The 576,716-nt window shown below is 44.9% G+C and overlaps 1 protein-coding gene across 1 annotated transcript; it reads left to right on the top strand.

Moving 5' to 3' along the window:
• The first annotated feature begins 166,186 nt into the window (after positions 1-166,186).
• Positions 166,187-465,156, top strand: LOC144782866 (HHIP-like protein 1). The gene is made up of 9 exons (XM_078662124.1): positions 166,187-166,597; positions 279,242-279,888; positions 350,155-350,298; positions 373,405-373,733; positions 375,594-375,720; positions 399,307-399,452; positions 413,348-413,429; positions 435,688-435,770; positions 462,178-465,156. The coding sequence occupies exons 1-9, from the start codon at positions 166,319-166,321 to the stop codon at positions 463,047-463,049; spliced, it is 2,709 nt and encodes a 902-aa protein (XP_078518250.1). The 5' UTR covers positions 166,187-166,318; the 3' UTR covers positions 463,050-465,156.
• Positions 465,157-576,716: the final 111,560 nt, after the last annotated feature.

Here is a 576,716-nt window from a genome sequence, read left to right as displayed (position 1 = left end):
CTCGTTGGGCTGGTGAAGCGGGTCCCGCGAAGCGGGACCGGCAAACAGTGGAACAGGTGGCAGGAAGAAATCAGGGTAGATTCTGTGATCCTCGCTCCTCTCGCTGTGTCAGGCTGTAGAAAAACAGGTCCCACCAGTAAGCAGGTAACGGCCGGTTTTTCAAGGGTCCAGCGCTGGGGGCGTGGCTTCCGGGGAGAGCTGGCCAGGTGACTGTGATTGGCCTTGCAGGGACTCCTGGGCAATGGAGTCCCTGCACTTTTGCTCGCAGCCCCGTTGAGCCTACGCAGCCCGCGCTCCCTCGTTGGCCTGGTGAAGCGGGTCCCGCGAAGCGGGACCGGCAAACAGTGGAACAGGTGGCAGGAAGAAATCAGGGTAGATTCTGTGATCCTCGCTCCTCTCGCTGAGTCAGGCTGTAGAAAAACAGTAGTAATATTAGTGAGACCCTGCTGTGGTAGCTGAGGTACAATTTGAACTCACACTTAGGTATCCCTCAATCTATACTACTATTATAAAGAGAGAGCTGAAACCTTTGAGGCGGGTAAACTCAAGAGGTACAGCACCAATCACAACACCCAATACACCATTGTAAAGGGCAGTTGCAGCAGATGGACATAGCTATTACAGCTGGCCACCATATACATTAGAAAGGTCAAAGAACCTTAGGGGTAAAGTAGTCCCTTGTGGGCGTTGGCATGGGCGTGTCAAACTCCATTTGGGCATTGGCGTGGGCGTGTTGTGGGCGTGGTCGTGGGCGTGTCAAACTACACTTCACGTTATTAATTTGTGGGCGTGCATCGTTCTCAGAGGGGCGTGGCAGAACAGCGTTGTCAGAGGGGCGTGCCAATGGCCGGGTACTTCACTAGTGCGCCTTTCAGAAGCAATGTGCAAGCCCATTCACGCTCCAACTTCAAAACAAGCTGCGCCGCATCAGGTGCCATTAATCATATATAGTGCGAACCAACCTTTGTGGGCATAAGCGTTAGCATTGTCACACGGGGAAAAACCAAAATTATAATAAAAAGGGGCACGGCTTGTGCCAGCAATGTGCGCGCACATTCACGCTTCACCTTGCCGTTCTTATGACGCGACATTACTCATATATAGTGCGCCGCTAACTTTTTAGGCGTCAGCGTTGTCATAGGGGGTTGCACTACAATTAGGTAAAAAAAATGGGCACGGCTTGCGGAAACATTCACGCTCCGCCTTGCCGTTCTGATCACTTCTCACACGTACCTCTCCAAACAACAAGCTGCGACGCATTCACGGATCATTCACATACTGCCTACAATTTACACTGACAGAATAAACCGTCACTCATTTTGTTACGTTACATTTCTCACAAGTGGCTGCAGGAAGATAAATAATAAAGACCAGCACAAGCACAACATTCACTGACCGCGACTTTCACGCTCCAACGGCTCCAGCGGACACTGAAGGCAGGCAGCGTACAATACAATTAAAGACACTTCACAATATACTTGGACTCCGGGGCTCAGACGGGGCCTCAAAACATCCCTCGCAAGCACGGGATCATGCAGGGCACTCTCAGGATACACACGTTAACATTGAAGACAACGCGCGGGGCCTCAAACCAGCCCTCGCAAGCACGGAATCACGCCGGACACAACTTAAAGCTGAGGACGCACACACAACGAAGGAGCTGCTAATACGGGCTACCTAACAAGCCACATATAAACAACGCACTTACTAACACTGCATGCAGAACCAGACAAACACCTTCCAAAAACATTACAAAGTGAAGGGGCACGGTCACATTAACATCAAACACAACGCACTTGCACACACAAAAGCTTAAAAACTTAAAGCTGAGGACGCACACAGAACTAAGGAGATGCAAATATGGGACAGCTAAGGAGGCACATATAAAAAACGCTGTGAAACATTACACACATAACATTTCATCCCCGGACAACGTCGGGACGGGCTGCTAGTATTAGATTCAAACACAGTTTAGATTTTGAGGAGGGCGCCTGTGCACTGTCAGTGACCTGGCTAAAGCAGATGAAAGAGCTGAAACTGAATCATAAATTCAAAGTTGTTCCGAACAGGGCCCCCCAAAATACATTTGGCACAAAGGGGGGCCTCAAAATTCTTAAGATGTCCCTGGTTATAATTCCTCGATTTATATTTTTAAAAACTCAGAAATGTGACATGTTTAAGTTAAAATTGGCAATGGTTACTGCGACTTCGCAGATTGATGATTTATATAAAATGAGCCACGGGCACTTTATAACAAAATGGTGGTTATGTCTGTGAGAGGAAGAAATGTAGAGATCAAGGGAATCCCTAGTTAAACAAAAAAATACGAACTTGAATATTTTAACCTAATCACGTGAGTGTCTGCATAATCTGTCTAACTAGTTGCATTTTTTTCACCCAGCTGAGTTCTCCCCGTGCATCAGCATACCAGCGCTTGTAAACCAGAAGGGCGACATTGCCTTCCTGCCCTCTCACCCACCGAGGGGGCCCATCCTTGCAGTGTGCCAGTAGCTCACCATCGAGAGCGCCAGATGAATGAGATGTGAAGGTTTGGAACCAGAGCAAGGCAAACAGCAAAGCTGGCAGGGGCACAGGGGGCGCCTCTGTCCGAGGGAGGACAGGAAACAGCTCCGCTGCACCCAGCCAAAACACAGCCCGGCCTCTGACAGAGACCCATAAATTCAAGCTTCCGGCTCTCAGGGGGACAGGTGGAAAACAGGGAGGAGCTGATGTAGAAACATTCATGAAAACATTTAAATGCCATGCTGGAGTTTCTGAATACCCACGCTGCCTGCTCTTGATTTTACCTCATGCCTCTTTCTTCCGCCTCACTGCTCTTCCTGTATCTTAATCTAACACGCGCAGGTTATTTTTCATCCCTGCATTCTCATATTGAACCAGTTTTTCTCTCTTTACATTCATCCTTCACTCTACTTTTTGTACTTTCCTCTCTCGTTTGGGGTCAAAGGGTGAAAAGGAAAAATAAGTCCTGGTCTCACGCTGTTTTCATTTTTCTCTAATCATTAGTCGATTATTAAAAATAATCATAAAAGAACAATCATCACAGAAAATACACAATAAACATCAGGTGCCATATTATAGAAGTGCCCCGGGGTTGCGGACGTTTGCGCCTGTTTTGCGCGCTCCCGGAGCGCTTTGGTATTACATAAGGGGCTGCAGACGCTTGTGCGTCCCCTTCTGTAATAGTGAACGCGCTTGTGCACATAGAGCGCCAGCGCTTTCTCAAGAAGCGGTTCCCTCATTTGCATGGGGGCATGGCTGCATGCAAATGAGGGAATCTCTTTGCCTCTACTCCCACAACGCGTTGTAGACGCAGGCACAGAGGCAAAAAAGCTGTCAAGGGGTACACTGACACTGCACCACCTAAAAAGTGGCACACTGTCAGTGTCCCCGTTAAGAGCAGACCTCTGGAAGGGGGAAAGGGGGTCCTATGGACCCCTCTGACATCCCCTTGCAGGAGGGCGCAGTCACTCACTTCACCCGCCTGCATGGGGATCTCTAATCCCCTTTAAAAGTGCAGACGGGTTGCCGCCTACACTGTGAAAACGCGGAGCAACTTCAAAGCAGTCGGTCCGTTTTTCACCTGAATTCACTGCCCTCAGGGCAGCATGAGTTCGCGGTTGCCCTTGGATTAGTGCATTCATGCTAATACGTCATATTTTCCTTGCTAGCGCTTGGTGCACCTTTTGAAAGGTGCGCCCAGCGCTAACTAGGAAGAGGCACTGCCTAGATAATATGGCCCCAGACAGGCTAATGAAAATCACACATGATAGTACTAAAATTTCACAGAATCATGCCAAAGGAATACACTTTTTTTTAAAAGTACCTGTGGTGACGGTCTAGTGGTTGCGGAGACAGGACGACCGGAACCGGAAGGGCGGCCATGTTGCTTATGGCGAGCCACTGCTCAGGGTGGTGCAGCACGTCTCCGGCGCTCCGGGAATAAATATATAACTTTCACCAACTACCAGTACTCAAGTGATCATTTCTAGCAGGAGTTGGACTGCTATAATGGCGAGGACGCGGGATGCCTGAATACCGGCGGACCCAGAAAAAAAAATAAGGAAAAAAAAAAACTCGACGAACCACACGTGCACTACGAGGAGTGCGGGGACATATCATTACCGGAGCGCGGCAGCGAGGACACGCGGACACACCACCGGTGAGCGCGCACATACCTGCAGCCTGGGGAGAGGGGCGGAGCAGACGGTGTGCGGCCGGAAGAGCTGAGTGTCGGGAAGCCAGAGAAAAAACAAAACTAAATAATAAAACAAACGGCAAGGGTTGGAAAACGAGACAACAAGGGGGCAAGAGCAAGAGTGTACCCTGCAGGTGAAAAGGGAGGCACATTGCAACGGGCAACGCCCACAGTGGCAAAGGGAAGACAGCGGGCACGAAGAGGCAGTGAACTAAGCGGCCCCAGACAGTGAGGAGACGCAAAGTCCCAGGCGCGCGCTGAGAAGGGTTTACAAGGGGACACACGCGGCCAGGGAACAGCGCTTAGCCCTGGACCACAAGCAACCTAGTGAGCCACCACAACAACCCAGTAAAGGAAGGCATAAAGAGGCAGGTCAAGGCCCCACGGAGACAGCGGACAACTCAGGGGAAGGCAGAAACAAGGACAGGGGGCAATCCTGGACTCCAGAAGGGCATCAGGCAGTGAGGGAGACAGCTCGAGTCCCAGCAGAGCCAGTGAGGAGAGACAAGCCGCAGGTAGCCCGCCAGACAACAGCGGACAGGCCCACGGGCCCCAGAGAGACAGAGGAAGAATGGCGACACCCTCCACCTCATTGAGCGAGTTGGTGCCATTCTTGCCAAAGAGAGGGGAACCCACGATGCCGTGAGAGGATTGGAAGAGGTACTTCCAAAATTATCTTTTGGCATTAGAGGAGGAAAGTGAAGCAGCATACTCCAGTGAAGGAAGGAAAAAGATTCTGCTGCATAATTTAGGGCCGGAAGGCATTAGAGTGTACGACAACCTGGTGAAGGCGACAAGACAGGCGACGGACACCGATGTCTTTCAGCACGCCATCGAGGACATAGACGCTCACTATCGGCCAGTGGTGTGTGTGGCCATAGACCGATGCAATTTCTTCGAGAGGAAGCAAGAGAGTGGCGAGACCATCGATGAATATATAGCGGCGCTCCAAAAACTAGCGTTGACTTGCAGGTTTGGAAACCTACACGACGAGTTAGTGAGGGATCAAATCATAATGCATACCTCAAATACCACGGTGCAGGAAAAGCTGTGGGTAAATGGTGACGCGCCGCTCAAGGAAGTATGGGCATTGGTGAAGAAGGCGGAATTGTCCAAGAGATGCGCTGAAGCGGCCAGAAAGGACACGAGCAGCAAACAAACAGTATGCAGAGTGATGGTGAGCAATAAAGGAGAAAAACCAAGGCAAACCGGACCGCCCAGAAGTCAGTTTACGAGGAAAAAACAGCAGAGCACGGGAGCAGCACAGAAAGCAAACTGGGAAAGCAAAACAAGCTGCTATCGGTGCGGCAGTGCCTGGCATGTAGGAAACGACAAAATATGCCCAGCGTTCAAAGCTAAATGTGCCTACTGCAGGACATTTGGTCACTACGAAAGGTAATGATTGACATAGTGGCGGACTCAGGATCGCCCATCACGAATGTACAGAGAAAAGTATGGGAAGAAGAATTCCTGGGGACAATACAGAAGGAGCTGCGGCCAGTAGACGTGAGGCCAGTCACCTACACGGGGCAAAGGATTCCGATGGTTGGATATTGTCCTTTGCTGTTCGAATTCAGAGGTCGCCGAGCAGAATGTAAGCTATATGTGTCAGAAAAAGGGCCTTCGGTGCTAGGATGGAGGGACCAAGGCGATCTAGGCATCAAACTCAATCCAGGTGGAGTATAAAAAGTTATGTCAACCGACACGAAAGAAGTCTACGAAGGAGAGGCATGGAAAAGGGAATACCCAGCAGTGTTCAGCGGTGAGATAGGACGATTGACCAAGTACACGCACATGATACACCTGAAGGAAGGAGCAATCCCGGTGAGCCACAGGGCCAGGAACATCCCGTTCAGGTGTCGCGAAGCGGTACAAGAAGAACTGGAAAGGTTGGAGAGAAATGGAATCATAAAGGCGATTGAAAGCGCAAAATGGTTATCTCCCTTGGTCGTGGTGCAAAAACCCAACGGGAAGGTGAGGATGTGTGTTGACCTTCGGGAACTCAATAAAAACATTCTCGTGGACAAGTTTCCCCTCCCACGCATCAACAAAATGCTCACGAAAACCAAAGGCATAAAGTGGTTCTCCACGGTGGACTTATCATCAGCATACCATCAGGTAGCATTGCACCCCACGTGGTGCCATCTCACGTCTTTCATTACACCATTTGGGTGTTACAAATTTGTGAGGATGCCATTCGGACTGGCATCAGCCGCAGCAGTATTTCAAAAATTGATGCACAAGATGTTCCAGAAGGTGGAAGGCGTCCAGTACTTCCAGGATGATATCCTAGTGATGGGAAAGTCAAAAATGGAGCACAACGAGAAACTGCACAAAGTCCTGGAGATACTGAAGAACAATGGACTCACGGCCAAATGGGGGAAGTGCAAATTCGGGGAGCAATCAGTGACCTACCTAGGACATGAGATTAGCGAGAAAGGGATTGAACCAAAGAGAGCCAACATGGCAGCAATAAGGGATGCGCCAGCCCCAACAAAGAAAGAAGATGTCAGGTCGTTCTTGGGGATGGCCGAATTTTATAGCAAATTCATCACCCACTTCGCCACAAAGACCCACCACATCAGACAACTCCTAAAAGAGAAAAACGGGTTCAAGTGGGACAAAGACGAACAAGAGGAATTTGAGGCGTTGAAGAAAGAAATGAGCGTGGCGATACCGCTCAAAGGCTTTGATCAAACAGCGGAGTCGATACTAACCACGGACGCCAGTGACAAGGGCCTGGGGGCAGTGCTGATGCAGAGGATGAGAACAGGAGAGATATCCACTGCCTGCTTTGCATCGAGATCCCTGGCCCCGAATGAAGAGAAATTTAGTGTGATAGAAAAAGAAATGTTGACGGTGGTATGGGCCATGCAACGTTTTAGACAATTCCTGTGGGGAGCCTAGTTCCTGGTACGCACTGACCACAAACCCTTGAATAAAGTGCTTACCTCCAACGGACACGCACACGCAACACCTAGAATAGCAAAAATGACACTAAGATTGTTGGATTATGTGTACGAGGTGGAGTACATACCTGGCCCAAAGAACAGAGTGGCAGATTTTTTAAGCAGAGCGGCAGCGAAGGAAAGAGTGGTGGAACAAGAACCCCCCGGATTGGAGGGATACATGGTGGCCACCATGGAGGACATGGAACAGAGCATCAGCGTGCAGGAGTGGACTGAGGCGTATGAACAGGATGAAACCCTGGAGGCGGTCGAAGGATATGTAGTGCATGGGTGGCCAGACAAAAGACACCTGGACAGACAGGTGAGGAAATACTGGGAGGTCAGGGAGGAACTGTCTTTGGGGGAAAATCCCATGTTCCTTTTGAGAGGAGACAAAGTAATCCCTTCCCAGGTTTATGTAGAACATTTGCTAGCAATCCTACATGAAGGCCATCAGGGGATAACAAAGACATAGGCATTGGCGAAACAAATGTACTGGTGGCCCGCGATAGATGCCCAAGTCGAGAAGCACGTAGGGAATTGCGAGTCATCCTCCCGAGCAGACAAATCACAGACCTTGATGAGACCCCATTGGGAAAATTTCCAACGCCCAGCGGTCCGTGGGAAATGGTGTCCATCGACATAATCGGGCCCATCCTCAACAGGGAAGGAGTGCAGAAGTATGCTATAGTAATGATAGACAGATATTCTAAATGGCCGGAGGTGGAAGTGAAAGAAACAGTGGACACCGAAGCAGTGCTATCCTTTCTTAACGCAATATTTGTAAAGGAAGGGATCCCCAAGGTGATAACATGCGACAATGGACCACAATTTGTGTCAGCCAAATGGGAAGCCTTTATGGCCAGGAATGGGATCGAGGTGAAACACACACCCATATACCACCCGGCTGGAAATGGACTGGCAGAACGGTTCAACAGAGTGATCATGGGGACGATCCAAGCAGCGATCAGTTCCGGACAGGACTGGGAGAAGAAGCTGCCCAAAATGCTGTGGGCGTACCGCATTACCCCGAGAAGCCCTGGGTACAGTCCGTTCAAGGTGTTGAGAGGAAGTGAACCGTTCACAAAGGACAACATAGCATGGAGGCACATGGTGGTGCAAAGTAAGTGGTCTCCGGCTGTGGTAAAAAGGAACATTGAGGAAGCACAGGCAACATATGCTGAACATTATGATAAACGGCACAGTGTGCAAGGAAGGACATTGGAAAAGGGAGAATGGGTGAGGGTGAAACTGGCGATCATGAAACGGAAGGGAGAAAGCAGGTTCACCCCCCATCTCAAAGTCATCGAGCCATACGCCCGATCAGCACTTCTCAGTGATGGCAAAGTGTGGTCGCAAGACAGGATGGCTAGATGCAATAAAATTCTTAACTGGGAAGAGACAATGGAAGATGAACCGCTTCGGGAAGGAGGTACAGAAGAACACGGAGGAGAAGACGTAGGAGAGGAAGAGGTGAAGGAGAGCCCGACATTCAATGCAGGAGATGAGAAGGACAAAGGAAAGAGAGCAGAGACTACCCGAGGAGGCGGTAGTAAAGAGGTTGACAGGAGGTGCACAGAACAAGAACGAGAATGTACCTCTGTTGTAATTCTATCTAGGACCCTAATTCGATATTCCTGATTTATGCCCTTATGTGGTTATAATAGATAATATCCTTATAAAGGCATAAGAATCATATCCATATTTAGTCATAGCCCATGCAGTCCAAATTAAGCAAGGCTACTTCCCCAGGCTCCTAGAGAGTACAACGAGTTCTCTAAACAAAATTAAACCTCCAGCAACCTGGGAATTCCCCATGGCTTTTGTTTTGATTTGTCCAAGAACTCCTGTGAGCACTGTAAGAACGGCCAATTCTTAGTGACATCTTTATTGACGTCTTATGTCCAACCTTACGTCAAACCCGGCACTCCTATGAAGAACTAGGAAGAGATAGTTTGGGTGGGAAACCAGTAAAACCCCAACTAACTGAAAATCCTGAAAAAACCTTTATTCAAAATAATCTAAACACTCTAAAAAAGAGCTGGGATGGAAATAAACAATCCACTCCCAAAGAAAAACGTTTCCAGTCCAGAGGAAGGTGTCCTCAATGGAGAGAAAGATCTCCTGACCGAGGTGACAAGTCTCCCCAGAGGGAGCCCTCTGAGAAGAGATACAACCTTAGCGATAGGGATAAATTAAGAAAACCTGATAGATATCAAGATATTGATACACGTCCCTCTCGATCTTTTAAGACTTCCTCACAGAAATCGGAAAGAAGAGGACGGTCAGAACACAAGGAAGAGCACGTCAAGTCCAAAGACAAGGAACCTGCTCATCAAAGTAAAAAGTTACAATTTCCAAGAAAGAAGGTAGCCAGTATTAAAATAATTAAATATGCCGAGGATACTGAGGACACAACTGAAAAACGGAGACTGGGCTCAGACAATGCTAGACAGAGCAGCAGAAGTGACCATAGCTAGCAAGATCCTGATGAATCTTCTGGAGACAGTTGACACGAATGAATACATTCAGGTGGAAACTGCAGACACCGGGGTCAGCAAACCTCATAAAATATACGAAATAACATTGTGTATAGAGGGAGACAAGACCAGGAAAGTAAGGGGTCTCTTTTGGGATATCCTTTCAAAGGGCTATGACATCCTTTTAGCTGAAAAAGACTGGCCACCAGAGTTTGTCAGGGAGTGCCCTCATGGCGAAGAAATGATTATGCCTGCCTTCTCAAATCATATTCCAATTCATAGAAAATATATATATATGCAAGAAAATGGGCAGTAGTCCAAGCTCCTGCATTACATAAAAATCATGTAGGATGGGATGAGGACTCTCCTCCTCACAAAATCCAGTTAAAATGTCAACCCACTGCACAAAGGCAGTACCCAATTAAACAAGAAGCTAAAAAGCAAGTCAGGGAGATCTTAGATCAACTTGAATACCAGGGGGTGATTGAAACATGCACCTCACAAATGAACAATCCTTTGTTTCCTGTCTCCAAGCCAGACGATTCATATTGTCTAGTTTTGGACTACAGACACCTTAACTCATGTTGCAAAACATTTGCAGTACAAAACTCACACAGTGCAGCACTAATGAATAACATTGTGCGCAAAAAATACAAAACGACATTAGACATCTCTAATGGATTCTTTTGTCAAAACATTGCACCTGAGAGCAGGTATTTGACCGCGTTCTCAATCATGGGGTCGCAAAAACACTTCTGTCGACTCCCACAGGGATTCAAGAATAGCCCAGGATTATTCTCAGCAAGGGTAACAGAGTTACTACAAATATTTGATGATGAAGCATTATCGTATGTCGATGACATCTATCTAACAGATGATGACCTGGATACTCACTTGAAAAGAGTGAACACCATAATACTTGGGTTCGCAGCTGAGGGTTACAAATTCAACTTTAAGAAGTCAAGAATTGCCCATCTAACTGTCCTATTTTTAGGATATGAATTATCAAGTGAAGGCAAAAGCCTAGCAGACAACTTCTTAGAGAAGTGCGCTGTACTCCAAGCTCCTAAAATGCTGAAGAACTTACAATCAATACTAGGTTTCCTGAATTTCGGAAGAACATACATTCTAAATTATGCGGAGAGGGTTAAACCTCTCTATGAATTAATAAAACCTGATTTCAAACCAATCAATTGGACTCAGAAACATACAGAAATGTTAAGATCATTGCAAACAGACATGTTAGCTAAAAAAAAATTGCAAACACGCGAGAACGTACGCAACCTTGTAATCCGAGTCATCCAAGGAAGATGCGGATTCACGTACCTAACCTCTAATGAGGGAGAAACTGTACCAATAGCTTACAAATCACACTTGTACACACAAGCTGAAATGAAATTCAGTTCTACTGAAAAATTCTAATAGCGGTTCAAACTGCTGTAGCAAAAGAAAGAGCCCAAGCCCAAGGCAGAAGAATAACTGTTTTAACAGCAGAATCAGCCCTTGAGGCATTAACAAGCCCACGCAATTTGACTACTGTGGCATTAGATCCAAAATGGATACAATGGGAAAATTCTCTTGCTGCAGAAGACGTGAAACACTATTTTGACCCGAAAAAGAAAAAATTAGAAAATCTAGAATATGAAGAAGAATATCCTCTGCCAATCGAAATTCTGCCTCTCGAACAATACACATGTGTAATCTACGTGTAATCTACATGGACAGATTTGCACAACACTACGATGTAGAAAATCCTACAACGCAGCGTGCGCGATTGTTAAAGGTCGCTGGCGCTTTGGTAAATTCAGACCGTTAATTACCAAAACTGAATCACTCAGAAACTGTTCAACTCAGCGAGCTGATATAAGATCTTTAAAGATGGCGCTTGAAAATGCCGAACGCGAATTCCCCACACTAATAGTGTGCGATTCGCATTACTGCGTCAAATCTTACAATAATGACTTGCAGAACTGGGTTCAAAACGATTACAAAGATGACACAGGTGCCACAATAAAGCATAAAAAGCTTTGGGAACAGGTAGTTCGTTTGCAGAAAGAACTACAAAAGACTCACGTGATACATACACTGAGTCATCAACGTGATGGCGTTCACGTTGCAGGGAATTCATTGGCTCACAGTGCCACAGCGGAAGCAGCTCAACCGGCTTCCGTAGCCACAAAAAAGCGTTCAGAAAAATACATAGACGGAGAAACTATGCTGGCGGTAAAAGCGTCTTTAAAAGGCGGCTATGCAGCATTACCTCTGAACTATCCACTCAATTATACATACATAATTGATGCAAACTCCATTCCTTTTGCTCGAGTCCCTGGAGTGGGCGATAGAGTAATTCCAAACATGGGATTGGGTCTAAGACACCGATAGATCAAGGAATCTTTGAAAGAATTACAATCAGAATACTGGTGGCCTGGGATGAGCCTGCAATTTCACAAATTTGCAATGGGCTGTCCAAACTGCAACAGAGATCGCAGTCGCGAACCGACCGGAGTAATGCCAGGACCCTTCTTTTAGAAAGCATAAGGCTATCTATACGCAGAAATCCAATAGGATAAATGCATCCCATTTATGTTCAAGACTATATTCACTTAAAATGTAGACACCAGCGCTCGGCTGACGCCAGAACTGTTATAAAAGATTTGCGAGTCTTTATCGGCACATACGCAATTGGCATGCTACATTCTGACCAGGGTCCTGCTTTTAGCTCTAGAGCTTATAAGGAGGCCATGAGCAGCATGGGCATTGCATTGTGGTACTCTTGTCCATTCCATCCTGAGGGAAATGCGGTAGTGGAAAGAAAAAACCGGGACATAAAGCAATCTATAACGGCGAGGGTATTAGGTTCGGGTGATGGGTGGGTCCAACATTTAACAAGTGTCCAACGTAGTCTTAATAATCTGCCAAGAAATTCTCTAAAAGATCTCAGTCCGTACGAACTATTGTTCGGTACCAGAATGCATATTCAGGACCTTGATAGTCAGACTTCAGTGGTAGAAGAAAAATGCTTTGATATCAAAGACCGTTTGGCTGTTTTACAGGACTTAAATGAAACAAGACGAAACCTGAGCAACGTAAAGTTAAAGCAACAGCCAACAGCCACTGAAGAAAAACCACCTGTCCCAGCAAGACCTGTCTGGATTCCAAAGATTGGGGATCTGGTCAGAGAGAAGATCGCGGAGAAGAAGGAATTTGGGCCTTCTTACAGAAAAGCAGTACCTGTCTTAGCTGTCAGCGGAACAAGATTTATTTATTTATTTATTTATTTTTTCCATTTGTATGGCGCGCAGCTACCCAACAAGGGTTTCCCGGCGCCGATGACAGAATTGAAGCAATTTTTTTAGGAGGATGTTAAATGACGGTGGATTATTTCTGGAAGAGCCAGGTCTTTAGCTGTTTTCTGAAGATGTTGTACCTGTCTTCTTTACGGATATGGGGGGGGAGTTTGTTCCAGAGTGTGGGCCCCATGACAGCGAAAGATCTTCCTCCCATTCTTGCAAGTCTAAACTTCGGGGTGGAAAAGTTTGCAGCATTTTGAGAACGTAGTAGATCAGTTGTACTACCGCCCCTTGCTGGTAAAAAGGAGAACCGAGTTGTATGCATCGACCTGGTAAAACCACAATCATGTGGCCAATAATAAGTAGTAGGCCCAGTGGACTCCCAAGAAATAGCAGAACACCCAAATTTGCTACAATACAAGAGGTTCAAACTGAGAGACTAATCACGTTCGATAAACCTGCAGTGAATAAAAAAGGACTATGCAACAATGCCATGGAACTTGTGCCTCTTGAAACCCAAATTGCAACAGTTCGTCAAGAAACACCAGTCTACAACGATGTAGCCTCAGACTATGCTAGTGAAACAAAGAAAAATCCAAAAGCAAATGAGAATCTGGAAGCAATTCCAACAATTGACAGAACTGCATCTGGCTACTTCATCAATTTCGATGACTTTTCTGATGATCCAAGTGAACATGAAGAAACGCCAGCAACAAAAACTTTCAAAGATAAAGTAACAGAACTCTTTCATCAACTCAAAGAAACCTATCTGATTTCTCCATGGATTGAATTTTGGATTGTGTTAGGTGTACTTTTCCTCCTGCTTTGGCTCATCATGGTTCTTTGTTTGGGAAAATTCATTGAAGGAAAATACAGTACAATGGACACAGCAAGTCAGAACATCAACTTGGTCCTAAAGCCTCACAAGTCATCTCACATCGAGAAAAGAGAACTATCATCAGTGAACGTCACAGCCAATCCAATACCCGGTGGGGTAGCATGGGACAGAACTGACTTTGACATTTTCGGCCCGATTGAGCTCTTGAAATATCCACATCAGTTCAAGGTTTCATTAAGTGACTTTGTAACACCAAGTACTTTCTCTGATGATTGGGACTTTGAAAATATAAATAATATGATGTCAGATTTAGTAATGTCAGCAAAATTTACAGAACATGATTACTTACAGGGTTCATCAAATTATGAAGAAATGTACAGTTATAATCACTTTGGCCATCACTATTTGCATAAATCGGCTCAACCTAGAAATGTTTTTAATTATAACCAATGGGAACATTGTGCAACTCCACCAAAAGGCAGCTCAAAAACGTTTTATGAGAAATTCCCATACTTCTCAGGGTTTAACACAAGTGATGCAGAAACGTTTTATTTTAAAATGTTAAATAAGACAGGAATGAAAACAATGTTGGCAAATACTAAATTGATTTATTCTGAAACATTTTATGAAAAAATGATTACATTCGGTTTTGATTTCTGGAAGAACAACATTGAAACAAAAACCATCTGGGGTACAAAAGAATGGCAGGTGCAAGGCCTAGAAGCATTATTTAGAGCCTGCATGATCCCAGAACAAATAATATTCTTGAATGACACCATTCAACAGACAACCTGTCTTGGCCTAGCCAAAATTAAAGACTTAAACAAACCGTCTATTCCAAAGCCCATACCTGATAGTAATAGCACTACTGATATGGAAATAGACGTATCCCATATTTTATACCAAAACAGAACACATCCTGATTGGAAAAAATGGTTGATCTGGCCCACAGACACAAATAACTGTCAAGATAGATTCCTGAACAAATTACAGGGGTTAAAACTGAACAGGCCAGACCCAAGATACTCCCAGAGACAACATCCAGGGATAGTTACAACATACAGTGTAGGGAAACTCTGCCTCGAATGGCTACAGAAATCCACACTGGCTGAAATTAAGCAACACTTGACTTTACTTAAAGACGGTACGGGCTTGCGTGATTTCATTCTGGGACCACGCAAACAGCATCAAAAACGTTTCATAGCGGCCGGTATATACGCTGCGTACAACGAAGCTTGGAAAGTAATGCAAATTGAAACAGCAGAAAAAATACGAGAAATTGATCGTATTGATTTGGAAAAACCACTTTCTGTTGTGGACAATGGGTTAACGACTCTGTCTTCCAGAATATATTCACTGGACAGTATTGTATCATCTGCTATTGATATAATAGAACAAGACTTACTAATGTTACAACATGGTCAGTCCCAAATACGTTCTATTGTACAGCTTGGCTGGACGTTGCAAAATCTGCATTCAGGCTACGTGCCATGGCGTTTAATCAACGTAACGTCATTATTTTCTATCTTTAACCTTACTGATAAACAAATCAGTTTGGCACAAAAAGGAGCTGACTATACGATTCTGAGCATTGAAAAACTTGAGAGATTACCATTGACAATGTCAGAAAGACCTGTCATTGAATGGATAATACACGGAATAATCACAATTCCGATAACAACTTTCCAATTTAATTATTGCCAAGAGTATATACCAGCGGGCCAGTATGAAAGGTTGGGTAAAGGGTACATCAAGTCAACATGGAAATTACCTTATACACACAAATGTTACAGTGAAAAGAAAAAGGATGTATTTCTTAGTGGTAAAAATAGTAAAAGATCACTAAGTGGTACACTCCTGTGTCAAGGTATTAACTTGCATGGAGCCTGCGAAGGGTCTTCAAATAACGTTTCATGTCACCTGCACGGCACTCCTGCAACACAGATAGAACCATTCTTTAGACAACTTTCTAACAGGAGTTATATTCTAATAAATGACCACAGCTGTTGTGGCATGGTGCCAGGGAAAGCCTATCTCGTAAGCGTGAGTTCCATGGTCACTTGCTGTATGCAAGTATTGTATCCAAACAGCAATCCAGATATGGAGGCGGCAATATGGCCTTGTTTGAATATCTCTTCTATTCGAATTGATACTTTAAGCAGAATGAAGTCTATTCTTTTACAGACAACTGTGCCTTTGACCTCGTCCAAGGAAACGTATGATCTGCAAGTCGCAAGGACAACGGCAGAGATACATACCAGATACATACCAGGAGAAGTGTGGCTCACTGGTTAGAGGAGGCAGACCTGGAAGCAGAGGTCAGCCCGGGACCAGGGTTCAATTCCCGGCTCGGCGGGGTCTTGAGTCCTAAAATGTCCATGGACTCGACAATTCTCGCTCCGGTGCCTACTCGATTCACGGGTTCACACTCTGCGACTCTGGGCAATAGCTTGCTTAATCTCCACAACGGCCCCTCGCAGCGGGATGCCTGGCTTTCACCTTGCGGATACCCTGCCGGGGTTATCTCACAGGGGAATACCAGGACGGGTTCCCTAAGCAAGCGCTTAGAAACCGCTTGGTGATTTGCGCTATATAAATTCCTGTACATTTACATTTACATTTTATCAACAAATTGCCCCGCGCATTTCGTAGAAATGCTAAGCCAAATCCTAAACATGTCAGATACCAGTGGCATCGCACATGTATTTAAGACAATTTTTTCGGGACTGTTAACACCCTTCAAAACAGTTCTGGGCATTTTTCCCAATTTTGTCCATTCTGTCTTTGGCGGCCTACCTCTACTTTTGGGACTCGTAGCAGGAATTTTATTTTTGATTCTTCTGCTCCGATATGGCAAGCCAAGTCGCAGACAAGACTCCAGCAACGATGGAAGAAACGATCCTAGCTACATGCTATCGGGACCGCATAACTAAAGTCCTCGGATTAGCCCGGCTAAGAGATCTGAATATGACCTGGTTTCTTTCATTCAGACCTATCTGGCAAAATTGCATCTTACCTGTGCTTCGATGTATGCTATGCGGAGAAGAATGCGTGTTGGACATCTGTCTTGCACTACCATCAGCAGTACCAATGGACACAGATACCTTGCTAGGTCCGCAACGACTCATGCATCGTGTTGTCCCCAGCGGCTACCTATTCTGATGACGGCATTCATTGAGACTTCATCACTACGAGTATGTGGCAGTGGAGTACAAGATGAGAGCAGCATCACCCAGGTACAACCTTCAGTGAGCATTGCTGATCCTGACATCAATGATAGCAATCATTCTCACGACTGCACTGTTGCAACATTTTCAAACTTGGTCGAACTTTCACCTGATGTCGTAGACCAATTTTTTGCGAGTCTGTCTGAAATGATGTTCTTCCCTGAACAGAAAGAATAACTTTCTAAAAACAAACAAGCACACAGCGTTCCCTGAACTCTGAATTCGGCCTTCAGCTTTGATAAACAAAAGCTACTGAAAACATTTGGAACCATTTTTTTCCCCTGAAAGCGAAATTATTTATTTTTCCACTTCCAAAATATTTACCTTTTTCAGGCACATGTACTCTGCTTAAAGTAGAACTATTCTTAGAGAACAGAGCTTCTATTTTAGGGACTCTAGAGACAATATTTTACCTCAGCCTCTAGCACATGTACAGAATTTGTATTATTATGTGATGGAATGGTCTCGACCTTCTCTTCTGTATTAAGAGCCATTTCATGTGTAAATTTTCGCAATTCATTCAGCTTATATATATATGCATTTTTTAACTGAATGATACCACTGCTTGAAAAGCGTACAGTACCAATACTCATTTTCGTGTATTTACCATATACCATTTCAAATGCGAATTATGTATTTTGGGGTGGGTTGGAAAACACATGCACCATTATATGTTTACTATTGCTTAGTTTTAAGTAATGAGGGGACATTAGATCGTGGAGTGGGTGTTGTAATTCTATCTAGGACCCTAATTCGATATTCCTGATGTATGCCCTTATGTGGTTATAATAGATAATATCCTTATAAAGGCATAAGAATCATATCCATATTTAGTCATAGCCCATGCAGTCTAAATTAAGCAAGGCTACTTCCCCAGGCTCCTAGAGAGTACAACGAGTTCTCTAAACAAACCAAACCTCCAGCAACCTGGGAATTCCCCATGGCTTTTGTTTTGATTTGTCCTAGAACTCCTGTGAGCACTGTAAGAATGGCCAGTTCTTAGTGACATCTTTATTGACGTCTTATGTCCAACCTTACGTCAAACCCGGCACCTTTCAGGTATAAATATACCAACGTTGCCTTAAGCAAACACACGGTGGTTTGGAGCAGAGCGGCTATCTACTTGCCCGAGAGCCCAGCTGATGTGGAGAGCCCACGGATGCTGCCCCTCCCTTTTGACGCACTGAGAGAGACGCTGTCTTTTCTCCTGCCGAGAAATCCAGCTCCGGTGTTCTCAGCCGCCCTTGCGGGTTGCTGGGATATCGAGTCCTGAGAAAGAGATACCAGACCTCCTGCTTTCTATTACCCAGGTATGGAGCTGACTAAACCCTTAAAGAGAATTCTTGACTCAGATTCTTGGCAAAACCAACTTAACTTAAACTGCTACTTACTTACTCCTTCCCACGTATTAGGCTTAGGTCAGGTACACCGGGGTAGGCGTATTTAGAAGCACCAGTTGAGTACGTTAGTCAATGTATATTTGTATGTATATATTTTATCTATTTTAAAGTATCATATGGCTAAGAAACCATATCAATGCTTTTACAGTATTATTTTATAATACTCCTTTTACTGTACGCACTTTACTTTATGCTAAGTATTGCAATGGTGGCAATTCATTTCTCTTGCATGAGAAATAAGACTGCTCAATAAATAACACCTTTTATTGAGGAACGCCCGTCTCTCTATTCTCTGCACTCTGGTGAAACTAAGTATGCACGATTGACTGAGTAAAATAGCTGTCTATTGTTTTCACACGACTCTAGAGATACACTCTTATTCTGAGGGAGCAAAGTTGTCATGTTTTATGGTTGTCAGAAGCTAATCCCTTCTTGTCTATCCAGGGAAGTTAAACTCTTCCTTGTTTATTCGAGAAAGTTTCTAATGACCTCTGAGCTAGCTGGCAAAACTAATTAAGTCTAATATAGTCAGTAGAGACCTAGTCGACCTCAGTCCTACGTCTACACTACTGTTTATATTATTCCAATGCGCAGAGCCTATTGGGAATATAGGAACTACACTACACCTCTGAGGGGAGTTGGCAGGAGACTTCCCACGGGATGGAGAAGGACAGTACGTGAAGGGGATGGAGAGAACGAGAGCAGGCAGAGTCGTGAGGGTCCCCAAGAAGTTTGAAGACTTTATCATGAACACCAAGTAAGACTGTTCTGTTGTTTGTTTATTGTGTTAAAGAGGGGAGATATGTGGTGACGGTCTAGTGGTTGCGGAGACAGGACGACCGGAACCGGAAGGGCGGCCATGTTGCTTATGGCGAGCCACTGCTCAGGGTGGCGCAGCACGTCTCCGGCGCTCCGGAATAAAGATATAACTTTCACCAACTACCAGTTCTCGAGTGATCATTTCTAGCAGGAGTTGGACTGCAATAGTACCCACAGAAGAACACACAATGGGATCAGCTACTATCAGGGCTTTAAGTGGGCAGGGTCTATCCGGGTCTGAGCACCAGCAGTTATTTTCAGGGAGCCTCGAAACGGGTCTCTATTGGGCTCTATTTTTGGGCCTCGCAGAGGTAGTCTGTTTTCTTTTTTTTTCTTGCACCAAACTTATTTTGATCTAGCTGTAATTGCCAGGCTAGACCCTGAGGCCGCTGACCTTTGTGCACGCTGTAGATCCTTTCATGCAGATTTTTATCATATGATGTGGGACTGTGGGGAAGTATCACAGTTTAGGACAGAAAGTCCTCTCTTTAATGAATGCACCTATCTCTGAGTCATTCTGAGTAAAGCTTTGTTTGTTTGGTAAGTTACCTAGAACTAAGGATAATAAAAAAACGTGTAATTTCCTAGATTTAGCGCCTTATTTTTGGTAAGCGTAAGATTGCGATCTTGCAACCAGCCTCCAAACACACACAGCCACACAGAGTACTTCACAGGTCTTTATAAGACCATTTGCTTGTTAACGAGGCTTTGTTGTTTTTCATCCCTTTGTAGAGCCCTTGCAGCTCCACTCTGCCTATTGCTTGAAGAATTAGCCCCCCCCCCGAAATGCTTTCTTAGCCCCCCTCGAAATTTGGCTCAACTTGCGCCTCTGGGGAGGGTGTATGGCGTTATCCATACTTATCTTTATTTGGACCACGCCCCTACTTGGATAGGCCACACCCATTTAGGAGGTTTGTCCCGCCCCTTTTAGAGCATCCCCAGTTTTTTTTCCCACTTAAAGCCCTGGCTACCATACAAAGACAATGGCCTACATGGGCTTTTAAAATAGTTAATACTAATCTGTGTCTAAAAGGGTTGAAGAACTATCAAAAAAGAGTAAATAAAGTGCATCAGTGTCTGAAGGGAGGGACCATCATAAGGGTACACAAGAATGTATATAGCGTCATTTTGTCCTAAAGTGAAAGAAAAATTGGATCTGATAGAGCCCAGCCAGAACGTGGTCAAGAGTGATCTTTCCCAAACATTGCTGTAGTGGCTCAAAAATGAGTGCTGTGCCCACCACCTGCAACCACTGGCTCAAATTAGGCACTGTATAGTGCATAGGTGAAAAATCTACAATTGAATCCTTTTATAATTTTCTATGTGTAATCATATTCACAATGATTGCAAATTGAAATAGGCTGATTATAGACGGGTAACCCTTAATAACATGATTTCTTTTCACCTTGGGGTTCTGAGTGACAGCAAATCTTGGAGTGCTTCATAGACATCTACTGGCATGCCCATGGCATCTACATTGGCTTGTATGCTCGCTCACCCTGCCTCCTGCAACTATTACAAGGCTTCTGGAAATATTTTGTCCCCAAATATTTGAGGTTTGGAGTTTGAATAGCAAATCTTCATATCTTTGAATATTTGAGGCCTTCCTATTCCTTGTCTCAGACATTCAGAACAAAAGAAATTCTACTACTTCCAGGAGGCACAGACAGATAAGGGGGATTGAACTGTTAGAACATCAGCTTTGCACAGGGCCTGCTTTTGCCTGTTACCGCAGACCTGCTGAGATCTGCAGCTGACATGGGAGATGGTGGTTGATGGTGCGGATCACCACCCACATTTCTTTACGTCTATAGAGACCCGGTGGAGGCAGCGGATTCCCATTTGAGCCTAGCGCTTAACGTCAGATCAGTGAAAAAACTAAAAACTTTTTTTTAGTGCTCTGACATCAAAGCTATGAATAATCGGGCTTCAAAAGCATGTTCTAAAGTATTGGTTATTATGGAAATCATACAAGCCTAAACAGGACATATTACCTTTTGCACCTGTGGGCCCACCCCTTAGTGATGCTGTGGGCTCATTCTAAACGTGTTACTGGTACCACTGGTACTTAAACCCACTCATGCCAGAACTGAACTTCCATTTTTAAAAAGCATGTTGCTCCATTTATATGAATCCGGTGACTTCAAACTGCGGGTGGCAACCCCCTTGGGGGCCTGTCTGCATACCCAGAAGAGCACAGATACCTCAGCAAAGAGTTGTAAGTAAAGATGGCCCTGATACACAACCTTACCAGCTGTCTCCAATACATACAGGCTTGTTTAAGGTGAGTCAACAAGAAAGTGTTAAGGAGAGAAGACCTCTTAGGGCCTCTGAATAATGGCTCAGTTAAGACTGGAAGGAGGCAATGTCTGTGGATCTATTTTTATTTCCCATAGGAGCAATGATGGCTTCAGAGAGAGCTTCCAGAGGAAAGTGTGGGCTCATTAGGTCTCGCCAAGGCAGCGCTTGCGCTATCTCTTCAAGACATGTTGTATTCAGGTATGGACTTTGTTTTCTTGTACAAATGGACAGAGACAGCTATAGGTATTGTAGAGATGGATGAGGGAATGGGGCAAGAAGTGGGGGTAGTTTCATTTTAGGTCTTGCCTGAGACTATACATGTGATGTCGCTGTTGTTGTTTCTTACAAAAGAAAACTCTAAAAAGAGGCTTAGAGCCTGCCCATTACGTACCTTTGCTTGCTTTCATTGTTACTCTTATTTTCTTGCTTCTTATTGGTGTGCGTGTGTGAGCGGGTGTCAATTTCATTTTCCTGTGCTTTCTTTGGAGCAGGGACCAGGGCTTTAAGTGAGCTGGTTCCCTCCGGATCTCAGGCCCGGTAGTGTTTTAGAATGGACATTGAAACAGGTCCCTATTGTGCCTTACATTCATGATTTCTGAACAATGAATGTAATAAATGTTAAGGTAATCAATGTCAGTGATTTAGTTCCCATTTATATTTCACATTTTTCACTGGATCATGCACTTCTTTAGAGTGCTAGCTATTCCCAGGATGTTGTGTTGTTCTCTTTTTTTCAATCAGCATATTACTCTTGTATAGGTCATGCTTTGAACTAATTCGCCGCCAGGTGTTTATATAACACCCACTATTGAGAGATCTGGAGATGAGGCTGAAGGCAGTGAAAGTTTCTCAGTGGGTCAAAAAGGTGTTTGGGAATGCATAGCAATCCAATCCTTGGCTTCTCTACAGACCGCACATAGACAACCACTGACAAAGCCAATCGTAGAGGCTGGTTTTAGGTGTATGTCAGTGGTTGAGTTATTATATCTGGATGCAATAAAAGAAAGCTCACTGAAACATAAAAATACTGGTCAGGTGGCACACTATAGGAATCACCGAAATTAAGTTTATGTGTTTAAGCCACGCCTATAACTTCACAGCCCATGCCCCTTTTAGAGCATCTTGCTTTTTTCATCCCACTTAAAGCCCTGGCATGGACTAATAACTGATTGATGTCTTTGTTAGTGTCCTTCTGTTGCTTACACTCAGATTGATGTACTAATTTTTTTTATTCCACCGTCATCGCTTCCCCATCGTCAATGCTTGTTGCCCTGTTGTCCTTGTTGCTTCGACCTCCCAGAAGCATTTTTTAAGCTAACGCATTTGGGACCAGATGCATGACAATTCTGTTTTGCGGTTCGCAAATTGCGTTTTTTTGTTTGCAACGCACACTTTGCAACTCACAAAATGGAATGTACTAATGTGTCTCAGACACATTTAGTGATTCTCAATGGGGTCGCAAATGACCTGCCTCATCATGCTTTGTCCAGCATTCCGTCCATCAATTGTTTCTTTTGCATATGTCGCCCTAAGTGGGAAGGGTATGCCCAGATGGTCCCGTGATCACTACACCACTGGATTCAAGCTAGCCTGGCTGATGAAGGGTGATGCCCTGAAACCGGTCCCAGAATGCTTGTTTCCGGTCCAGGGAGGACCTGGCTTGGCAGTTCGGGCTGGACTGTTCCAATAAGGAACATGGTCAAGACTCATTTGCATATGACTGGGTCCAAACTGGGGTGGTGTGGTGAGCAAAAGAATGATGGATTAAACCCAGATCCTTGTGACTGGGGTGAATGTTTGCATTGTCCAGCATTCCGTCCATCAATTGTTTCTTCTGCCTCATCTATATTCATGAGGCAGATTGCAATTTGTAACCCATTTGGTTTGGTCCACAAACACAGGGATGGTGGCCTGCTGAGGACAGCAGACCACCATGTCTTTGTTCGCTTTTTATAAAAAAAACTATATTTTTTTTCCAAATGAAGCCTGTTTTCCTTAAAGGCAAACAGGATGCATTTAAAAGAAAAAAAATAAACGTTTTCTTTTAAGTTTTTTAAGGGCAGGCAGTGATCTGTTGAACTAATGCCTGCTCTTGAAAATATATTTTTCCATACATTCACAAAGGTGGACCCCTTCCTGTATGCGACTGGCATACCACCTACTTTAAGTAGGTGGTAACTGCGATCGGTTTGCTACCGCATTTGCGGTCGGAAAACAATCATACATACGGGTGTGACTCGCTTTTATGAAGGGATGCGCTTGGCACGCCCCTTCCTAATAGCAACCCACAACATAGGGTTTGTTCATGCAACAACCCTTTTTAGTGGTCACAAACGGCCCGATTTTCCGCTAAAAACGGTTGTGCATCTGGTCCCCTATTTCCATGCCATGAAATAAGGTGCATGTATTCCGTTCATTGAATAATACAAAACTGTGCATCCTCTTCCATGGTTGTTCTACTGCTTGCAACTATAATAACCCAAGCAGTACATTAATGTAATTTTTCATAGTGAAAAAAAAGTCCATGAATTTAGAGGAAACGGTCAGAATCTTTATAAATAATGGTCTTTCTTGTTAATTCCAAATTTCCATTTCAGTTCAAGAACTTTCCTCCAGCCGCCTCACCCTCTTGCAGGAGGCATCAGTTCATCCATGGAACGCTGTGTGCAGTGCTTAATTTGTAAAAAAGAAAAAAAAGTGCCAGGGCTCCCATCAGGAATCCACTGCAACTTGCAAAACAGGATGTATGACGGTACAACGCGTACCGTCACAACGCAACCCTTTACCACGCATCCCTTACAACGCAAGTCGTTACCACGACTTGCGTTGGGGGGCGCGGATTTCGAATAGTATAATTTACTATTCTAACACCAGTCCCCGTGGACCCTAGGGAAGGTGTTTGGATAGTAAATTTACTATTTTTAATCCTTTAGCGCCCTCCAGCGCAAGTCGTGGTAACGACTTGCGTTGTAAGGGATGCGTGCTAAAGGTACCGCGTTGTAAAAACTTCGTGGTAAACGATGTTTACCTGCAAAACATATTGTCCCTACCAGCACTGCCAATGATAGTAACAACACAACTACTAACAATCGCACTCCTACATGTGGGACAGTTTAGACTATTCCAGGCCCCCAAGGCTGTAAGAATGGCTTGAGACCAGGTAATAGTAATTTTTTAATGTATATTGAATTAATAATTAACTGTTGTTGTGGTCATGTCTACATTAGCCAAACAGCTCCACCTTTTTGCAGACTGTCACAAGTGCAGGTCTTGGCAATTAAGTGCCGGGCCGAGCACTGGACACCACAGGCTCAAATTAAGCACTGGCTGTGTGCAAGCAGAGTGCATTGCAAGCACAATTAGCATGGCCCTTTCATGTCAGACACCCCTCAGGCGAAGACCTCTTTTTCTTTTGTAATCATTGGATTTATTTAATAAAGATAGAATAAACATTGGCTGGGTTGTAGAATTTGAAAACAGATTCTTTCTGCCCAGACAAGATAAAATGCAGTTTTCAATGAATGTGTACAGTATCACCGCCCGGCCAATCCAAAGTGTGTTTGTGCATCTTTTGCATTCAGCTATAAATGCATTTCCGCATTGTGGTGCACGATTATGGCCGCCCTATTAGCAGTATAATTTACAATGTGTTCTGTTGGGAATTGCAATTCCTTAGTGAAAATGGGAATGAATCCACAGGAAACACAGCATAATCATTTGTTTGAAACAAAAACTGATTAGCAATTATACTGACAGTCAATGTAAGTCAAAACATCACGCAAAGTTCTTGCTCCATGTATGTATATTTATGTCATTATTTATATTTTTGATCAATAATTGCTTTTGTATAGGACTGTCACATATATGAATAACAGAACAGACAGCATGAAATACGTGACTTTAATGAACAAAGTGACATAAAGTGCAACAGTGTTTTATACAGAACAGCAAAAGAGTACAGAATTCCTCAACACATAAATACTACATACATTAGCAGAGCACAATTTTCACAATCGTATGTCCAGTTGTATCTACACCACTCCCTATTGGCGCTGACAACGGAGCAGGTTTATCTTTCTTATGTTCGTTCTTTACTCTCCCCAAACCCTGTAGCTCTTCTCATTCTCATCTCTTACTTTTTCGATTTGATTTTGTCTTTATTTTTCTTCCCTCCCTTTCTTGTTTTGCAAATACACTCTTCATACATATTTCTTCTTTTTGTATCCGTTGGTAGATGTTATTCCACCTTGCTCTCTTTCCAGTGCTTAATTTGTAAAAAAAAAACATAACTGCCAGGGCTCTCATTAGGAGGTCACTGCAGCTAGCACCACATGTTTCTCTTGCCTGCTGCCAATGATATTACCAACACAACTACTAACCAGCACACTCCTACATGTGTGACAGTTCGGACTATTCCAGGCGCCAAAGATATAAGAATCGCTTGTGTGACAAGTATTTGCCATGTCTTATGTATTTTGAATTAATAATTGACTGTTGCTGTGGTAATCTCTACAGTAGTCAGACAGCGCCACCTTGTGGCAGACCCTCACAAGTGCCGATGTTGACAATTGAGTGCCGGTGCCGAGCACCGGAAACCACGGCTCAAATTAAGTACTATCTCTTTCTGTTGTGCAGCATAAAACAAATACAGTATACTGATTGATTACATGTGTCTAGCGGACTTCTACATGAACATGTCTAGGCGCTGTACCCAGTAATGCTAGGAAGAATTTATGCATGTACTAAGCTAAAAAATTATTTTAGACTAGTTATATACTTATCATGTTGGTTGCTATAAATTAATGTTTTATAGCATGTCACACTCCTCCCTTCAACAATTCTGTTCTATCCTCTGCACTTTTTAGGTTGAAGCCTACCAGATGTTTGCTAAAGGCATCTTTGGGTCATTCAGAAAGCTTTCCTGGGGATGCTTCCATCCGTTGCTTACCATTGACTTTGTGGCTTGTAACTCACATTTTCTGGCGTTCTATTTGCTGACTTTCTTTGTTTTAGGCTGTCCAGGGCGAGTTTGTTCCTACCAAGAAGTAAAGCCTTTTTACCAACTCTCCTTGTATTATTTCACGAGTGCTCCTTTCTGTAAACAGGCCTTTACATTTTGTTCTTATCTTGTCATGTTTGCTGGGCATTCAAAACCAGAGGTCAAATGCCAGGCTCTGTCTTCTGAGGGAGCTTGGTGTTGTCTCCTTTTTGCTCTGATTTCAAAGTGAGAAAATGTATGTGACAAACTTGCTGGATACTGGGGGTAAGAACGTTTTTTTTCTAGCACAGAACAACATTTACATGAACTGTGTAAGTATTTCAGAAAACATAAGAATTTGGAACACACAAATGAAGCACATGTTTGTTGGAAACAAATACTTTAATATATTCAAAACCAAACAATACACTAGGTGATGCCATTTCCACATGTTATCATTTGTGCGCTGTATTGTTTTATTAGTAAAACTGTATGTCTGGGCAAATACAATGATCATTTCAATTGAAAATGTGTTGTCTGTAATGGCAGTGTGCTACCAAACCATGCATATTCCACTCTGCACCACTTCATGCCACTGCACTCTACTTTGTGCCACTCCACTTTACATCACTTCATGCCACTGCATTCTGCACAACTGCACTCTACTCAACTGTGCACCACTCCTCTCCCTTCACTGCACTCTACGCCACTGCACTCTACGCCTCTCTACTCTGCACCACTCTACTCTTTGCCAATGCACTCTACGTCACTGTACTCTATACCACTACACTCTTCTCTACTGCACTCTACACCACTCCAGTCTAGGCCACTCCAATCTTCGCTGCACAACTCCAATTTCTGCCACTCGGCAACTCTGCACTCTACTCCACTGCACTCTATGCCAAAAGACTCTACACCAGTGCACTTACTAAGGAACATTCAACTCTACACCCCTACGCTCCTTGCCAATCAACTGTACGCCATTCTAATCTACTCTGCACCACTGCACTCTATAACACTGTACTCTACATCACTTTACTCCACTCCATTCCACTCAATGCCACTGCACTCTACCCTGCACCATTCCACTCTATGCCACTTCACTCTACTCTGAAACAATCTGCTCTATGCCACAGCACACTACACCACTGCACTCTGTGCCACTGCACTCTCCGACACTCTAATCCTCTCAGCACCACTGCACTTTATGCCACTCTACTCTAAACCACTGCACTCCAAGCCAATGCACTTTATGTAATTGCACTCTATGTCACTTCACTCTATACCATTGTACTCTACTCTGCACCACTGTCAGGGCCGGACTGGGAACCTAAACCGGCCCTGGCAAAGTGCTTGGCCGGCCCGGGGGGTGCAACCGCGCTCTTTGCCAGGGCCGGGGTTTTCGGCCGATTTTGTAACATGGCCGTTTTTGCAGCAACACTGCAAAAACGGCCCTGTAACAAAAACGGCCCCCAGGGGCTCAAAACCGGCCCCCACCCTTGCGGCGCACCGGGGGTTGCCCGGTGCCCGCAACGGCCAGTCCGGGCCTGACCACTGTACTCTATGCCACTGCTGCCTTGCCTCTCTACTATACACTATTGCACTTTATGCCACTCTACACCATTGCATTCTATGACACTCTACTCTGCAATACTGCACTCTAGACTACAGAACTCTACACCACTCTACTCTGCACTACTGCACTCTCTACCAATGCCCTCTATGTCACTGCGCTCTGCATCACTCCACTCCATGCCATTGCACTCTACACCACGGCACTCTGCACCACTCTATGCCCCTGCGCTTTCCTCTACTCTATGCCACTCTACTATATGCTACTGCACTCTGCGTCACTGCACTCTATGCCACACTACTCTGCGCCACTCCACTCTGCACCACTGTACTTTACTAGGTGCCACTCTAGTATACACAACTGCTTCTATGATGCTGCATGGTATGCCACCGAATTTTATCCCACGCACTCTGGACCACTGCACTCTACAACACAATACTCGGCAACATTGTACACTAATGCACTCTACACCAGTCCACTCTACTCTATGCTACTCAATGCCACTGCACTCTACTCTGCAGCATCCTACTCTATGCCACTGCACTCTATACCACTCTACTCAATACAACTCTACGCCACTGCATCATACGTCAATGCACTTTATGCCAATGCACCCTACACCACTGCACTCTACGGCACTCTACTCCGCAAAACTGCACTCTACATCACTGACCTCTATGCCACTCTGCTCTACACTACTGGCTTCTATGCCAATGCGCTCTGCACCACTGTACTCTATGTCACTCTTGTCTACATCACTCCACGCCACTGCATGGTGGAGTACTCCACTGTACACCTCTACACTCAGTGCCACTGCACTCCATGGCACTTTATTCTACTCTGCACCACTCTACGCCACTGCACTCTGTGCATCTCTATTCTAATCTGCACCACTACACTCACGCCACTGTACTCTATGCCACTCTACTCTACACCACTTGGCTCTACACGACTGCACTGTACGCCACTGTGCTCTACTCCACTGCACTCTACTATGCAACACTCTAATCCACATCACTGCATTCCATGAAGCTTCATTGTACACCGCTCAATTCTATGCCATTGCACCTACACTAGTCCACTCCACTGTACGCCACTTTCCAAGCAATTCCACTTTATGTCACACAATAATCGTTACTCCTTGCCACTCTACTCTACAGCACTCTACCACACTCTTCGCCATTCCACTCTACAACACTCCATGACGCCGTCCTCTACACCACAAACGTTTAGTCATGCTGAACAGCAGCCAAGCTGGTATACAACATGGCTAAAACACATTGGCAAAGACAACTGCTCTTGCATAGGTGAGGCCTATAGGCTCTGCAAATGCTTGTTCTCTCATAAGCTACTGACTTCAATCAGTGCTTTGTCTCCGTTATCCCTGTTTCCTTCCCTCCTCTCCTCCATGCCACTCCAGTATTTCATGAAATGAACATGACTATAGCCAGCACCACTCGAGTCTTGCCTTGCGCTGTACAGGCGAGCAGCTGGAAGACGTCTGCATAGCCGCCTCCTGGCCCTAAAGGGTTTTCCAGACTCTGTATATATAAACCCCTGTTTGTTATCTGCCACCTTTTCATGAGGAGTCCGCAGTGGTCTGGGGGTCGCGCCAGCGTAAACTTCCAAGGAGGCCGCAACCCAGCTCATAAAAAGTTGGGATACAAACTTGCCATGAAAACAAATGTCTCACCTTTGAATAAAAGTAACCAAAGCGGAGCTGTAACATTGTGGTCTCACAAAGCCTACTCAAGATGTACTCCAATTTAGGGTCACTTGAGGGCCTGTAAATCCCTGGCACAGTTGCTCGCTTCCTGAAGCGTCAAGCCCTCCAGTCAAGGCCCACTTTTTTCCTATCCTCACTCACCAAGCCTACTCCTGTTTACTTGCATAGGGGCATATTGGCAAGGGCTGGCGATATAATTATCGCCGTCTTAGCGTCCATTTTTGGGCAAAAAGCGGCGATAATTATATCGCAATATCATCAAGGACAAGCTAGCACGTGTTTCCTTGATGTATAGCCCGTTTTTTCACAGTTTATCCTCGCATCGCTAATGAGATGCAAAGAAGGCGTGGATGTGAAAACAACACATGTTATTATCGTGAAGGCAATTTTTTTATTAACAAGGAGGTGCAGCGATAAAAAAAAATCGCGCTACCTCAGCCTTAACTCAGGAATCAAACGTCTGTTAAATTCCTGACTAAGGCATACTTTTAATGGGAGATGGATTATGCTGATACGACCACAGGGTCGTATCAGCAATGTTATCGCTGTTTTCAATGAAACATCGCTGGTTTTCCAGCGATGTTCCATTAAAAACACCGCTATCGCTGAAATATTATCGCCATAGCACTATGCATTGTAAATATAGCGTTATCATGGCGATAATATTCAGCGATAGCCGGCGATAATATTTCTATCGCTATGTACGGCCAGCTGGCTGTTGATAATATGCCCCATAGTTACTTGAATGATAAACTAATCTGCAAATTTCTCCAATACTGATGTCATGCATAAGTGTTATTTTAGGTGTAAAGTGCCTAAATGCAGTGGTGCTGGAACAATTTTCAGAGTGGGAGTGCTGCTATCAATGTTACATCACTGAAGTTATATGGGATGTGAAAAATGATCCACACCAATTCAGCAGGCGAGTGGTAAGAGGGTGGTGTGTATCAAGTAGTGTATTTTGGTGAGCTCTGTTGAACATCGATTACTAAAGCAGTGAGTGCTAGCACTCTGTCATTTACGGACAGCACATTTTCCATTGAAATGGCCATTAAGTTTGCACACACGTGCTGTTTTACTGATTACACTTTAAAGCACCCAAACAGTAATGAGTGGAAATCGGGTTTCACAAATATTTATCATTTGCAGACCACCAATTACAATGTCTTGATTTATTTTGATCATATTAAAATGTGTGTTTTCCTCATACCTCAGAATTACAAAAATGTGAATCATTTATGCTTTCCTAACTGCTTATGGAATTTGTACCATTCTTTTAAAGGTGCGTACATTTTGGTATGTTAGAAACAATTTCACGCCCTACAGCCTTTCCTTTCACAATCCCTGTACCCCAGCAAGATTGTCACTTTGCAAAATCGTCTCACTTTGTAGTCAGTGAAAGAAAAGTAACCCCAATCTCCATGTGAACAGAATAAGCAGCAATTTGACAGAAGACATAACCTAACATGTGACCTCTATCCCTGACAGCCCAATTCATGTAAAAAAATGAAAACAAAAATTAAAGGCATCTTTATTGCTCATTCACCTTCTGAACTCCAGCTGCAGCATCCCCTCCTCCACAACCCTGCTTTACTGAAGTAAAAATAAATAAAAACTGTTTCAGTGTTCTGTGAAACACATTCTGCAAACTGAATTTCCTCTTGAATAAATGTCATCAGCATCTCAACACTACTCTATTCAACTAGCCACAAATGATGAAGGATCCACTAAACCCATTAACCAGCCAGTAACACGTGGATCTCTGATGTGGGGACAAAGCCCACTGAGGTATCTTTCTGACATGTTGGCAAACTTGAACTTAGACATTTATTCTCTTGGTAAAATCTTCTACATGGGGCCTTATTCACAAAGGTAAACTTACACTTTTGGTGTAAGATTAATATTTTTTGTTCTATTCACAAACTATGAGTGTAGTTTTACATGTAGTATCTTTACAAATGCAGAGAAGTCGTAAAGATACCGCACGTAAAACTACACTTGTAGTTTGGGGAAAGCAAACAAAATAGCAAACTTACATCAAAAGTGTAAGTTTGTCTTTGTGAATAAGGCCCTATAGGTCCTGCCTATCAAGCCCAGAGCAGAACCATATGGAGATATTGCCAAAACTAAGAAGAATAATACCTTCAGCTGATAACAGCTGAAAAGTCAACGCTATTCTCGAGAAAGAAGGACTTGCCATAGCATGTTTGCCATTTGCTTACCAGGGTTGACAAGGATGTTCTATTAGCTTGTTCTAGGCATGTTTGCTGTACTTGCTGCTCACTCGCTCTGCTTTTCATTGCTGGTCTCTTCTACAGGTGTTAATATAGCCTTACAGCCCTCATAGCAGGCTCTACCGGTCATTAAAGGCTCACTCCAGCGTTAAAGGCTTAACGAGGGAGCAGGTCTTTAATGGCCGGTAGAGTCCCCTATGAGGGCTCTAAGGTTATTAGAACATTTCGACCCTAGAGAGCAGATTGTTCTATTGTGTAAAAATAAAGGTCTCTCAGAGCCCAAGGGATTTAAATCCCCTCAGGCTCAGAGAGGCCTCTGTTCAGAGCAACAGCTGTGAAATGGAAACAACATTGGAATATTGCTCTCTGGACTTCTACCGGCCCTTAGAAGCCTGGAGCACTCTGTTGTCTACAAAGGAGCACTCAGCATTCCAATGTTCTACTATAGCCTATAGCCCGCCATAGAGGCCATTAAAAGCCCGAGCCAAAGCAAGGGCCTTTAGCAAGGGAGCGGGACTTTAATAGCCAGTATAGCCCAGCTAAGAAGGACTATAAGGCTATGAGAACATTCTGCCACTAGAGGACAGAATGTTCCAACAAATAAAACAAAGGACTCTCAGAGCCTGAGGGGGTTTAAATCCCCTCCGGCTCTGAGAGGCCTTTGTGGAAAAAAATTGGAATGTTGTTTTGCGGGCTTTTACCATCCCGTAGAAGCATGGATACAATGGAGCGCTCAACATTCCAATGTTCTAATAAGGGGTAGAAAATTGGAAGTTGGTTCATTCTTGCCATCTCCTTGCAACCCATATTCCTTGAGTGCTGTATGCAGCAGCAAGGGCAGAAAGCACACCAGCCCTTTTTACTTGTTGTCATTTGCATTCAGCACCTCAGCTGCAAATAAGAAACTTGAGAGCATATGGGGAGACAAGAGTTCAACTTTCAGGGTTAAAGGTCGGAGTTTGTTTCTACCCTTCCAGGCATTTCTATGGATCAGCATCCATGGACTGTTCTCTTTTTCTATCCTCCCTTCAGGAATTGCCTCCCTATCTCAGGGGGCAGTTCTTTTTTTGGGGCATTGGGTCATTGCCCCCTGTGGTAGCAAGCCTCAGCCAGGCCTACTAGTGCAAGGGATTCGCCCTTCTCTGCTCAGAGTCCTTAGACCAATAGTAAGAAGTTGGCACAGAAACTGGAATAGAAAAAACAGAGTTTATTAAACCTCATGGGGTGGAACTACATTCACACAACTGTGGTAAATAAATAAATAATACCCTATTTTTGACTAGACATATATCATAACAGATAGCTCAATAAATAAGAGTCAAGATTCGAGGTAGTAGGAGTTTTTGCAGGTTTAATACAGCATAAGGACAGGAACAGGACAACCTGCATAGGAATAGGATGGCAGGGCCCAGCAGCTGCTGGGGCTGGGTCTGGGATGAGCGCGCTGACTTTTAATAACAATACATGAGCATATATACATAACGCAAACACATAGCATTACATTGCAGTAGGCGTAGCAGTGGGTGGAGCAGAAGGCGTTACGCGTAGCAGTCGCGAAAGATAAGAGTAAAAAGAAGGTGTAACTCAGACATGTGATACAAACGTAACAGAATATGTCATGAATGGGCGGAAACATAGGAGGGGGCTACCTAAGGAGCCGGGGCCTCTAACCTGGTGGTGCGCGCAAACTGGCAATGACGTGTTACGAGGAGAAGCTGGGGGCTATGAACTCTGTGCTAGGAGCAGAGACTAAAGTCTGGAGGGTCGGAGCGACATGTACCTAAACCCTATCTAGTATCTGATGTTTAGGGAACATGTTGATATAAACTAGAAGTCATGAGGGGAAAAGCTAACTGACTCTAAGACTGGAGCATGCATTTATTCTACATATAGTGCGTGATGAAGAATATTAAATGACCATTAAATACAGTATTTCTCTTAACATGGAGCCGCATAGGCTAGACAATGACGGAAACTATTGATGTAGTTCAGTAGCTTAGGAATGCAGAGAAGGAGGACTAAACTGATAACTGGAATCATAACATAGTCTTGGCAGACTCAGAGGCAGAGCCAAGCTGCACCGGGCACTGCGAGGCAGGAAGTAAGTGGAAGGTCGAGGATATAGGTGGGGGCTGGATCGCTCCTCAGCAAGGGTTCAGGAGACAGGAGCTGAATCTGATGTCCGGGCCCTGTTGAGGCCTGGAAACGGGGACTTTATAATGAAATAACGTGCACACTGAGAAACGTGGCAACGTAGCTTTACATAGGCCTGATATTCGTAGTATTCACGAGGACTGGAAACTGGCATACTAGAGGAGGACACAACTGTAATTGCGTCTTGAATCGGACATGGGGAATAACATATGCATATTGGTCATGCACACATAACATATGATGGATGACACGTAGAGACACAGAACATGGCAAAATTTACTTTTCCACATTCCCTCCTTGTCACTACGTTTCCATCAGGAAACATCAATATTCATGATACCATCTATCATTTCATACAGTACCATTTGTTCATCTCGAATTGTCTTGGAACGGGATTTAGAACGGGGCTTGGGACTAGGAATACAAGAGGTAGCACACATGCCGCAAATCGCAGGGCCACATTGTATACAGAGGCAGCAGCTGAATATGATCGCTACTGCGATACCTAGAAAGGACAGGACTTTCCATCCCCAGGCGGAAATTATATTCCAGAACCAACCGGACCATGTCCAGGTGCCTGGATCCTGGTGTAACAGATGGGCAATTTTATGAAGTCTGGTTATAGCTGAATAAACAGACGGCGCGTTATTTGGAATGAAAATGCAACAACTGGATCCGATGACTCTACAGGCCCCGCCCCTATCGGCCAGTATGACGTCAAGGACGAGACGATTCTGGAGCACAACAATTCTCATAAAGGATTGCTCTTCGGTTAAGTTACCTAGAGCGGAGGTAGTCTCATCTACTACTGCTTCAAGGGTTCTTGTTAACCTACGGATTAGCTTACTATTTACAACTGTACCTAAATAAGGGAACACACCTTTATCAATATCAATGAATTGCTCTGCAGCAGTTTCAGTATAATCGACAATCGGGAGGTTTCTCTTGTGTCTAGTATGTACTAGGAAGGAATTCCTATGGTAGTCAGGTGGGGCTAGGAAAACAGGTGGCAGTAGGAAGGCAATGTAACAGGTTCCCTCCCAATCGAGGGGCAGACGAACATATGCAGTTTGACCACAAACAAAATAAGAATGACGTGAAGCTTTAAAAATAGATTTCCCACTGTCACTATACTGGATAATAGTAGTACAATCACTATGTCCTACGTGTACAGAACCATAATTACGGACACATAATTCGCCTTTGACTGGTAATACTGAAATAGCAGGTGAGTCTGGAGTAGTATCAGACTGAACATTCAGGACCATGAAATTCGAAGAATAGTTACCTAAATTATACACTTCATTTTCTAGATCTAAACCTGTTCTGTGGGGGAAACCTTGCTTGTCTGGGAAACATGTGCTGTTAAGAAAAGACATATCTGTTAAGGATGACGTTAACGTGGACCATGCTCCACACGAACCATTATGTGAAAAAGGATAAGGAAAAAGTGGCAGAACTCCCTTTGACGTCTGGAAAGGGGGGAGTCGACCACACACCCAACAATTAGTGGCATTGCTGGTTTGATGTGAATAATGCAACATGCGGATAAATGTATTGTTACGCATAGCGAGGCGGTATGAATATTCGTGAGGAGGCAGATCACTAAACGTGTGCTCTACTGTAACATTAGAAGGCTTATTTACATGAGGAACTGGAAAACACAGGAAAAATGCGTAACTAGTGCAGGAAATCAAAAGGCTGAGAAATAATATGAAACTTAGAAAAACGATACATCGGATTGAGTTTTGACTGACTCTCTCACTATGGGGGTCTATTTTATACATGTCAGAAACAGTCTAACCGTTTCACCTAGGGGAGGACTTAGACAATCAAACTGGCTGACTTATTTTACTAGACCTTAATTTCTGTTTATACTCCTGTTGCGGAGTTTTCTCTAACAGGGGAGGGGTTGTGTCAATGTCATTTGCGGGACAGTCCTTAGGAACAATGTTTTGACAAGTCTTGATATCCTGGGAAATGTTCTTGGAGACCGGTTTCAATCCGTAGAATTTCTTGACGTGCGAAAGGTGCACCCAGCCGCGGCGTCCTTCCAATTTCACAGCTGTACGGGTGGTGAGGAGGACCTGACGGGGCTCCTTCCAACGTGGCTCCAGCGGACTTGATCTGTCGAAGTTACGTACGAGCACCATCGAACCTGGAACGATTTCATGCGGTGCCACCTCGGTATTGTCTGGAAATGTGGCGGCAACCTGTGAACGACATGAGTTGAGGGCAGACATCAAGGAAGCTAGGTAATCTGTCAGCATATTACATGAAACATCAGTAATACTTCGGGGTCTAGGAGTACCCCACATGTTAGGGGGGCGGCCGAATACGACCTCATACGGGGACAGACCTGATCTGGAATGTGCGACCAGGCGCATATAAAACAAAGCGACTGGCAGAGCTACTAGCCAGTCCACACCCTTATCTTTACATATTTTGGCAATTCGAATTTTCAGAGTCTGATTATGTCTCTCGACTAGACCGGCTGCTTCAGGATGGCGTACACAATGAAACTTCCACTGGTACCCTAACAACAGGGAAACGTGCTTCATCAACTCAGATGAGAATGGCTGACCGTTATCAGAATATACGACTCTAGGGAGTCCATATCGAGGGAAAAACTCACGAACCAACTGCTTGGCAGTGGTCGCGGCTGTGTAATCTGGGACTGGATATGCTTCTGTCCATCTGGACAAAGCGCATACAACTACAAGGACATACTTGAAACCTCGACATCGCTCCATCTGAATATAATCCATCTGGAGGACCTCAAAAGGGTGGTCAGGGGGCTGGAAACCACCTTGTTCCACCGGGACACTTTTACCTGGATTAAACTGACAACATATCATACAGGTACGGACTTTCTGCTTGGCTGCAGCTTGAAATGCTTGTTGAACCAAATGTTCTGGATACTGTCTAACATAGCTTTTTCTCCTAAATGTGCTGGACTATGTGCGGTATTAATGATGACTTGAACCATAGAGTCGGGGAGAAACCATGCGGTCCTACCCTTCGTCACCCATCCTTGATCTGTCTGGACCCCTCCTTGTTCAGACCATTTCTTGATTTCATCGGGAGTAGCATGTGACTGGATATCTATGACATCTTGAGTAGGGTCCTTTACGGTCATACATGTAGTCAGATCTGGAGTGTGTGTCATGTTAACTGGACTGTCTAGAGTCTGTGCTGTAAGCTTGGCTGTGCGATCTGCTAGATCATTACCTTGGGAAATAATATCAGTGACTTTCGTATGTGCTTTGCATTTCATGATAGCGATAGATGTCGGTAAATGTATTGCATCTAACAGAGCTTGAATAAGGAGACCATGCTGAATCTTGGTTCCATGAGAAGTCATGAAACCTCTCTCCTGCCAGAGCACTCCAAAGTCGTGTACAACTCCAAATGCGTAACGTGAATCTGTGTAAACATTAACTTTCTGGTTCTTGGCGTGTATACAGGCTTGTGTCAGAGCAACTAGCTCTGCTGCTTGAGCGGACAGGGTATCAATACGGTGTGTTCAATAACTTCGGTGTCAGTAGTCACTGCATACGCGGCGACTAGTTCTCCTGTACTAGTTCTCATACATGAACCATCCACATAAAGTGTCAGGTCAGGATCTGGTAACGGAATGTCTGTCAGGTCTTGTCTTGGCTTTGTCGTAATGTTGACTACTTCCACACAGTCGTGTGCGGCAGGATTTGAACTAACTGATGGTAACAGTGTAGCAGGATTCAGGATGTTGCAGCGTCTAATATCTATGTGTGGCTGAAACAGTGTCAATTCATAACCTGTTAAACGTGCAATTGTCAAGTGCTGTGTTTGTGTTCGGTTTAAAAGAACTTCCATGGAGTGTGGGACTTGTACTGTCAAGGTATGTCCTAAGACTATGGAATCACTTTGTCTGATAGCTAGTGCTGTGGCTGCAACTGACTTGAGGCACGCAGGCAGAGCCTGGGCGACTGGATCTAGTGTGCTCGAAAAATAAGCACAGGGCTTGTATTGTCCTGCTTGATCTTGTGTAAGAACAGATAATGCTGTACCTTCACGTTCAGTAACGAAAAGTGTAAAAGGCTTACTGTAGTTCGGTGTAGCTAGAACTGGAGCTTGGCATAGGGCTTTCTTTAACTCGTTGAAACTAAGTGTATGTTCAGATGTCCAAGGGAGAACAGTCGATACGGCTGCCTCCTGTGTCGTTAACTGTATCAGTGGCTTGGCTAGAAATGCATACTGAGGAATCCATTGTCTGCAATAAGAAGTAAGGCCGATAAAGGCACGTACCTCCTTCTGGGTCTTGGGCTGAGGAAGACTCGCTATTAACTGGATACGGTCTGGTGTCAACTGCCTACCCCTCTTGGACAGTAAGTGTCCTAAGTAGACCACTTGCTGGACACAGAATTGAAGCTTCGAAGGGGACACCTTGTGCCCCATCTCGGCTAGGAAATACAGAACCGTCAGTGACGCTCGCTCGCAGTCACGTTCAGAACGGGCTGTGATCAATAGATCATCGACATACTGGAGCAGGGCAGTGTCAGTTGGCATGTGAATATTGTCTAGTTGTCTCTTAAGTGCTTGACTGTAAATACTAGGACTTTCTGTGAAACCTTGAGGAGCTCGTGTAAACATATAGCTCCTTCCATTTAAACAAAATCCGAAAAGAAACTGGCTATCTGGATGAATTGGAACACTAAAAAATGCGTTCTTGAGGTCTATGACAGTGAAGAACGTGGCTTCGGAATCAATAGCAGTTAACAGGGAAGAGATATCTGGGACAACTGGGTACTGCGGAATAATACATTTGTTAAGTTCCCGTAAATCAATCACTAATCGATATACTGGGGGTGCATTTGGATCAGTACGTTTCATGACTGGAATGATCGGAGAGTTACATACATTGGAGTCAGTTTCTACAACTACTCCTTGAGCCATGAGCTTGTCAATAATTTTGGATAAGGCTGCTACAGCCTCAGGTGGCAATCTATACTGCCTGATTCGTGGTAACACTACACCTGGTTTGAGAGTCACACGATGGGGTGTGATTTGCATGTAACCTACATCAGTTGGACCTTGCGCCCATAAATGCTGCGGAACTTTAGACAGTCTGGAATCAAAATCTCGTAATACATAGTGACCCTTAAAGTCACGTAGGAACAATCGTATTCCCTCTGGGGAACAACATATAACTGCACCTAACTCTTTCAGTGTTTTAATGCCTAATAGATTTTCTAGACATGACTTAGTAAGTAACAGATCAGTAGTGCGGGACAATGGACCTACTTCTAGAGTGACTGGCTTTGAAATCTCATTAACGATAGGCTTTCCTGAAAATCCAAGGGAAACATTTCTTGAGCCTGAGAGCAGAGCCCCTGGAACTTCGGCATGACTAATTGTGGTCCTACTTGCCCCTGTATCAATCAAAAACTTTCTGTCTTTCCCTAATACTTGACTGTGAACATAGGGACCTTCTTGATCTACAGGTATCTCGATGAGAGGCAAGCCTACCTCCCTCTCTAGGCTGTTTCATGAATATGGCTGGTACTCTGGATACTCAGACTGTGCATACTGGTACATCTGCGATGTAACATGCTGTGTTGCAGCAATAGGCTGCGGTGCTGTAACTGTCTGTGGTGCATTCTGTGGCTGAAAAGTCTGTGAAACTTGTTCCTGTCTAGGCGGACGTGGTCTTTCTTTAGTCTTACCAGTAGCTATGTTATGTTTCAGAACTGCACACTCATTTATAAAATGACCTGGCTGTTTACAATAATTGCAGTTCCCTTTAACGGGAGCTGCAGGATGACTGACTTGATTCGGACCCCTCTTCTGACTGTCTTGAGGAACAGATTGTGCAACTAGTACTTTCATTTTCGTGTCTTTCATACGTTTTCTCTCATGTTCTTGCTCTTCCCTGATTCTATTCTGGTGGTACTGGAGCATCTGGAGCATCTGGGACGGAGTATTTGCTTGCCAGGTACTTTCGACTTTCAGAACTCGGTTTTTAATTGGTGGACTTGAATTCTCGACTAATTTGGTAACGAAAAGGTGAGGGTATGACTCACTACTTGTCTTGAGACGACTGTTGATACTAAAGCACTTTTCAAACCTAGAATAAAAATCACTAATATCTTCATCTTGTTTCTGTTTACAGGCTGAGATTGCATCCCAGTCTTCTTTTCTCGTTGTTAATAATCTGGGTAAAACTTGAATTAATAATTCTGGTAATTCTTTACATTTCTCTCCAAGACCAGTACCTGGTACACGTATCTTATCTTCTGCTTCTAGGACTGCCCAATCTATCTTTTTCTCTCCCACCTCCCATTCTTTTTCTTTTAGCTTTTCATACACCCCTGCGGGCAGCAGAACCTTTAACATTTTAATGATATCTGGGTAAGTGTATTCTCCCATACGGAGCATGTCTTTTAATTCTCTATGGAACCCTGCTGGATCTTTGTCATGACAGGGAATTAATTTCTTCATTTCGAGGAGTTCCATCTTTGTGATCGGAGTGTATACAAACACTCGCTGCATTTCGCCACCCGCTCCTCTGACTGGGTGGACTTCTCGTAACGGATTCTGTCTGTCTATGTAGAATGATTTACTTTCTGGGGGTGAGACATGAACAAAATGCGGGTTTAAGAATGTTCTATATTTGCGGCGCTGTTCTAGAATGACACTAATTAAATCGGTACCTAGACCTCTCCATTTGTACTGGAGTAACTCGTTCAAGATATCATGTAACGGGCCTGGATCAGAATGTTGACCCTCATACAGAGTAATGAGGTGCTGAATCATATACATACCCACCAGTCGCTGCTCGGCTGGGGGCATTTTCAGAAACATTTGTGCCACTATTTCGTCTGGAAAAGTGGTAGAATCAGTAATCCATCTGACTGCTGATCGGACTAGTTCCTGTTCATGCATAGTACTTAACTCACTATAACCGATTCGTGATTTCAGAATGTGATCGGTAGCTTGAAATACTTGTTCTAGGGAACCTTGTTCTGGTGCTGACTGATGGAAAATTGACTTGTGTTCTAGGCGTAAATGGCGATCTGGAAATCTAGGTTTTCCTACATACGCTATTCTGGCAGTATTCTCGTCGTCTTCCTCTTCAGGATCAGAGGTACTTTCTTTCTCGCTTACTTGTGCGGCTTTACGCTGTTCGTGTATCTTTATTATCTCTCTACGGATTTTCTTGTACATACTTTCCATGGCACCAATGGTATTGTGCTTTCCTTCGGCTATATTATCACTCCACTTTGTCAGAGTTTTCATTTCTTCCGGGTCTTTAGACGGGTAATCCTGTTCTCTTATTAGACAGTTAATTAGGAACTTTAATATCATGCGCTGAATCTCGGCTTTCCTTTGAGACATGGCATCACTAATACTTTGTGGGTCATCCCCTGTACGGATGAAACGATATATCCTGTCTAGATCTTCTTTCATATTCGGCAGGGTGACTAGATACTCGGTCACTCTCCTTACGCGTACGGAATATAAAACCATATTAAACTCGCCTGGAACTGGGTCATAGACACATTCGCCAAGGGTTTGCCTGATCTCTGCAACAGACTTATTACTTTTAGGAGTACGCTGTGATGCTTGAGCATGTAATTCGAGTGCTGATAAACGCTTGTATGGCGGCGGGGTTTGAGGAAGACCTCCTCCTGCGGCCCCTAAACTAGAATCATCAACTGATGCTTTTCGTCCTGGCAGGGTCGGTAATTGTAACGTGGGCTGGACTTGTATGGCGGGCTGACCCGGGGGGGCTGTTAAGGGCACCCCGGTGTCTGGAGGAGCAGGAATTACCTGATTTACAGGGACTGGCGGAGCGCGAACAGGATTTGCATATTCGGGGACTGTGTCGTCCAGATAGGACGAAATAAAAATATCAGCTGCGGTCGGTTTGTGACGTAGCTTGGTCGGAACTAATGGTGGCGGGAAATTACTGGATGCCTCTGGGGTCGCTTTTGGCAAGCCCTCAGCAAGAAGAGGATACATACCCTTAATGAGGGCATTCCTCTGTCTGTCTGATTGCTCAGTTCTAACTCGTTCACCTATCTCGATTAATTCTCTTTCTTGGGCTCGTTCTTGGGATTCTCTACTTAGTTCTGTCCTTCTGATTTCTTTTTCGGTTCTTTTATGAGCTTCTTTGCGCCATAACTCGATGGCATCTTTCTGTGACTGTCTGGCTTTCTTTTTCCATAATGCTTCTTCTACTCGCATGATGCATTCGGCATCCCATGTACCCGATACGGGCCATCTATACTTTTCTTCTAACTGTTTGGTATACTCTACCCATAAATCTAGATACAATATGGCGCTTATGCCATGCTTCTGATACATAAAGTGACCTGGACTGTCCCTGGGCGGGACGGGAACTGCTGCTTCCAGCAGACCCTTTCTAGTTTTTAACTGACGTAACTTGGAAAATATGGGCATGACTGAACTGTAATCTAGACACAATACAATACACAATAAACACGATACTTATTTCCCATTCATACCACGACATTGGAATACATAAAAAACATTTAAAACAACAGTTCGAACAGAATACTACCTGGAAATACTGAGAACAGAACACATAAATTTTCTCGAGAACAGAAACTGACTAGAACAGAAACTAGATGCACTGCTGAAACAGTACGAAACTTACCGGTCTCTTTAAAGAGACACGTCAGGACCCGCATCCACCGAAGTGGACACTTCGTTTGTGGGACTGTGTACCACCAACCCACAGACCAGAGTCAATTAAATTGACCCTGTCTAGATACCACCCCAGTAACGGTACTCACCGGGCAGCAAGAACGGAAGGCCTCGGACTGGACTGGACTGCTACGACGACGAACTTCGGACTTCGGACTTCAGTTACGGGTGGACCTCCGGATACCTCGGACCTTGGACTCTTGGCTTGGGCTCTGGTCGGGACTCGCCGCGTTCCTCCACCGTCTCGTCTGGATGCTGGACCGCCTCCTCCGTCTCCTCCGTGGGCCTGAGGGATACTTGAGCAGAAATATCTGCCACTGCGCAGAAGAGTTCCGTCACGACTGCAGAGGGTCAGGGGGTCGGCGTGGCTTCACCGACGCGTGGGGAAAGGGCAAGTCCCTATTCGGGCGCCATTATGTGGTAAATAAATAAATAATACCCTATTTTTGACTAGACATATATCATAACAGATAGCTCAATAAATAAGAGTCAAGATTCGAGGTAGTAGGAGTTTTTGCAGGTTTAATACAGCATAAGGACAGGAACAGGACAACCTGCATAGGAATAGGATGGCAGGGCCCAGCAGCTGCTGGGGCTGGGTCTGGGATGAGCGCGCTGACTTTTAATAACAATACATGAGCATATATACATAACGCAAACACATAGCATTACATTGCAGTAGGCGTAGCAGTGGGTGGAGCAGAAGGCGTTACGCGTAGCAGTCGCGAAAGATAAGAGTAAAAAGAAGGTGTAACTCAGACATGTGATACAAACGTAACAGAATATGTCATGAATGGGCGGAAACATAGGAGGGGGCTACCTAAGGAGCCGGGGCCTCTAACCTGGTGGTGCGCGCAAACTGGCAATGACGTGTTACGAGGAGAAGCTGGGGGCTATGAACTCTGTGCTAGGAGCAGAGACTAAAGTCTGGAGGGTCGGAGCGACATGTACCTAAACCCTATCTAGTATCTGATGTTTAGGGAACATGTTGATATAAACTAGAAGTCATGAGGGGAAAAGCTAACTGACTCTAAGACTGGAGCATGCATTTATTCTACATATAGTGCGTGATGAAGAATATTAAATGACCATTAAATACAGTATTTCTCTTAACATGGAGCCGCATAGGCTAGACAATGACGGAAACTATTGATGTAGTTCAGTAGCTTAGGAATGCAGAGAAGGAGGACTAAACTGATAACTGGAATCATAACATAGTCTTGGCAGACTCAGAGGCAGAGCCAAGCTGCACCGGGCACTGCGAGGCAGGAAGTAAGTGGAAGGTCGAGGATATAGGTGGGGGCTGGATCGCTCCTCAGCAAGGGTTCAGGAGACAGGAGCTGAATCTGATGTCCGGGCCCTGTTGAGGCCTGGAAACGGGGACTTTATAATGAAATAACGTGCACACTGAGAAACGTGGCAACGTAGCTTTACATAGGCCTGATATTCGTAGTATTCACGAGGACTGGAAACTGGCATACTAGAGGAGGACACAACTGTAATTGCGTCTTGAATCGGACATGGGGAATAACATATGCATATTGGTCATGCACACATAACATATGATGGATGACACGTAGAGACACAGAACATGGCAAAATTTACTTTTCCACACAACACCCTTCGGTATAGTATGAGGTAGCACACTGACTAGAAGGAGCTTGGTCCTTTTATACCCACAAATGGGCTGAAATGAAGGCGGTACAAGGTACAGAGTACTGGTTTCAGACACATATAAGGTCATACAGAGAGTGTGATAGCAACAAGTGGGAAGGGCTGATAGTTAGCTAATTTTGGTGGTCACATCTTGACAGTTACAAGTTGGAGACAGCTGTATGCTCTTCTGAGCATGTGCAAAGTAGAGGAGACTAAACATATCTTGTCTCTAGGCAGATTTCAAGAGCAGTTGACAGAAAGGTAGGACAGAGCACATGGCATACAAAATGGCCGACAGAAATACAAAATGGATTCCGTAAAACGGGCAAGATAGTCTCGAAATACCGAATGTCTTCTGCTAATGCTTAACCTAATTATTGCTAAACTACCACAGATGACCCTTTCAGCATTTGCTGAAGACATTCATCTGTCTAGGGTAATCTGGATCTGCATCCTGTATAGTGATATTCATCATATCAGTAATTTTGCTGCTTAACATTTGGTGTTCTTTTGTAACATTTGTTTTAGCAGGTGTACAAGCAGTAATGCACATAGAGCAAATCATGGGAGCACATTTTATACAAGTACAGCATGTAAATAATATCACCAGTAGTATACATAGAAAAGTCAGTAGTTTCCAGCCCCAAGTAACAAAGAGTGTCCATATCCAGTTTAAAAATGTCCATGTACCAGTCTCTGGGTGAATGTCTGCAGCAATCTTATGCAGTTTAGAGATTGCGTCATAAACTGAAGGTGAGTGGTCAGGTATAAAGACGCAGCAACTGCTTCCGATGATGCGGCATGCACCACCACGATCAGCCAAGCTCACATCGAGCACCATCCAATTCTGGAGTGCTACGATTCTTGCAATTTGCAGTTCTTCTGTAATGTTCCCAAGTGCCATAGCTGTCTGATTAGTGACCGCTTCCACTACACAAGTCAATAGTCTGATCTTTCTGCTATTCAATGCAGCACCCACAAAGACAAACAAACCCAAATTGAAATCAACATATTGTTGCAGGGCGGTGTCTGTCTGGTCAATCTCATCAGTACTTGTTGTCCGTTTATATCTATTATTTGAAATATCATTATACAGTTTCAGGTCAAGATGATATGATGCAGGTGCTAAAAACACAGGGGGTAACAAAAATGATATGTAGCATATCCCTGACCATCCAACAGGTAATTGGTAATATCCTTTATTACCACACACAAAGTAGGTGTTATGTGACGATATAAAGCTGCTATTATTAACACCCTCAATGTTTAATACAGAGGTACATTCGCTTTGTCCTACGGGAATTCTCCCAATACTGCCAATACATAAATCTGCTTTTGCTCTTGTTACAGATAACACAAAAAGTCCATTGTTTTTAATCGCCATCACATTTGTGAAGACATATGGCGTTGAAATATTGTCCGGTTGGTATTCATTCCATTCCCATTTAGTCCCTTGAGCTTGAGGATAGCCATCTTTATCGTGGTAACATTCTTTATTCAATTGAAAAATAATTCCACCTGTTGAAGGTTTCCCATAAGCAAACAAAAGGGCATACCAAGCTCGACATGAACCATTATGAGAAAACGGTAGGGGAATAAAAGGCGTTCCTCCTTTCTCTTGGTGTGCAGGTATCATCCCACACACCCAACAATTGGTAGTATTTGTAGCATTATGGGTATGATGCAACATCTGAATGAATGTGTTATTCAGATAGGACTGTCGATGTTTCTGCTCATGTTAGGGAAGAGTGTAATAGTGATGCTCCAGTGGAGCTGGAGTAGTTGCAACAAAAAGCTGTCGAGCAGGAACTGCTTTCTCAATTAACCAGGGCAGCAACAAATCCTACAGTACAAATCATTTTCTTATTCATTTCAATTGACAACGGTGCTCGATCTTTCTAAGAACCTGTTGAAAACAATCATTGGATTTCTTCACCACGGGCCAAGACGGGTGTCACTACACTAATGCAGGGCTGATTCCCCCCCCTTGACTCATTGGCTCTCCGTTTCACAAACCCAGGGCGGTAGCTCAACCAGTCTCGTTCAAAACTGCAGATTCTTTCCTCGGTCTCAAATTATATCGTGCTGTTCCAGGAATCGTGTGGTCCCGGAAGGCTTCAGCAGACTCGTCAGATGGATAGCTTGACCCTTCTCCGTTTCCAGAATCTCTCGATGGTCGATCAGCACAGCAGGTTCCACCAAGGCGGGCGATACACGCTTGCAGTGCGTGGTATGGAGCCAGTTCTTTCTGTTCATCACTCGAACCGCTGTCCTTGTAGCCAACAGCACCTGCTCTGGACCTTGCCACCTCGGTTCCAAGCTGTTCGATCTGTCGAATGCCTTGACCATCAAATGGTCACCAGGACGGAGATCATGGGCCTCACCTGCAGATCTATCAGGTAGAGCTTCTTGAACCTGTTGATGAATAGAGGTCAAACTGTCAGTTAACTGTGCCAAATAATCATTCAACAGAACACAAAGTACATCATGTATGGGGCGTGGCTTAGGAACTCCCCAAATGTTCATCGGTCTTCCAAATACCACCTCATACGGTGTAAGACCTGATCGTGAGTGTGGTACTGATCTTATGGATAACAGTGCCAAAGGCAATGCATCTGGCTAAGGTAAGGTAGCATTATACCTTTCCACCAATCCTGCTGATTGTGGGTGGAAGACTGCATGGAATTTCTGTTTTATCCCTAATCCTTTCAGGACATAATCAAGAACTTGCCCAATAAAATGGGGTCCGTTGTTAGTCCATAAAGTTTTGCAAACACCATATCTAAGGAAAAATTCCTTCAGAAGCACCTTTGCTGTGGTAAGAGCAGTATTATCCTTTGTAGGGTACGCCTCTATCCATTTACTGAAGGCACATACCACCACTAAGACATATTTTAGATTGTTGCAGCGTTCAAGTTGGATGTAATCCATCTGCAAAACTTCAAATGGTGCGGTTGGTGTAGCAAACCGACCTGTAGGAGTTTGTGTACCTTTTTCTGGATTGTACTGCTAACAGATCAAATAGGACTGTACCATTCTTTTAGCTGTGCTGGCAATTTCAGGATGCTCCCAGACTTGTGTAAGCAATTTAGTTATTGCTAGAGCTCCAACATGTGCCAGCCCATGTGCCATTTGAACCATAGGTTGTAAATAGGCTGAAGGCAATTTCCACTTGTTCATATCTTTGTTACGCCAACAACCCTCATCGTCCAACATTCTTTCTTTGGACCACTGCTTAAGTTCTTCCACAGAGGCAGATCTCTGTATATCCAATACTTCCTCTCTAGCATCATGCCAACGCTCAGCTTGTGATTTTACTACGTACATAGGTGTAATGCTTAGCTGTATTGCTGTTTCGCGAGCTACACGATCTGCAAAGGCATTTCCTTGTGTTATTTTGTCAGTGATTTTCTTGTGTGCGCTACACTTCATAATGGCAACTTTCTTCGGATATGTAAGTGCAGTCAAAAGATTATGTACTAATTCTCCGTGCATTATCTCCATCCCCTGGGATGTAAGAAAGCCTCTTTCCTTCCAGAGTAGGCCAAAATCATGAACCACTCCAAAAGCATAGCGGCTATCCGTGTAAATGTTCACGCATAAGTCAGTACTAAGGTCAAATGCTCCTGTCAAAGCTATTAGTTCAGCTGCTTGAGCCGACTTCTGTGGTATGCGAGCTGTTTCCACTACTGTTTCAAGTGTTGTGATTGCATATGCCGCTGAGGTTGTGCCATCTGGTAACTTCAAACAAGATATTCAACCCACAAAAGGGGTGAGGGTCCTATAGGTTTAAACTCTACCACCCCTGACCCCCAGAAATCACAAATGTACACACACAAAAGGGGGTGTATAGAGTAGGCCACACAAGCAAAACACAAAAACATAAATATCCCAAGCAGGCAAAACGCTCTGTTTGAAAAAACTGCCCTCACTCACATACCGAAGTACGTGACATGTTTCATCGTTGGGCCTGCTTACAATACGCCCTGGTGTACCCACACTCAGGGCGGAGCATAAGGGAGGGGGAAAAATAATAAATTCCACTTAACAAGACGTACAACCAGAAAGATCCAACACAGGACAACACATAACATAAATTGCGGTGAAAATCGTGCAAACACCCAGTGACCAAAACTGTAAGTGCGACCAAAAAGTGCAGTTCAAGGGAAGTGCTTAAAACTGATTAGGGGTGCCAACCAAACAAGTATATTTATTACACTTTCCTTGGTACCCCTATCAGGATTAAAAAGTAAGAAAGGGATGGGAAATGCCTTAAGGAGAAAATTAGGAATCTCAAGGCTTCCCTCCTACCACTGCTAAAGTCAACATGTTTCGACCGTTAACTGTGTTCCTCTAAGGGTCACTTCGGTCTTCCTCAGGACTGTCGCATTCAGTGCCACTGTGGGTCCTCCCGTAGTTCGGACGATGGATCCCAAGGAATGGGCAGGTCCACTGGATCCGTACCCTTCCTACGTTATGTGTGGAGACTGATCCCTGTGATGCGGGAATTCATTCACTGTAGAAACACAAAGGGCAATAGTAGAAACCGTCACTTGAGCCTCTACTTACTTCCCATCCATCTACAATTGTCAAGCCTCCTCAAATTAAACCTATGTCAAACGAGTGCTGGTTAGGAAAAACACTCAAGCGTCTGCTCATAGTTAGCTGCCTATTCCTGGGACATGCCCTCTTGTTTATTTTTAGCATTCCGCACTATTCGTCCGTTGCCTCTAGGTTTATCAACCTCAATACACCGTCTGCATCCATGCATCTACAGGGCCCCCCTCTCTCTATGGTCGTGAGGGTCCCTCACACATACACACTCACCACACACACCCTAATAACTCGCAAAAGAAGGTCAAAAGCCTGGCAGAGTTCACCGACTTCTTCACTGTTAGTCCCGAACAGCTCCAGCGATTCCCCAAGCCCTAGGCTTATTTCCTTTCCCATTGGTGGTTCTTATACCACTATTTTAGTATATGGTTTAGGTGGCCCCTAGGGCTCATCCATATTGTGCAACTTTTGTATATTTAAACTGTGTTTTGTTTTAACGCATTTGCTTCTGTGTCATAAAGAGTATAGGGGATTTTGTAGTAAATAAATATATATATATTTTCAATATATATCTGTGTGGTGTCCTTTCATTTGGTATTCAAGCGGATTGTGTATGGTAAAACAGCTTGCTTCACATGCCTTTACAGAGTTTAGCCTAAGACTGCTTTGTCCACGCTACTAGGATAGCTGGTCTATAAGGTTGACTTACAACCAATCATCATAAGGGTTGCTTGGCAATGTACAAGGTGATCACGAGAACTAGTGAGCATCATATACCAGGCCAACTTCTCACATTGGTGGCAGCGGTGGGATTTGAGCTTGCTGTTGTTTTACCATTACAATCTTTGAGAGTATCATTTGAAAGATCATACAGGTACCTGTTAGGTACATATAAAACAAGACTAGTATACTTAAGTTCTACTGAACTTAGTTGTTGTAGAGGATAGGGAGTAGCACACCCTGACTACAACTACTAGATAGGTTTAGTAGGTAAACACCAGTGTAGGTAGATTGCAACATATCCATCCACACTAGAGCAATGTCTGGAGCAGAGGGGTCCACTGGACCTGTCCCTGTTGAGAGTGACCCTCCAAAGGCACCATCCAAATTTGCTATGTTGAACTTTAAAGAAATGAGGCAGCTGTGTACCTTAAGAGGTCTCAAGACGGGTCCAACCCCTACTACAGCACACCTCAGAGAGCTTTTAGACCAGTCTGAAGCTCTAAAGACCTCCAATCCTGACCCCGAAGGGTCTGGAGAAGGAGGCTCTCCTTCTGAAGATGATAACACTGATGCCCCTGTCCCTGTTGTCTAGATAGATGAGGAAAACCAGAAAACTGGAGATTCTCAGCCTGAGGATGAGGAGGAGGAAGAGGAGGAAGAAGAAAGTGATTCTGATGATGAGAGACTTAGTCAGGTGCCAGTCAGAAGACTTAGCCAGGCTAACTTAAGCCAATTTGGGACTGAGTCAGGGTCCAACCCACTCAGACCCCCAAGTGGACTTAACCAGGAGTCTAGGAGGAGAAGGAATCACTCAGGTGAATCTGACACTTCCCATGCTTCTAGAGGTTCTCATGGTCACTCCAGAAGGGGGATGACTAGCCCTCAGAGAAGGGAACATGAGGCCAACATGAGAGAGGCTGAGCTTAGGATCCAGAAGAGAGAGCTGGAAGTAGCCCTGATCCAAGAGAAGCTTGCTAAAGCAAGACAGCCTAGAGAGAGTGGATTAGGATCCACTGGTGGCAGCACTATCCCTAAGGATAAAGACAGGTCCTATGACAATAGAAACCTGAGTAAGATTGTCCCCCCTACAAAGCTGGGGATGACATCCACAAATGGATAACTGCACTTGAGAGAGCCTGCAGAGTACAGCAGATCCCTCAGGAGCAGTGGGCACCAATCTTGTGGCTCTCCTTTGAAGGTAGAGGCCGAGACAGACTCCTCACAGTTAGTGATGGGGATTCTAGAAACTACCTGGTCCTGAAGAGTACTCTGATAGATGGGTTAGGCTTAACCACTGAACAGTACAGGTTAATGTTCTGAGAAACCCAGAAGACACAGACTCAGGACTGGTCTGAATTTGTTTAATGTGCCACTAAAGCTCTGGAGGGCTGGTTGCTGGGAAGTAAGGTTACAGACTATGAAGGATTGTACAATTTACTTACGAGAGAACAAATTTTAAATAATTGTCAGAACCAGCAGTTGCATCAACATTTGGTTGACTCAGATCTGACCTCTCCCCAAGAATTGGGAAAGAGGGCAGACAAATGGGTTAGAACCAGAGTTAAGCAAAAGAACCAGAACCAGGGTGGTGACCAAAAGAAAACAGACCAGAAGGGTGGGGAGCAGAAAGCTAAAGACCAGAAGTCTTCAACAGGGCCCCAAACTAATACTGAGGGTGGGTCCCAAACTTCCAAGTAGAAGAAGAAAGAAGGTCAAAGAAAACCCTGGTGTAGTACTTGCAAAAACACCTCTCACTGGACCAGTGAGTGTAAAAAGGGTGGAGCCCCCAACACTGCAGCCCCTAAGGCACCTGCACCCAATAGTACAGTCAGCAGTGTTGGTCCACAAACTAAGGGGGTAGTAGGTATCACCTTGGGAACTGAGGGAGAGTCTGGCCTAGTCAGAACCCCTGCACAGGCTGTTCTGATTTGTGATGTGGAAATAGATTTGTCCACTACTCTCAGCCCCAGTAATCTGGGCAAGTACAGGCAGACGCCTTTGATTAATGAAAAAGTGGCTCAAGCATACAGGGACACATGTGCCAGTGTCACTATGGTGACACCTAACTTTGTGGACCCTGGACAATACATACCAGGTGATAATTACCTGGTGACCAATGCCAGCATTTTCACTACTACACATAGTGTGGCAATTGTTAATTTATCCTGGGGAGGGGTAACTGGCCTAAAAAGAGTTGTGGTTAGTGCTGATCTCCCAGTTGAATGTGTGTTGGGCAATGCCCTGGAGAGCTCTCTATGGTCAGAAATTGAGTACAGGACTCATGCAGAGATGTTAGGGATATCATCACATGTCCTTGCTGTGACCAGGTCACAGGCCAAAAAGTGCCTCTCTGAGCCTCAGGTCTTGGATCCTGGAACAATGGACCAAGCACCTTCCAAGAAGAAGAACAGGAGGGTAAAGGCAGTGCCTTCCCAACTGCCTACAAGTGAGTATCAGCCTTCACAGGAAGATGATCTGGAGACCCCTGAAGGAACTGTCCTTGAAGAACTTGAACCTGATCAGGTTGAGTTTCTGGGGACAGGGGGACCTGCTAGGGCAGACTTGGGGCAGGCTCAGTTAACCTGTCCTTCTCTTGACCCCTCAGACAGCAGGCTGCTGCTGAGGCTGCTGGGAATGCTCAAGGTACCCATAAAGTATATTGGGATGATGGGCTCCTTTATTCAGAGGGTAGAGACCCCAAGCCTGGTACAACCAGGAGGTTGGTTATACCTCTGCAATTTAGGGGCTTCCTTCTAACCTTGGCCCATGATATTCCCTTAGCAGGACACCTAGGCCAGAACAAGACTTGGGACAGGCTTGTCCCTCACTTTCACTGGCCTCACATGTCTGAAGACACGAAGGAGTTTTGTCGCTCCTGTGTAACCTGCCAAGCCAGTGGCAAAGCAGGTGGAACCACAAAGGCCCCCCTGATACCACTACCTGTGGTGGGGGTCCCCTTTGAAAGAGTGGGGATTGATATTGTAGGTCCAAGGATCCCCCTACCGCATCTGGGCACAGATTCATACTGGTGGTGGTGGACCATGCCACCAGGTACCCAGAGGCAATCCCACTTAGGATCACAACAGCTCCTGTTGTGGCCAGGGCCTTACTTGGAGTTTTCTCCAGAGTGGGGTTTCCTAAGGAGGTAGTATCTGATAGGGGTGCCAACTTCATGTCAGGATACTTAACAGCTATGTGGAAGGAAAGTGGTGGCAACTACAAGTTCACCACTCCTTATCATCCACAATGCAATGGGCTTGTTGAAAGGTTCAACAAGACCCTAAAGGGTATGATCAAAGGATTACCAGAAAAGCTCAGGGAAAGATGGGACATCCTTCTACCCTGCCTTCTGTTTGCTTACAGAGAGGTCCCACAAAAGGGGGTTGGCTTCAGCCCCTTTGAATTGTTATTTGGGCACCCTGTAAGAGGACCCCTATGTCTGGTGAAGGAAGGATGGAAGTTACCTCTCAAAAAGCCTAAACAAGACATAGTGGACTATGTACTTGGTCTCCGCTCCAGGATGGCTGAGTATATGGAGAAGGCATCCAAAAACCTTGAGGCTAGGCAAGAATTACAGAAAGCTTGGCATGACCAAAAGGCTGTCTTGACTGAGCATCAGCCTGGACAGAAAGTATGGGTGTTGGAGCCTGTGGCCGCAGCAGCACTCCAGGACAAATGGTCTGGACCCCATATTATTGTTGAAAAGAAGGGAGAGGTTACCTACTTGGTGGACCTAGGAACTCCCAGGAGCCCCCACAGGGTGCTCCATGTCAACAGACTGAAGGCATATGTTGAAAGGGCAGACATGGGCTTGCTCGTGGCTACAGATGAGGGGCCGGAGGAAGAGAGTGACCCTCTCCCAGACCTGTTAACTCAGAACCCTGAAGATGGCTCAGTTGATGGTGTAGCCTTAGATGGCAGCCTCACTGAACATCAGCAAAATGACTGTAGACAAGTTTTGCAGTCATATAGACATATGTTCTCATTGACACCCAGTCAGACTAACTGGTGTACCCACGTGGTGGACACTGGTGACAGTCTTTCTGTGAAAAACAAGATTTACAGGCAGCCTGACCATGTCAGGGACTGTATAAAGACTGAGGTGCAAAAGATGCTGGAATTAGGTGTTATTGAGCCTTCAGAGAGCCCCTGGGCTAGCCCTTTGGTTCTGGTCCCCAAACCTCACACCAAAGATGACAATAGAGAGATGAGGTTCTGTGTGGATTACAGAGGACTCAATGCTGTCACCAGGACAGATGCACATCCTATTCCAAGGGCAGATGAGCTCATTGACAAGTTGGCTTCTGCCAAATATTTGAGCACATTTGATCTGACAGCTGGCTATTGGCAAATCAGGTTATCTGAGGAATCCAAAGCCAAGACAGCATTTTCTACCCCAGGAGGTCATTACCAATTTGTGGTGATGCCCTTTGGTTTGAAAAATGCACCTGCCACCTTCCAAAGGTTGGTGAATCAAGTCCTTACTGGGTTGGATGACTTTTGTGCAGCCTATCTGGATGATATTGCTGTCTTCAGTTCCACCTGGGAGGATCACCTGGTCCACCTGAAGGAAGTGCTAGAGGCTCTGCAAAAGGCAGGCCTCACTATCAAGGCCACAAAGTGCCAGATAGGGCAGAGCAAAGTTGTATACTTGGGCCACCTTGTAGGTGGAGGCCAAGTTCAACCATTGGAGAGTAAGATCCAGACCATAAAGGACTGGTCCCCTCCAACTACCCAGACTCAGGTCAGAGCTTTCTTGGGCCTGACTGGGTACTACAGGAAGTTTGTTAAGAACTATAGGTCCATTGTGACTCCTCTTAATGATCTGACATCCAAGAAGATGCCCAAAAAGGTTCAGTGGACAGTAAACTGTCAAAAGGCATTTGATGACCTGAAGAAGGCCATGTGCTCTGCACCTATCCTGAAGAGTCCTGACTACTCAAGAGAGTTCATTGTCCAAACAGATGCTTCTGAGTTGGGAGTGGGAGCTGTGCTTTCACAACTTAATGTAGATGCTCAAGACCAGCCCATTGCTTTTATTAGCAGAAGGCTAACCCCTAGAGAGAAACATTGTTTCAGCTATTGAGAGGGAGGCCTTTGCTGTGGTGTGGGCCCTGAAGAAGTTGAGACCATACTTGTTTGGCACTCACTTCAAGATTCAGACCGACCATAAGCCCCTCTTATGGCTTAATCAGATGAAGGGTGAAAACCCCAAACTGCTCATGTGGTCCATTTCCCTACAGGGGATGGACTTTACAGTGGAGCACCGCCCAGGGACTGACCATGGTAATGCAGATGGTCTCTCCAGGTACTTCCACTTAGAACATGAAGACACAACTGGTCAAGGTTAGTCTAATGTACCTGCGTTTGGGGGGGTTGTGTAGGAGAGTAGGGTCTGATATCCTACGGTCATCCCAAATTTTTGCTTTTTGCTTCACTGGTTTATGACTTAATGTGGCTGTGGGCCTGCTAATCAGACCCACAGCCTGCTGTTCTCTCTTTAAATTAATGCCAATGCACACTAGGTGCATTACGAATTGGAACTGGTTCACCTTATTGGCCCCTGTAACAGTGTACCCCAGGTACCCAGGGCATAGGTGTTTCCAAGGCCTACCAGGGGGCTGCAGCATGTATTATTCCACCCCTGGCCTGGCCTCCAAATTTGACACAACTGGCTGATCACTCAGCTGGGGCAAGTTGGTGTAATCACCTCTTGCTTAGGTATAGTATGCCTATATCTAACTTAAAATGGGCACATATGTTCCTATCAGCCACTCCTATGGAAGGCCTCATCAATCCTTGAGGCAGAGTGCTTGGAAATATGTGAGATGGTGCTCTAGCATGAGCTGAGCCTGTCTGCAGCTTTCGGAACCACGTCCTTTAGCTGTTCCATGATACTGCCATACCATATACTCTTAAGTGCATTATGAACCTCGCGGTTAAATGCTATCTTTGGTTTGGCTTTATCAAAACATGTCGAGTAAGGTGTCATACGAATTGGGATACTACCCCCTCGCCAGTTCTGGCGACGGGGGTAGCATTCCACCCTTCTAGAGGGACACGACATGTACATAACCTGAACCCCGGTTAAAGTTAAACATGAGCCTCAGCATCACAAAATGGATGCTGCCACCACAGACACAAGTCTGACCTCCTGCTGCTGGGAGTCCTTCCAGCGAGGGAGGCTTGGACAAAGGGTTTCCTGCCTTGGGATGTGCTAGCACCACCACAGACAGGATTTTGTGTATTGGGTAGGACAGGGCTGAATAGAATGAGACATGCCTCGGGCACACAAGGTGTCCCTGTGCATAACGCGTAAAAGAGTTTGGAGGTACCCCTGCTTTTGTACAGGGTGGGGGGTTCAAACAGTAAAAAATGTCAAAACTACCCTGTCTTCAGAAAAGCCAATGGCTGGTGTGAGTACTACTGGAAGTGGTCTGGGTATGGGGGTCTTCTATACATCAATTGCCATATGTTGTGCATGTACCTACTAAGTCACACAGTTTTATACCGTTTAGATGAACTTGTCAATACACTCAAATATATCACGCAACAGAGTTGTGTCTTGTTAAAAGATTGCTCATAAATGATTTATTGACCTCCCACTGGGGTTACAATCTAACATATTATCACAAAAGTTAAAAAGAATTTTTAAAAAACTCATACATGATTATACATTTATAAAACAAGTCAAAATTTAATCAAAGAAACAGTCGACGCAGCGTTTCGGTGCTTTTTCTCTTTTACACCTTCTTCAGGACTTTACAACATTTTGACTCCATTGTTTCTAAAAATAAATAAAAATATTTAAGAATTTATCTTTTTTTGTAAGTTCATCATTTTAACCTAATCATTGTCATCTCTATTTTTATATATATGTATACCCCTAAGTGTACCCTTAGACATGCCAGACCAACTTCTTATGCGTAAACAGAGAACTTATTCTCTTTGCATCTTTGGAACTTATTACTGAGTCCAAAATATTGCATCACTGTTTTTGGCATTAGGATGCATCATCTTATTGTTATTTATTGTTGAACTATTATTCAAGATGTTCGTCATACCTGTGTTTTGTTAAAAAATTGAACATTTCGAAAGAATCCCACATGAATCTGCAGGCTGCTCAGGTTTTTTCAGTTTCCTTGAGCTAAACTGATAATACATAACAAAAAGTTCATTTTAGTAATGGATATTAAGCAATCCCAGATGATAATACGTTGCTCAGCAATTGTCAATATTACCTCTATATCTGAGTATCTTTGTGTTCTATATGCACGGAGGAGCCACCATCAATCAAAGTAAACCTTCACTGGCTTTTGTTACACCACCTAGGAATGCATCAATAACAAACGCTAGAGAGATCATTACCGCAATTAATTGATGGTTCAAAATGCTTTGTGCTCTTTAGTCACCATTGATAATAGTCATTCCGGGTAGCGTCCCCAATCTACTGACCTTATTGTATTTTTAGCCGATTTGAAATGGAGTTTTTCCGTTTGATAGATATTACGCGGTCCCACTGTGAGGATTTCTTGCGTCAAGGATCCGAATCTCTAAATATATAATTTTGGGAAAAGCATTCATTTAGTCTATATGACTTTGCTGTGAGTATTTAAAATTAACAAACGTCCCTGCCCTGTTAGATCATTCTATCAATTTTTAGGTCTTTTCCCTCAGACGTTAAATTTTGTCTATGTTAAATAATAAAGCATCGCGGCCTAATTATTCTAAAGCAAGGAAGTTGCCACCGTATTCTCATTGGCGGGCTGTCTATACCTTGAGTCAAGGCTCGTGATAAACAATGGCAATGACTAATCCTATTTGGTATCTTTTAAGCCATATTTTAGAAAAATTGTTTTACATAAACTAACCGAATCACCTATCCATAGTGCCTTAAGCTAATTTAGCCCCACTCATTTGTGGTCCGTGCCTCACCTTGTGAATCAAAAGTGGCCTCCCTGCTCCTCGTGCCGGTGTCTTCCTGGGGATTAGAAGAGTGGCGCCATTGTTTTGCGGCGTCCTTTTTATATCCGGTTTGATTAATTCAACCCGGAAGCGTTCTACTTTCTAATAAGATAGAAAACTTTTTGTCTCCAAATTCTGTAATGATCATAATGTCGCACTTCTTTGCTCTATATTTTTCATAAATGTTCAGAAAAGGACCTCGTTGTCCGTACTCCGTCCCATAATTAAAGCTATTTATTCAAAAGACGGAATTTTCTTTTTCCTTGTATCTATCATATTAGACCACTACATTTTCTCTTACAATTTTTTAATTATCGATCGAGGTTCATTTCAATGTCGATACACGATAAACCCCTTGTTTGGGTAATTTTATTAATGTCTTAGCTGTCTTTTTGACGGCCGCCATCTTGGAACGGGTAAGGAGCCCATGGCGCTAGGATTATTATCCGACTAAACGTCGATCACAATGCCAGGAACCACTCTAATACCGATTTGTTTATTATTCGGACGAGGCATATTTAAATATTGTTACATTCAAGCCCCCAACCGAACAATTTTTCATATTGTCGCCGTTTTATAGACGGCCGCCATATTTGAACGGGTAAAGAACCATGATGCTTAGATTATTAAGTATTTCGAACCTCCCACAGAGTGCATAAATCCTCTTTTTTGTATTCATGCATGCACATTTAGAACGCAATGTTGTACTACCATCAGACCTTACTACTTCTGTCCATTGTTTAGTACGCTATATATATTTTTTTATCTGAGTATTTCTGTAACATTATTTATCCCTTACGCAATTTGTTCCATTAAAGAAATTAGGGAGAACATATTTATCACATTGTCCCTGGTGTCACGTTGCATACATGCTAGTAATACATGAGGTTCCAATAGACTGTAAACATTGCTATGGGTTCACAAATTCACATAACTTTTCATTACAATATACAGCACTATCTTTCTCTATGGAGAACATATCACTGGTGAGAACATTCAACTAAACAAAAAGCTTTTTACATATTTCACTACAGCTAATATCTGGTGCAGTTTATTCAGAATTGATGACCCCACAGATACAAATATGCATATATGTTATGTTGATACTTCCCTTTGGGTTAGCTCTTATATTCTCACAGTGATTCATCTGCCTTTCATAATGTCTCACCTTTTGTATAGTAAAAGGACAATGTCCCTATGCTATAGTTTTCTGAAAATTATCCTCATAGCACCAGTCTCTCCCATTCCTCCCTGTTATTTAATCCAGTCCGGAAGGTATCAAAGAGAGACATGTAAAACTGCTCTCTCTTCTTGCGTTTGTTATCCATACTCCCTCCCCTGGTGTTATTGGAAATGGCTTCTAAAACACACCACTTAAGATCTTCTATTTTGTGGTTATGTGTGATCCAGTGCTCGACAAGTGGGGCAGATTTTTTATTGGTTCTAATGGCAGATTTATGCTCTGTTATTCTAGTTTTGATTTCTCTCGCAGTTTCACCGATATAGGCTTTATCGCAGGGGCATTTAATCATGTAAACCAAGTTTTTACTTCTACAGTTTACAAAGCTTTTTATGTTATGCTCTACCTTGTTGTGTCTTATTGATTTACCTTTCATTAGCGATGTACAGTTGGAACACATGTTGCAGGTAAAGTTACCCACTGGTAACGGTGCATTGTTAATAGTATTCAGGTTGGGTCGTGTTTTTTCTTTGAAAGTATGGACCAAACAGTTTCTAATTGTTTTGTTGCGCCGGAAACTGAACATGGGTTTTGGAATGTTTTCTCCTGATTTAGTGTTCAATAATGACCAGTTGCGATATATGATATTCTTGATTTTGTTACTTGCTGCACTATAATTCGTTACAAAGATTAATCTGTTATTTGCGTTGTCAACTTTTGTTAAATTATTCTCATTGCTCTTTTCCTCAAAAATAGATTCTCTGTTATAATACTTTGCTAGTTTATAAGCACGTCTAATTAGATTCTTTGGGTATCCTCTCTCTTTTAATTTCTCGGATAAAACATCTGCATGTTTATTAAAATCTTGTATATCGGTACAGTTCCTTCTTATGCGTAGATATTGGCCAAACGGTATATTGTTTTTCTGGCTGTTAGGGTGGTTACTCTTGTAATGCAACAGGGTATTTCGGTCCGTTGGTTTAGTGTAAAGATCCACACATAAGACCCCATTGTTTACTTTGATTCTAATATCTAGGAATTCTATTGTTTCCTTATTGATGTTAGAGGTAAACTTTAAATTACTGTCCCCCAGATTAAGCCAAAGAATAAAATCATTAAGTAATTCTAAGGGTCCGGACCAAATGAAAAAAATGTCGTCGATGTATCTCGACCAATGTGAGATGTTCTCACTGAATGGGGCTAGGTCATTAAAAATATGTGCTTCTTCAAAGGCCGCTACATATAAGCATGCTAGACTTGGGGCACAGGTGGCCCCCATGCTGGTGCCCTTGGTTTGTTTAAAAAAACTGTTGTTGAACAGAAAAATATTGTTTTTTAGGATAATTTCCGCACACTCCACAATAAAGGTTGCATGTTCAGTTAGGTCATCTGATCCCACTTTTAAGAGGCCCTCTAACATTCTGATGGTATCATCCTGTGGGATGTTAGTGTAGAGGGCCTCTATGTCTAAGGTCACCAGCCATTGTGAAGTGGTGTCAAATGGTATACCTTCTACCTTTTCAATCATACATGTGGTGTCTTTTATGTAAGCTTTCTGTTTGCATACCATCGGTTGAAGAAATTTATCAATATATTTACTTAAAGGTTCTGTGACCGAGTCTATTGACGAAACAATAGGTCTCATAGGTGGGTCAGTGATACTTTTGTGGACCTTTGGAAGTCCGTAGAGTGCAGGGATAATCGGTGCCTCATTTTTTAAAAACTTATATTCCTCTGTACAAATTACCTCATCTTCTTTGGCATGGTCTAAAAGTGTGTTGACTTTGAGGATCAGTGCATTCCACTCTGATCTGCTAGAGGAACAGTAATGTTCCTTGTTATCGAGCAGGGACATCATCCTTTTTTCATAGTCCTCGGAGTTCATTAAAACAATACTACCTCCCTTATCACCAGGTTTAATTGTTAAGAGATCATTCTTTTCCAGATTTTGTAAAGCTATTCTTTCAGTGGGGCTTAAGTTATTAATACCTCTAAGGGGGTGTGTCAGGAGTTCAGAGATATTGTTTTCCACCACTTTTTCAAAGAGATCAACTTGTTTATTTACCATCCCAATGTTGGGTGTCCACGTTGATTTAGGTTTAAGACCCGATTTGTTAGTGGTGGTTTCTCTGGGGGGTTTATCCCTAAAGAAGTCTGCCAGCCTAATCTTTCTGAAGAAACTTTGTAGGTCTCTTTCTAAGTTATATTTATTGATTTTAGAACTGATGGCGAAGCCTAAACCTTTCTCTAAAACTGTCTGTTCTGTTTCTGTTAGAATTGAACCAGATAGATTGATAATGGCCGCTTTACTATTTAGTCCCATTTTGGTTGACTTCTGGTGTAGTACCTCCTCTGCTGTTGAGGTTGAGGGAAGAACTTCCCCCTCCCATTCCCTCTCGATTGGTGGTTGTTTTGGTAGTTCCCTCTTCCTCGTTGGCCTAAAAAAGGTAGCGAATCTCTATTGGGGTGGATGTCGATTCGCCTGTTCTATTTTTATCCACTGTTTTATCTTGTTCGGAATCCGTACTGGTGTATGAGGAGTCCGAAAAAGTAACTCTTTTTTTAGGGTAGGTGCGCCGGGGTTGTTGCCAATGGTTCCTGTTCTGAAAGCTTTCTTTAGGGCGATCAAAAAAATCTTTTTGGGTATAGGGGTACACCATTTCGGTACTATAATTTGCCACGTCTTTGTTGAATTTATTAGCTTTTTTGCCAAAGAGATAGTCTCTATACCCAGAAACATCTTTTTGAATTTCGTCTAATTTTTTCTTGGCATCCTCTAATACTGAAGTGTCTAGTTTGGCTTCTAATTCTGCAATTTCTTTTCTCTCTATTATTAAAATAGAGTTTGCGGTTTCAATTATCAAGAGCATCCAGTCTCTGCTACACCTATTTGCAATGAGGGTCCAATTTTCTATGAAACCCTCATGCCGAATGAAGACCCCAGGTTCGTTTTTAACTTGGAGGCCACTGGGAATGATACCCTTTTTTAGATAGTCAACTAAGAAATCGGCATGTAATTCTGTGCGGACTAGTTTCTTCTTGTTGTTCCATAGTTCGCGCCATTTCTCCTCGTCATTATTGCTACTAGTTGTTGCGGTGTAGTTTTTAGAAGTGCCATTTACAATTTTGTTAAATTCTTCCTCGGAAAACCCTTTGGTTTTCAACGTATCCATTTTTGATAATTTTTGGATACTAAGGAATAGGACAATGCCTAGAACTGATATGTTCAAGAAAGCCTCCCAGCTAACAAGCTGTGCAGTCAATGCGTAAAAGAGTTTGGAGGTACCCCTGCTTTTGTACAGGGTGGGGGGTTCAAACAGTAAAAAATGTCAAAACTACCCTGTCTTCAGAAAAGCCAATGGCTGGTGTGAGTACTACTGGAAGTGGTCTGGGTATGGGGGTCTTCTATACATCAATTGCCATATGTTGTGCATGTACCTACTAAGTCACACAGTTTTATACCGTTTAGATGAACTTGTCAATACACTCAAATATATCACGCAACAGAGTTGTGTCTTGTTAAAAGATTGCTCATAAATGATTTATTGACCTCCCACTGGGGTTACAATCTAACATATTATCACAAAAGTTAAAAAGAATTTTTAAAAAACTCATACATGATTATACATTTATAAAACAAGTCAAAATTTAATCAAAGAAACAGTCGACGCAGCGTTTCGGTGCTTTTTCTCTTTTACACCTTCTTCAGGACTTTACAACATTTTGACTCCATTGTTTCTAAAAATAAATAAAAATATTTAAGAATTTATCTTTTTTTGTAAGTTCATCATTTTAACCTAATCATTGTCATCTCTATTTTTATATATATGTATACCCCTAAGTGTACCCTTAGACATGCCAGACCAACTTCTTATGCGTAAACAGAGAACTTATTCTCTTTGCATCTTTGGAACTTATTACTGAGTCCAAAATATTGCATCACTGTTTTTGGCATTAGGATGCATTATCTTATTGTTATTTATTGTTGAACTATTATTCAAGATGTTCGTCATACCTGTGTTTTGTTAAAAAATTGAACATTTCGAAAGAATCCCACATGAATCTGCAGGCTGCTCAGGTTTTTTCAGTTTCCTTGAGCTAAACTGATAATACATAACAAAAAGTTCATTTTAGTAATGGATATTAAGCAATCCCAGATGATAATACGTTGCTCAGCAATTGTCAATATTACCTCTATATCTGAGTATCTTTGTGTTCTATATGCACGGAGGAGCCACCATCAATCAAAGTAAACCTTCACTGGCTTTTGTTACACCACCTAGGAATGCATCAATAACAAACGCTAGAGAGATCATTACCGCAATTAATTGATGGTTCAAAATGCTTTGTGCTCTTTAGTCACCATTGATAATAGTCATTCCGGGTAGCGTCCCCAATCTACTGACCTTATTGTATTTTTAGCCGATTTGAAATGGAGTTTTTCCGTTTGATAGATATTACGCGGTCCCACTGTGAGGATTTCTTGCGTCAAGGATCCGAATCTCTAAATATATAATTTTGGGAAAAGCATTCATTTAGTCTATATGACTTTGCTGTGAGTATTTAAAATTAACAAACGTCCCTGCCCTGTTAGATCATTCTATCAATTTTTAGGTCTTTTCCCTCAGACGTTAAATTTTGTCTATGTTAAATAATAAAGCATCGCGGCCTAATTATTCTAAAGCAAGGAAGTTGCCACCGTATTCTCATTGGCGGGCTGTCTATACCTTGAGTCAAGGCTCGTGATAAACAATGGCAATGACTAATCCTATTTGGTATCTTTTAAGCCATATTTTAGAAAAATTGTTTTACATAAACTAACCGAATCACCTATCCATAGTGCCTTAAGCTAATTTAGCCCCACTCATTTGTGGTCCGTGCCTCACCTTGTGAATCAAAAGTGGCCTCCCTGCTCCTCCGTGCCGGCGTCTTCCTGGGGATTAGAAGAGTGGCGCCATTGTTTTGCGGCGTCCTTTTTATATCCGGTTTGATTAATTCAACCCGGAAGCGTTCTACTTTCTAATAAGATAGAAAACTTTTTGTCTCCAAATTCTGTAATGATCATAATGTCGCACTTCTTTGCTCTATATTTTTCATAAATGTTCAGAAAAGGACCTCGTTGTCCGTACTCCGTCCCATAATTAAAGCTATTTATTCAAAAGACGGAATTTTCTTTTTCCTTGTATCTATCATATTAGACCACTACATTTTCTCTTACAATTTTTTAATTATCGATCGAGGTTCATTTCAATGTCGATACACGATAAACCCCTTGTTTGGGTAATTTTATTAATGTCTTAGCTGTCTTTTTGACGGCCGCCATCTTGGAACGGGTAAGGAGCCCATGGCGCTAGGATTATTATCCGACTAAACGTCGATCACAATGCCAGGAACCACTCTTATACCGATTTGTTTATTATTCGGACGAGGCATATTTAAATATTGTTACATTCAAGCCCCCAACCGAACAATTTTTCATATTGTCGCCGTTTTATAGACGGCCGCCATATTTGAACGGGTAAAGAACCATGATGCTTAGATTATTAAGTATTTCGAACCTCCCACAGAGTGCATAAATCCTCTTTTTTGTATTCATGCATGCACATTTAGAACGCAATGTTGTACTACCATCAGACCTTACTACTTCTGTCCATTGTTTAGTACGGTATATATATTTTTTTATCTGAGTATTTCTGTAACATTATTTATCCCTTACGCAATTTGTTCCATTAAAGAAATTAGGGAGAACATATTTATCACATTGTCCCTGGTGTCACGTTGCATACATGCTAGTAATACATGAGGTTCCAATAGACTGTAAACATTGCTATGGGTTCACAAATTCACATAACTTTTCATTACAATATACAGCACTATCTTTCTCTATGGAGAACATATCACTGGTGAGAACATTCAACTAAACAAAAAGCTTTTTACATATTTCACTACAGCTAATATCTGGTGCAGTTTATTCAGAATTGATGACCCCACAGATACAAATATGCATATATGTTATGTTGATACTTCCCTTTGGGTTAGCTCTTATATTCTCACAGTGATTCATCTGCCTTTCATAATGTCTCACCTTTTGTATAGTAAAAGGACAATGTCCCTATGCTATAGTTTTCTGAAAATTATCCTCATAGCACCAGTCTCTCCCATTCCTCCCTGTTATTTAATCCAGTCCGGAAGGTATCAAAGAGAGACATGTAAAACTGCTCTCTCTTCTTGCGTTTGTTATCCATACTCCCTCCCCTGGTGTTATTGGAAATGGCTTCTAAAACACACCACTTAAGATCTTCTATTTTGTGGTTATGTGTGATCCAGTGCTCGACAAGTGGGGCAGATTTTTTATTGGTTCTAATGGCAGATTTATGCTCTGTTATTCTAGTTTTGATTTCTCTCGCAGTTTCACCGATATAGGCTTTATCGCAGGGGCATTTAATCATGTAAACCAAGTTTTTACTTCTACAGTTTACAAAGCTTTTTATGTTATGCTCTACCTTGTTGTGTCTTATTGATTTACCTTTCATTAGCGATGTACAGTTGGAACACATGTTGCAGGTAAAGTTACCCACTGGTAATGGTGCATTGTTAATAGTATTCAGGTTGGGTCGTGTTTTTTCTTTGAAAGTATGGACCAAACAGTTTCTAATTGTTTTGTTGCGCCGGAAACTGAACATGGGTTTTGGAATGTTTTCTCCTGATTTAGTGTTCAATAATGACCAGTTGCGATATATGATATTCTTGATTTTGTTACTTGCTGCACTATAATTCGTTACAAAGATTAATCTGTTATTTGCGTTGTCAACTTTTGTTAAATTATTCTCATTGCTCTTTTCCTCAAAAATAGATTCTCTGTTATAATACTTTGCTCGTTTATAAGCACGTCTAATTAGATTCTTTGGGTATCCTCTCTCTTTTAATTTCTCGGATAAAACATCTGCATGTTTATTAAAATCTTGTATATCGGTACAGTTCCTTCTTATGCGTAGATATTGGCCAAACGGTATATTGTTTTTCTGGCTGTTAGGGTGGTTACTCTTGTAATGCAACAGGGTATTTCGGTCCGTTGGTTTAGTGTAAAGATCCACACATAAGACCCCATTGTCTACTTTGATTCTAATATCTAGGAATTCTATTGTTTCCTTATTGATGTTAGAGGTAAACTTTAAATTACTGTCCCCCAGATTAAGCCAAAGAATAAAATCATTAAGTAATTCTAAGGGTCCGGACCAAATGAAAAAAATGTCGTCGATGTATCTCGACCAATGTGAGATGTTCTCACTGAATGGGGCTAGGTCATTAAAAATATGTGCTTCTTCAAAGGCCGCTACATATAAGCATGCTAGACTTGGGGCACAGGTGGCCCCCATGCTGGTGCCCTTGGTTTGTTTAAAAAAACTGTTGTTGAACAGAAAAATATTGTTTTTTAGGATAATTTCCGCACACTCCACAATAAAGGTTGCATGTTCAGTTAGGTCATCTGATCCCACTTTTAAGAGGCCCTCTAACATTCTGATGGTATCATCCTGTGGGATGTTAGTGTAGAGGGCCTCTATGTCTAAGGTCACCAGCCATTGTGAAGTGGTGTCAAATGGTATACCTTCTACCTTTTCAATCATACATGTGGTGTCTTTTATGTAAGCTTTCTGTTTGCATACCATCGGTTGAAGAAATTTATCAATATATTTACTTAAAGGTTCTGTGACCGAGTCTATTGACGAAACAATAGGTCTCATAGGTGGGTCAGTGATACTTTTGTGGACCTTTGGAAGTCCGTAGAGTGCAGGGATAATCGGTGCCTCATTTTTTAAAAACTTATATTCCTCTGTACAAATTACCTCATCTTCTTTGGCATGGTCTAAAAGTGTGTTGACTTTGAGGATCAGTGCATTCCACTCTGATCTGCTAGAGGAACAGTAATGTTCCTTGTTATCGAGCAGGGACATCATCCTTTTTTCATAGTCCTCGGAGTTCATTAAAACAATACTACCTCCCTTATCACCAGGTTTAATTGTTAAGAGATCATTCTTTTCCAGATTTTGTAAAGCTATTCTTTCAGTGGGGCTTAAGTTATTAATACCTCTAAGGGGGTGTGTCAGGAGTTCAGAGATATTGTTTTCCACCACTTTTTCAAAGAGATCAACTTGTTTATTTACCATCCCAATGTTGGGTGTCCACGTTGATTTAGGTTTAAGACCCGATTTGTTAGTGGTGGTTTCTCTGGGGGGTTTATCCCTAAAGAAGTCTGCCAGCCTAATCTTTCTGAAGAAACTTTGTAGGTCTCTTTCTAAGTTATATTTATTGATTTTAGAACTGATGGCGAAGCCTAAACCTTTCTCTAAAACTGTCTGTTCTGTTTCTGTTAGAATTGAACCAGATAGATTGATAATGGCCGCTTTACTATTTAGTCCCATTTTGGTTGACTTCTGGTGTAGTACCTCCTCTGCTGTTGAGGTTGAGGGAAGAACTTCCCCCTCCCATTCCCTCTCGATTGGTGGTTGTTTTGGTAGTTCCCTCTTCCTCGTTGGCCTAAAAAAGGTAGCGAATCTCTATTGGGGTGGATGTCGATTCGCCTGTTCTATTTTTATCCACTGTTTTATCTTGTTCGGAATCCGTACTGGTGTATGAGGAGTCCGAAAAAGTAACTCTTTTTTTAGGGTAGGTGCGCCGGGGTTGTTGCCAATGGTTCCTGTTCTGAAAGCTTTCTTTAGGGCGATCAAAAAAATCTTTTTGGGTATAGGGGTACACCATTTCGGTACTATAATTTGCCACGTCTTTGTTGAATTTATTAGCTTTTTTGCCAAAGAGATAGTCTCTATACCCAGAAACATCTTTTTGAATTTCGTCTAATTTTTTCTTGGCATCCTCTAATACTGAAGTGTCTAGTTTGGCTTCTAATTCTGCAATTTCTTTTCTCTCTATTATTAAAATAGAGTTTGCGGTTTCAATTATCAAGAGCATCCAGTCTCTGCTACACCTATTTGCAATGAGGGTCCAATTTTCTATGAAACCCTCATGCCGAATGAAGACCCCAGGTTCGTTTTTAACTTGGAGGCCACTGGGAATGATACCCTTTTTTAGATAGTCAACTAAGAAATCGGCATGTAATTCTGTGCGGACTAGTTTCTTCTTGTTGTTCCATAGTTCGCGCCATTTCTCCTCGTCATTATTGCTACTAGTTGTTGCGGTGTAGTTTTTAGAAGTGCCATTTACAATTTTGTTAAATTCTTCCTCGGAAAACCCTTTGGTTTTCAACGTATCCATTTTTGATAATTTTTGGATACTAAGGAATAGGACAATGCCTAGAACTGATATGTTCAAGAAAGCCTCCCAGCTAACAAGCTGTGCAGTCAATGCGTAAAAGAGTTTGGAGGTACCCCTGCTTTTGTACAGGGTGGGGGGTTCAAACAGTAAAAAATGTCAAAACTACCCTGTCTTCAGAAAAGCCAATGGCTGGTGTGAGTACTACTACTACTCCTGACACACCCCCTTAGAGGTATTAATAACTTAAGCCCCACTGAAAGAATAGCTTTACAAAATCTGGAAAAGAATGATCTCTTAACAATTAAACCTGGTGATAAGGGAGGTAGTATTGTTTTAATGAACTCTGAGGACTATGAAAAAAGGATGATGTCCCTGCTCGATAACAAGGAACATTACTGTTCCTCTAGCAGATCAGAGTGGAATGCACTGATCCTCAAAGTCAACACACTTTTAGACCATGCCAAAGAAGATGAGGTAATTTGTACAGAGGAATATAAGTTTTAAAAAAATGAGGCACCGATTATCCCTGCACTCTACGGACTTCCAAAGGTCCACAAAAGTATCACTGACCCACCTATGAGACCTATTGTTTCGTCAATAGACTCGGTCACAGAACCTTTAAGTAAATATATTGATAAATTTCTTCAACCGATGGTATGCAAACAGAAAGCTTACATAAAAGACACCACATGTATGATTGAAAAGGTAGAAGGTATACCATTTGACACCACTTCACAATGGCTGGTGACCTTAGACATAGAGGCCCTCTACACTAACATCCCACAGGATGATACCATCAGAATGTTAGAGGGCCTCTTAAAAGTGGGATCAGATGACCTAACTGAACATGCAACCTTTATTGTGGAGTGTGCGGAAATTATCCTAAAAAACAATATTTTTCTGTTCAACAACAGTTTTTTTAAACAAACCAAGGGCACCAGCATGGGGGCCACCTGTGCCCCAAGTCTAGCATGCTTATATGTAGCGGCCTTTGAAGAAGCACATATTTTTAATGACCTAGCCCCATTCAGTGAGAACATCTCACATTGGTCGAGATACATCGACGACATTTTTTTCATTTGGTCCGGACCCTTAGAATTACTTAATGATTTTATTCTTTGGCTTAATCTGGGGGACAGTAATTTAAAGTTTACCTCTAACATCAATAAGGAAACAATAGAATTCCTAGATATTAGAATCAAAGTAAACAATGGGGTCTTATGTGTGGATCTTTACACTAAACCAACGGACCGAAATACCCTGTTGCATTACAAGAGTAACCACCCTAACAGCCAGAAAAACAATATACCGTTTGGCCAATATCTACGCATAAGAAGGAACTGTACCGATATACAAGATTTTAATAAACATGCAGATGTTTTATCCGAGAAATTAAAAGAGAGAGGATACCCAAAGAATCTAATTAGACGTGCTTATAAACGAGCAAAGTATTATAACAGAGAATCTATTTTTGAGGAAAAGAGCAATGAGAATAATTTAACAAAAGTTGACAACGCAAATAACAGATTAATCTTTGTAACGAATTATAGTGCAGCAAGTAACAAAATCAAGAATATCATATATCGCAACTGGTCATTATTGAACACTAAATCAGGAGAAAACATTCCAAAACCCATGTTCAGTTTCCGGCGCAACAAAACAATTAGAAACTGTTTGGTCCATACTTTCAAAGAAAAAACACGACCCAACCTGAATACTATTAACAATGCACCGTTACCAGTGGGTAACTTTACCTGCAACATGTGTTCCAACTGTACATCGCTAATGAAAGGTAAATCAATAAGACACAACAAGGTAGAGCATAACATAAAAAGCTTTGTAAACTGTAGAAGTAAAAACTTGGTTTACATGATTAAATGCCCCTGCGATAAAGCCTATATCGGTGAAACTGCGAGAGAAATCAAAACTAGAATAACAGAGCATAAATCTGCCATTAGAACCAATAAAAAATCTGCCCCACTTGTCGAGCACTGGATCACACATAACCACAAAATAGAAGATCTTAAGTGGTGTGTTTTAGAAGCCATTTCCAATAACACCAGGGGAGGGAGTATGGATAACAAACGCAAGAAGAGAGAGCAGTTTTACATGTCTCTCTTTGATACCTTCCGGACTGGATTAAATAACAGGGAGGAATGGGAGAGACTGGTGCTATGAGGATAATTTTCAGAAAACTATAGCATAGGGACATTGTCCTTTTACTATACAAAAGGTGAGACATTATGAAAGGCAGATGAATCACTGTGAGAATATAAGAGCTAACCCAAAGGGAAGTATCAACATAACATATATGCATATTTGTATCTGTGGGGTCATCAATTCTGAATAAACTGCACCAGATATTAGCTGTAGTGAAATATGTAAAAAGCTTTTTGTTTAGTTGAATGTTCTCACCAGTGATATGTTCTCCATAGAGAAAGATAGTGCTGTATATTGTAATGAAAAGTTATGTGAATGTGTGAACCCATAGCAATGTTTACAGTCTATTGGAACCTCATGTATTACTAGCATGTATGCAACGTGACACCAGGGACAATGTGATAAATATGTTCTCCCTAATTTCTTTAATGGAACAAATTGCGTAAGGGATAAATAATGTTACAGAAATACTCAGATAAAAAAATATATATACCGTACTAAACAATGGACAGAAGTAGTAAGGTCTGATGGTAGTACAACATTGCGTTCTAAATGTGCATGCATGAATACAAAAAAGAGGATTTATGCACTCTGTGGGAGGTTCGAAATACTTAATAATCTAAGCATCATGGTTCTTTACCCGTTCAAATATGGCGGCCGTCTATAAAACGGCGACAATATGAAAAATTGTTCGGTTGGGGGCTTGAATGTAACAATATTTAAATATGCCTCGTCCGAATAATAAACAAATCGGTATTAGAGTGGTTCCTGGCATTGTGATCGACGTTTAGTCGGATAATAATCCTAGCGCCATGGGCTCCTTACCCGTTCCAAGATGGCGGCCGTCAAAAAGACAGCTAAGACATTAATAAAATTACCCAAACAAGGGGTTTATCGTGTATCGACATTGAAATGAACCTCGATCGATAATTAAAAAATTGTAAGAGAAAATGTAATGGTCTAATATGATAGATACAAGGAAAAAGAAAATTCCGTCTTTTGAATAAATAGCTTTAATTATGGGACGGAGTACGGACAACGAGGTCCTTTTCTGAACATTTATGAAAAATATAGAGCAAAGAAGTGCGACATTATGATCATTACAGAATTTGGAGACAAAAAGTTTTCTATCTTATTAGAAAGTAGAACGCTTCCGGGTTGAATTAATCAAACCGGATATAAAAAGGACGCCGCAAAACAATGGCGCCACTCTTCTAATCCCCAGGAAGACGCCGGCACGGAGGAGCAGGGAGGCCACTTTTGATTCACAAGGTGAGGCACGGACCACAAATGAGTGGGGCTAAATTAGCTTAAGGCACTATGGATAGGTGATTCGGTTAGTTTATGTAAAACAATTTTTCTAAAATATGGCTTAAAAGATACCAAATAGGATTAGTCATTGCCATTGTTTATCACGAGCCTTGACTCAAGGTATAGACAGCCCGCCAATGAGAATACGGTGGCAACTTCCTTGCTTTAGAATAATTAGGCCGCGATGCTTTATTATTTAACATAGACAAAATTTAACGTCTGAGGGAAAAGACCTAAAAATTGATAGAATGATCTAACAGGGCAGGGACGTTTGTTAATTTTAAATACTCACAGCAAAGTCATATAGACTAAATGAATGCTTTTCCCAAAATTATATATTTAGAGATTCGGATCCTTGACGCAAGAAATCCTCACAGTGGGACCGCGTAATATCTATCAAACGGAAAAACTCCATTTCAAATCGGCTAAAAATACAATAAGGTCAGTAGATTGGGGACGCTACCCGGAATGACTATTATCAATGGTGACTAAAGAGCACAAAGCATTTTGAACCATCAATTAATTGCGGTAATGATCTCTCTAGCGTTTGTTATTGATGCATTCCTAGGTGGTGTAACAAAAGCCAGTGAAGGTTTACTTTGATTGATGGTGGCTCCTCCGTGCATATAGAACACAAAGATACTCAGATATAGAGGTAATATTGACAATTGCTGAGCAACGTATTATCATCTGGGATTGCTTAATATCCATTACTAAAATGAACTTTTTGTTATGTATTATCAGTTTAGCTCAAGGAAACTGAAAAAACCTGAGCAGCCTGCAGATTCATGTGGGATTCTTTCGAAATGTTCAATTTTTTAACAAAACACAGGTATGACGAACATCTTGAATAATAGTTCAACAATAAATAACAATAAGATAATGCATCCTAATGCCAAAAACAGTGATGCAATATTTTGGACTCAGTAATAAGTTCCAAAGATGCAAAGAGAATAAGTTCTCTGTTTACGCATAAGAAGTTGGTCTGGCATGTCTAAGGGTACACTTAGGGGTATACATATATATAAAAATAGAGATGACAATGATTAGGTTAAAATGATGAACTTACAAAAAAAGATAAATTCTTAAATATTTTTATTTATTTTTAGAAACAATGGAGTCAAAATGTTGTAAAGTCCTGAAGAAGGTGTAAAAGAGAAAAAGCACCGAAACGCTGCGTCGACTGTTTCTTTGATTAAATTTTGACTTGTTTTATAAATGTATAATCATGTATGAGTTTTTTAAAAATTCTTTTTAACTTTTGTGATAATATGTTAGATTGTAACCCCAGTGGGAGGTCAATAAATCATTTATGAGCAATCTTTTAACAAGACACAACTCTGTTGCGTGATATATTTGAGTGTATTGACAAGTTCATCTAAACGGTATAAAACTGTGTGACTTAGTAGGTACATGCACAACATATGGCAATTGATGTATAGAAGACCCCCATACCCAGACCACTTCCAGTAGTACTCACACCAGCCATTGGCTTTTCTGAAGACAGGGTAGTTTTGACATTTTTTATTGTCCCTGTGCATAAGCCAGTCCAAACCGGTGCTGGGGCTTCCCAGCCCCAGTTCTGGCGCGGAGATGGACAAAGGAAAGGGGGTGTAACCACCCCCCTTCCTGGTCCCACCCAGAGGAGGGACCTAGCAGGTAATCCGGCCCCTAGATTTGGAATAAGAGTAGGAGCTGTGTCCCAAGATTTCAGATCATCCTGAACTCGACTTGAAACTAAGAAGAAAACTGGACTTCGACATTCTGCTGCACAGAATACTGAAGAGAATCTCCCTTGTGGCCAAGGAGTGACCACCCTGTGAATACAGGCACCAACCAGCAACTCAACGTCTGCTTTGCCGCCGCCTCCCGCCGGAGCCCGAGCCCAGAGCCCAACAAGACCTGGATTCCTAGACATCTCACAGCCCGATCCACAGTCCCTGAAAAGAAGAGACCCGTGGAGGCACCGAGAGACGTGGGACCGGCCATCTTGAAAGACCCCCGAGAAGCTGACTGCGCAGCACCCGAGGCACCCTCGATGCTGTGCTTTGGGGTGTGAGAAGCCCCACTACCGAGCAGCATCTGCACCAAAGATCAGCCCCCCAGCATCTCCAGGATCTGCGTGTGGCCCTTTTGCACTTCGCCACTCGATGCGTCATCCCGGTCGCTAGCCCGTTGGCTGGTGGCCATCTTGGCGACGAAATCTACAAACAACACCACTGGTCTGGTTGCTCCAGACTGGCCCTCACTCCCCTGAAAAGGAGAGCCCGCTCTGACCTTGCTGGTCCAAGTAACAAGCTTTCTTCACTTCCTGCGTGGCTTGCATTAGCCAAGGCCTGTTTGCTCCAATCAAGTTGCCGACACAGCCATCAGCTAGAGCCTTTGTGAGACAGCTCGTGACCGACTCCTGGACGTCCTCGACCTCTTCGTGTCCACGTGGCTGCAGAGACAAGCTACACCTCTTCGCCTGTTTGCACCCGACATCGCCTGGTTCGATCCTGGTTCCATGGTAGTCACTGGCTAGTGGCTTTGAACATTGTCCCCTCTGCTTTCAGGTCTTCACATCTTCAGATCCATCCTTGGATCGACCGGAACTCTCCTCGACGACCCGCCTGCAGCATCTTCATCTCCAGGCACCATCGACCTGCGTGACGAAACCCGACACATCTTCGCACCTGTGCACCCGCTTCCTGTGGGTGAGGTAACTCAGCAACGCCGGTGTTCCTACACTGGTACTCACCTCTAGTGCCTAGATCTAAAGTTTTGTCCTTCTAGGTCAGTCGGAAGGTTCCTAAAACAGTAACTTTATAACTTTTACGCACCATTGACATTGCATTGGTGCATGCGTGTGCTTTAAGCGCTGCACCCGAGTCCCGCGGGCCTTTCCCGACTTCTTCACTGTTAGTCCCGGACAGCTCCAGCGATTCCAGAGGCCCTAGGCCTATTTCCTTTCCCATTGGTGGTTCTTATACCACTATTTTAGTATATGGTTTAGGTGGCCCCTAGGGCTCATCCATATTGTGCAACTTTTGTATATTTAAACTGTGTTTTGTTTTAACGCATTTGCTTCTGTGCTCATAAAAGAGTATAGGGGATTTTGTAGTAAATAAATATATATATATTTTCAATATATATCTGTGTGGTGTCCTTTCATTTGGTATTCAAGGGGATTGTGTATGGTAAAACAGCTTGCTTCACATGCCTTTACAGAGTTTAGCCTAAGACTGCTTTGTCCACGCTACTAGGATAGCTGGTCTATAAGGTTGACTTACAACCAATCATCATAAGGGTTGCTTGGCATGGTACAAGGTGATCACGAGAACTAGTGAGCATCATATACCAGGCCAACTTCTCACATTGACAACCACTGAAAATAAATATTTTTCTGACAACTATTGAAAATCCTCATATATCATTTTTGGTTATAATCTGGAATATCGAGTGGGGAATATCATATATTCTCATTATTGTAGCCAGAATATCGAGGCCCAAGATATGGAAAGGTAAGAGGATAAAGGGAAGTTTACATTTGCTAACTGCACAACTATGTACCTTGAAGATATATATTGTCAAGGTACTTATATATGGATATAAAGTATAGGAAATTGATACATACCTGCCAATATTTTTGCCCTTAATATTATTATATTTCATATGGGTACCCTTATATAGGTCCAGGGAACATCGTACACCTTCCCTACATCATCTCCCCTTCATTTCATATGAACGAGCCTTATAAGGTCATTACTCCTAATAAGGACATACTGCCTTATAGGGACTGAACACCTTATAAGGACTGACGCCTTTTATGGACTAAACCTTTCACCTACTTCCGTGCTGAGGGAGGGTTCTTCCCAATCGATATTGCTAAGATGTCATCCTTAGAGCATATGAATAATTTATGAGAGCGAAACCCGGGGTATACTTCACCTCTCCTATCCACACACAAGGTTTAATCCCCAACGTCATCCTCATACTAAACATTAGCTAACACACCCACATGGCCTGTATAAAAACAGCACCTCTTGCTATCAGTAAGGAGGAGGGACCGATGCTTCACCCTAACACACTGACCAGAGACGCTGAGGCTCCGACATGCAATCGCTCCAGCTGACAGTGGTCTGACTATCCCTTGCGGGGTGTCCAACTCAAGTCCAGGACAAAGTCCCACACTCTCACTGTTCTAGGTAAAGGGGTTCGACTAAATCCTTGTGGAATTCTTGGCTCTTAGGCTTAGGCTCTTTCGCACTTACTCACATGCTAGGTACACTTAGGTACATTTAGACAGGCATTGTAGGAGTACGCACTATATTATAAATGCATTTTATATTCATGTATATGTTCATGACTATTGCAAAATGGTAGAACTGTACTATTCCTTTTTATTCACTGTACTGCTGCTGCATATATCTCTGCTACTGTGTAACAGTTGTAGCAGCACATATATTTTACATCTGAAGAACAACGGTACAATAAATTCTTATTGTAAACACACCCAACTGTTTCTTCTGTGTATCTCTCTGAGAGAAAACGAGCATGCATGAGTGACTGGGTAAAAAGTAGTATATTGTTTCCAGGAGTCTGAGGATCAGGGTTTGTTGTGTTCTGAAGTTGCCAAAAACGGATCTCTCTGATAAAAGGAGATGCTAGTGGCACTGTGAGCTAGCTAAATAGGCTAACATACTCGGCGGGGGTGTACAGAGTCAGTCTGCCACCATACCCACAGTATATGTTATCCAAAAACAGCGCAGGTCCAGCATGAAGGGTACTATAGGAACTACACTACAATGCACCACCAACGTTTGGTACTTAATTGACAGAAGAATCTGAGTAGCTCAGTTGTGCTTATTATCAGAGACCCCCTACTTACAAAAGCCAGAGACGCCTGGAGTTGGTGGGCACACAACTCCGCCACAGCTGAGAAGGCGAGATGTCCTATTTATTGGCTGTTGGTTAATCAAACTTGAAGGAATTTTCCCAAATTGTGCATAAAATCTTATCTTAAAATTCCTTGGACAGTTATTCTGTGTCTTAAACCAGATGTCTAACGAAGAAGGAGCCTTAAACCCAATAAACCAGTTACTTAAGCAGTCTGAAGAAGACAATGTCAATGCAATACAGATTGCACCCAATGTAAGACATACTCTGACAGTTAAACTACTCAAAAATGGGTGACCACCCAAAGGAGGTGTAATAATATTAGTGATAGAGGCACACAAAGATTTCCGAATAGAGGTATTCTACTCATGGGTTAGATTCCCAGCAGCGAATGCCATAACAGAAACTTTTCATTATTACACACAGGAAGAATTTCCAGTGGTGTACACTCTGTTTGCGGAGATTGGTATTCCGCTTGCCTACCGGGAAAAATTTTTCTGATTTAATGGCACCCTACCCCACGTTACAACAAGAGCAAGGCGTGGTCCTTTAGGAAGACCAGGAGCAACATTGCTGATATTAGCGACCTATGCACCACATCCTGACATTGACACAATGCCACGAGATGAACTGCTTGTTCAACTCAAACAGTTGATAAAACTATACAGAAACATAACACACTTCGTCATGTGGACACGAGCAGTCCAAACTACAGTAATTACACCTAATGCAGCTCCTACACAGAGCACAGGTACTAAAATTACTCCACAAACATTACACGTGATAATGGGCAAAGTGCCCACAAAACGTAAACACATTTCTTTCTGGGTAGCTCAGAAAATAACCCAGTTAGAAGCAGTATTCCCATATACAACACCATTTGAAAAACATAGAATGTTAACAAACTGCTTGCCCATGGGGATTACACCACAGTTAGAGGATTGTACCTCTTGGGTACAGTCTTTGCTGCCATATATACCAGAACTCATGGTATTCCTTCATTAGCAGTGATACCTGATGTATTAAGACTAATACAAAATGAGTACGGAGCAGAACCTGCCCTAAACTTAAGGATGAAGTTATTAAATAACTACGACCAGGTGTCAGCCATAATACTAGCTAACATTAAAGAGGAAGCAGCATCAGTATCAATCTGCCAACACCTTCGGGAGTTCTCTCCATTAGAACAGGTAAATTAACTACCCAAAATAATTGAAACTGCGTATGCAGAATTAGGCAGGGCTAGTTTGGGAGGAGGAGCTTTAAAACCTCAACCTCAGGGCAGTCCCGAAAAGGACACTTCTAAGCAGACACCTACTTCTTCTAAAAAGAAGTGGGATAATAAAAAAGAAAACTATAAAGACAAGAGATCTCAGTCCCGAGGTGGGTCTCCTCAACAGTAGCACTCTGAAAAGTGGTACAACCTTAGGAATAGGAATATTACTAGGAAACCTGACAGGTAGCAGGATACTGATACACGTTCCTCTCATTCCTTTCAGGTCTCGAAGAAAAGCTCCGAAAGAGAAGAACAGTCAGAAAATAGAGAGGAGCACACACAGTCCAGAAACAAGCAGCGCGCTCAAGAAAAAGAAGATAAGCAAAACTCAAAACCTCAATTAAAGAAAAATAAAGTTGATGGTCTGAAAATCAGACATGCCCAGAATTCTGAGGACACAACTTCTGAACGGGGAATGGGCTCTGATGATGCTAAACAGTGCGGCAGAAGTAACATCAGCTCGCCAGAACCTGAAGGAATTTCTGGTGACAGCAGACTTGAATGATTACATCACGGTGGAAACACCAGACACCAGGGTGTGCGTCCCACATAAGTTATATGAAATAACACTCCGGATGGAGGGGGACAAGCCCAGGAAAGTAAAAGGTCTTTTTTGGAAGAACTTATCATCTGGTTATGACATCCTGTTAGCAGAACAAGATTGGCCATCTGCATTCGTAATGGAGTGCCCAGGGGAGAAAGTATTATTTTTCCTGCATTTTCCAATCATGTTCCCGTTCACCTTATCATATATATGCACAGGAGTGGGCAGTAGCCAAAGCTCCAGCATTGTTCAAAAATCACGCTGGGTGGGATGAGAGCTCAACCTATCACGTGATCCCGTTAAAAGTTTCACCTACTGCTCACAGGCAATATCCCATAAAGCAAGAAGCTAAAAAACAGGTCAGGGAGATCTTAGATCAACTTGAATACCAGAGGCTCATTGAAAAATGTGCCTCTCCAATGAACAATCCTTTGTTTCCCGTCTCTAAACCAGACAATACATATCATTTAGTTTTAGATTACAGACATTTAAACTCATGCACAAAGACATTTGCTGTCCAAAATGCACATAGCGCTGTATTAATGAATGAAATTGTGCACAAAAAATACAAAACCGCACTTGATATCTTAAATGGATTTTTCTGCCAAAATATAGTGCCTGAAAGAAGGTATCCGACCGCATTCAGTGCGTTAGGGTTCAAAGGACAATTTTGTCGACTAGCCCAAGGGTATAAGAATAGCCCCGGTGTATTTTCAGCAAGAGTAACAGAGTTACTTCAAAAATTTGATGAAGAAGCATTGTCCTATGTGGATGGTATTTATCTAACGGGCGACGACTTAGAGAGGCACTTGACCAGGGTAAGCACCATTATTATAGGATTTTCCACAGAGGGCTCCAAATTAAACTTTAAAAATCAAAAATAGCCCACCTCAATGTCCTATTTTTGGGATATGAGCTGTCAAGTGAAGGCAAAGGTCTGGCAGCTAACTTTTTTAGAAAAGTGTGCACTGCTCCAGCCTCCAAAATCATAAAAAAATGTACAATCAATACTTCGATTCCTACATTTCGCAGGACATACATTTTAGATTACTCACAAAGGGTAAAACCTTTCTATGACTTAATAAAACCTGACTTTTCAGCCAGAAATTGGACACAAGAACAAACTAATACTCTTTGTTTACTCCAGGAAGACATGATTGCTTCCAAACACTTCCAAACACGCGTAAACGTATGCCACTTGGTGATCCGAATAATTGTGGGTCAATGCGGGTACACTTATTTGACCTTCAATGAAGGAGAAACTGTACCAATCACTTACAAATCACACCTGTACACAAATGCAGAAAGGTGTTTCACTTCAACAGAAAAAATGCTGACAGCCGCTCAGACTGCTGTGGCAAGAGAAAGAGCACTGGCTCTGGGGAAGCGCATTATTGTTGTAACCCCGGTAGCAGCTTTAGAAGCTGTTACAAAGGCCAGCATCCCAAATGCGAAAGCATTACATCCAAGATGGATACAATGGGCTAATTCTCTTACTGCAACAGCCGCTGGATACAGATTTGATCCAAGTTTAAAAACACAGGCATTACTGCAATATGAACAAGAATATCCTCTACCAAATGAAATCTTGCCTCTCGATCAGTATGAATATATTATTTATACGGATGGAACTGCGCAACCACCCATAGGAAGTAAGCAGCAATATTTTTCGGCATGTGCTATCGTTAAAGGTCGCATGTGTGATGGTTCCATCCTAGATGCACAAAAACACAATCTCTGGGAGACCACACAGCTCAGTTGGCAGAATTAAAAGCATTGATACTGGCACTTGTAAATACGGTGAAAAATATATAGCAGGGTTTCCTTCAGTGAAATAACTACGACGAAGAGGAAAGTATTTCACAATGAGTCATCACTTTTTCTACAAGAACGAATTACCGAATGAAAGGATTGCAAATGAACTCATGTTTTTGAAAGAAAGTATAATCAACGGAATACAAGTGGATGAAGGGAAGTGTGATTATATGGCATTCTGGGAAATATAGTGAAGATCGGGTTCGGATAAATGGTGAAACTCAGTAGACCCAGTAAGAGGACTGGTTTAGAGCTTCAGCCGTTCACATGTGTTACTAATTAAATGGGTGATTGCAGATAAAGACGGGGAGGGCTAAGAGCAAGCTTTCAGCAGTAATGTTTTACTCGCACATGAAGGAGGTTCGAGCGTCTCTGTACGCCGGGACTGAGAGGATGAATTGAACTTTGTAAAATTAAAGAGCAGGCCATGGTGAGTGAACACTAGTGAAAGTTGCACTTAATTACAGTTTTACCGTTTTCGAGCACAATAATCTGCTTCAAATAACTGGGGGAACATGTGTTGGTATACATTTGCAGGAGTTAGTTAGGAAGACATTTGGTAGTGGTTCTTGACATGGGGTAAATGAGCGTAAAAAATATGTTTTAGCAAAGAAGATCGCAGTTTAAACATGTTGAGTTTGGTTTCTGATTAATATAAATATTTATCAGACAAATGAAGCAAGTCAAATTATAAAACATGTACTTTTATTTGTAGATTCCCCTGACGAAGGGAAATATACTTCCCGAAATGCATTGGGTGACCGAATTAAATTCATGGCATGCGAAACCCAACTTACACTCCTGTGGTTTTTGTGGAATCAGATGACAAGCGCGATTTGGATAAAATGGATTGAACATAAGAGATAAAAATGGATGACAAATATGGTGAAATTAAGAAGAAAATAGTTGTGAATAAATAAATTTGATTCATTGTATTCGAATTGGCTGTGCAGCCTGACGGAACTGAAATTGGTTCCTTTCTTTGGACTTGTAAATACGGATCATGAATTCCCCTCACTAATTCTGTGTGATTCCTTTTACTGTGTACAGTCGTACAATGAGTACTTACAACATTGGTAACAAAACAGGTTTAAGGATGCGAAAGGAGGCACAATTAAGCACAAAATGCTATGGGAACAGGAAGCAGAGTTGAAAAACGAGCTACCGAGGACTCACATGATCCATACACTGAGTCATCAACGTGATGGCGTTCACGTTGCAGGGAATTCATTGGCGGATGAAGCTGCAAAGGGGGCTGTTCGCACGGCTTCCGTAGCTGCGCTGACTCGTTCAAAAACAAGAATAGACGGAGATAGTATGGTAGCTGTAATCGCTTCACGTAAAGGCAGTTCAGAAGTACCTAAAAAATTTCCACTCAAATACTCCTACAAGGTAGATACACAAAACATTCCACATGCTCAGATTCCTGGAGTGGGGGTTAGAGTAATTCCAAATATGGATCGTATGCAAGGTTTAATACTAGCTGCTCACAAGGGGTTGGGCGCTGTGCACACAGGCGTTACAGCGACTATTTCTTTTTTTTTTTTTTAGTAGTAGAAAAGCTTTATTCGATTTTAGCAAAATTTTTAAATCATAAAAGCAGCAACACAAAGAATCAATACATATTGTGCATAAAAATGCAGAACTTGTCACATATAAATCATTACGTTTAAGAATTAACTGTATATACAGTAAATTTAAGAACACATTAAACTTTTCCTTTTTCTGAATACACTCTTTAGAAAACCGACCATAGTGGCCACACATAGTTCATCATGTAACAACTGAAGATACAGTAATGCTGGGCGGCACTGATACCATGTTCCGCTATTTTTCAGAAAAGGTTTAATCCATCGGGCTCTCTCTTTACAATAAAATCCACAAAAGCAAATCACATGAAGGGTTGATTGTTCGGCCACCCCATCACATGGGCACTTACAGAGTATTTTGGTCCAATCATTAATTTTTGGAAATGAAACAAGGCGAAAAAAGATGTCGAATCTAAACCTTGTGAGTAAAAACCTATCAAAACCCTTAGTGCACCAGTTCAAATAGGGTTGCATATTACCAGATACTAGCGACATTTGGTGCCGCACGACCGAGCCCTTATTGAGCTCAACCCGAGCCGCAGGGATTCCAGATGGTACCAACAATTGTTCTTTAGGTCTTTCCTCCTGATCTTACATAGCCCCTCTGGTACAGAAAAGAACTCAGGTTTCCCCATATCTTGGCAAAACTTTTGGATATAGGTTAGCCATGCTATTTTGTTTGATTTATCCAGGGCCATAACATCACAGATAATCTCTCTGTTCAGCTCCAAGTCAGCTGCGGTCCAAACCCTGTGCCAAAGTAGCAGTGGTTGCATCGCTATCAAATCACTGATATGACGAACTCCCAGCTCAGCGTGACAATTATACACAGATAAACTAAAAGGTACAGCTAAAATAAACCTTAGAAAAGCATTTTCTACTATTTGTATTTCCCTGGTGTCTTGGATACCCCAAACACCAGCACCATATATGGCCGTGCTAACACATTTAACCATATATATTTTAAGTAAAATTTCAGGGGGTCTTTTGCCCATCTTTCGTGTGAAAGCCATAAGTGCTGCAGTCGCTTTTTTGAAGGACAAGGTCCTACTCCTAATGGCCGGACCCCAGTGCCCCCCACCCTCAAGGACTACTCCTAAATATGAAAAGGATTTAGTTGCCTGCACTTTCTCCCTACGTGCGAACAACTTACAGGTTTTAGTTTTACCCCTGGCGCACGTCATCACGAAAGTTTTTTCCACATTCAGTTTCAGACCCCTAGAGTCCATGAAATTGATATAGGCATCTAGGGCTGTCTGCAGGCCTCTCTCTGTCCTGGCCATGATGACAGCGTCATCCGCATATAATAGGGACACCACTTGTTTAAAATTAATTCTGGGTGAGTCAATGACTTTAGACACCAAAACATCCTCTAAGTCATTGGTGTATAAATTAAAAAGAAGAGGCGTGAGAACGCACCCTTGCCTCACACCACGCTTCACATGGAAGGGCTTGGTGCACTCTCCTCCGGTTCCAAATCTCACCCTGGCCCTTGCCCCAGCATAAAGTTGCCTTAGAAAAGAAATAATAGCCTTCTCTACTTTAAGTTCTTCCAACACCTTCCACAGACGGTCGTGCTTAACGCAGTCGAAAGCAGCGCTCAGGTCGACGAATGCTGCATAGAGTTTACCCGCCTTAGCCTGAACATATTTCCCTTGTAGTAGTGTAAAGTTCAGGACCTGTTCAACGGTGCCCATCCCCTCACGGAAGCCGTACTGAACCGGGGACAACACTCCTGCTTCTTCTACCCAAGATAGTAACCGGTTCAGAACAACCCTCCCTGCGATCTTCATAAAAGAATCAAGAAGAGAGATAGGGCGATAACAAGAGGGGCTCTCCCTATCTCCCTTCTTGAAGATGGGAATAATGATAGAATCAGACCAGGTCTTGGGAAACCCCCACTCACAACTTGCGTCCAGGACTCTCTTCAAAATGGGGGACCATAAGTCAACTGAGTGTTTAAAAATATCAATAGGAACCCCGTCTAAACCTGGGGCTTTACCTCCCCTACTCTGCTTAATAGCAGCGGACATTTCACCAATTGAGATACCCAAATTAACTTGGCGAAAGGTCCAGGAAGCCTCCTTGTCCATGTCCTCTATATCAGCTAACTTTAAGATCCCCTCCGGATTATAGACTTCTGAAAAAAAGTCAATCCAGGAGTTTTCGCTGATAGCAACCTCTACCCTTGCATTGTTGGCTTCATTCAAAAATGGTGCATTAACTGCACGCCAAAATAGGGCACTGTCCTTAGATTGTGCGGCATTAACCAGATTATTCCAAGCCTCGGATTTGATGTTATTCTTACAATTATTTCGTGCTAGGCGATAGACTCTCCTACAAGTAGCCACCTCTACCTGGTCCCTTACCTTGTTGTGTAACGCGGCTTTGAGGCAAGAATGCGCCTTAGAACAGGCAGCATCGAACCAAGAATTGGTAGTCGACCTAGAAGTATGACCTCTCCCCGGACGGGACAAACTATCTCAAATGGTCCGGGTAATAGCCTCAAAGGCTGACAAAGTATCCTCGTGAGAGGTCTCTACGTCAAGACACCTTTCGATTGAGACAAGGGATCCCCTGACTATCTTGGCATGCGTAACCTCCGGGTCATTCTGACTCCATTTAATAGCATAGCCGTTTTGTCTTGGCATATCACAAGTTTTTAACCAAGACAGTCTTTCAATCAATGAACTGTGCTTAGCCTGTGGTAAACTAATGGCAAAAGAGAGGGGAGGATGATCACTGAATCCTACAGAATGAATGGTATAATCCGCAAACCAGGTCGCATGACTTTCAGAAGCAACAATAAAATCAATAATGGTGCCTAGCCCTCTCCCCACAAAGGTTGCGCTAAACTCTACACTGGAGGAGCACAACCTGTTAACAAAATCTAAGTTAAAAGATGCCAGCATATCATTCAAAGATTCACCCCCGTCCAGATGGGAAAAGTGTGGGGACGTGACTTCCGCACCCGCCCCTATGATTCCACACCTCCCCCGATCATGACCGCACAGATTGTGGTTAAAATCCCCCCACAAACAATAATGCAATCCCTCCCTTTCGGGGTTGTAATCCCGTGAATTTCATTAATCAAGGAAGAGACCATATCTGCAACACAGCGTTTATGCAAATTATTGTAGATGTTAATCAAAATGATGTCAACCTTGGAGACCATTCGAATTAATAGGATCTGAAAGCAAACTCCTATCTTAACTATCTTGATATCCTCGACACCCATCAGATTCGAAATATAAATACAAAGTCCTCCCATATTCCTCCCACGTTTAGAGTGCAAAGCTGCAGCATGAAAAGTTCTGTACCCATTTATGTGAACAGGCTCAACGGACCAGGTTTCTTGGAGGCACAAAAATCCAAAGGGACTTACAAACTCCAGCCAAGAAGGATCTAAAACCCTATCCTTGATCCCTGAAATGTTCCAAAATAGAAACTCAGTCTTCCCATGGGTCCTATGTTTAACAACTGGTATATTATTACTAAATCCATCAGGAAGATCACAGATCTGCCTTGCGCTACTAGGTTCACGGACTTCAAGATGATCAGAGCCTAAACTACAGATAGTAACTGTGCCAGTGACATTGAGCGGCCTAGGATCGATGACAGGGCCACTAACATTGCATACAGTAGGAGTAAGATCTATTGAAAGAACAGGTGCAACAGATTTACAGCTCAGTCAGTCCACGCCCTCTAAATCTCTTAATCCATCATAACGATTATAAAGGGGGATTTGAAACCGATTAGATGACCAGAGGTCAGCTGGAGCACGAGGATCATTTAGATGCTGAGTCCAGGGGTCAGGATAAGCCGGATAGACAGGATGGACAAAATTTTCCAGCTGTGAAGCAAATGGAGGTCTAGAGATTCGATAATGGCCCTCAGGGTGGATGTGCTGGGTCCTCAAACAATTGACCTGCGGATGTAGCAGTGGCCTGATTGAATTTTCCAAGGCGGGTGCCCACAACCCAGAATTTGCCACTAGACTTAACATACTTCTAGGGTAAAAGTAAGGCAGTTCTCGAGGTGTAATTGAGCTACTGCTTTTAGGGGAAGACCAATTTAAGATGTGACTGACCGCCCTTTTATCTTTGAAGCTAATTATTACAATATCCCCCGAAATACTTTTTGGAGTAGGCCCCAGCCATGCTAGTCGCCGGACCATTAGTATTTCCCCATTTAAATAGAGGGGTAAAGGCCGGTTCTGTCTTAGCCAATATATAGCCTTGTTTTTAAGCTGAACTTGGTCTTCCCTCTTACCTGCCTCCAATGCTGGAACTCCGGTAAGGATTACCACAAAAGGGGCCGCTTCAGGGGGCAAATTAACCATTTGAATTTTGGGAGTAGAAGGTCTTACAATAGCATCTACAACAATAGGTTTAGGCAATGGGCAGTTAGATGTCACACACCCCGTAGCAGCCTTGTCCAACCTATTGCTGTCTTGCCTTATATCTACCGTAGCCTGTGACGTGGTACTTCTAGATTGATTTTTGGATTTATCCGGGATCCGAGGAGCACGAACCAGAGGTACGGTAGTAGATGTAGAAACTGAGGATAACCCGGTTAAGCCCTTGTGACTCACATAAGAAGCCTTAAAGGCCTTCTCTAAGTCTCCCAGCTGGGCAGTTATCTTCTTGAGTCTCTCAACCAGTGGTAAGGTGAATGATCTAATCAGTTTTTCTATATTCCCCAGTAAGTCTGGTCCCTGCTGGTCTAGAGAAAGGGAGGATTGGGAGGAGGTAGCAACCGGTGAGGTTAATCCTATGGGTAATTGGTCAATCTTCTTAATACAAGTGGAGTGAATAGCCTTATTTCTGGGTGTACCAAGCCCCTTTCTTCTCCTTTTCTTAGGGGGAGGACCTTGACATCGGTGTACCTCCACAACTACAGCCTGTGCATTGGACTTGAAAGCTGGCTCAGCCGTTACTAACAGGGTATCTGTCATTAATTCCACCTCGTCAATGATACTGCCCAGCGAGGCGGAAAGATTGATGACAGAATTAGAAGCTACCAAGCACTCTGGGGGAGTAGCTCTATCCTGAAGTAATAAAGGGATACTGGAATCAAGGGGAGGTTCTGGGTTCACTGGGCCCTCTGAACTGTCATTTAACAAAGGCATACCTGGAAGAATGGGTCCCAACGAAGACCTTTTACTCTTAATATGCTCAATAGAGCGGCGCCTTTCCGCGCGTCGCTCAGCTAGGGCTAAATCCCTATCAACCGTAGAGACCGCCCTGATTACAAAACTATCCAGAGTCCCCCGCTTAGCACCTCCCTCTGCTAAAGATTTAGGGATGGGTGAAGTCATCCTGCGGTAGGAATACATTTTGGGCAATGACGTGCTGACAGTGAGGAAAGATATAATCCCTAAAACCAACTATAAATAAATAATAACAAGATAATGGTTAGATACACAAGATGAAGAGATGGCACCAAAGTGATACATTCCTTACTGATGTCGCCTACAGGGACACAGCGCAAGTAGAAGGGCCCAGCCCCGCCTCCTCTGGCCTCGGAGGGCCTCAGAGGGCCCGCCCTTTGCCCGGGCTATGTCCCGCGCGTCCCGCTGCGCGGTAATAGAAGCAAGTTTAAATCCCTGCAGGCTGGGGGGGGGGCGGGAACGCCGAGGGAAGAGGCAGCAGCTGTGTACCAGAGATCCTGCTGGACCTCGCAGTCCCTCGGCGCCTGCAGCAGTCAAAGTTCTCTCCCCTCTCTGCAACCCGCACAAGACAACAAGCGCCAGCAAATGCGCAGAGATCCCACGACGTCCTTCACTCGCCACCACGGGAATAGGGTCAGGAACAGCAGCACACAATGAGCGGCTCCCGCGGAGCGGGGGCCGCGATAAGTTTGCAAATGTCCGGGCGGGGGGGCGGGAACGCCGAGGGAAGAGGCAGCAGCTGTGTACCAGAGAGCCTGCTGGACCTCGCAGTCCCTCGGCGTCTGCAGCAGTCAAAGTTATCTCCCCTCTCCGCAACCCGCACAAGATAACAAGTGCCAGCAAATGCACAGAGATCCCACGACGTCCTTCACTCGCCGCCACGGGAATAGGGTCAGGAACAGCAGCACACAATGAAAGACTATTTCTTTACTGAAACAGCACTATCGGTGGCCAGGGTTAACTAAGCAAACTAAAGACTATGGGGCATATTCGCAAGGAGTTATTGCCGAATTAACGGCACTTTAACGCAGCTAAAGTCGTGATAAATTTACCTCCCTATTCACAAGCTGGTGTTAACAGCCCCCAGCACCAGTTTTCCCATGATAGCAGCCACAAAAAACATGGCCCTAGAGGGACCCCGCAACTATCGCTAATGAGATGCAGAGTAACCTTGGATTGAACTCTGGGTAATTTTTGGGCTATTGTTTTTTCTTTTCTGTCTAGGCTTAGTATTGACTTTTAGTATGCTTATCAATGGACACTATCTTCAACAATGTTCCACAGCCCAAAAGGTCAACATCCGACTAAAGCCACATACATCATCACATCGTGAACAAAGAGACTTGTCATCAGTGAACATTACAGCAGTTCCTATACCGGATGGTATAATATGGGACAAGGTTGATTTTAACATTTTCGGTCCAACCAAACTTTTAAAAATTAATCACGCATTTAAAATCTCATTAAGTGATTTCATTACCTCCAGTGCATTTTCTGATGATTGGTACAATGAAACAGCAAATCACATGTTGTCTGATTTAGAGAAAACTGCTGCATTTTCTAATAATGAAATGTTAGAGGGCTTATCAGACTGACAACTTTTACTGTTACCAACATTAACAGTCATCATTTCCTGCACAAATCCATTTCAGCTAGGAATGTTTTTGAGTACCATCAGTGGGAACATTGCCCAACACCACCTAAAAGAAGTTCACAAGCGTTTGCACAGAAATTTGCATACTTTTCAGGGTTTAACACAACAAATCCAGCCTCATATTATTGTAAGGCTGCACCAACATTAGCACTGAAAATTTATCATATAGATTTCAATGCCGGAGTGGGGAACGAGAAGTGTTTCTTAGTGGTACAAACTGCAAGAATGCTTTAAGCGGTTCTCTCATGTGCCAATATATCGTTTTGCATAGAGCCTGTAATGGTTCAATTGCAAATCTGTCTTGACACATGAACAGAACTCCAGCTGCTGTGATCACGCCAGCATTTGAGTTACTTTCGAATTGGAGTTACTTGGTGCTGAACGATCAAGGTTGTTGTGGGATGCTCCTGGGTATGCATATCTGGTCACCGTGAACACCAGGGTTACTTGCTATTTGCAAGTATTGTTTCCTCCGACAAATACAGTCAGGAAGGCGCGGCTATGGCCTTCACTGAATGTTTCTTTGATACAGTTTGATGCTTTGAGCAGAATGAAAGCCATGCTTTTACAGCAGACCGTGCTGTTAACCTCCGCTCGAGATACCTGTTAACTTCAAATCGCAAGGACCTCGACAGAGATGCAGGCGCTAATATGTACTAACTTCCCCCGACATTTCGTAGAATGGTGGGTCGTATCATTAATATGTCAGATACAAGCGGCATTATACACCAATTTAAGACCATAGGGTCAGGATTGCTTAGCACCTTTCAACCAATCCTCAGAGTTATTCCTGACTTTATAGACTCTGTATTTGGAAGCATTTTCGGGGGGCTACCTCTGATCCTGCTCGCTGTAGCTGGAATCCTAATTATTGTCTACCTGCTTGCGCAATGGATGGACCATCCACCTGCGATATTGCAAAAGCTCTCCTGGAGAGATATTACCGTGAGCACATGATACAGCATCTGGGTGCACCTCGTCTATGAGAACTAAGTGCTTCTTGGTTCTTATCCTTCAGACCAGTCTTTGAGGACTGCCTTGTACCTGTCTTTCGATGCCTGTTCTGCGGAGGAGAATGCGAGTAGGACATCTGTCTGACACCTCTAATGGAGACGCCAGCGGACTTAGACTCCAGGCTGAAACCACTGCGGTCCCATGCTCGTCTCTGTCCTCAGCGTATTCCCATCTTGACAAATGCATTCCTAGTGGATCCGCAGGTGACCTTTTCAACTGATTTTAATTTCAGCTCCAGCATTGGCACCAAGGTATCGAATTCAGCACCGGCAGCCTCCACACCAGCTGTTGGCAGTTCGGAGTTTCATCTATGCACCCTTGACGTGCTATGAAAGGTACTACAGTGTTTGTCCCCTGTGGCAGCAGGCAGCGATAATGTCATGTCTCCCAGCCAGGACATTTGATCTAAATCTGGCTCACCGTGTGCTGGGAACGAATTCAGAACTTTTTCTTTCTCCTTTTTCTTCAAAATAACTTTGTTCAAATTGACACTTTCAGAAAGCATGGCCTTTTAAGTACGCTTACAGTAGTTCAACTTGTGTGATCAAACTCATTTCGTGGCTCTTAGACTTAGGCTTAGGCTCTTTCGCACCTACTCACATGCTAGGTACACTTAGGTACATCTAGACAGGCATTGTAGGAGTACGCACTATATTTTATAAATGCATTTTATATTCATGTATATGTTCATGACTAATGCAAAATGGTAGAACTGTACTATTCCTTTTTATTCACTGTACTGCTGATCTAATATTTCTGCTACTGTGTAACAGTTGTAGCAGCGCATACATTTTACATGAGAAGAACAACGGTACAACAAATGCTTATTGTAAATACGCCAGACGGTTTCTTCTGTGTATCTCTCTGATAGAAAACAAGCAAGCACTAGTGACTGGGTGAAACGTAGGATATTGTTTCCACAAGTCTAAGGAATCAGGGTTTGTTGTGTTCTGAGGTTGCCAAAAACTAATCTCTCTGATAAAAGGAGATTCTAGTGTCACTGTGAGCTAGCTAATGCAAAAATAGGCTAACATACTCGGCGGGGTGTACAGAGTCTGTCTGCCACCAGACCCACAGTATATGTTATCCAAAAACGGCGCAGGTCCTGCATGAAGGGTACTATAGGAACTACACTACAATATAGCATAGACACCCACAATATCTAGGACAGACACACGATCCCTCCCTAGCATTTTGGGGCATTTTATTGTCTTGGGGGTGACTCAGATACCTGTGGCCGATTCTAGGGCCATTCTTTCATTCTGCTCGGCCGAATTTGACGGCGGCCATCTTTGATAGGGCTACATTGACTCGGCGCTCTAGTCTCAGGTATAAAAGCCGAGGCAAAACGCTGCTCGCGAGATAACTTGACTTTTGCACTGACACCACAGCCGGTTGGCTGCTTAACTTTTAATCTGTGATTTTACCTATTTTACATTGCATTGTACTGTTGTTCCTTTGTGTCCGACCCCCCCCGTTTTTCTCACATCGGAGCCAGCATAGACACCCACAATATCTAGGACAGACACACGATCCCTCCCTAGCATTTTGGGGCATTTTATTGTCTTGGGGGTGACTCAGATACCTGTGGCCGATTCTAGGGCCATTCTTTCATTCTGCTCGGCCGAATTTGACGGCGGCCATCTTTGATAGGGCTACATTGACTCGGCGCTCTAGTCTCAGGTATAAAAACGGTTAGTCATGACTCCGCGCAGCGGACGCACACAACGGGCGCGCCTGAATCGCGCCGGAGTCACGCCAGAGTCCAGCCCGTCTGCGCCCATCCGCGCACGAACGGGTGCAGGGGCTGGGGCTCCTGTCTGCAGACGTACGTATACACGGGATGCACTATACCATCTACAGAAGGGAACCCATTCATTGGATGGAACTACGCTAGCCTTATTAGAAGAACTCTCTATTCGCGGTTCATGCAGCAATAAGTCCACCTCCCATTCTCAGACCCTGAATCTGGCTAGTTTAAACACCAGATCACTGCAGTGCCATAGTCTTGAGATTTTCACCTTACTCCAAGCTGGAGAAATCGATGTTTTAACATTGACTGAGACCTGGCTCGGGGAAAACTCTCTACCAGACATTATAGCAGCAGTTCCATCAGGTTATGACATACACTGGCATAATCGCGCAGGGAATGCCGTGGGGGAGGAGTAGCTATACTCTTTAAGAAAAATCTAGCTGCAATTAAAATCTTGACAGAAACAGTGGACCTGGCCGACATGTTGGCAGTGAAAATTATGTTTGATAATCTATGTTTAATCATCCTCACTGTCTATCGCCCGCCAAATTCCACCTCGGCCTTTAACGATCTATTTATGGCTAGCATATCGGATATATGCTCACGTTATAAGAACATAGTAGTCACCGGAGAATTTAATCTACACTGGGACAAGGAGAAAAAGGAGCCAGCAGCTAGCTCTTTGGAGACAGCAATGTGTTCGCTTGGTTTCAGGCAAGTGGTAGACTCTCCTACGCACATAAAGGGCCACATCCTTGACCTGGTCTGGGTGTTGGATCCTAAGATCACCTCAGTAAAAGTTCTCCCTTGTATCTGGTCAGACCACCACCTGATATATTGCGATGTCCCTATTGGCGCAAAACCCCCACAGCCCCCACCAAAAATTAAAAAGACTCGTCAATGGAAAAATGTTGATGCACAAACATTGACTTTGTCGCTCAGGGAATTCACTCAACCCACGGCGCCAGGCGCCGACATAGACCAAGAGTGTAAAGATCTAATGGGTGGTCTAACAAGGGCAATTGATCAGATTGCACCAGTGAAGTCCCAGAAAATGAATAGTGGTGGGAAGGGAGCCCCCTGGTTTACACCAGCTCTAAGAGAGCATAGGAAAGATTTGCGAAATGCTGAGAGAAACTGGAGGAGAAAAAAAGACCCCGAATCCCGTGAACAATATAGGCAGTTGTCTCGGGCATATAAAAAACATATACAGGAATCTAAAGCGACATTCTACGAAAATCGCATTAATAAGGCAGATAACGTTCAGAAGGAAACTTTTAAAATCCTCACGGAACTAAGTAAAAGAACTCAACCTATAGAGACCACCTTCAATTGTGACACTTTTTTGAAATATTTCCTAGAGAAGGTTGAGATTATTTTACAAGAAATAACAAGTACCAGAGTTGGCTCTACTGAACTATATCCTGCTAAAACTCCAGGTGGAATGTACTTGTCTAGTTTTCTCCCGATTGATTCATTGAGCCTAGAAACCTTAATGAGGAAAACAAAGTCAGGCTCCCCAGCCGACCCATGTCCTCCAAGTGTGTTTCGCTTAGCCCGCCTCAGCCTAGAAGAACGCATTCTGTCCATGCTAAATAGGTCATTGAACACGGGGCAGCTGCCATCTAGCTTTAAAGAGGCCCGAGTGAAGCCCCTAATCAAGAAAGCAGGGGCCGATCCCAAAGTATTAAAAAACTATCGGCCCATCTCCCAGCTTCCATTTCTATCCAAGGTGCTTGAGCAGCATGTTCTGAAGTCCCTGGCTGCGTTCCTGGAGTCTAACCATATGCTCCATGAGATGCAGGCAGGGTTCCGTGCCCACCATAGCACCGAGCTAGTCATGCTCTCGGTGCTGGACGACCTTAGAGGGTTGGCTGACCGAAAGAAACCTAGCGCCCTGATACTTTTAGACCTATCAGCGGCGTTTGATACCGTCAGCCATACCATACTCCTGGATAGGTTGGCCGGGTTTGGGTTTCGGGGCTCTGCTTACCTCTGGCTGGAATCCTTCCTGTCCGGGCGAACCCAGAGGATTCAGCTGGGAGAGGAGGTATCAGGAGCAGGAGACCTGACATGTGGGGTACCCCAAGGCTCCGCCCTGTCCCCCTTACTGTTCAACCTATACCTGCAACCACTAATAAGCACCTTGGTTGAGATGGGCTGTCGGGTGTTTAACTATGCAGACGACACCCAGTTGTTGCTGAGCATAGATGACACCGTACGGGCCCAGTTGCTGGCACAGGAGATTCTCAGGTACATAGTCAACTGGATGTCCAGGAACCTCCTGAAGATTAACCCTGAGAAAACGGAGGTGTTAATTGTGTCATCCACCTGCTCCCCCTGGTGTGACCTTTACTGGCCACAGGAATTAGGGCCCATCCAAAGCCAGCAATCGCGGTCAAAAGTCTTGGCATTAAGATAGACGGCGCCCTCTCAATGACCAATCAAATCTCTGCGGTAGTGGGTACCTGCAACGGCATCATAAGACAACTGCGCAAACTTGTTCCACTTCTTTCCCAGTCCACGCTCCGTACGATAGTTTCTGCCACCATACTGTCGAGGCTGGACTACGGAAATGCGCTCTACCTGGGCTTACCTAAAGCCTTAACAAACAGACTGCAGGTAGTCTTAAATGATGCGGCAAGACTAATCTTCAGACTTCCAAGGAGATCACATGCATCCCCGCTGTTGCTGAGTCTTCACTGGCTACCAGTGACGCAAAGGTCGGCTTTTAAAAGTCTCTGTATAGCCCACAAGGCTATCTACGGGCAAGCCCCTTCCTATATCAAGAAAAGACTAGTCATCTACAGGCCCGAAAGAAGCCTAAGGTCCTCCGAGGCTCAGTTGCTTGTATGTCCTCGGTTCAGGCTAGCCACAAAAGGAGGGAGATCCTTTTCGGTCCTACTGCCCAAAATGTGGAATGAGCTGCCTGAAGCCCTTCGCAAGGAAGGAAACCTGCTTCGCTTTAGGAAAGCCCTAAAGACAACTCTATTTAGAACAGCGTTGAGCTCAGTATAGATCCAACGCGCCTCCTGTTGCTGCCCGGGCTGTTATGTCATTGCGGTCAAAAGAGCCCTGAGACCTGTCGGTGATTTGGCGCTATATAAACCGACATTAACAATAACAATAACAATATTTTGGTTACAACATTAAGGTATAACAATATCATTCACAGATATTGGGGACCCGTACCTTAATTTTTAATAAATAAGATTCCACAAATGGCTGAAGAGCATCCAAACTGTATTGAAGGCCCAAAGGTGCCTGATCCAGGATGATCACATCATCGGCATTCAATAGGTTATTTCATCAACAATAACCTAAAATAGGGCAATACGTAGCCACGGCATCAATAGCCCATGGAAGGTGAGATATATATATTATGAAAATAATAAGTGTCACGACTGCTCCCGGAGTATTCAAGATGGCGGCTCGGCAGCACGCATGCGCGAGGAGGTCAGGCAGGCTTAAGAGCCTGGCTTCCTCTCATCACAGCGCTTTGCGTTCTAGCCTTGCTGATGCCCTTCATTTCCGTTTCGTGGTATTTCCTGTTTCCGAGTATCTACGTTCCCCGCTGCAACTTCAAAGAAGATTCCTCGTTTCCCTTGATTCTTTGTCCTGGAAATCCTTGTTTGTTTTCTGATTCCCCAGAGCTCATCCGCTACGCGGTCCCCGTAGCTCAGGCTACTTCCATCTCTGATAAACCTCCACGTGGCCAGACTCCTCCCATTGACTACCGAGGGCCAGCCGGACTGTTTCTGGTCGGGTTCCGCCTGTCGGCTGGACTTGCTGTTCCGTCGGCCGTCCGGACCTGGGCTGGGCGGTTCCGCTGGTCTTTTGAGGGTCTTCTGGTATTGGAGTTCCGCCCGTCCCTTTTCCCACTTTTATTAAGCCGGGCCGAAGACGGCTGCAATGCCAGAAACCGGTCACCGGAAGCTTGTTTCCTTTCCAGTAAAGAATTGGCTTGGTAGTTTGGTCTGCCCTGTTCCCATGATGCACTGGGCCAGGGACAGACTAATTTGCATATAGCCAGGTTCTGAACTGGGATGGTGCAGTGAGCTAAAAAACGGTGATGGATCAAGCCCTGATCTTTTGACTGGGTATGAGTGTTCTGTTTAATTCAGATGCTCTGTCCATCACCACCCCCTTTTCTGAATCGTCAAAGGGAACAGACAAATCCAAATCCACTTGTCCCTCATTACTTCCATTAAGATCAATTACTGGATTGTCATTAGCATGAGGGTTAATGAATGGCAGAGCTAGTGGATTCAAAATACAATATGGGTCATACTGATGGGAAGCAGTGGACTTAAAAGTTGATTCGTTTACTTTTTCCACACATTCTGTTCCTATTAGAACAACTTTTGCATCATTGTTATTAACTGTTGGGTCAGTGCTAACAGGAAACACACAAAATAATGCACCTATATTTACGTGAACACTCTTTTCTAATATGCCTCACTCTTTTTCACTTGCACTTTTTTCCATCATGCCTGAGTTGCTTAGTTGCATTAACCTCTTCATTAAAAATGAGGAAAAGAATGGACTTCCGACTTAGGTAATTTCCCCCCTAATCGTTATCCACTGATTCGCAGTCACATATTTTTCAGAATCAGAAATTAAATCTCATAAACAATACACTGGATTGCCCACAGTTTTCAATTTATTTCTGAGATCTTTTCTTACATTTCCCCAATTTATACATGTTACCCTTAAAGAAATCATTCACACAAGTCTTTATACATAAATATGTAGCTCACTGCAGTTGTAATGGGATAAGAGTCAGTTTGCTTAACAATCTCTTCTAGACATGTCAATGTTTGGGTAAAGATTGCCATAGATACCTTAATGTCCTTGCTAAGATGATCATCTAGGATCTTAAGGACCAACGTATAAATGGGATCAGAATTAGTCATGGATTTTTGCATCAATGAGAACATCAAAGACAGGATTCAGAGAAAACATAAACATAGCTTCTGACAGCTTGATATACTCTCCAGATAAAATGCAAGAATCAGAATATCTTGGATTATTGATTCCATCCTGTCTAACAAAGATTTATCCTTGACCTGCACAGCAGTCGGTTGGAGAAGCATGAAAAGGATTATGTTTAGTGAGATGCGAATCTACCAGCAAGGCAATGGACCTCTTTTTAAAATGAATCTCAATCACCCTTGCATAAGGAAGAGTGCAATCAGTTACTAGCACATTGGAGCTGTCATGTGTACTAATGTAATTGTCAAGTTGTAATAATTACTCACCTGTGGATTAAAAATATATTGGGAATGTATATATAAATTAAGTTTGTCTATATTGTTGAAGATTCGTATAAGGAGCACTTGTATCAGTAGACTGGAGAGAGTGAATTATGTGGCTAATACAGGGGTCTATTTGGGCAATTAATAGGATGATTTTTGGAAGGTATGATTTTGGGAGTAAATCAATTTTCAAGTTTATTGTTTTTATTTGAAAATAATTTTTAAGATCTGCCAATTCCTTTCTACCACAACTGATTTAAAATACCATTCTACATGGGAGGGTGACCTTATCTGGAAGCGCTTTTACTGTTTTAAGGCCATGCCGAGAGGTACTCAGACTATTGTTTGACTACCCAGTTTTCCAATGCTGTGACTACAGTTAGGGTCTCAATAAAGTGTGAATGGTGTTACAAAAGATACACATTTTTAAAGTTAACACACCTTAATAAAAAGGTTTTTGCAGGAATTTCTGGCCTCAGTCCACCCTCCACTAGGCCAATAAGACCTTTGGCAATGCGCTTTGCTGATGTCTTGCCATTACTCTGCATTACCAAGCTGACCGTTAAAGTCTTAACAAGAGGCACTGAGACAATCTAAGGGGTCGAGGTACAGGGACAACCTGTGGTTTAGGAATAGGTTCTCCACATCATGAAATAGACTTTGCAAGTCTTAACAGGGCAGGGGGGAGGTGAAGGCCTGATGAGGTGTAATAATACAGCAGGAGTAGGTGTGACCAATGACAAAGCCCACTCTTTCTGATTCTGCAAAGCATTCTGATGGCCCAGCATGCCTCGTAGCAGGAAACTTAGATGTGTCAAAGTGAAGGTAAACCTGATCAGTACTGAAGTAAACAGAAATGTTTTTTTGATTCAAAATAGTTGTAGGCCCATACCATAGACTATATGTAGTCATTACAACACAACACATTTGCCAATACCAGCTGTTCCTCATCTTTATAAGACTAACTCAATCACTAGCAATATTTATTATCACATTAATGAATCATTTTTCTTTTTGAAATGTTGGTATTTTTTCATGAAATTAGTAGTGTCTTGAATGGATGGCTAATGAAGTTTTGCAATGGTTTATAAGAAATTATCAATGAAAATAGCAGTTCTGATGAAGTGAAACAATACCCAATACTATTGATCTAAAAGCCAATCATCCAAATTGTTCAGGATTTTTGGCAACATGTATAAAACATGAATTTTCGGACATTTCTCTAATAACAAGTCTTTGATATTATTATGAATTCATCCATTTTCTTCAGCCACTTCTATATCATGTTTAATCTCAAAAAGTACTCTTATGTGTGACCAGCTTTATATATTGTGATTTATCAAATAAATCTTCATTCATTTTGTGTTCATAATTTTCCCTGTCTGCTAAATTAATGGAACCACCTTTATTAGATTCCATCAGAAAGATTTTTTTAATCAGATTAAAACATTTTAAGAGATTTTTGTTCTTCTATAAGAATATTCGTCTTGTGTTCCAGTTTGTTGAATCCAATATTTTTCATCTCCTTCAAACACAAACTTTAGAAAGATCCAATGATATGATTATTAACAATTGGATACACATGATGCACGATAGCCATGTTAGTGGGATGCGCTAGAGGCAGCATTTAGGTACAGTCAAGAATCGAGCGCCTGGTAAAGGGCACTACTCTCTGCCTTTCCCCTATCGATGCAAGCACACTAACCCAGCATTTAATTAAGCTTTGCAACCGTTTTTCAGACAAAGGAAGGAAAAAGCAGAACTACTTGTTTTAATCTTCTTTTAAACTCACGCTTATTTTAAAATCACTGGCTTGTTGTACTCACTGTGCCAATCAAGGGTCACACGAAGGGGCGCCTCCCTGGTCCACCACGGAAGGTTCCGTTTGAGTGGAGGGAGTGTTGCGCTACCAGAAGTGACGCGCATTCACCAGGTCAGCTGGTTGCAGCCTGGAACTACAAATTCTCATGCCCTGGCCGACTCGCAGTGGACGCGCGCAGCGGGCGCGCCGCTGGTGCGCCGAAGGCACCAAATCATTGCCAGGAGTCAGGAACCCTGCCGGTTTCACCGCAAGTCAGGTTATTCATCCCAATCTGCACACTAAATACTCTAGACAGGAGTTATTAATCATAAGGGACCACACACTCCCCCCCTTCGTATAGAGGAACTCATCCGTGCACCCGCAAATTCCCTACAATTGTTGAAGGTCCCTTAACGTGTATACACTGTGGATTTCAGAGCCTCCCCCCTCACCACCCAGTGACCCCCAAACCATATCCCACCCCGGGAAATCTGGCAAAATCAGAGCTAGCTGGGACTGCTTCCTAGCCAATGTTCGCTCACTCCCTAAACATGCTATTAATATCTGGGACCTACTCTCCTCTCTCTCCCAGATATTGGATTCCTAACTGAAACATGGATGAAACCTTCCTCTACCCCAGCCATCGCTATCACACTACCTGACGGTTACCGTATCCTGAAACTAGACAGACCCTGCAAGGTGGGCGGTGGGATAGCTATCATATACAACAACCCGATAAAATCCACAATACTTGACCAACTTAGCAGCGACAAAATTGAAATTCTAATATTTAGAATAGATCTTCACTCACAGATGAGCTGGAAAGGAGCCCTCGTGTATCGTCCTCCCGAACCTCTCTCTGATTCCATTTCACATCTCTTAAATATGATTGCTCCTCACATGATATCTTCCAATAAATTCCTTCTTCTGGGAGACTTCAATGTCTTTAGCGAGAACTCCCAGGACCCAGAGGCCGCTATCCTTTTGACCGAGCTGTCAACACTAGGACTTACTAAAACCAATAACGCACCCACGCACATCGCAGGCCACACTCTGGACCTAGTTCTCTCCAACTCACCACACACAGTATATAAATCAACTAACACTCTGACATGGTCAGACCACTTTATAATTTAATTTAGCCTAGTAGGCCCCCCTGAGCATGCAGCCAAGAAAACCCCAATAACACGAGCCTACAGACAGTGGCACAAACTAACGCCTACACTATTTCGCGATACATTTATTCCCCCTCACTAGTCTGCTTCAGACACGGTGGACAAAGGCCTGATTGTCTTTCGGGACACAGTTAAATCCACCATGGACGCCCTGCTCCCCCTGAAAAGATCATCCGCGGCTCCCAAAAGTGCCCAGAAAAAAGCCAATGTAAACAGATTGAGCGTCAATGGCGCCGAACTAAGGATCCCATTGACAAGGGAAAGTATAAAATGGCCTTAGACTCCTACCACAAAAACATAAAAATCGCCCGGAAAAACCACATAGCCAACCAACTTGAGCGAACGGATAACACCCCTAAAGTCCTCTTTCAAGTACTCAACACCCTCATCAATCCCAAAACCTGCAACCCGGAAGACGAGCCAACCCAGTCACTTTGCGATAACATAGCCGACCACTTCTACAATAAGATAACCGCCTCCAACACAAGTATATGCCAAAACTCGATTGCTGAATCCGCTCCAGTCCCATCTATCTCCCTCACCAAAAAAGAATTCCCTCTGCTCACCATCCATGACACGGAAGCCTTATTAAAATCTGCCAAATCTGGTTCCCCCAAAGACCTAATACCAGCAAAAATCTCCAGAAGCCTCGCAGCTGAACTGGCAGCTTCTCTTTGCTCCATTCTTAACAGTTCAATCAAAGAAAGTAAGCTTCCCGCAGAATGGAAAGCGCCCACATTATTCCCATTAGGAAAAACACCAAAATGCCCCCTAGACACATAAGCCACCTTAAAATGGTCCATCACCGTTACGACCCATCCACATGTGTTTGCAGTCTCCCATCATTGTACTATTTATCATGGTACATCTTTTTCTTTCTGATTGAGTATAATGCTAGTGGTACACAATGTCTGTTACTAAATGTTGTTGAGTATAAGATACATGTTCTGCTGCTTTCGGCAAGATATAGGTTACTGTACCTTTGAGTTGACATTGACTATTGATGTAAAGTACCGTATAACCATAATTATGCTACTGGATCTACTCATTGTATGTTAATGCTGAAACAACCAATAAAAAACTTATTGAACTAAAAAAATGCCCCCTAGACCGGCTGAGGGACTTTCTTAAAGGAAGAACCCAAACGGTAAACCTCGGACCCTTCAAATCCAAGACCACCTCTGTAACCAAGGGGGTACCACAGGGTTCCTGTCTCAGCCCCTCTCTATTCAATGTATACGTCGCCCCACTCGCAGCACTCCTAAGAATTATCGGGTTTACCCCATTTCCTACGCAGATGACACTCAACTCCTCCTTTCCTTTGACAAAGACACCCCCAACATCAAAAGCATTTTATCAGAAGGCATGAAAACCATAACATCATGGATGAGCAACAACTTCCTGCAGTTAAACACAGGAAAAACAGAAATAATGCTCTTCAAAGATGGAGTTACCAGCGGGTGACCTAGCTGGTGGCCAAAGGAACTGGGCTCAGTACCATCCTCAAAGTCAGTGGTTAAAAACGTGGAGGTCCTAATAGACAGCAAATTCAACCCGGACGAGCATATAGTTGCAACCAAACTAGCATGCTTCCATGCACTAGGCCTGCTCCGCAAGGTCTTTCACTTCCTTCCCCCTGCCACACGCAAAACCCTGGTACACGCTCTAGTACTCAGACAAATGGATTTCAGCAATGCCTTGCTGATCTCTGTCAAGGAATCCTCCCTGCAAGGAATCCTCCCTGAACAGTCTACAGGTGGTCCAGAACACAGCAGCCGGCCCTGGTAGCCTTTGCACCATACCGAGCTCCCTCACTTCCCCTTCTCCACAAACTACACTGGTTACCCACATGCAAAAGAATACAATTCAAAATCTGCTGTATGGTATTCAAAGGCCTAAACCAGATGGGACCAACATATCTGGCGGACAAACTGGTCAGACACAGACCATCACATACCCTCCGCTCAAAAGGGAAAAGCTTTCTCAACGTCCCACGCATTTAAACAAACCAGACTAGGAGGCAAAGCATTCTCCTACCTAGCCACTCAACTCTGGAACCAACTGCCTTTGGACATTCGCCTTTGCACTAACGATCTGATCTTTAGGAAAAAACTAAAAACTTCACTTTTCTAGCGCCTAAGTCATCACCTCTATACGTCCACAGCGCGGAGATACCCCATCCGGGGTGATTCAAGCTCTCTACAAATGACATAAATAAATATAAATAAATACAGAATTTTGGACCCTTACTGACAACGACCCGCCCCCACTCCTTAAGCCCCATACACTTCAGACTTCTTATCCCTTGGCAATGATGGAAGTGGCTGCCTCTATCCTTGCGGCACTCTCCTGCCCTTGCTACAGCTCCAATGTCAAAGTACCTGTCCACCGCTACCGCCTGTGCTATTTATCTTCACCTTGTTATCTCCCTTTCTTCTAGCTCATCACCAGGTCTACATTCTCCCCCACAAACTATATGAGGTTCTCTCTACCCCCACCCTTATTGTTCCATCTTGGCCTGATGGGACCCTTAAGCTATTCATATCTCACTGGGATATTGGTTCACGACACATGCTACCAAGATCAACTATATGTAGGTTCCGTCGAGCCCTGACTACCTCTGATGATGTATGTATGTTAAACTTGTACCCTAGTTTTTCCTCTCCTTTTGTCAGTCTCAACTTCACCAGCTTTTATGAACGATTTGCTTTGTTGACAGGCACAAGATCTGTGATTAGAAAGAGACTGCTAATGATTGTTTCCTTCTCTGTTTAGTTTGCTCACCTCTGTACTCATAAAGGATGTAAACCATAAAACCTCAATAAGAATAATTTGGAAAATTTACCATTGGATAAAACATTTAATTTCATTTAAACTTGTCACAACCCTTTGGTTGTTTACCTAGATATTATAATTTAGCTTTAGTTTTTCTAATGAATTTTAAAAAGTCACCTTTGGGATCAATCCATTACATGGAACATTTTGAAGTAAAGTTAGTTTTTTGTAGTTTTTAATGTGAATCCTATTCTTAAAAGATAAACAGTTTTTTTAAGGGCTTAGTCATCTTCATCACACCAGAGAGTCCTAGCTATTGTAAATGGGATTCTTGTGATGATAAAGATGCTTCCCCAGAGGAAGTGTCTTGTGCAAAAGTTTTTCTTGAATCTACTATTCCTGATTGAAGTCTTTAATCCTTGTATAAACTTTGCTTTTCATTAATCGAACGTATCCCATTTATATTTGCATTAGAATAAGTAGTGCTTTAAAAAAGCTTAAATAAATGAGAGACAGGCTAAGGAGAGAGGAGGGGCACTGTTGCAGGGTGGTAGTAAGGGAATCCACAGTTGGAGGGTGGTAGTAAGGGAATTAATGGAGAAAAAAGCCTGTTGGGAGGCTAGGTTGTCCCAAGGTTTCCACCAATGCTAACACTGGCCCATGTCAATGTAAAAGAAAAATGGGATGGAATTGTGGGCAATGTGTAAAGAAAAATTCAGCAAGCCTCATTTATGAGTTTTTGCCATATGGTAACGCCGCAGGCCTTCTTGCTGAGCTGCCCTACGGCAAAAGAAAAGGGAAGGAATGCGCTGTATCTATCAAATACGGCGCACTCCTGTCCTTTTCCTCTGCACTGGTGCACCCTGGGCTGCCGTGGGCCCACCCAGGCTCCTTTGCAACATGGTGTAAGGGTGCCAGCGTTGCAGTGATGATTGTTTTTGTGCAGGAAGTCTTTTTCCTCTTTCTATATGTGCTGCGGAATGCAGAACACATGGAAAAAGGAAAAAGAAGGAGAAATAAATAAAGATATTTCTTTTCGTTGTGCCTCCCTTACTTCTCCCCTGGGGAAGAGTACGTTTTTGGTGCTGCCTCAGAATTACGATTTTTCGTAAATCTGGGGCAGTGTCAAAAAGCAATGGATGTTGCTGGGAATGGCCCAAGAATATCCATTGCATGACCCTTTAATGCAGAAAATTGTGCTAAAGAGAACAATATTTACATGGCATCATTAAGCCAGAAAAAGTTGTTCAGTGCATGTCTGGTAAATATGGAGCAGGCCCCTGCACCACCTGAGTGTCACAAAAAGTTACACACTGGGGGTACAAAGGGTTTATAGATAAGCCCAAGGGTTTATCAGGCAGTGCAGCTAAAAAGGGCACTTAAGCTCTGCGGAAATCACTTTCTTTGCCTTTGTCTTCGATTCTGTGAATTTTGGATAGCTGTAAAATGTCTCACTGACAGATGTTTTGTGAAGCAGTTCTGCATTATTTTATGAAAGACCTTTCTATGACAGTAAAAAAATATGTTTTTGGCTTCAACTGGTAAACTGTGCTTAGATCTTGAGCCAACAACAAAAAAAGGTGCCCCTTAGGCAATTACATAATCACAACTCAAATGTTAATTTTAGAATTGAATATAGATGAAAGACAATATTAGGGAAACCCATGGGAGAAAGGCCAGAACAGTGTTTAATTAACCCTGTTTATTACAGAAACAGCATAGATGCATATATCGGTATTACAAAAACAGACCTTGTACTATGACAATTGTTTTGCGTGGCAATCTGTGTAACCACTTAGAGGAAATGCTGAATAGTGCAAGTCTCCTTTGAATATGCTTGTTAATAGGCTAATAGTCCTCCCCCTCTTTGTCGAACAGCTTGGTATTCCCTTATGACATAGTAAAAGTGGCTAAAAAATTCTGTCACCAGCTGATACTATGTCATAGGATTTAGAATCAACGTATTCACAGTGATTGCTCCCTATGAGAGCCACACATCAAATATAGAATTATAGAAGAGTAACAGTAAATTAACAGGATGCTTTTCACTGAGTCGTTCTGAGTAATATTGATCTAGGTTATATACAGCACCTAAAGCGCTCAGGTTTCCCAGCTGTAAGCAGGAGTCACTCATCCTGAGATTTGTAGTGTATTGATCTCATTTTAAAATCTCACAATGCAAAGAATAAACCTGGAAAGGATGAGCTAGTCCTTCAAGGACCTGGAAGGGCTCTGCTGCACCATATGTGCTTGCTTAAAATTGACTCTAAATCATAACAACCAATGATGGCTCCTTATCTAAGGTGGAGGAGGAGTGTAAAATGTAAATTGATACTTGTATAGCGCACTACTCACCCGCAAGGGTCTCAAGGCGCTTGTACGAATACCGCTGTGGAACCCATCCTGGCTTTCCCTGTGAGGTGTCCACTCCTGGGCACCCCCAAGGTGGAGGCCAGGCATCCTTAGCATTGTGGGGGCCGTTGTGGAGATTAAGCAAACTATTGCCCAGAGTTGCAGAGTGGGACTCCTTGATTGGAATAGGCACCGAGGCGAGAATTATCAGGTCCGTGGAATTTTTTGAGCCCAAGACCCGCCGAGGCGGGGAATTGAACCCTGGTCCTGGGCTAGACCTCTGCATCAGGGTCTGCCGCTCTAACCATTGAGCCACACTGCTCTCTGAGCAATTAAAAAAGGAAAAATAAAATGATAATAAAACTATTTTATCATTTTATTTTACCGTGCGGACTCAGTTCTAGGTGCGGGATGGGGCTGCGCTGTGCAGAGCAGGGGGCTGTGTTGGGCATTCCAGAACCTGGGTGGACAACATGCACAGGCTCCCAGTCCCTGTCTGAGCAACGACCCATGGCACTCAGACCAATCAGGACTCTGCTGCCATGGTGACAGCAGCATCGTGATTGGCCTAGGGGAGCCTGTGGGCTTCCTGCTTCGGACCGGGAGTCAGAAGAGAAGAGGACAAGGAGAGGCGGCGACCATAGCCAGGTAAGTGATTTATATATTTTTTCATTCCTTTCCCCAACCCACCTGCCCCGTCGCACCACCCCTGTTCGGTAGCAGCTACCACTGCTAATAACATTTACACAGACAGTAAGCTATGGAAACCTTACTAGATTCCCTGTTCTTTAAACTTGCTCCGACTCATTAAAGGTTCAGGTTTGTTTCCTAGAAGGTGTGGGCAGGGCTCATCAGCAGATGTTCTGGGTGTGCATGGGACCGCGCCTGAAAGAAACCAAGCAATGCTGACCATAAAAGCTCAACTATTGTCAGGAAACTGTGAGTCACTGGGTGAGTGACTACTTGCTCACTCCCTCCGTCCATCCATCACCTTCTAATGAGAGAGTCCTTTCTGTCTACGCACAGCTTTGAGCAAGGCGGTCGTGGTAACTTCTCATCATTACCTCATTTGTTGTAGCGTAGCCAGTATGGCATGGGCCCAAGTGCAAGGAAGTGATAGGGCCCCATGACTGCTTTTTGAATTGTAAAATGCAGCAATAATCAGGGTTCAGTGGGCCCATCAGATCTCTGTGCCCTGGTACGACTGCACCTGCTGCACCAATGGAAGACAAGCCTCTGCTTATTAGCACACACAATGCACTGAAATTCTCCTTTAATTCCAGCTGAGAAACCAAGGATGTATAAAAACAGTTTAGAAGAGAATTGTGTCCTTCTGGAATAGTTTTTCAAAAAGTATCAGAATGGTTGCTCTTTAAAAAATGCAGTGTAAAAAATGCTGCTGCAGCCAGTCCCACCCAATTTGACTTCTTCCTGGATTGGATGAGTTGTTCATGCTTCAGGAAAGGAAATTTGACAGCTCTGCAAGACTGTTTTATTAATTGACAGGTATACCTTGTCAGACAATACTTGCACCATTTGAACAGTTTCTCGCAGAAAATCATGCATCTAAGGATGTATAGCACACGCCTCCACGTTATTGTGAACTGGAAGTAATTTAAGGAAGTCCCCATACTCCAAGGGCAATATTTATGCAGAATTTTCAGTTTGCAAAGGTGCACATGTAGCTGTATGCAGTGGTGCAGGAACAATTTTCAGACTGTCATCAATGTTACATCACTTGTAATTGTGAAAAATCCAAGCTTAATGCAAAGAACAAGTGAAGCAAATGAGCCACACCCATTTAGCAGAAGAGAGATAATGTTGTTGTGCAAGTATATGTTGGTGTAATTTGGAGCACACTGTTGAAAACATATTACTAAAGCATGCTGTGGTAGCATATTGTCATTTACAGACAGCAAATTCTCAATAGAAATAACCACAACGGGTGACTGAAGCAAGATGGCATCTGGCTGACGGCACCCGAGAACATTCTCGATGCCGGTAGAGCATAATTGGTGAAATAGTGCATTAAAACTCGCATACCTTCATGGAAGCGGTCTTGGGTGATGGTGACTTCTTGTGTGCTGCAGAGAAACTTATTTTGGGGCTCCTAGCGACAGCGGCTGTGGTGCTGTCTGAACTGCGAGCACTGCGAACAGCACTGTCCTTGGGCGGAGCCAGCACGGCCGGCGGAGCCGGCGGAGTCAGCGAAATCAGCAGAGTGGCAAAAATCGGATACGGAGGTAGTCTGAGCGGTGGCACTCCGAGCGCCGAGATTAGAGCCGCGCTGCGGATCCACGCAGGAGAGAACAGCTCACCAGCCTGCAAGATGGCCCCGTAAACAGTGCGAGGAGGAAAGGGAAGGGCTCCAGATACAGAGCAGCAAGTGGTTGTGCCCTCTAAACGCCCTGCGCTCCAGAAGGATTTGGGGAAAGGCAAAGACACCGACTGTACTCCAGGTGAGAGTGGGGAAGCATGTAAAAAGAATGGTGCTGGGGCATGGATCTATACCAGGGGCAAGAAGCTGGGGGCTGTGAACATTGGGGCCACTAAGAATATCACGGGCTATTTCTCTCCAGCTAGTCAAGTTAACTCAGCTAAAAAATGATGCACTAACCCCTGACAAAATTGCGGCCACCCCCCAAGGGCAAGAAAAACACTCAGCAAGATCCACGAACGGTCCCCGCTTCTCAGACAGCTCCCCCCGAAACGCAATGGGGAGAGATTACGGATGCCAGGGAGACAAGAGAGGAACCGGCACATAGTAAGGGTCGGAGAGAGTCTGATTCACTAGTCCTATCACAAGAACAACAAGATCCACCAGATCTCCGATAGGTAATGGCGGCGGAATTGGGGGCAGCCAATCTGGCGAGTGTCACAGAGACAGAGTTGCTGTCAACGGATATTCTAGTCCAGGAGGTCACAGCAAGCAGTGGCCCTAGTGGCCCTGAGGACAACCAGGATATAGCTGATAATGTTTTCTCAGTCACAGACGGGTCTGAAGCTACCCCCTCTGACATTGAAGTGAGTGGAGGGGAGAATCCCACAGATACTAGCCTAATTCCCAGCTCAGAAGGCAATAGGAGAGCCTCTTCTAAGGAAAAGGATACAGCTATCAGGAGAAAGAGGCTGTCAAGGCGACAAAGAGACACACAATCTCAAGAAAAAGCAGCCAGCGGACAAAGGCGGGCTAGTGGAATTAACACAGAAACAGCTTTGAAGTGGGAATATTCAGCCACCCGAGGCACCTACCAGGAGCATACATCTCAAGGGGGAGCAGAAGCGGAAGCTCCTTCACTACAACTGATACTCGATTCAATAAAGCAATTACAAGACGAGACAAAGATCGAAGGTAAAAAAAAACGACTTGCAACTAAGAACTTACAAGGCGCAATCAGAAAAGTTGCAAAGATTTGCACGGATACGAATACAAAGGTGACTCATTTGGAGGATCGCACAAGCGCCCTGGAAGATCGCCAAGCCAAGGACTCGGCTAAGTTAAATGGATATGAGAAGCAATTCGTAGATGTCCAATGGAAACTGGAAGACCTAGAAAACCGACAGAGGCGAAACAATCTCAGGATCCTGGGCGTTGAAGAAGGGGTGGAAGGGGACGATGTAAGAGCCTATGTTTTAAAGCTTTTGGAAGGAGCATTCCCAGAGCTAAGCCACTGGGAGTGGGAAAAGGAAGTCCAAAGAGTACACCGATTCCCAATGACTCTGAAGAAGAATCAGCCAAGGGCTCATGGAGGAACACAGAGGCCGAGAACAATATTGATATTCTTTGGCAACTTTATGCTGAGGGAGGAAGTGTATGCTAAAGTCCGCCCTAATGCCAAACGTTCATTTGAGGGTCAGACCATCTTTACAACTCCAGATTATTGTCACACGACAGTTGAAAGGCGGTGGAGACTGAGAGAACTGCTGGATCCATGTCGTCAAATGGTCTTACAGGCATTCCTAATGAATCCAGCAAGGCTGAAGATTATACATAAAAACAGTACTAGAGTCTTCACCTCTGAAATACAAGCCAAGGCTTATATGGACACACTAAATCCAGGAGGACTGTGTAGTGCTACCCCATGATGTTCTTATTAGTATGGCTATATGGATGTATATAAATATTAGATTCTGGGTCAAGGGTCTGGGTAGGGCAGAGGGTGTAAGAGTAAACACAAGAAAAGAAGGGCAGAAGAGGAACAGGAATAACTCATGGTTCACTCAATAGGGGGAGAGCAGGGCAAAACTGGGGGTTGGCTAATTTTAACGAAGAGGGTAAATGCACTAGATAAGTAAAACACGGCAGAGGCAGGCTGACGGCCAGACTCCATCACAGAGACTTTAGGTCTGCTTGCTTCACTAGGTGGGGGGGAAGGGGAGGGTAAGGGTGGGGAGATCTTGCAGAGAGGGGGTGGGGTAGGGGGGGGCAAGGGGGGCACGTGGGTAAAAATGGGGATAAAATAATCATCAGGAAACAAAAAAGATCAGAGCGGTATACACAGGAAGAGGAAGGGCGAATGTAAAAAAATTCATACGGATAGTCACAATCAATATATGTGGGTTAAATGATGCAAAAAAACGGAGAAACTTGAAGGAATATTTAAGGACAGTGCATGCCGATATCATATGTATGCAGGAAACTCATATCCAGGCTTCTCGTACATTTTTATTAGAACAATTGGGATATCAGCTTCTAATGTGTACAACACAAGGAACCAGAACTCGAGGGGTGGCCATATCGGCACGGGGAAGGATGGTAGTAGCGAAAAAGCAGAAGGCAGATGCTTATGGTCGATGGGCTATGGTGGAATGCCAGGTGCAGGGATTTAATTTCACTCTGTGTTCTGTTTATGCTCCCACAGTGGATGACCCGGAGATTTTAAGCCAAATTAGTGTACAATTGGCTAACTGGCCCATGCCAATTATTATGTGCGGAGACCTGAAAATTAACGGTCTTAATGGCCTGTGGAAAAATGATACTGCCAGGTTCTCCGGCCGGAAGAAGAAAAGTCATAGGGCAGTGATACAACTGATGCAAGATAATGGGCTGATTGATATATGGGAGCAGCAAAATACAGGTGGAGGGGGTAGCACATACTATTCTGCTCCGCACAAAGTTCTAGCAAGGTTGGATTACTTTCTGATATCACCTTCGCTAATATCTGTCTCTAAGGTTAAAAAGCTGCCGCGGGTGATTTCAGACCACAACCCCCTGGTATTAGAAATCTCTATCCTAAACTATCAAAAAGAGACATCTAATTGGTCAATTGAGAGAGCTTTGCTACAGGATGCTAAATATATTACTTGGATGGAAGGGTTGCTAAAGGAATTCCTTGAGATAAATAAAGGGTCTGCTTCACCAGCGGTAGTTTGGGATGGCATAAGAGGGGAAACTATCAGTTTCTCTATAAACCGAAATAAGCTAGAGAAAGTGGAGATAGAGGTAAGATAAGAACAGTAACTATAATCGAAGAAGAGCTTATTAAAGAGATCAGGGCTAAACATGATGTTGCAAGAATAGCACATAATCTGGCATTAGCTAAAGCAGCTGTAGGAGAATCATTTGCATCTAAGACAGCAGGAAAATATTTGGTTTGGAAGCAAGATCAATATGAGTTCAGCAAGCAGATTGGCCGTATACTAGCTATTAGAACTCGGCCGGCCGCCACCAAGGGGGAAATATCAGAGATTAAATCAGAAGCAGGGGTCATAGCTACAACACCAAGGGAGATTTGTTCGCTATTTCAGGATTATTATCAAAAATTATACGACCCTGATAAAGGGGCAGGTAGCAGCGAAATAGAGAGCTACTTAGAGAGTGCATTAATAGAGAAGCTAACAACGGAGGATAAAAGGCTATTGGAAACTAGCTTTACTTTAGAGGAAGTACAGAGAGCAACTAAAGATCTACCCGCTGGGAAAGCAGTGGGGCCTGATCTCATTCCACTGGAATTTTATAAAAAATGTCTCCCCATTATAGAAGAGGATATTTATAAATTTATGGTCTCTACACAAAGAGGAGCGGCTACCATGGTGGTATTTCTTAAAAAGAACAAATCCCCTACTGATCTCGGGTCCTATAGACCAATAAGTTTAATGAACAGTGACACAAAGATATATTCCAAGATCCTGGCCAATCGGTTAAGCTCTGTGATTGGCAAGATCATCTCTCCCCGACAACATGGGTTTATCCCCGGGAGGGGCACCACAGACCACATAAGAAGGGTGTGCACACTATTTGATGGAACGGCAGCCTCACAAGACCCTATGGCTTTAATAATGTTAGATGCTGAGAAGGCGTTTGATAGGGTCTCGTGGGGTTTCCTTTGGGCCGCGTTGGGGGAAAGTAAATATAGGGGAAGGTTGCATAGGGGCTGTGAAAGCGTTATATAGGAATCCGAGGATAAGACTTAGAGTTATGGGAGAGCAGAGTGGGACAATAAACCAGACAAGGGTGCCCCTGCTCCCCGCTACTCTTTGCCTTTTATATAGATTCTCTTATAAGAAAAATAGAGCTAAACAGAAGCATTTTGCCAATAGTCTTGAATGGGCATGAAACCAAAATCCTAGGATATGCTGATGATCTAGCCATTACGTCGACTGACCCGGTCTCAGCATTAGTGGAAATAGAAAAGGAAGCAGCAATATATGGGGCGTTATCTGGTTACAAACTAAATCAGAGCAAAACACAAATCGTAATTAATCAAAAGATAACGATGGTGGACCAGAGAATAACAGAGGCAGCGGTCTATCTCGGGATAACTATAACATCAGATTTATCAAAGGTAGTGGAGAAGAATTTGGGCCCAGTGATCAAAAAAGCAAAAAAAGACTTAGATAGAATGAATAATCTGCACTTAACAACAATAGGCCGCTGCAACATAATAAAAATGTTATTTTTGCCAAAGGTGCTATACCTATTTCGGACTATTCCCATAAAATTTAATAATAACTGGTTTAACGAAATAGAGGGAATTACGAATCGCTTTATATGGGCAAAAGGTAAAACACGACGGGCGCTAAAATTCCTGTCATTACCGAGAGAGCGAGGGGGCCTGGTGGCACCCGATTTTAAGGCTTATTATTGGGCAGCTGTCCTGCAATATAATAGAGGGCTTTTGGGTGGGGACACAAATGATCGGTGGAGAGCCAATGAGGGTGTCCCAGACATATACGATTTATTAATTAAAAAATCCAATAAGTTGTTGCTCTCATTTAACGAAGCAAGTTACCACAAAAAAGTAAAATTTAAGACCCTGGGAGCTGCAATGTCAGTATGGTCCGTGATTCGGAGAAAAATTAAACTAGGGAGGATGAATCATTATACTCCTTTGTTTAAGAATCCTTCGCTACCAGGGGTATTCTACGATCAAGTAATGAAGCGATGGGATATGCTAGGGGTTAAAACTATCGGGGACCTTATTGATTCCACAGGTCTAATAACGTTTGATAAAGCACAACAGTTATATATAGAGCGTAGGGATTTTTTTAAATATCTGCAGATCAGGTCAGTTTTATTAAAAAAACAGGGAGGTGACATGAATTTTAAAAGAGAGGAAATTATGGAGTATCTGAGAGACGAGAAGGGCTGTTCAATATCGCAACTATATGGTGAAATGAGCCAATACAAGGAGGATGACTGTGGGAGGGTATTCGAAAAATGGAAAATCAAGCTAAGTCTACTAGGGAATGAGGCTGAAAAATCGTTTAAATTAGCAAACTCGGTGTTAAGAGTATCTAATCTCCAAGTACAGCAATATAAGACCATGTTTGAGCTCTATTATACACCACATAGAATAGCCCGATGGGGCGGGATAGGCGGGATAACCTGCCCGAGATGTCAAAGTGCACAAGCAGACACGGTCCATATGTTTGCTTCATGCCCCGTTTTAGATCCATTTAAACGATCCTTAGAGCAATTCCTTGATAAAGCACTGAGGATCTCCATCAGCCTGACAAATGAAGTTATGGTTTAAGTAGTGACTAGGGATGGGGCAGAAATACCTCATCATGAATTTATATATTTGGCAATGACTTTAAGCTGGTTGTGTATCGCAACTTTATGGAAAGACCCAAATCCACCAATGTTCCAGCAGTGGATGTCACGGCTGTTAGCTATATATACACTAGAGAAAGCATTGTATGGCAAAAAGGGATGGAAGGCAAAACAATTGGCGAAACAGATATGGGCTCCAGTAGCAGAATGGAAACAGAGGTCGGAAGAAGGCTAAAAGGGGTATATTAGAGGCGGTGCCTTCTGGTTATCACTAATAATGTACTTGTCGTATTTTATTACTTGCTTTCATTTTATGTTTTTCCTTATTTATGTATGTCCATATATTTGGTCATTTCCCCCTTTACTTTCGATTTACTGTATATATTCTGTGTAACAATGACACGATGAAGTGCAATTCTTGATGATGAATAAAAAAAAGAAAAAAAAAGAAAAAAAGAAATAACCACAACATTTGCAAAGCCAGATTGATAAAAACAATATAATACATGGGATTCTGCAATCCCTGTATAAATGTACGTCTATAATTGGTGACTAGTGATGCTCATAGTCACCGATTACAAAGAAAAGATGTCAGAGCTCGACTTTCATAAGTTATCGCAGTTGAGTTCTGACATTGCAATGCTTGTTCAAAAGGGGGTGGTGATGGACGGAGCATCAGAACCAATCAAACACTCACACCCAGTCAAAAGATCTGGGTTTGATCCATCACCGTTCTTTAGCCCACCCTGCCACTCCAGTTCAGACATGGCTATATGCAAATCAGTCTGACCCTGTGCCTCATGGGAACAGTCCAGCCCTAACTGCCAAGCCATGCCTTCCCTGGACCGGAAACAAGCTTCCGAGGACCGGTTTCTGGCATTCCAGCCGTCTTCAGCCCGGCTTGCTTGAATCCAGTGGCAAAGTGAGCAAGGGACTCACGTCTGAGCATACCCTGCCACACTTATGGCGGCCAAAGCGGTACAAAAGGTTGTGGTGATGGACGGAGCATCAGAACCAATCAAACACTCATACCCAGTCAAAAGATCTGGGTTTGATCCATCACCGTTCTTTAGCCCACTCTGCCACCCCAGTTCAGACATGGCTATATGCAAATCAGTCTGACCCTGTGCCTCATGGGAACAGTCCAGCCCGAACTGCCAAGCCATGCCTTCCCTGGACCGGAAACAAGCTTCCGAGGACCGGTTTCTGGCATTACAGCCGTCTTCAGCCCGGCTTGCTTGAATCCAGTGGCAAAGTGAGCAAGGGACTCACGTCTGAGCCTACCCTGCCACACTTATGGCGGCCAAAGTGGTACAAAAGGGGGTGGTGATGGACGGAGTATCAGAACCAATCAAACACTCACACCCAGTCAGGTCCTTCTCCTACCTGGCGGCCAAGACATGGAACTCCCTCCCCATCCACCTTCGGCTGACCCAGGACCACCTCGCCTTCAGGAGACAACTCAAGACCTGGCTGTTCGAGCAGTAGCGGACCCCTTCCCCAAGCGCCTTGAGACCCTTCCGGGTGAGTAGTGCGCTATACAAATATTATGATTGATTGATTGATTGATTGTGTATTGCTCCCAGACAGTGAAACAAAGGGGGAATAGGAGTTGGCAGGATGGGCCATCTCTGGCCTGATAGGTGGCGAAGCTGTCACATGCCACACTTGGATATCACAAAGCCTCTGACTCAGCACACTCACAAAGGGTTTAACACTACTCTGTGGCCCCAGACAAGCTGGTAGGGAGGAAATTCCAAACACTTCTGAGGGTAGAAACCTCCATAACCGTCTTCTTCTTCAAAAGATGGCACCAAGTATAAATATTGACTCACTCTTCAGTACACCTCTGGACCTGTAGATAGTATAGAACAGAGGCCTTCAATTTGTGGGGCCCGACCCCCATGGGGGCCCTGAAGTCATGGGAAGGGGGTCGCGCATTCCCGGGGCTCACTTCTGCATGGCCTCTCAAAAAAGAAAACCGTCCCTGGACAGTTCAATTTGAAATTAAAATACTTCAAGCTTCAATACCATTCAGGAAGTGTTCTCTTGTGCTGTGAAACCGGAGCTGATCAGACAGCTAAGCAAGGTTTGCCTGCTTGCCTGAAAGGACCGGCAATGTGCGCTACGGGTTAATATGAAAGTGTAAAGGGCAATTTGTAGATGTAAAGAATGCTTGGTACTGACTTTCATTGATTGAATCCCTGGAAGCTTAGTGACGAGCTGTGAAGTGCGTGCTTCTAATTGCAAATATATCTACATAGCGCTTACTATCAGGGAGGAGGTGTTGAATTCCAGTAAGTAGAAGAACAAGCATTTACAATGCAACAGGTCTCGCACTTGTAAAAATAAAAGCTACAGGTATTATAAATTATGTTTTTATTTATATTTTGGAGTAATTATGTAAGGAATAAGTGCACGCAATACTACATTATGAGCTTTTATATCTCATTCTGCTTAGCAGTTGGCATCTAACCTTACTCACATTTCTGTGTGATCCCGTCACAAGTCCTCAACTGCTCCAAATATAGTATTTCTGTGGGTGTGGAATCACTTAGCTTGTCTTTGCTCCCATAGTGCAGTTGTTTAGACATCACCAGGAATTCGGAGTTTAGAGAGGACTGACCCTAAATATGCACACTAAGCCAGTCTGGCTCAACCGCTAACAGCCCAGTACCTCCGACAGTATGAGGCTGCAATGACCTCACAGGTGTTATTATGGATGTGGCCCATGGGAGAGACTCATACTAACCAAGCTGATGTCCAATGGGGCCTCATCAGGCACTCTCTCTTCTCTATGCTTCACTAAACGTTCCTTTTGTCAGGGGCAGGAGTAGGCTAATCTCTCACAAGGTGCAGTGGCCATCTTACAAATACTGACAACAGCCACTTGAGCTACTTCGAGAGGGATGCCAACAGAGACTGCAATAAAGGCATGTGCTATTAATGGTCAGTTCTGTTGGACCTGTAATTATCTCATCGCTAGTTTTAGCTATTTATTCCACATATTCTCCTGAAAAGCCCATATCTAAAAATGTCAAAATACGATTCTGATGCAATGCAGTACGTGCGTGCAAGCATTGGGAAAATTAACTACCAGGATGCAATGCAGCTGCTATTGCCAAATCACTACAGTTAATGAGTAAAGATAACAATGCATCATATTAAAGATGCTGTTTCCGCACAGTGACTTGATGGGAACCAGCATGCACTGCTCTTTAACATGTGTTGCAGTAGAAGAGTGCTAAGTTTGCTTACTGCTTCAGTAATGAGTCCAACTCTCATTTTTGTCAACCAGTGGAACTTTACCTGCAGAAAGCTGCTTCCTGTCCGTTGTTCCTGGGGACATCCTCCAGCATCCTGAGGCAGTGTTCTCATGGCTGTACAGAGTATACAGCATGCCTGGAAATGTAAAGTGAGCAAGGGGGCGGTACCGGGCCCTGCTTACAGTGGAGGCCGCAGTGTGAGCCTCATCAATCAGCTGGTGCCTGTATTCCTTTATGGAGTACCTTTGCTCCTCTGCCTGTGCTACCCTTATGCCCTGAGCTGCACTGTTATCTCTGTTGGTGCTCTGAGGTTGCATGATTTAAATAATGATGAAAGTGGGCGCCGACTACATCATCAAGCGCGGTACACTTGCCATATTAAATTAGCCGTGCACTGTGCTACTACTACATTAAGTGCAGTGCCTGTGCAGGTTACATTTATGTGCATGGCGGCCTGTATAGCGTCCACCATAATGAAACATAGCTTAGTTGTCTATTCAGAAACACGTGTCCTTCATCCAGCCAGCGATGTTTCTCAAACATCTGTGGAAGTTGGCTCCGGTGGTGGAGTGGTCTTCTGACAGTAAGAGGATGAGTTGATTGTCTTCGGTGTAGGAGATGATGTTGAGTCCGTATGATCTGCCGGTGGTAGCCACAGGGGTCATGTAGGTTTTGAAGAGGATGTGCTTCAGGGATGATCCTTGGAGGATGCTGCAGATTATCTTCTTGGGCTCCAAGGTAAACGATGGGAGTCAGACTCTCCTGAGTTCTTACGGTGAGGTAAGGTGCAATCCATTTGAGGGCATCTCCCTGGATTCGTATGTGGTGGTGTCTGAAGATAAGGATATGATAGGAGATGGTGTCAAAGGTGGCTGAGAGGTCCACGAGGATGAGGACTTCAGTTTCATCACGGTCCAGGAGGGCTCTGATGTCATTGGTGGCTGAGGTTGACTCAAAAACAGGATCGGGAGGGGTCCAGCAGGTTGTTGTGTTCCAGGTGTTCTGTAAGTTGCTGGTTGATAGCTTTCTCCGGAACATTTGCTGGGAAGGGAAGCAGTAAAATTGGCCAGTACTCTTTTGGTACTGCTGGATCGGTGGATGTTTTTTTCAGAAGGACCACACTTCAGCATATTTCCAGTCCTCTGTGAAGAAGGCCGAAGTGATGGAGGTTTTCTGAGCTTGTCGCCAATTGTCTTGCTATAGAGGTTGAAGATGTGGTGATGGCAGGGGTGTGTGGGTGCTCCTGAGTGCATTGAGTTCATGATGGAGATTGTGGTTTGAGTAGTGAGGAAGTCCCAGTGGGTGAGCCGGTGTATGGTGTTGGAGTTCATGGGTGTCAGCAGGTTGACACTGTCAGCGGCGGGGGGGTTGGGAGTCCACCATCCCTAGCCCGGTTTATGGACAGCAGTTCACCCTGTGGAACAGGGTTAAACTTACTTCTCTGCGGCCCACAGGACATCTTCCTGGATCGATAATTTCTAGACCACAACTCCAAGTATGAATGTTCAAATGCTGGCCAGAGGGCTCTTGAATATTTCTCCAGTAGATCTGCTATGGAGGTTGTGTCCAGGAAAGCCGTAGAGGGCCTGGAGGCTGGACAACTAGTGGTTGAGCAAACTAGATCATAAAACGCACCCTGTCAAGACAATTGATTCCTACTTCACTGAGAACAGAGGTTGGTAGAGTCCCCCGGATGTTGTGGGAAGTATTGATGGCTATGATCTGAGGTGATAATATTAGCTGGCAAGTGGGGAGAAACGTACAAAATAGCTAGATATGTCTGCTCTCAAGGGGAAGATTCTTGATCTAGAAGCACAGCACTTGGCATCACCTTCTCTACTTACACTTCGTATTGTGCTAAACCACCAAGCACTACTAAAGCAAGTACTGATGGATGAGGCCCGGAGGGTGTGACTCACCTCACATAGCCTTATCTAACAATGGGAAAACAAATCTAGCAAAAACCCTCTATTGGTCATGTGACTAGTCATGATCTGATAGCCGATATAGTCAGGAAGGACAGCAGGGTGATCAGGGGTGACCGTGGTAAGGTTGAGAAGTTTGAGGAATATTATGCAACTCTTTATTCAACAGAATTGGTGTCTGATCAGACTACCTTGAGGCAGTTTGTGCATGACCTTCAGTCAGGACACTGATGGACGACGAAAGAGATCAGTTACAGGGTGATATAACTGAGGAAGAATTGACCAAGGCCTTACATCAGCTTGGTGGGGGAAGACTCTGGAGCCCATTGGGTTCCTGGTAGAATTCTTTAAACTATAATTTTCAAGCCTAACTGGTTCTTTATTAGAGATGATAGCCAAACACCCTAAATGTTGTGAGATTTCTATTGATCTGCAGATGAAAGAAATAGGTGTTTCATATGCTGGGATGACAGCCTGATCGCTGTGTATCATACCGTCCAATCTCTATATTAAGTGTAGAAATTAAAATCATTGCAAAATGTCTGGCACCTGCTTCTTGGGGGGTGGGGTTTTAACTCCCTGGTTCAAAGTGATCAATCAGGCTTCATGTCTAAGAAAGCCACTAGACACAACATTAGGAGAGTACATAACGCCATGCACCTGATGAACCATATTCAGGGTATGATAGTGCTTTTTTGTAGCAGACTTCAAGGAGGAGTTCGGCTCCGTGGGTTGGGACTGTGCCTTTCTCTCACTAAAGAGACTTAATTTTGGCCCTAAATTCCACAACTATGCAAAACTCTTGTACACTGACCTGCCGGCCAGAGAAAGGGTTAGTAGGGCTGCGTCAGAGACATTTTGGGTGCAGGAAGGGATGAGACAGGACTGTCCTCTCTCCTGCTGCTTTTCCCTATTTGATTGAGACCGTGACGGAACAGGTAAGGGTGGATGCCCAGATCGGATGCCTCACATGGTGGTCAGGGGACAGAGGATAAAGTCTGCACTCTGTGACAATGCTGTCCTTGTATTCTTGAGTGACTCAGAGTGATCGGGATGAGAATACTGCAGATTTTTTAGATATCTGTGGCCTTCATAGGGCTCCATATCAACGGAGAATTTTTTTCTCAAGGCACATGGTCTCACAGAAGAATTGTAAAAGAATACATTTCCCAAATGTATCAATCCCTGCAAAACATTGTCCCCAACTCTCTATCGCACTTATGAGAAACTTGGGGGAGGGACCTAAGGGCCCTGACCGACAGGAATGGAGAGGCCCTGACTTCACCATGAGATTTAGGTATAGTGGCCCAGTTCCGATTGATTGAACTTAAAATTCTACATCTAGCATATTTCACATGCTGTAGACTATGGAGAATGGAGCAATAGAATTGCTGCTTTGCGTCCGCTGTCTGAAAGACATGGGTAACTTGGTCCAAATGCTTTGGAGCTCTACAGAGATTTCCCCCTTTTGGCAAGGTGTGTTCTCCACATTGAGGGAAGTGCTGGTATGGCACCTTTCATGGGATTCCAGGATGGCCCTGTTATAGCTCAATGTAGATTAAGGGCCTTATTATGAGTTTGGCGGTCCATCGCAGTGGTGGTGCTGTGGTCTGACTATTACAAGTAGGACAGTTGGACCACAGTCGGACAGCTGCCACTGCCAGGGATCCACGATTCCTGGCAGTCTTGCAGTGGTCTTGAGGCCGCAATATGCTTGGCAGGGCCGCTGCGGCCCACCAAGCAAATTACAAGTTTCCTCCCTGGCTCACTTTTCACAGTGGTGAGCCTGCCGTGAAATGTTTGGTGGTGAGGAAACAAAGGGAGCCCTACAGGGCACCCTTGTGCCTCTGGGCCTGGGGATAGATGCAGGGAGGCACATGGTGTGCCCCCCCTGTGTGCATACACCCCCAGTTTCTGCAGGGGGTGGCAGGCTTGACAGTCCTTGCCCTGCAGGAACGTGCTTTGGTATTCCCATTGCGGTGCCCTTTTCATGGGCACCCCAATGAGACCACCAAAGAACAGCCTGCCAGTCATGAAAAACATCACAATAGAGTTTGGCCGTGCGGAAGCGGGGCGGTCCCGCACCACCAAACTCATAATAAGGCACTTAGTAACAGATATAAGATGGTGCTGTTGTGGCTGGGCCTCATAGTAGCTAAGAAGACATCACTCATCAATGGAAAGACTCGAGCTACCCTCCTTTAGAAGGGTGGAGAATGGGTCTGGACTACTGTATGTGCCTCTGAAGACCAATATTTCAATCTAGTGATTGTCCCCAAAAACACAAGAAGATATGGGGGACTGGGTTGCAGACAGGGGCATTCCACTAGAGCCCATAAACTGTCAGTGATGCACATTGGATGACGAAATTAGTATCTTTAAGCCAGATACTATTCAAAGGTGATGCTGCTAGGGTGGAGGTGGTAGGACGTGCAAATTGGTATTGAAAATGGAGGAGTTTGATGTAATAATAGGAATGAAGTACTCGTTGAGTTTGTCTTCCATGATATATTTTTCTGTTTTGGACTTCAAGACAACTCGACAAAACGTGTTTTAGAAAAAAAAGACAACTCGAAAAACCGTGTTTTAGAAAAAAATTTGTAAATCTCAAACATTTGTGGCTTTGCTGGGTAGCATGTGCATTTTATACAAGTATGTCCCAAATCAAAAGTTGTCCCTTAATCTCTAGCAGTGTTTCCCAAACTGTGAGTTGCAACGCACGGGTGGGTCGCAAGCTGATATTTGGTGGGTCACCAAAGTCCAGTCAATAAAGATAGATGACTTTTTAATTCTGTATTTATGTGTCACATTTGCTGAGCTTCAAAAATAGAGTTTTAATGCTAGGCTATGTCTTCTGCTGCTTATTTTTAGCATGGCAACCTGTGTTTATGAACTCCTCTCACACTGCTGTCAGAGAAAGAAAATAAATGTGATTTATGTGAAAGTCTGCTGGGGTACATGAAGTGTGAAAGATAAGCTGGAGGATGTCATTTTTTCCTACCATACAACAAAATGTAAGTACCTATAAATTAACTGTACACATTCAGCAGTTAGGAAGTGAAAATGAAACACGTTTTTAATTCTGAAGTGTGATGTTAACAAAGATTTTAGTAGGATATATCAAGACACTTTACTTACTGCCTGATTTCAATCTTGACGGGGCTCCCGTCGTCCCTCTATGGCAGCAGTTACAAGTACTCCGTCAAGCTGACGGAGTCCCACATGATGTATTTAGATGTGGGCTGGTTGAACCACTGTCAACATCAACAGACTGTTTACCATTGGGTAAGTGGCGCACACCCGTTGTCGCTGCAGACTACATTGCTGGTTAATAGTACTCCGTCGTCGGAGAGTTTGCACTGAGCCGATTTAGATTTCCCCTTGTGCTGGTGTTGTCCTAGCAGTAGATTCCTGATGGAGTGAGTCCCTGGTGGAGTCGATCCTGTTAAATACAACTTTGATAATGTGCCACTACACATATAAGTTTTGTTTGGTTTAAAAATATATGTAGGTAATCTGTCATGGCCCTTGTTGTACATATAGCATAGCACACATACAGCATACACCCACTTTTGAATGTACACCGACATGCACCACAAACAGAACACCCACCACAACAAAAATAAAAATTACCAGTTTCAATACTGGTGTGTGCTTTTTACATTGATAAGTTGTACAATGAACACTAATGCATGACACATAAGAAAAACTTTTCATGTAAGGGCAATGTAAAGAAATACGAGGCTAAAGTAAATGATTCATAGTATGACATAGGTAATAAACTTACCTATAATCCCGGTGACAACAGAGTTGATTAGCGTCGGGTCAAGTTGTAGTAGTGTTATGAGCCCTAATGTACCCCAATATAGGCCTAGGTAGCTGCACAATGTTTTACCTACATTTGCCCTTCCTTGTTCTACTTGTTCTCTATAATGGCTCTGGCGCTGACCTTTTGCCTAATTATGTGCTGAATAAGTGTTGTGTGGTTTTCTTAGAAAACTAGCGTCATTTATTATGCATGAGGATTCTAAGTGTCACAGCAGGATTACCATATTCTGTATAATAACTCTGTACAAAAGTCACCGCTATCGTCATCCTTGCAATACAGGCCCACAGTATCATCACACATCTAGGTAGAACCCCTAAGGGTACCTTTTGGGTATATAAGCACCACATCTTCGCAGGGCAAAAGCTGACACGAGACATTGAAGTCCCTGCATACAGAAACTCCAGCATGCAGTGGTGTGACATCCCTTGTGGGGTATCCAACTAGATACCAAGACGGGGTCCTTCGTTCTTTCCCATCAGTTAATGGGGTTGACTCTTTCCTAGTGGGATTCTTGTCTTCACACCTACATACATGCAAGGTACACTTAGGTACACTTAGCTAGGTTTCTCATCTTAGGCGTATGCTTGATTATTGCTATTTATCTATATGCCTGCATATATTCACTGTTTTAGCACCATGGTAGAATTCAAACTTTTATTTACTCTGTCAGTGTTTGCAATCGTATATATCTGTTTCTGTCTAATGGTTGTCGCAGCACACGTATTTTATACTAGAATGACACTGGTTCAATAAATGATTATTGAAAACATCACCTTAGTTTATTCTGTATATCTCTCTGAGAAGAAGTGAGTACGAGTGACTGAGCGAAACGTACTGCACTGTTTCCACGATCCCTAAGGGGTCAGGGTAGTCATGTTCGATAGTTGCCAGAAACTATTCGCTCCTTGGCATGGCCGGACTGGCTACCGGGCGTTTTTGTGTGCTGCCGAATTGGGTGCTGATTTCGTTGATGGGGACTTGCGTGTGCTGAAAAAAATGCACACGCAGGTCCCCATTAACAAAATCAGCCCCCACCGCAGTGAAATTAGCCCCCAGCTCGGCAGCACACCAAAACGCCCGGTAGCCAGGCCAGCCCTGCTCCTTGGTAAGGTTGTGGGGCTTATAGTGGCACTGTGAGCTAGCTGGTCTACAGACTAACATATCCTTTGGGGGTGTCTGGAATCAGTCTGGACACCTATCCCTTAGTTTATGTTGTCTAAATGCGCGGATCCTATATAGATTTGTAGAAACTACATGACAGCAGCAAAGGGCGAACCTGGACAATGGGGTTCAAGATGGAAGCAAAAGTGTGAAACAATTTTTTTTTTAAGTTATTACCTAATTTTCTTCGATTCTGCCAACTCAAGTATGGAGGTATCCTGGCCACAGTTGTCCCGACAAAGAGGCACATTGTGATTAGCCGGGTGTAATCCTGGCTGGACTCCCTCCAACAGCTGCTTTTGCTTATGATGCCGTTGACGCGGGAGGAAATCCCGGTGGCGTCGGTGGCACTCGGACGGTCTGTCTTCCATGGAGCCGCCAACATTTAAATCGAGGCAGAGGACCGCCAAGTAGGTGGGCGATGAAACCTTTGAAAAAGTGACGGCAGGACCAGATCCGTCAAGATCTAAATCAAGCCCTTATTCATGTAGAAATAATAAATATATTGACTGAAACCTGACTGCCACAAATCATCATTTGTATGCAATTAAACAAACAGTAAGTCCATGCACATGTAGTGATTATTTCAATGGAAATTGTGTTGTCTGCAAATAACAGTGTGCTACCACACAATACTTTATTACATTAAAAAATCGCCATCCTCACTTCCATTAAAGCTAGGTGGGTCAGGCACGTTTGTCATTCTAAAAAGTGGGTCATGGTTCTAAAAAGTTTGTGTACCACTGTTGTATAGAACGTTGAAGGCAAGGTCCATGTTTCCTCCTGCTGGAATCTCTTCTTTCATCTCCCCATTGCAGACGAGGGGGGTGTGCTTTCATCCCCTGGAAGGCTGAGCGATGCCTGCAAGGCAATGTTTACAGTTCTGAATTTACTTTGGGAAGATTTCTGTGTGCGCACGCCAGTGACAGAGCTGGCAGCGTCAATGATTCATGCGTACTCAGCTGAACGAATCGCATGGAAAGCTGTCACTCAGAAGTCCACTGAATAAGGGTATAGACCGGTCACTGTGTCCACATTCATCCTGCGAGAGCCTCTGAACACCTTGGTCCTTGATTAAGTGGTGCGCAAATGGAACTGTTTTTTAGGCTCAGTTGCTGTAGCATCAATCACAAATCAAAATGATTAAAACCAATTTAAACACTCCTATATAGCCTTCTTAAGACATCAGGGCACTACCATGATCAGTGCTTAATTTGTGCTGGGGAGTTATTTTTCTTCAGAGCAAGAAACAGAGAAAGGCAAAAAAGAGAGAAAGGAGGAAGAGAAAGATGAAAAACAGGGATGGTGGAGAAATCAGGGATGAAATAGTACCTTCATCAACGAGAGAAACTGAGGCAGGAAGTATAGGGTGATGCATGAAACAGGCATGAGGTGGAATTAAGACAAGGCGGCGTTGGTGTCCATCAACCCTGCCAATCAGCAGCACCTCCCAAGGACTCCTAAGAAAAACATTGGTGTACCCACTTATATTAAACACTGTGAATGGTCATCACGGCCCAAGCCATCATCAAAACAATGGGCATGTTTGTGTAAAGTTTAGAGTATTCCGAACAGACCTGAAACAGATCAAATCAAAATACCCAGATTTCTATCATCTACAGACATCCTTTAAGTCTTAGAAAGGGCACATAGGGAGGCAGACTTACCCATCGCTGCTTCCCTGCCACACCCAGTGGAAAACATCAAGAAGCAATGGACTGAGAAAATATGAGTTAATTGATTCAGTTCTCAATGATCCTAAGATGGAATAGAAATGAAGTTGTACAGGCTCTCCTTGGTGGGCGTGTCACCCAGCTGACCCCCCCCTCCCCAACACATCTCCTTAGTAGGGGTGGGCGAAAAATTCCATTCCACCAGTGGAGTAATTGAGTTTTGCTCACTCTATGCTCCGCACGGAACACGGAGTTTCACAAAACTCTGAGAAGTGACACAGAGTTTTCTCTCCTGCAGCTCACAAACTGTAAGTTGGGAACACTCCTGAGAGAAGAATTGCATGCTAGAATACCTCTTGCTGAGATTCTCAACACAGGCAGTCGCAGCAGGTCGCGACCACTGGTGTTGAGAAATCTGATGCTCGCCTTGAGGAAGTTGCCCCTCGAATAGAATGTCTACTCTAGCGGCAGAAAGCAGCAGCGCCCTCTGGCGTGATGAAGAGTGCCGTTTGTGCTGATTTTACAGCGTGGGCCAAACTCCTGGCACTTAAAATCAGTGCAAGCAGCACAACATTCCATACTCCACTGCTGGGTGAACTCCACAAAACGCTTCTGAGTTTTTCTGTCACTTTGTGGAATTCTGCGGAGTAGAACTACGTGAACTCAACCCAGGCCTACTCCCTAGGCTCATGTTCAGCTCTGTAATGTCAACATACATTCAACCATGAGTTGGACAGCTCCGCTTCCCATAATATGTACTGTTTATCTCCATGCACAACCCTCAGGTTTGCAGGAAATAAGATCCCTGCCTGGGTACAAAGAGCCAAAGATGCTTTTATTACTGGCTCTAACCCCTTCCTTCTCCTCTCCATTGCACCACTCACATTCAGCAAATTAAGAATCTGAGAACCCTTATGAAATACTTACTTTCCCAAGCCTATATTTGCTCCTTAGTCATGTTGTCTGTGAGCTTTAAAGTAATTGGGAGTGCTCCACACATGTTCCAAGTTTGAACATATTTTATTCAATACGGCAACTTTCAACTAGGACTTCATTGGGACTTTCCTGGCTTGCGCCATACTGTGCCTCCCACACAGCTTTACTACTCTATTTGATCTGTTATGATCTGGCAGTTCAGATATTTAATGTCCACCATCTCAGAGGTAAATTCCAGTGATTTAGTTTGTTGTTGTCTGACATTTCCCTCCATTTTGATGACTCTCGTCCTCAGCCTCAAAATGAACTCATTTAGAGTGTCCTGTTTGGCATTCGAACCTCCTGTAGTTTTATATTTTGTAACATCTCAAATAAGACATGTTTAAGTGATGACAATGACCTAAGCGACATGTCCATCAAAAGACCTTTCTCTGCTGTATTCTTGGTGTCAGGCAAGTTGAGATCCCTTTGCATCCAATGTGTTTCTTTGATTAAAGCTATATAAGGATAGAATACTGTAATGCAAGAACTAAGCAAACGCCAAGACACTAATCTAAAAAAAAAAAAGATACTATATTTCTCCTGCATTGCCTCAAATGGAAAAGACAACCCTAATGGTCTCTCCAGAATTTCAGAGCAAGTTTTGTCTTGCTGTATTGCTCAGATGTCACGTATCATAGTAATTCCAGCAGTATTTGTTGCATGGTGCCTGACGTTAAGATGGTGGCTGCTAATATAAAGAGCGGAAGGGAGCCACCTGATCTAAAGATGGCACCCATATTGCAGCTGGTGCTCCCAATTTTCCCCCTGTACTGAGGAAATACTCCAGCACTCCCGAAACAGAAAAGCCCAAGATTTATTCTAGAGGGAATCAACCACTAGTGCCACCATGCCACTAGTGTGGTTTGGCTCGACCAGCAGTGCTTCTGTTCTGAAGGAGCTAAGCCACTGCAAAACAGAGGGAACAGGGCAAATGTCACTTCCCTGTGAGCCCTGCAGCCTGTGCTAAGCTACTCAAGATGCCAGGAGACCAATGTAAGATCAGGTTAACTAGTGATTTGACCCACCGTTGGCTAGTGTACACCAACAAGTTAGTATGCCAAGTAAGCTAAGGAGCAATTTGTAACACCAAGAATCTCAAATTAATCAATGTTCTCTAAATATATTCATAGTTTATTGACCGATTAAATCAATTATAATAATTCCAATATCATTTTCGATAGAAGATACATTGCTATTCGTACATATAAAAAGTTTGTCGTGGTGAAACAACAATAAATGCTGGCATGCAAAGAAGAAATGGCAATTCATATACATGAAATGTTCGTGATCGTGAAATGACAAAAGAATAGGTGAAGTGTTTCTCACAGTCTTTACACTTCTTTAAGGTTCCAAAATCTGTTCACCTCAGTAGCCACATAAGGGAAAATCAAAGGACCAATTCAGTAATTTTCATTCAGCGAAACCTATACTAAGTTATAGTCACATCATCTCTATCATTGTTTTTAAATGTGAGCTTCACAGGCAGCTACATCTAATTCCGGTTGCCCTCAGGACTAATGGTGGGTAGTGTATCGGTTTTTGGTTACCTCGAATACAGTCAAGTGTTACTGTGGTGATAATTGTTTACTGTCAGATTAATTTGAGAGGGATGACACCCTACCAACTTAATAAACACAATCTAAATAGACCAAAACAGAGTTATTAGAGGAACTCCGTTCAACCTATGGTACCTATAGCACAAGCAACAGGCAATCTTCAGGTAAGTAGGCGGTAAGTTCAACTGTACCAATCATTTTAAACTCTGAAAAACACCAAAATACAACTCCCTCAATATTTCAGAGAAAATGTTTAATGAGCAGAAGGACACCACAATAAGTAAAATCAGATAAGGGGAAAGTGAAATGTGAATTTCTCAACTTTTAATGCTAAAAGCACATAGAAAAGTTAACTGCAATGGAAAATACCAGTTCAGGGCTGACTGGTACCTAGCTGCAATTTCAAGACAACTGCCATGGACCAGAGATGGGATAAATCAACAGGTTCATACCTGTCAAACTACTGTATTGCTAAATATAGAGCCATAAAACATAGTAGTATAGAAATATCCATACCACAATATCGACACCCATATCAACAACCCTATACTTATATTTAAAATGACCACAGTATCGAATTTAAATGTTTTTATATTAAAATATATAGAGTTTTAAAATATTAAAACCCAAAATATATATTACAATAATATAAACTTTTTAGAATAATATTAAAAATACCAAAAGATCAACACTCAAAATATAGACTTAAAAAATTATATAGTTTTTAAATATTTAATGCATTAAAATAAAATTAATAGAAACCTTAAATTTACAAACATATTTATAAAATATATTACCATAAAACTAAATTAAATTATTACTTTAATTGTAACATTGAAAACATATTTATGCATTAAACATGAATCTAATTAAGTTTTCAAAAATATGTTACATATACTATTTGAGAAAAAAATTTAATATATCCATATTTTTTTTTAAACAGTCACAATTATATTTAAATATTACAAAATAATGTATTTAAAATTTACAACAATTATAAAAATAATAGCAAATGTATTTTCCAACAAATTAATATTTAATGAAAAACATAATTCTCGGCAAAATAATATTTGAAATAGATACATATATCTATCTATCTAGATAGATAGAAAGACAGATAGACAGATAGATAGATAGATGGATAGATGGATAGATGGATAGAGATAGATAGATAGATAGATAGATAGATATTTCGATGAAACCCAGCTGTACTCGCCACTGGGTAGTTATAGTTGGATCAGAATTTCCATAAGAAATGCCTTTTCATTTTGCTAATAACTTTGGTGCAGTTTGACGATTCTTCAAGCAAGTGTCAAACTAGTGCTCTGTTTTGCGTAGATTGTGCATGGAAAATTTTGGGGTGATACGTCAAGCCTTTTCCGTACACTTTTCTGAACAGCACTACAGCAAGAATGGAACTACACCAAATTTGGAAAAAAGATCTTTGTCTGAAAAAAGTGCTTTTTGTGTAATTCATTCACTATTTTCTGAGAAATTAAGGCTCAAAAACATTGTGTATATCACACCACGGATGATCCAGGGAGCCGAAAGATCTCAAGATGAGATCTGATTGACTGCCACCTCACCAACAACGATGTGGTGGCAGCCATCTTAGAATTCTGGACTAGGAAAAAAGGTAAAATAAAGATATAAGGGGGCTGGGTAGGGGTACTTTGCCCCCCGGCCTGGGCCCAAAAACATTCTTTTATTTTTTTTAATTTGCCGCAAATTAGCATTGGATGCACAATCCGATGCAACACTTTTTTTGTTCTAAACATGCTCTTTAAAAAAATAAGCCTCCCCCACGGTGGGCCAGGACCTGGGGGGCGACGCTACACATTTTATAGGATGGGGATATGAAGCCTCCCTCTTGGAACCTCTTCAGTCCCTGGGGCCCTATTTTCCATGTGAATTTTATGGAAGGGGGCACGTGGTTTACCTTCCTGAGCTTTCTCAACCCCTCCCCTAGGATCCTAAACTCTCAGGGTCCCAGGGAGCTCATCCCTGGGACACTGTGGTTCCCTCCCTGGGAGAGTGTGGGCATACCTGCCTGCACTCTTCCAGCTGGGGAAAAAAAAGTTTGCATATAAAATATTACATTTCTCATGACATATTCTATGACATCATTAATCTTACTCCTAATATGCAATTCCTATTCTATGTGTGCCTACAGTACATGTAGGTGTGGAGCCAAGAATCCCCCCACAGGATATTCCAACCCAATTACCTGGTGGGAAAGAATGCAAAACCCCACCTTGGTGGCAAACTGGGCACCCCTCACAGAGATGTTAGGCAGCTGCTTAACAAAGCCTTAGCACGCAGGGACCCCTTGACATCAGCTGTAGAGACTCCTTCACTAAACCCCGGGAACGCTTCTTTATTTATAATAAAAAGCATCCTTGCAATGTATATGCTGATTAGCCATGTTATGGATATGCAGATAACCTTGTCACCCCTTGGATGAAGACAGAATGACATTTGTACATCGTGCATAAAGGCCTTGTACTCAGTGTTCCAGGCATCATGATAATGTTGCACGATGCCAGATGTATAAGCAAAGCAGTTTCAGAGAAACTAATCCAACATTGTCATGCACATGAATATGTGCAAAAGGTCACAGCAATAATGTTATTGTGGAAAAAGAGGACAATGTAAGAAAATGTGCATTGGTGCTACATGAGCCTAATTCGGGCAAATAACACCACAGATAATGTCAGATGAGCCATTTCCAAAGGAATTTCTTTCATGTCTGGTCCTAGTTTTACTGATACCTCACTCACTTCCAAGCAATCATGATCCAATTCATCACCAACTTCATCGTCCCTGTATTCACAATTCTTGTCTGAAAATGAAAGCAGTGTTGCTGGATTTGCATTACATTTTCAAAAGAAAATATTCTCTGCTGCAAGTATTGTCTGCTCATAATGAGTCACTCGTCTGCTAAGTCTTTGCCCTCTTTAAGAGGATCTCAACTCAGTGAGGGACATAACAATTAAAGTATAGCCCGTCAGACTTCCTTCACTTTGTTCAATTGCCAGGCAGCTGCAACCAATTTCAAACAACCTGGAAGGCTGACAGCTACTGGATGCAATACAGCAAAAAGATACGTCACAGGGTGCTTTAATCCGCCATGCTTCTGAGAATTGCAAGGACTACTAAGCACTTCTTGGGGAATTTCATGCGCAACCATTTTCTCAATCACTGGTTTCATTCCTTCTTCTGCCTGTTTTGTAAGTATGCACTGCCTTGTTCTAGGAACTATTGCATAATATTTGATCTTTATTTTCACTGGTTCTGCTCTTTTAATCAATCCAATCTTTTTGCCAGAGTAATCCTATACCTCTTCTTTGATCATATGTTTTAAATCCAGAGGTAGGACTTCTTTTGTGAACATAGAAAACATCTTCTGAATTGAGCTTAGAAACTGAGTCCTCATCTTGCATTTCAAATGTAAGACCATCCAGGGTACAATAATTATACCGTTCAATTTGCAGAGTAGGGGCCAGATGTACAGTGCTTTTCTGTGCTCGCAAAAGGCCCAATTTGCAGAATCGGACCATTTGTAAAAGGAAAACAAGTATTTTCCCATGTTCCAAACATTATTTTGTGGGTTTGGTAAACTATTAGCGAATCACAAAATGGGTTTGCGATTCAATATAAGGAAGAGGCATGTTTAGGGTGTCCTTTCCTAATAACGACTCGCAGTGTTAGGGGTTAATGTTTCCAGACTGAACTGTTATTGCATAACATCCGTATTTTACTGCCTACTTCAAGTAGGTGGTAACCCATTCGCAATGTGAATGTATGCAAAACAGTTTTAAGAGCAGGCCGTGGTCCCACAGACTCTTAAAAAATGAAAAGAAAACTTTTAATTTTTGTTTTGAAACGCATCCCATTTCCCTATAAGGAAAACAGGCTGCATTAAAAACATTTTTGCTTTCTTTGAAAGCAAACATAAACATGGTGGTCTGGTGGCCCCAGCAAGCTACCTTCCCTGTATTTTAGCAATTCCCAATGGGTCGCAAATAGTGACCTACCTCATGAACATTAAGGAAGTAGGTTAATTTGTGACCCACTGGGAATAGAAAAAAGTGTAAAACACACTATGTTATACATAGCTGTTTGCAATTACCTAATAGCAAATCCTAAAAATTCACAACTAGGTAATCGCAAAGCTGAATCTATGTACATCTGGCACTAAATCTCTTCAAAGTAAATTTACAGGAATCAAACCACATAATATAAACTGATGCGTATTCTTCACCTGCCCCAATTTTTCTGGAAAGTTTGCTGTGTACTTTTTAACAATCTATTTATTACTGATTCCTAAAACTAAGACTTCTCTTCCAGAGACGGGTAGGTTTGGAACTTCTAAAAACAAACTGTAGAAAGGGTAACCCCCTTATCAATCAAGAACAAAACAGGATAGTCCATGACTTCAGAGTTAATATATGGGCCATTTTTGTCTACCTTTAGGACGGCTCCAACCAAGCAATCCTTCTCTCCCCTCAGGCACCATCATTGTGAAATACTCCATGCCATTTCATCATGCAGAGTCATTTTATTTTGTTGATAACCTGTATTACATGGAATTTCATGTCTCATGGTTTGTTGCATTACTGGAGTTGTTGGCATGGGCACTCAAAATAATTGCTGACGTTGCATACTCTGCTCTGAGTTCTGCATATTCTGCATCATGCCATTTCTCTGCATCGGTGAAATTTTCTCTGAATTTACTTGAATCCTATTAGGATTCTGTCAACACTCTCTTTGCTAATATCCAATCCTCCCAAAAAAATGACAGGCTGTATTCTTTTTCAACACCTCAACATTCACATTTATCCCATCACTTTTACTACCTTGCATTACCTGGTTCATTCCATTCACTCCATTTTGCACAAAATTCATATCTGAACCTATTTGACTCTGTGCCCCTTTCTCAAACTGTTTCGCCAGAGCAATTATCATCTTCTTCTTCAGCTTCTTCTGCTTTCCCTCAAAGTAATCACTACTCTGTTTCACCAACATCAAAATCTCTTTTATGCCCTTCGTCGGCTAACACAACTCTCTCTGCTGAATATGATTACTAATATCCGGTCTATATGCTTGCATAAAAGCAGAAGCAAAACCACTCACTCCATCTTTCTCTGGACTTTCAACTCCACATTTCTTGTAAATGTGCATCAACCTTTCATAAATTGAATGCACTGACTCCTTTGATTCCTGTGTTCTCAAAATCGTATGCCAATATATATCTTTTTCCGCAACTTGCTTTTCCAAAACATCCAATTACAGCCTTATATTTGTATGCTACTTCTGTAGCTGGTGCATTTTCAGGACCAAGTCTAGATGGTTCTTGTGTCTGCCATCCAACAACCTCCAGGAACCACAATTTCAAATAGCAAATTCATATCCGCTTATAACATCAGAGAAATGTGTCTTATATATTTCCTTTTTCGTGTAACCTAGGCACATAAATCTGATGGCGACTAAAAATGAAGCATAACAGGTTCACAGAGAATCTGCTGGCTCAACAATACAGGTAGCGCAGAGTCTGTGTCCAGGATACATGGAATATTAATAGCAACATACCACATTAACACTGATCGGATTGCTACTATCCTTAGCTGCCCTGATGAAGACCTCACATAAATAAGGGGTCGAAGCTTCGACTTATTAGGATCCACCCATATTATTGAGTGTTGAATTACATAAACCCAAATATCTTTATCGTTGGGTTCGTAAAACTTGTTTTGTCCTAAGGGCAGGAACCATTTCATATTTATTGTAAATGTTGTCAATGTCATATATGTTTGGCTCACATATTTGCACTTTCACTGCACCATCACTTGGAGCACCTACAGGTTCTTGATTTTGTATGACTGTTATCAACATTGATCACTGGTATAATGGTGCTAAATATTTTTGGATAATTGAATCATGTATTAAGTCAGAGACTCAGTGATTCCTAGGGGAAATCTGTTTTTACAACCTTATTACCCTTGTTCACCAGAACACTGTGGGGCTGTTTTTGCTGGGTCATTATGACATCTAGCAGGTTTTTTTAAATCAAATTCCTCATTTCATCAGCTTTGTAAGTCAGAAATCTGTAAAAATCCACATTCCGTTGCAACATTTCCCCACATTCAATTTTAAAAATTCCAATGTTAACTTCTTTAGGTACCGACTCTACTATCACTGCTCCTACAGGAGTAACCTGTGTCTGAATTCTTGGCAACGCATTGTACCAGCATTGCTGCTGTCACTGTAACTTCTTCCGATGCACTTGGTGCCATTCCAACAGGAGATTGGACTATTGTATTATCTCCCCCAAAAACTGCCTTAACCCCTGCTTGTGTCTGGAGGAGGTTTAGAATTCAGAAGCCCACTTATAAATGTATCATCATCATCTGTCTCCTCATCCTCCTTTTTATGTTTTCAGTACACTGATCTTCTTTACCAGTTACTATAAAAGGGAATGTTTTCACACAGTCATTCATATCCCACCTCCAATGATTCTCTTATCTGTCAAGTTTGATCTCAAGCCAATGTCTAGATGAACTCTTTACCTCTTTAGAGGCTTTCTTCCTCTCCTTCTCTGTAACCATGTAGTCCCGTGTACATGTAGTCCTCTAGAATTCCTTACCTCCTGAGGCGGAAGCCGGAAGATTTGTTTGTGCTGCTAATTATTTTAAATTGTAGTGTGTTCTTGTGTTTTTAAAACCACTCACTTGCACTTTATTCCTAGCACCACCGCGCTGCAGAATCTAACGCTGCCGCGGGTTGTTTGGTCGTGTTGCCGCCACCCTCGGCACGCTGAGGCCACGCCCACCAATACTTAGGCCACGCCCCTTTTTTTACAGACGGGTATTTAGAGCACGCTGACTCACAAGCGCGACTCTAGAATTCCTTACCTCCTGAGGCGGAAGCCGGGAGATTTGTTTGTGCTGCTAATTATTTTAAATTGTAGTGTGTTCTTGTGTTTTTAAAACCACTCACTTGCACTTTATTCCTAGCACCACCGCGCTGCAGAATCTAACGCTGCCGCGGGTTGTTTGGTCGTGTTGCCGCCACCCTCGGCACGCTGAGGTCACGCCCACCAATACTTAGGCCACGCCCCCTTTTAACATCCGGGTATTTAGAGCGCGCTGACTCACAAGCGCGACTCTAGAATTCCTTACCTCCTGAGGCGGAAGCCGGGAGATTTGTTTGTGCTGCTAATTATTTTAAATTGTAGTGTGTTCTTGTGTTTTTAAAACCACTCACTTGCACTTTATTCCTAGCACCACCGCGCTGCAGAATCTAACGCTGCCGCGGGCTGTTTGGTCGTGTTGCCGCCACCCTCGGCACGCTGAGGCCACGCCCACCAATACTTAGGCCACGCCCCTTTTTTTACAGACGGGTATTTAGAGCACGCTGACTCACAAGCGCGACTCTAGAATTCCTTACCTCCTGAGGCGGAAGCCGGGAGATTTGTTTGTGCTGCTAATTATTTTAAATTGTAGTGTGTTCTTGTGTTTTTAAAACCACTCACTTGCACTTTATTCCTAGCACCACCGCGCTGCAGAATCTAACGCTGCCGCGGGTTGTTTGGTCGTGTTGCCGCCACCCTCGGCACGCTGAGGTCACGCCCACCAATACTTAGGCCACGCCCCCTTTTAACATCCGGGTATTTAGAGCGCGCTGACTCACAAGCGCGACTCTAGAATTCCTTACCTCCTGAGGCGGAAGCCGGGAGATTTGTTTGTGCTGCTAATTATTTTAAATTGTAGTGTGTTCTTGTGTTTTTAAAACCACTCACTTGCACTTTATTCCTAGCACCACCGCGCTGCAGAATCTAACGCTGCCGCGGGCTGTTTGGTCGTGTTGCCGCCACCCTCGGCACGCTGAGGCCACGCCCACCAATACTTAGGCCACGCCCCCTTTTAACATCCGGGTATTTAGAGCGCGCTGACTCACAAGCGCGACTCTAGAATTCCTTACCTCCTGAGGCGGAAGCCGGGAGATTTGTTTGTGCTGCTAATTATTTTAAATTGTAGTGTGTTCTTGTGTTTTTAAAACCACTCACTTGCACTTTATTCGTAGCACCACCGCGCTGCAGAATCTAACGCTGCCGCGGGCTGTTTGGTCGTGTTGCCGCCACCCTCGGCACGCTGAGGCCATGCCCACCAATACTTAGGCCACACACCCCTTTTTACTAATCATACCCTATTTAACATGTGCCTCCTCCGGAAGCGCAGCGGACGAGCGCAGCGGGCGCGCCGTTTGCGCGCCAAAGGCGCGCTTAAGGCAAGCTCGTCTGCGCTCGTCCGCGCCGAGGTAGCACCATGGGCCACCCACGCTGCCAGACTTGACCCCACACTTCAGGAGCGTCTCCCTCCCGGGCCACCCTTCTCTAGAGAGCAGCTCATTCAACTGGGTCAGCTATACGCAGACAAAGGAATCATCTCCTTAGCTCCTACGTCTTATCCCCGAGCTGATGTAATATGCGACGACTTTCTGAACTGCGGTCTACTAAACGTTAGGTCCCTGCCTAAACACTGCACGGAGATCCAGCTTTTAGTGGAATCTCATGAACTAGACATTCTGTTCATGACAGAAACCTGGACCCGGCCAGATTGCTTGGTCGATCCCGGCTTTGCCTGTCCTGACGGGTTCAAGTTTCTCCACTCTCCTAGGCCTACTGGCAAAGGCGGGGGTGTGGGAGTGATCTTCAGATCCTCCTGTAACATTAAGGTCCTTAGCTTAGACCCAACTCTGGGTACTGAAATGTTGGGGCTTTCTATTTTGACTCGCCCTGGGACAATTGTCACAGGCCTAGTCTGCTATCGCCCTCCAGGTTCATTCAACCTGTTACAGCAACAAGCGCTAATTACCACCCTGACCAATATCGCCGTATCCCATCAAAAGTTACTTATCATTGGGGACTTTAATCTTTGGCGTAATGGTACACTTGACTCAGCTCTTGGAAACCTTCTTCAAACCTGTATCAGCTGTGGCCTCTCCCAACTGGTTTTTACAGCCACCCACAAAGCTGGCCACCTATTGGATATGGTCTTTGCGGGACCAGATTTGGTGGTCATGGGAGACACCCTGCCAATGGACTGGACAAACCACTCCCTAGTTAAATTCTTCCTACATAAGAAACTGGATTCACATAATGTACCGGCCCCAACTAGAGAAATTAAATGTAGAGATTGGAAAGCGCTCTCACGACTACACTCTTCTGGCGAATTGTTCCATCTGGAGTCACTTTTTGATGTAAATAAGAGTGCAGAGGAAAACTATAATTCCTTTTACACCAGTATTTCATCGGTCGTTGACTCACGTGCTCCTCAAAAAAATCGCATCCTTAGAGGCAGAGACTCTGCTCCTTGGTTCAACGACGATCTTAAAACTGCAAAACTGGATTGTAAACAGGCAGAGAGGAAATGGAGACGCGACTATAATGAATCCCTTAAAGAAATATGGAAAACTAAGATTCTTGCCTATAAAAATTAAAAGATCGAAAGCGGACTACTACTCCTCTTTGATCTGTAATACCACCAATAACACCAGGAGTATCTTTAACATCTTAAACAGCGTTACTAATCCAGACGCGTGCAAGAATGTGATTGTCCCGTCCCAAGATCTTTGTGACAATCTTGCCAGCTTCTTTAAAGAAAAAATTGATCTGATTCTTAAAGATTTGGACATCCCCCTTGACAGTGACTCCACCCCGGAATCTGGTCCTGTTCCACCGGTCAACCTGGTACCCAATTCGGCTCTGGCTCTGGGAAGATCATTGCTCAGGTTCCCGCCGCTCACTTTTGAAAAATGTTCTACTATAGCGAGAGGGATTGTTTCCGGTTCTCTTTTGGACCCGCTCCCCCCTAAAATCTGGAAGGAATTTGCGGATGAATTTTTTCCCTCACTCCATCTCATCTGCAATCAATCCCTGGTGACTGGCACCGTCCCTGCTCACTGGAAACGGGCGTTAGTCTCCCCCCTGCTAAAAAAACCTTCTTTGGACCCTGAGTGTTCAAAAAACTATCGACCCATTTCGCTGCTGCCTTTCCCCGCCAAGATAGTTGAGCGGGTGGTTAGCAACACTCTTTCCACCCACTTGGAGCAATCTCTCCTACTTGACGAGGATCAATTCGGCTATCGGCCGGCCCATGGGACCGAAACAGCCCTCATCACCGCCATGGATGAACTTCAGAGGCGTGCAGACAGAAATCAGGCATCTTTTTTGATCCTGCTTGATATGTCTGCCGCCTTTGACACAGTTAACCATAATATCTTGCTGAGGTGGTTGTTTGAGGCAGGGGTGAGAGACTCGGCATTGAGGTGGTTCCATTCTTTTCTGCAGGACAGGCAGCAGGCGGTTTCAATGCCTCCTTTTCAATCACCCTTCTCCCCGGTCCTGCATGGTGTGCCTCAGGGCTCTGCCATCAGCCCTATTCTTTTTAATGTTTACCTGAGGCCACTAATCTCGCTTATTAAAGGTTTCGGCATTCGAATTGTTAACTATGCCGATGACACGCAGATGATCTTCTCCTTGGAAGGAGAGGAGTCCATCTCTGTGGAGGTTTTACATAACTGCCTAAGGAATACGGCAAGCTGGTTAAAGGCAAACTCGCTTCAGTTTAATGCCGGGAAAACTGAAGTGCTTTTCAGCGCTGGAACAAGAATCCCCGAACGTTTCCCAACAATTTCTGGCCCTCGGAATCCGGCTCCACCGAAGGGCCTGCGGACTCTGTCCGCAACCTAGGAGTCATGCTGAACCATGGCCTCAGTATGGACACCCATGTACAGAAAACATCGGCCTGCTGCTTTGCCATCCTTCGCTCTCTTAGAAAGGTTCTGCCCCTTTTACCCTCCCATGCTCGCGCCCAGGTGGTTAGATGTACCATCCTGAGCAGGTTGGATTATTGTAATGCCCTCCTGCTCGGGTCCCCTGAGTATCTACTGGACAGACTCCAAAGGGTCCAATCTGCGGCGGCTAAATTGGCGTTGGGGCTGCCTAGAAGATCTCATGGACCATCTGCCCTGGCAAAACTACATTGGCTTCCTCTTAGACAGAGGATCCAATTTAAAGCCCTCTGTATAGTGTTCAGGGCTCTTCACGGTTGCGGTCCAGCTCCTCTAAGGTCCAAGTTTGTCTGGTACACTCCTTCCAGACATCTTCGCTCATCGGATGCTAAACTGGTAGTCATTCCCAGATTTAGGAAAGTCAGAGCTGGTGGTAGATCCTTTCAGGTGACTGCCGCCAGACTCTGGAACACTCTCCCCATCGAGATTAGGGCCACTAATGAACTTCTGCAGTTTAGGAAAAAGGTAAAAACCTGGCTTTTTCCTGGCTAGCCGCTCTCCCCGGTGTACACTCGGCTGCCTCTGTTTCTATCTGGGTTTGGATTCTGTTAGCGCCAGGATGCCTGCAATGGTGACAGTTTGCGCTTTACAAGTTCTTAAATAATATAATGTAGTGTAGTTCCTATTATCCCAATAGGCTCTGCGCATTGGAATAATACCTTCAATAGTATAGACGTAGGGCTGAGGTTAACTAGGTCTTCTACTGACGATATTAGACTTAAAGTTAAGTGTTTGCCAGCTAGCTCAGAGTTCACTAGAAACTTTCTCGAATAGACAAGGAGGAATTTAACCTCCCTGGATAGACAAGAAGGGATTTCGTTTCTGACAACCATAGAACATGACAACTTTGCTCTCCCCTAATCAAGAGTATATCTCTAGAGTCGTGTGAAAACAAAAGACAACTTATTTTACTCAGTCAGTACGTGCATTCTTAGTTTCACCAGATTGTAGAGAAAAGGAAGAGACGGGCGTGTTCAATAAAAAGGTGTTATTTATTGATCAGTCTCTTTTCTCATACAAGAGAAATGAATCGCTATTATTGTAATACTTAAGGTTAAGTACAGTGCATACAGTAAAAGCAGAATTATAAAATAATACTGTAAAAGCATTGATATGGTTTCTTAGCCATATGATACTTTAAAATGGATAAAATAGATACATACATATATACATTGACTAATCGTACTCAACTGGTGCTTCTAACTACGCCTGCCCCAGTGTACCTGACCTAAGCCTAATATGTGGGAGGGAGTAGATAAGTAGCAGTTTAAGTTAAGTTTGCTTTGCCAAGGATCTGACTCAAGAATTCTCTGCAAGGGGTTATTCAGTTCTGTACCTGGGATTTAGAAGGCTGGAGGGCTGGTATCTCTATCTCAGGGCTTGATATCCCAGCTGCCTGCGAGGGCGGCTGGAAACGCCGGAGGCTGGATTTCTCGGCAGGAGAAAAGGCAGCGTCTCTCTCTCAGCGCGTCAAAAGGGAGGGGCAGCGTCTGTGGGCTTCGCTGTCAGCTGGGCTCCTCGGCAAGTCTCGCTGCGCCAATCTTGTCACCACCACCGTGTGTTTGCTTAAGGCAATGTCGGTATTATTTATACCAGAAGGGTGCCGAGATTGACGTAAGGATGGACATAAATACGTCAATAAGGATGTCATAAGAACTGGTCGTTCGCACATTCTTTACTGAAGTTCTCGGCTAAATCAAAACAATGGCTGCGGGGATTTCCCAGGTCGCTGTAGGTTTGATTTGTTTTGAGAACTCCGTATGCCTATTAGGGGGCTGGAGAAATAGTGCTTGCCTAATGAGATGGCATGCGCTATGACCTAATCAGATAACGGGCTTCTGTGCCGTTGTATGGCTAATCAGATAACGGGTTTTTGTGCCGTTGAATGGCTGCTAGTTAATTATTAACCAGACAAGGGTCAGAAATAGGGGGATCGATACAGTACCCATAGTAAATACATCACACCCACTCCACGTAATCTATGTCCATATTTACAAATCTAGGCATAGTAAACATAGTAAACAAAAGTGCATGTGTATACCGAACCACCCCAAAATACAATCATATGCATTTTGAAAAATGGAAATGCGAAATACACGAAAAGATGAGTATAGTTACTATATGCACTCAAGCAGTATAATAATGCAAAATCTAATACGCATATTTTGAAATCAGCATGAACGAAATGCGGAAATTACACATGAAATGGCTCTTAATACAGAAGAAAAAAATTCGAGACCATTTCATCCCAAAATCATAAAATATTTGTGAACATGCTAAAGGGTAGCTAATGTCTCTAGAATTGCTAAAAATAGAAATTTTGTTCTCTAAGAATAGTTTTACTTTAAGCAAAAGATAAGTGTGCCAAAAAGTGTCAATATTTTTGGGAAATGGAAAAAAAATGTCCTGCTCTCCGTAAAACTGGTGAGAAAATTCCTTATTGCTTTATTTTCAAAGTTGAAGGCCAAATTCAGAGTGTAGGGAACGCCGTGTGCTAGCTTGCTCAAAGTCATTCTTTCTGCTCTGGTGAAAACATCATATCATTGAGACTTTCGAAAAAACTGTCAACTGCTTCTTGCGAGAGTTCCACTAACTCGGAAAAGTTGTTAACATGCATTCATGAGCATGATTGCCTTCATTGATGTTTCGATCAGCATAGCTGACAGAAGGTCGTACCTGATCGATGCTGCTTTCATCTCGTACTTCACTACTCTTCAATCGTAGTGGTGAAGTCTCCACGAATGCCGTCATCAGGATTGGTAGACGCTGGGGACAGCACAATGCATGAGCCGTTACCGGACCCAACAAAGTCTCTGCGTCCTTCGGCACATCCGATTGTAGTGTCAGACAGGTGTCCAACACGCATTCTTTGCCGCATAGCAAGCACCTTAATACAGGCATAACACAACGTTGCCACATCGGTCTAAATGGAAGAAACCAAGTCATGTTCAGGTCTCTAAGCCGGGCTAGTCCAAGGACTTTAGTTATGCGGTCCCTGTAGCGTATGGCTAGGATCGTTTCTTCCATTGTCGCTGGTGTCTTGTCTGTGACATGGTTTGCCATAGCGAAGTAACAGGATAAAAAATAGGATGCCTGCCACCAGTCCCAAAAGGAGAGGAAGTCCGCCAAAGATGGAATGGACAAAATCAGGAAAAATACCCAGGATGGCTTTGAACGGGGTTAAAGCTCCCGAAAACACTGTCTTAAATACACTTGAGATACCACTTGTATCAGAAATATTTAAGATTTCGCTCAGTATTTCTGCGAAATGTATGGGGGAATTGGTCGATAACAGTGAATGAATCTCTGCAGTTGTCCTTGCAACTTGGAGATCATACGTTTCTTTTGATGACGTTAACCGGGTTGGCGTCTGTAGGAGCACAGTCTTCATTCTGCTTAAAGTATCAATTCGAATAGAAGAAATTTTCAAACTGGGCCATAACCTTGCCTCCCTGTCTGGAGCATCGTTTGGGAACAATACTCGTTCACAGCACATGACCTTCGTAGTCACGGTTATGAGATAAGGTTTTCCGGGCAGCAAACTGCAACATCTGTGATTTACAATTAGAATGTAACTCCCGTTCGAGAGTCTCCTAAAGAATGGTTCTATTTGTGTTGCAGGTGTGCCTAGCTGGTGACATGAAAGGTTATTCGAAGTCCCTTCACAGGCTCCATGCAAACTAATACCCTGACACAGAAGTGTACCGCTTAGTGACCTCGCACAATTATTGCCACTAAGAAACACACTTTGGCCTTTATTACTGATACATGCGTGTGTATAGGGCAAGTTTCATGTTGACTTAATGTATCCTTTACCCAACCTTTCATACTGGCCTGCCTGTATATATTTTTGGCAGTATTGAAACTGGAAAGTCGTTATCGGAATATTTATTATCCCATGTATTATCCATTCAATGACAGGTCGTTCTGACATTGTAAATGGTAATCTCTCAAGTTTTTCAATGCTCAGAATTGTATAGTCAGCACCCTTCTGTGCCAAACTGATTTGTTTATCAGTAAGGTTAAAGATATTAAATAATGACGTTGTGTTTATTAAACGCCAAGGCACATAGCCTGAACGCAGATTTTGTAACGTCCAGCCAAGCTGTACAATAGTACGCAATTGGGACTGACCGTGTTGTAACATCAGTAAGTCTTGCTCTATTATATCGATTGCTGAAGACACAATACTGTCCAGTGAATATATTCTGGAGGACAGAGTCATTAACCCATTGTCCACAACAGAAAGTGATTTTTCCAAATTAATACGGTCAATTTCCCGTATTTTTTCTGCTGTCTCAATTTGAGTTTCTTTCCAAGCTTCATTGTAAGCTGCATATATAGAGGCAGCTATGAAACGTTTTTGACGCTGTTTGCGTGGTCCCATAATGAAATCACGCAAGTCAGCACCTTCATTAAGTAAAGTTAGGTGTTGCTTAATTTCTGCCAGTGTGGATGTTTGGAGCCATTGAAGGCAGAGCTTGCCCACACTGTAAGTAGTTACAATCCCTGGATGTTGTCTTTGGGAGTATCTAGGGTCTGGCCTGGTCAATTTGAACCCCTGTATTTTGTTCAGGAATCTGTCTTGACAGTTATTCGTGTCTGTGGGCCAGATCAACCATTGTTTCCAATCAGGATGTGTTCTGTTTTGGTTTAAAATATGGTTTACGTCTATCTCAACACCCGTAGTGCTATTACTGTCCGTTGTTGGCTTTGGAATAGACGGTTTATTTAATTCTTTGATTTTGGCTAGGCCAAGACAGGTAGTCTGTTGAATCGTGTCATTGAAAAATATAATTTGTTCTGGGATCATGCAGGCTCTAAACAATGATTCTCTACCTTGTACTTGCCAATCTTTTGTGCCCCAGATCGTTTTCGTTTCAATGTTATTGTTCCAGAAATCAAAACCAAATGTATTCATTTTTTCAAAGAATGAGTCTGAATATATCAATTTTGTGTTTGTAAGCATGGTTTTCATACCTGTCCTATTTGACAATTTGAAATAGAATGTTTCTGCATTACTTGTGTTAAACCCTGAAAAATATGAATATTTATCATAAAATGTTTTTGAACTACCTTTTGGTGGAGTAGCACAATGTTCCCATTGGTTATAATTTAAAATATTTCTAGGTTGTGCAGATTTATGTAGATAATGGTTACCATAGTGGTTGTAGCAAAACATTTGATCATAATTAGACGAACCTTGCAAATAATCATGTTCTGTAAATTTAGCAGACATTACTAGGTCAGACATCATATCATTAATACTTTCAAAGTCCCAATCATCAGCAAATGTGCTTGGTTTTACAAAGTCACTTAACGAGATCTTAAGTTGATGTGGATACTTCAGGATTTGAACCGGGCCATAGATTTCATAATCAGTATTGTCCCATGTTACACCGCCTGGTATAGGATTGGCTGTGAAGTTCACTGAAGAAAGTTCTCTTTTCTCGACGTGTGAAGATGTGTGTGGTTTAAGGACCAAGTTGATTTTCTGGCTTGCTGTGTCAATTTTAGCATATTTTCCCTCAATGAAATGTCCCAAGCATAATACCATGATGAGCCAAAGTATGAGGACAAATGCACCTAATGCCACCCAAATTTCAATCCATGGAGAAATCAGATAGGTTTTTTTGAGTTGATGAAAAAGTTCCTTTGCTTTGTCTTTAAAAGTTTTTGTTGATGGCTGTACTTCTGGTTCACTCAGATCTTCAGAAAAATCATCGAAGTTGATGAAGTAGCCGGATGCCGTTCTGTCAATTGTTCCAATTGCTTCTGGATTACTTTTTGCTTTTGGAATTTGTTTTGTTTCATTAGAATAGTCTGTAGTTACATCATCATAGGTCGGTGTTTCTTGATGAAAAGCTTTGATTTGGGTTTTAAGAGGTTCAAGTTCTATTGCTTTGTTGCATAGTCCTTGTTGATTCACTGTAGATTTTTCAAATGTGATCAGTCTTTCAGTTTGAACCTCTGTGGATGTAGCAAACTTTGGTGTTCTGCTACTTCTTGGGAGTCCACTTGGCCTACTACTTGTTATCGGCCACATGATTGTGGTTTAACCAGGTCGATGGATACAATTCGGTTCTCCTTTTTACCAGCAAGGGGCGGTAGTACTACTGATCTTGTCCCGTTGACAGACAAGACAGGAACTGCTTTTCTGTAAGAAGGCCCAAATTCCTTCTTTACCGCGATCTTCTCTCTGACCAGATCCTCGATCTTTGGAATCCAGACAGGCCTTGCTGGGACAGGTGGTTTCTCTTCAGTGGTTGTTGGCTGTTGTTTCAATTTTATGTTGCTCAGGTCTTTTCTTTTTTCATTTAAGTCCTGTAAAATAGCCAAGCGATCTTTGATATCAAAGCATTTTTCTTTAACCACTGAAGTTTGACTATCTAAGTCCTGGATTAACATTCTAGTCCCAAACAATAGTTCGTACGGACTGAGACCTCTCAGAGAATTTCTTGGCTGATTATTAAGACTACGTTGGACACTTATTAGATGTTTGACCCACCCAGCTCCCGAACCTAATACCTTTGCTGTTATAGATTACTTTATGCCTTGGTTTTTTCTTTACACCATCCCGTTTCCCTCAGGAAGTAAGTGAGAAGAGTCCCGCAATGCAATACTCATTCTGGCCAGGCACCCCCATAAGCTCGAGAGGTAAAGGAAAGATATCGGTCAGGACGTAGCATGCTCCTAGCGTATATGCCATTATAGACTCGCAAATCTTTGTATAACAGTTCAGACGTCAGCCGAGAGCTGTGGTCTACATTATAAGTGAAAAATAGCCTTTACATGTTAATTTGACGCATTATTCATACTGGGTTTTATTTTTTATTGTTGATCCAGTCTGGAGCGAAACGCCATGGTAGTACACCGTCTCGGTCGCCACTGCGATCTCTGTTGCAGTCTGGGCAGTTTTTTACAAAGGTGTGATGATGCAGGCTCATGCCTGGACACCAGTACACTGATTGTAATTCTTCCAGAGAATCTTTAAGCTTAAGGTGTCTAAGACCCTCACCCATATGTGCGTCTGCTATTAACAAGCCTCTCCTGTTCATGTTTGGAATTACTCTATCCCCCACTCCAGGGATTCGAGCAAAAGGAACGGAGTTTGCATCGATTATGTATGTATAATTGAGTGGATAGTTGATCGGTAGTGCTGAGCAGTCGCCTTTTGATGACGTTTTTACCGCCAGCACTGTTTCACCGTCAATGTATTTTACTGAACGCTTTTTTCTAGCTACGGAAGCCGATTTAGTTGCTGCCGCTGTGGCTGTCTCAGCCAATGAATTCCCTGCAACGTGAACGCCATCACGCTGATGACTCAGTGAGTGTATCACGTGAGTTTTTGGTAGTTCTTTCTGTAATAGAACTACTTGTTCCCAAAGCGCTTTTTGCTTTATTGTTGCACCTGTGTCATCTTTGTAACCGTTTTGAATCCATTTCTGTAAATCGTTATTGTATGTTTTGACGCAGTAATACGAATCGCACACTATAAGTGTCGGGAATTCACGATCGGCATTATCTAGCGCCATTTTTAACGCTATAATTTCAGTTTGTTGTTCTGAATTATTTTCCACTGAGTGTGATTTCGTAAATAGAGGTCTCAGTTTACCTCCGCGCCACACGTCTTTTAGAATCTCGCATGTGGCGTTGTATGCTTGCTCTCCCCAAACTGAGGGTTGAGCATGTCCGTCTGTATAGATTACACAGGCGTACTGTCATAAAGGCAGAATGTCGATTGGCAGAGGGTATTCTCTCTCATATTCTAGATGTTTTAATTTTTTCATTTCTGGATCAAAATAGTATTTCACTTTGTCTGTAGCAATAGAATTTACCCATTGTATCCATTCTGGATTCAGTGACGTAGTCGGTATTTTACATGGGGTAGTTAAGGCCTCAAAAGCTGATTCCGCTGTTCTGACTGTAATACGTCTACCGTCAGCTTGGTATTTTTCTTTTGCTACAGCTGTTTGAACCGCATGAACAATGTTTTCTTTAATGCTGAACGTTTTTTCAGCTTCTGTGTACAAGTGTGATTTGTATGCAATTGGTACCTTTTCTCCCTCATTAGAGGTCAGGTATGTGAATCCGCATCTTCCTGGGATGACTAGAATCACAAGATTGCGTGTGTTGTCACATGTTTGTAGTTTTGTTTTAACTAACATGTCTGTTTGTAAAGATCTCAAAATTTCTGTGTGTTTTTGAGTCCAATTGATTCTTTTAAAATCTGGTTTTATTAGATCATAGAGAGGTTTAACTCTCTCTGCATAATTTATAATGTAAGTTCTTCCGAAATTTAGGAAACCTAGAATTGATTGTAAGTTTTTTAGTGTTCTAGGTGCTTGGATTTCAGCACATTTCTCTAGAAAATTGTCAGCCAGGCTTTTGCCTTCACTTGATAGTTCATATCCTAGAAACAGGACAGTTAGATGGGCAATTCTTGACTTTTTAAAGTTGGATTTGTAACCCTCTGCTGCGAACCCAAGTATTATGGTGTTCACTCTTTTCAAGTGAGTATCCAAGTCATCATCTGTTAGATAGATGTCATCGACATAAGATAATGCCTCATCATCATATATTTGTAGTAGCTCTGTTACTCTCGCTGAGAATAATCCTGGGCTATTCTTGAACCCCTGTGGTAAACGACAGAAATTTTTTTGCGCGCCATTTATTGAAAACGCGGTCAAATATCTGCTTTCTGGTGCTATATTTTGACAAAAGAATCCATTAGAGATGTCTAATGTTGTTTTGTATTTTTTGCGCACTATGTTATTCATTAGTGCTGCACTGTGTGAGTTTTGCACTGCAAAAGTTTTGCAACATGAGTTCAAGTGTCTGTAGTCCAAAACAAGACGATATGAATTATCTGGTTTGGAGACAGGAAACTAAGGATTGTTCATTTGTGAGGTGCAAGTTTCAATCACCCCCTGGTATTCAAGTTGATCTAGGATTTCTTTTACCTGTTTTTTGGCTTCTTGCTTAATTGGGTACTGCCTCTGTGCAGTAGGTTGTGATTTTAACTGGATTTTGTGAGGAGGAGAGTCCTCATCCCATCCCACATGGTTTTTATATAATGCAGGAGCTTGGGCTACTGCCCACTTTCTTGCAAGTGTATATTTTTTATGTATTGGAATATGATTTGAGAAGGCAGGCATAATTATTTCTTCGCCATGAGGGCACTCCCTGACAAACTCTGGTGGCTAGTCTTTTTTCAGCTAGAAGGATGTCATAGCCCTTGGAGAGATTATCCCAAAATAGACCCCTTATTTTCCTAGTCTTATCCCCCTCTACACGCAATGTTATTTCATATATTTTATGAGGTTTGCTAACTCTGGTATCTGCAGTTTCCACCTGAATGTATTCATTCGTGTCCACTGTCTCCAGATGATTCATAAGGATCTTGCGAGCTATGCTTACTTCTGCTGCGCTGTCTAGCATTGTCTGAGCCCATTCTCCGTTTTTCAGCTGTGTCCTCAGTATTCTCGGCATGTTTGATTACTTTGATACTGGCTACCTTCTTCTTTGGAAATTGTAATTTTTTATTTTGATGAGCAGGTTCCTTGTCTTTGGACTTGACGTGCTCTTCCCTGTGTTCTGATCGTCCTCTTCTTTCCGATTTCTGCGAGGAAGTCTGAAAAGATTGAGAGGGATGTGTATCAATATCTTGATATCTATCAGGTTTTTTTATATTATCCCTATTTCTAAGGTTGTATTTTTTCACAGAGGGCTCCCTCTGGGGAGACTTGCGTCCTTGGTCCGGAGATCTTTCTCTCCGCCGAGGAGACCTTCCTCTAGACTGGAATCTTTTTTCTTTAGGATTGGATTGTTTATTTCCATCCCAGCTCTTTTTTTGAGTGTTTAGATTATTTTTAATAAATAACTTTTCAGGACTTTCAATTAGTTGGGGTTTCACCGGTATTTCACCCAAGCTATCTCTTCCTAGTTCCTCATAGGATTTTTCTATGATTCTGGCAATTTCAAATGGTTGGTCTGCTATATTTGTCTCTTTCAACCTCTGGCCGATCGCCACATTTGCTGCTTCTCCCTTTATATTGGCTAATAATATTGCCGAGACCTGCTTGAAGTCTTTTAGTAATTTCATACCAAGAGTTAAAGCAGGTTCTGAACCGTATTCATCTTGAATTTGTTTTAGCACATCTGGTATTACTGACATGGATGGAACACCATGTGTTTTTGTGTAAACAGAAGCAAAGACTGTACCCCAAGTGTCACAGTACTCCACATGTGGTGCGATTCCCATTGGAAGACAGATAGTCAGAATCCTGTGTTTCTCAACAGGGGTGGTATCCGGAAATACCGCCTCTATTTGAGTGATTTTTTGTGCTAACCAGAATGGAATTTGTTCCCGTTTTGCGGGTACTTTACCTAGACAGGACTGTATGTTCTGTGGTGTAATTTTATTTGTGTTCCCCTGATGAGGGGTCAGCTGTGGAATTTTAATTGCTGGTTGGACTGTTGAAGTCCGCATTACATATTGGACTAATTGTCTATGTATTTTAATTAGTTGTTTTAGCTGTGCTAAAAGATCTGGTGCAGGCATTTCTTCAATGTCTGGATGTGGTGTGTATCCGGCTAGGACCGGCCACGTTGCTCCTGGTCTACCTAGTGGACCGAGCCTGGTGATGTGATTATTATGTTTTAGGGCGCCATTAAACAAGAGCAGGTGCTCTTGGTATTTGAGTGGTATTTCCACCTCCTCGAAAGGAGTGTACTCATTCGGAGGTTCCTCTATTTTGTAATAGTGGAAGTCCTTTGTTACAGCATTTGCTGCTGGAAAGTTTATCCATGAATAGAATACCTCTGTCTGCCGATATTCGTGTGCCTCAATTACGAATATGACTGTACCACCTCACGGTGTCAGTCCATTTTCTATAAGTTTTAACGTTATAGTTTTTCTTATGTTGACCGGGATTAGTATTGCCTCCGGGTTTTGCAGTAGGAGACTATTGTCAGCTGCTAGGAGTTCAGCTGCTACTCTAGCTGTCTCCCTTCCTTCTTCACTGTCTGACATTTTACTGAAAGGAAGGTTATTTTGTTTATTTGCAGATCAGGTTTCTATGGAAACAAAGATTAGATGCACAATATTTTGGAACAGTGTATCCTTCAACGTTGAATAAACCAAGAACCATACATAGGAGTCTCCTCCTACGAAGTTTGGCGGATATAACCTTTTACCCACTCCAGACGTCTTTGGAGTATTATGGGAAAAAGGGGTCTGTGTGAAAAAGCACGACTGAGTTACTCTAATGTCTTACGTTAGATTTATCGCCTATCCAAACCGTTAGGCGCCATGTAGTGTAGTTCCTATTATCCCAATAGGCTCTGCGCATTGGAATAATACCTTCAATAGTATAGACGTAGGGCTGAGGTTAACTAGGTCTTCTACTGACGATATTAGACTTAAAGTTATGTGTTTACCAGCTAGCTCAGAGTTCACTAAAAACTTTCTCGAATAGACAAGGAGGAATTTAACCTCCCTGGATAGACAAGAAGGGATTTAGTTTCTGACAACCATAGAACATGACAACTTTGCTCTCCCCTAATCAAGAGTATATCTCTAGAGTCGTGTGAAAACAAAAGACAACTTATTTTACTCAGTCAGTACGTGCATTCTTAGTTTCACCAGATTGTAGAGAAAAGGAAGAGACGGGCGTGTTCAATAAAAAGGTGTTATTTATTGATCAGTCTCTTTTCTCATACAAGAGAAATGAATCGCTATTATTGTAATACTTAAGGTTAAGTACAGTGCATACAGTAAAAGCAGAATTATAAAATAATACTGTAAAAGCATTGATATGGTTTCTTAGCCATATGATACTTTAAAATGGATAAAATAGATACATACATATATACATTGACTAATCTTACTCAACTGGTGCTTCTAACTACGCCTACCCCAGTGTACCTGACCTAAGCCTAATACGTGGGAGGGAGTAGATAAGTAGCAGTTTAAGTTAAGTTTGCTTTGCCAAGGATCTGACTCAAGAATTCTCTGCAAGGGGTTATTCAGTTCTGTACCTGGGATTTAGAAGGCTGGAGGGCTGGTATCTCTATCTCAGGGCTTGATATCCCAGCTGCCTGCGAGGGCGGCTGGAAACGCCGGAGGCTGGATTTCTCGGCAGGAGAAAAGGCAGCGTCTCTCTCTCAGTGCGTCAAAAGGGAGGGGCAGCGTCTGTGGGCTTCGCTGTCAGCTGGGCTCCTCGGCAAGTCTCGCTGCTCCAATCTTGTCACCACCACCGTGTGTTTGCTTAAGGCAATGTCTGTATTATTTATACCTGAAGGGTGCCGAGATTGACGTAAGGATGGACATAAATACGTCAATAAGGATGTCATAAGAACTGGCTTCTGTGCCGTTGTATGGCTAATCAGATAACGGGTTTTTGTGCCGTTGAATGGCTGCTAGTTAATTATTAACCAGACAAGGGTCAGAAATAGGGGGATCGATACAGTACCCATAGTAAATACATCACAATAATAATAATAATTAACCCCTTCCCTGTGGCGCGAATTTCGCTGCGGTGTGGGGATTTAATTAGGGGGCGTAACCCCTTGGTGCTCAGGACAGCCCCCAGCCATTGTCCATCACGCTGGGTATGTGCGCAGGATGGCCGGGGGCCGTCGGAACTACTCCCAATAATTAATTCTCCAGTGCAGGCACAGAATTTGCGCCGCGCTAGGGAATCGGCGGCGTTCAACTGCCCCGGCCGTCCTGAGCACACGCCCAGCATGAGGTAGGACGGCCGGGGGCCGTCCTGAGAACACAAGTGGTTAAAAGCCTCAAAATGCGTAGGTCGAGACATCGGTTTCATGTCATTTATGGTTTGTCACAAAAAATCAAACTTTCTGACATTAAAAGTACACTCTAATGAAAACTGTAAGTTATCATGTGCAGTACATTTATTCAATTAGGAGAACCATTACATGTATAGTACCCAACCTCCTTCATCTCCTACTTCGCCGCATGGATCACCAACTGTGCCAACGGAGTCGCCCCACTGAAATCCTCACTCACAACCTCTGGTTCTGTTGCTGCGGTGGCCACTCCTTTTCCTACATCGCTGCCAAGACCAGGAACAACCTTCCCCTCCAACTCCGTATGGCCCCCTCACTGGCAGACTTCAGAAAGGGACTCATAACCTGGCTCATCGACACAGGCACACTGCCGAGATAGCCCTAGTGGTGACAGTGTGCGCTTTACAAATGCTTGATTGATTGCTTGAATTCATTGGATGGTGTTCCATCAGCTGGCTTTTCTGACCCTCTTTAGGAATATCTGTAATTTTGCACTTTGGCACCAAATTTCCCATTGTTTATTATCAAAATAAACACACTATAAACTCAAAAACTACTGTAAAACCACAGAAAACTGTTTATCGAACAACAACCAGATGCAGCGCAGCTCTGTTAAAGAACGACCTATCAAACCAGTGGCTACAAGGTTGTAATCGAAAGAGCTTTACATCACAGTTGCTACTGTATTCTTTCTTTACAAGGCCCGTCTGGGGTTATTTTTCCCCACGCTTGTGCTTTTTGCTTGTCTCACAGTCACACATTTTTAAAACGTTAATTTGAAACTGCCCTATTTATCTAACAAGGTAGGGAACATGGGTAGTAACAATAGATGGTGCCAGATGCTGGTTCTGCTGTGTATTTTCTTCATGTTATCTTTATGTTTATGATATGTTTATTTGAAATTTGATAAACGTACTTGTCCTATGAAGTGACCATTTCAATCTGGGCCGCACAAACACTTCTGACATGCCCGTTTGTTTCCAAGTTGCTGCAAATAAGATAATTGCCTTTGGAGACCCTTGACTGTTAGGAGTCATGATTTTGCTGCACTTTACATTTTGGCTCTCCTGTAGTGAACTTGTTTGCTGTGTACTATCCTCTAGCTACAGTTTCAGCCTTCCATTTGTAGGGTATTTGTCGCTGATATCCTGGTTCCATTAAGAAAACTGAGTCCGTGACAATCTTTTGGGTACTCCAACCAACTGAGGTGAAAGAACAAAATTCTGCCTCACAATGTGGCAATCCCTGGTTACATTCTGGATTTTTAGCACATAAAGTGGAAAGAACTGTGGGGATGTGTTTTCCTTCTTGCGATTTCAGATAACTGGCAACATTCCAAGGGATCTCAGCCAAGTGACTGCTCAGTTTCAGATCCTCACTTCAACAGCAGACGTCCCAGCACACGTCTACCAGACACAACATTGAAAATGCACTTCTTTGCTTAAATCCGATAGATTTTAGAATATATTCATTACGTTTCTTTGCTGACAACACCCAGACTAACCCGAGGGTCCAGCAGGATCACCCATGAATGTGCGTACAGAATTGCTTTCCGCACCAGTGGCTCAGACATGACGATCTACTGAGTCCCAGACATTTCTTCATTTCGATGACTTCCTGTTTCACACACATTCTCTTTTTTTGGATTAACAGTTATGGGGAATCTCGTAACCTTTATTTTGTTGCAATGGATGCACAAAAATGATGCACTTTTACAATCCGTGCGCACTTCCCCCTCACATGAGCCGTGTCTGTCATCCTTTAACACAAAAACGCTAATTTTAATTCTCAAATAACACCGTAGAGGATACAGTAAACCTTTAAATTATTAAGAATTAAGTGACTGAATTTAATTTTATAGCAAACTCTGTAAAGCACCCACCCCGAATCATATATGTTGCTTAAAAAAACTCCCATCTCTCAAGCAGTTTGTGGCGTGCTCCCAGACATAAAATTGTTTCTTCTACAATTTCAAAATGAAAGCTATTAATTTTTGGCAAATACTAATGATGCTTTGTGTAATAATAATAATAACAATTATTATTAAGTCATTGTTATGTTGTCTATTATAAATAGTACATGAGGTAATGGTAATAATAATTATTATATTGATAATAGATATGTGGTGAGTTGACCACATTTATTTTTGAACATTAATCAAAACAAATTTGCCAATGAAAAGCAACTAGTTAAGATCAACCCGTTTTGTGCCATGTTTCGAAAGGTGTACTTACAAAGGCCAGGATCACAAGCGGGGTGGCTATTAATGGGGTAGTATTCGCAGTGGCATGTTACTAAAGGTGTACTTACACAGGCCCTGATCACAAGTGGGGTGGCTATTGGTAGGGTAGTATTCACAATAGCATGTTTCGAAAGGTGTAATAACAAAGGCCCTGATCACAAGTGGGGTGACTATTGGTAGGGTGGTATTCGTAATGGCATGTTTCGAAAGTGTACTTACAAAGCTCCTGATCACAAGCAGGGTGGCTATTGGTAGGGTAGTATTTGCAGTGGCATGTTTCGAAAGGTGTACTTATAAAGGCCCTGGTCACAAGGGGGGTGACTATTGGTAGGGTAGTATTCGTAATGGCATGTTTCGAAAGGTGTACTTACAAAGGCCCGGATCACAAGCAGGGTGGCTATTGGTAGGGTAGTATTTGCAGTGGCATGTTTCAAAAGGTGTACTTACAAAGGCCCTGATCACAAGTGGGGTGGCTATTGGTAGGGTAGTATTCACAATGGCATTTTTCGAAAGGTGTACTAACAAAGGCCCGGACCACAAGTGGGATAACTATTGGTAGGGTAGTATTCGCCATGGCATGTTTCTAAAGGTGTACTTACAAAGGCCCTGATCCAAAGTGGGATGACTATTGGCAGAGTAGTAGTCGCAATGGCATGTTTCGAAAGGTGTACTTACAAAGGCCAGGATCACAAGTGGGGTGGCTATTCGTAGGATAGTATTTGTAATGGCATGTTTCGAAAGGTGTACTAACAAAGGCCTTGATCACAAGTGGGGTGACTATTAGTAGGGTAGTATTTGTAATGGCATGTTTCGAAAGGTGTACTTACAAAGGCCCTGATCACAAGTGGGGTGGATATTGGTAGGGTAGTATTCGCAATAGCATGTTTCGAAAGGTATACTTACAAAGCCCCTGATCACAAGTGGGATGACTATTGGTAGAGTAGTATTCACAATGGCATGTTTCGAAAGGTGTACTTACAAAGGACAGGATCACAAGTGGGGTGGCTATTGATAGGGTAGTATTCGCAGTGGCATGTTTCAAAAGGTGTACTTACACAGGCCCTGATCACAAGTGGGGTGGCTATTGGTAGGGTAGTATTCACAATAGAATGTTTCAAAAGGTGTACTAACAAAGGCCCTGATCACAAGCGAGGTGACTATTGGTAGGGTAGTATTCGTAATGGCATGTTTCGAAAGGTTTACTTACAAAGCTCTGGATCACAAGCAGGGTGGCTATTGGTAGGGTAGTATTTGCAGTGGCATGTTTGAAAAGGTGTACTTACAAAGGCCCTGATCACAAGTGGGGTGGCTATTGGTAGGGTAGTATTCGCAATGGCATTTTTCGAAAGGTGTACTTACAAAGGCCCTGATCACAAGTGGGGTGACTATTGGTAGGGTAGTATTCGTAATGGCATGTTTCAAAAGGTGTACTAACAAAGGCCCTGATCACAAGTGGGGTTACTATTGGTAGGGTAGTATTCACAGTGGCATGTTTCAAAAGGTGTACTTACAAAGGCCCTGATCACAAGTGGGGTGGCTATTGGTAGGGTAGAATTCGCAATAGCATGTTTCGAAAGGTGTACTAACAAAGGTCCTGATCGCAAGTAGGGTGGCTATTGGTATGGTAGTATTCGCAATAGCATGTTTTGAAAGGTGCACTTACAAAGGCCCTGATCACAAGTGGGATGACTATTGGTAGAGTAGTATTCGCAATGGCATGTTTCGAAAGGTGCACTTACAAAGGCCAGGATCACAAGTGGGGTGGCTATTGGTAGGGTAGTATTCGTAATGGCATGTTTCGAAAGGTGTACTAACAAAGGCCCTGATCACAAGTGAGGTGACTATTGGTAGGGTAGTATTCGTAATGGCATGTTTCGAAAGGTGTACTAACTAAGGCCCTGATCACAAGCGGGGTGACTATTGGTAGGGTAGTATTCGTAATGGCATGTTTCGAAAGGTGTACTTAACAAAGGCCCGGATCACAAGCAGGGTGGCTATTGGTAGAGTAGTATTTGCAGTGGCATGTTTCAAAAGGTGTACTTACAAAGGCCCTGATCGCAAGTGGGGTGGCTATTGGTAGGGTAGTATTCGTAATGGCATGTTTCAAAAGGTGTACTTACAAAGGCCCTGATCACAAGTGGGGTGGCTGTTGGTAGGGTTGTATTCGCATCTGTGCAAATTTCATCAATGCGGGGTGAGGTATTTACCTGTTATAAATACCTCCTATTCTGAGTTTCTCTCTAGGAAAATAGGGCATGCCATACAGAATGTGGTGCTTAACACCCCAAAATCTGTGTGTTTTTAGAGTTACTAAGAACTTCCTCCATTTATTTGCAGAACGTCTCATATGACAACATAAACCTGGAGAAAATTGGTGGAGTGTAATTACTGCATATTTAAGAATTCTGATATCTGTGGTACCAGCAGCAGTTACTGCACGTTTTGGAATTTAAGGCCGCACACATAATTGGGCCAAGGGGAGCCAATTCATTTAGGCTTTTTTCACACCATATCTTAGTTCAAATTAGGTGCACACAAAAAATTAACTGGTTTTTTAGAAGTATATGGTGCTGCTTATCACCCGTGAGGGTATCCAGGCTGCAGTCCCTGGGCACGGGGAGATTATGGGCCAGATGTAGGAAGCCTAATTCCGGTTGGTAACTGCTGAAATTACCGAATTTCGGCCGTTACCAACCGGAATTAGGCTTTTCAGATGTAGGTGGCCAAATTGTAGGATTCGGTAATTTACAGAATCGGTAACTTAAGGAATCGGTAAATTACCAAATTCTTAACATACCGATTTGGTAAATTACCGAATTCTTAATGTAGAGAGCACTCAAGTGAGTGCATTTTACATTTAAGGATTCATTATTTACCACCAACTATTAGTTAGTGGTAAATTCCGAATGCCTTTTAAAAAGCAATTTTGGGCTTTTTATTCAGTGCCATGTGGCAGACATACATGCCCTTAGGGCCGTGGTTCCCAAACTGTGCGCCGCGGCACCCTGGTGCGCCGTTATGAGTTGCCAGGGGCGCCGCAGCACAATGTGGGCAACATGGGATGTTTGATGATGGCTGAATTCGTTATCCTGCCCTTTTCACCCTTATCTCGGCTTACAGGCGGGTGTTAAAGGTTGGGTTCTGTTGTGCCCATCACTTTTTGTAAGTGCCAAATACTCCTCCTTTTATTCGTCTGCCTGCTGAGTTCACTGTGGACTTCTCCTTGGCTCTCCCTGAAGGACACCGAGAGGCCCGACGAGCAGCGGGGTGTGGGCGAGGTTGTGGAAATAGGAAGCGTCATTAACAAAATATTAGCATTCTAACTGGAATATTGAAATTGGCACAGGCCGTCAGAATACATAGAATGTAACAATGGATCATCTAATATCATTTGCTGCATTACAAATTAATTAACCGTTTTAAGTAGCAACCTGAAGCAGACAGAGTCGGTGTCTACCTTTGGTGAAATGTAGGTAAGACATATTCATTGCTCTTATGTCCTTCCTTCCATCATTTTTGTAAAGCGCTCTGATATCCTTCGGGATCTTGTACGCGCTATATAAAGCTTCATAAATAAATAAATAAATGCAGAGTGGAGCTGCAGGGGCTCTTAGAAGGGGTGAAACAGCAGCAAGGCCTCATTAACATGCAAATGGTCTTTTAAAGACCTGTGAAGTGCTCGGTGCGGCTGTCTGTGCACCCAGGATGCTGTCTCATCCTGGGCTGCCACACACGGCGGGGGGGTCAGGGGCTGAAGCCCTTTGAGTCCAATGGGTGTTGCGCGCCTGAGTCTGAGGGCACAAAGAGAACAGGCATGAATAATGGATAGAGGGCACGAAGGGAGCAGACATGGAGGAAAGGGGCAGTCACAGGGCACGAAGGGAGCAGGCATGGAGGATAGGGGCAGTCTCATGGCACGTAGGGAGAATGGAGGAAAGGGGCAGCCTCAGGGCATGAAGGGAGAAAGCATGGAGGAAAGGGGCTGTCTCAGGGCATGAAGGAAGCAGGCATGGAGGATAGGGGCAGTCTTAGGGCATGAAGGGAGAATGGAGGAAAGGGGCAGTCTCAGGGCACGAAGGGAGCAGGCATGGAGGAAAGGGGCAGTCTCATGGCACGTAGGGAGAATGGAAGAAAGGGGCAGCCTCAGGGCACGAAGGGAGCAGGCATGGAGGAAAGGGGAAGTCTCAGGGCACGAGGGGAGAAAGCATGAAGGAAAGGGGAAGTCCCAGGGCACGAAGGGAGCAGGCATAGACGAAAGGGGCAGTCTCAGGGCACGAAAGGAGCAGGCATGGAGAAAAGGGGCAGTCTCTGGGCAAGAATGGAGAATGGAGGAAAGGGGCAGTCTCAGGGCACGAAGGGAGCAGGCATGGAGGAAAGGGGCAGTCTCAGGGCACGAAGGGAGCAGGCATAGACGAAAGGGGCAGTCTCAGGGCACGAAAGGAGCAGGCATGGAGAAAAGGGGCAGTCTCTGGGCAAGAATGGAGAATGGAGGAAAGGGGCAGTCTCAGGGCACGAAGGGAGCAGGCATGGAGGAAAGGGGCAGTCTCAGGGCACGAAGGGAGCAGGCATGGAGGAAAGGGGCAGTCTCAGAGCACGAAGGGAGCAGGCATGGAGGAAAGGGGCAGTCTCAGGGCACGAAGGGAGCAGGCATGGAGGAAAGGGGCAGTCTCTGGGCAAGAAGGGAGAATGGAGGAAAGGGGCAGTCTCAGGGCACGAAGGGAGCAGGCATGGAGGAAAGGGGCAGTCTCAGGGCACGAAGGGAGAAGGCATGGACAGACAAGGTAGTCTGGGAGCACGAAGGGGAGAGGAAAGGCATGGACAGACAAGGTAGTCTGGGAGCACAAAGGGGAGAGGAAAGGCATGGATAGACGAGGTAGTCAGAGCACGAAGGGGGCTGGGATGGACTGAAGGGGAAGTCTGAAAGCACAGTGGGAGCAGGCATTGCCAGATGGGTCAATCAGGGGGCACAAATGGAGCAGTCATGGACACAAGGAGCAGACTGAGTGCACAAAGAAAGGAGGCATGCACAGAAGGGGCAGTCTGAGGGCGCGGGGCAGGCATGGACAGATGTGGCAGTCAGAGTGCACGGGGCAGGTAAGGACAGAAGGGGTAGTCAGGGATATGGTTGGCAGGCACGGACAGAAGGGTAGTCTGAGGGCACGACGGAAGCAGGCATGGACACTAGGAGCAGACTAAGTGCGCAAAGGGAGCAGGCTTGGAGAGAAAGGTAGCCTGAGTACACAAAGGGAGCAGCATGGATAGAAGACACAGTCAGAGGACACGAGGGAGACAGATAGGGCCATCATCATTTTTCTAAACTATTCTAGACCAAACCCAGTAGAACTCTCGGATGGTCCTTGAAAGGGGAAGGCATTCAAATATTACTGAAACATCAGTATGGTCACTGGCTTCAATACAGCCTCCCACGCCTGAGTTCACGACTCATTTACATTCTTGATGAGAGAAAACGTATCAGCACATAAAGCAAAAGTTTGTTTTTCCCCTTTTACAACTGTTATCTTTTTATTTTGTTACAAATATGATTAAATGCCTTCATTGCATCCCAATTAATTTAAGGAAAACAACAGGAAGTACTCCCGAGGTCGGGCTTAAATCCCCACCCACCCGTCCACCGGTAAAATAAGCATTTGACTGCCCTACTTTTTATGGTCAAGCATTTGCGTTCCGTGCTGGATACTGGTCGAACTGCGGCACTCCTGTTATTAGATCGGAGTGCCGCGTTCGACACGGTTTCACACGGCATCCTTCTGCAGCGACTTGAGGAAGTGGGAGTTAGGGGGTCCGCGCTGTGCTGGTTTCGGTCTTTCCTTACGGATAGATCATTCCAGGTTGCTATCCCACCCGGCAAATCTAAATTGTACCCTCTGACACTAGGGGTCCCACAAGGGTCATCTTTGAGCCCCACTTTATTCAACCTATACGTTAGACCGTTGGCTGAGGTTGTCAAACGTTGGGGCCCTTAGGTTTCGCGAGGGTATATGTGCCGTGGCTAATTGGATGAATCTGAACGGTCTCCAATTGAATACTAAGAAGACAGAGGTCATGGTGGTGGGAAAGCAGGTGGGGTTGTGGAATGATAATTGGTGGCCTCAGGAACTGGGGTTGACCCCTTCCCCGGTAATGGAGATAAAAAACCTTGGGGTCTGGCTGGACCCGGCTCCCAGTTTCACCTGCCATACCAAGAGAGTGGCAGGCTCTTGCTATGGCATTATCAGAGGACTTAGGCCAATACTTAAATTTTTTGACGCCCCCACCAGACAGTTGGTGGTTCAGGCGTCGGTGCTATCCAGGTTGGATTATGCCAGTGTGCTCTTGGCCGGGATTAACCAGGCAGAACTCACTCGACTGCAGCGAGTGCAAAATACTGCAGCCAGAGTGGTGGTGGGCCTGCCTAAACGGTGCTCGGTTTTTAAAACACGGCACTTGTTACATTGGCTCCCTATGAGCCAGAGGACTACATTCAAGGTACTTTGCCTGGCTTTTAAAATCCTCAAAGGCATGGCTCCACAAATCCTGGTGAACCTCTTAAGTCATTATGTCCCTTTGCGACCCTTGAGATCCCTGGGCATGCACTTGTCGATGGTCCCTCATTTCAGACTAAGCAGAATGGGCGGCCGCTCCTTTCGAGTGGTGGCTGCAAAGTTATGGAACTCCCTCCCTGTTGAGATTCGGGCAATAGACAACTTATTGCAGTTTAGGCGGGCAATAAAAACTTTTCTGTTTGCCTAATTTTTGATTGAGCCTGCTCCATTTTCTACGTTGTGTTGTGTTTACCTTCTCAGTGCGCCAGGACGCCCCTTTGCTGGGGCAGCTGTGCGCGGTACAAAAAACAAATAACATAACATAACATTTGCAATGCAATAGGTCTCGCACTAGGAAAGTTTGAGCTATTGGTATTGTAAATGACAAATTTTGTATTAATGTGTTGGTTTTAAAAATAGCTAAATTAATAGCTTTGTCGTTTACAATGCCAATAGTTTTAACTTTCGCAAATGTGACACCTATAGCATTTGTAATGCAATGTGTGTTGTATTTACGTGACTTAGATGTATTGATGTTACAAATAACAATGGCTTTTAATTTTTTAAATAATTAATACTTAAATAAAAGGTATGGTAATGTATAATGGCAATAGCTTAAACTTTTGTAAATAACTTTTGTGAAGATTATGTTCAGTGTATTTTATTGTGACGAAAATCCAAGAACAGAAGTGAAAACATTTAACATCTTTTTATGACATTTGTAATAAAGCTTGAAACATTGACAGAACATATTTGAACCAGTTGTTGTTGAATGGTTGCACAGATTGATGCTGTGGTGGCGATGAGTGATGTTGTTTTGGCGACAAGTGATGCTGTGGCGTTCAGTGATGCTGTGTAGCGCATAGTGATGTTGTGGTGCCCCTGAGTGATGCTGTGGTGGTGCTGAGTGATGCTATGGTGATGCAATAGATAGAGTGAGTGCGATAGATAGAGGGAGGGTGGGCGATAGAGGGAGGGCGATAGAGGGAGGGAGGGCGATAGAGGGAGGGAGGGCGATAGAGGGAGGGAGGGCGAGAGAGGGAGGAAGGGCGAGAGAGGGAGGGAGGTAGAGGGAGGGAGGGCGGTAGAGGGAGGGCGGGCGGTAGAGTGATGGAGGGCAGTAGAGTGATGGAGGGCAGTAGAGTGATGGAGGGCAGTAGAGTGATGGAGGGCGGTGGAAGGCGGTAGAGTGAGGGAGGGCGGTAGAGTGAGGGAGGGCGGTAGAGTGAGGGAGGGCGGTAGAGTGAGGGAGGGCGGTAGAGTGAGGGAGGGCAGTAGAGTGAGGGCGGTTGAGTGGTAGGGTGAGGGTGGTATAGTGAGGGCGGTAGAGTGAGGGCTGTAGAGTGGTAGGGTGAGAGTGGTAGAGGGAGGGCGGTAGAGTGAGGGCGGCAAGGTGGTAGAGTGAGGGCGGTAGAGTGACGACGGTAGAGTGAAGGCGTGAGGGCGGTAGAGTGGTAGAGTGAGGGCCGTAGAGTGAGGGCGGTAGAGTGGTATAGTGAGTGCGGTAGAGTGAGGGCGTGAAGGCGGTAGAGTGGTAAAGTGAGGGCGGTAGAGTGAGAGCGGTAGAGTGAGGGCGGTAGAGTGGTAGAGTGAGAGCGGTAGAGTGGTAGAGTGAGGGTGTGAGAGCGGTAGAGTGAGGGCGGTAGAGTGAGGGCGGTAGAGTAGTAGAGTGAGGGCGGTAGAGTGAGGGCGTTAGAGTGGTAGAGTGAGGGCGGTAGAGTGGTAGAGTGAGGGCGGTAGAGTGAGGGCGGTAGAGTGGTAGAGAAAGGGCGGTAGAGTGGTAGAGTGAGGGAGGAAGAGTGAGGGTGTGAGAGCGGTAGAGTGAGGGCGGTAGAGTGAGGGCGGTAGAGTGAGGGTGGTAGAGTGAGGGTGGTAGAGTAGTAGAGTGAGGGCGTTAGAGTAGTAGAGTGAGGGCGGTAGAGTGGTAGAGTGAGGGTGGTAGAGTGAGGACGGTAGAGTGGTAGGGTGAGGGCTGTAGAGTGGTAGAGTGAGGGCGGTAGAGTGGTAGAGTGTGGCCGGTAGAGTGGTAGAGGAAGGGTGGTAGAGTGGTAGAGTGAGGGCGGTAGAGTGAGGGTGGTAGAGTGAGGACGGTAGAGTGGTAGGGTGAGGGCTGTAGAGTGGTAGAGGAAGGGTGGTAGAGTGGTAGAGTGAATGCGGTAGAGGGAGGGCGGTAGAGTCCGGCCAAGGAAAACTAACAAAGTGAATTAGTGAGACCGTGGCAGAAGTGCAGGCTACCTGACTCTGAATTATCCCCCAAAGTGGGTCATCACACTGCCCTCTCAAGTCCGGCCAAGGTAAACTACAAAGGGAGCTAAGCATGCATGCAGAGAGGCGAGTGATAGACTAGCGCTGCCTGCTCCGTAAGCATTAGAAACAAAAGTGCGTGGCAGAAGTACAGGCTACCTGACTCTTCGCACGCACCCATTCAGTTGTTGGCGTCTCAGCTGAGTATCCCAACTAGACAAAAGTGGAGGTGGGGCGGTTAACTAATGAGGAAGTAAAAAAAAAAGTGCGTTCTGAATTAGTGAGACCGTGGCAGAAGTGCAGGCTACCTGACTCTTCGCACGCACCCATTCAGTTGTTGGCCTCTCAGCTGAGTCTCCCAACTAGACAAAAGTGGAGGTGGGGCGGTTAACTAATGAGGAAGTAAAAAAAAAAGTGTGTTCTGAATTAGTGAGATCGTGGCAGAAGTGCAGGCTACCTGACTCTTCGCACGCACCCATTCAGTTGTTGGCCTCTCAGCTGAGTCTCCCAACTAGACAAAAGTGGAGGTGGGGCGGTTAACTAATGAGGAAGTAAAAAAAGTGTGTTCTGAATTAGTGAGACCGTGGCAAAAGTGCAGGCTACCTGACTCTCCGCACGCACCCATTCAGTTGTTGGCCTCTCAGCTGAGTCTGCCAAGTAGACAAACAAGCATTGCCAATGTCAGCAAATCTGGTTTTCAAGTAATAATGTATTACAGAGTCACATTTACAAAGTACATTTTATTAGAGGGCAAATGGTAAATCTGGGCAGTGTGGCTGAGGCTGAAGGGAACTGCCTGTCTGAAGTGCGGAGGGTTAGAGTGATGCAAAATGAAACCAATACAACTAGCTCGAGTATTTACAATGAAGGCAGATAAATGCTGCGTTTCTTAACAGCTTGCTATGGCTTCATTTCATTGAGCTATATCAAGAGTTGATGTCTAATTTGATGTTAGTAAATGTGTTCACACCTGTAGGATGTCCCAGCTGGCCGTGCTAGGGTTTGACATGTTTACTTATAGATTACAAATAGAAGTCTACAACAATGCTCGTTACAAAGAAACACTTGAGTTTGAGAAATTGGGAAATACTGAAAGCCAAACGTTAAACCCATTAAATCTCCTTACTAGTTTTTTTTAGACAGAATCTGTGGGAAGAGATGAACAACAAAATCTCGCAGGGGTAATCTTTTAGGGGCGGGGGAGCGGATCCCTTTGAAGCACGGCCTCGCGGCCGTGAAGAAGTGTGAACAGCAGGGATGTAATTAGGAGGGGGAGGAGAAGTGGAGAAGTGAGGCCGAGCAACAGATGTCTTTGATGTGGACGCGCTAACAACACTTAATAAAATGTGTTACCATTACCAGTAACAACACTATAAATAAAATATGTTACCATTACCAGTCTTTAAAAATAATATATGTGATATAGTTACAGGGGCTTTCATGCAGCCCTCGTTGAGAAAAGGCAGGAACATATACCTTATGTTTTGCAGATTTATTATAGGGCGAACTAGACCTGAAGGAATTAGAGTGCTTTATACACGAGCAGCAGTTACGTTTCACAAGGACACGTTCGTTTCTGGAAGGCACGGGGAGATTTAGTGGTTTGCCCACAATCACAGTCAGCTTAGCTGACGCTCGAACCTGGAACCCCAACTCTAAAGTCGGCAGCTCTAGCCGCAAGGCCACGAATAAAACACACGCAACAACAAAGAGAAGGGGAAAGTACGTTAATGTTGGTTTAAACCCGATGTTTTAGTTCGGAGGAGTGGTATGCTGGAATCGTAGGGTTTGGATTTACATGTAAAGCATATACCTGTAAGATTTAGTAAAGACACCGACATCCATCATATACAACTCAAATGAAATAATAACACATTACGCAAATTTTCCTCGAGATGACAAGCTGTCATGCACAATCTCACATTGTATATTACGGTCATCCGAAAAAAACGCCGTGAACTGAAGCATTCATCGCAGTTTGGCAGTCCTCTGGATCACATTTTCACCCTTCTGAGCTAGATATAGTTATTGCTAATCCGGGGAAGAGCCAAGGGCCACGGTAAGAGTTATTAGTGTCCCGCTACTTTAAAGGAAGCTTTCCCAGACAGAGCGCTGAAGATTAATTTATTTGCAAAAGCGCCCCGTGCATTGCTTTCATATTAATTGCGGCGTTGCCCCTTTCCTTAGTCACGGCTCGTCTGAAGAAAGGGGCATGGCCGCAATTAATGTGAATATGTGCAAGTAAACAAGGACCCCCTGATTTGGATCAATTTCCTGGGTCAGGGCAAAACAGTGTATGTGAGTAAAATACCCAGGCAAATCCTCAATCGAACACTAGGACATAAGCAATGACATTAGCTCACAAGGATTTTTGAGAAAATAATCAAAAAAACGTTTTGCACATTTAGTGTATTTTAATTTCAATTATACAACATAATTCAATGATAAAAAGAGATTTTAAATACATTTATGTCAATACATGATAAAATATTCCAGCATTATATCATATGCATCAGTTTACACATGAGTAGGTACATATATGTTACAATAAAAAGACAGGAAACCACCTTTTTATTGTAACATATATGTACCTACTCATGTGTAAACTGATGCATATGATATAATGCTGGAATATTTTATCATGTATTGACATAAATGTATTTAAAATCTCTTTTTATCATTGAATTATGTTGTATAATTGAAATTAAAATACACTAAATGTGCAAAACGTTTTTTTGATTATTTTCTCAAAAATCCTTGTGAGCTAATGTCATTGCTTATGTCCTAGTGTTCGATTGAGGATTTGCCTGGGTATTTTACTCACATACGCAATTAATGTGAAAGCATGTCATCAGTAAACAAGGCAGCGCTGGGAGGGGGGCTGGGCACGAAGGAAGGAGAAATGCGAGTCACGGCCGGAGGCCGGCTGTGAAAACAATGCAGCGCTGGGAGGGAGGCTGGGCAGAAATGCGAGTCACGGCCTGGCGGCCGTGAAGTGTGAACCAGTGGGCGGGGAGGCAGGAGCAAATGGTAAGGGGAGCCTTTGAAGAGCAAGACAGGGGGATAGAAGCGCGGTCACGAGCACGTGCACTTCTACAAATCTGCATCGTGAAGTCAGCTTTGTGGTTTGACTGCAATAGGTCTCTCTGCGAGACCTAAAAATGGGGGGGAGCCACGGCCACCTGCCAATTACATCAAGGGAGCCACAGGTCAAAAAAGTTTGGGAACCACTGCCTTAGGGCATGTATGTGTGCCACATGTGCACCCATGCACTATTCAGGGGTGCAACAGGGTGTCAATGTGACACCCTGCCACCCTTGAAAGTGTTCCCCCTATTAACGATTTGCCAATCCTTAGTTAGCATATTAACGAACACATATGAACTGCCAAAAGTTTCAATTGTTTTTATCTATACATGCACGGTATGAGACGGGAATGTGGGTGTTCCAGGGAATAAGAATTTCCCCAGGTGTAAAAAGGCATATAATCGTTGCCTGTACTCTCGTACCCAGGAAGTGCACGCAAAAATGATTCTGCAGAAGAAAGCAGCAAGCAGTATTCCAGGGTGGGGATGTGGAAGGAACTTTCCCATATTTAGGCCCTCGTGAGTAACCTCTCAATAGCTCGGCTATTGCCAGAACATAAAATTACTGTCGCCAGGAGTCCAGGTATTTCATGGCCTAGAAAATAATGAGGACTACACCTTTTTGGGGAATAACCGAGAAATGTGTTTCAGCGTGTGCCAGTTCCTGAATGTCTCCCCCCCCCCCCCCCCCACCACCCCCCTACCCCCCTAGGAGTTTCACTCTGACATGTCATCTACTTTCAGCAGCAGAAATCTCCATGTGAAAACTAAAAACTTACAATTCTGATGTACCTAATAACTCCAGTTTCTGGACCACTGGGAATTTGTATACTTAATATACCGGTCACAATGGGTGGGGAAAAATAATTTACTGGTGGGGGACAAGGGAAGTAAAGTGTGGAAATACACATTTGAAGCAAATAAAATGTACGCATGGGGAATTTTCCTTATAGTGCTTTTTCGTTAAAAAGGGAGAGTTTGAAAATGGGCTAAAAGCCAACAAATGTGCCAGCCACTTATACTTAATGGGCACACGAGGCTAAAGCAGGGCATTTAAACCCCCATGGAAAGCAGCACGCTTACACAGCACTCCTTGAGGGATGGGGCAAGAGTCAACAGCATCCTGTCATTCCATATAGTGATCAATTAGGAGCGGGGGCTCGGTTACTGTAAACGCTCGCTGCACATTCCCAGCTGTCTCACGTGAGCCACCCACCCCTTCGCTCTGATTTCTCCTTTATACATCAGCACCGGTCCAACTCTCGACCAAACTGTGGAAAAGACACGTCCCGTGACGGAAGCGGCGCAGCCTGCGGGTCTTTCTGAGTCCGGATCCCAGCCGAGGAGGAGGAGGGGGACAGGCTCCGAGCACTCCCATGACGCCCTGCAGCCTGAGCGGCGCCCTCGGTGGGCTGCTGGCCCTGCTCCTCATGGGCCCCGTGGACTATGGCAGCGGCCACCCGCAGTGCCTGGACTACAAGCCCCCTTTCCAGCCCCCCAAGCCCTTGTCGTTTTGTTCCATGTACTCCGGGTTCGGCTGTTGTGACTCGCGCCAGGATGCCGAGCTCTCGCGCAGGTTCGACTACGTCACGGACTTCCTGGACCAGCCCGGGGTGCAGCGCTGCGGCAGGTACATCCGAGACATCCTGTGTCAGGTGAGCCCTGCGCGCGCACGCTAATGATGTTTAGCGCCCCCTCCTGCCAGGGAAGAATTATGAGTGTTGTAGTAGTGCTGGCGGTCCGTTTTAAGAAGCAGAAATTCAGTGTGTGCCGTTACTCCGTGTCTCGAAACCCATATAACGATTCCCTTTTGTACTGTATGTATATGTACAAATACCATAAATAAATATAAAAAAGAAAAAAAAAGAAACTGTAACTGTAGTTACATTTATATAGCGCATACTACCCCTGACAAAGCGTCAAAGCACTTTTTTTGGCGAGTAGCACGCTACTCCGGAACCCATAAAGGCTTAATGGTGAATTAGTATAGTGAAATCTGAAAGTAATTTGAGTGGTGGATATGCTAGTCTAAAGATCGCTGAGGGTTTCCTGAGTAAATATGAGACTTTTGTTTTCCTATTTGAAGATAATACATTCTCCACATAGAACTTCTGGCTTGGGATGTCAGAGATCCCACATACTTTCCACAACCAAGAATCCGAAATTGTAGGTTTATTTTAACAGTGCAGTGTATTTTATTCATGGCACTGGAAACATTTACTCCTGCAAATTAGGGAATACAATGCTTCTTCTATTGGTTGTCCTAGAATCTTTAAACCAAAAAGTGATGACTCTCTCCCGTGCCAACCTTTATACTAAGCGACTGCATGTCTGCTGAACTGAGGTGTAATCCTAGCATAGAAACCACAGGAACTCATCGCTTTGGATACATTTTAATCCGATTTTGTTCTGCTTCAAGTTACAGTAGATGATTTCCCTTGTTTGTGTGCTCCTCTTATCATAATGGTGCCTGATTTTTGCCTCCTTCCTGCTTCTCTGCTCTCCTAGCCAGGGTCGCAATAGACCCGACCGGGGAGTGGGGAGGGCCTAACAGGCCAACCAATGGAGATAGGGCTAACATTTCAAATAATAAGTGATTTGGCAACTAAAAATCATCTTCTACAGATTACAATACAAAGTATTTTAGGACCAGTTTTTGCAAGGTTATTTAAAGACAATGACCCATTTTTTCCATTTTTTCCATTGGCATTTAGATTACCATAGAACAGTTAAATAATGCATGGACCTTGCGCCATACAGGATGCTTAACATAGTGGATTTAAAATCTGCATTTGATCTCGTCCCAAGGGAGAAACTGTGGAGGGCATTATTGAAAATGGGGATGCCTCACTGTTTGGTTGCTATTTTGGTCAAACTACATGAACATACATATGCTCAGGTTCGTTGGGGCAAACCGGGTGAAACCACAGAAAGGTTTAAGGTCAGCAAAGGGGTTTGCATGGGGTGCTTGCTGGCTCCCACCCTGTTTTCCATATTTATAAAAGGGGTGGTTCAGTACTTTGAGAATCATCCAACTGATGCCCCAATTTTAGCTGGCAAGAAAGTACCACTGCTCATGTTCGCAGACGACACCCTGCTCATATCCAAAACGAGACAGGGCCTACAGTTGGCACTGTCTCGCTTTGAGGTGTTTTGCCGTGAACATGAGCTAGTGGTCAATGTAGGGAAGACAAAGTTCATGGTGCTCCATAGGTCCAAGCCAGTTAAGGCGAGTGTTTAGATGGATGGCGCCTTACTGGAGCAAACAGATGTCTTTACCTACTTGGGTGTCACATTTAATGATAAATTAAGTTGGAAACCCCAAGTTGAAATGCTAGCGCTAAAGTACGCCCAGCTGGCCGGTGCCCTGGTTAAGGAGCATAGGCTGTCTTTAACTAAACCTATAGCCCCTATTGTGAAGATATATACAACCAAAATTAGCCCAGCTATATTGTATGGTGCAGAAATCTGGGGATTTAGTAATCTATCCCCTCTTTCATCAGCCCAAAATAAGTTCATGAGATTGTTAATAGGTTTGCTGCAATCGTCCCCCCTTTTACCACTGTTTCTTGATCTTGGCTGTCACGCACTTGTAGATGTAGCGCGCTACAGACCACTTGCTTTCTGGAAGCGCCTTTGGACCACCCCGGAACTTTCCTTGTATGCTAAGGCTTTAGTGGAAGTGAGGGGGATGAGTCGTTCACATAAGATCCCATGGTTGTCTGCAATAAGGTCTCTGCTGGTTGATATGGGGATGAAGAACCTATGGGAAAACCCAGATACTGCAGAATTTCCCTTGAAAAAGTCCTTTAGAGCAGTTTACTGGGAGCTGGTCAAAATTAAGAGATTTTCCTCCCATGTCTCCCAGTCACTGCCAAGGGATTTCCTCGAACTAAAAGATGAAACTCTCTTGGGAGGATATTGGGATCTTATTACGAAGCCTCATGATCGCAAATTGTACCACCAGTTTAGGATAGGTACCTTGCCCCTATGCTGGTTGACATCCAAATGGAATTCTGTAAGTAGCGATAAGTGCATATTTTGCCATGATCTCATTAAAAGTATTGATAATTTTTTATTTGTCTGCCCTGCCTACCACCAGCCGAGCAGCATCTGGTTGAAACTAGTCTGTGTGGCTCTGAATACAAGATCAGCAATGGTTGCTAAGAGAATACTGAAATCAGACACTACAAACCTTGTCGTAATTGGTGTATCAAAGTTCTTGAGCTGGGCGTGGGCCTTACGTAATAAAATGGGGGGGGGGCAAAGTAGTAAGGTTAATGATGAAATAGAGGACTTTTTAGCAGTGGTCAGAGTTTGATTATTCTTAAGCCTTTTTGCGGAGCTATATATTTAATCCTTTTTTAAGATATCTTTTTAATATGTATTTATTCATACATTAACTTATTAATTATTGTCATTGTAATATAGCTTAGGTTTTAGATTTAGAGTATGATGATGTATTTTAAATGATGATTTTGATTATTGTTTTATTCTGGAAACTCTTGTCTTTTATGATCAATAATCACAATAAAGACTTAATCCCTGACTGGCTTAACATAGTACAATGTAATTCATTGTATTATAAAATATAAACCTTAATATGAGGACAAGAATTACACATTACAACCCAACATAGTATATGGATCAGATGGTGTAAGAAAGGCACGGATAGCAATGCCACATAGGACTAGATAATTGGTACAGATGCCAAAGAGCATATTATTGATAGTCAATGGAGTTACCCAAGTTTATATACAATAATTATCTCTATAACAATAAGGTATAATATGTCTGTGCCTTTGATAGTTTCTTTTAATAGATCTATTTGTAGTTATATCAGGAAACAGTCTGTAGTCATTTACAGGGGTGGCACCATATAGTGAGATGCACTCAAGGTGTAGCAACCAACCGTATCAAGAAACCAGTGTATGTAGTGAGGGGGGAAGAGGGGGAGTGGGGTGTGAGGAATTTTCAGGTACACCCCATATGCATCGTAGGGGCCAATGCAAGTTTGTGACCTATATGTCTATTATTTTCCCTATAGAGCAGCAAACTTGTCTAAAGTGACCCAGATTCCAGGAGAGGTCTGAGGGAAGGTCAATTTATTTGCATTTGAATTATGTGCACTTCTTAGGAAAGAGACCAATGCCCATCATGTATGATAAGAAATGTGGTTAAACGATTTCCATTCAGATAGAATGACCATTACAGCAACCATTTGGAGTTGGTCCAGTAGGGCCATATCAGTACTGCATAGAGCAATCATAGCTTTAGATGCCCATGGGCCTAATATTACTGTTGCATAGTCTAAAGCTATCTGAGTGTGGAAAATTGCTGTCAATTAGGACTGGAAAGGGTCCCAGTAAGGTTTGAGAAGCCAGCAGTGATAGAACATATGCTGGTGGGAGCCAGTCTCATCTTTGCAATTTCAACATTTGTCGACTTCACAGAGCTTTAATTTATGTAGCCTAGATGGTGTCCAGTACAGAATGTTCATAGCAAAGTATTTTGCTTGGAACATAGAGGGATACATTTTATTCAAGGCTAGTTTATTGATGTTTCGCTAATTTTCCTCTGAAATGTGTCCAATTGTTTCTGTATCAAAATGTTTGGCCCATTTAATAGCAAGAGAAGACTGTTATAAAGGGGGGTGGTATAGATTGCCCTGTATATTTTGAAGGAAATTTGGCCAGACCTAAGCTAGCTCAATAAGCGTCCTGATAAGTAGGGATAAACAGGCCTGCGAAGTTTGGATAGTTTGACATATAACTTTAGAAAAGTATAGACGTCTGGTGTTGAAAAGTTGTAAGTTTGAGCTAAGGTAGAGAAGGGAAAGGGGGGCAGTTCTCATCATCAAATAGACTTTTAATTTGTAAGATGGCCTTGGATGCCCAAGACTCCAGAGAGAGATTAGCTATAACAATTCTAGTTTTGGAATTATATCAGAGTGCTGTTAGCATGGTGTTTTGTAATGGTGTCTGCATGAGTTTATCCAACCTTTTAAAAGCCCCTATATTGTTAGAAAACATCATCTGTGATAGAGGAGCATTACATTTTGGCATCGTAAGGATGGCAGAAAGAATAAATGGAGCGCACAAAGCAGTCTCTCTTTCCACCCATCGTGGTGGGTACTTGGAAGAAGGTGCAAACCAGAGAGCACCTTGAACAGCTAAGACTGCTGATTGATATAGACTCAAGTTGGGGAGGTTACAGCCCCCCAAAGAGATATCCTTCCTGAAGACTTTGTATGAGATACGTGCTCTCTTGTCCCTCCAGAGGAATTTAAGAAGTTAATCTATCAATGTCTTGGAAGAAAGAGGTTGACATATTGAAGGGGAGCATGGCCGAAATAAAGTTTATGATAGATGTGCTCATAATTTTGAGACTTTGGATTCTACCCCACCATGAGATAATTTTAGGAGGCCACGAAGTTAGTACGTTTCTGATTTTGGAGATGGTCTGTGTTTCATTCAGTGCAAGAGAATCGGCTAAGTCTTTACCAAATCAGATTCCCAGATATTTATGATGACTTGGCTGCCATTTAAGGCTGGAGTCGCTCAAGTGGTAGGAGAAGCAAAGAGAATTTAGTGGAAAGACGTCTGTCTTGTCCATGTTTAAAAAGTAACCAGAGGCCAAGTAAAACACCTGGATAATTCCCGAGATGCTAGGGATTGCTTTCTCAATGTCTTTGCTGAATATTAGAACGTCATCCGCGTAAGCTATGGTTTGGTACGATTTGTACCCAAATTGCAGCCCTCGAATCTCCTGGGACGAATTTAGTAAGGTGAGATGAGGGTCGATGGCGAGAAGAAATAAGAGATGGGAGAGAGGGCAACCCTGTTGCGTGCCGTGATGGAGATTGAAAAAGGAGGAGGTGTGAACATTGATTCTAATGTTAGTTTAGGGTTGGCGTAAAGGGCGATAATCATAGTGATGAATGACGTACCTAAATTATGTGAGCCCAGTACTAAATGAAGAAAAAGCCAAGATACTTTATCGAAATCCTTTTCGGTAGCCAGTGCAATGGTGACAGTTGGGGTAGTGGAGAGACAAGAGTTTTAAATTACATGACAAAAGGTTTGTATATTATCCCTACAGAGCCTTCCCTTTATAAAACACGCTTGTGAATCATGTATTCAAGACTATATAATGGGCGCCAATCTCTCGGCAAGAATTTTTGAAAAGATTTTAGCTTCCATGTTTAATAGCGATTTAGGCCAAATTTCTTTTGGATCAGAGTAATCCCAATCCTCTTTTGGGATGACCACTATTGTTGCTTTGGTTGACGTACATGAAACTTCACCGGTGAGGTAAAGTGGTCCAGTGTATTTTTCAGCCAAGCCACATGTGTGCTTTGGAAGGTCTTATAGAAATCAATGGTGAACCAACCACAACCCGGAGCTTTACCTGATCGCATTGATTTTATTGCGCTAGTAACATCATCTAATGAGATGAGTTAATCCAGGCGTTCTCTCTGTAACTCAGTGACAGGTCTCATGGGAATGGATTTAAGATAATCTAAACAGGCAATCTTATCTATGGAGTTCTGGGGCGTATATAGTTTCACGTAAAATTTCCTAAAAATATCTACTATTTCTTTGGTTTTAAATTATAGAGAACCATCTGTATCCTTCATTGATGAGATCGGATCTCTACTAGTTTTAAACTTCAGTGTGTTAGCCAGGTTTCTACCAGCTCTGTTTCTGAAAAGGAGATTTTTAGATTGTTGTGCTTGAACTTGAAGATGAGCATTTTGCTGACAATGGAGTTAAACACGTATTTAGGTTGTTTAATGTCCTGTAGTAAACATGTGTCTTTGGAATGTCTAAAATTGCTTTCCTTCTCTTTTGTTTCTGACTCCAAGGATTGTAATAGATTTTTAATGTCAATATTTTTTTTGCCATTCGCTTGGTAATTTGTCCTCTGATAACACATTTAAGCAAATCCCAGAGGATCACCAGAGAGGAGACTGGTAGCTCATTTTCTTTAAAAAAAAAAGTTCAATCTCATTATTAATATCTGAGACATCAGCCTCACTCTCCAGAATCTCTGAATTCAACCTTCATAGTCAAGATCCCGAGTTATCTGCTCCTCTTTGTAACAACAAGGAGATGACAGCATGATAGAAGATGGAATGGATCTTAGGGTCAGGAGTATCTCTGAGAAGAGATGCCTTTTGGATTATGAAGTCTCCAAGCATCATGGAGATGATTTGTTGCGCATAAGTTAGTCATTTGTTTGTGAGCTCTAGAGGGTCGGAAATTGAAGGTAGAGTGCCTATCAATAATTGGATCTAACAGAAGATTAAAATCTAGGATCAATTGAGCTTCTTTTGGAATATTATTACGTTTTTTATTGAGAGAGAGAGACAGAAATACGGGTCATCAATAGTCAATATTTGGGGCGTAAACGTTAATTATGTATAAGTCTTTTACACCATTATTTAGCCTGGATAGCAGCCAAAGGCCATTAGAATCATGTTCCAATGGAATACTAGAAAGGCCCGACTTTTTGGAAAGAAGGGTGAGGACTCATTTTTTCTTCCCTTGTGCTTCAGAGCATGTGACATCAGCTACCCAACACTTTCTCATGAGGAGAGCTGTATTGAAACCAATTTTGGTTTCCTGTAAAAGTACTATGTCCCCACTTAGACCTCTACAGTAATCTACAAATGTGGTTCTTTTCGCTGGATGATTTAGTCCGTTGGTATTAATGGAGATTATATTAAGAGAAGCCATTAGGGAGCAGTTGGAGATACCGGTGTCCCGCTCAGAAATTGGCACCAAGAGATTGTACTCCTGCTTAAGAATGAAAGTAGTCAGTTAGGTGTTGCATGGCTATTACATTTCTCACTAGTGCTGAGTAGAGGGGGAGAAGAAGACCATGGAATGGAGTATGGGAAAAACATAATACAATTTGAGACCACGTGGGCATCGGGGAAACCAGAGAATCCCTCCAGTCCTCTGCCCTCCTGGGGAAGTCTGTAAGAGACAAAAAGCATAGGTGTATCGTGTAGGAGCACAGAGGAGGCAGCCCAGGGCCCGGTGGACCCCACAGACCAGACATATAGAGGATGCCATAGCATTTGCAGCCATTAACTGCCCTGAAACAACATATCACAATGCATAATATATAAAATGTATGGAGCAGCAGCCAGTTCTCAATTGCTCCTCCCCATGAAGAAACACGTCCAGCTCAGCATTAGAGGTTACGAGGTCATCTTTAATTGTGACTGGCTATGAACAGACGTGAAGGCCCTGGGGAGAACGGGATTCAGATTCTGAAGCATTATGTGGTCGTAGTGGACTCACATCTCAAGTGAAAGGTGTGAGTGGGAGGCAGCCATTGTCCATTGATCCTACCCCGAGGACAAAGACATAAAATGGTTGTAACAAAGAGAGAGCACAAAGTTTGCACAGTGTTAGACCAACAATTCTGAGAATATTCTACATGTCTGAGAGATACTTGCTAGGGAGACAAGAAAAATGCATAACCAAGGAAGTACAATTCAAGCAATGTCAACTTAGGGATATAATAATCCACCAAATCATGGAAGAATGATGAGTATCCAAGGATTAATTGGAGCCAAAATACATCACAGACTAAAGTCATAACTGAACCGATCTTAGGGTGGGTTGAGGAGGTAACTCTCAACCGGTAACCTTTCATGAGAACAAAAAGATATATATCAGCAATGTCACAAAAAGAACATCACATCATGAGTTCAAAACCTTCAGTTTTCCGAAAGAGAACACTTAGATGTACCGTATGTGGAGAACAGAGGACACATACCCAAAGAACCTTGAGCTTAGAGTAGCTAGCATTTCAACTATATGTATAAAGGGAACGAGACACATCACATTATTGTGCACACCACTCAAGCAGTTAGCAGATGCAGTACAATGTTCGCTTAAGAAACACCTGGAAGAGAACCTGAATCTTATTTGTTATCTAAGAATGTGGTTAAATCCAAAGTCTCTGTAAAAATGTGAGGAAGACCCTTGAAGATAATTCTGAACTTGGATGGACCTGAGAATGAGAAAGGGATCTGCATCTCCATGAGCCTTTGCCAAAGAGCCAAAACTATTTTGTGACGTATCACTGTATCTCTTGTAAAGTCTTGTGAGATTGAAATTCTGTGACCCCCCCACGTAATGGATCTGATCTTCTTTATTCGTGCCAGAATTTGTTCGGTATGTTGCTGGCGTAGCGGTTTGGAAATTAGAGGTCTTATTTCTGAATGTTGGTATTCCTCTGAGCTCTCTCGATCTCAAAATCTTTAACAAATGTTATTTAGAGTACTTCTAGGATCCAGGAAATTAGGAAGTCATCAAACAAACTATTAGAGTTTTCAATCTCTTAAGGCAGTCCAAAAGTGTACAGATTTCTGCATTTGTTACGGTCCTCCTGATCAGTGAGGTCGCTTCTCAATGCTGAAAGAGAACGTTCTAAGAAATGTAGCATCTTGTCCTGAGTGTTGGTGAAGTCCTGCTAAGTGCTGATCCTCGTTTCAGCATTAGACATCCTGATGGTTAAGTCTTGTAGATCTTTACATATGCCAGCTACTTCTATTTGAAGTAGATCAGGGTTTGTTTTGGTACTTTCCACAATGTCATGTACCGAGTTTAGTTTCAGTCGAATTGCCTCTAGTGTGGATGAATCAGGGCTACCTTTCACTGGGGATTTCGGGATCGGAGGAGACTGTTTAGATTGCTTGAGGTTCGCTTTGGTATCTCTTTAGGGTTATTTTCTTCAATTTCAGCCATAATGTACCCTTGATGGCCTGTAGAGCCCAGATGGTTAGGAAAGATTTTTGAATTGAAATTTGTGCTAATATGACTTTCCAAGATAGGGTAGCCCACTTACTGAAACATAGCCTTGTTCTTCGTGGTTCCCCCCTTGCACCAGCCACAATGCTAGTCTTCAGAGCGGAGTAGCCCGTCTGAGGGGAACCAACTAGCACCTTCCTGGTAGTCTCTAAGAAGCCTGCTGAAAGTGGGACACCGGGCAACCACTGACAGCAATGGTAACTCTCAAGATAAAAAACAGTGGCCCTGAAAGAGATCCCACAACTATTACATTGAACCTAAGTGGCGTGGTTTTGATACGTAAGCTGCAAACACCCCCTCCTAACAGGCTCTTGCTAAGAATAGCACTGAGGAGTATACATCAGGCTGTCTTCAGAGTGGATATAGCAGCATGGAGCTGAAGCATTCAGGATTGGTCAGGCCTGATCAGCGCTTTCCAACCAATTGCACTCCTATTTGAGGGAGAGCCTACACAGCTCATTATAGGCATACTTCCATGTAAGTTGTACTCTCCTTGCCACACTGTGAGCTCATCGAGAGGACCCCTCAAAGTTAATAAGAACACTCCGCGGGTTCAGGTACCGTGAGGAGAGTGGAGCCTCTGAGTGAAGGAAAAACGGGCGCCGCCATTTTGACGCACCAAATTAAACTGGTGTTCTGCCAGTAAGAAAAAACTGAAAGAGCTTGTTGGGCATTTACCAATTGGTTTGCTGGCTTCAATATTTCTCTGCATACCCAGTGGATGCATGTTTAATGGCTTCAAGGATATGCTGTGTGTATATAACTCAAAACAATCCTAACAAGGGGGGGGGGGGACGGTGGCAGCTTCTTCCCGACTCCGCTTGGCGCCATACTCTGAGCATAGTTGCTCTTTCAGGGCCAGATGTAGGTAGGCATTTACCGGTCGGTAACGGCCGAATTCGGCCGTTACCGACCGGTAAATGCAATTTGAGATGTAGGGCCCTGTATTTTACAGACTCGGTAAATTTACCGATAGGTAAATTTACCGATTATGTAAAATACCGAGTCGGTATTTTTACTGAATCGGGAAAATTGATATGTAGGTGGGACTCTTCTGAGTCCCACAAGCATTAAAAAATCGGTATTTTACCATCAAATACTATTTGATGGTAAAATACCGATTCTGGTGTGCTTGCACATGTGTGCATGCACACCTATGCCATATGACAGGCAGACCTGCCCTTAGGGCAGGTATGCCTGCCACATGGCACCCGAGCCTCTTTTGGGGGTGCCAGAGGGTGTCAAAGTGACACCCCCTGCACCCTTGTGACAATCGGTATTTACCGATGCGGTAAATACCGACCGGTAAATGCCCAATCATTCCTATGGCCTTCAAAGTCCATAGGAATGAATGGGCATTTACCGGTCGGTATTTACCGCATCGGTAAATACCGAATGTTTCCGATTCGGTAAATGCACATCTGTATTTACCTACATCTCGGTACTTTTATTTTACCACTTCTTAAATACCGAGTCGGTATGATGCGGTATTTAAGAGGTGGTAAAATAAAATTTACCTACATCTGGCCCTCAGTGTTTTAATATCTAAATCGGCTCCGTGAGCTTATGGAAATTTTATGTTTAAAAGTTGCATTTATTTTTAAATTGGATTGAAACTGAACTTATTAGTGGCACGCTGTTCAAAATACCGCATACTCACACGCATTTGAGGGACCAGCTCCTACGGTAGCTCGACCTGTGCCTGCACGCCCGGTCCGACCCTCTACCCAATCACGGGTGCGGAAGGCGGGGCAGAGCCAGGCACATTCAGGGGGGCGAGCGGTTAGCGCTCTAGCTCTCCCCTACTCGAGGGATATAAAGGTAGCGAGGAGGCACCTGATTTTGCGGTAAGGGGGACGGTGGCAGCTTCTTCCCGACTCCGCTTGGCGCCATACTCTGAGCATAGTTGCTCTTTCAGTGTTTTAATATCTAAATCGGCTCCGTGAGCTTATGGAAATTTTATGTTTAAAAGTTGCATTTATTTTTAAATTGGATTGAAACTGAACTTATTAGTGGCACGCTGTTCAAAATACCGCATACTCACACGCATTTGAGGGACCAGCTCCTACGGTAGCTCGACCTGTGCCTGCACGCCCGGTCCGACCCTCTACCCAATTACGGGTGCGGAAGGCGGGGCAGAGCCAGGCACATTCATATAAAAGTAACTCGTCGGCTACAACGCGCAGTGTTGACGCGCAGTGTGGCGCCTACTCCTGCGCCTAAGACGAGCCGAAGACTAGCCCGTCTGCGCCCGTCCGCAACAGGACGAGACCAGGGGCAGGGGGCTATGGCGGACTGCATCTTTCGTCAGGAGATACCCTCCACCAGCAGGCTTACATATACCAGACAGACATTACTGGATATTGATAGGTACGCTCCTATACTATGCACCCACAGGGTGGAACCAATCTAGAGGGGCCTTTCTCTTGTTGGGGGTGTCATGAGCAATTTTCCATCTGCGCTGAAACCGGACCAAGTCAGTCACGGTTTCGGTTACCGGTCCCTAATATACACCATGCAGGGCTGAATAATACTCCTCCTAAGGGCTCAACTCTAGACTGTAAGAGCTTATTATGCAATATCCGCTCCCTAGTTAGACATGCAACCCAGGTATGGGATCTCATAACATCTGAGAGACCACATTTATGTTTCCTTACTGAGACATGGCTGAAGCCACATACTATCCCGGCCATAACACTGGGGGTACCGCTAGGGTATAAAATGGTGAGGCTGGACCGCCCAATTAAAACAGGAGGGGGAATAGCCATTGTGTTCAAACAGGAGATGGATGTTATCATTACTGAGACAGTGTGTACTCCCCAGATGGAGCTCCTGATCTTTAGAATGAATCCCAGCTCAAGGGAAACTAGGAAGGGAGCTTTAGTCTACCGCCCCCCAGGTCTGAGTGAGAATTTTTCTATTCAACTTGTTGAAGCTTTGGCACCCCATGTGCAGGAGAATTCGGATTTCCTTCTGGTAGGGGATTTTAACGTCCACAGTGAAATTGCTAACTGTGCTGAGGTTAAGACTCTATTAACCGACCTGGGCACATTGGGGCTCAAAAAGATAAATCAGGGGCCTACACACCCGGCAGGCCACACACTGGACTTAGTGTTGTCCAATTCAACTGCCATAAAATGTATGCCTCCCACCCAAGTGGAATGGACAGACCATTCCATCATTGGATTTTTTCACCCGCACCAACTATAAACTGAAGGCCACACAGAGGGTGATGGCAGACATCAGGAGACCCTGGCACAAATTAACATCAGAGGGTTTTAGGGGGAAATACATTGAACCCAGTTGTGATGGATGCGGGGGCAATGTTACCACTGCACTGTTTAAGTTTGAGGAAGCAGTGACAGTGGCTATAAAGGATGTTGTACCTTTGAGAACATTTAAACCTCGAGCTGCTCCCAAACAAGAAGTTTGGTTCACGGATGACCTGAGACAGTTAAAACTAACTACGAGAAAGTTAGAAAAACTATGGAGGGTTACACGCAAGGCTGAGGATAAGGAGAACCACAGGAGTTCTCTAAAAAGCTATCATAAAGCCATTCGGGCTGCACGAAAACATCATATAGCAGCCCAATTATCAGCGGCAGGTAAAAATGCAAAAGTTCTATATCAAGTTCTACAAACCTTTACTAAGCCTGCTGCTTGTGAGACCGTGGAGATAGCATCCCAGGAACTCTGTGACAATATCTCTCAGTTTTTCACCAGAAAGATTGAGGGTATATATGATAAAATATAAGCCTCTAAGGATAATAGTAATAACATGGCCACAGCTGACAACATGGTTCAGTTACCCACTGGAGCACAAATGAACTGCGTCAGTAAGCTCGCAGAATTTCCTCCCATATCAACGGTGGAGGTAATTGCCTTAACTTCTCAAATAAAGAGCGGATGCCCCTCAGATATCATCCCGGCACGCATCATGCCATTATTGGCTAATGACCTGGGTGCAGGAATTCGACACGTAGTTAACCTGTCCCTGAGCACAGGGGAAGTTCCCCCGGATTGGAAGCGTGCACTGGTGAGACCACTGAGGAAAAACAACACCATCCCCTGGACTGAATTGACAAACTTGAGACCAATTTCACTCCTTCCATTATTAGGGAAGCTTACTGAGAAGTTTGTTAATTGGCACTTGTCGAATTATATCGAAAGTGCTGGGGGGCTAGACCCCTCCCAGTCTGGGTTCAGGCCGAGACACAGCACCGAGACCGCCTTGCTGTCCGTCGCTGACGATCTTCATATGCTACAGGATAGAGGTTTTTCCGTTATCCTGGTGCTTTTAGATCTGTCAGCGGCGTTTGACACTGTGTCATATGACATCATGACCTCCAGATTAAGTGACATCGGGCTGGAAGGCAAGGCGCTGGCCTGGCTAAGGAGTTTTCTCACAAAGCGTACCCAAAGTGTCATCTTGGGTCCGTACCGGTCGGAGGAGGTGGAGATCTCAAAAGGGGTGCCGCAGGGCTCTTGTTTGAGCCCCACGTTATTTAACATCTACGTGGCCCCCCTGGCTAACATCATGAGATCCCACGGTTTCATCCCGGTATCGTACGCGGACGATACTCAACTCCTCTTTCCGTTTAAAACGCTGACATCTGAAGTGCGAAACTCCTTTGCCCGGGGGATGAAAGAGGTGGCCCACTGGATGGCATCAAACTTTCTGCAGTGCAACGTTTCCAAAACGGAGGTGATGCTCTTTGGAGAAGCTAAACGCCTGTGGACTCCTGACTGGTGGCCTCAAGATCTGGGCCCAGTCCCTGAGCCCAAACAGGTTGTGAAAGATCTTGGAGTAAAATTGGATCAGGAGCTCTCCTTGAAACAACATGGAAACCAAGTGGTCGGCTCCTGTTTCCATGTCATTGGGCTTCTCCGGAAAGTATTCCCCCTGCTCCCTGATACCACCAGAAGAACTTTGGTACAGGCGCTCGTGTTGAGCAGACTAGATTATTGCAATGGATTGCTGCTAGCTGCCAACGAGGGGATTATTTCAAGATTACAGGTTGTGCAAAACACTGCAGCACGCCTTGTTCTTAATGCTCCTGCTCGTACTCCATCTAAACCCCTGTTAACCAAACTTCACTGGCTTTCAGTGAAACAGAGGGTGATGTTTAAAACATGCTGTGTCATTCATAAGTGCCTCACAGGGAAAGGACCCGACTACCTGACTAAAAAGTTTAATTTATATGTCCCCTCCCGATCTCTTAGATCAGGAGATCGAGAATTGCTATGTGTCCCCAGGATTAAGAAGACAAGACAAGGGGGAAGGGCCTTGTCAGTGGCTGGCCCAAAGTTGTGGAATAATCTCCCCATAGAAATCAGACAATGCAGAGATCATCTTCCTTTCAGGAAAAAACTAAAAACTTTTCTCTTTCAGCACTAGGCCATCTATCTAGGGAGGAATGTTTTATGATTGGGTCCTCTTTGCTCACAGATGATGCCAGAGGCGCGGAAATACTCCTTCGGGAGTCGATTCCCAGCGCGGTAGAAGTTTGCAAATAAATAAATAAAATAAATAAACAAACAGACGGGAAGGGTAATTGCAAAAAGAAACCTACAGATTTATTTCGTTACAAAATTCTATTCTTTTTAATAGATTTTCATCTTAAAAACAAACATTATATACAACCCAATTACATCAAATTTACACACAAAAACAAATTATACAGAATTAATAAAATATTATCATATAATGTTAAAAAGGGCAAAAAAGTGGCAATCAATGCTTTCGACGCGCGTTTCGGCATTCTGAAAAAACGCCTTCCTCAGGAGCCACAAATATATTCTTAAAATTTCATCACAATTGCTAGAATCGACTTCTAATTCCTTAACAATTCATAGTTCGGTGTTGTAAAGGACATGACAATAAATCACTAGATATATTATAGAAGTATATGCTGCTCATGTTCAGTGCAGAGCATTTAAAGGCAGTGGACACCGGGCACCGGGCACCGGCATTTTGAAAACACTGCAGCATCAGATCAAACAGGTGATTTCTCGGTGATACAACAGTATAACTGGCTCATCGGGTGCTCATCAGGTGTTTGTCGCCTTCGTAGAAGCTGCAAATTACATGGTCCGAGTTACCTCCAGGCAGCGAGGTCACCGTCAGCCCCCACTGAGCTTAGTGAAGAGCCACCATCTTGCTCCGCCGCCAAACCACACCCCTAAAGACGATGACCCTTTTTGACAAATCTATACAGTTTCCTGTGATATGACAGTGAGCCCATGAAATATTTTGAATTCCATCTTCAGAAAAAAAGGTCATGCATGTCTGTTGATCAAAGGTACGTTTTCAGCCGGCTCGATGGGATGCTGCAACGTAAGCTTGTTTGAGGCTGCACATATGTTCAGGTCTCTGAATATTGATCCTAGTTTATTAACACACCTGAGTTTACGATCTGTAACTGGCAAGTCACAGGTTGACTCCTAATCCATCTTTAATTCCTCATGCAATTGAATAAGTGAGTGCCAATCCCTTGAAAATATTATTGCCTGTCAATTATTCTACTAGGAATCTGTGCTAGCTCAAATCAAAATAAAATAGTAGTTGTTAGCACCCCACATTGAACAGTTCCCATCTGAAATGACTGAGGAACATCCATGAAACCACCAGGTCAAGAGAACTGGAAAAAAAGTAGTTGGTTTAAAATAACTTTGCAACAACTACTGTTTTAGCATGCAAAGAATACAAGTATTCCTCCAATCTCCAGAATCCATACAATGTGTGGCTGAGGGGCAAAGTCCTACAAAGAGGTCACTACACCAGAAACAGAAATTTTGCCTCTTCATGGCATGGCATAATAATAAAAACTATGCTTTTAATTCTGTTTTGAAGCCTGCAGCATATAAAGTATCAAATATACTAAATGATCAAGGTTGTTTATAAACCCTGTGGGGGCAATGTACATTATAAATGCAACATTTGTTATGAGTTTCGCCACAATTCCTTTAAGAAGAATGACCATATTCTCCACAATGATTGTTCATAAATGACTTTACTAATTAGTGAATTTATCTTGTCCTAGGTAGAGAGACACCCTTGAATGGGACAAGGTTTACAACTTTGTCATTGTAACACAGAACACATAGTGCATAAAGTAGTGCTTTTATTGATCACTACTTTTACATTGACAATCTTTAATAGATAATGTTAGAGTTATGCTGCTTTGACAGACCCAACCTTAGTTTGACAGTATATTAAGGTTTCTCAAGCATTTTGCTACAATACTACACTAGTTTGAAGAGGCAGGACACAAAGATACAATCCCTGCACTATCCTGTAATTCTTTTTCATTAGCTGCATTCCGGAGAAAAAACACACAAGGCATATATTAAAGCAAATTTTGTATTTCTCTTACGATGAACTCTGAGAATCTAGTCATATAAGGGGTTGCTAGATGTGGAAGAGGTATGCCTCTGATTAGACATATATTTAATGTTATGGGTTCACCTAACTGATCTATCCCTCAGGTTACAATGCTTCACCTCCAAAGGATAAGAGCCTCAAACTGTTATTTCTGCGTGATTTCTTCGAAAATTGCAACTGGCCCTGTATTCAGGAGCGGCTCCTTCATAATGGCGGAGGAGCGTCGCCCTACTGAGTCATTCAGCAGAAAATAAAATGATAATATAACAATATTATCATTTTTGTTTCACTGACTAACTGAGCCAGGGAGTCTTCAGCAGGGCGGGGCTGGGCATGGCAGTGAGGAGGGGTAATGTGTTCTGTAAAGTGATCATGTCAGTTTGGCTGGCCGTCTTAGGCTGGCCAAACAGCCATGCACTTGGGTTTCTCCAAACCAGCTGTGTTGCACAGCTGGGTTGGAGAAATACCACAGGCACTAAGGCATGTCTGAGCGGCAAACTAAGCAACTCAGATCAATCCTGGCACTGCTTTCATGCTATGAGAGCAGCATCTGGTTTGGATGGGGAACCTGTGCTGGTGTCCCAGGGACTGCTGGGACACCATCAGGAGCGAAGAAGAGCACCGACGCGTCGGCGGCAGGACATGTACTTAAAAAATTATATCTCCTTTAACCCCGCCCCTTTTGCCCCCCCTGCCCCCCCCCCCTCCCATTGGAGTTTTGTGGTGGCTGCCACTGCCTGCATTTAGTGCCAGAGGGCACCCACTAAATATATTGAAAGCCTCTACATGCACAATATTATTTGAGTTGTTACTTAAAAAGTGCAGGAAGAGAACCATGGAATCTTGGAGCTGAACTAACAACATTATACAAGTAATGAAGATAATTAATAACATAGATGATTTTTCAAAGGCCTCCTGAACATAGAATGGTCCTCTATTTTGTGCTGTCCAAAAGGATTTCCAAATAGAGGAAGCAATAAAAGAGAAGGCACTTCATGACAGTTCATGCTGACATATTGTGATAGTCTTGAAGCTTGTAAATAACTGATTGTGTGAGGCCGATGTCACAAGTATTGGCATAGTTCAATTCAGAGATGATGGTAGCATTAACAATGCAAGCTATCAAGTGTCACAGAATAAAGAGTTTTTTTTCTCCAGATACTCATTTGAAAGTAACAGGGCAGCACTACTGGGGCAGCAGGGTGAGGCAGGTACAAATGCCATCTCTGTAATCTTTTCTGACATCGTTCAGTAATTAATCTCACCTGGCCAGCATCTAGTAACTAGTGCTCTTCAAGATGCTTAGAATGTCAGTGAGTCAGAACTTCTAACCAGTTTTAGCGACTTCCGACAAAAGAAAGTTGAGCCTAATGTGACACAAGAAGCGTGTAGCTGGACTTACTTCTGGTTGTAGGAGAGGCATGTGAGGATAGACACAGTTGTACAAGCCAATACCTGCCATTTATTTTATTGTTCTGTGAATATATGGTTTGAAACACATAGAATACAGAGCTAAGAAAGTGCACAGAGAGAACAGAAGCTACCTTTGGTAGATACAAACTCAGGGATTTAGGCAGTTACAAAGCCTGAAAGAGCATCCAATCAAGCCCAAAACAGCCTTCGTGGAAGGAAACCTCTATATGTGCTTCACAGTACAACAGGGCCTACAAGCCCACAATACATTTTGCTTAAGGCAACAATGACCTCAGATCTGGAAAGTAGACAGGCTTTGGAGGCCTGTGTCATTACTTACAATCATTGCTAAAACCCGATGACAGAATATATCATTTTTTCATACTGTTCTGTTTAAATAGTGCCTGGTGTTATAAATGGGATCAGAGATGTAAGAAACTCAAGCAGCAATGTTTCTGCCATATCTGTGTCTTGGGACTCTTAAGGTCTAGGACAGTGCTGTACAAATGACATTGCACTACAATGTCACTGCCTCTGTGGTTACACTGTGATGGAATTTTGCACTCTCTGGTTTTTGTTGAAGTTAATTGTGTTGTGAATGTGGCTCGCTGTAATAACTGGGTCTTTCAATTCTGTTTATCTATCTTGAGGCACCTTAAACAGCCCTCCATGGCCCTGAAGAAGCAGGGTATTGGTGTGGTGCAAACTCTGCACCAGTAATTGCCAGTAGTGTGTGGTAACTAATCACCAGTACCATGCAAATTATGAGTTAACCCCACAGAATTGGGAATTACTTTGAAGACCTGGATTTACCAGGTGGTGTTCCCCTTGACATTCCCCTTTCAATGAGGTTTAATACACACATTTACCACCTGCTCCGTGCATGTGTTAAAAGTGTGCAGGGAGCTGTGGCAAGGCGAGGTGGGGAAGGAGTGACTACTATAGACTGGCGGAGGCATGGACGTTGATTCACCAAAATCCTTTGGGTAGCGCAAATGACCACACAGCTTTTAACCTGAATGATATCAAACGAAAATACATTGTATGTCCTTTGACCCAAGATCTTTCTAGGAAGTAATGTCACTTTGCCTTAACTCAAATGGCATTACAATAGATGACATTGTTGAAGTTCCATAATAACTGTGCAATTAATATAATGCCACATCACAATCACCTATTTCAGATACTATCATGATCTTTGAAAGTCATGGGGCATAATACGATACTTACCCTAAATTTTAGCATGTGAGTCAGGCCTGTTCCAGGGGTGCTTAGTGAAATTCTCTCCCCTGCAAAAATGTTGAAATAATGGGATCAAATAGTGCATTTGAAACCACATTTTCAAATAAATTTGCTAAGTAGCCATGGTCTCTAAAAAGACACTCTTAAATATAAAAATCCTTTCTAGTTGTGCTAAGCCAATTAAACCTGAAACTGCCCCCCAGGAGTTGACCCTTTTTTTCCAGAATGAGCTATGGGTGCAGCTAGATGTCAAAAATGTCCTCTATTTTGCACAGTCATTTTGTCATGAGTCCCCATTCTAAAAATGACATACAACATACTAGCTCCAGAACTTCCCGACTAATTTCATCCATTTACCTTTAGTGATCAACATGTCAAACTTTAAATCTAGTATCGAAGACCCAGCATTTTGTCATGGTTGCCTCCCTCTTGATGCTACTATTGACCTCCAAAAATTACCTCCAAAGTGGTTGCACCAGCATTTTGCAACTGGTGCCCCGTATGCCAAGAAATTACTCAAGTATGCCACCAGCAGCATTTTTCCACAGGTGCCCCATATGATAAGAATTACCTTCAGTATGCAAACACTAGTATTTTACCATGGATGTCCATTATGCCAAAAATAACCTCCAGTATCCCAGCACCAGCATTTTTCCATGCGTACCCCCATGCCAATAATTATCTCCCGCATGCCAGTGCCAGCTTTTTGCTATGGATATCTCATGTGCCAAGTATTAACTCTAGTATGCCAGTGCCAGTGTTTTTTCACAGGTGTCTGTCATGTTACAAATTCCCTCCAGTATGGCAGCAACATTTTTTTTTACCATGGGTGCCTCTATAAAGCAAGAATTAACTACAGTATGTCAAGGCCAAAGACAGACTTGCAGGTATAGCACAACATTCACACTCGGGTTCACATACGTAGTCTTACACTCACACTCATTCACACTCACTCCCTCACTCTCAATCATTCTCACTTACCTGCAGTCCCTCATTCATTCTCGCTCACACGGACTTGTGATGGAGCGAGATAGAAAACAAAATTTTGTTTAAACTCGCAAAGTCACATTTCCATAACATGAATAAAATTATTAATGATTTGTGATATGTCGTGCTAATACAACTTAGATTAAACTTTACACGTGGGGGGACTAACATGTGTGCTCATAAACGTGCATAAATGTTGCATCTTTCTGTTTGTGCAAATTAATAAAATAATTTATTGTTTTCGTTTTTCTCATTACTAACTGCTGCAAACTTAAAAGAAGCATGTGCTTGTTTTGCTTTTCCTTGTCTGTGTGATGTCATTTCTACTATTCTAGGTGCATATGGGTCTCATAGAAAAACGGAGACTGGTAAATATAAACGCTGCTTTATTTGTTTGCATTAGCTAGGTAACATTTTGATTAATCGGGTGGGTTAATTAATTAGTAAACCATGGGGTGGATACAGAATATACTTTATTTCTTACATTAATACTTTTCTTGTGTTTGTTTTATACTAGAAAACATAAGTTGCCTGCTTTTGGGCCTAGTTATTTGAGCCGCAGAAAAAGAGCTGATCTATAATTCTGCAGAAAGTCACGAGACGCCCATTCTGAATTAAAACGATTATTGAAGCTGCATTCACAAAGCAAAAACTGATGAGCTGACATCATGCTGTCGGACATGGCCAAGGTCGAAAGTGAACTTTTTGTCAGTCCTTAACTTGGCATCCGCGGAAGTTGTACTGAAAGACTATGGAAGCTGCGAGGATGACTTAATACAAAGTTGCAATCGCAGGAAGCTTCTGGCTTCACGTGGAAGAGACAATGGTCTTTGTAAGACATGATTTTGTGGAACTTTTTAAGAATCGGGTGACATGTCACTTGTCACTCTTAGCCAATGGGACGTCGAGGATTTCTGAAAACTTTCCTTTGCTAGTTTAGTTAGCGTAGAAAGGTATAAAAAGTCATGCCCTTAGGGTTGGGCTGGCTGCTGCTTTCTGACTTTCCGATGAGGGTGATGTACTGCTGGACTTTGCGTGGAGCACGTAAGAATCCTCAAAGATCTTTACTTTAATTTCTGTCTATTTAGCTCAGTTAGGGAAATAGGTTTTAGAAATGTTAAACTTTATATAATTTCTTTAAAATTGATTCAATTGCTTAAATTGTATTTTTCTCATATTTCTTACCATCATGCTTGCTTTATTACAAATAAATTTCATTTATAAAACTTACAACATATATACCATAATTTAGAAAATAAAATCTTACTTTTGACAAACAAGCTGGTCTTGATTATTTAGAAGTATAGGTTACCATTAGCTAGATCACGTCACCTATGGTGGTCGTTTAAATGGTTGGGTTTTATTCTAATGACAATATTCTTTTTGCAAATGTATAAATATGTATATAGTGTGTAGATAATGTGTATATAGATTTATTCTGACCACCTGATTCAGTAGGCCCAAAATATATCAGGTTCATAAATGGGTCCATATTTAGTATAGAATTTTGTTTATAGGTTATGAAGTTGGGTAGCGTAGTTTATGATATATTTTCTATAGCCCGCTGGATCAATTCTCTGGTAGCAGAGGATGGTTGCTAAGAGGTAACCAAGGTAATATATTGGTTGCTAAGGGTTACGTCATGGTATGGAAATAGGATCGATGTTTTAACACTTGTTAAGTTCGTTTTTCGTGCTATCTGTAAACTATACCGGTATAGATTGTGTGGCGAGAAATTAGTCACGCAAGCCATCTGTTCAGTTTGTAGTGATATCGCCGAGTATCACAAGAGGTATCGCCGCGTACCATAGTGTTGTCGCCGAGCAACACAGTTTTAGGGCTAGGTCTGAATCTTGTATAGTGAGGATTTTCTAAGAAATCAAAGCAGCATGAGAATAGGGACAAAGCGCCTTCCATAAAACTCACTGTGATGAGAGTATTAGTTATATCCGAGCTTGAGTGAAGGGTAAAATTAACGTCGGTACATGATTATCTATAAACAGGTTAGAGTCCTGTACGGGTACATGTTTCATATCTATAAACAGGTGAGAGCCCTGTACGGATAACGTCGTTATTTTGCTAACGGTGCATGAATTCTATAAACAGGTGAGAGTCCTGTACGGATTTCATGTGTGTTTGAATTTAGGGAATTTTCCGTGTAAAAGTGCGAGTTTGAATTGTATTTTATGTTCAAGTGGAACTCTTAGAACTTTCACTTCGCGGTGGGTTCAGAGCAAAGCGAGTTCATAATTATACGTGTTAGAAGGGTGGGGTAAGGTTACTCTACTGACAATTGAATATTATCCTTAGTGTGAATAGCGCCGTCTATTCCGAAGTGTGGATACTTGAATGTATGTAAACTATCCTAAATAGTGAAACGAACAGATGTTGTCTTTATAGTCATTGTTAAGAATTAATTTACACTGAAAAGTGTCCTTAAAATGGCGCTGTGAAAAGATTTTGTGAAGGAGGGGTAAGCGCCAGGAGTGAGAAGCGAGAATCCGCAGCTGCTGTGTACGTCACAGAGCCGCGCTGGGATTGGGTGACCTACGTCACAAGCAGTATTCTGATTGGCTCCTGAGTCTCTGACAGCCTGTGAGCTGATTGGTCCTTCGGAAAATCTCCAAATTTATTGGTCGAGCTGAAAAGTGACGCAGCTCAACTGCCATTGGCCTGTTGGTGTGTTTCGCGCACGGATTGGTTGTTTTGCGGAACATCCCGGAAATATTTTACGAACGATTTTGTGAATTAAATTTAACTCTTAAAAATGAGTTATCATTTTAAACATGTTGAGAAAAAGACAACATTATTTCAGAAATTTAAGAATTTATTTTCACCTGACAAGAAAATCGAAACGCGAGGTGGTAAACTACTTCATAAGTATAAGACACCTGCAGCGTACATGGAAGGTGAATACGGATATCATACTGTCTTATGGTTCGACAGTTGGAAACGTTATACTAAAAACGACGGTGTTTTGGCTTGGCCTGATGATGGTTCATTTAATGTAAGAGTTTTAAGAAATTTACGAGAGAAAATGAATGCTCTTGTTCCAAAACCGAGACCAACTCAATTTGAAGCTTTAGTTGAGTGGGAAGACGAGATGTATCAGTTACAAAGAGAAGCTAGTGGAATTAAAAGACCTTTTAAAAATCCATCATGGAAAAGAGAAACTCATGAAGATAGATTGCGAATGTGGAGACAGGGAAACATGAGTGAAGGATTATATTTAATTCATGAAATGGTAATGGGTTCTCCTACAGGGAAATCTATGGAAAGTGAATCTGAGGATGCAGTTATGGAAGAAATATATACAACTGCTAGAAAGAAACAGCCTAATCAGCCTTTGAGACCTCCTAGATCATGGTCTACTCCGGTGGTTTCTACTGAAACTTCACCGAGTGCACCTCCAATTAGTGAAGCTCCTAAACTTTATCCAAATAATTGTGAAATCACTGAAACTCCTAGAAGATCAGAATTCGAGAATGCTCGAAATGAAGGTAGACATTTTTCAATGACTCCAAGAGCAAGGGAACCTCCAAAAGATTATGCAAGAGAGACAAGAAATGTTGAGGATGTTGATTATAATGAATATTTAAGGTCTAAAGAAGAATTAATTAAAAGAATGACAAAAGGCATGGAAGCTGTCACAGTTCCAGTAACAATAGGTCCTGTTCAGCCTGTATTTGATCAAAGAGATACAAACAAAAATGGATTAACTATTCCTTTAAATACAGAAACTCAAAAGGTTACTGAAAATTTTTATTCAGACTTAACTGAATTAAACACTTCTAGATCGAGAATGCCTGATTTAACCTTTAATGAGGATTTATCTCCAAAAACACCAATGGGTGCTATGTCAGATGTAGGAAGTCCTGAAGTTAGGGTAACCACACCAAAACTTGATGTGGCCAAATTAAAAGCTAATATTGAAGAATTAATAATTGGAACAATTGGCCCAGATAGTTTAAATTACTATCGGGATGATGAACTACTATTCATTTGCAAAAGTATTCAGTGGAAAACGAAAAATAAATATGATCAATTAGAGGATTTAGCTGCAGAACTTGAAATCGATGTAAGTAAACAAAAGAATTTTGCAAAGCATTACAGATTAGATTTTTCAGAAAGTGACATTGAGAGTTTGAACTCAATGGGAAGAATAGTTCACATTAAAGATTTGATTGTCTATATCAAAAAGCTAGGAGAACTGAACAAATGGAGAGTGAAATGGACCAAAAGGAAGGAAGATGAAAGATTGGAAAAATTGTCAAAACAATTTCCAATGAGGGAAGTTGCAGGTGGAGGATATGTTCATGTCCCATGGTCAAGACAAGACATTCTGTTATTCACAAATGACTTTCCAAAATTGAGGGAGAAACCAGTTGAGTGGTACAGGCAAGTCGATAGATTTATCAAAGTGTCAAAAGTTCTGTGGATTGATTTAGATGGATTTTTTGACATTGTAGTCCCATCTGATCTTTGGACAGAATGTAAAATATCTATTAGTTGGCCAAAAGCAGAACCTGAACGAATCAAAGAAACAGGTGCCCCAAATCCACTTGTAATGGATTTCTATGAGAAAGTAATTGTTTGGATGAAAAACAAAATTCCACCCAAAGAAGTTGATTGGGTTAAAATAGAAAGAACAGAACAGGAAACAAAAGAATCAGTTCATTCTTTTTATGAAAGACTATTGTTAATCTTTAAACAATACAGTGGTTATGAAAAATTAGATGAAAAAGACATGAGTCATTTTATCTATAGATTTGTTTATGGACTAAAACCTGAAATTGGAGAAATGATCAGAACTAGTATTGTCGGATGGCAAGCACTATCTGTAGATGATATTCTAAGAAAAGCAAAATATTGTAGCGATGAATTAGAAGTAAAACAGAAGAAGCTGAAGGAGAAAGCCATGTGGGCTCAGGTAAAGGTGGCTGAGCAACAAATTGCCAGCATGGGAAATAAGAACACTAATTTTGTTCAAACTGGAAATACAAACCAGATACAAGGAAAGTTTAAAGGTAATAATTTCCCAAAGAAATTTAGCCCAAAGATAGAAGAGCTGAAACAAAGATTACCTTGTTTTAATTGTGGCGAAATTGGACATTGGAGGGACGAGTGTCCTCATCCTCCTAGAAACTCAAAGAATCCCTTATTGAATCCACAGATGCAGAATGGTGTTAACCTGCAGCAACAGCTACAGATGCAACAGGGGTTAAATGAATTTAATATTCAGCGACAGTTACAACAACAGCAACAACAACAGGTGAATAATCGTCAAGACCAATTGCCACAACCACCTTTTCCGAATTGTGGGGGAGTTCAAAAATATAATCCAAACGTGGGATTTCAGGGATGTGAACAGGTAATAAAACCACAAAAACAGCAAAGGCAGCAAAAGGTTCAAATGCAAAATGTTTCACAACAATTTTTATTAACAGAAAGTCAAGACAGTGATTCTGATGATTATTGCTGACGGTGCCCGAGAGAGGAGGAAGAGTGTGTTGTTGGAGCCACTCTTGAGGTTGACCAGTCTGGTCCTTATGTAAACGGGAAAGTTAATGATGTAGACATCACTTTTCTAGTGGACACTGGTGCTACCCGTTCTACTGTTAGATCAGTGGAAATTGAAAACCTACCTCTCTCTGGGGATACCATCCAAGTTGTGGGAGTAAGTAATCAGCAAATTAAAACAGACTTAACTGATCCAGTACCAGTTGAAATTGGAAATTACAGAGACAAACACAGATTTGTGGTTTGTAACAGTAGTCCAGTAAATCTATTAGGCAGAGACATCCTATGTAAAATGAATTGCAGAATATATTGTTCTCCTGAAGGAGTTGAATTACAAACAATGGAGGAAGATGGTTTGTACAGAATGACAATGATGATGATGGAAGCAGAAGAAACAAAATTGTTTCCTGCATTTGAAGAAAAGGATTTACCTGAAGAGCTAAAAGAAACAGTGAAATCGGAAATATGGGATTTTACTGGGAATGAGATGGGTCTGATGAAAAATGTAGATCCTGTAAAAATAGCATTAAAACAGGGGATAGAATTTCCAAACACTCCACAGTATAAAATGAAAATAGAGACAATTGAAGGTATTACACCTATAATTGAAAAGTTAATCAAGCAAGGTGTATTAAAGGAAATGAAGAGTAGTTCTTGTAATTCACCAATTATGGGAGTTAAAAAGTCTAACGGAACATTTAGGATAGTACAAGATTTGAGAAAGATTAATCAAATTGTCATTCCATGTTGTCCTGTGGTTCCAAATCCAGCAGTAATTCTATTTCAGATTCCACATGATGCTGAATGGTACACAGTTATTGACCTTTGCAATGCATTCTTTACTGTTCCCTTACACCCAGACAGTTATGAAATTTTTGCTTTCAGATTCCAAGGTAAGACCCTTGGATGGACAAGAATCCCTCAGGGCTATACAGAAAGTCCTTCAATCTTTAATGAATTGTTAAAAAGATCACTAGAAGATTTAGACTTACCAGGTAGGTCTACGCTGGTGCAGTATATATCAAGTCGATAGATTTATCAAAGTGTCAAAAGTTCTGTGGATTGATTTAGATGGATTTTTTGACATTGTAGTCCCATCTGATCTTTGGACAGAATGTAAAATATCTATTAGTTGGCCAAAAGCAGAACCTGAACGAATCAAAGAAACAGGTGCCCCAAATCCACTTGTAATGGATTTCTATGAGAAAGTAATTGTTTGGATGAAAAACAAAATTCCACCCAAAGAAGTTGATTGGGTTAAAATAGAAAGAACAGAACAGGAAACAAAAGAATCAGTTCATTCTTTTTATGAAAGACTATTGTTAATCTTTAAACAATACAGTGGTTATGAAAAATTAGATGAAAAAGACATGAGTCATTTTATCTATAGATTTGTTTATGGACTAAAACCTGAAATTGGAGAAATGATCAGAACTAGTATTGTCGGATGGCAAGCACTATCTGTAGATGATATTCTAAGAAAAGCAAAATATTGTAGCGATGAATTAGAAGTAAAACAGAAGAAGCTGAAGGAGAAAGCCATGTGGGCTCAGGTAAAGGTGGCTGAGCAACAAATTGCCAGCATGGGAAATAAGAACACTAATTTTGTTCAAACTGGAAATACAAACCAGATACAAGGAAAGTTTAAAGGTAATAATTTCCCAAAGAAATTTAGCCCAAAGATAGAAGAGCTGAAACAAAGATTACCTTGTTTTAATTGTGGCGAAATTGGACATTGGAGGGACGAGTGTCCTCATCCTCCTAGAAACTCAAAGAATCCCTTATTGAATCCACAGATGCAGAATGGTGTTAACCTGCAGCAACAGCTACAGATGCAACAGGGGTTAAATGAATTTAATATTCAGCGACAGTTACAACAACAGCAACAACAACAGGTGAATAATCGTCAAGACCAATTGCCACAACCACCTTTTCCGAATTGTGGGGGAGTTCAAAAATATAATCCAAACGTGGGATTTCAGGGATGTGAACAGGTAATAAAACCACAAAAACAGCAAAGGCAGCAAAAGGTTCAAATGCAAAATGTTTCACAACAATTTTTATTAACAGAAAGTCAAGACAGTGATTCTGATGATTATTGCTGACGGTGCCCGAGAGAGGAGGAAGAGTGTGTTGTTGGAGCCACTCTTGAGGTTGACCAGTCTGGTCCTTATGTAAACGGGAAAGTTAATGATGTAGACATCACTTTTCTAGTGGACACTGGTGCTACCCGTTCTACTGTTAGATCAGTGGAAATTGAAAACCTACCTCTCTCTGGGGATACCATCCAAGTTGTGGGAGTAAGTAATCAGCAAATTAAAACAGACTTAACTGATCCAGTACCAGTTGAAATTGGAAATTACAGAGACAAACACAGATTTGTGGTTTGTAACAGTAGTCCAGTAAATCTATTAGGCAGAGACATCCTATGTAAAATGAATTGCAGAATATATTGTTCTCCTGAAGGAGTTGAATTACAAACAATGGAGGAAGATGGTTTGTACAGAATGACAATGATGATGATGGAAGCAGAAGAAACAAAATTGTTTCCTGCATTTGAAGAAAAGGATTTACCTGAAGAGCTAAAAGAAACAGTGAAATCGGAAATATGGGATTTTACTGGGAATGAGATGGGTCTGATGAAAAATGTAGATCCTGTAAAAATAGCATTAAAACAGGGGATAGAATTTCCAAACACTCCACAGTATAAAATGAAAATAGAGACAATTGAAGGTATTACACCTATAATTGAAAAGTTAATCAAGCAAGGTGTATTAAAGGAAATGAAGAGTAGTTCTTGTAATTCACCAATTATGGGAGTTAAAAAGTCTAACGGAACATTTAGGATAGTACAAGATTTGAGAAAGATTAATCAAATTGTCATTCCATGTTGTCCTGTGGTTCCAAATCCAGCAGTAATTCTATTTCAGATTCCACATGATGCTGAATGGTACACAGTTATTGACCTTTGCAATGCATTCTTTACGGTTCCCTTACACCCAGACAGTTATGAAATTTTTGCTTTCAGATTCCAAGGTAAGACCCTTGGATGGACAAGAATCCCTCAGGGCTATACAGAAAGTCCTTCAATCTTTAATGAATTGTTAAAAAGATCACTAGAAGATTTAGACTTACCAGGTAGGTCTACGCTGGTGCAGTATATCGATGATTTGTTAATAGCTGCAAAGACAAGAGAAAATTGTGTAACAGACACAATAATTCTGTTAAATCGCCTTGCAGAAGAAGGACATAAAGTGTCCCCAGCAAAACTACAGTTTTGCAAACAAGAAGTAAAATATCTTGGTCACAGAATTGCAAAAGGAAAAAGACAAGTAACAATAGAGAGAATAAAAATGATTCAAGCAATGTTACCGCCAAGAACACAAAGACAGGTCAGAATGTTCCTGGGAATGGTAGGTTACTGTCGACAATGGATAAGTGGATTTTCAGTAATTGCAAAACCACTACAAAGATTGACCAAATCAGATGTAAAAGATCCAATTATTCTCAATGATGCCGAGATGGAATCTTTTGAGAACCTGAAAAAGAGCTTATGCCAAGCTCCTGCTTTGGGTATGCCAAATTATGAGAAAGATTTTGAACTGTATTGCAGTGAGAGAGAAGGATGTGCATTATCTGTATTAATACAGAGACATGGAAATCTAAAGAAACCTATTGCATACTTCTCCGCAGTTCTTGATCCAATTGCAAAAGCATTACCAGGTTGTTTGAAAGCAGTTGCAGCTACAAGTATCAGCCTCGAACAAAGTGAAGGAATCATTATGGGATTTCCTGTGAAAGTTTTTGTGCCTCATTCAGTTGAAATATTACTGACAAGAGGTAAGACTCAACATTTAACAAGTAGCAGATTGACAAAGTATGAGAAAATAATACTGGGAGCAGATAATGTTTTGATTTCAAGATGTTTGAATCTGAATCCTTCTACATTACTGCCTGATTCTGAAATTGTTGATGACATTGAGACAGAACATGAATGTTTAGATGTCATGGAATTCTGCACAAAACCAAGAAAAGACATCAAAGATAGACCTTTGTCTGAATCGGATTTTGTCTACTTTGTAGATGGCTCATGCTTAAGATCCGAAGGAGGTGTCTTGAAAGCTTCATACTCAGTTTGTACAGTTGTAGATGTTGAAGAAGCATCATGTCTTGAAGGAGTTCGTTCAGCACAAGTGGCTGAATTGATTGCTTTAATTCGTGCATGTGAAATATCAAAAGATATAAGAGTTACCATCATTACTGATAGTCAGTATGGGTACGGAGTTGTGCATGATTATGGACAACTCTGGTCACAGAGAGGATACATGACATCAACAGGATCACCAATTAAAAATGCAGTTTTCATTAGAAGATTAATTGAAGCAATACAATTGCCAAAAGAAATTGCCATAGTCAAGTGTGCAGCGCACACTAGAGGAACTGATTATATTTCCAAGGGAAATGCCTTCGCAGACGAAACAGCAAAGTACTGCGCAAGGAAAAATTATTCATACAATCGGGAGAGGAGTAAAGAAACTGATTCAAATTCGTTAATGCTAACAACTGTTGTAGAAACATGGCATGAGATTAGAGATTTACAAAACGAAGCAGATGATGAAGAAAAAGACCTATGGTTAAGATCAGATTGTAGACCACGTGAAGAAGATGGAGTGTGGGTTTACAAAGATGGCAGAATAGTCTTACCAAATTGCTTGATTGCTGACATGGCCAGATTATATCATGGTCCTGCACATTTAGGAAGAGATTCTATGGTCAGACTTTTTAGAGAAACATGGTTCAATACCAAATTTAGAACCATTGCAGAATCTTTTTGTCAAAGGTGTTTATCATGCCAACAAATGAATCCAAACAGAAAATCAGTGGTGGGGACAGGAATAATTGGTCGAGAAGGTGGTCCCTTTACCAGGTTACAAATAGATTTCATTGAAATGCCCTTACACAACTGTTTGAAATATGTACTTGTAATTGTATGCTTATTCTCAAGATGGGTAGAGGCTTTCCCTACACGACATTGTGATTCAATTACAGTAGCAAAACTAATGCTCAGAGAAATCATCCCAAGGTACGGTTTTCCAGTCACTATTGAGAGTGATGGAGGAAGCCATTTTGATAACAAACTGTTGAAGTTAATTTGTGAAGCTTTGAGCATTGAGCAGAAAATACACTGTGCATACAGACCAGAGGCATCAGGTGTAGTTGAACAAATAAATGGAACTATCAAAAACAGAATTGGAAAAATGTGTCTAGAGACAGGAGTTAAGTGGACTGATGCTCTTCCACTTGTTTTGATGTCATTAAGAAGTACACCAGATAAAAAGACAGGTCTGAGTCCTCATGAAATTTTAATGGGAAGAGTTATGAGGCAAGCTTTTGTACCTGTAGGTAAACTGTTGAGCATAAATGACAGTGCAATTTTGGATTACTGTAAAAGGTTATCTGATATGGTAACTTCTGTGTCTAATCAGGTGGGAACTGAAGCTCAATCAAATGAAAAAGTTTTGACTCATGATCTGAGACCTGGCGATTGGGTCAGAACGAAAGTACATCGGAGGAGGAATTGTCTATCTCCTAGATGGCATCAACAGGATCACCAATTAAAAATGCAGTTTTCATTAGAAGATTAATTGAAGCAATACAATTGCCAAAAGAAATTGCCATAGTCAAGTGTGCAGCGCACACTAGAGGAACTGATTATATTTCCAAGGGAAATGCCTTCGCAGACGAAACAGCAAAGTACTGCGCAAGGAAAAATTATTCATACAATCGGGAGAGGAGTAAAGAAACTGATTCAAATTCGTTAATGCTAACAACTGTTGTAGAAACATGGCATGAGATTAGAGATTTACAAAACGAAGCAGATGATGAAGAAAAAGACCTATGGTTAAGATCAGATTGTAGACCACGTGAAGAAGATGGAGTGTGGGTTTACAAAGATGGCAGAATAGTCTTACCAAATTGCTTGATTGCTGACATGGCCAGATTATATCATGGTCCTGCACATTTAGGAAGAGATTCTATGGTCAGACTTTTTAGAGAAACATGGTTCAATACCAAATTTAGAACCATTGCAGAATCTTTTTGTCAAAGGTGTTTATCATGCCAACAAATGAATCCAAACAGAAAATCAGTGGTGGGGACAGGAATAATTGGTCGAGAAGGTGGTCCCTTTACCAGGTTACAAATAGATTTCATTGAAATGCCCTTACACAACTGTTTGAAATATGTACTTGTAATTGTATGCTTATTCTCAAGATGGGTAGAGGCTTTCCCTACACGACATTGTGATTCAATTACAGTAGCAAAACTAATGCTCAGAGAAATCATCCCAAGGTACGGTTTTCCAGTCACTATTGAGAGTGATGGAGGAAGCCATTTTGATAACAAACTGTTGAAGTTAATTTGTGAAGCTTTGAGCATTGAGCAGAAAATACACTGTGCATACAGACCAGAGGCATCAGGTGTAGTTGAACAAATAAATGGAACTATCAAAAACAGAATTGGAAAAATGTGTCTAGAGACAGGAGTTAAGTGGACTGATGCTCTTCCACTTGTTTTGATGTCATTAAGAAGTACACCAGATAAAAAGACAGGTCTGAGTCCTCATGAAATTTTAATGGGAAGAGTTATGAGGCAAGCTTTTGTACCTGTAGGTAAACTGTTGAGCATAAATGACAGTGCAATTTTGGATTACTGTAAAAGGTTATCTGATATGGTAACTTCTGTGTCTAATCAGGTGGGAACTGAAGCTCAATCAAATGAAAAAGTTTTGACTCATGATCTGAGACCTGGCGATTGGGTCAGAACGAAAGTACATCGGAGGAGGAATTGTCTATCTCCTAGATGGCAGAAACCTAGGCAGGTAATTTTGATCACTACTAATGCTGTAAAGTGCAGAGGATTGAAGCGCTGGATTCATCCAAGTCATACTATTCCAGTACCAACTCCTGAGAGTTCTGATGTTGAAAGTGATACCACAGATGATTCTGATTCTGAAGCAGAAGACAGAACAGAAAGTGAAGTAATTCCAGATTCTGAAGATCGACAAGAAAGTCGACATCTGGAAACGGTGCCAGTGAATGGAAATCTGACAAGAAAAGACTTAGAAATAATTGAAATAGATTCTGAAGGTGAAGAGAATCTGTTAAAAGGAAAGATAACTGAGGATTCAGTTGTCTCTATTGAAGACAAAGAAGCTGAACCAAAAGAAGTTTCAGACCAGGAGAGTACCGAAAGGCAGAGAACAAGCTCTGAAGTAAGGAACAGAAATCCGAAATCTGGGAAGCTAGAGGTAATTGAAGAAGAAGAGGAGAACGAATTACCGAGTACCAGTGATGGAAGACAAAGTGAAGTTCCTGAAGGAGTGAAATTGCCGAATAGAGAAGTTCCTGAGTCAATTGAAATTTCAGACTACGAAACTGAAGAAAGTGACGTAGAAGGTGGAAGTGAAAACGGAAAGAAAAGGACTTGGAAATCAGAATCAAATAATTCTGAACCAAAGAAGAAGTACGTGAGAAAAGCAGACTACTGGCCTGGTGGAAGATTGAGAGTCAGATTGATCAAAAAGTCAATAGAACAAGTTGAAGAAATAAGTAGTCAAAAGAGTCCAGGAAAAGAAGTTGGAGTTGGAAGAAAAATTGAAGTGATATCGAGAAAAGGGAAGAGAATAATTAGACCAAACCAGAAATACAAGTCTCCTGAGTGGACTTACTTAGTAATTCCACCTGTTATAGACATATATGATAGTAGTGAAGAAGAAAACGAAATCCAAGAAATTAGTGACAATGATTGAAGTACAAAATTATTAATTTGGCAAAAGGCTGAAGAAATCCTGTTAGTTGACACAAGGTCGAAGAAAAACTGTTTAGTACAAGAAAACTTATGTATGACATAAGGTCGAAGAAATCTTGTTTAGGGTTATAAAAGAAAAATATATTTTAAAAGGGGGGTGTATATAAATTTTAAAATTTATTTTTATTTTTATTTTTGAGGCTAAAACTAACCTAAAAATGCCTTACGTTAAGGAGAGCACTTCAAAATGTTCTGTTTTTAAAAGATGCTGTAAGATGACTCTGGTATGTCTGCTCATTTTAGTTCTGCTCTGGTTGGTACTAGCTGTGATTATACCTTTAGAAATGAATAGAGAATTACACAAAGTTAACATAACAAGCAAAGCTCTGGTTAGCCAAACTAAACATAGTGCATCTGCAAAAGTAATTGATCATCAGCCTAACATTCATCAAGATAAATCAATAGGTGATTTTTCAAGCAATACATTCACAAAGCTATTGAGTGAATATGTAAAGGTAATGGATGCAAAGGACTGTTATGTCTGTGTTAAGTTACCTGCTTCTGTTTCTGAGGGAGTAACATATAATATGCTTCCTCTCACTTATGCTGTTACATGTAGTGTATTAACTAGTTTATTTTATCAAACTGGTCGTTTAGAATATTACTATTCAAATTATGATGAGATTTTTGCTAATGTTAAGATTGATAATGCTTTAAATAAGCATAAGAAAGCTAAACAATTGAGAGAATATTTCCTTGTTACTAACGAACTCACTTATGAGTATGCTTATAAGAATAATCTAACATGTAAATTAAGTGCTGAAGGAAAGAAATTTTTGAATATGGTTGAGGAGAGAAGAGCAATTTATAAGAGAAATGAATTAGTCAAACAGACTAAGTCATCCTTCTGGCAAAAAGAGGATGAGAAATTAAATGGCAAAATGCTTGAAAATATTGCAATTCACATAGACAAACCTGTTAGTGGAAAGCTTTGCATTAGAAGAGATAATACACTTTTTGATAATTATTTTGTAGGGGCAAGCAACTGTGAAGATACTTATCAGATTATGGGAGGTTGGGGATTTAAAGGTGGAAAAGATCCTATCTTCCCTGGAATTTATTTTGTTTGTGGTGACAAAGCTTACTATAACCTTCCAGACCATTGGTATGGAACTTGTTATGTGGGAATTGTTTTTCCTAAAGTGTTTCATGTTGACAGAGATTCAGAAGGATTGTTTAAAATTCATAATTATGTAAATAGAGCTAAAAGAGAAACTTTTACTGAAGTTCTGGGAGATATTTTCCAAGCTGTAATACCTTTTGTTGGTATAACCCTAAATGCAGGGAGAATCAGAAAATTGTCCACTATAGTTGATAGATTATCAACTGACACTGCTGATGGGTTTCAATTAGTGAATGTTGAAGTTATTGCAATTAGATCCATGGTAATTCAAGATCGTCTTGCTTTAGACATACTCCTAGCAAAAGAGGGAGGAGTCTGTGGCATTTTACACGTCCAACATTGCTGTACATATATTCCTGATGAAAGTAAGAATATTGAAATGTATATTAAGAATATTACACAAATGCATTCAGAAATAATTCCTTTAGAAGAAGAAGATTTTACAGGGAAACTTTCAAAAAGGTTTCAAGCAATTAAAAACTGGTTTCATAATATCGGAAGTTCAATTCTTGGCAAGATTTTGGCACCTTTGATTATAATAGTATTCATTTTTATTTTGACTAAAGTAGGTTGTTTGTTACATAAAAGAAAGAAACAGTTGAAGGAAAAGAAGAGAATCTATAAACTCAGAAAAGAAGAGGAAAGGGAGATCGAGTTACAGGAATTACATAGAGAGCGTCATGTTAATTGCAAAGATTATGCTGAAACAGACTTTTAGGTTTACTAATACAAATGAATTTGAATCGATTTCTTAAAAATTTAATTTACCAAAATTTTGAGTGCTGGTGTGGTGATTTGTTAATCACCAGATGAGGGAGTTGATGGAGCGAGATAGAAAACAAAATTTTGTTTAAACTCGCAAAGTCACATTTCCATAACATGAATAAAATTATTAATGATTTGTGATATGTCGTGCTAATACAACTTAGATTAAACTTTACACGTGGGGGGACTAACATGTGTGCTCATAAACGTGCATAAATGTTGCATCTTTCTGTTTGTGCAAATTAATAAAATAATTTATTGTTTTCGTTTTTGTCATTACTAACTGCTGCAAACTTAAAAGAAGCATGTGCTTGTTTTGCTTTTCCTTGTCTGTGTGATGTCATTTCTACTATTCTAGGTGCATATGGGTCTCATAGAAAAACGGAGACTGGTAAATATAAACGCTGCTTTATTTGTTTGCATTAGCTAGGTAACATTTTGATTAATCGGGTGGGTTAATTAATTAGTAAACCATGGGGTGGATACAGAATATACTTTATTTCTTACATTAATACTTTTCTTGTGTTTGTTTTATACTAGAAAACATAAGTTGCCTGCTTTTGGGCCTAGTTATTTGAGCCGCAGAAAAAGAGCTGATCTATAATTCTGCAGAAAGTCACGAGACGCCCATTCTGAATTAAAACGATTATTGAAGCTGCATTCACAAAGCAAAAACTGATGAGCTGACATCATGCTGTCGGACATGGCCAAGGTCGAAAGTGAACTTTTTGTCAGTCCTTAACTTGGCATCCGCGGAAGTTGTACTGAAAGACTATGGAAGCTGCGAGGATGACTTAATACAAAGTTGCAATCGCAGGAAGCTTCTGGCTTCACGTGGAAGAGACAATGGTCTTTGTAAGACATGATTTTGTGGAACTTTTTAAGAATCGGGTGACATGTCACTTGTCACTCTTAGCCAATGGGACGTCGAGGATTTCTGAAAACTTTCCTTTGCTAGTTTAGTTAGCGTAGAAAGGTATAAAAAGTCATGCCCTTAGGGTTGGGCTGGCTGCTGCTTTCTGACTTTCCGATGAGGGTGATGTACTGCTGGACTTTGCGTGGAGCACGTAAGAATCCTCAAAGATCTTTACTTTAATTTCTGTCTATTTAGCTCAGTTAGGGAAATAGGTTTTAGAAATGTTAAACTTTATATAATTTCTTTAAAATTGATTCAATTGCTTAAATTGTATTTTTCTCATATTTCTTACCATCATGCTTGCTTTATTACAAATAAATTTCATTTATAAAACTTACAACATATATACCATAATTTAGAAAATAAAATCTTACTTTTGACAAACAAGCTGGTCTTGATTATTTAGAAGTATAGGTTACCATTAGCTAGATCACGTCACCTATGGTGGTCGTTTAAATGGTTGGGTTTTATTCTAATGACAATATTCTTTTTGCAAATGTATAAATATGTATATAGTGTGTAGATAATGTGTATATAGATTTATTCTGACCACCTGATTCAGTAGGCCCAAAATATATCAGGTTCATAAATGGGTCCATATTTAGTATAGAATTTTGTTTATAGGTTATGAAGTTGGGTAGCGTAGTTTATGATATATTTTCTATAGCCCGCTGGATCACTTGCAGTCACTCTTACTCTCACTCCCTCATTCTCCATCATTCTCAGTTATTCTCCCTCACACTCATTCCTACTCATTCATTCCCATTCACCTACTCTCACTCACTTGAAATCACACTCACTTTCACTCATTCTCAGTTTCTGACATTTAGACTCACTCATTTTCCCTCACTATCTGTCACTGACTGTAACTCACTCAATATCGCTCTCACACACATATAGATTTACAGGTTTACACACAAAGAATGCTCTCTCAAACAAACACACTCACCCGAAAACATGCCCACAACATACCTTTAAAATTATTTTATACTCAACTCTGCTGCCAGTGAAGGTCCCATTCAAGTGATCCTGGTTTTATTTATTTATTTATTTATTACACTAACAATGAATAATACATTATCCACTGGTAGTGTAATAAGAATGGGCAGAAATCATGCCCGACACCCATGAGGGTGCGCTCCCCCTGTGGTCGTGGCACTGACTTTGCCCCTTTTGAGGCAGGTGTCCCAAAAGTAGTGCCAGGGGCCACAAGTGACAAGACAGAAGTCGAAGCTGCAACCCCTGCTGACCTCTAAATGACGTCTATGTGTGGGGACATGTAATGGTCTCTCCTTGCTTTGTCTGAGGTTTGGGCAGGGATTATGGGAGTGGCTCTGGCTACAATATAGCATTTTCTGACAGTAATTTTACCTGCTCGATTTTCCATCTGGTAAAATCTGGTTTGTTGTTCCAGTACATTTTGGTGCGGGAGCAATGGACCTTTTATAGTTGTGTGGAATGGAATTCCATACTGGAATTTCACTCCACGCAGTTCCCTGTTTGGCCCATGATTATGGACACCTTGTACACCGCTGATTAGGCACAGGGATTTGGGCACCATGAGGCACGAGAAATGAAAAACAAAGAAAGGCTCCTCTGCCTGTATATGGCTTTTAGATTACCTCCACGGTTGAAGTGGGTGAGATCTATTCAGAACACCCATTTCATTTCACAACCATCTAGAACGGATAATGCTAACCTCCAGGTGCCTCTGTCTGAAAGGAATAGGAAGGGGCTTCCCAGTGGTTAAGTTCTGTAAAGAAAAAAGAAATTGTCAAGGTCCAAATTATTTCTCAGGAAGGCAGTGGGGCTCATACAATCCACTGCCTCTTCTAGGTCAGCCAGATGCAATTTCCAGCACTTAATACTAACTATACTACACTGATATACATGTAAAATATATCACTATTCCAAACCAGTTCGAGCTGTAAGACTTGACTATACACACAAGTTCATTATGTTTTTTTCCCCCCATGTATATGGAACTGTGAAACTATTTGCTGGTCTTAAAAAAAAGTCAGACAACGCAACCTGTGGTGGACTGGCATAATAAAGTTCGGTGTTTGTAAATAAGTTCTGGTGTCAAGCACCGGCAACAATTAAGCACTGGGGTCTCTTGTACTGTGAAGTCAAGGGAGAGGCAGACACTGAATAAAGAAACCAGCTTTTTCAGCTTGGTGCCTGCTACTTGGAAGAAATGTAAATGCGTACAATTAATTAATCAACAAATCGATATGGCTTTAGTTGATGGAGTCATTAGAGACGCCATGGTGATATGCATTTAATGTTTTATTTCAAGAGCATTATAAGGTGAGATCTGAAATGCGTTCTTGTCATAGAAATATAACAAAAGGTTTGCTCTAAGTACAGTCTGATAGTGAATTACTGAAAATATATGGAAGATTTGCTAACATATCGCAACAGGTTTGCATCACACAAGAGAAACAAACTGAGTGCAAAGTGTTGTGGTGTGAATTACTTACCAATGCAAATCTAGATTTGCTTTAAAAAGTTGCCTGAAATAATGCAAAGTAGTGCTTTTTCCTACTTTGCACAATGTTGCGTCAATGAGGGCTTACCATGTGTGGTACATGGGGTTTCCCTGCAATAACCCCTGGGTTTTGGCTCAAATCCCAACCTATCTACCAGGATTGGCAGACAGTTTTGTGCATCAAAAACGTATGCCTCCTCGAGGCAGGCATAACAGCTAAGCAATTTTTAAAACTCTCCACATTTTTACAAGTGTGCATGTGTGCTCTACTGTACAGCACACATACAAAGTAGGAAAAGTATTAAAGCACAGGTTTTGAGCTTGAAAGGTCCACTTCCAGTTCAAAATCTACCCTTGACACTACTCATACACCTTTGCACTATAGTATGAGTTGGCGTCTGGCAGCCTAAAGAACGCTAATATTGGCAGAGAGGAAAACAGCGCCTTATCTTTAACATATAATGGTGCTGTTCTGCCTTCTCACATTCATGCAACCAGCAGCTTTGGTTGCTGCCCTACGTAAAAACTTGGCAAATCTGCTCTGTATATTTTGAATGCACTTTTTTAATGTTAAACACAAAATCTATGTGCACATTTTTACCACAGCCTCTCTTATCATTTGTATAATATAAGTTTTAAGTAATGACTAGCATAATATTAGTGCTTTCAGTCAGAGAAATACTCCTCACTTTTCCCTACTGCACCATCCTAGAGTCAAAACTGTGACTGGTCACACAGAAAAGACATCTGCAGTGATCACATTAGGCAATGTATAATGCCTTTCCACACCAATTAAGAAAAGGTAATTCCCACATAACTTTATATTCACTGCAACCTGATCCTTTATAGGAGGCCCCTTTTCCAGTGCAGGCAGTACACCGTCCATCATCCCCTTTTGTATCGCTTTGTTCGCCCTAAGTGTGGCAGGGTATGCTCAGACGTGAGTCCCTTGCTCACTTGGCCACTGGATTCAAGATAGCCTGGCTGATGAGGATTATGAATCCGAAACCGGTTCCAGGATGCTTGTTTCTGGTCCATGGAAGACATGGATTGGCAGTTCGGGCTGGACTGTTCCCATGAGGCACAGGGTCAGACTGATTTGCATATAGCCATGTCTGAAATGGGGTGGCTGAGTGGGCTAAAGAATGGTGATGGATTAAACCCAGATCAGTTGACTGGGGGTGAGTGTTTGATTTGCTCAAACGCTCCGTCCATCATCCCCTTTTGTATCGGCCAGTACACATCAGCACATCAGATAAAGGGCTGGGGTGTCCTGGAAGCTGTAGCAGCCCAGGCTGAGACATAGGACGGGGGGTGGGCGGAGTGGTTGGTTTAAACATTTTTAGCCCAATGAGTGTTGCACGCCACTCCAAGTATGTCAATTTTATCACAATGATAAGCCCAAAGAGGTGGGAAAAAGGTGTCTGTGATTTCTTTAACCACTTAGAGCGATGTACTTTTTTTCGGGTCTCAACGCTGTGTGTAAGGCGACACAACCACAGATCACTGTTTCATTCTAACATTTCCAGGGATATTGCTTACCTCCTAACATCTACCTGGGCCATCACTTTCTGGATCCGTACATGTTGGATTTGGGGAGCCCTGGACCACACATATCTAGGGGCCCTTCTTCAGCACAGCTTTGAATATATGATCACATTTCAGCTTTCATGCCCTCTTTGGCCAGGTCACTGACAGTGCACAAGCATTTTCGTTCAATTTCTAAATGCGTTTACATCTAATATTCAAAGATAGTGACGTGTATTAACAATATTGTAACACAACAGCAACGTGCTAACATTACCCCAAATAATTTCTGTGACACCCTCTCATTTCTCATGTCAGGTCCTGGTTAGATCTAGAAGAAACTTTTTTTTATGGATGTTGCTTGAAACATTAACACAAAATGATTCTGCAAAATGTCTGTAATAGACTCTCCCACATCATCTACATTAAAAATAAATTAAAGGGAAACTTTTTAAAACAATCTGTTTTAAGAATTGTTCAAGGTCACCAGGGCAAGACTCTGCAGAACATAGCTGGCTCTATCTGGGCCCCCTGAAAGCCAGAGCCCACTTTATGCATGCCTTAAAACATTTCTAGCTGAGGGTCACTAAATTGTGTGTGTGTTTTCTAAAAGGCTTCAGTAATCTTTCATTATGTTTTGATTTTTTTCTGCTGCAGGCTGAAAGCTGGTACTAGAAATACAAATCTGCACTTATACTCTCTGGTACATTTACATGGATTTCGTAATAAGGGGCATGACATCTCTTCTTCCTTTCCTCACAATGTTTCATTCATAAAACGAAATTGATGAATATCACTGCTGGCTTCGACCCACTGTGCGAAGGTCTACAAGGAAATTGGGGTAATCATCGGCAGGCGGGTGCTACTGAAAGTCCCGCAGGGTATTATATAGGCTAATCACCCTCTAACATAAAACCATTCAGTGGTCTCAGATGTCAGCTGCACATATTGATACCTAAGCTCAGAACCAAACATGTTAACTCAATATACAGGTCTGATACATAGCCTTAAACACCCCAAAATAAATAAGCTGTGTAGCTAAAAAGCTAAAAAGGACATATATATATATATATATATATATATATATATATATATATATATATATATATATATATATATATATATATATATACCTACTGGCGGTCGCCAGTAGGTATATATAGTTAGGATTTTTTCTCTATGGGAATTTTTGAAAATTCTATGTCTAATAACTTTGGCGTTTGTGGACGGAATCGGCTGAAATTTTCAGGAAAATGGCACATTTTGTTTCTGAGCAGCCCTTGAAAATTTGGGGGGGGTTCGTCCAGTGGGGGCCGAGAAAAAAGGGGGGTCCCAAAACGTGTTTTTAACATTGAGTTTTCCATAGGGCGGTTGGCCGCACTTTTAGCCCGAACGGCTGAATGGATTTGCACGAAACTTGGCAAAATTGTAGGGACTGGTAGCCCGATGTGCCTTTTGTAGGTCTCAATATATGTGCTCCAGTGGATTTTGAGAAATTAACGTTTAAAAAAAGATATATATCTGTAACAGCGGACCGGTTAGCGCTCTGGTTCGCGGACTTTTCGCGCAACGGAGCTTTGTGAAGCGAAGCTGATTGGTTCTCCGGCGTCTGTCAACATTCCAAACAGTCCGTAGCGGCCGCCATCTTGTCTCTCGGTAGGATCGAGAGACAAGAGGAGGTCAAAACAAAGGGGGAAATAACTATAAGGGGGCATAGTAGATCCTCGCTGACCCCCTAGGTTTGATGTGGAGGTTTTAAAAGGGCCCCGCGGGGCAAAAAAAAATAATAAAAATAATAATTGAACGGCTGAATGGATTTGCACGAAACTTGGCAAAATATTAGGGACTGGTAGCCCGATGTGCCTTTGCTAGGTCTCAATATATGTGCTCCAGTGGATTTTGAGAAATTAACGTTAAAAAAAAGATATATATCTGTAACAGCGCTCCGCTTCGCGTAACGGAGGTTTGCGAAGCTGATTGGTCATTCTGTCACTGGGCTATAGTTGGGCTACATCTGGCTGATATTTGGGCTACATTTGTTTTTTTGTGTGTCTGGCGGCCATCTTTGGGCTACATTGGGCTACATTGGGCTTCATTGGGCTACATTCGGCTAATTAGCAAATAGCTCATCGCAAACTAGGAATGGTAAAGAATCGCTATTTATTCCTTAAAGTTCGCTATTTAGGAAATGCAAATAACTTTTATGATACATATGGCGGTTCATCTCTAACAAGATAAGAAGCATAGGGATAGATTTATGATGACTGGCGCATCACCAGGGATGTGTTAGTCATTCTGTGCCGCTGTTCCGTCACCTATGGTGTGCTGCATTTACAATGCGGCGCATCATGGGGCAAAAACAGCACAGATGCGTGATGTATCTGTGCCGTAAAGGTGGCGCATTGCTGGAGTTGTATCGCAAGTGTGATGAAGCTCCAGCAAGGGTCGGGGGTGCCCCTGTCGCAGGGTTTCTGTTCTCACACAGAACTGTGGACAGAGGATTGGAACCTCGGCGAATTAGGGTGTCCCAAAACTCACGTTAGTAATCAAAAACTATTTAGCAAGCTAGGTACAGTGTCACATTGGATATAACAAACTCTCAATGTTTAGACAATCCAGAATATGAACTTATAGTACCTCAGGATACGTGGAACTCATGAACAGTCGGTCGTTATATATTTCTTAGAAACCAGAACATGGAGTTAAGAAGAACACATGTGTATTTGAAATGTTTATTTACTAATGCCGTCTTCTCAGGCGTAGTACCTTAGATAATAAAAGTACACATATTATCAGTAGCAAAATTACCAGCATAGTTACTAGTACATAAAAAGTGAATGGTGATAGTATGTTAACATGCTGTAAATGAATAAGAGTTAGCAACACTTATAAGCAGCCGCGGGCCGTGGAGGGAGTTACGGTGAGGCAGGGAGGCGGGGAGGGGGAGAAGCAGGGTGGAGAATACAAGTACACATATTATCAGTAGCAAAATTACCAGCATAGTTACTAGTACATAAAAAGCGAATGGTGACAGTATGTTAACATGCTGTAAATGAATAAGAGTTAGCAACACTTATAAGCAGCCGCGGGCCGTGGAGGGAGTTACGGTGGGGCAGGGAGGCGGGGAGGGGGAGGGGCAAGGTAGAGAGGGCTCCACCCTGCTTCTCCCCCTCCCCGCCTCCCTGCCCCATCGTAACTCCCTCCACGGCCCGCGGCTGCTTATATCTCACCCTCCCTAATACACATATTATATTATTTGCTAAGAAGGTCTCTTTGTGTTGGTTTAGGGCGTGCCCATACTTTAGTGTCTTAGATTTGAAGGAATCACATCAGCATACACCAGCTCTCTCTTCATGTGAACCGCATCAACTGTTGTGTATGTGTGTTCGGCAAAGCAATATAAAACCCGCCTCATGCCCAGAATTGGCAGAAGTTGCACTTATGTTATGAGTATGAAGTCGTGGAGATCAGACCTCATAACAATTCTGTATCGTGTTGTTCTTGAAACTTTAGCACTCGCTGTACAGATATAGTTTAACAAGTAAAGCAGATAGTAGACCAATAACATATTATTCTCATGTAAACCACGATGAACTACTAGGTGGAAAGCTAAAGCAACAACTAAGTGTCGTGTGCAGAAGTTGCAAAAAAGGAAAAATGGCGTTTAAACCGGTAATGAGCCCATGCTAACTTAACACGGTGTAAAGATATCCAGGACCTAGATGACACCTCCTCATGATCCGGAAACGAACTGAATAAGATAATAGAAGTGCCATCTCATGAGAGCAGATTGCAAGTTTATATGTGGACGGTCCGCAAGGTAAAGCATTAAAAACTAGGAAAATTCAATGCTAAAGAAAAATAAAACAGCCAAGTACTTTATCGAGTCTTAAGCCAATAGGCAAGGTAAATAATAAAAACTTGACAAATAAGTCAATGAATTGTCAATGAAATGCTAGTACTCAGCATATCAAACATGAAAAAGGTCTATGACATAACTGTGTATGCAAAATAAGCTGCAACAGCCTCCAATAGGAAGTCACCGTCTTCATCCGAAAACAGTTCAGCCATCCAATTTAAAAGCGGAAAAGAACATACGTGCTCTCCCAGCACCGGATCCTCTATCACCATCAGAGGACAGCTCGGTGGGTTTTCAAGAAAGCTGTGTTCCAAGAAAGACTGTGCTGCCGCCAGTAAATTCCAGGGACCAAGTAGTCCATGCATCAATGCCACAGCCATAATCCTTTCGCCAGGACAAATCAACTCGTGAGTAATGATAGGAGTCATCAGCTGATTAAAGTCGACGTCAGGAGAAACCGGTCCGCAGAGACACAAATCAATGGCCCAATCGAAATCACAGGTCAGGCAGTGAAATACAGGCTGGACACAGGTGAAGTAGGAGAACCGAAAAGATAATCCATATGCCGTGCTTAATATCGCCAACGGCATTGTGCCATAATATTCTAGCATGCGATTGCGGAACAGTGTCAGCAGCTGCAGGGTCGGAGGTTGCATAGGAGGGACATCCATATTTAAAAATGTAAAAAAGCACAAGAGCGTCCGCTGGTAATGCAAGTAAAAATGCAATCCACGAAGCAGAGTGGAGAAAATGGAATGAAAGGGAGCAGGGATGACTCCAAAGATTTTCTCAAATGAAGTCACGAGACCACTGGTAACAACTTTAAAAAAGTGTGCCAGGGATTTTGTGGAGGATGCGTTAAAGATAGTCGGAAACATGTTGCTGAAATTGAAAGGCAAACCTGTGTACGGGTGTTCGCTATGTGAAGTACGAAAGTTTCACGGGCCGAACTCAAGGCCACCTCTCTCTGAGACAAAAGAGCTCTTATTCTTGTCATGCCGTTGAAACGTGTCCCAAGGTTGGTATTTGTGGCCAGATTGAAAACTCCCTATGTTCATGTGTGGGAGGAAATAGAACATTTCTGCAGCAAATAACCCGTTCACTTACTGTTACGATAAAAGGAATACTTTTTAATTAACTCAGAACAATCTTCATTATTGAGCATCAAATAACTACCATTTTCCAACAACTTGAACGTGGGGATGATAGCAGGAACTGGCGTGCCTTGCAACACGCAAGCCATATTTGGTCGGTGTTTGTTGCATGAATCGTGTAACTGTATGTGCCTACACATTAGTGAATGATCTGGCGTCTCAGTGCATTCCTCTCCATTCAGATAAAGTTCTTGATCATCTTTGAAACATCTGTATGTGTATGGAAGCGACCAGACCTCATGAACAAAAGCACTACCTAAAGGTTCATAAAGACCTATTGGTATATATTTCATACAATTTGAAAACTTATATAAAGCAAAAGGCAGCGTTATTAAACCGTGGATAAGGCATGTTGCCAAAAAACCCGCAATCCTCTGCTGATGATGTCACTGAGCATGTCATGAATGATGTAATATGTGACATCATCAGTAGTGGATTATGGGTAATAGTATCTCTAGTTTACTCCCCTATAGCTGTCTTTCTTTTAACATAAGTGTGTGTTTCCTTCCCTTATACTTACTGTTTTTGGTTCGCTTCCAGTTCGCGTACCAGCGAGCGAACTAGGAAGCGAACTAAGAGAAATAGAGGTTGGCACAGTTCCAAATATTGTACCAATTTTTTAATAACGGGGAGGTAGTTCTGAAAAGAACTTTTTTTTTTATTTTTCTGAACATTTTTTTACTGTTTTTGAATTTTTCGGAACAGTTTTATATTTTTTTGGGTTTTTCTTGGAGGGGGCAATGAAAACGATTCATTGTAAAGGGCTCAACAGGAGCAACAAAACAAAAAAAAGAAGTATTTATTATTTTGGGCGTTTCGGACAAACTTGCATATGATAGTCAATAGCTCTGTTGATCAGAGTGATGCTTCTTTCTCCGTAGGAAATGAATCCATCGCAAAATACGCAGGTGTGTTTTACTTCACCAAATCTCATTTGTATATTTGGCACCATCTCCCTGCCCTCTGGTCCCGTTACTTCCGGTACAACAGATCTTCTGGCCATAATAGGGAGATTATCTAGGTCGTTCCGAAACTGTGCAGCACTGTAGTTGTTAGGATGCCACCTAGTCATATGGCGATGCATTGTGTAGTTTCCGAAACTGTATTTTTTGTCGGTCCCTCTGGACAGTCTATCTTGACATATAAGGCAAGTTACGTATCTTGCATTTACTTTTTTCTGACCTTTGGGAATTTTAAAAAATTGCCAAATGAAGTTTTCTTTCCGGTGAGACGTCTTGGGCTGCTCAGGCAAAAACTGCCTCTCTTCGTGCTCGTCCTCCTGTTCCTCTTCTTCTTCTTCTTGTTGAATTACAACTTGAGCAGGTGGTCCACTCTTCCTTGGATGTGGTGGAGGTGGTGGGGAAGCACCAGCTGAAGCTACTAAAGAAGCCATTGCTCAGTGATCACAAAGGGTCTTTCTCTCACAATGATGAAAGTCAGAGTGAGGAAAGAAGGAGGGATTTTCATCATTTGGGAAAAACAAGAGTTCTCAACCAATCAAAAGTGTTCATTTTAGATTATATGACCTAGTCTTACATCATTAGGAAACCAAAAGTGAAATGAACCAATGAAAAGTGTTATTACCAAGTCACATGACTTGCTGTGTTTACGTTAAGCGCTTTGCAGGGCCTCCCGGTTTGCTTCCAGAAACCTGCGCTTTGGCACTCGCTTCGCGTACCAGTTTGCTAACGTAGCACGTCATATGACGTATCAAGCGACAACGTGGAACGTCATGCGGACGGGAGGCGTCACGATGTTGTTTTCTAACGCGGCACTTGCGGTAAAGAAACGTTTACCGGCTCGCGGTCTATTTCGCGGCATCAAGGTCAGCTAACGGGAAGCTTCCCGATTCGCGAAGCGGGAACGAAGAAAAAAAAATATTTTAAAAAAAAATTATTCATAAACATATAAAATATATTTTTGGATTTAAAGAAGAATACATTTTACAGCTACAGATATTAGCTGTTAAAAAACCAATGAAATTCACAGAAAAAACCATAGGTTATAGACCATATATAGTTAGGAATTAGCATTTACAAAACCTTGAAAATTCACTGAAAAAACCATAGGTTATAGACCATATATAGTTAGGAAATAGCATTTAGAAAACCTTATTTTACTCACACAAAACCATTGAAATTCCATATATAGTTAGTTGCACTAACTATATATCGCGCACCTGCAATCCACTGCTGATGATGTCACATATTACATCATTCATGACATGGTCAGTGACATCACTGATGACATCACTGATGACATCTCAAATGACATCACTGATGACAACATCCAGTGACTGTATGCTTCTGTAAAGTTAAAATATGTCTTACATATTGAAGAATGAGTGGATGTATAAGTGTCTGGATGAAGGATTTAGTAGGTGCATGACTGACTGTATAAGTGAGTGATTAAATGTGTCTCACTGAGTGCATGGGTTAGTGACTAAACTGTTTTAAATTGTGCATCATTGTGTCTGTTGTTTTGTAATCTGATGCATGTGTTGATCATTAGCTATATGACTAACTATATGGGTTATTGATTAGTTGCCCAAGTATTTGTATGGGAGACTGAGTGTGTGTGTGGGTGTCTGGGAGGTGTATGACTCTGTGCATAGATGTGTGAGCAGTTGATTCACTAGATGTATGGGTTCAAAAGTGCATGTGGAAACATCTGTATGGGCGGTTGACTGTGTGCATGAGTGTATTGGTGAGTGAATGGATATCTCAGTGCTACATGTCAAAGTAAGTACATATGTAAAACACAGTACATGTGATAGTTGACATATATAAATAACTGTGCATAAGAGCCAGTGAATGTGTGAGTGGCTGTATGGATTATTGTGAACTTGTATCAGGGATTGTATAACAGAGTAAATATGTGTTATTATATGTTCCAATAAGTAAGGTGTGTATAACTATATAGTTGAGGAAATCGAGGTGTGATTGATTCTTTGCAAGACTGACTAGGTGTGTGAGTAACTCCATGGATGAGTGACAGTCTGTGAGTGTCTGTTTACACTGAGTGTATCTAAGGTTATATTAGAGTCTGAAGAGGTTCATTGTATCATCACATGAATGATGTCATCAGTGATGTGATCAGTAATGTCAAATGAGATGTCATCAGTGATGTCATCAGTGATGTCATTTGAGATGTCATCAGTGATGTCATCAGTGATGTCACTGACCATGTCATGAATGATGTAATATGTGACATCATCAGCAGTGGATTGCAGGTGCGCGATATATAGTTAGTGCAACTAACTATATATGGAATTTTAATGGTTTTGTGTGAGTAAAATAAGGTTTTCTAAATGCTATTTCCTAACTATATATGGTCTATAACCTATGGTTTTTTCAGTGAATTTTCAAGGTTTTGTAAATGCTAATTCCTAACTATATATGGTCTATAACCTATGGTTTTTTCTGTGAATATATATATATATATATATATATATATATATATATATATATATATATATATATATATATATATATATATATATATATGTATATATATATATATATATATATATATATATATATATATATATATATATATTTTCTCACACAGGTTGCCCTTGTAGAAATGCCTCACATGAGGGGGTTTCAGTACAAATGCTGTAGGTAGCAGCTCAGCAGCCTGTCACATATCGATCCTAATTAACATTTTGAACAATGTAAGATTGAAGGCACCCACTGGGGGATTTTGGCACGTTTTACAAGTCGAGCAAAAACTGCATCTACCAGCATGCTCCAGCTTCACTTGGGCAGGACTTGTTAATTTAAATAAAACACGTGACAGCAGACAAGCCTCAGTCTTTCATTGCGCTGCCAGTGATCAAGGGCGAAAGGACGCCCGAAACGCGTATGGCCTGAGAGGATCGATGTGTGACAGGCTGCTGAGCTGCTACCTACAGCATTTGTGCTGAAACCCCCTCGTGTGAGGCATTTCTACAAGGGCAACCTGTGTGAGAAAATATATATATATATATATATATATATATATATATATATATATATATATATATATATATATATATATATATATATATATATATATATATATAGTTAGCAGAATCCTGAAACTTAGGAAATCTTCTCCAAGAACTCAGGTACAGACCCCAAAAATCGTGCTCCAACCATCGAGTAATTCAGTGCATAATCTTTATTTCAGTTAGCCAGCATGACGCGTTTCGGCTGCAGGGCAGCAGCCTTGATCACATAGTGCTCAACTTAAATAGAAACACTTCCTGGTCAGACTAGATTGCTTGGCATATAGACACAGAAAAAATACTATTGATAAAATACTATTGATAAATCAATTCATATCCTGGATCCAGATATACAATGCAAGGTAAATCGTAAACACTAGCAATAAAAACATAAATATGTTTTAAAACCAGATAATATGTATTACGATGTATTACGATGAAAATAATGATAGAATACAAGGAATAAATATAGATAAAACCCTATAAAAAAATCTCAGGGTCAATCAGTATTCTAATACTCCTTAATACAAATGAAGGCCTAGTGGCCAAATGAAACCCTTGGGTAATTGTAAGACCCTTATTAATAGTTTCTGTTGTTGTGTCACTATATATATATATATATATATATATACACAGAAAAAACATAGGTTTTAGGGCCGTAAAGTTAGAAATAAGCATTTAAAAGACCTTAGAAATTCACTGAAAAACCTAGGTTTCAGGGACGCTATAGTTAGTTGGACATTTCACTGGTATAAAACCAGAGAAATTTAGCTGTTATAGTTAGTAGACCTAACTATAACTTGCGCCTCCATAATGCACTGTTGAAGACGTCACATATAACATCACTCATGACATGCTCAGTGACATCCTTCCGAGGCCAATTTCGGCCCCGGGGACCCCATCCCCCTGGGGCATGGCCTCCTTTTTTAAATTTTATTTATAGAGAAGGGGGGCCGCGTGACCCCCCTTACCTGGGCCAATTTTGGCCCTGGGGACCCCATCCCCCGGTGCTGACCCTTTTTTATTGTAATTTAAAGGGAAGGGGGGCCGCATAGCCCCTCTTTCCTCGGGCCAATTTCGGCCCAGGGACCCCATCCCCCGTGGCATGGCCTCATTTTTTAAATGTATTTCTATGGGAGGGGGGCCGCGTGGTCCCTCTCCCGGGCCACTTCTGGCACCGGGGAACCCCCACCCGTATTTAAATGAAGGCCTGGGGACGTGGCAGTCCCCGGGGCTGTGGGGACCTCTGGGGGGCCCCACTATATAAATGAAATTGACCCCAGTACCTGGCCCACACGGGGGCTTTGAAAAACGAAGCGCGGGAGTCCGCGCTTCATTTTTGAAAAATTTCAGATGGATTCACGCACTAGCGCGATCCCGCCCCAAAATGAAGAAAACAAAATATGCTTTCTTTGGCCTGGGGGTCCCTGTGGGAACCCCTTAGCAAGCCTGGGTTCAGGGTGTTTTTACCCTGCCCCCTATTCTTGTTTTGAATGCATCTCTCACCCTTTTCCTTCTCCCTCCGCACCGAGTCACAAGATGGCTGCACACACTTCCTGGTTTGAAGTGTTAGCAGCCAATCAAAGGCAAGCTCGTGCTCGGGAGGGCTCAGCCAATCAGATCTCACAATTTTCAAATATCGATACCTGTAAATCTTTAAATATCTCAAAAACTACTAAATGGATTTACACCATTTAAAAACAATGTGTGCTGTCTGGACCAAGAGCTATCTCTCTGCCAAATTTGGTGTAATACCGTTCAGGCTATAGCCGTGTCTTAAGTTTCCTATGGAAATTGTGCTTCAAGGGGAATTTGGGGGCCGGCACTTACCGAAGGGAAGCCTGTGCTCGATGTTGCATCCTGCCCGCCCCTGTCCGACTCGGTAACCAGTACCGTTGAGCGGAGGGCGGGACAGGGAGAGCCAGGCACTTCCGCCCACTGGAGCGGTTAGCGCTCTAGCAGTTGGACAGGAAGGGCTACTTAGCCCTCTCGTCACCACGAGCGCGCAGCGGTCGCGCGCAGGGGAGCCCCTAAGAACGTGCCTAAGAGAAGCCAAAGAGAAGCCCGTCTGCGCCCGTCCGCGACTGGACGGGGCCAGGGGCCATGAGTCATACATCCAGAGACAGGAAGTATTGTCCATCCAGACGAGTTTGTTATACTTCTCAAGCTCTATTAGATTTACATTCTACCCCTTTGCCGGGCTGTGCGAGGGAGGTTGGTTCTCTTCTGGAAGGACCGTTTTCCTGCCGGCATTGCCAGTTTCAGGTGCCCTATGATGAATACTATCATCCAGTCACACCTTTGGTGGCGGTCTCTACTGTTCAGGCAGGGTGGAATAATCTGCTCTGTAACATCAGATCGCTGCCTAAACATCATACAGAGGTATGGGACCTCATTTCAACCTCACTCCCTGATCTATGCTTCTTGACGGAGATGTGGCTAAAGCCTCATACGGTCCCTGCCATCACCCTTGGTATTCCAGAAGGGTATAAAATAATAAGGATGGACCGACCCATATAGATGGGTGGTGGTATAGCCATAGTTCATAAATGTGGCTTTACCATCTCTATACTGGACCAATGCTGTATGACAGATATGGAATTGATGATCTTTAGGATTAGCATCTACATTTTTCATTTCCCTTGTGGAAGTACTGGCACAACATATCAATTCCAGTAGTGATTTCCTACTTCTGGGGGATTTCAATGTACACAGCGAATCTCTGGATAATGCGGAGGCTCAGTCCCTGCTAGCCAATCTCTCTGTATTAGGGCTAACGCAGTATAACACAGGCCCCACACACCGGGCTGGACATACATTGGACTTGATTTTCTCCAATTCCCCGAAGATTGTATGCCACCCCCCTAAACAGGTTAATTGGACAGACCATTCAATTATAGAATTTATGATGCCTACCTTGACCAAACCCCCCAATATGCCATTACTGCTACCTTTATGGCGGAGACAATGGCACAAAGTGTCTCAGGAGATCTTCCAAGAGACGTTTGTTGAACCTCAGGTGGCCTCTGACAAGAATATTGAGATGGCTTTATTGAAATATAACTTAGCCGTCCACTCGACAGTGGAAACCATTGCCCCGCTGAAACGATGTAAACTACGCCCTGCACAACGGCAGGAAATATGGTTCTCTGACCAACTTCGGTCGCACAAACGGGCATGCAGGAAGCTTGAAAAGGTTTGGAGATTGTCCCATCTGGAGGCTGATAAAATTTGTTATCATACGGCCTTGACCTCCTATCATAAAGACATTAGAGCTGCTCGCAAAAACCATGTTGCCTCTCTGCTTATGGAGGCAGGCAACGCCCGAAGGTCCTTTATCGGATTCTTCAAACTTTCACCAAACCTGCAGCTTGCGAAAGCTCTGATGTATCGTCGCAACAATTATGTGATGAGATTTCTCTTTACTTCACCAGCAAGATCGACAGGATTTATGACAAAATCACTGACTCAAGCCCATCTATGGGCCGACCGGTGGCATCGCCTCAGGGAATGAGGTCAGTTAATCCTGTCACGCTTACCAAGTTTCCTGCTGCCTCTTTGGCTGGGGTAGAGGACATTATTGGTCATATCAAGAGCGGATGTCCGTCAGATCTCATTCTGGCAAGAATTATGCCTGTGGTGGGCAGGGTGCTTGGTCCTGTGATCCAGTCTCCAGTCAACCTCTCGCTCTCTGAGGGCCAAGTTCCACAGGAGTGGAAGAAGGCCTTGATAAGACCCATCCGGAAGAATCCTTCCATCCCTTAGACAGATCTATCCAACCTCAGACCTATATCTCTGCTCCCGTACCTGAGCAAACTAACGGAAATACACATTAAAAAACATCTATTGAGCTTTATCGAACAAACAGGCAGCCTTGATTCTTCTCAGTCCGGCTTCAGGCCAAATCTTAGCACCGAATCGGCTCTTCTTTCAGTGACTGATGACCTCCGTATGTTCCAGGATAAGGGTCACTCGGTGGTACTGGTGCTATTAGATCTATCGGCAGCGTTCGATACAATATCCCACGACATCTTGCTCGGGCGGTTGGCAGAGATTGGGCTTGAAGGTTTGGCGTTGGCTTGGTTGAGGAGCTTTTTATCTGGCCGCACACAGTGTGTTAACATGGGCGCATTTCAATCTGCAGCGGTAGATATTACAAAGGGGGTGCAAGAGGGCTCTTGCTTGAGCCCGACACTCTTTAATATCTATGTGGCCCCCCTGGCTAGGATTATGAGAGCTTTTGGTTTTATTCCAGTGTCATACGACGATGACACTCAGCTCCTTTTTCCATTTAAGTCTCTTACCCCTGCAGTTAAACAGTCCTTTTCTGAAGGTATGAAGGCAGTCGCACAGTGGATGGCCTCGAATTTCCTACAATGCAATGTGGGAAAAACGGAGGTCATGCTTTTTGGGGAGGCCAAATTATTGTGGACCCCTGACTGGTGGCCATCCGTTTTGGGTCCTATTCCCAGCCCCAAGCAGGTGGTGAAGAACCTGGGGGTCCGATTGGATCAAGATTTATCCCTGAAGGACCACGCAAATAACATTGTAGGATCCTGTTTCCATGTTATTGGACTACTACGTAAAGTGTTCCCTTTGCTCCCAGACACCACCAGAAAAACTTTGGTTCAGGCCTTGGTGCTCAGCCGCATGGATTATTGCAACGGGCTGCTGGCATCGGCTAATGAGGGAGTACTCAGCAGGCTACAGGTGGTCCAGAACACGGCTGCAAGGCTCGTCTTAAATGCCCCTCCTAGATCGCCCTCACGCCCCTTGCTGGAGAGACTACACTGGCTGCCAATTCGTGAAAGGGTCAAATTAAAAACCTGCTGTATGGTCCATAAAGGCCTACATGGGCTGGGTCCCTCTTACTTGGCCAAAAAATTCATTCCCTACAATTCCATTCGCTCCCTTCGATCAAGCAATCAGTTGCTTCTTCAAACACCTGTGGTAAAAAAAGCAAGACAGGGTGAAAAAGCCCTGTCTTTTATTGGTCCGGCATTATGGAATAAACTTCCCATCTCACTTAGGCAGTGCACAGACCATTTAACCTTTAGAAAGATGTTGAAAACCTTTCTGTTCCGTTCTTTGCCCCTTAACTACTAGCCTCAGCTCTTTTTTCCATCTGTCCATTGGCGTGCGGCGCAGAAATATTCCTACGGGATTTGATTCTAGCGCGATGTAAACCCACAAATAAATAAATTAACATTGGGAAAACAGGTTTTGGGACTCCCTTTTTTCTCTGCCCCCCCCTGCTGAATCACCCCCAAACCTTAAAGACAGGAGCTGACCTGAGTGAACAATTAGTTTTGAAAATGTCATGAAGATTCGTCAAACGACTCCAAAGTTATTGGCAAATCAAAAAACACTTTTCCTATGGAAACTAGGTTCTAACTATAACTACAGACCGCCAGTAGGTAATATATATATATGTATTAGAATTGTAGAATTGTGTTTCCATAGGAAATGCCTTTTTTTGTGCTGCTAATAACTTTGACCGCGTTTGACAAATCTTCACAACATTTTTTTTTTAAAAGTGGTATTTTCGAATAGTTTTCACATGGAAATTTCTGGGGTGATCCATCAAGCGGGGGCCAAGAAAAAGGCGATCCCAAATTGCATTCAATTTTCCACAGGAAATTCAGACACAGCTACAACCCAAACTGGTGAACGGATTTACGCAAAATTTGGCAGAAAGTTAGATCTTGGTCCAGAAAGAGGGCTTTTTGAGTTTCGGTGTAAATCTGTTATGTAGTTTTGCAGTATTGAAGGTTAAGAAAATGGTATATATCACGTTGTGGAGGATCCGTGGAGTCAACAGATCTCCTGCTGAGACATGATTGGCTGCCACCACTTCAACGAGGAAGTGGTGGCAGCCATCTCAAGACTCAGTACTGAGTCCTAAAAAATCATAAAATTAGACATAGGGGCAGGGTACAGATACCCTGACTCTCTAGACCTGGTGGTGGGGTCCCCCGCCTGTTGCCCATAAAGTTTTTTTTAATTGCCACAAATTCACAGAGGATCCGCTGCAAAGTAAAAAATAACAAAACAAGTGCAGGCTCCTGCACTTCTTTTATTAAGCCCCGCCCCCAGGGTGCGCCAGGGCCCTGGGGTACACATTTTTTTTATGGAGGGGGCATGTGCCTCCCCCTTGAGCCTAATAAGGCTTCATGGACCACAGTCTCCTGGGTCGAGTAATTACATATAGGGAGGGGGCTCTCAGGCCCCCTCGTGGAGCCTACTTAGGCCTCAGGGAACCCATTTCCCAGAGCTGAAATGTATGAAAAAGGGGAGGGTGCCACACTGCCCACCCTCCCTGAGCCTCAAAAGGCCCTGGGGATACCTTTCCCCAGGGCCATAATTAAAAACAGAAGGGCCACTTGGCCCTCCTCCCAGAGTCTGTTGTGGCCCAAGGACCCCATCCCCCCATGCCGGCCCACTTACTGTGCCCCAGGGACACAGTAGTTTTCCTGCCTGCACCCGCAAAGGCAGGGAAACATGTGCTTGCTCTCATTTGGCTGAAGCATTTTTAAATCTCCCAGCAAACAGGAGCAAACATTTAGTCTGCTCTCATCCAGAGGGAGCTTTAAAAAGGCTGAGGCCGGCTGGGAACAGACTTGGGTTCTGTTTCCCTGTCCGTATTGATGCGGGCAGGAAAACAAAACCCATGTTGTTCCCTCTGGAGGGAGAGCATAAATGCAGGTGCTCCGCAGGATCAATACAGCTATGCGGGCTCCATCCGCAGCCCCCAGTGTTGTGCTTGGTGGGTAGCCTGAGTGTGCAACAGGGCACCCACCTTTTTCTAAAGACCGGAAGAGTGGGATGGGGTCCACAAGACCTATAAATGCTCGACAATGGGGGCCACATGCACCCCCCTTTATTAATTACTCGCCCCGAAGGATGAGGTCCTGGGTCCTAATAAGGTTCAAGGTGGGGGCCCTCTTCCTCCCTCTCCTTTTATTTACATTTTGGACCCCAGAGGATGGGTTTCCAGGGCCTACTTAGTCTGTGAGAGGGTGGTCCGCATAGCCCTTCCCATAATTATTTCCTCGGCCCTGGAGATGGGGTTCACGGGGCCTAATAACGCTCGGGGGAGCGTGGCTTCTTCCCTTTTTAGGTCTCACTGAGCCAGCGCAATGAACTGCACTGTGAGACATTTTGTAGGTGGGTTTTCAAAGTGCTACCCCACGCTTTGGCAGGACTAGTGCTTGGGTTTATGCGAGCATGCAGGCGCGCAGCCGCCATCTGTCTTTCACGGGTCATTAAGCGTGTGGACGCTGCAGCTGCTTTCACTTTTGCAGCCGCGCGCCCACTCGCTCCGCCCTGTCCGTGTCTAGACCGCCTCTCTCCTCATGCCCTCAGCGCATCACTCGCTTGCACACAGAAAGCGTGTGCTTCCTACCCTCCCACTCCTTGACGCCCTCCCCGCTCCCTCACCACACCTCCTTTTTCTGTCTCACTCGCGCTCTCATTCCCTCATTTGTTCCTTCTGCTCTGAGGCTCCGCCCCCACGAGCAGCTGTTCCCAGTGCTGCGAAAGCGTGTGCTTCCTACCCTCCCACTCCTTGACGCCCTCCCTCACCTCACCTCCTTTTCCTGTCTCCCTCGCGCTCTCATTCCCTCATTTGTTCCTTCTGCTCCGAGGCGCCTCCCCCATGAGCAGCTGTTCCCAGTGCTACCAAAGCGTGTGCTTCCTACCCTCGCACTCCTTGATGCCCTCCCTCACCTCGCCTCCTTTTTCCTGTCTCCCTCGTGCTCTCATTCCCTCGTTTACTCCTTCTGCTCCGAGGCTCCGCCCCCACAAGCAGCTGTTCCCAGTGCTACGAAAGCGTGTGCTTCCTACCCTCCCACTCCTTGATGCCCTCCCTCACCTCGCCTCCTTTTCCTGTCTCCCTCGCGCGCTCATTCCCTCGTTTGTTCCTTCTGCTCCGAGGCTACTCCCCCCAAGAGCAGCTGTTTCCAGTGCTATATAATTTATTTCATTCTAACTTAATTACACCCTTTAATTAGCAGTCAAACCTTGTCTCCGCCATCGGACGCGGCATCATCGCCTGTCCCCGTAATGACCGAAGAGTGTTCATGCACAACAGGACACGTTAAACATCAAGGCCACCGGAAGACCCCTGGTAGCCTGTAGCCGGCTGAACATGACAGGGCGGGTCATCTACAACCCGCGACGTGAGCCTGGCTGTCCCGTAACGGGAGCGGAGCCTGGAGAAGCAGCACTCTTGGAGCCCCCGCTGCCTGGCCCTGTAATGGCCGCCAACCGAGGATGCTTGTCAGGAACCAAACTGCACCAATGACCACAAGAAAACCCCCTGGTAGCCTGGAGCCTCCCAAAGCAGGTCATCTGTGCCCCAAAACGAAAACCAGGTTGCCCGGAACGGGAGCGGAGCCCGGGGATGCAGCACTTGTGAAGCCCCTGCTGCCTGGCCCCGTAATGGCAGCCAACTGAGGACGCTTGACTGGAACCAAACTCCACCAAGGCCACAAAAGAAAAAACCCCGGTAGCCTGGAGCCTCTCATAATAGGTCATCTGTGACCGACAAGGAAAACCAGGTTGCCCTGAAGCGGAATAAGAGCCCCGGGTCGCAGCACTCAAGGAGCAGGCCATGAGCCTGTACTTTGGAGAGCGGTTCCTGACTTTGATTTCTGAACTTTGTACCCCCCGGACTTTTCCTGGCACTCTAATCCATACTCACTGGGTCACCCTCATGGAATTCTTTACGTTTTTTCTTTTGTCCTGGCCACCATTTTGTTGCTGTTCACGGCCGCTTTTCTCTAGACCCTGACCCGCCATCTTGTCCATTCCCTCGTCCTTTCCCCTTTTCCCTCGTTTCCCCCTTGACGATCCTTAAATGTTTCTTACTTTTTCTGATTTGCCTTTTCTCCATACCCTTGTATCCCTCCCACCCTCCCTTGGTGTTGTGACTGCGTCCCCTCTCCGACCCCTCTTAATGGAACTCTGCTCTCCTGGTTTTTTGGGGTCTTGACCTGAGAAAATCTACTATTTGTATATCTTTGTATATAGAGATAACTCTAATTACTAGTATGTGCAGTAGACCTTTGTACTCTCTACCATTCCTATGTGACTCTTAGAGTATATCCATTCGTATCCCTTCCCTATGTATATAGAGATAACTCTAATCATTAGTATATGCAGTAGACCTTTGTACTCTCTACCATTCCTATGTGACTCTTAGAGTATATCCAGTCGTATCCCTTCCTTGAATGCTCCTCCTTGTGTGACTATAACTTGTACATTTGCAATTTTTTTCTGTTTGTATCTTTTATGCAACGCACGTAATCCTGAGTCCTTAGGTATTGCAACTGGTTCTTATGTAAAGCGCTCTGACACCTTCGGGTAATGTTCGCGCTAGATACAATCGCATTAAATAATTTTATTTTTTTTAAAACACGCAATTCCACAGCGAGCCCTCCTGAGTCACTGACCCGTTTAATTACAGATCACTGTTTATGTCTTGCTCCACCTCTTTATTGCTCTTTCCTGTATATCATACTCAAGTTATTCTCTCTTCTAGCCGGTGTTTCCTTTTGTCTTTGGCCTACCCCACTTCTATGTCACTCTTTTCAGGCTTCACTCTTTCCCTCTTTCATCTGGTCCTCTTGTACCTTTTACAAAGTTGATTGCCGCCTCTCTTTTACATATTTCTATCGCCCGTGCAGTTTTCTTGTGCTTCTTCCTCAATCTTGTACTACTGTTCCCTCCTCTATGTAGTCCACTCTATCGCTGTTTTCAGTTTTGCCCTCTTCTGTCTGATTCTCTCTTTCCACTTGTTCTGTTCTGTCTTCTCCTCTTCCAGGTCTTTCCATTTTCCTTTTTGTTGATCTTTCTCCCTTCTCTTTCTTGAGTGGCTGTAAAATATCATGTGCTCCTACAGCGGTCGGCACCATGATGGAATAAGCCGTTCCATTATTTTCAGCTCTCACAGAGCAGCCCACCGACCCCTCCCTTTCACTCACCGTCAATGGACAGTGCTATAAATACTGCGGGCTAATCACCTATTCAAAGGAAATAACATTTTTGGAAGTGCACTACCAATAACCATAGTGTTTCTATAAGTTGAGTGCTGCCAACATTTTTACTTTCTTGATCCATATTCGTACTTGAAGACATCAAAGTATACACACAGCTGTGACTGTGTTTGAGGTCCAGGCAATACTCAAATTCTATTTTAAGTAATCTTTTTAAGCTACCTAATATTTTGTCAAAAAGGGACCCATTTTTATCAAATCTAAAACATGCTTTTTGTGCCAGAAACAGTGCACACTTTTTGTTGAAGGTGAGCAGAGGAATGGAAGACATTCTGATATGTATCGATTCAAGTTTAGCTTATGGCCCCTAGCAGAACAAAAAACTTACAGAAACCTATGTGTTGTGCCAGGCTGTGCCATGCACCTATGCCATGTGAAACAAGCATTGGCATAGCCAATAGGTCCCGCCTTTGAGACCTTATAAGTGTTTAGTTGTCCAGCACAATATCCTTGGTGCAACAACAAGTGTTACATGGCTAAACACTTATAAGGTCCCAAAGGCGAGACCTATTGGCTATGCCAATGCTTTTTTATTAAATTTGGCCCAGGTTGGGGTCCCCGGGGCCCAAGAAGGCTTGTGAGGGCCACACAGCCCTGTTTAATTGGATTTTGTCTGGGGTATGGGGTCCATGGGGCCTAATAAGACTCAGGGAGGGGAGCCTTGTGCCCCCGCTCCCCTTTTAGGTCGAGCCTGAGCCAGCACGCATGCGCTGCTCTGCAAGACTTATTGTAGACGAGTAGCGAATAGAAGCCCCGCCCACTCTCCGCCCATGTTTGCCATTGGCATATGTCATTGTCTGTCCTAAATGCTGGCTTCTGATTCATCAACAGGCTTGTTAGTCCTTCCTTAGTACCGCCTCCTCTTCATTTGTCACCTCCCATAGTGACTGGCCCCTTTACTTCGAGTATTACACAGTACGTGTTATTTAGACTGTGAGCACTATTTTCTTTAATGAAGTTCTCCTACTGCCTTCTTTACTCCTCCCTCCCGTTGTCTGTGCCTTCTCCCCCTGCCCACACTCCCATTCGTGCCTTCTTGCCCCTGCCCATTGTCAGTGCCTTCTCCCCTCTCTCCCTCCCGTTGTCCATGATGACTATAATTTGCAATGCAGAAGGTCTCACGTAAATGCGAGACCTATTGCATTGCAAATGCTTGTTTAATTGGCTTTGGCCCCGGGTAAGGGGTCCCTGGGGCCTGATAAGGCTCAGGCAGTGTGGCTGCACACCCATCCCCACAGAATGTGGCCTTGAGAGATGGGGTCCCAAGGGCCTATAAAGACTCGGGGAGGAGGGCTGCGCAGCCCCCTCCCCTTTTTTGTTGAATTTGGCCCTGAGGTAGGGGATACCCAGGGCCGATTAAGACTTGGGGAGGGGCGCTGTATGCTCACTCCTCATAACATATTTGTTTTGGCCCAAGGATGGGATCCTCGGGGCCCAAAGGCCAACCCTAAACCATGTCACCAAAGGCTTTCTGCGGCATGGGAATGGTTGCCTTCTGGGGTGTTCCTGTGGCCAACACCCCACCACTCATGACTTAAGGATCATGCACAGCGTGGGGTTGGCTACCTTAGGCCAAAAGCCATGTGCAGCATGGGGTTGGCCAGGCCCTGCAGTCAACCCCCTGCAGCTAAAACCACAACCAGTTCTAGTTTTCTCAAGTAGCTATGACTCGTGCCATAAGGTAACTATAACTCGTGCCCTCGCCATTCACTACTAATTACCCCACATATTACATCACTTATGTCATCTTCTATGACATCATTGATGATATAATTGTAAATATTTTCAATGAAATTATTGATGATTCAATTGTGCATGGCTGGGGCGCGAGTTATAGTTACCTTGTGCACAGTCCTTGTTACTTGACATAACTATAACTTGTGTGAATTTCTGTGTTTTTTAGAGTTTAAAACATTACTTGGTTACTGAAGATTTCACCTATCTTCAACGTTAGTTTAACCTTTGTTTATTTTCCTTGAAATTCTAGGGTTTTTGTAAAGTAAAGTAATATTTTATTACCATACATAAATCCAACCCTATATAATACACAACATCATTTTCTTTTCCTACAAATCACATGATAAAGGAATATAGGGGGAAAAAACAAAAAGCAGTCAGCTTTAAAACATTTTGTAATCTAATACCCTAGCCCACTCGAGTGTTATGACTGAGTTTGTAGCAGTATCTCAAGGAGCCATGATGGTGAGCCTTCTTACTTATGGCCATCTCCAAGTATTTTTATTCACAAGCTACTACAATGCAAACAAGTATTTGGCAAATCCAATAGGTTTTAATTGGATGTGCTAATGTATGCAGTTTTAGCACATTATACAAAGACACATGGTGTGGAGCTGACCAAGAGGGCTATAGCTGTAATGTAGTTCATTGCAAACACTCAAGAGGAGGGGAAGGATACATCCAAACAGCCAATAGCATTAGGTGAGCTATAATGAATACCCCATTAGGCTGAGCCTAGACATGATTGAAAAAGTCTCCAAGTGCTGCCTAAAAAAGACTGGTCGAAGAAAGCCAGTGGTTGAAAGGTCACAGCCCACTGTTTGTATATTGTTAGCTATAGGTCTGTTTGACAGCTGAGCTGTCAAGCTCAGATATAAAAAAAAATGACACACCATCTTAATTAGATTTCATTTAGTGCATTGTTATTGGCTCTATGTGTGTGTGTGTCTTTAGTGTGTATGAATGTGAACATATGTTTGAACATGAAAATGCTGTGTTTTTTGTGTGCACGTGTCATTTTGAATATGTGTTAATGTCTGAGCAGCTGCTGCATACTCTAGTGTGAGTATCCACTTAAAGGTGCACACGCCCAGTCTTCCAGAAGGCTGAGAAAATATCTTTCACTGTGGCAAACAGGAGAATGTGGCAAAGTGTAGCATGTCTCACAGGTCACCAAAAGGTTCACAAGGGGAACTGAAAGAAAATGCAGCAGCACTGCCCTCTTTTGCAGTACATTGTGCAGGATGAATTCTTGCAGGCCGTAGCATGACAGTGCACAGTGGGTGCAGCACTTGCGAACCTAAGGCAAGCCTGTCTGCACCCATCTGCACCTGGACTTCACCCAGCACCACGACCCCTGGCCCTTTTGCCCCCGGAGATACACCATCATCAAGCTCAATTGACACCCTTGACTCCCGGATGCCGCAACAAACAATGCCACAGTGCCAACCTACGATCTATGGCAGGACCTTTCACCTGCACCCACTGCCACAGCACAAACACAAGCCCCACCCAGACACACCACCCGAATGAAAACACCAACTCTCATGTGCCCTTCTCAACACACAGTCACTATGCAAGCATTCCAGGGAATTATGGGACCTCATCGCCACCCTCACACCTGACATCGTCTTCCTCACTGAAACCTGGCTCAACCCCACAACTGCTCCAGACATTGCCACAGCAATCTCCGATGGATATAAAATCACATACCAGGACCACACCAACAAGCCACGAGGAGGAACAACCATTATCCACAAGGAGACCATACAGTTCAGCACCACCACTGACAACACCACCACACCAATGGGACATCTCAACAACAAGACAACCATCTGAGGCACCCTTGCATACCAATGCCCAGGCCTGTGCTCCAGCTTATGCAACACCCTCACTGAATTCATTGCGCCCGTAGCCTTAGACTCCAAGGACGACATCTTCCTTGGCAACCTACATTTCCACATCAATTACTCCAATGACAACAACACGGCACACCTCCTTGACAGCATGAGCTTGCTCTGGTTGACCCAGATTGTCCATGACCCCACACACCGCAGGAAACACGCTTAACCCCATTTTCATCTCCAGCAACTGTATCAAATACAGTCACGTCACAGAACTCATGTGGACCAATCACTCCATTGTCCACTTAAACATCTCCTGCCCCCGCACCACCACCCCCAATATGGCCAGCACCCCCACTGGAGGTAGAACAAAATATCAGAGACCAGCTGGATGGATGCCCTCAACACCTACAACCCCATTACTGCCACTAACCTCAACAGGGACTGAAGAACTTCAATGCTGGATCAACAATTGCACTGACAGCATTGTCCCCATCAAGAGCAACATCCAGAGAAAATCCTCCAAAGATGCCAGTTGGTACACCCAAGAACTCAGAACAGCAAAACGAGACAGCAAACAGCTGGAGAGGAGCTGGAGCACATGCAAGGCAGCCTTCAAGACATCGCTCAATTTCTACCACTACCTGATGAGGGCAACAAAGAGACAGCCCATGCATTGAAACCAGCCCAACAACACCAAGGAACTTTTCAACAACTTTGAGAAATTCTCCAACCCGGCTGTCAGCGAAAGCAACATCACACCCTCACAGGAGCTGTGCGACAACCTTGACGACATCTTCCACAACAAGATCACAACCATATACAGAATCTTTGAATCCCAACCCACACTTACGGACTTCCTCAATAGATATGCCACCACTGCAACCGAAGCGATCCACAGATTGACCACCTGGAACCTCCTCTCCACCCAGGACACCACCTCCACCATGAAAGTCACACACTCTGGAGCTTCCACAGATCCATGCCCTCACCAGAGCTTCAACCTTGGAAACCAAAGATTTGCCAAGGAACTTACCCCCCTGCTCAGCACTTCTATCACCAACACAACATTTCCCAATGTATGAAAACACGCCAAAGTCAGACCACTACTCAAAAAACTCTCTGCCGACCCCAGCGAACTCAAAAACTAACAGCCAGTCTCCATGCTCTCATTCCCTGCAGAGGTACTGGAGAAAATCATCAATAAGCAACTCATGACACTCCTGTAGCAGAACCAGCTACTCAACACCTCTCAATCTAGCTTCCACAGCAATCACAGCACTGAAACCACCCTGATATGCAGCCAACAGTGACATCTGAACCCTCCTTGACCGAGGAGAAATAGCAGCTTTGCTCCTTCTCAACCTCTTGGCAGCCTTCAACACTGTATCCCACCACATGCTGGTTGAAAGATTCCACCACATCAATTTCCAAGGGGACGCACTCAGATGGATCACCTCCTTCCTTACCGGAAGAACCCAGGGGATCCACCACCCACCTTTTACCTCTGAACCCAAAGAGAGCACCTGTGGTGTCCCCAGGGCTCACCCCTCAGCCCCATACTCTTCAATGCATATATAACCCCACTAGCCAACATGGTCAGATCCCACAGTCTTAATATTATCTCCTACGCAGACGACACCCAACTCGCCCTCTAACTCACCGACGACTCTAACACCACCAGAACCAACTTCCACAGATTCATGACAAGAGATGCAGACTGGATGGAGAATAGCTGCCTGAAGCTGAACACAGACAAGATGAAAGTACTGATCTTTGGCAAAAGCTTCGAAACCTGGAATGACTCCAGGTGGCCATCAGACTTAGGACTCACAGCCACTCCCTCCGACCAGGCCAGAAACCTCAAAATCATCATTAATAAGCTCACCATGAAATGGCAGATCAACGCCATCTCCTCTTCCTGTTTTCCCACTCTGTGCATGGTAGTGCCATCTTCAAGTGGCTTCCCCTACACATGAGACGCATCATGACACAGGCCCTCATCTCCAGCTGCCTGGATTATGACAAAACCCTCTACGTAGGAATCGCCACACAGCCAGACTCATCCTCAGCATTCCCCAATGAATCCACATCACACTCTGCCTCAGGCAACTTTACTGGCTCCCTGTACAGAAGAGATGACAATTCAAGCCACTGACTCGTGGACACACAGCTCTACCCAACCAAGGGCCAGCATACAATAACCACTGCCTGAACTTCCACCAACCATCAAGAAGACTACGCCCCTCCTCCCTTTCTCTTGCCCAAACTCCCTGCATCTACCAAAGCAGAAGTGGAGGACACTCCAGCTCCCACATTGAAGCAAAGACCTGAAATAGCCTCCCAACGCAACTCTGGATCATCACCTCACTTCCGGAATTCTGAATGGCCCTCAAGACCTGGCTGTTCCAATAAGCCTCCGGGGCCAGCAAGGACCGGGATACCCTGTCAGGTGTTTAGTCGCGTTTTAAAAATCGTGATTGATTGATGCAGTCTGGGTGATGGAAACTGTGTTACAATGGCCAGAAGTTTGTAGGTGAAGGTGTCTGGAAGGGGGCAGAAAAGAGGACTGAGAGGCGCTAGCAGAAAGCTGTAAGAGGGTTCTTGGCTAAAGGCAAGAGTACCCTGCAGCAGAGAGGAAGAGCTTAATCAGTAGTGAGAGAGCAGGGAAGGTACTGGGGCTGCAGTAGGTAGTAGGTGCTAGGTAGTGCTCAGTGGGCAGTGGGGCCTTTTAGGTGGAATCAGCTTTGCTTGGAAAGAAGAATGTCAGCGGAGGTATTCAGGATAGATGACAGCAAAGCATTATAATGATAATGTTGGTGGTGGTCGTGATGATGGTGACAGTGGTGGTGCTACTGGTAGTTGTTAGTGGTGGTGATGGTTGTGTCCAAGGCCACTCTGTTTCACACCGTCCCCCTTATGAAGTCACACAGGATAGTGTCCTAGTCCTTAAAGCACCCACTGTTGATCCAAATAGGCAGTTTATTATAAAAGTGTAGCAATCTGGGTAGCAATACCATTTTTATTTTTTTATTTATTTTTATTAATTCATTAACAGCGAAATCACAGCACAGTAGTATACCATTTCTCAAATGTACAGTATAGATCCCCAGTGTACAGTTGGATACAGGTGTTACAGGCACAACATCATCAAAGCGTGTTCCTTTTAAATAATCCAGTCCTTTTTTCTCTTTTTCCGGCATTATTATTTTCCACATTATTCGTCCTCTGAGACCTCCCCATCCAGATCACCCGGTGGGTCACATATATCCCCTTTGAATTTGTTCCACGCCCCCCATACTTTATACCATTTCCGGGGACACCCCCTATTGACGAACACCGTTCTTTCAACAAACATGGCCTCGTCCATGTCTTTACACCATTGGGCCAGTGTTGGTATTTCAGATGAGCCCCATTTTTATGCAATATTACGTTTGGCGAACATAATCCCCAACGTGGCCCAATCCTGCGCCCGATGAGTTAGGTCGTTTGGCTCCCAAACATTCAGCAAACGTCTAGTTTCCGGTACTAGCGAGACATTCTCTGGGAAATAGTTCTCATCACTTTTACCCAGAATTCCATAATTTTAGGGCATTGAAATATGGTGTGAAAGAAGGTACCCTCGTCCCCACAGTTGCGCAAGCAGTACGGCTGTGATGTGTTTCCTATCTTGTGTAGTATGATCGGTGTAGTATTTTTAGCTGCACCAGTCTGAGTCGTGACGATAAACCAATCAAACGTGGGGAAGTCAGTGCATCCTGCCAGTCAGTCTCATCAAAGTCGCCCACGTCTTGGGCCCATTTTTCCCTAAGGGGTCCAGTGGGGTCCGGTAGATTATTGACCAATATACGGTAAGTAAAAGATGTCACTTTCTTAAACATACTGACTGTCAACAATCTGTCCTCTAGAGGAGATGCCTCTGGGACATCTGTGCCTGGGGGTAGCGCTTTTTTCAGTGCGTGTTTTATCTGTAGATATCTAAACTTTTCGGAGGACGCCAATTTATAGGTCTGCTGCAGACCCTCAAACGTGATAACATCCCCTTTACTCCACATATCCCCTACTGTAGAGATGCCTATATCATCCCACCTAGCAAAGCCCCTGCTATTTCTGAGTTTACCCAGTCTCTTTATGTCCCACAGAGGTGTCATTTGAGTTAGAACTCCCTGCCATCCAAGTTTGGTCTGCGCTTTGTGCCAAATGGAGATTGTGTGCTTCACAGGCCCCACCAGTGCTGCGGACCTCCACCGTTCATACAGGGCAGTCAGCATACCATTCGTTCCCAGTGCTGTTCTGTCCGCCTTATACGCCGGGTCTGTCTGTGGGGCATGGATCCATTGGTTGATGACTTTCAACTGTGCCACCCAGTAGTATAACTGTATATCAGGGAGCGCAATGCCACCATCGTACCATCCCCGAATTAAATTAGATTGTGCTATGCCTGCCGGTTTATTTCCCCACGACAAGCTTGAGACCTGGGCTGCAATCGCCTTAAAATAGCTCACCGGGACTGTAAATGGTGTGTTTTCTAGCACATATAAAAATCTAGGGAGGGCCGTCATTTTGTAAAGTGCTGCCTTACCTAGTACCGTTAACGGTAGGGTTCCCCAGTGTGTTGCATCTCTTTTCAGGCGGTCCAGCGGGGGTTGGAGATTGTGTCTAAAAAACTCAGCAGGGTCGGTTGATATACATATACCCAAGTATTTAAAGAATGTGACAGAGATTTGAAGTGGGCAGTCTGAGGGGAGCTGCGGCGGAGGACCATGCAGGACATATAGGACTGACTTGGAACAATTTATGGTGTATCCTGACGCCCTCCCAAAGATTTCACAGATTTTAAGGAGAACTAGTATAGAGTGTTTAGGGGAGGTGAGATACAATAGGACATCGTCCGCATTTAGAGCAATACCATTTTTGACAATGCAATACGACCTGCAACTGAGATCGGTAGAGTTTTACAAAACTCAAGTTTACCTGTCACTGAGTGCACTACAGGACACGGAATGCCATCCATCAAATCAGCATCGGTATGGTGCACCCTCACTCCCAGGTACCTCAAAGTGTGAGACCTCTACCCTATTTTCTAATTTGTCAGGACTTCATCCTCTGCCAGTGAGCCTGGTTCCCCTGGGAAGCCGCTTGTCTTACACCAATTAGTGCGGAGGCCAAAAAGCTTTCCGAAGTCAACCAGCAAGGGCTATGTACTTCCTATATCTTCCGGCCCAAATATATAACAGGATGTCATCAGCATATAAAGAAATGAATAGGTTCCCATCCCCCCCAAAGCTATGCCGCTGTGTTTGTTAGACTTCTTAATGGTTTATGTAAAGGGCAAAAAGCAGTGATGACAAAGGACAACCCTGTCTGGTCCCACAGAATAGAAGTGGAGTCATATTCCACATTACAAAATGTCACACCCTTGATGGACAGCCCAAACAAGCAATGCCAAGCCAACTATGAAAATCAAAGTCTGGAAGGGGCTGACCTAAAATCTACTCTCTGTAATTCTTCTTAGTGTACATTTTTGAAGAATTGATTACATGAGGTCCTTCAATGTTTTAAACGTGTCTTGTTTACGAGACATCACGTAGGAACATCATGCGCTGCTTTAATAAAAAGAAAATGTGAGGCATCTATTATTATGGATGAGGGATGTGGTCAGATACGAAACAGAAGACCCGAGTCGTAATCACAACATTCCCACCTGCCCTGAATATCTGGACACATGGAAATCAATTGACCACCCTCCAAAATTAGTAAGTGCTGTTTAACTCCTTCGACGCTGATGATGGAACCACTCCGTCATCAGCCGCGGTGGCGCTGTGCTGATGACGGAGCGGTTCCGTCATGGCCCGCCCGAAGCGCCTTCTATTGAGCGGGCGGGGCCATGACGGAACCGCTCCGTCATCAGCACAGCTCACCCGAGGCTGGTGACGGAGCGGTTCCGTCACCAGCGTGTGAGCGCTGCGCGGCCCCCCTGCCCCCTTAGCGCTGCGGCGGAATAGCCGCCGCAGCTAAGGTGTTAAACTAAGGAACCACGTTGCTCAGCTTGGAGTCTGTTCCCTTTGTACCCTTGCCCACCAAGAGTCTCGTCACTGTGCAGATCGTAGTTGCATTAAAATAGTATGCACTCCATTTTGCTGTTGAGTTGGAATTCCTGCAGCACCTTTTGTGAATTCCTGTTCTGTGGTGTGTATCCAAGAGTAGCATGATTATAAAGGCAATGTGTTTGATATTCTGATTATAACACCGCTTGCAAACAAATATTGCAGTGCTGATTAACAATAAAAATAATACAACAAATATGCAATGACCACATCCCACCGAATATCAGCAAAATAATCCCAGTATACCGCTCTCTATTTCTAATTGTCCAAAGCAAAAACTGCTCACAATCCATTATGTATTGGAAAACCGCTAGTGAAGACCTAAAATGGTGGTCCTTTACATCTGTATTTCTGGTGCTGTCCTACTAATACTTCATTCTTTATCGTTTATGCACTCCCCCTGCCTTCCACGCACATCTACTTATCTAGGTCCTTATTCTATTTACTCACACTTTAACAAACAAAATGGCGAAATGTCTTTCCATAACACCTGAAAGCCCACGTCTTATCCTTGGATTACCATTTTTATTCTCCATAACATCCTCATACAAATCTTTATTCTTCTATTCATTAACCTTGTTAACTATAGCTCAGTATCCTCATCAGGGATCCCCCACCCTCGTACAGAGCCCACCACTGAACTTCCTCATCCTAGGTATGCAGCACTTGCTCTCATTTCTGTGATTCTTCGATGCTTCAGTTGCAGCTGCCTATCAACAGCCCTGCCTTACCTTGTTGTCGTTCGTATCTGGTCATACAGGATGTGTTCCTGATAAATTTGTTTACATTGTCTTGTGATTTTCAGTACCCTCAGAGCAACCATGTAGTCAAAACTTTATTGGCTCCCTTACATCTTTAATAGAACATATGCTCATCCAGAATCATTTCCCTTTAGACCAAATAGATTTTCGATTATTTCTGGCAAATGTCTACTGCCCCAAATTATGTTGGATCAAGGCTACCATTGATGGATGGATTTGAGAGCTTGAATACAAGTTTATCTTTCCATAACTTTCACTTAACATCAGTTCTCCAACATCAAAGTAACAATAATAATAATAGTTTATAAAGCGCACTGGGTACACCACACAGTGCGTCCCAGCACTAGGAAACAAACCAATTCTAAAGCTGAGGGCAATATACTAAGAAGATCATAGGCCCAGACAACAAGAACCGGCAGTCAAACGTATCCTAAGACAATTGAAACAGCCAAATTTTAAGCCTCAGCTCAGATGGTTCTATCCTCAGGTGCTTCGGTAGGGAATTCTTTGCTGCTTGGAAACCAAAAGAGCGGGCCCCTAACCAGGCTCTATTTAGACAGGGCACCATCATTTTCACACTCTATTGTTTGTATCACAGATTTTGGTGGTGTTGGATCACGGTTTTTAGCGGACACTGCCTCGTGTGTGGATGTACAGTGCGTAGCCCAATATGATACCTTATGTATCCCCACCAACCCAAAGTGCGGGGTGAGCGCAAATGTATATTTGTAACTACATCCCCATACAACAAAGAAATAACTCCACACATGCAAACCAAACATGCAAGCTGTGCAACCTCTCTAAGTATTTGACGCTACTCATTTAGAACAGGCAAACGTCTTGTGCAGTGACTGGTCCTGCTTCCTCATACTTTTTAAAGAAAGCAAACACTCTGGAAAGCTCATAGAAGTTTAACACGTTTAAGGCAAAACAATGGATAGCTGAAACAATTCTAAGCTCAATTAGCAATGTCAACGGACAAGTGTCTGACCCGCTGGAATACAAAGCTAAATTACAGGGCCGGCTTTAGGGCAGTGCGACTGGTGCGGCAGCACAGGGCGCTGAACTGTGGATGGGGGTGCTGAACTCAGGGGGGACACTGTGTTTAGCAATAACTTATGATTGGAGAGATGAGGGGCACTTTTGCCTGGTGGTAGTGGGAGAATCTGTGAGGCGATCATGGGGAGTGGGGGCGCCAAAAATGATTGCCGCACTGGGCGCCACCAGCTCTAAAACTGGCCCTGCTAAATTATATACATTATATTCTACTTTAATACATTTCCTTCAATGCAACAAGAAGAGCAAAGAACATGTAATTAAACCGAAGCTCAAGATAGTCAATGTGAGGAGTCCTCCAAAAGAAAGTACAGTAGAAAGCTGACCACTTAATCTGCTGTTCTCGCTTGGCTATGCCAACTTCAAAATGAGGCTACACTTACTGGTACAGTCAGACTAAAGTGCAGTGTACATCACTGAAATACAAACTAACTGTGCATTTAATTGGTTTATTGTGTCACCCACAGGAACCAAAGCATGCCGATGGAACACTCTGGTGACATGCATTCCAGATCTCTGTACATGGTAGATGCAGCGCTTAATTTGTGCCGGTGGTTTCCAGTGCTTAGCACCAGCACTTATTTCTCAGTGCCAGGTCTACACTCTACACGCTATATTGGTAGTTGGTTGTGCTGCGCGCTGCTCCCTGCTCCCTGCTCCCTGCGTTCAGACATGGGCCCCAGTCTCCCCAGTAAAGAGCTGACAGCGCAAGTGACTACATGAGTATAAAATATTTCAAATTAGATGCCGCGGCTTGGCCGCACACCTTATTGTTAGCCACACATTACCGGCACACCCCATTTTGCAAATATTCATTTGTGAATGATAGCAAAATATGTTACAAGCCTGGCCATGTCCCTCCTTGGCGAATCGGCAATGTGTATCCCGAGTCTGACCAATGAGCAGTGTTTACGCCCGCCCAGCATACTGCGCTGCCGCAATGGTAATCAGCAGAGGACAGAAGCAATCAGCGTGTCACGCAGCAGCCTCCCTTGCAGATTAATTAAAACTAAAAAGGCTGTCCCATTAAGTAATGAATTTTACTTTGTAACATAATGCTAGTAGTAGTGTGTATGCTACGTTGCATGTTGCATCCGCACCAGAGATCCTAGAGGTGCTTCCTAGAGGGCATGGGATCACTAGGATTGATAGGGGCTCCGGTAGAGGAGATGGGGTGGTGATTATATTTAAACACACCATCCAATGTGTCCTAGAGCCATTCATAATCGCTGATAGTGAGGCGGCTTTCTTCACAATTAAGGTAGATCCGAACTACATCATGAAGGGGCTCCTGATTTATAGACCGCCTGGACCCTCCACTCATTTTTCCTCTAGCCTGCTAGAATGTCTTGTGCAGCCAGCACTGCGCTACGAAAAACTTTTAGTGCTTGGCGAGTTTAACTCGCATTTTGATGATGGAATGAATGTAGGGGCCGGGGAGCTGTGTCCAGAAGTGGCGACCCTGCAATTGATGTTAAAATCTGATTCCTCAACACACCAACTGGGGCATCTGCTTGACCCCATTTTTGCTAATTGGGAGGACATAGTGGTGAACCCCCCTTTGCCTGTACCATGGTCAGACCATTTCCTGGTCCCGTTTGGGCTGAGGCTGCTGGGGCTAGAGGCACAGGTGATAGCCAAGGGGGAGACAGCACGCCGGAAGTGGTTTGGTTTCTCTCAGGAGAAGTTTAACAACGCTCTTGCTCAGGGTGGGCTGCCTGGGGGCATAGATGGCGAAAGTGCATGCGGAAATCTGGATAGCCGCATTACGGAGGCACTGCTCCCTGGAAGCACCAAGGACCGGGGAGAGCACACAAATCTGCTCCCTGGTATAATAACGCCTTGAGAACCGCTAAAGCGGTAGGCCAGACTGGAATGGCCTTGAAGTGGCTCGCGTCGTTTCTTCACCAACGAACCTATCAAGTTTGGGAAGGTAGTGCACAATCTGCCCCCATCCCCCTTCAATGTGGTGTGCCTCAGGGCTCCTCCCTGAGCCCCACATTGTTTAATGTCTATATGGCACCATTGGAGGATGTGGTGGCACCACTGGGTATCAAAATCATCAGCTACGCTGATGATACCCAGTTGGTGGTGGCCCTTTCCCAACTGGTGGATCATCCGGACGTGTTGCACTCCTGCTTGTAAAAGGTGCACTCATGGATGGGCAATTCAGCACTAAAACTGAACGGCTCCAAAACAGAGCTGATGCTGCTGGGACATGCGGGGCCTTCTTTGCCGATAGGCAGCTGGCCGAGTTGTCTGGGCGACCCTCCTAGCCCCAAAAAGGAGATTAAAAGCCTGGGCGTGTGGCTTGAACAAGATCTGTCTTTCAAGACCCATGCAAAAAAAACTGCCGGAGTCTGCTTCGCTCTGCTCCGATCAGCCCGGAAGATTCTACCTCTTCTCCCTCCGACTTCCAGGAAACTTCTTATCCAGGGTCTGATTGTCTCAAGGTTGGATTATGGCAATGCACTTTTTTTGGGCGCTCCGGAAGCAACGCTCAACAAACTGCAACAAGTGCAGAATGCGGCAGCAAGGCTGCTGATGAATATTCTGAGGAGACAGTCAGCAAAACCGGCACTAAGAGCATTGCATTGGCTTCCGGTACGGGAGAGGATAACATTTAAATCTCTCTGTACAGCTCATAAAATCCTGCATGGGAAGGGTCCTCCCATTTTGGGTAATATGGTGCTCCCTTACAAGGCTATCAGAGCTCTACGCTCTGACCACAAATCGTTGTTACAAGTGCCCAGAGTGAAAAGAGCCCGGACGGGCGGGAGAAGATTCTCGGTAAACGCGGCCAAGTCATGGAACGCGCTGCCTCTGAATTTACGGATAGAGTCGGGTACTATTCAGTTCCGAAAGCTACTCAAGACCCACCTATTCCCCGCTTAATGCTGTTGTTTTTTTACTGTGGCCTTTGAAGCTCCATTCCCTTGAGTCATGAACGAGCGCTGGGATGCCCAAGGGTAACCGTGCGCTATACAAGATTCCAAATAAATAAATAATAAATAAATAAAGCAGCTTGTAAATGTCTAGAAATGCAATGGAGGAAAGACTTCTCGGATCAGGTCAGGAGGGAATATAAAGTCACCCTGAAGGGTTATCATGGGCTCATTAGAAAGGCAAAGGCAGCGTATTACCAGGTAAGAATTGGGGCGGCGGAGAACTCGGCAAGGGAGTTGTTTAGTGTCTACAAAGAAATATCATCCCTAGCAACAATGGCAGTGCCAGCAACTGGTTCGGAGGAATCATGTAATCGTGTGGTGGATTTCTTTTTGGATAAGGTGGAGAAAATTTACTCCACCTTTCCAGACTCGGCATGAGGTGATCACGAGATCCCTGGGGAAGTAGGACACATTCCAGAGGGGGAATGCATTGTCAGTTTTACCGTACCACCTACAGAATTGTTAACGAAAATCTGTAGCAGTGTCAAGTCGGATTCCCCAAAAGACCCAGCCTCCTCTAAAGTACTTGGAGGGAGCATTGGAACCCTTGAGCCATGCATTAGACACCTATTGGAATTATCCTTCAGGACAGGGACCGCGCCAGCGAGATGGAAGGAAGCAGTAGTCCTTCCGCTACCCAAGAAACCTCACATCAGCCCAGATCGACTTGATAATCTTCGCCCAATCTCTTTACTCCCCTACTTCGCAAAGGTTGCGGAGAAGGTAGTAAATACACAACTTATTGGGCATATTGGGAAACACAATCAATTGCATCCCACGCAGTCTGGGTTTCGGGCACACCACTCGACGGAATCAGCCCTGTTACTCGCCACGGAAACCATCAGGAAATACGTGGACGAGGGACAGACGGCGGCCTTAATCCTGTTGGATTTAAGTTCCGCCTTCGACACTGTGGCTCACCATACCCCGCTGCAGTGTCTGAGGAAAGGAGGAGTAGCAGGGAGGGCACTGAACTGGATGAAATTCTTTCTGTCCGAGCGCAGATTTCAGGTGAGGCAGGGCTCTCACTACTCCAGGGTCATTAAGTTGAAACAGGGAGTATCGCAAGGAGAAACCCAGAGCTCGACCCTGTTTAATCTCTATGTTACACCGTTAGCGGAGATTGCAGATGGTTTTGGTATCAGGGTTGTGTCCTATGCCTATGACACGCAACTGGTGGTCTCCCTGACACAAGCACAGGAGACTGCAGCTGCCAACTTTGTGGCTTGCATGCAAGATCTTGCATCAAGGTTGGCGAATAACTGCCTGAAATCGAATGGCAGTAAGACCGAGGTGTTTGTGGTGCGAAGAGCCCCGTCGGTGTGGTCATCGGCATGGTGGCCCCAGTCTCTGGGATCCACCCGATGCCCTGCGAGTGGGCAAAGAACTTAGGGGTCTGGCTCGATACGAAACTATCTTTTGAGTATCACATCAGGCGTCTAGCAGTGGCTTGCTTTGGAGTCCTGAGGGGCCTCCGGAAAACTCTGGACATGCCGCCCACCGCAGCGAGAAAGACCGTGGTGCATGCCCTGGTGACCTCTCGCCTTGGTTACATCGACCCCTATAAAAAGTCAAGGTTCTTTTGTCACCACTATGAAACACAAGAGATGAAGAAGCAAGCACCCATCCCTATGCTTCAAGGTACAGCGTCAAGTGCCTGTCTACTCAACTTCAGCACAGCTGCTGATATGGGACTGATTTCCATGAATTACAATATGAATGCTCATCACAAAATAATATGTCAATTCCCTTCATTGTTCCATGGGTTGAGAAAGCTTAAGACAATGAAAGTGAAATTGCATATTAATGAAGATATCCCTCCTGTTGCTCAGAGACATGGACAAATTGCTTTCCAATTAAGAAGCTGTTAAAAAAGAACTTTAATCCTTACTAAAGCATGAAATTATTGAGCGTTCTACTGGACAGACACAATGGGTTCTTTCCATAGTGATAGTGCCCAAAAAGAACAGCGATGGAGCAGTAGGCATATGTATTGACCTTTGTCAGGCAAACAAGACAATTTAAAGAGAAAGACATCCAGGTCTACATATTGCTCACATGATAACACAGTTAAAAGGTGCAAAACTGTTCTCTAACCTTGATTTAAACAAAGAAGATCATCAGTGGAATTCGAAGAAGATTGGAGCTACATTACGACATTTTCTGCACATGTTGGTCTGTTTCGTTACAAGAGACTCCGTTTTGGTGTGTCATCAGCAGCAGAACTTTTCCAAAATGTAATTCGACATATCATACAACCTATACGTATACAGAATCAGGGACAGAGCTTATAAAGATTCCAGCACCAAATGTCACTACTTAGTATGCCTATTCAATAAATTTTCTAACCTCGGTGCAACCGGTTTGGGTTTTGACCCATATACATCGCATTTGGCGGAACAGGATCCACCGTTACAAGATACTAGACTGACCCTGCACTCGAGAAGTGTATATTTTGAGTATTTGACCAATGTAATACAGTTTGTATAAACCACCCAAAAACAAATATCACAAAAAAGAAAGACTTCCCAGACAAAATATTATTAAATGATCATATATCTTGATTGTAGTTGTATCAAATCCTCTATTGTTACTCAATTATCCTCCTTTTCCAATTAAAAGCACCACATGATTGCTTTGCTGCCAACGCGTTTCATCCCTCTTGGGACTTCTTCAGGGCTTGTTATGGTACTGTGTCATATGTTGGTGATAAGTATGGCTCCAAGCCAACCTTAGAAACAACGTGGATAAATAAGATATATTTATTTCTTTATGATGGTCCTAAATATATGGTGTTATCAGTCTTGTTCTCTCTCAAAGATGAAGAAGTAATGAAAACAGTTCTCGTGATTCATAAGGATTCGGTAATCTGAGTTTGTTGTCCTAATATTAAATTCATCAGCAGCAGAACTTTACCAAAATGTAATTCGACATATCATACAACCCATGTATACACTTTTGTTTGCTATGGTGCAAGTTGTGGTAATGGAGACAGTTCATTATAGTTCTCTTCAGGCATTGTTTATTGAGGCACCACGGTCGATGATTAAAGGTATCGAACATCCATTTATTTTCAATGTAATCTTTAGACAATGTTTATATGACTGGTGCTTTACAATGTCCACTTGTATGTGACAGACATTTTCTTTCATATGAGGCAACAAGCGCACATTTCTTTGAGGTAAACATTGACATGGCACAACCATCTTCACTTTCACTCAATGTCTAGGCAGATGATCAGTTTGACGAAGATTTAGATGACGATCAACTTCATATGGTGCCGATTTGTCTCAACTGATGTCACCTCTTAGCCTTGTGGGTGTGCATCGAACACTGCTTCTGGAAGGTTCTGGCAGCCATTTGCTTTTCACGCTGTGACACACTTACTTTTTCTTTTGCTCTGCACTGTCACAAAATAGTTCTCCTTCTCACAGCCTTTACAAATCTGTCCAATGGTGGGACATTTAACTTTGTTTGGAAACGAAAATCTGCATCTAAAACATAACTTATTTTTACATGTAGACATCACTTTCTGTCCTTCTGTCTTTTGCTTTGGGTTACTTTTTTTTTACTCTCATGACTGATTCACTCTAAGCTCCTCTGGCCTCCATGTCCGCAGCTTGTCTTTCAGTATGCTCTTCAACTCAGGGAGCCATCAACACACGCTCCAAATTAAGAGTTTCTTTCAGCATTCGTCATCTGAGTGAATATGACAAGCATCCATCTATAACTCTAAGATGCATAACTTTTTCATCATTGAATTAATTGAACTTACAGTGTTTGATGAGATTCTCGAGTCTCTCCGTAATGTCATCAATGTTTTCACCAACTCTATCATTTTTGACTGAAAACATATATTTTATATTCAACATTTTTTACTTGATTAGACTTGAGATTCTATGTTTCTCTAATCTGACTGTTTGTGATTGGTTCATCAGTTTGTGGCATATTATTTATAACTTCTTTCTCACCATCGCCATCAGGATCTTATAGATACGTAATTCATTGCGTAAATAAATAAATAAATACATCTGTGAGACCTTGAGACGTGCTGACCTCTAACTCAACTTTAACGATGGTGGGAAACGTGACCTTCTTCAAAGACCTGCAAAATTGTTCTGAGCCCCACTCGACACCTTTATGAACACCCACTTTGGGTATGGAGGCTCTGTAAGCACAGCCCTGTGCACTCCTCCGTTAGCCACTTCACCACTTGCTGTGGTATGATGACTCTCTTTAAAGAATTCAGTAAGTCATGTATTTCTTTTCTTCGGATTGCCAGTTTGTATTACTTCCACCTGGTTGAATCTGCCTTCAGAATTAAACCCCGTTTATTATACAATTTTATCTTGCATGGCAGCACGTTACCTTAACGTAAGGCCTTACCATCAAGTTCTCGGCGGACGATGTGTATTCTTTGCACTGTTTTTGTAATCTTCAACTGCTTCACAGCCGCTGGAGCTGCGTTTTGACTCCACATGCATGAAGCATTGATTCCGTAGTTGGACAGCCACACACATGGCATGGATGAGCAGTCTGCCCGGACCACGGCAAACTCTCTGCGAGAGCACATTTGTTCCTCAGGTTACTTATCCCCTATCTCGTCGCCGGTTGTATCGTCTACCCCAGCCTGGGTACCTGACAATGACTATACCACACACTGAGCTTAGTAATTCACGCTTTATTCTTCTTTGTGCAACTGCGAACTCAATATTCTAAACCAAGCTTTCATTGCAGTCTGTTCTAACACGTATGTCAAATCTATGCGGAGTCCAGTAGCAACCAAAAGGGTCCCGTCATAAAACTCACAAGACACTCCAGTACACTCCAAGCCCCTCAAGACATCTGACAGGAAAGCAAAGCTAGGTCATTGATCAGAGGTTAAGCCAGTCACTGATGTCAAGCAGAAGAACGTGACCTGGTTTAAAGCTGTCCAGATAAACTCTCCGGGACATAGATGCATTCCCAGCTGCGAATTTCTTTATAAACTGGCTAAATAAGATGTTTGTTTTTTGCAGACCAGTTTATAAAGAGTTGTCTTTCAAGAAATAGAAAGACCCTCACCACAATTGGGCCCCTGCTTGTTCCAAGCTGCTAGATTTTTGCCTGAAAAAAGTGCTTTGTTCCAACCTCCCTCGACAGCAGCAATAGACTGTATTACGGGAAACATCCTTTACAACGCAACTTTTACCACGCAGTGCCTTTACGACGCAACTTTCACAATGCAAACCATTACAACGCATTGCGCTGGGGGGCGCTCTAGGATAGGGGATAAGTTTAATTTACTGTCCAACACCTTCCCTAGTGTCCACGGGGACTGGAGTTGGAATAGTAAATTAAACTATTCACTATCCAGCGCCCCAAAGCACTATGCGTTGTAAAGGTATTCGTTGTAAATACCGCGTTGTAAAGGCATGCGATGTAAAAGTATGCGTTGTAACGTCATACATCCCTGCATTACACTTCCAACAGCAGCCTGGCAGGAGCCCTCCAAGGCAGCTGCGTGAACGTAAGCCCGGATCTCTAGGAAAAGCAGAGATAATTGAATGAGCCTGGAATCACATCTACCCTCTACCAATATGGCGCTCGCAGCCTACTGGTCCAAGTGTTCTGAATATGGCATCGTTCTCGAACACCCTTTTGCCATTAGCTGCAACAGCTGGTTTGGCTCAAAGTATTATTTACAAAGACAGAAGGAAAACATCTGGAAAGAGACAGCTTGTTGCGCCACGTAACCATGATAAGAGAGTGTTGTGTGGTGACGTGCGCTTACTCATGAAGGAGGAATCATTGCCGAAGTATGTGAACACAAAAACCGACCCTAGACGGCTCAAATGTGTCTGGAGCCTAAGTGGCTCTCAAAAGATACAGATGTCAGTGTGAGGATGAACGTGAAGTGGTGTCTGACGGCACATAATCTCTCTTAGTTTTTATTGGCATTTGTACAGCGCACAGTCTGCCATTATTAAGGGCCTTTAAGCACTTCTGGCTGCCTTTCCATACAAGTACAATCGCAAATGAAGCCCAACTGGACTTTTTAAGGCCAGAAAAAACAAATACATTACAACATGAGGATTCACTAGTGAAACAAATTAGTTGCAATGTGTTTAAAGCAGACCAAAACCTACGCGTCTCCTAAACTCTTCCGTGCAGTTAAAGCAGAGAGCAGCTGTTTTCTTTGCCTCAAAAACAAGCATTGGCAATGCCAATAGGTCTCACAATTGTGAGAGTTAGAGCTATTGGCATTTTAAATGGCAATGTCTTTTACCCATGTGTTATGGAGTGGAGTGGATGTATGTGGTGTGTAATTATGTGGGTGGGATTGGAATTGCTAGCTGTGGAATTGTGTGGTGTGGAGTGAATGTGTGTAGTGGAATTATGTGGCATGGTATGTAGTGGAATTATGAGGATGGTAGTTATGTGGCTTTGAGTGCACTGGGATGAAGTGGAATGGGATTGTGTGTCATGGAGTGTAATTATGTGGAATTGTATTTTGTGTTGTGTAGTGGTATGTTGTAGAGTTGTTAAATTGTGTGGTATGATGTGGTATTCTGTGGTGTGGATTAGATGTATTTGATGTGTTGTGTAAATGTGTTGTTGATTTGAATTATGTGGTGTGGAATGGTAATATGTGGAGTGGAATTCTGTTGAGTGGAACTGTGTGGCGCTGAGTGAAATGATGCTGCTTGGAATTATGTGGCATGTTGGCAAGGTTGGGAGAGCTAGTAAGCTAGTAAGGAGAAGAGTGCATAACATGGGAAAAATAAAGATGAAAGGAGAATGAATGGGAGAGAAGATAAAGGAAGCAGGATAAGTGGACAGAGAGGGAATTGTGAGAAAGGCTAGTGGATGGAAGAGCAAGAAAGAAGTGGAGGGGAGAAAAGGTAATGAAAGGAGGAAAAGGGACAGTGAGAGGAGTGTGAGAAAGGAGGGTGGAGTGAAGAGGAAGACAAGAGAACAGTAGTAAGAGTAGAGGAGGAGGGAAGCAGACAGAGAACGGGGAGAGCTGAACCGGCCGCAGTGCATGCAGCCGAAGCTGGTCAGCACATGAGCCTCACTGAACTCTGAATGTAATCCGTACATGTTCATGTTAAAATAGAGCTTTTCAACTGTGGTGTTCAGTCCGGTGCTTTTGGATTTTACTTCCACCAGTTGGAAGGAGCTATTATGGGAATGGAAGGGTGCAGCTGAGTATCACTAATGGTGGCATTTGCCTCAGTTATCTAAAGCTGTCAGGGCCGGACTGCCCATAGCGGGCACCAGGCGTTTCCCCGGTCGGCCGGAAGGGTGGGGGACGGTTTTGGACGCCTGGGAGCTGGTTTTGTTACAGGTGGCCGGTTTTGCAGCAGTGCTGCAATATCAGCTGCCTGTAATAAATGCGGCAGCAGGATTGGTGCTTCCCACTCGCACTACCCCCCTCCTGCCCCTTAAGGGCTGGTCGAGCTGATTGCCAGGGCGGGTTTCAGTTCCCAGTCGGGCCTTGAAAGCTGCACTCTCTGAAGGAGCACTCCTTTACCCTATACCAAGCTTCAAACACGAAACTTGCATTGCTGGCGCATCAGGGGGAGAGACATAGCTATTACATTAGTCTGACGTGAACAATCACCACCTTCCTCATGCTTTTTTGTTTCCACTTTAAATTATTTTTCATTATCATGGTTCTTGGGATCCAAATCCAAGGTTGATTTCTCAACAACACTATTAGGTTGAATGATGTTAGTATAGCATGGGCCAGATAGAGAAAACCATTTTGAAATTGCAAACTTTATACTTTGCTAAATCACAGGATTTGTGACCACAAAGTGGATTTTTGTTTAAATGTTAAACCCATTTTGCTAGTCAAAATAGAATTTCTGACTTGAGTTTATTGATCCACGCCAAATTGCAATTAGGAAGGAGTGTGAAAGGGGCGTTCCCTCTAAATTATTATTTGTTATGATACTCAGCAGTGGTTTACAATCACAATTACGGCTGCAAACAACCCATCAAGCAGTCACTGAGTTCTCACGGGAGATGGTAACTAAGTCACAAAAGGGGAGGTGTTCGCCTAGGAATTTAGTAATTTTTCGACATTGTGAATGATGTCAGCAGCTTGGTGGGAGTGGGAAGTTGTCCTGGTGACCACTAACTGCCCCCCCCCCCGATGTTCTCCCAAGCTGGTAACTTTTTTAAAGCACCATCAGTTGTTTTAAAACTTTTTTTTTTGTATTCCAATTTGAGAATGCAAACACACGGATGGTGGTCTGCAGTTCTTTGCAGACCACCATCCCTATGTATGTAGCCAAGCATAAGGGGTGTTCTAATAGCAACCTGACTAATTAATATTCATTAGGCAGGTCATTTTATGACCCCCGCGACTGGAGATTTTCCTTAATTTTCCTTCAATCTTTTCTCCCGTGGCAAAGAGTGAACAGGAGAGCAGGGCTAGGGATAGGGATGGGGATGGGGATGGGCAATGCAGAAGGGGCTGTGGACCAGGAGGGCACGCAAACGGGTCAGGAGTGGGGAGAACTGAGCAGATATGGGGAGAGATGCACAGTGATGAAGAATGAACAAATTACATAGGAATAGGGAGTAGAGTGATCAAGGATAGGAGGACATGACTAGGGATGGACCCTAGTGAAGAAGGATCAGGAGGGCATTGATAATGATGCAGCAGAAGGAGGAATGGGAGAAGATGGCTAAGGATAAGCAGTATGAGGAAGAAGCAGGAGCTAATGTCTGGAGACTGGGATCTTGATAAAGACGAACAGGATTATTGCTTTCAGCGGCCAGTCACGGCATGCGTGGCCAAAGAAGGTCAGTATGGAAGAAGGAGGAATGAAAGGACACGGTTATGGTAGGCAAGGGTGAACAATGTCGCGGTGGGGGAGAGAGCGACTAGGGATGGGAGGAAGAGCAGGCGAAGTAGGTAAAGGCTGATGCAGCTAGTGGCAAGATAGGCAGGGCAGGAGGGCTTTGCCACAGAGGGAAGTGGCATTGATGGAACAGGAGGTTATGTTCAAGAGTAGATCAAGTGATGAAGGAGCAGGAGGTGCTGATGTGAGACAGGTGGTGGTGAAGTGGGTTCAGCAGGGCACGGCTAGTGGTGAACAGCAGTGCAGAAGGTGAATGGAGCCAGAAGATATTGGTGAAGCTGGGTCAGCTTTGAGCCAAGAAGAACAGGACAATAAGGTTAGTGTTGATTAGTTGTAAGGAAGAAGGCGCAGGACAGCATGGGGGATGTTGTGGGTGGTTTTAAAGCAAGAGGTTCAGGATGATGCCAGTTCTGGGCAGTTTTAGGTAGTCGTTGTAGCTAGAAAAGGAAATTGGAGGAAATGACAATTGTAAACTACTAGATTATCTTATAACACTGGTGATATATCAATCAATCAATCATTTATAAAACGCAGCAAATCGCCCGCGAGGGTCTCAAGGTACTGGGGTTGCTAGCTGCTGCGAGGTGATCTGTTCATTTGAACAGCCAGGTCTTGAGTTCTTTCCTGAGTTGCTGGAGCGATGAGGCAGTCCTGAGGTGCATGGGGAGGCCGTTCCAAGTTGTGGCCACAAGATATAAGAAGGAGCGTCTTCTGCTGTTAGCTCAACGAATCCCGGGGGCATCCTCATAAAAAGCGCCCATCTGAAGTCAATCACAATGACAGGCCACGAGGGAATTTAGTTATTAATATGTTGACTAAAGCAGCAGGTCTGCCTCTAATGATATCTTAAATAATGAAACCGCAGACCAGCATTACTAAAAACATATGACATATAACTGTTACCAAGGAGAAAAGATAACTGTAAAACATAGAAACAGTACAATACCTGAGCCAATGTATTTGTATAACATTTGCATTTATAATACCCCACATCCACCCACCACTCTTTATACAGTCTCAGTAAGTTTCCCTAACTGGGGGAGGGTGGAAGAAATCGGTCTTGAGCTCAGCGTGACACATGCTCACAGCTGGACTTCACTGATTAAACCACAAAGGCAGAAACCGGTCTGGTGTTGCTAGTATGCCTGTCTAGAGGAGACATGGTCAGCAGTGTAGACTGAATCATCTTTTGTGGGGCAGGGAAAGACTACTTTGCATAGGGTTAGCATCTGTTTATATTGGCAGAAAAGAGATAAAAACTGAAGGACTAGAATACAGCCCAGAGTGTTGACCAGAAGCTAAGATTACTTTAGGCATTCCACCTATCACACTGTGTGATATTTCTTGGAGTCACAGGCTTGGGAAATTTGGGCACTGGGGGGACACAGGTCGTGAGAGGCACACTTCTGACAGAAGGTACTGGAAAGCATAGAACCTTGGAGACACAGCAATGGAAAAATGGCGATTACGACACTGAGAGATGTGGACACAAGTAGACATGTGCACTAGAGACTAAGAAGCTACGGTCACTTGCCTGCCTTTGCAATCATAGTACTCCGCACCCAGTCCAGCTAGGAGCGCATAGAGAATCACCATTTAAACTTGTAGGGACTCCCTACTTGCCTGCACTCCAAATTCTCACCACTACTTCCAGTTGATCAGCCACCCAACATGCCCAGTACACAAAGAAGTATAAAGGGGACCAGCAATTCCTGAGAACAAAAAATCAGGGAAGTGGATAATACTGTTAGTCATCCACTGATCCCAAGACCAGACCCTTTATATAGACATACTTCGAGAGAGGTCACAACCCATGGATAACAGCTAGGGTTGTGGAGAGAACTAAAATATATGAAGACAGGGACAGAGTAACACAAAGTTAACAGAAAGCCCCATAGGAGTAAGGCTAAAACCGCACAGAGATGTTTTGGTAGAAGGATGCAAGATGAAGCACCCTCAAGTGGAATGATCTATCACCATCTCTTTGGGACACCGATCAGCACCAAGAGGGTGTGGCATTAGACTGTGGTGTACCATAGCAATGGAACAGGATTTTTACTTTTTTCTAGATGTGTTTGCAGGGAGAGGGAAGATTCTTCAGCAGATATGAAGAGGAAGGACCAACTGCTTTTAGAGTAACACGTATATAATAGGGATGAGATGACGTCAGTTTAATATGGCTGCAGTCACTATAAAGCTTTGGGTTTGTCACTTGGTCAATTTGCATCTGCAAGGTGCAACCCTTGCACTTACATTGTTGAGTAATGGCATGACACACAGTAGCAGTCCACCTCCACTCGCCGCACTGCAGATACCGGCATTGCAGGGTATAATACTGGTAAGATAACTCATATGCGTAATGTAGTTGGTGGTGAAATCTGTGTGCACTCTCTGCTCATAGGATTGAATCTTTACGTAGCTCAGAGGTTTAATGTGTCTGTTGTAGAGAATTATATGCATAGTGCAGGTCACAGATTTCTGTTTTAAGTAAGATAGCTTAGATGGGTAATACTTTTGCTGCAGAAATCCTTATTTAACCCACAGTCCACAAGTTATAATCCTGTAAAATAGCTCAGTGAGTCATGCATCTACTGCAAACATTTGCCTATTATCTCTGAGGCATACGATTGAATCCTTGCAGGATTTAACTCAATCTTTTGATATTTAACATTGATAGAATAGTTTGAATGGACAATAATAAATACTTATTGTTAAGTGTGGAAAAAGTGGATTTGTATGTGTGTCTAAAAAACACAAATTCTTGCATATCTGCAGGACTTAAGACAAAGAAACCACTCATATGTCACTCTATCTCTTGGCAACTGACACCTTAGCATAGCTTTTTTTAGGTCTTGCCTAGGCAGGGCATGCGCTGCATGCACTGTCTCAAAGAGATATGTTGTATCTAAGATATGGCCTTAAAAAACACCAATCTTTTTTTATTGGATACTCTTACTATCCTTTGGAAATCCTGGCTATTGATTGGTGAATACGCTTAGTAGTCCCTCCTTTTGTTCCGTCCCGGAGACTGCCCCGCTACAAGAATCCTTTCACTATGGGCCATATGTTTTCCTTCAGTGTACTACTTTGTCTTTCGCTTCGCCTCACTGCTGCTCTAAATTCACATAATCTCCTGTGCATTTCCCACAACAACCCCTCCCTCCCCTCGCAGCTTGTTTGTATTCTGAACAGCTGCTCTGTGCTCCTTCTCATGGGCTGCAGCTGCATCCTCCTTCTTACCAGTAGCGACCACTTGTCCTACAAAGTGGTGCGGCGGGGGTGGGGGAACACAAAAATAAAAAAAAGTATAAATAAAAATAAAAATTACCTGCCATGAGAGCCTTCGCCTTGCTCCTGATTCTCGCCTTCTTGTCAGGAGCCTGCTGCACACTGTGCAGGTTCCCAGCTACTAATGTCAGTGCTGCTCACATGCTGGGATGCTATTCCCAGCATGTGAGTAGAGCTGGTATTGGTCTTAGTGCCAATATCGGCCCATACCCCGGACCATTCCTCCCCCAACTTTCCCAAATAACAGACACCACACTCTGATTTGTTGGAGAAAGTTGTTGCAGCTTTATTAGCACATACATTATGCCAACATGTTGGGTTATCTTATGGGTGATCCAAGAGCAGGCCGCCTCTCGCGACCCGCCCACCTGATGAGCCATAACCCCCTGGGGTGTTAACCCTGGGGGTGTTGTCAGTTTTGGGGGAAGGTCTATCCCCTCCCCTCGGCGGACCTCTATTCCGCCCCTTGCTCTCGCCCCTCCCCCTACGGGGGGCGGAGCGTTGTTGGCAACCCCCGGTTGCTCAGGTCTACAACCGCCCGAAGGACTAACGGGGCGCCGTCACTCCTCCAGGATCCATCCCAGCGTGGATCTCCCTGGGGATAATTTGCTCTCGCACCCTTCCGGTGCTCCTGTAGAGGGTACCCCTCTGTACCTTCCTGCATTGGATCACCCTGTAACTCCGCCTGCAACACAAAAGACCGTAATATTAGTAGCAACAAGCCCACCCCCCTTACTGCCCGAAAGCAGGGTGAGCGGAAAGGGCGGGAAAACGCGCACGGGCAGCCACGCGTCCGAAGTCCACAGGGGAGGAGGGGGCGAGGGTCAGCTCGCCACCGCGTCCAAGAACAAAGAGGGCGCCTGACCCTCGCCCCCTGGGTCATATAGCCTAACCTGCTCCTCCCCCCGGACGAGGGAGTGACATCACAGGGGGACCATCTGGTCCCCCGAACACTAGACCGCTCATGGGTCTGTGCCATCCTATGGCACTAAGGGTGGCCGCCCTCGTAGGTGGCTACCTTTGGTGTCCCGGGGCAGCCAGTCATAGTGCCAATATCGGCCCATACCCCGGACCGTTCCTCCTCCAACTTTCCCAAATAACAGACACCACACTCTGATTTGTTGGAGAAAGTTGTTGCAGCTTTATTAGCACATACATTATGCCAACATGTTGGGTTATCTTACGGGTGATCCAAGAGCAGGCCGCCTCTCGCGACCCGCCCACCTGATGAGCCATAACCCCCTGGGGTGTTAACCGCGGGGGTGTTGTCAGTTTTGGGGGAAGTTCTATCCCCTCCCCTCGGCGGACCTCTATTCCGCCCCTTGCTCTCGCCCCTCCCCCTACGGGGGGCAGAGCGTTGTTGGCAACCCCCGGTTGCTCAGGTCTACAACCGCCCGAAGGACTAACGGGGCGCCGTCACTCCTCCAGGATCCATCCCAGCGTGGATCTCCCTGGGGATAATTTGCTCTCGCACCCTTCCGGTGCTCCTGTAGAGGGTACCCCTCTGTACTTTCCTGCATTGGATCACCCTGTAACTCTGCCATGGCTCTGGGTGTGGCAGCCGCCGTCCCAGAGTCCCCCCACCTCCTAGCTACCTCCTAATTACAACCCGCTGCTCCCAGTACTTCCGCTATATCAGGCAGAAAGCTCGCCATCCCTACTTTGGATACCGCCTTCATCAAAGCACCCAGTGCATTTAGTATGTAGCAAACCATGTCTTGTGCAACCAAATCCCCTTTGCTACAAGGTACTCCAATGTATGTCGGGCAACACTATCCACCATATCCTCGTCACCCATAGACCTAGTGACCTACCGCCTGTGCATTTCCAGGCCTCCCTCGGCTCAAGCAAGGACATGTCCTCTCCCTCTGGACAGCAAGGCTATCCAGCAACCAAACTCACTATCAGTTCTGCCACCCCTCCGGGCTGAGAACTGTAACAGTAATGTCCCTGAACTTCTCAACCAACTGCAAAATGTGCTCTGGAGATGGCCTTCTTCGTGCTCCATCCCCCCCAGTCCTTTCCACTCTGGACAGCTGTGCTAATCAGCAACCAAAAGCCCCAATCTGGTCAGCCTGACCTAACTGAAGCGTCAGGTAACATTCAATCCATTTCGATCAGGGAAAAGAGTAAACCTATGAGTAAAGTCCCTGAACCTCCCAAATCTGCCTGCAAACTGCATTCTGGGGTTGTCTGAAATGGAACCCTGTCCCCTCCATTTCCTCCCTTAAAGGCAAAATCGCCCAATCCTGAAAATAACTAAGTCACATCCCTTTTCCAGGAAGGCAGATATTAGGTTTAGCCCATAACCGCCATATATTCCATAAACCAGGGTTCTGCAAAAATTTGCATGCTTGACTGCTGAGGTTGCATTGCACCTACACGGCCATGAATTTCTTCCAGTTTCCGGCCGCCAAGTTGCTGACCTTGCCCGCCCTATCCCTGGGCGAACTAAACAGAACCACACTGTTACACCTGTGCGCAGCCGCTACAGCTAATGATGGTTCCCTACTGAACCAGTGAAATAGAGGATGTACATGCCTTTACTCATGGCGCAGCACCCATTGACCCATATAGAACTTGCCAAACCCAGGAGCAAGCCTGATCTGGTTATCCCAGGTCCCTGCTGCGCCGCCTTACCCTAAAGAGCTCACTAAATCCGGATCATGACCCAACAGAAATGACCTATCCGAATATAACTTGCAGTGTGTCAGAAGAAGCTAACCCGGCCCCCATACGGCTGAAATGATGCCCTGGGCAGAAGGCCGTTGTCCACCCTCATCTAGACTTTGGGCGGGCCCTAGTCGCACTTACCCAAGGACCCGTGGCCCCCTTCCCCATATAATTACCAAACCAATCTTCTGTCCGTTTGCCCTTGAGGATCCCCATGCGCTGAGGCCAGTAGTTGTATAAGGTAATTGAGCACAACTGGGGCTGACTTGTATGGATGTCCTGGTAATTTGCTCAAACCCCTGCACTTAACACTGCTTCTATTCTCCCTTACCAGAAGTCAGGACATTGTTGTCCTTCAAGGTGGTGCCTGTGTAATTGATCCGATAGTCCTGAATTAGCAAATTGTTACACTCCAACCTGGACGTTCTGGCCCAGGCCCCCACACCCTGGCCCCAGTGTATTCTTCCCCTGCATCATCTCCAAGCCCTGGCATGCCAGCCCGCTAGGCGTGGTCTGACCATTCTAGCGTGAAACCTGTGCGCTTCTGGAAGAAAGAACAAATCCATGAAAATCCCCCAACCAGCAACGACCAGTAAGTCATTGCTCCTCGATCGCCAGGATCAGCGCCCCTTAGTTGCGTACCCGTTGCTGGACTGATGAACACAATTCCTTATTGCACTAGGGATGCATGCTCTGCCCAAATCAACCAGTTGTATAAGTGACAACACATTTCCAATTAATTATCGCTGGAACTGCTTTATTTGCCCTTGCTCTGCCACTGCATCCAGAGAGAACGCCCCAATTATTGCACCGTAAATCAACAAATTGTCCCGACTCAACAGTCAGAGAGAACCTCCCAATACTGCACAGGGCCACCTAATATGCCCCGGCTCCCAGTTAACTACCAATGTATTACTTTCATGAGTGAAACCAGCGCGATGCCCACACCGCGGATAGTAATGACAACTGGGGAGAACATGGGAATCCCCGACCCTAGCACACTGCCCCCAGTGTGCTATGATCCTTATACCTGTCGATAATTTGGTTAGCCCCCCATGTGGCCACGGCGGTTCTCCAGCACGGTTCCTGCATATGATACAGAAAACATTCATTAAAAGCTCCCCCCCATCTACCAATCTGCATTCCCTGCAATAAGACAGGGCCATCAATGCCCCACAAGCTACTCATGCCAGGCCTGGTATGAGTTACACGAAGTAATTAGCCCGCATTACCTGCATACTTCGAAAACTAATAGGGTCCTCCCTATTGTCTTGAAGGAAGACCTTTCATTAAAGAAATACTATTCGCCTTGACTCAGGCAGAGCCTTCCCCATGTGTTCTAGGATTGAAAGTCTGCCCATTATTGCAGTATGAGCCCTCTGAGTTTGGTCCTTTTTCTTGTAGCAATCACCCTTCACAAATCACTGGCAATTTGCTACCTCTTCCATTTTTTTTTTGGTTCCGGTACTTGCACGATTTGCACCAGTGCATACATAACGATTGTTCTTATGTATGACTGTCTGCCATGATTGCACTAATTTACCTCACTTGTACTATATACGCTTGAGTAACTTGCACACATGACCCATCCTCTTCCTGTAATGCCCCGATACAACCTCTTGTACTGTCTGCTCATGTTTGTCACTTAGCTTCACGTAACTTAGCGTTTGCTTTTGTAATGAGAACACCTAACGTACTATCGTGTATCAGTTCTGTCGCCCTGTGAAGCGCCCTGACACCATCGGGTAAAGTCAGTGCTATCTAAAGCCTGGAGCATAGAGCTGCAGAGACCTGCAATCAAGGTTCCTTTCATCTCTGCATATAAAACTAAAGAGTGTAATCGGCTGCGGGCCTCTAAACTTGAACGGTTAGTTCAGTCATTCATGGCTTTACTGATTGGTTTTAATCTAAGCTTGCCCCCCAAAGAGTTTCGGCCTCAAGTGGTTATGAGTCCTTGCATTAATATCCTCATGCAAAGCAAAATACATCCTAGTAGGCCCGCACTTTTCCGGTTAAACTTTTATTCATCCCTATCGTGGTTACCATACCTCAGCACTTCCTGGCAGAAAAGATGATGAAGGCCACTATTTCCGACACACTAATGATACGCTTTTAAACTGATCACCGATGATAATAACCATCAGTTATTAGCAGACGAATTCATAAGATATGCCATATACACACCACCTACACAGCATTCGTGTGGACCTTAAATGCCATGAAGAACCTTCCGCTAAATTAATTGCAATAACAAAGTCATGCACCACCATCGATTTACCACTTGGGACGCATCCCATACCACAACACGGGTCGCTTCGGTGACTTGCCATGCAGTGAGCCACGACTTCCTCACTGACCGATTGCCTGCATGGGTATAAAGAAAAACGTCAACCAAGCCCCGACCCCTCCCCTCCCCCTCAACAAACCGACCCAGGGGAGGCTGGACGGGCTCGAGAAAATTGCATAGGACAAAACCCCATGGTGTTGTTACCTTTGGTATTGTAATCGTATAATTGCCACATGCCATCTCCCCACATGCATTGATTCATAAGGCATGCCTAATGGCCATTTATTTAATATACACCAACTAGAAACAGAGTAAAAGCATGTAATGGTTTCCTGAAGGGTGCAATACTAATCACAATGAGCAACAATAACCACTGGAATAAAATTAACATTGGGTGCAGCAGCAGTGTGTTTCCCGGCACAAAGAGCTCTACTCAGTGGCAGAAGCGCTATGTAAATGTAATAACACTACAATTAGAGGCTCCTGACGTCCTACAAGTGTTGTGGAAGACGTATGTAGAAACTGAATATTTTTTTATTTTTTTTTAATTCCTTTCTCTATGTCCCCATTAAGGAATGGTTTTCAAAATTGGATATTGTCCGTCAACAAACGTGGTTTCTCTATGCATTGTGCAGCCTGATTTATATCACAGATTAAACTACAGACGGAGGAGGGTGAAGGCTGATGGAAAAACTTGCTCGATTTGGTTCAATAACTGCAACATAGTTGCATATGCTCACATTGTCAACAGCTAGATTATGAGCTCCCTGGGTATGTGTTAGCCTTGGCTACCTGACATATACAGGGAAAGACTTGTAAAAATAGCTATACATGCGTAAATATGGTAACTCTACGAACTCAAGAGGAGCATATATGTTTAAGTCAAATCAACCGTTCTGATATGCTCCCTAATTTACTCCTGCCCACTAAACGACTCCATGAACCCAATAGAGCCACGTTGCAGTACGAGGAATAAAGTAGGTTCAACTCACCCCTCAACCACCTCATCTCTGGATAGCACACCTAGGCTACCTGACCTATACCGTGGGTGAAACACCCAGTGTTCGCATTCTTCAGCAACCGCCTCTCTGAAGTCAGAAAATGTATTAGCCTCACACAGCAACGGTTTCGGTTATTCCCGGCCCGCTGACCACAGTAGGCCAACAAGTTTACCCACATTATTTCAACCATGAAGTATGTTCCTACAAACTTCTCTTGCGGTTGTCCTGCAATCATAAACGTAAAGATATCAATTCCTTATGCCCGCCATAGGGATTGTTTCAGAAGTGGGATATGAACCCACGCCTCCAATCAGAGACCAGAACATCCAGCTGGTGGGAAGAGTCAACTCTTGAGTCTGGCACCTTAGACCGCCCCGCAAGCCAGCCTTGCACAGTTCATTTAGGTTCGAGGATCTGTTCCTTAAATTAATCATGCTATGAATTGTAAACTCCCTTCCTTAATATTTTAATTAACAACGCTACATTGTAATACTTGATGCATGGCAATTCATGACCCACCTCCTGTGAGAGCCAAAACAGCGTGTGGCGACTTTCTCTAGCATCTGTCCTGCAGTAAGATAAAAACAAAACATAATAATCCCCAAGCCCGCCCCCCTCATCATCATTGCACTGGTGAATTAATAGACAACCTACGAATCACATCTAGATTTTCCTCCTAATTAGTAATTCCACACCTAACTAATGTCTGCTTTTAACTACTGTACACGTGCAATGTCCATTTCCGGTAAAACCGTTCCTGTAGTGAAGCGATCTGAGGCCTTCGTGTAAAGTCTGCACTATATGTTATGTTATGTTATGTTATGTTATTAATGGGTCTTGTATAGCGCAACGGCTACTCCAAAAGGAGTGTCCCGGCGCTTTGTGCTCCAGACCCAGAAAAGAGACTAAAAAAGAACATAACAGTAAACAGAACAACAGAAGAAAGGGGGGAACAAAACTCTACCCAGCGAATAACCAAGTCTTGAGACCCTTCCTAAAAGCTAACAGATTGGATGTGGATCGTAAGACCAATGGTAAAGAGTTCCATAACTGAGGGGCCAGAAATCTAAAAGATCGCCCACCCAGACGTGCCCTCTTTATACGAGGGACTACAGCAAGTGCTAAAGACTCCGATCGTAAGGATCGTGTCGGCTGATAAAAGTTCAACCTCTTCTGTAGGTATTTTGCACCCGTGGCATGCAGTGCTTTGTGGGCTAATGTCAAGGCCTTGAACATTATCCTTTTCCGTATAGGAAGCCAATGGAGGGATTGCAGCAGGTTAGAGGCACTGGCTCGACGGTGCAGACCGAAAATCGCTCGTGCTGCAGCATTCTGGGTCACCTGCATGCGCTGTAAAAGGTATTCTGGGAGACCCAGATACAGAATATTAGCATAATCCAATCTGGATCCAATGAGGGCCTGAACTGTTATTCTCCGATGCTCCTCAGACAGCAGAGGGAAAAACTTTCGGAGCATCCTGAGGATCCCGAAACAGGTCCCAGTCAAGGTTGCCACTTGGGATTTGAGCGTGAGCCCGTTGTCAATTTTAATTCCCAGGTTCTTGGCCCATTTAGAAGACTGGGCTGGAGGGAACTTGTCAGCAGGCCACGTAAAATAAATAAATTACTAAATAAATAAATAATGAGCTGTCCTTAAGAATTTCAAGAACATCCGAGACTCGCGCGTGGACTCAGAAGCCCCACCCGTCCGCTGAGAAATATGCTGGGAGGGGAGGGGGGCGGGTGTGCGCGAGCGCGCGAAAAACCGACCACCGGCCATTTTAAATGTCCACATGGACGTCCAGCGTGGGCCCCAAACCACGAGGACAAGAGAAACCAGCCTGGCAACATGGGCGCCGGAGAAAAGTGTGGCCAGAAGTACAACAAGCGCTCCCGCTGAGCCCGCTGATGACGCCGCCCCCCACACCCGGGGCCGAGGGAGGGAAACGGGAGTCCAGAAGCCCCGAACACCTCGGCTTCCCCTCAACACTACGGAGCCCAGGGAAGAGCCCGGCCGTCGCGACCGACAGCCAAGGATACCGGTGAGCCCCCAATGCGGGAACACAGATAACACCCCGCAAGACCACTCTCTGCCCAGCCGCCACACCCGGCCCGCAGCAAGGAACAGCAGTGCCCGGGTCCGCCGCGGGAGCAAGGAAAGAACATCCCGCCCGCTCCCACCCACATTTGCGGCCCCCAGCAACCCCTACACAAGTCACCGAGACCCGTCCCCGAAGAAAAGCACCCAGCACAGCAACCTCTGGCCGCGACCCAATAACCCTAGTCGACACGGGTCACCCCAGTAATCTGGCCCCCACCTCCCCAAGCACCCGCAACACCAGAACGTGCCACACCCTTCCTTCCCATCCCCCCCCTCCCCTTGACATGCCGGGTACCGGCCCCCGGTAGGGTAGCCAGGCCACGGGACACACACGGCGGGAAAGAGGCAGACGGGCAAGGGGACACGTAACCGGGCAAGCAGAAGAGCGGAAGGCACCGGGAAGCCGGGCGAGGAAATCCCACCCCACGAATCCCCTACGCAGAAGTGCGGCTGCAACGCTCCACAGTTCCGTCCAAAATGCATAAATAAAATTTGAACAGCGCGAAAACACAGTGGGAGCGCATCCCCCCTTCTCTCCCCCGCCAAAGGACCGACATGCACTTAATGGCAGTGCTGACGACAAGCGCTTGACAAGACACCCCCGCGCCCTAAGCAACACACCCCGCCGCACTCACCGCAAGACCCGTCACAAACCCGACGCGAGACCAGGTGAGCCCAAAACGCGCACGGGCAGCCACGCGTCCGAAGTCCACAGGGGAGGAGGGGGCGAGGGTCAGCTCGCCACCGCGTCCAAGAACAAAGAGGGCGCCTGACCCTCGCCCCCTGGGTCATATAGCCTAACCTGCTCCTCCCCCCGGACGAGGAAGTGACATCACAGGGGGACCATCTGGTCCCCCGAACACTAGACCGCTCATGGGTCTGTGCCATCCTATGGCACTAAGGGTGGCCGCCCTCGTAGGTGGCCACCTTTGGTGTCCCGGGGCAGCCAGTCAGAGCGCCTTGGTTTGGCCGTCATACATAGACTGGGAGCCTGTGTCGGTTTCTCCACCCAGCTGCACAACACAGCTAGGTGGAGAAAGGCTAAGACGGTTTGGTCGGCCATGTCGGTTTGGTCGGCCCCAGAGGGCCAGCCCAACCGTCATGAGCACTTGACAGTGGCCACCACTCTCCCCCTCCTCCCTGGTACTGCATCTGCAGCGACAGGATGGGATGCCACGCCCCTCCAACAGCTCGCAGCCTGCAGGCTAAAAATAAAATGATAATAGAAATGTTTTATTAACATTTTAGTTTTGTAATTTTCCTCTGCTGGCATTAAGGGGGGGGGGGGCGACGCTACTCCGCCATAACGGAGGAGCTGCCCCTCCCTATGTCCTCCCCCCATTAACGACGTGAGGAGGAATGCTAGAAATTTGTTTTCATCCAATACTGCCTTGTAGTAGGTGTTACAGTAGTTCACGTTTGCTGGGTGATTGTTTCTATTTTTGGTGCTTTACAAACGTCCTTGAACTTTGAGCAAGGTGAGCAATCATATTGAAACGGTAAGTGTTGCTTTTATTTGCGGTGACAAGGACTCAGTATCCAGCTTCCAACACCAACGCAAGAAGTTACTTTGCCGGTAACTTGCATCATAATCAGATGGTTTCTGTCAATTGTGCGTTCCATTGTGATGTAAGGGCTTATCTTGCCCTAGAATTGTTTCCGTTGGGATTTTCAGTGAGGCATGGAAAACTAAAGAGCGATTGTGAACATTTCGCGTTTAGTGATATGTAACTGGTATTCATGTAAAGTGCTCCAAATACAATTGGGGGCCCAAAAACACAAAAAACGCCCATTACGGTAGGGGGCATTAAACAAAAGTGGCATTGTCTAGTTTTCCTCGTCCCATCTTCCCCTTCAAAAAGAAACACGCTACACAAGCCTTTCCTTTGCTTCCCTCTAAGTGTGGTTTCGGGTGCCTATTTTGCAGAAAAATAAACTAGCTGAACACTCCAGATTTCACATCAAATACATTTTGTTACATTCTGTTTAGTTAATTTATTTCTGCTGCTTAGCACTTTTATTCTTGAAGAAGAGTTGGTTTGTGTTTGAAGCTTTTACTGACATTATACTTTTTGAAATGCTGCTTATTGCGACGACATATGTACAAAATGTTATAACCGGCTGCTTTAGTACCAATTAAAACGGGGATTTAAGGCAACAACAAAAAAAGTGGATTGTGATCTAAATATGAAACATTTAAAGCTCATCTGGACATTAATGCATCCTTAAAAAGCATTTGTTGCTCTTTTATAGCAGCTCCCCATCACTCAGTATGTAGCAGCAGGGCGCGTGAAGCCAAGCACTTCAAAGCTTTTTTTTTTCTTCTACTAAGACATTTTGCTTATCTTTGGTATGTATTTAGTTACATTGGAAAGTGACTCTGAATCTTGTTGCTTTAAGCATTCCACAAAGTGCTCATGTTTTCGTTTACATGCCCTCTGTCCTCTGTCGACTCTCTCCCCCTCCCCCGATCAACCACAGCCAGATCACCTTAAAATACAAACATGGTTTATTTAATCACTTTACAGAATGCAGAATGCATCTTTTCGCTCCCCCCACCTCAAAAACCTGCAAGCACCTCTCCTTTCCTTTCCTTTTATTTTTGCATTTTTATATAGCGCTAATAAAGGAATGAAAGCACTTTACATGACCACTATTTCCATTACAGAAATTTGCCCAGTGGGGGATAATGTGCTGCAAAACTAAACACTTATAATGTCCAAAAGGCAAGACCTATTGGCTTTGCCAATGCTTGCATTATTTTATAGCCTCTACAGCCAGGGAGGGAGCCAAAGGAGTCACATTTCAGTTACACATCACAGGTCCTTATTTGAAATGGAGACAGGGTAATGCAGTTACATTTATTTTAAGACTGCGATACTACACAGTGAACGGTGGCACTCAGAGATAGGTTCATGCACTACTCAAACCCTTGTGCTTCTAAATTCAGTCCATAGTTTTCAGCGTGAGGTGTGTTAAATCTCTCACCTTATTGTGTTAAGCATAACTTGCCCCTCACACACGTTCTTCAGGCTGTTCAATACTCTAGTTATGCAGTCACACACAAAATGTTATAGTGCTATTCACTTGCATCAAGGCACTTGCCTTTCTGTCTGTGCGATAAAAAGCCTTGCAATGTGTCCATAAATGTTTCCAGGGACAAGCATGTATTCCTGATTCAAAGTGTGTAGTAATTGTATAGCTATTCAATCCCTGGCGGCACAGCACCCAAGAAAAAATACTGCATCGCTAAACACTTATAATTAGGGCTCCCGGTCTTACGGAATTTATTATTTTGACATTTCCGTCTGTATTTATCCATATTTAGTTTTTTCTAATGTAATCTGTATCCATATTTATTTTGAGTTTTGTGGAAAATTATTCTGAGATCAGTATATTTCCACATTTATTAAACTGATAATTATGCGCTCATGCTTGAATGTCTGCCAGATTTCAATGCTGTGAATCAGTGCACTTTTATGAAAATATGCACATTTCAGTATCAACCTTGTGCATATCTAATGCTGTTCAAGGCTCTTTACTAAAATTCCTCTCTTTTTTAATCCCCTTATCTATCAATCCACACATTTATTGGCCTGTTAGTCATGGCAGACAGTATTTAGAATTACTCAAAAAAGCAACCCAATTTCCGTTTTTAACCACATTTAAAACTAAAGACAGACAGAAAATGAATGCTTTCTGTCTGTATTTATCTGTAAAAATCAGTAAAAACGGAAAAAAGGAAGCCTTACTTATGATGTCCCAAAGGCCACTGCACTCGAAACCAAAACACAAATGTAAAAGACATTCTCATTTACAACACCAATAGCTCTAACTCTCCCAAATGCGAGACCCATTGCATTGCAAATGCTTGCTATAGCTTTCTGACTGCAAAGTTCCCGCTGTCCACCGTTTGCCCACCAATTGCCCCAAGCCAGTACACAGCCTCTGACAAAAGGAATTAGTGATTGTTAGTTAGACAGTCACTGAGCTGCATATGTAAACAAGGGCCCTCTCTCCCCTGCAGGATGAGTCTCCGCACATGAAATGGATCTGAATGTGCACGAGCCCCCTTAGCGTACCCTGGTGCAGCCACAGTGAATATTCACTAGACCTAACTGCTTCTGGCTAAAGGACTTGTGCTGGAATCTGAATCCGGCTGCTTCCTGTCTTATTCCAGCACTAGTGCCAAAATGACTTCCGCCTAGCCAGAGCCGCGACAGGGTGCTGTGTTGATGTGTGCGTGCACTACAGGAGAATAATCAGAGAAGGCCCTGTAACCAGCACAAATACTTCAACATATTTTAAAAGGCCAGATTCCACCTACTACTGCTATGCTCAAGGGAAGCCACAATTTCAAGCGGGGGTTCACGCCCAATCCCCTGTCACGCTCCTGAAAGCACTCATGGGCCGAAGAGCCTCAGTGGTGCAGACACTAGCCAGACTGGCAGCCTGTACCTTCATCATGACCCTAGCCAGAGTGGCAGCCTGTACCTTTCTCATGACCCTAGCCAGACTGGCAGCCTGTACCTTTATCGTAACTCTAGCCAGAATGGTAGACTGTACCTTGATCATGACCTTATCCAGATTGGCAGCCAGTACCTTTATCATGACCCTAGGCAGACCGGCAGCCTGTACCTTTATCATGACCCTAGGCAGACTGGCAGCCTGTACCTTTATCATGACCCTAGGCAGACTGGCAGCCTGTACCTTTATCATGACCCTAGCCAGAGTGGCAGCCCATACCTTTCTCATGACCCTAGCCAGACTGGCAGCCTGTACCTTTCTCATGACCCTAGCCAGACTGGCAGCCTGTACCTTCATCATGACCCTAGCCAGAGTGGCAGCCCATACCTTTCTCATGACCCTAGCCAGACTGGCAGCCTGTACCTTTCTCATGACCCTAGCCAGACTGGCAGCCTGTACCTTTATCGTAACTCTAGCCAGAATGGGAGACTGTACCTTGATCATGACCTTATCCAGATTGGCAGCCAGTACCTTTATCATGACCCTAGGCAGACCGGCAGCCTGTACCTTTATCATGACCCTAGGCAGACTGGCATCCTGTACCTTTATCATGACCCTAGGCAGACTGGCAGCCTGTACCTTTATCATGACCCTAGGCAGACTGGCAGCCTGTACCTTTATCATGACCCTAGGCAGACTGGCAGCCTGTACCTTTATCATGGCTCTAGCCAGAGTGGCAGCCTGTACCTTTATCATGACCCTAGGCAGACTGGCATCCTGTACCTTTATCATGACCCTAGGCAGACCGGCAGCCTGTACCTTTATCATGACCCTAGGCAGACTGGCATCCTGTACCTTTATCATGACCCTAGGCAGACTGGCAGCCTGTACCTTTATCATGACCCTAGGCAGACTGGCAGCCTGTACCTTTATCATGACCCTAGGCAGACTGGCAGCCTGTACCTTTATCATGGCTCTAGCCAGAGTGGTAGACTGTACCTTGATCATGACCTTATCCAGACAGGCAGCCAGTACCTTTATCATGACCCTAGCTAGATTGGCAGCCTGTACCTTTATCATGACCTTATCCAGACTGGTACCCGGTACATTTATCATGACCCTAGCCAGACTGACAGCTTCTACCTTGATCATGACCCTAGCCAGACTGGTACCCGGTACCTTTATCATGACCAGCCTGTACCTTTATCAGGACCCTGGCCATACTGGCAGACGGTACCATTACCATGACCCTAGCTAGACTTTTAACATGTACCTTTATCATGACCCTAGCCATACTGGCAGCCTGTACATTTATCATGGCCCTGGCCATGCTGGCAGCCTATACCTTTATCATGACCCTGGCCATACTGGCAGCCTGTACCTTTATCATGACCCTAGCCAGATTGGCAGACGGTACCTTTACTATGACCCTAGCTAGACTTTTAACCTGTACCTTTATCATGACCCTAGCCAGATTGGCAGACGGTACCTTTACTATGACCCTAGCTAGACTTTTAACCTGTACCTTTATCATGGCTCTAGCCAGACTGTACTTTTATTACGATTTTTTTGCAGCCTTCCTTTTTCCCCTGTGGAGCCTCACCCTGTGTTGGCGTGTTGTGCTTGTCAGGAGTTGAGCCGCCAGGGGCATAGTTACCATCAGTGTAGTAAGGGTAGAGACGCGGGGTGCTTGAAAGTGAAGGACCCACTACACCCTAATAATTGCTGCATTTTACTACTTAACCATGGCACAGTGCAGGAAATTTTCCTCGCTTGCCTTAGCCCCATGCCATCTTAGTAAGCCACTCACTAACTTACCCATCCCAGTGAAAAAATGGCGTCTGGCAGCTGCGGCTGGATGGGTTCATTCTGTTGTGTGTGGGAGGGGGGGGGTACGCTGGAGGAGGCTGCCACTCTTCCCCAGAGTTTATGTGCAGAGACCTGGCAGAGTTCAAGATGTATGTCTCTCCCACCACAGAGCGCTGCAGACTGGCGACATGAGCTAAACCCTAACCCAGACGCCAAAGTACAGCAAAATATGTGGTCTACCACCGACATTCCAAGAATAATAAATCATATTTTTGGGGAGCTGGACTTACTCATATTAAAGCAGTAGTACTCTTCTGACTGCCAAAAGAGGAAATTGCACATTTATGTCCCTTTGTATTCCACTTTTGTGCTTACGCTTCATTTTTCACAAACCTAATCACAGTATGTATTTATGTGGAAACAAAGGTATGCTCTTTTTAATATTCATGTATACCCCACATATTTAAGACCCTAGACCATGGTATTCTGTATCAGGAGTTTGTACTGTAGTTTTACTTTAATTTTTTTACACTGGTCCATGGACTTGGAACTGCACAGCAAACATTCTACAGATTGCCGAGAACCTCCGAAATTTTGGGGGAAAGCCTGCTTAAAAATTTGATGCAGAGAATTGGATGAAGTCAGCAACATAATCTAACACTTATTTTGCACCACGTTTTAAGGCATCATTATTAAATAACATATACCATTTTAACATGCCTAGGGGTTGATACAAAAGCACCGAGAGCTTAAATTAAGACGTAGAAAGTGGTTTCCAAACCGTAAATAGCAGCATTTAAAAATTCTAAATTATTTTGCATTCGATGGTGTAAAACTGAAAAAATATATATTCCAGATTTTTGGGGGGGGGGAAGTTTGTAAACATTACAGAAACATGCTCCCTTCTCACTTGTTTTGTGTGTGAATATTGAGCAGTGGGGTAGGGAAACCCCGACTTAAGCAATTTCAGAGGAGACCACCCCGCTGGCCTGATGAACTCATCCCACTAAAGATCCATTTGTTGTTTGTGGACCTTTTCTGTCTGCAAAGTGCTCATCATAATACTGTAAACAATACCACGGCAGAGGGGTGTGGGAGGTGGGCTTTTAAGCCCAGCAAAGGAATTAGAGAATGAGACATGATGAAAAAAAAAAAAAAAGAGAGGGACTATTGGAACTGGCACCTTCTGGTTGGTTGAGGCGATGACCTACCACTCCCATCAGGGGCGGGTGATCCCACACACTGTATAACCTGCGCTCACCCTTGAGTAGCTTGGCATTGAGCAGTCAGGCTTACCAGAGACGCAATGTGTAAAGCATTGGCACAGCACTCACTCACGATAAATACCTTGATCGTCACAAAAGAGACTTCACACGTGATGTATGGAAATAATGTTTGTATTCAACACACATAATAATCAACACAACATGAACATCATGTATTTCTGGGCATAAATTCCATTTGGAAATATTATTAGCAGTACTAGGCCCAACCTTTTTCAAATGGCATCAGCAATATGCACACTTGGGAAAAATCGTAATCTTCTCCCCCGAGCAACCTTATGCAGTGCAACATGTTGTCCACCCAAGGATCTCCCAAGAAATTCGTATTTATTTACTGCCACACATTTAGAGGGTGCACCCTGGGTCACAACAATAGCATAGATATGAACAGACACAAATTTATACCATGTTTCAGCAGCATCATGGCCGGAGGCCACGCAAGGGAAAACCAATGTCAAATGTAATGCTTTTCTTGCAAGAAATCAACATATTGGGCAAACCGTCATCCAGTATCGTGAATCAAGGGTGGTTCTCCACTGTTATTCCAACACACGCACTCACTCTGCACTGCTACGCGGTGCAACGGATCTCAGACAAGCCAGTACGGAAGCACTAGCACACTTATGCACTCAGCACCCTAATGCAGTGTAACCGATACACAGCAGGTCAATTAGTTACACTCTGCAGACCGCCTTCCTCTCCTCAGACACCAGAAACCTCAGGATGCAGGTGGGGGTAGGCAGCATGGTCCATTAGGAGGCAGTCGGCAAAAGGGGTTTGGCAGTCACTCGAGAAGTTCACCCACAGGATGCAGAGCAGGACATGGGCCGAGGGCAATAGTCAGTCACACCAAAGGGTTCCCCAAGGGCTTTCTGGTATCACCAAGTTCTGAAAAGCAAGGGGAGTCACACAGTCTCCTGACCCATATCAGATAGTTCTCAGAGGCATTCTTACAATCCCGTCAGTTACTCTCACCACCCAGGCCCGTGCGGGGCAATACTACCTGGCATAATTTTGTAATCGGAGAGGGCAGTTGGTCCGCCGTGCTGAGGGTCAAGTAAGGGGACAATAGACAAATGTAGAATGAAGTGGGGTGGGAGCTCTCAGATTGAGGAGGCTCCCTATCAGGTACACGGTGATCAGAGTTGCACCCTGGCAATCTAGGCACAATGTCGGGTGCGCAATGATATGGGTCACACAAGACCATTCCGGAAACCGAAAAGGAAGAGTTGCAAAATCAATACTTCCCTGGAAATGAAGCACAAAGTCTAGTGCACATCAATATTGGTTGCACCGGACAGTTCCGGTTACACACACAGGTGCAAGTTCAGCAATGCCCTATTAGGTAGAATGAGGCACTACTACGGTTACCCCCCCCCCCACCTCCAAGGGTCCAAACCTGTGAATCAGATATCACATCCAATAAGCATGCAGTTGGCATGTCGCACAAGAGAGCTGCAGCACGATTGACGAAGGGGCGATGCTGGGTCCCGCAATCAGTGAATCCACTCGCCTCCACTAGACGTTTATGTGTGCCAAGGTCGCCAAGATGCAGAGGGGCCACACTTCATAGATACAGGTCATACTTTGTGGCTTCGCGCAAGGCAATCCAGTCTCCAGGCACAATTCTTAGTTCCATGCCCAACCCGCGCTACCTCTCATAAACATTATATATCTCAAATTATAAGCAGTCCATTGGTATAGTGCATATTTTATTTTAGCACATAGTTAAACGGATACTTAGTATAAATCAAGAAGTTCCGGAAATTGTTGAATCAAACAAATGTATGGAAAAACATCGCAATTAATTCATTGGATCGAATAAACTTATAATCAAGAGTGTGAATCAATTCATTAAAAACTCATCATATGTATAACTTGTAGTTGTCAAAAAATATAACATGTTATTTACATGATAGTATAGCAACGCGCTTTTGGTGACAAAGAAAGAGAGGTAGCTAGATGGGATAGGTGTGATGGGATAGTAGTGGGGACTGGGTAAAGGTGTTGTGACCATAAAACAATCACAGTAAAAATCAGTACAGCCTTTACAGTCTAGTTTAGATCAGTCGTTCCGTATTGCTCTTCAACATAGGATTTGTATTATTCCATTAATTTCTCCTATGTTTAGAGAAAAGGTGTGGTCAGGTCTACGTTTCGACCCCTGGTGTAAGGGTTAGTAGAAACCTCATGCTGGGGTCTTCTTCAGGACACGAAAAGGACAGGAGCGCCTACAAATTATACAATTAGAATGAATGTATCGATCCATTAACAAGGGTCTTACATACATATGGACTGGGCTAAAAATTGAGCACATACTTTACATATGGCAATCCATTGGCCATTAGAGTAGGACCATCATGGGTTCCTATGGTGAAGGTTGTCACCTGCAATTAATTAGAAGGAATATTATTACCAAGGGGAACCTAGGGCAGGGGCCCCAGTCTACATTTAGAGTGATGCAATATACAAGGGGGGGCACTTACTGGGACGAGATGGCCATCCAGTCGCGGTTTCTGGTTTTATTTGGAAGACTTGTCATATGTTTGACGATTGCCGAGGGGGTGCGCAAGAAGTCACACTGCCCCGGTGGTTCTGGAAAGAGGGGATGAATAGGTCTGTTAAGCGTCTGTTGAGAAGGGGAGCCCTATCTAGCGCCGCGTTTTGCCATCAAAGAAAGAGCATGTCGAAATCTCATTAAATGCCAGATGCACAAAACCGGCTATCCTATCTGTCGAAATTGGCAAGAGGCTCCATAAAATAGTTTAAACATATTGGAAAACCGAAGGCGCCAGGCGGGACACCTCCGGTGATAGAGACAAACTCAGGCCTATAGCGTAATGAGTAAGGGCATGGCAGGCTCAAGCCGGTGGTAAAAATGATTACACTCAATGCGGGTTCAAAGTTGGTTCAGAAATGTGCCGTATGCATTAACCTCGTGAGAACCAATCTCGCAGCCGGGAGGAATATTTAATGAGTTGGATCGCTTAGGTGCTAAATCGAACAGGGCGCTGAGTCTTACCTATTCAACACCAAGACGTTCGTACGGACATCACATAAGATCGGCTGACGAGCAGTGACTGAACCGCCTCGAGGTGCAGTCGCTCGATACTGTCAGGGGACTCGTCGGTAAACAGCCAATCAGGGGACAGTTCCTGGTGTGATCTAAGGGATTGTGGTGAAAGATACTATGTCGGTTGCCTGGGTCCCTAGGGCAGACGTATTAGGTCTGGTTTTATGTTTTATTGCTTTTTATGAAGCGCCTGTGCTAGTGATCAAGGGTCACATGTAGGGCAGGATAATATTTTCAATAGTTACAGGGATTCACCCATTCCCAGAGTGGTCAGAAAAGGGTGCAATAACTTGTATGTGTGATCATACAGGGAGGCATGTGAGGGCAACTAGTCTTATTGGGCTTATTCATTTGACAAAATTACATATGCATATAAAGGAAAACGTATGGCTCCCATGATGGCTAGTATGTATCAACATGTAGTGAAGCATGAGAGGGCAATAGATCTTATTAAGCATATCCATTTGGCATAATTACATGTACATAAAAATGAAAGCAAAGTTCCCATAATTACCATACATTGTCTCTGTAATACATGATGATCAATAAATCAACAAGGAGGCAAGAGATGCGTATCAATGTGTATACACCTATATTGTTGGAACTGTATGTTATTCGGGGTTAATCAAAGCCATCTGGGCAAAAGTGGCATCCAATTCATTCAGTCCATTCTGGACGGAGTCAAAAGACTGCATCCACTTACATTCTCTTATATTCATGATGGAGTTCAGATCTCCCCCACGTGGTCCCAGAGTAATTTTCTCAATCACTACCCACTTCAAGGATTCAGGTGTGTGAGTGTTAGCTAGGAAATGGTCAACCAAAGGTGCCCCTGCTGTTTGACATCTTATTCTGGTGCAATGTTGCAATACGCGATTCTTTATTTTTTGCTTGGTTTGCCCAATGTAGATGGATCCACATGGGCAGAAGATAGCGTAGATAACTCCACTGCTGTTGCAGTTTGTGAATGATTTCAAAGTGATAGTTAAATTGTGCGTGATTGTCTTAGTTTCTAGGCACAATGCACAAGCTTTGCACTTACTACATTTGTAGTTTCCCAACGTAACAGGTAGATTCCACATTGTTTGGATGGTGGGAACCGGTGGGCTATCCAGCATAGAACATACCACATTGTCTCTGATGCTTTTAACTTTTTTAAAAGCAAGTATGGGTGGATTTGGTAAATTAATTACATCTGACACAATATTCCAATGTTTGTTAATTATCTTCCGTATTTCATTGCTCTTACTGCAGTAGGTAGTGACACAGATCATCCTATCCTCTGGTGTCTGCCGGTTTCTGGGTGCCAGCAGCGTTTCTCTGTCACTGAACCAAGCCCTCTTCCGTGCCCTCTTCACCAACCTTTTGGGGTAGCCTCTTTGTAGCAGACGGGAGATAAGTTCATTCGATTCAGTAAAATAGTCCTCCTTCCAGGTACAGTTCCTCCGGATGCGGAGGAACTGACCGAAGGGTAAGTTGTCACGTAGGGCCCGAGTGTGATGGCTTGAATATCGTAGCAGCGTATTCCGCTCGGTCGGTTTTCTGTATAGTGTGGTGTACAGAACTCCATCCCGTTCTCTGATGCTGATGTCAAGAAAATCAATTGAGTCATTACTGCAGCTAGTAGTGAATTTAATGTCTTGTGATTGAGTATTGAGCCATTGAGTGAATGTCTCAAGTTCTTGTTGTTCTCCTGTCCAAATGATCAAAATGTCATCTATATATCGACGGTACTGTGGGGACCTCTGCCGGTTGTGGTCTTGATGCCAGGGCTCTCCGCATTGTCGTCAGTGCTGGTATTTGGGGAATGCTCGTGTACAATGAGACAATGTCCATTGTAACAAGTAATTGATTATTTTTGTCAAAAGGTCTTTGGTCCACAAGATTAATCACCTGCATAGTGAAATTTTGCAAATTTTGCGATTCCTTAGATGCAATGTAAGAAGCAACAAAAAAGTGCAATTTGGCGTTAAGGAATCGCAAATTACCACCAACTTCAAGTTGGTGGTAATTTGCGATTTCTTTGAAAAATTCACTTTTTTGCATTTTTCAAAGTGCAATGTGAAGCACATACATGCCCTCAGGGCATGTATGTGCGCCACATGTGCACCCATGCTTATTTTAGGGGTGCATCAGGGTGTCCTTTTGACACCCCTGCACCCTTGAAATTATTCTCAATTTGTGATTCTCAAATTGCGAATCGCAAATTGAGAATAACTTCCCATTCATTCCTATGGGCCTCCTGGCCCATAGAAATGAATGGGAAAGTATTCCGTAATTGCAATTCGCAATTTGCTAATCGCAATTAAGGAACATTAAGAAATCGCTAAAAATTGCGATTTTTTACATACATCCCTATTTGCAATTCTCAAATAGCGATTTCTAAAAAATCCCTATTTGAGAATCGCAAATCAGGATGTTGATACATATGGCCCCTAATTCTTTACTGATTGTTGACTTGTCACAGTGATTATGACGTCACCAAAGAACCTGCAGTGTGCCCTACGTCCGATGGCTGCATAATTAGTATAATGCACACAGCATGTGTTGCATTTACTATACACCAATTGAAAATGTTCATTTAAAGGACAGTCCACAACAGTCTTTTGCCCAGCACACACCTCAATCAAAAAAATCACTGTCTTTGCACCTCCTCAACACTGCATGTGACAGAACAGATACGACTCTTACAGCCACCATGCCACAATACATATATAACATGGTGGATAAGAAGAAGTACTGTGCTCTAAGGTCCTTATTCCACTTGCCCTAGTATTGCAGGAGCTAAGACTGGGACGAATAATACAAATTCCACGGGGTGCAGAATTTTGAAGGTGAGGTATTATTTCCTTCCCATTCTGAGTGAATGTGGAAAGAGAGAAAACACAGTAATACCTCACATTTGCTCACTATGTGTATATTGCAGTTGTTTCCTCACACACATTTTGTGGCATTATTACTTGCCAAATTCATGGGCAGAAAAAGTGTAATTTGTGAGCTCTAGCTAGAACTGCAAGTAGTTAGACACAAATCTCCATTTGCACTGGTGTTCGGATTATCTCAGCCCGTGGAATAAAGGCCATGATACAATAACAGTGCACATCGGATAAAAGGTTGGCGTACATTTTTGGGACAGGCATATTTTAGTATCACTATTTGGATCATCTGCCCCTCCCTAGAAAGACTCTTCCCAAATATTTTAGAACTATAGTCCAATTTTAAGAACGACAAACTTTCACGATCCACCTAGCTGAACTGGCCTAAAAATACCAGAGTATAAGACACTCTGGCAAGAGCCCTGATGACGACCAAGCGAGGACGAAACGCGTTGGCTTATGATTGGATATTCTTATATTTTGCTGACGATTGGATACTGTTATATTTTGGAGCTATTATTTTCCTTTGAATCAATAAATGGAAAACACATATGAAATGGGGAAAAGCTGCGCGCTCTGGGGAAAAGCTGCCACCACAGGGGAGGTCTGCAGCACAAGATCCCGGTGCCGTGAGGGGAACGGCGGAAAACTCCACTTTGCCAGCAACCCGACCGTCGTGAGGGCAAGGGACTACATCCCCCAGGTGCCCCGGCGGTCGGGTGACGTCGGCGGAGCGCCCGGAGGCGCGGGAACAAAGGCGGGAGAGCCGAGCGCTGTTGTGCGCGCTCTGGGGAAAAGCTGCCACCACAGGGGAGGTCTGCAGCACAAGATCCCGGTGCCGTGAGGGGAACGGCGGAAAACTCCACTTTGCCAGCAACCCGACCGTCGTGAGGGCAAGGGACTACATCCCCCAGGTGCCCCGGCGGTCGGGTGACGTCGGCGGAGCGCCCGGAGGCGCGGGAACAAAGGCGGGAGAGCCGAGCGCTGTTGTGCGCGCTCTGGGGAAAAGCTGCCACCACAGGGGAGGTCTGCAGCACAAGATCCCGGTGCCGTGAGGGGAACGGCGGAAAACTCCACTTTGCCAGCAACCCGACCGTCGTGAGGGCAAGGGACTACATCCCCCAGGTGCCCCGGCGGTCGGGTGACGTCGGCGGAGCGCCCGGAGGCGCGGGAACAAAGGCGGGAGAGCCGAGCGCTGTTGTGCGCGCTCTGGGGAAAAGCTGCCACCACAGGGGAGGTCTGCAGCACAAGATCCCGGTGCCGTGAGGGGAACGGCGGAAAACTCCACTTTGCCAGCAACCCGACCGTCGTGAGGGCAAGGGACTACATCCCCCAGGTGCCCCGGCGGTCGGGTGACGTCGGCGGAGCGCCCGGAGGCGCGGGAACAAAGGCGGGAGAACCTCTCGCACCGCGAGTCGCGCGCGGGAGCGCCGGGCTAAGCCCTCTGTGGCCCTCAGAGGCACGAGGAGGACGGGACGGGCCACCCCTTCTGGCTCCTGCTTTGGATAAGGTACAGTCAAGCTCCTCTACTTCCATCCCTATTGCCTTGAACTGCCGATAGCTATCATCAGGATAACTGTACACAGTCACTCAACTTCAATGTCCATCTGGGAAGAGCTGAATGCCCTCTGTGGCACACACTACATCCCGGATGCTCTATCCCCCCCCACAGTGTCTCGAGACACTGCTCAAACTACCTGCTCCCCCCAGGCTTCCCCCGTTACCACCCTCCCTCCACTTGCCAATTGCAGCCTCACAGTACCCGGACCCAGTACAGCCTCATCACCTGTGGACAAGGCTGAGTCTCGATCCCCCCTACAATCGTTTCTTCTGGCCCAAATCGAGCGACTGCTTGTTACTGCTCTCTCTCCACTGGTTGCTAAATTACATGATTTGGGAGACAGACTGTGCAGGATTGAACAAACGGTATCTCAGTCATACCCACCGACTAGAATCATTGTTACTCCCATACGCTCTCCCCCCACTAATACCCACAAAAGGCCTACAGACAATGCTCCCAGGATTTTACAAACATGTGATTCCCCTGCTACACCACCGACTCAAAGTGATCACAATATCACCCGTATTCACGAGCATGTCCCACAAAGAGCACCTGTGATCGCACTAGATAGAAGACACTGCATCGATTTACCCCCCGTAGCTGCCCCATATGTCACCATTCTCTCTGGGGTCCCTGCTCTCCGACCAGGAAAACGTGAACTGCACCGGGACCTTTTGAACAAAGCCATATATTGGCTCCAAAACAATAGACCATTACCTTCCCTGCTAGACGGTGGGATACAGAGCGTCAGAAGGGTGGGGTGGCTTGGTCATCTGCCCAAAAATGTTCCGGGGGACTTGATTCTGGTTAGGTTTAAGGACAGGAATACTGCCCCCTACTTGCGTTCTATCCAGCCAAAACTTGGTGATGGCTCCATTCGTATCTGGGACCTCCATGACTTTTATCCTGGCCCTCGAGCACCGAATCACAATAACAACGGGTGAAAAGGGGGGATTCTGTGTATTGGGGTTTTTATTTCTTTAACTGCTTACATGCCAAACTATTTTTAGTTGGGTCTTATCTAGTCCAATCCAATATCCACTGCACTTTATATTGCACTTTATACGTACTTCCAAGGCGACAAATATTACGGCCCCTTTTATTAAAGTGGGGCATAAGAAAATCGAGAGAAGCATATAATAAATTGTGAACCCTGGAAGATTACTATACAATTAATACTGTAATGCAATATTGAAATCCAGACGGGACATTACGCTAGAATAAGCAACGTTATATTGATGTTACAACGGTTCCGTTCGAGGTTATGCTCCATTTATTACTGAATTCATAATTCCCACATGTCGTTTCAATTTTAGCATATACATGGATTTTTTATACTGTTTTTGTAACAAGAATTAATTTTTCTGCTTTTCTGATTGTATGTATGCTTTTATGAATTGTTTTTAACATTTCGAATAAAGCTTTTGAACTGAACTGAGTTTGCCTATGGATTTCATTCTTGAAAAACAATAATTGATTGGTAACACAGCGGATACATTGACGCTCCTTTCCATTTGTAGAATTAATTTTTGAGGCCTGGGTCTTTGGCGTCAGGACATGGGAGAGTGTAGCGTCATTTATATATGACTTTGTTCAAATAAGACTTTGAATTGCTCACCAGTGCGCTTGGTTGTTGTGCCCCCATCGCCTACAGGAAAGAGACATTGTGTCTATAAAAGCAGTCGATGATAAACTGAGCTCTGGACTGGAGCACAAACACTTTTCAGAGTGTTGTGCTAACCTGTGATATCCATTTACTAAAATCATAAGGCTTCTAAAAAATATTGGTGTTGATGCAAATGATGATAGCAAATTGGAGAACCCCCTCCTGCCGAAGAGTATGGGGTAAGGCCTCATACCCATTTTTGTGTTATAACAATGCCCAGTGGAGCACTATCTATCTATTTATCTATCTACCTATCTATCTACCTATCTATCTATCTACCTATCTATCTACCTATCTATCTATCTACCTATCTATCTATCTATCTATCTATCTATCTATCTATCTATCTATCTATCTATCTATCTATCTATCTATCTATCTATCTATCTATCTATCTATCTATCTATCTATCTATCTATCTATCTATCTATCTATCTATCTATCTATCTATCTATCTATCTATCTACCTACCTGTCTGTCCGTCCGTCCGTCCGTCCGTCCGTCCGTCCGTCCGTCCGTCCGTCCGTCCGTCCGTCCGTCCGTCCGTCCGTCCGTCCGTCCGTCCGTCCGTCCGTCTGTCTGTCTGTCTGTCTGTCTGTCTGTCTGTCTGTCTGTCTGTCTGTCTGTCTGTCTGTCTGTCTGTCTATCCATTTATTTATCTATTGTTTGGTATAGAACAAACACAGCCCAAGGCCACTGGGGCACTTTACATGAACACCAGATTACATTACACAAGGTCAGATCCATTTTACTACAAGCAAGGTAGATTAAGTGATTTTCCTGAGATCAAACGACGTTGAGCCAATGCCAGGACTCGAACTTGGCGGCATATTTACAAGCCGATATCGCCACCACACCATCACTTTTTCTGATGTTGTGGTGGCGATAGGGGCTTTGCCTTGTTCACAAGGCAGCATTAAGCCCCTTGTGAATAAGGGAAAACCTGGTCTTAAACAGGAGCAACGAGGATGAAATGTTTTGTTTTTCCTCGTTTTTGCTGTTTTTTATTGTGTGCTGCTTTGTGCAGCACACATAGAAACAGCAAAAGGCCATTGATTGTTTATGTGTAGGATGGTGACCCTTCCTGCACATAAACAATCAATAAAAAAGTTGAGTTTTGCAATTATGTGTGCTGCATTAAGCAGCACCCGTAGAAGCTTAAAAATGCCATTTCAGATTGTTTACGTGCAGGATGGGACACCTTCCTGCACATAAAAAATCTTCGAATTTATAGGAAATCATTATGAACAACATATTGATTCTTACAAATTAGTTCAGATCAATGACAAATGTGATTATCTTGTTTGTGTATCTCTTTTTATCAATACATTCATGTTGTTTTAGACTATTTAATTTGGATGCATTTTATATATATGTATGACAATGAATTTTTTATTAATACATTTTTTTAAAGTTTGTGGATTGATGTGTTTTAGCAATCTCTAAACTCATTAGAGACGGGGAGTGTGAATGTTTTTTGATTGGGTGTTTGAATTTTAAATTATGTATCTATAGTTCCTTCCAACTGGAGTTATTTATGACTGATAAGTCTTTCTTGGAGCCTTGTCCCTTTGGATTGTGGGGCTCCTCTCATTGCATTTATTTACAGTTATACATATGCCAGGTGAATCATGCAAAGGGTTTTCAATTGTATACCCTAAATGACTGTAAACTAGTCAAGGTGTCCATGAATTACATTATTTGTTCTTGCTTTCATGATGATGTCTTCATTTTCAATAGTAGAAATGCAAATGCATTTTTTTTTTACTTCAGGAATGCTCCCCTTATGCGGCTCATCTATATGATGCTGAGGGTGCCAACACTCCGATGAGGCAGCTCCCAGGCCTTTGCGGCAACTACTGTACTGAATTCTGGCTCCAGTGTCGATCCACTCTTAGCCTTCTCATTGAAGAGACAGCGATCATGGATCTTGAGTCTGACCAGCGGAAGTTCTGTGGATTCTTGGTGCTTGATGATCCAAACTATTGCTTCCCCAATGTCTTAACCAATGCTGAATTAAACAACCGCCTCGGTGAGGTGCAGGAGGATTCTGAAGGCTGCCTCCAGCTCTGCTTGCAAGAGTTGGCCAATGGCCTGAGGAATCCAGTGGCCATGGTGCATGCCAATGATGGCACCCATCGGTTTTTCATTGCTGAGCAGCTTGGGTATGTCTGGGTCTTCTTGCCAAATGGTTCACGTCTTGACAAGCCATTTCTCAACATATCTAAAGCAGTTCTCACTTCTCCATGGGCCGGGGATGAAAGGGGTTTTCTTGGGATAGCTTTCCATCCAGCATTTAAAGCCAATGGGAAGTTCTACATCTATTACTCCATTTCAGCTAAGAAAGACGAGAAGATCAGGATATCAGAGTTTCGTTTGTCAACTCATGATATCAACATGGCTGATCACACCTCAGAACGGTAAGCATTTTGTTTATTTACCCCTCAGTTACTAACTTTTTGTTAGTTGTCCTTAAAAAAGGTGTGAAGCAAATGATTGCAAGTGTTTTAGGGACCATAACCACAAGAAAATAGATGAACAAGAAAGTCATTGATTCACAGTGAATCTCTGGCTTCCATTCTGGGAAACAGTTTTATGTTCAATTCCCATATTTATTTATTCAAAATGTGCTAAAATGATTCTGCTACTTGTATGTCACTATTACAAGATCTTCTATATCAATCTTTAAAAATATTGCATCTACTGAATTGCACACCACAATATTGTCAAGATATATATATGTTCTTCCCCAGCTATGTGAATTTGCATATTAGCTGGTGGGATGAGCAGATACCCACAAATTAGTGGGCTAATGAAGGGCTTAAAATGGGGCCTTGAAGACCTGGTATATCGATGACTTGTTTATTATTTGAAAGGGATCTGAGAGTTCCTCAAAACAGTTTATCAAGAAAATCAATGACTATAGTTTGAATTTGCAATTCGCCAATTCCATTAGCACACAAGAAAGTACATATTTTTTACTTGACTGTATATGTAAAAAATGGTAGGTTGAACACCAAAGCATTCAGAAAGCCCACCGCAGGTAACACTAAGTTGCATGCTCAAAGCTTTCACCCAAATAAGCTTAAATGTAGCATTCCCTTTACTGAAAACCTACGGATCAGACATAACTGCAGTGAAGAGGAGGAGTTGAACCATGCATAAGATGAATTGACAAACAGATTTACCTCAAGGGGCTACAGACAAGATATCATACAGGCTGCTAGTGATAGGGCCAATGAAAAAAGCATGAGAAAATCTGTTGTTTTCTAAAAATATGATTAAGAAGAGCATCAAGATCATGAAATCAGACTGATTACATGATATTGCTCAGAACATTAGGTAATTGGGAGAATAATGACTAAATATTGGTATCTGATTAAGAATGGTGCAGTTATTGGACACACCATACACAATAGGCTGCAGATTAATTTTAGAAGAGCCAAATCTATGTGGCAGGAGATGGTTAACAGTAGCCCTGAGATGAAGATTCTAAAAATTTGGTTAACAAGCAGTAAGGGATTCAGAAAATGTCAATGGTGTAAGGCCTGTCAGTATGGGGCAAATATGACTGATGTTATATCACATTTAACTAATACCCTATTTAAGATATGTGGAGCATTTTATTGCAAAAGTAAACATGTGGTATACATTTGAAATGCTCTTGTCCTAAGCTATATGTAGACACTACAATTTTTTAAGTACACAAGAGAATCTTGCAGCATGTGCAGGCATTAAGAATAAGGATCATAGCTAACCTGTTGCCAGGCACTTTGCGGAGGTGCATAATAGCATTGACAAAGAGATAAGATATTTTGTGGTGGATTTTGTACCCATGAATATGAGAGGTGGCAACAGGGAGCAGATATTACGGAGATTAGAGTCCCACTAAATATTGGATTTGAGCACCAAAATACCAGAGGGCTTAAATACAGGAGAGGAATTGTATATACATTTATATTCCCCCCCTTTATCTACAGCCACAGAGCTAATCATTACCTTTAGACTCAACAATTCGAATGTGGTTTCTTTCTGTTTTAATTTAAATTTAGTGGTTCAATTTACGTATTATTTTGCATTTTCTGGATTAGTATATTGGTGTTTGCTCACTAGGGCGTGATTCAGGACTAGTTATGCTGGTCAATTTAAGAAATGTTTCAGCATGTGTGATGTTAAGTCAACATTATGGAGCACATTATGCAACATATCATTTGTGGGAATAAATTGACACATGATATCATATTCCCACTTGGGCACAATTGTACACTTAAGGTTAAGGGTCCCGTTTTTCTGTTTTTACTGATTTTTACAGATAAATACAAACAGAAAACAATGTGTTTCCTGTCTGTATTTATTTTTAAAAGTGGAAAAATACTGAAAATGTTGCTTTTTTTTAAAGACTCTCCATGCTGTCTTTCATGAATTCCCGGCAAAAGCTGACCAGATAGGCAGCATGGGGAGTTAAAAATTAAATATGAGCAGATTTCTTCAAATACAGGCATATATTAACATATATTTGCAGTATAACGCTGTGGGTGTAGTGTTTTGTTTTGTAGTGTTATGGGGCTGCTTAATTTGCTAAGATGTGACCAGCATCCATGTATGAGTGCACGTCCAAAAGTTAAATAAATGTGGAAATAAACAATTTTACGATTCCATTTATTGTGAAAACACAAAATAAATATGGATAAATACCATTAAGATGGCCAAAAAATAAATATGGAAAAATACAGATGGAAATGTTATAAAAATAAATACCATAAAACAAGGAGCCCAACTTATGCTGCAGCTGAATTCAATTACTGTTTTTAGCGGGCATCTTGCTTATTTAATAATGTGGGGCGAAATAAGCAACATAATTATTAGAGGCTGATGGATCAATATGCCGATAAATTCACATTTCTTTTGTGCAATACAAAATGTTAATTATGTGAATGCCTTAGGGATACACTGTGAATGTATCAATCTAACAGAAACACAAAGTATTTCTTTTAAGTATTGATAATGTATCGATTCAAAGAAACACAAAGTAATTCTTATATATTGAGCAGACAATGCATGTGGTTGTATAAATAGTCGTTGTTCAAAGCGGAGCACACTTGTTTGCTAGGGGGTGGCAGGAGCACTGTTTCTGCTATCCCATAGCAAACTGCAATGTCCCAGGGGTGGGCACAGCAGGACATTGCTGGAGCCGACCCTGGGGGCCATTTATGGCCCCAGGGAGGTGATGGTCCCCGGAGCTGCGTGAGGGGCACGTGGCATGATTTTTTGGGCCCTAGGCGTCCTTGTGGGACCCCCTGAACAGGCCTAGGGGGTCAGGGTGTTTCTACTCTGCCCCCAATGCTTTTTTCCCGTTTTTGCTTGTAACTCAGTTCAACCGATTCACAAGATGACTGCCAACACTTCCTGGTTTGAAGTGTTGGCAGACAATCAGATCTCAGGCACGAGATCGGCACGGGTTGTGAATCCACCGTGGCCACAATTGTATATTTGAGAAATCTTTACACTTCTCAGGAACTACTGAACAGATTTACACAATTTAACAAAAAGAGTGCTTTCTTGACCAAGAGCTACCTTTCTGCCAAATTTGGTGTAATTCCGTTCAGCACTTCGAGATGTAGCCATGTCAAATGTTTCCTATGGAGCCACCTGAGCCCTTCCCTGGAATGTCAGGGAGGGGATCCACCTAACCTCCACACCTGCCTGAGAAAATATACAACATGATCAGAGGACCTCCCTTAAATAGTGGCTTGAGATGCTGCCATTAATCATAGCTTCCCCAGTGTGCAGCAGCCATCTGTGGGTAGAGGCAGAGTCAGTATGCCAACACCATGGGACAGAGCCCCCTTCACATCATCTTCATCCAGGGGAAGTGATGGGAGCAACAGTCACCTAGGGCTAGCCAAGACAGAGAGAGGAAGGCACTACAGAACTACATTACCCGTGGGCCCTCTCCTTTCTACAACAATAGTAGAGAGCCTGGAGCCGGGAACATGCCACTGCATTGCAGGGTAGGTATCTGCTAGTTAGCCACACACTCAGGGGAGGGGGCAATGTGCATACTGGCCCCAATGCCAGCGGTACAGGCACACTTGGGTTAATACACATGCCCCTCACTGCACGTATGAGCTGGACTATTGTTTGCCAATGCCCAAGTTTTAGCAAGAGGAGCATGCAGGGCCAGACCAATGCATTTGGAAAGTGCAAGTGAGGGTTTTAAGAGCTGGTTTTATGGGGCTGTGCTGGCTCTGTGGTTCTGGGACAATTTTTGTTTTCATTGTCTTGGCAAGGAAGCCTAGGTGGATATATAACAAATGACCAGCAGGGAGTTGAACCCTGTTAGGATTAATCTAATTTGGATTACAAGTTAAAGGAGAACATTTGATGAATCATTTTTAGATCATGACAAACAATCTTTTTTTGTTTAAATCTCTTTATGAGAGGTTTACAAAATTGAAGTACAATGAAGCAATATAATCGGGCTGACACCCACAAAGTATCCATGTCTCTGGAGTCCCTCCCAGTGGGGCATTACCTGGTGCCAGGCAGGCAGTGAACAACAAAACAAACACAAGGAGATGATGGACAGAGCGCTGAAACTTTATAGAAGTTCACCCTCAGTCACAGATCTGAGTTGAATCCATCATCGTTCTTTAGCTCACTTTGCCACCCCAGTTCAGACCCAGCCATATTCAAATCAGTCTTGACACTGTGCCTCGTGGGAACAGTCCAGCCCGAACTGCCAAGCCAGGTCTTCCCTGAACCGTGAACAAGCATCCTGGGACCGGTTTCGGGGTAACACCCCTCATCAGCCAGGCTAGCTTGAATCCAGTGGCTGGGTCTGAACTGGGATGGCAAAGTGAGCTAAAGAACGATTATGGATTCAACCCAGATCTGTGACCGGGGGGTGGGTTAGCGCTACGTCCATTATCTCCTTGTGTTTGCTTTAGACACTGAACAACCAACAAGTCATAGAAACAAACAATGGAGTACATTTACATAGGGGTCAATCAGGAGCACATTCCATGGGCTCTCAGGGCAGCCTCTCATCGTTCTTTGCCTCTACCTTTACCACATATGTGTCCCACATAGCACAGTTGGGTCCCCTGCTATCCTGAAGATGAAGTCGGACATGGACATCCACCTCTGCTGAAGCCAACGCCCTACTACCGGGGCTTAGCTGGTCTCCATGACAGCACTATCTGTCTCCGAAAGGGCACCAAGGCCGTGCAATAAACCTGTGTGTGTGTGCTTATCACCCTTAGTTCTGGGGTGTATACCTAAGAAACAATATTCGGGGGTGAGGTGTATCACCTTCTCCACCACTCCAGATAACATGTTCATCACCTCAGCCCAGTCCCCTAATGGCCAGGGCAGTCCAATACCATGTGGTAGAAATCAGCAATTTGTTGGTGACATCGCGGACAATCCGAAAGAACCCCCAGGAATATCCAGTGAATGCGTTTTGGTGTCCGGTATGTCTGATGTAAGTATTTGAAACACATGTAACAGGATTGAGGATTCCCAGAGACGTCCTTCCCATGCACCTTAGCAATATATATATATATATATATATATATATATATATATATATATATATATATATATATATATATATATATATATATATATATATATATATATATATATATATAATTAAGATTGTAAAGCGCCTGGTTACACTGACTAGTGTGTCCCCGCGCTGTATAAAGCCATAATCAACTTGCCCATTGCTTGTTTGCCAGGGCGGTACCCCATGCAGCCTCACACCATCCCATAGTGTTGGGTATTTAGGGTGCTACAAATTACAGTGACAGCCTTCCTGGCATCCCTGTGTGTTAGTAACACTTGCAGTGGGATTGATGTCTACGGTTCCATAGCCAGTGCCCCAAAAGAGTGGCAAACACATGATGAATAACGTTACACTGCAGAAAGCGACCCACGGGTATCCCATGGCCATCCCCCAGAGCCTGAAACATCTTGAGCACCTTCTCCTGATATAGGTCCTCAGTTAGATGTACCTCTGCCTACTTCCGAGTACGCATAGCACTCCGGTCAGAAAGGTCACCTATCATTAGCAGCTGCCAAATTGATAACTGGGGTGCATAGCAGAGATGCCTCCCCCTGCCACAGACATACTTGTGCCAACACTTGAGTACCACCAACATTAGTCTGTTTTCTTTGGTAGCCTTCAGGGCATTGTGTCACAGAGATGTTAGGATGGGAGTGCCCTGCAGGCCTCGTTTTACCTCCCCCCCCCTCAGTACTCCGAACCGACCCCTGCCAGCGCATCAGCCATACGAGACATTCTTGATATCATTGTTATCTTGTGGGACCAACGCAAAGTGGAATCAAAAATAACTGTTTTTGAGCAAGCCAGTTTGAGTAGTAACAGTCACACACTGAGCCGCCACAAACTATACAACTTGAGGCTCTTTAAACATCATAAGTTCTCTTTTGTTTTTAAAGTGACAGAAGAAGAAGAAGCAATTGCAATTCTGTGCTCATCACATACGAAATTCCACCATGTATGCACAGACAATTTAGTGTTATCCTTCCAGCAAGACAAAATTACTTTGAAAGCAGTTGCAATGAAAAGATCAAATAATTTAGCATCATACGAATGTAAGTCCAAAACATCAGATAGGGAACCTAAAAAAATGTGTAACAATGAGACTGGTTCAGAAAAATGAAAAATACGCATGCAATATTCCCAAACTGAGTTCCAAAAAGTAAGGACAGAGGGGCAATCAAACAAGAGGTGTTTGAGTGTACCAGGGTGGGTGGAACTTGAGGCTCTTTAAACATCATAAGTTCTCTTTTGTCCAGGATTGAATCCGGAAGAGACCTTGGCCATCTAATGAAGGCTCCTAGAACAATCCCCAGCTACAATGGATCTGATTGCCCATGGCATGCACGTTAGCTAATACATTGCCATCCAACAAGGCTAGTCATATGCCTGGAAATGTCTGCATTGATAAAACCCGGCACTGAGAAGCCTTCTTGGCTCTGGCCCATGTCGGTAAGCTGACTTGCCACTACAACCTAAAGTGCCACTTGTGATCCTCAGAGGATAGTCACATCGCATAGGTCATTTTAACAAACAAGCATGGACAGAGTCAATAGATTAGGTAAATTAATTGTTTTTGATGTTGCGCTTATGATTTTCTCTTGGGCTCACAGACATTTTATAGCCAATGCCTGGGTGTTTGGAAACATAAGCTCTCAACTTGTCAAAGTTGCGAGAGTCCCTAAAAAATAAATTGCTTGATCAACTCAATCTGCCTATTTAAATGCAGTGGCCTGGCATTCTGGATATTGAATCAGCATGTGATTATTTTATCAGCAAAAATGTGGTCATAATGAGGATATACCATATGTGCAGTGGCTGGTATCTCAATAGAGGTTGGTGGGTGGAGTTCCTCGATCTTCCAAGTGCCACTGAAGACAGGCATTAGCTGGGCTAGTGGCCTGAAGAGAAAGTATCAGTTTAGGTAATTTTTCCCTCACACATTGATACTGCGTATTAACAGAAGATAGCTGATCAAAAATATACACATGTAAGTGTACTCTTACACTTTGAGTAATTTTACCACTTTTGACTTAGTTTTCACCATTTAGGGGTGTAAAGTTACTCAAAAGTGTAAACTTAAACGTCTATGCCCCCTGAAACAGAAATGGAGCCACATTTTTGCATGTAAGTTGCTACAGCCAAAAACAAGCAGAAGTAAGTCTTGCACCACACATGGCAAACCACTGATACTGCCACACCCTTCCATAGAAAAATAATGGAGGCAGGGACTTAAGAAAATAAAGGTAAAATAAAAGAATTTATTTTGACTGTTGAAAAATGTATGCACATTTAATTACATTTTTTTAATCTAAAAATCAAACTAACTTTTATTTAGTTTGAAAATATTTGAATAAACTTTTTTAATTTAAAAATGAATGGACACGTTTTTATTAAAATATAATATAACTATTTTTATTTATTACTATAAATCACTTTTAATTATTAAGGCATGATATCAACTACATTTTTTACTTTAGGATGGATTTTTTTTAAATGTAAACTTCAGCACAATAATGTTAATTACATTTTATATATTTAAATTAGGATTTAATTCAAAATGAATAGTGCTGTAACATTTTTATTTTGTTCTACATTTAAGAAAAACATATGCAATTAATCTACATTAATATTTCACCTAAAAATATTTTTACTTTAAAAAAAAAAATTAATAAACATTTTAAGATTCATGCAAGTATTCCACCCATAGCTTTTTCATTCCCCTCGTTGACAATGCCATGTAATGCCAAGTGTCAAATATTGAGAAGCTTAAAGGAGAAAAAGTGGAAGATGGGGCAGGTGGCGCATGCAATGGCTGCCCCTGCTGCCATTAGCGTTCTCCAGCCGGCTGCAGCCACTAATGGGACTTTGAGGCACCGTGCGGGCAGGTCTCAGAAAGTGATAATTGGTGCAGTGTCTTCTGCCACCTGTGCGATTGGTGATCCATCGATTGCTGAAAATAAGGAAGCTGAAGCCAACCATCTTTCAATCTAGAGGAAATGCCAAGCTGGTGAGCACTGCTAGATTAAAGTTCTTGTGGTTTGGACGCAGCCTGTCAAAGAGGCAACTAGTATTACTTCCTCCAGCCCGAGGAAGACAACTGGAAATGTGAACAGCAACGAAACACTTGTTGGCTAGTGTTTTGAAGAACTTGTGTAACAAGGATATGACCTTTGAACTCATGTGAATCATCTTATAGGAGACTTTTTTCAAACCTTGAACTTCTTTCTGCAGAGCGCTCAGGGATTAATAGATATTTACTCATACAATTTAAGAAGCCAGCTAGCCCTCTTCATCCATTGGTGTGTTGTTGTGTCATTCACACTTTTCTTCCATCCCGTGCAGCATATAGCATGGTGCAAATGGTTATCCCAATTCAGCCATTGGCTAACTCCACCATGAGTGATGGCTTTCAGCTCTTTCACAAGGTCGACATATGTGCACAAAAGGGTTCCCCCTCAGTGCCAGGGACTACTGTTGCAATGCGTGCTTTAGTAGACCATACAATTGGTTGCCTTTAGCCATTTTGTTTATATTGCCAAGGACCCAACAGGTCCTCAAACAGTGCAAGCATACAAAACATGCTTTGGGAGATCCAAAAAGCTCACAGTCAGCGCCAGCATTATGGACTTTGCCATTGCTTCTTGTCCTTATGGTGTTTATGTTATAGTACTACTATATGCTACTTATGACCTTTATTGTCAATAAGGTGTTCTTTAAAAGTCATATGTTGGCCTGTGCAAAATGATTCCCCAATCATTTTCTAGGCATCAGTCATAATTACACATTGGGAAAACCTGAAACACTGCATGCAGTACTAAGGAGGGATTCACAAAGCCAGTTTTTCATTTGAGGATATCATTTATGCATGCACAAATTCCATCACGCATTTTCCACAATCATAAATGGTATCTAGATCTGTAGTTACTGACATTGCTAGTGGAATGTTACAGGAGGGTTTAAGGCAAATTCAATTCAAATTAAATGAACACTCATAATGTTTCAACTTTCTGGATTTCATAAACATATACAATATCTTTCCAACACTTTCTGCACTTCTGAACTTACATATGGGTGTATGTGGTGCATTTTATGTGTACATATACACCAGTGTTTCCTAACTTCGCTCCGTTCAAACGTGCTTGGTCATGCTTCTGCCCGCCCTTGTGGACATGCGTGCTCCGCTCTTCTGCTTACCCGCTGAAATGCTACAGGACCACGGAACCAGGTCCCAGGAAAGCAGGGCATGGGAGCATTGAGTAACCAAGCCCTGCGTAAACAAAGGGTCGGACACCCTGAATCCAGCTATCAGCAGCTTGGGGGCAGGGGGACCTTTGGTTTCTGACAAATTCAAGCAAACTCGAGCTTGGGCTACGCCTGCAGCATATTAGAGCATCAGAGTAGCATAGACTTGCTCCATAGGATGGTCATGACTGAGTAAAACACTCTATTAGAAGGGATACTTACCACTTATATCCACACCTAGCTCCTGGGGACCACAACCTGCAAGAGGGTGCCCATGGTGCGTTGGACTCAACGCAACAGTGCTCGGCCCTCCTAGGGAGCCAGGGCGGACAGAACATTGAGACCGGGCGAGAAAAGCCATGGCCTAAGTCTGTCCTCACTTTGGGTCCCTGGTCCTGTAGCATCGGACTCCACTGACTAAGCAGCAAACTAGCAAAACCTTAAAACTACCGCCTTCAAGGGGATCTCTCTCCCTTCTTGGAAGTGCAGGCAGATTGTCGCTCGCACTGTAAAACATGGAGCAGCTTTTAAATGGCTGCTCCGTTCTTCACTTGAATTCCTTGCCCGCAGGGCAGCGCATGTTCACGGCTGCCCTGAGAGCACCGAATTCACCATAATAGGGCACACTTTCCATGTTCAAGCCCTGTGCACCTTTTGAAAGGTGCACTGTGGTGCTAATAGGGAATGTGTGCCCTATGCATAATACGGCCCCTAAAGGTTTAAGACATTAAAAGATGATAGTGTACAAACTAAAGAAAAGAAAAAAAGAGGGAAGAAGAGGATAAAATATTAGCAGTGAGAAAACGGAAAAAGGGAAAAGAGATTCACCACATGGACAGCGAGTACAGTGTCGGAGTAAATCTTGTGTACGTTACTTGTGGAATTACGAATAAGAACTTCTGCGGGGCTGGTAAATCATGGCAGTTTATTATTATTATTATTACAATTATTATTTTGTACTTGTATAGCGCACTTATCACCCCTACAGGGATTCTCAAGGCGCTGTACGAATACCGCTGTGGAACCCTTCCTGGCTTTCCCTGTGAAGTGCCCATTCCTGGGCACTCCCAAGGTGAAGCCAGGCATCCTAGCGTTGTTGGGGCTGTTGTGGAGATTAAGCAAGCTATTGCCCAGAGTCGCAGAGTGGGAACCCATGATTAGAGTAGGCACCGAGGCGAGAATTATTGAGTCCGTGGACATTTGAGCCCAAGACCCTGCTGCGTTGGGAATTGAACCCTGGTCCCCGGCCTGACCTCTGCCTCAGGGTCTGCCGCTCTAACCATTGAGCCACACTTCTCCAGTTTACTTTGTTGGCAATGGAGGTCATTTTTGTCCAATAGTTTTGAACCTTGATGTTTATGAAAAGGAATACATTTAGGATGTGGCCTTCACATCTGTTCGGGAAGTGTCCCCATGATCACCAAGAAAGGCGTGACAACACATCAGCCTTGTTCCAGATACACAGGTTTGTTTCTGAGGCGAGTGCAATGAGTAAGTCAAGTGGCTGCAGTTTGTTCAAAGGGGCATAGCTTCAAGGGGGGTAAATGTATAATTTAATAAATAGTTGAGTACAGGATATTTCAGTCGGATATGGTAAGGTGTCTGCGAGGCCGAACTGGCCGTAGCAGGCACCGGGCATTTCCCCGGCGGGCCGCCAGAGTGGGGGCCGGTTTTGGACCCCTGGGAGCCGTTTTTGTTACCGGGCTGGTTTTGCAGCATAGCTGCAATATCGGCACCCTGTAACAAAAGCAGAATTTTTAAATACTCACTAAAACACACCCACTCACACACACACACACTCACTCTCTCGTCCCTGTAACGAAGTTCTTAAAAAAGTTAATTTTACAAAATACTGTGCTTTAACTACCCCTTCAAAATCGACACTCCTTACCCTTTTCACTGGCACTTGAGCCTTTGTCTTACGCTGCTTTACATTTATTGTTTCACAGGATATGCCAGCGTGATTGTCGGAAAACCTGTAGCTCACACCCCCCCATAGCCTTTCTGGTCAAGCTATGCCCCTGTTTGTGCATTTCGTTTCCCAGGCGGTTGGATGGCATACCTAGACAAAACCAAGATAGCTGAATTACAAAAGTGTATGAACATATATTTTTTATTTCCTCTTCGATCTCCCGCCAAAATATCTTTACATTGGATGCTATGGAAAATCGTACCAGACACTACTTTTGGCGGAGTAACATTGTCAATAGGTTTTAAGCATTTATAAAACAAACACTGGTTGATAACAAGCAGGAACAATCTCCCGGCTACTATACCTGCCAACAGTAATAGCATGCTTAATTTTAAATTGAAAATTAAGGTAAAATTTCCAACTCAATATATGCGCGATGGTTTGGTCGAACTCTGAGTCCACTGGACTCCTGGTGGCATTGACTGCGAGGTCTCTTTTGGCTTGGCATGGTTCTATTTCCCAGCTGAGCCGAGATCGGAGTTATTCTTTAAGTAGAAGCAGAGCAGGAAAACTATAAAATATCACTGTATGTAAACAACGAAGAGGATCATGGGAGACGAAGCAGACTAGGACCATCAATTCACGTGGAGACAGTTGGAGGCTTTCTCGTCTAGACTGGGGTTCAAAAACTGTTTCGGACAATAGTGGTCAAAGAGAACTACACTTAAGAAATGTGTTTTTATTGGCCAGTGTGACATGGATTGATGAGTTCAGTTCAGTGCTGAGGTGACAGCTAATCCTGCAATCCCACAACCCCCTCATAATTCACAGCCCGCTCTCGGTGACCAGGGCTGAACTAAATAGCTATGGAAATTGTTTTAGAACCAGCACCCTATTTGGTAAAGCCCCTCCGCCCCATCCCAGTATTCTTGCTTTATATAGGGCCAAATTGTACACTTCATAGCCCAATGTTGTGTGGCAACAAATTGGCTAAAAGGGGGAAAGATTCCTTTACTTTGGGAATGCCATATAATATTTCTATAGCAGCCAATCCTCTCTGTGACCATAAAAACAATGTATGCCCTAGAATGCAGGGGATGTAAAGCAGACAAATGTTTGTGACTAAAAAAGCTGTGCATCTCTGGTATATGTGCTGTGCGCCACTGGGAACACTGACATACTGCAAACCCTGTATCAGGAAAAATGGCAGGTGCTGTAAATACTACTGTAAAAGAAATGTAATATCCTACGCTGTTTGTGTGCCAGTTCACAGTCCATCAGAAATCCTGTATCAGAAAGAACAAGATCATCAGACCTGATGCTGTTCAGTGGTAGATCACCGTTACCATCTACCCAGGAACGTCCAATATTTTAATTAATTGTTCCGCAATTATTCCAAGGTGCTTCCAATCAGAGGGCTGCTAATGACATGATGCCCAATGTGTCAGCAGACACAAGTACTGCAAAAATGTGCCTGTGCTCTGCTCCATATGGCCGCCTATTAAGCGGGGAGATCACTAATGCTCACATGGGCCTGAGCTGCTCAATGTTCTAATTCTGATGCTGAATAGAATAATCCCAGTCCTACTAGGATGCAATGGGCCGTTCCCTGTGCCAAGCGGCAACTAACCATGCTATAGGACCACTTAAGGTACCTTAAACTGCTGCCCAAAGTTACATGGCCAGTACAATCTGTAGATATGACATTACCATGACAGTTACCACATTAATCCTGCAGGAAAACTCACGTTGCTATGCGAGTACCAGTATTGCTCCATAATGTAAAACAAATATTACCGTACTAAGGGGCCGATTAGGATGGCGGTGAATCCGCATCCTCCGGGCCGGCGGAAGCCACCGCCGGCCTGGAGGATGCGGATTCACCGCCGCGGTCACAGAAAACACCCACCGCCAGATTAGAATGGCGGTGGGACCAGTGGCGGACGGCAGGTCCGTCCGCCGCTGATCCGTGGGGTGTGGAGGGCTATTTGGTGGCGGTGTCTGCAAGACACCGTCAGCCAAATTACGATGTGCATTGAAACATGCTTTTCCACGGCGGCTTTTCCGCCGTGGAAAAGCATGTGGTCTTTGGTGTTTGGGGGCCTGTTGCGGGCCCCCAGGGTGTCGGGGGTGCACATGGGCAGCAGCGGCAGGCACCGCGCGGTGCCTGCCGCTTTGTGCATGTAAATGTAAAACATGCATTTTTAACCTTGCGGCGGGTGCTGCTTCAAGCAGCACCCGCCGCAAGGTTTAAGATACGGGATGTGACTGCCAGGGTGGTGGTCACATCCTAATTGCACCGGAGGGACCGCCGCTGCCCCTGCGGACGGTCCCTCCACCTCGGGGGTGGCGGACGGACGCCATCCTAATAGGCCCCCAGGTTCGGGCATTGCCCAGGAAGGTAAAACATGTGCGGTTATACCGATTTCCACATTACCACAGTATCCAGTGCACACATTTCATTGCCAGTTTCCACCTTGACTCAGTGGCCAAACATTCAGTGCCTCCTCAGTTCCCACTTTATCCCAGTATATAATGCACAGTCTGAATGCCTTTTCCATATTATGTAAAGTAGATAATTCCATACACATTTGTATATTACCTCAGACTGTAAAGCACACATTGCCGTGCCAGTTTCTACATTAATCCTACAGGCAGAGCAAACACTGGCTTGCCATTGTTTACATTGCCCCAGTATGAGAGTGCACAATGCAAGGCCCGTTTTCATAGGATTGATGTCATTACAACGCATGCTTTTACATCGCATGCTTTTACAACGCGAGTTTTACAACGCATACCATTACAACTCATAGTGCTTTGGGGCGCTGGATAGTGAATTATTTAATTTACTATTCCAACTCCAGTCCCCGTGGATAGTAGGGAAGGTGTTGGATAGTAAATTACATATATATTCCCTATCCTAGAGCGCCCCCCAGCGCAATGCGTTGTAATGGTTTGCGTTGTAAAAGCTGCAATGTAAAAGCACTGCGTGGTAAAAGTTGCGTTGTAAGTGATGTTCCCCGTTTTCATGCTGCTCCAATAAAGTACTCTTTGAGACCATCAGAGGCATATACACTCCGGTACAATGAACATTGAATCACACACACGCACGCACACACACGCACACATACATACACCCACATACACCCAAACACATGGACATCCATACACAGCAACACAGGCAAACATCCACAAATGCAGAGATACACATAGACAGAGCCTAAACACAACCCACATAGATGCTTTTTTAGCCCTTCTCTTGTATCTACCCCTCACTCACCCGAATGCTGTACAACTCTGGCTCTTTCCTGCCATAGGCTGTGCGCCCTCTGCTATGGGTCATTTTCTGGGCCACAGCGGTCAAGGTCTTCAGTCTCTGAGGGAGGTCATGCTCCTCCCACTTGTAGTGGCCATATTTCTAAGGTTGTCTGGCTACTACAACGTGATTAATGACTCAGTAAGTTTAGACAGTGCTTACTTGATGCTCCTGCAGTGTTGGTGCCATGTAGTCAGTGCATGGCAGTGACAGGCTGACTCTCACCACAGACCCAGCCAATCATATTTTATCCTACTGGCAGGCAGCCACATTTTGATTGACTTTTTCTGGCACAGACCAGGCGTTGTGTTTGGTTTGGATGGTTTTTCCACTGCTTTTCAACATTTAATTCAACTAATGCAGATGATTTATCACATGCGGTCTATCAATCACTTCTCACCTGTACCCTGCCAGTAACACAGGCTGACTGAGCCGTACGGTGGTCTATGAAGGCCCATTTAAATGGGGTATTGCCAGAATGCCAATGCCTGACTCCTTGAATTCTGTCATTCTGCATTTAGTTTCTCTTCTTTGAATATACAGTTTCATTCCTCTACTTCGCTTGGTAATCAAGATACATGATGTTGTCAGAGCATAGCTGCATAATGAATGAGCTCTGAACGCATAGAAGATTACAATTGCATCGTAACTATCACCACTTCCAAACCAGGTGTAATGTATGCTTCCATAGGCAGAAGTATGTATTTAATGTACAGGAATGTGACATCCATCACGGAAAAGATGAGAGGGGAATTAGAATTCTGAAGGAACCCACCACCAGAGGACACCCCTTACTATTTTCCCATCTCCTAGGGTGGGGAGTCTGCAGATAGAGTCTCTAGCAGCTGAGGAGTTACCAAAGGTAAGTAACCTGTTCATCAAATCAATTTCACTCAACCGTGAACGAGCCTTGCAAAGTCAACAAATTGGACACTTTATAAAAGTTTTCAAGGAAAACTTCAGTAAGTGTCAATGTTGTCAGTTAGAAGTACATGGGGCACACAACCCTGGTAAAGAGCTAGTCAGGGGGACCAGCAAGGTTCTCAAGAACAGTTACCTTCACAGAAGAAGCGATCCTCCAGCAGTTCTAGGCACTTTTGCTGCATTGCAATGAATTCCTATGGAGTGGTCCTTTTGCAAGGGATGAAGGATACTGAAGATGCTCTAAGGATGCTGTGGATGTGATGTGGGTGATTAGGGATTTCCTGCAGAGATTCCTCAGTCCACAAATATGGTCCTGGATGCAATATTGAAGTCCCACAATGTACTCTCCTCTCCGGCCGAAGTCCAGTCACCACTGGACTACCAATCGCCCAGTGTCACAGTCAAAGACCAAACCTTCATGGGTTGATAACTTACCTTCTGAGGGTCCCAGCAACTCTTCAGCAGCACGCTCGGGCTCAGCAAACTTGGGTGCAACTCTGTACGCTGGGTCTTGATCATCGGTGTTGCATAGCAGTGTTGGTAGTGGCATGAAGACTTGGGGCTACTAACCTGCCCCGCAGGCTTCTTTAGCTGTTGTGTTCCTGTGCTGTTAACAGGAGGCCAGTCAGCTGGCCCTTGGAGTTCTGTTGATGGACTGGGCTCTGGAGACAGCTTTCTGAGCAGGACACAGCACACACAGCCCCTTTGTTCGCTCGCTCCTTGGTGCAGCAGATGCAATCTTCTTCAGTGTAGACTCTCTTTGCTGGCCCCTCGATACAGCAGGGTCGTCTCTATTTGGTCTTGCTTCCAAGTCGGCAAGATCTGAGGTCTGGGTGCAAGGAGTGCCCCCTTTAAGCTTGGAAAGTGCTCTCTGGCCAGGATGTAGTTGATAGCCAATGGGCTGCCAGGTTCCCTCCCACCTAGTGAGCACTTCATCTGGAGTGTGGCATCTGGCAATCCCAGGATGCACCTTTCTGACCATCCCCAAGATGGTGAGATCCCACTCTCATTGTCCAGTCCTCACTAGCCCACCCCAGGGGTGTGCCTACCTCAGAACTACACGCCCCTGTGGAAACTGGTTTGGTTACTGTTTTCCCTTCTCTACTCCCCATGTCAGCCTGTCTGCCTAAACAATAGGGCAGCCCTCCCCTAGTGGAATACATCTGCCTATCAAAGGCGGCTTCCTCTTTGAAGCCTGACTTTTGTGGGTAATACCTAACTGGCTTACTGCAGGAGGGAGATGACACCTACCTGGCCTGTAATCCCTCACTGTTGTCCTTCCTGAGAGTCGTTGGCCCGTCTCTCCAGGAGGGCAGAAACCTGTCTTTTGGAACAGAATCTGTGTGTGCCCAGGAAGACACAAGAGTATTAGTGGTCACAATGTGGCAGCTTTTCGAAAGCTGCATACTAAAAGTTACTATAATTTTGACTTGAGAAAGAAGATGGGCATAATGTAATGAGTTGTTTGATACTTTGGAGTGTCCACTTTGGTCGCACTGTTGAGGGGATCAGCGGTTAACTCTGTACTTGCCAATTGGGTGACCAAGTCTTTCCACAGTAAAAACTGTAGTTTTGCGTGTTTACTGTCAGGACATTAAAGTACCTCTCTCAATATACCCTCTTTCTCCACTCACTGATTCATCCCAAGTCTCATTCTACAACTGTGATCTCCCTACGATCCTCTCTTGACTCTTCCCTCCTCTATGCCTCCTTGTCTCACCCCAAACCTTATTTTACTACTATGATCTCCAAAATAACACTTCCTAGACTCTTCCCTCCTGTATCCCTCCTTCGACTCATCCCAAGCCTCATTTTGCTGCTATGATCTCCCTAATAACCCTTTCTAGATTCCTCCCTCCTCCATCCCTCCTTTGACTCATCCCAAACTCCGTCAAACTAATATGAACTCCCAAATAACCCTATCTAGACATTTCCCTCCTCTTTCTCTCCTTAATCCTTTTCAATCAAACTAACAGACTCCTGTCCAATGCTAAAATTAACAATGTATATTTCCCTATAGTAATCCACCACTAATCCCTTGGGTTCTGGAATAGCATGCTACTTCCTGAAAAGTGCTTTGTCAGAGGTAGTAAGCACTATATAAATACAATTACATTACATCTCCAATGACGTGAGTCATCACGTCACATGTTCCCAGACTGTTTACTAGATAAAGTATGGTATATAAGTTCAGTGTATTTATTCACAACTCCGGCACTATAAGAATTCTTTAGGGTCGTACAGGGCAGATTTGTATGAGGTGTTGGCTATTGGTTACCTAGCATGCAAGGCGAGTGCTAGCCATTCTTAATAATTCAGAAAAGGGGGTGGTGATGAACAGAGTGCCTGAATTAAGCAGACCACTCTTACCCAGTCCAAAGATCAGGGCTTGATCCATCACCGTTTTTTAGCTCACTGCACCATCCCAGCTCAGAACTTGGCTATATGCAAATTAGTCTGTTCCTGTCCCAGTGCATGATGGGAACAGGGCAAATCAAACTACCAAGCCAATTCTTATACTGGGAAGGAAACAAGCTTCCGGGGACCGGTTTCTGCCATTTCAGGCGTCGTCGGCCCGGCTTGCTTGAATCCTGATGGTGCAATGAGCAAGGGACTCACATCTGAGTATACCCTTCCACGCATATGGTGGACAAAATGATTCAGAAAAGGGGGTGGTGATGAACAGAGTGCCTGAATTAAGCAGACCACTCTTACCCAGTCCAAAGATCAGGGCTTGATCCATCACCGTTTTTTAGCTCACTGCACCATCCCAGCTCAGAACTTGGCTATATGCAAATTAGTCTGTTCCGGTCCCAGTGCATGATGGGAACAGGGCAAACCAAACTACCAAGCCAATTCTTATACTGGGAAGGAAACAAGCTTCCGGGGACTGGTTTCTGCCATTTAAGGCGTCGTCGGCCCGGCTTGCTTGAATCCTGATGGTGCAATGAGCAAGGGACTCACATCTGAGTATACCCTTCCACGCATATGGTGGACAAAATGATTCAGCCTGAAATGGCAGAAACCGGTCCCCGGAAGCTTGTCTCCTTTCTGGTGAAGAATTGGCTTGGTAGTTTGGTCTGCCCTGTTCCCATGATGCACTGGGCCAGGGACAGACTAATTTGCATATAGCCAGGTTCTGAGCTGGGATGGGGCACTGAGCTAAATAACGGTGATGGATCAAGCCCTGATCTTTGGACTGGGTAAGAGTGGTCTGCTTAATTCAGACACTCTGTTCATCACCACCCCCTTTTCTGAGCCATTCTTAATAGACTGATCTTTAGAATAATTGAGCGTTTTCCATATCTTAACACAAGGTAAATTACGTTTCCACCCTGGTATCTTTTCATCTATATAATTAAGCGTGTCCTTATGTTTGTAACTGTGTATAGTGCATACTGTTTTAAGCTCTTCTCTTCTTTTCTGCGATCACATTTTAACCATTGTGGATTCAAAATTGATGTTCAAGCCAAAATGACATTTTCAATCTTAGAAGCAGACTACTGCGATAATCTTTTGCTGTCCCTGGACGCTTAATCTCTATCACAATTCAGAGCACAAATCCTTAAGCAGAGCTTCCCAGCGTAAATCTGAAGTGGCCTAGTGAACATGGCACCAACCACAGCCTTGTGCAAAGGGTAGGGATCCCAAGGGTTTGCTGTCTATTGGGTGACCTCTGAGGTTAAGATCACTTGTGGAAATCCTGGCCCCCCTTCAGCATGGCCAACTCCAGGCCATTTGTATAAAGTGTAAACAGAAAGGGGACCAGGACACAGCCTTGCCGAACTCCCCGCTCTACTCTGAACGACGCAGACAACTCACCTTTCACCCCAAACCGCACCCTCGCTGAGGCATTGGAATATAGTTCTCTTAGGAAATCCACCAGTGGTGAATCGACCCCCATTGTTAGTAAAACGGACCAAAGTTTTGCATGGGAGACGCAGTCGAAAGCTGCGGACAGATCGACATACACCATGTATAATCTGCCCGGCCTTGCGTAAACGTATTTTCCCAGTAACGTAGATAGATTCAGGGCTTGTTCAGTTGTTCCGAAGACCTCCCGGAACCCGAATTGGAGATCCGAGAGGACCCTGCCATCGTCGGCCCACTGCTGGAGACGCTCAAGGACAACTCTACCTACCACTTTGCCCAGCGAGTCCAGCAGTGAGATAGGGCGATAGCAGGATACCTCCTGGCGGTCTCCTTTTTAAAAAATAGGGACCATGATGGACTTCGTCCAGGAGTCCAACAGACCCACCTCCATCACAGTGTTAAACAACCTTGTCAGCATTAGGGCCCACAAATCCACATTATATTTAAATAGATCTATGGGAGCCCTGTCTGGGCCCGGGGCCTTGCCATTTTTACTTGCTATTAGAGCGTGGAGTACCTCATTGATGGTAAATTCCAATGCGATAGGATAAGACACCACGGGGAGGCTACCAGTAAAGACTGAATCAGCACCCGTTGGCACTGAGCCTTTCTGAAAAATCTTTGTGAAATGGGCCACCCAAACTGATTCCTCAATGGCTACATCTAGGGTCGGGAGATTTTTAAGGTCAGACAAGAAGGGAGATTTTATCACTGTCCAAAACGCTGTACTGTTTTTGTCCATGCAGCTTTTATGTAGCTGAGCCCATAAATCCCGTTTTAGTTCTGCCTTCCTCTCCTTTAGTGCAGTGTTGTAGTCCTTTCTTAGATTTGCTATTTCCTGCGGGACTCTGTTGGTTTTTTGTAATGCTAGTTTTAATTTAGTGTGCGCTGCCGTACATCTGTGATTAAACCACCCTACCTTCCTTGGTTGATTATTTTTTTTTTTTTAACCGTAAATGATTCGTTGATAGTTTTTAGAATTATCCCGAAATTGCTTAGAACTTCCACATTTGATGTTGACTGATCTAAACATTTAGCAATTGAGGGATAGGCTGCTTTTATAACTTTTTCAGTTATCTCAAAAGGATCTACCTTCTCCCACTTTATAGAATATCCGTTGATCTTGTCCAAATGCAGTGCGTTCTGACTTAACGCACTGGCTATACTTTGTGTGGTATAATAATGGATTAAACCGAATCCTAGGCTAAGGGCACAGTGGTCACTTAAAGTATTAATTAATGGGGCAAAACTCTTTACACGATTAACCAAACCATTTGATATTGAAATGTAATCTATCGTGGTCTCGCACCCCCTCCCCAAAAATGTAGGATCCAGCTGCTGGGATCTATCATCCATGTTATTGACAATTACAAGATCCAAATCGGAGAGAGTTTCCTTAAGGTATTTTCCTATATTAGAATGGTTAAAGTGAACTATAGGATCCTCATTTTCATCCACTAACCTGCAGAGGTTAGTATTACTAGATCGACATGGATGTTGGTTGAAATCACCCCCCCATATAATAGTTACCCCTGCTTTGCCTCCAGTGCCCCGCGTCAAAGAGGATAGCTTATCTCGTAGACTATGCAAAACCTTCAGCACCTCTCCTTCTGATAAATTGTTATAAAAATTAAGCAGAAGGACGGTGTACTTGCTGTTGAAGCACAGGCAAAGTAGCTGATAGTTTACGTCCAAATCTACTACTGTTGTTTTTAACCACCCTATAGATTTGCATGAGGTGTTGGCTATTGGTTACCTAGCAAGCAAGGCGAGTGCTAGCCATTCTTACTAGGCTGATCTTTAGAATAATTGAGCGTTTTCCATATCTTAACACAAGGTAAATTACGTTTCCACACTGGTATCTTTTCATCTATATAATTAAGCACGTCCTTATGTTTGTAACTGTGTATAGTGCATACTGTTTTAAGCTCTTCTCTTCTTTTCTGCGATCAAATATTAACCATTGTGGGTTCAAAATTGATGTTCAAGCCAAAATGACATTTTCAATCTTAGAAGCAGACTACTGCGATAATCTTTTGCTGTCCCTGGACGCTTAATCTCAATCACAATTCAGAGCACAAATCCTTAAGCAGAGCTTCCCAGCGTAAATCTGAAGTGGCCTAGTGAACATGGCACCAACCATAGCCTTGTGCAAAGGGTAGGGATCCAAGGGTTTTCTGTCTATTGGGTCACCTCTGAGGTGAAGATTAGGTTTGCTCTGAAGAAGTACCCGCTGGTCTAATATTCAGAGATGATCTACCATCTTTGATACAGAGCCCCTTCATGGCTACCATTTATGGGCGATTTGCCTTCTATCGTTTCAATCTTTAGTGATTTTGCAGTGAGAAGTAAACTATCTCCATCCCTTAAAACAAAAGCTTCCACTGGCTAATACTTGACTTAATCAATGCATGGACAAATGGGTGTAGTCCAAAGTACTGCACAGTGGCATATTTCATTATAAAGGCTAGTGTAATTACATGGTAAACTTCCCTATAAAAATAAAATACAAATTTACAGCATTATACTCTGGCCCACATGCATCAAAGTGGGAGATAGCGATTTCTTATTTGCATTTTGTAAGGAATTGCAAATAAGAAATCGCAAAATGGTATGCATCAATTTTTTCGCGATTTTTTTGCGTTTCGCAAAATGTCGCAATTTAATGCGATTCGCGCTTTTTTCCGCATTTTGCGAAATCGCATAACGCGAAATCGCATTTTGCGATTTCGCAAAATGCGAAAACAGCACAGTTGATGAATTGATGCAGTCTGATTACCTGAGAGCCACAGAAGGCAATCAGGGACACCTGATGTTCCCTTTGAATGTAGCTCTGGCAGTTGATCTCAGAGCTTGGTGAGGAAGGTTGGTTATTGCTGCAGTGTGTGTTTTGGAGAAGGAAGGACATGGAAAATCAAGAGGCAGAGGGGCCCTCCAGGAAGAGAAAAGTCAAATTTTCTGACAAAGAGCTAGAAATTCTGATTGAGGAGGTGACAGACAGGCATGAACAGTTGTTTGGGAAACTGTCTCACAAAGTGCCTGATGCTGTAAAAAGGAATATGTGGCTCAACATTCAGTCAAAGGTGAATGCAGTTGGAGTGGCTCACAGGGAAATCTGCAATTTACAAAAGCGCTGGTATGACTTGCGCAGTCGCGCTAAGGAGAAGATAGCTGAAAGAATAAAATCAGCAAACAGAACTGGAGGGGGCCCCCCTAAAGACACACCAACAACCCCTTTGGATGACCTTGTGGAAGGGACACTTCTGACTGAGGCAGTTGTTGGAGTCATAAACATAGACACTTCAGACCTCATCACTCCCTCTGAAGGTAAGTTAACATGTGTGTGATAATGTAAGTGTGTGAATGATATAGTTATTAAGTTCCATAGTGAAGCCTTTAAAAGCAAGACTGTTCCAACATTTACATGCTTGGTTCATTACATTTAGAAGCCAACTTGCCTTTCTGACAGGGAATTTAGATTGGTCATAGTAATGCATCATGGTTAATGTAGTTTCTGAGAAACACTGCTTGACATGCAAAAGTTTTACATCTCATAAAAAAATACATAACAACAGATATGTTATTAAATATCCAAAATTTATTTACACAACATCCAAGAGCTACAATTAATACTTTTATTAATCACAGCAAAGCACTTTCAAATCAAAATATCTGTTTTTATTTCACAGAATTACTACAAGAATTGATAGAGCGAGATCTAAGAGATTTCACTAACTTAGACATTCAAATAAATGAGGATGCCAACATGCCAAGTACCTCAACAGCACAGGAGACATTAACTGAAAGGCAAAGAGTACGCCAATTATTGCAAACTGAATCAGAGGATGAAAGTACTCAAAGAAATGCAGTCTCAACACCAGAGCCCACACCAACAGCTAACAATGTCAGGCCTAGTAGGCGAAGGAGACAAAGCCAATTTTTCAGAAGGCGTCCAAGGACATCCACAGTGTCTATGTTTGAGGAGGGTTCCACAACTGGAAGTCATGTTGAGGATAAAATATTAAAAATACAGCGTCTGCAAGGAAAAGACATTAGAATTATAAAAGGAAACATGAAGTTTATGTGCAAAAACATAGCAGGCATGCACAGCACTATGAAGAAGATGGCTGATGATTTCAAATGCACCCAAGAGGCTACTGTTAAAAAAATGGACAGTATAGCAAAATCATTGGAATCTATTTGCACAGTAATGACATTGCAACATAAGGAAAGTGTTCATAGGCACCTTAGGCAACAGACAACCTTAAATGGCCAGAACAGACTGTTATCAAGAATTTCCAATTCATTGTTCAAATTTTGCAAACAAAATGCAGAAATTCATGATAAAATTAATGCTTCATTTGTGGCAATAAGAAGGGGAATGGAGAGAGAGGTTTCCTTAGAGCATGCTTGTAACAGTGATAATATACCTGTTATAACTCAACCAAAGGATGATATTGCTATGGGTGGGACAAAAGTTAATCCACCAGAAGGTGTCTTTGGTGGGTCTAGAAGAAGTGTGAGATTTGCTAAGGAAGCATGCAACACGGTGATGGATGAAGGAAATAAAAATGCAAAGGCTTTGGGTGTGCGTGGGCGTAAAAAGTAGTGCACACGTGCACAAGCAACATCTTTGTTAAAGGCCTTTTTCATGATTATTTTTTATTCACATTTACTCATTGACTGAAATGAAGGTCCTCAAAAATAGACAGAGGCCTGGTGTTTTTTTCCTGACAGAAAACAAAAATTTAGTTTGTATATTCTGTACATGTCTTTGGTTCCATAGTACATATTTCCTTGCTTTGAAAACAAATTAAAATAAAGCATGGTACCTTTTCAGAAATAATTCTGTGTAATTTCTGCTCTCCTCATCCGTCCTTCTGCAGCTTCTGGTCCATGTTGTCTTGCTGGGGGTTGCTGGGGATCATTGTCATTTGGTGGTAACATGTCTTCTTCTTCCAAAGGTATGCCTCTCTCAGTTGCCAAGTTGTGCAGCATGGCGCAGACTGCAACAATTTTACAGCATGTTTTTGGATTATACTGCAAACTACCACCAGTCTTATGCAGTATGCGAAATCTTGATTTAAGCACACCAAATGTCCTCTCAATTACATTACGCGTTGACTTATGTGACTGGTTGTAATGTTGTTCCTTTCTACTTGCTGGGTTCAGGTATGGAGTCAATATGTATGACCTAACTCCATAGGCACTATCACCTACAACCAAAATAAAGCAACAATTACTTTAGATATGTAATACTTGGTAAGTGTGACAGAAGGACAAGATATAAATTTGAAAAGGAGTAAACAATTTACCTAGCAAATAACCATCTCCAAACTGTCCTGCTAAAAGTCTGGCATGTATTGCACTATGTTTGAAAATGTATGAATCATGGGCACTCCCTGGGTAACTAGCTACTATGTCAGTTATGATGGTCTTGGAGTTACATATCACTTGAATATTCAGAGAATGAAAATTTTTCCTATTACGGTATATGTACTCATTTTCTGATGGAGGACAAATAGGTACATGAGTCCCATCAACACATCTAATCACATGAGGAAATTGTGCCATACCATAAAAATCCACTTTAGTTCTCTGTAAATCTTGTTGAGAAGAAGGAAACTTTATGTAATGACCAATTCTACTTAACATTGCATCCAAAAAAGAGTTGAAAAATCTGGACAAGGAGCTCTGGGATACACCACCAGCAATAGCTACCACCCCCTGAAAAGACCCAGACGCTAACAGGTGTAGACAACACAGGACTTGAACATGAGTAGGGATAGCCTTTGTCCTGCGAGTCTCCCTTTGCAACAAGGGATCCAAATCATTAATTAAATCAATTATTAAGTCACCAGTAAGCCGGTACCTATCAGTAGTGCAGGCAGATATGGGAGTCCTAAATCATTGTACAACGTTATGTGGAAAAAAAACAGCTTTGCAAATGACAACAACACACATATATAAATAAAATAGTTTCTATGACATCCACAACATTCATAAACTGATTTTCACCAGCTTGCACCTGCATACATTTCAATATTCACGTATATTTGTGAAACAGATGATTTCTTAGAGGAACACAACATTTGTGCCATCATTTGCACAAAAGGTCAGAGGTCGCAATAAATCAGCCCTTTCCATGACCTGTGACAACATTTACTCGACTGAGAAAAGCAATCTGTCACTTTCTAATTAATTTACAACTTCCCAAACACACACGGCAAAAGATTGCCTATGGCAGCGAAAAAATAACACCATGTCTGAGTACTTCTTAGTTTTAGAAATGCAATCACCGATTCCTTCACCATTCGCATCTTCCAGGCTTTGATGCATAGGGACTTTTCCAAAAGAAAAACGATTCGCATCCATTGCGCTTCGTTTTAGAAATCGCACTTCACTTTAGTAATTCCTAATTACCGAAAAAACAAGAAAAGAATGATGCATCTCACTCTATTAGATTGCATTCGCAAACGGATGTTTTCTAAGAAAAACACCGATTGCGAATGCAATCTACTATGATGCATGTGGGCCAGAGCCACTTGAATTCTGCAGCAGGGGAGCACAGAATTATGCGGCAGAGTTGACTACATTACGATGCAAGTGAAGACAAATTATGCAGTGTAATGGAGCACATATTTTGATAGTATTATTTCGGGATTTTTACACATGCTAAAATTGTTTGGGCAAAGATTCCACCTCACTAGTATCATTTTAACAATCACATACAGAAATAGACAAGTGAAAGTTGCCCCGTTAACCTTTGCAAAGAGCCTTCCAATGCATGCGAACATGTTGCAGCTTTTTTAGTGTCTTTTGTTCCATTTGTGCTAGAAACAATTTTTCTTGTAACAAATGATGGATTATTTGGCATATGCGGCAAAACCATAATTGTGCAAAAAAATAAAGCTGCATCGCATAATTCCAGTGGCCCCGATTTTAATAAAGGAGGACAATAAACAGGACCTACTCTTGCCAGGTCATAGAAAGTGTAGGACCGAATCTAGTCTCATTCATTCCTTTTGAGCAAATTTCAGAATATGGACAAAAGAATTCCAGATGGAAGAGTATTTCAAACTTTGCCAGCCATGAATAAAAGAATGTAGCCAGAGTACATAAGTGGCGTAGAGAAACAGAGACCAAAAGAGGCTGAGCTAAATGTGCAAGTGGGTTAAACTCAAGGGAGACCAGAGGGGTGGCAAAATGTAGTGTAGATGACTGAACAAAATGGGCCGAATTCAATTCACAAAACGTAATTTGTGCATTAATAAAACGTATATATTAAAAAAGATTTAAAGAAAATATGCATTGGAAATGTAACAGTTATTCATAGAGTCAGTTTCCAATGTGTGGTGTCACGCAGGCATATATTCCATATTCACAAAAAATAATCTGCAAAGGATCTCTGGGTGCTTCTAAGGGGTGGTCACGAAAATGCAATTCAAATAAGATGAACACCCACATAGTTGTACAATTGTGTATAAAGTATTCATAGGTATATATAGCGACAACAGGAAGGTTGCAATTTTGCAACCACTGTTTTCTGCCTAATTATGTACTTCATGCATAATCCACCATCTGCTGCATAATTTCCAGCTTTCAATAAACTCAAACCGGTCAAAAGTTACTAAACGGAAACGCCATACCTGGTTGTTCGCAGTGGTAGACCCTTTGCAAGGGTTAACTGGCCTCCTTTCAGTTGTTAAACTGATATTAAACAGATATTAAAGAGGTGCCCAATAGTGTTAATGGTTGGTAAAATTACAAAATCATTTGCCTACAGATTGTGCACCATTATGCCACATCATTTCTCTTGTCTTATCGTGTAACATTTTAACCCTGCCACCCAATTTGGTCCTTCATTGGTGCATAATTCCAGTGGTCCTGATATAAACCTACACATGCCGTTACATCCCATATGTTGTTTATTCTTATGTTTATTCATGTCATCTCCTCTCCATCATTTACTGTGTAAAGATTTCAAGTTCTTATGTAATTTGCATCCATATAAACACCACTACAACATTATGCGATGGATGCGAAGACACGTTTCATGCTTAAAAACAATTACCCTAAAATGCCAGGCTGGTATTTCGTGTGATTTTGCATGATTTTGTGAAATATCAGCAAAAATAATTGAACAAATATTGCACAAATCTAGGCAAGATTCTCAATGACATATAAAACTATAGCAAGACCTGTTTCGTGGAATGAATACACGAAAATTGTATGTACAAAACCCCAAGGCAATTATACATTAATTCAAAGTTCATTATATATAAGGGCCAATCAGACTAAATATTACAAATAAACATTCCTTATTGTTATATTAACATGACTCTAAAGCCAGTGATCTACACAATTTAGTAGTGTTGTCATAACACATTGCAGATTAAAAACATAGTGCAACACGACATTTACACCTTCACTCAAGCAATCACACAACAGAAAACCATCAGTGTTCAATAATATCAAAATTTGATGTATCTTATTTTTCTCAATCTAGTTTTAACTAAGTCATGATTGGTCAAGTAAAATTTATAAACAGGCATCTCATAAAGTTACATATAATGTTACATAGGAGTAATCACTTTGAGACAAATGTAGTAGCTTAAATTGTTGGTGAATCTTCATGAAACCAAACCTCAAAACTAAAGAAATTACTACAATAAAAGCCAGACTGAGCTTCAAACGCAACAAGCATTTAATCCAAACGAGAAAGGCAAAAGTGAGGTATGACAAATGGGTCACAATAGGCTGGTTATCCGACTCTTGCACGATCAGGACAGCAATCTCCAAAGTGGTTCTTCTCTGAGCCGTGCATATGCAGGGTGCAAGTCTGGCTGATTATGATTGATGACCCAACTAGGGCTTACCCAACTGGTGCTCATCAGTTTTTTTAGCACATGTGAGAGCCTGAGACGGGATTGGGGTAGGAACCCCCGCTCAACATCTTGGCTTCCTTCAGTTTAGCAGTAGGTTGAATTTAGGGCCTTGAAAGTTTGTGTCGTTTTGGTTCAGGTTAGCCGCCGTCTTCCTTCCTCGTGCATGGGGTACATGTATTCAGCAGCATGCAGGATCCCTGACTTTAAAAAATAATTCAACTTAGTGAAATCAGGATGGGTGGGATGTGGTCATATTCTCTTGAGTCTGATACAAGTCTAGCTGCAGAGTGTTGGGCTGCTTTTAGAGGTGCAGGATGGAGTTTCAGTATCCCAGTTAGAAGGGCATTTCTGTGGTCTAGTCTTTATAGGCGGTGAGATTGAACTAACTTTTTGAGGGTTTCTGGAGGAAGGAGGTGTTTTACTCTTCATAGCAGTTAGATTGGAGTTGTGCTCCTGTTGCCATGTTGTTTATGTATGTTTCGAGGTGAAGGTTTTTGTCCAGGTAGGAGACAAGTGATTTTGCGCAATCAACAATGAATGGTTGGTTTTTGAAGATTTTGGCGGCCGTTAGCTATGTTTGGCCTCGGGTCATGATGTTGGGGGATTAGATCAGTAAGAATTCTGTAGCTTTTGTGGATTTAGTTGACGATGATGTTTGGACATCCATGATTCTGTTTTCATTAGTGTCAAGGAGAGGATCTCTGTGTCCTTGGGTGAAGGGACTTTTAGGTGGTATGAGATGTTGGAACTGCTAAACAACACACCTAAGGGTTCAAATAGAGGTTGAAAAGGTTGGGAGAGAGGCTAGAGCCTTGGGCACTCCTTATCTACAAGTGCTTCACTATTGTAATATTGAGGAACATATAAAATTCAAATAAAATAATTGTTTAAACGAAAAGTTATGAAAATACACAAATAAATTAGCGTTAAGTACAGCAACACTTGTCTATACAATACAAGTTTAAATTGCAATATATCATCTTCCTTATAGATGTATACCTTTTCTGTGTAGATATATATCTATATATTTATTACTTTACTCATACTGTAGAATAAAAAAGACAGTTGACTCTCTCCAATGTACTACTCTATTCAACCTATACCTCTCAATATATCCTCTACCTCTACACTCTGATTAATCCCAAACCTCATTCTACTAATATGATCTCCAAAATTACCCTTTCTAGACTCTTCTCTTCATCTCTTCTTTTAGTCATCCCAAACCTCATCTTACTACGGTGATCTCACAAATTTCACTTTCTAAACTTGTCCCTCTTCTATCCCTCCATTATTCTATTCAATCCAACTAACAGACTCGCATTCCCACCTCTCAAAATAACTTATATTTCCCTATACTAATCCACCACTAATCATTTTTGGTCCCGTAGTAGTGTACTACTCGCAGAAAAGCACTTCCATGCCTTGTCAAGGATAATAAGTGCTATATAAATGGAATTACATCAACCACACTGGTCATCATGAACAACATGAAGACACTTTTTCTTATATGCCCACAACAAAAAGAAACACCCTCCCATCCACACATGTCTCATGGTGTAGCTTACTATCCGTGTGGGTAAGTGCTTCTTTACCACCCATATAGGAGTAGTAAATGCTACGCAAATGCTACAAAACAAGTTGACCAGCTGGCAAAGTTTCCTGCACAGAAATATTTTAGCAGGAGAGTTATCCTTCTAAACATGTATTCCAGGAGAATGTTTCTGCGAAAATTCTGTTTTGCACGCTAGCTAGTTTTTTGCCACTTTTAAATATTAATTATAGAGCCAGAACTGAAGATCCTCAGGTTCTAGCAGTCCTAATTCCCAACCATTACTTGTACATCCAAAAGGTCTAGGACACACAAGATCCAAGCCACTTGAACTTGAGAAATGTTGCAATAGCTGTATATCCGCTGCCGAGGGCTATGCCGGTTGGCTGTGAGCCTGCAACTTAAGACGATAACAAGGAACAGGTGTTTTAACATCATGTATAGCCAGAGGCAGACGGTCTTTAATGATATTAGAGTATTCCACCCACTAAGGTTAAAATGTTCTAAATTAAAAAGGGAGAAACAGAAAGACAAACACTGTAATGTTGAACCTGCAGTCCTATACCAGCCACAGTTGGACCTGGGACACTCCATTTTTTCAGTGGCGCTCTCAGCGTTCAAATGCCATAAATGGTATTTCAGATGACATACTCTAATGAGTCAACATTCAGAGATGCCAATGGATCCCCTCTCCTGCCCACAGTGTAATCAAAACCTCATTCAGCACATTTGGAGAACATTGTCCTGCTGGACATATCGCTTAATCTCTCAAGTACCTTTTTGGAGGCTGCACCTGTGACACCAAACACACATTTTAGCGTGAGTAATCTGTGTACACACTGGGGTCAGAGGTGATGGGGCTTCAAGGACCTAACTGATGTCAGCAAAAAAGTAAGCCTATGCAGTTTCTCAGGAGACTTTCTGAGTACTTTTGTTGAGTTTATTTTCCCAATTTGTACATGTTTTCTTACACAGCAAACAATTTGGAACTGTAATTGCATTTGTATAGCACTTTAAACCCATGTGCTAGGAGCTGAAGCACTTCAAGAGATGGGTAGCATGCTACAGTGTGGAGGAGAGCTTGATTGGAAGGATGTTGTATTTGCTGTGGACCTATGTGGGATGGATTTTTGTGTCATGCGTGAGTGACTAGAGTGGTGTTCTTAACTTGTCTTGGGTTGCAGGCTTAACAGCGTAATGAAGGGTGAGTTATTTGGTACCTTTTACTACTCAGTGGTACTTGAGAGAGGAAACAAGGTAGCAAGATGGTGGGATCCAGATGCAAAATGAAGGGAGGGGTCCATGTGATACTGACATCTCACAGGTATGCAAAGACCTACAGTCGCATTTTCGCCTTAAGTGCTAAAATATGCATGGTTCCTGAGAAAGTAAGCACTATCTAGGTCTCCCACCATCCAAGTATTCCCACTGACTGCCACCCCTGAAGCGTTACTTCCATCGTATGTGTAATGAGAGTCTGAAGACCACAGCTGGACAGTGTCTGTGGGAGTGAATGTGCCGCACATGTCCTGGAAGGAAGACGCATGAGTCATCCTATCATCACAGGACATCCCATTGATACCATATGGATATACGTGCATCCTTCACTGGTTGACAGATGATAAAGCCTGGTGTGCAGAGCTCCAGTGGCTCAGACCTTTACACAAGCAGGAGGTGAACATTTTCTGTCCAGGTTGAAATTTCAGTTGGTCAGTCCTGAATGGTTTCTGATGTATCTAGTTACTAGGATGTGAAGTTTTAGACATCGATTGTGTGGAAGATGCAGGTTGCGTTTTTGGGGGTTTGGTTAGTGATAATTGGTATTTTTATTTAAACAATATAACTGCCCTTATGTGTTTTGTCTGCTGTGACATGTAGACCAATGTTCAAAAACGCATTTGCTGCAAGTGGATCAAATAAAACCCTTTAGTAACTGGTAAATGGAATCTCCACCGTGGCAATTCTTTGCTTCAGCTCCATAATCGGTGTAGTTACCTACAGGTTACAAAAACATAGAGGCCTGATGTTCTGTGGGCTAGTCTCCAAGCAGGGGGTGTTTTTTGCATTCTTACTGCCAGTGACCACACCTGAGTTGCTTTGTGCTTCAGCTGATGTACCGTGCTGAACCATTCCTGAGCCACAGGATGATCTGAGGAGGATATTGTTTCGACCTACTGCACTGAAAAATCCCTGCCTCTCCCACCTCATTGGAACAAAGCATTGACTTATTTTTCTGAACATCTGCGTCCAGCATTTAACTCCAGCACTGGTGGTGATGACCAACCGTGCTTTCACCCTTTGGAAATTCCCTACTGAGGTTCGAGGACGCAAATGTCTTGAATCCCAGGATGCTGCTTCATCCCTGGCAGAAGTCCAGCTGACCTGTTGAATGATATTTCTTGAGGTCCTGGAAGTGGAGCGGTGGGGACCATCCTACAGGTGGAAGAAGTGGACTGGGGTCCAAAAGATTTCCCTTCAATGTAGCAATGCTATCAAAACTAGTGGCAAAAACGTTGACTTTTCAAAAACAAATTCAGTTGCAGAACCAGAATAACCTATCAACATTTCTAGTAAAAGACACAACTTGGCACACTTAGGGGCATTTTACAAGCCCCTTATCGCCACCACAACGTCACTTTTCTCGATGTTGTGGTTGCGATAGGGACTTCCCCTTATTCGCAAGGCGGCGTTAAGCCACTTAACGGGGCTTAACGCCGCCTTGTGATTACAGCACCCTTTCACGCTCTAATTAGCATGAAAGTGGCGGGCAATTGGTGTTGTGTTGGGCATTCCACTGCAACACCCATTGATTTTGACACTGCCCCATATTTACAAGGGTGGCAAAAATATGGGGCTGCGCCAAAACTAATACCAAGGAAAACATGGTCTTACCCTGGCGTAACGAGGAGCAACGTTTAATTTCGCCTTGTGTGTGCTGTGTTGTGCAGCACACATAGAAACTGAAAAACTCCATTGTTTGTTTATGTTATGTGCAGGAAGGGACACCTTCCTGCACATAAACAATCATTTTAAAACAAAATGACATTTTGAAAATTCTATGTGTGCTGCATTCAGCAGCACACATAGTAGTTTCAAAATGCCACTTCAAATAGTTTATGTTCAGGAAGGGACAACTTCCTGCACTTAAACAATCATTCCCCCCAACGCAGGTACCCTTACTGCTGCTACAAGTGTAGTGAGCAAAGAGGCGACTTTGTCTGTGTGCACCCCCGGTCTCTGCACAAACTTTTATTATTTCCTTCTTGGTCTGGGTTTTGATAGCGGCAGCTATCAAAGAGGCCTGTTTTTACTCAAATACTTAAACTGGTCTTCGAGTCCTTCTCCTTTAATATTGTTTTTTTTTAGCCTTAGCCAACTATTGGCTTGTTAATCATGTCTTATATCAGGCCATCAGAATGTGCCTCCCCTGCCTAACGCTTTTGGCTGTTTGGGTATATCCTGCTGCCTCCAATAGAGGGCCTGCATTGCAAGGCAAGATGGAGAATTATTCATTATTTATTTTTCCGGAGTTTCAGCAAACTTGACCCGAAGGTATCAGAGCGCTTTACATGAGCACCAGTTAGGTTACACAAGGATACATTCATTTTATTGGGTGCGGGGAGCTTAACCCCCAGATGCATCAAGAACCCATTTTGCTATTCCTTAATAGCGAAAAATAACGATTCGCTATTAAGGAATAGCAAAATGCAATGCATGAAGAAATCACAAAAAAGATAGCGATTTCTTAAAATTCCTTAATTGCGACTCGCAAATTGCGAGTCGCAATTAAGGAATACCTCCCCATTCATTCCTGTTGGCCTAGAGGCCCATAGGAATGAATGGGAAGACATTCTCAATTTGCGAATCGCAATTAGCGAATGGCAAATTGAGAATGCGATTTCAAGGGTGCAGGGGTGTCCAAAGGACACCCTGTTGCACCCCTGAAATTGATCTGTGCACATATGTTGCACACACACATGCCCCATGTGTGTGCGCAACATGAAACTTTGAAAAATGTACTTTAGTGCATTTTTCAAAGTTTTTGCAAATTACCATGAAGTTCAACTTCATGGTAATTTGCGAGCCCTATTAGCGAAATTGCTATTTTTAAACTTTAATGCATTGCATTTAAGGAATCTCAATTTGAAATTCCTTAAATGAAAGTAATCGCAATTTTGCGATTTCTTAATTTGCGATTTTTCCATTTGGGATGATGCATCCCAAATGAAAAAATACCGGTCGCAAGGGGCAGATTCTGAGAATCTTCCCCTTTGCGAGCAGATTCTAGCTTGATGCATCTGGGCCTAAGTGATTTGCCCAGAATCACATGATGTTGAGACTCGAACTCAGTTCCCCAGATTTGAGATCGACCGCCCTAGCCCATCCGGCTACATCCTCTCCCAAATTTTAAATTTCAAAGGTCACTTATTACATCACTCTGGTTCTCACATAAATATTTATGGCATACCTGCATTCTATAGCCAAACCAATCTCTTTCATTTTTTAATGCTGCAGGCTTTTTGTTCCTTTTGTCAGTTCTCAAGTTTGAGTCTGACCCTTTTTGATGTTTCGGAACGCCTGAACACAAAGGGGGTGTCTGGATCTCACAAGGCTTGGGCACAGCTTAAATGTGGAACAGAAAAATTAGCCTTATCAATTTCCCGTGGATCGCTCCTACCAACCGCACCACCCTCTCAGTGGCTCCTCCCACTCTTATACCTTCCTCCCACCCCTCATTCTTTTCTTTTTCTGTTATTACTCCTTCCTCTAACCCCTCTTTCCCATCGACTTGTCAAAAATGCTGCAGAAATGGTCTATAATGAAAGCTCCCTTGCTTCTATTACAGTCTCTTTTTTCTTTCTATTTGAAATGAAGTTTGAGTGTCCAAGAAGCTTTCATTAAAGTCTTTTGTGTCGCTCACCATGCTAAACACACACTTGGCAATGGTACAGAAACAAAAGAGAAACCAAGATAACAACATGGCATGAGTTATGGCATGTGTAACTGATGAATTTCAGGGGTTTCATGAGTTTGAGCCAGAACTATATCTCACATTGTAACTGTGTTCTTTTAGTAAATGTCATTGTTTTTTTATGATGTACTTTATTTATAATCCTCGCCGTGCGTATCATTTGGCTATGTGCAGAGGATGTAGACCACAGGTCTTAGCCAGCGTCCTAGCTTTGCACCCAACCACCCATGTCTGCCCTACTACATTGTGTCAAATCCACCATGTCCACCCAATACACTCTCAATGTGGCCTTTGGTCTTGGGCGGCAGAGGTTGCCCGCTGGGAATGGATGCCGTGGCCTAATATCACAGACAATAGGCACACAACAAGCAGCACTCAATAATAATTCATTAGCTAGCCGCTGCTTTCACTTGCAAAAAGGAGATGTACTTTATTATGCACACACTACATAATACTATTCATTAATTCACCAACATTTCCTAGTGGGTAGCTGGAAATGCCAATGGTGAGAATCTGTAGCTTCTGGTTACCCCTCAGAGCCTGATCACTGAACCCACAATCCCCCTCACACATTTTGAACACTTCACCATGTGGTGCCAGTTTTAAAATAAGGCAAACTGCCTCTGTCTGGATGCCATCACACCTACAAAAAGCAGTAAAATACTATCACCAGTCAATGCAAACAATATTAAAATCTCTGGATATAGCATTATCTTCCAAAGATATTCCCTAACAAATGCAATGAGCCACGGTTATATTTGTCATTAAAGCCAATCATAATTTGAATACTGTGCACACACATCTTTTTTACCTTCTGCAGCTAGGCATTGAACTCCAGAGCAAAGTACCTTGCAACCTAGAGCCAGCCATAAGACGTAAAACCCTAGTTACATGAATGTGTGAAAGAATAAGAAAACTCTCCCAAAACCCTGAGAGACAAAGGGTGTCTCTAAAGACTTTCGGGAGATTTTTACAGGGTCCTGTGGTGGGGTGGGGCGGGGAGGGTGTTCACCACTGCTCCTGGGAGCTGCCCCTTACAGCCATTACCAAATTGCTCTATGGTGCCACTGCTCTTCCAGGCATTGTATGCAATTTATGCCTATTTGCTTTCGGCAGTGCTCTCTGGTGTGCTCCTTTGCCATCTGCCAATTTTTTGTTTTTTTATAATTGTGGCCTTGTTTGCAATAGCTGGTCTTGCAATTAAGGACACCGCTCTCTTAATATAGAACTATTGGTTGTCCGACCTTCACGTTTTTAATCCTAATACAGGTTGGCCCACATTAAAAAGTTTTTTTCGGTTCTATCCTTGTATTTTTTAACCTTGCACTCACTTATTTTGCACATACATTTGAGTTGATTCACTAGTACACTCACCACCAACCCGCTCCGCTGTAACTCAGGCGTTGTAGCACGCTGGGGCGGCATTCAGTCACCCCAGCGGGGACCCAATGATGAAGCATGTCACCAACTAGTGGTGAGTGAGGGTCCTTCTAATCAAAAGGTTTGTTGCCTTGCCTTGTCGGATTCAGTCATTCCGGTCCACAGGGTGGTCGCCTCCTGGCTAGTAGGATTAGACATGCTGGAACACAGGACTACCTAACACAGGTAGGGGTCCGGGAATAAACTGTCACTTTTTTCTTTTTTCTATTTTTGCTTTAGTATTCTTATTCTAAATTGTACATTAGCACTCCTCTGTTGATTCTTATAAACCTATGGGGCACAGGAGTGTTGACTCGAGCCCTACCTCTCTCGTTGATAATCATAGAAATAAGAATTAAGCCAGCTTGACTCGAGCCTGGCTGGTGGTGCACCCGCCCGAAGAGGGCCCCCAGGGCCGTGTTTTCATTTGTGTGCCACTGCACTGCCAGTGCCACAATCACATTTTTAACTTAAACTTAGTCAGTATATACATAAGGGAGTAAATATGCAACAGTTTTTAAACAATTGGGCCACAACCACATACACTTGTTCAAGATTCTTTCACGAAATGACAACCAACGAAAGGTTTCAAGAGCTGACATAACATTGCCGTATTAAGGAAGGCTATGGGATAGGTGGGCCACCACAAGCATGAATAAAATGTAACCCAAGAGACTACTAGGGATTCTCCTGGTTTGGATTCTGACAGACACATGTAACTGATTGTTTTAATGTCTATCTTGGGACGTAGATCAGAGAACTGTAAATATGATCTACACTTGTGTGTCATCAGTAATCTCTGTAGAGGTCACATCCTTACTATATACAGGAAGAACCGTCTGAGTGAAAGTACACAATCATATCATATCATATATACAGTATATATATTATAAATTAAAATTATACTATTTAATTAATTCTCAGACTCTCTCTAGCAGTCTCGTCTCAGAGTCAGACTCTCACCGTTCAAAATTGAAGGGTCGGGCCCGGGGAAGAGTCGAGATAGTGCCGGAGTCGGACAGGTGTTCTCTGATGATCGTCCGTCGGTGGCGTTGGTATAATAATTGTTCTTTATTCTGACGATGACGACGCACAGTCACAGTGGCACCACCGCTCACTCACGCACTCTCCCTGGCGGGATCGTGACCACCATGACGCGTCAGAGTTGCGCACTGCGCACAGCGCGCGGGGGCTGACTGTCCCAGGGCCGTCACGTCATTGGTAGTAGGGCTAAGATTGACGGCCCTGGGACCCAAACTGATGGCTGGCTGGGCAAGTAAGTGAACCTGAAATTAAAACAACAACGCTGCCATTGCTTGGTGGTATGCATAACTGGGTCGGGCCGCCGGCTTCGGGAATTCAACCTGGCTGATTAGTGTGTGTGACCAATCCCGTGCAGATTGCGGACCGGGGTCGGAGCCGGAGGCCTTCAAATCCTGCCAGGGGGCCGCCAGTGCCAGTGATCCTTCCGATCCGATACCTCGAAAAGTTGACCCGCACCAAGGTTTGTACACAGGTAATTATTTTATCCAATTTGTGTATTACACAGTGATAATAGATATTCAAACAGAAACTTCCCACACATAAGAATTTCAAAAAAGAGTTGATTGTAGATTTTTCAGTTTTCTTTATTCAAGTTCTGAGTTAAAATTCACAGAATTGCTTGTTGCCAACGCGTTTCGTCACAACCGTGACTTCTTCAGGGCTCAAAAGTTAATTTTCTGACAGAATTTCTAGTTAGCGTCAGCCACCATATAGTCTCTACTGGTCTAATATATTCACATTGATATATCCGGCGTGTACTCCTCTAAACATTCAGTTCAACACAGGGAAGGTACCTCCTGTTCTTTGTGTCGGACCTTAGGCAATTAGTGTTTCGTGGCCAGCGCTAGTATGCGTCTAGATGGCTCCCCAAGCGTCCTGGACAATGTGTGCGTCACGCTAACTAGAAATTCTGTCCGAAAATTAACTTTTGAGCCCTGAAGAAGTCACGGTTGTGACGAAACGCGTTGGCAACAAGCAATTCTGTGAATTTTAACTCAGAACTTGAATAAAGAAAATTGAAAAATCTACAATCAACTCTTTTTTTAAATTCTTATGTGTGGGAAGTTTCTGTTTGAATATCTATTATCACTGTGTAATACACAAATTGGATAAAATAATTACCTGTGTACAAACCTTGGTGCGGGTCAACTTTTCGAGATATATGTTGCAGTGGCAGTAGTCACTTTCAGGGGGTGTATATGGGTCACATCCTCGACCGTGTCGCACAAGGAATCACCTGTTAAATAGGCACGTATTAATAGTGAAAATGTGTGCTGGTCATTATAGTTCTGACCCTTGAGCGATTTTGTGAGATCCTTCCGATCCGATCCTCGTCGTGGCGGCCCCTGGGGTTTGGCTGCCCTGTGCAGGTGCACACTTTGCACATGCCTAGGACCGGCCCATTTGTCTGAGGTTGAAGAAGACTGTAAAGATATTTTTTTTACAAAAAGTAGGTTCGTGGGAAACAACTGTCACAAAGTCTCACATTTAGTGGAAAAAGTTGCTTGCAAAAAAGCTTTTGTGGGAAAATTGTTCTGCAAAGAATGCTTGATGCAATGCTTTGTAACGCTGACAAGCTTCAAAGTGTGCACTGTCTGTTGACCTAATAAAAGTGTGGGAAAACATTCAGTTTTACACTGCCATGATATGTCCAACATAGTCCCAGGAGGGCCAGATCAATGGCAGATTTTCAGGATAACCGCAGACGATGTAAATGAGTTTGGTTTAGATTCACAGAATGTAACCTATTTTTAAACAATGTCTTGGAATCTGGCATGGACCCAACCCTCCTTGAACTTCGTTTTATATGTGTGAGTTTTCCTGTTTTACATTGAAAAGATGTCTACTCTTTGCAGGTAGTTTTTTTTTATTGATTTATTTATTTTGAGAAAACATGCGTCTAACCTTCTAACCTTTGCACCAAACCGAAGTGACTTGCGGCATATGTTAAAATAACATCAACGTACTAATTAGCGGCTTTTAAAAAATGCAGACGTATTATTATAAGCAATGGACAGCCTAAGGGTGTGTGCATTAGGTATGCGCTGTTGTGTCCCAGAGATCAGAACTTTCACAGATCCGGTGGGTTTTGAAATGAAACTCTCCGTGCCCGGAGTGTGAGCGCGCCCATTACAGAGAAAGGCTGACAGGTGGCAGGCGGCCGCTAGTGCCAGTGATCCTTCCGATCCGATCCTCGTCGTGGCGGCCCCTGGAGTTTGGCGGCCCTGTGCAGGTGCACACTTTGCACATGCCTAGGGCCGGCCCTGCCGAGGACTTCTTAAATTAGATCACAGCATCACTCATCCTCTTTTATGACCATGGGCAGGTGGCGGTCCCTGGGGACTAGATGGAATATGAGAGTATTGGTGCACATGCTGCTCGCAGCCCCTCAAATGGCGTGGTGCCCAAGGGACAATTTTATCTTATCCCACAAAAACTTTTCAGTTAGCACTGACTCCCATCCACCCAATTACATTTTGTTGAAATTCAAAATGTGATTGACAGGATTCGCAAGTCGACACTTGTGAGGGTTAACTAATATATGCAAAAGGGTTCACCTCTCAAATCCCACCTGCCATCTATTTTAAACATTAATATCTCAAAATCTACTGAACAGCTGAACGGACATGCCAAGTCTCGTGTGGGTCAGTTCAGCGGTTTTTACTCCATCTTTCAGCAAATTTCCTATCAGAGCCGAATGGGAAAGGATACACTTTTTTGCTACCTTTTTTTTTTGTTCAAGAAAATTTTATTTAGAAAGTATTGATAAAGAGTAGAAGGAAACAAAATACAATGCAAGTGATACTATTCATGGACGAGAACTATACAATCAGGGGCTAAATTCGAGAAATAAACAAAGTAAATGCATAAAGAATGAAAGGTAGCCTGTTATAGAGCATAGAGTCCGATTAAATAAAGTGACTATCAATGCACTAAACAACCGTATCACTATCAAATGTGTAAGAGGGGGCAGGGGAGGAAAGAGAATAAAAGAAGAGAGGAAAGAAGAGAAAGAGCAGAGAAAAGCTGAAAGGGGGTAGGGGACAGGAAAGAGAAAAGAGAAAAAGAGAGAGAAGAAGAAAAAGAGAAAGGATACTCACAGGACTAATCAAACCAGAAACTTGGACGACAACATTCAGACAGACAGACCAAAAGGAAACTGAGGAACCAACCCTTTGGAGGACAACTCCATATAATCATCCAAAGCTTTCCAAACCCCACTAGATATAGATGGAGAAATCTGAGCACGAGCAACCGACGTGTGAGCACTGCGTAAAAAGGAAACCCAAGCCCACCATGTATGATAGGAAACCAGCGAGAAGGATTTCCACTCCATAAGAATGATTTTCACCGCAATAGAAAGAAGAAGATCCAGCAACTGTAATTCCAATGGATCTAATGGAAGAGGAGTAGGGGCAGCCAGCGGGCCCAATAAAATTAAAGGAAAAGAGAGATGGAACTCAATACCAAAAATAAGAGAAAGATGTTTATGAATTAGGTTCCAAAAAGATTGAAGCAAAGAGCATCCAAAAAACATATGATGAAAGTCACCTGGCAGCAGACCACAACTCCAGCAAAGGTTGTCATCTTTAAGACTTAGCGAGTGAAGACGTACAGGCGTCCAATGGAGGAGATTCATAGAGAAAAACTTAGATTGCATTACAGAAGGTGCAAGTTTATTACGAAGAGAAAATTTACCAATTAATTGCCAAGTCTCAGATGAAATATGATCCGTGATGGCAGGATCAAAATGACGTAACCATTTTTGTTGGGTAACCGTCTGTGCAGGTAGAGAAGCAGAGGACAGAAATTTATAAATTTTGGAGGCAACATGACCAGATTTAATCCAAATATGAAAAAGTGAAATGGTAGTAGAGGTAGGATGAAGACGAACCTTGGCAAGGGCCACTTTGATTTTAAGAAAAGTATAAAAGTCAAGATTTGTTAAAGAATGCTGTTGAGCCCAAGGTGGAAAAAGGTAAGGGCTCATCAGAAGTGTCATACAAATGTTTAACAAGAGAGATTCCTTTACCTGCCCAATAAGACATGAGGTTAGGAGTAATGGTGAGTTTAATTTTGGAATTCCGCCAGATAGATGACCACCTAGTTTTATGTAAAGGGATTGCCATCTTCTTGTCTAATTTCCTGACCGTTGCTATTGTATCAAGAATGATAGAGCGAGAAAACAGGATATGTAAAGTAGATGCCGTGCAAAAGGAAGCAGTAGGGAAAGGGGATGCAAGTTCCTGTTCTATGAGCAACCAAGAAGGTACATGAAGAGACGGAGGACAGAACCATAAAGCACCTTGAGAGGCCAAAAAGGCAGTTTGATATTGTTCCCAATCAGGAAAATTGCAACCCCCCATGTCGCAAGGACGACGCAAAAATTTGTATGCCATTCTAGCACGTCTGTCATTCCACAGAAATTTAGAAGTCAGAGCATCAATTTCACGAAAAAAGGAGTCTGATAGTTTAACCGGAAGCATAGATGAGAGAAAATTAACAATCGGCGTGATCATCATTTTAAGAGTCTGGAGTCGACCCCACCATGAAATATGCTTCGTAGACCATGTATCCAAAAGACGTCGGACTTTCAGGAGAGTCTGAGATTCATTATAGGCAGTGGTGGCATAAAGAGTAGAACAGAAATAAATTCCTAAGTATTTCAGGTGTGTAGACTGCCATTTAAAGCCCGCTGAACCAATATGAGCAGGGAAACAATAGGCATTCAAAGGAAACAATTCCGTCTTATCCTTATTTAAGGTATAACCGGAAACCGATGAAAAAAGGGAAATGGTACTTGAAATAGCAGGAATTGCTAAGGCAATATCGTCTGAAAAAATAAGAACATCATCTGCATATGCAGCAGTTTTGATACAGTGAGGTCCGAAAGAAAAGCCCTTAATATCAGGGTGTAACTCAATCAATCGAAGAAGAGGATCAATAGATAATAAAAATAAAAGTGGGGATAAAGGGCATCCCTGCCTAGTACCCTGACGAAGATTAAAAAACGACGACGTAGCACCATTAACTCTAATGTTAGCTTTAGGTTGAGAATATAGGGACATTACCATATTAATAAAAGAGCCGCCAAGGTTGTGCGCGCATAAAACAGCACGAAGAAATGGCCAAGATACCTTGTCAAAGGCCTTTTCCGCATCAAGGGCTAGGGCCGCGGCAGGAAGTTGAGATCTTTTGGCAGCACCAAGAATATGACAAAAAGTGCGTACATTGTCTCGCGCAAGCCGACCTTTCACAAAACCAGTTTGAGAAGGATGAACAAGATGAGGGATAAAGGATTCTAATCTTTGTGCCAGAATTTTTGCAAAAATCTTAGCTTCCATGTTAAGGAGAGAAATAGGACGGAAGTTCTTGGGATCGGAGTGATCCTTCCCTTCTTTCGGAATCACTACTATGGTAGCTTCAGCAGCTGTACCCGAAACAGACCCATCCTTAACAAAAGAATCAAAGAGAGATTGTAATTTGGGAACAATCTTAGGAAGAAAAGTTTTATAAAATAAAATTGGATAACCATCAGGGCCTGGAGCCTTACCCGATCGAGTAGCTTTGATTGCAGAAACAATTTCTTCGGGAGAGATAGGCCTTTAAAGCGGTACGATCATCATCAGAGACCGACTGAATCGGGACCGAATGTAAAAAAGCCTGACATTGGTCAAAAGAGGAAACATTAGAGGGAGTATACAGTTTATTATAAAAATCCCGAAAAACTTTAAGTATTTCTCCTGTTTGGAACTTTTTAGAACCCGTGTGGTGAGTGATAGACGAGATTTGCGAGGACTTAAAAGAGAAATCCTGACATTTTAATGTAGCAGCCAAAATCTTCCCAGCACGATTTTTTAACAACAGTTTCTTAGATTTTTGTGCCTGTACACCAATATGAGCTCTTTTAGTAACAATAGTATTATATTTGTATTTGAGTTGTTTTATTAGCTGTAAACAAGAGGAATCCTTAGATTGTCTAAAAGTGGCTTCCAGAGTTTTAATTTGAGATGATAAATCTAGAAGCTCCTGTTTAATATCCGAATTCCGTTTGGACATACATCTAATCACTTGACCACGAAAAGTGCATTTAAAGGAATCCCATAGAACGATTGGGGAGGAAACAGAACCTTCATTTTCATGAAAAAAGGTATCTATAGCGTTAGAAAACTCATCAACCTGAGAAGCATCCTGCAAGATTTCGGTATTCATTCTCCACGAACGAGCGCGCGTTTGAGGGACAAAGGAGGACAAAGTAAAAGTGACCGCAGCATGATCCGAAATCAAAATAGGATGTATAAGCGGAGAAGAAGAAGAGGAAACAAGAGAAGAATGAACCAGGAGATAATCAATACGAGAGAAGGAAGAATGAGGCGAAGAGAAGAAAGAAAAATCGCTACCAGTGGGATTATGAAGACGCCATACATCCTGAAGATGAGTAAGGGAACACATAGTAAGCAGGTGTTTGTGAGATTTAGGAGGACGAAACTTAAAGGCAGAGTTCCTGTCTAAAAGAGGGTCCATTGGTAGATTAAAATCTCCGCCTACAATAAGATTGCCCGAGTGTGGGGTGTCATGCAATTTTTTGGTAACAGATTTCCAAAAGGTCGGATCATCAACGTTGGGAGCATAGAGATTCATCACGTATAGATCATGATGACCATCCGCCAATTTAGATAATAGCCAACGACCTTCAGAATCGTGCTCAGAAGAAAGAATAGATAAACCAGAATTTCTTGAAACCAATGTAATAACCCCATTTCGTTTGCCAGAGGCATCAGAACAGCAGACATCCGAAACCCATTCCTTCTTCAAAAACAGCGCCTCTCTACTTGTGACCTTTGTCTCCTGAAAAAGAACCAGGTCAGAAGACAAAGATTTGCAGTAATCTAAGACTTTCGACCTCTTGACTGGGTGATTCAAACCCTTAACATTAAGGGATAAAACATTTAAACCCGGCATGGACATACATATTGATAAAAAAAGAAAGACGACACGGATGACAAACAAAGAAGCAGCCGCATACAAATAGGGAACCAGTCATTAAGCGTAAGAAACATTGAGGGAGACGCCATGTGAGGAATCCAAGAGAAAGAGGAAAGAAGAAAAGAAGAAAAGAAAAAAGAAAGGAAGGAGAGAGGAAGCAGAAGGGGAGGCCTAAAAAAGACCACCATCATACTAGGGAGAACGTGGAAGAGGGCAAATGAGGGACCCGCACCAGGAGGAAAATTGAATGATATCACTAGCCCCAAAAAAATATTAAGCTGATATCAGTAATAGAGGACTTGGGAACAGACACAAGTAGCAACGCAAAGACCTCAAGATAATACAAATAAGCTTAATGTAACTAATAAAATTGTATAACCACAGATAGGTAGCAATTTAAAATCAAGAGACATATCAATAGTATTGGATACTGTCAGAAAAACTGATGAGAACCAACAAAAGCCTAGGGTAACTCATGAACAATAGATAAATGGATGACGATCAATATGCATATTCTAAAAATAGCAATATAGTGAACAAACCAACTATAACTGTATATAAAACAATATATCTCTGAAGAGGAGATATATAGGTAAACAAGGAGGAAAGATAGTGAAATAGAAAGATAAAAGAAATAGAGAAAAAAAAACGACACATATGAGAAGAAACAAAGTAAATATGAAGATATAAACGTCAGGAAAAGAGAAAAGTGACTCGAAATAACAGTGACCTAAAGGAAAACATATCAAGCAAATAACAGTAAAATAGGGATTGAGAACTGACACAAGTAGCAATCCAAAGCAACTAGATAATGTAAATAGGCAAAACTTAACTAAGAAAACTTGCATAATCACTTATAGTTAGCAGTCTAATATCAAAATACACAGCTATAGGAATGAATACTATCAGAAAAACTGGATTGAAAACAATCAATGCAAGAGGTAACTCATGAATAGTAGAGAAATTAATGAAGGTCAAAATGCATATTCGAGAAATAGAGACACAGTACGTGAACAAACACTAACTGTAGATAAGAATAATAGATATCTGAAGTGGAAGTAGATAGGAAAGAAAGAAAAAAGATAGCGTAAACAGTACTTGAGATAAACAATGACCGAAGGTAAAGGCCAGAAGAGCGGCAGAAAGGGAGAAAACCTAACTAGAAAAAAGAGAAATAGATAGAAGCAGAGAAAAAGAAAAGAAATAAGAAGAAGAGAACAAAAACCCTTACGATACCAGAAGAACAGAACAAGTCAGAAAAAGTCTATCAACAGCCTTGGAAGTTAAAACCGACAAATAAACTCAACATGAGAGCGAAGAGATCCAGATCAACAAGAAAATACAGCCAGAAAAAATAAGAAAACAGATCAAGTGCCCGAGGCACCAGCAGACTGCGAAGTCGCCTTCTGAATCTCCATCTCTATCTCCAGCTGGTTGTCCAGGAATGTAGATAAGTCAGCCGGTTCATCGAAAATTCTAGAACGACCTTTATAAGTAATGCGGAACTTCGATGGACCAGAAAACGAAAAAGGAATGCCCATTTTAGAGAGACGTTTACGAAGATTGAGGAAACCCTTTCTTCTTATGACCGTATCTCTGGCAAAGTCTTGAGAAATTGAGATACGATGTCCATCCCAAAGAACTTGTTTAGCTTTGCGCATATGAGAGAGAATCTGTTCAGTATGCTGATGTCGCAAAGGCTTAAAGATGATTGCTCTTGGCTGGGTTGCCGCTTTAGACTGAAACGTTGGAACACGATGTGCTGTTTCTATCTCAAACTCTCTGTGAAATGAGATTTGTAAGGTGTCTGGAATCCAATGAGATAAGAACTCTATCATAGATGAAGATGATTTCATCTTCCGGCAGGCCAAAAATGCGTAGATTAGATCTACGATTACGATCCTCCTGCTCAGTAAGATCTCTGCGCAATGCCGCCATTGAGCGCTCCAAGTGGTTGAGGGATCTGGAGTGTTTGTGCATACCATCCTCCGCAGAACTAATCCGTGATTCCGCAGTCGAAACACGAAGAGAGAGGGCTTTAAAGTCATTCCTGATAGCAGACACCTCCACTTGCAGTAAGTCTGTATTAGTTTTTGTTGACTGTGCAATATCATGCACTTCATTAAGGCGTGCCAGTATGGTGTCCAGCGTGGAAGTAGTGTCTGAATGAGTAGACTCAGGCGTAGGAGACACCGACTTAAGCCTTTTCAGCGATGTGCCAACATCCTTAGGGTCTTTGGTATTCGAGGAACGACCCATATTGGCAGCCATGAAGGAGTAGCCGTTGAGAAAAAATAAAGAGTCACTTGAATGAAAAAAGTGCGCAGACTGATGTCCAAAAACTATAGCTATAGCACACTGAGCTCAATAGGCGCAAAGGAGAGAATAGCGGTGGACTTCTATGCAAGGCAGATAGGTAGCTACTGAGTTAGATAGCTACAAGTAGAGCAGGAGGGCTCAGAAAAGAGTTCTTGCGAAAAATATCCACACTAGTATAATATAACTGCACTGAGAGAGAACAGCGCGAGGCCAAGTGAATTGCCAGCCAAGTAGCAAGAAAAGAGCATAAAAAAGGAAAACATTTTACCAAATGCAGGCATCAGAGCAGAAACTTCCAGGACAGCCCCCACGAGCTGCAATAATGTATCCAAGACAGCATTCCTGAGGAGAAAAGCCAAGTGCGTCAGGAGCTGGAAATGGAGGCCGTCCGTGAGGAGAATGAGCGTCTCTGAAGCCTGAGTCAGAAATCATGCAGCCGGTGGCAGAAACATCAAGAAAACCCTGTCATTTCGTTCCCTGCATGTTCCGCTGCTGAATACTACCGTTTCCGCTCACAAGGGCAGCTGGGGAGCGGAGAAATAGCCGGCCGGGCACCTCTTGCCACGGAGCTCAAGCGCGGACCGCCATGCTGAAGCGGCGCGCAAGCCACGCCCCTCCTTTTTTGCTACCTTTTAACTATTTTTTTTACTGTTAGCAAATCTTCAAGAAACAAAGTTGCATGAGCTAGTAGATTGGCAAGATTTGTGCAAATCAATCCATGGTGTGAAAAGTTATAGCCAAATCAAAAAATGCCTTTTCAATGGATATTGGAAATGAACCAAAACTACACAATGCCACTGTGTCATATTCATATATATTACACGGGTAAGCCTTCTTAATGAGTGAGGAGGATACTTGTAAAAGGGACCTCGCTTGGGCAAAGGAGGGTTTTTTCAGAAACTGTCACTGTGACAGAGAGGATAAAGAGCTGTGTAAACCGAGTGTGCGAAAATTCGTCATATTGAAACCTGTACCTACCACTGAGCTCTATCATTTAGGGCTCAAGAGTACCTATGACCGGTACCTATTGGCGAGGTTCCGGCTCGACCACTTCCACTACTTATTGGCACACCCCCAAGGCTCTGACAGTGGTCAGTGCCTCATGCCCTGTGATTGCGACGGCGAGTTTCCTCAGGACATGAAGCACTTTTTAATGTTTTGTATTTTTGTACGCTGTACCTAGAAAGTTATTTATCATCCCCATTTTGAAAAAATTGGGCTTTAGGAGGGTGAGACCAGCTTTTATCTTTTTACAACTTTTATCCTGCGATACTGTTTTGTACACTCTTAGTTTTTTATGGGAAGCAGTTAGACTCAGGAAAACCTGTAACCAATATTTGTATTGCACATCATGTATTTTACATTATGTCTTGATTATTCGGATCTTAGCATATCTGTGATTTTATAAATTGTCTGGTACATTGCAGGCTGTTTTGACTTTTATGGTTTTATATTTAAAGCGGAATAAAGTTTTTGTGGATGAGTGTTTGCCAGTGTTTTCAAAGCTCATATTTCACAGCTAACTTTGAATCCTTTCTTGTAATTCATAATGTTGAGTTATTTTGCAGGATATCTAACTTCTCTAAACAAATAAAAAAGTGAAATACACAATTTTTTCTATTTTAACTGCTGGTATAAAAAAAAATGCTTTCACTTGGCCCATGCTGCTCTTAGAATCATTAGTCCGCACACCAGAAAAACTCACTCTTGCAGGCCAATTGTTGCTGCAACCATCTACCAATGAATCCTTCGCACTGTGAGGGAATACACATTGTAAACGAAGAAGCTTGGCAGCAAAAGTCCCACAGTTGTGAACTTTTTTGTTGCACCGACTCTCTTGGCATAAACTTCTTCGAACCTCCTTGTCTTTTGTATTTTATTTAGCCATTTAGAGTTGGAAGGAACCTCTTCAGAAATCCAATTTTGGAGAATTAAAAATCAAGCTACCAAAGAGCAAATCGCAATATACGTCTCTTCGGCTTTGGTCAAGTCGGGCCTCACTTTAGAGATGCCAAAAAGGGCTACCTCTGCCTCATTGTCAAGCTTTTTTATTACATGGCTTATTGATAAAAAGATCTTACACCAAAACACTTCAAGCTTTGAACACATAAAAAATATGTGGAGCCAATCGCCCTCATCTTGGGCCTGGAATCGAAAACATTTATTGTCCACTCCCGCATGGCGTTTATTTCGAGTTTTCGGGGTGTAGTAAGCCAGCCACTGAGACAAAAAAGGCAATCCTTTTAAAATTGGCTGCTCTCAGGGCCTTGCTTCCTACCTGGGCTATCAACTACCATTCCTGGTGAGAGAAAGAGCAATTGGTTTCCCGGGTTACTTTTCCCAAAAATTCTTCAACCGGGGGAGCGCCTTGCATTTTCTTAAGAGAGAGTACTAATTTCCCACCCCTTTTAGTTTTGCTTTATATAAAGCATTAACCTGATTAGTTGGCACACCACTTAACAGTAAATTTTATTTATTTATAAAATGTACAATATGCAAGTATTCTAAAAACCCGGGCTTATTTCGATTGCTACATCTATTTTGAACTTCCTGCCAGAAGATTACTTTCTTAGAAATTAAAAAGTGGCCCAGATCCCCTAGACCACAGTCCTTCCACCTTTTAAGCCGGCTAGAATGAAATTGAAGACCAAGCACTTCACATTCCTCTAGCTTCAAAAAGATAAATCCTGAGGAGTCAGCTTGTTTAAAGAAAGACTGCAATCTGTCGGAAAAGTCATGAATCGTCTTATAACGTGATTTATTCGGTAGTTTAGATGTTTTTTAAAAAACTGGAATTTGTGAGCCAGACTCCTGAATCATCCTTTAAAAAAAATGTGTCTAACAAACCATTAGAATCCAATAGACATGCTGTGAGATCCATAATTGCTGCCTTAAAATAATTTTGCACGTTAGGTAAGGCTAGGCCCCCCCCTGATTTATTTCCAGCTGTAGTATGGGCAATTTAACCCTTGAGGCCTTCCTGTTCCAAACGAATTCCCTGAACATAGAGTCCATCTCTTTAAAATATTTGGAGTTAATCTTCAGGGGTACATTAGTAAAAAGGAATATTAATAGGGGAAGAATAGACATTTTTAAAAGTGCTACTCGACCAATTAGAGCTAAAGGTAGAAGAGTCCAATTGTCTCGTGGAGAAGTGTGGCTCAATGGTTAGAGCAGGCAGACCTTGATGCAGAGCTCTGGCCAGGGACCAAGGTTCGATTCCCGCCTCGGCGGGTCTTGGGCTCATTAATTCCCCTGACCGGATATTCTCGCCTCATTGCCTATTCTGATCATGGGTCCCGCGCTGCAACTCTGGGCAATAGCTTGCTTAGTCTCCACAACGGCCCCCACAACGCGAGGGATGCCTGGTCTGCACCATGGGGGTGCCCAGGAGTGGACACTTCACAGGGAAAGCCAGGAAGGGTCCCCTTGCGGTATTCATACAAGCGCCGGGAAACCCACTGCGGGTAGCTGTGCGCTATACAAGTACAAAAATATTATTATTTACATTTGTCTAGCAGGGCTTTAATTTTATTCCGCATTGCTAAGTAATTCAAGCTAAATAATTGTTCTACTTGATTAGAGACGTAGATACCCAGATATCTGATTGGTTCTGCTTTTAGTGCCTGGGTTTTTAAATTATGGGGTAAAAAGTTGCAGTCAACATTTAATGTGAAAATCTCTGTTTTATTTTGGTTTATTTGATATCCCCCAATCCACTCAAATTTACTAAATTCTTCCAGAACCTGTTCCAAATTCTGTTTATCCAGGCGTAGATACAAAATTATGTCGTCAGCAAAAAGTTTTAATTTAGCCATCCCTTCATTAGGAGCTTTTATTTGGGGGTTTCCGCGGATTCTTATGGCCAAGGGCTCAATAAAAAAAGTGAGCAATATTGGCGACATGGGGCAACCTTGTCTGGTTCCGCAATTTATATTCACTGCCCCTATTACATCGGCATTTACTATGACCCGGGCTTGAGCACCTTGATAGATATTTCTCAACATATTTATAATTTGAACAGGGATGCCAAATTTTCCCAGTACAAAAAGAGTGCATCCCAGTTAACCAGGTTGAACGCCTTTTCGGGTTGAAATTTTGTTATTAGTCAAATAATTAAGGGCCTGGATTAAAACCCAGTATTGGAGGACAAAGACCTGATCACAATGGATTAGTGCCTGTGCAATGGGTATAAAGCGTTGAGCGAAAACTTTCATTAGATTTTTGACGTCCTTACGATTTTTCCCATTTTTTACAAAGCTAGCCAATATAGACTCCTTGAAACTTGGTCGGACACCGCCTACCTGTTTAATAGTATTAAACAATTTCGCCAAAAAGGGAGTCAATTCCTTAGAAAAGGTTTTATAAAATTCAATTGGGAGCCCGTCGGCTCCGCAGGCTTTTGCCCCTGCAATTGACTTCACCACATTTACAATTTCTAGTTCAGCTATATCGAGCTGTAGTTATTCCGCTTATGGGCCTGAAGGAATAGGAAGATTTACCTCCTCGAAACAATTAAAAATTTGATCCGATCCTACCTCGTATCTGGTGCTCTAAGAAAACTTGGGCTATACCTTTTTTGCCAATTATAGAGGCCCTAGTCTTGGGGTCAATGATCTCAGATATAAAGTCCACATTTGTAAAGCGCACAATCACCCGTAAGGGTCTCTAGGCGCTGGGGGCCGTCGGAAAGATTAAGCGAGCTATTGGCCAGAGTCACATGGTGCTGGGCTAACCTGCCGCCGGAGCCAAGGATCGAACCGTGGTCCCCAGATTCCAGCGTCAGTCGCCCTGGCCGCGGCGCCACACCTCTCAGGGCTGCTTCCTGTTTTGCTTTAGTTGTACCGGCAAGCATTTTGCCCACCATTTGGCTCTCCTCATACACTCGCTGCTGCTAGGTTCTAGAGCTGGTTATCTCTTCAATTGTAAAAAACTCCTTCAGTTCATGCTTCACCCTTTCAAGCTGAACTCTGGCTTCCCCCATCCCCTAAGACTTTGTATTTCTCATACTCATTGCATTATCCACTGCCTGCTGGAGTTTGATGATCTTTCTCGCCTTTGTTTGGCCTGGGTGCCTGAAAACGCTATCATCTGCCCACGAATGGCTGCCTTAAACCCACCCCAGACTGAAAAGATTTTTGCTGTTTTCTAATTTCTAATTAAAACCTCTAATATCCATTCTCTGGTGTCAGCCACCCATTGAGGGTCCTGCAGGAGGAGACAATCCATATGCCACCTGGATCTTATCCTCCTGCACTCCTCAATCTCCACTTTGAGTTTAATAAGGGAATGATCAGAGAATAGATTTGCCCCTAGTTCAATACCTGTATAACTCAGGGATTGTGATATCAAAAAGAAATCAATACGGGAAGCCGTATGAAATTGATTAGAGTAGCAGGTAAATTTGTACTTGGTTGGATTGGAATTCCGCCAGGGGTCTATCAGAAGATCTTCCTGTCTTAATGCCTCTACGACTTTTTTGGTTTTGGGTTTCAGCTCTTTTTTATTTTTATTAAAAGTATCTTTCTTTAAATCTTGGATAAAATGAAAGTCCCCACCCAAAATTATCCTTCCCGGTCCCCCCCTGAGTATCTCACTGATTTTGAGAAGGGCTGTAATATTGTCTACTATTCGGCTATAGTAGTTGATAAAATGTAATGTTGTACCATTCAAATTGGCCTCTATCCAGATCTACCTTCCCAGGTGATCTCTCCGAATTTGGCCAAATGCCCAAGGGAGACCTCTACAGAAATAGACCGCTACTCCTCTTTTAGCCAACCCAGCAGAGGCAAAAAAGGCATGGGAAAACAATCTTGGAAGAAATAACTTTGGGGAGTTGTTTTCAAATGGGTTTCCTGGAGAGATAAAACCTGGGGTGAGAAGGAAGCTAACCACCTAATCAATGCTCCGTACTTTTGTTTGTTAAGTATCCCATTGACGTTAACTGAAATAATACAGCACTTATTAGTCATTTTTACAATGTGTCAACAAAATACACAAATAATCCACAATCCTAACAATCATTCCCAAAATGCCCCTGCTACTGCTCATTTTACTACTGCTTCTGCTGTACCCCCACCCATCTCTACCCTCAACCCCTCAATCAATCAATCAATCAATCAATCAGATAATTTGTAAAGCGCACTACCTACCCACAAGGGTTTCAAGGCGCTGAAGGGTGGGGAGGAAGGGGGTGCTGTTGCTACTGGTCGAACAGCCAGGTCTTGAGTTGTCTCCTGAAGATTAGAAGGTCTTCGGTTTGTCGTAGGATGAGGGGGAGGGTTTTCCAGGTCTTGGCGGCACGGTGGGAGAAGGATCTGCCTCCGGCTGTGGTTCTATGGATGCGTGGGACGGTAGCCAGGGAGAGGTCTGCGGAGCGGAGTTTCCTATTGGGTACGTAGAAGTAGAGTCGACTGTTGAGATAGGCTGGGCCGGTCTTGTGGAGGGCCTTGTGTGTGTGGATCAGGAGCTTGTAGGAGATCCTAGAACCCTCCCAAGAAATGTGGTGGTCCCCTCAGGCCCCGCAACCCACATCTGACCCTTCCTGCTAGTTAATGGGGTGCCCTGATCCTGCATCCTAGGCGACCTGTCTCCCACCCACACAGAGAAAAAACCACAGCGGACACAAATCAAATATTATTCATTTTGATTCACAACAAATTCACCTTAAAGCAGTAATCTCTTTCAATAGCTCCTGGACTTCCTCCACCCGCGAGAGCATATGAAACTTTCCTTTGACAATCACCATTAACTTCGACTGCTGGGCAATGGGCGCCTGAGCCCCCTGGGCTTTAAATAAAAGCAAAAGCTTTACAAATTCTTCGCGTCTACGCTCAGCCCCCGCTGACATGTCTAAAATAAATACGACATTTAGTACCCTTGTCGATGACAAACTGTCTCTGCTGAATTGCTTTTGTTAAGACACTCTCTTTAATTCTGTAGTCAGCAAAGTTAATTAAAATAGTATGAGGGTACTTGGAATTTGGGATGGAATGGGCAGGAACTCAATGGGCCCTAGTTAATGTTAGATCGCCAAAATAGTCTGGAAGCACTTTTTGTTTGATAAATGTATCAACCCAGCGAAGGGTATTGGTACCCTCACTCCCCTCCGGCACTCCCACAATTCGAAGATTTGAGCGGCATAAATGGTTTTCCAATTCTTCCAATTTAGTCTCAAGGGCGATCTTATCTGCCGTCACTTAACTGATTTTCTGAATTGTGGAGCTCATCTGATCCTCCAAGTGAGCTATCCTTGACTCTGCCTCTTCGAGCCTTGCGGGAATGCCTGAGATTTATTCCTCGATTTTTTCCAACCTGAGATGGAGAACGGCTGTCTCATGTGCCTGGGAATTTTTCATTTCCCTGATCTCCAATATAAGATTGAGCAAAGTTTTAATTTCCATCTGTTACGAATTGTCCCCAGAGGACGGAAGTTCCAGTTTCTCTTGCGAGTTTTTATTCCCCTTATTGCTCAACTGACTTGAGAATTCCATGCCTTTCTCTGTAAATGCGCCAGATGTTTCCTGGAGTTGCTACAAGCTTTCTAGCTGTTGTTTTGGGATGTTTTCTGAGATGAAGGACCAATCATAGAGCAAATACTGATCTACTAAGGAGCGTGTACTTGCTCGAAAGGGCAATGAATTCTCCTCCTCTAAATTGGGTTGAACTGAGGGTATCAGGGCTGGAGGTGAGGTCTTGAATGGTGGAGAAATGTGCAGCCTTTCGAAATAATTAATTGTTATGTCTTCCTTTGGTGTTGCTGGTGGAACAGAGCTTGCCAGTGAAGATACTTGGATTGCAGGGGGCTGAATGGGCTGAATACTTTTTTGGGCAAACAGTGGGAAGTCCTTAGAATTTTTTAGCTCTGACCTATTACATTCTAGCATGGGTTCACTGGTCTGTCCCTCCGTAGCCTCATGAGTTCTGTCTTTTGTGGGAATGGGGTCCTCCACCCTTTGCCGTAGCTCTGATTGTGACTCAAATGGCTCTTCAGTAGAGCTCTCAGGGCTCGAATTTAGTCCAGAGCGGTTAGTAATGCCCGGGGCTTTTGCCAGGGACAATGCCCCCTTAACTTGTAATAGACGTTTTTTAGCTTTCATTCCAGTCGCTGTATCAACTCTCGCTACTGCATTGGCTTGCTTCAAATGTCTTTCCATCCTGCTTTAGAATCTTTTAAAGTTTCCAACAGCCTACCAATTCTCCAAGTGCCAAATGTCAATTGACAGCCAGAAGTCTTAATTGCCACCCTGCCGTCACAGCTCATTTACTGTTGCCGCACACTTCCAGACACTGGAATGAACTCCAGTTAACTCCAATTAACTCATTTGAAGCACTTGGAGTACTCCCACCTGGGGCGGTCAATATTTTTTGTCTGTTTCTGTTATTGAGATACCAACCGGCTGATACTTAGGCTTACACCTCGAATGACCTCAGTTAACGGGAGTCCCGGGAAGGATGTCCTGCTACATGCTCTCTCCAAAATTTGCTCCTGCAATGTCCGAGTATTGCAATTCAAACAGCTGCGGCCGGCAGTGGGAGTAAATGCAGGGCGGTGACGTGCAGAGTGGGAGGGGCACGGTGGTGGGTAGTAATGTATGGATTACGGAGTTTTACAGGTAAGTAAACATTTAAATCAATAAAACGAATTTCATTGAGTACACTGCATCCCAAAATGAAATGCAGTGCGCGCAACGAAATTCGTTTTATTTATTTAAATGTGTACTTACCTGTAAAACTCCGTAATCCATACATTACTACCCCCACCCTGCCCCTCCCCCTCTGCACGTCACCGCCCTGCATTTACTCCCACTGCCGGCTGCGACTGAATTCAAAGTGTACCCTTCAATGCAAAAAAAGTTGTTGAGACAAAGCAGTGTTGTACTTCTTCTAATAGGCTGCCACCAGATGTTATAGACACATTGGCAACAACGCCTACATGTATATTTTCAGTCCCACTCTTACCGGTCAAGAGAGATGCAGCGTTGCCCGGTTAGCCCAGGAGTTTGAAGTTGTAGTTTTCAGCCATCCGCGGCGCTCTAATTTAGATACTCGGCCTGCACTGAAATAAGACTCGCCGCTGAATTCTTTGCTAGTTTATACGTCCCGCTTTCAAGATTTTCGGGGATGATTCCAGCTCGCGTTCTCGAGTGGTCACCATTACCCTCTCCTCTCCACTCCACACGGTCCACTGCAGTCTTCCCTCAGGTTGTAGGGGTCTCGGCCACCTGGACTACGGAGAGGCGAGGATCTCCATAGTCCGCCCGGCCAAAAAAAACAAAGAAGCCCAATATGTGTGGGTCAAGTATCATAAATAAAACATAATGAATAACGTGTAAAATCATGTAACATAAAAAAAATACATAATGCATAATGTGTAGTATGTCCCTTTATTGCAATCTCGGGGTTCTATTAACATTTATAAACCACTGGGGTCATAATATGTACATTTCTACAAAACCCTTGATGGTAATATAGGCCCATTTTACACAGGTACCCATTATGTATTATATCAATTTGCATCTGCTCATATATCGGGGATATGTCGGCTTTCCTTGGTGGGTTTTTAAATAGTTTATGCAATTTGAATCGCGCTACACCTATTGCAGCACTTAGGCTCGAATTTGGTTTACTTTCCACTTATGTGCTATCAATGGCCGCATGCTTAAGATGGTGCAATGCATTGTTAAATAGCTCTGAGAACCTGCTACGGGTAGCACTGTACAGAGAAATATTTGTAAATATGAAAGAAGAAAGTGCTATTTTTAGGAATAATTTAAAAGCATTAACAATGTTTGGTTTAGATAAGGATGGAGCGGCGGTTCTTTGCAAAAGGGCTATGAAAACTATAATTTAGAAAACAATCTACGGGTTTTCTCATGAAAGAGATATTAAAATGTGCTCAGAGAATAGAAATACTGATTGTATTGTGGGGAGCAGTATTGCCAAAAAAAAACAACCTTATGTTTTATGGAATCTTAAACATGGAGTACGCAGGGTGATTCTGCTACTGAGATTGAAGTTACTCCCCCTAAGAATTGTAACAGGAGCTTCGGAGGGTATTGCTAGACACGAAAGGTATTGTCATTTATGTAATTCCTGTATACAAGACCTGAATCATGTTTTATTTGTTTGTCCCGCTTTACAATCAACACATCGTAGATATCTTAGGACTTGGTTTTTAAAGCATAATACCACCACAGCAGAAGAGGCCCGAAATTGTCTGCTGTCCCCCCCCATCTGAACTTATGTGTTTCAAAATGTTAACACCTTGAATGCTATGGGGATTTTTCTCCTGTGCTGGGATCCCACATATACCACTTTACATGACGAGCTGGGCTCGTCATCAGCGTAGCAGGAGGCTACTGCATGACGAGCCCAGCTCGTCATGAGCGTCGAAGGGGTTAATGACACGAGTGAAAAAACTGTCAACGGGTTTCGATTGCTCAATGCAAACTTGTTCATGACAGGGTGCGCCATCTAGTGTGCAGTATAAATACTTTAAAGTGCTTAATAAACATAAAAGACATCCCATGGTTACAGGGAAAGTTACAAATGTAACCCTATCAGGGGAAAATACAATTCATTCATAAATTATGTACACGCACAGTTGCATTTAATTAAAACCAATCATGTACATTATTATAACTATTTGTTGTTGTCATCACAATGCTAAGCATGTATTAGTCTCATTCTATAATTCATAATGTTGTTAACCCTTCAAACTCTTGTTATTCAATAAAGCAGACCAAGTCAATACTTGATGTCTGCAAAGAGCAGTATGGCAATAGTCCAACTATGACTTCTAGTGCCAATGGGTTGCAAAAAAATGGTCAACAGATATTGAGTACAACTAACTAAATACAATGCTTAACAGATACATGTTTAGGAACATGGCCAGTGCATATTGAACCGTTCCATTCATTTTCCCTTTTCCACCATAAGAAAGTGCTCTGTGCTAAATTTAAATAATTTACACATTAATTTCAAATTTGAAATCAATGCCACTATAGAACAGAATAATGATTCATAGTGCAACCAGCAACATGAGAGATGTAACAAAAGTTGTACGGTGGTCCAAGTGGACTGTCTAAAGGGTAGTAGTACAGCAACATTATGTTATTAATTTCCCAGACTTAATCTAACTGTTAAGTCGTTACGAAGCAATGCAGGAAACTACAGAACGTTATAATGTGTTATGATCTTTCATGATCGAAATAAAGATTTTTTTAATTTTGTTATGACAGCAAAAAGTCACATTGTCCTACTTTGCACTTTAGTTTCTTTCTTTATATAGGTCTGTAAAACCTACTTTGTAGAGTACAATAGAAGCACATTTTAAAATGCATATTTTTAATTTCCATACGGTGTGCTTTGCATTTATTATGTGATTTAATATTCATAATATACATTGTTAAATAAAACACATATTACATATAAGTGCTTTATCCCCACGTTTCCCAAAGTATTGGCAGACAGATTAACAGTCACAGGTAAACAATGAACACAAATTGGATGACCCTCAAATGCCCTAAATCTTTCTAAAGATACTAAAATCAATTAATACATCATGTAATATAAAAAAGACATAATGAATAGCATGGGTAAAATCATGTAACATAAAAGATATATAGTAACCAATAATGGGTTGAAGCAGGGGTGCCTTGTGGCCCCTTTACTTTTTTCTATTTATATTATTGATTTGCCAAGAAGAGAGGGGCTTAGTAAAGGGGGTCCCCAAAAATAAGGAAACTTAGAACTGAGCTGTCTGCTATATGCAGATGACGCCATAATAATGGATTAACCCCAATTGGACTATAAAGACGACTTGCTGAGCTAATTAGGTACACAGTCGAGTATTATCTAAAAATAAATATTTTAAAGAGTTAAGTCATGATTTTTAGTTATCAAGGATGTATGGTCAGAAAAATTTTTAACTGGTTCTTGGGAAAAGAGAAATTGGAAGTAGTAAAATGTTATCCATACTTAGGAAAAATATTTACAAATAGGTGCTCAACTAATAGTCATATGGACCATTGCAAAGGCAAAGCAATCTCACAAGCCTTTGCAATTAACCGTGTGTACACACACTGTGGGAAAAGACATTTCTCACACATATCGGTCTATAAAATAAAGATCCCACCAACCCTGAGCTACTCCAGTGAAACAATAAATGCACAAGAGTGGGACAAATTCGAGAACGTGGAAGGGCTAATCTGGCACCAAATATGCAATTTGAATCGTGCGACACCTATTGCAGCGCTTCGGCTCGAATTTGGTTTACTTTCCACTTATGTGCTATCAATGGCCGCATGCTTAAGATGGTGCAATGCATTGTTAAATAGCTCTGAGAACCTGCTACGGGTAGCACTGTACAGAGAAATATTTGTAAATATGAAAGAAAAAAGTGCTATTTTTAGGAATAATTTAAAAGCATTAACAATGTTTGGTTTAGCTAAGAATGGGGCGGCGGTTCTTTGCAAAAGGGCTATGAAAACTATAATTAAGAACACAATCTACGGGATTTCTCATGAAAGAGATATTAAAATGTGCTCAGAGAATAGAAATGCTGATTGTATTGTGGGGAGCAGCATTGCCAAAAAACCCCAACCTTATGTTTTATGGAATCTTAAACATGGAGTACGCAGGGTGATTCTGCTACTGAGATTGAATTTACTCCCCCCCTAAGAATAGGAGCTTGGGAGGGTATTGCTAGACACGAAAGGTATTGTCATTTATGTAATTCCAGTATACAAGACCTGAATCATGTTTTATTTGTTTGTCCCGCTTTACAATCAACACGTCGTAGATATCTAAGGAATTGGTTTTTGAAGCATAATACCACCACAGAAGAAGAGGCCCGAAATTGTCTGCTTCCCCCCCCCCATCTGAACTTATATGTTTCAAAATTTTTTGTTTTTTAAAACTAAAGTCATAAGGATCTTCTTAATATGTATGCACTGAGCACTTGCACTGTTTTGACCCTTCGTCCTTGTAGGCTGATTTACTATGTTTGTAATCAAACATGTGCACTCTTACAAACTTGTTTTGCTGCTAAACTATTGTGTACTTCATGATCTTCTTAATATGTATCTTTAGATAAATGCAGTTTGCGGTGATTTTCAGTGCCAGGTGCTTGTCCGCACTGGCAATCCTCGCGAACGGCATCACGCACAGCACAAGTGGGCGCTGCTTCCTTTCTGCCACTCGAGTAGATTTTGACTCAAGCAGCAGCTTTCTCAACATGAGTGGACGGTTTCTCAACGCGAGTGGTCGCGAGCATACGCGACCACTCACAATGAGAAATCTGACCGCCGCTTTGATAAATCTCGCCGGGAGGTTGATTTTCCACACTCGTGCTCACCAACTTGATGTTGACTATTGCGAACGAGGAAAAGAGGTGGATTTTCCTCGATCGCGCTCGCCAACTTGATGTTGAGGAATGCGAGCGAGGGAAAAAATTGGGGGTGGGACTCCACGAGCACCGCGTAATACGGAGTGCAGAAAACTCTGCAAACTCCACGAGCGGAGCAGAGATTACCGCCCAGACCTAAGTAAAACCATGGGGATTAACTCGTAATTGCATACTTCTGTTATGGAGTTATCTCATGGTACAGGTGTTTATGGCTGCGGAGTTACCCCCACACCAGTTACATGCAACTTGCCCCATCTTTTATAACATGAGTGTTTTATTGTGCTGTGTTTTGTGTACTTTTTACATTTTGAATTCCAAGTGTACAACATTTGCTTTATTATTCAAAAGGTGTGAACACACAATGCTGATGTCCATTCACATAATTTTCACAACTATGATACTTGTATTGTATACCTGGACCCTCCATACGCCACGTAGACTTTCTAGAAAGTCAAGAGACTCAGGGCCAACTTTACAATGAAGATGAACACTCTCTGCCATGCTTGATGAGTACCCCTAGCAGTCTCACTTTTAGAGTGTGTGAAGGCCCTAGCAACTACTAGCATGAAGCATAATTTGGAGCAAATTCTTTGAAACAGGAAGATTTTTCCAAGGCAAAACTGCATGTTTATGCAGCAAAAATGCCTAAAACCGTCCCTAGAACGCACTTTAAAAGCAGACTTTATACAACATGGAAGCTTGTCATGCCTATATGACCTATTGGCTTTGCCATTGTTTGTCGGCATGATTTGCAGCATCACAGCAGAGTGCAGCCTGGCTAACAGAAAAAAGGCACAATGATGCGGCCACTGTGTCATTTTGTATGCACAAGTAAGGCATGCATGCACTCGCCTCCAAAAGGACACTTTAAAAAAATTATTTACAGATCCAAGATATATAGGTTAATTAAAAAAAATTAGCACAAAAGCATTCTTTTAAAACATAGCGTGACATTTTTTATTAAACAGATGTGTGGGTTGGAGAGGGGTTCTGGGTGAAACAATATAGCAGGACAGGGGTGAAATAACACAGTTGGTGGGGCTGAAGGACCATGGTGGGCTGGGGAGAAGCATTATGATGGGCAGGGGGAGAAGCAACACGATGGGCGGTTGGGATGCTTCATGCAGGAAGGGAAAGAACAAGGGAAAAATACCAACATGGAGTGGGGAGAAGCAAAAGGACAAGAGGGAGCAAAACAAGTTTGGGTGGAAGGAGATAAGCACATAGCTGAGAGAGTAATATGGATGGGCAAGAGAAAAGTATACGAGGCAGACAACTGTAAAACACATGCAGTCTCATGGAGTGCTCACACAAAAAGATAAAAATAGTTCCCCTGAAAGAGAGCAGAGGCAGAACAGATGCCAGCCAATAGTGAGATGGTAAACAGGCTATGCTCCCTGAGACAGGCAAACACAAGACTGGCAGGCTGAAACAATGCAAGCTATCCAAGAGAACACAACCAAAGAGGAGTGACAGTAAAGCCAACCAATGGTAAGCAATATGAGGGATTCGAGCCACTGTGTGTTCTTGTTAAGCTCACATTAAGGGCCAGATGTATCAACGGGTTTTACCCATTTTGTGTCTATGGAAAAATGTGTTCATTCATATGGCCCTAAGTCTTTCGCAGGCAGCTTGCGCTGTCTGATAGGCTCGACCTAAAAATGTGTTTTTGTTGAGTGCAGATCTTTGTGTCGTTACTAAACCTGTTTCTCTCAGGCTGTTTCATAGTTAGTCGCAGACCATATAATATTAAAAAAAATGAACACTGCAAAAAAAGATGACACTTTGCCCTCCAGAACACAACCTATCGACTTGAAAACGCTGGTTGAGCTAACCGGACAGGATTACACCAACTTCTCTGCTGAGAGCACATTAACCCCATAACCTAACTTCCAAAGCATGTGTTCCTAAAAAATGCAATAATTAGACCTGTCTAATAGCTGCCTTTCCAGTTCATTCAGTTATAAAGGAAGGCCCAGATGTGATTTATCACTTCAGGAAATTGACCCTATTAAATCCAGTCGGGGAGTTGTTCTTCCTGCCCTTCTCCTAATAAACGGGCTGTCCAGATGTTACTAGGCCCTTCAGGAAATGGACGCTGTTACTATAAGAGCCACACCCCAAAATAACCAGCGCAAAATGCCACTGATGCCAGAGGCGAGGGGGACCTGCACAGAGCTATTCATTCATCCATCCATTGGGTAGTGGAAAACACTTCCCGTGACTGCCTGAGCACACAACTGCCAGTGCTTGTGCTGGGAGCGGTCCCACTACTTTGTGTACAGAGGCCAGTGCCCCCACGTGGAAAATGGGCTGGACCAGAAGGCAAAATATTTATTTCTGGGAGAGGAGTGGAGGGTGCAGCTACAGCCGCCCTGCACACCTACACTGTCCACATACAAGGCAGAGACACAGCAGGTTCACTGTCCAACACTACCAGCTGTACAGAACACAGAGCAGCTGCACTATATGGAACGCAGCGACCTCACTGTCCTACGCCGCACAGCTTTAGGGCACACAGAGCGGGCTCCCTGTCCTACTTGGCACGGCCACTGTCAAATATTGCATGGCTATATGGCACACAGAGAAGCCACACTGTCCTACATGGCACAGCTATAGGGCACACAGAGAAGCCCCACTGTCCTACATGGCACAGCTATTGGGCACACAGAGAAGCACCACTGTCCTACATGGCACGGCTATAGGGCACACAGAGAAGCCCCACTGTCCTACATGGCACGGCTATAGGGCACACGGAGAAGCTCCACTGTCCTACATTGCACACAGAGAAGCCTCACTGTCCTACATGGCACGGCTATAGGGCACACAGAGAAGCCTCACTGCCCTGCATGGCACAGCATTATGGAACATTGAAACCGTAAAGAAAAGGCTCACTAAAGCTACTAAAATCAATTAATACATCATGTAACATGAAAAATACATAATGAATAGCATGTGTAAAATCATGTAACTTAAAAGATACTTAATGAATACCGTGTAGTATGTCCCTTTATTGCAATCTCTGGGATCTAGTAACATTTATAAACCACTGTCCTACATTGGGCATCCCTAGGGCACACAGAGAAGCCTCACTGTCCTACATGGAACAGCATAGGGCACACAGAGAAGCCTCACTGTCCTACATGGAACAGCATAGGGCACACAGAGAAGCCCCACTGTCCTACATGGCACGGCTATAGGGCACACAGAGAAGCCCCACTGTCCAACATTGCATGGCTATAGGGCACAAAGAGAAGCCTCACTCCACTACAGGGCACAACTATAGGGCACACAGAGAAGCCTCACTGTCCTACATGGCACAGCATAGGGCACACAGAGAAGCCTCACTCCACTACAGGGCACAGCTATAGGGCACACAGAGAAGCCTCACTGTCCTACATGGCACAGCATAGGGCACACAGAGAAGCCTCACTGTCCTACATGGAACAGCATAGGGCACACAGAGAAGCCTCACTGTCCTACATGGAACAGCATAGGGCACACAGAGAAGCCTCACTGTCCTACATGGAACAGCATAGGGCACACAGAGAAGCCCCACTGTCCTACATGGCATGGCTATAGGGCACACAGAGAAGCCCCACTGTCCTACATGGCACGGCTATAGGGCACACAGAGAAGCCCCACTGTCCTACATGGCATGGCTATAGGGCACAAAGAGAAGCCTCACTCCACTACAGGGCACAACTACAGGGCACACAGAGAAGCCTCACTGTCCTACATGGCACAGCATAGGGCACACAGAGAAGGCTCACTCCACTACAGGGCACAACTATAGGGCACACAGAGAAGCCTCACTGTCCTACATGGCACAGCATAGGGCACACAGAGAAGCCTCACTCCACTACAGGGCACAGCTATAGGGCACACAGAGAAGCCTCACTGTCCTACATGGCACGGCTATAGGGCACACAGAGAAGCCCCACTGTCCTACATGGCATGGCTATAGGGCACAAAGAGAAGCCTCACTCCACTACAGGGCACAACTACAGGGCACACAGAGAAGCCTCACTGTCCTACATGGCACAGCATAGGGCACACAGAGAAGGCTCACTCCACTACAGGGCACAACTATAGGGCACACAGAGAAGCCTCACTGTCCTACATGGCACAGCATAGGGCACACAGAGAAGCCTCACTGTCCTACATGGAACAGCATAGGGCACACAGAGAAGCCTCACTGTCCTACATGGAACAGCATAGGGCACACAGAGAGGCCCCACTGTCCTACATGGCATGGCTATAGGGCTCACAGAGAAGCCCCAGTGTCCTACATGGCACAGCATAGGGCACACAGAGAAGCCCCACTGTCCTACATGGCACGGCTATAAGGCACACAGTGAAGCCCCACTGTCCTACATGGCATGGCTATAGGACACGCAGAGCAGCCCCACTGCCCTACATGGCACAGCTATAGGGGACACAGAGAAGCCCCACTGTCCTACATGGCACGGCTATAAGGCACACAGAGAAGCCCCACTGTCCTACACGGCACAGCTATAGGGCACACAGATAAGCCTCACTGTCCTACATAGCACAGCTATAGGGCACACAGAGAAGCCTCACTGTCCTACATGGCACATCTATAGGGCACACAGAGAAGCCCCACTGTCCTACTTGGCACAGCCATAGGGCACACAGGGAAGCCTCACTGTCCTACATCGCACAGCCATAGGGCACACAGAGAAGCCCCACTGTCCTACATGGCACGGCTATAGGGCACACAGAGAAGCCCCACTGTCCTACATGGCACGGCTATAGGGCACACAGAGAAGCCCCACTGTCCTACATGGCACGGCTATAGAGCACACAGGGAAGCCTCACTGTCCTACATGGCACATCTATAGGGCACACAGAGAAGCCCCACTGTCCTACTTGGCACAGCCATAGGGCACACAGAGAAGCCTCACTGTCCTACATCGCACAGCCATAGGGCACACAGAGAAGCCACACTGTCCTACATGGCACGGCTATAGGGCACACAGAGAAGCCCCACTGTCCTACATGGCACGGCTATAGGGCACACAGAGAAGCCCCACTGTCCTACATGGCACGGCTATAGGGCACACAGAGAAGCCCCACTGTCCTACATGGCACGGCTATAGAGCACACAGGGAAGCCTCACTGTCCTAACGTGTTCAGCAATATGGAACACCGTAGCCTCACTGCCTTGCCACAGCACCGCTGTTCGACAGTGCTTAGGTATATGGAACACACACAGAGGCCTCACTGTCCCAGTCTGTACAGATACATGCACCACATACACCTGTCTCACTGTCCAGCCCCGCACAACTATTGGAAACACTGAGCAGCTTTGGTGTCCTACACGCAATACAGTATCGAGTCTCCCTGTGCTCCTCAGAAACCGGGCCAATTACGTCACATATTGGAAAATGGTTCTGTCAGATCATTGGCAAAATGTACCAGTATTGAGGGAGTCCCCACATCAACGACCAATCCATCCTCCCAACCGGGTCTGTAATACATGCGTACACTTATACGAGAAACATCTAATTTCGTAAAAAAAAAAAATATTGCCTCAAACTAGTTTATTTTACTAGAGAAACAACATCTCGTGAAAGGGTGCTCTGTGCGCAGTGTGTGAGAATGTGTACGTGCAGTAAAGTGCGCGCGAAATATAAATTCAAACAGTTAACAATCTTAGTTGATATGTCTGGCTGGTTCAGTTTTAAATATAGTCTTTCAATGCCAGCCCATAATAATGATACAGGCAATGAAATACGTCATCGTTTCGACCCCATAAATCCATTTTGACAATTGTTCCTCAAACGTGGATTTTCTCGGGATGGGGAAGGGAGGCAGCCTATGAGTGGAAATGGGGTTTTAATTAACACAATGTGTACCATCGAAAGTCTCGTAATTCGATCAGTGAAAAGGAAGCTTTACAGGTGAGAGTGCTCAGGGGTTCAGATTGGTCACCTTAGCGCCTTCACTGTTATGTTAACAGTGTGAATTGAGTATAAGAAGCTTAATTCCAGTGCTTAATTTGTAAAACAAATAAGTGCTGGGGCCCTTGTCAGGAGGCCCCAGCAGTTTGCATCACACATTGCCACTGTACATACACAACTACTAACCATCACACTGCTACAAGTGTGACAACTCAGACTGTTCAAGGCTGTCAAAGCTTTAAGAAAGGCTTGGGTGGCAGGCGTTAGTTGTTTTTAATGTATATTGAACTAACAAACAACTGTTTTTCTGCTCATCTTTAAATTACACAAACAGGGCCACCATGTGGCAGCTGTCATAAGTGCCTGTTCTGGCAATTAAGTGCTGGTGGTGAGCATCAGAAACCACCGGCTCAAATTAAGCACTGTCTGGGCCCTCCTTTTTATCGAATGAACTGGAAAGGCAAGAGGTGTGGCGCCGCAGCCAGGGCGACTGACGCTGGAATCTGGGGACCACGGTTCGATCCCCGGCTCCGGCGGCAGGTTAGCCCAGCACCATGTGACTCTGGGCAATAGCTCGCTTAATCTTCCCGACGGCCCCCAGCGCCTAGAGACCCTTACGGGTGATTGTGCCGCTTTACAAATGTGGACTTTACTTTATGTGGAAAGGCAGTTATTGGACAGATCTAATTATGACGTTCTAGTTTTTTAGTAGCATTTGTTTAGTGAGTTAGACTTTGGGGTTAATACAATCTCAGCAGAAAAGTGAGCATAATCTGAGGGTCCACAGAGTCCAGTCTGGGTAGCTCAACTAACATTTTCAAATCAATAATTTGTGTTATGACGGGTAAAGTACCATCTTGTTTGCAGCGTTGCTTTCTTTTATATTATATTTTCTCTGTCTACTATGAAACACTATTGGAGAAAAAGGTTTAGCAGTGACAGAAAGGTTTGAATTTGACAAAAACACAGTTTTAGGTCTTGCCTACCAGACAGCGTGCATTGTCTGTTTGCAAAAGACAAACCGGGGACTTCGGCCAGTGCTTAATTTGTTAAAAAAAACAACAACAATCCCAGGGCCCCTCTCAGGAAACCACTGCAAAATGCTCCACCCATCCCCCTGCCGGCGCTGCCAATAACAGTACCAATCCAACTACTAACCATCATACTCCTGATTAAGCCCCCTCTTGCGCCTAGGGGAGGGGTGCCCTTAGTCGCGCCATGAAATCGAGCCTCCTCTGAGGGGCTGGTTGAGGGGGTCTTATCTCTGGTGACGTATACAACACACGTTTGGAAACCGAAACTTACCATTTGTTATATAGGGTGGTGTCCCTGGGGTCTCATCCTCTTTGTCTCCTTGGACCGCAGGGAATATTCTTGGGCTCCAGTGGGCACTGAAGGGTGTTCAGAAGTGAGAGGGAGGGAGTGTTACGTTTACGTTGTTCGCGTACTATACAAGTGTAACATTTCAGACTATTCCAAGTCACCTAAAGCTATAAGAGTGGTGTGGAATCATATGAATTGTCTTTTTTAATGTTTGATTAAATATTAAACACTGTTGTTATGCTCATTTCAAAATTAGACAGACAGCATCACCATGTGTCAGACTGTCATTAGTGCCAGTGTTGGGAATTAAGTGGTGGTGCTGGGCACAGGAAACCTCTGGCTTACTAAGAACATGATAGCATGGAAATGGGTATTTAATTTTACAGTTTAACCTGTGACTTAACAATGAGGATCTCCAACTCCATGCCAACTCCTCCTCAGGTCAAAAGGATCTTTGTCACTGTTATAGAATGGAGCATCAAAGTAAACCATCTCAAATAAATTCAACTATCAGCCTTAATATTTGAGTCAATGATGACAAGTTTGGTAAGGACTTGTAAACCTTTATTATTCATTTAAGTTTAGTATTTTGTTTTTCGTGTTTTTATTCAATTAATAAAGATAAATCTGTTTACAGAAATATCAAGAAAAATAATGGTTAACGGCAGCAGATAAATGACAGTGTGTTCCATAAAGGAAATAGTCTCTATACTATACGTGAAGGATCCTAAGTCTATAAGAACCCATTAGGAGTCTTTTGGAAAAGAGTAAGAGTTTTGGAGCTTGAGTTTAGTATCTGTAAGAAGTCAAACTCCCCATAAAGAGCAGCTCTAGAAACTCAGCTGTGTCTCTTAAACAGTTGCATTACCAACTGTCCAAATCAAGTTAAAGGAAAACATTCACAGTAGTAGCTTATGACCATCAGCATAAGTAAATTAGCCACCTAGCAAAGTGTCAGGCAACAGTGAATCAGTGTCAGCAGTAGATCACAGCTATCAGTCAAGCGCAAGGAAAGAACAGTGAAGTGCAAAGGTTTGTATCGCAGAGCATCGTCTGTCTAGTATTACCCTATCTAGCTAGGAACACATATATAAACATAAAAACATATGTTTCCATGGATTCTTTGTGCGCCCTAAGAAGACTCGCTGTGTGTTACACTGCTACAAGCACAAAGAATCCATAGAAACTTATCGTTCCGGAATCTGAGGAGCCCATTGTTGCAAGGAGGCGCGAATGCCCGTGCTGTTTTTTACGAAGGTGACAACCTTGAGCGCTATACGCGGGAGGCAAACTGTGTAAGATTTGCCGATTCCCTCATAATAGAATCATCCATTTAGGTGGCTCAGTGCCCCTAATACATACAAAACCACGGTGACATGATCAGAGAGGAACAATGAGCACAAGGTGGCGATTCTTTCTCTGATTTGGAGGCTGAATTCCTCTATCTTTTTGACTGCCTTTGTGTGCCAATGGGTTTACGAATACGGAAGTTTTGAGTGCCCCTCCATGAAGATTCTCACGAGTTACAGGAGTTAGCATTAACAAGCATCCTTAACAGCTATTGGAATCTCATGTTTAATAGGCTATACACAAGATACCCTTTTCTCTTTGTCCTGAGGAAGACCAGTGTTTGATGCTCCTAATTAGCACTTATACTAGGGTCGAAACGTCGACACTTAACTAGAAGCATCATAATCCGAGATGACCAAAACAAAAGAATGTAATTCTAGGACACTTAGAGATTTAATATATGTTCTCTCTTTACCCCTGAATGGAATGTTGCAAATAATGTTTTGTACCTATCTGTAATTTGTTGTGATATTTGTACCTCACACCCCACTGCCTTGTTATCACTTTGACCTTCTGTATATATCTTGTACTCAAAATACACATGATTAATTCATATAAATGTTGGTTATATTTAAATTTACACAATTTGTTTGTGCTCTTTAAGCAAGACATGTGTTTAGACAATTGTGTGCTCTTCACATTAACTGTATAAGAAATTTGAAGAAATTTTGATTTAGATAAGTGTGTTGTGGCAGAACCACTGTACGTCTAACGCAATAGTCCCCAGGTTCTGCACAGTACTGGGTCTCCCCATTGAAAAATACTGGGTTTTTCCCCTAGACTTTCCAATTCATAGGGTGGCACCATGTACCACACAATTTTGGAACCACTCTAAACATGTTTATATTTTCTAGATGCTCAAGAAAAATTGCTTGCCTTCAGTCACACAGTGTCTGGAACTTGTGTAAATGGTTAATAAGACCAAAGAGAAAAGATAGGGTGAATATTGCCTAAAGCAAAAAGCTACGTTTCTTAGAAAACCCTTAAAACCACCACCATAGCACGTACTGAACAATATCTAAGAGAGGAAAACATCGACAAGACCCAGATAAGTTAAAGCAAAGAAATATTGTCGTGGCCAAGGACCTGGCCAATAGTGACCAAGGGTAGGTAGGGCTACAAATAATTGAACAAACCTATTGAGTCAAACAAGTCTCTAAAGAACAGATACCAAACTTTCAGAGCTGTCATCAACTTTTTATGCATCTTTCTGCGTGCTAAATTTGATTGACACTTGTGTTTGTGCAATTTTCCTTTATGTAGCAACCTTTTGTTTCACAGGAGTGCCTTCTTTAAAGTTTAGTAAATCAGACCTTTTGTCACAAGCAGGATTCCTTTTATGCAGCACATTTTTCGAGTTGTTATTAATATGACGATTCACACAAGGGCTCCATTTTGAAAATGCACTTAATATATGCATGGGAACTTCAACAGCGCATAGGTAGAGATATTTTAGGCTAAAATATCACCTTTTCAGTAATGCAGGATGCTTTAGACCGTGCCACCTTTTTGCTAAGAAGTCACACCATCACACTTTGTACCAAAATAAGTTGCAATAATTGTGGCATTTGGTTAATTGTAATTTTAATCACCGCTGGTATTACCCAGATAGAACAGTTCAGTGCTCTCATGTGTTGCCCATTCTATTTGTTCTCAGGATTATCCTCGAGGTCCCTGAGCCGGCATCCAATCACAATGGAGGACAGCTGCTATTTGGCTATGACGGCTTCCTGTACATCTTCACCGGAGATGGAGGGCGAGCTGGAGACCCATTTGGAGAGTTTGGTAATGCCCAGAACAAGTAAGTGATGGAGATTAAAAGGGCCTGTACTTCCCCATAACAGGGAAACTCAAAAGTTGGAAAATTTGTGTCACCAAAAATCATCTTCATGATTTGAATTTGCAGTGAGTTTTACGAATTTTGACTGAATAATACAATGTTGCATTACAAATAATGAGATGTATGAGGGTTGTGAAGGAAAGTTAACAAGTGTCAATGAAAGGCAATAGGGTTTGGAATTTGATTGTGAGTCAGAGTGAAAAAATAGAAAAATAAATGTAAATAATGAGCATTTGCAAAATGTGGGCAGGGGTTTACAAAAGATCAATTTAAATACTGCTACGCTCACCACCAGTGTTCCCACTAACGTGCGCAGCTGCGCGCCAGCGCACCTTTGAGGCACCGAGCGCGCAATGTCCAGTCTGAAGCGCGCACACGTTCTGGCCGCCGCCCGCTTTTAAAGCGCGAGCGGCGAAAAACGGCAATTTACCAGTTGCCTGATGCCTTTGTGAAAGTATTCCTGTTAAAATGACAGCGCCCGTTACGTGCTGCAGTTAACAGGAATACTTTCACAACAGCCCTCAATCAGCCCGCAGCCTCTCTCTATTCATAAAAGACACGCATCAAGTTCAAAAGCACGAGGTGTGCTTTACACCTCGTGCTTTTGGACTTGCTACATTTAGTTTCTAAATAGAGCGCGGCTGGGTGCTGATTGTGGCCCATTGTGAAAGGATTCCTGTTGATTGCAGCACTGTCATGTGCTGCAATTAACCTACATATTTTCACAATGGGCCACAATCAGCACCCAGCCACGCTCTATTTAGAAACAAAATGAAGCAAGTCCAAAAGCACGAGGTGTAAAGCACACCTCGTGCTTTTGGACTTGATGCGTGTCTTTTGAAAGGCGCATACTATAAGGTAGCAATGGTTTTACATATTTGGTGCGCTTTTAAGCTAGTGGCTGATCTTGGGCACTATATTGGGGATACCGTGTTGGGGCCGGGCCTGCTACCGGCGCCAAATTGTGTGCTTTTAACACGGTGGTTGGTCTGATCGTTAGATTGGTGATTTGTTTAAGGCATTGGCTGCTCTTGGCGCGGTGTGCTCACTATTAAAACTCAGTTATTCTAGGCGCTACACTACTATTGCCAGCAGATGCAATGCTCAAGGAACACGAAATACACGCGCTTTTCATTAGATCCCTAATAATTCTTAGGAAGATTCTGCCCTGTTTATCTTCAATATCTGTCCCTTCTACCTTCACTCCTTGGCAGTACGGACAGGCCTTGTGAGACAGCATGTAGTCTGAGGATGTAGAAACTGGAGAAAGAAGGGCTAATGGTTGTCGCCTGTGGGCGGGTGCTATATGTTGCTTCTTTGTTCTATTTGGCGGGCGATCGTGCTGAACCTGTTATTTTAAGATTATTAATATCAAACTTTTCTATTCTCTGTAACTTGGTACTTGGCTTTTTGCTATTCAGAGGTACTGATTTGTGTAGTATGTTCTGAGAGATGTTACTTTAGGTTTGTTAGGTACGAGTTTTAGTGGGCCATCTCTAGGATTTGTATACCTCATTCTGTTATGTATTTTTGAGGCGAATGCATTTGTGGTATGTTTGCAATGTAATCTGGTTCTCCACTGACATTAGTAATGAAGTATTTTAAAAAAAGGAATGTTTACGCAAAGCGTGCAAACATTTGAGTGCTCAAAACGTTTAGCACGGTCATCCATCTACGCTAGAAAGATGCTTCTGGTGGCATGTTTTCTCCTCGTTGGAAGAATCACACTTTGGAGAAATCAAAGAGAGACTATGCTTTGAGACAGACCTCCCACTCGTCCCTAGTGTTGATGTATGGACAAAGAGGCCAAGGACTGAATGGGCACACAGGCTGATATCCGACGTACCGGTGAACAACCGTTACAACAAAACTTTTACAACGCACTACCATTACAACGCGGTCATTACAACGCAAACTATTACAACGCATTGCGCTGGGGGGCGCTCTAGGATAGGGAATAGGTTAATTTACTATCCAATAACCTTCCCTAGTGTCCACGGGGACTGGAGTTGGAATAGTAAATTAAACTATTCACTATCCAGCACCCCAAAGCGCTATGCGTTGTAATGGACTGCGATGTAAAAACCGCGTTGTAAAGGCATGCGATGTAAAAGCATGCGTTGTAATGTCATACATCCGACGTACCCCTAAACTGATCTGGGCACAGAGAAGTCAATTAGTGAATGGTCATGAAAGAGGACTTTGCTTTCAACATTAGCTGTGATCTGTCAAGAGGGAGGTAACGGAGAATTACTGTTTTTTTTTTTTTAATCACAGACTAGGGCAGCTAATAGAGATTATTACTAAACTCAGTTAGCAAAGTCTTGAGGCCCCACTAAAAGTGTTATTGCATACATTATATCCTCTAGGAAGGATAAAAGGAGGAGTCAGTTTGTCAGGGATTAATTTCGTGACCTGAAAGGTGTATCTTGGCAGAAGTAGGCAATTCGCTCAGCATTTCAACTAGCCTGCGACTGAGAACCCCGAGAAGGAAAGGGCCAAGGGTTGGGGTTATTCGTCACTGTTTTTTACGACTTGAGGGCATGGAAGGAGGGAGCGCCTCGGCAGCAAACTTGGGTATCTAAACATGGACTCTACTGATGCTAATGGTGCCTTCTTTACCTTAATCGCTCCAGATGTTTATATGTTCTACTATGCAGTTCATATGTTTCGCATTCAGTCGTTCTCTAGTTGCGGTATAAACAGCTCGTGTCGCTGCAGGGTTTGACTGCTGCACAGAGCCATTGGAAAATGGGAATGGGTGTTGACAGACTAGGATGGGCTATGTCAAACGGCTAGGCCAAAGGATAGCTCAGTGAGCCAAACGCGCGCGCCTGCCAAATGTTAGGCTCTTGATCTCCTCCCAAGCCTTCCACCCTTCTCTGGGGGGAACCACCATCAAATGGCCAATGTTTGTCATTTAAATTATAGCGACTAGAAAAGGAGAAAGTACAGTATTTTAGTGCTAGGGTCGCAAGCGGATAGAAATTCAGTTTAATGCCTAACTTTGTATGGTGGACTGCAAATATGTGCTATAAAATATAATCAATATATTATAGGGTTATTATACCTAGTTTCACTTATAGGTACCATACCAACATAGCTTCAAGGTCGAATTGGTTTGGAGTCAAGAATAGCTTTGAGTGGTTCGGCAGTTCATGCTGTGGCTGATATCTTTGTGGAGAATGTTTGGACACACCAGGTTAGTGTTTCCAGGAAATGTGGTGGTGCACGAAAGTGACAGAACTGCTGTGTTGTCAGCTAACTGGTGACTGTCTCTTGGAAATCTTAAAGGCATTTGTGCCAGTGGCCCACCATCCGCTGCACATGAATCATTACCGACATCCTCAGTGATATGGTGCACAGGTCTTACGCATATCAAACCAATGTGAGACTCTACAGTCTGGTTCATAGTGGCACATCTTGTTTATATGAAAGAGTGACCTCCTGCGTGGCTTGACACCATAACAGAGCCACTAAAAAAGGTTGGTTATTATGCCGACGTTGGACCTGGGGAAGAAGGGTCGAGTCTCTGCGTTCATTCAACGCCTGGTGGTTCTGGGTAAATCACTTAATCTCCTTGTGCCTACCAAAAATGAACGTCTTTTGTCACGTATCTGGTACTCATGCAAGGCGTTTCAATACAATTGGGTCACGCTACAAAAAATTAATAGAATAGGTTAAAAATACCCTTGTGTTTTGCATGCAGGGGACTCTTCTCCCCTTAGTTTAACACGGCTTTTGATACACTTGTATGCGACGCGTCCTTACTAAGGTTTAGTCTCTTGTTCAGCCAAAAAGATAGGTTGGCTGTTGCTAGCCAGTTTCAGGGCGCAAGTCGGGAACACGTGGTAGAGGGCGCCTAACCATTCTTTTTGAAGGGTGGACCCTGTCCACGCGGCCAAGAGAGGGGGTCCCCACATGGATGGGCCAACATATTTGTCCTGGTATAAGTATGGGACACTGGCACAATTTCAGCTGCACCAGCACTTTTCTGGCCTAGTTCCGAGCAGCAATGCCGACCAGGGAAGAAGCTGAGAGGATTCCAGCTGCACGCATTACATAAGCCGAAATTAAGGGGCTATTAGGCCCCCATGCAAGTAGCTGCTCAGATAGCTAGGTTCTTGACAATCTCTTCGGTGGATGGGAGTCCGGCCCTATTACAGTGGTAGGGGCCTTGCTCTGTGAGCGCACTCAGAAGTCAGGAAGGTAAGTGCTTAGGGTTTGCAGCCACAAGAACGGAAGCATTTTCACTATTATATACAACTTGATGCAAAAAACAACCATTGACAAAGCCAATAGTCTTGTCTTCTTGTAGGTGTAATGTTACTTGTATTATATATCCGGATGCAATGACAGAAGCAGCAACATATCAGTAGGGTGGCACACTATGTGATGCACATATTTTTAGCTTGATTGCTTTTAAGCCACACCCTTAATTGCATCGGTTATGCCCCTTTGATAGATCCCCGAGTATTTTCATCCCACTCAAAGCCCTGGTCTACACGCACGGTCAGGTTCTTGGCACACATAGCCTTGCTCTGCCGCACACAGAGGAAAGTAATTAGAGGGAACATTGCTCACCACTGAATAGTAGCCATCTGAATATGCATCAATAAAGGGATGGGTCTATCTTGTTCCGCCGTCTCTTTTTAATGTATTGTATTGTAGCATTTCTATAAGGCTTTCTGTGCTTGCGGTCAGGTAATTCTTCAGCGCAATTCTCCAGTGCATGGATGAGGAAAGGGTGTAGAGTTTTCATTTCATGAGTGAAGGGCCAAAGTGGCTGCTACATTATTGTTGCAGCAGCCTGTTGCAGTGATGTACTCATGAATCAGGAATCAATCCACAATAGAGTATAACTGAGAGCGTTGCAGGCAACATATACAAACCAGTATCATTTGATGTAATCAGTCGCATTTTAAGAGAGCTTAGGTCATTGTTATTGATCTGGACAGGAGAAGCTCCTCCATTTGAGGGGAGGAGCGTCGCCCCACAAGCCATAGAGCTGAAAATAAATTGGTAATAAAGTTTATTTATCACCATTTTATTTTTCAGCACCCCGTTCTGAACTAAGGGGCCTATTAGGATGGTGGCCGGACATTCGTCCGCCTGCCACCCTAGCGGTGCTGGGACCGTACGCCAGCAGTGCGGCGGTCCCGCACCACTAATCAGGATGCGACCGCCACCCTGGCGGTCGATTCACATCTTCAACATTGCAGCGGACGGTGCTGTAGGCAGCACCCGCCGCAATCCCACAGAGGCACGTTGTGCATTGCCATGCACAACGTGGCAGGCACCACGCTGTGCCTGCCACCTTGGGCATGGCAATGGTTCTACCAAGTGCAGCCCCCCACCCCCCTAGGGGCCCGCAATGGGCCCAGTGGTAAAAGACTGTATGCCTTTCCATGGCGGCATCGCCGCCATGGAAAGGCTGTCTTTTACTACCATCCTGATCTGGTGGACGGTGCCTGCTAGGCACCGCCACCATTTTGGGCTCCCTGAGCCATCAGTCAGCCAATCAGGACAATTGCTGTCGACGGACGGTCTTTGCGTCCGCTGCAGAGGTATTCCTGTTCCCACGGCCATCCTAATCTGGCGGTGGGAAATATCCATTCGATGGCGGAAGGACCGTGCCATCGCCGGCCCTGCGGTGGCAGTCCTTCTGCCATCATAATCAGCCCCTAAGTCTCAGGATAAGGTGGGGCCAGTGCTGCTGAGTGGCAACAGCAGGGAGCTGTGTTCTTTAAAATGTGCATGTTTCTTTGGCCGGCCGTCCTGCCACGGCAAGCCAGACATGCACATTTTAAAGTTGTCTAACCTAGATGTCTTAGACTGCTGGGTTAGAGAAAGTGCATGCCGCCAGAGCTCTTAGGAGCTCTGAGAGAGCCTGCTCTATCCAATCCTGGCGCTGCTTTCATGCTGTGAGAGCAGTGATAGGATTGGGTAGTGCAGCTTCCTGGTCTGCAGCTTCCAGGAGGAGAGAGGACACCCAAGGGAGGATAACGCCACGCGCTAGTGTGAAAGGTAAGTCAATTTTAAAAAAACTAAAAAATTGTGTCCCACGCCCGCCCTTCTCCACCAGCCTTGGCACAAATCAGCTGCAACTGTCTGGAGATACTGTCCACCACCAATAAATCAATGAATAATAATAATGAATCCCCTGAGAGAAACATTATGGAGTCCACCCAGGAGCAGTAGGATGCCCATGATATGGTATAATATAACAATAGAAGGGAGAGGGAAGTGGTTGGGGTGATGTCAAAAGTGCTGAGTTGAGGGCACCATTTATGGCTCTTCACACAGTCAAGGTCTCAACAGGCTCAAACAGAAAAGTCACCATTATCCTTTCCACCCTAAAAGTCTGTGTGAATGACATGGAAGCTGCGTTATGGGCAACTAATTTGACTCTAAAGTACTAGGTTTGAAAGGTCTAACCTCAACCAGGGTCAGGAGAACATGGAGTGGATTTAGACAGATGTAAGAGTTTTACCCATAAGCGGGGTTAGGGTAAAAGAGACAGAAAACGTAGATACTGTACTGGTAAGTGTTACAAACTTAATTGGTAGCTGTGGTAACAAATCACACATCCTGAAGAACAGTGTTGGGTCAATGTAATCATAGCATGTAACTGTGAGCCAACAAGAGCTAGGTGCTTTCATGATATCCTAAACCCCGCTACCAAAAGGGTATAGGTTGAATATGTGAGCCCAGGGGTTCACAATCAGGACAGTACTAAATAAAATGATACTAAAGCACATAAATATAAAGTCCAAGTGACTGAATACATGAATCATCTTCAGCTGATTGGATAGTTTCAGCGATTTATTGAAAAAATGTCCCAAACAATCCCCAAAAACTCTTGATTGGAAATTCATTCAAATAATAACACTTGTTTCATCTTTAAGTGACTTTTTCCAAAGCTGAATAAGTACCGGAATAGGGCTTTAGGGCAACCCAGAAAGAAACTTACACACTACAGTAGAAGGATAAGAGTCCTACTCAAAATCATAGAAATGGCAGCCCATAAGGATATGAAGACACCACAGTAGTAGTTCTGCAGAACCTACCAGAAGCTGTGTAAGTCAGACACAGGATGCCTCTGGCCGCCCAAATAGAAGTAGGTCTGGGGGCAGTTGCGGCCGGTGGCTGGAGTTCCATGGGGGAGAGGCAGGTGAGGCGGGGCGAGGAGGGGCAGGGTGGGGGGTAGAAAACATCGAAATATGGATGACCGGAGGTAAGTAAACTATTAAATAAATAAAACGAATTTCGTGGTGCGTGCTGCATCGCATTTTGCGATGCAGCGAGTGCAACGAAATTCATTTTATTTATTTAATTGTTTACACACTTCCGGTCATCCATATTCCGGTGTTTACTACCCAAAACCCTGCCCCTCCCCCGCCCCGCCTCACCGCCCCATTGAACTCCCTCCAATGGCCGCTACTGGGGGATCTCCTGTGATGCTCACAGTCTGAGGCACTGATACATTTAGATGACAACAAAAGGTTGATACTTACCTGTTTTATAGGTGATTCAGATTTCTGTTGGTGGAGTGGAATATGGAGAGGAGGGGTTTCTAGCCCATGAGCCTTTCTTCACTCTATCAGGATAGATCAAGGAAGTGGTGACAACGTGCCATTATTTTTTCACTCTCTTTAAACATATACTAATATATATTAAATGTATTCATATATGAAGGGTGTTCATAGTTAATGATTCATGTGTTATAGTTAATCATAGTTGGAGTGTGCTTACATTAAGTTAGCAATAGCTAATGTGGTCCTCCGTTTGACAACTAATGCTAATGTTTACATTGCATTTTGGCTGCGGTTTGTTATTTTACTCTTTCTCTCATTATAGGAGCGAAACTCTAAACTGCTGTAGCTTGAATAATAAGTTGTCTTCGCTGTTTTAGCTTTCATGGGAACTGTTTATTATTAAGAGTTTCCTCAAAAGTGGATAATGTGTTTCTAAAGCCTGTGCCTGGGACAGCCTGACCCTGATGTACCATCCTGTATTAGATATCTCCTGAAGGTCGTGCAGCTGTGAGCTTTCTTTGTGTGATGCCTGGGAGGGCGGCCAACACATCACTATCTCTAGAAGCTGGGTTTTTAATTGGTCCCCTCATCTTGTGAACCATAGGGAGTTGCACTTCACTTTAAAAATCGTATGCTCAGTTGTGCATTGCTGAGTTAATTATATTCAGATTGTTTTCCCATTCGCATGATAGGGGATGCCCCTCTCTATTCTCTTGAGACTCCATGTCTATTTCGCCCCTGCTCAAAGAGTTAGGCTCACAAGCAAATTCCTCTCTCAGTTTCCAACTGAATCTTCATTTCTTTCAGCCTTTTAGAGGCTTTACTTGTTTACACCTGCTGCTCTACATTTCTCCAATTTCCTTTGAATCCTCAGATCCACATAGGGAATTTCCCTTCATGGAAGACTAACTCAATTTGACTTGTATATGTCAATCTTTAAATAACTTGCCTTTGTATTTGCTATTTGACCTGCTTTGCAATATACCGAACTATGGTCCGATTATGATCGCGGACGTACTTGAGTCCGTCCGCGACCCCTGAGGAGGAGGAAACGTCCGCAAGGGCTGCGGCGTTCCCTCCGAGCAGATTAGGATGTGACCGCTAGGGTGGCGGTCACATCCTCTATCTTTAACATTGCGGCTGGTGCAGCTTCCAGCTGCACCCGCCGCAAGGTCAGAAATGCATGCATCGCATTTGCATGTACAAAGCGGCAGGCACCGCGCAGTGCCTGCTGCTTTGTGCACGCAAATGCAGGGGGGTACCATAGGTACCCCTATGTGCACCCCCACCCCCCCTTCACCCAGGGGGCCCGCAACGGGCCCCCAAAGTGAAAGTCCGTATGCTTTTCCACAGCAGAAAAGCCGCCGCGGAAAAGCATGTCTTTCACTCCATCCTAATATGGCTGGCGGTGTCTGATAGACACCGTCAGCCATGTTAGAGCTATTCCGCCGCGGTCGGAAGGCGACCGCGGCGGAAAAGCTGCGGACGGAATTCCAGACCCACCAGCCATCCTAATATGGTGGTGGGTCCTTGGAGGCCCGGCGGTGGCTTCCGCCGGCCCGGAGGATGCGGAAAAACCGCAATCATAATCGGCCCCTATGTTATAACAAGGTGAGTATTGATTTATGACTAATCTGAATGATTTGAGTTGTAAGTTTGCTAATCTGCTTATTAAAGTTCATGATTTGCCTATCTACTCATCTCTGTCATTATTGTGATGCCTAATTATTGGTTTCTGACTAACCTGCATGATTTGAGTTGTAAATTTGCTAATCTGGTTATCAACCTTCATGATTTGCCAGTCTACTCCTCTCTTTCATTATTGTGATGCCTAATGTGCTTGACTGTCATTATTGTATTGTTCATAAATTGATGTTAAGCCTAAATTCCAGACAAAGGTCCAACCAATCGGGTCCAGCTTGCCCTTCAATTTGCACCAACTATTTGCATGGTGCAAACCTATCCCATGCTGCTTTTGAAGACACAACAAGATGACATCCTGAAAGTGCTACCCTTTCCCTAAATACCCACGCTGGATGCCAAGGCATGGATGTTACCAGCTACCTTGGCATGGTCCTGTGACTGCAGTGATTTCATGCCATATTGGTTAGGCTCGTCCTCGGGGTGGGTTGATCAGGGGAGGATAGAGAGAGAAATGAAAGAAAACACAGCCCACCGGGGAAAATTGAATGCAATAAGCAGGCGGACAAAACCAAAGATTAATAGTGCCACAATTAAAATGCTATGGGCTGACATTTAATTAGCATTGTGTCTTCATGACTTGTTTGATGTTATGTTCAATCTTCAAAACAAAAATAAAAACGAATTAGTACGCAGTTATTACTTAGCAATAACTGTTACTACGCACGTTTTTACTTCGCATACCATTACATTGAAAGTGTTAATGTATGCGAAGTAAAAACTTGCCCAGTAATAAAAATGGTATGCAGAATAACATGTAATATTTTAAAAAAAAGAATGTTTAAAACACAACACTATAGAAAATACACTACCCTACACATCTAAAACACTACCAAAACACTACACTACCCTACACTACTGAAACACCACTACACTACCCTAAATCCTAAATCACTACCCCCTGCACTAACATACACATTCCCCTACTACGCTCCCTACACTCATTCACTACTCATCACTACCCGTCACTACACTAAACACTAAAACTGTAAACTACACTGAACTAACACTACAACACTACCCTAAACCCTACAACACTACCCCAGCACGACCCTGCCCCTAGCTCTAATCCTGTCCCTACTCTACAGCAGACAAACACAGGTACTCTACCCTGCACGACCTCCGACACTACACTACACTACACTACACAAACACAAGTACACAACCCTACACAAGTACACAACCCTGCACGACCCTACACAGCCCCTACACGACCCTACACAGCCCCACTTACCTCTTACCACGCGTGGTTCCAATCTTCTGCCCCTTCCTGCTTCCTCCGGTTTCCTCCATCGTGGGCTTCCTACGTCCTCGCTTGCACCGGGAAAAGCAGCAGCAGACCCAGAAAAGCACCAGCAGCAGACCCGAAAAGCACCAACCACGCCTGCGTTGTACAACACATGCGATGTAACAGCACTCGTACTAAAGGCGACGCGTTGTTACATCGCATGCGTACTAACGCTTGCGAATAATGGTACGCGAACAAATGTCCGCGTACTTATGGATGTTTCCCTATGAACTGACATTTAATTAGTATTGTGTCTTCATGACTTGTTTGATGTTATGTTCAATCTTCAAAACAAAAATAAAAACGAATATGAGTTAAAAAAAAAGAATAGTGCCACAGTTATATAGCAACACCATTTACTGAAAAACCTTAAGGTTAAAAACAGCTTGCCCAAATGCAGATCCATGGCCCAACAATTAAGCTTGAGATCCTAGTCGAATGTCCCTCCTTGTGTTCCCTCTGATGATTTTAGTGAATTCTCCGCAAACTCTCCAGGTCAGTTTCTGTATTATGTATACTGGGAATAGATTACTCATTAGGAAGGAAACAACACACATTTTAAGCCCCAAAAAGTTTGTTGGAGTCGGTTGGTTTAGTTGGTAGGCAGTGCTCACAAATTTAGTTGCACCAAAAGTAAAATATTTTTACTCAAACTGTAGGTAGACGCGGTATATAGTGACCACCAGAATTGTGTTTCAGGAAGGCTGCAGGTGTATAACTCAGAGTTATATTCTTATAGTTTATCCCACATGTAGAGGCTACACAGAGTCCTCTGCACTAGAAGGCTATTTTGCAAAGACAATTGGCAAAAACAAGCCTTGGGTTAATTTGTGGTACATGGCAAACTTGGAGACAAGACAAATGGCTGAGATCAAATTCCTAACATGCATCTTTGGGACTGCATAACTCAACATCAAGTAACCTACTATGTTTATAGCTGGGCTGTACTCGCATTGCTTACACTTTGACCTGCGTAGCATTTTTATACTGGATCAAACTAAGGTCCAATCCTTTGAGTGCATTTTGAAGTAAGTTAGTAGCAGATTTGAAAAAAATGAGCCAGGCAGCTAACTTCCAATAGTTGGGTTATACTATTTCAACTGAAACTCCTTATGGCCCAGTCTCCTGTGGAAGAGTAGGGTTGTCATTTTAGAAGAAGTTGAAGTAGGGCCAGGGATAACTTCTGAAGATAATCAACATATATTCATTTTTTTAACTAATCAACATTTTGCAGATTTCCACAAGTAGAAGACCAAAACAGAATTTGCTTTTCTTAAATGTTGTACTCTTTAAAGCATGAATCCAAAGAAACCATTGTGTCTGTTTCACCAAAAACATGTAGAGTAATACTAACTGTGCCGGCAATTGTCTTCGTCTTTTTCATGATCTGCCTATTAGTAGGCTTAAATTCCCCTGTTGAACATGCTTCCACCATAGTTAAGCCTAATCCCATTCATTTAGACAAGCGTATAGATTTATTTTAATGATTCTGCATGGAGCTTGTTACCAAGGGAGTTACACAAACAATGTATTCTTTCATTTGTTGCTTGAATATTCCACAGTCATGCATGTGCGTGATTGTTACTTTTGTGCCTGTTTACCTGCATCTACTGTGTATGGATGGAGAAGACCTTTTATCTTGCTTTTTTTCTTATTTTGCACTTGTGTGTCTCTAATTTGATGGCATTCTGGCTGCAGGTGTGCTGAGAGCCACAGACATGATGTCTTGTCAGCCAGATAGAGAGGAATGCTGGTTGTGATAGCTTTGTAGATGATGCAGCTGATTTTAAAAAAATGGTATGGGTTGGCAAAGGCACAATTCTGGTGGTAACAGTTAATCTGAGCGCTCAGCACAGTTAAGGTACATGTAGAAAGTTATAAATTGAGGTAAATGTGGTGCTCCAAGGATGAGGGGGATGGTTACCACAGCCCCAAAGATCAACCACAAGGGTACAAACTGTTAATTGTCCATCCGAGCACTCGTTCAATATCACAAAGTCTTTGTGGTTTTCACCAATCCATTTAATATCCAATTCTTCAATTGTATTCCAAATCATACATCCAAAATTTGAAACGATGCAGCCAACACGTGTTTCGTCTGGTCAGTAGGACCATTGACTTCCTCAGGGCTCCAAAACGATAGTATCCAGCACCGAACTCCAAACTGTATGTAAGTATCTATTCACGTAGCATCCTCATAATCTTGAATTGTTTTAAATTTCTTCGTATTCAAATCCTATCACTATCAGCCGCACGTGTACGTGTCGTTATCTTAGTCCTTTCGCGTATAAAGTGGCGTTCTGCAGAATTTTGGATGTATGATTTGGAATACAATTGAAGAATTGGATATTAAATGGATTGGTGAAAACCACAAAGACTTTGTGATATTGAACGAGTGCTCGGATGGACAATTAATGGGTTGGCAAAGGCAACCAGAGTATCCATTTGGATGCGGCTGAAATGGTCATATTTATCTGTGACCTTGACGAAGATTGCTTCCACAGATCAGATGCCCTTTACGGGGACCAGTGTGGAGTCAGGGAGGCCATGGAGTAGGGCATTGCAACTATCACAATATCAGTATGAGCGCTTGAACAGCATTTCTGATGTCGCTTTCTGGGAGGAATGGTTTCACTTTCTTTAGTAGAGAGAGCTGATACCAAGCTCTCTTAGTCTACTTGGTGATGTGTTCCTTAATGGGTAAGATCAGGGTGAATCTGAAAGACTTGGCAGTGAATGACCTGGGTTAAGATGGAACCCTGTGGAACTTCACTGGTAATATAGATCGTCTGAAATCTGGAGGTGCCCAGCAGGTACTGATTTTGATGTTCTCATTGCGGTACCTATTTCATAGGCACTGAATGCACCCCAGTACCTGTACGGCATGAATGGTAGCAGTCCATGCCGTGCAATTACGGATTTTGCGGTGGTGCGACTTCCATGAAAAGTGTGGCAGTCAGGAAACATAGGAGGCTCTGCAGGGCCCCCTTGTGCCTCTGCGCCATGGGGTGCATGCAGGGGGGCACATATTGTGCCCCCCTGTGTGCATGCACCCCAGTACCTGTACGGCATGAACTGTAGCAGTACATGCCGTGCAGGTACTGATTTTGATGTTCTCATTGCGGTACCTATTTCATAGGCACTGCATGCACCCCAGTACCTGTACGGCATGAATGGTAGCAGTCCATGCCGTGCAATTACGGATTTTGCCGTGGTGCGACTGCCATGAAAAGTGTGGCAGTGAGAAAACAAAGGGGGCTCTGCAGGGCCCCCTTGTGCCTCTGCGCCATGGGGTGCATGCAGGGGGGCACATGTTGTGCCCCTCTGTGTACATGCACCCGAGGTCCTGTACGGCATGAACTGTAGCAGTCCATGCCGTGCCGGTACTGATTTTGATTTTCCCATTGCAGTACCTATTTCATAGGCACTGCCGTCTGAAAGCCAAAGACCTGCCCACCAGACAGGAGAAAACTCGTAATCTGGTGGGCGGTTCAAGCATGGGTTTGGCAGTGCTGGAGCGGGCAGGCCCGCTACCGCATCACCAAACTCATTAGTTTGAACTAAAGGGCTTTTTTAATATGGGATTCATGATTTATAGGATGTCTTAAAGCATGATTACAATGTTCATTGCAGAAAAAAGGGAGGTTTAAATTGCTTTATGTTTGCACAGTTATAGTTTGGATAGAACATTTTAGCATGAAAATAACATTAAAATGTAAAGCGTTTTTTTGCTAGTTTACCTCCCAATGCTTAATGTGTACATTGCAACAAAGATTACCATATAATACTATGTAATTACAGGCCATGCCATACCATACAATGACAGCTATACCAAACCATACTATACAACAGGCACTGCCCATGCAGGTAAGAGCGGTCACACGGTGGGGCCGGGTGGGGGGGGATTTCGATAGGCGAAGAAGAGGGAAAATTCATTATTTATTTAATTTTTCCTTGTGGTCATCTGTCGAATCCCCCCCAACCTGGCTCCACTGCCCACCACTCTTACCTGCACAGGTCGCTCCTGCTATACAAGCCATACCATACCATACTATACAATGACAGGCCATACCATATCTACCATTCTTTATGATAATAAACCATACCATACCATACTATTCAATGACATGCCATATCATACATTACCATACTACACAATGACAGACCATACTATACCATAATATATAATGATGGACCGTACCATACCATACAATGACAGGCCATACAAAACCATAACATGCTAAATAATGACAGGTTGTCCCATACAATAACAGGCAATACCATGCTCTACAACGCCATACCATACTATACAATGAAAGTCCATAAAATGCCAAACTATTCAATGACATGCCGTACCATACCAAACCGTACAGTGACAGGTCATTCCATACTATACAATGCCATACCATAACATAATATACAATGACAAGCCATTCTATAGCAGACCATTATATACAATGACAGGTCATACCATACTATAAACTGGGAGACCATACCATACCACACAATGACAGGGCATCCCCTACTATACAATTACAGACAATACAATATCATACTACCCCACAGGCCATACCATACAATGGCATACCATACCACATCACAACATGACAGGCCATACAATACCATACCATGCAATCTTTAATGAATTGCCATATCTTATCATACTATGCAAGGACAGGCCATACAAGAGCATACCATACAATTCAACAGCCCATCCCATTCCATACTATACAGTGACCGGCCATTCCATACTATACAATACCATACCATAATATACAATGATTTGATTCGAATTGATTTTTATTTTTGTAAAGCGCGCGATTGCCCGCGGGCGTCTTGGCGCTGGATCTGTTTCAGGAGACACATGGTCCAGTTTGCTCAGGTCTATCTTGCTTTGAACAGCCAGGATTTTACTTCCTTCCGGAAGGTGAGCAGAGAGGAGCTATTTTTAATAGTGACTGGGAGTAGGCTCCAAGTCCTGGCGGTGTGTAGTATGAAGCTTCTTCCTCCCCACCTAGCCTGTCTAAACCTTGGGACCTGGAGCAGTTGAGACTGGCTAGATCTGAGGGTTCTGGATGGTTCATAGGGTTTAAGCCATGTTCTAAGGAACAAACGGCCAGAGCCATGAAGGGCCTTATAGGCCAGGCAAAGTGATTTAAACACCACTCTTTTGGGAATCGGGAGCCAGTGGAGGTGCTCCAGTCTGTGGGCTATCGGATCGTGCTTGGGGACGTCCAACACCAATCTGGCTGCTGCGTTCTGTAAACGTTGGAGTTTAGCCATGATTTGGACCTGGGCCCCAGTATACAGCGTGTTTCCGTAATCTAGCCTTGATAATGCCAGTGCTGTTACAACCGTTTTCCTGGTGTCCAGCGGGATATAGGGTAGGAGCTTCCTTATCATTTTCAGAATATACCATACCACCGATGTTAGTTTGCAGGCCTGAGCATCGAAGGAAAGCTTACTATCCAAAGTAACACCTAGGTTCCTTACCTTCTGAACTGGAGAAGGGCAATTGCCCAGGCTATCTGGCCACCATTCTGGTGTCCATACATTGGCGTCAGATCCAAGCAGCATTACTTCGCTTTTATCTCCATTCAGTTTTAAGCAGTTACTCTGCATCCACTGCTTGATTTGTAACATACAGGACTTGAATTTCTTTGCGGTTTGGTCAACATCGCTAGCTATGGACACAACTATTTGTGTGTCGTCGGCATAGGAGACAGCCACAGACCCACTTTCCCTTATGATCGCCGCTAGAGGTGCCACGTAAAGATTGAAAAGCGTGGGACTTAGGGAGGACCCTTGTGGCACCCCACATGGTGATTTGAAAGTCTTGGATCGTGCTTCTCCCAGCTTTACTGTCAAGGATCTATTGCTCAGGTATGAGGCTAGCAGTGTGCGTGCTGAGCCCTGAACTCCTACTCCGGCCAGACGATTCAGGAGTGTCTCGTGGTTGACCGTGTCGAAGGCCGCCGAGAGGTCTAAAAGAACCAAGGCGGCCTTCCCTCCGGCGTCGAGTATGCTCCTGAGCTCTTCCACTGCCGTTAGCAGTGCCGTTTCGGTCCCATGTCCCTCTCGAAACCCGAACTGAGAGTGGTCTAGTATGTTTCCATCTGAGAGGTACTGGGCAAGTTGTTTGTTCAAAAGTTTTTCCAACACCTTCGCCGCAAAGGGAATCCTTGCTATGGGTCTAAAATTGCCAGGGTCCTCCGGGTCTAGGTTTATTTTTTTTAGGAGTGGCATTACTGATGTAGATTTCCATGCTTCAGGGAAAACTCCTGATAAAATGATGTGCCTAAACAGTTTTCCAGCTGTTTGCTCAGTAGCTCGGGAAAAAGCTGCATCACCTTAGGCGGACATGGGTCCAACGGGCAGCCTGATTTGGTGGTCATTACCGTCTGCAGAATCTGCTCCTCAGACGGTGCCTGAAACAGGAATCGCGTGCTCTGCTGTGCGATGGGGAGAGCTGTCTCAGAAATAGTCAGGTCTTCCCCAATTGCACTGGTCATATTTGAAGGAGGCTGAGCCCCTACAATTATATCCATTTTTTTGAAGGAGTCATACACTGCGGCGACTTTATTAACAAAGAAGTCTCCCAACGTATTACAAAACTCGGGGCTAATATCTAATGTATCATTGCTGCCTAATTTTGTCAGCTTTTTAACTGTGGCAAATAGCTCCTTGCAGGAGTTTCTGGCCTCATTGATTTTATGCGTATAGTAGCTGCTTTTTTCTGTCACTATAAGTTTTTTATAAATAGCTAAAGAGGCTTTATAGTCTTCCCTTGGCCCTGACTCATAGTTTGTCCTCCAAATTTTCAATGCCATGCCATACCATACCATACAATACTGGGCCATTATATACAATGACATTTCATACCTTGCCTAGACTTCCGGCTCCCGGGAGAAGCAGTGCACCCATTTGCAGCATTACATTTCAGAGATGAGATGAGGCAGGTGCGCAGCCTTGAGTTTCCTAAATGTGTTGTTATTGTTAATTTATTTGTTCCAGGTGCTGTCTGGGTGGCGTCCTCCGTCCATGGACGTTGATATATGCATTACAGAAGTGCTCCTAATGGTACATTAGTTGCATCCCCACACGCACACTATTGACTCCTCTATCCGAAAATCGTCTGTTATAGCACACAATCAATCAATCAATCAATCAATCAATCAATCATAGCATTTATATAGCGCACTACTCACCCGGAGGGTCTCAAGGCGCTTGGAGAGAGGGGGGTCCGCTACTGCTCGAACAGCCAGGTCTTGAGCTGCTTCCTGAAGGCGAGGTGGTCTTGAGTCAGGCGGAGGTGGGTCGGGAGGGAGTTCCACGTCTTGGCGGCGAGGTAGGAGAAGGATCTTCCTCCTGTGGTGGCTCTTCGGATGCGGGGGACGGCGGCGAGGGCGTGGTTGGTAGATCGAAGCTGGCGTGTGGGAGTGTAGAAGTTGAGGCGGCTGTTGAGGTATCTTGGTCCTTGGTTGTGTAGGGCTTTGTGTGCGTGGGTGAGGAGTCGAACGTGATTCTCTTGTTGACCGGGAGCCAGTGCAGGTCTCTCAGGTGTCTGGAGATGTGGCTGTGTCGGGGGATGTCCAGGATGAGTCTTGCAGAGGCGTTCTGGATTCGCAGGAGTCTCTTCTGGAGTCTGGCAGTGGTTCCGGCGTAGAGGGAGTTGCCGTAGTCCAGTCGGCTCGTGACGAGGGCCTGGGTGACCATCTTCCTGGTCTCGGTGGGGATCCACCGGAAGATCTTACGTAGCATGCGCAGGATGTTGAAGCATGACGAGGAGACGGCGTTGGCTTGTCTGGTCATGGAGAGGGAGGAGTCCAGGATGAAGCACAGGTTGCGTGCGTGGTCTGTTGGTTTGGGTGCGCTGCCCAGGGCGGGGGGCCACCAGGAGTCGTCCCAGGCGGAGGGCGAAGATCCCAGGATGAGGACTTCCGTCTTGTCTGAGTTCAGTTTCAGGTGGCTGGTCTTCATCCACTCGGCTACGTCTTTCATCCCTTCGTGTAGGCTGGCTCTGGTGGTGGCGGGGTCGTTGGTGAGGGAGAGGATCAGCTGGGTGTCGTCGGCGTAAGAGATGATGTTGAGGTTGTGCTGGCGTGCGATGGCCGCGAGGGGGCTCATGTAGACATTGTATACCACTACATGCACCAGCAGCAGGGTTCTTACCCCTAATTCCCCTTTTCTTCACATTCTTTACATTTTTATACTTTTCAACTCATATATGGAGTCTAAATACTTTAACTCATATATGGAGTACACAAGTCTTTCTATTGTTGATGCTCATTATTAATTTGGAGACTTTATGCTGTTATTTACATCGAATGTTGTCGTTTATGGCTTCATATCGGATAGTCTTTCTTTTATGCCAATGATGACGTAGTTGGTCACATGACCATGATCCCGACTAATCACAATGCATATAATACAAACACGGAAACGCGTTTTGGCGTGCCGTTCATAAGAAGCGAATTGCCAGATTTGCGGCTAAGAAGGACTAGATTAAGGCGTGAACAGGTTAGTTTACTAGAACGTGAGATATTACCGACATTGAGCCCATAGCGAGGCGTAAATGCGAGGTTTGATGTTTGATATTTGTATTGTTTTGCACAGATTGCTCAGAACTCGTCAGTCGATGTCATGTAAGTGGTTTTACGAACATCCCTTGATCATTTTCCTTGTTTGGTTTTGGTATATACCACTGCTTATAAGGTACTACTGAGCATCACATAATGTCTATGTATTGAGCACAGAGGTTTGGCCTCACTTGACATGAGTACTTATCACCACACAAGAGTACACGGATACATATGTTATAATCCAAGAGTTTACTGTATTAGATTATAGTTTGTTTCATTATTTATTTTTCAGTACTTCTCCCTGAAGAAGGGCGGTCCTTATGCCCGAAATGCATTGGAGTAGGAGTATGCTTCAGTAATGATGTCTGAGCAACTTAAACATTGAATAAATGAAAAATATTTTTGGGGGAGAAACTCAAATAAAAATAAAGCGAAAAGTTCTATCAACTTTGAAAAACAGCGTGGAATCCTCATTTTCGGATAGAGGAGTCAATAGTGTGCGTGTGGGGATGCAACTAATGTACCATTAGGAGCACTTCTGTAATTACAATTCAGAGAACCATGGTACTGCCTCAATGAGCAAGGTGGAATGGGTGGCCTCTGCATGCAACAAGTAGTAGGCGTTGCATGCAGAGGCCACCCATTCCACCATTCTCATCCCCACTGGCAAAATGTAAAAACCTGTATGGCAAAAGAAGAAAAAGAGAAAATAAAAGACATATAGCATAAAATGCAATCTTTTATTCCGTTTGTTTGTGCCACCTTCTTTGACTAATCAGTGTCTATTGCGATCTAGCACTTTGTGAGTCGATCAATTCGTAAATGCCAACCGTATGACCAGCAATAGTGCAACACATGCTGGTCTACTGTGCTCAACCATCATGCTGTGCATACACTACTGAACGGGTAGGCTATCTGTAGAGGTGCATTTCTTGCATGCTATTATGATTCAGTTTACAGACCAGAAATGGACAATCCGCTATGACACTGTAAAAGTGCCACACGTGTTTCCCCATGAATGTAGGAAGTGCATATTGTGCTACTAACAGTACGTTTATTGCATGTCACGTAAAAAACTGTCACAAAAAGGAGCATAGTTACACTAGCTACGTGTTTAATGTAGCTTTAAGCAGAACCCGGAAGGGGCGAACGCCTGTAGTCACACACTGGCGGAGTAAAGAGAGAGTGAAATCAGCATTGCGTAATGCGAGTGATGAGTATGGCTCTATATGCAGTTGAGCCTGAAATTCAGGCTTGTTAAACAACTGGCGTGGTTGTTCGGTATGGCAATCTGTAAATAAAACCTTACTTCGTCAAAGTAGGACGCCCGCCTCTCATGCCTATTTCGGTTCTTCTCGGGAATCTGGACGATGCCCATGACGCCAGCCGGCGTCTTTCTAAAGATGCCGGCCAGCTTCTGGATGCAGACCTGGCACGTATGCTTTAGTGATGCCCTGCCCGCTATAATTTCTGGGAAAAGGTACATGCTGTACTGAATTAGGTTGCAGAACTCAGACATTCACACCTTGGAAGCATGCTCACTTGACATTTTGAAGCCACTGCAAGCAACACAAAATATCCACTCGCTTCGCCTCCCTGGCACTCCTCCTCGCCAAACGCACACTCACCCTGCACTGGCGCTCCACTTACAACTCCCTCACTATCTACTTGGTATGGGGCAGTCTGTAAGTAGGGTACGACTGAAGAAGATGCCCTTCGATACGAAGAGGAGCGTAACCTCTGTAAGTGACCCATTTCCTCTTACGGAGCTACCCTCCTCTCTCAGTTTATGCAATTCACTGGTGTTTATGAACTCCCCCATAACAGATCCGGACTATTCCGGTATTTGCTGCTGCTTCAACAATGCTCTAACATCTTCACCTTCCCCCAGCACATTCCACTCTTCCATCTTCACCAGTAGACCTTAAACACATAACCAGTGCCCATGAGTCCCGACTTTTTGGCAGAAATACCCCGCTGTAACTCCCTCACACCGCCGAAACGCGTCGACGCCTAAGGAGTGAATCTAGGAATATACATGAAGGGGGAAACTAAATTTGTCTTTCTATGAATGGTTTCTATCCTTATTTTCTTGCACACTCCTTTTTTATTGAATGTTGTTGTCTTTATTGATTATTACACCGTCCCTATATGTTTCCCAAATCTCTGTTTTTATCTAATGTGATGTTTTTTAATAAATTGTTTTTATAATTTGAATTGCTTTGAGAGTGTTTTCACATAGAGTGGTTGTATCCTGTTTATCTACATTGCTTCGATGTAAATTGTTGTCTGTATGCTTGTGAGTACTTAAGTACTGTTGCTATTTCACCCAAAGGGAATTTTTGTCTGACTAGCGTCATTTGTGGTACCCTATCCCTTTGGTTTTGGGGTCCCTCTCTCTTTTATTAGAGACCTTAAACACATAACCAGTGCCCATGAGTCCCGACTTTTTGGCAGAAATACCCCGCTGTAACTCCCTCATACCGCTCCTCAAACCCCTTCCATCCCAGTTTGTGAACCAGACCCCAATTTACCAATTGATATGGTCTTGACAACATTCTTTTCATCTACTAATGTACACACTGGTTGCAGCCTTATTCAAGACTTATTTACTTGATTGGCTTACTTCCTACTCTTCTACTTGTATCCATCACAAAGATCTGTATGAACATGCATTCTCAAGCAGGTAAATATTTTCCACTGTATCTGTTGTTATACTTATAAAACATCATGAAAACGATTAACATCTTTGGTGCTCATGACGGCTCCCGGCCGTCATGAGTCACGGTAGGCGTGTGTTCATGCCTGCCGGGAGCCGTCAGAACATTGCTGCTCCTCCCACGCACTATTAATTCCCCGCCTGTGTGGGCGTATTAATCAGTGGGCGGAGTTCTGATGGCTCCCGCCCGTCATGAGCACACGCCTACCGTGATTTCTGACGGACGAGAGCTGTCATGAGCACCGCGGTGCCATGCCCACCCCCCGCACCACAGAGAAATTCATGCCCCGGCGAAGGGGTTAAAAAACAATGACAGGTCATACCATACTATACAATGGGAGTCCATACCATAACTTACAATGACAGGCCTTCCTATACTATACAATGACAGACCATACAATACCATACCATACTATAACACAGGCCATTCCATACATTGACATACCATGCCACAACACACAATGACAGGCCATACAATATCATACCATAGCATACTATATAATGACATGCCATGGCTTATCATACTATGCAAACACAGGCCATACTATACAATGGCAAGCCATCCATATCATACCACACCATACAAGGACAGACCATACCTAATCATCCCATATAATGAAAGTCCATACCATACTAAACACTATGAAAGTAAAAGAGGCTATAATTTGGCAAGTATTTACTGCATCACAGGGTTTTTTAATTTGTATTACTTTCAGTCACGCTGTACAAAGCAGCTGCGCTTTGTACAACATAGCAACAAAAAACATTGACTAAGCCAACAGATCTTACATAGACAAAACCTATTGGCTTTGCCAATGCTTATTCCTGCTCTTAACCATCACTTATTTTTCCTGATCAAACTTTGACCCAGAGCAAGTGTGGGAAAAAACACTAAATATGGTGAGAAGGAGGAAGAGAAAGACAGAAAAACAGTGACAAAGGAAGTAAGCAGACTTGAAAAAGAACCTGTAAGAGTGAGATAAAGGGGCACGGAGTCTCTGGTGGTGGATGAAAGAGGCATGATGTGGAATCAAGATTACGAAGCCTTGGTTTTCAGCAACCCCAAAATTCGATAGAGCCAATCGAGGGCTTCAGAGCCAAACTTTATGTCTGGCACTTATTCTTTTACAAATTAAGTACTTCTTATTCCTATGATTCGGTTCCTTTGATAGCAAACATGCTGATAATGACAGTCAATGCATCCTGACCTCTATTCATTTCTCTAAACTTTTCTTCCAGATCATCCTTACTGGGGAAAGTCCTGCGTATCAACGTCAATGGCAATGACGTGGGTCCGCCTTACCGGATCCCAGCTGACAACCCCTTCCTCAGAGACAACAGAGCTCGGCCGGAAGTCTTCGCCTATGGTGTCAGGAACATGTGGCGCTGCTCTGTTGACCGTGGAGACGCCACCAGCTTGTCAGGGAGGGGCCGTATTCTGTGCGGGGACGTGGGGCAAAATAAGTACGAGGAGGTGGACATCATCCAAAAAGGAGGCAACTACGGTTGGAGGGCAAAGGAGGGCTTCTCCTGCTACGACAAGACACTCTGCCACAACTCCTCACTCAGTAAGCCTCTCCTCCAAGGTGTACTTTCTGTATTGAAAAGAAGCTTGTATGTCTCTTCGTAGAAGGTAATAGACAAGCATGTCAAGGAAAATATAATAATAAACCCACTTTTGCAGGAATGTCAAATGACCAAAAGTTTTAGACATCTGCCCTTGCCTTCCTCAAAGTATTTTGTACGGTAGACTTTATGGCCATCAATGACATCATTGACAATGTCGTATGTGACATCTTTGATGTTGTCAGTGATAAAGGCACTACATAAAAGTGGGTACAGTTTGTCGTCGGTGGAGTTAGTGAGGTCACCAGGGATTACATGTGCCTTGCACTGCGTGGAAAGGGAAAACGTCTTCAGTGGCTCCACTGATGCCATATGTCACTGCATATAAGGGGACACAGGTTTTCTTCAGTGTAGCCAGTGAGCCTATATTTGATTTAATGAGCAGTGGACAGTGCTGAAGCGGGTTAAGTTTGTGTTTTTTGGTGTCCTTAAAGCTATCTGCGATTTCACTGCACGGGTTGGGGTTAAGGTTGTCTTCATTAGTGTCAGTGAGACTATCTGTGATTACATGATCAGTACACTGCATTGAAGAGGGTTAAGGTTGTCTTCAGTGGTGCCAGTAAGGTCACCTTGATTTCATGAGCAGTGCACTGTGCTGAAGGACTTTAGTGGTAATGGTTGTCTGCCGTGGGGTTGAGTACGCCATCTGTGAGATCATCAGTGCGGATAGGGATAAAGGTTATCTATTGTTGTGTCCGTGAGGAAAACTGTGATTTAACCAGCAGTGCACTGCGCAGAGGGAGCAAAGGTTGTCTTCACTGCTGTTGGAAGAGGCTACCGTTTGCATACTTTAACACCTTTGAAAATGATGGTCATAGTACTTCTAAGAATCTTAATTAATGTAGAATAGCAGTGGGAGCCTCAAGGCAAAGTTAAACATTTTAAAGTTAGTTACAGAAAGATTTCACTGCACTAAATCTAAAATTGCAAGTCCTCAACAAGATGCAACCCTTTTTGATCTCTGTGCTCTGACTCCGCCTCCCCTGCCTTGCCAGCTCATCGTCTTGTGTCCACTTCCCTTGTCCTCTCCACATCACAGCCAGTGTGTTTCTGCCCCCAATTCTTCCAGTTATTCCTATATCTCTCGCCATGCATCCAATTGACTTGCTGAATCATTAGTCTAGTAGAAGCAGTGGTGGCTGGCAGAGAAGGGGGGTGACAGGGCTGAGGGGGAACAAAATTTTAAAAAAACACGTACCTCCTCACAACCGCCATCTCTCCTCCATCGTTGCTTCTCGTCCTGGTGAGTCCCTGAAGTAGGAAGCACACAGGCTCCCCTAAGCCAATCGCAACACTGCAATGTAGTGTTGTTGCTGGTCTGAGCGCTGTGGTTTGGTGCTCAGATGGGGACTGGGAGGCTGTGCATGTTCTCCACCCAGGTTGTGTATTACAGCCGGGTGGAGAACATGCAAAGTGCGCATGACTGTTTGGTCAGCCCAATACGGCTGGCCAAACCGCCTTGCACACTCATTGTGCACAAACCACTCCTCCTCTCTGTGCCTCCAGCCCTGCCACGCCCTAATCAAGCCCCGTAGCTACAAAAAATAAAATGGTAATACCGATGTTATTATCATTTTTTTTTCTTTTCCCTGTTCTGAGAGCAGTAGGATGATGCTCCTCACCTTAGCCAGGTGCCCATCCGAACAGCAAAACCCAAATCACCCACTGTCTATTACACACGAGAACCAAAGCCCACTAAATACAATTCCACATGATGCTCTGTCCACCGTGAAGGGAACAGTGAAGGGAACAGTACTTTGGTCTCCCCTCAAAGAATTAAAGTGCTGTGATTTTTGTTCCAGATGACATCCTCCCAATCTTTGCCTACCCCCACAAGCTGGGGAAGTCCGTGACAGGAGGATACATCTACAGGGGCTGTCAGATGCCTAACCTGAATGGACTCTACATTTTCGGAGACTTCATGAGTGGGTATGGAACGTTGCATTTTCTCCTGTGATTATGTTGTTTAGTTGCTTCCTATCTAGCCACTGTTAATTAGTGTTATGGGCTGGCTGTGCATTAACTAATGCACAATAACACAATTAATGTTGGCATCCTTTGTATGTCATGAATGTGTAATGGAAATTTGTCCAGGATCTGATACTGCTTCCAGCCAGGTTGTATGTCACAATATCAAGGTCCATAATATAAGCCTGCACCCATACAGACTCCTCAATGTATCTCTAATATCAACCAATACTATATCATCAAGGTACACATACTCCGGTAGTATATGTTTACTATTCTAACAATCACATACTTGCCTTGACTGCTTAATGGTAACCGGTATTGTGGAGTTGATATGAGTGCAGGTTGATATTAGGAAGTCACCATATCTATCCATATCTGAATCTAGCTCCATCCATCATAATATATAACAAAAGTGTTCAAAACCACAGTATTAGTGAAACAACTCTTTAGTAAATGATAACCACAACCAATTCACGTAACCAGAAAAGATCACGATAGACTGTCTTTCTGTAATCTGCAGGAGAGTCCAAGTCGCCTGTCCCACTGTCTGCCATTGACTGAGGACACAAAAAGTGTCTAACACCCAGCACTCACACCTCCTGGCTTACAATTCAGGTCTAGTGTCTTGGGGAGCATAATCATCCTAACTGTACTTCTGTGACATAAGCTGCTAATCAGTGCATGCTTGATATCCATTCTCAAATGAGAGCAACATAGTCTAGCTCTCTGCTGTAGGATCCCATGTTACTACTTCAGCTCTAACCGGTAGGCGCTCTCCCTATAATTCTGAAGAGGCCCCACTTCAGCCTTTACACGAAGGAGGGCACTGCATCTCTCAGACCTCATCTGGAGGAGGGTTTGGCATTATTCAGGAGAGATATTATGCATTTAGCTGTTGTTTGTGAATGTGCACTACATTACTGGAAAAATTACAAGCCCTGGATCTCATACCCTTCAAAGAATACCACATGGGTCAAAGGAGAATTGCCATGCCCACATGGCCATTGTATTTCTACATGCTCATGGCTCTTCACCTCTAGAAATGGTACACAATGTTTGGACAGAAAAATACCTTCAGTGTCTGCAGTAAAGGAGTGAAAGTCCAGCAGGATCAATCCCATCTAGCAAAGATGCACATCTTCAGAGCTTTTTCTGAATTAAGCATAGTAAGTTACAACAGAAAGATGACAGATGAGAACAGCAAAGCTCCAGTTATCAATCTAAAAGTTTGGAAGGCAAAGGCCATATAAAGATGTGCCAGCCTGGTCAGCAAATTAATTAAAGCTCCAGGACAGTTCTAATGATCTATAAGTACATGTTCTTAGGGACTTAGTGCCACCCTGTTGGTCTTTAGACGGCACCGGCATGCAAATGTCTTAGCTGGGCCACCTCATCTGAGAGTGATCTGAACATGATGTTAAACCATGCCTCCAATGGCATGTGGATACATGCATGTTTTCAGCATAAATTTGAATTTGTCACTTAAGGTGGGCCCGAAACTGTAAAGCAGCACCCTCATGTAACTATCAATTATCAAGGGGTGAGCAGTCATTGCTGACTTTTAAACATGTAGAAACACTGTGCTCATTCTCTGAAAACTAATGAGACTCCCACAGAAATAACAGAGGAATTGTGTTATCAACAGAATTGAAGTAAGGAAGTAAATAAAGCATTCATAGAGTGCAACGAATGCCGAGGCTTCTTAGCGCTGAGCTGTAATGAGTAATGGAACCTGTTGCAGAGTGATCATGTTTAAGTTTGCTTAGTTGGAAACAACCAGTTTGTAAGCATTCTCCTGAACAGGGGTCTGTTTAATTGTAGCCTGATTGCGACCCTCAACGAATTCCAGAGTTTAGCTGCCCCATAAGAGAGGGGTTTTGCCCCCCACCGAGCTCTTTGGATTTTTGGGACCTGGACTAGTCCTTTATTGGCTGATCTGTGGTCTTGGCACAGGATGTGCCAACGAAAAAGTTGCTGTAGGTCCAATGAACCACCTCCATACAGTGCTGTGTGCACCAGGCTCAGTGTTTTATATTCGATGCGTTTCTGGAGTGTAAGCTAATTAAGCTCCTTATACTTTTGGAGATGGGATGGTATTTCGGGATGTTGAGTAGCACCCGAGCTGTGGCATTCTGCAGAGATTGTAGTTTTAGTAATTGGCGTATGTCAATTCCTAGAAAAAGCACATTGCAGTAATTGATTCTCGAGAGAATCAGTGCTACTACCACAGCTTTGCGAAGGTCTTGGGGAATGAATGGAAGAATTGTACGCAGGACCTTTAAGAGGAAAAAACACGAGGTAGTCAAGAGATTGCATGGGCCTAAAAAATTCAACTGATTGTCAAACAAGACTCCTAGGTTCCTAGTCTTCCCAGTCGGTTAAGGACACTGCCCAGCCTCCACTGGCTACCACAACTGATTTCAGATTGATGGACTCTTTCTGAACTCCACAACCTCTGTGTTATCGGTGTTTGGTTTGAGCAAATTCAAGTGCATCCACTCAATAATGTGTTTCAGACTGTTTTGAAACCTCCCTGCACTGTTTCTACACTCAGGGATATAGATATTACTATCTGAGTGTCATCGGCATATGAGATCAACAAGAAACCGTGTGCTTTGATCAGTCTAGCCAGTGGAGTGACGAAAATGTTGAACAGGGTTAGTGATAAAGTTGATCCTTGCTGGACTCCACAGGGGAAAGAGAGAACGCCTCCGATGTCAGGTTACCCCAGCACAACCTCTGTTCCCTAGAAGTCAGATACGAGGTGAGTAAGCTTGGACCTATTCCTTTGATTCCTATTTCCTTCTGTTAGAAAGGCGATCCCGGGGGAGGCAGAAGATGTCTGACTGACTGCCCCTAGGTCCACCCCTCCGTCTAGAAGTAGCCGAGCGTTATCGAGAGGCCTCCTGGGTGAGGGTCCTCTCCTAGGATCGTACAGCAGAGTAACCACACCACTACAAATGGACACCACACAAGAGGATAAGTTCTTAGGCTTTATCAGGAATAAAGGTTTTTGTCTTCAGCGATATTTACAGGCAGATCGAGGGATCTGAAAAGTCTCGTAAAATAGGGACAGGGTAGCGGGACAGTCTCAGTGCTGGTGAAGGAAGGGATACCCTGCGCACAGCTCTCAATCCTCGAGCCGGGGGGTTCCGAGAGGTCGAGCCGCGGCAGCGCCAGCAGGACTCGACAGGTGGTCTTTAACGGAGAGGGGGCCGCGGCAGCGCCAGCAGGCCTCGAGGTGGTTTCGGCGAGGATGGGCCGCGGCAGCGCCAGCAGGCTCCAAAGATGGTTCAGCGAAGATGGACCGCGGCAGCGCCAGCAGGCTCCAAAGATGGTTCAGCGAAGATGGACCGCGGCAGCGCCAGCAGGCTCCAAAGATGGTTCAGCGAAGATGGACCGCGGCAGCGCCAGCAGGCTCCAAAGATAGTTTCAAGCTTCAGGGCAATGAGTTCTACTCGGGGTCAGCCGCGACAGCGTCAGCAGGGCTCTTGACTCCAGGATACAACTGCCGTCCTACTCCAGGGCTGGCCCAGATATAGGACTGGAGTCCTTTGATGTCCGGACCCTCGCGCCTGGGGGTCAGAGGGGCCGGGATGGTCGTGTCCAGACACCCAGCAGGGGGGTGGAGCCAGCGCCCAGGGAGGCCGGGGGTGATCGATACCAGGCGTCCGAGGAAGGCTGGAGGGCCATCGAAACTCCCCTCCTCTTGGATCCGTTGAGTGGCCACTCTACCACCCGGAGGGATCTCGGTGCCTCGATGTCGGAGCTTCGCTGGGGCTTTGGCCGGGGCCGAGGCCACGTGCTCGGGACGTGATGGGCCCAAGATGGAGTCGGGCGAGGCCTCGTGCTCGTAACGTGATGGGCCCAAGATGGAGTCGGGCCTGTAGAGGTGGTCCGGAGGGGTAGCCGGACCGGCAGGGTTGGGGCGTGCAGGGTTCGCCGGGTTCCAGGGGGGAGAGCCGTGGGTTGCCAGGGTGGTTGCTCTCATCGGTAGTTCGTGTAGGGTCGTGCCAAGGGGGCGACCGTGGCTCGATGGCGGGCCGATGGCATCCTGGGTCTTCCATGCGGGAGGGGTAGGACCACGCCATGAGGCCGGGTCCAACACACGTCCCCTCCAGCTGAAGGCAGGGGAGAGTCACCCATCTTCTTGGGGGTTCTCCTCGCCGAGGCGGAAAAACCGGGACAGGCCATCAGCATTGGCGTGGTCATTGCCAGGGCGGTGCTTCACAGTGAAGTCCATCCCTTGAAGGGAGATGGACCATCATAGCAGCTTTGGGTTCTCGCCCCGCATCTGCATCAGCCACCGCAGGGGCCGGTGGTCGGTCTGTACCCGGAAGTGGGTACCGAAGAGGTAGGGCCGGAGTTTCTTTAGGGCCCACACGACGGCGAAGGCTTCCCTCTCGATGGTGCTCCATCGTTGTTCTCTAGCCAGCAGGCGCCGACTGATGAAGGCCACGGGAAGGTCGACTCCCTCAGGGTTTACTTGTGATAGGACCGCCCCAATGCCGTGCTCCGAGGCGTCGGTTTGGACCACAAACTCTCGGCTGTAGTCGGGGGCCTGGAGCACAGGGGCGGTGCACATGGCAGTCTTCAGTGTCTCGAAGGCTGCTTGGCACTCGGGGGTCCAGTGCACCTTCTGTGGTAGTCGTTTGGAGGTCAGTTCTGTGAGGGGCCCCACAATGCTCCCATAGTCCTTGATGAAGCGCCGATAATATCCAGTGAGCCCCAGGAAGGCTCGGACTGCTGTTTGGGTGGCCGGGGGCTCCCAGGCCCGGATGGCGTCAATCTTTGGCTGGAGGGGAGCCACCTGGCCGCTCCCTACTGGGTGCCCCAGATAGGTCACGGACCCTTGGCCTATCTGGCACTTGCTGGCTTTTATTGTCAGTCCGGCCCGTCGGAGGGCCGTCAGGACCTTCCAGAGGTGTGTCAGGTGCTCGTCCCAGTGGAGGCTGTACACCGCAATATCGTCCAGATATGCGGCACTGAACTCTTCTAGCCCCGCCAGCACTCTATTTACCAGTCTCTGGAAGGTGGCCGGAGCGTATTTCATGCCAAAGGGCATCACTTTGAAGTGGAAGTGGCCGTCGGGGGTCGAGAAGGCAGATCGCTCTTGTGCCCCAGGGGTGAGGCCGATCTGCCAATACCCGGCCGTGAGGTCGAAGGTGCTGAGATACTTGGCGGCCCCCAGGCGATCGATCAGTTCATCTGCCCGGGGGATGGGATGGGCGTCGGTCCTGGTGACGGCATTCAGCCCCCGGTAGTCGACACAGAACCGGAGCTCCGGGGGTGCGCCGGGGGCGGCGGCTTTAGGGACCAGGACAACAGGACTGGCACAGGGACTGTTTGAGGGTTCGACTACTCCCAGAGCTAGCATCTTGGCAACTTCGGACTGAATGCAGGCCCGAACTCGGTCGGGAACTCGAAAAGCCCGGTGTCATACAGGCAGGCTGTCCCCAGTGTCTACATCGTGGACACACCACCGAGTGACCCCGGGAGTGAGGGACAATAGGTCTGCAAATTGCCCCAGCAGCCGCCGGCAGTCTTGGTGCTGTTCTGGGGTCAGGGTAGGGGAGAGCGTGACCCCTTCGATGGAGCCGTCCCCCTCGGTGGTGCTCAGGAGATCTGGTAGAGGCTCGGAGTCATCTTCCGCTCTGTCATCTGTAGCTAGCAGCAGGCTCAGTTCAGGGCGGGCAAAGTGAGGCTTGAGCCGGTTGGCGTGTAGAACCCGGAGGGGGTTCCGGGGGGACTCCATGTCCACCAAGTAAGTGACGGGGCTCTTGCGCTCCACCACCTTGAAGGGCCCCGTCCATTTGTCCTGGAGGGCACAGGGTTCGACCGGGGACATGACCCAGACCTGCTGGCCCGGCTCGAACTCGATGGACGAGGCGTTCTGGTCATACCAGCGTTTCATCTCCTCCTGACTGGCCTCAAGGTTGGCCTCGGCAAGCTCCCGGAACTTCCGAGTCTGGTTGCGGAGGGTCAGGAGGTACCGGTAGACATCCGGTGGTGCATCTCGGACAGCCGTCTCCCAGCCTTCCTTGACCAGGCTGAGGGGACCTCGGACAGGATGTCCATACAACAGTTCGAAGGGGCTGAACCCCAGGGACTTCTGGGGCACCTCTCGATAGGCAAACAGGAGGCAGGGCAGCAGGACATCCCATCTACGTCGTAGCGGCTCTTCTAGGAACTTGATCATCCCCTTCAGTGTTCGGTTAAACCGCTCAACAAGTCCATTTCCTTGGGGGTGGTACGGGGTGGTGAACTTATATGTGACCCCGCACTGTTGCCACAGGGACCGCATATATTTAGATATAAAGTTTGTGCCCCGATCACTCACGACCTCTCGGGGGAAGCCGACTCGGGAGAAGATCCCCATTAATGCTCGGCCCACCACGGGTGCCGTGATGGTTCGGAGGGGGATGGCTTCGGGATAGCGGGTGGCATGGTCCACCAGAACGAGGATGAAGTGGTGTCCCTGAGAGGTGCGGGGGTCTAAGGGCCCCACTATGTCGATCCCCACTCGCTCGAAGGGGGTGGTTACCACGGGAAAAGGTTGGAGCGGGGCTTTGACTTTCCCCCCGCTTTTCCCGCTGGCTTGACAAGTCGGACAAGTTCTGCAGTGGTTGCTTACGTTGTTGCGCATTTTCGGCCAGTAAAAATGGGTCACCAGGCGGCTGTAGATTATGTCCTGCCCCAGGTGCCCGGCGAGGGGTACGTCATGTGCCAGGTTCAAGAGGAAGTCTCTGAATCGGAGGGGGACGACCAGTACCCGGCTGGCTCCCAGTTCGGCAATCTTCTGCTCACTGTAGAGGAGGTCGTGGTCCCAATAGACCCAGTGGTACCCCGAGGGGTCTCCGGCGGCTTGAGTGGCGGCTTGTTGTCGGATTCCCTCGAGAGAGGGACAGGTTCTCTGTTCCTGCCGGAACGGCTCGCGGGTGGGGCCACCTTCTTGGCGCCATTGAGCTAGTTCGGGAAGGTGGTCGAGCTCGGTGAGGTCTTCAGGGTTGGGCCCCTGGGGCCCGGGTTCAGGGTCGGCGTCTTCGGGGACGGCGAGCGGCGGAGGTGCGGGCCACTCCGGTTCTTCAGGCGGGGTGTCGCCGTTCGGGGCGGAGGCCCGGGCGGTCATGGATCGAGTGGTCGCACATACCCACTCGGGTAGGCCTAGCATCCCCAGATGCTCTCTCTGCTCGACGTGGGCCCAGGGGGAACTTTCCAGGTCATTCCCGAGGAGGCAGTCCACAGGGGCATCGTCCCGGACAGTCACTTTCAGCATGCCGGACACCCCTCCCCATTCGAAGGGGATACGTGCCATCTGGCACAAGCTCTCGGAGTTGTCCGCCGACCGTACTGGGCACAGGACGTTGGGTAGGATTTGTTCAGGGGTCACCAAAATTACAGCGGACCGCCGTCACACTGGCTCCAGTGTCGCGGAGGGCTTCGGCCCGGTGTCCATTAATGGTGACCCATTGGCGGTACTTCTGTGTGTTGCCTGGGATCGGGGCTCGGGGGATCATGTCTCTTTCGCCCAGGCACACCAAGGACATAGCGGCGGGCTCCCACTCGGCCTGCTCGGGGTCGTCGTCCTCTTCCTCGCCTCTTTCTTCACCCAGGGCGGAGGCCGCTATCTGGCGGTTTGGAGGACCGGTGGTGCCGGGTCGTTGGTTCATCGGGCAGAGGGGATCATTAGCATAGTGACCCGGCCGCTGGCATCTGTGGCAAGTAACGTTCGGGCGGGGCCCCGTTCGTGCTGGAGGGGCCCCCCTTCGGCCCAGGGCTGGTGAAGTGGAGGTAGGGGAGGACCCCGTGGGGGCGTCTCGGCCCCTGCTCTGGCCTCCTCCGCCGCGTCGTGGTCGGTGGTTCCCCGGGGATCCCCGGCCGTAGTCTCCCATCGGGCTCCGGGGGACTCGGGTGCTCACCCATCTATCAGCCTCGACAGCGAGTTTTCGTGGCTCTGTCAGTTTGCTGTCGAGGAGATGCTGCCGGAGTTCGATGAAGCAGTTGTTGGAAAGATGTTCCCATATAATGAGGTCGACCAACTGCTGGTAGGTGGTGACCTGACTGCCTTTGATCCACCCCTCGAAGGCTCTGCTATAAAAGTTCACGTATTCCACCCATGTGGTACCGGGGATTTTTTTACAGTCTCGGAATCGCTGCCGTACATTTCGGGGGTGAGTCCGTAGCGAGTGAGGAGGGCGGTTTTCATGTGTTCGTATGAGGTCATCTCGGCATCGGGAAGCTCTAGCAGGGCGTCCCTCCCTTCGTTGACGAACTTCCCCCATAGGCCGGCGCCCCAGTCCTTGAGGGGTACTCGATGGGCGGTCATGGCTACTTCATAGGCCTTGAACCACTGTTGGATGTCGTCGTGCTTATAGTACTCTTTGACGACATCCTTGGGTATGTGCACCTTCGTGTCCACAGGAGGGGGCAAGGTCTTGCCCCCGGAGGCACTGGCCTCGCTCGTTTTGGCTTTGATTTCGAGTTCCTTTAAGCCACGCTCATGCTCGAACGTGAGTTTCTTCTCTTTGAGGTCTCTTTGTCTTCGTTTCTCCTCCAGGTCTCCTTCCAGCCGTAGTTGCTCGAGGGCTATTTTTCTTTCCGCCAGCTGCAGTTCTCCGTCTAGCCGGAGTCGGGCGAGCTCCAATTCGTGGAGCCGGTTTCTCTCTCATTCTCGGGCGTCTTCGTGGGAGAGGCCCGTGTCTGTGTTTGCGGGTCTTTCCCCCGCTGGGGTCGTGTCGGTATCCGGGCGTCCGTTCGGGCCCGGGTTATCTTCATTCTGGGGTGGCGTGTCTCCGGCTTCCACCCATGTTTGCAGGGCCGATTTAAAGTCTTCCTTGGTGCTTAAGCCAGTGGTAGCGATGCCCAGGTCCTTGCAGAATTGCTTCAATTCCTTATGACTGTACTCTTCCATTTTTTCTTTCTGGAACTCTGCAGTCGGTCTGGTTTCTTTGGTAGTCATGGTCGCGGTGTGTTTCTGTCGGTAGCGGGTGAATCACTCTCTGTACGATTTGCGTTGGCTCGGATCCCACCGCTGCCACCAATGTTAGAAAGGCGATCCCGGGGGAGGCAGAAGATGTCTGACTGACCGCCCCTAGGTCCACCCCTCTGTCTAGAAGTAGCCGAGCGTTATCGAGAGGCCTCCTGGGTGAGGGTCCTCTCCTAGGATCGTACAGCAGAGTAACCACACCACTACAAATGGACACCACACAAGAGGATAAGTTCTTAGGCTTTATCAGGAATAAAGGTTGTTTGTCTTCAGCGATATTTACAGGCAGATCGAGGGATCTGAAAAGTCTCGTAAAATAGGGACAGGGTAGCGGGACAGTCTCAGTACTGGTGAAGGAAGGGATACCCTGCGCACAGCTCTCAATCCTCGAGCCGCGGCAGCGCCAGCAGGACTCGACAGGTGGTCTTTAACGGAGAGGGGCCGCGGCAGCGCCAGCAGGCCTCGAGGTGGTTTCGGCGAGGATGGGCCGCGGCAGCGCCAGCAGGCTCCAAAGATGGTTCAGCGAAGATGGACCGCGGCAGCGCCAGCAGGCTCCAAAGATGGTTCAGCGAAGATGGAACGCGGCAGCGCCAGCAGGCTCCAAAGATAGTTTCAGGCTTCAGGGCAATGAGTTCTTCTCGGGGTCAGCCGCGACAGCGTCAGCAGGGCTCTTGACTCCAGGATACAACTGCCGTCCTACTCCAGGGCTGGCCCAGATATAGGACTGGAGTCCTTTGATGTCCGGCCCCTCGCGCCTGGGGGTCAGAGGGGCCGGGATGGTGGTGTCCAGACACCCAGCAGGGGGGTGGAGCCAGCGCCCAGGGAGGCCAGGGGTGATCGATACCAGGCGTCCGAGGAAGGCTGGAGGGCCATCGAAACTCCCCTCCTCTTGGATCCGTTGAGTGGCCACTCTACCACCCGGAGGGATCTCGGTGCCTCGATGTCTGGGCTTCGCTGGGGCTTTGGCCGGGGCCGAGGCCACGTGCTCGGGACGTGATGGGCCCAAAATGGAGTCGGGCGAGGCCTCGTGCTCGTAACGTGATGGGCCCAAGATGGAGTCGGGCCTGTAGGGGTGGTCCGGAGGGGTAGCCGGACCGGCAGGGTTGGGGCGTGCAGGGTTCGCCGTGTTCCAGGGGGGAGAGCCATGGGTTGCCAGGGTGGTTGCTCTCGTCGGTAGTTCGTGTAGGGTCGTGCCCAGGGGGCGACCATGGCTCGATGGCGGGCCGATGTCATCCTGGGTCCTCCATGCGGGAGGGATAGGACCACGCCATGAGGCCGGGTCCAACACCTTCTGTCTCTATATTAATACTTTGTGGTTCACAGCACAATATCAAATGCTGCTGAAAGCTCCAATAGGATGCGGCTGGCTCTCCCACCACTGTCCAACTGTTTACGAATCTCCTTGGTAGCCATGGCTAAAGCTGACTCCGTTAAGTGACGTAGTCTGAGACCATGTTGGGTGGAATCTAGCGGGTCGTTGGATTCTAGGTAACCAGTTAACTCCTGATTGCTGGATTTTTCTAGAATTTTAGCCGCCAGCATTAAACAGGATATAGGTCGGTAGTTTTTTACTTCAGTGGGTTCAAGTGAGGGCTTCTTCAAAATGGGTCTGGTACAGGCATTCTTCCATGAAGAGGGGAATGTGCCTGACATACAAACGTTGTTTAGGAGAGGGGCCAAGAAGGTGCTCACCCTGTCCGAGGCCATATGAAGTATGGTGTGGGAACAGGAATCCACGGGGAGCCAGATTTCGTAGCTTGTAACAGTTTACTTACTATCTCCTGAGTTAGCGGTGAGAAACCTAACAGCTGGCAAGAGGAGGGCTTATCCAGGATTATGGCCTCAGTTAACCTCCCGTTATCTGTGTCATCGGTGTTTACTGCAAGCTTGTTATAGACCTTTTGGACTTTAGCATGGAAGAAGTTTGTCATCGCAGAAGGCTTGATCTGGAGAAAATTGATTAGCCTGCTGCAGTTTGTACAGAATGGTAATGGTTTTAAACAGTTCTCTCGATTAACTTTTTGCCGCCTCTATTTTAGTGGTAAAATAATTATTTTTGGCGCCAATTATTGCTTCTTTGTATTCCTCTAAGGCTAGTTTATAGTCCAGTTTCCCCTGCTCATTTTAGTCAGATCTCCAGATGTGTTCTAAAGCGCCTACATTTGGATTCAATGACTTTAAGTTCTGTACTGTACCATGGTGCCGAAGGTTGAATTCTTCGTTGTTTACTTGTTTTTTCTGTGGCCAGTAGGTTTACTGCTGATCTGGTCCAATTATCGAAATTATCAGCAGCCTTATTGTTGTCTGGAGCTAGGCAAGGGTGGTATCAATCAAGAGCTTCCTCCAGATTATCTTTGTTGATTTTATGCCATGGCAATCTGCTTTGTAATGTCACTTTCCTCTCCGGTCAAAGGAGCGTACAGAAAATTGCCTTATGATCTGTCCACGTTAGTGGTAAAATTTTATCCAAGCTAATATTGGGGTTGTTCATAAAGATGCCATCCGAAGTACGGCTGGCATTCTGAGTGGACCCAGTGACAATATGGGTCAGCCCAAAACCCTCCATGTTACCTGATAGGGTGGACGTATCTGCACTGTTCCCACACTTGAAGGTAGAAGGAATGGTCTAACCGGACACACATAGTGGTATGTCCCTTATGTCCTGCTCCGATAAGCGTGGCTCAAATCCACCCGAGTGACTTACAGCACTCACCTATTATTACCCAGTAATAAGCCAGCCGGACAGTGGAGAAGAATAAAAACAATTAGTTTTATTAGGCCATAAGCTCCCATATGAGAGGGCCCTGTTCGACCTCACCCCTAAGAGTGCGCCGAGAAGGACTGGCTCACGTCATTACAGTAACACATTATAATACGAAAAGCAGAGTAAGACACGCCCATTTGTGGAAAAGTACTGAACCCCTGAGATGGTGAACAATGGTCTCATACAGTAGGCATCTGCACCTGGAATTGCAACATTCTCCTATCAACCCCCAAGGACACGGAGCCAGGCTTAAGCATCTCCAGCACATGAGAACAGAGTGATAAGGGGTTTCGCTGGTAGTTTCAGTCACAGTGGGCCGAGAGGCAAAACTGCTGACATGTGGAATATTCCTATTCCTACGGGAGGGGGGATGAGCAAGTGCAACTCGCACGAATAGGGAGATGCTTCAAAATGGTGGCACACAGGCTAAGCTAAGAACACTCTGTAATAATATCTCACGCATAAATGAGCAACTAACATTAGAATATAAACGAAATGCATTAGCAAATATATCAATTGTTAGACACACTCTGCTAACTTATAGGTATAATTAGAAAGTGGGCGGGGTAGGGAAACTGAAACCTATCAGACCCTCCTTTTAGCAAGTGTGGCTAACATAAATGATACCTTTATTAGCCAAAAGGAGAATCTTTACATCAAGTCTAAAGGCCAGCATAACATATTAATCAAGAACATCATCATCAATAAGCATCAGCCAGCGGGGATCATAAAGTTCAAGATCATTGGAAACAGGGAATTGTTTTGTCCGTCTTTTAGAAACTCGTATGTTACTGGCACACATAGAGCAGCAAGGAGGAAGGCAGTACACGCAAAGGCAACATGTCAGAAGGACACCAACTACTCCTACTAAACCCATCAGTATTTTCCAACCCCAGAAGGAGAAAACGCCCCACAACCATGTCTGCAAGGACCAGGTACCAGTGTCCTGATGGAGTTCGGCTGCCAACCTATGGAGTTTCTGTACAGCTAAATTAACCGTCGGGGCGGAGTCAGGGATATACACACAGCAAGAGGTCCCGATGATGCGACAAGCTCCACCCCTATCTGCAAGGATGACGTCAAGCACCATCCGATTTTGGATCGTGAATAATCTCATAGCCTGCATCTCAAGAGACATATTTGCTGCAATGTCAGCCTCCGTAGTCACCACCTTTTCCATCACCCTCGACAGACGCCTAATGGCTCTACTATTAAAGATAGGACCCCAGAATGGTAACAAACCCTTCGAGAAGTCTGTGAATTGTTGCCCAGAAGTGTCAGTCTGATCGACGTCCTCCACCTGGAGGTCCCTCCTTTTGCGCGGTCCTTCCATGACGGCAAACCTTCGGTGAGTTTTATGATAATCTGAAGGTGCCACATAAACAGGTGGAAGTAAGTACGCCAAGTAACATGTTCCACCCCAACCCTCAGGCAACCACAAATACCCATTATTTCCACATACAAAATAGATATTCGGGGGGTAACCATTGAAGGACTGAGGGGCAGGCGAATCGAGGCAGTCACATTGCAAAGGCTGTCACCCACTTTAATCGGACCTCTACCCTGAATACAGAAGTAAGGTGAGGGCCCAACTGTCGCTAGGGCTACCAGAGAATGACTAGTACTATTTGCTGCAGGGGAATGTCTGTATGCTAGGGAAGAGTTCAACTGTAGGAAACTCTCTCGCACTTTGTCAGTGTCGTTAGGCATCATGAATCGTTCTACCTTTTTCGAGCAGGTCTCTAAGAATTTTTGGTCAAAACGTCCATCGGTATACAACCGTCCAAGGGATGAAGGGGGCAGAGGGCGTACTCGCATTGTCAGTGTTGACCCACTACCAGGGAGTCGTGGGGACAGAGAATCAGGCTGCTGAAAGAACTTTACCATGCCTATCAGGGTATACCAGCCCACACAGCTATTCACAGGAGTCAATTGAAGTGCCAGTAACCTGTCCTTCTTATATGCAGCAGAAGGAAGCAACCCACAGACCCAGCAGTCTGTCACATTATACACAGCATGAGCATGATGTAGAGTTTTTATGAAAACATTATCACGATAGCCCTTTCTCATACATTGTTCACCATAATCGACAGTGATCATATTATGTTCTGGCAAAGTAGAGGGAGTAGGAACCAGCTTGTGGACAGGGTAAGCTTCATCCAGAAAGAACAATATTCCAAGTATTATCAAAAATATAATAATGAACACCACAATAGCCACAATTTTGCCTTGTCGCGGCAGAGCATGCCATGGGGAATCTGGTTCGGATCTGCGAGGAGCAGCAAAAGGCTGTTCCTCCTCAGGGATAGGACGGCCAAAGGGATACATGTCTCCTAATTAACGGACTAAGGGATACCCTAAAATTTCAAAACACTAGGGGCTCTACTAAAAAGTTCCAGACACTCCAAAACCAGCCAGAGGGGTGCTTCGCCCTTCAAAGGGCTCTTCTCCCTATGTCCGTTAAAGCCTCATAGGCAGGGTTTTCAGTCTTGCAACCCTAATCCCTCGACGGAGTCGCACAACTGCAGCAACTCAGGAGCACTGAACTTGGGCCCACACACAACTCTAGCGTTCCGTTCAGCAGTGTCTCAATAGTGCACCAGGGCTCTTTCAGCAGTCCATCCCTATCGCTAGACTAACCTGTTCAAAATAGTCCACCTCTAATCCCTATCTCAGCCCTTCTTCCAGTGCTCAGTTCTTTCGCCTCTCTTTTCTGGGCCGCAAGTTATAGCGAGTGCTCCCTCGCACTTCAGGATCTGTAAACAGAATTGGTGAATCACTTTCAAAAGGGGTGGCTTCCGTTGTTTGTGCACTGCGACCAAAAGAAGCCTCGCTACTTGTACTCAGGGCTGGCCTCCGTGCGCTCTCGTTGTGTTCCCCCTCTGTCAGTAAAGCATCAGAGAAGGGGATATATCTGGGCACACGCTCGGTCTTGTGATCTGCAACGCCACCTCAGATCCACGCATCATAAGGTAGAGGTAGAGGAACTTTCTTCACGTGGGAGGCGTGTGTCCACGCCTTCCGGCCCTCCACTCGAAGTGCGGTGCGGGTGGTGAGGAGCACCAACTTAGGCTCGGACCATCTAGGCTCCAAACAGGACTTCCGCTGGTATTTCTTCACCACGACCCAGTCCCCTGGGTGGATGTCGTGGCCCGGCCCCTCAGGCAACGGCTTCAGCGTGTCTGCTACCTGCTGATGAATAGAACGAAGATCTTTAGTCAAAGCGTACAGATAATCTGTCAACAAAGGATATTCAATCTCTGAGAAACATTTGGGTCTAGGAACACCCCATACATTGGCGGGCCTACCAAATATAACTTCATGGGGAGAAACTCCTGTCTTAGAATTCACTGTTACTCTTGTGGAAAGCAAGGCAAGGGGAAGCGCGTCTGGCCAACGCAGCCCTGTACTCTCCTGTATCTTGGCCATTTTTAACTTCAATGTACCGTTAAATCTTTCAACCAAACCCGCCGCCTGTGGATGTTGGGCTGCGTGGAATTTTTGAGAGATTTGTAATCCCTTACAGATCTGTTTCATCAGTTCAGCATTGAAGGACGTGCCGTTATCGCTCCAGATCACCCTGGGTAAACCATACCTACTAAAATACTCCTTGATCAACATCTTAGCTGTCGATATGGCTGTACAGTCCTTTGTTGGAAAAGCCTCCACCCACCTACTGAATGAGCATACCACCACAAGGACGTATTTAAGGTTATTCACCCTTTCCATTTCAATGTAATCCATCTGTATCACTTCAAAGGGGTAGGATGGAGGTGCGAAATTGCATACAGGGACGGGTGTTCCCTTCCCAGGATTATGTCTTAAGCAAACCATGCACTGCTGTACCAAATGTGTCGCCACCCTGGAAATGTTCTTATTACTCCACACCGGATCTAATAATTTACATATCCCCTTTGTACTTATATGAGCTGGCCCATGTGCCATCGTCACTACTGGGAGGACGTATGCATTCGGGAGCAACCATCGACGTTTGTCTGACACATCCATCCAACACTCATCCGAGTCCAACCGCCCCCCTCCATCCTTCCATTGTTTCAACTCCTCTTCAGTTGCTTTCTCTTGTATGTTCCGCACACTCTGTACAGTGTCTGCAAACATGTTAAAGTCTGGTACCCACCTAGCTGGTCCTGCCACAAACATTCGTGGAAGTTTTGTCCTAGCAGTTTCTTTAGCTGTTTGGTCTGCAAATGCATTTCCTCGTCCTACATCATCCACCACTGCCTTGTGTGCACTACACTTGATCACAGCTAATTGTTTGGGAAGTGTCAGAGCTGTCAACAGTCGTAATATCAATGGGCCATTTTGAATTTTCTGTCCATGTGATGTCAAAAATCCCCTCTTTGCCCACAGTCTCCGATAACTATGAGCCACGCCAAGGGCGTATTGGCTGTCCGTGTAAATGTTCACATCCAATCCTTCACTTAATTCACACGCTTGCATCAATGCTATTATCTCTGCAGCTTGAGCTGAATTGTACGGGACTCTAGAAGTCTCTACCACTGTTTTTAAAGTCGTGACTGCGTATGCTGCCGTTGTGGTACCATCTGCTAATTTAAAACAGGACCCATCAACATACAGCTCCCCATCGGGATCATCGAGGGGCTTATCTGTTAAATCTACTCTTCCCTTTGTTTCCTCCTCTGTCCGAAACAGGCAATCATGGACCTCATCGTCTTTCTCATCTGAAGGGAGGGGTAATAGCGTGGCTGGGTTCAGGGTGGCACATCTTTTTATCGTTACATGTGGTGCAAATAATGTCATGTCATAACCCGTTAGACGAGCACTAGTTAAATGCTGCGTCTGTGTCCTGTTTAGCAAAATGTCCACGGCATGTGGTACCATTACTGTGAGGGATGAGCTCAGTACGAGCCCTGCCGATTGTCTTATCGAGACCGCAGCAGCCGCTGTAGCCCTTAGACAGCTCGGCAGTGCTCTTGCCACGTTGTCAAGCATAGCAGAGAAGTAAGCACAAGGTCTCTGTTTCCCGCCAAAACTCTGAGTTAGGACAGACAGCGCGCAACCTTCCGCCTCGTGCACGTAAAGTACAAAGGGCTTCTGGTAATCAGGTGTTCCCAAGACAGGTGCAGAACATAAAGCAGTTTTTAATGACTCAAATGCTTCCTGACATGCTGGAGTCCAAGGTAGAGGTTCGCGCACTTCTTTAGTAGTCAGATACAGAAGGGGTTTTGTTAGTAAAGCATAATTAGGTATCCACTGGCGACAGTACGATGTTATGCCCAAAAATGCGCGCACCTCTCGCTGCCTGTTAGGTATAGCCATGTTAGTTATCGCCTTGATGCGCTCCGGCGTCAGCCTTCTCCCCTCATTCGATAGGAGATGACCGAGGTAGGTAACCTCCTGTCGACAGTATTGGAATTTAGGAAGAGACACCTTGTGTCCCTTACAGGCCAAATGATGCAACAATTTAACGGTAGACTCACGGCATCCATCCTCTGTATCTGAGGCAATGAGAATATCATCTACATACTTCAACAAGACATTCCCCTGTGGGAGCTCCAAATCATCCAACTGTGCTTTCAGAGCTTGACTGTAAATACTGGGACTTTCCGTATAACCTTGGGGAATTCTACAAAATCTAAAGCTGCGGCCAGCCAATGAGAATCCGAAGAGATAACGGCTATCTGGATGCACAGGGATACTAAAGAAAGCATTCTTAAGGTCCAGTACAGAAAAATACTTAGCTGTAGAAGGTATCATGGTCAAAATAGTGGTGATATCGGAGACCACCGGATACTGAGGCTCAACCACCTTGTTAATGTGGCGTAAATCAATCACAAAACGATAGACATCAGGTGTACCCTCGCCTACATCACCTGAGGGTCTCTTAAGTATCGGAAGGATGGGGCTATTGCAACTGTTAGAATCTGTTTCTTCTACTACCCCAGACCGGATCAAGTCCTGTATTATTTGCAGCAGAACCCTCTCCCCATCCCTAGATATTTTATACTGGGGTATCCGAGGCAACTTCGCTCCCACCTTAACTTTTATGGACACTGGGTCAATGTCCATCTTCCCCACATCAGTATCGCTGCTGGCCCACAGACTCCCAGGAACACCCTCCAACTCAACCGGGAGGGGCTCATCTTTTGAGAAACACTGCTGTGCACGCACGACAGAAGGACCCATCGTGAGGTACACACCGTCTGGAGAACAGTAAATTGTAGCATTCAATCTTTTCAACAGGTCCAAACCCAATAAATTCTCACCACAATTTGATGTTAAAAGAAAAGGAGAGTCAACAGTGAAAGGGCCAATCGTAAGTGCAAGAGGCTTAGAGATGGGGCTAACCACTGGGGTACCGGAGAATCCCACAGAAATGTTAGTCTTGCCAGACAGAGCCGCCCCGGGGATCTGGGAATGTGCCACAGAACTTTTCGTAGCACCTGTATCCACAAAAAATTTCTGAGGGGATCCCGACAAGTCTGCCGTTACATAAGGCCCACGTTGATCAACATCCACAGAAACAGGTCCCTCGCTCTGCCCTACGCTGTCCTAGTTATAAGAAAATCCTGTCAGGTCATCCATAGCATATGCATCGTTATAGTACTGCCGATCTCTGTAATCGTCACCCTCCTTTTGAAAGTGTTGCCTGTCTCTTCCCCCGTCGAAGTAATTCCCACCCGGTCTCCTGCCTTCTTCAGACTGCCTATTATCCTTGTTCGCGTCTCCCCGTCCCCGTCCCCTGCCCTGTCCAGCAGTGGACCGGAGCAGTGGACAGTCTTTCCACCAGTGCCCCTCCTGTTTGCAGTTGGCACACTGGTTCTGGCCCAAATGCTCTCTTTTCTCTCCCCTTCCGTAGCTACCTCCTCCTCGACCAGCCGCCATGGGCGGGGCTCCACGTCCCCGTCCCTTCGCCACTTGCTGCAATAACACCTTTGTCTTCAAATCCTTCGCCTTCTTTTCTTGCCTGTCCTTATTTTCATTTTCCCTATGCTCGTAATACTGGGCCATACTCAGAATCCCAGAGGGAGTGGATGTCGTCCATGTACTCTCTGACGCTTGCAATCGGGTTGATATCTCTTGCAACAGATTCGTTACGAATCTGTTAACAAAAAGTCGCAACCCGCCATCTTGAGATATATCCTGCCCGCTAAAATCCATGTACGTTTCCTCAAAACGGGTAAAGAAATCTGAAACTGCCTCATCCTTTTTCTGTCTGCAGGCCGTCAACTTGTCCCAATCTACCTTTTTAGGTGGGATGAGTGAATGCATATACTTTATTATTCGCCCTGGCAGCGCTAGTATCTCAGCCTTCGGTTTTTCTCCTGGCTTCCGTTCCTTATCCCAATCTTTGAACTCGTCCCAAGTACCACCCAGCTCTTCTACATGATCGGAACCCTTCACCTGTCTCCACACATCCACGGGAACCAATAATCCGAAAAATAATTCAATATCTGCTAAAGTCATGACCGTCGAGGAAGCTGCCTCTGTTAACTCCTTATAATAAGCCGTGGGATTTTTTCTCGAGTCAGGCAACTGAGCCTTCAAAGCTAATACCTCACTTCTTTTCCAGGGCGTATACACCCACTGTTCCTGGAAATGAGCGTCGATACGAGCTCGGGTCACAACCTGTGTTGTAGGGTCTCTTATCTCGGGTACCTCAGGGTGAAATATAGGATGCACTTCCCGCATCGGGTGTACTCCAGGGTAATGGGGTTCCCCCGCTTCTGGCAACTCGTTTCTATATTCTAACAGGAACCTCAGACTACGGAACACATCCTTTATTCCAGTGTTGGCCCTATAGGCATTATTCTTGATATCTCGGAGAATCGCTGGTGCCTCCCCACCATATCCTTGTTCCCACAACGCTATCAATGTCGTCGGCATATGCCACAAAGCATGTTGCTGCATCAGAGGCTCATAGTCTTTCATGGTAGACCAAATGTCTTCCAATGATTAAATGTTATTTCTGGCCCATTGGCAAGCTTGGTTGGCTACCATCGTCTTCTCATCCAACCCAATAGCCGAACGTGTAAGTAACTTCCGTACCTGAGTAAACAATCCGCCTCCCGCTCCTCTAGTGGGGGTCAGTAGCGCGCTCTGAGGGGTAGCACTGGCTGAAACAGCGGGAATAGCAGAATCAGTAGAGAACACCGGGGAGAGCACAGCGGGTACAATTGGGCTTGCCGCGGAGAAAGAGAGCAGGGGTGTAGTGACAGAGGGGGGAGTTCGTTCAGCCACGGAGGAAGCAGGTGCACCGGACAAGGGAGGGGCACCCATTTGGGGAACTGAAACCGCCGCCGAGGAGGTGGAATCCACCAACACATACAAAGACTGCGGGGCATATAGGGGAGGGGGTCGGGTGTTCAAAATGTCCTCCATCTCATCCTGTTCATCTTCTCTCACCACATAGCTCTTATTATCCAATAGCCTAAAACGTCTATCTGCGCGTTCAATTCGCTGTTCATTCTCTTTCTTAGTGGGTTCCCTAGCTTTCTGCGCCATCGTCTGTGCCGCTCTCTTTTGAATCACTTTCTCTTCCCTCATTTGCCGTTCTCGTACCTCCTTCTGCCACATCCGCAAAGAATCGAACATACTCTGGCGGCTGCGCTTAGCAAACAATCTATCTTGTAAATAATCTAACTTTGCCCCATCAAAAGAGCCAAGCAAAGGCCACTGTAAATCCACATTATCTTTGGTATATTTATGCCACAAAGTAGAAAACAAAATCGGGGGTAAGCCATGCTTAACATACATGTCGAAATTTGGAGAGCCCTCCACCGGGGCAGGTTGGCTCTCAGCCAATCTAACGTCTGAGACATCACCACAGCACCCTAAACACCGTAATTTACTGAAACACGGCATCCTGTTCTCACACAATCACACACTAGCAGAAAAACTCACACTTGCACACTTGCTCACTTACCGGTAGATCACACTCACAACTTCAATACACACTACCTCAAATCCTTACCAAAACACGTGTTACAAAATGGGACAAGGCCCGTCGACCAAGTCCTGGGGAACCTGGATCCTACCGCAGACCGAACAGCGCACACCCGCTATTCCGAGACTGGGGAACACATCCGTCTCCCGGGCAACACTACAGATCGGCATGCGCTACACCACGTGGGACTCAGTGCTCATCCCCTCGAACCACCACCCTAGGTGTTCGGGTGAGCCCCGAGATCCCTCCGTGGCAAGCCACCCGCCGCCTACAGTATTATCCAGTCGGATGACCACAAAACAACGTTCACCCAATCTCCGCCAAGTCTGTCAGAGCGCCACTTGCACTCTGAGTTCCCCAGAGCACACTAGCCCCAGGAGCACGCCGGCTCCTCCAATCACCAGAGACGCACCGGTCCCTCGGAGCACTCCGGCTCCTCCAAGCAACAGTCGGACCACTCACCTTCTATGCGCGGTACCAACTTCTACCGTTCTCCACCTCCGGCTGCCTGGACCAACACGGTCAGCTCCAAAGTTCCGCCTTCTGGACTCCGGCGTAGGATCATGGACCGGGACCTCTTCCGATGTGCCGACCAGAGGGTCCCCGGCCTTCTGCTACCCCCTTACGGGTGGGAAAGGTCCTAATCGCAGAGTTCCTGTTCGGGCGCCATCTGATAAGCGTGGCTCAAATCCACCCGAGTGACTTACAGCACTCACCTATTATTACCCAGTAATAAGCCAGCCGGACAGTGGAGAAGAATAAAAACAATTAGTTTTATTAGGCCATAAGCTCCCATATGAGAGGGCCCTGTTCGACCTCACCCCTAAGAGTGCGCCGAGAAGGACTGACTCACGTCATTACAGTAACACATTATAATACGAAAAGCAGAGTAAGACACGCCCATTTGTGGAAAAGTACTGAACCCCTGAGATGGTGAACAATGGTCTCATACAGTAGGTATCTGCACCTGGAATTGAAACATTCTCCTATCAACCCCCAAGGACACGGAGCCAGGCTTAAGCATCTCCGCTGGTAGTTTCAGTCACAGTGGGCCGAGAGGCAGAACTGCTGACATGTGGAATATTCCTATTCCTACGGGAGGGGGGATGAGCAAGTGCAACTCGCACGAATAGGGAGATGCTAGCTCACATAACATATTCCAAAGGAGGAAAAACTTTTTCTGTCCATTAGGCTGATCAAAATCTAAAGTGTGCAAAAGGTGAAGATGTTCCATGTGCCCTAACACTTGGTTACAAGCAGACGTTTAAGAAAATTGTAATGGAATTGCCATAACGCAATAAGCTGGTACTTGACCAGCAGGCTGGGATCCAAAGCGGTCAAGGGATTGTCAAGACCCATCTAAGTTCTGGCTATGCTTTCTCTTGTAGGAATAAAGCAACAAGCACGTTAGAGCTAGACTATCTGCCTTTAGGAGGACATAACATCATACAGATAAAGGAATGTCTTTATTGCCCATTCTTAGGAGGTGAATGCTGTGCTTTGATAACCATGTAGGCAGGGGGAGGAACAATAAGTGTGGATGTTAACATGTAGCAACTAAGTGTAACTCCTTAACAATAGCTACTGTCATCTAAACAACATACCTAACTCAATGTCTATTAATGGGTGGTGAGATACCATTTCATGAGCACAAGAAGAAGAAGAGGACAATAGGCACTGGAAGTAGGGGTGCTGGAGCACTCCCAAAATAGCCATGCACGAGTTAAAAATGCGAAAAAGCAATAAAAATGTAATTCAGTTTTTATTTGGTAATATTTACCGTGATTCAAAGTCAGAGGTCAAATGTCAGGCAATATCATCTGGCAAATGCCTGTTTATTCTTTTAATATGGAGATTGATGTTTGCTTTCTCAGACAGCAAAGTGAGATGATGTTGTAAAGTTATCTATGTGGCAATTCTGCAGGGGTACAGGGAGTGTAGGGAGTGTGAAAGGAAAGGCTGTAAGATGTCACTTTTTTCTAGCACACTACAATTTAAGCACCGTAAGTAAACTGTACAAATGTTTCAGAATATATAATCAGTTTAAAAATATTTTTTTTTGTTGCAATTTTAAAGAGTAATAGAAACAACTATTTTAATAGGATCAAAACAAATCTAGACATACTTTTTTCCTGAAAAACTATTTCCACACATTATCATTTGCGCGCTTTTATCAGTAAAGCTCTATGTCTGAGCAAATTTAGTGGCAATTTCAATGGGAAATTGGCTGTCTGTAAATGATACTGTACCTCCATACTATGATTTAGTAATATATTTGCAACAGTGTTCTCCAAAAAGCACTACCAGCTACATACTACACCCTTACCACTCTCTAACTGAATACATTTGCTACACATGTTCTTTGTGTGTTGCTTGTATATTTCACAATCCCTATGACTTCAATGATGTAGCATTGGTGTCAGCATCCCCACTCTGAAAATTGTTCCAGCAACCCAGGAGTGGAAAATAGAGTATTCCGTTGGAAAATGTAGGATCAGAGGTTTGGCATACACAAGCACAACAGATGCTACAGGGACATGACATTTCATTTCGATCAGTCTATTTTTATTTTATTGCAAAACCTTTTACTGACTTTGTTGCAAATATGTGTTTTTTAAGAAACATTCAGTTAGATGGTACATATGATTTTTGTTCATCCACCTACTTTGAGATAGCATATTTTTACAAATATTTGTTGTTGTTTCAAGTTATTGTTGGCATCCCTTCCACGCTATCCACTAGATGGCAGATTGTGTCTCATCTACAGCTGAACCATCTCTTTCTTTCTCACTTCCTCTTGCTTTTCCATCTTCTGGAGAAGATGTCTACTCACTCCTCAACCTCTGTCATTTTGGGTGCTGCTAGGCGGCTGATGTCTCTCAAGGAAGACAGGAGTTCGGGAGAGTGGCTTTACAATGAGATCTGCATGGGAGAGCACCAGACCTGCAACTTCCCCAAGCTCATCAACAATTACTTCCAGTACATCATCACCTTTGCTGAAGACGAGGCAGGTAACTTTAATTCACCTACAACGTAGGCAAGCAGGCAACCTACCGGGCCACAAATTGGGACATATCACCATCCTTCCAATCTGCTGAGGGACACCAAAGAAGCACAAGGCAGAAATATGTCAAATTAAGTTAAACTTGAATACCCTATGTAGATCTGAGTGACTCATATTCAGATGAATTCATTCAAAAGTCTGATTGTCTTCTTAAATTCTTTTTTATGTCTTAATTCTGAAATAAATTCTTGTATAGTCAATTATTGTATCAAAATTACATTGCGAAAAAATTACGGTTTTACTTTTAGAAATATAAAATTGAGAAATATTGAAAGTTAGTCATTCAAAATGAAAACCTCAGCTTGAAAATTTAAGAAATCATTAAAAAGTTAAAGGTTGTTTACCTTAGACAATTTTTGACATTATACATTTTTATACTCCTCACCCTTAGATAAAGAATTTCGGATTCCTTAGAATTCTGAATTCCAACTTGGTATCATTAGCAGCGTGTGCAGTGCATCACAGAATAATTGTATTGTCTTTTATGAAATTAGAAATGTGTAATGCAGAAGTTGTACCTGAATTCCGATTCAAGTTTGAGACTTCCATTCTGAAATTTTTCAAAAACTTCATTGTTTTGTTTATTTCAAATTCTACATTTGCAACCAGTTTACTCCTTTAGAGAACACAATAGTTAAGGCCTTGCTTGAAAATTGAAGTTGATATACGTTGTAGGCATACTCTTAAAATGGGACTGTCCTCAATTGGGCTGATCTTTTGCAAATCTACTGTTTGGAGGTAATTAAAAAAATCCTGTCCCAATAGAATATCATGCATTACAACACATGTCATTACCACACATGCAATGCAACTTGTTGACCTTTATAATATATATGTATATACTCCACATGGTCTGCTGCCATGGGCACTGTGGTCCTCCTTGTAGTTTGGTGGTGCATCCTCAGTCACTGCAAGTATGAAAAGAGTCATACTCACAGGACAGGACAGGATTCCAATTCCATTTATTGAAGCAGTGAAGAAATGGTTCGGACAAAGCCTGACGCATTTTAGTCCTCCTGGAACCTTGCTCGTGGGATGTTTTCTAACAGTCCTACTATTTTTATACATTAGTTTTACTTTTCCAACTTCCTTTTGTTACTTTCCATCACATGGGAGTTGTAGTTTTTAAAGTGCAAGTGCGTAGTGTGATTAATGCAGCATCAGTCTAAAACAATGTGCTTGTGTTTTTAAAATGCAGTGAGTACAGGTTATATATATTCAATTTAAGCGCAAACAACATGATTAAACATTATAAAAAAGTCAAATCATCACAGATTTCAATTTCAGTAGATCTTCAATATGTTCTTATAGGGGTTTTATAGTCTTTTAAATCTATTTAAACTGCAGTGCGTCCAATAAAGGCTTAAACTTTAGAGATCTCTGTTTCATAGCTTGATGTTCAAATGGTTATGTCTTTTTAGGTCTCGCACAGCGTCGCGGCGCATGCGCTGCTTGCTTGCGAGCTCTATTGTCGTCGGGCTTGCTTCTGAAGTGGGGTGGAAGGTCCACCCATGCTTTTGATTGGCGCGCGTCATAAACACTCGCTTTTCATTGCAAGGGAGGCTTGTTTGTTCCCTCCCTGTCTCCTGTTTGCCTCCCCCACCCGGATTGGAGATTGTGCATGCACACAGCGTCTCCTTTGCTCATGGCATCTCTTCCGCCTCGGTGTGCGGTCCTAGAGGCCTCGCCGGGGCTTGGTTAATTAGCTGTCATGTTTAGCGCTTTCACTTTCACAAATCGCGGCCTCGTGTTGCTTGTATTTTGCTGCTTCTCGCCAAGTAGCTTTTTTGATGTTGTGTGTTACATCTTCATGCTGCTTACACTTTGCCAAGTCGCTGGGCTTCATTTTGCGTTTGTGGTTTTAGGTCTTACAGCGCTTTCGCTTCTGCCAACACCAGGCATTGTATCAGTCCAGTCATGATACAGTTTTAGTAGGTGTAGGACTGTGTGTGTCTTATTTCATTTTCATGGCGCGTACATTTCAGGCATTGTATCAGTCCAGTCATGACACAGTTTTAGTTCGTGTAGTACTGTGTGTGAAGGCACAACGCACGCATGGCGCGCTTTCACTTTCCTATTTTTTTTAATTTTATGTGCAAAGTGCGTGCTTTCACTTTCATTTTTATTTGTTTCTGAACATCGGCCGCTGCCCACACCACTCGCGGAACGGTGCTCTTGAGTCACCGTGGCTGCTTTTCCTTTTAATTTTCGGCACGCTGACTCTAGGGACACATCACTTGCGGAACGTTGCTCTTGAGTTACGGCAGCTGCTTTTCCTTTTAATTTACTGCAAGCTGACTCCAGGAAGAGCTGCTGTAACCGGAGCAGGTGATAAAGCGGTCCCTACCGGTGACGGAGGATAGACCGACCGCTCTCGTGTGTGCTTCTGTACCGAAGCTGTGGATGAAGCCGTCCCTGCCCCTGACAGGCAGGGCGGGAGTGGGTAGATTGTTCACGTGTGCTCCCGTCCAGTCCCAGGACTGGGCACAGTGAGATGTTTGGCGGTGACCCCTGCTGACACCCCCTTGGATCTGCCAGCAGGACCCCCATGTGCCACCGCTGACTGCAGCTCTCCCGGTGCCCTGCATGGACTGGCAGCCCGGGTCGCCACCCTGGTGCAGGAAACATGGCACTGGAAAAAGTCTACTTTGTACTGAAAGGTAGGTGAGCTTCATGTGACCACACGCAGTCCCCCATCCGAGAAAGAGTGCTCTTAACTGGCGCACAGACCTTGGGTTCAAGAGCTGCGATGCAGTGCGTGCAGTGCAGAGAGTCCATACTCTGAGCAGGAACTGGCAGTGCAAAAGTGTGAGCAAGCAGTGTGTTTACTGATAAGTTACAGCGTCCCGGTGTAGTGTGGAAGCCCCCGTGCAGTGCCCGAGACCTATGCTTGTGCTAGCACAGAAATACGGGCACGGTGTGTGTAAACCGCCATAGATGCAGCGCTTGAGCACAGCTTGCAGCTTTCACGTTGTGAGTAGAGAGTTTTCATTACTAAGGCACAGTGCCCGTGTGCAGTTTGTAGGTGTCCTGGTGTGAGCAGTCATTTTATCCACTTATAAGATGTAGAGTCCCACTGCAGTGTGCCAGGCCAGTGTGGTCACTGCAAAGAAATACGCGTTACCCACGTAGACTATAAAAAGACAATAATGGCTGCAGTGCTCCAGTGCTGTGTGTAGTTCTCATGAAGGGAGCAGGTAGCTTTTTTCACTGCTTTGATGAAGTGCTTTGTGCAAGTCTCATGACCTGTGTAAAGAGTGTTACACCAAGTGCTCCAGTGCGGTGTTCATTCCCCATAATATGCTCAGGCTGTGAGTTTAGTGATTAGATGCAGTGCCCCAGGAAGTATGCAAGACTCATACTGTGTCTATGCAATGTAAGATGCAGTGACCACTTGTATTGTGTATGTCTTATACAGGGAGCATGCAGTGCTCTATGTTTTTTCGCATATACGACATGCATGTCTCATGATGTGAGCAAGCTGAGCTCATATGACTCTCTAACGCAGTGCATAATTGCAGTCTATGGCCCAGATGTAGGTAAAACTTATTTACCGATTCTTATTTACCGAATTTTACCGATTCGGTAAATAAGAATCGGTAAATAAGAAGGGGGGGTATGTAGGAACATCCAGATGTTCCAATTTACCGATCGGTAAATATCTGTATTTACCGATTCGGTAAATACCGACCGGTAATGCTCCATTCATTCCTATGGGCTTTGAAGCCCATAGGAATGAATGGGGCATTACCGGTCGGTATTTACCGATCGGTAAATACCGATTTTGACAAGGGTGCAGGGGGTGTCACTTTGACACCCTCTGGCACCCCCAAAAAAGGTTCGGGGGCCATATGGCAGGCATACCTGCCATAAGGGCAGGTCTGCCTGTCATATGGCACAGGTGTGCATGCACACATGTGCATGCACACCTGAATCGGTATTTTAACATCAAATACAATTTGATGGTAAAATACCGATTTTGCAGGCCTTGTGGGACTCAGAAGAGTCCCACCTACATATCAATTTTACCCATTCGGTAAATATACCGGTCGGTAACTTTACCGACCGGTATATTTACCGACCGGTAAAATTACCGATTTGCAGCGTTACAGTCCCCCTACATCTCGGTAGCCAAATACCGGTCGGTAACGGCCGAATTCGGCCGTTACCGACCGGTATTTGGCTACCTACATCTGGCCCTCAATGTATTGTGATGTAAGCATGGAGTGTAGGTTGGAGTGTCCCAGTGCAGCTGACATGTATATGTCTTCGGTGCCCCAGCTTTCACTAACGTGGTGTGCCGCCCCCCCCAACAGCTGTTTTAAAAACACTCTTGGGAAGGACTTTTTGGGATGTATGCTGTTTCTGTGTATACTGACCCAAGTTCTGTCAAGTTACCCAATCTGGTAGTCATTGGATTTATTTTAAAAGCTGGTGTAATTGATTCTAGTTTTCAGAATGTTTAGTTTTTTGGCATGTGTTTTTTTTCCGTCTGGCCTGTGTCACTTACACCCTTTTAAATAACAAACACGTCCTGCTTCCTTCTTTTCTACGCACACTGCAGGCTCATCTTGTAAGCGCTACATATAAATGCAATTACAATTACAGTTCACCACATCCAGCTACAACACTCAAAACAAATACACATGGTAAAAGACATTGCCATTTACAACGCTAATAGCTCTAATTCTCGCAAATGCGAGACCTATTGCAATGCAAATGCTGGTTTTATTTCCTTTCACTGCCCATCATTGGGCAATCACCCTGCCTGCTAGTATTTCATAACAAACATAGCGTGATATTCAAATGATTTGGTCTGTTTCCTATTTCCTTTCATTTCAGTGGGATTTTGCACAGCCTGCTGGTAGTTGTAATTGTTGGTGTTTTTCCGAATTCATTGTTAATTGTGCCTGTCTTTTTCCACCCTTCAGTGGGCTCATTCCTTGAATTACCATTTTCTTAAAGGGGCCCCTTGGATAAATCGTCATTTCTTTAGTTTACTTTTCTTGATCATTTTACTGCACTTAAATTAATGCACCCTCTCCTAGGGTAGGAATAAAGTGAATGTGCGTGAAAAAGTGAAGTTAACTGATAAAAAATGTGAAGAAGAAATACAGCTTTGTATGATTGAGATGATGTTTCCGTCAAGTTTTTCCTTTTCTGAAAGATGACATACTTTCATTTCCCAGTAATTATGTTTTATTATTTTTTTTATATATATATATATATATATATATATATATATATATATATATATATATATATATATATATATTCACTGAAAAAACCATAGGTTATAGACCATATATAGTTAGGAATTAGCATTTACAAAACCTTGAAAATTCACTGAAAAAACCATAGGTTATAGACCATATATAGTTAGGAATTAGCATTTAAAAAACCTTATTTTACTCACACAAAACCATTGAAATTCCATATATAGTTAGTTGCACTAACTATATATCGCGCACCCGCAATCCACTGCTGATGATGTCACATATTACATCATTCATGACATGGTCAGTGACATCACTGATGACATCACTGATGACATCTCACTTGACATCAATGATCACATCACTGATGATATCATTCATGTGATAATACAATGCATCTCCTCACACTCTAATATAACCTCCGTTACACCCAGTGTTAAATAGAGAGTATCATTTTTGAAACCATTGACACACCAATACTAGTTACTACATACGCACTCACTGATTCCTATGTCTACACACACATTCACTCATACAATCATTCATACATACAATCACTCATCTTTACAACACTATCATATGCACTCATACACCTATACAGACACTCACACTCTGCCACTCATCCATGGAGTTACTCACACACCTAGTCAGTCCTGAAAAGAATCAATCACACTTCCATTTTCTCATCTATACAGTTAAACACAGAACACCTTACATTTTTGAAACATATACTAACACATAGTTACTCTCTTATAGAATCACTGATACAAGTACACATTGATCTGCACAGAGTCACACACCTCCCAGCCAGCCATACACACACTCAGTCTCCCATACAAATACTTGTGCAACCAATCAATAACCCATATAGCTACTTATATAGCTACTGATCAACACATGCAGCAGCTTGCACAACAACAGACATACTGATGCACACTTTTAGACAGTTTAGTCACTAACCCGTGCATTCAGTAAGACGCATTTAATCACTCACTCATACAGTCAATCACGCACCTACTAAAACCTTCATTCAGACACTTATACATCCACTCATTCTTCAATATGTAAAACATATTTAAACTTTACAGAAACACATAATCACTGGATGTTGTCATCAGTGATGTCATCAGTGATGTCACTGACCATGTCATGAATGATGTAATATGTGACATCATCAGCAGTGGATTGCGGGTGCGCGATATATAGTTAGTGCAACTAACTATATATGGAATTTCAATGGTTTTGTGTGAGTAAAATAAGGTTTTTTAAATGCTAATTCCTAACTATATATGGTCTATAACCTATGGTTTTTTCAGTGAATTTTCAAGGTTTTGTAAATGCTAATTCCTAACTATATATGGTCTATAACCTATGGTTTTTTCAGTGAATTTCATTGGTTTTTTAACAGCTAATATCTGTAGCTGTAAAATGTATTCTTCTTTAAATCCAAAAATATATTTTATATGTTTATTAATAACTTTTTTTTTAAATATTTTTTTTTCTTCGTTCCCGCTTCGCGAATCGGGAAGCTTCCCGTTAGCTGACCTTGATGCCGCGAAATAGACCGCGAGCCGGTAAACGTTTCTTTACCGCAAGTGCCGCGTTAGAAAACAACATCGTGACGCCTCCCGTCCGCATGACGTTCCACGTTGTCGCGTGATACGTCATATGACGTGCTACGTTAGCGAACTGGTACGCGAAGCGAGTGCCAAAGCGCAGGTTTCTGGAAGCAAACCGGGAGGCCCTGCAAAGCGCTTAACGTAAACACAGCAAGTCATGTGACTTGGTAATAACACTTTTCATTGGTTCATTTCACTTTTGGTTTCCTAATGATGTAAGACTAGGTCATATAATCTAAAATGAACACTTTTGATTGGTTGAGAACTCTTGTTTTTCCCAAATGATGAAAATCCCTCCTTCTTTCCTCACTCTGACTTTCATCATTGTGAGAGAAAGACCCTTTGTGATCACTGAGCAATGGCTTCTTTAGTAGCTTCAGCTGGTGCTTCCCCACCACCTCCACCACATCCAAGGAAGAGTGGACCACCTGCTCAAGTTGTAATTCAACAAGAAGAAGAAGAAGAGGAACAGGAGGACGAGCACGAAGAGAGGCAGTTTTTGCCTGAGCAGCCCAAGACGTCTCACCGGAAAGAAAACTTCATTTGGCAATTTTTTAAAATTCCCAAAGGTCAGAAAAAAGTAAATGCAAGATACGTTACTTGCCTTATATGTCAAGATAGACTGTCCAGAGGGACCGACAAAAAATACAGTTTCGGAAACTACACAATGCATCGCCATATGACTAGGTGGCATCCTAACAACTACAGTGCTGCACAGTTTCGGAACGACCTAGATAATCTCCCTATTATGGCCAGAAGATCTGTTGTACCGGAAGTAACGGGACCAGAGGGCAGGGAGATGGTGCCAAATATACAAATGAGATTTGGTGAAGTAAAACACACCTGCGTATTTTGCGATGGATTCATTTCCTACGGAGAAAGAAGCATCACTCTGATCAACAGAGCTATTGACTATCATATGCAAGTTTGTCCGAAACGCCCAAAATAATAAATACTTCTTTTTTTTGTTTTGTTGCTCCTGTTGAGCCCTTTACAATGAATCGTTTTCATTGCCCCCTCCAAGAAAAACCCAAAAAAATATAAAACTGTTCCGAAAAATTCAAAAACATTAAAAAAATGTTCAGAAAAATAAAAAATAAAGTTCTTTTCAGAACTACCTCCCCGTTATTAAAAAATTGGTACAATATTTGGAACTGTGCCAACCTCTATTTCTCTTAGTTCGCTTCCTAGTTCGCTCGCTGGTACGCGAACTGGAAGCGAACCAAAAACAGTAAGTATAAGGGAAGGAAACACACACTTATGTTAAAAGAAAGACAGCTATAGGGGAGTAAACTAGAGATACTATTACCCATAATCCACTACTGATGATGTCACATATTACATCATTCATGACATGCTCAGTGACATCATCAGCAGAGGATTGCGGGTTTTTTGGCAACATGCCTTATCCACGGTTTAATAACGCTGCCTTTTGCTTTATATAAGTTTTCAAATTGTATGAAATATATACCAATAGGTCTTTATGAACCTTTAGGTAGTGCTTTTGTTCATGAGGTCTGGTCGCTTCCATACACATACAGATGTTTCAAAGATGATCAAGAAGTTTATCTGAATGGAGAGGAATGCACTGAGACGCCAGATCATTCACTAATGTGTAGGCACATACAGTTACACGATTCATGCAACAAACACCGACCAAATATGGCTTGCGTGTTGCAAGGCACGCCAGTTCCTGCTATCATCCCCACGTTCAAGTTGTTGGAAAATGGTAGTTATTTGATGCTCAATAATGAAGATTGTTCTGAGTTAATTAAAAGTATTCCTTTTATCGTAACAGTAAGTGAACGGGTTATTTGCTGCAGAAATGTTCTATTTCCTCCCACACATGAACATAGGGAGTTTTCAATCTGGCCACAAATACCAACCTTGGGACACGTTTCAACGGCATGACAAGAATAAGAGCTCTTTTGTCTCAGAGAGAGGTGGCCTTGAGTTCGGCCCGTGAAACTTTCGTACTTCACATAGCGAACACCCGTACACAGGTTTGCCTTTCAATTTCAGCAACATGTTTCCGACTATCTTTAACGCATCCTCCACAAAATCCCTGGCACACTTTTTTAAAGTTGTTACCAGTGGTCTCGTGACTTCATTTGAGAAAATCTTTGGAGTCATCCCTGCTCCCTTTCATTCCATTTTCTCCACTCTGGTTCGTGGATTGCATTTTTACTTGCATTACCAGCGGACGCTCTTGTGCTTTTTTACATTTTTTAATATGGATGTCCCTCCTATGCAACCTCCGACCCTGCAGCTGCTGACACTGTTCCGCAATCGCATGCTAGAATATTATGGCACAATGCCGTTGGCGATATTAAGCACGGCATATGGATTATCTTTTCGGTTCTCCTACTTCACCTGTGTCCAGCCTGTATTTCACTGCCTGACCTGTGATTTCGATTGGGCCATTGATTTGTGTCTCTGCGGACCGGTTTCTCCTGACGTCGACTTTAATCAGCTGATGACTCCTATCATTACTCACGAGTTGATTTGTCCTGGCGAAAGGATTATGGCTGTGGCATTGATGCATGGACTACTTGGTCCCTGGAATTTACTGGCGGCAGCACAGTCTTTCTTGGAACACAGCTTTCTTGAAAACCCACCGAGCTGTCCTCTGATGGTGATAGAGGATCCGGTGCTGGGAGAGCACGTATGTTCTTTTCCGCTTTTAAATTGGATGGCTGAACTGTTTTCGGATGAAGACGGTGACTTCCTGTTGGAGGCTGTTGCAGCTTATTTTGCATACACAGTTATGTCATAGACCTTTTTCATGTTTCATATGCTGAGTACTAGAATTTCATTGACAATTCATTGACTTAATTGTCAAGTTTTTATTATTTACCTTGCCTATTGGCTTAAGACTCGATAAAGTACTTGGCTGTTTTATTTTTCTTTAGCATTGAATTTTCCTAGTTTTTAATGCTTTACCTTGCGGACCGTCCACATATAAACTTGCAATCTGCTCTCATGAGATGGCACTTCTATTATCTTATTCAGTTCGTTTCCGGATCATGAGGAGGTGTCATCTAGGTCCTGGATATCTTTACACCGTGTTAAGTTAGCATGGGCTCATTACCGGTTTAAACGCCATTTTTCCTTTTTTGCAACTTCTGCACACGACATTTAGTTGTTGCTTTAGCTTTCCACCTAGTAGTTCATCGTGGTTTACATGAGAATAATATGTTATTGGTCTACTATCTGCTTTACTTGTTAAACTATATCTGTACAGCGAGTGCTAAAGTTTCAAGAACAACACGATACAGAATTGTTATGAGGTCTGATCTCCACGACTTCATACTCATAACATAAGTGCAACTTCTGCCAATTCTGGGCATGAGGCGGGTTTTATATTGCTTTGCCGAACACACATACACAACAGTTGATGCGGTTCACATGAAGAGAGAGCTGGTGTATGCTGATGTGATTCCTTCAAATCTAAGACACTAAAGTATGGGCACGCCCTAAACCAACACAAAGAGACCTTCTTAGCAAATAATATAATATGTGTATTAGGGAGGGTGAGATATAAGCAGCCGCGGGCCGTGGAGGGAGTTACGGTGAGGCAGGGAGGCGGGGAGGGGGAGAAGCAGGGTGGAGCCCTCTCTACCTTGCCCCTCCCCCTCCCCGCCTCCCTGCCCCACCGTAACTCCCTCCACGGCCCGCGGCTGCTTATAAGTGTTGCTAACTCTTATTCATTTACAGCATGTTAACATACTGTCACCATTCGCTTTTTATGTACTAGTAACTATGCTGGTAATTTTGCTACTGATAATATGTGTACTTGTATTCTCCACCCTGCTTCTCCCCCTCCCCGCCTCCCTGCCTCACCGTAACTCCCTCCACGGCCCGCGGCTGCTTATAAGTGTTGCTAACTCTTATTCATTTACAGCATGTTAACATACTATCACCATTCACTTTTTATGTACTAGTAACTATGCTGGTAATTTTGCTACTGATAATATGTGTACTTTTATTATCTAAGGTACTACGCCTGAGAAGACGGCATTAGTAAATAAACTTTTCAAATACACATGTGTTCTTCTTAACTCCATGTTCTGGTTTCTAAGAAATATATAACGACCGACTGTTCATGAGTTCCACGTATCCTGAGGTACTATAAGTTCATATTCTGGATTGTCTAAACATTGAGAGTTTGTTATATCCAATGTGACACTGTACCTAGCTTGCTAAATAGTTTTTGATTACTAACGTGAGTTTTGGGACACCCTAATTCGCCGAGGTTCCAATCCTCTGTCCACAGTTCTGTGTGAGAACAGAAACCCTGCGACAGGGGCACCCCCGACCCTTGCTGGACCTTCATCACACTTGCGATACAACTCCAGCAATGCGCCACCTTTACGGCACAGATACATCACGCATCTGTGCTGTTTTTGCCCCGTGATGCGCCGCATTGTAAATGCAGCACACCATAGGTGACGGAACAGCGGCACAGAATGACTAACACATCCCTGGTGATGCGCCAGTCATCATAAATCTATCCCTATGCTTCTTATCTTGTTAGAGATGAACCGCCATATGTATCATCAAAGTTATTTGCATTTCCTAAATAGCGAACTTTAAGGAATAAATAGCGATTCTTTACCATTCCTAGTTTGCGATGAGCTATTTGCTAATTAGCCGAATGTAGCCCAATGAAGCCCAATGTAGCCCAATGTAGCCCAAAGATGGCCGCCAGACACACAAAAAAACAAATGTAGCCCAAATATCAGCCAGATGTAGCCCAACTATAGCCCAGTGACAGAATGACCAATCAGCTTCGCAAACCTCCGTTACGCGAAGCGGAGCGCTGTTACAGATATATATCTTTTTTTGAACGTTAATTTCTCAAAATCCACTGGAGCACATATATTGAGACCTAGCAAAGGCACATCGGGCTACCAGTCCCTAATATTTTGCCAAGTTTCGTGCAAATCCATTCAGCCGTTCAATTATTATTTTTATTATTTTTTTTTGCCCCGCGGGGCCCTTTTAAAACCTCCACATCAAACCTAGGGGGTCAGCGAGGATCTACTATGCCCCCTTATAGTTATTTCCCCCTTTGTTTTGACCTCCTCTTGTCTCTCGATCCTACCGAGAGACAAGATGGCGGCCGCTACGGACTGTTTGGAATGTTGACAGACGCCGGAGAACCAATCAGCTTCGCTTCACAAAGCTCCGTTGCGCGAAAAGTCCGCGAACCAGAGCGCTAACCGGTCCGCTGTTACAGATATATATCTTTTTTAAAACGTTAATTTCTCAAAATCCACTGGAGCACATATATTGAGACCTACAAAAGGCACATCGGGCTACCAGTCCCTACAATTTTGCCAAGTTTCGTGCAAATCCATTCAGCCGTTCGGGCTAAAAGTGAGGCCAACCGCCCTATGGAAAACTCAATGTTAAAAACACGTTTTGGGACCCCCCTTTTTTCTCGGCCCCCACTGGACGAACCCCCCCCAAATTTTCAAGGGCTGCTCAGAAACAAAATGTGCCATTTTCCTGAAAATTTCAGCCAATTCCGTCCACAAACGCCAAAGTTATTAGACATAGAATTTTCAAAAAACCCATAGAGAAAAAATCCTAACTATATATACCTACTGGCGACCGCCAGTAGGTAATATATATATATATATATATATATATATATATATATATATATATATATATATATATATATATATATATATATATATGGTTTCACACTGTTGCTGCCTTTACCTTGTGTTGCTTTATCACATCAGTTCTTCAGTGATTTTGTGGCTCATGTCCAAATACTTAGTTGATTTTGGGCTGGCTCCTGTATCTTCTCTTAGTTTTACCCTCCAGTGTGTCTTTGTTTTTCTTTGATAATTGCCAAGAACGTTCATTATAACTGCATACATGCCATGATAAATTAATTAATTCTCTGTTCCATTTGGCAAATGTGTGAATGTACTATGTCGCTTGAGGTCTTCCTTTCATTATAACTTGTGTTGCCTTAAGTTAAAGAAGGCTTACCAGTTTATTTGTATTTCCATTCACCCTTCATAGAATTTTTCTTTCGAATCATTGATTGTAGAAGAAGTTTGATTTGTATTGGATCTGTTTTTTACCATTCTTCTACATGCTATTCCCTAGATACGTATATGATTGTCCTATGTCAGATGATATTTCAGGTATTTTAGATTCTTTATTTAAGTTGTGATGCCTTAAAGTCTTTTTTTGCTAATTACTTCTGTGATTATAGATGAACATATAGTTCCTCATCTTGGTTAAGCCCATGCGGTGTTCGGGTGCGTAATGACAGAATATCATAAGATTCTCTTTGGCATAGGCAACGTTCTCTATACCCTTCTTGTTCAGCTTTTTCCACTGTGTCAATTGCATAGAATCTCACTTTTGATCAATCACTGTTGTGATGTTGCTCCATTTGTTTGGCCACTGCATTGCTTCTATCTTTATTGTTGGTGGCATTCCATGAGCAAGGTCCCAGAGGGACCAAAATGCATTGCGCTTTGTCTGAGGCATTTCTTCACTGCTTTAATAAATGGAATTTTAATTCGGTCCTGTGAGTGAGACTCGTTTCATATTGGCAACAGTATTTCTTGCCATTTCATTACAAATGTTGCAGTGATATCATCAATGATGTCATAGAAGATGCCATGAGTGATGTAATATGTGTATGTAATATGTGGGGTAATTGGTAGTGCATGGCAAAGGTGCGAATTATAGTTACCTTAAATCACAAGTTATAGTTGCTTGAGATAACCATAGCTATAACTGATGAATTTCTGTGGTTTTTAGAGTTTAAAACATTACATTGTGGCTGGTTTCATGGCTGGTTGCAAGGGCCCTTTGCCAATCCACTTCTGAAAGCAACTCTGCATCCAAGCCCCCAAGGGGGATTTGTATGTTTTTCATATGGACACGCCAGCCCAAGCGTTCGCACACTATAAATATGTCCTGTTACCAAATATCAAATAATTTCCCTCCTTTGCTTTTTCTTTTTTCAGGTGAGCTGTATTTCCTGTCAACGGGGACGCCAAGTGCGGCTGTTGCTGCAGGAGCGATGTACAAAATAGTGGACCCTTCCAAGTAAGGTGATTTGCCTTTCTTTAAAGGGTAATGAGGGGCACATTTTGAACAGTTTAACATTATTTGTACCACTATTTAAATAGTCAAGGGCAAACCATATATTAGTCTCCTCAAGACAAAACTTTCTATCCCTTCAATTGACGACACGTCCAGACAGTATCAAATTACTCACTGTAGCAACTATTGTACATTCAGCCACATTATACTATTTATTTCACTTTTGCCTTTGGCTGGTAGGGCCGCTGAGCAAAACACCTTTCCTTGGCCAATGTACAAAACATTTTTATGGTCACAAGCTTGCAATTTGCAAAATCCTAGGATTTGTGACGCAAAGGTGTGTTTTACAATGTACAAAACCCATTTTGCAAGCCAGAAAAGCCTGGTCAAATGGGGAAGCACCTGCCCCCTCAATTGACACAGGCCACTTAAAAAAATGTTTTCCCTTTGGGAATGCAGGGACCAGAGTCTGATGTGCCTTGCAGACCACCATCGCTGCATTTGCAGTTAATAGCATTAAGTTATAAATAGTGATGTGCCTAGTTTATATTCTTTAGGTAGGTTGTTTTGGAACACTCTGCACACGGACATTTTGCGATCCAGGTGGGCAGCTTGAAGGTCAGGAACTGAACACTTAAAATGCAAGAGTCACAGCAGTATGGCCCTCATCAGTCAAATGTACCAAAACTATTTGGTACATATGACCAATTATAAACTTGTTTTGCACTGGAAAGGACCCTTAAAGTAGCGCAAAGCAATGACAAGCACTGCTTTGCTTTACTTAGCACCGAGGGGGCGTTTCATGGGTGGAACATGGATGTTCCTATGCAACCATCCATGCCTTTTGACGCAAAACCATATTTACAAAGATTTGCAGACATGATTTTGCACCAAAAGTTAAAGCCCTTTCAAAGAAGGCACTAACTGGAGACATGCTCTCATTTCTCTGTGCTGTTTCGACATTGCATGCGTGCTGCACTGTGCAGCACACATACAAAGTGGGAAAAGCATTCCATTGTGTCTAGGAATAGTACTTTGTACAAGAAGGGTACCCTTCCTGTACAAAACCTATGCTAGACTCATGCACACACCCTAGGGCTATGGTGCTAAGGTGTGTGCATGGCGCACAGCCGCTGAAATCAGCAACGGCGCAAGGGAAAGGGGAGGAGAGAGCCATATCTCTGAAGATATGGCGCTCTCCTGCTCCCTCCCTGTCGTGCAACGCAGCGCAGCCTTGCCGGGGGCTGCGCTGCGTTGGGTGCCTTTTTTGCAAATCTCCCCCTAAGAGTATAAAGGGATCTTAAACCGGATGCATGCCCCTGCAGAATCCAAGGCGGTGCACCAGCCTATAAGTACCATGTCATAGTGACTTCAGTACTAGGACGAAGAACATGGTTCTGACCAAAAAGTAAGCTTTAGACACCGAATTACTCTAAATGTCTCACCTCTTCAGGCACAGGGACCAGAAGTGACTGTAGGTCCCCGCCATAACTCTAATGCTGAAACAACCACACTGAGTGCATCACGCCCTGAGCTGAGCATTAGAAACCAACAAGTCATGAACATCTTCAAGACTAAGGCTTGTGGAAAACACCAAACTGTGATGAGAGGATGATTGAAAAGTATTAAGCTCTGTCCTTGAATTCTCTCCTATGAGGTGGAAAATCTCCACCACACAATTCTGAGTAACATCCTGTGGATTTGCTGAAAACAGAATGTGGGCTTACACATTTTCAGGTTTATGGTACAGAGCCATTGCCCAGTATGGAGAGAAAGAAAATAAGATCTGTGTCATCCTCACCACTTTTACACAACTGCTGAAAAGTAACAAAATCAAAAATGAAGGAAGAACTCCTTCCTTTATGCCATGACAAGCAATCAGGAATAGAAGCCTTTATTATGTTCTATGTACCACACCAGATCCTTGACTCGAAGATAAAGATGTTTCTCAACCACATGCAATAGTTCAAGAGAGTATGAATTGGGACACATGAGATGGATGAGCCTGGCAGAAGGATATTATCTCTGTTTCAGTCATCAATCAAAACAAAAATCCCTCTGTTATCTCCTTGCAAGTATTGAGAACCGAATCCTACACTCACCCTAAACGGCCCCTGATTACTAGATACGTGCGTATTTCTCTTTATCAGGTGAATGGAGGCAAAGAACCCTTTAAAGAGCTTCTGGAACATCTGGAACATGTGTGTTCAGAAGCAGTAGTTGATAAAGCTGTGAAAAGCATGCTTGGTCCAGTCTCTGTCTGATGCAGAAGGCACCTGACTCTTGGAAGATTTGAGGCATAGAGGCTTGGTCAAAAGGATTGAAACTGAATTTGAATTCCACACCATTTATTTTTCTGCAGTGAGTGAAAACTTACCATAGAACATATTTTGTGCCTTCTCAGTGAGGTAATAGGTGTGCAGGCATGTACCATGTGCACAGTGATCCATAGAGATTTGTTCTTAGCTCGTAAAATTACATGGACACTACTGGAAGTGAGCTTCTGGAATCATCACATACATTGTTTCTTCTTATCCTATAACCTTTGTAGAAAACAACTCCAGTCCTAGCATATTTGGGGATAGATCAACTTCCCCCTAATACTCAAATAGGCTTATTTATTATTATCAGTCTTGTGCTGGAATTTGTTGGGAAAAGTTATAAATTCCCCAAGTATTTTAGGAAGGGTCAAAAAGTAGTAATTTTAAATTGCAGTAAGTACTGCCCCGAGGGCGCAATTCAAGGCAAAAACTAGGATTACTAAATTTAGCACACACTGCAAGGTGATGATGACCATTGTCTAACCCTGGCAAATAAAAAGTAGCATGGAGACACTTTTAATTGTAGGTAAAAAGAGGCCAGAGCTTTAGACACCCAAAACATTATAATATACCCTAGCAGAATATAAAAGAAAAATCACTGTATAAAGGTTATTCTCCTCAACCTTCTCATCTAAGCAGTGTCTACATATCGCATATGATTTTGGATTTAGATGACTTTCTCAGCCCCAAAGAGAGAATCAAGAGTGATGCAGATTCAAAGCCATTCGAAAACTTGAGTAAACCCACAAAAAGCCATAAAGTGCATGGTGGCCGAGAGGGCGGGCAGCAGTGGGAGAGGTTAAGTAAGGATTTCCATGCTAATGACCAAGTTCTGAATGGTGGCAAAGGTAAAAAAAAACAGATTGTCTTACTCGTGGAGGAGTGGGCAGGAGGAGTTCAGCTGGTGGTGTAGGCAGCAGCCGAACAGGAAGCTATAAGGGTTAAACCTGTGGCTGGACATTTAGCAAAGATTCAGGACCCACTCGCACATACGGGCAAAACAGGTGGATTATGCTGTATACAAGCTGTGTAATTGGGAGTTTACAGTGTCATCACTGGATCCCCAGATTAGGGCAGTTGAGACGGAGTAGATCATAATCACTATTAGGAATACGAGTTACAAAGAAAGGAAATTAATTTTCTCAAATCAATATCCCTTTTCCTTTACTTCTGTGAGTGATGGATCCATAGGTTCAGGTGTGTGCAATCTCTTCTGTTAGTCAGATATTTAAAGTTGGGATGAATCCCTTTATATTCTGCTCAAAATAACATATTCATCTGAAAGAGGGCCACAAACATCTCTCATCTGGTCATGAGTAGGAACTGACTGACAGAAGACACGGCCCCCTCTCTTGGCTATGAGAAGGGAGAAGAAACAATAGCAATAGGGTCCTGTTGAGAGGTGTCTCCTGTGAGTCTGAGGGAAATCCCTAGTTTACCCATCTGTCACAGACATCCAAATTATTAAGGTTCAGGATAATAGCACCAGATGAAATCTTTGTGCTTCTGCTATGATCTATTTGTGATTAACTTGGAGTCAGGAATAAGAGGTAGTATACAAACACAGCATACATGGCACAGAAGACTGGACCTTCAGTATGAGTCCACAGGGTGACCACACATGCAATGCCTTGTCTGTGAAATTGAACCAGGACAGTGAAACAGTGAACGTTGGTATTGGGACTAAAGTCAGCCTTAGAAAGGCACCTCTAGGTAGGTGTATGTGTTAGATCTGGTCTGCACCACATAGGCACCATTTTAGGAATGACCAGCAGAGAGATATTCTCTCAAACTACAGTCTGGATTCTCTGGTCGGGTTGGTACGTAGAACTACCCCTCAGATCAGATGGCTATTGTAAGAAGGCATAACACCATTTGACCACAGATTCACCCTGACCATTATCTGTAGCAAGCCCGAGTGGTCAGCCTTGATTTAGCTGAATAATCTGCATTAGCCAGTGATGGCACACTGCAGCACTGTTCTTTCAATTGTGATCTTTTGTCAGTATTCCTAGATTCAATACATACCACTTGAGGAATGAAGCGCTGTGTTTTCGATTTACAATACGGATTCAGGTATTGGATTAGGGGAATGATAACTATACCCTAAGCATATTATCAGTAACTTTGGCATATATTCACGACGGTGAAATGAAAAATGTACTTAACAATTGATGGATGAATTATATTTCAAAATTGATATTCAACAATATACAAATACAAGCCCTGACAAAGTTCAAGACTGCTTGAACGAAACGCGTTGGCTGGATGCTTTTTACTGATTGGATTTTATGATTGTGAATAAAGCAGGAACTTTCTAAATGGATCTAAGGACTCTTTAATTAACTTTCTTTCGGATGCACCATTCCACTTGTTGTGTTGTCAACATACCATATTTGTAGCTTAAGCCCCTTTGGACATGAGGTATTTGGTACATGGAGACTCAGAGGACTGAACATTTGGTATCAGTAAGAAGGGGTTCAAAGCTGCTCTAGTAGTTTGTGTGAAATTAAAATTGACCCCTAGAAACTGGAGCTAGGACACAGGAAGTTGGTATTTGACTCAAAGTCAAACTTAGTCTATGAAGACTAAGTGGCAGTTTCCATTGATGGGAATCTTTGCCACCTCAGAGCCAGTTCTGGTAGTAAGTAATAACAGCGCCAATTGGAGAACGCGGTAGTAAAACCTCATTAACACCTCGGGAAATCTCCAGTGTTTGACTGGATCAGCACAGTCGCTGGAGTGATAATCCCTCAGACTATTTATGTCCTTCCCTGACTGGGAGGAACACATCCCTAGGACAAGTATTTATGTAAAAACCAGTACTCACTATCTACTTCCATACAGCAAAGTCCTAGAAGTACTGGAAAGTAATTCTTCTGAAGGGTTTGACCAGCAGTGCAACTCATTGTTCAGAATAAAACAACATGAAGATAGTGTGTGAATTTAATTACTATTATCCTGTATCGTGTGGCATAACCCTGAGCTGAAGAATAAGCATGAAGAAGCTGGGATGGCATCCGCAGACAAATCGAGATCAATATCCAATACCCCACATTCTCTTCTCAAGCGTAACTTCTCAGCCTCAAGGGCAACCATAGCTAACCATAGAGGAGAGTGATCTTTAACTCTCCTTGACTCCCAGCCTGATACCAGCAAATCCAACACTATACTACATAGATATAAGTTTAACTAACTCTGTGTACAATGCTGCCTCATTCTTTAACCAATCATTTTCACTCACTCTTCTATGTAGCCAGTCTTCCCCTTGTGCTTTTTTTGTGTGCAGATTTATATAGGGCAAACTTGACTTGGAGCGCTTTACATGAGCACCAGTTACATTACACAAGGACAAGGAAACATTCATTTTATTAAATTTTTGGTAGGCACAGGGAGATGAAGTTATTTGCCCAGAATCACAGGATGAGGAGTCGACCTCGAGGCTCGAAGCTTGCTTTCCCAGCTCCAAAGTCATCAGTCTAGCCGTAAGACACTTCCTCTTCCTCCCTGGAAAGGCCTCGATGCTATGTACAACATATCTGAGGGGCATATTATCAAGAACGGCGTTAAAATGATCGCCGCTTTAGCGGTAGGACACTGCAGCTAAAGCGGTGATATTGGGCTTGATAATATGCCCTTGAGAATTCCAATAGAAGCCCATGTTCACACCAGAACATGGGTTTCTATGGGAATTCACAAGGGCATATTATCAAACCCATTATCTCCAATTTAGCAGCAATTTCTTGCCGCTCAAGTGGCGATAATTTTAACGCCATTTCTTGATAATATGCCCCTTAGTTTGTGCCGAGACTTTTTGTGTGCGAAAAAAAAGTAGCATAATTTATCAAGAAAAGCTCCCTTCCAAAGAATGCTGATAGAATACAAGGGAATGAGCTCCAGCTTCAAGTAGAATTTTCTAGAAGCCAGCGGCATGAAGCATAAAAACGTATGAAAGCAGAACTCCACCAGTAGGATGTGGAAGAAAAAAAAAAGAAAAAGGTGGAATCGGATTCCTCTCCCATTCCGTTTCGAAAAAAAACTACTAAATCGGAAAAAGAAAAACAGCACACTATCTAAAAAAAAGTAAAATTAAGAAAATCAGTGGTAATATTTCATTGTTTAGAAACATTAGTGTTTTACATCAAGACTAGCACACTGAACCCTCCACTTTTGGTCTTATAGGCATTGCCTTCTTTTAGAAGGAAGACATTTAACATTCATTATTAAATGAGTATACAGATGCTATTAATGAGTGTCTGGATGGGTACGAATGGAACAGAAGAAATCTAAAAGCACAGTCACTATGCATTGAAAATCTCCCAGACTAACTGAAAACCCCAGTATTCCAGAGGGTACTAATTGTGAGGCATGGGTGTTAACTGGTCCATGATGCAGAAAGCTGCTGAAACACAAGCAAATGTCAAAGACTTTATGATCTCTAATGACAGAGATGACTGAAGTTAAGAATGTCATTTTGCTTTATGCTTTCGTGAGTCCGTTTATCTTCCAGAGCATAAATTACTAGAGACTGTTATTGATTTGTCATCTTTGTATAAAGAACAACACTGTCATTCTACACTACAAAGATGGACTAGGCTGTTGGGATATTGAGGAAGTCATTGCAAGTTAGGAAGGATGGTACATGATCAGTTTCATTATGTGTCTGCTCCAGAACAAGCCCTACTGACTGCCTTTTTTTATAACAACATTTTTTACAGAGTTTTATATAGTACAAACTTGACCCGAAGGTATCAGGTATCAGAGCGCTTTACATAGCAACAGTTGCATTACATGAGGACACATTAATTTTTGTTAGGCACGGGGAGAGTAAGTGATTTGCCCAGAATCACAGGATGTTCAGCGTCGTTACCGAGACTCAAACGCAGTTCCCCAGATTCGAGGTCGACCGCCCTAGCTGTTCGGCCAACTCCTCTCCTCATCTCCCCATCTAACAATATTAAATATGAATGTTTACATAGCTAAGATAAAGAAAACATTCATCAATACATATAACTATCATTAGAAACAATAACACTCACCTGCAAAACATAGCTTTACAAAAAATAATTAATGATGCCTAAAACGCACTGAATATATCCACAGTTCTAAGACTATTGAAAGAAAAGGAACTTATTTTGTCTAAGCAGATAGGTTAACCTCAATATACCTTTGAAAAGGCAGTAATTCCCTAGTGAAGATGACGAAGGCTTTGGCTAGCAAACACAGAGAAGAAAAGGAGAGACCTCTATAAGCTCTAATCCAACAAAAGAACAAGCATTGCACCCACAAAATTATTTTAGGGGGTAATTTGTAAAGCTTTGGAGATTGTCTTAAGTATAGCTCTATTAATGAAATAAAGCACTGCTTTAAATATGATGTCCCAGAACACAAATTCCCAGACTACTGATTGATCCACAAGGAGAACTGTTTTGGCAGCTATAGAAGTAAAACATGAAATATGCTGTTATACTGACACTTCAGGTTGGTCTTTGCCTCATTCAGAGTGATCACAATAAGGACCTGTAGGAAGGAATTAAGGGGCATATTATCAAGCAGGGCGATAGGCAATTATCGCCGCTTTAGCAGCTGTTTTCGGCCGCTAAGCGGCGATAATTCTATCGCCCAATTAGCAAGCTGTCGCTAACTGATGTTAGCGACAGCTTTTAGGCGATAGCGAGCGGTTTGGGGCCTGCTTTGCATGTCAGCGATGTTTATCGCTAATGACATGCAAAGTGGGCATACCGAACGAGTTAGCGACTGAAAGCAGTCGCTAATGTCGCTATCGCCTATTAGCAAGGCAGGCGTAGCGATGGAAATATTCGCGCTAAGCGCGAATATCTCCAAATACTAACACCTGCCCAGACCAGTTCTTAGCCATGTTATCCAATGGAAGGTGGATAACATGGCTGAGAGCATTTCGTCGCTAATGCGTGAATATCGCTGTATTCGCAGCGATATTCACGCATTTCGCCGCTATCGCCGGATGTTTTAGCACAATGGAGAAAAACGTTGCTAATAGCATGTTTTCTCCGCTAACATATCCTGCGATAGGCAGCGATAAAAAAATCGTCACTAAGTCTATTTAGCGATAATTATCGCTACTTGTTGGTAATATGCCCCTAAAAGTGTTAAATTGAATTGCAAACTTGTGAAAAGGAGCAGTTACATTAGGAATGAGTTGTATTACGAAGCATATATAAATATCAAAAGATGTGAGTTCAGCACTATAAGCCCTTCCAATTTATATTTCCGAAATTGGATTTAGTTTTCTAATAGTAATATCTTATTTTGTTACTAACATTTTGTGAGTGGAAGAAAATTGGGTCCGTTTGGACTGAGATGCATTCAGATTCACAATTAGTTGATTTAAATATTAGCATGAAAAAGAACAATTGAAATTGTGCAACATCAATGTGTTGGAATTACAATTCTTCATTCGAGGATGTATTTGAGAAATCCGAATTTCACTTTTTATTCTCAAGTAGTTCAAGTTCAAGTTCAAATAACTTTATTCGATTGTTAATGTTACAATCATAAAAGTACAGGTTGATAAATGTACAGTTAATAAAAAATACAGTTGATCCATTGCATTTATGACACCAGAGGTAATATAGACAATATAAGACACGAATAGCAGGCAGAATATTCACTTTAAAAATATAAATAATTATAACAAGAATAAAAGATATAACATTATACCCAACAGCAACATGATTATCCCTCCATACTTTTCCTGAGTTTGATTGCTAATTTCAGAAAACTGCATACATGTAAAGTGCAGTCGCAATTCAGGAGTTGAAGGTAATAAAGTGCTGGTTTAATCTGTGCAAATTTCAACTCCTTTAAACGTGGTTTTAAGAAGAGCTTCCGGGGTAATGTGTAATAAGGACAAATAAATAAGAAGTGCGCCAAATCTTGCGGAGACTTTCCGTCGCAGCCGCAAGTTGGCAACACTTGACCTCGATGGGCTCCACTCGGTACTGCCAGTAGAAAATGAAACAGGTCAAAGCGGAACCTTATCAGTAGGAAACGTTCATAGCTGGTCATAGGCCATGTTAGGTATGGTTCCATTTGTAGACAGGTTTTAAGTAGTGCGTGTTTCCTAACACTGTCTTTCTGTAACTCAGCCTCTTCACGGTCTAAGTACCTGGTTGACATGAAGGTATTTTTCACAAAGACAACATCCAATTTGGTAATGGAGTCTGGTGTTACAAACAAATCAGGCCGTCCTAATTCAGTGAAACAATAGCTGATGTACTTCAACCACGGGATCTTAAACCTACCCTCCCATGTTAGGGCTTCTTTTAATATATCATGAGTAAGGGGTATGTCTTTGCTAAGCCAACAGTTCAGCCAGCACAACAGAGGGTTTGCTGCTATTCTGTCGCTTAGGTAGGGCACCCCTAACTCCTCATGTACCGGGAAATTTCCTATTCCCGCTGGCAGCCTCAATATCTTTTTCAGAAAGTTGTTTTCTGTAACCTCCAGGTCTCGCATCCGGCTATACCCCCAAAGTTCGCTACCGTAGCAGGCAACGGCAATACTCTTTGCCTGGTACAGTTTGAGCAAGGCAGACACAGGGCTATTGCCAATTTTTCTTGCAAAATTGAGTATAGCTGCGTTGACGCGCGTTACCTCACCCTTCTTCTTCAAGATGGCTGGGCCCCATGATAATTGGTAATCAAAAAGGACCCCAAGGTATGAGAAGGTTCTGGTAGATGGAATTTTTTCCCCGTTAATGTTGAAGTGATTTAATTTGCGTGACCCCAGGCCTGTTTTCATAACATAGGACTTAGAGTTATTAATACTTAAGCCTCGAGACTCCATGAAGTCGAAAAAAGAATTTAAAAGTGTCTGGAGGCCGATTGCTGTCCTTGAAATAAGGACAGCATCGTCCGCATAAAGCAGAACTGGAACACCTTTCCGTCCTATGTAGGGGTAATCCGCACCAGTTTTTAACAGGTATTCTTCTAGCTCATTTATATACAGATTAAAAAGAAATGGAGCTAGGATACACCCCTGTCGAACACCCCGATTTATTCTGATATCACCCGTCACTTTCAGGTCTTGGGTGTATCGAACATTAGCCCTTGTATCGGAGTGCAGGTCAGCCAGTAAATTAATTAAATTCTGATCTACACCCATTTTTAGCAGGGTGTCCCATAGCTTTCTTCTGTCCACGCAGTCGAATGCGGACGAAAGGTCCATAAAAGCCATGTGGACTGTTCCCTGCCGAGCCATGGTATATTTACCTATAATTAAGTACAGGTTCAGGCATTGGGTGATAGTCGAGTGGCCGGGTCTAAAACCATATTGTATTGGGGATATAACGTTGTTCTCATTTGCCCAAGTAGTTAATCTGTTCAGGATTACACCCCCTACCACTTTTGCTACAGAATTAATTAAGGATATTGGCCTGTAACATGACGGGCTATTGCGGTCACCTTTTTTGAACACAGGCACTATAGTCGAAGCACCCCACGACTTTGGGCATCCAAAGACCGCGGCTGCATTTACTACAGCAGTAAGAACAGGGGCCCAAAGTGAGATACATGATTTAAAAAGGTCCGGAGGCAAGCCATCCGGGCCTGGAGCCTTATTACTAGTTAACCCTTGAATGCCTTTCTCTACTTCATTAATTGAAAAGCACACAAAGTTCTCCATAGGAGACATAAAGCCGTATTCTGCCTGCTGCTCATTGCTATTAAAAATTGCGCTAAAATGAGTAACCCAGTCCTCCTCAGGAATGTTAGTGCCAAGTGCAGCGTCACTGGAATCGTCAAACAGGGGTTTGTTGATGATTTCCCAGAATTTACTGCTATTACCCAGGACTGACGGGTCAAGCAGCGACTCCCAGGTACGCACCTTAATTTCTTTTTTTCTGTTTGAGATTGAAGTCTTATAGGCCAATCGCAAAATTTTAATTTGACCTGGATCTCTGGGTTTGATTTTTAATGCTTTTCTCAGGTCTCTACTTGCCTTGGAACAGGACTGGTCAAACCATTTAGGGTTACTTCTGGTATGACCTTTCATAGGGACTGTTAACATAGATCCAACTGTTGTCGCCACATCCTCAAAGACAGCTAATATTTGCTCTGGAGGTGTGACTGATGACACACAAACAGCAAGTTCCTCACCACATGACCTATTGATTTCGGAATACAGGTTTTCACAATTTACCACTGACCATTTCAATCGGCGTCTACCGTTTATACATTTCAAGGTTCCCCAATCTTCACAATTCATTTGCCGTTCAAATACTCCACCACCCAATCTGATGGTTATAGGATTGTGATCACTAAAGATATTGGATATAATGGAGAATTTGGAGGCCTTGTTGGCGAGGTCTGCAGATAGAAATATGTGATCTATAAAAGACCCATGACCTGAACCTTTAAATGTAGTGATATCGAAAACCTTGGACTCCGGCACCATAGACATAGCTACAGTTAAATTGTTCTCAATCAACAAGTCATTGAGACTGATTCCTCGTTTTGAGTGATCAAAATGGAAGCCATCTACACTGTTACAGCCCAAAGATCCCATGGGGGTAACTCCTGGATTACCACACGGGTGAACATTGAAATCACCTGCAATCAGTAAGTTTTGTGACAGAGTTCTTTCTCCCTCTCTCAACATCTCATTCAAAGGCAGTATGTTACATTCCCCTTGACTATTTATGGCGTTATAGAAATTAATTAAAGTCAGGGCATGTTTACCTCTCTTTAGTTCCAGCACTTGAATATTCCGATTTTCATGATGGCGATTGCTTACTTGGCAGGTAAGAGCCAGGTTGATAAAGATAGCCAGGCCCCCCTTTGCTCTTCCACTAGGTGAGGGAGCTGCTGGCTTCAGAAAACTTTGATAGCCCTCAATGAAAGCGTTATTGTCTTCCATCCATGTCTCTTGGAGGCATACAACTGCGTATTTCTTAACAAAAACCAACCAGACAGGATCACACAATTTATCAGCCAAGCCCGCTATATTCCATGAGACTAGACTCTCATTACAAACATCAGCCCATTTTGTGTCACTGATGAATTTTGTGATTATAGGTTCTGGTGGTGATCGGATAAATTGAGCTACCTGAGTGTCTCCCTGAGTTTCCACTATCAAGGGGTTGGATTCTGTGTGGGTTGGAGAGGGACTAAAAGCCCTGGGCAGATCATATGTTGTACTAGTATGCTTGTGTGGTGTGGGGCTATTCAATAGGGAATCTAGGTCTGGCTCTACCTTTCGAATGTTAACTATTTCGACAGCTAAGGAAGGAACAATTGCTGCAGGTATGGTCCCAGTATCCCTCTGTACCAAGTTTCTTTGTATATGACCTGTATGTGATAGTGTGGTCGGAGCAACATTTAGTCAGTCAACCCCCTCCAGGCCACTCTGATCATAGAAAGCATCAAACCTGTTTGAAATGGGTACGTTATAGTGGATATTAGAATATGTTAAGTAAGAAGAATCACAATGTTGATGCAACACGTGTGGGGCCTCCCGTCTCTCCTGATAAAAAACTGGGTGGTTAACTTGTCTAGTCTCCCACGACAAATCCCTCCCATACTGTCTTTGATCTCCTGCGGGATACTGCCCACGAGTCCTTGGATTTGCCCCATCATGATATTGGTTAAAGTTATCGTGATTATTCTTCTGCTCTAGTGTGGGGTATGGGTACACATGACCAAAGCTATGGTCATTTGAGGGGTAAAAATAACTTAATCCATGGTGCGGATCAGACTGCTAATCAGGCCATCCTTCCAACTGGTGATATGCTTTGCCACACGATTATCCTTGAAGTTTACAACAATACAATCACCCTCCGTGGATTTAAATCTATGACCAACCCAGTCAACCCTCCTAACATTTGTTATTTTACCACTTATATGAGGGGGGATTGGTCTGTGAGCAGTTAGCCAATGGCTCACTTTATTTTTCAGATCCCGATAACTCTCTACCTTACCATCTGCTAGTTGTGGTACACCAATTGCGATTCTCCTATTTACATGACCAGAGAATCTGGATTTCATTAAAGACACGGAGGCTAACATTATGCATTAATCCTTTTAATGCAGCTCTCACACAGCCGCTTACGTCACAAAGAAAGAACAAGAACTAGGTGACATCACAGTATCCATAAAGGCCAGGTGCCAAGGGAGATCAGCCTCTTTTAAATGCGGCTCTCAAACAGATAAGTTGCCTTTACTACTCCTTGCCTTCTTAATGCTAACACTTGATATCTTTATTGATAATTGTTGGAAATGCTGTTAAATCTTTATTGCTGTTTATTGCCCATACATATGTATGCTTACTGTATGGTACTGCTTGTGTTTCTGCCTACATGCTCGTGCTGACCCCCTAGGGACTCGTGTGTTCCCATTTGTTGTTATTACTCCCCTTCGCTGTGAACCCTCAAGACTTCCAATTTTCGTCTCCCCCGCGCTGTGTGTCCTCCCTGTACCCCCCAGTACACGCGATCACACCCGCCTTGCCGACCGCTAAAACTCGGCCCCCGTCTGCTACCCGTGACGGAATCGGCCCTCGAGTATGCCTCAATCCTGATATGGATTACCTTTACCGCCTATTTCCCCCTGGCTGCCCGTTTCTCCTCGCGCTGCCTTCCGACACCATCCCGGTGTCTTGCGCCGCCTCGCGTCTCCCGCGTTAGAGGAATGACCCTCGGCAGCGGCGGCGCGACGCCCCCTGCCTCTCAAGGGCCATTCCTCTCCTCCTAGCACTGCCTCGAGCACGTCAGTTGCTCTGAGGCTTTCGTGTCAGACAAACTGCTGCTTCGGCAATACCCCACCACAACCCTGCCCAAATACACCCGCGCAGGCAGATAAACGTGCCATTCATCCAAAAAAAAAAAAAAAAAAAACGTGGCATTTACCCAGCTTAAAAAAAAAAATAAAAGAGCAAAGATAAGAGGCAGGTTAAGCCTTCTGTTTTCCTTCACCAAGCAAAATGTCAGATATGGAGAGCGAGGATGCCACTGCTTCCTCTCCCTCTCACAATAGCGACGCCTTCAAAAATTTTCTAAAAAAGGAAATGAGAGCATGCATGCTCGATACCTTCAGTGAGGTATTGTCTCGTAAGAGGACCCTCAGCGACCTCGGGCAACACCCCAATGACCCTGCAAGGCTCAAAGCACCTAGAAAAACCAAGCACACTATAGATAGTCGTGCGGGGAACTTTGGAGGTCCAAGCACCTCTCTGGATTCGGGAAGCCTTAGCGCTCCAAGAGGCATTGGTGCCCCTCGCGGCACAACTAGGTTGGGTACCCCTGGCGGTACAACTCTGGAAGGTGTCCTAAGCGGCACGACTGGTCACGGTGCTAGTGCTCTTTCCGATACCTACTCTGACCTGGAGGAGACCTTTGAGGAACCCTACGACGAGTTCATTTTCGATCCTAATGATCACCTCTCCGACTCGGACCCCAACTCCTTCCCAGATTTAGATCCCCCTTCCTCCTCCAAGGATGCCATCCTTGACCCCCTAGGGGGAGAAATGGTTTCTCCAATCAACATCTCACGCCCCAATAATGCATAATGTAGCCTCCTGTCTTGTAATGAAATCATTACCATGGTGTATGAGTGGGATTCGGGGGGGAAGGTTAATATGAGTGAGTTTTTTTTGTAGTTTCAATTTTGGTGTTTGCGCTAATCGTGCATTTGTAACTATATTTTGTGTTGGTAGTGGCCTTGGAGGCTCAGCGTGGTTGTCAGGAGGATCAGGGGGTGAACCTTCCGCAGCCCATTCACTCTCCTCATTTCCAGTTATGGAACTATCTGGGACACTTGGCAAGGTTGGAGCTAATGCCGTTTGAATATTTGCACTTACATGCGGAATTACGATGTTATGATCTATCACACCCAGAGGAGGAGTGGGTAACAGATCAGGACTATCACTATGGGCGTTTTTCTTGTCTCGTGTCTTTTTATCAGTAGATTGCTTATGGATACGTGTATCCTGCAGGGGACTAGCCTTCTGTATGCCGGCATTAAGAATTTTTAACATTTTCATAGAGTCGTCTTTTTGGGACTTCTCAAGCTTCGCTAAGGTTTGCTGTATGCTAAAGATTTTTTCACTTATAGGCTGCAGAAGGGACCTGAATAGGTGTTCCAGATCTGTAAGATATAAGTTATCTGGAGTACTTGCCTTTTCAGTTTGATTTGTCTGATCGGTAAGAATATCAATATACTCTATATGTGATTCATTAGGTGCTGGTAAAATACCCTGGCTACATGACATTTCAGTCAGGTTAGATGTTTTATTAGTTGGCTTGGCCAGTCTAAATTTTGCCCAAACATCCTTTGCAGAGGGTTTATGATTCCCTAGGGGTCGGTGTGTTTTCCTCACTATTGATTTAGTTTTTTTCTTGTAGCGTCGCTTCATCTTTTTTGGGGAAGAAGGTTTATCTACTACTATTATATTTGTTAGGGGTGAACTTCCAGTGAGTTCAACCTCAGACCTTGGGGAGTTTGATAACGTAACTCCCAAAATAGGTGAGTGCAGATTTTCCCCAGTATTAAAGATTAGCACAGGACTACCTTCTGAACTATTTGATAGTGTAGGGGGGACTGATATAGCATTTTCCCTATTACTTTGACCGCTCGGCAGCCCAGTGAAGGATTGTAATAAAAGTGACTCCTCTAGGTTAGTGGACGAATCTGCAGTATTTTCATTAGCAGTAGTATGCGAAGAGAGGTTGGGAAAACACAAATTAGGTGTCAAGGAGAGACGCCTCTCCGTATTTTGAATAGCGTCTGCTACCATACCAATTGTCTTTTGTAACATTAAGTCAATGGCTGTGATAGTCGGTAGAGGAGTAGATGGAACAGACTTGTTTCTAGTCGACGATCTTGTAGCCACAGGGGTCTTTCTGGCTTTAGACATCATGTGGAATGTATCCGCAGTGGAACAATACGTCACACAACACTTAATCTGGACTTAACTTTACAACTGTATCAGCACTTACGAGTAATACTTGAACAGAGTTTAGCACGATTACCTTGTGCTGTGATCCAATATAGTGGCAGTTTAAAGGGGGGTGGCCCGTCCCGTCTCCTTCTGTCCCCTGAGGGCCACAGAGGGCCCGCCCTTTGCCCGGGCTTCGCCCCGGGCGCTCCCGCGCGTGACTCGCGGGGCGAGAGGCACTCCTCCCTCTTAAGGGGCGCTCCGATGATCTCACGTTGGTCGCGCCACACCCGCCGGGGCAGCTGGGAAGTGTAGTCCCTGCGGCGGGGGTGGCTTGCTGCGACTTCGGTGGCTGTTCCCCTCACGGAGGCGTCCGCACTGCTGTGGCAGCACTCACTGGCAGGTTTAAAGAGCCGTTCCCCTCACGGCGGCGTCCGCACTGCTGTGGCAGCACTCACTGGCAGGTTTAAAGAGCCGTTCCCCTCACGGCAGCGATTTTAGCAGGGCAGGTAGGTTCCAAGCGTTCTCAGCGCTCGCTCGGCTCTCCTCCCTCTTAAGGGGCGCTCCGATGATCTCACGTTGGTCGCGCCACACCCGCCGGGGCAGCTGGGAAGTGTAGTCCCTGCGGCGGGGGTGGCTTGCTGCGACTTCGGTGGCCGTTCCCCTCACGGCGGCGTCCGCACTGCTGTGGCAGCACTCACTGGCAGGTTTAAAGAGCCGTTCCCCTCACGGCGGCGTCCGCACTGCTGTAGCAGCACTCACTGGCAGGTTTAAAGAGCCGTTCCCCTCACGGCAGCGATTTTAGCAGGGCAGGTAGGTTCCAAGCGTTCTCAGCGCTCGCTCGGCGCTCCTCCCTCTTAAGGGGCGCTCCGATGATCTCACGTTGGTCGCGCCACACCCGCCGGGGCAGCTGGGAAGTGTAGTCCCTGCGGCGGGGGTGGCTTGCTGCGACTTCGGTGGCCGTTCCCCTCACGGCGGCGTCCGCACTGCTGTGGCAGCACTCACTGGCAGGTTTAAAGAGCCGTTCCCCTCACGGCAGCGTCCGCACTGCTGTGGCAGCACTCACTGGCAGGTTTAAAGAGCCGTTCCCCTCACGGCAGCGATTTTAGCAGGGCAGGTAGGTTCCAAGCGTTCTCAGCGCTCGCTCGGCGCTCCTCCCTCTTAAGGGGCGCTCCGATGATCTCACGTTGGTCGCGCCACACCCGCCGGGGCAGCTGGGAAGTGTAGTCCCTGCGGCGGGGGTGGCTTGCTGCGACTTCGGTGGCCGTTCCCCTCACGGCGGCGTCCGCACTGCTGTGGCAGCACTCACTGGCAGGTTTAAAGAGCCGTTCCCCTCACGGCGGCGTCCGCACTGCTGTGGCAGCACTCACTGGCAGGTTTAAAGAGCCGTTCCCCTCACGGCAGCGATTTTAGCAGGGCAGGTAGGTTCCAAGCGTTCTCAGCGCTCGCTCGGCGCTCCTCCCTCTTAAGGGGCGCTCCGATGATCTCAAGTTGGTCGCGCCACACCCGCCGGGGCAGCTGGGAAGTGTAGTCCCTGCGGCGGGGGTGGCTTGCTGCGACTTCGGTGGCCGTTCCCCTCACGGCGGCGTCCGCACTGCTGTGGCAGCACTCACTGGCAGGTTTAAAGAGCCGTTCCCCTCACGGCGGCGTCCGCACTGCTGTGGCAGCACTCACTGGCAGGTTTAAAGAGCCGTTCCCCTCATGGCAGCGATTTTAGCAGGGCAGGTAGGTTCCAAGCGTTCTCAGCGCTCGCTCGGCGCTCCTCCCTCTTAAGGGGCGCTCCGATGATCTCACGTTGGTCGCGCCACACCCGCCGGGGCAGCTGGGAAGTGTAGTCCCTGCGGCGGGGGTGGCTTGCTGCGACTTCGGTGGCCGTTCCCCTCACGGCGGCGTCCGCACTGCTGTGGCAGCACTCACTGGCAGGTTTAAAGAGCCGTTCCCCTCACGGCGGCGTCCGCACTGCTGTGGCAGCACTCACTGGCAGGTTTAAAGAGCCGTTCCCCTCACGGCAGCGATTTTAGCAGGGCAGGTAGGTTCCAAGCGTTCTCAAGTAATTAGCATACATTTCTCAGGCCTCTTTTAAAAAAAATGTATAATAACATAACCAACTTTCCGCTAACCACATTTATTGACCCTGGAAGTAATATATGATTCAGTTTTTGTAATTAATTTTCAGTTTCATGTATTCTATCATTTAATGTTTAATTTAAATAAGCCATTATTGATATGTAAACATTCTGGATTGTTCCCTTTAAAGCATCCCTCATATTATAAAATTAAGTTATAAAAAGAATGAGAATGGGAATGGGGGCCGTTTTTTCCGCTACCTGGCCACAAAGCAGTGGAACGCTCTTCCCCCCGACCTTCGGATGGAACAATCAGAGAATATCTTTAGAAAAAATCTGAAGACTTGGCTCGTCCAGGCATAGAACATAGTACCCTTGAGCTTTTGCCGGTCCGTTTTTTCGACATTTCTATGTAGCATTCTCTGGCCACAGCGCGGGGACACACTGGCCAGTGTAACCAGGCGCTTTACAAACTCTCTTTATTATTATTATTTTTATTAAGTATCTGAACGGTTGTTCAAAACAAATACGTTCGTTTCCTTGGTGATTGTCTCCTCATGTTCAACACTAACAATATGTAATAAGTCTTTGAAGATTCATTCTTTGCCCCACCATCAGTGTTTGTGAGCAAAGAGAGCCCAGTAACAAAGAAAATATTGGACAGTGCAAACTAGAAATAAGTAATTGTACACATAATACATTTTTAAACAAAGAAATTTTAAAAAAGTGCAAGAAAATGAGTAATTGAGCTGAGAGTTTAGCTACCCGCGGTACATACATTTGTAAACATTAAGAAACAGTTTCGTAGAAGCATGTGCTTTTATGTGAAAACAGCATCAAATAGAGCATCCAAGTGTCAATTGTTAAAATGACGACTGACATCAAATGCCTGCCTTAATCCACACAGTCATGCCTTTCCTTCCAATGGCAGTCTAGTGACTGTTAATATTTAAGGGGGTCATTACAATGGCGGTCTCGGCGCCCTCGGAACAGGGATCTCCGTCTGCCATATTATAATGGCATTTGGATGAGTAGCGGTCGGAAACTCCAACCGCAACAATTCCGACAGGCAGTCGTTATCCAACCGCCTGTCGGACCTCCCTGTAGTCCCAGAATGGCAGCGGTTCCTGTCAGGCACCACCATAGGGATTACAATATCCCTTTCTGCTGGTTGTCCTGCGGCAGTCAAACCGCAGCAAAACGGCAGGAGGAAACGGATTTGGGGGACGTAGCGGGCCCCCCTAACCCCTGGGCCTTGGACATAGGTCCTGGGGGCACCTATAGTACCCCCCTACGTAGCCCTACACGATGTGGTAGGCACTGCATGGTGCCTGCCACCTAGTGCAGGGATATGAGTGGGGTGTCTGTTTTTTCTTGCGGCCGGTGCTGCAGGGCGCTGCATCTGTCCCAGTGCAAAAAATAGGCAATGCGACCACCATAGTGGTGGTCACATTGTAATTTGCCCAGTGGGACCGCCGCCTTGTAGGCAGTCGGTCCCACATACGATGCGGTGGTGGATGGACTGAAGTCCTCCCGCCATTGTTATGACCCTGTTAGTCACTTTCATTAACACATGTCACCCTTATAAATGTAGCCTCTCACTTACTTTTTTGGGGCAGGAATACAGGAAATGTAAAGCAAATATCAAGCAACCTTTGCTAGCATTACCTGCTTCTAACTGAACAAAAATAAGGAAACTGCTTGCAGGATTTAAGAGACAAAGTGACCGAAGTCAGTACTTCTATACTAAAGCCCGGCATATCTCCATAGATAGTAGAACAGTTTATTTAGCCTGAGTACCTAGAATCTAGGTGTCAACGATAAAAGGGTATGAAACCGGTCAGTAAAGGTCTCAAGGCTCTTCGTCAAGACACTGAAAGATAAATAATTTTAAACTGCTCAGCTTGCTCAATGAACTTCCCTCAGTGCAGAAATGCACATAGTAGCTTCCCACATATGGTAAAAATATATATATATATTAGAAGCTGGCAAACTTTTCCGAGAATCATTGAATTAAATGCATGAGTGTGAGGACAAAGTTGAAGGTATGCATCAGAGATACAGAGAGACACAGGTGCCACTTATTTGCTTTCTTGGAATGTCAATGAGGTTGACAAGCACGGCAGGTATACACGGTCTTTGTAACAAATAAACATGTGGTCATCAAGTTGGTGAAGCCAGAAAGAAGATCATTTACTATAATCAGTATTTGCCAGTGCTTACTTACCTCCTAGGTGGTGTATCCTGTTATGAGTCCTGACGCCGACCATGATCCAGTTGAGGAACTCCGGGACTTCAAGGGGAGCCCAGACTTCTAAATGAGAGTTGAAGCTTAGACTGTACAGACAAGCAGTTAAATAAGCACAATGCTTTCTAAAACTCATCTAACATCACAGAACTGAATAATGAAAAACATAAGAAAGATGAAGGAATGGGAAAACAGGTGTCGAACTAGCCAGACCTGAAAGTCATACAACCCAAGGAAAGTAACCAGTAAGATACGCAGGGCCTCATTTATGAAAAGTGTTGGATGCGCCGTATTTACAGTACAGCGCTCCATGCCACAAGGATTGACCCGATACGACAGGAATCCTGATGTATCTTGTCGCGCTGTAATGACGCATTGCTGGAGTGTGTCGCTAAACAGGCGCAACCCCAGCAATGTGTCATTACACATGGGCGGATCCCATGTAAAAGAGCCTATGTCAGTCCTTACGCCTGCGATGAAGCAGGCATAAGGATTTGGCGCAGTGAACTCAATGAAGTGGTACAGTGCAATCTCATAGATTTCACAGCGCCACTTCTGCAAGCCATTTTTACGGGGGAATGCCCACCCTGCATACATTATACCTGACGCAAGTATAATGTGGCGCTGGGGGTTACAAAGTAAATGTAATATGGTGCGGTTTGCCACATTTTTTACGCCGCTGCAGCATCACTAAAAGTGAAGCTACGGCGGCGTAAGACCTTCACAAATAAGGCACTCCATTTTTGCAGGAGAGTCAAATACTCCTGGTGTTTGGATTGCCTCTGGAAAGATTTCTTAACGTGGAGGTGGTTACACAGATGAACTGGCAGTCTAGTTTACGACCTCAGATTCCATTGCCCAGTACTCCTTAAGTTCAAGTGCACGCTATGAATAAAAAAACTCCTATTCCTTGCAGTGTGTATGGGACATGCGGTGTGCCCTAGCTCCTTATCCATGGTTCCTCCGGCCTCCCTTTAAAGGTTGTACGATTTCCACCCTGTGAGGTCATTCAGACTCTCCCTCAAAATCCAAACACTATCAGTAATATTTTATTTATATAATTTGTAAAGCGCCTGAATCACCCCAGATGGGGTATCTCCGCGCTGAGGACGTATAAAGGTGAGGCACTTAGTGTTTAGAAAAGTAAGGTTTTGCATTTTTCCCTAAAGCTTAGGTAGTTGGTGCAGAGGCGGATGTCCAGGGGTAGTTGGTTCCAGAGTTGGGGGGCTAGGTAAGAGAACAATTTACCTCCCAATATTGGAGCTGTTTGTCAAAACTATAAGGAAGATTACAAAAAAATCACTCACATTTTGTAGGAAGCACATATTTTTGATTGTTTCTCTGCCATTAGTAGGCACTCAGACATTTATTCTTTATTTTCAAACTATTATATTTTTAAATAAGAAAAAAGAGAGTGGCCAGCAAACTTTAGAGACCATGTTGTCAAGCAGTGATGACCTCATCACTCACTCTCCTGCATTGGAAACCAAAAATAAGAAATCACAAGCAATGTGACAGTTAGGACCTGGTTTGGGACAGTATGAATCCATTTTAGGAAGTGTTATCTTCAGTAGGCGTTCAGGGTAGGGCCGACATGCACTCTGTAGCAAATAATAAATAATAGCTCTCGTTAGAACCAGTTCCAACAGTGTGAGCTGTGGACGTATCACACTTCAGGTCTGTTAGGGCTAATGGATGTGTTTTTATTACTACAGACGAGCACCACCCGGAAAATGTGCAGTCAACCCTTCTCCAGTCACAGTCAAAGGGAAGTTAATTCACTTCTACCCACGACAAAGTAAGTATAAAAAGAGCCGATGTTTCAGACGCCATAGTACGAGGCATATTTTTATTGTTTATGATGTGTATTAATACAAAATCACATACAGCCTAATATATAATTGCCCCAAGAGGAAACTGGCGGAAGGTGTCTGAAGAGGCACAAGAGTGGGTGTGGCTCTGCTCCATTGCTGCTGGAGACGGGCATGCCAACAAGTAATTACTTCTTAAAAAGGATGTTTGAAGCTTCTATAGCTGTGGATCACATGCTTTGCTTGGTCCTGCCATCTAGTGTTGGGCTCAGAATGTTAGAAATGTAGTTTTTCATCAAAGAGATTTCGGTTTTGAGGGGACTTGTCATACTTCCCATTGAAACCCAAAATGCACTAGGACACAGACTCTAACCCAGATTGTTTTTTTCTGCCATTGGGCTTGGACATTTGATCTAAGGTTGTACACTGAAGTACCCATCATTGATTCCAGAAGTCTGGGGCAGGGCTGGACTGGGAACAGCAACCAGCCCCGGGGGTGTGGTGGTGGTAGCAAGAAGCACGGCTCCCGTTTTTTAGGTCTCGCCTAAGCGAGACTATAGGGGCTTAAACAGAGCTTACCTAGACTGGCGATTTGATGCAGTGCATGTGCACTTTTAACTCAATGCGCAAGCGCAATTAGTTAAAATGCGCGTGCACAGCATCAAATCGTCAGCTTGGTGCCGCCAGCAGCTCTTCCCGCTCCGCCCCCTGCTGCATCAAAGGCTTTGCGCTCTGCCTCAGCCCAGCCATTCTCCTCCCCTAATTACCCCCTGCTGCATCAAAGACTTTTTCACTGCCGGCCGGCCGTGCTTTCAGTTTCACGGCCGGCCGGCCGTGTCTCCTTTTCTTTTTTCATTAATTGAATGCGCTCACAGCTGCAAAGGTCTGCGCCCCAGACACTGGTAATCTCCCATCTCTTGCCCACAACGAATGGATAACCAACATGTATAAAACCTCCTCATGAGTGCTGCAAAGCCCACGGCCCCCCTCCCCTCCGACAAACTTTAAGAAATCCAGGAATGCTGCTGATTTCATCTCAGTCGTTAAGAGCCCGCAGCGTCTCAGAACCAGCTTGCTTTTTTTTTAGTCATGCCATAAGTATGCGCTATATCCACATCCACATCCACCACCACATCCACTTCCACCACCACATCCACCACCACCACCACACCCACCACCACCACCATCACCACATCCACCACACCCACCACCACTACATCCACCACACCCACCACCACTACATCCACCACCCCATCCACCACCACCACCACCACCGCATCCACCACCACAACCGCATCCACCACCACCACCGCATCCACCATCACCACATCCACCGCATCCACCACCACCGCATCCACCACCACATCCACCACCACATCCATCATCACCACCACATCCACCACCACATCCACCACCACATCCACCACCATATCCACCATCACCTCCACATCCACCATGACATCCACCGCCACATCCACCATGACATCCACCGCCACATCCACCACCACCACATCCACCACCACATCCACCACATGCACCACCACCGCATCCACCACATGCACCACCACCGCATCCACCACCGCATCCACCACCACATCCACCACCACATCCACCACCACATCCACCACATCCAACACCACATCCAACACCACATCCAACACATCCACCACCACTTCCACCACCACAGCATCCACCACCACCACATCCACCGTATCCACCACCACCGCATCCACCGCATCCACCACCACATCCACCATCACCTCCACATCCACCATGACATCCACCACCACATCCACCACCACATCCATCACATGCACCACCACCGCATCCACCACCACATCCACCACACCCACCACCACCACATCCACCACCACATCCACCGCATCCACCACCACATCCACCACCACATCCACCACATGCACCACCACAGCATCCACCACCACATCCACCACCACATCCACCACCACTTCCACCACCACATCCACAACCACCACATCCACCACATCCACCATCACCACCACATCCACCACCACATCCACCACCACATTCACCATCACCCACCACCAACACATCCACCACCACATCCACCACATGCACCACCACCGCATCCACCACCACATCCACCACCACCACATCCACCACCACATCCACCGCATCCACCACCACCACATCCACCACCACATTCACCACATCCACCACCACATCCAACACATCAACCACCACTTCTACCACCACCGCATCTACCACATCCACCGCATCCACCACCACCACATCCACCGCATCCACCACCACATCCACCACCACATCCACCATCACCTCCACATCCAACATGACATCCACCGCCACATCCACCACCACATCCACCACATCCACCACCATCGCATCCACCACCACATCCACCACCACATCCACCACACCCACCACCACCACATCCACCACCACCACATCCACCACCACATCCACATCCACCACCACTTCCACCACCACATCCACCACCACCACCACTTCCACCACCACATCCACCACCACCACATCCACCACATCCACCACCACATCCACCATCACCTCCACATCCACCACCACACCCACCACCACATCCACCACCACATCCAACACACCCACCACCACCACATCCACCACACCCACCACCACTACATCCACCACCACCACCCCATCCACCACCGCATCCACCACCACCACCGCATCCACCATCAGCACATCCACCACCACCACATCCACCACATCCACCACCACATCCACCACCACATCCACCACCACATCCACCATCACCACCACATCCACCACCACATCCACCACCACATCCACCACCACCACATTGACCACATCCACCACCGCATCCACCACCGCATCCACCACCACATCCACCACCACATCCACCACATCCACCACCACATCCACCGCATCCACCACCACCACATCCACCACCACATCCACCACATCCACCACCACATCCACCACATCCACCACCACATCCACCGCCACATCCACCGCCACATCCACCATACCCAACACCACCACATCCACCACACCCGCCACCACTAAATCCACCACCCCATCCACCACCACCACCACCCATCCACCACCACCACCACCCCATCCACCACCACCGCATCCACAACCACCGCATCCACCACCACCACATCCACCGCATCCACCACCACCACATCCACTGCATCCACCACCACATCCACCACCACATCCACCATCACCTCCACATCCACCATGACATCCACCGCCGCCACATCCACCGCTGCCACATCCACCACCACCACATCCTCCACATGCACCACCACCGCATCCACCACATGCACCACCACCGCATCCACCACCACATCCACCACCACATCCACCTCCACATCCACCACATCCACCAACACATCCACCACCACTTCCACCACCACCGCATCCACCACATCCACCGCATCCACCACCACCACATCCACCGCCACATCCACCACCACATCCACCATCACCTCCACATCCACCATGACATCCACATCCACCACCACATCCACCACCATCGCATCCACCACCACATCCACCACCACATCCACCACCACATCCACCACACCCACCACCACCACATCCACTACCACATCCACCACCACCACATCCACCACCACATCCACCACCACATCCACATCCACCACCACTTCCACCACCACCACCACTTCCACCACCACATCCACCACCACCACCACATCCACCGCATCCACCACCACCACCACCACCACATCCACCATCACCTCCACATCCACCACCACATCCACCACCACATCCACCACCACATCCACCACACCCACCACCACCACATCCACCACACCCACCACCACTACATCCACCACCACCACCACCCCATCCACCACCGCATCCACCACCACCACCGCATCCACCATCACCACATCCACCACCACCACATCCACCACATCCACGACCACATCCACCACCACATCCACCATCACCACCACATCCACCACCACATCCACCATCATCTCCACATCCACCATGACATCCACCGCCACATCCACCACCACATCCACCACCACCACATCCACCACATGCACCACCGCATCCACCACCGCATCCACCACCACATCTACCACACCCACCACCACCACATCCACCACACCCACCACCACTACATCCACCACCACCACCCCATCCACCACCGCATCCACCACCACCACCGCATCCACTATCAGCACATCCACCACCACCACATCCACCACATCCACCACCACATCCACCACCACATCCACCACCACATCCACCACCACATCCACCACCACATCCACCACCACCACATTGACCACATCCACCACCGCATCCACCACCGCATCCACCACCACATCCACCACCACATCCACCACACCCACCACCACCACATCCACCACCACATCCACCGCATCCACCACCACCACATCCACCACCACATCCACCACATCCACCACCACATCCACCACCACATCCACCACATCCACCACCACATCCACCGCCACATCCACCGCCACATCCACCATACCCAACACCACCACATCCACCACACCCGCCACCACTAAATCCACCACCCCATCCACCACCACCACCACCCCATCCACCACCACCACCACCCCATCCACCACCACCGCATCCACAACCACCGCATCCACCACCACCACCACATCCACCGCATCCACCACCACCACATCCACTGCATCCACCACCACATCCACCACCACATCCACCATCACCTCCACATCCACCATGACATCCACCGCCGCCACATCCACCGCTGCCACATCCACCACCACCACATCCTCCACATGCACCACCACCGCATCCACCACATGCACCACCACCGCATCCACCACCACATCCACCACCACATCCACCTCCACATCCACCACATCCACCAACACATCCACCACCACTTCCACCACCACCGCATCCACCACATCCACCGCATCCACCACCACCACAACCACCGCATCCACCACCACATCCACCACCACATCCACCATCACCTCCACATCCACCATGACATCCACATCCACCACCACATCCACCACCATCGCATCCACCACCACATCCACCACCACATCCACCACACCCACCACCACCACATCCACTACCACATCCACCACCACCACATCCACCACATCCACCACCACATCCACCACCACATCCACATCCACCACCACTTCCACCACCACCACCACTTCCACCACCACATCCACCACCACCACCACATCCACCGCATCCACCACCACCACCACCACATCCACCATCACCTCCACATCCACCACCACATCCACCACCACATCCACCACCACATCCACCACACCCACCACCACCACATCCACAACACCCACCACCACTACATCCACCACCACCACCACCCCATCCACCACCACCACCGCATCCACCACCACCACCGCATCCACCATCACCACATCCACCACCACCACATCCACCACATCCACGACCACATCCACCACCACATCCACCACCACATCCACCATCACCACCACATCCACCACCACATCCACCATCACCTCCACATCCACCATGACATCCACCGCCACATCCACCACCACATCCACCACCACCACATCCACCACATGCACCACCGCATCCACCACCGCATCCACCACCACATCCACCACCACATCCACCACCACATCCACCACACCCACCACCACCACATCCACCACCACATCCACCGCATCCACCACCACCACATCCACCACCACATATACCGCATCCACCACATCCACCACATCCACCACCACATACACGGCATCCACCACCACATCCACCGCCACATCCACCGCCACATCCACCACACCCACCACCGCCACATCCACCACACCCGCCACCGCTACATCCACCACCCCATCCACCACCACCACCACCCCATCCACCACCACCACCACCCCATCCACCACCACCCCATCCACCACCACCGCATCCACCACCACCGCATCCACCACCACCACATCCACCGCATCCACCACCACCACATCCACCGCATCCACCACCACATCCACCACCACATCCACCATCACCTCCACATCCACCATGACATCCACCGCCGCCACATCCACCGCTGCCACATCCACCACCACTACATCCACCACATGCACCACCACTGCATCCACCACATGCACCACCACCGCATCCACCACCACATCCACCACCACATCTACCACCACATCCACCACCACCACATCCACCACCACATTCACCACATCCACCACCACATCCACCACCACATCCAACACATCCACCACCACCGCATCCACCACCGCATCCACCACCACATCCACCGCATCCACCACCACCACATCCACCGCGTCCACCACCACATCCACCACCACATCCACCATCACTTGCACATCCACCATGACATCCACCACCACATCCACCACCACATCCACCACTTCAACCACCACCGCATCCACCACATCCACCGCATCCACCACCACCACATCCACCGCATCCACCACCACATCCACCATCACCTCCACATCCACTATAACATCCACAGCCACATCCACCACCACATCCATTGCATCCACCACCACATCCACCACCACATCCACCACACCCACCACCACCACATCCACCACACCCACCACCACTACATCCACCACCACCCCATCCACCACCACCACCGCATCCACCACCACCACCGCATCCACCATCACCTCATCCACCGCATCCCTCACCACCACATCCACCACCACATCCACCACCACATCCGCCATCACCACCACATCCACCACCACATCCACCACCACATCCACCACCACATCCACCATCACCTCCGCATCCACCATGACATCCACCGCCACATCCACCACCACATCCACCACATGCACCACCGCATCCACCACCACATCCACCACCACATCCACCACCATATCCACCACCACATCCACCACCACATCCACCACCACATCCACCACCACATCCACCACCACATCCACCACACCCACCACCACATCCACCACCACATCCACCACCACATCCACCACCACATCCACCACATCCACCACCACATCCACCACCACATCCACCACCACATCCACCACCACATCCACCACATCCACCACCACATCCACCATCACATCCACTGCCACATCCACCGCCACATCCACCACACCCACCACCACCACATCCACCACACCCACCACCACTACATCCACCACCCCATCCACCACCACCACCGCATCCACCACCACCGCATCCACCACCACCTCATCCACCACCACATCCACCATCACCACCACATCCACCATCACCTCCACATCCACCATGACATCCACCGCCACATCCACCACCACCACATCCACCACCACCACATCCACCACATGCACCACCGCATCCACCACATGCACCACCAGCACATCCACCATCAGCACATCCACCCCCACCACATCCACCACATCCACCACCACATCCACCACCACATCCAACACATCCACCACCACTTCCACTACCACCGCATCCACCACCACCACCGAATCCACCACCACCACATCCACTGCTTCCACCACATCCACCGCATCCATTACCGCATCCACCACCACATCCACCACCACATCCACCATCACCTCCACATCCACCGCCACATCCACCGCCACATCCACCACGACATCTACCACACCGACCACCACCACATCCACCACCGCATCCACCGCATCCACCGCATCCACCACCACCACATCCACCACATCCACCACCACATCCACATCCAACACCACTTCCACCACCACATCCACCACCACCACATCCACCGCATCCACCACCACCACCACATCCACCATCACCTCCACATCCACCTCCACATCCAACACCACATCCACCACCACACCCACCGCCACATCCACTGCCACATCCACCAACACATCCACCGCCACATCCACCACACCCACCACCACCACATCCACCCCACCCACCATCACTACATCCACCACCCCATCCACCACCACCACCGCATCCACCACCACCACATCCACCGCATCCACCACCACATCCACCACCACATCCACCATCACCACCACATCCACCACCACATCCACCATCACCTCCACATCCACCATCACCTCCACATCCACCATGACATCCACCACCACATCCACCACCACATCCACCACCACCACATCCACCACATGCACCACCACCGCATCCACCACCACATCCACCACCACATCCACCACATCCACCACATCCACATCCACCACATCCACCACCACATCCACCACCACATCCAACACATCCACCACCACTTCCACCACCACCGCATCCACCACATCCACCGCATCCACCACCACCACATCCACCGCATCCACCACCACATCCACCACCACATCCACCATCACCTCCACATCCACCATGACATCCACCGCCACATCCACCACATCCACCACCACATCCACCACCACATCCACATCCACCACCACTTCCACCACCACCACCACTTCCACCACCACATCCACCACCACCACCACATCCACCGCATCCACCACCACCACCACCACATCCACCATCACCTCCACATCCACCACCACATCCACCACCACATCCACCACCACATCCACCACACCCACCACCACCACATCCACAACACCCACCACCACTACATCCACCACCACCACCACCCCATCCACCACCACCACCGCATCCACCACCACCACCGCATCCACCATCACCACATCCACCACCACCACATCCACCACATCCACGACCACATCCACCACCACATCCACCACCACATCCACCATCACCACCACATCCACCACCACATCCACCATCACCTCCACATCCACCATGACATCCACCGCCACATTCACCACCACATCCACCACCACCACATCCACCACATGCACCACCGCATCCACCACCGCATCCACCACCACATCCACCACCACATCCACCACCACATCCACCACACCCACCACCACCACATCCACCACCACATCCACCGCATCCACCACCACCACATCCACCACCACATATACCGCATCCACCACATCCACCACATCCACCACCACATACACGGCATCCACCACCACATCCACCGCCACATCCACCGCCACATCCACCACACCCACCACCGCCACATCCACCACACCCGCCACCGCTACATCCACCACCCCATCCACCACCACCACCACCCCATCCACCACCACCACCACCCCATCCACCACCACCCCATCCACCACCACCGCATCCACCACCACCGCATCCACCACCACCACATCCACCGCATCCACCACCACCACATCCACCGCATCCACCACCACATCCACCACCACATCCACCATCACCTCCACATCCACCATGACATCCACCGCCGCCACATCCACCGCTGCCACATCCACCACCACTACATCCACCACATGCACCACCACTGCATCCACCACATGCACCACCACCGCATCCACCACCACATCCACCACCACATCCACCACCACATCCACCACCACCACATCCACCACCACATTCACCACATCCACCACCACATCCACCACCACATCCAACACATCCACCACCACCGCATCCACCACCGCATCCACCACCACCACATCCACCGCATCCACCACCACCACATCCACCGCGTCCACCACCACATCCACCACCACATCCACCATCACTTGCACATCCACCATGACATCCACCACCACATCCACCACCACATCCACCACTTCAACCACCACCGCATCCACCACATCCACCGCATCCACCACCACCACATCCACCGCATCCACCACCACATCCACCATCACCTCCACATCCACTATAACATCCACAGCCACATCCACCACCACATCCATTGCATCCACCACCACATCCACCACCACATCCACCACACCCACCACCACCACATCCACCACACCCACCACCACTACATCCACCACCACCCCATCCACCACCACCACCGCATCCACCACCACCACCGCATCCACCATCACCTCATCCACCGCATCCCTCACCACCACATCCACCACCACATCCACCACCACATCCGCCATCACCACCACATCCACCACCACATCCACCACCACATCCACCACCACATCCACCATCACCTCCGCATCCACCATGACATCCACCGCCACATCCACCACCACATCCACCACATGCACCACCGCATCCACCACCACATCCACCACCACATCCACCACCATATCCACCACCACATCCACCACCACATCCACCACCACATCCACCACCACATCCACCACCACATCCACCACACCCACCACCACATCCACCACCACATCCACCACCACATCCACCACCACATCCACCACATCCACCACCACATCCACCACCACATCCACCACCACATCCACCACATCCACCACCACATCCACCATCACATCCACTGCCACATCCACCGCCACATCCACCACACCCACCACCACCACATCCACCACACCCACCACCACTACATCCACCACCCCATCCACCACCACCACCGCATCCACCACCACCGCATCCACCACCACCTCATCCACCACCACATCCACCATCACCACCACATCCACCATCACCTCCACATCCACCATGACATCCACCGCCACATCCACCACCACCACATCCACCACCACCACATCCACCACATGCACCACCGCATCCACCACATGCACCACCAGCACATCCACCATCAGCACATCCACCCCCACCACATCCACCACATCCACCACCACATCCACCACCACATCCAACACATCCACCACCACTTCCACTACCACCGCATCCACCACCACCACCGAATCCACCACCACCACATCCACTGCTTCCACCACATCCACCGCATCCATTACCGCATCCACCACCACATCCACCACCACATCCACCATCACCTCCACATCCACCGCCACATCCACCGCCACATCCACCACGACATCTACCACACCGACCACCACCACATCCACCACCGCATCCACCGCATCCACCGCATCCACCACCACCACATCCACCACATCCACCACCACATCCACATCCAACACCACTTCCACCACCACATCCACCACCACCACATCCACCGCATCCACCACCACCACCACATCCACCATCACCTCCACATCCACCTCCACATCCAACACCACATCCACCACCACACCCACCGCCACATCCACTGCCACATCCACCAACACATCCACCGCCACATCCACCACACCCACCACCACCACATCCACCCCACCCACCATCACTACATCCACCACCCCATCCACCACCACCACCGCATCCACCACCACCACATCCACCGCATCCACCACCACATCCACCACCACATCCACCATCACCACCACATCCACCACCACATCCACCATCACCTCCACATCCACCATCACCTCCACATCCACCATGACATCCACCACCACATCCACCACCACATCCACCACCACCACATCCACCACATGCACCACCACCGCATCCACCACCACATCCACCACCACATCCACCACATCCACCACATCCACATCCACCACATCCACCACCACATCCACCACCACATCCAACACATCCACCACCACTTCCACCACCACCGCATCCACCACATCCACCGCATCCACCACCACCACATCCACCGCATCCACCACCACATCCACCACCACATCCACCATCACCTCCACATCCACCATGACATCCACCGCCACATCCACCACATCCACCACCACATCCACCACCACATCCACCAGCACATCCACCGCATCCACCACCACCACATCCACCACATCCACCACCACATCCACATCCACCACTTCCACCACCACATCCACCACCACCACATCCACCACCACCACCACCACATCCACCATCACCTCCACATCCACCTCCACATCCACCACCACATCCACCACCACATCCACCACCACATCCACCGCCACATCCACTGCCACATCCACCGCCACATCCACCACCACATCCACCGCCACATCCACCGCCACATCCACCACACCCACCACCACCACATCCACCACACCCACCACCACTACATATACCACCACCACCACCACCCCATCCACCACCACCACCGCATCCACCACCACCACCGCATCCACCATCACCACATCCAATGCATCCACCATCACCACATCCACCGCATCCACCACCACCACATCCACCACATCCACCACCACATCCACCACCACATCCACCATCACTACCACATCCACCACCACATCCACCATCACCTCCACATCCACCATGACATCCACCGCCACATCCACCACCACATCCACCACCACCACATCCACCACATGCACCACCGCATCCACCACCACATCCACCACCACATCCACCACCACATCCACAGCATCCACCACCACCACATCCACCACCACATCCACCACCACATCCACCACCACATCCAACACATCCACCACCACTTCCACCACCACCGCATCCACCACCACATCCACCGCATCCACCACCACCACATCCACCGCATCCACCACCACCACATCCACCACATCCACCACCACCACATCCACCGCATCCACCACCACATCCACCATCACCTCCACATCCACCATGACATCCACCACGACATCCACTGCCACATCCACCACCATATCCACCACCACATCCACCACCACCACATCCACCACATGCACCACCACTGCATCCACCACCACACCCACCGCATCCACCACCACACCCACCGCACCCACCACCACATCCACCGCATCCACCACCACATCCACCGCATCCACCACCACATCCACCACATCCACCACATCCACCACCACATCCAACACATTGAAAAATCAAAGATCTGCCCCTGGTCGCTAACTCCTGGAGGACTTCCCTACCTAAAAATAAACCCACCACTAGCATTATCTTCTTGCTGTGTGCTCTCTCTGACTCCTGGCTCTGTCCTCTGCTCATTTTTTTGCTTTTGCTCACCCCCACAACCACAATTCTGACATCCACCCGCACGTGAAACCTCTTGTCGAGGGAATTGCCCATCTTACTCCATCCAGTCACCCTCTATATTTGTGCTATGTTAGTGCACCTGGGATTGCTGTCCTTCTACCCTAAAGGACTCCCCATGCCATTAACCTGTCAAAAAAACACAAGCAGTAAAAAAGAAATCGGTAAACAGTACTGATCTCGGAATCCCCTAATTGTTTGCCTCCTCTGGCTGTGTAAACTAGACGGTAGGTCTAGAGCCTCTCCCACATTTGTAAAGAGATGAAACCACCCCTTGGCCAGAACTTTTAGTTTAGACTGCTGTACCACAGAGGCCTGAATTTCCACTGATTTGAACTGGCCCAACAAAGTTTGAAGTTCCCTACGACATCATGCAGCTGCAGCCAACATATCTGAAAAAATACAAAATTGAAAGTTCTCTGGGGTTGAAAAGATTTTCTTCTTAATTGCTGCTGATAATATTAGTTCTTTGATCCGATAATCAGTAAAATTAAATAGGATACTATATGGGTATTTTGCGTTTGTGACATGTTACGATGGTGTTCTGTATGCTCTTGTAATTGACAGATCTAAGGACAAGTCTGGTAGAATATGCACTTTGATCAGAGATTCTATAAGTTGAACTAGACTTTTAAACTTCCCGTGATTCTCGATCTCTTCCAGAACACCTGTGAATCTCAGATTTGGCCCTTTAGCTTAATTGTCCAAATCTTTGATTTTGTGCAAAAGAAAGCTGGCATTCTTCTGTTCCCCCAAGATCTCTTTATCGAGGCGTAAACATTTATCATCCAAGTTTGATATTCTTTGCTCTGCCTCCTGGAGCCTAGTCAGCATTTGTCCCACACTCTCCTCGAGTTTGGTCAGCCTCTGATGTACTGTGGCAATTGTGGCTCTGGGTATTTCGCTTTTTCACCTTGTGAGCGGACAGTCCTGTGCCTCCTGTGGACCCCCCTGGAATGCAAGTGTTGCATTTTGTGATATCCAAGTAAGTCCAACTAAGTTGTCCTGTGTGACCAGAAAAGGGGCACGCCAATAGCAGAAGCAGGAGCTCATTCTGGTAGATATAAGCCCAGGGCAATGACCAGCCTCTCCAAACCCTTGCAGTCAATAGTCACCTACCTTAGGTCATCAGATTGTCCCCACAAGCCACGTGCATCAAAGACCCTGTGGAAATTCTTCTGAACCTCTAATGTCCGACCCCACTACTGAAAACATCCTGTGGATAGATCCGGGGGGAAGCCAAGGACCATCCACGCCAATCACTCAGGCCACCAAAATCACCTGACCTCCCACTCCGAGGAAGACATCCACCACTGCCACCATCAACAAGCTGTTCCGTATCTCACTGTCCCCTGTCAATGCCCAACACACATGAATACTGCCGTAATAGTACCGGTTGCAATGCTGCTCAATCCCAATACAGTTTTGATGCCACCCCATGGGCCGCGTCTCACAGCTTGCCGTGATCCGCACCTGGAAAAAGAAGTGGGGAGAAAGGACAAAGAGCAACCTAGCAGCAGATCATGCAGGTTCCACCTGCTTCCTAACAGTTGTTTCCTTTAGAAGGATCAGTGAACTGGAGGCATTAACAATTGAGGAACTTTTTCTTCACATATACACGGATAGGGTTGTCCTAAGAACCCATCCTCACTTCTTGCATAATGTAGTCTCTTCTTTTCATGTCAATCAAACCATTCCCTACCTTCTTTTATCCGACATCTGCAGCTGGTACAGAACAGCACTACATACACTTGATGCCAAACAAAACTTAATGTATTACGTTGATTACACAAAAACTATTAGGAAAACCCAATTGAAAAGTCAGGCATTGCTAGATTGATGGTTAAGTGCATACGGATATACTATGCTAAAGAAAATATTCATTGCCGTCTGTTGCTAAGGCACATTCCACTTGTAAAAAGAGAGCTAGCACAAAGCATGACTGTGTGGACATTTGTGCATTCCAAGAGGCACAAGTGGGAAAAACTGAATTAAAAGCATTATTCCATACATCTTCTGTTCCTGCTCAAAAGCCACCACTTAAGTGAGAAGGCACTGCTTCTTAGACTAATCAAGCATATGATCTACAGCTACACATGTTGCAAACCGAAAATGTAACTTAACTGCAAAAATTTTGCAGCTTTAGTGCTGTAAATTCCCATGCGCCATTCTCGCCTCTCCAGAGTCAAACTTATATAGCATAGTTGCCACCGCTTAGCATGGTTGGGGCAGGGGTCAGAAAAATAAACTTAAAAGTTAATTACCTTGCTCCAGGACTGCCACCCTGCGTCCGTCCTCTTCTATTCCTGCTTGAAGCAGAAAGCATACACAGGCTCCTCTAAGCGAGTCACAACACTACAATGCAGCATTGTGATTGGTCAGACAAGGACTATAAGCTTGTGCATGTTCATCACCAGGCTGTGTATTACACCTTAGTGGGGAACATGCAAAGCGCACATGACTGTTAGGCTGGCCCAAGACGGCTGGCCAAACCGGCATGCACACTTAAGTGCCCCAACCACTCTCCCCCTGCTGGCTGTGACGACAGCTAAGCCCCACCCCTACCTGTACACCTGCCTAACATACTGTTATTATAATTTTATTTTTCCTTTTTCCACTGCTCAAAATTTAGTGGGGCGGCACTACTCCGCCTTATCGGAGAAGCCGCCATTGTATCTTTCTCATGTATATATACTCCCTGTTCACAAACTTTGTATTGCTTCATTTCATTCTTACACTTTCCTATAGGAAATAAAACACAAAGTGAGGTGGAGTAAAAAAAAAGAGTCTGTGTCCTGGTGCACTGTGGATTTCTGGGTCACATACCATGATTCACCTCAAAACTGGAACCTCATCTTCAAAGAAAAACTATGTGTATTGTTCCAAGCCACCAATAGTTGGCATGAATGTGCAAATCATGTGAATCTACAGCATAGCCACCAGCAACCCCATTATTACAAGTAATTAACATTTTGCAAATTGAACCACCAAAACATTGGAGCAGTGCGATGAGCCATCAATGAGAACCGGTGTACTTAACTTTGTCATCCATGAGACCATTTTTAATGCTATTATTTTGGTTGCTTTATTTCTCTCTAAGTCTCAGACCTTCTTACACCAGCTGTAAAACTGGATATTATTCTTAATTAAAAAGCAAAGACGAAGCCGAGAGGTGTTTTAGACCGGCTCCTCGGCCCTCGCCCACGTTGTGAGAAATACCTGTCCCCCAGTGCCCGCACTACCCCATACCTGCAGTGAAATCTACCGCAGACCTGCCTGGACGACTTCCCCGGCTCCCTGGCCGCCTCTGAGCCCCCGCGGCCGTTGCAGCCCTCCGAGGCCGGGCTAACTCATCGGCCCAAAATGGCGGACGGGCCCTCCGGCTGCCGACTGCCCTGACTCCGGGGCGGCTCCTGGGGGCGGGACTCCATCGCACATGCGGCCTGGTGGGATCGGAGCTGACGCGCCCTATTGCCCGCGTCTGCGTGAGGTCTCCGCCTCGCTGGGTGACTGGAGACGAGCTGAGACAGCAGACAACGGGCCCCCCCCCTGGTTGCCCTGGCCGACAGCTACGCGAGTCCCCGGCTTGAGGCCTACGGCCGGGGACCGCTTCATCCTGCCCATACCTGTGCCTGTTGCTACGGCTGGCCGCCAGTCTGCTGCGTTGCTGGTCCGGGCCCACCGGTGATCCTGGTGGGGTGCGTGGGGTCCACCCATTGCGTGACGTGGTGCCCCGGGGGGCCGATCCGGCAGCGGAGGGCTGCGGTGACCCTGGGCCTACCTCTGCTCGGCCAAAGAGGATTTCTGCGACAGGGCTCCCCGGGCCCGCCTGGCCCGCTCTTGGATACCTGGCCACCAGACACTGCGACGACTGGCAAGCCGCCCTCCGTGGAGAGCCTGGCCTCCTCTTCCCAGGGGATGCCGACTCCAATACACAGGTTGGACGCTGACGCTTGCGGCCTTGTTCTTGGCCTGAGATTGCAGGGGAGGGCCATCCACCCACTTCCCCAGAAGGTACGAGGGCGACTGGATACTTACCTAGGTTGCCAAAGACCTATACCGGGGCCGGACAATTGGAGCGCCCCCCTCCCCCATCTACTCACCAGCACCGCCTGCCGGAGCGCTCTCTGAGGGACTATCAGCGACCTGTTGGGCCGGATAAGTGACACCTTTGCGCTCCCCGGTGTGAGTGTCCCCCTGCTCCTCCTAGTCGGCCGCCTCCTACGCCATACCACCCCAAAGTCTCCGGCCTACCAGGAGAGGTGGCACCTAGCCTGCACTCGGAGGGGTGAGGGCCTACTCCCACTGACTGTTCTCCAGCTCCGAGCCCCTGGATCGCGCTTGACGGTTCGGTGCCCCATTATGGCCTCCAATAAAGGTAACCGACCGTCTACCCAGAGACAGATTAACAAGCTCTCATGGGGCTCTAAAGGGGAGCCCAAGGAGGTGAACCCTGAGACCGCGCCTAAAACTGCCACCCCTCCCCCCCCCCCGAGTGCCCCTACGCTGGAAGACGTAATGGAGGTGATCGCCGGAGTTCGCTCATCGCTGGAGACCCGGATCGACACGGTTAATGTGGAAGTTACCCTACTGCGGGCTGACCTCTGCAAAATGGACTCCAAGGTGCGAGATATAGAGGTTAAGACCACGTCGCTCATAGACGACACATCCGCCCTCCAACAGCAGGTGACCCACCTACAAAAGCAGCAAGTGCTAATGGGTGAGCTCCTGGACGACTATGAAGGACGCGCTAGACGCAACAACCTTCGAATCCTAGGTGTTCCGGAGCGGATGGAGGGGCAGGCTACGGACCTCTTTGTCGAAAGTCTAATCCTGAAACACCTTCAGCCAAAACAACTGTCCAACTACTTCTCTATCGAGCGGGCGCACAGGTTCCCCAGGGGTAGGCCGAAGCCGGGCGCCCCCCCAGGCCCATAATAGCCCGGGTCTTTAACTTCCGTGACCGGGATGTCATCCTTCAAACGGCACGGGCAGGACCGCCCTTGAAACTGGAAAATGCCCAGATCATGCTCTTCCCCGACTTCACGGTGAACGTTCAGGCCCGTAGACGCAGCTTCCTTGAAGTTAAGAGGGCCCTCTGGGCCAAAGACATTAAATATGTCATGCTATTCCCCGCCAAACTATGAGTGGAGTCGGAGGGGAAGACCTGGTTCTTTTTGTCACCCGAAGAGGCATGGGACTGGCTCGAGGGATGGCGTCAATCGGGCGCCACCCAGCGTAGGCGCCGCAACTCGGCCGAGCATACAGACACTGAACAGCTGCCGGAAAGCCAAGACCTGTTCGCTGACGACGTCCAGGACAACCAAAGACGCTGATGGCTACCTGCTCATTTTCGCCGCAAAAGGGGACGATGTACTGGGACTTGAATGATATGAATGTGGTCTCTCGACCTTGCCGGCCGGGGCCACGCTAGATCTGAGCTCCCCCCTACGGGTTGGCTCACTCCTATCTACGATCCGGACATCATGGAACGACCAGGTTATGTCACCGCTTATTGTATCATGTGAATGCTATTGTTGAGGTATGTTTATTGAAGAGGCACTGGGCTCAATTACATTGTTACCAGTGGGCGAGGGCAATCATGGCTCTCCACATACCCCGTACATGTTTGGGAGGGCGACAGGCACTCTGCCTAGTTGGGGAGTGGATAGTTTTGAGTCCGCGGGCAGGGGGGCTGGGTGGGGGGTTGGTATGGGTGGGAGAGGGGTTTTGAGATGTTTTGTTCCGATTCTCTTAGGTTTCTATTGTGTTTTCAGTAGAGTCTTTTCTAGTCACATTACTTTGCTCCCTCAGGGTGTTGTTGTATTGATGTTTTTTTGTGTTCTCAGCAGAGTCTTTTGTGGTCACGCTGTCTTGCCCGTCCACAGCCCCTTACTGAAGGACCGACCGTCTTGGCTATTCCCCAGCCCCCGAGGGGTCCATTATCCTCCTAGTACTATGCCCAGATATGTCCCAGGGTCTTGCCGACACGGGAGGTCCCTCTCCGGACGATCCTCCTATTTGTTCCTCCTAATCCACTGTCATGGCACAGCTCCTCTCTAGAGCTCTTACTATCCTCTCTTGGAACGTCAATGGACTGGGACACAAAATTAAGAGGAGTGTAGTTCTCCAGTTTCTCCGGCGCCATTCCCCCGACATTGTTTTATTACAGGAAACACACTTGGTTGGCAATACTTGTCAGGCGCTCCACAGAGGGGGTTACAAATTACTGGTCCACGCGGGGTTCACCTCTGGGTCCCGCGGCACTGGGATTCTGGTTAGGAAGACTCTTGCACTCACTCACGGATCTGGGCTGACCCCCTGGGCCGCTTTGCGTTGGTTGAGGCCACCTGGGAGGCGCGTCCTCTGAACATCATCTCTACATACCTTCCACCAACCTTAGTCCGAGACTCCCTTAAGGAGCTGGGTGCTCAACTGTTAGGCCTCTCCCCGAGTACACTTCTAATCGGAGGGGATTTTAACATTACAATGTGTGATGACCTAGACCGAAGACCCAAGCGCGGATCTCATCGTCAGAGCTCTGACCTGGCTGACTTTGTACACACTTTAGGGCTGGAAGACATATTGCGCCTTCACTACCCAGACACACCGTATTTTACACACTACTCTAATGCTCATAATAGTATGTCTCGAATCGATTATCTATTCTGCCCTACCGCATACGTCGGTTGCTTTGTCCGCCCGAGGGGTCTTCCCGCGGTAATTCCGACCATTCGCCACTCACCGTGGACCTCACCTATAATTGCCAATTTGAGCGAGGACCCATCATTATCAATCCCTGGCTAATGCAGATTCCTGACATCAGAGAGGCGCTGCAAGAGCGCACTGAATTTTATTTTGCTGAAAATGATGGCTACGTGGACTCGACGGTCACGCTCTGGGAGGCATACTTGGTGAAAGGCGAGGCACTAGCTCTTAAGATGGGTTACCTGCGTAAACACAACGAGCAGATCATGCAGGCTGAATCTGACCTCATCAGCCTTGAGGCGTCTCATAACGCCGCACCATCTGACGCTACTGCTGCTCGTCTTCGTGCCCAACAACTGGCCTATAAGGCGCTGGCGCAAGAAAAGGCGCAGGCGAGGCTGCTTCACACGCGCCATCGGGTATATGAGTTTGGAGACAACGCGGGCAAGATGCTTGCATGGCTTGAAAGACGGGATCAGGGGTCCAGGTGGGTCTCATCTCATCCATCATCAGGCCGGATGGATCCATGGTCGTGGACCCGAGGGACATTGCGGAGGCCCTTGCCGACCATTTGGAGCGTGTCTATACGGCTGGTGATGGCTATACGTCTGATGAGTCCAGACAACTTCTGGATGAGATGCGTCTCCCGACCATTTCGGATACGGACAGGCTGGCCCTGGACGCCGACATCACGGCAGAAGAGCTCACCACAGCTCTATTTGCTGTTAACTCCGGTAAGGCTATGGGCCCCAATGGGGTCCCCGTCGAATTCCTGAAAGGCATGGTCCCTGACATTATTCCTCATCTTCAGAATATGTTCACGAAGAGCCTAGAGGTGGGGGTCCTCCCGCTCGATCAAAGGTTAGCCTCCATTGTGGTCATCCTCAAGCCCACCAAGCCTCCCACCGACTGCGGCTCTTACCGGCCGATCTCCTTGATTAGCGCAGAGGCAAAGGTCCTGGCTAAACTACTAGCGAATCGCCTTCTCCTTGTATTTCCCTCCCTGATACACGACGACCAGTCCGGTTTTCTTCCGGGTCGTAATACAGCGTTAAACCTTCGGAGAGTACATAATGTAATGAGCCGCCAGTCCATTATACAACAAGACCCGGCCATCTTATCCCTTGATGCTACGATGGCGTTTGACTCGATCGAATGGCCCTATCTGTTCGAGGTCCTCCGCCGCTTTGGCTTTGGGCCTCACTTTATCAGTTGGGTGCGCCTTCTATATACAGACCTCTTGGGCCAGGTTCGGGTTAATAATCACACATCTCGGAGATTTCCTCTTCATCGAGGAACCAGACAGGGCTGCCCCTGTCCCCTCTGTTGTTTGCCCTCACCCTAGAGCCTCTGGCTCATTGGGTCCGTACAGATGTCTCTATCAGAGGCTTACATTGGAATGCGGAAGTTGTGGACAAAATCTCCCTGTATGCAGATGACATCCTGATATACGTGTCGTCTCCACGGGCCTCTATTAACGACAAGGGTAACTCGTCATGGAGTTTCCATTGATTTCAATGGAAATTACATTGAGGGGCCAGAGGTGCCTTAGCAGCCAAGTGGTTAATGGTCTATTTCACGTTCTCACCAACTTCGGGAAGTACTCGGGATTCGCTATAAATTGGACTAAATCGGTGTTGTATATGTTGCATGGCCCACCACCGCGCCTGCCCCGGGGGTTCTCCATTGCAGTAGCCAGGGAGGGTTTTATGTACCTCAGTATTTATGTTACACCCGACTTCGAGACATTCTATGATCTTAATTTGTTGGGCCCCCTGCGTAGGCTTCGCAGCGATGTCGCCCACTGGCGGTCACTCCCGCTGTCTCTCCCGGGTAGGGAGGCGTTGTTTAAAATGCTGGCGCTTCCGCGCTTCCTGTATATCCTACAGAATTGCCCCTTCTTGATTCCGGATTCATATTTCAAGACGGTGGAAAGTGAGCTCCGGCTGCTGTTGTGGGATGGGGGTGCCGCTAGGATTGCCCTCTGCAAGCTGTTTCAGGGTTGGTACGATGGGGGCATCGCCCTGCCTAACCTCCGCCTCTACTATAGGGCGTCGCAGCTGGTGGCTGTAAACCACTGGATACACGGTTCGCCCTTGAACCCGGCCTTCCTATTGGACAGATGCCAGACTGGCCGGGAGGGTTACCTGGGGGCCCTCTATAGTAAACCAGCTAGGACTAGATATAATGGACCTATGGCACACACTGTCGTAATCTGGCACAGGGCCAATAGAAGCTTGGGGTGGGCAGACAGGCTCACTAAGGCCACGCCTCTGTGGTCTACACAAAGTCTGGGTTCCCTTTGCTTCCTTGGGGGCTTCGATGGATGGGACTTGATTGGGATTTCTGAGGTGGGGGACCTTGTCCATAAGGGTAAATTGCTGACCATTAGTGACCTACAAGCCAAATATGCCCTAGCACCCACTGAATACTTTCAGTACTTGCAAATTGCACACGCAATTCATGCCGCTATCCCGGACCTCACCTCCATACCCGAGACCTCCCCTCTGGAGGACAGGTTGCTTTCAGAACCTCTCCCTGAGAAGACCATCTCCCTTACCTACCGCAAGCTCTGTAATAACCTCCCCGATCCCTTCCTGTCATTACGTACCAAGTGGGAGGCAGACCTGGGTCTCTTAGATGAGGAAGACTGGTGGTTGGCCTTAATGTCCCCGAGAGAATCTGCTATCTGCCATAGGTTTAGGTTGATCCAACTGAAGGTGTTGCACATGGCGTATATGTCTGCTCTTACCCTGGCCAAAATTGGACGGCGCCCTGACACGCTGTGCCTGCGAGGCTGTGGACTTCCTGGCACTTTTTATCACATCTTGTGGGACTGCCCGGTGGTGCGGCAGTTCTGGAGTGGAACGCTTTGTAAAATGAGCAGATCTTTGGGTAAACCACTCTTGCCATCGCCCAGGGAATGTGTCCTTAACATCTGGGGGGCCAATGATTTGAATGTCCAAGGGTTACAGTGGGCGGCGCTGGGTTTTTTACTGGCCAAACGCTCAGTGGCGATGAAGTGGGGATACCCGGATAGGCTGTCTGTGGTGGGCTGGGTGGCTGAAATGGATCGTTGCATGATTGCCGAAAAGACAGTCTATAAGATACGAGATTGCCCAAAGACGTGGGACAAGAAATGGGGGCACTGGAATGCTTATTGTGGCAAACTGTGTGACTCGCCTACAGTTGAACTGGCACTGTCCCGTGAGGGGCCCAGAGGAAGACATGTACGCTAATCAGTAACTTGCTTACTCTACGTAGAGTCTTTTATGTACTAAGATGCTCGTGATTACTTTCTGACTCTGCTCTTTTCTATCAATAACATCTTAAGATAACAGAAATTACATTAGTCCGAACTGGACCCATGGGAAGAGATGTATGCTAATTGAATTTCTCTGCTTGATTTGTATGTTTAAGTTTTGTTTTCAAAAAAGTGGTGCAGATAAGTTTTCTGTGTTCAGTGCAGGTTACTATTTGTCTCATTTGGTGACATGCTTCATTTATATGCCGCCCGACCTCAGGGGTGTGAGCTGAATGGCTGTGTATTCTATTTTGAAACGTACATGATCATTTTCCCTATGCCTGCTTGTGCGCAGATGCAATTGATGCTCTTGTTTTTGATAATCACCACAATTTTAAAAAAAAGCAAAGACGAACCTTACAGTTGGATCATGACATTAATATTCTTATTGAATAATATTTTACATTGCTCATATCAGATGTATTCAAATATACACATTTAGCCTTTATTCCATTTGAATAATTGATCATACAGTACAGATGGCAAAAGAGATGTAGGCATGCACCTATTAAATAATACTATACCATAACAGAGTAAGTGACCTTATTTTAAATGTACATTAAAAGCAAGTAAAGCATTAGGCGTTTTGTAACATTAAAGTGTCTTATATTTCAAAGACCCTAGTCAGAGAGCCCTGGTTTCTCTTTAACTCAGCCTCTGAGATCACATGCAGCACCAAAATGGTATCTTATCTATTCAGGTGTGTGGACTCCTCAGAAATTAAAGCAGAGCCGGAGTAGTCGGTAAAACTAAGGGCACAATTATGAGCCTAGTGGTCTGAGGACCGCCAGACTCATGGATTCACTATGGTGGCGGTCTAACCACTGCCGCACCAGCGGTCCTACTGTCCAATTATGACTTGGGTGGTCGGACCTCTATGGGACCGCTAACGCACCAGGGAACCACCGTTCCCTAGAGGTGGCTCGGTAATCCTGAGGCTGCAATATGCTTGGAGGGGCCACCGTGTTCCTGCCAGGCATATTAGGAGTTTCTCCTCTTCACGCTTTCATGGCGGTGCCACCGCCATGAAAACCGTGGCAGAGAGGAAACAGTGCCTTATGGCCTGTGTATGCACACAGGAGGGCACAACCTTGTCTGGTGTTCCCATTGCAATGCCTCCTTTGAAAGAGGCACAGCATGGTGAACCGCCACACCGCCCGCCAGCTAGACCACTTTTAAGTTGTAACCTGGCGGGTGGGCATCAGTGACTCTTGGTAGCGAGCAGCAGTGGTGTGCCGCCTGCCCCTACGCCGTCAAAAGTCATAATCGGGCCCCAAGTCAACATTTTGTGAGCTGAGGACATAAATTCCCATGCCTAAGCATGTACTAGTTATTCAAAATAGGTAATGCAATTTAGTGCTTAAAAGTTTGACAATATCTGACAAAAACACATAAAAGTCGATAATTGACCTCTCAGGCAGAATCCTATATTGTACAAATAGCGGCAATAAATACCTTAGGTAACATTTTTTGTATGGGAATTTGGATTTCACAAATACTTATTGCTTTGATGTATTTATTTCAAAAGTTTTTTATAGCACGAACAAGACCCCGAAGGGTATCAGAGAGCTTCACAATAATGGAAGGGGAGAACAAGGTAAAAGGGGAACATTGTAGAGGGAGTTAGAGAGGGTAACATAACGAGCTAATAAAAATGTACAAGGATGGGCACAAACATTTCTTGGTACAGTAAGGTAGACAGAACTGGGTATTACAGTTGATAGACCAGAAAGAAAAAAGAAAACATGTAAAAAAACAGACGCCCAGTGGTCATTTAAGGCAGGAACCTGTTAATTAGGATAGTTTTTACTTCATGTTTGAAAGCAGCTGTATAGGGAATTCTGCAGATTTCTGGAGGGAGCGAGTTCCAGATCTTCGGTGCCAAGCCAGAGAAGGCTCGGAGCCTTGTTCTCTTTTTGCTAAAGGTCTGAGGTTTCAGTAGTAGAGACTTTGCACTTCTTGATGGTCTGCCCCCACCTGATAGTTCTAGTTTTTGTGCCAGGTAACCAGGGGTTTTGAAATTGAGGGCTTTGTGCGTCAGACAGGCAATCTTTAATTGTATTCTTGCTTCGTAGGGTAACTTCTTTAGAGATTTTAGGTCTGCAGAGATGTGATCAGATCTTTTTGTATCAGTGATCAGTCTGGCAGCTACATTCAACTAAGCCAGGGCCAAGGTATGTTTGGGGAGGCCGCACAGCATCACGCTACCATAGTCTAGCCTCGGCAGGACAAGCGCTTGAACCACCTGCTTGAAATCCTCTTGAGGGAGGAAGGGTTTTAGGTTTCTAAGAAGCCTCATTTGGTAGTTTGCGCCCTTTCACATCTTACTAATGTTTTTCTTCATTTTCAAGTGCGAGTCTAAGGTGATTGCAAGAGATTTAGCTGAGTCAATGATAAGAGGGGAACAGTTGAAGGTAGTGAGGTGCTTCATCCAGAGTTCAATCTTGGGAGTGTGCTTAGGAGGGGATAAGAGAAGGAATTCTGTTTTGGCGGTGTTGAGCAGGAGCTGGTTCTCAGTTAGCCAGTTTTCGGTAATCATCAAGGAGGAATTGAGTGAGATGAAGTCTTCAGAAGAATTGATTTTCAGGTAAAGTTGTGTGTCATCGGCATACATATGAAAAAGTATGTTCATGGATTTAAGAGCTCTCGCTAGCAGTTCCAGGAAAATACTAAAGAGTATGGGAGAGAGTGCAGACCATTGCGGGACCCCCATAGAGACTGTAGATGGTTGGGATAGTGTATGGTTCACCTTGGCTCTTTGGGATCTATTGTGAAGGAAGGAAGCAAACCATTGCAGTACCCGACCGGAAAAGCCCATCCTGTGTTCCAGGATGGCTAAGAGGATATCGTAATTAACCATGTCGAATGCAGAGGAAAGACCAAGGAGGATTGGTAGGCAGGATTCGTTATGGTCTAACATTTTTAGGATGTCATCCATGATGTGAAGGAGAGCAGATTCGGTACTATGACCGCTCCTAAACCCAGATTGATGTTGATCCAAGAGACCGAAGGTCTCAATTTGCATGAATACATTTTGTATTAACAGTCACTGCTGCAATAAGTTATAGCATGCATTTAAAAAGAAATAATTCACAACAGCTCATGTAGGTGTTCAAGTGAAAAAACACTAAGCCAGCTCCTTAAGAATACATCCGAGTCTGCACAGATGGAATTGAGTTTGTAACATTTATGAGCTATTTCTGAACGTCATCATTAAAGCGATAACCTGAAATACGGACATTCTACATATTTCTCTACGAGAAAGATAAGTGATTTAACCTCTATTTCACAGGCAAGGGTAAACTGTCCTATGGTAAAAATCTAGGAATTTTGCTATAAGCCAGCATGGTGATGAATGCTACAAAATATTTTCTTAAATCAAAAAATGAATGTAAGACTTTATCTCATACCTTTTTTCTGTGTTTTAGAATTTGCTCTGAGATCGAAAACGACGCCTCTCCCATCACTTGCTCCCAGCATCATTGCAAGTACCGACAAGACAACCCCCAGAAGCACGAGGAGGCCAGATCTTCATGCTACAACGACAAGAGTTTACAGCATTTCTTCCCCTGCAAGAAGAAATGAGCCCCCGTTCCCCAGGGTGAGACCTATCACCAAAGCCCCAAGAGTAACACTGGCAGCTACTAAGATGATAGTAACTCAGAGGCCAAAATCAGGTGCATCCACAAACTCACGACCATCCAAGGTGCCTTGGCAATCCTCTTCCAACTGGTACACAACGCTCATTGATCGCCTTAAGCCCGATATGGCCACGTTGGGTAAGACGTCAGCACCATCCCAAAACCCTCGTCGTCCAATGACCCCAGTGCCAACCAAACCACAACTGCCTTATCTAACCACAGTCGGTGTGAGACGCCGAGGGAGCAAGCAACAGAAACGCAGGAGGGTGAAAAAAATCAAAAAGAAGCAGAAGAAGCTAAAACATGGTACAGTAAGATTGGTCAACAGGGCAAACCTACCCGACCGTGGCAGAGTGGAGATCCACATCAACGGGGAGTGGGGAACTATTTGCAATGACATGTTTGACAGTCGGGCAGCTGGAGTGGTGTGTCAGCAGCTAGGCTACCCTTTTGTCCTGAAAGTGGCAAAGAAGTTAGAGTTTGGTGAAGGAGTAGACCTCAGGATTCTATTAGATGATGTGAGGTGTGTGGGCAATGAACGAACCCTTCTGGAATGCCGCCGATCAAAGATTGGACAGCACAACTGCGGCCACGATGAGGATGTGGGGGTTATCTGTGGGCATACTGAGGAAGAGGCCGTGGAGGAAGAACAGGTTTAGAATGAGCTGGATTTTGTTGCAGATTTTCTGTTGCGTGCGTCACGAGAGACTGTGGAAACTTCTAAGCATCTAATCAGACTAGATTTTGGATCAAAATTCACAAGAAAATTGACTGAAATAAAATGAAGGGATCTGCAGTCTAGAACATTTGGCCTGTACTTCCCTAGATTACCCCTCGTCCTAATGTCTCTCTTTAAACCACTTTGAAACGTGGTGTTGCCCCCCAACCCTTCAGCTTCGTAAATTCCACCTCCCCATGTGTAATTTGGTGCTTTTTTGCAGAGAACCATCGAAGTCTCCTCAAACTCCTGTTTATGATGTTAACACACAGTCGCATCTCTGATGACATCATGGGTAGACAAGCTTTGACCATGTTTCATTTTGTTACTGGGACTTAGGAGACTTTGCAGTTCTCAAAGGCACGGATAAGGCTGACTATTGTCATGTGAGTCACAGATGGAAGACAAACTTGACTTGCCATTGAAAGGACAAAAGGACAAGGGGAGCAATGCATCTGGCACAGCAGGCCTATGTCGTGCAGCTGCCTAATATTTGCAGAATAACACTCAACACAAATGTCAACTCACATTTCCATTGAAATCTGTTACAGCTGCCTACATTATCTAGTACATAACAATGTGGATTATTGTGTGTGATTGACAGGGGCCAAACTCATTTCGTATGCAATGTGTCTGGTGCTCCAGCATCAGTGCCTAAAAGATTCAGAAACGTGTATGTCGTAATTAAATATTTTATGTGAAAACTTGCCCTTTAGGTGTCTACAGGCCAAAGAATTGGCAGTGTAAAATGAGGACTTGATTTAAGAGAGAGGACATGTGTTTTATCTGTCACTAGTACTATGGTGCTTCACAGTTAACAGCTTATTGTTCTGAAAATACGAGGGAACACTGAGGTATGAAAGATGGTTTCCAGAACTGCCTTTATAGTATAGTTATCTGAGGTCAGCCTGTCTAAACAAACATAAATCTTGCTATGCTTCGCCCAACTGGAGAAGAGCAGCGCATAATTTGTGCCAGTGGTTGTAGGTGTTGAGAACCAGCACTCATTTTTGGACTTATTTTTAATTATGAGTCTTTAACCCCAAAAGAGAGAGAATGGCAGAAAAAAAAAGAAATGAGGAAGAGAAAGCCACTGAGAAAGTAGAGAAAGAATTACACAAAAATTACCTGCAAGAGTGAGATAAGGAGACTGAAAGTGTAGGGCGATGGAACAAAGCGCCATGAGGTGAAGCCAACAGTAGGCAGCCGTGGTATTCGGCAACCCTGGAATTAAGCAGCTCCGGCAGCCGATTGGCAAGAAAATATTTGGATTCATGCCCTTATACTTTTTTTCTACAGTTTAAGTACTGATCCAGGATATGGCTTTGATATTTCATCTGTGATAGCTTACTTATTGGTCGGGTCTGGTATCTCCTCTGCAGAAAGGAAAGGGAACTCTTAAGAAGACAGGTTGCCATCCTACATTTTACCAGAGGCAGGACTTTCTGGCTAACCCTCACCTATTTTGCTGAAAATTGCAGGACTAATGGGGTCATACTGTGGCAGGCATCGCTGAGCCACTATAAGCCATGTTCAAATTGGGCAACTGCCGATTGTCATCTCCATTCCAAGAGACCCTGTGGCAAAATGATCTCTCTCTCTCTCTTTCACTGCTATTTCTTTATCTTTCTTTGTCTCGTTCCCTCTCTCTTCCTACCTCTGAATCGGTCTCTTTTTTTACCTATCTCTACATTTTCATTCTCTACCTTTGTGTCTATTTCTGCATCCTCACCTATCTCTTGCTGTACCATCTCTCTCTACCTACCTAACCTCACTTCTCTTTAACTCTTCCTTTTCCTCTACTTCTATTTCTCTGTCCCACCTATATTTCTGTCTCATGTCTCAAACCTTACTTCACCTGACCTTTTCCAACTCACTCCTGTCACTCTGCATCTCTCTACACCTTCGCCTTCTTGCTCTGTCTTAAATCTCTACTTTACCTTTACCCACTTCACAACATACTATCTCCTAAATACGCCTCTTTCTAGCCCACCTTTCTGCTATATCTCCTATGTCTCTACCACTGACTCTACCTATCACCGCATCTCTAACTCACCTCTCTCTCTGCATTGCTCTTTCCATTACACCAAGCTGGAGCACTACTTCACCTATCTCAACCTCATCTCTCATTTTAACTCCCCTCTCTAGCTCTCTCTGCCACTCACCTCTTTACCTTTCTCACAATCCTCTTTTTACTTCAGTATGTTTTCTCTCACCTCTCTACCTCGCATTTCACTCACAGCATTATCTAGTTTTTTGTCATCAGTCTCTCCGTCGCTACCTAACCTCTCAATTTACCTTTCTTACACTACCTAACCTTTACAAATCCCCTCTCTAACATAACAATACGAGTAGGAAAGTAATTCGGCTTTTTGTAAGGTTCCACAATTGATGATACCAAATACCCACTGGTGTGATAATTGAACAAATTCTTCAAAGTCTCAAAAGCACCCACATTGACAAACCTGAGTACTTGAACAATGATTGTATCAACATATCGCACTCGAAAAAGTGTAATATATTTACAAGCAATCAATTTACTGTATCAAAAATACATGGCTCACTATTTGACAATATGCTTCACATTACATTGTCAATTTATATATTCTAATTGTATCAGATGAGATGGAAGTTATAGAGGATCCTTCCAGACTGGGATTCAATCGTTTTGTATTCCATTATTGAGCAGAATCACTGGTGACATGTTTCACAGGTACATTCCTGCATTATCAAGGCTCCGTTGATCTTATTTTGAACAGCTCTGATTTTATGAAATATGATTTTATAATATTATCTAAATAGCACAAAGTAAGAATATTAGATCTACCAGAGTCCAATTAATAAAGGGCCCGATTCACAGAATGAACTTAAGACTAAATCCTAAACTTACTACTATTTGGTATTCACAGAATGCACTTACTACTTTTGGGATTCACAGAGGGAACTTACTACTTTCGGGATTCACAGAATGAACTTACTACTTTCGGTATTCAGAGAATAGATTTAAGACTACTAACTTTACGTCCACACTCGGGCCGGAAATTCCGGCCTGGAGGCGGAGCTTCCGTCCCAGAGGCGGAGCTTGTGGCTTGGAGGTGGAGCTTCCGGCCCAGAGGTGGAGATTTCAGCCATGGCTAAATTCCCACCTCTGGGCTGGAAGCTCCGCCTCCTAGCTGCAAGCTCTGCCTCCTAGCCGCAAGCTCCACCTCCGGGCCGGAAACTCCGCCCCCGGGTTGGAATTTCCGGCCCGAGTGCGGACGTAAAGTTAGTAGTCTTAAATCTATTCTGTGAATACCGAAAGTAGTAAGTTCATTCTGTGAATCCCGAAAGTAGTAAGTTCACTCTGTGAATCCCGAAAGTAGTAAGTGCATTCTGTGAATACCAAATAGTAGTAAGTTTAGGATTTAGTCTTGAGTTCATTCTGTGAATCGGGCCCAAAATGATTAATTGGTGCCCAGGTTAACTGCAACAAATGCTTGCGTGCACTCAAGCACACCTTCCCCTCTCTCTAGCTTTGTTCCTTCTACCTTACGACTCAGACTACTTTACTCCTTTTTTGCTACTTCTCTTTCTTTACCTCTTTTTCAATCACCACCTCCTCTCTCTCTCTCTCTCTCTCTCCCTCTCTCCCTCTCTCACCTCACTGTTAATTTCGATAGCTATTTTACTAACTGGAGCCTCTCTAACTTATCTCTACTCTTTATATATCCCGCTACCCGAACTCTCTCTACATCGCCACTTTCTCTACCTCACTCTCTCTTTCTGCATTGATCTCACCGCTCTTTCTCTACCACACCTCTGTCTATCTCCTACATTTGTTTTCCCTGCATAACTCAGAACTCTTTCATTTCGTCACCCCTCTCGCTCTCTCATTCCCTTACCTACAACATACACCCTGGAGAGAAAAGTGAAGTCCCTTTTAACTACATGGAAATTGTACAAAAAGAGTGGCCCATTTCTTTTTAGAGTGTCCCATCTTAGCAAAATTTAAACTAGGATCATTTTTACAGAATTTCTGACCTTTTCACTATGCTTGTCATTTTCTGCAGTGCTTTAAAACGGTAGTTTCTTCTAGGCTCTAACCAACTCCACTTATTTTATTTGATATTACAGTTTTAACACTTCTCAGCAGGAATGTGAGAGAGGATGGTACTTCTCAAAAGGAAACAGTTACTCAAAGATAACATTTTTAAATTGTGTTCACTTTTCTAATTTTAGGTTGGGCATTTTCACATACTGTTCGTGACTAAAAAAGTGTTGTTTTTAACCAGTTTCTCCTCTTTGGCCTTTCTCGACATAAGAACCTTGGAAGCAAAGACTCTGGAAACAGTGGAGTAGCGGGGACATGCCTGGAATATCAAAGATACTGAATCTGCTGTGGGCAGCACAGCTATTGAGGTCATTTGTAGGGAGTAAAGGCGGAGGTGAATGATGAGGTCTAGTTTTAGCATGTATCTCCTGCTAGCTCTCTTTGTGCACTGCTCTGCTGGTGCCAAGGCGAATAAGTCGAATACGGATCAAAAAGACTGGAAACATGTATCTGGAAGGGGAGGAGGAATTTATGAAATAATGCTAGAAGTAATCATAAAAAGGAAAAGGTTACAATGTGTGAGTGGATAAATAATATTGTTTCAAATAAATGCAGGACATTTGGCAAGTGCTGTAGTGTGTCTGGTTTTGTATACAGTGATAATGGGCACTTCTGTATTGTAGTCAAACTTGTACTGTACACCCTTTAAAATATATTTGAGGCACTGGCTGCCTTATTTAAAGAAAATAAGATAAATTAGTTTTGCAGTTCTGTTTTTGAGTCTTTTGTTCAAAAGGAGGGGTTGGTGTGGGAGAGAATTGTCCGATACCCCACAAGTTTACCTGTTTCTTGTGGAGAGATCTTGCAGAGATGACATGAGCTATCGCCCCCACGCCCACCTTACCCTACTCTAAATCTAACCACAAACTAGGATGAAGATGGGTGTGGGGAAGGTAGTTAAGGGATGGCAGGATGATGTTGGGAAGTAGTAGAGGACGTCCCTCTGTTCTGATGAACTGTGGTCACCCGCTGGATAGGAAGAAAAAGGAACACCTATTAGCATCAACGCACACAACCTGTTATCACTCACTAACATCTACTCATGCTGGAGTCAATAGTTGCCTCATGTGGGGACGTCGCAGGTCTGCCATCATCAGGAAAACAGGATAGAAAAGCAAGGAACAGTAATAAGCGCTCCTGCGCTATTCAACTAAAAATCAACCAGCGCTCCTGCGCTATCACAAGGAGAATTCAAAGTAACATAAGTGCTCCTGCGCGGTGAGGAAGTAAGAAAAGAAAACAGTACCAAGAAGCGCCCCAATGTTCCAGGACATGGAAAGGTACCAGCGCTAAATGACGCCAGACAAGGTTACAGGTAAGGACACAGGCGCTCCAGCGCGGTAGTGCCGAAACCAACAACTCTCTGGCGTGGGCAAGACAAAGTCATGAACAGGACCCCCAGCACTCCAGCGCGGCTATGTGAACAAAACCAAGAAATCACAAGCAAGGCAAAACCAAAAGTCATGCACTGGTCCTCTAGCGCTCCAGTGTGGCAAGGCAGGCGATGGAAAATCGCTACAGCACGGTAAGGTTACACAAGGGGGATGCGCTCCAGTGCGGTGAGGGTTTAATAAGCAAAAAAGCGCTCCAGCGCGGCAAGGGATTCAACAAGTAATGCGCTACAGCGTGGCAAGGTCTGATAAGCAAAAATGAGCCCCAGCGCGGCAAGGTCAGAAACAAGAAAATGCGCTCCAGCGCGGGCGGGCAGTTACCTTTACAATGTGCACCAGTGCGGCAGAGTCCTTAGGCAACGGGGAAAAGGACGGCATCAATACGAAGCACCTGACCGGGGGAACCCGCAGCTGTTATCGGATTCCCCCGGAAGTGCAGGTGACGTCAGAGCGGCTATGGCAGGAAAGCTGGACCGCTAACATGCAGGGGCCGGAAACGAGTACATCGTGTCCCGCATGAGCAGCGCCAGGCATACACAAGCATCAGGTCACAGGGGAAGGGGGGCACATACGAAACATGACAAGAATGCAATGCTGTTTACTGGAATCCAATAGGCAGTATGTTCTGTTATGTTGGTGTTCCAGCGCTCCAACAGAAATTCTTCATAAATGACGTCACAATCTACTACCACACTTACCAATCAAAACCAGGCCCATAAGAAACAACAGAGCAGCTGAAACATGAGGCGAATGGATCTGATATGTTGTTATTAAACTCTTTTCAATAAACAAGACCAGCTTGTCATTTTAAAAGTTTATTTTAAAATTCTCAAAATTGCATAAACTTTATTAGCTCTTTATTAATATCAAACATGTATTTTTATTTAATTGAGTTTTAATGCATTAATCATTGGCTCAAAATCTGGCAGTTCAACATTGTATGAAATAATGAATTTAAAGAAAACATGACCCTATACCCTAAGTTAGCTTTCTGACCTGAAAAGGAAAATAAATGAATAAACAGTTGAATGCTTACAAGTCCATGGGATATCGGACAGCACTTCGCCCTCAGGAAACAGTCAGCCCCGTTCCCTTCAAGAGGCCAATTTTTATACCCTATTTGCTCGCTATTCTAACTAAAATGTAATTCTTTTCAGAAGTTCAGTACTCTGATTGGTTGCTGTCTGTCAGACCACCAAAATCACCACGTCCAGGGTGTGAGCGTCACCATACTATTGTTCATTGACATAGAGTGACATCAGCTTCCGAGTGTCTTTGCAACAATTTAAAAAGTTGCTTCTCTGACTTCCACCAAAGCTCGGCAAAATCATCCCTGCCATTTCCTCGGCCTTGAGAAAAGAACATCCAGAGCAGTTCATGAATAAGTCTCTTTTGTTAGAGCCACAGTCTTTTTCAAAGGTTATGCAAAAGCAAAGTTCCATGGAAAGTTTCCAAGATGACTGCACTTGGCTCCAACTCTGCTCACGTACAGGCCGACCAACTTTTCTTCAGAACCAGAACCAAGGCTAGGCCTCAAACCACATTCAGGCTAATAATTAAACAAACACAAAAAGAGTGATTAATTCAGGTAAAACAAACCCTTCTGTTACCCATCCTTCCCTTGCTAATAATTAACCCACTAATAATGACATTTAGCAGTAGCAAACAAATAAAGCAACACATAAAATATCTACCATTCTTCATATAGTCCAGCTTTATGATTCTGAAAGAGTAAAAGATGATTACATGTTTCACAGACAGACAATCACAACATAGGACAAACATGTAAGCACATATAATGAAGCACATGCCTTGAATGATCAGCCGCATATTAATAGTGACAAAGACAATAGGACAGACATGACAAACAAAACAATATTAATCATGTGTTACAAAACAGACTTGCAAATGCAACAAGAGCACATGTTATTAGTTCCCGCGTGCTCATGTGTGGTGCAAACTTAATCTAGGTTGGATTAATCAAATATATCATGCAACAATTCATTAATTGATTAGTTCATGTTATAGGGAATTGAATCCACAAGTCAGAATAAAGTATTTTCTGAAGCCTGCTTCATCAACTCCCTCATCTGGTGATTTTAAAATCACCAAACAATACCCAAAAATTTCAGGAAATTTTCACCCACATTTGGAGACCACACACATTGGATTCTCTCGATATTAGTCTCCCTAAACCCCAGTTTCTGCTGTCTGCTCATCTCTTCCAAACTGAACCCTACGCATTTCCTCTAGCTCACATTCCTTTTCTTGTTCCTTTCTGAGTTTATAAATTCTCCTCTTTTCCTTCTGAAGCTGTCTCCTCTTGTGAATCAAACAACTATTTTTTAGCAGCATTATCATTATAAGAATGACAATTACTGGATAGAGTACTTTGCCAATGATTGAGCTACCAATTTCAGAAAACCAATCTTTGATAGCCTCCATTCTCTTTCCAATTTTCTCGGTAAAACTTTCTTCCTCCATGGGTTCTATTTCTTCATGAAAATGTGTAATGTTTTTAAAATCAACAAATTGAAGTCATTTTACAATATCTCTTAAGAATCGAACACCTAGAAGTATCTGTACCAGGCATTGTAAAATTAACAAACAATTTTTTTTTTAAATTTGAGTAGATAAAGTGTGAGTAGACTACAAACTATATCCCCCCTTTTAACTTTTTTTTTTTTTTTTTTTTTTTTTGGGGGAAATAAAACCCTAAACAGCTTTTCTTCAACCTTGTGTCACAAAAACATGTACTTTTCCAACTAAACAACTTTTCTTCGACCTAAAGTCACCGGACAAAATTTTCTTCAGCCTTATGCCAGAGATCAAAAACTCCTATCTAAATTTAATGACTTCAATCTTTGCCACTGATTTCAGCAATCTCCAAATCTTCTTGGCCACTGGATTCCACCTCAGCACTTGGTGGTATTATGATGTATGTCCTTTCCGGAGACTTATATTTCTGATTTGGCTTTATTACTCTTCTTGTTTTACGAGTAATTACTTCTATTTTCTTGTTTTTCTCTTCTTTTTTATCAGAATCACCTCCTTGACTTGATATCTCGTTGACCTGCTCTTTTGATTTTTTCACCAATTTGAACTTCAAATTGTTTTCAGGCCAAATGTCTCCTTTTCTCAAGACTTTTTTCTTTGGCACGTTTTCGTTACTTTCAGCTTTCCAAGCTCTTTTTCTGAATTTTCTTACTTCAGAATCTTCATCACTTTCATCAGTGTCTGTATCTGAAACTTCAAATCTGTACCTAGGAACTTCTTTACTCGACAGCTTCACTCCATTTGGAACAATATCCTTACTGGTACTTGGTAATTCTTCTTCTTCTTCAGAAATCACCTTCAGCTTCCAAGTCTCAGGCTTTTTGCTCTTGTTCACAGAGTTACTCTTTTGCCTTTCAATACTCTGGCTCAGATTTTCGTTTTGTTCAGATTTTTCTGCTTCTTCTGAATCCCCTTTTTTCTTTTAGAGACTCCTTTTCAAGCAGATCACCATCAACACCTCGATCTCCAGTTTCGATAATCAGATCTTCTTCATTCAAGTTCTGACTCTTTTGTAGATCTTTCAGATGTTGATTATTTTGCTGATCATCAGAATCAGGATCTTCTGGATCTCCTTCTGAATCTGAATCAGTTGTTGTGTCGCTGTCTTCATCAGGATTTTCAGGAGGTGGCACACGAATCGTACGGCTTGGATGAATCCACCTTTTTAGCCCTTTGCACTTGATCGCATTTGTTGTAATTAAAATAACTTGTCTTGCTTTCTGCCACCTTGGGACTAAACAGTTTCTTCTTCGATGAACTTTGGTCCTTACCCAGTCTCCGGGTAACAAATCATGAGCTTGGACTTTCTCCTTAGAGATTACATCTGTTCCCACCTGATGAAATATAGAATTCACTACATCAGACAGATTTTGGCAATATTCAATGATTGCACTATCATTAATACTCATTAGTTTGCCAACTGGAACAAATGCTTGCCTCATTACTCTACCCATCACGATGTCATGTGGGCTAAGACCTGTCTTTTTCTCAGGAGTACTTCTCATTGACATTAGAACAAGTGGAAGTGCATCCGTCCACTTCACTCCTGTGGCATGACACATTTTTGAAATTCTGTTCTTAATGGTGCCATTAATCTGTTCAACAACTCCTGATGCTTCTGGTCTGTAAGCACAATGTAGCTTTTGCTCAATGTTTAAAGCTCCACAAATCAGTTTCATCAACCTATTTTCAAAATGGGTTCCGCAATCACTTTCAATAGTCACTGGAAATCCGTACCTAGGTATGATCTCCCTTAAAAGTAATTTTGCCACAGTGACTGAGTCACAATGACGGGTTGGGAAAGCTTCCACCCATCTTGAAAATAGACAGACAAACACCAGTACATACCTCAACCTATTGTGCATAGGCATTTCAATGAAATCCATTTGTAATCTGGTAAAAGGACCACCCTCCCGTCCTATGGTTCCCGAACTTACAACAGTTCTTCTGTTAGGATTCATCTGTTGGCAGGTCAAGCATCTTTGGCAAAGTGACTCCGCAATTATTCTAAACTTTGTGTTAAACCATGTTTCTCTGAATAATCTAATCATGGAATCTCTTCCTAAATGTCCTGGACCATGACACATCCGTGCCATATCAGCAATCATGCAGTCCGGCATTACAGGCTTTCCATCTTTGTGTACCCAAATTCCATCTTCTTCTCTTGGTCTGCACTCATTTTTTAACCATGTATTTTTCTCTTCCTCACTTGCCTCATCTTGTAGTTCCTTCACTTCTTGCCATGTTTCAACTACAGAAATTAGCATGAGAGAATTCATTGTGTGACTTTCGTCTTTTTCCCGATTGAGTGAGTAATTGTTTTTAGCGCAGTACCTTGCAATCTCATCTGCGTATGCGTTTCCTTTGGTGATGTAATCATCACCTTTTTTATGAGCTGCACATTTGACTACAGCAATTTGTTCTGGTAACTGAATGCCATCAATCAATCTCTTGATCAATTTTGCATTTCTGATTGGTGTTCCTGCAGAAGTTAAATAACCTCTTTGGGACCACAGTTGTCCATAATCATGAACAACACCATAACCATATTGACTATCAGTCACTATGGTTACTCTTTTGCCTGCTGCTTCTTCACATGCTCGAATTAAGGCAATCAACTCTGCAATTTGTGCAGAACGAATTCCATTCAGAGGTGAACCTTCAACAACATCTGAGACTGTGCACACTGAATATTCTGCTCTCAGAATCCCTTCATCATTTCTCAAACAAGACCCATCTACAAAATAGATTAAGTCTGATTCAGGTAAAGGAACATCTTTTATGTCCTGTCTTGGTTTTGTGCAGTAATCTACAACATCCAGGCATTCATGATCAATGTCATTTTCGTTACTTACCTCAGTAATAACTCCATCTGGTAAAAGTGTGGAAGGATTCAAATTTACACACCTTACAATTGATACATTGTCTGAACCCAGAATTGTTTTTTCGTATTTTGTCAGTCTGCTACTTGTCAGATGTTGAGTCCTGCTTCTGGTAAGTATAATCTCAACTGAATGAGGTACATATACTTTTACAGGAAACCCCATAATGATTCCTTTACTTTGGTCAAGACTTACACTTGTTGCGGCGACTGCTTTTAAACAACCTGGCAAAGCTTTTGCAACAGGATCCAAAACAGCTGAGAAATATGCAATTGGTTTTCTCAACTTACCATGTCTCTGAATCAACACAGACAATGCACAACCTTCTCTTTCACTGCAGTAAAGTTCAAATTCTTTTTCATAGTCTGGCATACCCAGGGCAGGAGCTTCACATAAGCTCTTTTTTAACTGCTCAAAAGCTTCCAGTTCAACTTTTGACAAGGTAATTGGATCTTTTACATCTGCTTTTGTTAATCTTTGCAATGGTTTTGCAATTACTGAAAATCCACTAATCCATTGTCGACAGTAACCAACCATTCCCAGAAACATTCTCACCTGTCTTTGAGTTGTCGGTGGTTGAATTGCTCGAATCATTTTAATTCTTTCAACTGTCACTTTCCTTGTTCCCTTTGCAATTCTGTGACCAAGATATTTCACTTCTTGCTTACAAAATTGCAACTTTGCAGGTGACACTTTATGTCCTTCATCTGCCAAACGATTTAACAAGGTAATGGTATCAGTAACACAATTTTCTCGTGTTTTGGCTGCCACAAGCAAATCATCAATGTACTGTACCAATGTAGAATTACCAGGCAACACCAAATCTTCCAGGGATTTCTTTAATAACTGATTAAAGATAGATGGACTCTCAGTATACCCTTGAGGGATACGACACCATGCTAGGATCTTATTTTGGAACCTGAAAGCAAAGATTTGCTGGCTTTCTGGGTGTAAGGGAACAGTAAAGAAGGCCTTACACAGGTCAATGACTGTGTACCATTCTGCATCATGTGGAATCTGGTAAAGAATTACTGCAGGGTTTGGAACAATTGGACAACATGGAACAACAATCTGATTGATTTTTCTCAGGTCCTGAACAATTCTATATGTTCCATTTGGCTATTTAATACCCATAATCGGTGAATTGCATGGGCTGCTCTCAATTTCTTTTAGCACACCTTGACTTATGAATTTTTCAATCACTGGGATGACACCTTCAATTGTCTCTGCTTTCATTTTGTATTGAGGAACATTTGGAAAATCAATTCCCTGCTTAACAGTGATTTTTACTGGATCAATATTTTTCATAAGACCCATATCATTTCCTGTTAGGTCCCAAATTGCTGGATTAACTGGCTTTTTGAGCTCTTCTGGCAAATCATTTTTATCAAATACAGGAAATAATGACGTTTTCTCTTCTTCAATCATTAGCATAGTCAATTTATAAAGCCCATCTTCTTCTGCTGTTTGCATTTCAATGCCATCTGGTGAGCAATATATTCTGCAATTCATCTTGCACAATATATCACGACCCAACAGATTCACAGGACTGCTGTCACAAACTAGAAATCTGTGTTTATCTTTGTAGTTCCCTATTTCCACTTTCACTGGTTCTGTCAAACTTGTTTTAATTTGCTGATTAGCTACACCTACAACTTGGATGGACTCACCAGAGAGAGGAAGGTTTTCTATTTCTGCTGATCTAACAGTAGAACGGGAAGCACCTGTGTCCACAAGAAAAGTGATATCTTTGTCATTCACTTTACAATTAACAAATGGACCAGACTGATCTACCTCAAGAGTGGGTCCAAGCACGCACTCTTCCTCCTCTCTCAGGCACCGTCATGAGTAATCTTCTGAAGAATCACTCTCTCCTTTTTCTTTTAACCAAAATTGAGAAGCATTTGACATGTTAACTTTTGACACATTTTTGACCAAATTACTTCCACAGAAACCTGTTTCAGGAGAAAATCTCTGTGTGTTAGCACTACCAGGGAATGGTGCTTGAGGTATCTGACTCTGCTGAATTTGATTCTGCTGTACCTGATTCTGCTGCTGAAACTGGCTTTGCTGTATCTGGCTCTGCTGATTCGCTACCTGTCGCTGTAGCTGTCGCTGTTGACTCAATTCATTTAATTGCTGTTGTAGCTGTTGCTGTTGCTGCGGATTTAACTCACACTGCACCTGTGGATTCAATGAATTATTTTTTTAAATTTCTGGATGGGTTTTTACACTCTCGTTTCCAGTGTCCAATTTCGCCGCAATTAAAACATGGGAGCTTTTGTTTCAGTTCTTCGACATTTACATTAAATTTTGGCTTATTATTATTAAAATTGTTTTTGAATTTCCTTTGATTCTGCTGCTGCATAGAAGCTAACTGTTGTTGCTGCTGTTCTGCTACCTTTACTTGTGCCCACATCGCCTTTTCCTTGAGATTTTTCTGCTTCACATCTATCTCATCACTGCAGTATTTTGCTTTCCTCAGGATATCATCAACTGAAAGTGCTTGCCAGCAGACAATTCCATTTCTAATCATGTCTCCAATTTCGGGTCTCAGGCCATATACAATTCTGTATATAAAGTGGCTCATGTCTTTTTCACTTAATTTTTCATAGCCACTGTACTGTTTAAAGACTAACAGTAACCTTTCATAAAATGAATGAACTGATTCTTTTGGTTCCTGGTTTGTTCTGTCAATTTTAACCCAATCAACTTCTTTTGGGGGAATTTTCCCTTTCAACCAGTAAATCACTTTATTGTAAATGTCCATGACATCTTTTGCTGGTGCACCTGTAACCGGATCTCGAGGAGGTTCTTCTTTTGGCCAATCTACAGAAATCTTGCATTCTGTCCAGAGATCTGATGGGACAACAATGTCAAAGAATCCATCTAGATCAATCCACAGAACTTTTGATAGTTTTATAAATCTGTCTACCTGTCGGTACCACTCAACTGGCTTTTCTCTCAACCTTGGAAAATCATTAGTAAACAGGAGAATATCCTGTCTGGACCAAGGAACATGCACATACCCTCCTCCAGCTATTTCCCTCATTGGAAATTCAGAAACTACATCATTTCTTAATTTTTTATCCTGATCTTTCTTAGACCATTTCATTCTCCATTTACCTAATTCGCCTAATTTTCTGAGAAACCTTATTAATTCTTTTATATGTGTCATTCTTCCTGCAGCGTTTCGATTGTCAATGTCTTTTTCAGAGAAATCCACTCTGTAATGTTTTTGCAAATGTTTCTGTTTACTCAAATCAATCTCTAATTCAGCAGCCATTTCTTCCAGTTGTTCATACCTATTTTTTGTCTTCCACTGAACACTCTTACAGATGAACAACAATTCATCATCCTGATACAATTTCAAATTGTCAGTACCAATTGTGCCAATGATTAATTCTTCCAGATCAGCTTTTAATTTAGCAACATCAAGTTTTTTATAATCAGGAACTTCAGGACTCATTCCATTTTGAGATAATTCCATTCTATTCAGACTTTTCTCAGACAGACCTGAATCTGAAACTGCCACTGATGGTGCTTGTGAACTTGACAAATTTCCATTTAATGTTAAATTTGGCATCATAGATTTTTCTCTATGAATCTCTGAAAGTACCGAATAAAATCTCTAGCAACCTTTTGAATTTCTGCATTTAATGGAACTGTTAAAGCTGTTTGTCTATTGACTCCCTGATCAAAAACCGGCACAACAGGACCAATAGTAACTGGTACCGTCACTGCTTCCATGCCTTTTGTCAATTGTTGAATTAAATCTTCCTTCGCTTTATTGTAATTAGAAATTTCTGGAATGTTAACAGGTATTCTCTCTTGATTTTTCACAAAATTATTTTCCTGTGGGACTCTGCTCTCTCTGGGTGTACTACAATTATTTACTGATCCTACTCTTTCAGGTAATTTCAAAAATCTGGGAGAACCTTCTTCAGCTTCTCTAGGAGGTGCACTTGGAGAAGTTTCTGTAGAAACTCTCGGGTAGAATGAGAACCTGCTTGATAAGGTGGCGGTTTGTGTTTGATTGCATAAATGTCTTCTAAAACTACATCATCTAATTCCTCATCAATTCTCCTACCAGCTATTTTTTCTTGTAAATCTTCAGTAATCATTATTCTCACTGGACACAGACCATCATACATGTTTGCCTTTCTCCAGCGTTTTACTTTTTCTTCATGTGTTTCTCTATTTACAACATATTTTGAATATTTAGGTGCTGAGCATTTGCTTTCGCGTTCAAGTTCCATCATCTCAACCTCCCATTCAACTAAAGCTTCAAATTGTGTAGGTCTTGGCTTTGGCACAAGATCCATCATTTTTCCTCTCAGATTTTGTAAAACTTTCAAATTAAATGACCCATCTTCTGGCCAGGCTAGTACGCCATCATTTCTAGTATAATGCATCCAATTATCAAACCAAATTACAGTATGATAGCCATATTCACCTTCCATATAGGCTGCAGGTGTTTTGTACTTATGAAGTAATTTACCACCACGCGTTTCAATTTTCTTGTCAGGTTTAAAATAATTTTCACCTTTTGAAACCATGAAGGCTTTTTCTCATAATCATTCCAATAACTCATGTTTGTGACACAATGCTATGCTGTTGAGGATGTTTCTACTTTGGTGGCCTCTCTAGTATACAATACTAGTTGGTAGGTACTATTTACTAATGTTGCTGTTATAATTTTTATTTTGTAATTCTAATAGCAATTGTTTTTACCTAATTTTGTAATAATTAATATTACCAATATTCTTACTCAAGTCACCTTTGCTGCTGTTATCTTAATCAGGGTACCTGCTATGTTATCCAGTAATTTACAGCAAATTCCGCTTCCCAATGTTGTGGTAAATATTAAAAACGATCAATTATTAAACACAAAGCTCTGGGCATTACCAGCGTAGAAAATTAAGCACTCGGCAAAAAGTAAACAATGTGCATCAACACAACGAGTGTCTGAGCCAATCAGCGTGAGTTTACCACAACGCTTCAGCCAACCGCAATGCCCACCGAGCCTCAACCAATCCGGTCGCGGCCTTTCTATGACGCTGCGGCGTCCCCAACCAACCAGGACACAGCTCTTCTCGAGCAACAAACAAATCAATCTCAATCAAGCCAGCCCCCCCAATCAGAAATTTAAAACTCTTCAAGTGTAGCGTGATTCCACTATCAACGCTCAGCAGCACTCCCTTTTAAAAGAAGAAGAGGAAGTTCAACTACACGAAGCTCTGACCAATCAGGTCGCGGCTCCTCTCTCGTGACAGCACACGTCACAGCCAATCGGTGCGCGGCTCCTCCGTGACACTCGGGACCAAGGAATATTCAATGGGAAAGCCTCGCCCAATCAGAGCGCGGCTCACGGAGCCTCGCCCAATCAGAGCGCGGCTCTGCCTATGACGCGTCGGCGTTTGCACCAATGGGAGCGCGGCGGCTGACGTAGACAGCCGCTGCAGCTGACAGCTCTCTCTCCCACTCGCTCCTTAGCAGCCCCCCTCCTTCACAAAATTTGCTCGGCACAGTTATCTGTGTTATTGAAAAATTAAACAGTCAATGCGCAAACTCGGCGAGGAACAAAACAATCTGCCAGCCGTTCAAATATAAACACAGAACAAGCAGAATGAGCGCGTGTAGCCAGGCGCGTTGTCAAGAAGATAAGGGGCTCAAGCTTATTAAAGAAATTTGTCAAAAGAGGGAGCACAAACAGTAGGAAGCTCGTGTCATTGGTTCCAATACCATTTAACACTGCGTGTGAGCTAGAAGGAAAGTACACGTAGTGTGGCAATTGACAGAGAATCTGGGGATGGGGTGCTACTGAACGAGCTCACAAAACTACGCTTTACTAATCAAACCAGTATTTTCTAAAAAATAGTGCAATCTGCGAGAGAAAGACAAAAATCAGAACAGGAAGGAACACTTATAAAATAGACAGTATTTCGAGCATTGATCGCGCCTCAACCAATGAGAGCGCTGCTTTGCTCTGACACTCCAGGGCACATCAACCAATCAGAGCGCGGCGGGCTCTGACGTATGCAGCAGGCTGCAGTTGCAGGCTCTCCTCACACGGTCTCGCTCCAAAATCAGCCCCTCCTTCACAATTTTCGATCAGGGCACTTTTCAATTATTTAAAATAGCGCACAATGCTTAAAAATGGATTTAAATAACGCGCAACACCTTACAATACTTCAAAATAACGCATTCTTTACCCTGAAGGCTCCAAAAACGCTTTCCAATTATCTTTTTAAAACGCAATTAATAACTACATAAAACAAACCATTTGCCTGTTTCTCTAATAAAGAGATAGTTTTATACATTCATTCAAGTATCCTTAACGTGGAATAGACGACGCTATTCTCACAGAATAGTTTCAATTGCCAATAGAGTAATTCTTACCCTACCCTTCTAACAGATTACAATCATTCACACACTTCCAAACAAGAAAACCCTAAATCATACACACACGAAATCTTGGCAGGACTTGAACCAACCACAGAAAACGTCAAGCGTTGATAAGAATAGATACCACTATCTCACCCTTCTCTCAAGCTTGAATAAATCCTACTACTCTTTTCACAGAAAGTTTTAAAACGGGCAACAAGTCCCTATGCTTAATGCTACAATTTCATAGGCAATCCTCACTATACATTCAACCAATCAATCTAAGGTCCCTAAACTTGTGTTGTACGTCCACAACACATGATATATTCTATACCACAATTTTGAAACAGACAAATGCACTGTGTAACTCTTCTAGTCACACTACCTTTGCCGGCAATAACCAAGAGTCTTTCACACTACTGAAAAACTCTTAAGACTACATATAACATTTGACAAAATCAATTAAAATCTCAACATATGTTAAACATTAATCCTATGACTATACCAACATATATGTAACATGCATGTCAAAAACAACATATAACCGTACGAAGCTACCAAAAATTGTTCCAGCGCTCCAACAGAAATTCTTTATAAATGACGTCACAATCTACTACCACACTTACCAATCAAAACCAGGCCCATAAGAAACAACAGAGCAGCTGAAACATGAGGCGAATGGATCTGATATGTTGTTATTAAACTCTTTTCAATAAACAAGACCAGCTTGTCATTTTAAAAGTTTATTTTAAAATTCTCAAAATTGCATAAACTTTATTAGCTCTTTATTAATATCAAACATTTATTTTTATTTAATTGAGTTTTAATGCATTATTCATTGGCTCAAAATCTGGCAGTTCAACATTGTATGAAATAATGAATTTAAAGAAAACATGACCCTATACCCTAAGTTAGCTTTCTGACCTGAAAAGGAAAATAAATTAATAAACAGTTGAATGCTTACAAGTCCATGGGATATCGGACAGCACTTCGCCCTCAGGAAACAGTCAGCCCCGTTCCCTTCAAGAGGCCAATTTTTATACCCTATTTGCTCGCTATTCTAACTAAAATGTAATTCTTTTCAGAAGTTCAGTACTCTGATTGGTTGCTGTCTGTCAGACCACCAAAATCACCACGTCCAGGGTGTGAGCGTCACCATACTATTGTTCATTGACATAGAGTGACATCAGCTTCCGAGTGTCTTTGCAACAATTTAAAAAGTTGCTTCTCTGACTTCCACCAAAGCTCGGCAAAATCATCCCTGCCATTTCCTCGGCCTTGAGAAAAGAACATCCAGAGCAGTTCATGAATAAGTCTCTTTTGTTAGAGCCACAGTCTTTTTCAAAGGTTATGCAAAAGCAAAGTTCCATGGAAAGTTTCCAGGATGACTGCACTTGGCTCCAACTCTGCTCACGTACAGGCCGACCAACTTTTCTTCAGAACCAGAACCAAGGCTAGGCCTCAAACCACATTCAGGCTAATAATTAAACAAACACAAAAAGAGTGATTAATTCAGGTAAAACAAACCCTTCTGTTACCCACCCTTCCCTTGCTAATAATTAACCCACTAATAATGACATTTAGCAGAAGCAAACAAATAAAGCAACACATAAAATATCTACCCTTCTTCATATAGTCCAGCTTTATGATTCTGAAAGAGTAAAAGATGATTACATGTTTCACAGACAGACAATCACAACATAGGACAAACATGTAAGCACATATAATGAAGCACATGCCTTGAATGATCAGCCGCATATTAATAGTGACAAAGACAATAGGACAGACATGACAAACAAAACAATATTAATCATGTGTTACAAAACAGACTTGCAAATGCAACAAGAGCACATGTTATTAGTTCCCGCGTGTTCATGTGTGGTGCAAACTTAATCTAGGTTGGATTAATCAAATATATCATGCAACAATTAATTAATTGATTAGTTCATGTTATAGGGAATTGAATCCACAAGTCAGAATAAAATATTTTCTGAAGCCTGCTTCATCATTGGCAAACGTGTAAAGCGCAACGTATAACCCGGAGGTGTCTTGGCACTGCTCCAACGAGCAAAGATGAGTAAAAAAGGAGAGCCTACTGATTTAAAATCCATGTTTTCAGGTGCGGGTAAAGACCCTGGACCCCTCAAATGATGTCCAGACCCCTTTATGAATGCTCCTCCCATTATATCTGTTACCCTTTTGACTATCTACACTTGCGTTTAACATCTCTAATTGGTGATGCCTTTAAATATGTCAGTTGCAGCCATTTCCTCCCTTGTGGTGTGTATGTATGCATGTGATTTGTGTAGGTGAACCAACCTATAAAGCAAGAGGGTGCTCCACAGTAGTGAAGGGATGCAAAGTATAGGAGCGAAGCAGGGTGAACACTGGTTACTCCAGATGCAAGAAGTGCAGAGTGTGTGCTTCTCTTTATCAATCATGGATGTAGATAAAAGACTTCTGAATATCATAGTAATATTATCACTTTGAGTATTGGGGCTAATGGAAGGTTACTGAGGGCCTTATGTATGAAAACTGTTGCAACGCTGCGTGAAAACAGCGATGTAACAGTTTTCACTGCGCCCTCCTTGCGACATGGCTGCGTCACATTTACTGTATGACGCAACGTGTCGCAAGGAGTTACAGACACGTCCGTACTTCTGACGTATCTGTAGGTGCAGTAATGATGCATTGCTGGAGTGTGTCACAAAAGTGACGCAACTCCAGCAATGAGGCTTATCACATGGGACAAGCTCCATGTGAAAGGGCCCACATCAGTCTTATACCTGCTGTGAGGCAGGCATACGATTTTGACACAGTGGCGTCCTAGAAATGGCGCAGTGAAATCTGATAGATTTCACTGTGCCACTTCTACAAGGCTTTTTAAGTGGGAATGCCCACCCTGCATACATTATACCTGATGCAGGTAAAATGTAGCACAGGGCTTTACAAAGAGACACATCTGCTTAGATGCGTCAGTTTGTAAATAGTGCTCAACATGGCACATTTTTTATGCCGCTGGTGCATCACAAAAAGTGACACAATGGCAGCGCAAATGTGTTGCAAGGACTCATAAATAAGGCCCTGAATCCTTTACATATATATTCCAGAATTACGTAAAATAAGCATCCTTGTATTGTTAGCATTCTTTACTTGTGGTGTTTACACTGAGGAGCCTCCCATGGTTAATATGTTTGTGTTGAATCTATGATTGTTGTAAAGCATTCTAACTGGACATGAGGAGGGGTGATCCAACGTTTTTCGCAAAGGGTCCTTCAATAAAGATCACTAAAAGTAGCTGATGGTGGTGCATGTATCAGAACATGATAACAGTTCAGGATAGGCAAGAGTGTAGACTTGTCAGGAGGATTCAATAAGATTTGCCTGCTGGTGGAGTAACTCCACAGACTCCTAGGTCAATCCTGCACTGTTTACTCTCTTTGACCATCAGTTCCTTTGCTCATTTGGCAAAAGGTCTATTAGAACAATATAAGTTTTGTATATTGATGTGTACTGCTATTAATATTAGATGTAGGTTAAAATTGCATTATACTCCCCGAGCTTGTCCATGATGCCATTGCAGGAAATACAGTATGCCTAGTATGTTCTCTGAAAGTTGTTTGGCTTTTTTTTGTTCTCTAGATTTGAAACTCTTTGGGCCATATTATCAAGCACGGGCGATACATGCCACTAAAGCAGTGATAATGGCCTTGATATTATGCCCTTGTGAATTCCCATAGAAACCCAGGTTCTGGTGTTAACCTGGGCTTCTATGGGAATTCACAAGGGCATATTATCAAGCCCATTATCGCCGCTTTAGCGGCAGTTTCCTGCCGATAAAAGCGGCGATAATGTGGTGTTCTGCCATACAGGCTTCAGCCCCAAGAAATGTGTTAAAATGAAGATGCAGCTTTCCTTTCTTCTCATTGCAGCCACTCCTAATGTGGGGCATATCGTATTCCACATCAGTCAACCATCAAGTTGCTGTGAAATTTCAAATATTATTAAACATATAATATCGTGTGTTATATGTAGAATGACAGGTTTCCTGACTGGTTATAGCTATAGGATAAATGGTACTGTGAAATGGGATATTTATGCCCATGGCAACAGAATCGTCTCTTAAAACTGTTACCCTAAATCACTATTTAGGTCCAGGAAACGGTTGTTGACTCCGTGTGCACGGAGTTTACTTAAGTATCCTAACATTATTAAATCTGAACTCTGACTTAAGGTATTTCTTTTAGTGTTTGAAATATTAGAGATGGTATAGTATCTATGGGCTGGCTTGAAAGTGCAGCTGCCGCCAGACAATTATGTGAGCTTCACTGGAGGTTTTTTCGGCTCCACCCATATGTTGGAAGTCAGGAGTACATATTTCGACTGGGCAGAAGTTGTGTGCTTCCACAAAAAAGTGCCTGCCTTTCATCAGCTGCGATCATTTTTTTATTTATCTAGCTGACTGAGGTTGACCTTTCAGGGGCACACACGTAACGTTGTAATGCTATTAAAGCATTTTAAATAACTTGGGGCCTCATGTAGGTAAATAGCATTTAACGATTCGTAAATACCGAATTTTACCGATTCGGTATTTACGAATCGGTAAATGCTATGTAGCTAAAAATCGGTAAAAATTACCGAATCGTTAAGATTCGGTATTTACCGAATCGGTATTTACCGATTCGGTAATTGCCAATCATTCCTAAGGGCCTTCAGGCCCATAGGAATGAATGGCAATTACCGAATCGGTATATACCGATTCGGTAAAAGGGGGAAAACATTGAAGGGTGGCAGGGTGTCACTTTGACATCGTGTTGCACCCCTCAATTGTTTATGGGTGCACATGTTGCAGACATACATGCCCTAAGGGCATGTATGTCTGCAACATGGCACTGAAGCAATTTGCATTAAACTGCTTTTTGGGGGGGGTTTCCTTTTTTACCACCAACTTGTAGTTGGTGGTAAATAACGAATCCTAACATGGAATAAGCACTCATTTAAGTGCTCGCTACATTAGGAATTCAGTAATTTACCGAATCGGTATTTAAGAAATCGGTAATTTACCGATTCCTTAAATTACCGATTCGGTAAATTACCGAATCCTTAATTTCGGCCCCCTACATAAGAAAAGCCCTTTATCGGTCGGTAACGGCCGAAATTAGTTAATTTCGGCCGCTACCGATCGGTAATGAGCCACCTACATCTGGCCCTAGATCATTAATTGAATCAGTCATATAAAGAGCCCATTCAACTCAGATTCTGAAGCACCTGCAGATTCTCTCTGATATATTAGGAGCAAGACGAACTTGTAGGGAGTGCAGCATAGCATTAAATTCCTCCTCCTTGTAATACCATGGACAATACCGATGTGAAGCGCTATGAGAATTAATGCACCAAGATTTCCGTAACATGGATGAGATTGCCTTATAAGTATTACACCAGTCCTGAAGAAGAACTCCGTAGAATATTTTACATTCAGCAACTGTAGTTGTCGAAATGCGTTGACTACCAACTGATGAATGTATTTTCTTTTAACTGGATCATTGCAGAGGCTCCCTGAACTTGAAGGGCAAAAGCCGTCACCACAGCTAGGAAAAGAAATGCTGGTCATCAGTTCTAGGGCTTAGTAGCCACTAGGTTTAAGGTTATGGTACTAAAAAGAGGCTAAAGATAATAACTCATACGGGTAGTTGATAGGCAAGATAGCGGGAAGATGTAAATGTAAATGTAAATGTATAGTATTTATATAGCGCACTTCTACCCGGAGGCCTCGTAGTGCTGTATTCATACCGCTGTGGAACCCATCCTGGCTTTCCTGTGAAATGTCCACTCCCAACATTGTGCCTGTACCGTGATCCTTTGCGCCACACTGTTGCTATTGAAGAATAATGATGATCATTTATTATTTCACTGACATCCGGTCTGCAGCATCCATTTTCTGTATTTGATCCTTCACAATAATTAAAGTTAGAACAATTGTAAAATATTAGTGAAACATTTCTCTTTTTATTTCCCTTGTCAGCTGAAGCATAGTTCACTCAAAGCCCGAAAGCTTTTTCTAGGATATAATAAAAACATGGAGAGATGAGAAAAAAAGACAAAAGATATTATCAGGGCCAGTTTTAATTTGAAACTAGCAATTTTAGTTCTAGGTGTGTCGTGACAGCTGTAGATTGACAATAGACTGAGAATAATAAAAAATCACCGTCAGAGCTGGTGTGTTCCCCTTAAGGACTCCATTAAGGATAAACTAAATATATTGTGGGGCAGATATTTTAAATTTTCACACAACACTGCCCAGTAACCAAAATTGCTGTACTGCATGAAAGGGAGAAAGCACAACAGCGCCATAGCTATTAAGCGATGGCTCTGTTGGCACCAAAGGGCAAACACTATTGCACTATACTGCAAGTAGAAGTCTTTGTGTAAGCCCCAAAAAAGTGCAAGAAGTTGAAATGGGAATTTGCCCCTTCCCACCACTCTTGAACTACAGAGATTGTGTGAGGGCATTAACGTGTCTCCTGATTTCCATCAGAATCAATTCAAGTTTGGTCCCAGTGCATCCTGAATTTCTAGGTCCATCAGTGGTATTGCATCAAGTAGAGGGGCTTCTGTGAGGCAACACTACATATATTTGGCAGTTTACTTGCTCCCGTTAGTGGACCTTCGGGCCCCAAGGATCCACAGGGTCCTCCAGGCAGGTACGCCCTTGGCTCCATCTGTGGCCCTTGGGCCAGTATCTGGTTCAGCACTGGCTCAGGTCCTGACACCATCCCCCCACCAGTTCATTTTAGGGTCAACACTAATGCTGTTGATGCCAAATGAGGATGTGCAGCCTATAGTGCTGTCCGACTCAAAGCAGAATCCACCACAACCTCAACCAATATCGCACCTGGCTCCTATCGGCACTCGGCCTTTGTGCAAAGTCCTCGGATTCAGATACTTTGGACTTATCACATAGTGGAGGTCAGAATTTACATTATCTTTTTCGCAGAGACTCAGACAATGATCACTAAGAAGAAAGGGACAATTATGTGCCCCAGTATAACAAAGAAAACTGGTATGAAGATCTTCAGGATGCCAGTGGGTAGGATACTTACAACCCCCCACCCCCCACACCTCCTTCCCCGTCCTGTCATAGAGGAAAGCTCCTCTTTCACTGTTGTGATGCAAAGGGCAGCAGAGTTTCTAGATTTACAATTATCCAATATGGAAGTAAAAACTAATGCCTTAACAGAAGTCCCTCAACCTAGTCGGGCCTCAACAGAGGCACTTTTACCATTCAATGAGGCCCCAACAAATGATCTTTGGGTACTTGGTTAAGACCTTGATCAGGTCTGCCAGTTAACAGGCAGGTTGTGCATCACCAGCGTCTTGTGCCAGGCTACCCCACCTTTTCCACTCAACACCTGATGATAGAGAGTCTGGTAGTGCAGGTGTCCACCAGCAAAATGAATCCCAATACCTTTCCTACTACTCCACCTGATTGCGAATCCAAATGCATAGATATATTTGAGAAACTAATTTCTTCATCCACCAGCCTGGCTCTCAGAACTGTGAATGCCAGCTTTCTTCTGAGCCATTCTTCTCATGTCTATACAATTCTGTGGCACACGTTTTGGCAAACGTTTTACTGACTGTTCCAGACAACCTCTGGGCATCCCTTACCCAAGCAGGATGGTTGTGATGAGGCTAAATTTGTCATTCTGTCTTGATTGGAGATGACCGACTGCCCAGAGTGACCAACCAGCACTAGTGTGTCCCTCAAGTGCCATATTCCAATGAAGTCTACGGATTCTTCAGGGATATCTAGGTGTCCTTCATGGACCAGCCATTTGATGGTGCTCGCTTCATAGACAAAAAACAACATTAGAACGTTTTAAGGAGAGCAGAGTCACAGCATGTTCCTTTGGCCTTTCTGTTCTCACAAGAAAATTCCACAAGTGATTTCTCTCCTTCCAAGGCTAAGGCATTTCACCAAGGCTAGATTCCTCCTCCAGCCCAGCAGGCTTTTCAAGTGCTTTTCCTGGCTGGGGCCACTCTTCTCAGAGAAAATGTTCAGGGCAGCAAGGGACAGTGTGCAGCTCAGTCCCCTGCCCCTCCAGTAGCCAAAGTTGCAATACTGCTTTAGTGTGTCATTGCCAGCACAAAATCACCAGGTCAGAGGCAGGATCAAATATTTCTTCCAAGGGTGGCAAGCCACCACTTTAATTTAGTTTGTTCTCCAAATTGTCTATTGAGGCTATGCACTCTCATTTCTTTCCACTCTGCTCTACCTTCCACCACCAGCAGGGTGGCTGCCAGAGGACTAACTATCTGTATTTTAGAAGGAAGAGAGGGCCCTTTTGGCCAAAGGGGGCATAGAGAGGGTTCCTGCCCCAAAGAAGGAACTGGGCGTTACTCCCATTACTTCCTTGTATTGAAGAAGGGCATAGGTCTATTTTAGATCTTTGTCCTCTCAACAACTTCTTGCAGATGGACAGATTCAAGATGCTCACACTTGCCCAGGTCTTGTCTGCCTCAGGTACCAGAGACTGGATGATGGTGTTGGGCCTGCAGGGTACTTAGGTTCCATCCTGCAGATCCATATGTGCTACTAGTGATTCATGGTAGGCCAGGAAACCTTTGAGTTCACAGTGCTCTATGTTGGGCTCAACAGTGCCCCTTGGGTGTTCATTAAAGTAATAGAGGTGGTCATAGCACACTTCGGACATTGGTGATACCAATCTTTCCCTACCTCGCTGACTGGCTAAAGAAGGGGAGTTTGCCCCAGGCTGTCATCAACCCCCTCTAAATGAAAGCCGATCCATCTAGCATTGTTCAGGTTCACTATCACTGTGCTGAAGTCACATCTGACTCCTTTCGGGTGCTCCTTTTCATCGGAGATGTTCTGGATATGTAAGGTTTCTGCCATTTCACCCATCACAGAGAGTCTAGGACATTCAAGCTATGATCTTGATGTTTCATCCTTTCTCTCAGTGCATATGCTCTTGGTTGCCAAACATACCAGATGGCACATGCAGGCACTGCAGTGTGATCTCAAATATCAATGGGCGCAACAGCATGGACATATTTGAAATTGTATCCAGATTACAGAGGAGGCTCCAAAAGATCTGCAGTGGTGGCTACTGGACGACACATGGCTCCATGGCAGGCACCTCTCCCAGAGCTAATGGTGGTCACGAATGCATCACTACCTGGGGCCCGATTACAGTGTTGGGTGGAAAGCCTCTAACCAGCTGTCGGAAACTTTCCACCCAACATCGCAGGTTTCAGTCTGACTGCCGTATAAGGATGACAGGGGTCGAAGTGCAAACTACAGTGGGATTCCAATACGCTTTCAGCGGGCTCAAGAAGCCCGTCAGAGCATCAGAGCCACAATAATCCTCCAAGGCGGCAGAGCCTGAGATTATCATGGCACTTTGCAACAGCCCTTTCATGTTAGCATTTCCGATATGGAAAGGCTGTTGGAAACTGCATTTGGGGAACCCAGGGCCCGCTTTACCCCTGTCCCTCTGCTGTGGGGCCTGGGAGGCACCTATAGTGCCCCCCTAAACATCCCTACACCATGTGGCAGGTACCATGAGATGCCTGCCACACGTTGCAGAGATGCTTAAAAACATCCATTTTACAATGGCAGTTTGTGCTGCGGGCGTTTTCTGCCAGCCACACAAGCTGAAATTACAAAATGGATGTTTCCGACTGCCCGTAGTGTGGTCAAATCCTAATACTAAGATCGGAACCGCCGACCTAATATCGGGCAGTTCCAGACTGCTACGGTGTCCGACATCATAATGAGCCCCTTGTTTGGGGAGGACATCTTGGAGAGGTGGAGGCAAGCATTCTGCAGTGGAGGTTCAACTCCACATCCATTTGTTACAGATTAGGGTAACTCACTTGGTGTTTGAAGGCCTCGCTGCACAACATCAAGGAAAGGCTGCAGCAGGTGCTCACTGACACCACTGTCATGTGCTACTTCAACAAGCAGGATGCTGTGGAGTGTTGGGTCATGTGTCAGGAGGCTCTATGCCTCTGGAAGTGGCTGGACCACCAATACATTTCTCTGGTGGTAAACCACCTACTGGGATCTTTGAACTCCAGGGCAGATGAGCTCAGTCACAGATGCCTCACGGATCACAAATGACAGTTGCACCTAGAGGTGATGCAGGGCATCTTCCAGCAATGTGAAGAATCCCGGCTCGATCTTTTCATGACTGTTGAGAACTCCTAGTTTCTGCACTTTTACATATTGGAGTTTCCAAGGCAGCTCTCTCTCAGAGACTCATTCCTGGAGCTAAGGACTATTCTACGTCTTCCTGTCACTGCTGCTCCTGCCCTGAGTTCTGAAGAAGATCAGGAACAACCGGGTCTAAGTCATCATAGTGGCACAGGATTGGGCCAGGAGAGTGTGAAACATAGAACTCCTGGGCAGGAGTATCTGTCCTCGGATCAAGCTGCTGCTTCAGGAGGTGCTTCTGTAGCAGCAGCAGGGCAAGGAGCTACACTCAGGCCTGCACAGTCTGGCCCTCCATGTTTGGAGATTGAGCATTGACAATTGGCCTTCTTTAACCTTCTCCCTGAGATCATTGATGTAATCTTGCCAGCAACACATCCATCCACAAACTCAGTGTATACCAGTCATTGAGACAAATTTGTGGATTGTTATGTTATATTATATCATGTCTATTTCCATAGTATTCTAATCACTCGGGAGGATATACCGGCTCTTCATAGGTGAATAGGCAATGGTCTCCCAATGTGAGATTATTCGAAAAGCCAAGTCTTTAGCCTCTTGTGAAACTCAAGAAGCGAGGAGGAATATCTGATGTGCTGTGGGAGGTTGCTCCTTGCTTTGGGGAAGATATATGAGAGGGTGTGACCTGCGGCTATGTTTAAGTGTATGTGGGGTCCATGTGCTAGGGGAGGCACATGGAAGGTTGCTGGAAGTGTATGTAGGTGTTGAGGTAGGCTTGGTCTATGTTGTGTAGTACTTTGTATGTGTTTGTGAGGACTTTGAACTGAGTGGGTTTGTGTATGGGGACGGGGTGAAGTTCTTGAAGTGTGGAGTGATGTGGGTGCAGTGAGATAAGTTGAGGACGAATCTTGCTGCAGCATTTTGGATGGTCTGAAGCCTCTTCAAGAGCTGTTTGGCGATTCCCACATACAGTATGTATCCATTGGCTTCCGATGTGTAGGGTGGCATGCTGACTTTTTGCGTTCTTCCTGTGAGAAAGGAGCAGCTCCAGTTGAAGGCAGGCCCTTGGATGCCTGTTTCAAGGTAGTCTTCTGATCAGGGGGAGTGGGAGACTATGTTGAAATCCGCTGAGAAGTCAAGGAGGATGAGTGCCTCTGTTTCTCCTGGGTCGAGGATAATCATGATGTTGTCAGTTGCTGTGATTAAGGCAGTGTTGGTGCTGTGACTTGGTCCGAAGCCTGATTGAGTGGTATCTACGAGTTGTTGTGTGTCGATGCAGTGGGCGATTTGCTTATTGATGGCTTTCTCCACAACTTTAGCTGTTTAGGGCAGTATGAAATCTTTCTTTATTGCATGATTTATCCCCTTCACTGCCGGGGTTAATTCCCCCGCTGTGCTGGGGGAGAGGGGGGGCGCTCAGCTTGTCAAGAGGCACGGCGCTCCTGTGCTCATGACGAGCTGAGCTCGTCACAGGTGCACTGGTTCCCGTGGAACGCTCAGCACAGCAGGGGAATTATCCCCGCATGCGAGCGTTCCACGGCTCTTGACGAGCTGAGCTCGTCATGAGCACCGGAGTACCGTGCCTCATGACGAGCTCAGCTCGTCATGAGGCACGGCGCTCCTGTGCTCATGACGAGCTCAGCTCGTCACAGGTGCACCGGTTCCCGTGGAACGCTGGGCACAGCAGGGGAATTATCTCCGCATGCGAGCGTTCCACAGCTTATCACGACCTGAGCTCGTCATGAGCACCGGAGCACCGTGCCTCATGACGAGCTCAGCTCGTCATGAGCATGCAAAGTGTTACAAAAATACCCTTGCAACAATATACAATAACTGAGATTCATTTCTAGGTGCTTAGCTTTGCTATAAAATCTAAAAACACCGTGAAAGCCAAATCTAAAAAGACGCTGAAGTCCAATTTAAACAGTTGAGAATTAAGAAAAGTCATTAAGAGAGTCATTATGACATAAAAAGCTCTATAGCTTGATGCACAGCCCGTGAAACACTGCGGAAGAGAGTTTGGCATCTTCCTAGTAGGTGGGGAGAGTTTGTATATAAAAACAGTAAGGACAAATAGGCTCCACTGCTTATACCATGCCATAATGTTGGGTCTAAAGTATATGTAGATCAGTGACCGGGGACGGTAATCTCAGTGAGGCAGGGAGTCAGGTTACCTACTTGACCATCGTGTGCACATCTCGCCTCCTCTAGCTTCTTAGTGAAGCGATCTATTATTCTGACCAAGGCATAACAAAGGGTAGAGTTCAAGGAGTCAAAGCAAGCCAACACAAGATCTTATGTCCTTAGCGATCTAACCCCTTCAAATAGGGGCCTTCCGCCTTCTAAGAGATTAGGGCACAAGCATATCACGTGTATTATGTCTTCCCTGTGGTGGACGCAGAGCCGACACGTTTCCTGGGCACAATCTCTTTCCATTTTGGTAGGTGACAGGTCAAAGGAATCACTCCCATTCTCAGCCTTAAGAGCTGGAGCTTAGTGCGTTCATTGAAGGTGGTTGTTAGGTAGCTATGGGGTTTCAGCTGTGGGAAAGTGCGTATAGTCTTCCAACTGTGGTTCCATTTGGAAAGGCTGGCCCTGTCTTCTAATGAAGAAACTCGATTCGCACTGATTTTTGCTAACCTCTTGAATTTGTGTTGGCTAACTTGTAAGTCCCAAAGGTTACGCAAGCCAAGAGACCTGAGGCCACGGGACAGGTAATGATGCCCCGCCAACCATCAACTTTTTTTCAACTAAATCAATAAGTAGTGGGCCAGGCTGCCTTCCTTGGACGCCTGTCTGCAGATACCGAATTCCAGTCTGATTTGTGCTGGTGACATGTAAGGGGGAAGCTGGAAGATCGTTCTGTAACTTTTTGCAACTATTTTGTCTAATTGCCCGCTGTCCCGCCCTTTTAGAACCTCACACCCATATGTTAGGCTTGGGATAACCTTTGCCTGGGCCACCTGAAGGATTGGAGCAAATGTTGGACATTTAATTTTTTATAGATGGATCTGAGTGCCTTTCTTTTTTAGTTTTGCCTGCTGACTCACATACCTGCTGTGGTTATTAAAAAGTACGCCTAGGTATTTGTGACATCTGGTTGCTTCTATTCTTTCTTGGTCTAGGGACCATACCGGATTTTTAGTCCCAGATGTGCGCACCACAAGGATTTTGGTTTTCTTTTTATTTATCTGTAACCCATTCCTGTTGGAATGTATGGCGGTCGCATCCAGGAGATGTTGTAGGCCAATCTTTGTATGGCTAAGAACCAGATCGTCGGCGTAAAGTAAGTTGGATAGACAAAAGCTGCCCAGTTTGGGTGGATGCGAATTGACTGAGCCAAAGATTGCAGAGAGGTCAGACAGAAATAGGTTGAAGAGCATAGCAGCAAGTGCACAGCCTTGCTTGAGGCCTTGCATTGTTGCTATGGGTCATGACAGTCGAGAGCCATCCCCAATCTTAATCCTGACCCAGGTATCATGGTGCAAAAGCTGCAAGGCCTTAAGTAGTCTGTTAGGAATGTTCAGCAAGGAAAGTTTCTGCTACAACTTCCTTCTGTTGACCCTGTCAAAGGCAGATTTGTAATCTATAAACCCCATGTATACGGGGCTAGAATTGAATATGGCCTGGTCAATCAAGAGGGAGAGTGTAATAAGATTAACTGTTGTCCCGGTGTTGTTTGTAAATCCAGTCTGGTTTGGTGGTATAATTGAGTTTGCGTCAGCCCATGATCGTAGGGAGTTCAGCAGTAGGCCTGCGAAGTACTTCGCTTCATTAACAATTAAGGCAATCAAGCGGTAGTCCCCTGGAGATTTTTTATTGCCGCCTTTGAAGATTGGAGCAAGAATCGATCCCTGTCATGATGCCGGGATGAAGCTCTTTTCTAGGACGGATAGGTAAAGCGGGGCTAGCTGAGTGTCCCAGAAGGCTGAGTCCTTGTGCCCCTTTGTAATCTGCTTTTGGATTGATGACACTGAAAATGAGAGCCTGAGGAGTGACTTGTCATGGGTAGTAATTTGGGCCTCCGGGACCGTGCTACCTGCGGGGTTGTTAGACAGTGGAAGGTCATTAAAGCGGCCGTGTAGAAAGGAATACCACTATGATTTCAAAATATTGGAAGAAGCAACTTTGGGGGGCCCTCCCCCTAGGCCATTTATGATGTACCAGAACCTCGCAGAATTGCTGGTCCTTATGTCGTATAGTGCTTTGGCCCAGAGTGAGTTCCAGGTATTTCTTCGATATTCAAGTTTGGCCACCTTCAGTTGTCTACATGCATCTCTTAGTTTAGTTATGATAATTAAATCCATTGGCATCATTTTCAGTTTTCGCCACAGCCGGTTTATACTACGTTTTGCGGACCGTATCGTGGGAACAGAGCCAATAAGTTGTTAAGGCCTTTTCGCTTGTGCACACTGGATAGGTTTTGCAAACCGCGCCGCTAGACTTTCAGAGAACCGTGTCCAATTTACGATAGGCCAGGTAGGGCAGTAGGGAGACTGGGCTGTAGTTTCTTAGCTGGGTGAGGGCCTGCCAAAGGTTTCTTTAGCGGTGTGTTGAAAACTGTGTGTTTCCAGGCCTTCAGGAACATTGCATTGGTGTAGGAGGTGTTCAGGATGCAGGTGAATACTTTGCTGGTCGGGGAGGTGTCCATTTTGTAGATGTAGTGGGGGCAAGGGTCCGTTGGGGCCTTGGAGTAGATGGCTCGAATGATGCTGACTGTCTTTTCCGTGGTGATTGTTTTCCATGTAATCAGAGTGCTACAAATGTTTTTGTGGGTAGGCTGGAGGAAAGGGTGCTGGGGTTTAGCAGTGGGTCATAGGTGTTACAAATGGTTTCAATTTAGTTACTGAAGAATTCCAATAGGTTGTCGCATAGATCTTACGAAGGGGTGATGCTGTTTGTTGTGGAATTTGCAAAGAAACTAAGTGCCAGGGCCCATCTTGGGTGGCCACTGCAGTGTACCACACCCATTGCCGCTGCCAGTGACACTACCAACACAACTACAAACCCTCATACTTCTACAAGTGTGACAATCAGACTATATCAGGCCACTCAAAGCTATTAGAATGGCTTGGGCATCCACTATTATTCTTTTGAATGTATATTGGCTTATTAAACACGCTTGCTGTGCTTATATCAAAATTATGTATGAGAAGAGAGAGGTACCCCTTAAAAAACTCAAGGGAATTGAGGTTCAACCACCTATATAAGCAAAAATCCCCTTGATGCCTATTCACAGTTCCGAAATATAATAACAATACAAAAGAGAACTATATAAAGAACTTATATCTTTGTGTTATTTATTACAAATACAAATTCATACATATGAGATTAAAAATACAAGTAATGTATGTCCTACAATCAAATCAAGGACACAAAATATAAAAATCACAAGTAAAAATAACTAAAACATAATCAATTATGACCCGCATAATCTGAACGACAGACAGAAACATGTACAACATAAAATTTGTTCAATACAACATGTACATTCGAAGTCCTATGTGTACACTTTGTCATATACAAAGATAAAATCTGTATTACAACACCAGTGCTGGAATCTTGAATTGTACTTAGAAAGTGCGTCAATGCGTTTCGATGGATACAGCAGTTTGTACCATCTTTGTCAAGACTTGTGATATTCTGTCATGTCAAGGGAGTCAACTGAAAATACACACCCTACAATAAATACATATACAATTAGTACATTACAGTTATACAGGAAGTCAGTTTAATCATTCCTTAAACTATTATTCACACAATGGATGCCACTGAATATTCCTCCAATATAGGCGAGGTCATCTTATATGTATAAACCCAGTTGTTAGAGTATCTTTTCTATTCACATTCTTTATTTACTCCTTAATTGAACTATAGAATGTGAACAGAAAAGATACTCTAACAACGGGGTTTATACATATAAGACAAAGTGTATACATAGGACTTCAAATGTACATGTTCTACGGAACTGTGAATAGGCATCAAGGGGATTTTTGCTTATATAGCTTATATCAAAATTAGACATACAGCACCACCATGTGGTAGACTGTCACTAGAGCTGGTGCTGACAATTAAGTGCCGGTGCTAAGCACCGGAAACCACTGGCTCAAATTAAGAACTGCTTTGACACAAAGGTCACTATATAGCTATTGGAGCTGGCGAGTATAGGGCCTTTTAGTTGGTTTCTTTGATCAGCTGGTGTTGGAATTGGCCCTCTCTGCAGAGTCACTCCCAAACATTTTGGCTTCATCCGTCCTGTTTTCTGAACCTGTTTTTGTTGGTTTTGGGGATTGAGTACAATTTACCACTTCTAACCACTGCTAAAGTGCTTTGTGCCCTCTCATTAAAACATAGTACAAATGACTTACAACCAATTGACGCATTTAATGTACTTGTAAGTCCCTAGTAAAGTGGTGCCACATGTAACCAGGACCTGTAAATGTAATGCTACTAGCGGACCTGCAGCACTTATTGTGCCACCCACTTAAGTAGCCCTTTAAAACATGTCTCAGGCCTGCCATTGCAGCCTATGTGTAGTTTTACATTGACATTTTGACATGGCAAAATGATCTTTTTGCCAGGCCTAAACCGTCCTCTTTAATACATATAAGTCACCCATAGGGTAGGCCATAAACAGCAAATAGGAAGGGTGTGTTATATTTAAAACGTTGGATAAGTTTTATATGTCCTGGAACGGGGAAAACTCTTAAATTCATTGTTCATTACTATAAGGCCTACGTCTCCTATTGAATAACGTTGGGTTGCCTTATTGCATTTATTGAGTGCAAACTTTTAATGGAAACAGGTTGAAATGTCAAGTCTGGGCTCACATGAACTGCAATTTGAAACCCTCTTTAATGGTAAAGTTGGATTTTAAGTCACAATTCTGAAAATGTCTCTTTTCCATCATCAATAACTTTTATTCGATTATCAAAATTGTATAATCATAAAAAGTACATAATAAAACAGTTTTCATCACAAGCATAGAAAAAAATTTTAAAAGAGAAAACAACATGAGAAGATTTACAGGTTAATTATTTCTAGTTAGTTTAAAAAATTTTGACGTATTGTGATGGTTGCTTTGAGAAAAGTTACTATGAGTTTGGCTTCGTGTGAGGTATTCAAGGACTGCAGGAAAAGAAATGCGGAATAACACTGTCTATGGCCGCTGGATCGTAGAAGTGGAATAATCCAGGTTTTGCGTGGAGATTTGTAATATTTACAGAACAGGGTGACATGAATCGTTGTCTGTGAAGAAATTCCATCGCATGGACAGTTCAACAGGTTGCGGGACCAGTTGTGGGTTTCCGGAAAAGAGACTAAACGAAAAAAGGTATTAAAACGGAATCTCGTTAATAGGTATTTCTCATGGTTTGACAGAAAGTAGGACAGATATGGTTGCATGCCTTTAAAAGGTTGTATTGCACAGATTTGTTCATTAGAAGGTTTTATGATCTCAGCTTGGTTACGAAGCTCTCTCAGGTGTGCCAGGCACTTTGATTTTAGGTGTTTCCTGGAGATATCTTCGATCGAGGCAGGATCTTCAAAGTAGGACTTGCAATCCAAATCATTAAAGAAGTTCCGTACATAAGCAAGCCATGGGATCTTATGCCAATTGGATAAAGCTAAACAGTCTGTGATAAGGGAGCGAGTTAAGTGACACTCGGGTTTAGTCCAAACGCGCTGCCACAGTAAGATTGGCTGAGTGCGAATGGTGTCTGCTATATATTCCATGCCAAGCTCACGGTGTGAAGCAAGGGTCGGGGAACTTTGCGGAAGGGCTAGAACATATTTTATAAAGCCATTTTCCGTTATTTGTAAGTGGTCTATATGGCCATAACCCCATACGCCTGCTCCATAAGTGGCCACACTGTGACACTTAGCATAATATATTTTCAAAAGTTCCGGTGGCACAGGTTTCCCCATTTTCCTCGAGAATGAGATCAAGGCCGATGTGGCGCGACAAAAGTGAAGATTTCTGTTGGTAGTGGCTTGATGCCAATTTAACGCGTCGTCCACCAGAATTCCTAAATAGGGATAAGCTGAGGTTTTTTCCAGCTTCGTGTTATCCACCATTATCGATCTAGGGTTTTTAACCCTGGGGCCAATGTGCATTGTAAAGGTTTTCTTTATATTTATTTTGAGGCCAAGTGAGTCCATGAAACTGCCGTATTTGTTAATTTGTTTCTGAAGTTCATTCAAAGTACGGGCCAAGATGACTGAATCGTCGGCGTATAACAATGTGGGTATCGGACGATGGTCTATCTGGGGTAGGTCCTGGCTCCCTTCCAGCATAGCCTGCTCTAGTCCATTGGTGTAAAGATTGAACAGGAAGGGAGCCAGTACACATCCCTGTCTGACTCCCTTTGTTATTGAAAATGAGCGGGACAGCTCGCCGTTGGTGCCAAATCTTACACGCCCTGAGGCATTCGAATAGAGTTCACGTAGAAAAACTATTAGAGAGGGATCCACTCCAAGGTCACTGAGTATTTCCCAGAGTTTCCCATGTTGGACACAGTCAAATGCCGCACTCAGGTCGACATAGACGAGGAAGATGTTACCTCCTTTGGCGCTAACATATTTCACGGTCAGAAGGGTAAGGTTGAGGGCCTGTTCGACGGTCCCAAGCCCCTTCTGGAAACCGTATTGCAGGTCGGTTATGATGTTGTTTTCCTGGGCCCAAGATTGTAAACGGTCCAGGAGCACTCGACCTGCAATTTTTCCCATGGAATCCAGAAGGGAGATTGGCCTGTAACAGGCTGGATCGTTGCGGTCGCCTTTTTTGAAGATGGGTAAAAGGGTCGATGTCGACCATGACTGAAAAAGACCAACCGAGGTTACTGCTACCATAACCCGGGTGATTATTGGTGACCAGAAATCTATATTGTAGAGGAAGATGTCCATTGGGACTCCGTCCGGACCCGGAGCCTTGCCTGATTTCGATGCCTTGATTGCTTTGATAACTTCGCTAAGTTGGAAATGAATGTTTATCGGGTAGATGTCGTTATTTGAAATGTGGACTTCACTTGTTACTGGACCAGTATCTGCTACTGCTTTCAGAAAGTTGCCATTTTTCTGTCCTAACCATTTTGTGCTGGACCACATGACTAGGTGTAATTGGCCTTTGTGTATTCCTCACAGGCAGTGTAACAAAGGGGGATTAGATGTTGGCAGGATGGGCCATCCTGCCAGGATGGGAAGGGCAGAGCTGTGCGTAGCCCCACTTACTCCAAAGGAGCTGCCTCAGCATGCTTACAAAGAACTTCACACTATTATTTTCTCATCCCAGACATCTTGGGACGAGGGCAGGGAGGAAGAACATTCAGGACCATCTGTAGGGGAAGAAATTCCAAACGTTTTTCCCACTTCAAAGCTGGCACCAGGTATAAATATTGGATTCTCAGAACAACTCTTCAGTGCTCTCCTGGATCTGAGGATACTAAAGAAGGACTGCTCCACTGCCAGAGGACTGCCCTGCTGCTTGAGGACTACCTAGATGTGAAAGAATGAAGACTGGACCTGCTCCTGAGTGACTCCAAGGGTCAGTCTGTTGACCTCCTGTTCTGAGATACAGGGACACAACAAACTCCAGAGGCCTCCCTGCAACTGCATAGCTGACCTGCTGTACTGGACCACAACTGGACATACCTGCGAACTGCTGGCCTCTGTTACAGTGAGCTCAGGATCCCCAAGACACACCTTTGAAGGTCTCGGACCCTTGGCTGACATCAGTTGATTTTCTGTTGTGAAGAAAAGGAGAAATCCTGAAGGTTTTGGCTCTTTGGGACAGCGAACAGGCCTGTTTGCGCTGAGATCATGATCCATGCGACAACTCCCAGAACTAAGCACTGGTGGACCAAACTCTTTTTGCTATAGCGACCACCAGCAATGACCGGCAACACAAGATCTGGACTTCTCGCTACAGCATCGACAATATGTGGTGACTGCCAACTCAACACATAACCCAATTTCTCAGAGTTGGTGGTAATGTCTCAGTGCCACTTTGAAGGTATACTTGTCTGTTTCTTTGCGGCTCGTTCTCCATTTTCTTACTAGTTGTTTGTTGTATTGTTTGGTTGAGTGGCGTTCCTCACTGTACCAGCTAGCCTGCTCCCAGTTTCTCTAGTGTTTGTTGTGTTCATGGGGTGCCAGGGAGTCAGCACAATCTGTGAGCCACTTATTAAGTAGTTTGATGTAGCTGTTTAGTTTTCCAATGGGGTTGACCTGGTTCATGGGCAGGGTGTGGGAACAGTTGATTCCGAGATTCTGCTCCCACTGTGTCTGGCCAGGTTGGTGGTGGCATGTTTCATTTGGCGAGGGATGTTGATTTGGAAGTGGATGATAGCATGATCAGTCCAGGTGAGAGGCATTGTTATGTTTAATTTGATGCTGTTGAAGGTGGCAAAGACGAGGTTGAAGGTGTGTCCGGCAGAGTGTGTGGGTCTGGTGATGTGTTTTGTCAGTCCGAGGTTTCCTAGGCTTTTGAAGAATGCGATTGTGCTGGTGTCGTTTCGGCCTTTCAGGTGGAAGTAGTGGTCTCCAAGTAGGATGTTGGCTTTGAAATTGATGGTGAGGGGGGAATGAAATCTCCAATGCTGTGAGTGAAGATATCTTCTGGTTCAGGCAGACAGTAGACTAGGGCTCCATTAAGGATGAATGTTGCTGAGATTTGCACATTGAAGTGTAGGTACTCCATGAAAGGGGTCACGTTCTCTGGGGCTGTGGTGCAGCTGAAGGCTTCTTTGAAAATAATTGTGATTCCTGCTCCGGATTTGTGTGGTGGTTCTGTCATGTGATCTTGTATCTCGCCGGGATGTCCTTGGTGATGTTGGGTACCAATTGGCGGTCGGCCCCATTTCCATAAGGAAGAGGAGGTACTAGGCATCTATGTCCAGAATGTCCTAGATTTTTGTGGTATCTTTGTTGAGCATGTGGGTGTTAAGGAGAATGCATGGTAGTTTGTTTTGGTGGTGAACATTTGCTAGTGGGAGGTGTGCTGTGTGTAGGATGGATGTGCATGGGTGGTCTTAGCATGGTGGGGGTTGCTGCACACAAAGCAACAGTGGGTGTCTGAGGAGGTTCCTAATGCGTTGTCGGGTGTGGCTGCAGCTAGGGGATTGATGTCCCAGGGATGAGTGACCAGGGGGATGTAGCGCAGTAATATTGGAGAGCAGTTGGACCAGGGTTCTTGGTGCTGGGTGCGGGAAAGCATGACGGGTGCAGATAGACTTGCCTTTGCTGCGCCTTCAGCATGCCAGAAGTGCGTTTGCTTACAACTGCCATTAAATAGGTCCAAGGAGGGGGAGGGAGCACAGGGGAAGGTGTGCAAGGCTTAGCAGGAGTACGGGAAGGAACAGGTAGGTAGCAGAAGAGGAAGATTGGGGCGCAGAAGGAGGTAGGTGGTAAATGGAACACAAAAATGAGGTACCCAAAGAGAAGGCAAAACAGCGTAGGAAAAAAGAGCAAAAGGGAAGAGAAATTTAAATGAAATCAAATTAAAAAACTGCCAACACCAAAAGGCAAAAAGCAAAGAGTGAAAAGCAAAAAGGGCAAAGGAGTAAGAAAGAGGTGAAAAGAGCATGAGGCAGAAGGAACAGAGGCACAAGAGACAGATGGCGTGTGTGAGTGGAAGATGAGGTGGGTGCCTTGAGGCCAGTCGGAGGACTGGTTGCAAATATATACAGGGAGGGCTGGGTCTTGGCACCCATGAGACTGACCCATTGCAATTTAAGTTGTCTTATGTCTTGTTGTTTATCTGGCCCTGGACCAGCACGGATTACCTTTGTGCATTGTTAAGGGCTACTTATTTGCTCTTTCAGCTTTTTTGCAGTTGCCGGATCAGCCTTTAATATTTAAATCACCTGTTGCAATGAGATTTCTGAAAGGTTAGCAACATTTGATTCCACCAAAATCCTTTGTGATGCCTCATTGGGACTTGCCTCACTTTAGTCACTAGTCTTCACTTTTTTTGATGTGCACCCCTTACGAGCCACTGTACAGTTGTCCAGTGAGACTTTTTTACATTGAAGACTGTGTTTCTCATCAACATAAAATCAGCTAGGCCTGTGAGTTAGCTACAGGCTCTTTCTGTCAACCTACCTTATACCACTTTCTTCCATGGTAAGTTGGTGTTGAGGAGCCGAGCTTAATTTCTCCCAAATGTGATCACTCCATTTTATGTAGGACATCCTGCTATCCTCCCGCATTCTTTGCTCAGCCTCATCCCTCTAAGAAGGAAGAGAGACCCCATTATTTGGACCCTAAGAGAGCACTAAGCTTTTTTATTTATCATACCAAGAAAGAGCAAGTGTACAACCAGTTCTTTGTAAGGTTCTCTGATGCAAATGAGGGCAAAACAGGGCAAAAACGACCATCTCTTGAGACTGACAAAGAAACAAAAGGTTTGCAGGTGCCCTCCACCAGGCCTCACGCTGCTACCACTGTGTTAGCATGCTGAATGCCTGTCCTGGACATTTGATAGGCAGTTGCATGGATGTCGGTACACATGTTCACGAAGCACTATCGCCAGTCAGGTTCGTTGAGAGGGGCATTTTGCCCGCTCAGCCCAGCAGGACTTTTTAGTATGCACCAGTTCACAGACCCACCATCATGGACGGCACTGCTATGGTATCTATTCACAAGGAGAGGTTTCTGTGGTTATAAGTATCCATAAGAAGAGCAAGTTACTTACCTAATCTGGGGGCATATTATCAAGTAAGGGCGTTACATTATCGCCGCTTTTATCGGCAGGAAACTGCCGATAAAGCGGCGATAATGGGCTTGGTAATATGCTCTATGAATTCCAATCAAAGCCCATGTTAGATGTGAAGACATCTAACATGGGCTTCGATTGGAATTCATAGAGCATATTATCAAGCCCATTATCGCCGCTTTATCAGCAGTTTCCTGCCGATAAAATCGGCGATAATGTAATGCCCTTACTTGATAATATGCCCCCTGGTGATTACTCTACCTAACTACAGATTCCTCACCGATCCTCCCACTATGATCTAGACTCTTTTTGCATCTAAAAAATTTCCCAAATGTAGACATCTGCACACTGGTGATGCACACTGTTAAGGAGCTCTGCGTCTGAGGGTGCATACTGCCTATAAAGCAACTGACATAAGTTTGCATGGGTGATATCTAGAAGCAGCTCTGCTCACAACTACCAGAGTAGAACAACGTCAGCGCGGCACCGTATGACACCACCTACCTTTGTGCTGGAGTAGTGCTTTAGAATTTTGGGATCCAGACTGATGCCTGAGGAATAGTTATAAGGTGAGAAAACTGTGGTTAGGTACAGTATCCACCAGAAAGATCATTACCGAAGATAAATAACTTGTTCTTTCATATCTTTTCCACTTTGTATGTAGGCTATACAGTGCAGCAAAAATGCAAAGTTTGAAAAGCATGAACAATTAAAACATTTCTCCTCTGTTGCATATGCCTTGGGAAGGTGTAAAGTTTTGACGCAAATCCCTGTCAAACAAATGTTAGTAAATAGGAATTTGTTTTCTATTTCAAGAGAATTTTTATTGAGCAATATTTCAAAAACAAATTAACAGAGAGAAAAGGACAATCAGAGAATACAAGGGTCCAGTTTAGGACATACAGTTCAAATGTGTAAAGTCCTGGAGGGTTGATCGTGACCTGAGGGTCTAGATTACAGAGCAAAATCCAGGTAACAGATGATAAATAAGTGCAAACAACATATGGAGATTCGACAAACCCAAAGATGTGTGATATAGCGTAAAAATAAGTGATAGAGGTAAAGTAAAATGAGTAAAATGAAAGGAGAAAGGAGGGGCACTAGTAGGTATAGAGACAAAATATATATATCAGTTTGTAAAATTCAAGGAGATCTTAGCGTATATAAGTGCCAGCGCATTCCAGATCGTAAGCTCCGCTCAGTCCAAGGGTTCATCCCAGGGTTTTGAAAGATGGTGGTATCAGTTTTAAATATCTCTCCTATTTGTACCCATGCGATAGGGGAAAGGTGTACAAGAGTATAGGGGGTGGACAATAGAGAAATATGGTTTGGGAGTGGCAAAATAGTTATCAAGAGAGTTCCAGATAGATGTATTGCATTTAATCCATGGGGAGTTTTGTAATTTGGTGTTATCTGCCCCTCTCATAAAGAAGATCCGGTTTAGCCAAGGGTGGAAGAAGGTTGCAGCTGTGTTCTTCCAGTTAGTTAAAATAGATTTGCAGGCAGCCGTAAGAAGGATATCAATTAGTAGACGGTTGTTGTGGGATCTGATATTCAGATCTAAAAATACCCATGAGTAGTGTTAAAAAGATCGCTCCAGCAAGAGTCCGCAGATAGAGTGGATAAAGCTAAACACTGAATCCCAAAATGGACTGACCACTCAACAGTGAAAGAGAAGGTGGGGGAGATCTCCCATAGGGTCATTACAGTTCCACCAACTTGGAGACTCTGTTAGGGAGAGTTTGTGGAGGTGTAATGGGGTCCAGAAGGTCCTGTATAATAACCCGAATTTTGTCTGTGCAAGGCAGGGGGATATCTTATATGAGATCACTGACCGCCAAATCTGATGCCAAGATTGTGATGTAATCGTTTTGTTAGGATCCCATTTAGTTTGGAGTCTAGAGGATGTAGTGGAGGACTTTGGTTGTATAAGATGGTAGAGCTTGGAGGCCTGGTGGCCAGATTTATTAAAGGATAGGATGATCCTGATGCACTGTTAGAAGTTCCAGACTACCTCAAGATTGCCTTAGACAGAGGTTTGAATGTAGACATCATTCTTATAGATTTGTTGGCAGCATTCGATGCAGTATGCCATTCTCATTATTCCTCTGCAGAAATTGCTGAAGGTGGCGGTCTGTGGCCAGGCGCTGAATTGATTTCAGTCTTTTAATGTAATAGATATAAATTGGTCACTGTGTCGTACTATTCCTCAAATAATAAGGAGCTTTAGTACAGTGTTCCTCAAGGCTCCTCTACGAGCCCTACACTTCTTAATATATACATGACCCCTTTAGCTGCATTGACCAAATCCTTTGGGTTCAAAGTAGCATCTTTTTTAGTTGATACACAGCCCATCCTATCAATGGCTAGAACCTCAAATGGCACTTCAAAAGCACCCTTCAGGAGTTATCTATCACAGGTCATCAGGTTGGTGCATGTGGTACCTGAAATGTAATTCAGAAAAGACAGAGATTGTGGTCCTTGGGAAAGTGAGTACGTTTACCATTGATAAATGGTGGCCGGCAGAGCTACCAATCGGTCCCCCCACGCCCCATCCTCAATTCGTGATAACTGTAGAAAAAAGCGCGGGGTGAAATTTGACAATAAGATGTCATTCTGCAAGTACATTCTTAATACTAAAGGTATGTGTTTGCCTTACTACGGCCGCTCAAAAACATTTTTGATCCGTTACCTCTGTACACACGGAAAACAGTTGCACATACTCGGATCTCTTTGCGTATTGACTCCGGTAATAATCTCTATCTCTGCCTTTTTAAGACCTTGGTCAATGGACTTCAGGTTGTGCAGAATGTGTTGGAGTGTGTGATCTTAAAGCTTCTCAGGCAATAGTCATTATCAGGTAATCTCAGACAGTTACACTGGTTGCCTGTGCATAAGCACATCCAGTTTAAATCTCTGACTTTGGTACATTGTATATATGTCATGAGGTTGGCCCAAAATATCCGAGAGACAGATTTCAGCATTACAATCCTGTTAAAATCTGAGATCTAGTAAAGCAAAGTTGTTTTAGTTTCTTACGTTTAGATTAAAGAGAATAGGAGGCAATGCCTTTTCTTATTTGGTAGACAAATTATGGAACAATCTTTCCCTATCATTGCAGGAGTGATGATGAATTTAAAAGTAGTAAACTGTTAAAAACATGATTGTTAGGACGGTCATCGATATTTGGCATAGGGCAACTAAAGTGATGGGCTGGGAGATGAAACTTACAGAGCAGACTCCACTATGGGAGGGAGACTTTTTGAAAGAAGTATGTCGGCTCAAGGCATTCAAGAAATGGAGCCTGATTGGCATTGACCTACTTGGGGACGTCTGGAAGGGAGGTAAAACGGTGTCATTCGATGCCCTACGGGAGAGCTTTCAAATGGGTAGTAGGGAATTCCTTAGATATCGCCAACTGTGTTTGGCGCTTCATGGTCACTTGCAGGAACGAACAGGGCTGCCCGAATATTCTCCCCTGGAGGATAGACTCCTTTTAGACCCCATGACTGTGAAAGCAATATCCCTTACTTATAAATAAATTGGTGAACAACTCCCCGGAGTGCTTGGGTTCCTTGAGGGAGGCCTGGGAATCGGACGGGGCTTTTCTGGCGGATGACGACTGGACAGAGGCTCTTCAGAGTCCCAGAACTATAGCCATCAGGGCTCGCTTCAGGCTTGTCCAAATTCGTATCCTACACAGATCCTATGCCTTAAGAATGGTTCAGGTCCATATTGGGGGTGTTGGCTCTGAGCTGTGTGCTAGGGGTTGTGGCGAGAAGGGATCTATCTTCCATATAGTATGGTCATGCCCTAGGATTTAGAAGTATTGGAGGGGTATAACCTGCATAATGGAGGCAGTAGTGGGTGTTCAGGTTCCTCTGGAGTCCAGGTGGCACATCCTGGGTTCACGGAGAGATCACATGGCCGCAGTGGGCCAAGCTCTGGCTCGCCCTAGCAGGGGGTCGCCAGGAGGAACATTGCCCGGGCATGGGGGGTGGCGGATCCCCAAAGGTGAAAGCATGGCTGTGCGACATGGACTGGTGCCACAATGCGGAGCAAGTGGTCTATCAAAGTCGTAGATGCCCTTGCAAGTGGGAACAAATATGGGGGGCATGAACTCTGTATAGCGGGCTGTGAGCGGGATCCAGTGGGGTAGTGTATGTCACATCCTATAAATGTTGAGCGGAGAGTTTTAATCATGTACTGTGGGGGAAATCTATGTTGAAGATTTGTGGGCGCCATGCGCCGAGGGGTCCTGTAGTCACTGTGTCCTATGCTCAAACTGTTCATACTTGTTTTGATCTACTTTGTTTCTGTTTCTGAAGCTTGTTCTTTTCCTAATTTAAAGATTTAAAAAAAAACATGATTGTTTTCCTCTCAATAGTATCAGTGATGGATGAAATATTTGGCTGTGTTCTTCTTGCTTACCGCAGGAATACCCATTTGGGCTGCAGTTTGCGCTATACAAATTGATTGATTCATTTATTCATTCACGTAAGAACGTTAAGAACATTTTAAAAGAAGCATTGGTAGTGCCAATCGGTCTGGCTTTAAAGGCATGTTGTATGATAATGTGAGACATTAGAAATAGATAGCATGGGAATTGATATGCATTTGTGTGGAAGCAAAGAACTGTAGAATTATATTGGTGTAGGTCAATACAGAACTAAACATCCATGTAAGTTAATGACTGCCCTACTTCCAGCTGTGCTGTTACAACATAATCAATTATCTAATAGACTTTAATAGCATTACAATGTCTTGTGTGTGACCTTGAAAGTCTAAGCACAGGAAGCTGGATAAATAAACGAAATGAACACAGGTGTGTGAAGGGAAAGCACTTTGTTATGAAAGCACACAACTTCTGCCTAATCAAAACATGGACTCATGGCTCCCAACAAGTGGGCGGAACCAAAGCCTCCCTCCTGGTGATTCTCACATAATTGTCTGGTGACAGCTGACCTGTCAAGCCAGACCATAAAATGGTTCAAAATAGGGAGTGAAACAAATACAAAGTCCGTTATTTGTCATTTTTCCATGCTGTTTCTCTAGTTAGGATTTAATTGTGCTGTTAAGTAGTACCAGTATTGTATGTCTTAGTGATGGTCCTTTATTTGGTCAGTCACTCAACATGTCAGGATGTGCTGTATCAAATATGGCATCAAACGGATGTACCAGGGAGGATTCTTACATCAACACTGCGGTGTGTCTTTTCTTTTCATATGATAAGCACATCTCAAGGACAATACCAGTAACACAGAAGGCTTACCCAAATCTTTTGTGCTCCACATTTTTGTATCCGTTGGACATTGTCAGATTGGAAGTAAGAAAAATTATCAATTTCAACTGAGCTTTATTCGGCATAAAAATCATATCAAAAACTAGGAGGCAGATTTACAAGGCACATGCGCCACGTTTACGCCGCCGTTGCTTCACGCAAAGGTAGCGTAAACGTGGCGCATCCCTGCGACCCATTTACAACGTGACGCATCTAGGCAGATGCGTCACGTTGTAAAGCCCTGCGCCACATGTGGGCGTTCCGGCGCAGGGTGGGCGTTCCGGGGCAGGTGCGCCTCGCAAAAGTGCCTCCGTGAAATCTACAAGATTTGTCACAGGCACTTGTGCAACGCTGCTACGTCAATTCCTTAAGCCTGCTTGAAGCAGGCGTAAGGACTGACGCAGAACGTTAAGTATAGGGCACACCCGAGCATTGCTGAAGTCGCGTCGCAACTCCAGCGATTCGCCACCCTTACGTCACGAGATGCATCACGCATCTGCCTACCCTTGCGCCACGGCGCGCCGCATTGTAAATGCGGCGTATCCGCCATGACGCAAGGGTAGTTTTGCGTGACGCATTTGTTGTGGCGCATCCCTGCTGATTTGCAGAGATGCGCCAGAACTCATAAATATGCCCCTAGGTATGCTAAAATTCATTGCCAAGACATAAAATAAATAAAATATTATACAGTATAGCAAGCGATAATAAAAATAGATACATGTAAGATCAGGAATTCCACAGGTCCCTCTTTTTCCAAACATTTATAGCAGTGAACAAAAAACTACTAATAGAGAAGCACACCGAAGGATTAGTCAAATAATTTCTTATTTAATAAAATATATTCTTGGCCATTTTTTTGTCTGTTCTAGTAATACTTACTGAACTAGCAAAAGGATCGGGGCTACCAAGCTCTTCACATAGTGAATTTACACAGCTAAGCCATTTACAGTGAAATTGGAAATCCCAGGCTAAACAGTCTATGATTTAAGTCAGATTGATAACCACAATAAGAGCGGGGCAAGCTATATTATATCTCATAAATAGGAAAAAACCCAACTCTTATTGACATTAATAATGCAGGCTGTGCCACAGGATAGCAAGTAACTGTTTGCAAAATCTGTTCTACTCAATCTGTGAGACTCTGGAATCAGTAAGGACCTGGACATCTGTGATGTAAATTGTGGAGGAGAGACACTTCTTGTTGTATACTTAAACATATGTGGTAGAGACATTACATAATCTAGAGGCAAAATCAAAAATGGTAGCCTTTAGGGAAACAAAAGACTTTCTTCTTGAGGACAAGTAATGCGATCAATGGGTATGGTTGTCAAAAGTAATCCCCAGATACAAGAAGGCCTCAACCTTCCCAAAAACATGGGGGCATATTAACAAGGAACAGGGAAAATTAACGCTAAGGGCGCTTAGCGTTAATTTTTTTAACGCCCGCTATCGCTGGATAATATCGCCTGGTTATCGCGTTATTAACAACGCTAACCGCATAGGCGATAAAAAATCCAGTGATAGCGGCATTTTGGGAGGTTATCGCTGGTAATGCAGTGATAAAACTACAAGGATAGGGATATCCTTGTTGATAGCCCATGGTGGATTTAGCCAAGTAATCCACCTCCCATTGGATTACATGGCTAAGTCTGAAAATTAGCAACGTTAACCGTGGTTAGCGCTGCTTTTTTTGTCTCTAACAGGGTTAGCGTGAAGCTTGATAATAGGAAGGGTTTGCATGAAGCTTGATGATAGGAGAAATGTCGCTTAGGGACATTTCTCCTATTATTTTGCTGTGGAACGCCCACTTTGCATCTCATTAGAGATGCAAAGGGAAGCGTAGTGAAAAAGGGTGCTAACATGCAAAATCGCATGTTAGCACCCTGTTGTTGATAGGGCGATATTTTTATCTCCGCTTCTTTGGCTTTTAAAGCTAAAAAAAGCAGAGATAAAGCCCTTGTTAATATGGCATATTATCCAGAGCTTTTTTTTAAAAATATCTTTTCGTTTTTTCTTTTTCTTTCTTCTGTATCGTTTAGGTATCCAACTTGCGTTTTCACGCTCTTATCAGCTCGACATTCCATCAATATTTGAGCACCTCCATGCGCTATATCAGGTAAATAAGAAATATATTTCTCCTTCCTTCTTATCTGACCGCACCCTCTACCTATCAGATAACAGGATATATAAGCGTACCACCTTCACCATTTCAGATTTGTTTCTTTCAACGAGGCAGTAGACGCCACGCTGTTGCGGTAATCACTACGCTAAGCTTTTCACAGGTAACAAGCAAATAGCTCTCTGACTGTGCTCCTAATATTGAGAGTCCTGGCATATTATTCTGAGCCTCATTTACAAAATATCCTCTCGTTTTTTCCTTTTTCCTTTTTAGAATCGTTTAGGTATCCAACCTGTGTTTTTACGTTCTCATCAGCTTGACTTTCCATCAATATATGAGTCACTCTATACGCTATATCAGGTAAATAAGAAATATATTTCTCTCCTCTTCTTATTTGCGGTGCGATTGCTGCATACATATTTCTGTTCTAATAAATATAGAAATACCAACAACCGGTATGCATTTAATTTGAGCAACTGTAGATATTTGAAGCCCCTGCTTGGCTAATTAACAGCTATTCCCCGGCCTTATTCACCCGCACAGTGCAGTGCCTGCCGATTGGGAACGAAAGATTACTCAAACAAAGGTAGACTAATATCGACCTTAATGAAAACTGTCCTGTACTTTAGTCACGCATTACCAAAAAGAGAATGTATTTAGTAATGAACACATTATAAACTGTATAATTTTTGACTTCTTTCAGCCATTGAGCTTTCGCCAATTTTTAATTTTATCCGCCGCGACTCATGCTGTCATGATTTTTTGACCTACAAAGTGATATTACAGCTCAACAGCTACCTCACAGGTATATGTTTTTGAAACATTTATGCTCTCTGGTTGGCAATTATTCCCTGTAGGTAGGCGTGTATTTAACAACAACCGCATGCAAGAGACCAAATATCCCGTTAGTCATCTTTCAGTTTATGATTTTATAACCACATGTCCTCTTACTGAATCACTCTGATTGGCTTAGACAGGCCGGACTTTTCATTTCAACACCAACACAATAGCTAATCTGTTGGCTTTTGACTTTCTATTGCGGGCTCATACAGACAAAAAGACCTGGTGCAGAGACTCCGATTGGACCTGTCTCTACATTGTTTCTTCTTTCAGCATCTTAAAGCATCTATATAGGGTAAGTATTCTCTTTTTTCTCTTCTGCTCTATGGATAATACAGCCAACCCCCATCACATCCATTTAAAAAGAGGAGCCTTTCTATGTTATTGTTTAATAGTTAGAACACTTTAAAACAAGTAGGAAAAATAACTTCCAACTTAACAAAATAAACATGCCACTACCTGTCAGTGTGAGTCTAACTAGTCACTCTTATGGCCTAAATATAGTCAATCCCAATTAGATTTATTTAAAAGGAAGCATAGACACCTTAAGAATTGGCATACCTTTAAATAGGCGGGAAAAAGGGAATTCCTCATTCAATAAAATAAAATAAAAACATATTCTTTGTCGGTTTGAGCTTAACCAGTCATCTTTGCTGCATAACTAATTTCCTATTTCCATTTTCCTTTTGATTCCTGTAAATACTTTTTTGTCTTTTAGGTATAATGTTTATTTTTTGTACAACCAGATGATATTGATGTGTGCCACTGTACTATATTTTACAATTAGTTCTGTACAATGAATTGCCATAAAGCGGTATATCATGTGATATTATCATTTCTCTGGCCAAAATGTTCAAGTTATATGCTTAAGCTGATGTATTGATCATGTGCACATTTTAGCATAAACATAAACAGTTCCCTCAAATATGTTTTATCTATTTTTAGCCACAAGATGGTAGCGTCCTGAGGTAGACACTTTCCATGTGTTGAAACGCGTAGACGAAAACCATCTTTCCTTCATATCATTGGGAATATTTGTACACATAATAATTTGCATATATCGAATTTCTAATGAAAGAATTTTTATTGTTATTTTTTATTTGTCTTTATGTCATTGATTATCCTCATGACACCTTTTATCAATCTTATTAAATTAAATCCTCAAATGCTATTTTTGTGCCTGATTATCTTTTACTACTTTTTCGTTACTTGAACTTCGCCAGTACAGTTGTTTTGCCTGGGTGTGTTATTTTCTCATAAAAAGGCATATTAACAAGGAACAGGGAAAATTAACGCTAAGGGAGCTTAGCGTTAATTTTTTTAACGCCCGCCATCGCTGGATAATATCGCCTGGTTATCACGTTATTAACAACGCTAACCACATAGGTGATAAAAAATCCAGTGATAGCGGCATTTTGGGAGGTTATCGCTGGTAATGCAGTGATAAAACTACAAGGATAGGGATATTCTTGTTGATAGCCCATGGTGGATTTAGCCAAGTAATCCACCTCCCATTGGATTACATGGCTAAGTCTGAAAATTAGCAACGTTAACCATGGTTAGCGCTGCTTTTTTTGTCTCTAACAGGGTTAGCGTGAAGCTTGATAATAGGAAGGGTTTGCGTAAAGCTTGATAATAGGAGAAATGTCGCTTAGGGACATTTCTCCTATTATTTTGCTGTGGAACGCCCACTTTGCATCTCATTAGAGATGCAAAGGAAAGCGTAGTGAAAAAGGGTGCTAACATGCAAAATCGCATGTTAGCACCCTGTTGTCGATAGGGCGATATTTTTATCTCCGCTTCTTTGGCTTTTAAAGCTAAAAAAGCTGAGATAAAGCCCTTGTTAATATGCCCCATGTTTATTAACAAAAAATGTGTAGCTCTTAGTAAACATGAGCCTTTAAGCCATAACATAAGATCTTGCATAGTTTGTACTCAAATCTCATCCACTTCTAATGCATTTAATAAGATGGATGAGCCCATTAGCCATACATGCGATCAGGGCGGCATTGGCTGCATACTAAGGGTGGGAATGAACTTGGATCCCTCTCAAGATATGTCATGGTTATGTGGAAATAAATTGACAATTGTGCCCCATCATTTCCCTGTTTCTGCCTGACAGCCATTTTTCTCAGACAAACACCCATTTTGTGTGTGACATGCTCTCAGCACCTTGTCTGAAAACTGTTCTTCACATCCCCATTGAATCTTGCACAACCCCCTGCTCCTTGTGGTCGAGCCAATTCCAAGAAGCCTGCCTGTGTGCCTTCCCCCAGTTGTGCCAGAGACTCAGCCACATCCTGTCCATTGTTGGTAACTCAGCCTGTCACACCAACTGCTCTGTGACCACCCCCAACTAATAGAGGAAGCACAAGGTTGTACACTGTGAACACACACATTTCTGTGGTTCTGCCAATTCTGGGAACCAGCAGCAGATAGTTCCTGTTTTTAACTGTAAGACACCCTGCACCTGGCATCTTAGTTCATTGACCACCCCTTCCTGTGCTTCAGCCAATTCCCAGAACCAGCAGATAGTTCCTGTTTTAAGAAATAGTTACTGCAAGCCAGAGAGCAGATGGTCTCTGTTTTACACAAGATGGTTCCTGTTTCTGACATGAAGCACGAGCACAAACCCCAAATGAGGAATCCTCCCCCTTCCAACTGTCAGACTATTTCACATCGCAAGTCCCCTCACGAAGCCTAAGACACGCCCCCATTTCTTCACAATCTGCTCCTCTTGCTGATCTTTGTTCCTCTATCTGTCATGACCTGTTTGTTCCTCTATTTTGCCTCGTGACCAAGACTGTATAAATGTCCTGCTGTTGAAAATAAACACCCCCACTTCAAGAGAGGGACTTGAGAGATTGCTCCTGTGCCCGCTTGGTGCTGGAAGCGCTCCCCTTAACTCGAGTTATTGGTCTCCTCCTCCTTCATTTGAGCACCACGGACTCCTCGCTTTGCATTGACAAGAATTTATGATTTATTAAGCATAGAAATTCAGAAATGAGGTAATAAGTAAATTTAATTTACCACATTAATTGGCGCCCGGAACAGGGACATTCCTTTTCCCCCACTCGCCGGCGATATTGGACCCGGTACTGTCCCCTCCTGAACGTTGACGGACTTCAAAAGTGCACAACGTGGGGAATTCCCGCTAACTCCCTCGAGGCGAAGAGGGGGACCGACTGCGGCCCAGCATCCACACGAGGCGGTGAGGAAAAAGTGGAACGTCCTGAACCAAAGCCCAACCTGTGAAGCAGACGAGTCCGAGGTTCTACAAATCCCACCTTGAAACTGCACGCCGCGTTTTCCCAAAATCTTCAAGAGGCCTTCCAGTTATTTTTCGGTGAGTACTGCTGAAAAGTATAAAAACGAACCCACAGCTTTTGTGGGGGCGGTAAAGATACGCGTTTTGTTGGTTTCTCACCTATCTTTGGTGAGGACTACTAAAACTAGTATAAAAGACGGACTCACTACCTTGTGGGCACGGTAAAGATACATGTTTTTGTGTGTTTCTCACTTATTTTGTGAGGACTACTAAACTAGTATAAAAGACGGACTCACCTCTTTCGTGGGTACGGTAAAGATATTTGTTCTGTTTGTGTTTTTCTCACTTCTAAAATCTTTGAAAGTCTTGCCATCATGCCTATTTTCTCGAAAATACGTAAGATGGGAACCAAAAGGAGTATTCTTGAGAAGGAAATTCCCCTTCCTCCTCGGGATACTCCAGGACACTTCATGTATGCAAAACATGGTGTCGGTGCACTTATTTATTGTGATCTATGGGTAGAATATACTAAAGACCTAGAACTCAGATATAGATGGCCTGAAAATGGTAGTTTTGATACGGAGTGTATTATGAAATTAGAGGAACAGTTATGGAAGAAAAAGAGAGTCCGCCAGTCACAGAGTGACTCAGTAGAATTATGGAGAAAAGAAGCCCATAGGAGGCAACAGAAGGAATTGCATAAAGTTGAAAAGGGTAAGAGAATGTCAGAGCAGGCCTAGAAAGAACAGTTACAAGAAATAGGGAAAGAAGTAGTTAGTGAAAGGAATAAAAGGGAACAATCAGCCATTTCTACTGGTTTTTATCCTGTATTGCCATCTGCACCTGAAAACATTAACATTGCATCAGCATAGCCTACAGCCCCACTACCAGAGGATACTTTCACCAATTTCCTCTTAGATACTCCACCTCCATATGAGGTTCCAGTAATTCAACACCCTCTGCCTCCGCCACCCCTTTTACAACATAACGCACCACCTCTCACTCCAGAAGGGGGTGCCGTAGGTCCAGACCCAGGTAAAACAATTCCCGACTGCCCCTATGACCCGACTCCGAGCAACACAGGGGAGGCGGGCCGAATAAGTAAAATACTTCATGACTCCTGGGAAGAAATAAGACATCTACCAGCAATTGACACGTTTCTTCAAGCGGCCTCTGAGTTTCTTCGTACTGGAGAGAACTCACGAGCCATTAACGCTATGACTACAAGAAGATCACACCCTGTAAAAATGCACATGTATAGGTTCCTCCTTTGCTGCTTCATAAAACACATACAAGCAGAGGAAAGAAATGTACCAGTTTAACTTTTTGACTTATTAGATTCCGCATCCGACCACACTAGTCTAGAACTTATAAATGATGCACTAGACAGGTTCACCCGTAAGGTGACCCGTATTCTGCAAAACTTGCAAACAAATGAAGAGAATAAGAAACTTGAGGAGGAAATTACTGAACCTACTGAAAAAGTCCTACCCGTTCGTTCTTCCGCCCTTAATTCACGAACACCCCGCCTACATTCCTCCAAGGTCACTCTGAACGGTCATCTCCAGATGAGTTATTTGAAAATACATCCAATGCATTAGACTACTGGTTAGACCAGGAACCTCCGCTTACACCGGAGGAGGAGGAAATAGCCAGAACTGCGACCCTATGGGTCTCTCAATATAAGATATATGACAATGATCTCATAGCCCAACTTTTTCTAGCATTACCACGCTCACATCAAAGATTAGCAAGTCTCTACATGGTACAACATCTCATCACACTCAATGACACTCATTTTAAACATGATCCAAGACTCGAAGATTTTCTGTCTGACTGCGCTGATAACATGTTCCTCCACAATAGTTCAGTTTTTCTCAACACATTTATAGATTTTAGACTGAATACCAGAAAAAGACTGAATATAAATCTTTCAATAATACGTGTGGATCAACTAATAGACTCCCTCAAGCACGCCAGTTCCCCATGAGAGAGGTCCACCCCAGAGCTGACACAAATGGAGCGCTACAATGCATCTTCATTTATGTACCCTTGACAAAACTTGAGTTACTAAGGATGAAAGAGATGGTTCCCATCCCACTCAAAGGATCCTGCTGGATTCTTTAAGGAATTAGGAGATGTATTAATGATGGGAACATATACTCTTTCTGATATCACAGCAATCCTGAAATTATTGTTGCCATCAGGTATATATGACAAACTAAGAGAAAAAGATTGGGAAGTAGCAGGTGAACACATTAGATGGACTGAACTTCAGAATGACGAAAATACTAGAGTAGCAGGTCAAGGTATAGGAGACAGACTAAAAGCACTTCCTGGCACTATTTTAAAGGTGCTACCACAGTTACTAACAGTGAAAAAGGAGGACTGGGATGCCATTTCCTCCTGCAAACAGAAACATGGTGAAGACATTGGAGATTATTACACCAGACTTGAAAAGTGTTTTGCGGTAAATAGCGGCCTTACGCCGACAAGTGAAGCTTACCCGCATCTGTTTGTTTCCAAATTAGTAGATAACGCCTTGCCAGCCATTAAGGACAGAGTACTAAAAGTAGAAAGTACCTGGCAAGCACATACACCTCCACAGGTGTTACAAATGCTACAATATCACCAGAATCGCATTAGGGATGAAGAAGAAAATGATAAGAAACGCATGAAAGATACAAAGATGAAAGCATTAGTAGCCCAAACTGCACCCCAGCGTCAACAGACACCAAGTAGCCAGACAAATATAAAAAGCGCTTGTAATTATTGCAAGAAGATGGGACACTTCGTTAAAGATTGCCCTGTCTTAAAGCACAATTTGGCTACTGGTAAGACCCAGCCACGCCCATATCAGCCAAAACAGAATGGTTCCCTAGACAGTTCAACACCTTCAGTTCCACTGACAACACAAATGGCCCAAATGAATATTATAGACAGCGCCTACACTGAATATTACCCAGATTTCTCATGATGTTGCCCAGAGAGAGAAGATGACAAACTGCCCCTAATCCCCATTCCAGTAGATCAGACAGGTCCATTTATAGAGGTCCGACTTCTTGGGGAGGATAGGAAGTTTCTACTAGACACTGGGGCCAGTAAAACAACAATAAGCCATCAAGATGTCCCAGAAGCTCCTCTCTCGGGTTCAAAAAGTATTTCTCTGCGTTTCTCGGGACAACCTGTGACAAACGTCACGTCAAAACCACTGCCCTTGCAGGTTGGCCCCCTCACGACAACTACAGATCTTATATTGACAAAATCATGTCCAGAAAACTTGCTTGGTATAAAAACATTGAAAGAATTAGGAGCTGTCATTGTTTGCTCACCTACAGATGTCAGACTATTTCTGCGAGATTTCAAGGGCCACTACACAAGTAGCGAATTAGATGAGCGTTTGAAAGATTTGCCACACACCCTGTGGGCCACTGATTCCACCACAGTAGGATGTATGGAAATAACACCTCACAAGGTTACACTGAAAGAGGGAGCCCAACTACCACGCATAAGGCAATACAAAATTCCACTTCAGGTTGAACAAGCATTAATGTTAATTATTCAGGACCTAATACAGTCAGGTGTGATTAAGGAAACAACTTCTAACATTTGCAATTCCCCTGTTTTACCAGTTCATAAAAAAGTGGAACCAGGAACACCACCTGTCTACAGACTAGTGGTGGATTTGAGAGAGCTCAATAAATGTGTCGTTCCACAACACCCTGTGGTTCCAGACATCTCCACCCTACTCACAGCCATAGATGCGGAAGCAACGCATTTTTCAGTCATTGACTTGAAAAACGAATTCTTTAGCATACCTATTCACCCAGACAGTCAATACCTTTTTGGCTTCTCCTTACAAGGACGAAGTTTCCAATTCACAAGAGCTCCTCAAGGTTTCACAGAGAGTCCAAGCGTATATAGCCAAGCATTAAAAAGACAACTAGATACTGTTCAAATGCCCACGGATACAGCCATACTACAATATGTTGATGATATCCTCATTACGGCCAGATCTGACGCAGCATGTGCTGAAGCATCACTACTAGTACTAGAATTCCTAGCTGCAAATGGCCATAAAGTTTCCCCTGGTAAGCTCCAATTTTGTTTACAGCAAGTGGCATACTTAGGGCACTTGCTGTCAAAGCTGGGTAGGCAGCTTACACAGGAACGCATCCAGCTTATACTACAAATACCACAACCAACAACACAGAAACAAGTTCGAGCCTTTGTTGGTCTCACCTCATATTGTAGACAGTGGATCCCACAATTTGCACTAATTTCCAAACCGTTAGTGCAGCTGACAACACTCGAAGCTGGCGCTACTCCACAATTACCCTGGACAGATGAACACACGCAAGCCTTTCAGTCTCTTAAGAAAGCTATGTGTCAAGCCCCAGTGCTGGCAACACCTAATTACACCAAAGATTTTACATTATTTGTAACAGAAAACTCAGGTACAGCACTATCAGTTCTGACTCAACTTCAAGCAGACAAACATAAACCATGTGGTTATTTTTCAAGCACATTAGATCCAGTAGCACAAGCATTGCCTGCATGTCTAAAATCAGTAGCAGCTACTGCACAAGCTATAAGACAAAGCGATTCTATTGTATTGGGACATCATCTGATAGTTCAGGTCCCACACGCTGTAGAACTTCTGTTAAACAGAACACAAACACAGCATCTGACAATAGCCAGACTCACCGGATATGAGATGACACTTTTTCAGCCACACATTGAGATTAGACGCTGCAACATTTTAAACCCAGCAACACTATTGCCACTGACCTCTCCTACTGAAGAAATTCACGATTGTATTGACATAATTGATTTAGTGACCAAACCAAGACCAGATTTACAAGATACTCCCCTTGCTAAGGCAGAAATGACACTCTTTGTTGATGGTTCATGTATGAGACTCCCCACAGGAGAATTAGCAGCAGCCTATGCCGTCACAAATGGTACAGACACTTTAGAAGCACACAAGATAGAGATACTGTCGGCACAGGCAGCAGAACTCATAGCCCTAACACGAGCATGTCACTTAGCAAAAGGAAAGTCAGTTAACATCTACACTGATTCACAATATGCCTTTGGAGTTGTACACAACTTCGGTACATTGTGGAGAGAGAGAGGATTTCTCATATCACATGGGTCCAGAATACAGCATGCTACACTCATCACTGCCCTCTTAGAGGCCAGTCAGTTACCAGAGAAAATCGCAGTGCTAAAATGTAAAGCGCACACAAAAGGAACAGATGAAATATCAAAAGGAAATGATTCTGCAGACAGTGCGGCCAAGTTAGCAGCAAACACAGAATTAAGTATACCATACCGCCAATATACAATACGAGACCCCTTTTCTGACATCCAGGATGTCCAAAGTCACGCCACACCACAGGAACTGCTAGAATGGAAGGAAAAAGGAGGGGTCCTTACAGATCAAGGCTGGATGACACCTGAAAGAGCAGTATGGTTTCTACCGAATGCCATGGTACAGATTATGGTAAACACCATACATGGACCAGCGCATCTGGGAGAAAAAGCAATGTTAGACAGCATACAGAATATATGGCACAACAAACATTTGAGAACTGCAGCCAAACAAAAAGTTAAAACGTGCATGATTTGTAATCAGTTCAACCCAGGAAAAGGCACAAAGGTGGAACAGGGAGGATTCCAACCCCCTGACCATCCATTTGAAGTTCTCCAGATGGACTATATCCAGATGGAGAGATGTAGAGGTCACAAGTATGTACTAGTTGTAGTGTGTGCTCTGACCAGATGGACAGAAGCCTATCCCGTCCCAGATTACACTGCAACGACAACTGCTAAACAATTAGTTAGAGTGTTTTTCCCGAGGTATGGGTTGCCCCGTGTCATCTACTCAGATAAAGGCCAACCTTTTTTCCTCTGAACTCATGAAGCAAGTGTCTCTTCTGTTAGGGTACACTTGGAAGTTTCACTGTGTAAGACATCCTCAGGCAGCAGGTCTAGTAGAAAGACACAACCAAACTTTGAAGACAAAATTGGCCAAGATATGCACTGACAAAGGCGTGGACTGGATGGTAGCCTTACCGGTTGCCCTCTTTTACATGCGTATGGTAGCCCATTCCTGAACTGGCTTATCTCCATATGAAGTGGTCTTTGGCAGACCACCAAATATGTGGGGTACGCCAAGGCCTAAAAGAATAACTGATGTTGACAGTACTATGCTGACTGACTACCTGGCTTCCTTGCTGTCTGCACTCCAATCTTGTCGTTCTCAGGTTGCTGCCACCTTCCCTGACAAAACCAACCCGGAAGAACACGCCATCCGACCCGGGGACTGGGTCCTCATGAGGAACTTCGACCGGACCAGCCCCCTCCAGCCCAGGTGGAAGAAGCCAAGACTCGTACTACTAACAACACGGACAGCAGTGAAGGTCGAGGGCAGGAAGGGCTGGCTCCACGCAAGCCACTGCCGGAAACATTTTGGACAAAAAGACACTGTTGCTGATGGCCCTGCCAATCCCACTGACATTGTGACTGAACAATCTTTATTGCCTTTGGAACTAACCCCACAACAGGATTACAAATCACAGTTAAGGTCTGCCATTCGGACTCTGGCTAATTAAGTCCATTGGGCGTCGGTCCAGTGGTGAAGCGGTTGGAGCATGGGAATGGATTTTAACACCTTGACTATGTGGGAGAAAGAAAATATGAACTCTAGAAAAAGACATAATGGTCCTATTATATGTTTGACAGTATTATTTTTCCTCATGGCAGTTATGACGTGTCTTGGTTGGATTCTCCACACTGTTTTTCCTTCAACACAACACACCTCTCATACACCCAACAGCACTCAGGAACACACCTATCACGACCTACCCCCTCATGAACAAGCCCATAGACTAGCCTTGCGAAACAATACCTTCATACAGATGCTACACCACACTCAGCAGGCCAGTAATAGCACCAATTGTTGGATATGTGGCCGCATCCCACCTCATCAGAAAAAGGGAGGGATGCCTCTTTTTCCTTTCCCATTCCCTTATAATGGAACTTGTGAAGCCTGGTTCGCCCTAATAACAGCTGACGATACTACCCCCACCTCCTGCCCTGACGGAAATAATTCATGCAAGAATAGGTGGCCTTGGGGGGATTTAAACAAGGTACTCAATACTGCCTGTTACCCTAATAAGGAGGGAGATCCTCAGGCGACCGGTACAGTCCTAGGAAGTGAAGAATACAAGCAAGGGAACATGACCATGTCCTACAAGATGCTAAATACCAAACCTAAAAAGAATGCTGGTCCCCCTTCCATCTCGGTCTCACCAGTAAAAGGACACCTGTGCATCCAGAAAAATGGCTCTGTTCCATTAGGACACAGTGACTGTCATACCACTATAAGTTTTGAAGACAGAGGAAAGTCCTCATTTCTAGCATCTCGCCATACTTATTTCATCTGTGGCCAAACGGCCTATGTGCAGCTGCCCTTGAACTGGGGGGGAACTTGCTATATAGCATTCCTGTTACCCCCTGTCTTTGTGGCCCCATCCACTTACCACCGAGACCTCCTAGTGCCCCATGTCAGATTGTCCTGGGGATGGCAACTGCTGTCAGCAGCAGGTATAATATTCTTGATAATAACTGGATGCTGCCTTTGCATCCAATGTGGCCCTGCCCTGTGCGGTCTATGCACTGCAAACTGCATTCCTAAACCTCTTGTCCAGCAGAGAGAAAGGGAAAGAATCATGCTACAAGAATGTATAGATGATCTCATGCAAATTGAGATATAATGTAGGTACACTCTGGGGCAAGGAGGGAATGTGGAAATAAAATTGACAATTTTGCCCCATCATTTCCCTGTTTCTGCCTGACAGCCATTTTTCTCAGACAAACACCCATTTTGTGTGTGACATGCTCTCAGCACCTTGTCTGAAAACTGTCCTTCACATCCCCATTGAATCTTGCACAACCCCCTGCTCCTTGTGGTCGAGCCAATTCCAAGAAGCCTGCCTGTGTGCCTTCCCCCAGTTGTGCCAGAGACTCAGCCACATCCTGTCCATTGTTGGTAACTCAGCCTGTCACACCAACTGCCCTGTGACCACCCCCAACTAATAGAGGAAGCACAAGGTAGTACACTGTGAACACACACATTTCTGTGGTTCTGCCAATTCTGGGAACCAGCAGCAGATAGTTCCTGTTTTTAACTGTAAGACACCCTGCACCTGGCATCTTAGTTCATTGACCACCCCTTCCTGTGCTTCAGCCAATTCCCAGAACCAGCAGATAGTTCCTGTTTTAAGAAATAGTTACTGCAAGCCAGAGAGCAGATGGTCTCTGTTTTACACAAGATGGTTCCTCTTTCTGACATGAAGCACGAGCACAAACCCCTAATGAGGAAGCCTCCCCCTTCCAACTGTCAGACTATTTCACATCGCAAGTCCCCTCACGAAGCCTAAGACACGCCCCCATTTCTTCACAATCTGCTCCTCTTGCTGATCTTTGTTCCTCTATCTGCCATGACCTGTTTGTTCCTCTATTTTGCCTCGTGACCAAGACTGTATAAATGTCCTGCTGTTGAAAATAAACACCCCCACTTCAAGAGAGGGACTTGAGAGATTGCTCCTGTGCCTGCTTGGTGCTGGAAGCGCTCCCCTTAACTCGAGTTATTGGTCTCCTCCTCCTTCATTTGAGCACCACTGACTCCTCGCGTTGCATTGACAAGAATTTATGATTTATTAAGCATAGAAATTCAGAAATGAGGTAATAAGTAAATTTAATTTACCACAGTTATGACAAAAAATAAGCAAATGGAATATTTTTTATGAACTTATTCTAAACCATAAGGAGGTGACAATTCAGGCATTGTTCGACGGTCTGTAGACAACCAAAAAACTAAGTTGCGCTTTGGAAAAAAATATGTTTCTTCTCTGGACAAGCAAATAGTCTTTCCAAGATAACACACATTGACCACCAAATCAATTAGGGAGATGAGACATTAGCACCAGGGGTCATCCCTTTTACCCTTGCTAAAACAGGTGTATTGATAGTCTGAAACCAAGAGACAGGGATAGTGGAACTGCTTGCAGCAGCACTAAGTTTTCTGGTAAGTGTGAGGGCCCACAAATCAATATTGTTCTTGAAAAGATCCATGGGACTAAGGTCTGTGCCAGCGGCTTTGGCTGCCAGGCTCTTGGTAATAGCCAGCCTAACCTTCAGATAAGAAAAGACTGCCCAATGACGCATAGGCTGGCAAAAACGTGTAGAAATGCCCGGCCCTCAATCTATGATAACAAGCTCATTATGAACAGCAGAAAAGTGACTAAGCCACCTATCAGGGAGAATTGCGGTATCATGGGAGGAGCTTCATGTTCCAAAGTTTTGTATTGCCATTTAAAATTATCATAACATAGTTCAAGCTTAACTGAAAGAAGAAATTAATAATCTTCCAGAAAAGTCCAGTCTTTTTCTTATGACCAGCCTCGACAAGGGAGTCTGGATTTGCTCTGAGTTCATGTTTCCTTTTGATTAGTGCTTCCTTAAAATGGAATTGCCAATGCACTCTCTCCGATTTGTCCCTGGGTCTTTTATTCAGGGGCTGTCTTAGATCATGATTAGTTGGAACTGAAAGTATGAGTGGTCAAATCAACTAGGTGGTTTAGAGACACCGGAACCACAATAACATGTTGATAGAAACATATTCTAAAAGGATACTAGTCCAGAGAAAGTTTTTTTTTAATAGCCAGGGATTTTCCAGGCGCTCTGCTAAGGTGGACGCAATAGTTTGATAGGAGAAGATGTCATTATATGGTGCAACTAGGTGAGGGGATAAGCCCTGTAACACCCCAATTGAGTGTGGGAAACAAACCTCACAATACAAAATCTGAGCATAAACCTAGGCACACATAAATAAGATGTAGCAGTCTGTTAGTATAGACACATAAAGTACATTATGCAAGCCAACAAATAAAGAGATGATATCTTGATGGGTTTTGACTTTGTTCAGCCTTTAATTTTCGTGAAAAACCAGCCGACACGTGTTTCGTCGCATTTGGAACAATCTTTCCGCAACTTTCTATGGGCTCTATTTAAGGATATTAAATCGATGGTTTGTCGCTCAGCCGGTGATAATTCCGAACCGTGGTGGTAATCTTGCAGTATGTGTGCCTCAGTGTATATTCAACGTCCGCTACCAGGAACACAGTGGCCCGTGGAAGATACACCCAGGCACACATACTGCAAGATTACCGACACACGAGGAGTTATTCGCTCCCCTTGAATTATTGTCCACCGCCCACCGAGATCACCGAGGCCAACTACCATACCCTGTTTTGGCTCAAAGTCAGGTTCTTTCCGGTTCACCCCATCAATACATTTGGGTTCTCGAATATCGAAGCACATACAAGCGTGTTACGCTCCTTTGATACGGATCCTCCGATTTTCTTGCTTATTATCGAAGCTGACCAGTTTGTCTCAGACCCGGCTGGTATCACCGGCTGAGCGACAATCCATCGATTTAATATCCTTGAATACAGCCCTGAGGAAGTCACGGAAAGATTGTTCCAAATGCGATGAAACATGTGTCAGCTGATTTTTCTCGAAAATTAAAGAGTGAATGAAGTCAAAACCCATCGAGATATCATCTCTGTATTTGTTGGCTTGCATAATGTATTTTATATGTCTATACTAACAGACTGCTACATCTTATTTATGTGTGCCTAGGTTTATGCTCAAATATTCTGAAAGGAGACCAAAATGAATCCATCAGATAAAACACAGTCCTCAAAATAATTTTAAATATAATTTCCTTGGGATTCTTAAATTGCTTTAGAAAGGTTTCAGGAATAACGTGGTCTTGATTTTATTATAAGGTAATGTAAGTTTCACTGGATCACATTAGTGGATTTATTCGGGAAGTGGGGAAGAAAAATAGAAAGTAGCAGGGAATTGTGGTCCGAGGCCACCGAAGTCATCTGCGGCGTTCCGCAAGGATCTTCACTCAGCCCCACCCTCTTCAACGTCTACATGAGACCTCTTGCAGCCATCGCACGCCAACACAACCTCAACATCATCTCCTACGCCAACGACACCCAGCTGATCCTCTCCCTCACCAGAGACCCCGACACCGCCAGAACCTGCCTACACGAAGGGATGAAAGACGTCGCCGAGTGGATGAAGAACAGCCGCCTGAAACTGAACTCAGACAAGACGGAAGTCCTCATCCTGGGACCATCGCCCTCCGCCTGGGACGACTCCTGGTGGCCCCCCGCCCTGGGCACCGCACCCAAGCCAACCGACCATGCACGCAACCTGGGCTTCATCCTGGACTCTTCCCTCTCGATGACCAGACAAGTCAACGCCGTCTCCTCATCGTGCTTCAACACCCTGCTTATGCTCCGAAAGATCTTCCGATGGATCCCGACCGAAACCAGGAAGACGGTCACCCAGGCCCTCGTCACCAGCCGACTGGACTACGGAAACACCCTCTACGCCGGAACCACAGCCAAGCTACAGAAAAAACTCCAACACATCCAGAACGCCTACGCCCGACTCATCCTGGACATCCCCCGACGCAGCCACATCTCCGGCCACCTGAAAGACCTGCACTGGCTCCCCGTCAACAAGAGGATCACGTTCTGGCTCCTCACCCACGCACACAAGTCTCTCCACGACCTGGGCCCCAAGTACCTCAACGACCGCCTGACCATCTACACGCCCACCCGCCAACTACGGTCCACCAGCCTCGCCCTCGCCGCCGTACCACGCATCCGAAGAGCCACTGCCGGAGGAAGATCCTTCTCCTACCTGGCTGCCAAGACATGGAACTCCCTCCCCATCCACCTTCGGCTGACCCAGGACCACCTCGCCTTCAGGAAACGACTCAAGACCTGGCTGTTCGAGCAGTAGCAACCCCCCTTCCCCCAAGCGCCTTGAGACCCTCCCGGGTGAGTAGTGCGCTATACAAGTGTTATGATTGATTGATTGATTGACTGTAATCGATCAGTTGATCCCAAAAAAATGAAATATTACTAGCAAAATTGTTAAGGGCAAAAATATAATTAATAATGCTACAACAACCCCGGCCTGTAGTAGGGGATGAGCAGTTGTCTAAGGCAGAAGTCCACTGCACAGTAATCAGATTCCTATCAGAGATTCATTCCTTGTGGATCCTATTTGCCACTAATCATAGCGACTTACATACTAGAAAGATTGGTTTTGTCATAATTAAGCATTAAAATCACCAGCTAGAATTATAGAACAAGGGTAGAAAAATGAATGTGGGCATCCAAAAAGAAATCCAGATACTTAAACAGACCATTGAAATGATTACATTTGTTTTGGACAAAAAGAGCATTGTAAAAGTTGAAAATCATAGTTTGTATGTCCTTGCCCCAATGCATTTGAACCAACTGAGAATTATGGACATTGACAGATATCTGAGTTGTGTGACATGTCTAGAAGCAGCCACCCAGGCATGTAAGCCCCCATTAGGCCCCCCACAAGGGGAAGGAATGGCCGCAACAACAAATGGGGCAAGTGGTGAGATTATGTGGATAAGTCTCCTGCAAAAAAATAATGTCTACCAGTCGGACAATTCAAGCCAGGAATCATTTGCTAGGAGAGATGCCAGCAAATGCTCCAAGAAAGAATATTTAAGTACCTCTTAGAAAATGTTGAAAAAACGTAGTCAAGCTGTAAAAAATGGCACCTATGCAGGAGGGTCTTTGGCAAAGTGGGCACAGGAGCATGATTGTTGGCAGACTCTTGTGGGGGAGAGTGAGTCAAAGCCATTCATTGATTTCAAAGTGTAAATTTCTTCTTCCACCACAAAAGACGTTTTAGCAATGCCAGGCGTCGATGGAGATATGTTTGGGTCACATTATTGCCACCCGAGATGCCTTCATTAGTATTTCCTTCGGTGGGAACATTTTGATAACACTGGGAAGAAATAATACATATTTTAGTCTCTGCAATATGTTCATTAATTGAGTTCATTGCCTTGATTGGAAAGGTGTCCATGGAGTAGAAGGAAATAGAATGTTTTCTGTTACTTGATCCCTCCACGGGGACAGGAGGCAACCTTATTTTGCCCATGTTAAAACAAGAGCAATGATAAACAGTTACAAGTAAAAAAAAGTTAAACACCAAGATGTATGGCCAAGCCTCTTCTGGGCTCAGCACCTAAACAAATCCCTGATTGTGTTAACATCAAATCAGACAATGTGTCCCAAAAGATAATGGATTAACAGCAAATAAAACAGCATAGTCTAATAAATAAGTCTTGAAACGAGAAGATACATGAAGCATTCTTTAAATTCAAAACCATGAAGGTTTATTAAATAAAGTGAATTACAGAAGCAAAGTTAATAGTTAGTCAAATGCATGGAAAATCAGTAAAGAGAATTAGCACAAGGCTCAATCAAATGCAGCAAATGGAATAACAAGAAGTCAAGCCTCGGAGACAAATGTTTCCAAGACCTAAGCAGTAGCCAGACGTAAATCCTCTTTGTAATGTCGGGGCAAACCAAAAGTGGCACACCTCCAAAAACAGCTCCTTATATATCATAATGCACAGTGAAAATTGCAGTGTTAGGTGACCATACATCATTTCAAATGACAAATCAGAATAAAAACATTAATACTGCATCATCTAACACCATTCCAAAACCATTGCCTAAATGTATATTAGAACAACCCCATTTGATCAAATATCATTGGATGTGTCAATACAAATATAATACATTCAAAACAATGACAGTCTCATTTTATGAATAGTCCTACAGTAAGCAGGAAAAGCCTTGAAAATTGCAAGAGAAATGTATTATTCAGATGTCATCATACATAATATGTTATTCGTCAGTGCAGATGGTGCAAGTTACGAAAATTGCTCACTATGTGTTGATATTTACACACATATAAGGACTATGTGGGGAGTCACAAGGTTTATACACAGTTACACAGTTATACATGCTTGTTCAATGTCCACTCAGAATCATAGCTTGACATTTAAGTGCATTCATATTGGACATGGGCCCTGTAATTAATTAAGTGCTATAATTCCATATCACATTGTGATTGTATGTCTTGGGTGGGTAGATCTGCAGATACATTTGACTCACAGAACCATTGTACTAGATATAACTATTTGAACCTGATTTACATTCTGGGTATATGGGTCTGTCCTTGTTGGTATACATATTGGAAGTAGTGAAAGGCTTCCTTCAGACGGTGTGTTATGTTTACAATGAATCATTTGCACAGACTTAAATTTGCAATGCATTTTTATATCACGTCATTTACATAGACTAACATTTACCTCACAATTTTTTCTATGCTTTGTAAATATGAGTCTATGTAGTTACATGTTTACGTTCTCTGGAAATTAGAAAATTATAAATGTTATGGAAAGTTAGTTCATTTTTGGTTCAGGATCGAAAAGTTATAGACGGGCAAAGGGTGGGTAGCTTTAAATTAGTAGTACTTTATCTTTATTTAAATTATATTTTATTTAAGACCAGGTTTTAAAATTGATATAGGGGCAAAGAGTGGGAAGTAATTTAATTATATTATATATTTTATTTTATTTTTTTAAGTAAGTATACAAGGATAATGAACATTTTAGGATATGGGGCAGATTTATCAATATTTCACACAACTCAACACAGCAAGACGCCTTGCTGTGCTGCACTGCATGAGCGCAGGCATGTGCCATATTTAACATTATATAGTGCATTCACGTCACTTCCTTGTGCTAGTGCACTTTTGGCTGACTAGCACCAATGCATGCACTTATGCATCATGGTGGAAGGGTGCCTGCATTGCAGGCAGGACTGTTTTTGTGCAGGAAGGGATACCTTCCTGCACAAAAACAATCCTCTGAGGCTTTTTCATATTCCTAAGTATGCTGCAGAATGCAGCACAGGAAGAAAGAATTAGAAACTAGGAGAAATAAAGATATTTTCCCTTTTTTGTTATGCCTTCCTTGGGAAGGTATAGCATTTTGACGCATTCCCAGGTCTAATGCTCATGGTAAATCTGGAAATGAGCCTAAATCTATGGGTGGATGTGTGGGAACACCCATGCTCCAACTATGGAATGCCTCTCTGGGGCAGAGTAACGCAAGGCAGCTACTTGCGCTACCTTGCGTTTCTCCAGATTTACCAAGCCCCTCAGGGCCACACAAGGTGGGCTTGCATGGCTTGGTGAATTTGACTTTAGGGTTGCGTTGCCCTTGCTTTACTTTGCATGACGCAAGGGTGACCAGCACTTTGATAAATCGGGCCCCTTGTCTGTAAAGTTATATAGGGGCAGAGAGTGGCAAGTCATTTTAAATGTAAATACTTTAATTGAGTAATTCCATTGCTAAAGAATAACATTCTATTTAAGAACAGGTATGTAAGGCGATATAGGGGAAAACATTAAGAATTTATTTTATTACATGACAATAATTTAATTTTCCATTACAACTAGGTGAAAGATATTTATGTTAAAGAGTAACCAAGACATTGGAATTAATTTAACTTAACAATATAAAGATTATCTTTAAGAATTAATAACACAAAAATAGATATTTAAAGATATGTTTGCCAGGATCGTGGTTTTATATTCAACTTTACTTACGTCTGAGTGCGTCAAGCAGTCCGTGCGGCGTATCTGGGTTACCCGGAGGAGTCCACCACTCTACTGGCGTTGCAGGCAATGCTGTTGGGAGAGGGGTGCAAAGACTCAATCACTAAACTCTACAATGCCTCCTTGCGGGAAAGGGATCAGGAAAATCATCCTTCTTGTCTCCGTTGGGAAGCAGCGCTGGGTATAACTATTGCTCCGAAGGTTTGGACGGCGTGCTGCCAACTCACTGGTCGCCTCACGGCTAACAGCAATCTTCGAATTATTCATTTCAAATTCCTGCATCAAGTATACTACTCCCCCAGCAACCACACAAGTATGGTCTGCGTGAGACTGCTAATTGTGTACGATGTGGTGCAGCAGATGCAGATTTATTTTTCCATGTTGTCTGGATGTGTGCAGGCGTATTGGCGTTCTGAACTGCTGTGACGAACATCCTTACAGACATCATTTTGGAGCCCGTGTCCGGCACTCCTGAGATATGCTTACTAGGTTATGTTAAACGTCTTAAGCCCTGCAACAGGCGCATCTTAGCGGTTTCTACCCTCTTCGCAAAGCGGGCAGTTGCGCAGTGCTGGGGTGCATCGCAGGATTTACGTATAAGCTACACAAGCTATATCTTGGGGGCCCCCAAAAATATTATTAAATCATATTTGTCACTGACATAGTCACATAGAATATCTGGACTTATAAAGGGCCCCATATTTCAAATAGCTTAGGGCCATATCAAGTCTCAATCCGGCGCTGCTGGGGCGCCAAGACAACCCCCACTGTAAACAGATGGCTCCGTGACCTAATCTATTGTAGGGATCAACTACAGATATACGAGGAGGAGCTCCCTGAAAATCCCTCCCTAAAGATTTATGGCCCCCCCTTACTGTACAATTGTTGTCCCACCCTGACCTATTATAAACTTCATGTGCGACACCTCCCCCCTTTTTTTTTTCTTTCTTTTCAGCTCAACAATTATATGGAGGCCCTTACTACTATCCTGATATTTGTTACTCCCAAATGTCGTACTGAAACTGGCGTGTTCACAGTTGCCAGCCCACAATGATGGAAAGCACGTATGGACTTTCATTTCGACCTTGTCTTGCTTACTGCCTTACATAAAATGTTTATTGTTGTATCCAAGATGCACTGTAATTATACTACTGCTCTGCCTGGGCGGGAGGGGGTGGGGGGTTTGTGTGGCTTGTATACACCACTGTTTTTATATTCTTGAAATCGATAAATAAAATATATATATTAAAAAAAAGATATGTTTGCCATTACCTCAAACAGCACAAGATGGCAGTGTTGACTACAGGAAAAGTCGGGAGACCAGTCAGTTTACAGATTGTAAAAGCAATATCAAGATAGAATGTTGCCAGTGAAGATATACAGTTTAAAAATCTGAAAACACTGCAGATTTGGAAACAATGCTGCATTGTATCGGTAAGCAATGTTAATGTAATTTACATTAAATGGCATCAAAAATCTATTTAAATATTTGTGATGTAAAAATCACGTTGTAGTGGTTTCACTGTTTATGTTTGCATTGAAGTGTCTGATATATGACTTCTTCAAGAACAGCGCATCAACATAAGGCCAGTGCATATTTTGCTCAGGCGGAAAAGCGAATACATACATCACGGCTTCGTTAGAGCTCTAGATGGAGTTTGTGCCTAGTTCAGGCCTAGTTTAGCCAAGCTCAGGAAAGATAGTTTTACAAGGTGAAGTTTTAGTGCAAAAAATGTTCATAACGATAGGCACACATTTTAATAAATCCGAATCCTCTGGCCCGATCTGTGAGCAGCAGCAAAGACATCTGGGAGTTGTAGTCCCTCTCTCCTAGTCAGTCAGTCAGTCAAGCGTCACACTTTGCAGACCTAATGGGTATGCTATGTGGCACTGAGGGAACGCCTCCTCCATCCCTCCTGTTAGCAGCAGCAAAGAAGCCTAGGAGATGTAGCCCCTTCCTCCCAGGCGTAGACAAAAAAAAGTCAGTCCTCCTGTGTTGCGGGTATGATCGGTGCTCTAAATAGTGCTGAGGACACAAGTCCGCTGTCTCCTCAGCAGCAGCAGCAAGAAGCCTGGGTAGTGTAGTCACTTCCTCCTTGGCACAGACAAACAGACAGGTCTTCTGCAGTACATGTGTGATGCTTCAAGTTGCACTGAGGGCATGCCTCCTGCTCCCCCCACTGTTAGCTGCAGCAACAGTACCTTGAAGGTGCAGTCCCTCCCTCCCAGCACAGACAGTCAGGGGCATATGTGCAAGCACCTATCGCCATCAGAACGTCACTTTCAGTGACGTTGTGGTGGCGATAGGGGCCTCGACTTATTTATCCCCTTCGCTGCGGGGGTTATTCCCCCGCTGTGCTGGGGGGGCGCACACAGCGCCCCCATGCTCTTGACGAGCTGAGCTCGTTATGAGGCACGGCGCTCCTGTGCTCATGACGAGCTCAGCTCGTCACAGGTGTATTACCTCCCGTGGAACGCTCAGCACAGGAGGGGAATTCTCCCCGCACCTGAGCGTTCCACGGCTCATGACGAGCTGAGCTCATCATGAGCACCGGAGCACCGTGCTTCATGACGAGCTCAGCTCGTCATGAGCCTCGAAGAGGATAAAAGGCAGTGATAAGCTACTTATCATGGCTTAACGCTACCCTGCAAATAAGGCCCCTTTCAGGATATGCTTAGCATGAAAGGGATGGGCAGTGGGTGTTGCGGTGGATGTTCCACCCATTGTTTTTGATGCTGCCCCCTATTTACAAGGACAGCGTAAATAGGATGCAGCCCCAAAATTAAGACCAGGCAAAACCTGGTCTTAAGTTGGTGAAACGAGGAGAACTGCTTTATTTCTCCTCGTTTTTTTTTGCTTTTTCCATGTGTGCTGTCTTGTGCAGCACACAAAGGAAAAAGCAAACTGCCTTGGATTGTTTATGTGTAGGAGGGTGACCCTTTCTGCAAACTAACAATCCTTCAAAAAAATTACATTTTGTAACTTCCATGTGTGCTACATTAAGCAGCACACATAGAAGTGACAACATGGAATTTCAGTATTGCTTATGTGGAGGAAAGAACACCATCCTACACTTAAACAATTCTCCCCTGCATGCAGACACCTTTGCACTATTGTGCGAGGGGGCCTGTGCAGGGGGAAACACAAGCCTTCACCATATTCTTGTAAATATGGTGCAGCCTTGCGTTTCTGAAGTGGCGGAGTGAGGCGTTAAGCCATGACGACTAATGCCTCACTCCGTTACTTCATTGTACATATGGCCCTCAGTCTTAAGAGTTTATATAAGCCTATAACATTACATACTATCAAAGGAATTTCTTATAAAGGATACATAGTGATTAAAACTTATAGTCAATTTTCATGAGAATATTAGATAATGTCTCATAAGAAACATCATAAAAGCAAACCGATAGATTTCGTTTGATGATGTGGAAGGCACAGTTGGCATTTGTCTGCTTAATGCTCTTTCAGTAAACTATTCCTAAACATTGTGGAAAAGTTTCTAGGAAGCCATCTTCCAACATATTAACTAGTTCTATGCATTCTCAACAGCTAGTCCAACTGACCAAATATTGTCAAATTAAACACTAATTAGACCTTTTACATTAGCACTTTTCTTTAGCCGACAAAACAGGTGATATATCATAGTAAAACAATATTCTTCTTAATTCAATCCAGACATTGCCAGTTATGGTTCATATGAGCCTGGTAAACAACTCTGCATCCTTCTAGATCCCAAATTGCATAATCTGAAGTTGTAAGGTTCGTTTACTCTCTTTGTCTCTGAGTCATAGCCTTTTGTGGTTCTATTAGTTCCACCCTGACAATGACCTAAAATCAAAATGTTTGTTATGACGCAAAGCAAAATGATCAGACTGAGGATGTTTTGTATGAAATTTGGATGTTCCTCACTAATGTTTCTGAATTTTCATTTTTATTTTTTTGCCTGGAGCACAATATGTAGCTGATTAAAAAAAGACGTATCAAGTGTAATGATTACTAAGCATTTGAACAATCCCTTTTATTTTTGTCTAAACAAATCAACAAGTTAATTTTATGAATCACATATTTCAGTATTTTTCAGTAGGATTCTTATTTTTAGTGACATGATAGGTCCTCTCGTATATACTATGTGCATAACATAAAATATTATGTTACGGGTCCGATATATCGATGACCTGTTTGTTATTTGGAAAGGTACCACAGAATGTGCCAACAGTTTTTTACTGGTATTACTTGAATTTGACATTCGCCAGTAATATCAGCGAGTTGGAATTCTTGTCAATTGTACAGGAAGGGTACCTTTCCTGTACAAAATACCATGCCTAGACACGAGGGAAAGCTTTTCCCTCTTTGAATGCATGCTGTAAAGTGCAGCACACATGCAAAGTCGGAAAAGAAAGGAGACATGAAAGCATTTCTCCTTCCTTGCGCCTACTTGAAAAGGGTGCAGTTTTCTCATGCCAAAACCAATCTACTTTCTTTAGTAAATTGGGTTCAGCGTGAGAAACCTTGGTTTGTTGCATGGGAACGACCATGATCCACCCTTGGTACGCCGCCATGGTGCAAAGTAATGCACAACAGCACTATGCACTGCTTCGTATTACTTTTCCGTTATTTCCAGTGCTAAACAAGTTTAGTGCTGGAAAGTAGATTGGGAAAAAAAGATTTTGCACCGATTTGCGTCACTTTTGTGACACAAACACAGCGCAACATTTTAGCAAATCTCCCCCACAGACTGTTTATTTTGTCTTTGCATGCCTTGTTTTGTTTGCCTTACGGCAAAATGTGTGCCTTTTGTAAAGTGAAACGATAGGCACTCTCCTGGCTTGGACACTGATAAATAAAAAAATAAATCACTATAACAGTTACAAAAAAAATTCGTTTCCGATGTGTACGAATATTTTTTTAAGTTGTAACCAAACTAGGAGTTTCAACAGAGGCATGTTACTTCTGAACACTGATGTTTGATCGCCAGAAACATTTTTAGAATCAACTACACCAAGCAAAATTCAGATACTTCGTGCCACACATGCCAGGGTAAAATCACACATTTTATAGCATTCTATTTTAGACCTTCCCCTTTTCAGTGATACTTAACAGTTCTACAGATAAACAAACCAGTGGATTTTGCACCTCGTATCCGGTCCAGTGTACTACTGATATAAATTAATTGATATGTTATACTGCATTAGGATGCTTCCTCTCTGAAATTGATATTTGCCTGGAATCCACACAGCAGATTAATGAACACATCGAAGTACCATACGATTCAAAATGTCAGTATTATAACATATGTGTAAGAGGCACAGGGCCTGCAGAGGGAAGATGCCTGGCACTTTCACTAGCAGTGGTGCCAAGATGTGGAGCAGGAGACGAGGAGAGGAAGCATGGCACCACACCAACAGAGGGTAGGAGCGGATAGGCTCTCAACAGAGGGGCACCCGCTAGGTTAGTATGTTTTCTGAAAGTTGTGGAGACTGGGGACATAGGGACTAAGTGCATGTCCCTATGTGTTTGTACATGGGCTAATGTGTATGCCTGTTTCCTTGGGTGTGTCTGAGGCCTGCCCAAGGCATGTGATGGCCATCACACCCGGCATATGATCACCACCTCCCCTGTGCACCAACCCCATTAAGTGACACACCTTGGCATATTGTTGACATTGTACGGAAATATGGCTGTGAAAGCATAAGGTGTATGTGAATTTGCATATTATGGGCACTATAGAGGCCCTGGCATAAAATAGACTTTCTTGGCATACTGAGGAGATTCTAAGTATTCTGTTGTTTGTGGGTGAAAGAGGTCTTCCATGTTACATTTTGCGCATTCTATGCATTGTCGCGGTAGTGGCATGAGAAGTCTGCCATTGGCTCATCTGGGATGTTATGGTTTGCATTATTAGGGGCATAGCATATGTGACATTCCTACCTTTAATGTGGCATTTTAGACATTATGGTGGTACTTCTTGGCATTTTACAGGCGTCCTATTTTTTGGTTTTGTACTGCCTCTGGCATGTAGTTACCAACAATGGCCTCTGAAACATGATGATGGGACACAGTTATTGTTTTCTCACATTCTGTTTAATGTTACTGCTAATCTGTCCAGAATTACTGGGAGAGTTACTACTGATGGTATTTCCTTGGTGCTAGGGGGCCTGTGTTGGTATGCCATGCCAAGAAATGTTATCAACCATATTCATAACACTTCTTATTACAGAATAAGCATTGCTCCAGTTGGAGACTGGAGCATGTGCAAACGGTGCAATCATATTCTTATGTCTGGCTTCCAAATTTGTTTAATCCCTCTAATCTGAGTGGAAGCTATAGCCACTGAGCCAGTGTTATGTGTATAAACTCATGGAGAGCTCCACTGTTTCATGGCTGAGTTAAAGATGATGGTGGAAGTCTACAAGTCAATGCTCAACAGCTATCATAAAAAGATTAAACCTTTTTAAATATCAAGCACTACTACCCTTTTGTCATGCATAACAACTGCTGCATTGTCCACGGAGTTAGATTTTTATCTTAGATTCTTCTGAATTCCCCTACACCCTGATAGTCAATATCGTTTCGCTTTATGATTTTCGGAGGCCATCTCAGATGGTTTTGATTGCCTCACAAGTATACTGTTGCTTTAGATCTTCTCACAGAGACTCAAAAACGTGTGAACAACCACAGCTTCCAAAGAACAAATATGCTTGTTCAATAAGCTACCTAGATCTGTTATGTTCTTTTGGGATGGTGGATTGCTGTGGGCAGTTAGTACTTGGTTCTGCTAGCATTACATCGCTGTAGTTGCAGAGCGGACTCTGTGCCTGTGCACTGTGGCCACTACTGCCCATCTAGTTAAAGTCTCTAGAAACATTGTGTTGGGATTACCTCTCACTCTTGATGTACCTCATGCTGTTGCTGTACTATTGTTTACCAGTATTCTTCTGCACCTTTTATTGCCCAGGTTGATGTGATGAAAAATACTGTTGATGTCTGCGTCTCATATAACATTGGTACCATGTGCTGTGTTGGACCTTGTTTCCGTCTTCCCGACACCTCTTGATTAGGAGCCTCATGATTGCGTTCAGACAACTGCCCACTTGACCAACACTCATCTTGATCTCACAGATGGCCCATTACCAAACAGCGCTCTTGTATATCATGTTGATGGAAAATTATGGTTATGCCGTTTGTGCCCTACACAGTTATTTAAAGTGAGCATTTACTACATGCTCAAGTGTAGCCCTTATGCATGCTTGCAAACTAGATGCACAGCAAACTGTAACCATTTTCAAAGATTCTAAGTATGCCTTCTTGGCAGCCCATGAGTTCATCCGCCTACGAATGCAGATGAGATTTCCCACCTTGGCCGAGGTGCCTATTAAAAATAGGCTTTACGTGAAGAGTTTGATCAATGTTCTTCAGTAGCCTTCCAAAGTGTGATCAATGTTCTTCAGTTGCCTTCCAAAGTTAGTAATATCAAATCCAATGTGCTACATACCAGTCCATAAAGGATAAAGTATGTAAGGGTAATGCTCTAGTTCAAGCTGATAAAAAGGCTGCTTTGTCTCCCAACACCTGAAGTCACTCTTTATCTATCTCGGATTTATGAACTTATGCCAACCTTTTAGGACATCACCGAGCTCCAAAAATGTGTTACTTACAGTGAATATGAATGAAATGCAGTTGCATAAGATATCCGGGTGAAGTGTGCTGGAAAAAGCAGGGGAGGCAGTATAAACTTAGCCTTAATTATTATTTTTTTTGATCTGTTTATTAGATTTTCACATATAGAGTATATTTGACAGGTATCAGCCGTTTCAGAAGAATCAGTAGGCATTCAACAAAACAGACACTACAACACAATAAATCAATATATCAACCTCTAAGTAATAGAGATCTGTCGTGGTAACCATAGTTATCCATACCCTCGGTCTAACATATAAATATACTCGTTCCAAACTTGATACGCTTACTACTAATAACTCAATGCAACTATATTGTTCATGTACACAATATTTTCATATAAGTAGTACGGGAAGTTTCTCACTACCAAGTTCAAATGGCGAGATGCCGATCAAACATATGCTACATAACATAGGACCAATAAAACAACCAATCGGAGGGACAAAGGGAAAAACATGCAGGAGCGCCTACATAATTGGGGGGAAGCAGACAGTATCCATTGCAGTTCTATCAACCTATACATATGTACACATATAAATATCATTTATATGCAGTAAAACAGTTTGGTTGAGATATAGGCTACCTCTTTCATATTTCATACCACAATATGCGACACATTACATCACTTGTATAGAGTAGTTTTTATCCATCAAGAGGAATGTCGGACAAGTCCTCCACGGTGACCAACACCGTGGAGGACTTGTCCGACATTCCTCTTGATGGATAAAAATAGGTGCATACCTATACATATGTCCACATATATGTAGTGCACAGAACATACCTATTCCCTGACAAGATTAACAGATATTTCAACAGGGTAGATGCTTGTTGCCCAAGATGTAAGATAATAGATGCCGATTTGTTGCATATGCTTTGGTACTGCCCTACTCTGTGGATGTACTGGGATGAGGTGGTCCGCTCCCTGAACAAAAGTACGGATAGAGAATTATCAAAGACATGGGAAGGGTGTATAACCGGGATCTTCCCTAGAAGCAAGAAGCATAAAGCCTCCTCAAGATTTTTAGACCTGGGGTTGGTGGTGGCTAAAAGGCTCATTACCCGCTGATGGAAGGCAGAAGGCCCCCCTTCGATAAAGGCATGGTTTCACTCCATGATAAACTGGGCCAAAGCTGAAGCAGTCTCATTAGTGAGAGAAGACACTTTGGGGCTCCGTAAATACCCCATTTCTGAGGTATGGAATGTAATGCTGTTTCAAGACAAACCCTGCTGTTGACCTTCCTACGTGTGATCCCGTTGTTAAATTGTAGATTGATTTCCTTTAGATTTCTCTATGTTGTTCTTATGTTTATATTTTAGTACATCTAGTCAATGGCTGGATTGAAGCCTTCGCAGGTGCCCAACCCGATGCTCTCCCTGTTGCTAAGGAACTACTTTCAGACTTTATCCTGAAGTTCAGAGTTCCTCAGAGATTCAGAGGTGACAAGGGAACCCACTTTGTCTGTAGAGGACAGTTTAGGGAAGACACTTTGGGGCTCCGTAAATACCCCATTTCTGAGGTATGGAATGTAATGCTGTTTCAAGACAAACCCTGCTGTTGACCTTCCTACGTGTGATCCCGTTGTTAAATTGTAGATTGATTTCCTTTAGATTTCTCTATGTTGTTCTTATGTTTATATTTTAGTACATCTAGTCAATGGCTGGATTGAAGCCTTCGCAGGTGCCCAACCCGATGCTCTCCCTGTTGCTAAGGAACTACTTTCAGACTTTATCCTGAAGTTCAGAGTTCCTCAGAGATTCAGAGGTGACAAGGGAACCCACTTTGTCTGTAGAGGACAGTTTAGGGACTGTGTAAAGCTTTAGAAATTGAACAGCACTTCTGTTGTGCTAAACACCACAAAACTTCTTGGAAAGATGAGCGTTAAAATGTTACTTTTAAAATAAAAAATATCAATTATTCATGCAGAAACTGGCCTTAAGAGGCCAGACGCTCTACTTATGGCACTCTGGTCAATTAGAGCCACCCCTAATGAAAGACTAAGCTTAGCTTAGGTTTTACAAGAACGTCCTAGGTTGTCCCATGCTACTTCCTGTCAACTGACAAGTGGCTCTAGTTTTTCCTGATTAGCATGCAAATCTAGAGTATTGAACAATGATTCCCTGTCTCAACAGCTTCTATTTCCAAGTGAAAGCGGCCTTGCCCACCAGTCATACAGAAGACAGACTCAATCTATAGCCCAAAGACGGGGTCCATGTATAGATCCAGCAACTAAAATCTACACTCCAACCAGGTGGCGAGGCCCAAACCATTTCCTACTTACCTCAAACGCCACTGGGAAAATCCAGAGTCTGTTGGCCTGAATCCATGCTTCACACTGGAGCAGACACCAAACCTGCATGCCAAAGTGCTTCTGAACCTGTAACGCGAAGAGCTTCTGCATCTGCTGACCAAAGCAATTCAGCTCTTGGTATCTAAAGTATTCGTAACTCTACTTCTACGAATCACAGTTACCCCTACTCCTGCTGCTCTCGGCTCTGGCCTGTGACCCCGGTAGTGGGAAGCGTACACGCAACCTCATTCTTTGGTGGGCTTGGCTGGCCCTCTTCGCTGCAAGCCTGATTGGTTGACTCACTATGTTGCGGGAGAGGCCAAGCGGCAGACGTAAACAAATAAACCACATAGAACCTGCTACCCACCTTTGCAACAAACGTTCCATCTATACCGAAAACACATAGCTACATTTTTTTGAGGAGTACATATCATTTTCCTCTCCTGAACAAGCATATTCACCTAGCTGATCAATAGATTTCGCCCCCTGCTCTCCAGTTGGTGGATTATGGACTGGCTTCTAAGATTGGAAATGGCAGTATCCTCATGAGCCATAGTTTGTGTGATGCATCACTTCCTGCAATTACTTAATTAGCTTATCTTACTCTTCCAATCAAATAGCATTTAAAGATCATGCCAGATGACTCATGACCAAGGGAATGTCCTGGTTCTCAATGTAGGGGAAAACTGGGATCCCCAGCTTATGAAGGAGTGCTGTGACCACTGCCACCACTTTGGTGAACACCCGAGGAGCACTGGTGAGGCCAAATGGGAGCACAGTAAATTGAAAAGGCTCCTGGCCTGCCTTGAACCTCAAGTAGTGCCTGTGGGACTGCAAGAAAGGTACATGAAAGTAAGTGTCCTGCAGGTCCGAGACACAATCCAGTTGCCTGGATTCAGGGCAGACAAACTCACCAGCACATCTTGAATTCGGCAAGAAGACATTCGGAGGGCAGAGATCTAAAATAGGACAAAGGCCTTCATCTTCATTCAGCACAAAGAAAAAAAGTAGGAGCAACAGCCAGTCCGCATTTCCTGGGCTGGGACCCTAAGTGGCATCTCCGCCGCTAAGGCGGAGGAACGTCACCCCGCTACTTTTTGCAGAGAAGACAAAGGAAAATAAAATGATAACTCACATTATTATAACTTAATTTGTTCCTGCTGCTGCGTCTCAGCGGGGAACTATATAAGTAGGCATAAAGCCCACCACTCCTCCCCCTGCTCTGAGAGCAGAGCAGATCCCCATGCCGAGACTCAGCAGGAACAAATAAATCATAATAATGTGCGTTATCATTTTATTTTTCCTTTTTTTCCACTTCAAACATTCATGCGCACTTTGCATGTACTCCATGCAGGCTGCATTACAGTTTGGATGGAGAATATGCCCAAGTACCCATCCCCTGGCTGAGTATCGAAACACGGTGCTCATACCTATCACAAAATGCATTGCAGCATTGTGATTGGCTATGGGGAGTCTGGGAGCCCAGGTGCTTCATGCTTCTTGTTTCCACAGAAGAAGCCAGGAAGAGACGTAGGACAGGTGTCGGCCAGCTGGCAGGTAAGTGGTTTTTTTAACCCTCCTCCCCCTCTTTCCCCTTCCCCGCCCCATTGCGGCTTTCCGGGAGCAGCCGCCACTTCCTCTCTATGACTCCCTTGGCCAAAAAAGCCTGTAACTCTTAAAGCAAAATGGACAAGTACTCCACAAAGAGATGTTCTGATGTGGGTGGAAGGTGCCGTGTGTTGCAAAATACTCCCCCTCCTTCCGTTTCACTCGAGACGGATCATGATTCAAGGCCTGATCCTTTCCCGTCTCGATTGTGGGAATGCCCTATATCTGGGGGCACCGCAATTTACCCTCAACAGACTCCAGGTCATCCAAAATTGTGTGGCAAGAATCCTCCTGGATATCCCCCGCCGAACCTCAGTCAGAGCCAGACTGAGGGATCTTCACTGGCTCCCGGTGAGATCTAGAATTGAATTTAAAAGCATGTGTATCGCACACCGATCCTACTGGGATTCAGGCCCCCCATTAATTCCCCCTTGGTGAAAGCCTACCTACCTTCCCGTGCACTCAGATCGGCGACCTCTCACCTGGCCTCAGTACCACGCATTAGGAAAACCAGGTGTGGAGGCCGCTCGCTTTCCTACAACCTGGCCAGGATCTGGAACTCCCTCCCCCTCCCTATCAGATCAGAACCTAACCTTCTCACCCTCCGTAAATTATTAAAAACTTGGCTCTTCAGTAAAAGTTCAATCTAATTCATCACTCAGCTTCTCACTTCAGCCAACTCACTCTTTCTTTAGCGCTGGGACGCCCCTGGGTAGCCAACGCGCTTTACAAATCACCAATACAATACAATACAATGGCAGGGCATACCTCACTGGACGGTCTCAAAGGCCCACCCGTCAGATCTTATCTTTTGTCACTCTTTGAAAAAATATCAGATAGTACCTCTCCAGGGTGTTCGTCTGCAACTAAGAATACCTGATTGTGCCTTCCACAGGGTGTTCATGTGCCACAATGAGAAACTAAAGCAGCTTGGAGGTGGATGCCGACGGGACAGGAGACTAGGAAGCTTGCTGCCCCTGATGGCCTGAGTGTTGTCTGCTTGATCCCCCAACCTCGAAAAGACTGGGGTGCTCATTGCGGGACAGTGGGCCTTGCCATAGGTAGTACACCAGCCCTCTGGAGTAGCCTTGAAAGGGGCAACACGTTTGAGGATACTGTCTCACAGGGGTAGAAAGGCCAAGGGAATACAGTCAGACTTTCATTAAAATGTTCCAATGCTGAATCAGCCTTCTCGCCAAAGAGGAGACCAATTGAATGGCATGCCCATTAAAGAGGTTTGCACATCCCCAGAGAAGCCTAAGGATCCCATCAAAGCATGCCTCCAAAGCACCATGCTACTGCACCAACTGCTCTGCCTAAGCAGCCAGTAGTGTCCAGCCCAGAGTAAATGATCTACTTTGCAGCATCCTGATCATACTGGATATTTTCTGTCAGATTGGCCAGTATTTCCTCAGGGGCCACCAGAAAGATCGTGCCAACCATGGTCTAAACTGGGGTGGCATGGCGAGTAAAAGAATGATGGATTTAACCCAGATCTCTTGGCTGGGGGTGAATGTTTTGATTTATTCTGCATTCCGTCCATCAATTCTGTGTCTTTTACCATGTTCCATAAAGCATGAGTATATCTCCCCAGCAAGCAGCTGGCATTAACTGAGGGGAGGGCTAGGCTGGCAGAGGAAAACATCTGCTTTCCAAAAGTCTCATGGGGTTAGGATTCTGTCAGGAGTTGTTGTCCGAAAAGAATTATGGTTTACGCTACTGGTGGAAGCTTGAACCACCTAACTTTCTGGTTAGAGTCCTACATCAAATCTGGGTAGTCCTTTGGCTTCTGACAACCTACCTGTTCACTGGAGGACAGGAGCCGGGGTTAGACCATGAGCCCATAAGGGTGTTGGAGAGGGCATCTTTATATAGAAGTAATGTTTCCAACAAAGTTTGTTCTAGTTGGTAAATGCAGCAAGTATGTTCGTTCTGACTTCCATAGTTGGCAGTTGTGAATTCGCAAGCTCCATTGCTCGTCTCGTTACCATCCCAGACAGGACCAGCTTTAGCACTGGTGGCGCAGTGTGACAATGTTTGTTGGCATTTCCACAACCCCCATTGACATTCTTCTCCACGGTTTCCATCACTACCAACCTTTTAATATTGCCTCTCAAGTCTCCCTGACCACTCATGGATTTCTTTTGTTATATAGTGCCACTCATACCAATGTAAGTTGTCAGAGCACTTTACATCACATACACATTTCAAAGAGACAATGAATCAGAAGTGTGTACATCAGTGTATGGGTAATGTTAAATCAGACAGAGGAGCACAAAGTGTAGGAGTCACAAGTCATCCATAGTGGTAGACATTGTAGTTTAAGAGTGCTTGGTCTGGAGAAGCACAATCTAAGGGCTTGTTACAAGCCCATTGTGTCACCAGTGCAGCACCTGGCGACAAAGTGTGCTTTTCCTGGCCTTGTAAATATGACGCCCTTTAACGCATTACTCTGCGTGAAGGGGGCATTCCATGTTTGTTGCGGTGGGTGTTCCACGCAACAACCATGGAACCCGATGTATTCCCAGATTTGCAAGGCTTTGTAAACCTGAGATTACATCAGATTCGTTCGCCTTTCCAGGTGAGGCGTAAGGGAGGCACAACGAGGAAAAATACCTTTATTTCTCCTGGTTTTCCCTTTTTAGGGCTCGGGCCTAAGCCACCACGAAGTGGAGGCGGAGCTTCCGAGCTCTTATGTGTTCAAAAAAATAAAGATGCAGAAAGGGGTCCGGCTGGCACATTCCTTAGTTTTTTATGGCATCTGCCTAGTGATTCGTCTTCGCTGTGGTGTGTATTTAGTAGCGTTGACGTGATAGGCTATATGTAATGTACGCGTGCCCGATTTGGCATATTTTCAGCGGTTTCGCGCACGGCAGACCTATTAATCTTAATTAGGAGCTGTCAGAGTGCCCGTGTAATGCAATCCAGATGGTGCGAGCGCGTTCACCATTGCATTGCATACAAAAAAGTCATCTGATCTCTTCAGTGAGTGTCCGCATGCGCTGTACGGGGCATCTTTTTCCAGGCGCGAGGGGTCTTTGTAAAATCGTAGACTGTGTCGAATGGCTGTCCTGTTCCTTGCAGTGGGCTCTTGTTGAAGGTATGGATCTCCCGAGGAGAGCAGGCAAATGCGGGAGGGGTCAGGGATAACAGTTAATCACTTGTAGTATAAAAGTCTTTGTAACTGATAGTTAAATAAATTAAATGTGCACCGCAATCTATTTTTTGTTGTTGTTTCTATTCTTTTTTTGGATATGGGATTCTTTGACAAGTGAATGACCATTAGCGAAGAGTCGAACTCTACGAAAGATTGTGTGGGCACCTATTGGGAACGCATGAGTTGCAACTACGCTTTTCCAGAACATGCGGTATTAAGAAATGTGGAACAGAGCACTGTAAAATGACACTAGTATTCTCGTGTGTTTACAGTAATGCTGTGGCGTCTTTTTTCCTCTTGCAAGGGTGTAGTGCAGAGGCGTAGTGCAGAGGCGTAGTGCGTAATGCAGAGGGGTAGAGCAGAGGCGTAGTGCAGAGGCGTAGTGCAGAGGCGTAGTGGAGAGGCGTAGTGGAGAGGCGTAGTGGAGAGGCGTAGAACAGAGTGGTAGTGCGTAGTGCAGAGGCGTAGTGCAGAGTGGTAGTGCGTAGTGCAGAGGCATAGTGCGTAGTGCAGAGTGGTAGTGCGTAGTGCAGAGGCGTAGTGCAGAGTGCAGTGGCGTAGTGCAGAGTGCAGAGGCGTAGTGCAGAGGCGTAGTGCAGAGGCGTAGTGCAGAGGTGTAGTGCAGAGGCGTAGTGCAGAGGCGTAGTGCAGAGGCGTAGTGCAGAGGCGTAGTGCAGAGGCGTAGTGCAGAGGCGTAGTGCAGAGGCGTAGTGCAGAGTGGTAGTGCGTAGTGCAGAGGCGTAGTGCAGAGTGGTAGTGCGTAGTGCAGAGGCGTAGTGCAGAGTGGTAGTGCGTAGTGCAGAGGCGTAGTGCAGAGGCGTAGTGCAGAGTGGTAGTGCACAGTGGTAGTGCACAGTGGTAGTGTGTGGTGCAGAGTGGTAGTGCGTAGTGCAGAGGCGTAGTGCACAGTGGTAGTGCGTAGTGCAGAGTGGTAGTGCGTAGTGCAGAGTGGTAGTGCAGAAGCGTAGTGCAGAGGCGTAGTGCAGAATGCAGAGGCGTAGTGCGTAGTGCAGAGGCGTAGTGCAGAGGCGTAGTGCAGAGTGCAGAGGCGTAGTGCAGAGGCGTAGTGCAGAGGCGTAGTGCAGAGTGGTAGTGCGTAGTGCAGAGGCGTAGTGCGTAGTGCAGAGGCGTAGTGCGTAGTGCAGAGGCGTAGTCCAGAGGCGTAGTGCAGAGTGCAGAGGCGTAGTGCAGAGGCGTAGTGCAGAGTGCAGAGGCGTAGTGCAGAGTGGTAGTGCGTAGTGCAGAGTGGCAGTGCAGAGTGGTAGTGCGTAGTGCAGAGTGGCAGTGCAGAGTGCAGAGGCGTAGTGCAGAGTGCAGAGGCGTAGTGCAGAGGGGTAGTGCGTAGTGCAGAGGCGTAGTGCAGAGGCGTAGTGCAGAGTAGTAGTGCGTAGTGCAGAGTGGTAGTGCAGAGGCGTAGTGCAGAGTGCAGAGGCGTAGTGCAGAGTGCAGAGGCGTAGTGCAGAGGCATAGTGCAGAGGCGTAGTGCGTAGTGCAGAGGCGTAGTGCAGAGTGCAGAGGCGTAGTGCAGAGGCGTAGTGCAGAGTGCAGAGGCGTAGTGCAGAGTGGTAGTGCGTAGTGCAGAGTGGCAGTGCAGAGTGGTAGTGCGTAGTGCAGAGTGGCAGTGCAGAGTGCAGAGGCGTAGTGCAGAGTGCAGAGGCGTAGTGCAGAGGGGTAGTGCGTAGTGCAGAGGCGTAGTGCAGAGGCGTAGTGCAGAGTAGTAGTGCGTAGTGCAGAGTGGTAGTGCAGAGGCGTAGTGCAGAGTGCAGAGGCGTAGTGCAGAGTGCAGAGGCGTAGTGCAGAGGCATAGTGCAGAGTGCAGAGGCGTAGTGCAGAGGCGTAGTGGAGAGTGGTAGTGCGTAGTGCAGAGGCGTAGTGCGGAGGCGTAGTGCGTAGTGCAGAGGCGTAGAGCAGAGCCGTAGTGCAGAGGCATAGTGCAGAGGCGTAGTGCAGAGGCGTAGTGCGTAGTGCAGAGGCATAGTGCAGAGGCGTAGTGCAGAGGCGTAGTGCGTAGTGCAGAGGCGTAGTGCAGAGGCGTAGTGCGTAGTGGTAGTGCGTAGTGCAGAGTGGTAGTGCGTAGTGCAGAGGCGTAGTGCAGAGTGGTAGTGCAGAGTGGTAGTGCGTAGTGCAGAGTGGTAGTGCATAGTGCAGAGGTGTAGTGCATAGTGCAGAGGCGTAGTGCAGAGTGCAGAGGCGTAGTGCGTAGTGCAGAGGCGTAGTGCAGAGTGGTAGTGCGTAGTGCAGCGTGGTAGTGCGTAGTGCAGAGGCGTAGTGCAGAGTGGTAGTGCGTAGTGCAGAGGCGTAGTGCAGAGTGGTAGTGCGTAGTGCAGAGGCGTAGTGCGTAGTGCAGAGGCGTAGTGCAGAGGCGTAGTGCAGAGTGGTAGTGCGTAGTGCAGAGGCGTAGTGCAGAGTGGTAGTGCGTAGTGCAGAGGCGTAGTGCAGAGTGGTAGTGCGTAGTGCAGAGGCGTAGTGCAGAGTGGTAGTGCGTAGTGCAGAGGCGTAGTGCAGAGGCGTAGTGTGTAGTGCAGAGTGGTGGTGCGTAGTGCAGAGGCGTAGTGCAGAGGCATAGTGCAGAGTGCAGAGGCGTAGTGCAGAGGCGTAGTGCAGAGGCGTAGTGCGTAGTGCAGAGGTGTAGTGCAGAGGCGTAGTGCGTAGTGCAGAGGCGTAGTGCAGAGGCGTAGTGCAGAGTGGTAGTGCGTAGTGCAGAGGCGTAGTGCGTAGTGCAGAGGCGTAGTGCAGAGTGGTAGTGCGTAGTGCAGAGGCGTAGTGCAGAGGCGTAGTGCAGAGGCGTAGTGCAGAGTGGTAGTGCGTAGTGCAGAGTGGTAGTGCGTAGTGGTAGTGCGTAGTGCAGAGTGGTAGTGCGTAGTGCAGAGGCGTAGTGCAGAGCGGTAGTGCGTAGTGCAGAGTGGTAGTGCGTAGTGCAGAGGCATAGTGCAGAGGCGTAGTGCAGAGTGCAGAGGCGTAATGCAGAGGCATAGTGCAGAGTGCAGAGTGGTAGTGCGTAGTGCAGAGGCGTAGTGCAGAGGCATAGTGCGTAGTGCAGAGTGGTAGTGCGTAGTGCAGAGGCGTAGTGCAGAGTGGTAGTGCGTAGTGCAGAGTGGTAGTGCGTAGTGCAGAGTGGTAGTGCATAGTGCAGAGTGGTAGTGCATAGTGCAGAGGCATAGTGCAGAGGCGTAGTGCAGAGGCATAGTGCAGAGGCATAGTGCGTAGTGCAGAGGCGTAGTGCAGAGTGGTAGTGTGTAGTGCAGAGGCGTAGTGCAGAGTGGTAGTGCGTAGTGCAGAGGCGTAGTGCAGAGTGGTAGTGCGTAGTGCAGAGGCGTAGTGCGTAGTGCAGAGTGGTAGTGCGTAGTGTAAGTGCGTAGTGCAGAGTGGTAGTGCGTAGTGCAGAGGCGTAGTGCAGAGTGGTAGTGCGTAGTGCAGAGTGGTAATGCAGAGTGGTAGTGCGTAGTGCAGAGTGGTAGTGCGTAGTGCAGAGGCGTAGTGCAGAGTGGTAGTGCGTAGTGCGTAGTGGTAGTGGTAGTGGTAGTGCGTAGTGAAGAGGCGTATTGCAGAGGCGTAGTGCAGAGTGCAGAGGCATAGTGCAGAGGCGTAGTGCAGAGTGGTAGTGCATAGTGCAGAGGCGTAGTGCGTAGTGCAGAGGCGTAGTGCAGGTGCGTAGTGCAGAGGCGTAGTGCAGAGGCGTAGTGCAGAGGCGTAGTGCAGAGGCGTAGTGCAGAGTGCAGAGGCGTAGTACAGAGGTGTAGTGCAGAGGCGTAGTGCAGAGTGCAGAGGCGTAGTGCGTAGTGCAGAGGCATAGTGCAGAGGCATAGTGCAGAGGCGTAATGCAGAGGCGTAGTGCAGAGGCGTAGTGCGTAGTGCAGAGTGGTAGTGCGTAGTGCAGAGGCGTAGTGCAGAGGCGTAGTGCAGAGTGCAGAGGCGTAGTGCGTAGTGCAGAGTGCAGAGGCGTAGTGCAGAGTGCAGAGGCGTAGTGCAGAGTGCAGAGGCGTAGTGCAGAGGCGTAGTGCAGAGTGGTAGTGCGTAGTGCAGAGGCGTAGTGCGTAGTGCAGAGGCGTAGTGCGTAGTGCAGAGGCGTAGTGCGTAGTGCAGAGGCGTAGTGCAGAGGCGTAGTGCAGAGGCGTAGTGCAGAGGCGTAGTGCAGAGGCGTAGTGCAGAGGCGTAGTGCAGAGGCGTAGTGCAGAGGCGTAGTGCAGAGGCGTAGTGCAGAGGCGTAGTGCGTAGTGGTAGTGCGTAGTGCAGAGTGGTAGTGCGTAGTGCAGAGGCGTAGTGCAGAGTGGTAGTGCGTAGTGCAGAGGCGTAGTGCAGAGGCGTAGTGCAGAGTGGTAGTGCACAGTGGTAGTGCACAGTGGTAGTGTGTAGTGCAGAGTGGTAGTGCGTAGTGCAGAGGCGTAGTGCAGAGTGGTAGTGCGTAGTGCAGAGTGGTAGTGCGTAGTGCAGAGTGGTAGTGCGTAGTGCAGAGTGGTAGTGCAGAGGCGTAGTGCAGAGTGCAGAGGCGTAGTGCGTAGTGCAGAGTGCAGAGGCGTAGTGCAGAGTGCAGAGGCGTAGTGCAGAGTGCAGAGGCGTAGTGCAGAGGCGTAGTGCAGAGTGGTAGTGCGTAGTGCAGAGGCGTAGTGCGTAGTGCAGAGGCGTAGTGCGTAGTGCAGAGGCGTAGTGCGTAGTGCAGAGGCGTAGTGCAGAGGCGTAGTGCAGAGGCGTAGTGCAGAGGCGTAGTGCAGAGGCGTAGTGCAGAGGCATAGTGCAGAGGCGTAGTGCAGAGGCGTAGTGCAGAGGCGTAGTGCAGAGGCGTAGTGCAGAGGCGTAGTGCGTAGTGGTAGTGCGTAGTGCAGAGTGGTAGTGCGTAGTGCAGAGGCGTAGTGCAGAGTGGTAGTGCGTAGTGCAGAGGCGTAGTGCAGAGGCGTAGTGCAGAGTGGTAGTGCACAGTGGTAGTGCACAGTGGTAGTGTGTAGTGCAGAGTGGTAGTGCGTAGTGCAGAGGCATAGTGCAGAGTGGTAGTGCGTAGTGCAGAGTGGCAGTGCAGAGTGGTAGTGCGTAGTGCAGAGTGGCAGTGCAGAGTGCAGAGGCGTAGTGCAGAGTGCAGAGGCGTAGTGCAGAGGGGTAGTGCGTAGTGCAGAGGCGTAGTGCAGAGGCGTAGTGCAGAGTAGTAGTGCGTAGTGCAGAGTGGTAGTGCAGAGGCGTAGTGCAGAGTGCAGAGGCGTAGTGCAGAGTGCAGAGGCGTAGTGCAGAGGCATAGTGCAGAGTGCAGAGGCGTAGTGCAGAGGCGTAGTGGAGAGTGGTAGTGCGTAGTGCAGAGGCGTAGTGCGGAGGCGTAGTGCGTAGTGCAGAGGCGTAGAGCAGAGCCGTAGTGCAGAGGCATAGTGCAGAGGCGTAGTGCAGAGGCGTAGTGCGTAGTGCAGAGGCATAGTGCAGAGGCGTAGTGCAGAGGCGTAGTGCGTAGTGCAGAGGCGTAGTGCAGAGGCGTAGTGCGTAGTGGTAGTGCGTAGTGCAGAGTGGTAGTGCGTAGTGCAGAGGCGTAGTGCAGAGTGGTAGTGCAGAGTGGTAGTGCGTAGTGCAGAGTGGTAGTGCATAGTGCAGAGGTGTAGTGCATAGTGCAGAGGCGTAGTGCAGAGTGCAGAGGCGTAGTGCAGAGGCGTAGTGCGTAGTGCAGAGGCGTAGTGCAGAGTGGTAGTGCGTAGTGCAGCGTGGTAGTGCGTAGTGCAGAGGCGTAGTGCAGAGTGGTAGTGCGTAGTGCAGAGGCGTAGTGCAGAGTGGTAGTGCGTAGTGCAGAGGCGTAGTGCGTAGTGCAGAGGCGTAGTGCAGAGGCGTAGTGCAGAGTGGTAGTGCGTAGTGCAGAGGCGTAGTGCAGAGTGGTAGTGCGTAGTGCAGAGGCGTAGTGCAGAGTGGTAGTGCGTAGTGCAGAGGCGTAGTGCAGAGTGGTAGTGCGTAGTGCAGAGGCGTAGTGCAGAGGCGTAGTGTGTAGTGCAGAGTGGTGGTGCGTAGTGCAGAGGCGTAGTGCAGAGGCATAGTGCAGAGTGCAGAGGCGTAGTGCAGAGGCGTAGTGCAGAGGCGTAGTGCGTAGTGCAGAGGTGTAGTGCAGAGGCGTAGTGCGTAGTGCAGAGGCGTAGTGCAGAGGCGTAGTGCAGAGTGGTAGTGCGTAGTGCAGAGGCGTAGTGCGTAGTGCAGAGGCGTAGTGCAGAGTGGTAGTGCGTAGTGCAGAGGCGTAGTGCAGAGGCGTAGTGCAGAGGCGTAGTGCAGAGTGGTAGTGCGTAGTGCAGAGTGGTAGTGCGTAGTGGTAGTGCGTAGTGCAGAGTGGTAGTGCGTAGTGCAGAGGCGTAGTGCAGAGCGGTAGTGCGTAGTGCAGAGTGGTAGTGCGTAGTGCAGAGGCATAGTGCAGAGGCGTAGTGCAGAGTGCAGAGGCGTAATGCAGAGGCATAGTGCAGAGTGCAGAGTGGTAGTGCGTAGTGCAGAGGCGTAGTGCAGAGGCATAGTGCGTAGTGCAGAGTGGTAGTGCGTAGTGCAGAGGCGTAGTGCAGAGTGGTAGTGCGTAGTGCAGAGTGGTAGTGCGTAGTGCAGAGTGGTAGTGCATAGTGCAGAGTGGTAGTGCATAGTGCAGAGGCATAGTGCAGAGGCGTAGTGCAGAGGCATAGTGCAGAGGCGTAGTGCGTAGTGCAGAGGCGTAGTGCAGAGTGGTAGTGTGTAGTGCAGAGGCGTAGTGCAGAGTGGTAGTGCGTAGTGCAGAGGCGTAGTGCAGAGTGGTAGTGCGTAGTGCAGAGGCGTAGTGCGTAGTGCAGAGTGGTAGTGCGTAGTGTAAGTGCGTAGTGCAAAGTGGTAGTGCGTAGTGCAGAGGCGTAGTGCAGAGTGGTAGTGCGTAGTGCAGAGTGGTAATGCAGAGTGGTAGTGCGTAGTGCAGAGTGGTAGTGCGTAGTGCAGAGGCGTAGTGCAGAGTGGTAGTGCGTAGTGCGTAGTGGTAGTGCGTAGTGAAGAGGCGTATTGCAGAGGCGTAGTGCAGAGTGCAGAGGCATAGTGCAGAGGCGTAGTGCAGAGTGGTAGTGCATAGTGCAGAGGCGTAGTGCGTAGTGCAGAGGCGTAGTGCAGGTGCGTAGTGCAGAGGCGTAGTGCAGGTGCGTAGTGCAGAGGCGTAGTGCAGAGGCGTAGTGCAGAGGCGTAGTGCAGAGTGCAGAGGCGTAGTACAGAGGTGTAGTGCAGAGGCGTAGTGCAGAGTGCAGAGGCGTAGTGCGTAGTGCAGAGGCATAGTGCAGAGGCATAGTGCAGAGGCGTAATGCAGAGGCGTAGTGCAGAGGCGTAGTGCGTAGTGCAGAGTGGTAGTGCGTAGTGCAGAGGCGTAGTGCAGAGGCGTAGTGCAGAGTGCAGAGGCGTAGTGCGTAGTGCAGAGTGCAGAGGCGTAGTGCAGAGTGCAGAGGCGTAGTGCAGAGTGCAGAGGCGTAGTGCAGAGGCGTAGTGCAGAGTGGTAGTGCGTAGTGCAGAGGCGTAGTGCGTAGTGCAGAGGCGTAGTGCGTAGTGCAGAGGCGTAGTGCGTAGTGCAGAGGCATAGTGCAGAGGCGTAGTGCAGAGGCGTAGTGCAGAGGCGTAGTGCAGAGGCGTAGTGCAGAGGCGTAGTGCAGAGGCGTAGTGCAGAGGCATAGTGCAGAGGCGTAGTGCAGAGGCGTAGTGCAGAGGCGTAGTGCAGAGGCGTAGTGCGTAGTGGTAGTGCGTAGTGCAAAGTGGTAGTGCGTAGTGCAGAGGCGTAGTGCAGAGTGGTAGTGCGTAGTGCAGAGGCGTAGTGCAGAGGCGTAGTGCAGAGTGGTAGTGCACAGTGGTAGTGCACAGTGGTAGTGTGTAGTGCAGAGTGGTAGTGCGTAGTGCAGAGGCGTAGTGCAGAGTGGTAGTGCGTAGTGCAGAGTGGTAGTGCGTAGTGCAGAGTGGTAGTTCAGAGTGCAGAAGCGTAGTGCAGAGGCGTAGTGCAGAATGCAGAGGCGTAGTGCGTAGTGCAGAGGCGTAGTGCAGAGTGCAGAGGCGTAGTGCAGAGGCGTAGTGCAGAGGCATAGTGCGTAGTGCAGAGTGGTAGTGCGTAGTGCAGAGGCGTAGTGCGTAGTGCAGAGGCGTAGTGCGTAGTGCAGAGGCGTAGTGCAGAGGCGTAGTGCAGAGTGCAGAGGCGTAGTGCAGAGGCGTAGTGCAGAGTGCAGAGGCGTAGTGCAGAGTGGTAGTGCGTAGTGCAGAGTGGCAGTGCAGAGTGGTAGTGCGTAGTGCAGAGTGGCAGTGCAGAGTGCAGAGGCGTAGTGCAGAGTGCAGAGGCGTAGTGCAGAGTGCAGAGGCGTAGTGCAGAGGCATAGTGCAGAGGCGTAGTGCGTAGTGCAGAGGCGTAGTGCAGAGTGCAGAGGCGTAGTGCAGAGGCGTAGTGCAGAGTGCAGAGGCGTAGTGCAGAGTGGTAGTGCGTAGTGCAGAGTGGCAGTGCAGAGTGGTAGTGCGTAGTGCAGAGTGGCAGTGCAGAGTGCAGAGGCGTAGTGCAGAGTGCAGAGGCGTAGTGCAGAGGGGTAGTGCGTAGTGCAGAGGCGTAGTGCAGAGGCGTAGTGCAGAGTAGTAGTGTGTAGTGCAGAGTGGTAGTGCAGAGGCGTAGTGCAGAGTGCAGAGGCGTAGTGCAGAGTGCAGAGGCGTAGTGCAGAGGCATAGTGGAGAGTGGTAGTGTGTAGTGCAGAGGCGTAGTGCGGAGGCGTAGTGCGTAGTGCAGAGGCGTAGAGCAGAGCCATAGTGCAGAGGCATAGTGCAGAGGCGTAGTGCAGAGGCATAGTGCGTAGTGCAGAGGCATAGTGCAGAGGCGTAGTGCAGAGGCGTAGTGCGTAGTGCAGAGGCGTAGTGCAGAGGCGTAGTGCGTAGTGGTAGTGCAGAGTGGTAGTGCGTAGTGCAGAGGCGTAGTGCAGAGTGGTAGTGCAGAGTGGTAGTGCGTAGTGCAGAGTGGTAGTGCATAGTGCAGAGGTGTAGTGCATAGTGCAGAGGCGTAGTGCAGAGTGCAGAGGCGTAGTGCAGAGTGCAGAGGCGTAGTGCAGAGGCATAGTGCGTAGTGCAGAGGCATAGTGCAGAGGCGTAGTGCAGAGGCGTAGTGCGTAGTGCAGAGGCGTAGTGCAGAGGCGTAGTGCGTAGTGGTAGTGCAGAGTGGTAGTGCGTAGTGCAGAGGCGTAGTGCAGAGTGGTAGTGCAGAGTGGTAGTGCGTAGTGCAGAGTGGTAGTGCATAGTGCAGAGGTGTAGTGCATAGTGCAGAGGCGTAGTGCAGAGTGCAGAGGCGTAGTGCAGAGTGCAGAGGCGTAGTGCAGAGGCGTAGTGCGTAGTGCAGAGGCGTAGTGCAGAGTGGTAGTGCGTAGTGCAGCGTGGTAGTGCGTAGTGCAGAGGCGTAGTGCAGAGTGGTAGTGCGTAGTGCAGAGGCGTAGTGCAGAGTGGTAGTGCGTAGTGCAGAGGCGTAGTGCAGAGGCGTAGTGCGTAGTGCAGAGGCGTAGTGCAGAGGCGTAGTGCAGAGTGGTAGTGCGTAGTGCAGAGGCGTAGTGCAGAGTGGTAGTGCGTAGTGCAGAGGCGTAGTGCAGAGTGGTAGTGCGTAGTGCAGAGGCGTAGTGCAGAGTGGTAGTGCGTAGTGCAGAGGCGTAGTGCAGAGGCGTAGTGCAGAGTGGTGGTGCGTAGTGCAGAGGCGTAGTGCAGAGGCGTAGTGCAGAGTGCAGAGGCGTAGTGCAGAGGCGTAGTGCAGAGGCGTAGTGCATAGTGCAGAGGTGTAGTGCAGAGGCGTAGTGCGTAGTGCAGAGGCGTAGTGCAGAGGCGTAGTGCAGAGTGGTAGTGCGTAGTGCAGAGGCGTAGTGCGTAGTGCAGAGGCGTAGTGCAGAGTGGTAGTGCGTAGTGCAGAGGCGTAGTGCAGAGGCGTAGTGCAGAGTGGTAGTGCGTAGTGCAGAGTGGTAGTGCGTAGTGGTAGTGCGTAGTGCAGAGTGGTAGTGCATAGTGCAGAGGCGTAGTGCAGAGCAGTAGTGCGTAGTGCAGAGTGGTAGTGCGTAGTGCAGAGGCGTAGTGCAGAGGCGTAGTGCAGAGTGCAGAGGCGTAATGCAGAGGCATAGTGCAGAGTGCAGAGTGGTAGTGCGTAGTGCAGAGGCGTAGTGCAGAGGCATAGTGCGTAGTGCAGAATGGTAGTGCGTAGTGCAGAGGCGTAGTGCAGAGTGGTAGTGCGTAGTGCAGAGTGGTAGTGCATAGTGCAGAGTGGTAGTGCATAGTGCAGAGTGGTAGTGCATAGTGCAGAGGCATAGTGCAGAGGCGTAGTGCAGAGGCGTAGTGCAGAGGCGTAGTGCAGAGGCGTAGTGCAGAGGCGTAGTGCGTAGTGCAGAGTGGTAGTGCGTAGTGCAGAGGCGTAGTGCAGAGTGGTAGTGCGTAGTGCAGAGGCGTAGTGCGTAGTGCAGAGTGGTAGTGCGTAGTGTAAGTGCGTAGTGCAGAGTGGTAGTGCGTAGTGCAGAGGCGTAGTGCAGAGTGGTAGTGCGTAGTGCAGAGTGGTAATGCAGAGTGGTAGTGCGTAGTGCAGAGTGGTAGTGCGTAGTGCAGAGGCGTAGTGCAGAGTGGTAGTGCGTAGTGCGTAGTGGTAGTGCGTAGTGAAGAGGCGTATTGCAGAGGCGTAGTGCAGAGTGCAGAGGCGTAGTGCAGAGGCGTAGTGCAGAGTGGTAGTGCATAGTGCAGAGGCGTAGTGCGTAGTGCAGAGGCGTAGTGCAGGTGCGTAGTGCAGAGGCGTAGTGCAGAGGCGTAGTGCAGAGGCATAGTACAGAGGCGTAGTGCAGAGTGCAGAGGCGTAGTACAGAGGTGTAGTGCAGAGGCGTAGTGCAGAGTGCAGAGGCGTAGTGCGTAGTGCAGAGGCGTAGTGCAGAGGCATAGTGCAGAGGCGTAGTGCAGAGGCGTAGTGCAGAGGCGTAGTGCGTAGTGCAGAGTGGTAGTGCGTAGTGCAGAGGCGTAGTGCAGAGGCGTAGTGCAGAGTGCAGAGGCGTAGTGCGTAGTGCAGAGTGCAGAGGCGTAGTGCGTAGTGCAGAGGCGTAGTGCAGAGTGCAGAGGCATAGTGCAGAGGCGTAGTGCAGAGTGGTAGTGCATAGTGCAGAGGCGTAGTGCATAGTGCAGAGGCGTAGTGCGTAGTGCAGAGGCGTAGTGCAGAGGCGTAGTGCAGAGGCGTAGTGCAGAGGCATAGTGCAGAGGCGTAGTGCAGAGGCGTAGTGCAGAGGCGTAGTGCAGAGGCGTAGTGCAGAGGCGTAGTGCAGAGGCGTAGTGCGTAGTGGTAGTGCGTAGTGCAGAGTGGTAGTGCGTAGTGCAGAGGCGTAGTGCAGAGTGGTAGTGCGTAGTGCAGAGTGGTAGTGCGTAGTGCAGAGTGGTAGTGCATAGTGCAGAGGTGTAGTGCATAGTGCAGAGGTGTAGTGCATAGTGCAGAGGTGTAGTGCATAGTGCAGAGGCGTAGTGCAGAGTGCAGAGGCGTAGTGCAGAGTGCAGAGGCGTAGTGCAGAGGCGTAGTGCATAGTGCAGAGGCGTAGTGCAGAGTGGTAGTGCGTAGTGCAGAGGCGTAGTGCAGAGTGGTAGTGCGTAGTGCAGAGGTGTAGTGCAGAGGCGTAGTGCGTAGTGCAGAGGCGTAGTGCAGAGGCGTAGTGCAGAGTGGTAGTGCGTAGTGCAGAGGCGTAGTGCAGAGTAGTAGTGCGTAGTGCAGAGGCGTAGTGCAGAGTGGTAGTGCGTAGTGCAGAGGTGTAGTGCAGAGTGGTAGTGCGTAGAGCAGAGGCGTAGTGCAGAGTGGTAGTGCATAGTGCAGAGGCGTAGTGCAGAGTGGTAGTGCGTAGTGCAGAGGCGTAGTGCAGAGTGGTAGTGCGTAGTGCAGAGGCGTAGTGCAGAGGCGTAGTGCGTAGTGCAGAGTGGTGGTGCGTAGTGCAGAGGCGTAGTGCAGAGGCATAGTGCAGAGTGCAGAGGCGTAGTGCAGAGGCGTAGTGCAGAGGCGTAGTGCGTAGTGCAGAGGCGTAGTGCGTAGTGCAGAGGCGTAGTGCAGAGGCGTAGTGCAGAGTGGTAGTGCGTAGTGCAGAGGCGTAGTGCATAGTGCAGAGGCGTAGTGCAGAGTGGTAGTGCGTAGTGCAGAGGCGTAGTGCAGAGGCGTAGTGCAGAGTGGTAGTGCGTAGTGCAGAGTGGTAGTGCATAGTGCAGAGGCGTAGTGCAGAGCGGTAGTGCGTAGTGCAGAGTGGTAGTGCGTAGTGCAGAGGCGTAGTGCAGAGGCGTAGTGCAGAGTGCAGAGGCGTAATGCAGAGGCATAGTGCAGAGTGCAGAGTGGTAGTGCGTAGTGCAGAGGCGTAGTGCAGAGGCATAGTGCGTAGTGCAGAGTGGTAGTGCGTAGTGCAGAGGCGTAGTGCAGAGTGGTAGTGCGTAGTGCAGAGTGGTAGTGCGTAGTGCAGAGTGGTAGTGCATAGTGCAGAGTGGTAGTGCATAGTGCAGAGGCATAGTGCAGAGGCGTAGTGCAGAGGCATAGTGCAGAGGCGTAGTGCGTAGTGCAGAGGCGTAGTGCAGAGTGGTAGTGCGTAGTGCAGAGGCGTAGTGCAGAGTGGTAGTGCGTAGTATAGAGGCGTAGTGCAGAGTGGTAGTGCGTAGTGCAGAGGCGTAGTGCGTAGTGCAGAGTGGTAGTGCGTAGTGTAAGTGCGTAGTGCAGAGTGGTAGTGCGTAGTGCAGAGGCGTAGTGCAGAGTGGTAGTGCGTAGTGCAGAGTGGTAGTGCAGAGTGGTAGTGCGTAGTGCAGAGTGGTAGTGCGTAGTGCAGAGGCGTAGTGCAGAGTGGTAGTGCGTAGTGCGTAGTGGTAGTGCGTAGTGAAGAGGCGTATTGCAGAGGCGTAGTGCAGAGTGCAGAGGCGTAGTGCAGAGGCGTAGTGCAGAGTGGTAGTGCATAGTGCAGAGGCGTAGTGCGTAGTGCAGAGGCGTAGTGCAGGTGCGTAGTGCAGAGGCGTAGTGCAGTGGCAGAGTGCAGAGGCGTAGTACAGAGGTGTAGTGCAGAGGCGTAGTGCAGAGTGCAGAGGCGTAGTGCAGAGGCGTAGTGCAGAGGCGTAGTGCGTAGTGCGTAGTGCAGAGTGGTAGTGCGTAGTGCAGAGGCGTAGTGCAGAGGCGTAGTGCAGAGTGCAGAGGCGTAGTGCGTAGTGCAGAGGCGTAGTGCAGAGTGCAGAGGCGTAGTGCAGAGGCGTAGTGCAGAGTGGTAGTGCGTAGTGCAGAGGCGTAGTGCGTAGTGCAGAGGCGTAGTGCGTAGTGCAGAGGCATAGTGCAGAGGCGTAGTGCAGAGGCGTAGTGCAGAGGCGTAGTGCGTAGTGGTAGTGCATAGTGCAGAGTGGTAGTGCGTAGTGCAGAGGCGTAGTGCAGAGTGGTAGTGCGTAGTGCAGAGTGGTAGTGCGTAGTGCAGAGTGGTAGTGCGTAGTGCAGAGTGGTAGTGCATAGTGCGGAGTGGTAGTGCATAGTGCAGAGGTGTAGTGCATAGTGCAGAGGTGTAGTGCATAGTGCAGAGGCGTAGTGCAGAGGCGTAGTGCATAGTGCAGAGGCGTAGTGCGTAGTGCAGAGGCGTAGTGCAGAGTGGTAGTGCGTAGTGCAGAGGCGTAGTGCAGAGTGGTAGTGCGTAGTGCAGAGGCGTAGTGCAGAGTGGTAGTGCGTAGTGCAGAGGCGTAGTGCAGAGGCGTAGTGCGTAGTGCAGAGGCGTAGTGCAGAGGCGTAGTGCAGAGTGGTAGTGCGTAGTGCAGAGGCGTAGTGCAGAGTAGTAGTGCGTAGTGCAGAGGCGTAGTGCAGAGTGGTAGTGCATAGTGCAGAGGTGTAGTGCAGAGTGGTAGTGCGTAGTGCAGAGGCGTAGTGCAGAGGCGTAGTGCAGAGTGGTGGTGCGTAGTGCAGAGGCATAGTGCAGAGGCGTAGTGCAGAGTGCAGAGGCATAGTGCAGAGGCGTAGTGCAGAGGCGTAGTGCGTAGTGCAGAGGCGTAGTGCAGAGGCGTAGTGCGTAGTGCAGAGGCGTAGTGCAGAGGCGTAGTGCAGAGTGGTAGTGCGTAGTGCAGAGGCGTAGTGCGTAGTGCAGAGGCGTAGTGCAGAGTGGTAGTGCGTAGTGCAGAGGCGTAGTGCAGAGGCGTAGTGCAGAGTGGTAGTGCGTAGTGCAGAGTGGTAGTGCGTAGTGCAGAGTGGTAGTGCAGAGTGCAGAAGCGTAGTGCAGAGGCGTAGTGCAGAATGCAGAGGCGTAGTGCGTAGTGCAGAGGCGTAGTGCAGAGGCGTAGTGCAGAGTGCAGAGGCGTAGTGCAGAGGCGTAGTGCAGAGGCGTAGTGCGTAGTGCAGAGTGGTAGTGCGTAGTGCAGAGGCGTAGTGCGTAGTGCAGAGGCGTAGTGCGTAGTGCAGAGGCGTAGTGCAGAGGTGTAGTGCAGAGTGCAGAGGCGTAGTGCAGAGGCGTAGTGCAGAGTGCAGAGGCGTAGTGCAGAGTGGTAGTGCGTAGTGCAGAGTGGCAGTGCAGAGTGGTAGTGCGTAGTGCAGAGTGGCAGTGCAGAGTGCAGAGGCGTAGTGCAGAGTGTAGAGGCGTAGTGCAGAGGGGTAGTGCGTAGTGCAGAGGCGTAGTGCAGAGGCGTAGTGCAGAGTAGTAGTGCGTAGTGCAGAGTGGTAGTGCAGAGGCGTAGTGCAGAGTGCAGAGGCTTAGTGCAGAGTGCAGAGGCGTAGTGGCGAGGCATAGTGCAGAGGCGTAGTGCGTAGTGCAGAGGCGTAGTGCAGAGTGCAGAGGCGTAGTGCAGAGGCGTAGTGCAGAGTGCAGAGGCGTAGTGCAGAGTGGTAGTGCATAGTGCAGAGTGGCAGTGCAGAGTGGTAGTGCGTAGTGCAGAGTGGCAGTGCAGAGTGCAGAGGCGTAGTGCAGAGTGCAGAGGCGTAGTGCAGAGGGGTAGTGCGTAGTGCAGAGGCGTAGTGCAGAGGCGTAGTGCAGAGTAGTAGTGTGTAGTGCAGAGTGGTAGTGCAGAGGCGTAGTGCAGAGTGCAGAGGCGTAGTGCAGAGTGCAGAGGCGTAGTGCAGAGGCATAGTGCAGAGTGCAGAGGCGTAGTGCAGAGGCGTAGTGGAGAGTGGTAGTGCGTAGTGCAGAGGCGTAGTGCGGAGGCGTAGTGCGTAGTGCAGAGGCGTAGAGCAGAGCCGTAGTGCAGAGGCATAGTGCAGAGGCGTAGTGCAGAGGCATAGTGCGTAGTGCAGAGGCATAGTTCAGAGGCGTAGTGCAGAGGCGTAGTGCGTAGTGCAGAGGCGTAGTGCAGAGGCGTAGTGCGTAGTGGTAGTGCGTAGTGCAGAGTGGTAGTGCGTAGTGCAGAGGCGTAGTGCAGAGTGGTAGTGCAGAGTGGTAGTGCGTAGTGCAGAGTGGTAGTGCATAGTGCAGAGGTGTAGTGCATAGTGCAGAGGCGTAGTGCAGAGTGCAGAGGCGTAGTGCAGAGGCGTAGTGCGTAGTGCAGAGGCGTAGTGCAGAGTGGTAGTGCGTAGTGCAGCGTGGTAGTGCATAGTGCAGAGGCGTAGTGCAGAGTGGTAGTGCGTAGTGCAGAGGCATAGTGCAGAGTGGTAGTGCGTAGTGCAGAGGCGTAGTGCAGAGGCGTAGTGCGTAGTGCAGAGGCGTAGTGCAGAGGCGTAGTGCAGAGTGGTAGTGCGTAGTGCAGAGGCGTAGTGCAGAGTGGTAGTGCGTAGTGCAGAGGCGTAGTGCAGAGTGGTAGTGCGTAGTGCAGAGGCGTAGTGCAGAGTGGTAGTGCGTAGTGCAGAGGCGTAGTGCAGAGGCGTAGTGCAGAGTGGTGGTGCGTAGTGCAGAGGCGTAGTGCAGAGTGCAGAGGCGTAGTGCAGAGGCGTAGTGCAGAGGCGTAGTGCGTAGTGCAGAGGTATAGTGCAGAGGCGTAGTGCGTAGTGCAGAGGCGTAGTGCAGAGGCGTAGTGCAGAGTGGTAGTGCGTAGTGCAGAGGCGTAGTGCGTAGTGCAGAGGCGTAGTGCAGAGTGGTAGTGCGTAGTGCAGAGGCGTAGTGCAGAGGCGTAGTGCAGAGTGGTAGTGCGTAGTGCAGAGTGGTAGTGCGTAGTGGTAGTGCGTAGTGCAGAGTGGTAGTGCGTAGTGCAGAGGCGTAGTGCAGAGCGGTAGTGCGTAGTGCAGAGTGGTAGTGCGTAGTGCAGAGGCGTAGTGCAGAGGCGTAGTGCAGAGTGCAGAGGCATAATGCAGAGGCATAGTGCAGAGTGCAGAGTGGTAGTGCGTAGTGCAGAGGCGTAGTGCAGAGGCATAGTGCGTAGTGCAGAGTGGTAGTGCGTAGTGCAGAGGCGTAGTGCAGAGTGGTAGTGCGTAGTGCAGAGTGGTAGTGCGTAGTGCAGAGTGGTAGTGCATAGTGCAGAGTGGTAGTGCATAGTGCAGAGGCATAGTGCAGAGGCGTAGTGCAGAGGCATAGTGCAGAGGCGTAGTGCGTAGTGCAGAGGCGTAGTGCAGAGTGGTAGTGCAGAGGCGTAGTGCGTAGTGCAGAGTGGTAGTGCGTAGTGTAAGTGCGTAGTGCAGAGTGGTAGTGCGTAGTGCAGAGGCGTAGTGCAGAGTGGTAGTGCGTAGTGCAGAGTGGTAATGCAGAGTGGTAGTGCGTAGTGCAGAGTGGTAGTGCGTAGTGCAGAGGCGTAGTGCAGAGTGGTAGTGCGTAGTGCGTAGTGGTAGTGCGTAGTGAAGAGGCGTATTGCAGAGGCGTAGTGCAGAGTGCAGAGGCGTAGTGCAGAGTGGTAGTGCATAGTGCAGAGGCGTAGTGCGTAGTGCAGAGGCGTAGTGCAGGTGCGTAGTGCAGAGGCGTAGTGCAGAGGCGTAGTGCAGAGGCGTAGTGCAGAGGCGTAGTGCAGAGGCGTAGTGCAGAGGCGTAGTACAGAGGTGTAGTGCAGAGGCGTAGTGCAGAGTGCAGAGGCGTAGTGCGTAGTGCAGAGGCGTAGTGCAGAGGCATAGTGCAGAGGCGTAGTGCAGAGGCGTAGTGCAGAGGCGTAGTGCGTAGTGCAGAGTGGTAGTGCGTAGTGCAGAGGCGTAGTGCAGAGGCGTAGTGCAGAGTGCAGAGGCGTAGTGCGTAGTGCAGAGTGCAGAGGCGTAGTGCGTAGTGCAGAGGCGTAGTGCAGAGTGCAGAGGCATAGTGCAGAGGCGTAGTGCAGAGTGGTAGTGCATAGTGCAGAGGCGTAGTGCGTAGTGCAGAGGCGTAGTGCGTAGTGCAGAGGCGTAGTGCAGAGGCGTAGTGCAGAGGCGTAGTGCAGAGGCGTAGTGCAGAGGCGTAGTGCAGAGGCGTAGTGCAGAGGCGTAGTGCAGAGGCGTAGTGCAGAGGCGTAGTGCAGAGGCGTAGTGCAGAGGCGTAGTGCAGAGGCGTAGTGCGTAGTGGTAGTGCGTAGTGCAGAGTGGTAGTGCGTAGTGCAGAGGCATAGTGCAGAGTGGTAGTGCGTAGTGCAGAGTGGTAGTGCGTAGTGCAGAGTGGTAGTGCATAGTGCAGAGGTGTAGTGCATAGTGCAGAGGTGTAGTGCATAGTGCAGAGGTGTAGTGCATAGTGCAGAGGCGTAGTGCAGAGTGCAGAGGCGTAGTGCAGAGGTGTAGTGCATAGTGCAGAGGCGTAGTGAAGAGTGGTAGTGCGTAGTGCAGAGGCGTAGTGCAGAGTGGTAGTGCGTAGTGCAGAGGCGTAGTGCAGAGGCGTAGTGCGTAGTGCAGAGGCGTAGTGCAGAGGCGTAGTGCAGAGTGGTAGTGCGTAGTGCAGAGGCGTAGTGCAGAGTAGTAGTGCGTAGTGCAGAGGCGTAGTGCAGAGTGGTAGTGCGTAGTGCAGAGGTGTAGTGCAGAGTGGTAGTGCGTAGTGCAGAGGCGTAGTGCAGAGTGGTAGTGCGTAGTGCAGAGGCGTAGTGCAGAGTGGTAGTGCGTAGTGCAGAGGCGTAGTGCAGAGTGGTAGTGCGTAGTGCAGAGGCGTAGTGCAGAGGCGTAGTGAAGAGGCGTAGTGCGTAGTGCAGAGTGGTGGTGCGTAGTGCAGAGGCGTAGTGCAGAGGCGTAGTGCAGAGTGCAGAGGCGTAGTGCAGAGGCGTAGTGCGTAGTGCAGAGGCGTAGTGCAGAGGCGTAGTGCAGAGGCGTAGTGCAGAGTGGTAGTGCGTAGTGCAGAGGCGTAGTGCGTAGTGCAGAGGCGTAGTGCAGAGTGGTAGTGCGTAGTGCAGAGGCGTAGTGCAGAGGCGTAGTGCAGAGTGGTAGTGCGTAGTGCAGAGTGGTAGTGCGTAGTGCAGAGGCGTAGTGCAGAGCGGTAGTGCGTAGTGCAGAGTGGTAGTGCGTAGTGCAGAGGCGTAGTGCAGAGGCGTAGTGCAGAGTGCAGAGGCGTAATGCAGAGGCATAGTGCAGAGTGCAGAGTGGTAGTGCGTAGTGCAGAGGCGTAGTGCAGAGGCATAGTGCGTAGTGCAGAGTGGTAGTGCGTAGTGCAGAGGCGTAGTGCAGAGTGGTAGCGCGTAGTGCAGAGTGGTAGTGCGTAGTGCAGAGTGGCAGTGCAGAGTGGTAGTGCGTAGTGCAGAGTGGCAGTGCAGAGTGCAGAGGCGTAGTGCAGAGTGTAGAGGCGTAGTGCAGAGGGGTAGTGCGTAGTGCAGAGGCGTAGTGCAGAGTAGTAGTGCGTAGTGCAGAGTGGTAGTGCAGAGGCGTAGTGCAGAGTGCAGAGGCGTAGTGCAGAGTGCAGAGGCGTAGTGCAGAGGCATAGTGCAGAGGCGTAGTGCGTAGTGCAGAGGCGTAGTGCAGAGTGCAGAGGCGTAGTGCAGAGGCGTAGTGCAGAGTGCAGAGGCGTAGTGCAGAGTGGTAGTGCGTAGTGCAGAGTGGCAGTGCAGAGTGGTAGTGCGTAGTGCAGAGTGGCAGTGCAGAGTGCAGAGGCGTAGTGCAGAGTGCAGAGGCGTAGTGCAGAGGGGTAGTGCGTAGTGCAGAGGCGTAGTGCAGAGGCGTAGTGCAGAGTAGTAGTGCGTAGTGCAGAGTGGTAGTGCAGAGGCGTAGTGCAGAGTGCAGAGGCGTAGTGCAGAGTGCAGAGGCGTAGTGCAGAGGCATAGTGCAGAGTGCAGAGGCGTAGTGCAGAGGCGTAGTGGAGAGTGGTAGTGCGTAGTGCAGAGGCGTAGTGCGGAGGCGTAGTGCGTAGTGCAGAGGCGTAGAGCAGAGCCGTAGTGCAGAGGCATAGTGCAGAGGCGTAGTGCAGAGGCGTAGTGCGTAGTGCAGAGGCATAGTGCAGAGGCGTAGTGCAGAGGCGTAGTGCGTAGTGCAGAGGCGTAGTGCAGAGGCGTAGTGCGTAGTGGTAGTGCGTAGTGCAGAGTGGTAGTGCGTAGTGCAGAGGCGTAGTGCAGAGTGGTAGTGCAGAGTGGTAGTGCGTAGTGCAGAGTGGTAGTGCATAGTGCAGAGGTGTAGTGCATAGTGCAGAGGCGTAGTGCAGAGTGCAGAGGCGTAGTGCAGAGGCGTAGTGCGTAGTGCAGAGGCGTAGTGCAGAGTGGTAGTGCGTAGTGCAGCGTGGTAGTGCATAGTGCAGAGGCGTAGTGCAGAGTGGTAGTGCGTAGTGCAGAGGCGTAGTGCAGAGTGGTAGTGCGTAGTGCAGAGGCGTAGTGCAGAGGCGTAGTGCGTAGTGCAGAGGCGTAGTGCAGAGGCGTAGTGCAGAGTGGTAGTGCGTAGTGCAGAGGCGTAGTGCAGAGTGGTAGTGCGTAGTGCAGAGGCGTAGTGCAGAGTGGTAGTGCGTAGTGCAGAGGCGTAGTGCAGAGTGGTAGTGCGTAGTGCAGAGGCGTAGTGCAGAGGCGTAGTGCAGAGGCGTAGTGCAGAGGCGTAGTGCAGAGTGCAGAGGCGTAGTGCAGAGGCGTAGTGCAGAGGCGTAGTGCGTAGTGCAGAGGTGTAGTGCAGAGGCGTAGTGCGTAGTGCAGAGGCGTAGTGCAGAGGCGTAGTGCAGAGTGGTAGTGCGTAGTGCAGAGGTGTAGTGCGTAGTGCACAGGCGTAGTGCAGAGTGGTAGTGCGTAGTGCAGAGGCGTAGTGCAGAGTGGTAGTGCGTAGTGCAGAGTGGTAGTGCGTAGTGGTAGTGCGTAGTGCAGAGTGGTAGTGCGTAGTGCAGAGGCGTAGTGCAGAGCGGTAGTGCGTAGTGCAGAGTGGTAGTGCGTAGTGCAGAGGCGTAGTGCAGAGGCGTAGTGCAGAGTGCAGAGGCGTAATGCAGAGGCATAGTGCAGAGTGCAGAGTGGTAGTGCGTAGTGCAGAGGCGTAGTGCAGAGGCATAGTGCGTAGTGCAGAGTGGTAGTGCGTAGTGCAGAGGCGTAGTGCAGAGTGGTAGTGCGTAGTGCAGAGTGGTAGTGCGTAGTGCAGAGTGGTAGTGCATAGTGCAGAGTGGTAGTGCATAGTGCAGAGGCATAGTGCAGAGGCGTAGTGCAGAGGCATAGTGCAGAGGCGTAGTGCAGAGGCGTAGTGCGTAGTGCAGAGGCGTAGTGCAGAGTGGTAGTGCGTAGTGCAGAGGCGTAGTGCAGAGTGGTAGTGCGTAGTGCAGAGGCGTAGTGCGTAGTGCAGAGTGGTAGTGCGTAGTGTAAGTGCGTAGTGCAGAGTGGTAGTGCGTAGTGCAGAGGCGTAGTGCAGAGTGGTAGTGCGTAGTGCAGAGTGGTAATGCAGAGTGGTAGTGCGTAGTGCAGAGTGGTAGTGCGTAGCGCAGAGGCGTAGTGCAGAGTGGTAGTGCGTAGTGCGTAGTGGTAGTGCGTAGTGAAGAGGCGTATTGCAGAGGCGTAGTGCAGAGTGCAGAGGCGTAGTGCAGAGGCGTAGTGCAGAGTGGTAGTGCATAGTGCAGAGGCGTAGTGCGTAGTGCAGAGGCGTAGTGCAGGTGCGTAGTGCAGAGGCGTAGTGCAGAGGCGTAGTGCAGAGGCGTAGTGCAGAGGCGTAGTGCAGAGTGCAGAGGCGTAGTACAGAGGTGTAGTGCAGAGGCAGAGTGCAGAGGCGTAGTGCGTAGTGCAGAGGCGTAGTGCAGAGGCATAGTGCAGAGGCGTAGTGCAGAGGCGTAGTGCAGAGGCGTAGTGCAGAGGCGTAGTGCGTAGTGCAGAGTGGTAGTGCGTAGTGCAGAGGCGTAGTGCAGAGGCGTAGTGCAGAGTGCAGAGGCGTAGTGCGTAGTGCAGAGTGCAGAGGCGTAGTGCGTAGTGCAGAGGCGTAGTGCAGAGTGCAGAGGCGTAGTGCAGAGGCATAGTGCAGAGTGGTAGTGCATAGTGCAGAGGCGTAGTGCGTAGTGCAGAGGCGTAGTGCGTAGTGCAGAGGCGTAGTGCAGAGGCGTAGTGCAGAGGCGTAGTGCAGAGGCGTAGTGCAGAGGCGTAGTGCAGAGGCGTAGTGCAGAGACGTAGTGCGTAGTGGTAGTGCGTAGTGCAGAGTGGTAGTGCGTAGTGCAGAGGCGTAGTGCAGAGTGGTAGTGCGTAGTGCAGAGTGGTAGTGCGTAGTGCAGAGTGGTAGTGCATAGTGCAGAGGTGTAGTGCATAGTGCAGAGGTGTAGTGCATAGTGCAGAGGTGTAGTGCATAGTGCAGAGGCGTAGTGCAGAGTGCAGAGGCGTAGTGCAGAGGTGTAGTGCATAGTGCAGAGGCGTAGTGCAGAGTGGTAGTGCGTAGTGCAGAGGCGTAGTGCAGAGTGGTAGTGCGTAGTGCAGAGGCGTAGTGCAGAGGCGTAGTGCGTAGTGCAGAGGCGTAGTGCAGAGGCGTAGTGCAGAGTGGTAGTGCGTAGTGCAGAGGTGTAGTGCAGAGTAGTAGTGCGTAGTGCAGAGGCGTAGTGCAGAGTGGTAGTGCGTAGTGCAGAGGTGTAGTGCAGAGTGGTAGTGCGTAGTGCAGAGGCGTAGTGCAGAGTGGTAGTGCGTAGTGCAGAGGCGTAGTGCAGAGTGGTAGTGCGTAGTGCAGAGGCGTAGTGCAGAGTGGTAGTGCGTAGTGCAGAGGCGTAGTGCAGAGGCGTAGTGCGTAGTGCAGAGTGGTGGTGCGTAGTGCAGAGGCGTAGTGCAGAGGCGTAGTGCAGAGTGCAGAGGCGTAGTGCAGAGGCGTAGTGCAGAGGCGTAGTGCGTAGTGCAGAGGCGTAGTGCGTAGTGCAGAGGCGTAGTGCAGAGGCGTAGTGCAGAGTGGTAGTGCATAGTGCAGAGGCGTAGTGCGTAGTGCAGAGGCGTAGTGCAGAGTGGTAGTGCGTAGTGCAGAGGCGTAGTGCAGAGGCGTAGTGCAGAGTGGTAGTGCGTAGTGCAGAGTGGTAGTGCGTAGTGCAGAGGCGTAGTGCAGAGCGGTAGTGCGTAGTGCAGAGTGGTAGTGCGTAGTGCAGAGGCGTAGTGCAGAGGCGTAGTGCAGAGTGCAGAGGCGTAATGCAGAGGCATAGTGCAGAGTGCAGAGTGGTAGTGCGTAGTGCAGAGGCGTAGTGCAGAGGCATAGTGCGTAGTGCAGAGTGGTAGTGCGTAGTGCAGAGGCGTAGTGCAGAGTGGTAGTGCGTAGTGCAGAGTGGTAGTGCGTAGTGCAGAGTGGTAGTGCATAGTGCAGAGTGGTAGTGCATAGTGCAGAGTGGTAGTGCATAGTGCAGAGGCATAGTGCAGAGGCGTAGTGCAGAGGCATAGTGCAGAGGCGTAGTGCGTAGTGCAGAGGCGTAGTGCAGAGTGGTAGTGCGTAGTGCAGAGGCGTAGTGCAGAGTGGTAGTGCGTAGTGCAGAGGCGTAGTGCAGAATGGTAGTGCGTAGTGCAGAGGCGTAGTGCGTAGTGCAGAGTGGTAGTGCGTAGTGTAAGTGCGTAGTGCAGAGTGGTAGTGCGTAGTGCAGAGGCGTAGTGCAGAGTGGTAGTGCGTAGTGCAGAGTGGTAGTGCAGAGTGGTAGTGCGTAGTGCAGAGTGGTAGTGCGTAGTGCAGAGGCGTAGTGCAGAGTGGTAGTGCGTAGTGGTAGTGCGTAGTGAAGAGGCGTATTGCAGAGGCGTAGTGCAGAGTGCAGAGGCGTAGTGCAGAGGCGTAGTGCAGAGTGGTAGTGCATAGTGCAGAGGCGTAGTGCGTAGTGCAGAGGCGTAGTGCAGGTGCGTAGTGCAGAGGCGTAGTGCAGAGGCAGAGTGCAGAGGCGTAGTACAGAGGTGTAGTGCAGAGGCGTAGTGCAGAGTGCAGAGGCGTAGTGCGTAGTGCAGAGGCGTAGTGCAGAGGCGTAGTGCAGAGGCGTAGTGCGTAGTGCAGAGTGATAGTGCGTAGTGCAGAGGCGTAGTGCAGAGGCGTAGTGCAGAGTGCAGAGGCGTAGTGCGTAGTGCAGAGGCGTAGTGCAGAGTGCAGAGGCGTAGTGCAGAGGCGTAGTGCAGAGTGGTAGTGCGTAGTGCAGAGGCGTAGTGCGTAGTGCAGAGGCGTAGTGCAGAGGCGTAGTGCAGAGGCGTAGTGCAGAGGCGTAGTGCAGAGGCGTAGTGCAGAGGCGTAGTGCAGAGGCGTAGTGCGTAGTGGTAGTGCGTAGTGCAGAGTGGTAGTGCGTAGTGCAGAGGCGTAGTGCAGAGTGGTAGTGCGTAGTGCAGAGTGGTAGTGCGTAGTGCAGAGTGGTAGTGCATAGTGCAGAGGTGTAGTGCATAGTGCAGAGGTGTAGTGCATAGTGCAGAGGCGTAGTGCAGAGGCGTAGTGCATAGTGCAGAGGCGTAGTGCGTAGTGCAGAGGCGTAGTGCAGAGTGGTAGTGCGTAGTGCAGAGGCGTAGTGCAGAGTGGTAGTGCGTAGTGCAGAGGCGTAGTGCAGAGTGGTAGTGCGTAGTGCAGAGGCGTAGTGCAGAGGCGTAGTGCGTAGTGCAGAGGCGTAGTGCAGAGGCGTAGTGCAGAGTGGTAGTGCGTAGTGCAGAGGCGTAGTGCAGAGTAGTAGTGCGTAGTGCAGAGGCGTAGTGCAGAGTGGTAGTGCGTAGTGCAGAGGTGTAGTGCAGAGTGGTAGTGCGTAGTGCAGAGGCGTAGTGCAGAGGCGTAGTGCGTAGTGCAGAGTGGTGGTGCGTAGTGCAGAGGCGTAGTGCAGAGGCGTAGTGCAGAGTGCAGAGGCGTAGTGCAGAGGCGTAGTGCAGAGGTGTAGTGCGTAGTGCAGAGGCGTAGTGCAGAGGCGTAGTGCGTAGTGCAGAGGCGTAGTGCAGAGGCGTAGTGCAGAGTGGTAGTGCGTAGTGCAGAGGCGTAGTGCATAGTGCAGAGGCGTAGTGCAGAGTGGTAGTGCGTAGTGCAGAGGCGTAGTGCAGAGGCGTAGTGCAGAGTGGTAGTGCGTAGTGCAGAGTGGTAGTGCGTAGTGCAGAGTGGTAGTGCGTAGTGGTAGTGCGTAGTGCAGAGTGGTAGTGCGTAGTGCAGAGGCGTAGTGCAGAGTGGTAGTGCTTAGTGCAGAGTGGTAGTGCGTAGTGCAGAGGCGTAGTGCGTAGTGCAGAGGCGTAGTGCAGAGTGCAGAGGCGTAATGCAGAGGCGTAGTGCAGAGTGCAGAGTGGTAGTGCGTAGTGCAGAGGCGTAGTGCAGAGGCATAGTGCGTAGTGCAGAGTGGTAGTGCGTAGTGCAGAGGCATAGTGCAGAGTGGTAGTGCGTAGTGCAGAGTGGTAGTGCGTAGTGCAGAGTGGTAGTGCATAGTGCAGAGTGGTAGTGCATAGTGCAGAGGCATAGTGCAGAGGCGTAGTGCAGAGGCATAGTGCAGAGGCGTAGTGCATAGTGCAGAGGCGTAGTGCAGAGTGGTAGTGCGTAGTGCAGAGTGGTAGTGCGTAGTGCAGAGGCGTAGTGCAGAGTGGTAGTGCGTAGTGCAGAGGCGTAGTGCGTAGTGCAGAGTGGTAGTGCGTAGTGTAAGTGCGTAGTGCAGAGTGGTAGTGCATAGTGCAGAGGCGTAGTGCAGAGTGGTAGTGCGTAGTGCAGAGTGGTAGTGCGTAGTGGTAGTGCAGAGTGGTAGTGCGTAGTGCAGAGGCGTAGTGCAGAGTGGTAGTGCGTAGTGCGTAGTGGTAGTGCGTAGTGAAGAGGCGTAGTGCAGAGGCATAGTGCAGAGTGCAGAGGCGTAGTGCAGAGGCGTAGTGCAGAGTGGTAGTGCGTAGTGCAGAGGCGTAGTGCGTAGTGCAGAGGCGTAGTGCAGAGGCGTAGTGCAGAGGCGTAGTGCAGAGTGCAGAGGCGTAGTGCAGAGGCGTAGTGCAGAGTGCAGAGGCGTAGTGCAGAGGTGTAGTGCAGAGGCGTAGTGCAGAGTGCAGAGGCGTAGTGCGTAGTGCAGAGGCGTAGTGCAGAGGCGTAGTGCAGAGGCGTAGTGCAGAGTGGTAGTGCGTAGTGCAGAGGCGTAGTGCAGAGGTGTAGTGCAGAGTGCAGAGGTGTAGTGCGTAGTGCAGAGTGCAGAGGCGTAGTGCAGAGGCGTAGTGCAGAGTGCAGAGGCGTAGTGCAGAGTGCAGAGGCGTAGTGCAGAGTGCAGAGGCGTAGTGCAGAGTGCAGAGGCGTAGTGCGTAGTGCAGAGGCGTAGTGCAGAGTGGTAGTGCATAGTGCAGAGGCGTAGTGCGTAGTGCAGAGGCGTAGTGCAGAGTGGTAGTGCGTAGTGCAGAGGCGTAGTGCAGAGGCGTAGTGCAGAGTGGTAGTGCGTAGTGCAGAGTGGTAGTGCGTAGTGCAGAGGCGTAGTGCAGAGCGGTAGTGCGTAGTGCAGAGTGGTAGTGCGTAGTGCAGAGGCGTAGTGCAGAGGCGTAGTGCAGAGTGCAGAGGCGTAATGCAGAGGCATAGTGCAGAGTGCAGAGTGGTAGTGCGTAGTGCAGAGGCGTAGTGCAGAGGCATAGTGCGTAGTGCAGAGTGGTAGTGCGTAGTGCAGAGGCGTAGTGCAGAGTGGTAGTGCGTAGTGCAGAGTGGTAGTGCGTAGTGCAGAGTGGTAGTGCATAGTGCAGAGTGGTAGTGCATAGTGCAGAGTGGTAGTGCATAGTGCAGAGTGGTAGTGCATAGTGCAGAGGCATAGTGCAGAGGCGTAGTGCAGAGGCATAGTGCAGAGGCGTAGTGCGTAGTGCAGAGGCGTAGTGCAGAGTGGTAGTGCGTAGTGCAGAGGCGTAGTGCAGAGTGGTAGTGCGTAGTGCAGAGGCGTAGTGCAGAGTGGTAGTGCGTAGTGCAGAGGCGTAGTGCGTAGTGCAGAGTGGTAGTGCGTAGTGTAAGTGCGTAGTGCAGAGTGGTAGTGCGTAGTGCAGAGGCGTAGTGCAGAGTGGTAGTGCGTAGTGCAGAGTGGTAGTGCAGAGTGGTAGTGCGTAGTGCAGAGTGGTAGTGCGTAGTGCAGAGGCGTAGTGCAGAGTGGTAGTGCGTAGTGCGTAGTGGTAGTGCGTAGTGAAGAGGCGTATTGCAGAGGCGTAGTGCAGAGTGCAGAGGCGTAGTGCAGAGGCGTAGTGCAGAGTGGTAGTGCATAGTGCAGAGGCGTAGTGCGTAGTGCAGAGGCGTAGTGCAGGTGCGTAGTGCAGAGGCGTAGTGCAGAGGCAGAGTGCAGAGGCGTAGTACAGAGGTGTAGTGCAGAGGCGTAGTGCAGAGTGCAGAGGCGTAGTGCGTAGTGCAGAGGCGTAGTGCAGAGGCGTAGTGCAGAGGCGTAGTGCGTAGTGCAGAGTGATAGTGCGTAGTGCAGAGGCGTAGTGCAGAGGCGTAGTGCAGAGTGCAGAGGCGTAGTGCGTAGTGCAGAGGCGTAGTGCAGAGTGCAGAGGCGTAGTGCAGAGGCGTAGTGCAGAGTGGTAGTGCGTAGTGCAGAGGCGTAGTGCGTAGTGCAGAGGCGTAGTGCAGAGGCGTAGTGCAGAGGCGTAGTGCAGAGGCGTAGTGCAGAGGCGTAGTGCAGAGGCGTAGTGCAGAGGCGTAGTGCGTAGTGGTAGTGCGTAGTGCAGAGTGGTAGTGCGTAGTGCAGAGGCATAGTGCAGAGTGGTAGTGCGTAGTGCAGAGTGGTAGTGCGTAGTGCAGAGTGGTAGTGCGTAGTGCAGAGTGGTAGTGCATAGTGCAGAGGTGTAGTGCATAGTGCAGAGGTGTAGTGCATAGTGCAGAGGCGTAGTGCAGAGGCGTAGTGCATAGTGCAGAGGCGTAGTGCGTAGTGCAGAGGCGTAGTGCAGAGTGGTAGTGCGTAGTGCAGAGGCGTAGTGCAGAGTGGTAGTGCGTAGTGCAGAGGCATAGTGCAGAGTGGTAGTGCGTAGTGCAGAGGCGTAGTGCAGAGGCGTAGTGCGTAGTGCAGAGGCGTAGTGCAGAGGCGTAGTGCAGAGTGGTAGTGCGTAGTGCAGAGGCGTAGTGCAGAGTAGTAGTGCGTAGTGCAGAGGCGTAGTGCAGAGTGGTAGTGCGTAGTGCAGAGGTGTAGTGCAGAGTGGTAGTGCGTAGTGCAGAGGCGTAGTGCAGAGGCGTAGTGCGTAGTGCAGAGTGGTGGTGCGTAGTGCAGAGGCGTAGTGCAGAGGCGTAGTGCAGAGTGCAGAGGCGTAGTGCAGAGGCGTAGTGCAGAGGTGTAGTGCGTAGTGCAGAGGCGTAGTGCAGAGGCGTAGTGCGTAGTGCAGAGGCGTAGTGCAGAGGCGTAGTGCAGAGTGGTAGTGCGTAGTGCAGAGGCGTAGTGCATAGTGCAGAGGCGTAGTGCAGAGTGGTAGTGCGTAGTGCAGAGGCGTAGTGCAGAGGCGTAGTGCAGAGTGGTAGTGCGTAGTGCAGAGTGGTAGTGCGTAGTGGTAGTGCGTAGTGCAGAGTGGTAGTGCGTAGTGCAGAGGCGTAGTGCAGAGTGGTAGTGCTTAGTGCAGAGTGGTAGTGCGTAGTGCAGAGGCGTAGTGCGTAGTGCAGAGGCGTAGTGCAGAGTGCAGAGGCGTAATGCAGGGGCGTAGTGCAGAGTGCAGAGTGGTAGTGCGTAGTGCAGAGGCGTAGTGCAGAGGCATAGTGCGTAGTGCAGAGTGGTAGTGCGTAGTGCAGAGGCATAGTGCAGAGTGGTAGTGCGTAGTGCAGAGTGGTAGTGCGTAGTGCAGAGTGGTAGTGCATAGTGCAGAGTGGTAGTGCATAGTGCAGAGGCATAGTGCAGAGGCGTAGTGCAGAGGCATAGTGCAGAGGCGTAGTGCATAGTGCAGAGGCGTAGTGCAGAGTGGTAGTGCGTAGTGCAGAGTGGTAGTGCGTAGTGCAGAGGCGTAGTGCAGAGTGGTAGTGCGTAGTGCAGAGGCGTAGTGCGTAGTGCAGAGTGGTAGTGCGTAGTGTAAGTGCGTAGTGCAGAGTGGTAGTGCATAGTGCAGAGGCGTAGTGCAGAGTGGTAGTGCGTAGTGCAGAGTGGTAGTGCATAGTGCAGAGGCGTAGTGCAGAGTGGTAGTGCGTAGTGCAGAGTGGTAGTGCGTAGTGGTAGTGCAGAGTGGTAGTGCGTAGTGCAGAGGCGTAGTGCAGAGTGGTAGTGCGTAGTGCGTAGTGGTAGTGCGTAGTGAAGAGGCGTAGTGCAGAGGCATAGTGCAGAGTGCAGAGGCGTAGTGCAGAGGCGTAGTGCAGAGTGGTAGTGCGTAGTGCAGAGGCGTAGTGCGTAGTGCAGAGGCGTAGTGCAGAGGCGTAGTGCAGAGGCGTAGTGCAGAGTGCAGAGGCGTAGTGCAGAGGCGTAGTGCAGAGTGTAGAGGCGTAGTGCAGAGGTGTAGTGCAGAGGCGTAGTGCAGAGTGCAGAGGCGTAGTGCGTAGTGCAGAGGCGTAGTGCAGAGGCGTAGTGCAGAGGCGTAGTGCAGAGGCGTAGTGCAGAGTGGTAGTGCGTAGTGCAGAGGCGTAGTGCAGAGGTGTAGTGCAGAGTGCAGAGGTGTAGTGCGTAGTGCAGAGTGCAGAGGCGTAGTGCAGAGGCGTAGTGCAGAGTGCAGAGGCGTAGTGCAGAGTGCAGAGGCGTAGTGCAGAGTGCAGAGGCGTAGTGCAGAGTGCAGAGGCGTAGTGCAGAGGCGTAGTGCAGAGTGGTAGTGCGTAGTGCAGAGGCGTAGTGCGTAGTGCAGAGGCGTAGTGTGTAGTGCAGAGGCGTAGTGTGTAGTGCAGAGGCGTAGTGCGTAGTGCAGAGGCGTAGTGCAGAGGCATAGTGCGTAGTGGTAGTGCGTAGTGCAGAGGCGTAGTGCAGAGTGGTAGTGCATAGTGCAGAGTGGTAGTGCATAGTGCAGAGGCGTAGTGCATAGTGCAGAGGCGTAGTGCAGAGTGCAGAGGCGTAGTGCAGAGTGCAGAGGCGTAGTGCAGAGGCGTAGTGCGTAGTGCAGAGGTGTAGTGCAGAGGCGTAGTGCAGAGGCGTAGTGCATAGTGCAGAGGCGTAGTGCAGAGTGGTAGTGCGTAGTGCAGAGGCGTAGTGCGTAGTGCGTAGTGCAGAGGCGTAGTGCGTAGTGCAGAGTGGTAGTGCGTAGTGTAAGTGCGCAGTGCAGAGTGGTAGTGCGTAGTGCAGAGGCGTAGTGCAGAGTGGTAGTGCGTAGTGCAGAGTGGTAGTGCCTAGTGGTAGTGCGTAGTGCAGAGTGGTAGTGCGTAGTGCAGAGGCGTAGTGCAGAGTGGTAGTGCGTAGTGGTAGTGCATAGTGAAGAGGCGTAGTGCGTAGTGCAGAGGCGTAGTGCAGAGTGCAGAGGCGTAGTGCAGAGGCGTAGTGCAGAGGCGTAGTGCGTAGTGCAGAGGCGTAGTGCAGAGTGCAGAGGCGTAGTGCAGAGGCGTAGTGCAGAGTGGTAGTGCAGAGTGGTAGTGCGTAGTGCGTAGTGCAGAGGCGTAGTGCAGAGTGCAGAGGCGTAGTGCAGAGGCGTAGTGCAGAGTGCAGAGGCGTAGTGCAGAGGTGTAGTGCAGAGGCGTAGTGCAGAGTGCAGAGGCGTAGTGCAGAGTGCAGAGGCGTAGTGCAGAGGCGTAGTGCAGAGTGGTAGTGCATAGTACAGAGTGGTAGTGCGTAGTGCAGAGGCGTAGTGCAGAGTGCAGAGGCGTAGTGCGTAGTGCAGAGGCGTAGTGCGTAGTGCAGAGGCGTAGTGCAGAGTGCAGAGGCGTAGTGCAGAGGCGTAGTGCAGAGTGGTAGTGCGTAGTGCAGAGGCGTAGTGCGTAGTGCAGAGGCGTAGTGCGTAGTGCAGAGGCGTAGTGCAGAGGCGTAGTGCATAGTGCAGAGGCATAGTGCAGAGGCGTAGCGCATAGTGCAGAGGCGTAGTGCAGAGGCGTAGTGCGTAGTGCAGAGGCGTAGTGCGTAGTGCAGAGGCGTAGTGCAGAGGCGTAGTGCAGAGGCGTAGTGCGTAGTGGTAGTGCGTAGTGCAGAGTGGTAGTGCATAGTGCAGAGTGGTAGAGGCGTGGTGCATAGTGCAGAGGCGTAGTGCTGAGTGCAGAGGCGTAGTGCAGAGGCGTAGTGCGTAGTGCAGAGGTGTAGTGCAGAGGCGTAGTGCAGAGGCGTAGTGCATAGTGCAGAGGCGTAGTGCAGAGTGGTAGTGCGTAGTGCAGAGGCGTAGTGCAGAGGCGTAGTGCGTAGTGCAGAGTGGTAGTGCGTAGTGCAGAGGCGTAGTGCAGAGGCATAGTGCGTAGTGCAGAGGCGTAGTGCAGAGTGGTAGTGCGTAGTGCAGAGGCGTAGTGCAGAGTGGTAGTGCATAGTGCAGAGGTGTAGTGCAGAGGCGTAGTGCAGAGGCATAGTGCGTAGTGCAGAGGCGTAGTGCATAGTGCAGAGGCGTAGTGCAGAGGCGTAGTGCAGAGTGGTAGTGCGTAGTGCAGAGGCGTAGTGCAGAGTGGTAGTGCATAGTGCAGAGGTGTAGTGCAGAGGCGTAGTGCAGAGGCATAGTGCGTAGTGCAGAGGCGTAGTGCATAGTGCAGAGGCGTAGTGCAGAGGCGTAGTGCAGAGTGCAGAGGCGTAGTGCAGAGTGGTAGTGCGTAGTGCAGAGTGGTAGTGCGTAGTGCAAAGGCGTAGTGCAGAGTGGTAGTGCGTAGTGCAGAGTGGTAGTGCGTAGTGCAGAGGCGTAGTGCGTAGTGCAGAGGCGTAGTGCAGAGTGCAGTGGCGTAGTGCAGAGGCGTAGTGCAGAGTGCAGAGGCGTAGTGCGTAGTGCAGAGGCGTAGTGCAGAGTGCAGAGGCATAGTGCAGAGGCGTAGTGCAGAGGCGTAGTGCAGAGTGGTAGTGCGTAGTGCAGAGGCGTAGTGCAGAGGCGTAGTGCATAGTGCAGAGGCGTAGTGCAGAGTGCAGAGGCGTAGTGCAGAGGCGTAGTGCAGAGTGCATAGGCGTAGTGCAGAGGCGTAGTGCAGAGTGGTAGTGCGTAGTGCAGAGTGGCAGTGCAGAGTGGTAGTGCGTAGTGCAGAGTGGCAGTGCAGAGGCGTAGTGCAGAGGCATAGTGCAGAGGCGTAGTGCAGAGGCGTAGTGCAGAGGCGTAGTGCAGAGGCGTAGTGCGTAGTGCAGAGTGGTAGTGCGTAGTGCAGAGGCATAGTGCAGAGGCGTAGTGCAGAGGCGTAGTGCGTAATGCAGAGCCGTAGTGCAGAGTGCAGAGGCGTAGTGCGTAGTGCAGAGGTGTAGTGCAGAGGCGTAGTGCAGAGTGGTAGTGCATAGTGCAGAGGCGTAGTGCGTAGTGCAGAGGCATAGTGCGTAGTGCAGAGGCGTAGTGCAGCGGCATAGTGCAGAGTGCAGAGGCTTAGTGCAGAGGCGTAGTGCAGAGTGCAGAGGCGTAGTGCAGAGGCGTAGTGCAGAGTGCAGAGGCGTAGTGCAGAGGCGTAGTGCAGAGTGGTAGTGCGCAGTGCAGAGTGGCAGTGCAGAGTGGTAGTG

The sequence above is a fragment of the Lissotriton helveticus genome, chromosome 9 (genome assembly GCF_964261635.1).
Source record: "Lissotriton helveticus chromosome 9, aLisHel1.1, whole genome shotgun sequence".
NCBI lineage: Eukaryota > Metazoa > Chordata > Amphibia > Caudata > Salamandridae > Lissotriton > Lissotriton helveticus.
The sequence above is the reverse complement of the archived record's forward strand: the minus strand, read 5'-3'. Positions and strand labels throughout refer to the sequence as shown.

What these genes read in the sequence shown, in the direction of transcription:
- LOC144782866 (XM_078662124.1), top strand. Translation starts at nt 166,319, where the DNA reads ATGACGCCCTGCAGCCTGAGCGGCGCCCTCGGTGGGCTGCTGGCCCTG. An exon ending in GCTGATCACACCTCAGAACG is followed by an intron (nt 279,889 to 350,154) that starts GTAAGCATTTTG and finishes ATTTGTTCTCAG; the next exon opens with GATTATCCTCGAGGTCCCTG. An exon ending in AAAATAGTGGACCCTTCCAA is followed by an intron (nt 413,430 to 435,687) that starts GTAAGGTGATTT and finishes TTATTACTACAG; the next exon opens with ACGAGCACCACCCGGAAAAT.